The sequence below is a fragment of the Podarcis cretensis genome (assembly GCF_951804945.1).
Source record: "Podarcis cretensis genome assembly, chromosome: 17".
NCBI classification, from domain to species: Eukaryota; Metazoa; Chordata; class Lepidosauria; order Squamata; family Lacertidae; genus Podarcis; species Podarcis cretensis.
The window spans coordinates 6,578,503-7,155,218 of record NC_137187.1 but is presented as its reverse complement, the minus strand read 5'-3'; the positions used below and the strand labels follow the sequence as shown (position 1 = coordinate 7,155,218).

Here is a 576,716-nt window from a genome sequence, read left to right as displayed (position 1 = left end):
AAAGGAACTAAATATGCCAAATGGGCAGGCCAAATGGGATGCCAGGCAGGTTCAATTTGGCTCAAAGTCCAGAGGTTGACCACTGCTGGCTTACCCTAACTATTCTGTTGTGAGGTCTTGCATTCTCTGTCTGCATTCCTGGTAGTTACTACAGGTAGTAATGAATGGTGGTCAAGCACAAGACAACTGGCGGTCTGTTAAACAGAAATTAGCTCCATGGGGCAGATCTGTATCAGGATTGACCCCGCCGGCCAAAGTGTACTGGTGGGAGTCTACACCCACATGTCAATCGCATGACAGTATTATGAGATCACAGTGATTGACAGGTGAGTGGCCCTGCCCCATCCATCACTTGGGAAACTGCAGTGATGCCAAAGTTCTTTCGTTGTTTGCAAAGGGCTTTAAGACAGCTGCTGTGCTCCCGTTTGAGCCTCTGAGGGCCTAAGTGGGAGTATGGGGACTGTCTTAAAGCCCTGTGCAAAAGCGCTCTTTGAAGCAGCCCCTCATTTGCCCCCTCACTTAAAGGAGAACCATGGAGTTGCTTCAAAGAGTGTTTTTGCATAGGGCTTTAATACCCATTAATCAGCTGGTGCACACACACACACACAAATCCATATTCTTCTTCTTCATCATCACAAGGCACATCATTTGAATGGCAATGCCCATCAACTGGAGTTGGGGCTTCCAAATATTTTATTGGGAAGTCCGAAGGGATCTCGGTCCCTAGTAGTTGGCTCCCAACTTTGTTTAGTCATGTCCGACTCTTCGTGATCCCATGGACCACAGCACGCCAGGCACTCCTGTCTTTGGCTCCTAACTAACTAAGGTCTAATTCGGTATAATGCTGCTCCCTATGTTCCATTAGGCCTCAGTTTGGCATTTGACTATAGTGGCTCATTTTCACAAGTGCATGTTAACCCTTTGTGGGGTTGGTAGCTCCCCGCACTCCCCAATCCTTGCTCAGCTGCTGCTTTCATGTCAAGTGATTATTGACTGCACTGCTGGCTGCTTAAGTGCTTGCTGAGTTTCTCCATCCACTCTTAGCAGCAGAGATGGGAGAAGAAGCAAAAGCCCAAGAATGGTTTGGATATCTGAAACTTCAAGGCAAATACGGCCCAGCTGACGGGGGAAGGGAAGGAGCTGCCTTCACAGTCAAGGTTAATCAATCTGAACCACGACTACCTTCATGCAAGAGAGAATTTAGAAAGAGTAATTACATACACAAAGACAGCACGTCAAAATACTTTGACTTAATCCTGAAAATATCACGCTGTTTGGATTTACACACAGCCAGTGGGAGCCTGGTGCAAAAAAATAAAAAATAAAAATCAGATATTTTTTTTTAAACTGCAGGGAAGTTTTGTACTGTGTCTTACCTTGTCAGCTCATTGCAGTACTTTGGATATTGCTAAGGCCAAACAGCTGGCAGAAAGAGGCTCAGAGGAGTGTGTAGACCGCCATATACAACATAAAGAAGCCTACAGATGCAGAGAACATGTAATAATGATTGGCATGGCTTGCAAAATCTGAGAAGATCTGGACTTGGCACTGCACTATGTGAGTGTTGCCTGTTTTATGTGGTTAAAATTTGGCATCAAATATCTCTCCCCCCCCCCCCCCCGAAAAAGGCTGCTTTGGGGCATTTGCTTCATTTATTTAATTTTCAGCAAACGTTCTGCCCACTTCTTGTTGTCTTTTTGGGCAGCATGTAAACACAACTCAAGAAAGTTCAGATTTGTCCTGTGCTCAGCTCTGTGGCTGCTGATTTTCTTGTACATGGGCTTAAAGAAACTACCATTTGAAGGTAGAAGAAATACGTGGAAGCTCTTCTATATTAATGGCACACAGGAAGTGTGCTATATTGAATGTATTGAATCACAGGGCTGCCGGGTCAAGACCCAGGGAGTGTGCCTACACCTTTTCAATTCCCCAGATGCATTTGCAAACTGTTTTGTCGCTGGTCTTGTCACCTTTCGCCTCCCTCTTTTGCCTGCTGTGCAATACTTGTGGAAGAAGAGAGATGGGGCAACAGCAGGACTTGGCAAGGAATGGATGGGAGATGTTCTGGTTGTATTGTTTCCCACCGCATGGGCCTACTTTGTTTATTACCAGAAGCCAGTAATATTTTTATTCTAGTTTATTACTAGAAGCCATCCGGAGCCGAGTGCCAAAGACAGTGCTGTGCCGGATTTATGTATAAGCTAAACAAGCTATCTCCTGCCGACCAAGCAGTTCGAAAGCACGTCAAAGTGCAAGTAGATAAATAGGTACCGCTCTGGCAGGAAGGTAAACGGCGTTTCCGTGCGCTGCTCTGGTTCGCCAGAAGCGGCTTAGTCATGCTGGCCACATGACCCAGAAGCTGTATGCCGGCTCCCTCGGCCAATAAAGCGAGATGAGCGCCGCAACCCCAGAGTCGGTCACGACCTAATGGTCAGGGGTCCCTTTACCTTTAAACAAGCTATAGTTTAGGGCCCCACTCTCTTGGGGGCCCCTAAAAAATGTAAAGGAAAAAAACACCTGGATGTACATTTCCAAAACAGAAGATAAAAAAACAAATAAAATAAAACCTACATACAGCAACAGTGTTTTGTGTCGTGTAGGCTTCTATGATGTAAGTCATGGACCCCGCCTGCTAGCCTGCTCCTTAAAACATCACTGGTTTGCTCATTTCTATATATAGGGTGTCTACATTCTGCATGTGCAAATAACTTTAGATACCTATTAAGTCCATAAATTACCATATAGCATATATTCAACACAAAAAAGTGACAATTTGTTGTCAACAAAGGACAGCTGGACATATAAAGGGCCCCATTACCTTCGGTAGCTTAAATTAGGTCCAGTCGTGACCAACTCTGGGGTTGCGGCGCTCATCTCGCTCTATGGGCCGAGGGAGCCAGCGTTTGTCCACAGACAGCTTCCGGGTCACGTGGCCAGCATGACTAAGCCGCTTCTGGCGAACCAGAGCAGTGCATGGAAACGCCGTTTATCTTCATGCCGGAGCGGTACCTATTTTTATCTACTTGCACTTTTGACGTGCTTTCGAACTGCTAGGTTGGCAGGAGCAGGGGCCAGCAATGGGAGCTCACCCAGTCATGGGGATTCGAACCGCCGACCTTCTGATCAGCAAGTTCTAGGCTCTGTGGTTTAACCCACAGCATGCTTAGGACCTCATCAAACCTAAATCTGGCCCTGGCCAAAGATATACAGTTAGAATTAAAGAACAGGGTAGCTCTGAGCACCTTTGGTTCCTGGGTCTGAACTACGCTCACAGTCTTGCACTGAAAAACCCACTCCTGGATTCAGCTACATTAGAAAAAACAACAACACAGAACAGAATCTAAAAAGCGTTACAAACATGCAACACCAGATGGCACTGTAGAGCACAAAACCTTTCTACACGATTTCCCATAGATATCTTTTTCTTTTGTTATAACATTTTAATTTATTAGTTATTTATAGCGTCCCCCCCCCCCTTTGTGTAGATCCATCCCTGGTTAGCGTTTGACATTTCTTCAGCCTAATTTAGATGGGAAATTATGCCATTTTGCCATTGCTACTACTATTAAACAATTGGGCATCAGACTCCTTTGCCAAACTACTGGGGGGGGGGGAATCACTCAGCGTTCATAGTCCCTTTTCTAGCTTCTGGAGGGTCAATAAAAGTATATGCGCACAGTCTTGCTTCTGAAACATCTTAAAACGGATAACTGCCTGAAAATCATGGGAAGAGAATACATGTGTGGCCTAGGCTTGTTACTTGCTCCCACATTAACAGCGCATAACACAAGGAGATGTTATCTCTCCTTGGTGCGATAAGCCAATGACATTTCTCATAAATGTATAATTACAACATGTTGCCTTTCAGTGACTGTTCGGTGATACACCACACCAATTACAGCACAACCTGCTTATTACTGAGCAGCCAAAAGCTGCCCAATAATTAAGGAAACCCGATGCATCGCTTTGAACTCTGGAAGTTTGTTTCTGTTACAGCATGGAGTCATGCGTATAAGGAATCAAACAGGAAGATGCACAGGAAGGAAGGCTTTAATTTTGCATGTGCACGATTTGAATGATGAAATCAGTGACTCCATATAGCAGAATTTTAAAAAGTGAGCCAGCTCCATCACATTTCCAAATTTGGTTGATAATGCAGTCAGGGAGTGAGGCTTTCTGAATACAGTCCAGAAAGTACTACAGGGGCTTAAGGGGGGACAATGCATGGTATTCATTGCTGGCCCTACTCAGAGTAGACCTGTTGAAGTTAATCAGCATGAATAGCTTAAATTGGTTAATTTCAATAGATTTACTTTGAGTTGAATACAACCCAATATTTCACCACAAAAGACCAATGCAAAATCTGTTTATTTTTTTCTGTTGTTACTTTATGCACCAGCACAAATTGCATTCTTCTTTACAGTACTGCACATATTTGTTGTTTATGTTCTTTTGCAGGCCCACATTCTGGACTCAGCTACATTAGTCAAAAAAGGTGTTTTGAATGCGTTATAAACATGCAACACCAGATGGCACTGGAGAGCAAGCAAAATGTCTTTGCCATTTTCCGTAGCGGTTCCCCCACCCCTTTTGTTACAACAATTTAATTTCTGACTTATTTATAGTGGGTTCCCCCCCTCCCCATGTGTAGACCCACCCCCAGTCACATGGGCAGATGGTGGGGTTTTACACAGGAACTAAAATAGGCTTAGTTTGGTTTGGGAGTTTCTTAGGCTTCGGTCAAGGACAGCACAATTCCCTGCAGCCTATAAAACTGTGAACATTTTTGTAAACCACTTTGAGGGGTTTGTTTGTTTTTAAATCAAGCAATGTATAAATTTAATGAAATAAATAAATGGCCTCCTGGGGCTTCTTGCAATGGGTTCCCTCCCCATGAGAAGTGGTTTGTGTCCAGGACTCAGATGAAACACTGGGAAAAATTCAAGAGGGCTTCTAGAATACCAGACAGCTTTTATTTTAAATAATATATTTGTAATTATATTATGTATACGATGTGGTACAGTGAAAATTTATATATATATATATATATATATATATATATATATATATATATATTCTAAAGATAAATCCCACATCTTACAACAAGCACTTGACAGTTATACAGGCTGATAATGATCCCTTGTAAAATGTCTTGAAAAGGTTGTTTTGATGACATCTGTGTTAAATAATGGTAAATGATTTGAAGTGTTAGTAAGTTAATGGGCACAGGACATAGGGTATAACATTATGTTTGCTGACTGGGAAAAGTTATGGACCACAGGTTTGAGATTTACGGCATGTAATGCCTTGAAAGAAAATATTATGAAAATGATATATAGGTGGTACATGACTCCAGTCAAGCTTGCAAAGATATACCATTTATCTGACAATAAATGTTGGAAGTGTAAAGAAGCTGAAGGAACATTCTTTCACCTCTGGTGGACTTGCCCTAGGGTGAAGGTTTTCTGGGAAATGATATATAATGAGTTGAAAAAGGTATTTAAGTATACCTTCCCTAAGAAACCAGAGGCCTTTCTCTTGGGCATTGTCGGCCAGAGTGTGCAAAAGAAGGATCGAACTTTTTTTATGTATGCTACGACAGCAGCAAGGATACTTATCGCTAAATGCTGGAAAACCCAAGATTTGCCCACACTGGAAGAATGGCAGATGCAACTGATGGACTATATGGAACTGGCGGAGATGACTGGCAGAATCCGAGACCTGGGAGAAGAACTGGTGGAGGAGGACTGGAAGAAATTTAAGGACTATCTACAAAAATATTGTAAATTGTATGAATGTTAAGAAAGATGTAAGATTAGTAATAATATGGCTTCAACAAATTAGTTATAAAGAATACAAATTTAAGTGTAATTGGAAGAAAAGACAAATTTTGGTTAAATAGTATTTTATAATTAAATCTCTAAAAGAGTGATTTTAAATTCCAAAATTGGAGATTTAATCTTGGGAAATTATATTATATGAACGGAATCAACTTAATAATTTGCCAGCAAAATTTATGAGTTTAGAATGCAGGAACAAGAGGTGTGAGGAAGTCCTAGGATGAGAATGAAATGTGGATATTGGAAAATATTATGTTATTATGTATGTTTTTTATTGTTCTAAAAATTTTAATAAATATTATAAAAAAAATGAAGTGTTAGTAAGTTAGGATTAACTATGTGTAATTATTAGAAAATTGGGTAAAAGGATATGGAAATGTAAGAGAATTTTGTTTCTATAAAGAACCAGAAGAAGGGATGGAGGGAAGTCCGGAGATTCCTGGAATCTCGAAGAAAAGGTTTTGAAAAGATATTGCTATACATGGGGATGGGAGGGGGGTTAAAAATGTTCTTTTTTACTGAACGTGGAATAAAATTGTGGAAAAAAATTATTTAACAAAAAAAGGGGGAAAGGTTATTTTGAAAACTTTTATTTTCAGTCTCGTACTGTTCTTGCTTTTCAACATCACGATAAAACAACTTTAGCCATGAAACAAATAGGTTCGGTACAAATTCCCTGTCTCTTAATTCCTCTCCCCCCCCCCCAATAATCTGAACAACAATTACTATATGAAAGCATCTGTCTCTCTATCTTGAAGATCCATATCCTGATATTTTTGTGCTGCAGGGCATCGAAGATGAAATGGATTTGCACTGACCAGATTACATTTCCAGCGGCCATTTACGTCCTGGGGAAAACATTTGGGTCTGTCGGGGGTCAAATGTCAGTGCTGTAAAAGAGATTTTCAGTGGCAACAGGAATGGATAGTCTTGGCTCAGCACTGCTCTGCACAAACAGTTGACAATATCTTCCCTCCCCCCTGGGAAAACCATAATACTTTCTGCTGAGATACAGAACCAATATATTTCCCCTTTTGCCAAAGGTTCCTTTCCTTAGTTTGTCAACTTGCCTGCTTTTGCTCCATCCAGCCTTCTGGGGTTTCCTCAAAATCTCCCCCACTTTAATGTAACCTAGATAACTTCACATCATCAGCAAAAATTTGCCAGCTCACCAGTCATTCTGTCTAACAGGTTATTACTGTTACTGAGAATCAGCATTCCTCAATCTGATCCCACAGGCGGCTTAGCTCATTATGAGTCTCTTTCCAATCTCGGACTATTCCCAGCCTTTCCCTCCAATCTCTTAACCAGCCCCTAATCCCTCAGCGGACTTTTAAACTCCCACTCCAGAGTTACTTCATTTTCTTAATGGCTGTGTGCGAGGAACTTTATCAGAAGCCTAAATAAATTATATCCACAGGTTCTGCTTATTCCACAAGACGTAACGCTTTCGGAGGAACATCGGAGGAAAGAAGAGATTTATGCCATAGGCCGTCTGGGTCACATGAAGGGCAAATGGCCAGACTGTTTCCAGGTACCACAATTCATTCAGTCAGTTGGTCAGGAAAGAAAGAAAAAGCATGTACCTTGCTCTCTCTTTTTGTATTAACTTTGTAGCTTTGTAATAACACGTTACAAGCATCATGTCATAAAGCCCAACTATAAAGGGAACGGTATGAAAATGAAGAATCAGGGGAAAATTCAGCCAAATGTTTCCAAGCAGTTGTGTTTTAACCAAATGCCTAGAAAAGCACAGCATGATCTCACTTGGAAGAGCTTTTCGCAGGGTGCGGGGCCATCACGGAAAAGGCCCTGCCCATAATACCACATAGGGTTTAGAAATCCAAAGCAAGGCTTTGGGGCCACATTAGACATTCACTTCATCCACAGCATCCAGCTATGCTAACTTGTGTTTCCTGAAGTAATCGAAAGATTCCATCAACGGTGTCTCCAAAACTTTTCTACACATCACTTGGGAAGACAGGCGAACGAATGCCGGTGTACTGGAAGAAGCAAAGATCACCAGTGAACATGGTTTTAAAAATGAGTCTGTAAGTGACTGTGGAGGCCAATTCTGGATCCACACGTCCTTCCACGGGACATAGGTTTCTGGGTAGGAGCTCATCACGATGAGGGTTTTCCAAGCATGCCTTCCTCTTAGCACGTTTCTCCCTTTCGTCCTGAGTTTGAGCATCTTCAAAGCCCACGACACCTTTCGCAAAGGCTGTTCTCTAACTGGAGCACTCGCAGCAGGCCAGCGTTTCCCAGTTGTCTGTGTTTATACTACATTTTTTTAGATTTGCCTTGAGAGAGTCTTTAAACCTCTTTTGTTGACCACCAGCATTACGCTTTCCATTTTTAAGTTCGGAATAGAGTACAGTGGTACCTCAAGTTACAAATGCCTCAGGTTACAAACTCCACTAACCTGGAAGAGTTACCTCAAGTTGATAACTTTGCCCCAGGATGAGAATGGAAATCGCGCAGCGGTGGTACAGCGGCAGCAAGAGGCCCCATTAGCAAAAGCCCGCCTCTAGTTAAGAACAGTTTCAGGTTAAGAACGGACCTCCGGAACGAATTAAGTTTGTAACTAGAGGTACCACTGTAGTTGCTTTGGAAGACAATAATCAGGCATCCGAACAACATGACCAGTCCAACAAAGTTAATGTTGAGTATTCCTTTAAGGGCACCTCCTGTGTCTACGAGGTTATGCCCAAGCAGGAGGCGGAGCCAGGAGCAGAGTGAGACTGCAGCTACCGGAGAGGAGACCTGTTGTACATAGTTCTGTAATAAACTACCTGTTAATCAACTCCTCTGACTCGCTCATCATTTAAACAGAGAACACTAGACTTGGGGAGCTTTCTGCTATTCTGCCTAAGGCAGCAAAATGTCTAAGGCTGCCCCCTGCGCTGGTTTTTTGAGCAACAGATTCTGAGCTGGAACAGTCCCGCTGAGCGGCGAGAACTTGTCATCCCTTGCAGGGGTCAGCAAACTTACCACGTCTCGGGCCGGTGTCTCCTGCACCAATTGTGTGGCGGGCCAGAGGGCGGGGGAGCGCGTGCCCATATGGTTGAGTACACGCTATTTCCGGCGCACTTCCAGGTCAGAGGAGCACCGGAAATAGCTTGTGCGCATGTGCACGGGCCTCCTCCGATCTGGATGTGCACCAGAAATAACGCTTGCGCATGCACACAAGCGATTTCCAGTGCTCCTCCAACCCAGAAGTGGGCAGCCACGCAGCGCAGCGCTGGTAAGAGCAGGCGGCGGGGGTGGGCCTTATCTGGCCCACAGGCCTTGGTTTGGGGATCCTTGCTTCAGTGTTACCCTGAACATAGCTGTCAACTGTCCCTTATTTGGCGGGAAACTCCCTTATCCCAGCGCCGTGTCCCACTGCTGTCCCTTATTGATGATGTCCCTTAAATTTCCCGGGTTTCAAAGGAAGCAGCTCTTCTCCCTCCCTCCCTGCCGGCCAGGGAGGAGGGAGGCTCCAACTGTGTTGCTTGGCTATGTTGCTCACCCAATAAGGAGTCTAAGAACGACTGGGGGGTGGAGCTTGCATGCCTTGTGCCGATCAAATCGGCCGCATTGCCTGGGGACTTGCCTTTGCTCAGCGCTTCCCAGCGGAGAGGTGACGGTGGTTTTCCTTGCTGCATCCCCTTTGCCGGGTTGCTGCGCTGTGGGAACCACCGCTTGAGGCTTCGTTTGGCTGCTGGCTGGCTTTCTGCCTTTGGCTCAGAAGCTGAACATACCTGTGCCCGGAAAATCCCTTATTTTGGCTGCTGATCCCTTATTTTCGAGGCTGCTGGTCCCTTATTTTCAAATCGGTAAGTTGGACAGCTATGACCCTGAAACATCCACAACTGTTTGCGCTGGGTCCTGGTGAGGAGTGGTTGAGTGCCCTCGGCTTATTCCAGTGCTGAGACACATGTCTATGTAAGTCCACCCTCCCTTTTCAGGCGCAATGCAGTCCAACCAAGAGACAACAGTCTGGCATTAACTGTGAGATCTTGGAAGAGCTGCTTTCGTAACTCTGTGATGTGAAGAGAAAGTGGCATTCTGTGGCGGGCGCCACAATAACAACGCAATTTATCATCATTCTCCTGGCATAACATTCATGCTGTGACAACTGTTGCTAATAGAAATAGATTGTGTTCTCTCTCTGCAGTTTGTATTCATTACTACACTAACACAAACACTGGGATTCCAAACCCTTCCTGGGGGGAAAAAGTGCACATAATATCATCATAACTCTGGGGTAACTTTTGCATGCTGAGTGTTCACCTCTGTTTCCTCAGCAAAGTGGGACCAAGAGGTCAGGGTTCTAGGTCAAAGAGAGCTGGTGTGGATACCCCAAGTTTATTTTTATTTTTTTAATAATATTTATTAAGTTTTAACAAAAAAAGAAAAAAGGGGTTACAAAACAGTAAAGAAAAACACAAGAAAATCCAAAATCCAAAATTAAACGTAGAAAGAAAAAATAAAAAATAAAAATCCCTCTTTCTAATATCTTACCACTCATTAACTTGTTTTCATGACTTCCTCACACCTCCCTTTTTTGTATTCCATTTAAAAATTTGTTCAGCAAATCCATACCCTCTTAATTTACCCTTAATTGTTTATCCTCACATATTATAATTTCATATTTTCATCTAATATCAATCCATTCTTGCATAATCTTAGTTTGCCTTATTGCTCGAACCACTTCGTTCCATTCCAACGTCATTAATATTCAATAATTTTACAGTGTTTCTGTAAATAGATTTTAAATTTCTTCCAATCTTCTTCCACCGACCAACTTGGATACCCCAAGTTTAGTTTGTATACCGGGAACCTTTGCAGGTAGAAATCTTAGAAAAGCGCACTATAAATATTTTTCCCTGGCAAAACCTACTCTTGTCTCTTCCTCTCTAGGATGACTATGGCAGCAAACACTGCAGACAGCACTCTACAACTACAATGCTCAATATTTTTTTTTTTGGGGGGGGGGGGTAGAATAACACCCCCCCAGCAATCCTCCCACCCAGATAAGGATGCAAGCAGGGTTTAAATAAGCATTATGGGGCCTTGATTATGGAGAGATATGGGAACCTTGGGTCCTCATTTCATTCAATTGTGAACTTACGATCACTAATAAATATATCAAAATCCACTGTAGTGCGGTAAAATGGGGATAAAAAAGGTAAAAAGGTAGAAGACCCCTGGATGGTTAAGTCTGCAACTATGGGGTTGCGGCAACTCATCTCACTTTCAGGCCAAGGAAACCGGTGTTTGTCCACAGACAACTTTCTGGGTCATGTAGCCTGCATGACTAAACAGCGTTTGGCACAACGGGACACCACGACAGAAACCAGAGCGCACAGAAATGTCAATTACCTTCCTGCTGCAACGGTACCTATTTATCTACTTGTACTGGTGTGCTTTCGAACTGCCAGGTTGGCAGGAGCTGGGACAGAGCAATGGGAGCTCACCCCGTCGTGGGGATTCGAACCGCCGACCTTCCAATCAGCAAGCCCAAGAGGCTTGGTGGTTTAGACCACAGCGGCAACTGGGGCAGTGGTGGTGGTGGGGAGATATGGATTCCAATCCCTACTCACTCAGCAAACCCATTAGGCAGCACTTTGGCTATTCTTGGAGTCAATCACATACCGGCAAATTCAGGTTGCACAATATCATCTCAGGAGATCTAGTGCAAGAAACCTGTGTCCCCCCCCCCCCCCCCCAAAGATCAGAGTTATTTGTGACAAGAAAAATAATGGGGAAATGGACTGGCCCTCACAAACAAATCAGAATGTTGGCATCCATCTGTCTCGAGAGACAATGGTGTGTTTGTTAGCCGCACCAAAGTGACCTCCCTAGAGCACAGGTCTGGGCAAGGTGTGTAGATGTCCTGGGCTGCGCAGATAAGAAGACCCCCGTCTCGGCTTTGCTGATATGCTTTAGAGGAAAGCAGAACAATATGTTTGGCACCAGCTTGGCTTCAGGAATTGCCAGAAGGAGGAATACAAGGTGCTATCCAACCATCTTAGGAACTTCACTCTGGATTTGTGTAGGGTCTAGTCCTTAACCTCATTATTGTCTCTCTCAGGAACAGAACAGACACAGACAACTCCCAACTTCTCGAGATACAGCTAAGTCTAGGGGCACCTAGTGACTAAACTGTATAATGACACTATCCACATTCACGCTTCGCCTTATTGGAAAAAAAGGAAACATTTTTATTATGTTGTTTCAGGATTGATGGGCTGAGGTCCTTTTGTAGCATTGACTGCAGTAGCCCAAATTGCAGAGCTATTTTCTCCTGAGACTGGCCTTAGATGGGAAAAGGTACATTTGTAATGAATGGAGCAACTGTGCTTTTGAACTAGTGCCATAGCTCTGCAAATGTTATGTCTGCCTGCCCTCTTTGTTTGGTTTCTGCTCTACCAGCTTTCCACTTAGCTCTGGCAGTTCCACCCTGTCATCTTGCGGCATGGATTCTGCTTTGAACTTCTGAACCCAGCTCTTCTATATTGCAGTACAATTTGGACTTTCGCAGAGCTCGTCATACGCCTGACCTGGATTGCCTCTGGCCAAAAGGCCAAGTCCACATCCTGGGAGCTCAGTTTATATCTGAGCAGAAAGCGGGATATGATCTTGACATCCAATTGCACACAGTGTCACACAGAACCTAATTGGATATAATCCGCCACAGCTAAGGAAAGAAAAGGTGATTTCAAGATTTGCATTAGCATGAAAGATGAGCTTTGAAATGGGCTCCAGAAACAGCCAGCGCCTTTAACGAACAAGATGTGACACATGGGATGAAAGTAATTACCCAAAGGGACAATAATAATAATAATAATAATAATAATAATAATAATAATTTATTATTTATACCCCGCCCATCTGGCTGGGCTTCCCCAGCCACTCTGGGCAGCTTCCAACAAAATATTAAAATACTGTAATACATCAAACATTAAAAGCTTCCCTAAACAGGGCTGCCTTCAGATGTCTTCTATAAGTCTGGTAGTTGTTATTCTCTTTGACATCTGGTGGGAGGGCGTTCCACAGGGCGGGCGCCACTACCGAGAAGGCCCTCTGCCTGGTTCCCTGTAACTTGGCTTCTCGCAATGAGGGAACCGCCAGAAGGCCCTCGGTGCTGGACCTCAGGTAGAACGATGGGGTGGAGACGCTCCTTCAGATATACTGGACTGAAGCCGTTTAGGGCTTTAAAGGTCAGCACCAACACTTTGAATTGTGCTTGGAAACGTACTGGGAGCCAATGTAGATCTTTCAGGACCGGGGTTATATGGTCTCGGCGGCCACTCCCAGTCACCAGTCTAGTTGCCGCATTCTGGATTAGTTGTAGTTTCCAGGTCACCTTCAAAGGTAGCCCCACGTAGAGCGCATTGCAGTAGTCCAAGCGGGAGATAACCAGAGCATGCATCACTCTGGCGAGGCAGTCTGCAGGCAGATAGGGTCTCAGCCTGCGTACCAGATGGAGCTGAAGTTGAAAACACTGATTTGGAATAGGAAAGGCATTAAGAGTGGTGTAGCTAGTTGCTCGGGTGTCCGGGGCAGGGTTAGCTTCCAGGGGCGGGGCTAACTGCCCACTAGGCGGGGCTAGTTGGGACAGGGCACACTACACAGAGCCTGCACGGAGTCCGACAGCCACTTCCCCCTCAGCTGGAGGGGGGCAGGGGGGCAGCGGCTGGGGCACCCTGCAGGCCACATGCCCCACGCGTCCCACTCCCCACGTTGGAGGGATCCCTGTAGCCCCAGTGCCGCCTGTGGCCCCTGCCCCCCTTCTTTCACTACTGGGCATTGGGCTGATTTACAACAGTTTTCTGTTGGTTTAATAGTCATTTCCATGTCTCAGAGAACCCTGAGGACTGCAGTCCTAGGAGGTTGTGGGGGGAGCAAGGGAGAATTCTCAGCATCCTCACCAAACTACAGTTCCCAGGATTCAATGGGAGAAACCATGACAATTCCCAGTAAATCATCATGCATCTACTCTGTACAGAAACTGTGTTTTCCTTCCTGCTGCAGCGGTACCTAGTTATCTGCTTGCACTGGTATGCTTTCGAACTGGTAGGTTGGCAGTAAATACTGTAAATAAGCTGATTATGAAAGAACATACATTCTTGTAAATGTAATATGTCTTAATTTTTTAAAATTATGAATTTTTAAATTGTTGTAACTTGCCCAGATACCTGCTGGTGTAGATATAAAATAAAATATTATTATTTATTGTGCCATAGCTTGGGACAAAACATGGTGATATCAGTCTTGGGTCAGATAAAGAGGAGTTTCAACATGATTAAAGAGAACCGTTGTGTGTGGTCCAGCTCTGAGGGCCTTCTGGAGGTTCCCTCACTGCAAGAAGTGAGGTTACAGAGAACCAGGCAGAGGGCCTTTTCTGTAGTGGCACCCACCCTGTGGAACGCCCTGCCACCAGATGTCAAAGAGAAAAACAACTACCAGACATTTAGAAGACATCTGAAGGCAGCCCTGTTTAGGGAAGTTTTTTAATGTTTGATGTTTTATCTCTTTATTATTATTACTAATAATATTTTGTTGGGAGCCACCCAGAGTGGCTGGGGTATAAATATATTATTATTATTATTATTATTATTATTATTATTATTATTATTATTTACTTCCTCCACTACTGATTTTGACCCACAACGCCTGGCACACAGTGCCCCACTGAACATCATGTTTCTCAACTGGGGCTAGGCATTGAATGGGACTAGATCCCGGCAGCATTAATTTAAAAATGATGTGTGTGCACAGGGGGAACCTAATTAATACCTGAGCTGGAAGCCAGCTCATCCTCTGAAGCAGCTGAGCTTGTGTTGCGGTTCTGTCATCACCTGGAAATCAAAATGTCAAATATGATTAACTGTGTCAATGAAGGAGACTCCTGAACTCACCCTAGAAGAGGTTGGCTTAGCTAGGAGGTCAGAAGAGGGATAGCCCTTCTTCGATTCTTTCAGCAACGAATGCTACAAAGGAGAAGGAGTGGGTGATGTTCCCACCCCCTTCCTTTCCTGCTGCGCCTCTTATCAGACAGGGCAGGATCGGGTCCATGGCACCTTTCCTTTCTTACTCAACAATGGGTGGTTGCCTAGGTGTGTTCAGGGTAGACCTGCTGCTGATGTCAGCACAATGTAAATGAGGACATGGCTGTTTTGAGTTCCCCTTATGTGCATCACACAGCCCTCCAGGCTGAAAATGGGCTTGATCTCATTTCGGGGAAGTCCCCGTTTGAAGACAGCCGGGTATGAGCTTGACTTCCAGAAACTTCACTGACAGCCATACTTAACATAGCCATTCCTTTTTTATATACAGTGGTACCTCGGGTTACAGATGCTTCAGGTTACAGACGCTTTAGGTTACAGACTCCGCTAACCCAGAAATAGTACCTCAGGTTAAGAACTTTGCTTCAGGATGAGAACAGAAATCGCATGGTGGCGGCGCAGTGGCAGCAAGAGGCCCCATTAGCTAAAGTGGTACCTCAGGTTAAGAACAGTTTCAGGTTAAGAACAGACCTCCAGAACAAATTAAGTTCTTAACCCGAGGTACCACTGTATATATAAAAAAATTATTTGATTTTACAAGTGTAGAATTATAACAAAACAAAAATACACAACCATATTTAGAGATTTCTCTGAATCTCCAGACCCCACCTTCCTCTCCATGGGTCCTATTGTCAACCTTTTCAACTGCATATTATTTCATAGTCCATATTTTATATCTTTCCATATTGTCCATGATATTTGCTACATTCCAAGTATTACTAAAATCCTGCTAATGTTTTCATCTGCTTACAGTGGTCTCCTAAATAAATTATACCCCCCCCCCATTCTTTATTAAAGTTTGGGTTTTCTTGGTTCCTGAGCTTTCTGGTCTGCCATTTCAACGTAGTCCATTATCTTGGTTTGCCATTCCTCTCTGCTAGGGACTTTATCTTCTTTCCATTTCTGGGCTAGTAGCATCCTTGCGGCTGTTGTCACATACATAAAAAGTTTTTCTGCTCCTTTGGGATCTCAGTACCTTTAACACAGCCATTCCTGCGTGCCAAAGCCTTTTCAGGGCAGTACTATGAGAATAAGGGACGCAGGTGGCGCTGTGGGTTAAAGCCTCAGTGCCTAGGACTTGCCGATCGAAAGGTCGGCGGTTCGAATCCCTGCGGCGGGGTGCGCTCCCGCTGCTCGGTCCCAGCGCCTGCCCACCTAGCAGTTCGAAAGCACCTCCGGGTGCAAGTAGATAAATAGGGACCGCTTACCAGCGGGAAGGTAAACGGCGTTTCCGTGTGCGGCTCTGGCTCGCCAGAGCAGCGATGTCATGCTGGCCACGTGACCCGGAAGTGTCTCCGGACAGCGCTGGCCCCTGGCCTCTTAAGTGAGATGGGCGCACAACCCCAGAGTCTGTCAAGACTGGCCCGTACGGGCAGGGGTACCTTTACCTTTACCTTACTATGAGAATGGCCGAAGTGGAAAAAAGAAGCTATTGTGTTGGATACACAATACAGTGGTACCTGGGGTTAAGAACTTAATTCGTTCCAGAGGTCTGTTCTTAACCTGAAACTGTTCTTAACCTGAAGCACCACTTTAGCTAATGGGGCCTCCACGATTTCTGTTCTCATCCTGAAGTAAAGTTCTTAACCTGAGGTAATATTTCTGGGTTAGTGGAGTCTATAACCTGAAGCGTCTGTAACCTGAAGCATCTGTAACCCATGGTACCACTGAACGCCCATTGCAGGAGGGAGACCTCGTGCAACATGTGTAGCTCCTCTCCCCTGACCCAATCAATGTGCAGAGGAGCATCATCCTATAGGTAGGAGCAACACAGCGGTGGATGGCAACCATTTGTGCTGGTCAGTGTTATTTTTCTAGAAAAATAAGTGCCAGAATTCACCATGAATGTCTCCCGTATTCTCTCAGCAGCAATGGCACTGACCTGAGAGGTGCCGGAACTGCCTTGAACACACCCACGCAGCCACCCATTTGTAACGGTTCTAGGGGTTGCTCGTGCGTAAGTCGTCGCCACACCTGGCTGGGTTACCTGGGTGAACCCTTTCTGTCCGGACAGCCACGGGCTGTCTCAATTGCTGGCAGAATCCGTCAGTGGGCGTTTCTTGAACTTCTTCCAGCAAAGAAGTTCTTTGACGCCTAGTCTCCTCCTACTCTCCCTGCGCGGAAGTCTTCTGTGCAGGGAGGGCGTGGGCAGCGGAGGACCCGTGCTCTCCCCGCTGGTCTCCGGCGAGGAGTCATGGAGCCCCCTCGCCGATTCCCCCATCTGCCCCCCTTCTCCACTGGTGCTACGCTGATTTCCTTCCCCAGCAGATGGGCTGCCTCTCTCCCTACTGGGACCCTCTCCGGCATCCCTCCGGAGCCCTCCCTCCTCCTCTGGCTCCGATGGCAGTTCCCTGACACATTGTTGGGTAAGGAAGGCTCCATCTAGCTCAATATTGTTCACTCTACGGCAAGAATTTTACTTGCGCCCAAATGGAAAGAAGCAGAATCCCAGCGAAGGAAGAATGGATACATGTAATATGCAGAAATGGCAAAACTTACCGGAAGAATAAGAAATCAAGATAACATTTTTTTTTTAAAATATACAAAAGAATGGAAATGGTTTCTTGAATATTTACAGTTCAGGGAAGTTTTTAATGTGTGACATTTTAATGTACAGGTTTCGCCTCTCGCGCATGCACAGATGCTCAAAATGACGACACGTGCATGCGCAGAAATGACAAATCGCGACCACACATGCGCAGATGCACAGGTGCAGGCTGTGTTCTGCTCATGATGCAAACGGGGCTCTGGAACGGATTCCATTCGCATCCAGAGGTACCACTGTATTTTTAATCTTTGTTGGAAGCCGTCCAGAGTGGTTGGGGACACCCAGCCAGATGGGCGGGGTACAAATACTATATTATTATTATTATTATTATTATTATTATTATTATTATTATTACTACTACTACTACTACTACTACTACTATTACTACTACTACTACTACAGATAAATTATAAACAGATAAAAACATTGGCAGGATTATTGTAACAACCTGCAGTTTTATAAGAGTATATATTTAAAGAAGACGAATAAATGAGCAAATTGAGTTGATTTGGATATGCAGAAGATATTAAAAACAAATTTAAGGAACCACAGAAAGAGGGGGATGGACTTCAAGTTTTGAAATGTCAAAATGAATGTAAAATTAGTGAAATGTATAAAACTAGTGAAATGTATAAACTTGAAAAGTATAAATAAATAAGTGTAAGAAACCCCCAATATTGTTCACTGTGGTTCGCAGTGGCTCTCTAGAGGACAAGGGAGAAAAAGGGCCTTTCCCATCACCTGCTGAATGCTTTGAACTGGAGGTGCCTAGTACAGAATTGGGGACCTTCTGTGTGACAAACACCATGCTCTACCTTAAAAAGTGAAGGTGGTGGGGATCAAACCCAGAAATTCAAAGCATTAACTCCATCCCTTTCAAGGAGTTGCAGTAAGGACACATGAAAACAAAGCCTGGAATCTAGCTCACAATATCGGACCCTTCTTAGTCCTGTTGGCTTAAAACACACACACGCAAGAGTCCCCATGTTTGTGTGTTTTTTAAAAACCAATAGGACTAAGAAGGGTCCAATTTTGTGAGGGTTGAGACAGCCAAATGAAACAGCTAATAATCTTGCTCTGCTCATTCCCCTCCCAAGCTGAATCGGGTGTTTGAGGGTTTGAACGGAGTTGTAGTGTGTTTAGATGACATTTGGATAACAGGAACGTGGAAATAAATCTTCAAAATGTGTGGAGCGAGTGACAGAAAGGTAGCTTTGAGGTAAACGCAGAGAAGTGTTCATTCCGCCCCACTGCCTGAAGGTTTCTTACTTGACACATTATATAGATGCTGAAGGCTAATCTTCTTGAAGTGGGGGGGGGGGGGGATGGAATAGAAGGAATTGCCAATGCCCCGGTATCCCGCAATGTTTTGGAATGGAAATAATTTGTGGCTTATGTAAAACTATTAAGATCCGGCCATTTTAATTAACCCCCTATCAGTATTCTAATGCAAAAAAATAAATAAATGTAAAGCATGGGGACGGGGAGGGAGAAAAGTAAAAAAAAGGTCAGTTTTCATGGAAGCAAAAAAGAAACGGAGCGTTTCAGATCTGCCAATGCCTTTCCATCCAGAATTTGCCTGTGGTGCCTCATTTGTGGAGCTGCAATCTCCCCACATATATATCCAGGTGGGGCAAAAACATCAGCCGCTAAAATTCTTGACTGCATTCTTGGAACAATAAGTGTTCCACAGATATGCAGGTTGCTCTGAAGAACAGGTGCACGAAACCCCCGCACAAAATGGTTGTGTCAGGGAACTGCCATCAGAGCTGGAGGCGGAGGGAAGGCTCCAGAGGGATGCCGGAGAGGGTCCCAGTAGGGAGAGAGGCAGCCCATCTGGTGGGGAAGGAAATCAGCATAACACCAGTGGAGAAGGGGGGCAGAGAGGGGATTTGGAGAGGAGGCTCTAGGACTCTTCACCGGAGACAAGTGGGGAGAGCACGGGTCCTCCGCTGCCCACTCCCTCCCTGCGCAGAAGACTTCCGCGCAGGGAGAGTAGGAGGAGACTTGGCATCAAAGAACTTCTTTGCTGGAAGAGATTCAAAAAACACCCACTGATGGATTCTGCCAGCGACTGAGACAGCCACAAAGTGAAGGGCTGTCCAGACAGAAAGGGTTCAACCAGACAACCAAGCCAAGAGTGGCGGCAACTTACGCACAAGCAACCCCTAGAACCATTACAGGTTGCTACCTGCCTGCATTAAAATAATTAAAAACCATAAACTTCCTGTGCTTTCTTCTCACAAGGACATTGACACTAGCAGGGTGAGGAACCTCTCTACCCTGAGGGCAGATTTGTTTATTATGTTTTAATAGATTTGTTTATTATGGTTTAATATGGTCTTTCTGGACAATGGCCCTATACATTTTAGCAGGTAAAGGTTAAGGCACATTGATCTAAACCACTGAACCTCCTGGGGTTGCCGATCAGAAAGTCGACAGTTCGAATCCATGTGACGGGCTGAGCTCCCATTGCTTTGTCCCAGCTCCAGTGTGGTGTAGTGGTTAAGAGCGGTAAACTCGTAATCTGGGGAACCGGGTTTGCTTCTCCGCTCCTCCACATGCAGCTGCTGGGTGACCTTGATGACCTCTCTCAGCCCCACTCACCTCACAGAGTGTTTGTTGTGGGGGAGGAAGGGAAAGGAGAATGTTAGCCACTTTGAGACTCCTTTGGGCAGTGATAAAGTGGGATATCAAATCCAAACTCTTCTTCTTCTCCTGCCAACCTAGCAGTTCGAAAGCACGCCAGTGCAAGTAGATAAATAAGTACCGCTGTGGCAGGAAGGTAAATGGCGTTTCCGTGCGCTCTGGTTTCTGTCACGGTGTTCTGTTGCACCAGAAGCGGTTTAGTCATGCTGGGCACATGTCCCGGAAAGCTGTCTGTGGACAAACGCCGGCTCCCTTGGCCTGAAAGCGAGATGAGTGCCGCAACCCCATAGTCGCCTTTGACTGGACTTAACGGTCCAGGGGTCCTTTATCTTTACCCTTACTTCTTAGCACCTGAGGGCAGCCACAAAATAGTGCTTCCCTCTACCAGGGAAGAAGAGGTAAGTGAAGATCTATACTGCGAAAAAAGAGGGAGTAAATTTCTACATTGAGATTTGCTGTCCCTGTGGATTCTGCTGCCCGAAGCAGTTGCTTCACCTTGCCTTGTGAGTGGGCTGGCTCTGCTTCCAGGGACCACATGCCAATAGAGGTGCAGATAGATGCAAAAATGAATGTAAATCTTAATGTTGTACAGCAGACTAGTTTTTACCCACCCTCAGAGACACTCTGTCCTATGTCTTGGCATGGAAGAGGTGCCCTCAGAGTTTTTTTTTAAAAAATTAATCTTTATTGGTTTAAAATCAAAACATACACACACAACAAAAGTTTTAAAAAAGAAAAAGAAAAGAAGACGAAACAAAAGAAGCACGACACATCTCTTACAAACAAAAAACAGTAGAACAATACATCACAAATTCACAAAAATATTCTGACCATCAACACCGGGCTTCCTTGATATGGGTTCTTTGTTTTCCTAGTTACTTATTTTTCAACAAACTTTGTCTTTATTAAATCTTGTTTGACTTCTTTATACCTTAACCAATTCCGAGAGTTATTTGAAGCATTCTAAAGTTTTTATATGGGTACACTGTTCTTTTAAATATTGTCTATAGATCTCCCATTCTCTTTTGAACTTTTGGGTTGATTGATCTCTGATCTGTTCCGTCATATAAGCTAGTTCCTTGCCAACAAAGGTCCCTATAGTTAAAGCTATGGTCTTCACAGTAGTGATGTATGGAAGTGAGAGCTGGACCATAAAGAAGGCTGATCGCCGAAGAATGGATGCTTTTGAATTATGGTGCTGGAGGAGACTCTTGAGAGTCCCATGGACTGCAAGAAGACCAAACCTATCCATTCTGAAGGAAATCAGCCCTGAGTGCTCACTGGAAGGACAGATAGTGAAGCTGAGGCTCCAATACTTTGGCCACCTCATGAGAAGAGAAGACCCCCTGAAAAAGACCCTGAAAGACTGAGGGCACAAGGAGAAGGGGATGACAGAGGATGAGATGGTTGTGGACAGTGTTCTCGAAGCTACCAGGATGAGTTTGACCAAACTGCGGGAGGCAGTGGTAGACAGGAGGGCCTGGCATGCTCTGGTCCATGGGGTCACGAAGAGTCGGACACGACTAAACGACTAAACAAATATTCTAGTTCCATGTATTCAAGCATTTTAACTTGCCACGCCTTTTTTCAAGGACACATTTCAACCAGGCAAAAACTCTCAAGAAGGATGCGATGCATGGCCGGTGAGGGCTATAGCTGTGGAAAGATGAGTGGCTGAAGAAAAGCCCTGAGGACCAGATGGAGATGGTTGGGTCGTGACACCATTTGCAGCCCCTCCAGGTGTCCCTATGTTCCAGGGACAGTCCTGGATTCACAAAAGCTGTCCTGGTTTTTTAAATTTGATCCTGGAATGTCCCGCTTTTCCTTAGGCTATTCCTATTTTCATTAGAGAAACGTTAGAGGGTATGCATTTGGGCAGACAAAGAGGCCATTTTGAAATATCGATTTGGGTTTGTCACTTAATTTCCCTGTCTTTTGCAAAGCCCCGAGGGCTTATTTGGGAAGGGAGAGGACAAGGGAAGAGACCTGCCTTGCTTAATTTGGATATAGATCACCTTTTGAAACCGGTAAAGATTCAGTGCTTTCATTTGCCTTCCCTACGAGATTGTTTTAAAGGATTGTTTCTGGGAGGCCTTAATATATTTCACATCTGCAAAGAGGAGAAGGTCCATAAATTATCCGAGAGGACTTGAGCGTTTGAAGAGAGATGCAAACAGCACATGCCATCAATAAAGACTCTGAGCTATTATACATGCACCTTTCTTTGAGACAACAATTTGATTTTCTTTGTGGCTCGCATTCCGATTTAGCCTTCGGAAACATAAAAGCTCATATATGAATGGAAAGATAAAGTGTGGAGTTAGTCAGGCGGAAAGGCTAGCTACTGAATGAGCTATTTTCAAATGAAGCTCTCTTTCTTTTCTCCCAGCAAAGGAACAGCTAGGAGCCCGCTGCTCATAAATAAAAGTGTTTGCGTACAATTTTAAGTTGTTTCTACATCTCAGTCTCTCCAGAGGAAGAACGTGCCTGTGATGTTATTCTCTGTCTTGAAAGATTAATATTTACAGGAATGATCTGCAAAGGAAAAAAAAAATCCCATTATGAACCACTGTGATTAAAACTGAACCCATTTGTATGCGCGGCACAATCAAAGATTTTCCTGGACTCAGCCATAAAGTGGCTGTTTATACATAGCCGAAAGAGAGAGAGAGGGGGGGGGGAGAGCATAATCCCATCCCCAAAATATGACAAAGAAGGACACAGGTATGCATAAATTTTGCATGTGCTGATTTATACACACATAAAATATTTAAATTTATAAATAATGTATGGATACATATATGGAGATGCAAAATTTGAAGTGATTACTGTAACTTAAAACAGAGATATACGAAATATATCACCATGGTGGAGATGGTTGTCACTAGGCGGCTAGTCTGCTGCCCAGGTGCATTTGAGGGGTGGTTTCGAGGTCCTTGCTCTCCCATCTTATGGTTTTCCTTTAAACTGGGTAGCCCTTCAAACATAGGAATATTGTTGGGCTGGCTGGATGCAGAGGAATGGTGGGAGGAACCAGCTGGGGAACCATCAAGTGAAGAAGGCTCAGAGCCCAGGGACTGGTGGTGGGACAATAATGAGTGGGTCAGTGGGAGAAGACCTGGAAGAGGATGTAGCCGTATCTGAGTTCACCGATTGGGTCTGTGTTGCTCCGGGACAGGAGGAAGGAAGTCAAATGACACCGAGGTTGGTTCAAAGAAAGAGTTTATTCTGCTCTCCGGATAGCAGAAGGTACTTGCGTGGTGAGTCCACAGCAAGTCCAAAGAAATGACAAGTTTCATGCAGTATATATATCCTCCAGACACCCTCTTCCCCTTCCCCAGCCACGTCAGCTTGTACACGCAGGTTGACATCACAGATGTTCCTGCTCCGGCACTCTTAACCATAAAAGGGATTTCCTTCCTGCACTCCTGACCAAAAAGGATATTCCTCTTCCTACTCTTATCTTGGAGGAAGGGGTCATCATCTCCGAGAACATGCTTCTGGCGTTGTTTCCCAGTCTTGGGTCTGTGCGTCTTTTGTGGTCAGCACATAAGGTGCTGTGTGTCTTCTCTGTTCTACTGGTGCAGTCAGGGTCATCCCTGCCGTCACAAACTGATAAAAGAGAGGGCTCTGAGCACGGCCGGGTTTTTGTTTATTCATTGACTCAGAGCTCAAGTGAATGGATTTTAGCTAAGGAAAAATAGGGATTTTGGTGCAGTTTCAAACTGCCTGAATAGTCAGTTTTGGGTTTGGGAAACCCATTCCTTCAAGGAGGTGTCAGAAGCTGGAGAGGTAACAGGGCTTAGTGAGCTGGGAGAATTTGTGGCAGAGAAAAGCCCAGCATCAGAGGCAGAAACTGAAGCAGGGGAGGAGGGAGGCGAAGAGGCAGAGATTAGTCCAGCTGGTGAAGAGCCACAGGTGTCTCCCCCTCCTGCTGTGTCAAGCTCCCCTCGCAGCTGATCTCCCAGAACCAGAAGAGTCATGAAGAGGGCGGAGGCAAAGTTATCTTCACGTAGGCAGCGTCTCAGATTGCTTGGGAGTAACAATGGGGAGGAAGGGACAGGCAGCTGTGGAGAGGCAGGGACCTTCAGTCTCAGCAAATGCTTCATGGCAGCAAGACCTGCCAGAGATGAGTTGCTTTGCTCATTAGGGCTGACATCCCTGTGTAGATCCTGTGTTTGCGAATAAAGAGCTGACTCCAACTTGTTCAGTGTGATTTATTGCTGGCTTACTCCTGTCACTGCCTCACTCTGCTTAATGGTAGGTCCAGTCTTGATCACATAGTGCCCCCCCAAACTTGCCAGGAGCAGCCACAGCTGTGAGTGTTAAGGAAACGTATATGATTATGACATCACTAGCATATGACATTGCTGACATGTGACATCACAAAAAGTGATACTGCTGGTGGGACAATAATGAGCAAGCTTCATTCCCCTCTTGTCTCCCAGAACCAGAAGAGGCATTAAAATGATGGAGGAGAGGTTGGCTTCACAGAGGCGCAATCTCAGATTGCTTGGGGGAAAACCCTGGAGGCAAGGAAACTTAGGTGACTGTTAGGCCTGACATTCTGCCAAGTCTGCACAGATCATGTTCTTGCAAATGAAGAGTTAACTTCAACCTGCACAGTGTGATTTACTGCTGACTTGCCCGTGAAAATTACCTTCTGTGAAGCAGAACACACTGCCACTGTTGTACTAAACAGCCTTCTGTTGGTCTGGTTTTAAGGCCCAGTATACCTGAAGGATCCTGCCAACCTAGCAGTTCCAAAGCATATCAAAGTGCAAGTAGATAAATAGGTACCGCTCCGGCGGGAAGGTAAATGGCGTTTCCGTACGCTGCTCTGGTTTGCCAGAAGTGGCTTAGTCATGCTGGCCACATGACCCGGAAGCTGTACGCTGGCTCCCTCGGCCAATAAAGCGAGATGAGCGCCGCAACCCCAGAGTCGGCCATGACTGGACCTAATGGTCATGACTGGACCTAATGGTCAGGGGTCCCTTTACCTTTACCTTTTTATACCTGAAGGAGCGTTTCCACCCCCATTGTTCAGCCTAGACACTGAGGTCCAGCTCCATGGGCCTTCTAGCGGTTCCCTCACTGCGAGAAGTGAGGTTACAGGGAACCAGGCAGAGGACCTCCTTGGTAGTGGTGCCCGCCCTGTGGAACACCCTCCAGATGTCAAGGAAATAAACAACTATCTGACTTTTAGAAGACATCTGAAGTGAAGAAAGGAGAGTGGGAGCCTTGAAGCTAGCTGCCTAATGCATAGATAGCAGACTAGTGACGATAACTATTTTTAATTAGCACCTATAAATAAAACTTAGCATATGCATTTGTTCTGCAAATTTGTCTCCTCTTTTACTCTCTCCCCCTCTCCCTTTAATAGGGGGAAATCTGTCAACTCTGGTTTCTTGTTTTCCCAATCCTAACTTTAGCTACATTTCCACATCAGTTTGTTATTAAAAAAAAAACGCCTTGTGAAAATTCACCGGCATTTTAATGCAAATTTATTTTTGTATGCATTTTTGCATCCAATACACACATTTTTGCAAAGCAGTTCCCTCTAATAGAATGCATTTTTGTATGTAGTTTTAAATAAGATGTGCATTTTATGCATACTCTCTCCCAGTGCAAATTAATCGGCTGGAAACCTGCACTGCAAAATTTGGAGATGTGCAATTTTTGACAGATGTTTGTGTTCCGACTCACGGATAACTTTGGAAAGTGCCAGTTAGGTAGGTTTGCCTTTAAAATGTGACCTGAATCTAATTTCTCCCATTTCCTCCATTCAAGTTGCTACCCTAAGTTGAGGACAGGCTTAAATCTCTCCTTCTGAAACCGGCGGCATTGAAGTTTATATTTCTAGCATATTTTCCTTCATCTCTCCTTAACTTCTTTAACAACACCATAAACATTCTGAGCCTGAGGGATAAGGCAGCGTATAAATTGCTCTAAATCGAAGGGACGTATAACTGTAACTTGATTAATCTGCTCATTAACTAAATTTAGCACCTGGCACAACATAGCCTCACATGCAGTAAACTGGGTGGAATTATTAAGGGCTGCATTATAACCACTCTTCACCCAATACCTCAAACATTTTGAAAGTTGGGTTTATATTCACAAGGTTATTCTAAATGATTTGTGTGCTAAAACATGTTCTTTTGTATTTAAGAAAGATGGAAGATTGTTGAACAGTTGTACCTTGGATCCCAAACGCCTTGCGAGTTGAACGTTTTGGCTCCCGAATGCCGCAAACCCGGAAGTGAGTGTTCCAGTTTGTGAACGTTCCTTGGAATCTGAACATCCAACGCGGCTTCCAATTGGCTGTAGGAGCTTCCTACAGCCAATCAGAAGAGGTGCCTTGGTTTCCAAACATTTTGGAAGTTGAACGGACTTCCGGAACGGATTCTGAGGTTGTATTTCTTATTCTTGCAATTTAAAACAATTTTAGCAGTTTCAAGGTTTGTGCTTTTCATTGTTTACTACATCTGTTTTTGAAAATTGAAATTAGCAATTCTGGATGGGTGTGTAAGTAGTTAGCCTTGCCTAGAGTGATTCTGTCTCCTGAGAAATCTCTATGTGGGACAAGAAGCTACAGTTAGAACTGGATATGGAACAACTGATTGGTTCAAAATTGGGAAAGGAGTACGACAAAGCTGTATATTGTCTCCCTGCTTATTTAACTTATATGCAGAATTCATCATGCGAAAGGCTGGGCTGGATGAATCCCTAGCCGGAATTAAGATTGCAGGAAGAAATATCAACAACTTCAGATATGCAGATGACACAACATTGATGAAAGAAAGTGAGGAGGAATTAAAGAACCTTTTAATGAGGGTGAAAGAGGAGAGCGCAAAATATGGTTTGAAGCTCAACATCAAAAAAACGAAGATCATGGCCACTGGTCCCATCACCTCTTGGCAAATAGAAGGGGAAGAAATGGAGGCAGTGAGAGATTTTACTTTCTTGGGCTCCATGATCACTACAGATGGTGACAGCAGCCACAAAATTAAAAGACGCCTGCTTTTTGGGAGAAAAGCAATGACAAACCTAGACAGCATCTTGAAAAGCAGAGACATCACCTTGCCAACAAAGGTCCATATAGTTAAAGCTATGGTTTTCCCAGTAGTGATGTATGGAAGTGAGAGCTGGACCATAAAGAAGGCTGATCGCCGAAGAATGGATGCTTTTGAATTCTGGTGCTGGAGGAGACTCTTGAGAGTCCCATGGACTGCAAGAAGATCAAACCTCTCCATTCTTAAGGAGATCAGCCCTGAGTGCTCACTGGAAGGACAGATCGTGAAGCTGAGACTCCAATACTTTGGCCACCTCATGAGAAGAGAAGACTCCCTGGAAAAGACCCTGATGTTGGGAAAAATGGAGGGGACAAGGAGAAGGGGACGACAGAGGACAAGTTGGTTGGACAGTGTTCTCGAAGCTACAAACATGAGTCTGACCAAACTGCGGGAGGCAGTGGAAGACAGAAGTGCCTGGCGTGCTCTGGTCCAGGGGGTCACGAAGAGGCGGACACGACTAAATGACTAAACAACAACAAAGAGTGCAAGATTGCCCACATGGGCTATCGCCCCTGGTCTGGGACTTTTGGTGTCTTTTCTTCCTCCAGTAGCTGTGCTTTTCCGCCATAGAATCCCAGGTGAATGCAGTCTTGGGAATGTCGTTGCGTCTCACACAGGATCAGATCACTGGGTTGTCTTCTGCAGCCCAGTTCACAAAGGCAAATGAGCTGGTGGTTTCAAGGAGAAAAACAGGATCCATTAATCATGCAAGTTTCTTTCAAGATGGAACCCAGAGATACGATACTTTGAAGAAAGGCAAGGAAGAGTCCTACTTTGCCAATGCAGCGTTCCAAGATCAATGTGGTCGAATCAAAGGCTGCCTGGTTGATGGAAGAGATCCAGAGCAGGTGTGTGTGTGATATCACTGCAGGTGATCAAACTGGAAACCACACAACTAGCAGCCTCCATACCAGGAAGCAAGTTGGTGAGAAAGCCTCTAAGGCCCAGCAGGGTGGAGTTAGGTAAGTCATGCCATCTCAAAGAAGCCAAACCGTGACATAAGTTAAGGGTGACCAGATGCAATGGAGGACAGGCCATCTCTGCTTTTAGGAATTGTGCAAAAGAGAGGGTCTGGGGGAAGTTCTGTCGCCTATGTGTGAGACAATGCCCCTGAAACAGTTGCCTCTTCTGCACAACTCCAACCAGAAGGTTATTGTGAGAAACTGGGTTGCCAGATCGCTACTCAGGGAAGCCAACTTTTTCCTTTTTTTTTAATTAAAATAATATTTATTACTTTTAAACCTTACAAAAAAAAGAAGAAAAAGAAAAGAAAAAAAAGAAAAAGCAAAAGAAAGAAAAAACAATACATTACAATATACACAACGCAACATTAACACATTAAACTAAACAAAACAGAACAAAAACAGTTAAAAAACATACATCATACCATTTCAATGTCTTATCCTTCATTCCCTTGTTTCCTCGACCTCCTCTCACCTCCCTTTTTGTATTCCAATTCTATTAATTGTTTCAGCAATTCCTTTCCATCTTTCTCTATTTTCTGTCTTATAATTATCTTGACTTATTTTAACCTTATTTTCCATTAATACTAAAATACTTATTTATGCTTAACTCCTTATAACATTTCTACTAAAGCCATATAATTTCATTCCAACATTTTTCTAACACTCATTAATTTTACAATATTTCTATAAATAAACTTTAAACTTTTTCCAATCTTCTTCCACCGTCTCTTCTCCCTGGTCTCGGATTCTGCCAGTCATTTCCGTCAATTCCATATAGTCCATCAACCTGGTGATCTTCTGTCCGAGGCTCTTAACTCTTTTCCAAGTCCCTTCTGCATGTCTTCTTCATATTTATACATGCACTTTACTTTGTCTTCTGGATTGATCTTTATTACGGCCATTGGCCCGTTACACGACAGTTTCCCATACCAACATATTATACTTAAACCTCCAAATTTAAAATCGCTAAAACTTACAAAAGACAGACAGGAACCAAAGCAAAACAAAAACAAAGACCACCATCATACATTACAATAAATTTATAACCTATACATCACCCTCTGCTCATAAATTAATCAAGGATATCAATGGTGATATCACCTAAAACATAGATCATGGTTTAAAACAATGGTGATATCACCTAAAACATAGATCATGGTTTAAAGGGATTATCCGAGCCACACAGGAGACCGTTTCTCTTCTTTAGGGATAGGACGCTGATCAAGAATCTGGCAACCATGAGTGATCTTAGGGGGTCATCATCAATTAGTAGATATCTCAGTTTGGCTTCAATCGTATCATCGGCAATTCCCTTAAGATATTGAGCAAGAAACTTGCTCCTGGCCGGTAAGTGAAAAGCACAGTCAAAAATGGTGTGATGCAACGATTCCGGTGCCCCACAATTACAATCGCATAAGAGCGATATCTGTCCATTGGAGAATCTATTTCTCAGCACGTTCAATGGGAAGGTGTTGAATCTTGCCTTTACAAAGGCATATCTATGAGCTGAGGAAGTTAAGGAATTCAAATAGTTTGGGAGCCTTAAGAGGGGTAATAAACCAAGATTTAGAGGTGAGCAGGTACCATTGCCCAAGACCATTTTCTGCTGCAAGTCCATCTCCTCTAGCTTACAGGTTACTGTTCTTTTAGCTGGGACTATGTCCTGATCTAGTAATTTGGATGGGGAGATTCCCATTGCCGTAATTTTCAGCTGTAAATTTTTTACCCATGGGCTCTGGAAATCATCTCTCCACATACATTGTGTCAAGTACAAGTTTGGGAGATTGTGCCATAGAGATAACCAGTGACAGAGTATGTGCTTTCACAGAGCATGTTCCAGGGATACAATATTAAGTTCCATGCGTAACGCTGTATTACTTACACAGTTGGGCAGTTTCAATATCCCTCTTAAAAACTGATTTTGAATGACCTCCAGTTGAGATAGGTTGACAAAAGTCCCCCAAATTGAGATGGCATAATCAATTGTCGGGATCACCTTGGCCTTGAAGACTTTCAACGCCGATGGGATATGAAGGGCCCCATCGGTGAAGAAGAATCGCAAGATCGCCAAGGAGATAGCTTTGGCTCTATTTGTATTTTGTCTTCTGCTGATCTTGTTCTTAATTTCCTTCCTTTGATGCTGAAGAGTAGATCTTGGGGAAGCTCCGACCTAGCAATGTTTTTATTCCTTCTCGACAGGTCAGCCAAATCTCCATAGTTAAAACTAAAATCCAAAAGATATTTCAGGACGTGTTTCAAAATTCCTCCAAATCTGAAGGTCCCCACAACTCCAATCTCCTCCTGACCCAGGTCCAGGTCCCAAAGGTCAGTAAATCCCTGCATGAGGGGATCTATCCAACTTTCCTTCTCCAGTCCAAGCAGGGCTCCAATCCTCAAAATCTGACTTTCTCTGAATTCACTCATAGAAGGCAACAACTTATAGTCATCAAATTGCCTCTGTAAGACTGGGGCTCTCTCCCTCTCCACTTGTATTACTTTAGGTTCAGAACTACAACTTTCTCCCTCACGTTCTCCACAGTTTGCCATATCAAAATAGATTCCTGTGTCGGTTCCTGAATAGTTTCTGTATAGATATTCACTTTTTGTCCAAAATTAGTCAATTTTTGACCCAAATTGTCAATTTTAATAGTCATCATGTCCATCTTCTTGTGGAGCTGTTCCAATGAATCACTTATCTTACAAAATGCAGTCACTAAGGCTTCTTCTGTCGACATTCTTAAACAATCCAAGGTCAATCCCTGGTTCTCACAATTTTTTATCTTGCAGCTGGAAATCCCCCCAGATCAACTCCTGTAACAGCTTCAAAGGCTCCCTCTAGAGGGAAACAATTTCTATTTGTATCAATACTTTTAGGCACAGTTCAAGCAATAAAATTTGTTTCAATTTTCAGTTACTTTTACTCCTTTTTAAATGCAGAAGGAGACAATGGAAACAATGTATTTCTCTTATTTAACTAGCTGTCAACAACAATGAACTTTCCCAAAACGTCGGTCTTGCTAGCAGCCCGTTTCCAGGTTCAGAGCGGTGGTAATTTGACTTTCTTCCCTCTCTCTTGCAGGCTTACACGATCCAAAATTTCCCCCTCTTCTCCTGCTTCCAAGGGGGGTTTAATGATTTTAGCCGATGGAAGTTTAATCCTTTACAGAGGACTTTCCAAGACTTTAGCTTACAAGCTCTTTGCTTCAATCTATTTACAAAAGGGGAAGGCGGACTTCCTGTTTAGAGCCTCCCCGTTTCGGTGCCAAATTAAGACGTTTAAGAATCCAATTTTCCGTTCTACTCACGGGTAGTTGTTTAGAATCAAATTGTCCACAGGAAAAAGTCAGCACTCTCCGGCAACAGCAATGCGGCTTCACTCTGTGAAAAAAGCAATCAATTCGAAGCACCGCGCCGCTCACCCCACGTCGCTCCGGATCCCCGAAACCGGGTCTCCCCGCGAGTAGGGGAGGCGCAAAAGGTGCCAGCCGAATCCCATGTTCATAGGCTTCTCCCGCCTGTGATTTTAGTGGGTCTCCGCCTTCGCCGTGGCGGCCAGACCCTGATTTCCACGGAGCGAATTCCTCCTGATCAGAGGAATTCCGCCATTGCCGGAGGCGCCAACCCGGAAGTGCCCCAACTTTTTCCTTTAGTATTAGCATATGGAATCTGCAACTAAATGCTGCAGCGTGGAATTCTTTGCTTTAGGGCTGTAGCTTGTTGGTTTTATAGGAATGTTTCCGAGCACATTTCAAAGTGTTGGTGCTGACCTTTAAAGCCCTAAGCGGCCCCGGTCCAGTATACCTGAAGGACTGTCTCCACCTCCATCGTTCTGCCCGGACACTGAGGTCCAGTTCCGAGGGCCTTCTGGCGGTTCCCTCACTGCGAGAAGTGAGGTTACAGGGAACCAGGCAGAGGGCCTTCTCGGTAGTGGCACCCGCCCTGTGGAATGCCCTGCCACCAGATGTCAAAGAGAAAAACAACTACCAGACATTTAGAAGACATCTGAAGGCAGCCCTGTTTTGGGAAGCTTTTAATGTTTAACAGACTATTGTATTTTAATATTTTGTTGGAAGGCGCCCAGAGTGGCTGGGGAAACCCAGCCAGATGGGCAGGGTGTAAGTAAGTAAGTAAGTAAGTAAGTAAGTAAATATTATTATTATTATCCTGTTCAGGTTTTTTTTTATAATTTCATTTTTCATTTTTTCATTTTGAACAAAAAAAAAACTTTACAAATCCAATTTACTTTCCCTTTGACTTGCCTCCCCTCCTTTCTGCAGTTATTTATTTTATATCTTTTTACTGCTGCATATCAAGTTAAAATCTATTTACTAATTCCCCCCTAGGTTCTCCCTAGCTGACTCTTGCTGCACGGGTCTATACATCAATCCTGCTAATGTTTTAATTTGTTTGCCATGTCCATGGAGGGAGTCCAGATCTTACAGCAGGTCATTCATTGCAAGAGGGGCTTGTCCCCCACAGCAGTGCAGCCAGCCTTCAGCCAGCCTGCCCAAGATGGATCCCAGTCTTTCTTCTTCTTCTTCTTCTTCTTCTTCTTCTTCTTCTTCTTCTTCTTCTTCTTCTTCTTCTTCTTCTCCTCCTCCTCCTCCTCCTCCTCCTCCTCCTCCTCCTCCTTCCCCTTCTTCTCCTTCTTCTTCCCAGCACCCCTTGCTCAAAAATCTCTCTTTTCCAGTCACTTCAAAAAAACACCGCATCACCTTGGCAACATCTGTCTCCCCAGGCCAAAGGATTTCTCTCAGATAGCCCATCAGCCCCTTTTGTCATGTTAACAGACAGCTGCTTTGCATAAGCCAACCCAGAGATTCCTTGTTTGGCACAGTTCTACAGCTCTTTCTTTCTTTCTTTCTTTGCTAATTTATTTATTTGGGTTTTTCAAATTAAAAAAGTATCTCCTGGACTTCCCCCCTCCCCTTTGTGGGTCCTGTTGTTAGTCCTTCCCTCCTGCATCTTTTATAATAATCCAGATCTTTTGCATTTCCTTTTTTTTTTAATTAAAGATTTTCTTGTTTTACAGAAGTATGTGTAATGTCTCTCGTACTTTTTCCATGTAACGTTTTTACAAATCAGTTTCATTTGTTGAGACATTAGGAAGAAAAGGGGTGGAGGGGGGGAGATGGGTGGGGTCGGGTGGTGATGTTTCTATTTTGCTTAATGTATGTAGGGTTTGGTGTCAGCGTTACTCGTGCCGGCTCTCTGCTGTTCACTTGTGTTCCTTTGGTGGTGAGAGAGGTTGGGGCTGGCCTAGGGTGTGGTTGGTTGTTTGTTTGTGGTGGTGTGGTGGGCTGTGGTGATCTTTGTTTTCGTGTGTGCGTGGGGTGGGTGGGTGTTTCGGATCAGGTTAGCCATATTGATTTATATGCTGTTGGTGGATTATTGTCATTGTCTTGTTGGGCTGTGTATGTGATAAAGGGGAGCCATACCGGGGTAAAGGCGTCTTCTTCTGTTTGTCCCCGTGTCAGTTTCAGTTTATTGGTTAATTTTTCTAGCAGGGCTGTTTCCCATACTATTTGGTACCATTGGTCCATGCTTACTCCTGACAGGTCTCTCCAGTGTCTGGTTATGGTGTTTCTGGCTGCTAAAAGTAGGTGGGTTATGAGTGCTTTGTGGTGTGAATGGGCATTGTTGTCTTGGAAGATGTTTAGTAGGGCCAGTTCTGGGGTGATGTCTAATACTTGTTTCCATCTCCATTATGTCCAAAATGTACCATTAAACTACAAGTGTTATTCCAATCTCACTATTTTACAATTTTATCTGTTTACAATGGTTTTTTAGATTATAATTTTCCCCCATTCCGCTTGTACTTTCACCCATATCCCAATTCATCAAAATCCTACCACTTATCAGTTTCTAGGGTTTAGGGGGGTCCCTCCCAACTCAATAACACTTCTAACTGTATAATGTGGAGATACCTTTCGTGGCAAATCTTCTCATGTTGCCTTTCCTTTCTTGGGAGTGCCATTGCCACATTCCAGCAACCCAAGACCAAACATGCAGTGACCGTGGAGAGCTATAATTTAAAAAGCATTAAACCTGGAATCTTCCGAGCTTCTGAGAGCAGTAAAGGAAGTTGAAGAAAATGTCCCTTGTTCTCACTCGGTGTGTTTCTCCCTGTGTGTGTTTTTAATGGAGCGACGAGCTTACTTAATGAGGATCCACCTCTGTTTTAATAAGTATCACTGTGCGGTTTGTTGCACAGCATGGGAGAGGCATCGCAGAACCTCCCAGGTTTACTGGAGAACTCGAAACACATTTATAATTAACTGGTGGCAAGATCAGGGCTTGCAAGATGTGATTACTTTTATTGCTCTCAATTGGATTAAGAACAGAAAGCTGTCAAAGGGAACTTCCTGGGGCCGTAGGATTGCCAACTTTACAGCTGACAGTCGTAGCTGGTGCTTTTAACAGGGGCTTCATGCGCAAAAGTAATCGGGTGATCCTCTTTGTCTCTGTGACGTTCAAAGCTCCCCCTGCTGATTTCTGCACTTCAGGCTGCAGTTAGGGGCACAAGAGCAGGCTGGGATGGGAGAGCTCAGTCGGTTAGAGCGTGGTGCTGATAATGTCAAGGTTGCAGGTTTGATCCCTGTTTCAGACAGTGGCATATTCCTGCATTGCAGAGGTTTGGATTAGATATACCTGAAGGAGCGTGTGATGGCCTGGGATTCGGACTCAGAGGCTGAACCTGAGGAATCCCAGCCTGCACAGGAGTCCCCGCCTCCAGAACCAGCTGAGCCGGGGCTGGGGCTTGAGCCTGAAGGGTCCTCACCTGTGCTGGATCCTCAGGTGCAGGCATAAGCTGAGTCTGCTCTGGCTCCTGAGGTGATGGAGGACCCATTGCCTGCAGGTGCTCCACTCTCAGCCCCGTCAGGGGAAGCTGAGGTTGCCTCTGGGTCTGGTAACCCTCCAGCCTCTCCTGAGCTACAGAGGCTCAGGGCAGAGAGGCGGAGGGAACTAAGTTCCCACAGGAGGAGGGCTCGCCTCCAGGCCAGGAGAGGTGAGTCACCTGTGGACTGGGGCCGCCCTATGCCTTGGAGCAGATAAAAGCCGGCCAGCCCCAGTCCCAGGTTGCGGGAGCAACGTTGTTGCTAGCCTGTTTCTGCCTGTACCCTGTCCTGCTCTTCTGCCAGTGTTCCTGACCTCACCCAACTCCCTGCCTTGGACGCAGCTACAGCTTCAACGGACAGCCTCCATACCGCACCATCGGCCTTGGACTGGACTCGGACCTTGCCTCTCGGTTAGCCCATGGGACCAGCACAGAGCATCTACATCCCCATCGTTCAGCCCGGACACTGAGGTCCAGCTCCGAGGGCCTTCTGGCGGTTCCCTCACTGCGAGAAGTGTTACAGGGAACCAGGCAGAAGGCCTTTTCGGTAGTGGCGCCCACCCTGTGGAACGCCCTCCCATCAGATGTCAAATAAACAAACAACTATCTGACTTTCAGAAGACATCTGAAGACAGCCCCGTTTAGGAAAGTTTTTAATGTTTGATGTTTTCTTGTGTTTTTGATTTTCTGTTGGGAGCCACCCAGACTGGCTGGGGAAACCCAGCCAGATGAGTGGGGTATAAATAATATACAGTGGTACCTTGGGTTACATATGCTTCAGGTTACATACACTTCAGGTTGCAGACTCCACTAACCCAGAAATAGTGCTTCAGGTTAAGAACTTTGCTTCAGGATAAGAACAGAAATCGTGCTCTGGGGGTGCAGCGGCAGCAGGAGGCCCCATTAGCTAAAGTGGTGCTTCAGGTTAAGAACAGTTTCAGGTTAAGAACAGACCTCTGGAACGAATTAAGTACGTAACCAGAGGTACCACTGTATTGTTGTTGTTGTTGTTGTTGTTGTTGTTGTTGTTGTTGCTGTTATGTGATCCTCAGGGTCCCTTCCAATCTATTGTCCTTCTTGTTGACCATGTAGCACATTGTTCTGTGTAGCACATTTCTTTAAAAGGATCTGAGGTAATGTGAAATCTATTTCAATTAGGCACTTAAGGCTACAATCCTGTATCGACTTCCCCACTTTAACCCCTCCCCATTTATGGGATTTTCTTTATATGTATGTACAGGGCTTTTGTTTTAGCAGGAACTCACCAGGACTCAGTTCCGGTACCCCTCAGGTGGGTGCCATTGCCATTATAAGAGAACAAGAGAGGTGTTCATGGTGTGTTCCGGCACCTCTTTTTCTAGAAATAACAGCACTGTTGGGTGTATGTGTGAGGATAGGATTACACCTACCCACCCACACCAATGATTTATTTCATTTATTGGCCATAACAATCTATATACCACTTAGCACCATAGTCTCTAAGCAGTTTTTTTTTAAAAAAAGATACAATGAGTATTCACAAACTGAGGCGGAAGACTGGAAAAATGAGAAACTGAAATTGATATATTTGCCGATCCATAACTGAGGAATTTAAATAAAAGAAAACGGTTCTCAACCGATTCCATGTTTAAATCAGTCATATATTTATTGCTAATCCCTTTAACACACACCCACACACCCACACACCCCATAGCCCTCAGGTTCTATGAACCTCTTTCTCTCCCATAGCTTCATTTCTCCTAATAATCTATCAATACATAGGTAGGTAGGTAGGTAGGTAGATAGATAGATAGATAGATAGATAGATAGATAGATAGAGGATAGATAGAGATAGATGATAGATAGATAGATAGATAGATAGATAGATAGATAGATAAATAGATATAGATAGATATAGATAGATAGATAGATAGATAGATAGATAGAGGATAGATAGATAGATGATAGATGATAGATGATGATAGATAGATAGATAGATAGATAGATAGATAGATATAGATATAGATAGATGATAGATAGTCCCAGACTACGCTTGCTTTTAAACTTTTCAAAAACTGCACAAACATCCCTAATAGGGTTTGAATTTATAACTGCGAAATCCTTCCTGCTAATACAGTATATCAAATTTTTTTTTTCAGTAGACAGACCAGTTTGTTCACTTCTTCCTGTAACAGCTGAACTTTCAAACTGCATCTTTAATGTCCAAGCATAGCAGCACAATAATATTTTGCATTAGGAAATGCTAGTGCTCTGACTATTTACCATATTTTTCGCTCTATAAGACGCACCAGACCACAAGACGCACCTAGTTTTTGGAGGAGGAAAACAAGAAAAAAAATATTCTGAATCTCAGAAGCCAGAACAGCAAGAGGGATCGCTACACAGTGAAAGCAGCAATCCCTCTTGCTGTTCTGGCTTCTGGGATAGCTGTGCAGCCTGCATTCGCTCCTTAAGACGCACACACATTTCCCCTTACTTTTTAGAAGGGAAAAAGTGAGTCTTATAGAGCAAAAAATACAGTATTTATGTATGTATGTATGTATGTATGTATGCATGTATGTATGCTGACAGAGCATTTTGGATGTAACTCTAAGGTCCTTGCCTGCCCATAAAAAGATAAACCAAAGATCGTGCCATTTTTAAATTAAACAATCATTTACTTTTAACACTATATTTAATCATAGGAAGAAAATATGAGGCTTTATATTCATTTTTATAACCAGGCCATCCACAAGAGATTTATGCCTTGCGAGCTAGATCAGTCTTTTCTTACTTCCTGCATCAGTTTGGAGTGATTATATTGAATTAAATCTTCCAGATCTTGAGTAATCCAAATCCCCAGGTATCTTTTGGGGGTCTTTCTCCATGGAGTTCAATATCTTTTCACAATATTATCTTTCATATTCCTCTGGCGTATGATAAGCAAACCACTCTGATCTTTGCACATTTACAGTTTGAAATCTGCCCAAATTCATCGAGCAAGCTTGTTTCAAATGATTTCTCTGAATCCCTCAAAATTATTTGCATTTTGAATGATTACCTATTATTTGCATCCTTGATAATTATCAGGTCCATTTTGACGGCCTCCTCCGCCATTAAAAGGTAAAGGGACCCCTGATCATTAGGTCCAGTCGTGACCAACTCTGGGGTTGCGGCACTCATCTCGCTTTATTGGCCGAGGGAGCCAGCGTACAGCTTCCGGGTCATGTGGACAGCATGACTAAGCCGCTTCTGGCGAACCGGAGCAGCGCACGGAAATGCCGTTGACCTTCCCGCCAGAGCTGTACCTATTTATCTACTTGCACTTTGACGTGCTTTTGAACTGCTAGGTTGGGAGGAGCAGGGACCGAGCAATGGGAGCTCACCCCATCGCGGGGATTCGAACCGCTGACCTTCTGATCTGCAAGTCCTAGGCTCTGTGGTTTAACCCACAGCGCCACCCACGTCCCTCCTCCGCCATTACTTATATCCAAATGTTGAATCACAGTGGTGTCAATGAGCCTCCTTGTTGAGTCTGCAGTTTAAAATGTTACCTTATTTACAAATATTGAGGCTGTAGGATTAGTATAAATCAGTTTGATTTATGTGATGAAATTCTTAATGACATTTTCCTTTGAGTAGATATGTACAGGAGTGCACTGCCCTCAGTTGTCAGTGTTTTTGGGAACCTGGATGTTGATCACATTAAATTCCTGGCAAGGTTAAGCAGAACTGAACAATGGGGTCAGGGAAGGCTGATTCAAGCTGTGGGGCCAAGCAGTGTGTGCGGGTGGTGGTGAAGTCTAAACCACTGAGCCTCTTGGTCTTGCCGATCAAAAGGTCAGCGGTTCAAATCCCTGCAATGGAATGAGCTCCTGTTGCTCTGTCCCAGCTCCTGCGAACCTAGCAGTTCGAAAGCACACCAGTGCAAGTAGATAAATAGGTACCGCTTCGGCGGGAAGGTAAACGGTGTTTCCGTGTGCTCTGGTTTCTATCATGGTGTCCTGTTGTGCCAGAAGCGGTTTAGTCATGCTGGCCACATGAACAGGAAAGGTTTCTGTGGACAAGCGCTGGCTCCCTTGGCCTAAAAGCAAGATGAGTGCTGCAACCCCATAGTTGCCCTTGACTGGACTTAACTGTCCAGGGGTCCTTACCTTTTACCTTTTTAACTTTCCTTGTAACACTAATCTGGGGTGAATGGGTGATGGGGAACTTGCAGGTGTGAAGTAGCACATGGGAGGGTTGCTTAACCCTACACCCACCCACCCACACCTCTCCTGCAAATACCATTCCTAGGTTGTTTTCTAAAGTTTTACCCTCTGGGCTTTGACACTGAGAGTGAGCCAGGTGGTGGTTAAAGAGACCTGGGGGTGGTAGGGGGATTGCAGAGGATGACCAGTGAGCACAAGAAAAGTTAAGCACCCCTTCCTCTTCACTGATCCTCCCCCTGAAAGCCCCCCCATTCCCATTATATCTTAGCAGACTGGAATCATGCTTTTTCCAGAATTGCATTTTGTTCCACCCTGAGTCAGATTTGAGAAGAAAACATGAGGCAACCAACCTCATATAATCAATATGCTTGAGTCTAATTAATGCATGAAAGGGTTAATACCATAGAGTAAGTTGTCTTGCCAGGCTTAGCTATGTCACTTCCCTAACCTTGAGAGGAAATAGGTAAACAAGTCTATTGTCCCTTGGCCCCCAGTCTACCTGAGAGGCTCAGCATATGAAGAGGTTTGCACTGGCCGTTTCAGCTCAGCCGCATGGCTCTCACCAAGCCATTATTGAGTTCCTACACCAATAATTTAGGAACTTATGCCACTTTGTAACTAAGCTAAGTTTTACTGCCTATGCAACTTTTCTGACTGATGTATCGAAAAGCCCATGAATCTGACCTTTGGAGAGTTTGTAAGTAAGCCATTTTTTAAGTTACCAAATGTGTGGTCTTTGCTTATGCTGGGGGAAGAGGGAAACTTGAAAGGGCATATTTTAATGGTCCAACAGCCAGTGTTTCCATGTTTTACTTTGCTACATATTTTGTGATTTTAAATCTCTGCTGGGGTTCTCTCACCAAAGAGTACTTGCCCCAAACTTGGATCGTGGCATCTAGAGATTTCTCCCTCCCCACACCGCCCCACAGTTGGCACCAAAAGAAAAGGGCATATATATTAAGTCTCTCAACAGCAAAGCAAAGCAATAAAAACTCAGCACGTAGGTAAGCATTAGACATTATATCTGATTCCACTCTGCCAGGATACAATGCTAAGTTTAAGTTACACCGTAAAAGCTGTTATTGAGCAGAAACTATGCAGAGTCCAAACCACAACCATTTAGAGAGCTGAGTTCAGTGTCCTTTCCTTTATCCTCTCTGCCTGTGGGCTGGTTTGAGCTGGAGGTTATTAAAGTGGGGAGAGGCTAAAGTTTTCATGCTGGAGGCTCTGTGTGCAGTACAGTTTTGATAAGTAGCTAGCGGACCCCTCCAATGTGCTTTCAGACAATTATCTGAAAGGAACACACATAAAAATCACATGACTGCACCAACGGTGGTTGCAAGCGTTTTGTGCAAATTTTGCTCTGACCCTTTGTCTCATTTCGCACAGAAGTCACGGAATGCACCTAGGATTGCTCAAAGCAGCACATAGCTGACACAGCAACAGACCTAAGCAGTAATAAAAACATGGATGCTGAATTCCAAAACACAGTGGCCATATCAGCCATTAGTTAAAAGCCTTGGTAGATCAATGTGGGTGGAATGCAAACTGCAAGAACAGAAATCCCAAAACAGGGGCCAATGCTGAAAAGGTCCTGCTCTGTCCCCTGACAAATGCCACTCAGTTTATCTCAATGAACAGGGCAGTGTGTCCTGTTTCATTGTCTGAGGCCAAATGGGAACGTATCGTCCCAAAGCAGTGCTACCATCGAGTCCTGGCTAGATCTCACGGGCTTTCAACAAGATCTTGCAAGATCTCAAGAGATTTTGGCAAGATCTCGTGAGATCTCACCAGAAGCTGGTGCCACTGCCAGACCACTTATCTGTTGATGGTGGAGGTGACGGCTGTGATGGTCAGGGGGGACCAGCTTGGACTTCAGGTGCCTGAGGCAGATGTCTCATCCTGCCTCAAGGGTAGGCCAGCCCCGTCAATGAAAGGAGAGCAGATCCTTACTGGATAATCTAAACCAGGGTTTCCCAAACTCGGGTCTCTAGCTGTTTTTGGACTACAACTCCCATCATCCCTAGCTAGCAGGAGCAGTGGTCAGGGATGATGGGAATTGTAGCCCAAAAACAGCTGGAGAACCATCTTTGGAAAACCCTGATTGAAACATAAGGAAATGCTTCAGTTGTTTATCTGAATCAATTCATTCCGTAACTGAAAGAAAGAATGAATGAAAGAGGAAAAGTTTTTCCTGTACTGGAAGAATGAGATAGAAGAGCCCTGAGACTGTAGAGCACAGGTGGTTAACCTGTGGCCCTCCAGATGTTGTTGGACTGCAACTCCTGTCTGTGCCAGCTAGCAGGCCCATGGTCAAGGTTGATGGGAGTTGTAGTCCAACAGCATTTGTAAGGCAACCTCATCCTTGTAAGAGGGCATTTCACCATTTCAGAGTGCAGGTGGAGCATATCATTTTTAAATGCTCCTTCACATGAAAAAAATCCCGGCATGTAGAAACTTAGTACACAAGGATGGAGAAAGGTTCTAACTCAGTGCTTCCCTTGCTGTGAGAATTCAGCGTGTTTGTTTTATGTGGAGGGACTCTCAAAATGTCAGGGACTGTGCTGAGGAGGGCTGCACTGAGGAAGAATGGTGATAGCCTCCCCCTCCCCCTGCTCCGGGTCCTGAATCTTCCCAGGAGCAGGAGGATGGTATAGATTTGGAACAGTGGTTTGCAGAGGGGCATAGTTCAGAAGGCAGAAGCTGGGAAATACTGGATGGGGAACAGCTAGAAAAAGAAACACTGGAAGAGAGAGGGTTAACAGATTCACAGTCTCTGGACAGCATTCACCCCACCCTTCCCCAAAATCACGGAGAGCTCAGAAAGTGTCAGAACAGAAAGCGCAGAGGGTACAAGCTCAGATTACAAGACGTAGAAGTGACGTAGATTAATAGGGACGGAGAGGGGGAGTGACCCTTAATTGGGAGCACCACCATTTCTAGGAGACGTGTTCTTTGTTCTCTCACTGTGATTATTAAAGATTGGTAAGACATTCCTTTCTTTGATCTTCTTATCTACTGCCACGAGGGGAGAAAACTAATTCCCTGAAGCCTGACAGCATCCCAGCAGACCCCATTGCCGATAATGGTCCCTGGCCACCATCCCCCCTTTAAAATAACTTGTCTTTGTCGGACATGAGCAGCCTGATTTTAGCAGCCATTTTAATTTCCCACAATGCTCCTGACATCATATGGGGCACTGCTCTGAGTGCTGCTGCCTACCGCCCCCATCACCAGGTGAGCCTTCCAGGGGCCACCAATGGACCACTAAACTCAAGCCTCTTCATACCTGGAGCTGGTCCTGCACTTCACCCAAGCACAACCTTTTTCAGCCAACCAACTGCCCCCTCTTTCTGCCAATTCTGACGCTTACGGTTGCATCCTCACACCCTGCCCATTGAGGTCTGTTGTACAGTTGCTGTCTCCATCACTTTTGCTGCTTCCTCTGTCACAAACACCTGACCCAACTCTCATGGCTTTGTGACATCAACAGTAATATGGCCAATGCTCACCCTCTGCTCAGAAAACTCTGCATACCTAGCAACCAGCGCACTTAAGGCATGGGACAAAAAGAGATTAGGGTTCTTTGTTCTCTCGCTGTGATTATCAAAGTTTCTAAGTGGTAAGAAGACTCCTTTTCCTTTGTTCTGCTTATCTACTGCCATGGGGGGAGGAAGCCAGTTCCCCGAAGCCTGACACAAAGATGTGATTGTTGTACCTGCAGTCTGAAGTGGTACGGTCTGTTCTACCATCCCAGGGCTCTCCCACTTCATTCTGTTGTGGGTTTAGATACAACCTGGTTTCCGCTGCCAGCCCGTTACATAATTGTCAAAATTATTAATTTGTTCAGGGCGCTAGCCAGTCTTCTCTTCTCTCTGGAGGCTCTCTGTTCAAGCAGTGGTAGGTCTGGAGCTCAGCAAGGCATTAATACTCTGTGCCAGGACTTGGATAGAAGAAGGGTGGCAACTTTGCTTGACAAATCTATCAGAACAGAGTTTGACCTTTGATGGTTATTCATTGAGCTGATCGTCTTTGTAAGTGACTAAGGTAGTTAACGCATCATAAAAATCTACACAAGCGACTTGGCAAGTGTCCTCTTGGTTGCCTTGGCCAATTACCGCATCCATCACTTAGGCTGATGTTTATATGTAAATCACTCGCTGTACCATTTTCATTTTTCATGGGAAGTCTGCACGAGCCTTTTAAAATATCCATCTCCGGCACCCAGAGATTTCCTTTTATCTTTCACCATTAATATTTACCACCACCCAGGCATAGGAGATAGTCGCTGGGAAGTTCCAGTTTCCTTGCCAAGACAGACTTTTGTTTAAATTTATAATGGTCGCTCTTTGGGGAATTGCTGAGAAGTTAAGTCTGTGCTTTGTTTTTGATCGGCTTGGATTTGGAGCACCTCAAGTAAGAAAAAAGGCATCACACATCTGAAGAGTGTCATGTACAGTAGTGCTTTGAGTGTTATGCGAAGACTGGGGAAGAGGCCCAGGTGCAAATCTCCAACACCCAGTTATGAAGCTTACGGGGTGATCTTGGATGAGTCACTATCTCTCTCAGCCTAACCCACCCCACAGGGCTGTTGTGAGGGTAAAAGTGGAGGGAGATAATGTTTGAATTTGTAGGCTACCCTGTGTGCTGGTCCTGGGTGTGTGTGTGTGTGTGTTACCATGCGGCGTGGTCTGTGTCCGGTCCAAGGCTGAAGCAGGGTCCAAGGCAAGGAGTCGGGTGTGGTCAGGAACACTGGCAGAAGAGCAGGACAGGGTGCCGACAGGAACAGGTTACCAACAATGTTGCTCCCACAACCTGGGACTGGGCTGGCTGGCTTTTATCTGCCCCGAGGCATAGGGCAGCCCCGGTCCACAGGTGACTCGCCTCTCCTGGCCTGGAGGCGAGCACTCCTCCTGCGAGAACTTAGTTCCCTCCGCCTCTCTGCCCTGAGCCTCTGCAGCTCAGGAGAGGCTGGAGGGTTACCGGACCCAGAGGCAACCTCACTTTCCCCTGACAGGGCTGGGAGAGGAGCATCTGTAGGCAATGGGTCCTCGATCACCTCCAGAGTCAGAGTGGATTCAGCTGGTGTCTGCTTCTGAGGATTTGGCACAGGTGAGGGTCCTTCAGGTTCAAGCCCCTGCTCCAGCTCAGCCGGCCCTGGAGGTGGGGACTCCTGTGCAGCCTGGGATTCCTCAGGTTCAGCCTCTGAATCAGATTCCCAGGCCATCACACCCTGAGAGCATTTGTGCAGAAGGGTGGGATTTAAAACATTGCACAAATAAGTAAAGAAAAAAAGGAGGGACAGAACAGAAGAGAATATGGGTCATGCAATTTAATTGAACAGCAGTCAGGATCAGAGCTGAGTCGTAACTGGTTGTTGAGTGGAACCACAGTCAGGAACTCGAAGCCAATATGACTCAAGTCCCTGGCCCTCAAGGCTTTCCCCAAGCCACGCCATGCTCTTCCCAGTTGGTTACATTCTGTCCTACAGGGAAGTGGGTGGTGCTGTGGTCTAAACCACCGTGCCTCTTGGGCTTGCCAATCATTAGGTCGGCAGTTCAAATCCCTGCAATGGAATGAGCTCCTGTTGCTCTGTCCTAGCTCCTGCCAACCTAGCAGTTCGAAAGCACACCAGTGCAAGTAGATAAATAGGTACCGCTTCGGCGGGAAGGTAAACGGTGTTTCCGTGCGCTCTGGTTTCCGTCACTGTGTTCTGTTGTGGCAGAAGTGGTTCAGACATGCTGGCCATATGACCCGGAAAGCTGTCTGTGGACAAATGCCGGCTCCCTCAGCCTGAAAACGAGATGTGCACTGCAACGCCATAGTCACCTTTCACTGGACCTCACTGTCCAGAGGTCCTTTACCTTTACTTTACCTTACATCCTGTCCTGACTCTGATCTGCTTCCTTTTCATGTGCTGGAATGTGCCCTTGCCCTGTGACAGTTCCACTTGCTTGTCTGAATGAAGGCTGAGGGAGGGTGTAGTAACCTTGAACTTTTAAACACACACACACACACACACACACACACACACACACACACACACACAAATTCATTGGTTTTTAAGTAAATACAGATACAAGAACCATTAAACACTTATCCAGCAGTACACCTAATGGTGTTTGTTCTATCCATTGACTTTAGACACAAGCTTACACATTCCATGTTAAAACCTATTACTTAACATAACCTCTTCGCTGAGAAGATTGAGCAGTTAGTATAACAAGTTCTTGATGTGGGTCATTAACATACTTAAAGCAAGGGGATCACCTTGGACAGTGTCTCTATTTGTCATGCCTTTAATTTCACTTCTGTGTCTGGTGAGATGCTAAGACACTGCTGTATTCCAGATATTATTTTCCCTAACTTCTTCTTCTTCTTTAAATATATTTTTATTTGCTTTTCTGTTATGTCTCATAATCAACACATGCTATGTTACAGTCATACATAAAAAATAGCATAGGTATAAAACATAAACATATGATAGTGATAATAACGTATCTAAATTCTAATGTATCCGGGAAGGGCGGGGTATAAATAATAATAATAATAATAATAATAATAATAATAATAATAATAAATTTTCCAAGATTATTTAAATCCTCTTTATTTATTTTTTAAACATTTTTGAATTTTCTTTTCTTTTTACAAAGTAGTCATCATAAATAAATGAGAATAAAAATGTGCACCCCACTATCCAACCTCCCAAAATTTCAACACCTCTTGCGATGGTTTGACCCCTTTCCGTTTTAACAGTAGAAACACCCTCAAAATCATTTCTCTTGCATTTTCCCCATCTTACCTTAATGGCACATGTTAATTTATCATTAATAGCTATATCCCATTCCCTTATCTTCTGTCCCCAACATCTCACTGCCTCTCCCCAGCATATGTCAGCAGAGGCAATTGCCTCACGTTGCCCAATGACAGGGCTGGCTCTGACTTTTATGTATTGCAGCAGCAGCAGAGATCCAGACTTTAGGTCCACCCAGGCATGCCAGAGTTAAAGTTCCTGGTGTTCCAAAGGGAGCACCTTTCTTCTAACCTAATGAATGGAAGAGGGACAAAAGGCAGGAGGTAAACAGTGAACCCAGGCACCAGGCCCACAAACTTTTGTTTGGTCCTCCGGTGAACAAGTGGCCTTTTGTTTTCTTTTTGTAGCAGCCTATGGAGTGCATCTCCAATTAGTAATTCAGCCCAGCTCTTCCCTGGAACTCTGCTGACTGTCACCACCCGCAGATGTCCTTTTAAAAAGACTTGGACTGTACCGCCTGCCAGTTACATCGCTCTGCCGTTTCATTATATTTTGCAGATTATCACTGATATTCATTTTTAACTAGGCATTCTCATGCAGGAGGCCGCTGCATTTAGCTCAGAAAAGCCTTAGAGTGGCATAATCATTTCTTCCAGTGATTCAAGTTCTCATTTATTCCTCTTGTGTGCACCATGAATCCCCAAGGGACTAGAGCAGTCTTACCTTCTTCTTCTTCTCTGGCGACCACTCATAGCTGATTAAGATTGTCTTCCATGAACACGGTTTTAACAGTGAGTCCGTAAGTGACTGTGGAGGTCAATTCTGGATCCACACGTCCTTTCCACAGTGGGGACATAGGTTTCCGGGCGGGAGTTGATCAAGGTGAAGGTTTGTCAAGCGTGCCTTCCTCTTAGCATGTTTCTCCTTTTCGTCCTGAGTTTGAGCATCTTCAAAGCCCATGGCACCTTTGGTAAAGGCTGTTCTCCAATTGGAGTGCTCGCAAGCCAGTGTTCCCCAGTTGTCGGTGTTTATACTACATTTTTAAAGATTTGCCTTGAGAGAGTTTTTAAATCTCTTTTGTTGACCACCAGCATTACACTTTCCATTTTTAAATTTGGAATATAGTTCCTTTGGAAGATGATAATCAGGCATCTGAACATAACCAGTCCAACGAAGTTGATGTTGAAGACCACGTTAGACGGCAGAGGCCCCTGGGTCTAGTAGCACTTTTGTGATGTCACATGCCAGCAATGTCATGTGCTAGTGATGTCATTCTGTGATCAAGACTGGACCTACCATTAGGCAGAGTGAGGCAGTGACAGAAGCAAGCCAGCAATAAATCACACTGAGCAAGTTGGAGTCAACTCTTTATTCGCAAACACAGGAATGTCAGCCCCAATGAGAACGGCAACTCATCTCTGGCAGGTCTTGCTGCCACGAAGCACTTGCTGAGACTGAAGGTCCCTGCCTCTCCACAGCTGCCTGTCCCTTCCTCCCCAGGGTTTCTCCCAAGCAATCTGAGACGATGCCTGCATGAAGATAACTTTGCCTCCATCCTCTTCATGAGGTTCTGGGAGAGAAGCTGTGAGGGGAGCTTGTCACAGCTTCAGGGGGAGACACCCATGCCTCTTCATCAGCCTGACTCATCTCTGCTTCTTGACCTCCCTCCTCTCCTACTTCAGTTTCTCCCCCTTATTCTAGACTTCTTTCTGCCACAGACTCTCCCTTCTCACGAAGCCCTGTTACCTCTTCAGTTTCCAACACCTCCTCTTCCCAGTCATCCCACCACCAATCCACTCCTCTGAGTCTTCTTTCCTTGGGGGTTCCCCAGCTGGTTCCGCCCAACATTCCTTTGCATCCATCCAGTCCATGACGGACAGCTGTCGCAGGTGGAAAATGCTGGGAGACAGGCAGTAGGGAATAGGATGGTGGTTCAGTAGCAGGGAGGCTGGTGCAGGGCAAATGTACTAGTGGAGCCATTCTGGCACTCCTCCCTGCACCCTGATACCCACAGCTCAAGTGGATATTCCCCATTTCTGCCAAACCATTGTGGCAAGTGAAGTTACAACTCAGTCTAGTTACCGTTGGTATTCAACTCCCAGTAAACTCGCAAAAATGTATAAAACAGGGTCAAATATATGTTGGAAATGTATGGAAAAAGAAGGCACCTTTTATCATATTTGGTGGATGTGTAAGGTAGGAAAAGAATTTGGGAAATGATATATAATGAATTGAAAAAAATGTTTAAAATAACTTTTTCTAAAAAAACAACAACCCTGAAGCCTTTCTTTTAGGACTTACAGGTGCTGAAATCTCAATAGAGCAGAAAATACTATTTATGTATGCGACCACAATTGCATGGATGTTATTGGCCCAGAGGTGGAAAGAAAATAAAGTCCCGACCAGAGAAGAATGGCAGATGAAGTTGATTACGTTGAAATGGCAAAAATAACCGGAAGGCTCAGAAATCAGGAAGACCAAAACTTTAATAAGGAATGGGGAAAATTTATAATTTATCTTAGAAATCATTGTAAACAGTTATAATTGTTAGTAGGATTGGGATAACACTTGTAGTTTGATGGTGTATTTTGGATACACAGTCATACCTCAAGTTGAATGCGCTTCGAGTTGAGCGCGTTTGAGTTGCACTCCGCGGCAACCCGGAAGTAACGGAGCGCATTACTTCTGGGTTTCGCCGCTCGCGCAGGCTCAGAGACTCAAAATTATGTCACGCGCATGCACGGTAGCAGCAAAACGCGACCCGCGCACGCGCCGACGCACCATCACATCTTGCGTTCCATTTGGGATGCGAATGGGGCTCCGGAATGGATCCCGTTCACATCCCTGTAATGGAGATGTAAAAGATCTGGACAGTTATAAAAAAATGCAGAAGAAAATGATTAACATTAGGACCCACAAAGGAGAGGAGGGAAGTCCAGGAGATTCTTTGGAATCTTGTTTCTATGATGTAGGATATTTGATGGTAAAACTTAACTGGGAAAACCAAATAAATAAATTTATAAAAAACAACAACTCAGTCTAGTTTGAATTCTCAGACTGCCTCACTCTTCTCATTCTGGCTACCAGGACTCTGTCGACAATTTTTTTCCCTCTTCCCAGAGGCAACCTGAGGTTATTGTTGACAGGGCATTAGAGCGAAGTTTATTGTACGCGCTGCAAGACAGATTACGGCAAAATCAAACATCAGATTTTCTACCTTGGAAATAAACCACCAAGTGACTAAGAAATAAAATGTACTTTCCCCGGAAATATGTAAACAACTATCATTCATGCTGAAGTTCCAATGGCAGTATATGAGTTTTTCAATTAAATTCAAGTCAGCCATGCAGGGACTATGACATCCGTAATTAAAATGTGTTACTTGGGAACTAATAACTTTGAAGCCGAGAGGACGTTTTTGTAAATCAAGTGTAAATACCATTTGCTGCCTCGAATGCTAGAATTATGCTCTCAAGTTTATTTCTGATTAACCACATTGCATATGTCTGAACTAGCACTATCATCCATTTTTATTGATCAGTCATCTGCTTTTTTAACCAACTGATCCATTAATCACATAGATTTAAATAATGTGCATGTTGATGCAAACCTCAATATAAGTGTCTTTTGAGACACGGATTGAACGATAACTTACAACCAAACAAGGAAAAATCAGCTGCTGCTGATTTGTTAGAGGAAATATTAAAGCTGAACATTTGTTTGTTTTCATTCATTGCCACAGTAACTCACAGTAACATTGCCACAGTAACTAAAATAGCTGGGGGGCGGGGGGGGGAGATATATGAATACTTAAGGTGCAGTCATCACCAAAGAATGTAAATTAAAATACAGCCCCTTGCAATTCTCCATCTTATTTGTGGCCAAGAGCCACAGGGAGTACCATATCACCAGATTTCTCCAGGAGGAGCAGAAATACCCAAGTGTTTTTGGCAGTCGGGCTCCCCATTAGCAATGGCAGTAGCACAAGTGCTTTCTTAAAAAAAAAAAAAAAAATTTCCTGAAGGAGTATCAGCACAGCCTGGCAGCCATTTTGAAATTTCCACGAATCCTTCGCCTCCACATTACCTAGGCTAGGGGCATGGGTGTAGCTGGGGCGGGGGGAGGGGCAGTAAATAAATAAAAATACTTAACTAAAAGCAGAAATAATCAGAATATTTGACACTGAAATGCTCGCTTGAGGCCACTTGTATTGTAGAGCGGTTATTCAGCACCTTGCAGAGAGTAAAGACCTGGTTAAAGTCGATGATGGCAGTCGACGGTGAGCATCTCGATGGGCTTGGGGGAAAAGGAGGAATTTGAGAAGGAAGTGCTGAAAAGTTTGTTTTAGTTTAGATTTTTTTTTAAAATCAGATGAAAAAAGCGTGTTCTCTGTAATTTTGCAAAATATACCGTATTTTTCGCCCTATAGGACGCACTTTTCCCCCTCCAAAAATGAAGGGGAAATGTGGGTGCGTCCTATGGGGCGAATACAGGCTTTCGCTGAAGCCTGGAGAGCGAGAGGGGTTGGTGCGCACCGACCCCTCTCGCTCTCCAGGCTTCAGGAAGCTCTGCGCTACCCTCCCGAGCCTGGCGCGGCTTCGCGCCAGGCTCTGGAGGGTTGCGCAGAGCTGCCTGCATTCCGAAGCCTCGGGTGCGCTGAAGAGTGCGCCCGGGCTTCGCACAGCTGTCCGCAATCCTGGGGAGACCGGCGCGGCTCCCTAGGCTTGCGGATAGCAGGCTGTTCTGGGGGCTGGGGTGAGGGGAAGCTCAGGCTTCCCCCACGCCAACCCCGTGCCTGGGGGGGAAATAATTTTTTTTCTTTATTTCCCCCCCCCAAAAAAAACTAGGTGCGTCCTATAGGGCGGTGCGTCCTATGGGGTGAAAAATACGGTACTCATTAACCGCATGAAAGGTACTCCCTGATGTTATTTTTTTAAAAAATAACTTTTTAGTTTTCAAATGACTGAAGATTTTGACAGATTTTTCTGAACACTTGGGATCAAAAGAAAGTAATTTATAACAAATGGGTGTTGGTTTTTTATAATTATTTATGCTTTTCGGGTTTCTACATTTCACTAATTTTGCAATCATTTTAACATTTCAAAACTCGACTTCCTTTCCCTTCTTTCTGTGGTTCCTTAAATTTATTTTTAATATCTTCTGCATATCCAGATTAGCTTAATTAGTTCATTTATGTGTCTACTTTAAATATGTACTCTTATCAAACTGCAGGTTATTACAATAATCCTGCCAATGTTCTCATGTGTTTGTGATTTATTTGTAAATAGTCAAGAAACAATTTCCATTTTTTAAATAAAAAGTTTGTTATCTTGATTTCTTATACTTCTGGTAAGCTTTGCCATTTCTGCATATTCCATAAGTTTTTGTATCCCTTTGCTGGGACTTCTGCTTCTTTCCATTTGGGGGCGAGTAACATTCTCGTCACTTTAGTCGCAGACGTGAATAAGTTTCTATACAGTTTCGATACTTCTGTCCCTGTAATTTCCAAAATTAAAAATTGTTGAGACATTTCATTCCTTATCTGCTGGACAGAGGATGCTGACAGGTTGCTGCCCTCCAACATAAATCCCAGCTATGCCCCTGCCCCAGGGTTAGCACTAATGCTTCCTCTGCTGCTAGGCACACAATACTTCCCCTATTGAAATGGTCCCTTCTAACTCCCATGGAGGTCAATCTGCATAGCTAGGGTCTTATCCAAAGATCTCAAGAGAATCGGTGAAGAGGAGACTGTGGGATGTGATACACAAGGAGCAGTCAAATACGACATTCCTTGTTTTCCTAGAGTGGACATGCAAGGGGATGTTTGGTCCAGCCATTTGGAACTTCCTGTTTCCTCCTGGGCTGCGTCATACTTCCTTTGCATGTGACTAGAGGTGGGCGTGACCTTACCTGTGCAGGTAACAAAAGCACAAGGCACGCAGCACTCTCTCTCTTTGACTTCTTCCGTCGTGGGAGCAACAGCTTTTTAGCTAGAGATGCTCTATTGGCTTTCAGCCAAAAGAGGACACTGGGATTATTCCTGTATGGGATAGTTCCGCATGTACCATAAATACTTTGCAACTAAGTCTGCCTTCAGGGAGCCAACTGTGGACTGATGATCTTGTGAGTAAACTTCTTTTATTGACTTTAAATAAGATTGTCATGTGTTTATTCTTTTGAGACGGATAAAATGGGGAACTTACCAGGAACATACAATTCAATACTGAATTGTATGATAGTGAAAGGCTTTAACAAGCCTGCAACCAGCCACCCGCTGTGCGTTTGAAAGGGGAATGCACTCTGCTAAGTAAAGGGACTTGCTAACTCAAGTTACTGCACCATCACTGCAGATGGTGACAGCAGTCACGAAATTAAAAGACGCCTGCTTCTTGGGAGAAAAGCAATGACAAACCTAGACAGCATCTTAATAAGCAGAGACATCACCTTGCCAACAAAGGTCCGTATAGTAAAAGCTATGGTTTTCCCAGTAGTGATGTATGGAAGTGAGAACTGGACCATAAAGAAGGCTGATCACTGAAGAATTGATGCTTTTGAATTATGGTGCTGGAGGAGACTCTTGAGAGTCCCATGGACTGCCAGAAGATCAAACCTCTTCATTCTTAAGGAAATCGGCCCTGCGTGCTCACTGGAAGGACAGATCCTGAAGCTGAAGCTCCAATACTTTGGCCACCTCATGAGAAGAGAAGACTCCCTGGAAAAGACCCTGATGTTGGGAAAGATGGAGGGCACAAGGAGAAGGAGACGACAGAAGACAAGATGGTTGGACAGTGTTCTCAAAGCTACCAGCATGGTATCTGAAGAAGTGTGCATGCACACGAAAGCTCATACCAAGAACTAACTTAGTTGGTCTTTAAGGTGCTACTGGAAGGAATTTTTTTATTTTGTTTTGACAAGTTAGGAAGGATATTAATAAACAATATATCCTCTCTTGCCTTCCTGGACATTCCCACAGAGACAAGGCAAATGGATACCTGATGCTATGAAGACCATTGAATTACATTACTGGAGAGCATCAAGGGACTACATATGACCACAAACTTGACATGAGCCAACAGTGTAACGCGGCAGCTAAAAAAGCCAATGCAATTCTGGGCTGCATCAATAGGAGTATAGCATCTAGATCAAGGGAAGTAATAGTGCCACTGTATTCTGCTCTGGTCAGACCTCACCTGGAGTACTGTGTCCAGTTCTGGGCACCACAGTTCAAGAAGGACACTGACAAACTGGAACGTGTCCAGAGGAGGGCAACCAAAATGGTCAAAGGCCTGGAAACGATGCCTTATGAGGAACGGCTAAGGGAGCTGGGCATGTTTAGCCTGGAGAAGAGGAGGTTAAGGGGTGATATGATAGCCATGTTCAAATATATAAAAGGATGTCACATAGAGGAGGGAGAAAGGTTGTTTTCTGCTGCTCCAGAGAAGCAGACATGGAGCAATGGTTCCAAACTACAAGAAAGAAGATTCCACCTAAACATTAGGAAGAACTTCCTGACAGTAAGAGCTGTTTGACAGTGGAATTTGCTGCCAAGGAGTGTGGTGGAGTCTCCTTCTTTGGAGGTCTTTAAGCAGAGGCTTGACAACCATATGTCAGGAGTGCTCTGATGGTGTTTCCTGCTTGGCAGGGGGTTGGACTCCATGGCCCTTGGGGTCTCTTCCAACTCTATGATTCTATGATTCTATGATAAGATTAGTAGAGAGAACCCTTCTGTAGATGAGGACCCTCAAGTTTTCCTGCTAGTCGCCTCTAGCTCAGTCTTCCAAATCTGCCCACAATCCTGTGGGCCAGTTCATCTCATTCATGGCTGGGTGTTTGTTTGATGGATTGAGCTTTATTTAAGTTAAAAAAAGCACCCCATATTATTTAATTAGTGCTAAAACACTAAGCTAAAACACTTGCCCAATTATTGCCTACAAAACATCAAAAGTGTTTAATTATTTATTTATTTTTTGTATAGGAATTGTAGCTCAAAAGTGGTTAATTTAAAAAAGGGTGGGCATTATTGCATTGGTGAATAGTGGAAATGCGCCAAGCTTTTGAAAATAAAATAAAAAATCAATTCTTCAATTAGTGCTATAATGCTCTTTTATTTCAATGATAATTGCGCATATATTTCACTATATTAAAAATACAGCCCTGGAAAGCATTTTTTAAAACGCTGATTAAAAACAAGCATGGCACCCACAGAAATAGTCTTAAATATAGCAAAGGGGTGTGCCAAGAGATGATCCTTTTGCTAACTCAGTACACCACTAGGCACGTTGAAACCATTCCATTTTTTCATTTTTCATTTCACTTTTATTTGTAATATTGCCTTTCTACATTACTACAGTGGTACCTCGCAAGACGAATGCCTCGCAAGACGAAAAACGCGCAAGACGAAAGAGTTTTCCGTTTTTTGAGTCGTTCCGCAAGACGAATTTCCCTATGGGCTTGCTTCGCAAGACGAAACATCTTGCGAGTTCTTGCAAGTTTGTTTCCTTTTTCTTAAAGCCGCTAAGCCGCTAAGCCGCTAATAGCCGTGCTTCGCAAGACGAAAAAAACGCAAGATGAAGAGACTCGCGGAACGGATTAATTTCGTCTTGCGAGGCACCACTGTATACGCAAAATGGTTTATAAGCTGAAGAAACAACGAAGATCATACACCTTATAAATAACCTGGACAAAAATGTCTTCTAGGGCTGGAGGTTGGGGCAAGGCTGGTGGGAAAAGACTTTGCCTGGTGGCCAAGCAGAAAGTCTCTCTCCCTCATCATGACTCTGGGAAGGGCAGAACAAGAGGCAGAACAATGGGTTCCTTTCCCATTCCTTCCAAAAGCGTTTCCTGCAGTTGGGGGGGTGGGACTGTGGGTGTTATGTACTGAAGTTCTCACCCTAGGCCAGCAGGGGGATACTGTAGATAGTTATGCAAATGAAGGATTGAAAGTGACATTCAGTGATTGGATAGTTTTGGAAAGTTGCTACAGTAACGTTGTACTGGAGCTCTATATAAGCAGGCTGACTTGAGCCCTTCAGTTCAGTTCTGTTCTGGCCTCTGAATAAACAAGAGCTGTTTGAAGAATCGCTGTGTCGTCCGATATGTTCCCCCACAACTTAACATTGGGGGTGGAAAAACTGCAGGGAAAACACAAGAGGACAAATATTTGATTATAATGTCTGTCAGATGACCCAGAAAAAGTGAATGTTTGGCCCACTTTCAGAGAGAGTGCATCTGATGAATATTCTGCATTTGTGAATATTAATCCCTCCCCTGCTGAACTTCCCTCTGCTGTATCTCCCTCCCTTCCCTGTTTTGTTGTTTCTTCCGCTGCTAACAGTTAAGATTTGTAGACCTATTAGGGCAGGAGCAGGCATTTCGCTGATATCAACACCGCCAGGGACATCAACATTTGCAGCTGAGAATTCCAAGGAGAATTTGGGGAACAGATTTCTGTTGCAGTACATGACATGAAGGGAATTCTAGGCAAACAGGAGATACTGCAGGGGGTACTTGAGTAATTTCCAGTGCTGCGGCAGAGTTCTGCCTGATAAGATGGCATCTGCAGGAGGGGTGAGATGATATTTCAGGTATCCTGAGTCCAAGGTGCATAGCAGGAGTTTATATACCAAGATCAGCACCTTATAGGTAAAGGTAAAGGACCCCTGGATGGCTAAGACCAGTCAAAGGTGACTATGGGGTTGCTGAGGGAGCCAGTGTTTGTCCATAGCTTTCTGGGTCATGTGGCCAGCAGGACTAAACTGCTTCTGGTGCAAAAGGACACCGTGGTGGAAACCAGTGCACACGGAAACACCATTTACTTTCCCACCAGAGCAGTACCTATTTATCTACTTGCACTGGCTTGCTTTTGAACTGCTAGGTTGGCAGGAGCTGGGACAGAGAAATGGGAGCTCACTCTGTCATGGGGATTCAAACCGCCAACTTTCTGATCGGCAAGCCCAAGAGGCTCAGTGGTTCAGACCACAGTGCCACCCGTGTCCCAACTCCAAGGAGCGAGTGGCAATGGCAGCAGCAGTGGGCAATGCATTTGTTGGAGGCCAGATCTGCTGCCTCTGTGGATTCTGCCGCCTGAGGTGGTTGTTTCACCTTTCCTCATGGGTGGGTCAACCTGGGCTGGAAAGTTCATAGTAGGTGCCACAACCCATCTCTTCTGTCTTTCTTTCTTTCCTCATTCCAGATATATATATATATCTGGACACACACACACACACACACACACACACACAGTGGAACCTCAGGTTGTGTACGTGATCCGTGCAGGAAGCACGTTCGCAACCTGCGGGGTTCACAACCCGCAGCGCCGTGTCTGCTCATGTGCGGGTCACAATTCGGTGCTTCTGCGCATGTGCAAAGCACGATTTAGTGCTTATGCGCGAGCGCCGAAACCCAGAGGTCACCTGTTCCGGTACCTCTGGGTTCGGCATGGTGTGCAACCCAAAAACGCGTAACCTGAAATGTCTGTAACCCAAGGTACCACTATACCGTATTTTTCGCTCTATAGGACACACTTTCCCCCCTCCAAAAATGAAGGGGAAATGTGTGTGCGTCCTATGGAGCGAATGCAGATCCTTGGCTTCAGTGATAGCAACGCGAAGCCTCCGAAGCGCAGAGGGAGTGCACCGACCCCTCTCACTCTCCAGGCTTCAGGGATAGCCGCCTGAAGCCTTCGGAGCGCAGCGCGAGTTCCCGCTGCGCTCCGGAGGCTTCGGGTTCCTTTTGCTGAAGCCGGGAGAGCAAGACTCTCCTGGCTTCAGCAGAGAGGGAGGAGAAATGGAAGGAGCTCCATTTCTCCTGCTGCTTCGCTGAAGGGGCGCTGAGCAGAGAGGGGGAGAATTTTTCCCCCTTGTTCTCCCCCTCTAAAACAAGGTGCGTCCTATGGTCGGGTGCATCCTACACACACACACACACACACCTTTTTTCTTTATGCTCTACAAATTGGAGAAGACAGGAGATTATTTGGATGGCCTCATGGCTTGATTGTGAATGTTATAATTGCACTTGAAACGTTATGCAAGTCTCAGCCATGAGGGCAGGCGCTTTTATTACATTGTCTAGCGCGTGACTGGCGAAGGCTCATTCTGAGCTGGCCAGCCTTGGCCAGATGCTGAGCTTCATAAAGCACCGATATTTATACAATATTTATTGGAAGCAGATTTTGGCTCGGCATCAAGGCAGCCGCATCAGAGCAGATGTGTGAGTCACTGAAAGGCTCCTTCTACACTCCGGCAAGTCGCCGCAGCTGCTTTGGTTAACCGACAGCTCTTTAGATTATAATGAATAATTGGCAGTCAGACAAAACAACGGCTCTTCCTACATGAACTCATTAGCCTAAACTGTTCAGCAAAAGTATACAGAAAAGGGAGAGCCTTAACCAAACAGTGGTGGAACTAGGCCAGAGGCCTCGGAAATGGCAAAATACAAAAGTGATCTGTTCGCTCTGCCTTTGCTTGCTTTCAGCCAATGGCTACTGAACCGTAGCTGTCAATTTACAGATTTGAAAATAAGGGACCAGCAGCCTCGAAAATAAGGGATCAGCAGCCAAAATAAGGGATTTTCCAAGCACAGGTATGTTCAACTTCTGAGCCCCTCCGAGCCAAAGGCAGAAAGCCCAGCCATCAGCCAAACGAAGCCTCAAGCGGTGGTTCCCACAGCGCAGCAACCCAGCAAAGGGGATGCAGCAAGGAAAAACACCATAACCTCTCCGCTGGGAAGCGCTGAGCAAAGGCGAGTCTCCAGGCAACACGGTCGATTAGATTGGCACAAGGCATGCAAGCCCCACGCCCCAGTCATTCTGAGACTCCTTATTGGGTGAGCAACGCAGCCAAGCAACACAGCTGGAGCCTCCCTCCTCCCTGGCTGGCAAGGAGGGAGGGAGAGGAGCTGCTTCCTTTGAAACCCGGGAAATTTAAGGGACATCATCAATAAGGGACAGCAGTGGGACACAGCACTGCGATAAGGGACTTTCCCACCAAATAAGGGATGGTTGACAGCTATGTACTGAACCTATGAAGGTCCTTCTGGCTTTAAGGACTGCAATCTTCAAGACATTGCAGCATACGCTCCAACTTTCCTCAGATGACAAAAAGGGACATTTCTCACTCCTCCCCCAACTGACCCTCCTCAGCCCCCAATTTTTGGTGTCCCCTCCACCCGCAGAGCATTTGCTAACAGAATAACGGTGAGCGCCATCGCCACTTCACCAATGGGATACAGCACACATGCCCTCCACCGTCCTGAGGAATCCCCTTAATCTCTAATTTTATTTAATTCTTTGGTAGATTGACAAAAAGAACAATGCACACCAATAAATGAATTTTAGAAAGGGGCAAGATTAGACGCAGATGCACAAAGCATTTTAAAAATTAATCAAGACTGCTTGCATCCCACTCTGCTCCCTCTTTCTTTCCACCCAGGGCGGCTCTGCCCTCTGCTTGCCCCTCAGAGCCAGTGTATCATTCAGGTCTGGACCTCTGCTCCTCCTCGCCCTCAGCCTCTTTGATCTGCCCAAGGGAGGAAGCTGGTAGCGGCGGCCATGGAGAGTCAACTGGGTGCTCTCTTGCAGCTGCCACCATTTTCATCACTCAGGACAAGCACTGACTCATCCTCCTACTCGAATGTGGCACTGGTGGGAGAAATAGGGACATCCCAAGATCAAATCAGAAGCTGGGACTTTTGCAAAACAAATTATGGTGTAAAAGATTAAAATACAGTGGTACCTCAGGTTAAGAACTTAATTTGTTCCGGAGGTCCATTCTTAACCTGAAACTGTTCTTAACCTGAAGCACCACTTTAGCTAATGGGGCCTCCCGCTGCCGCCGTGCCGCCAGAGCACGATTTCTGTTCTCAACCTGAAGCAAAGTTCTTAACCTGAAGCACTATTTCTGGGTCAGCAGAGTCTGTAACCTGAAGCGTCTGTAACCCGAGGTACCACTGTAGAAAGAAAAGGGGGGGGGGGAGAAGTGAGAAGGAAACAATTTACTAAATATGACAGTAGAACCGTGCTGAGGACAAAGGAAGTCAATTAGAAGAAAAGAAGAACTGAAATACGGTTACATGTTCATTGTCCATTATTTGTTCCATATTGGTTTTTGTCTCTTCTTTTGAAGTTTTCTCTCCCCCCCTTTTTTCTTTTATTAGTGTTATGTGTTTTTGTGTTGCAAAATAAAATAAACATATTAAAAAAACCCAAACAAACCGGAAGCCGGGATGGCTTTTGCAATTCCGGACTGTCCCTGGAAAATCGGGGCGCTTGGACTGTATGTCACAGCGCTCCCACAATTTAGCTAGGTTTGCCCAGTTGTGCTTGTGCCAATACAGTCATACCTCATGTTACGTCCGCTTCATGTTAAGTTCTTTCAGGTTACGTCCCGCAGTGACCCGGAAGTACCAGAAAGGGTTACTTCCAGGTTTCGCCGCTCACGCATGCGCAGACGCGCAAAATGACGTCACGCGTGTGCGCAGACGCGGCTAATTGCAACTCGCGCATGCGCAGACGCGCCGCTGCGGGTTGCGTTCTTTTCATGTTGCAAACGGGCCTCCAAAACAGATCCCGTTCGCAACCAGAGGTACCACTGTACTGATTTTATTATTTTTGTGGAGTAGGATTTCAAAGGCAGGCCAAACGGGCGGCCAAACGGGCAGGGAACTCTGTGCCCTAAAAAAGGGACAATGCCATATTTTAAGGGATGAGTGGCAAACCCTCATTTCTGCACACACTCATATCTTCCATCCAGGAAAACAGAGGCATCATTAGAGTCCAGCAGCCACTCCAGCCAGGAAATTAAGGAGGGTATAAAGCAGGTTTTAAGGGATGCGGGTGGCTCTGTGGGTTAAACCACAGAGCCTAGGACTTGCCGATCAGAAGGTCGGCAGTTCGAATCCCCGTGACGGGGTGAGCTCCCGTTGCTCTGTCCCTGCTCCTCCCAACCTAGCAGTTCTAAAGCACGTCAAAGTGCAAGTAGATCAATAGGTACCACCCCGGTGGGAAGGTAAACGGCGTTTCCATGCGCTGCTCTGGTTTGCCAGAAGCGGCTTAGTCATGCTGGCCACATGACCCGGAAGCTGTACGCTGGCTCACTTGGCCAATAAAGTGAGATGAGCGCCGTAACCCCAGAGTCGGCCACGACTGGACCTAATGGTCAGGGGTCCCTTTACCTAAAGCAGGTTTGGTAGGGGTATGGCTGGGGAGGCGGACTCTGAAGTGCTGCATAAGTACTATAATGCTAAGCATGATAGTTATGCTTATCTGGCTATTGGTGCTGTTCCACAGGATCTGGGCACAGAGGGGAAAAACACCCTAGAATTTGAAGTCTGGTGTTGTTATCTGGGGGATGTGAATGTACAGAACCCATTACAGTAGATGCAACGAGGCCCATTCAAAGCTACATATCCATAGAATGTGGTTATGTCATAATGGCTCAGTCGACCACTTTTCTGTAGGGGATGAAACCAGACAGTTACATCAGAATTAGTCTGCTGGCTTCTCCAAAGGCTATAAAAATTGGTGGCTGTTCCACCTGGCAGGTGTCTAGAAGGGAGAGACGGCTCAGTTTCTCCATCAGTCTGGCTGGTCCAACCGCCACTGGGCCCCTCTAGAACCTAAAAGCTTCCATATGCAGCCATTCCACCCGGTCATTTGTAAAGTGATCTTGCCCGACCTTTGAATGTGCATATTTTCCACTTTCCCCCACCGTCTTTTCTTCCCGGTGTATCCTGTTGATTGGGCTGCAAACCATTCCACCGACGACCTGCCTATTACATTCTCTGCACAGTTACTTGGTGCAGCTTTAAGTCCTTTATTGAGATTGTCTAGGACCAACAAATCCCCACCTGCCCCCCAACTCCATAACAACAGCTTACCTATGTGATACGATACGATACGATATGATATGCGATGGCCTGGGAATCGGATTCAGAGGCTGAACCTGAGGAATCCCAGCCTGCACAGGAGTCCCTGCCTCCAGGACCAGCTGAGCCAGGGCTGGGGCTTGAACCTGAAGGGTCCTCACCTGTGCTGTATCCTCAGGAGCAGACACCAGCTGAATCTGCTCTGGCCCCTGAGGTGATGGAGGACCCACTGCCTGCAGGTGCTCCACTCTCAGCCCCGTCAGGGGAAGCTGAGGTTGCCTCTGGGTCCAGTAACCCTCCAGTCTCTCCTGAGCTGCAGAGGCTCAGGGCAGAGAGGCGGAGGGAACTAAGTTCTCGCAGGAGGAGTGCTCACCTCCAGGCCAGGAGAGGCGAGTCACCTGTGGGCCGGGCCGCCCTATGCCTCGGGGCAGATAAAAGCCAGCCAGCCCAGTCCCAGGTTGTGGGAGCAACATTGTTGGTAGGCTGTTCCTGTCGGCACCCTGTCCTGCTCTTCTGCCAGAGTTTCTGACCACACCCGACTCCTTGCCTTGGACCCTGCTTCAGCCTTGATGGACAGCCTCCATACCACACCCTCGACCTTGGACTGGACTCGGACCTTGCCGCACGGTAACCCCCCAGGACCAGCACATGGTATCTTTATTGTCATTGTCCCATACAGAACAATGAAACTGAAAAATCTACATAAGACATTCAAAACCCCCTAAAAACTCTGAAACCCCATTTTAAAATACAATATACTATAGAGACTCCTTATGCTGCATTTAGAACCAGAATTGCATTTGGGTAGAAACTGTTTCTCAGGCGGCTAGTCCTGATCTTTATAACCCTATACCTTCTTCCAGATGGCAGAAGCTGAAAGCGATCATTTCCGGGGTGCGCACTATTCTGCGCTATCTCTGCAGCTTTCTTATGGCACCTGACAGCATAGATTTGATCTAAGGTGGGAAGAGTGCACCCAATTATTCTCTCTGCAGTCTTTACAACCCGGACAGCATTGTTTTTTCCCTGGCCGTGCAGCTCCCAAACCACACACACAGACCATAAGTTAATACGCTTTCCACAATGCAATGGTAAAATGCCATCAACAGGTCCTTTGAGAGATTGTTTTTACGGAGGATTCTCAGAAAATATAACCTCTGCTGTGCTCTCTTCATCAGGTCTTTGCTGTTTTCTCCCCAGGCTAGGTCATCTCTCAACTCCATTCCCAGAAATCGAAACACGGAGACCGGTTCCATGCACTTCCCCTCAATAATAAGTGGCTGAATATTCAATTTACATTTCCTAAAGTCCACAATAATCTCTTTTGTTTTCTTTAAGTTAAGGAATAAGTTTTTCCTGCACCACTCCCCCAACTGCTCAACTTCCTTCCTATAGGCCGCCTCCCCCTCTCCAGCCGTGATTAAACCAACCACCGTTTTATCATCTGCAAACTTAAATGATCTTATTACTGGGGTATTTGGGGGCACAGTCAGCTGTATAGAGTGTATATAAAAGCGGGCTCAACACGCACCCCTGCGGCATCCCCGTATTCGTGATGAGATCCCCAGAGACGTGGAAACTCAACCTGACCCTTTGGGAACGGTTTGATAGAAAATCTAATATCCACCTACACAAACACTGTGGAAGTCCCAGGTCTAATAATTATGGGGTGAAACTTGAGGAAAACTTAAGACTCGAGTGAAACACCGTGTCTAATAACTAGATTGCCAGCTCTGCCGGCTATGTTCACAACTCCGTCATTTACGCAGACAGCTAGGGAGGAATTGGACAGCCGTATCAGATCAGCCCGAAAGAGCTAATGAGAGCTTGTATGTTTCCGTGTGCCTGGGGCGAGTGTCACTGCCATGCCCAGGGGGCAGAGGATGCCAGCAGCCAGCCAACGTTGTATTCCATCTTGTGCTCACATATGCTTCATTCCGGCATCTGGTCCTCTCCTTTAATTAATGCTCGTTTCTATGTGATAGAATGTGTCCGGCCACAGCTGAGAAGGTTGAATTTGCATCTCAATGTTTGAGGCAGTAAAATTCACTATCTGTTACCAGTATGGGACCAGGAGCTAATTTTTTCAGCAGGTCCAGTTGGCTGTCAATCATACTTTTCGTTTGGCTTTTCCCTGCAAAAGATAATATGTCATGATGGCTCAAGATGTCTGGAGATATTATTTACAGACGCCACTTAGTTTTGCTGGGCATTATAGAAGTATGTTTATATTATTGTAAACTGTTTTTATTGCATTTTTAAAACAATGTTTTAAAAGAGGACCATAAAGAAGGCTGATCGCCGAAGAAGTGATGCTTTTGAATTATGGTGCTGGAGGAGACTCTTGAGAGTCCCATGGACTGCAAGAAGATCAAACCTCTCCATTCTGAAGGAAATCAGCCCTGAGTTCTCACTGGAAGGACAGATCCTGAAGCTGAGGCTCCAGTACTTTGGCCACCTCATGAGAAGAGAAGACTGCCTGGAAAAGACCCTGATGTTGGGAAGGATGGAGGGCACAAGGAGAAGGGGACGACAGAGGATGAGATGGTTGGACAGTGTTCTTGAAACTACAAACATGAGTCTGACCAAACTGCGGGAGGCAGTGGAAGACAGGAGTGCCTGGCGTGTTCTGGTCCATGGAGTCACGAAGAGTCGGACACGACTAAACAACAACAAAAACAATGTGTATTCAACACAGCACAAAGGGGACTTAGCTGCATTTATTGTTTATATTTATATATATTTATATTTATTGAATTTATATACCGGCCTATACCTGAAGGTCTCAGGTTCACAGAACAGATTACAATATATAAAATTAAAATAATAATAACCCAATAACACCCCCTCCCCCCAAAGAGCCACATTTTAAAAGGGTATAGGATGTCAATCAGGTCAACCAAAGTCTGGTTAAAAAGGAACATTTTATCTTCTTTTGAAGGTAGAAGACTATTTATGTATGTCACAACTGTGGCAAGAATTCTTTTAGCCCAGAAATGAAAACAACAAGAAGTACCAGTGAAAGAAGAGTGGCAAATGAAGATGATGGACTTTGCAGAACTGGCGAAGCTGACAGGAAAAATCTGAAACCAGGATGAGCCTGGATAGCTCAGTTGGTTAGACCATGGTGCTGATAACACCAAGGTTGCAGGTTCGATCCCTGTATGGACCAGCTGCATATTCCTGCCTTGCAGGGGGTTGGACTAGATGATCCTCAGGGTCCCTTCCAACTCTACAGTTCTATGATTCTATGATTCTATGATCAAGTATTCCAAAAGGACTGGAGTAAATTTATACGATATCTGAAAGATTATTGTGTACACAATTAACATCACTAGCAGGGTTGTCTGAAGACTGGCAACAAGAAATTTTCTACCTTTCTATAGTTGTATAAATTTCTGTAATGAGTGTAATTAGAATTGGAAAACGTATAAATTGCAATGATATAAAGGTTAATTTTGAAAGCCATGAGGTGGGAGGAATTCAACAGGCTCTAAGAGTCAGAGCGGTATACAGTGGTACCTCGGGTTAAGTACCGTATTTTTTGCTCTACAAGACTCACTTTTTCCCTCCTAAAAAGTAAGGGGAAATATGTGTGTGCATCTTATGGAGCGAATGCAGGCTGCGCAGCTATCCCAGAAGCCAGAACAGCAAGAGGGATCGCTGCTTTCCCTGCACAGCGATCCCTCTTGCTGTTCTGGCTTCTGAGATTCAGAATATTTTTTTTCTTGTTTTCCTCCTCCAAAAACTAGGTGCGTCTTGTGGTCTGGTGCGTCTTATAGAGTGAAAAATACGGTACTTGATTTGTTCTGGAGGTCTGTTCTTTACCTGAAACTGTTCTTAACCTGAAGCACCACTTTAGCTAATGGGGCCTCCTGCTGCTGCCGCGCTGCCGGAGCACGATTTCTGTTCTCATCCTGAAGCAAAGTTCTTAACCTGAAGCACTATTTCTGGGTTAGCGGAGTCTGTAACCTGAAGCGTATGTAACCTGAAGCGTATGTAACCTGAGGTACCACTGGTTCTTGGATTGCCACCTTCTGCACCTCTCGAGGAGGAGGCACACGGAGGGCCTCAGAAGATGATCTCGGGTCCAAGAAGGACCATATGGTTATATCCCACCTTTCTTCCAGTAAGCTCAAAGTGGCATACAGAGTTCTCTTCTCCCCGTCCTTCATTTTAACTCCCAGGTCATAATCCGACACTCTAACCCCTACACCGTGCAGTGTATGGCAATAAAAGCTTTCTGGGAAATGATATATAATGAACTGAAAAAAATGTTTAAAATAACTTTTGTAAAAAAAACAAACCCTAGGAGCATTTTTATTAGGAATGGTAGGTACCGACATCCCAAAGGAGCAGAAAAGACTTTTTATGTATGCGACAACAGCTGCGTGGATGTTACTAGCCCAGAGATGGAAAGAAGACAAAGTCCCTACCAAAGAGGAATGGCAAACTAAGCTGATGGACTATGCTGAAATGGCAAAACTGACCAGAAATCTCAGGAACCAAGAAGGCAAAAACGTCAAAAAAAGAATGGGAAAAAATTATAATTTATTTAGGAGGCCACTGTAAGCAGATGAAAACATTAGCAGGGTTTTAACAACACTTGTAATGTAACAAATACTGTGGACAATATGGAGAGATACAAAATATAGACTATGATAGATAGCTGAAAACGTTGACATTAGGAGCCACGGAGGGGAGGGGGAGGTCTTGAGATTCAGAGAAATCTCTGTACAGTGGTACCTCGGGTTAAGTACTTAATTCGTTCCGGAGGTCCGTTCTTAACCTGAAACTGTTCTTAACCTGAAGCACCACTTTGGCTAATGGGGCCTCCTGCTGCCGCCGCACCACCAGAGCACAATTTCTGTTCTCATCCTGAAGCAAAGTTCTTAACCTGAGGTACTATTTCTGGGTTAGCGGAGTCTGTAACCTGAAGCGTATGTAACACTGTATATGGAAATGTATTTGCTTTTGTTATAAATTTATATTTGAAAAAACAAATAAAAACATCTTTTTAAATAATAAATAATAATAATAATAATCTCAGATAGGAAAATAGCTCCTCCCCACCCCAACCTCAATTCTCTTTCCACCATCACTCCACCTGCTGCCTAAACCTACCTGTCGAATGCGCAAGGCACTCTTGCCTGTCACGTTTCAAAATATGAAATTCAAACAAAGGCATTCCCCTGACAGCGCCAGTTTCAGAATGTTCCACTTTATCCTTTGCTTTGTTATTTGCACCTCAGCTGCAACCATCTGCTTCAGGAATTTGCATAACCCTGGAGCGGCTGCCTCAGTATGCAGATTAAGCATTCAAATAAGGCAAGGGGGCCTGCCTTCAAGGAGAACCGCAAGGCTGGATTTGAGGCTCAAACATCACTCTCAACATTGCTCACCACAGGAAACCTCTGGGTAAAGAACACGACCATCCCTTGCTCAGTCGATGGTCTGATCCGATGAGCTGTTGTGGCAGAAAAAGAAGTGGATTTTTAGGCACGATGGCTGATGATCCAGATCAGTGACCCGGCATGGCCTTGCGCCTATGTCACGAATGACCCAGGGCACTTTGCCAACTCAGAAACTTGGGGCTATTGCCTAAATAATAATTTAAAAAATGGTGCTGTGCTGGACACATTAGTAAACTGGCTTACAGTCTAACATAAGAGGTAAAGGGACCCCTGACCATTAGGTCCAGTCATGACTGACTCTGGGGTTGCGGCGCTCATCTCGCTTTATTGGCCAAGGGAGCCGGCATACAGCTTCCGGGTCATGTGGCCAGCATGACTAAGCCGCTTCTGGCGAACCAGAGCAGTGCACGGAAACGCCGTTTACCTTCCCGCCGGAAGCACTTTGACGTGCTCCTGGGTTGGCAGGAGCAGGGACCGAGCAACAGGAACTCACCCCATCGCGGGGATTCGAACCGCTGACCTTCTGATCAGCAAGCCCTAGGCTCTATGGTTTAACCCACAGCACCACCCGCATCCCACAGTCTAACATAAAGGTAAAGGTACCCCTGCCCGTACGGGCCAGTCTTGACAGACTCTGGGGTTGTGCGCCCATCTCACTTAAGAGGCCAGGGGCCAGCGCTGTCCGGAGACACTTCCGGGTCACGTGGCCAGCGTGACATCGCTGCTCTGGCCAGAGCCAGAGCCGCACACGGAAACGCCGTTTACCTTCCCGCTGGTAAGCGGTCCCTATTTATCTACTTGCACCTGGAGGTGCTTTCGAACTGCTAGGTTGGCAGGCGCTGGGACCGAGCAGCGGGAGCGCACCCCACCGCAGGGATTCGAACCGCCGACCTTTCGATCGGCAAGCCCTAGGCGCTGAGGCTTTAACCCACAGCGCCACCTGCGTCCCAGTCTAACATAGGTAAAGGTAAAAAGGTAAAGGACTTAACCATCCATCCAGTCAAAGGTGACTATGGGCTTGTGGCGCTCATATTGCTTTCAGGCCGAGGGAGCCGGCGTTTGTCCCCAGACAGCTTTCCGTGTCATGGCCAGCATGACTAAACCTCTTCTGGTGCAATGGAACACCGTAATAGAAACCAGAGTGCACAGAAAGGGCATCTACCTTCCCACTGCAGTGGTACCTATTTATCTACTTGCACTGGTGCTTTCAAACTGCTAGGTTGGCAGGAGCTGGACCAAGCAATGGGAGCTCACCCCGGCGCAGGGATTTCAACCACCAACCTTCTGATCAGCAAGCCCAAGAGGCACAGTGGTTTAGACCACAGTGACACCCACATCCCTAGAAACTACTAGAAACTACTAGAAATACAGAATCATGTATGTAACCATAACAAATTCACTTCCTTTGGTGTATTCTTGGAGACTGAAAAATCTCTCTCTGTATGTTTACATCATGCTTGAGGTGGCCGTTAAACTGGTTGCTTCCCTATTGATGAGAGCTTGTGGATTTTCCTTTACGCACCTTTTCCATCATCATGGAAGCCTCTTTTCCTCTCTTGTTCAATCTCAACAACACCTTCTGCAGCCAAATCTCCTTTTCCCCATTGTGATCACCAATGGACTCTTCATGCTCCCTGGTCATCCCATCTTTCAGTTACGCTTATGTTGGCTATGGTTTTAAGACAAAACTGCTCCCTTTCCCTTATGGGGTATCCAAGAGCCCGTATAGAGTCCTTATGTAGGTTCTCTATCGGTAGGAGAAGATAACAGAGGCCAACCAGAGAATATTGAGAAGCAAGGCAGCTAGCAAGCCTGGTCTTTATTAACTGTTGCAACAGGGTGCTCGCTCACCACATGGAGGAGGCAGGAGGGACCCTGAACAATGGTGCGCAAGCCCTTATATAGACTTTTGAAATTGCCCATCCTGTAGCTCAAGACCACCCCCCAAAACACCATACATACATCACTGAAGGAGGCATTCTCCAACACAAATCCTGTTTGTCAGGATACCTGATAATGGTCACTGATTGCTTTACTTGGGCAGCCTGACCATTCCTTTTGAGATGCTAAATACTTATTTCCTGAATCTAGGTCACAGGCTCACTCTATTCCTACACAAATATGTCCTTAAGACAGGATTTGTGAGCAAAGAGACAATAGGGAGGCTTTTCCCATTTCCTTCCTCACTGCAGAGGAATATTTGAGGTCACTGGGAGAGTCAAGATGGTTTCAGGATTGTTCTCCTGTACTATTTCAGACACATGGTTTATATGGTTTATGTATGTGTTTGCCTTGTACATTTATGAACATTTAATTTATATATTTGAGACCTTAAATTCTTATAACACTATGATTATTAATGTCTTGCTTGCTTAACCTGACTACTGCCATTTTCATTTTAAAGCAGAAAATGCCTTTGGGAGATGGGACTGCTTCTGAGTCTGCAAAGTCAGCCATTTGTAATTGATACGCACGCAACCCCTAAAGTCTCGTTGCCTTATCTTCCTCTTCCAGAGTTCTATTATTATTAGTGATGAATGTTTGTCCTTTTTTTTTTTGAAAAAAAGGCAATAGTTGTATCAGACACAAAGGACAAAGCAGCCAAACGTGCCCCCTCACCCCCATTATACTTACATCTTAATGTAAAAAAACAGCTCATCAATACATTAGCACCTCAGGTTACGCAACCCTCAGGTTATGTAAACTTCAGGTTGCGAAAGCGGCAAACCCGGAAGTATTTGACCGGGTTTTGCTATGCACACATGCGCAGAAGTGGTCTACCGCCGTGTGCATGCATATAACAGTGATCCTCAGGTTGAGAAAACCTCGGGATCTGGGCGGACCTCTGGAACGGATCCCGTTCACAACCCAAGGTACCAGGGTACAGCCCTGGCTATTATGGGCCATTGTTGTATGGGGGGGGTGCAGTAAGGTGCATCCTTCTAACAGAAACAGAAGAAGACCAAAGCATAGTTCATACATAAGCAATAAGGTGAAAGCCAAACAACTGAATCATAATTACAATGGACACATTGGAACTTACAGGAGCTGGGTTGTTTCAGCAGACTGAAATAGTTTACTGAAGAACTGGGTTTCCTCCAGAATTAATAGTTTTGCATCATTGAAAGGGACCGGATGCTTCTGCCAAGGGGGGGGGGGGGAAGCAGCCCCAGGTTTTCTTCTTCTTTTTCTCCTGCCTGCTGAGCTTGTAATTGGGATTTTAATAAGTATTGTTACCTGGGGGAAGGAGGGGTGGCAGCCTATGACGTCACTCATGATCTCACAGTGGAGACATGGAGGTTTGTCCTCATTACTTAGAAGCAGCAAAGCTTTCTATTTCAAAAGGACAGCTGTGTTAAGGGGCAGATTTCTCTTCATCCGACGAGACGCTTGCCTAGGAGACAGGTAGGGTTGTTAGAAAGATACCAGAGCACCAATAAATGCAGGCTCAGGAGCCTTGCTGATTTTTCTACCATTGTGCCTGTGCTATATTTCTCTGATCCATATTTCCCAGTTAAATACATTATGGTCTTGCCCAACCCAGTGTCCTTTGCTGATTGGGGCTGATGGAAGCCAATTTAAAAATAAAATATAATCTGGAGGGCCCTGGGATGTGGAAAGGCGGATCTGCCTTTACACAAGGTAAGCTTTGCATCTGTTTACTTTATTATTATTACTTCCACCCTGCAGAAATAGTGGAAGGTAGGTGGAAGTAGGAGGAGGGCAGAGGAGACAGGTAAGTAGTTAGTGTGGTGTAGTGGTTAAGAGCGGTAGACTCATAATCTGGTGATCCAGGTTCACGCATAGCTGTCAACTTTCAGATTTGAAAATAAGGGATCAGCAGCCTCGAAAATAAGGGATCAGCAGCCTCACCTGTTCCAGGGACAGTCTACGGGATATCTAACAATTTGGGATAGCAGCGGGAAACGACGCTGGAATAAGGGAATTTCCCGCCCAAAAACGGAAGGTTGACAGCTATTTGTTCGCGTCTCCACTCCTCCACATGTAGCTGCTGGGTGATCTTGGGCTAGTCATACTTCTCTGAAGTCTCTCAGCCTCACTCACCTCACAGAGTGTTTGTTGTGGGGGAAGAAGGGAAAGGAGAATGTTAGCCGCTTCGAGACTCCTTTGGGTAGTGATAAAGTGGGATATCAAATCCAAACTACTACTACTACTACTATTCTTCTTCTTCTTCTTCTTCTTCTTCTTCTTCTTCTTCTTCTTCTTCTTCTTCTTCTTCTTCTTCTTCTTCTTCTTCTGTCACCATCAACTGCAAGTCCCTCTAGTAGCACCTGATCCAACCTTTGCTGCTGGAGTTTTATTTAAGCAATAGCGAAAGAAACTAACCTCCCCCCACCATAGCCCTGAGGATAGACTGCCTGGTTTCCCAAACTTGGGTCGCCAGCTGTTTTGGGACTACAACTCCCATCATCCCTGACCCCTGGTCTTGCTAGCTAGGGATGACGGGAGCTGTAGTCCAGCTGGAGACCCAGGTTTGGGAAACACCCAGAAAACTGGGGGAACTGATAAAGTGTGCCAATTTCAATGTGATGAGGAGGAACCTGGAAATCCCATGCCGTCCACCTGCAGCTGGCACAGTAGGCAGAACAGGTCTCTTCCCTCTGCAACCCCAAATAATCTGGTGTGAAAGGGGGGCAGATTTGGTGGGGAGGAGGCTGTGTGTGGTGTGTGTGTGTGTATATGCAATCTTGCCCTCAGGATTGTGGGTGCCCACGTTGCAATGGCCGGCGTCAACTCTTTCTCCTCCTATCCGTAACCAGCGAGGCACCCTTTTCCGTGGGAGAGACTCGGACTCATAGGCAGAGAAGCTGTGCCACCGCATCTGAGCCCCACACCTGGAAAAGGTGTGGGATGTAATCCATTGGAGCAGTCAAACACAACATTCCTTGTTTCCCTAGAGTGGTACAGGCAGAGGGAAGTTATGCCAGCCAGTATAACTTCCTGTTCCACTGGAGCCTCCTCCCCCTGCATGTGACCAGGGAGACTAGCTCATATATAAGAGTTGGTGAATAAATAAGGGAATGTTATTATCCTTTTTGTCACTCAAGCCACCTGCCGCAATAAACCACCTTTTTGTCCAGCGTTTTATTTAGAGCTGCAGGAATGAAAAGCAGGGGGAAAGCTTTCCATTTGCTCATTTTTAGCCTTGTTTGGTTGAAGTTGGTATTATTAAAAGCATGCAGAGAAGAGGGGATAATGAACTTAACTCCCCAGTGGTAATTAAGAACCTCAGTCAAGCATGAGGATGAAAGAATGAACAATCATTTCCACTGGGAAACGGGCTTAGAGAAAGAATGCGCTTTCGAGAACTCATACTTGCACAAGGCAGCCACATAAGCAAAATTATTATCTCTTAACCCCCCCCCCAACTTTCTTCTGCGTTTGCCTCAAGCCAAATTCTCAGATAATTTTTTTTGTACCAGTTAAGTCCTTCTTGGCAGGCCTGTTTACATTGGTTCTTTTTCGGTTGTCGATAACTAGTTAGGGTTGCCATATGTCTGGGAATTCCAAGATATGTCCTCTTTGGGGGGGGCCTACATGTTCATCTGGGGGAAATTTTACACTTTAAAACAAATGTCCTGGATTTTGGCCACCCTTGTTGTTGTTGTTTAGTCGTTTAGTCGTGTCCGACTCTTCCTGACCCCCCTGGACCAGAGTACGCCAGGCACTCCTGTCTTCCACTGCCTCCCGCAGTTTGGTCAAACTCATGCGGATAGCTTCGAGAACACCATCCAACCATCTTGTCCTCTGTCGTCCCCTTCTCCTTGTCCCCTCCATCTTTCCCAACATCAGGGTCTTTTCCAGGGAGTCTTCTCTTCTCATGAGGTGGCCAAAGTATTGGAGCCTCAGCTTCAGGATCTGTCCTTCCAGTGAGCACTCAGGGCTGACTTCCTTCAGAATGGATAGGTTTGATCTTCTTGCAGTCCATGGGACTCTCAAGAGTCTCCTCCAGCACCATAATTCAAAAGCATCAATTCTTCGGTGATCAGCCTTCTTTATGGTCCAGCTCTCACCTCCATACATCACTACTGGGAAAACCATGGCTTTAACTATACGGACCTTTGTTGGCAAGGGTATTGTCAGGGAACTGCCATCAGTGCCGGAGGGAGAGAGCAAAAGCCAGAGGGATTCCAGAGAGCATCCAGGGATCGGGAGAAGCAGCCTTTCTTCTGGGGAAGAGAATCAGCGTAGCACCAGTGGAGAAGGGGGGCAGATGGGGGAAGCGGCGAGGCGGTCCCATGACTCCTTGCCTGGGACCAGCGTGGAGAGTAGATGTCCTCCGCTGCCTACGCCCTCCTTGCGCAGAAGAGTTTTGCACAGAGAGAGTAGGAGGAGACTAGGCGTCAAAGAGCTTCTTTGCTGGAAGAAGTTTAAGAAACGCCCACTGACGGATTCTGTCAGCAATTGAGTCAGCCACGGGTGAGTGGCTGTCCGGACAGAAAAGGTTCACTTTGGCAACCCAGCCAGGTGTTTGCACCCAGCCAGGGAGATAAACACCGGCTTACGCACGAGCAACCCCTAGAACCATTACAGGTATGTCTCTGCTTTTTAAGCTGCTGTCTAGGTTTGTCATTGCTTTTCTCCCAAGAAGCAGGCATCTTTTAATTTTGTGGCTGCTGTCACCATCTGCAGTGATTTGGCCACCCTATAACTAGTCATTTCTACACCCAGAGCTCCCAGCCTCTTTCCTTGCCCCTGAGAATAAGCAAGAGCTGAATTAGGAATGGTTGAGGCCTTTAAGAACACAGGAAGAAGATCTCTCCTGGATCAGATCAAAGGACCATCTCAACCCAGCGGTGGAGCTAGCCGCTCTGGCACCTGGGGCGGTGTCCATGCCATGCATCTGGGCACGGGGCAATGGCCACGATCGTGCCAGTGGTGCCATCCAGTGCACAGTGGCGGAGCAAGGTCAGGTTGATTGCTGCACAGCATTTTGTCACCCCCCTCGGAGGTGGCACCTGGGGTGCACTGCACCCACCGCACCCACCTTGTGACACCTCTGTCTCATCCAACCTCCTGTTTTCACATTGGCCAGCCAGATGCCATTGGAAACCCATGAGCATTTCAGTGATGTCAGATAGGAGATAGGAGAACTGAATTAGATGGTTATAGCAAAATATGCAGGAATGGTGGGAAAACTAAATGAACCATGGAAGGCGAAGGAGGGAAGTCACTGAACGTATGGTATAATGCAAGATGTTTATTTTGAGATGTAAAATTGAAAACTTAATTGTTTACATATATATGGAGACCCATGAGCAGGACCTGAGTGCAACAGCACTCTCTCTTCTTCCAGTTCCCAGCAACAGATTTTCAAAGTTTTACAGCTTCCAAGAGCGGAGGTAGAAAGCAGGGGTGAGCAACCTGCAGCCTAAAGGTCTCTTAATTTCATGTTGCTGGCAAGGAGAGGAAAAGTGGGAGGAAAGAGGGTGGCAGAGAGAAAAGATAGCAAAAGGGAGGGCATTAGAATCCAGGACACAAAGTTGACCACAACTTTATTTTTGGGGACACAATGGAAACTGAAAGAATGTCCTGCCTTGGACTTCCTTTTTTGTGTGTGTGTCAATTAATCTTTTGTTAAGTTTCAATTTTGTAAAGAAATGAACATGAAATTTACTATCAAATTTAATACACAATTTAAAAGTTGACTTCCCACCCTTCTTCCAATTTGTTGCTATTCCCCACCCTTCTATGCTGCATTATACAGTGGTACCTCAGGATACATACGCTTCAGGTTGCATACGCTTCAGGTTACAGACTCCGCTAACCCAGAAATAGAGCTTCAGGTTAATAACTTTGCTTCAGGATAAGAACAGAAATTGTGGTCCGGCGGCACGGCAGCATTGGGAGGCCCCATTAGCTAAAGTGGTGCTTCAGGTTAAGAACAGTTTCAGGTTAAGAACGGACCTCTGGAATGAATTAAGTACTTAACCCGAGGTACCACTGTACTGTTATCTATTCCACAATTCTTTCATTACTATTATTCTTTACTTTCTAACTCCTGTCCTGCTCATAATTTAGTCCTGCCTGTGATTCCATTTAACATATAACATTGCCACATTATTCAAATAGGGAGTTTCTTTTTTCAAATCAAATTCATTCCTTGAACTCTTCTTTGCTGTCATCTTCGCCACGTCCACATAGGTGTTTACAAATAATTCTTATATTAGCCTCCTCCTTGGACTTCCTGTGGTACCACAGACTTTGGTGGAGCACCATGAAAATCTGAACTCAAATGAGACCTACCGCCTTTGCCTTCATCCAACCAACAGCAGAGCCAGGGCACGGATGTTTGAAATAAAGGAAGGGGTTTAAGATAAGATGCAATCTCCTACCGGCAAGTTACCATAGGTCTAAGCGTATTGTCACATGCTAGGTAGAACACATATTTTTTGGCAGGAGGTTGGAAGAAGTGGGTCATCTGCCATTTGGATAATTCGTACAAATATCCTGAGGTGCATGTGATTCTCCACTTTCCTAAGGAAAAAGGAAATTTCCGGGGCAATCACTACAGGGTATTTTTGCTTGGAAGGAGACTCACGACATTTTGGTGGCATCTGTTTGTTTACAAATCTGCAAGCTGAGCACGGCTAAGGTAGCACCCAGACAGATGGCATTAGTCGAAGAAGCCGCACCACTTCCCCTAAAGCTAGACAACAACCAGTAAGAGGCCCCCTCCCTGTTCCTTCTTCCAGACATTGTGTGGCAAGTCCCCTCCCCCATGTGGAATGGGGGACACGTTATTTAAGGTTAATGAGCATAAAAAGGCCACAACTTTATTGATTCCAGAATTGAAAGGTATTGGCCTTAGGCATTGGCTCCTATCGACTACCCGGCATGGAGACTGGGAAGGGTTATCCACAAGCCGTGGGAGTCCTGTTGAAGTACGCCAACTAGGATCCCACGGGTGTCACCGCTCAGGGGCGTGCCGGAGGCCCTTACCTCCCTAGGTTTCGGACAAGGCAACGCCCCCCAGAGTCCTCTACCGGACTACCCTTTTCATTGGGGGAAGGTGATGGCGCTTCCTTCCCCCCTTCATTTGCATAACAATTAACCCCCTGCCAATGCCTAACCGCCAATACCGCGGAAGTTGTGACGTTTGCTACGAGGTAGGCGAAAAAACCAAAAGGCTAGAAGTGCGCCAAATTGGAAAAATTCCTACCAGGCCCCTTGCGGCGACCACCTAAAGGGTGGGTGGGATGGGAAAACCGCTCAGCTGGAAAGGGGAAAGGGGAAAGAGGGCGGTCCCCGGGCGTGCCTGGCCTTAAATAGGCTAGGTCCCGCCTCCCTAGCCTGCCGATTGGCGGGCTGGGTCGAAGGCACGTCTGGGGATTCCCTGTTCTCGCGGGGGCAAAAGGCCAGCCCCGCGTGTGTGGGAGGGGGTAGCCCGCAACACCCTCTCCTCCCAAGCTCAGAAATGGCTTTGCAAAACCAGGTTTCTGTCTCTCTTGGCAAAATTCTCAAACTATTTTATCTTTAGAATGGTCCTAACAGTGTTATAGGGACGCAGGTGGCGCTGTGGGTTAAAGCCTCAGCGCCTAGGACTTGCCGATCGAAAGGTCAGCGGTTCGAATCCCTGCGGCGGGGTGCGCTCGCGCTGCTCGGTCCCAGCGCCTGCCAACCTAGCAGTTCGAAAGCACCTCCGGGTGCAAGTAGATAAATAGGGACCGCTTACCAGCGGGAAGGTAAACGGCGTTTCCGTGTGCGGCTCTGGCTCGCCAGAGCAGCGATGTCACGCTGGCCACGTGACCCGGAAGTGTCTCCGGACAGCGCTGGCCCCTGGCCTCTTAAGTGAGATGGGCGCACAACCCCAGAGTCTGTCAAGACTGGCCCGTACGGGCAGGGGTACCTTTACCTTTAACAGTGTTATAGGTCTTGGCCACCAACTATGTTAAAGGAAACATTCTAGCCAGCTAGACTCTTCATCTGCCCATTAGCAAACAATCAAATGTACAAAAGGCAGTTCTCTCTTCATTTGAGACTGTTGAAGCAATGATTCTTCAACATCAACTTCGTTGGACTGGTCATGTTGTTCTGATGCCTGATTATCATCTTCCAAAGCAATTACTCTATCCCAAACTTAAAAATGGAAAGCGTAATGCTGGTGGTCAACAAAAGAGGTTTAAAGACTGTCTCAAGGCAAATCTAAATAAATGTAGTATAAACACCGACAACTGGGAAATACTGGCCTGTGAGTGCTCCAGTTGGAGAACTGCCTTTACTAAAGGTGTCATGGACTTTGAAGACGCTCGAACTCAGGACACAAGGGAGAAACGTGCTAAGAGGAAGGCACACTTGGTAAATCCGCACCGTGATCAACTCCCACTCGGGAACCAATGTCCCCACTGTGGAAGGACGTGTGGGTCCAGAATTGGCCTCCACAGTCACTTATGGATCCACTGTTAAAACCGTTTTTATGGAAGTCAATCTTACTCGGCTACAAGTGATTGCCAAAGAAGAAGCACAGTAGCATTGTTGGCATCTTGTCTGTCTTGAGAGACAATGGAGTGTGCCTCTGGGGGTGAAGTCATACCGCTGGAGAATCACTGCACCTCCTTTGGCTGAGGCATTAGTAGTGATCTCTCCAGGGTGCAAGCCTGGGCAGTGTGTATGGAGGTCCCCGTGATGTGGTTCAAAGGAGAGTGGATCAATACATTTGGCACCAGCTTGGCTGTGGGGGATGCAGGTGGCGCTGTGGGTTAAACCACAGAGCCTAGGACTTGCCAATCAGAAGGTTGGCGGTTCAAATCCCCGTGACGGGGTGAGCTTCTCTTCCTCGGTCCCTGCAAGTAGATAAATAGGTACTGCTCCGGCGGGAAGGTAAACGGCATTTCCGTGTGCTGCTCTGGTTCACCAGAAGCTGCTTAGTCCTGCTGGCCACATGACCCGGAAGCTGTATGCTGGCTCCCTCGGCCAATAAAGTGAGATGAGCGCCACAACCCCAGAGTTGGTCACGACTGGACCTAATGGTCAGGGGTCCCTTTGCCTTTACTGGCTGCAGGAATTTTGCTGGAAGGAGGCATACAAGCCACCATCCAACCACCTTAGGGACTTCATTTTAGGGAATTGAGTTTACAGTGGTACCTCGGGTTACATACGCTTCAGGTTACAGACTCCGCTAACCCAGAAATAGTACTTCAGGTTAAGAACTTTGCTTCAGGATGAGAACAGAAATCGTGTTCTGGCGGTGCGGCGGCAGCGGGAGGCCCCATTAGCTAAAGTGGTGCTTCAGGTTAAGAACAGTTTCAGGTTAAGTACAGACCTCTGGAACAAATTAAGTACTTAACCTGAGGTACCACTGTACTCCTTAGCCTTTTCTTCTCCTGAATCTGTCCCACAAGGCGGTGGGTACAGATTTTTTTTCAGAGTTTACTTCCAAAGCCTTTTTCACTTAGCATTCCCAAAGTTTACATATGTTTGCATGGGTGTGTGTATTTGGGAGCAATGACCCATTGCTCCCTGCGTTCTCCATAGATCCCACACAGTCCCCATCAGAAGTCTCTTTTATCATCAATTGCAAGATGCAATTATCCCAATTACATTGACTTTGCAAAGGGACACGCCTTACAACTTAAAAGCTTTGTCCTTGGAGAAGTGGTTTCTGAAAGCACATAACTAAGAGGAACGGCCTTTTTTTTTTAAAAAAAAAAATCTGAACGAAAGTGCTTTCCCCTTTCCATCTCCTCTGTATTAAGGCACTTCTATCTGGAACACAGATAATGATCAAGGAGCCTCGTTTCTCTGTTCAATAAGATGGACATGAAAAACACTTTGCCTTTTCATCATGGAAATAAAAAGGATCTGAAACTTGAAAACTCATTAGGCACGGATTGATGTTCAACTCGGCTTCCGAATGATCCTCACAGCAATGGTGTAGGAGCAAGATTTTCCCCTCGTGAAGACAATAACCCAGGCGGGTATTTTGCCGCTTGAAATGTGCTCAAAATGCAGCCCTTCTACTTTTAAGGAAATGTGAAACCATAATTGTTTTCTGTCAGACACCCATTTCTCAGAGACAGGCAATAGAGGTGTCCAAAGAAACGGTCTCTGGTCTATCAGCTAAAATCTCCCCCCTCCCTCCCCTTAACCTGTGCATCCTATCAGATGCACAGATGATAAATTTGCATACGCAGGGAGAAAGTATCCCAACTTTTTTTTTTGCTCACACGGCATTGGTTCCCCTCATCTATTCCCTTCCCACCCAGATTTAATGAAATAGTGGTTAAGAGCAGTAGACTCGTAATCTGGTGAACCGGGTTCGCTTCCACACTCCTCCACATGCAGCTGCTGGGTGAGCTTGGGCTAGTCATACTTCTTTGAAATTTCTCAGCCTCACTCGCCTCACAGAGTGTTTGTTGTTGGGGAGGAAGGGAAAGGAGAATGTTAGCCGCTTTGAGACTCCTTCGGGTAGTGATAAAGCGGTATATCAAATCCAAACTTTTAATTTTTAAAACTTTTATTTTAATTTTAAAAGAGCTTAAACATGAGAAATCATAGTTAAAAAGTGATTATAGAATTGTAAAGATGGAAGGGACTGTGAGGGTCATCTGGTCCAACTGCCTGGAATGCAGGTATTTTGCGCCCAATGTGACCAAGCCCCACTCCATTGTCTTCTCTATGAAAAATCACCATCTGGCTCCTCACTCCCAGAACTCTGTCCCTCAATGCCTATAACTTCGTTGGACTGGTCATGTTGTTCAGATGTCCAGGGCCGGATTCAGATGAAGAGAGGCCCTAGGCTACTCCAACTGTGAAGCCCCCACCCTCACTACTAGAAGCAAATGGAAGAGTGTTATAAACAAAATTGAGTGAAGCCAAGGATGATGACGGGTATTTAAAATTCTACAATTCACAATTTCTCCTCTAAAGGATGTAAGATATTATTGTTAAATACTGGAGGCCTGGGCAGGTTGGGTCGTCCTCTTGTATACCTTCTGGGATTGTCAAGGCATCTAACTCTCAACTGAATCTCATAGCTCTCCTGTAGCTGCCTCTGATTAGTTACCATTTAACTCTTGGGGAAAATAATTAGCATCACACGGCATGTGCATGAAAGTTGCCGAACCAATTAACCAACTAGAAGGATTGCACCAGGGCAATCTAGGTGGATTTTATTTACCGTATTTTTCGCTCTATAACACGCACCTGACCATAACACGCACATCGTTTTTAGAGGAGGAAAACAAGGGAAAAAACATTCTGAATGAAACAGTGGATGTATCATTTTTGTGCTTCATGCTGTGGCCACAGACATGTGATCTGATGGTGAATTTGGGGTGACCCAATGCAAAAATCCTGAGAATCCCTGTGGATCCATGCTTTATAACCACGTTTTTGCACCATTGCAGCCCCAGGCAACAGTGGGTGCGTGATTTTTGGGGGGCAGGCTGTAACCATGAACATGCTATGTGATCTGATGGTGAATTTGGGGTGACTGAATGCAAAGATCCTGAGGATCCATGTAGATCCATGCTTTTTAACCACATTTTTGCACCATTGCAGCCCCAGGCAACAGTGGGTGCGTGATTTTTGGGGGGCAGGCTGTAGCCATGGACATGCTATGTGATCTGATGGTGAATTTGGGCTGACCCAATGCAAAGATCCTGAGGATCCATGTGGATCCATGTTTTTTAACCACATTTTAAGTGGGGAGGGAAGGAAAAAGACAGAAGGGACAAGCAGCAGGAGAGGGGTGTGCAGAGAAGCAGCTGGGTAAGAATGCAGGAGAGGGGTAGGGAGGAAAGGAAGGCAAAAGTTTTCCCTCACCTACCCACCCAAGCCAGCCAGCGCTCTCTCTCTCTCTCTCTCTCTCTCTCTCTCTCTCTCTCTCTCTCCCTTCTGCATGTTTTCAGCTTTCCCCTCTGCTTGCCTGGAGGGGAGGGGCTTTCCCTGCTCTTTGTTCCGTTTGAGCAAACACAGCAAGGAAACAGAGGAGGGTGGGCAGTAAGACCCTGAGGCAGAATGCCGGAAAGCAGCCACTTCCTCTTTTCAAGTTTCCCTTCTAGGAGACGCGATTTGATTTTTACCTGCTTTTTTTTGCCTCCCCTTGCACCAATTGGCTCCAGGGACCACACATTCGCTCAATAACACGCACAGACATTTCCCCTTCCTTTTTAGGAGAAAAAATCTGGGTGTTATAGAAGGAAAAATACGGTATATCTATAAGATTTTGCAGACTTTGGCTGTGAACTGGGGCCCTACAAAAAAAAATTTAAAAATCAAGTTGCGCCCCACTGTTTCAAATTGGGCCCCACTGGCTAGCCCTGAGTCTCATAGTTGCTAGGCTTGAGTTGCCTTGCCCTTGCATGAAGTCTTGGGTTTGCAATTTTGGGAGAGGGGAGACTGCGCGTCTGGGGAGTGGGCGGACTGGCGAGGCCCCCTAGATTTAGAGGCCCTAGGCTTCAGCCTACTTAGCCTTTACATAAATCTGGCACTGCAGATGCCTGATTATCGTCTCCCAAAGCAACTACCGTATTTTTCCCCCCATAGGACGCACCGGCCCATAGGACGCACCAAGTTTTTTTGGGGGGAAATAAAGGAAAAATTTTTTATTTCCCCCCAGGCGCTTGTGGGGCCGGCAGCGGGAAGAAGCGCTCTTCTCCCCGCCGCCTGCCTGCAGATCAGGTCCGGGGACAGCGGGAGGACGCGCTGCACCTCCCAGGTGTCCCCGGAGCTTGCGGGGCTGGCAGCAGGGAGAAGCACGCGTCTCCCCACCGTCAGCCTCCAAACCACATCGGGAGACAGCGGGGTGGTGGTGTTCCACCTCCCCGCTGTCCCCCGACCTTGTGGGACTGGCGCTGCGGCTCTCCGGAAGCCTGGAGAGCGAGAGGGGTCGGTGCGCACCGACCCCTCTCGCTCTCCAGGCTTCAGCGAAAGCCTGCATCCGCCCCATAGGACGCATACGCATTTCCCCTTCATTTTTGGAGGGGAAAAAGTGCGTCCTATAGGGCGAAAAATACGGTACTCTATTCCAAACTTAAAAATGGAAAGCATAATGCTGGCGGTAAACAAAAGAGGTTAAAAGACTCACGGCAAATCTAAAAAAAATGTGGTATAAACACTGACAACTGGGAAACACAGGCCTGTGAGCATTCCAGTTGGAGAACAGCCTTTACCAAAGGTGTCATGGACTTTGAAGATGGTCGAACTCAGAATGAAAGGGAGAAATGTGCTAAGAGGAAGGCATGCTTGGCTGATCCACACCATGATCAACTCCCACCCGGAAACCTATGATGTCCCTACTGTGGAAGAACATGTGGATCCATGTGATGTCCCTACTGTGGAAGAACATGTGGATCCAGAATTGGCCTCCACAATCACTTGTGGACTCACTGTTAAGACCGTGTTCATGGAAGACAATCTTACTCAGCTATGAGTGATTGCCAAAGAAGAAGAAGAGCTACTGCAAGCTAGAGAATTACCTCCCATATTAAGGAAAACCCAGGTTCTCCAATTAGCAGCGACCAGCCTATCAGACCATGCCAGAGGCACTACTCTTCTCCCGCCTCAGACATCTCTGGCAGAGCGCCAAACTGCCAGCTCCATTGCTTGAGAGAGGAATTTGACAAAGGGTGAAGCTACATCAGCGGGAGGCTGCTCCCCTGGATTCTGGCACCCAGACTCCAATTCTTTCTGGCTAGGATTATGTTTTATTCATCAAAATATGCATAATAGCATGCTCTAAAAGTTTAGTTAAGACATGCAGTATCTAAAAGCATGCAATTGGAAGAATGTTAGTGCTCAAACGTTGGCTCCCACCCCCATGTAAAAACCCAAATATCCAATGTATTTTAGTCACTCCTGTCTTCCACTGCCTCCTGCAGTTTGGTCAGACTCATGCTGGTAGCTTCGAGAACACTATCCAACCATCTCGTCCTCTGTCATCTCCTTCTCCTTGTGCCCCCATCTTTCCCAACATCAGGGTCTTTTCCAGGGAGTCTTCTCTTCTCATGAGGTGGCCAAAGTATTGGAGCCTCAGCTTCAGGATCTGTCCTTCCAGTGAACACTCAGGGCTAATTTCCTTACTCAGAAGGAATCCCCACTGATTTCTGTAGGCTTATTCACAGATAGGTCTTGAAAGACATTGTGTGTTTTAAAGGGTGCAATTTGCTTACCAAGCCCCACAGTTGTTGTTGTTGTTTAGTCGTTTAGTCGTGTCCGACTCTTCGTGACCCCATGGACCAGAGCACGCCAGGCCCTCCTGTCTTCCACTGCCTCCCGCAGTTTGGTCAAACTCATGCTGGTAGCTTCAAGAACACTGTCCAACCATCTCATCCTCTGTCGTCCCCTTCTCCTTGTACCCTCAATCTTTCCCAACATCAGGGTCTTTCCCAGGGAGTCTTGTCTTCTCATGAGGTGGCCTAAGTCCTGGAACCTCAGCTTCAGAATTTGTCCTTCCAGTGCCCTTCCAGTGAGCACTCAGGGCTGATTTCCTTCAGAATGGATCGGTTTGATCTTCTTGCAGTCCATGGGACTCTCAAGAGTCTCCTCCAGCACCATAATTCAAAAGCATCAAATCTTCAGAGATCAGCCTTCTTTATGGTCCAGCTCTCACTTCCATACACCACTACTGGGTTAGAAACCATTAAAAAAAGACACCAACTAATGAAAAGTGGGGAATTTTCCGGGGAGCAGGTGATTCTGGGAGACTTTGTTTATGTGATAGAGCTCCTGAACAATGTGGTAGAGGATAGGCAGGCATCTGTTGCAATATATTTGACCTTAAGCACAAGTTTGCCTGGTTGACTAGTCTATGGCTCTGTATGTAATAGCAGCTTGAAACACTCTGCCTTCGCATTTCAAGACACATCTTTACATTGCAGTACACACTGGAGAGAGGGGGAGAGAGGGATGTTTTTGCCTCATGCCTATTACCTGATTTTCCTACAACCCTCCCCTGTTTTTAATCTTGTGTAATGTGCTTTAGGAGGGGACGCAGGTGGCGCTGTGGGTTAAAGCCTCAGCGCCTAGGACTTGCCGATTGAAAGGTCGGCGGTTCGAATCCCTGCGGCGGGGTGCGCTCCCGCTGCTCGGTCCCAGCGCCTGCCAACCTAGCAGTTCGAAAGCACCTCCGGGTGCAAGTAGATAAATAGGGACCGCTTACCAGCGGGAAGGTAAACGGCGTTTCCGTGTGCAGCTCTGGCTCGCCAGAGCAGCGATGTCACGCTGGCCACGTGACCCGGAAGTGTCTCCGGACAGCGCTGGCCCCTGGCCTCTTAAGTGAGATGGGCGCACAACCCCAGAGTCTGTCAAGACTGGCCCGTACGGGCAGCGGTACCTTTACCTTTACCTTTAATGTGCTTTAAAATTATTATTGGATTTTAATTGAGGTTGAATCCTGACAAGACAGAAGTCCTGTTTTTGGGGGACAGGAGGCGGGCAGGTGCGGAGGATTCCCTGGTCCTGAATGGGGTAACTGTGCCCCTGAAGGACCAGGTGTGCAGCCTGGGAGTCATTCTGGACTCACAGCTGTCCATGGAGGCACAGGTCAAATCTGTGTCCAGGGCAGCTGTTTACCAGCTCCATCTGGTACGTAGGCTGAGACCCTATCTGCCTGCGGACTGCCTCGCCAGAGTGGTGCATGCTCTGGTTATCTCCCGCTTGGACTACTGCAATGCACTCTACGTGGGGCTACCTTTGAAGGTGACTCGGAAACTACAACTAATCCAGAATGCGGCAGCCAGACTGGTGACTGGGGGCGACCGCCGAGACCATATAACACCGGTCTTGAAAGACCTACGTTGGCTCCCAGTACGTTTCCGAGCACAATTCAAAGTGTTGGTGCTGACCTTTAAAGCCTTAAACGGCCTCGGTCCAGTATACCTGAAGGAGCGTCTCAACCCCCATCATTCTGCCCGGACGCTGAGGTCCAGCGCCGAGGGCCTTCTGGCGGTTCCCTCATTGCGAGAAGCAAAGCTACAGGGAACCAGGCAGAGGGCCTTCTCGGTAGTGGCGCCCGCCCTGTGGAACGCCCTTCCAGCAGATGTCAAAGCGATAAACAACTACCTGACATTCAGAAGACATCTTAAGGCAGCCCTTTTCAGGGAAGTTTTTAACGTGTGATATTTTACTGTATTTTTGGTTTCTATGGAAGCCGCCCAGAGTGGCTGGGGAGGCCCAGCCAGATGGGTGGGGTATAAATAAAAAATTGTTGTTGTTGTTGTTGTTGTTGTAACCCGCCCTGAGGCCTTAGGGTGAAGAGTGGGAAATAACAACAACAACAACAACAACAACCATTGCTTTTTTCTAAAAAAATGTTTTCTTGACTCAAGAAAATCACCATTTTATAATTCAAATTGGAAAAAATAAATACAGTGGTCCCTCTGGATACGAATTTAATTCATTCCGGGGGTCCGTGCACACACCGAAAAATCCATATCCAGAGGCGCCACTTCTGTGTGCACAGTGTGATAGAACGCTTCTGCGCATGCGCGAGCAGTGAAACCTGGAAAAATACTTCCGGGTTTGCCACTTTCACAACTTGAAGTTTACGTTACTTGAGAGTAACATAACCCAAGGGTCTAAAGGTAAAGGTAAAGGGACCCCTGACTGTTAGGTCCAGTCGTGACTGACTCTGGGGTTGCGGCGCTCATCTCGCTTTATTGGCCGAGGGAGCCGGCTTACAGCTTCCGGGTCATGTGGCCAGCATGACTAAGCCTCTTCTGGCGAACCAGAGCAGCGCATGGAAATGCCGTTTACCTTCCCGCCGGAGCGGTACCTATTTATCTACTTGCACTTTGACGTGCTTTTGAACTGCTAGGTTGGGAGGAGCAGGGACCGAGCAACGGGAACTCACCCCATCACGGGGATTCAAACCGCTGACCTTCTGATCGGCAAGTCCTAGGCTCTGTGGTTTAACCCACAGCGCCACCTGTGTCCCAGTAACCCGAGGGCCTACTGTACAGTAAATGGACAGAAGTACAAAGATTCCCAAACTGTTTAGAGGTATGCATACCCCTGCATACCCCCAGAAAAAAGCACTGATGATGATGATAAAATAAAATAAAAAACACAGTTCTTGGTTTACTCACAACGATGTCAATATTAATTGAGAATAAAAGTAAACATTGGTCCCAGCTGCACAGGAGAAGGAGACACTCATTTGGACTTGTTCCAGCTCATTCACATCACACCAAATCATGGTTTAGGGCAGTGGTTTTCAACCAGTGTGCCGTGGCACCCTGGGGTGCCTTGCATGATGGTCAGGGTGCCAGGCAACTCTGTCCCTCTTCCCTCCCTCCTCTGATGCCCTCTCATGTCTCTGCCTCCCAAAGGCTCACACAGCTGTTTGTTGCAGCAGCCCTTGGCTACAAGCTACGCAGGTGAATGGTGCCTCAGGCGCTGGCCAGGGGGTGCTGGTTGCCAGGAGCTGAGACAGCATCAGAATAAGCAAGCAAGTGGGCGAGGGAGCCCAGCCAGCGAGTCCATCAGCCCTTGCTGTTGGGAATGGGCAGACAAGTCGCAGGCGCCTTTGGGGCACTGTGAGGAGGCACGTCTCTTTGGGGCGGGGGTGGGGCAGGACCAGAAGGAGAAAAGAGGAGGCTGAGGGAACACTCCCCAAGGGAGGGTGTTCGAAAAAGGGTGGGAGGCCGCCAGCTCTGCAGGCAAGGAGTGACATAAATGGGCTCCTGAGCCCCACAGGGGTGCCACAGAAAAAAATGTTGGTCAAGGGAGCCGTGGACTCAAAAAGGTTGGGAAAAGGTTTAGGGTGTTATTCAAACATAGCCACAGTTTCTTGGACCTTTGCCTCAATTTCATGTTTTATTATAACTTTTTTAACAATACAAGGACTGAAATGGATCTCATGCTCTTTATTCAGCTCATAGTGGTGAAGAGGAATGAAAGTCCCTTCAAAGTATCTGCTTTATATACATTATTTACACAATGGGCTGCACGTGATTGGCTAATTCCGGAAGTCTCCTGTAGGCCAATCAGGTTGTGGATTCACTTCCATCTGGAGCTGGATTGGGTGGCTCCTGCAGACCAATCATACTGCTGCATTGTTCTAGGACCAATCAGACTGCTGCATTTTGGATCCTATTCAACTCCGTACATAACAAGGACTATTATTTGTTGTCATACACAGATTGGAAATTTCTATCCCAGCTTTCTGTCCACTAAGTTATAGAGCAAATCTTGCAAGGAAATTGGAATGGCGGAGGCTGACTCGGTCTGATTGTCAGATGCCGTCACAGATATGAGATTCCATCATAGATATGTTTGGGCCATAAAAAAAGAGCTGTTGATGGAAGGAAGGGGCAATTCCATCATTGCCTATGGGCAGCAAACTGTGCAGAAAGAGAGAGTCTTCGCTTCAGCCATTGCGTTCTCTTCACCTCTCCTCCTGCTCCTTTAACTCGTTTAATGAAGCTGTCACTCAATACAAGATCTTTCCTTCAGCAGAACAGCAGCCAAGGTCACTTCTTCATTTCACAGACTCCACAAAAAGATCAGGGGCTTGAAGCAAAGGTCAGATAAATCACCCCTTTCCCTGTGTAAGGAGAATTTAGTCTCCTGGACTCTGTTTGCTGCTCTTTGTACTTTTGCGAGGTAAGTTCTACAATGCAATCATATTCAAGGGGTTCGGTTAGTGCCAGTTTACATAATACTTTATCAGTGAGAGAAGTTTTGGTCCAAATGCTTGCAGATATGCACTCATGTGGGGAAACTTAAGTGTGTGAAGCACACAATCTTTAAGGGACTGGACAGGGGAGGAGTGGTGGAAACTGCCTCCCCACCCTGACCCTTCTAGGGAGGAGGAAGAGGAAAACAGTACAGTGGTACCTCGGGTTACAGACGCTTCAGGTTACAGATGCTTCAGGTTACAGACTCCGCTAACCTAGAAATAGTACCTCGGGTTAAGAACTTTACCTCAGGATGAGAACAGAAATCACGTGGCGGCAGCAGGAGGCCCCATTAGCTAAAGTGGTACCTCAGGTTAAGAACAGTTTCAGGTTAAGAACGGACCTCCAGAACAAATTAAGTTCTTAACCCGAGGTACCACTGTATAGATTTACAACAGGGGTTTGAGGGAGGTAGCAGTTCAGAGGCAGATGAGGGGAAAAGCTCATAACATCACCTCCATTGCAATAGAACAACCCTGAAAGAAGCTGATGAGCAGGGGGCCTGTGTTGTGTGTTCAATTGTCCAACTAAATGCAATGTAGAAAAGATGCGGTTTGATGAGTGCATCTGGGGCAGGGTAGCAGACATTCCTCCATACTCACAGTAGCTGTTTCTTTTTTGAAATATTTTTTATTTGGTTTTACAAATCTAAAATTACAGTAATACCGCATCACACATTCACAATTGAAAGATTCCTATGAATCTCTGGACTTCCCACCTTTTCTTCCATGGGTTCTGTTGTTAAACTTTTTTTACTGCATCTTTTCCAGTAATCTATATTTCTTTATAACTCCATAGTTCTGGTTCCATTACAAGTGTTATCGCAATCCTGCTAGTGTTTTCAACTGCTTACAGTAGTCTCCTACCAAATATGGAGTCAAGTTGTACCAAAATGGAGGACTAATGACTCTACGAAAATCCACATCCCTGTTTAGCTTTGCATGGGCATAGGACGTTTTTAGTGAAAATCAGGACTTCCCAAATGGGTTGTTGAGGCTAATTTTCAAACGTACTGATACCCAGAGCAAGGGCATGAGGTCAACCAGGCATACTAGGGGGTGAGCTAGAATGAAACATGGCAGATTACGAGTGGAAGAGCTTGGCAGACTCTGGAGTTTGCTGGTCACCTGCGATAACTGGTTTTACTGGTCAGTTCAAGAAAACATTTGTTAATTTGCAACCCTGCCACCATTCAGCTGACGCCTTTGCCTGAATTCTCATTACTAGCTTTTACTTTTAATGTAGGAGCAGTGGGTAATGGTATATTCTATTCCCCCGCCCACCCTGGAATATAACAAATAAACAGACCCTACATTATCCTGGTTATCCGCGAGGGAATCTGCCTCTGAAAGCTAGGTTTCTGCTCTTGAACTTTCATACCGGCAATTTTTAGCCAGAAGGCATTTAGAGTAGAAAGGGTAGGAAGGTAGCCACCCCCTCCCCACACGTCCATTCCTTCTAAAGCTCTTCTTCATAAATAAATGCATCTTAAATAATCCAATAAGTAAACACCACCACTGAAATGTAAGCAGATTTACTGAAAGTTCCTGCCGGTTTGTTGGCAGAGTTGGAAGATACGATAGCCCAGAAAGAAATCAATAAGCACTCGGGTCTTAAGGAAGAAAAGAAAAGAAACTTGGCAAAGCTTAAAACTGTTTAATTATTTTGATGAGAGTGAGAAAGAAAGAGGGAGCAAGGGAGGGAGGGAGCTTTTGGTGGAACCTGCTGCATCAGCGAAATTTCCTTTTTAAGTGTGCGACAGGCACCGCCGTGCAGCGGACAGGACATTTTGCAATGCACAACGCGGGTGGGAGGGGGTGGGAAAAAGCACAGGAGGGGAGGAAGAACGATGTGGCCTCCCTTGGGTGCAGGCGGATCTGAACAGCGGGGTCTGCATCTCAAAGGTATCTCCGGACTGTCACTATTCTGTAAGAGCGATTTGACTGCAGACCGGAACTCCAAGTCTGAACAATTCAAGTGTTCTTCTTGCCGCAGTGCAACAAATCCACTATAAAAACAAAAAGAAGACATTTTGCAGTCGGGAAAGTGATGGGAAATGCATCAAAAAGTGTGGGATGAATGAATGATTAATGGGGAAATGTGTTTTTTTAAAAACACCTCCTGAATGCAGGATGAATACTCATTGACCTATAAGCATATCAGATCAAATGCTCCATTGTCTGGCTTCGGGGAATTGCCCCCCCCCCATGGCAGTCGATAAGAGATCAAACAAAAGGAACGCCTTACCAGTTAGAATCCTTAATAACCACAGCGAGAGAACAAAGAACACATCTCCTAGAAATGGCAGTGCTCCCAATTAAGGGACACTCCCCCCTCTGTCCCTATTAATCTACGTCACTCTTGTAATCTGAGCTTGTACCCTCTGTGCTTTCTGTTCTGACACTTTCTGAGCTCTCCCTGACTTTGGAGAAGGGGGTTGGATGCTGTCCAGAGACTGTGAATCTGTTTAACCCTCTCTCTTACAGTGCTTCTTCTCCTAGCTGTTCCCCGTCCAGTATTTCCCAGCTTCTGCCTTTGGAACTATGCCCCTCTGCAAACCACTGTTCCAAATCTATAGTGTCCTCCTACTCCTGGGAAGATTCAGGAGCCGGAGCAGGGGGAGGGGGAGGCTATCACCATTCCTTCTCAGTGTAGGCCTCCACAGCATGGTCCTGGACATCCATAGAGACCTGACATAGTCTAACCAGCATGTAAGCTTGGCACAAGCAAATCAGGATGAATGCTGAATATGGGTGTCTGGAGGAGCCTACAAGTTTATAGGTCCTGTTCCTCAACACATGTGTGTGTGCATCTCTCAGTGCTGACACTTCTCCATCCACTCAACCCCTTGAAAATGACGTCTTATAAGAACAGGGCAGCTGTTTACCAGCTCCATCTGGTACGTAGGCTGAGACCCTATCTGCCTGCAGACTGTCTCGCCAGAGTGGTACATGCTCTGGTTATCTCCCGCTTGGACTACTGCAACGCGCTCTACGTGGGGCTACCTTTGAAGGTGACCCAGAAACTACAACTAATCCAGAATGCGGCAGCTAGACTGGTGACTGGGAGCGGCCGCCGAGACCATATAACACCGGTCTTGAAAGACCTACATTGGCTCCCAGTACGTTTCCGAGCACAATTCAAAGTTGGTGCTGACCTTTAAAGCCCTAAATGGCCTCGGTCCAGTATACCTGAAGGAGCGTCTCCTCCCCCATCATTCTGCCCGGACACTGAGGTCCAGCTCCGAGGGCCTTCTGGCGGTTCCCTCACTGCGAGAGGTCAAGTTACAGGGAACCAGGCAGAGGGCCTTCTTGGTAGTGGCGCCCACCCTGTGGAATGCCCTCCCATCAGATGTCAAAGCAATAAACAACTACCTGACATTCAGAAGACATCTGAAGGCAGCCCTGTTCAGGGAAGTTTTTAATATGTGACATTTTAGTGTATTTTTCATCCTTGTTGGAAGCCGCCCAGAGTGGCTGGGGAAACCCAGCCAGATGGGCGGGGTACAAATAATAAATTATTATTATTATTATTATTATTATTATTATTATTATTATTATAACACAAGAATTACTGTGCTGGGTCAGGCAATGGCATCCAATTCCCACCATCTGATGCCTAGGGAAATCCCACACGGAGTAGCTGAGTGCAACAGCAGCCCTCTCCCCTCTTCTGATTCCTCTGATGGTCCAGGTAGAGCATGGCTGTTGTGGCCCTGCTCAGTGCCCACTGTGGGGAAACTGGTCAAACTGCCCTAAAACCACCTTTGCAGTGGCCCTCCTCCTAGTGGGGCAGCATTTTCAGTTTTGCTTAGAGCAGCAAAACGTCCTGGGCAACAGAGCATCTTCCAAATACAGTGGATGCTCGGGTTGCGAACGTGATCCGTGTGGGATGCACGTTCGCAACCCGCAGTGTTCGCAACCTGCAGCGGCGTGTTGTGATTCGGCGCTTCTGCACATGCGCAAAGCATGATTTAGCACTTCTGTGCATGCGTCACCGCCAAAACCCAGAAGTAACCCATTCCGGTACTTCCGGGTTTTGGCGGGTCTGTAACCCGAAAAAACGCAACCTGAAGCGTCCGTAAGCCAAGGTATGACTGTACGGCCACATCCATCATGCCAGACTTTCTACTTCATTCCAGACTGGCATGGCTGGGCATCTATTTCTGCTGCATTCCTGAATGATTTGGGGAGCTTGCTCACGTGAGAAAAGCCATCTGCCTCGGATGCCCATCTGCAGAGGCGAGCCTGGGTTGCATAATGAGATTCAAAATACCAGAAAAGAAGAGAGCATTTTTTAGGCAGAAGTCAAACGGCTACAGAAATTTCCCCGAGTAGCTGCTGTCTCCTGCTTGTTCTTTGCACTGTGTTTTGAACAATGTGCCAAATGATATGATGGGTGATCTTGGGGCATTTGGGCATGCTACAGTGCATTCCCCCAAGACTAATGGCTGCTGTGTTGCTGGCTTTAATTCTATATATATGAGATTGTCTATTCGTGTTAGGCAGGCTTACTCTTAGTGGCTATATTTCTTGGCATCCAAAATCATGGCCCGATTTCCTAGGAAGTAAAGGGATTGGGGGTGCCATTAAAAGGCTGCTACAGATCGCCAGTTACTATTCTTGTTGTTTGTGCTCTCTGCTTCCCCAAGTAGCAGACATTTCCAGGGCAGGTTTTCAAGGTCAAGTGCCTTGTGGGGACAGATTATCGGAGACCTACAGTATTTTAAAAGTCATATTTGATTACCTACAAAAACGCAGGTTGAGCGGCCCAGAAGGTGGAAGGAGGAGGCAGGCACAGAGACAGGTTTTGCTAGTGCTAAACCACCAAAATCTCACCACCACCTCAAAAGCTACTACAGTGGTACCTCGGGTTAAGTACTCAATTCGTTCCGGAGGTCCGTACTTAACCTGAAACTGTTCTTAACCTGAAGCACCACTTTAGCTAATGGGGCCTCCTGCTGCCTCCGCGCCACCAGAGCACACTTTCTGTTCTCATCCTGAAGCAAAGTTCTTAACCTGAAGCACTATTTCTGGGTTAGCAGAGTCTGTAACCTGAGGCATATGTAACCTGAAGTGTATGTAACCTGAGGTATCACTGTACATGATCTTGTGGATCCCCAATGCTTCATCTTTCCAGTTGTCTCCAAAACTCGCTGATTCTTTCTACTCGTTGTTCCCTTCTCAGCTCCTCTTAAAATCAAAGAATCATATAATTGTAGAGTTGGAAGGGACCCTGAGGGTTATCTAGTCCAACCCCCTACAATGCAGGAATCTCAGCTAAAGCATCCCTGACAGATGGCCATCCAACCTCTGCTTAAAAGCCACCCAGGAAATAGAGTCCATCACCTTCCAAGGGAGTCTGTTCCACAGCTCTTAGAGTCAGAAAGTTCTTCCTGATTTTGAGTTGGAATCTCCTTTATTGTAACTTGAAGACGTTGGTTCAAGTCCTATCTTCCAGAGCAGGAGAAAGCAAGCTAGCTCCATCTTCCATGTGACAGCCCTTGAGATATTTGAAGATGGCTATCATATCTCCTCTCAGTCTTCTCTTTCCCAGGCTAAACATATCCAGCTCCTCCAACCATTCCTCATAAAACTTGGTTTCCAGACCCTTGATCATCTTAGTTGCCTCCCTCTGCACACATCACAGCTCCATGTAAAGTTGCCTTGTCCTTGCCAAAGGTGACCACTGGTGCTTCTGGGCCAGCCCACCCATGAGGCAAGGTGAGGCAAGTGCCTCAGGTGGCAGGATCCATGGCAGCAGCAGATCCCAATGTTGATCATCCTTCCCTCCTTGTTCCTGATGTAGATCGCCCCTCATCCCTGCTTCTCTAGAGCCATTTTGGGGTCCGCAACAGGTGCCAAAATTTCTTGGGCTGGCCCTGTCTAGAGACCAAGATTGTTTAGACCCATAGCTGAGAGCTGCCAAGAATATAAAAGGCAGAATCTTGCCTTGAAACCATGAACAGCATTGCTGTTAGACCTCCAGGTAAGATCTTTGCTGTGTGTTCTGACAGCTTACCTGGAAAATTAAGATCCCTTGAGTGGTTGGTGTGGTGGCTGAGGGAAGCATTCTGGTCCCTTCTTTAAAGAGTCTGAACCCTTGCCAGCTTGCAGACATAGAATCCTCTTCCCTGGCTGTCCTGCAGAATGATCTTCCTTGAGGTCTGCATCATCTCTGGACACAGTTCTGACAACCTGAATAAAGGGTGCATCTGTCTTGATGCAACTAATCATTACACTGGTCTGGATTTATTCCCTATCACCTCCTATACCACAGAAATGGGGACCCTGTGGTCTTCCAGAAGTTGGGCTCCAACTCCCATAATCCCTTTGGCTTTGTTGGCATGGGATGATGGGCAGTTGAGAGTCCAGCCATGTTTGGAGAGCCACACTTTCCCCACCCTGGTCTTATTTACCTCCCAACTCTCTTCCCAGCTCGAAAGCAAACCAATTTATCTACAAGGAATCGGAAACTCGCCCTTCCTTGGTTGAGATCCTGATGGAGCCAGCTGTCATGATGCCACTCTAACCATTTTGAGATCCAGAGGATTTTCCTCCCTGGCAGCCTTTCCAGTACAGTGGTACCTCAGGTTAAGTACTTAATTCGTTCCGGAGGTCCGTTCTTAACCTGAAACTGTTCTTAACCTGAAGCACTATTTCTGGGTTAGCGGAGTCTATAACCTGAAGCGTATGTAACCTGAAGCACATGTAACCCGAGGTACCACTGTATACAAATGTGTCCGACAAAATTACTGGAGTGATTCCGCCTCCCCAGAATATGAGGAATTTTTGAAAGTCAGTTGGGAACGAGCTCATCTGAGTTTAAGTCTTTGTCTCAGACTCAGCTGCAGATCTAATTAAACGATGTTGGCTTGTTGTTAGTTGCTCATTTATCTGATCAGATTGCCCAGAGGCTTCATTCCCTTCTTTCTGTAAGATCTCCCAAGCCTTTGATTAAAAGACAGAAGACAAAATGGCGCCCCTCCCCCTTTCCCATTCATTCTTCACTTTGATGGAGCTTTCTCATTTACCTGCCCTGAGCTTTAAGGGAGGGATGGAGCAGACAGTTCAGAGGAGCAAGGAGCTCTGCCTCCCTGGTTATTATCTTCCAAACCAAGCTCATCCTCCCCACCGCCCCACACATTGCTGCATGGATTGTAACCACGTGGTCCAAGCTGCAAGCTCATACCTTGAAATAAGCTCTGTGCGATGGAGCCCTTCATCCAGAACTAAGACTCTGTGATGGGCAGTGGCGAGATGGAGGTAGAGAGGCCTGAGTAGAGCTGGAATGGAGTGAGAAAGAGGGGGTCAGGCCTGAGCGATGCTGTCATACGGAGCCGAAACAAATTTGCTTCCTGAACTCCTGCGACTGTCCTCCCCACCCCCAATCTGGATGTGCACATATTCGCCGTTCATCATCAGCATTCGACACGGAAATATGCTGCAATCCCAGTCATTTGACACTATCTGACAGCTGGCATGCAGCAGCTGTCAGCGCTGAGCATTATCAGATAGGTAGCAGTTAGCATCTGAATGTATATATATATATATGGACACCACACTGTCTAGCCCTGGGTTAGGCGCATGTGCACTGCTTCTCTCCTTTCGAAAATAGCTTTGTAAGATGTGTGTGTGTAAATTAGGTTTGAGTCATGGGGGGGGGGAGTTGCAGCTGACACATGATAGCTGCCAGGATCTGACACCTGACTCTAGCAGCAGTGAACATTTGACAATATCAGGCTGATGATGTAACCCATGCACCAACTCTCTACTGGGCACATGCAGCAATGTTGTTAAAGGAAGATACACCACTAGGTAAAAAGGTAAAGGACCCCTGGATGGTTAAGTCAAGTCAAAGGTGACTATGGGGTTGTGGTGCTCATCTCGCTTTCAGGCCGAGGGAGCCGGTGTTTGTCCACAGACAGCTTTCTGGGTCATGGCCAGCATGACTAAACCGCTTCTGGTGCAACAGAACACTATGACGGAAGCCAGAGCTCATGGAAAATCCGTTTACCTTCCCGCCGCAGTGGTACCTATTTATCTACTTGCACTTGTATGCTTTCATTTTTTTTTTTAAAAAAGATTTTTATTAAAATTTTAAAGGTTACATAAGTAATAAAAAAAATAACAGCAGGAAAACACCCAATTAAACCAAAAAAGAAAGCAAAACATAAAAACAAGTCACATCAAAGAAAAAAGATAAAAAATGGAAAACAGACAAGAAAGAAAAAAAGATGCATAGAATCAAAAAAAAAAAAAAAAGAACAAATCAAACCTTTACATAACTTTCTTTCTTTAGCTTATTTCCTTGACCTCCTCACACCTCCCCTCTTTGTATTTTGGTTCAGTTAGATATTTCAGCAAATCCTTCATCTTTGTTTTTATCCTAATAATTTATCTTAATATATTGTAATTTAACATTCTCTTCTTTCACCAATTAATCATCCATTTTTACTTTATTTAATCTTATTTCTCATTGAAACTAATATATTGAACTTAATCTCTTAAGACATTTCCCCTAGGGTCATAAAAATTTCATTCCTCGATTTTTCCATTTCTCATTATTATTATTTTTTAATCTCCATATATACACTTTAAATTCCCAGTTTCCTTCCACCATCTCCCCTCCCCGGTCCCGGCCCCTGTTCCATCAACCTCCCAGCGTCCATCAACCTGGAGATCTTATATCCGAGGCTCTTAACTCTTCTTCATTTTCCTTCTGCCGATCTTCTTGATAATCTTTGGAGCTAAAAAGCAGATCTCGGGGGAGCTCCAACCCAACGATGCTTATATTCCTTCTTGACAGGTCTGCCAGATTTCCATAATTAAAGCTAGGGCCCATAAAGTATTCCAAACCTTGTTTCACAATTCTTCCAAGTCCAAAGGCCCCCGAAGCTCCAATCTCCTCCTGGCTCAAATTCATATTCCAAAAGTCATTTGAACCCTGCATAAAGGGATCTCTCCACCTTTCCTTTTCCAGATCAGGCCAGGCACCCATCTTCAAAAACTGGCTTCTCCTAATTACAGTCATATAAGGCCTCAGGTTGTAATCCTCCATTTGCCTCTTTAGGGTTAAGGCTCCCCCTTGTTTTGCTTTATGTTCAACAACAGCAACTTTCTCCTTCTCTAATTCATCAATTTGTTCAGTTAAGAAAGATTCTTGTGCCGGGTTCTTGTCGACTTCTATGCTGATGCCCGCTTTTATTCCCAATATATCAATATTAGTAGCCATGACATCTATCTGTTTATGCAGCTTTCCCAGCAGATAGATTGTCCTATTCAGAACAGACGCTACTTCTTCCTTTGTCGACATTCTTAAGATGTTCATGGTCAGAACTAGTTTCTCACAGTCTTTATCTTAAGACCAATTTCCCAGCTGCACACTTGTAACAATGTCCCAAAACTCCCTCTAGAGGGAAGCAGTCTCAATTTGTATCAGTCCTTTCCAGCACAATTCCAAAAGTAAATTAGTAACAGTTTCCAGTTACTTTTTCTTCTTTTTAAGTGCAGAAGCAGACAATAGAAACAATGTCTTTCTTTTAAAGCCAGCTGTCAAATTAAAGCCAGCTGTCAAATTAAAGCTAGCTGTCAAAATAAAGCTAGCTGTCAAATTTGTCCTGTTTACCGTCGATGGACTTTTTGCAAACTGTTCCCAGGTTCAGAGACGTGATGCTTCAATTTTTAATTTTCCACCTTCTCCTGCAAGTTCACTTGGTCAAAATTAATAGTTTCAATCAGTGGAGTTTTAATCCTTTACATAAGACTTTCCAAAACCTTAGTTAATAACTACTTTGCTTCAGTCTATTTACAGAAAGGGAAGGTGGACTTCCAGTTTAAACCTACCCCGTTCGGTGCCAAATTAAATTATTTAAAAGCTCAATTTCCCGTTCTACTCACGGGTTGTTGTTTAAAATCCAGTTGTCCACAGGAAAAAAGTCAGCGCTCTCCAACAGCAGCAATGCGGCTTCGCTCCGTGAAATAAGCGGTCGATTCAAAGCACCGCGCTTCTCACCCCATGTCGCTCCGGCTTCCCGATACCGGGTCTCCCCGTGAGTAGGGGGCGCTGAAGGTGCCAGCCAAATCCCAGGTTCACAGACTTCTTCCGTCTGTGATTTCTAAGGGTCTCCGCCGTTGCCGTGGTGGTCAGACCCTGTTTTTCACGGAGCCGGTTCCTCCCGATCGGAGGAGCTCCGCCATTGCCGGAGGCACTAACCCGGAAGTCTCGCACTTGTATGCTTTCAAACTACTAGGTTAGCAGGAGCTGGGACAGAGCAATGGGAACTCACCCCATTGCAGGGATTTGAACCGCTGACCTTCAGATCAGCAAGCCCAAGAGGCTCAGTGGTTTAGACCATAGCGCCACCCGGATCCTCTAACATGCAGTACTAATATGCCACTAACAAGCAGAAGCAATTTGTATTTGACAATGTCTAAGTTATTGCCGACCTGCAACAGAACTGAATACTCTTTATACAGCCTTCCCAACCTCTGGGTGTTTCTACAGCTCCCATCAGCCTCCGTTGGCATGGCCAATAGTCGGGAATCATGGGAGTTGTAGTCAAAAACACCTGGAGGGTACAAAGCTGGGGAAGGCTGCTTAGTGATGAAGCCATCTCATTTCTTCCATTTCTGCTTCCGGCGGGTGTGTTTCTCAAGCATCCCTTCATTTTTTTGTCTTTTGTCAAAGGCCTGAAAACCTGGAATACACTAAGAGCTGCATACGTGCCAAACATCTGAAGCACACCCACCGCAAGAATCTTGGGAACTGTAATTTGTTAAGGGTGCTGGGAGTTGTAGCTCTGTGAGGGGCAGCGGGTGGCACTGTGGTCTAAACCACAGAGCCTCTTGGGCTTGCCAATCAGAAGGTTGGCAGTTCAAATCCCTATGATGGGGTGAGCTCCCGTTGCTCTGTTCCAGCTCCTGCCAACCTAGCAGTTCGAAAGCACCAGTGCAAGTAGATAAATAGGTACCACTGCGGCGGGAAGGTAAACGGATTTTCCATGAGCTCTGGTGTCAGGGAACTGCCAAAACCACTAGCGAGATTCTGGGAGGAAGAATTTGGAACCACAGACGACGAAGAGGACTTTGTGGGTTTTCCCGCCTCCGAAGAGGAGGGAGGGGAGGAGTCCGAGGGAGAAGTATCAGACTGGGAGGCCCACCCCGCGGGAAGAGATTGGAGTGGGTGGGAAGCGGGTTTTGAATCCTCAGAGGATGGCGACAGCTCCTTCAGGGGATTCCCCGCATCGTCGGCTGAGGAAAGGGACGAAGTTGGATCAGAAGGTCGGGCCGGGGGTGGAGGGGGTCCTGGGGGGGAGGTGGATGTCAGGGAACTGCCATCAGAGCCAGAGGCGGAGGGAAGGCTCCAGAGCGATGCTGGAGAGGGTCCCAGCAGGGAGAGAGGCAGCCCATCTGTTGGGGAAGGAAATCAACGTAACACCAGGAGAGAAGGGGGGCAGATGGGGGAATCGGAGAAAGGCTCCAGGACTCTTCACCGGAGACTAGTGGGGAGAGCACGGGTACTCCGCTGCCCACACCCTCCCTGCGCAGAAGACTTCCGCGCAGGGAGAGTAGGAGGAGACTTGGCGTCAAAGAACTTTTTTGCTGGAAGAAGTTTTAAGAAACGCCCACTGACGGATTCTGCCAGCGACTGAGACAGCCACGAAGTGAAGGGCTGTCCAGACAGAAAAGGTTCAACCAGGCAACCAAGCCAAGAGTGGCGGCAACTTACGCATGAGCAACCCCTAGAACCATTACATCTGGCTTCCGTCATAGTGTTCTGTTGCACCAGAAGCGGTTTAGTCATGCTGGCCATGACCCGCTACGGCGGGAAGGTAAACGGTGTTTCTGTGTGCTCTGGTTTCCGTCACAGTGTCCCGTTGCACCAGAAGCGGTCTAGTCCTGCTGGCCACGTGACCCGGAAAACTGTCTGTGGACAAACACCGCTCCCTCGGCCTGAAAGCAAAATGAATGCCGCAACCTCATAGTCGCCTTTGGTCTGGACTTACTGTAGCTGTCCAGGAGTCCTTTGCTCTTACCTTTTTACAGTTCCCAGTATTCTACACAGCGGTGTGTGTGCTTTAAATGTCCTGTAAATGTATGGTGTGTCCACAGCTGAGATCAGAGTTAAACGACAGCCTGCAAAAGCTGTTTTTTAAGTCTACTCTGGGGGAACTGACCAGGTCAGTATTGACAGATCCAGGGGCCTCAGCAGCCAGTGCCGAATTTAAGGCAGTGTGGATGGTTCCCCTGCATGAGCATGAGCTGAGGGAGTGCATCATCAGAATAATCAGGGCTTTTTTCAGCTGGAACTCACTGGAACTCAGTGCTGGGACATCTCACTTGGGCGCCATTGCCATTATAAGAGAACAAGGGAGGCTTTCATGGTGAGTTCTGGCACTATATTTTCTAGAAATACAGCACAAAAAAGGCTAAGAATTATAAACCTGTATTTATAAAGATTGGTGGGGGGGGGGGAATTTGTTCTCATTCAGGGCGCCATATTACCAAAGTCCATCCCTGTTCAGTGGGACTTTTTTCTTCTTCATCATCATCACTTTTAATTTGTATACCGTCTTTCTATCTTACAATACCCAGGGCGGTTTACAAGTTCAAGAAACAAAGAATGTACACCGTATAACAATCTAATGCAATACAACAATGTGATAATAAAACATAATTTTAAAATAAGCAACCTACATCAAATAAAGCAACATTCAACAATAGTATAGAATAGTATTAAATATCAGCATATAAAAATTAAACAGAAATCCACTCTTAAGAATTACAATAAATAATTTCTAAACTACAATCCATAAACGAACAGCAAGCCACAGTGCATAAAATAATAAAATACAAATTGGGAGGCAGAGACTGGAGGGTGGGGCAAGGCAGGTGGAAAGTTTCCAATGGGTCGAGCCCTTTCTCTGCCCAGTTTGGAGGACGAATCTACCTTTCCAAAGCCAGCCCCGGCCGTCTGCGAAGGACAGATTGTATTAACAGCAAGATCCCCATCCCAGGCCCTGCAAGCAGATTGCTGTTTGCCTCTTCATAAATTAGCTTTTATCAAAGGTGTCAGGATTTAAGTGAATTACCGTGCCTTTCAACAAATTACACGAGCCCCCCCCCCCCGTACTCCTCCTTATCTTGAATTGCTCTTGATAATGGCATCAACTGGACTGTTTCTCTCTGCCCAAATTGATGCGCGCCTCAGACATTCAATTAAATGCTGAGCCATAGATTGCATTATGTAAAGGTTAGATGGGTCTCTGTTTGCAAACGAAAAGACATGAACCCTGCTCACCTTTGAATTGAGGAGGTCAACATGCCATTCATCCCCTACTGAAAGCTGCGCTCAGCCCAACGCCAGTCGCTGCTGTTTAAAGGCTTCTTGGAGACAAAGAGTCAATGACCTTTGCGGGGAAAGTTTTCATGAGACCTGGAAAAGTTACATTTGATTTACACTGAACCAGCAATTGCCAGTGGGCTTAAACAAACAAAGCTGATTTGAAGCAGGAGGTCACTTGGAGGAGGCTTGGAGGGCAAAGGTTGCAAGTAGCCCAGATTCTTTTGCTCCCGCCCTTCTTGTTCCCTTTCAGCTTCTGGCTTTGTGAATTTGGCATCTTGCAGATCTGTGTGCTCCCTCTTCCTGTCCTGCTGGCTGGGATTTTCCAGGCCTCTGCGAAGCTGCATGTTAGATGCTCAAACAGGTAAGGGATTTTGTGGCAGTGATGAAGCCCCAGGCAACAGCTGGATGGGCAGTGATGATGTCACAAAAGCTGGGGGGATGATGTCACAGTGAATCTGAGCAGCAGAGGAGAGCTTAGGAGTTGCTCCCAGAAATGAAACATACCCCCCAACATTTCTCCATGAAAATAGGGACATCCTATTCAACAGCAGCAGCAGCAGCAATAATAATATTTATACCCCACCAATCTGACTGAGTTGTCTCTACCACTCTGGGTGGCTTCCAACATATTTAGAAACATGTTGCTGTTGTTGTTTAGTCGTTTAGTCGTGTCCGACTCTTCGTGACCCCCTGGACCAGAGCACGCCAGGCACTCCTGTCTTCCACCGCCTCCCGCAGTTTGGACAAACTCATGCTGGTAGCTTCAAGAACACTGTCCAGCCATCTCGTTCTCTGTCGTCCCCTTCTCCTTGTGCCCTCCATCTTTCCCAACATCAGGGTCTTTTCCAGGGAGTCTTCTCTTCTCATGAGGTGGCCAAAGTATTGGAGCCTCAGCTTCAGGATCTGTCCTTCCAGTGAGCACTCAGGGCTGATTTCCTTCAGAATGGAGAGGTTTGATCTTCTTGCAGTCCATGGGACTCTCAAGAGTCTCCTCCAGGACCAGAATTCAAAAGCATCAATTCTTCGGCGATCAGCCTTCTTTATGGTCCAGCTCTCACTTCCATACATCACTACTGGGAAAACCATAGCTTTAACATTTAACATAATAAAGCATTAAACATTTTTTTAAAACTTCCCTATATAGGGCTGCCTTCAGATGTCTTCTAAAGGTTTTATACTTATCTCCTTCGCTCAGGGGTTGCCCCAACATTTCTCCGATGAAAATAGGGACGTCCTAAGGAAAAGCGGGACGTTCTGGGATCAAATAAGAAATTGGGACAGCTTCTGTAAATCCAGGACTGTCCCTGGAAAATAGGGATACTTGGAAGGTCTGGATGGAGTAACTGGGACCTAATTAAAGAGAAAGTGAAAATGGATAAGGGGGCGATGAAAAGCATAGCTGACAACTTTTCCCCTTTCTTCCGAGGAAGCCTATTCGGAATAAGGGAATTTCTCTTAAAAAAGGGGAAACGTTGACAGCTATGATGAAACTCTTTCAGAGAAGGCTGGGCCAAGGCAGCAGGAGGCAAAGAAGATGGAGTTGAGGACTCTGTGGCTCTCTAGATTTTGCTGGACCACAGATCCCCTAATCCTTGATCGCTGGCCATGTTGACTGAGGCTGACAGATGCTGCAATCCAGCAACATCTGTCTTGAAGAAAGAGTTCTGCACATGGGCAAGGAAATAAGGAGAGAGATAGAGGAGCTTCGAAGCTGGGGGGAGCTAATATTTCGACCTCTAGATGCTGCTGGATCATCTACTCTGACCATTGGCCGAGATGGACAATCCTGCAGTTTGTTAATGGTGCTGAGCGGGGTAAACTGCAGTTCCAAGGATTCTTTTGGTGTTGTTGTTGTTGTTTATTGAATTTATATACCACCCTATATCCATGGGGTCTCAGTGTTAAATGTATAGTCTTTACCTAGTCCAAGCCTCTTGAGGGCCAGTGTGGTGTTGTGGCGTAGTGGTTAAGAGTGGTAGACTCGTAATCTGGTGAACCGGGTTCGCGTCTCCGCTCCTCCACATGCAGCTGCTGGGTGACCTTGGGCTAGTCACACTTCTCTGAAGTCTCTCAGCCCCACTCACCTCACAGAGTGTTTGTTGTGGGGGAGGAAGGGAAAGGAGAATGTTAGCCGCTTTGAGACTCCTTCGGGTAGTGATAAAGCGGGATATCAAATCCAAACTCTTCTTCTTCTTCTTCTTCTTCTTCTTCTTCTTCTTAAAATATCTCATTCCATAGGGAAAAAAGATGCAGGTGGGGAAAGAGGGGGAAAGTGCATTCTGGTTTCAATTTGCGGACTCTGCGTTCTGGTTTTTATGTGGTCCCAGCTCTGTTGCTTCTCTCCAAAGGTTCTTATGGGTGACCCAAAATTGCCAGATCAGAAGAGTAATTTATTCTGCACACTCTGTCTGTCTCCCTGCTGATGAATTGTTCCCAAATGGAACCTGATTGTCTCAGAGATTTATTCCACCCTGAAAACCCCTTGTGAAAATCTTACAAATAATTCTTGGTGTCTGGTGCCGTGAAAAGTTTGCAGAGAGCATTCAGGTCCGATCGGGTGAGATTTTTGATAGAGCGCTTAAGTCCTACAGGATATTTTTCATCTCTGTTTGGAGGAGACTTAATTACTGTTTTGAAATTTGATGCCAGTGTTTTCGAGGCAATGAGGGATACCGGCCCCTGTTTTGTTTTATTTTGAAAAATGTGAATTATTCATGAACCAGCGGGCTGGCTCCTTTCGCTCACTGTCAGAGCCGCTCCACACTTTACACAGCAGTTCTGTTTGCTGCGGGTACACTGGCATTTCCTGCAAGGAATGAATGACAGACACGTATCCTTAAATTCCCATTAGCCACAATGGAGGTATGGGGTATTAGGGGAGGGGTGGGTGATATATCTGGCAGCCAAAAAGGTAAAGGTAAAGGGACCCCTGACCATTAGGTCCAGTCGTGGCCGACTCTGGGGTTGCAGCGCTCATCTCGCTTTACTGGCCGAGGGAGCCGGCGTACAGCTTCCGGGTTATGTGGCCAGCATGACTAAGCCGCTTCTGGCGAACCAGAGCAGCGCACGGAAACGCCGTTTACCTTCCCGCCAGAGCGGTACCGATTTATCTACTTGCACTTTGATGTGCTTTTGAACTGCTAGGTTGGCAGGAGCTGGGACCGAGCAACGGGAGCTCACCCCGTCATGGGGATTCAAACCGCTGACCTTCTGATCGGCAAGTCCTAGGCTCAGTGGTTTAACCCACAGCACCACCCGTGTCCCTTATCTGGCAGTCAAGCAGATGCCAAGTGTATCGCTCTGCTTTCCTTTGGACGACATCACCGAGGCCAAGAGTGGGGAGTCTTGTTGTCTGGGCAGCCAGGACCTCCACACACACTGCCCAGGCTTGCGTCCCAGAGAGAAGGCACACTCCATTGTCTCTCAAGACAGATGGATGCCAACAAGTGCAGGAGTGCCCCTTCAGATGCCCAAAATGCAGTAATATTGGGGAAGCAATGCAGAACAACTGGAAAAGCAGAATTATATGTGGACACAGTGGCGTAGCGTGGGGGGTGCAGGGGGGGCCGGCCGCATCGGGCGCAACATCTGGGGTTAGGGCAAATCCATGGGTTAGGGGGCGCAAATCCACGGGTTAGGGGGCGCAAATTACTTGCCTTGCCCCGGGTGCTGACAACCCACACTACGCCACTGTGTGGACAGTCCAGTAAAATTCTGGGAGGTTGACTTCACCCTCAGAGGTGCACTCCACTGTCTTTTAATCTCCACGGACTGATAACATTTTAAATTTCTGTTTTCTCCTTTCTGTTTTATTAGTTCATTTTGCTCTCTGATGGATTGCATTGTGCGGATTTTGTGAGCCGCGTGAGTATTGTTTAAAATGGAAAAGTAGGTTAAAAGTACCGTGCTATCAACTGTAGTCAATTAATGGCGCAGTGCTATCTCGTACCTCGGAGAATTGCATAGAACTTAATAGTACACAAAATGGAAATCGTTGGACTGGGCTTCGTATGCTCTTTTTCCGTGAGAAACCCATGCATTTGTCATTAAAAATGAAAACAAAAACCCGCACCCAATTATTGTAAATATCCATCCATTTACTCTTCACCCACTTGCACGGTATTAAAACAAGATTCACATAAATATCCAAGATGCTATGAGTATCGGTGACAATAGGCAAAGGAGAAATAGGGGGCAAAATCCCCCCAATTCCCCTTAAAGGAACTATCACTGGTTATTGGTGAGTTTCTAATAGTAGGGAAATATTGGAGTATAATATGCATTCAGTGAGCCAACAGACCAGTTGTTGTTTAGTCGTGTCTGACTCTTCGTGACTCCATGGACCAGAGCACGCCAGGCCCTCCTGTCTTCCACTGTCCCCCGCAGTTTGGTCAAACTCATGTTTGTAGCTTCGAGAACACTGTCAAACCATCTCGTCCTCTGTCTTCCCTTTCTCCTTGTGCCCTCCATCTTTCCCAACATCAGGGTCTTTTCCAGGGAGTCTTCTCTTCTCATGAGGTGGCCAAAGTATTGGAGCCTCAGCTTCACGATCTGTCCTTCCAGTGAGCACTCAGGACTGATTTCCTTCAGAATGGAGAGGTTGGATCTTCTTGCAGCCCATGGGACTCTCAAGAGTCTCCTCCAGCACCAAAATTCAGACCATAACAGACCAGTAGCAGCTCACTTACTTTGCATCAGAGGTGTTTGTGTGTGTGGGGGGGGGGGTGGCCCCTTGTCAGGATGCTACCAGTGACTCCCAGCTGGGTCCTGAGAGTGCTGAGTTCTCCCAATGTGGTGCCTGCCAGCATGCCCCCCCACCCTCATGCCTTGCCACCGCTACCTGCATGCTGCCAGGCCTGGCCGAGGGGGAGGCGGATGGCGCCACCGGTGCCACCCACCAATAAGGGAGAAAAGCAGGAAAGTGTCCCAGGGTGGAACCCCCCCCCCAGCACATTCCTCCACCCAGCTGCCTAATCTACCAGGAGGTGCAACACTTGCCCCGCACTGGCAAACCATGCTACACTACTGCTTTGTATGCAGAAGGTCCCATGTTCAGTCCCTGGCATCTTCTGGTGGCACTGGCCAGTTCCTAATCTACCAGGGCGCGCAACACTTGCCCCGCACCAGCAAACCATGCTACACCACTGCTTTGTATGCAGAAGGTTCTGTGTTCAATCCCTGGCCTCTTCTGGTGGCACTGGATGAGAGCTCTGCCTGAAACCCTGGAGAGCTGCTGCCACTCACCAGTTCTCTCGCCCCCCCTTCTTTCTTACATTTAGATCTCACCTCTCCTCCAAGGCGCATAGCTGGCATCCTCCCCATTTTATCGTCACAACCACCCTGTGAAGTTGGTTAGGCTGAGAGTGAGTGACTGGTCCAAGGTCACCTAGTGAACTTCATGTCTGAGTGGGGATTTGAACCCTGGTCTCCCAGGTCCCAGTCCAGCACTCTAACCACTGCACCACACTGTCTCTCTGTTGACAATATTGAGAGAGATGGACCAATGGTCTGTCTTGGTGTATGGCAACTTCTTTTGCCCTGAAATTCAGGGCTCCCTGAACAGTTTTATGCAGAAGCAGAAGCTGAGAGACAGTATCTCCCCACCGCTCATTTCCTCACACGTGTCCTAGGCTTTTGCCCTGTCTATTCTGCATTCTTTTAATTTTTTGCCTGATGCTTCCACTAATTATTTTATTATGTTGTGGATCTGTTCCAGGCATTCTGAGCATTCTTGGCAGCAAATTACTGGCGGTGTGAACGTCGTAGCCTCCAGCTCTTAAATTGGCAGGGTGCAAAAATCGGGTTGAGATCTGTGCCTTTAGATGTGTTTTGGCAAAAAAGTAAATAAATGAGAAAGGCTTGCGAGAAGTTCTGTTGGGAGCGTTTAGCCAGAGGTCAGTGGAGCTTCTGACCAAAGTCCACCGAGAGAAAGTAGAGCCAAATGAATGAGAATCTTTTTCTTAAGTGCATTTCCTGCCCCAGCTTCACTCAGTGGCCTAGTATAGGAATGAATTATCAGACTATAAAGTGGCTGTGGCGATTGCTACCCCTCCCAATGCCCTCCCCATGTTGTACTGCAAGTTTAATATTCCTGTGAAATTAGCCATCACAGTTAAAAGGCTTTGGGTTACGCCAGCTATTTGCTGGGAGATTCGCATCGCCTCCCTCTTTGGCCCACGCTGAAGAGTAAATAAACTGACAGAGCTCAGCGCGGTGACTCAGACTTTTATCAAGAATTTAAGGAAATGAAGCAGATTCTAGTGTATGATTAACCTGGTACAGCAAATATCTCATGTCCTTGCCTATAACCTCCAGGCTCCGAGATTGGGTAACTGCACCAGGGCGGATGCAAGGAAGTTAGCAATATTTTGCTGTGACCTCCGTGGCAGCTCTCTGCTTCTCCCTTCCGTCCCAGGCTGCTCCTGTCTCTGCTTGGTGTAGCCTCCACCTGCTCATGTTTCCTGCTACACACACACACACACACACACACACACACACACAAATGGGAGCATTATCTTGCAAACGGCTCCTGAAGATCAGTTTCCCCCCTCTCTGTGTATGATTTGCATGTGCTCACCCACACCCTCCTGTTTCCCTCTGGTCGCAGTATTAATTACCGTATTTTTTGCTCTATAAGACTCACTTTTTCCCTCCTAAAAAGTAAGGGGAAATGTGTGTGTGTCTTATGGAGCGAATGCAGGCTGCGCAGCTATCCCAGGAGCCAGGACAGCAAGAGGGATTGCTGCTTACACTGCGCAGTGATCCCTCTTGCTGTTCTGGCTTCTGAGATTCAGAATATTTTTTTTTCTTGTTTTCCTCCTCTAAAAACTAGGTGCGTCTTGTGGTCTGGTGCGTCTTATAGAGCGAAAAATATGGTATTGTTCTGCCACTGGGCTTCAGCACCAGGAAGCACAGCTTGGTGGAATGTCTTGCCTGAATCACTCGTCCTCCACAACACATTTCTCATTTATGACATGGACACAAATACACAAATATGTATGTACCTGTGTGCACACACACACACCCTTCAAAAATCCTAGGTAGTGTTATTTGAAGAGCAACTGTAATCAACAAATTACGCTAGTAGTACTACAAGACGTTTTGTAAGGAGAAATATACGAAGTGTTACAAAGTAGAAAAAGATAGAGATATTGATTATGAGATTGAAATGTACTAGGGAAAATAAGAAATGCATACTAAGAGATTAGACTGGAAGATTTTCAGACAGGACTGATGGAAGTCAAAAAAATGAATAAGATGTAAAAGTATGTTTAATTACTGTTGGAAGTGATATGTTAAAAAACTAATAAAAATTTATATATATATAAATCCTAGGTAGTGTGCAAGAGCACAAAAGCAAAACTTATTCAACCTCCATCATTATGTCTAACAAATGAGGAAATTGAAGCCTTGTGCTTTGGGCATGGGCGTGGTCCTGCCTATTAATACACGTGTGTGTGTGTGTGTGTGTGTGTGTGTGTGTGTGTGTGTGGTGTTATGTACTGAAGTTCTCCCCCTGGGCCAGCAGGGGGATACTGTAGATAGTTATGCAAATAAAGGATTGAAAGTGATGTTCAGTGATTGGATAGTTTTAGAAAGTTGTTACAGTAACGTTGTACTGGAGCTCTATATAAGCAGGCTGACTGAACCCTTCAGTTCAGTTCTGTCCTGGCCTGTGAATAAACAAGAGCTGTTTGAAGAATCGCTGTGTCGTCTGATATGTTCACCCACAACTTAACATATGGTAAAGGGGTAAAGGATCCCAGATGTTTACGTCCAGTCAAAGGTGACCCTGAATACATAACATTTGACATTGACAGACCACACTCTACCAACTGAGCTACCCAGCTAAAAGAGCTGCTCATAAAGGTAAAGGTAAAGGTACCCCTGCCCGTACGGGCCAGTCTTGACAGATTCTGGGGTTGTGCGCCCATCTCACTTAAGAGGCCAGGGGCCAGCGCTGTCCAGAGACACTTCCGGGTCACGTGGCCAGCGTGACATCGCTGCTCTGGCCAGAGCCAGAGCCAGAGCCAGAGCTGCACACGGAAACGCCGTTTACCTTCCCGCTGGTAAGCGGTCCCTGTTTATCTACTTGCACCCGGAGGTGCTTTCGAACTGCTAGGTTGGCAGGCGCTGGGGCCGAGCAGCGGGAGCGCACCCCGCCGCAGGGATTCGAACCGCCGACCTTTCGATCGGCAAGCCCTAGGCGCTGAGGCTTTAACCCACAGCGCCAAGGGGTAAAGGATCCCAGATGTTTACGTCCAGTCAAAGGTGACCCTGAATACATAACATTTGACATTGACAGACCACACTCTACCAACTGAGCTACCCAGCTAAAAGAGCTGCTCATAGATGGCTACATTTCCGAGGCAGAGCTGAGGCTATGTTGAGATTTGAACCAAAGACTTTCACAGAGATGCTCACTGGGTAGATTTTAGCACTTATTGCTTAGATTCTATGCAAAATACATAGATTCAGTATCTGGTAGAGTTGCAAGAAATGTATTTTCTCTCTCTTTCTTATAGGAATACATCATAACCAACAATTTCTGCCCGAGAACTGATGTCCCTGTGGTGGGACTACTCATGCCTGCAAGTACTGTGCATCAAATTTCTACAGGCTGTTACTCAGTGTCACCTAAAATGGTTTCAACACAGAGCTACCGCTGGGGACATGTGAACCCTGCCACGGAAAGGGCTTGTCACTTGGTGGTTTGCTTGTTAAATCTGTTGTAGAAAGCGGACGTGCCGGGGCCTGTTGGGGAATGTGACAGTGTGGATGTGCCAAGCATTGCAGCTTCACGAGCCTGTAGCTGAGCTGTTGATGTTTCTGCCTTGAAATGAGTAGCTAATAACTCATTTGCTTGGTCTAGCTGACTGCATTCATTGTCTCACCTGTCATTTACAAATGCTGGGGGGAAGATACTGTTTCAGAATCAATAAAAAAGCAGTGAAATGCCCACTAAGTCATGGATATCTATTGAAATTTGGTCCTGGAGATACACTGTGTGCCACCCTCAACTTCCTTTCCAAGTTGAATTTCCTCCTAACTTGCTTTTCCCCATGGCTCCCATTTCCTGTTTCTCTTCACCCCAAGTTTGTGGACCTGTTCTATGCCACTGGGATGCGGGTGAGGCTGTGGTCTAAACCACTGAGTCTCTTGGGCTTCCCGATCAGAAGGTCGGCAGTTTGAATCACTACGATGGAGTGAGCTCCCATTACTCTGTCCCAGCTCCTGCCAACCTAGCAGTTCGAAAGCACACCAGTGCAAGTAGATAAATAGGTACCACTCCGGCAGTAAAGGGTGGTTCCATGCCCTCTGGTTTCTGTCACAGTGTTCCGTTGCACCAGAAGTGGTTTATTCACGCTAGCCACATGACCCGGAAAGCTGTATGTGGACAAATGCCAGCTCCCTCGGCCTGAAAGCGAGGTGAGTGCTGCAACCTCATAGATGCCTTTGACTGGACTTAACCATGCAGGGGTCCTTTACCTTTACTTCTTTTTTTATGCCACTGGGACATCCACCCATTGTTGTTGTTGTTTAGTCGTTGAGTTGTGTCCGACTCTTCGTGACCCCATGGACCAGAGCACGCCAGGCACTCCTGTCTCCCACCGCCTCCCACAGTTTGGTCAAACTCATGCTGGCAGCTTCAAGAACATTGTCCAACCATCTCGTCCTCCATAATCCCCTTCTCCTTGTGCCCTCCATCCTCAGGGTCTTTTCCAGGGAGTCTTCCAGGTGGCCAAAGTATTGGAGCCTCAGCTTCAGGATCTGTCCTTCCAGTGAGCACTCAGGGCTGATTTCCTTCAGAATGGATAGGTTTGATCTTCTTGCAGTCCATGGGACTCGCAAGAGTCTCCTCCAGCAGTATAATTCAAAAGCATCAATTCTTTGGCGATCAGCCTTCTTTATGGTGCAGCTCTCACTTCCATACAGCACTACTGGGGACACCCACCCACCCACCCACTCACCCACCCACCCACCCACCCACAAATGGCTTACTTGATGTCAACCAAAATGGCACTCTTCTGATTGGCGATGCCAGCTCACAACATAGTTTCAAAGCTGAACACTGGAGAGGGAGATTAGAAGGGGCCAAGGTAGGTATTAGCAGTAGGTCCTTTCAAAGCGCTATAGCCCTAACTACTGCCAGAGGATTCTGTGTACTGATTCTGAGCCTGATCCATTAGAGCAGACTTTCTGAACCTCAGCCCTCCAGATGTTTTGAGACTACAGTACCCATCATCCCTGACTACTGGTTCTGCTAGCTAGGGATCATGGGAGTTGTAGGCCAAAAACATCTGGAGGGCCGAGATTGAGGAAGCCTGCATTAGGGGGTGGGGGAGAAATTTGGTTTGCTTTACATCTTAAAGAGAACCAGCTGGATTCACACTTCTCCCCGAAACAGTACCCAAGCCGAAACACAGCTATTCTTCAAAATGTTCACCCTTAATTTTTTTTTGAATGTAGTCTTCCAACTAAACGATGGGTACAAAACTGACCCTTGGGGAAAGTGTGGATTTAAAATGCATCTATCATTAACATACAGAAAACTGGTGCATCAGGGAAAATTAATTGATGAAATGTATGTCAAAGAAAGTGCGCACGGAAATGCTGATGTATTTTTGACTTTTTTTAAAAAAAGTGCAGAAATGTGGCAAACCGGGAAATGATTGAAAAATGAGAAACTGGCACAAATCAAAATTGACATATTCATTCATATTCATTGGTTCATTGACACATTCATTCATCTCTACATCACCTCTGCTTACTGACAGTTACATCCTAGCTTCAGCCCGGTCACTCTTCCCAAGGTCTCCAGGGTCTGGGTTCAATGGGATCTTGACAGGTTCCTAGAGGGGGGGGGACTGACTGCACAATGAGCAGAGTTTGTGTGTTTTGTTCACCTCAGACTATGGAGAAGATGTCCTTGTTCTACTGTTGCATTTTCAGGATAGGAATTATGCTGGCGTTAGAGGGCTGCCTTCAGACATCTTCTGAAGGTTGTATAGTTGGTTATCTTCTTGGCTCGGGTGTCGCATAACGCCAAACCCTCCAACATTTCTCCAATGACAATAAGGAAAACAGGACGCGGGTGGCGCTGTGGGTTAAACCACAGAGCCTAGGACTTGCTGATCAGAAGGTCAGCGGTTCGAATCCCCGCGACGGGGTGAGCTCCCATTGCTCGGTCCCAGCTCCTGCCAACCTAGCAGTTTGAAAGCACATCAAAGTGCAAGTATATAAATAGGTACCACTCCGGCGGGAAGGTAAATGGCGTTTCTGTGCGCTGCTCTGGTTCGCCAGAAGCAGCTTAGTCATGCTGGCCATGTGACCTGGAAGCTGTACGCTGGCTCCCTCGGCCAATAAAGCAAGACAAGCACGCAACCCCAGAGTCAGCCACGACTGGACCTAATGAAGAGGAGGTTAAGGGGTGATAGAATAGCCATGTTCAAATATATAAAAGGATGTCACATAGAGGAGGGAGAAAGGTTGTTTTCTGCTGCTCCAGAGAAGCGGACACGGAGCAATGGTTCCAAACTACAAGAAAAAAGATTCCACCTAAACATTAGGAAGAACTTCCTGACAGTGAGAGCTGTTTGACAGTGGAATTTGCTGCCAAGGAGTGTGGTGGAGTCTCCTTCTTTGGAGGTCTTTAAGCAGAGGCTTGACAACCATATGTCAGGAGTGCTCTGGTGGTGTTTCCTGCTTGGCAGGGGGTTGGACTCGATGGCCCTTGTGGTCTCTTCCAACTCTAGGATTCTATGATTCTATGATCAGGAGTCCCTTTACCTTTACCTTTAGCACAATCTAACCTAGTGACTGTCCTCACTGGGGCTTTTTTCAGCCAGAACTCAGTTGTGGCACCTTGCGGGTGCGTACCATTGCCATTATAAGAGAACAACCAAGGTGTTCATGGTGATTTCTGGCACCTCTTTCTCTAGAATATGCGGAGGCAAACTAAGATCTGACCCAATTGCCTTCTAAATCCGGCCCGTGGACGGTCCGGGAATCAGCGTCTTTTTTCTTGAGTAGAATGTGTCCTTTTATTTAAAATGCATCTCTAGGTTATTTGTGGGGCCTGCCTGATGTTTTTACATGAGTAGAATGTGTCCTTTTATTTAAAATGCATCTCTGGGTTATTGGTGGGGCATAGGAATCCGTTCATTATTTTTTTCAAAATATAGTCCAGCCCCGCCACAAGGTCTGAGGGACAGTGGACTGGCCCCCTGCTGAAAAAGTTTTCTGACCCCTGCTCTAGAAGAATAGAATTGTGTGGTGTTTGCTCTCCTAGGTGGGTCATAAGGAAAGGGTTAAATGAGTGTGATGTGATTGGCCAGTGGGAACCCAAGGGGTGGAGTTACAGTTAGAGTTGGAGTTGTTTGGAAGTCAGTTGAGAGTTGGGAGTTGGAGAAGGAAGAGGGAGGATAAGTCTGTGGGTTGGTCGAGTTGTGTTGTGAGAGAGTGAGAAGAACTGATAGGAGGAGTCAGATAGACAGTTGGGATAATCAGTTAGCAGTTATTAGGAAAGGTATAAGCCGGTATAGAAACTAAGATTAAGAAACTGACAAGAAAAATTATCTGAAACCATAAACTTGTTAAGGTTTATAAAATAAACTTGCTTATTTGATTTAATGTTAACAACTGTCTGGACTCTGTGTGTACCCGAGAGAAATGGGATGGTGGCAGCGGGAAAGCAATCACAGTGGTGGCACAGGGATCAATAGACCGTCAAACATCCGGGGACCCTGTGTGATCGCCACAAACTGTTCCTCACATATTCTGCCCAGTGTATGAAGCTGCTCCTTCCTTCTATCTCAAGCTCCATGCTGTTCATTTTCGCTTGGAGTGAGCCCAGAGTTTTACTATTATGAGTGAGAGAGGGAAGAAAGACCCACTCTCCACTATTATATTCATAATTTGATAAGCCCCTCTCCCCACTTTCCTCCCTCTCCATGCTCCCTCTGTTCTGTTACTGAACTGAAGGTAGCCTTAATCAGCAAACAAGCCATAGATGGAGGCGGGCATCGCAGTGCCTGCTGTGGCAGGGCTTGATCTTAAGGAACCATCAGGATTACAGATCATTGCCTGGCTGAATGATGTCTTTCCTGGAGGAAGCTTATTAACGATGCTGCACTCTGAGGCTTGGCTTCGAGTAATAATTCTTTTAGCTGCACAAGGGAGCTTGTCACTGCAATCATTCTTCTTCACCGCAGGAGCCGAGTAGGACCTTCCATGTGAATCGGAGAGCAAGCCACTTATCTCCTGTAACTAACTCTGTGTTGGCCATTTCCATAAAGAAAGTTTTCATTTCCTTCCTTGCCTCTGGAAACCATATTTTTAAATGTTGAAACCTGTGACCCTCCAGAAATTGTGGGACTGGAGCTGATGGAAGGTGTAGTTTAATTTCTACTTTAAAAGACCAGTACATATTCCAGTGCTTGGGGTTCCCTAGCCCTCCAGATATTTGGACTGAATATGAGGAAATATGAGGAAAGCTGAAGCACTCCTTAACAGCAGGGCCTCTGGTATTATTTACAATACCTCTATATCTGGCTGGGGCGGCGGGGATAGGATAGCATCAATAGGAGTATAGCATCTAGATCAAGGGAAGTAATAGTGCCACTGTATTCTGCTCTGGTCAGACCTCACCTGGAGTACTGTGTCCAGTTCTGGGCACCACAGTTCAAGAAGGACACTGACAAACTGGAACGTGTACAGAGGAGGGCAACCAAAATGGTCAAAGGCCTGGAAACGATGCCTTATGAGGAACAGCTAAGGGAGCTGGGCATGTTTAGCCTGGAGAAGAGGAGGTTAAGGGGTGATAGAATAGCCATGTTCAAATATATAAAAGGATGTCACATAGAGGAGGGAGAAAGGTTGTTTTCTGCTGCTCCAGAGAAGCGGACACGGAGCAATGGATCCAAACTACAAGAAAGAAGATTCCACCTAAACATTAGGAAGAACTTCCTGACAGTAAGAGCTGTTCGACAGTGGAATTTGCTGCCAAGGAGTGTGGTGGAGTCTCCTTCTTTGGAGGTCTTTAAGCAGAGGCTTGACAACCATATGTCAGGAGTGCTCTGATGGTGTTTCCTGCTTGGCAGGGGGTTGGACTCGATGGCCCTTGTGGTCTCTTCCAACTCTATGATTCTATGATTCTATGATTCTAACTTTTCTGAAAATCGACATGGCTTGTTGCAGAATGATGTTTTTATAGTGCCTTAAATTATTTCCATTCTGTTCTGTTGATGAAACAGCTGGCTTGCTATTGCAGCAGATAGTTAAAGCTATGAAAGAAGCATTTCAACTTGTTTAGAAAACTTAATTTTAAGCATTTGTGATTTAAAGAATTGGGGTATTTTACTTCCTCAGAGTTAGGAAAGGATGAATTTGTCAGTTTTGGTTTCTTTCAGTTCTAATTTTTCCAATCATAAATTCAGTCCTCTACATTTCTGCAGCAGTTTACAAATTTGTTTACATTTTAAAAATAATAATAATAAATCATCATGAAAACTCATTAGCATCTTTCTTCTAATTTCTTCTAACCCAGACATTTTTGCATGCAATCCCCCCATTACATTGCATTTTAATGTGCTGTTTTCATTCATTTTAAGAGAGTTTTCTGTTTTTATGATGAATTTTAATTGTTCTTGTTCTCGGTGTGGTTCTTAAAAAACATTCTTTGCACACCACTTAGAAATTCTGAATATTATACAGTACAGTTGTACCTCAGAAGTCAAACGCCTTGCGACTCAAACGTTTTTGCTCCCGAATGCCACAAATCCGGAAGTGAGTGTTCTGCTTTGTGAACGTTTTTTGAAACCTGTACGTCTGACGCGGGTTCTGCCAGTTCTGATTGGCTGCAGGAGCTTCCTGCAGCCAATCAGAAACGACGCCTTAGCTTCCGAACATTTTGGAAGTAAAACAGACTTCCGGAATGGATTCCATTTGACTTCCGAGGTTGTTGTTGTTGTTTAGTCGTTTAGTCGTGTCCGACTCTTCGTGACCCCATGGACCAGAGCACGCCAGGCACTTCTGTCTTCCACTGCCTCCCGCAGTTTGGTCAGACTCATGTGTACGACTGTATAACTGTATGAACATCTGAAATGAAAAGAAATTATTCACACTTTTCTGTAAAATATACGTTTTAGCACACATTGTTTGGTTAGACAACTACAGTGCAAAATCTGGAGAAATGGGAATTTGAAGGACAGCTGTGTGTTAGTTCGTAAAGTGTGAATTTTCTCACTAAAATGCAAACAAGCTAAAAATTTATCTTCCCCGTCCTCACACAGTGTGCAAGATAAGAAGCTGGGTTGCAGAGCAGGGAGAGGCAGTTCTGTGGCCCAGGACCAAACTATTTCATGCTGGGAATGGATCGGTCCAGAGATGGGCGTGGCCAACCCTGCTGGTCAGTTTCCTTTTTCTCATCCATCTTCTTCAGCCTCCTTGACACCCGCTCAACTACCTTCTTCCAAAGATGTTAGCTGTCAGCCACAGTTTGCCTGCTTGACTAAGCATCTGCTCAAACATGCCCTGGACTGACGGATCTTTCTGACTTGCTTCCCTCTGAGGCTTTTGTCGGGGGAGGCTGCCAAGGAGATGGCAGCCTGGGAAATCAAAGCAAAGAAAGCTCACATTGAAAGGGGGGAACCCGTTTTTACATCTCCTTGCTTCTGTTTGCTTTCCAGCGAGCCGGCCTTTGATACCGCCAGCGGGTGGCAAAGGCGAGGGGGACAGAGGCTGCAGTCCTTGCATGCTGTTGGGTCATTGTCCTTATGTCATTGGCTGGAAGAGGGATCACAACGAATGTTCCATGCAGCAATTTTTATCAGAGCCAGAGCTGGCTTGCTGGGGGTCTGGGGTGGGGTGGAGAGCCAGTGTGGTGTAGTGGTTAAGAGCACTGGACTCATAATCTGGTGAACCGGGTTCGATTCCCCACTCCTCCACATGCAGCTGCTGGGTGACCTTGAGCCAGTCACACTTCCCTCTGAAGTCTCTCAGCCTCACTCGCCTCACAGAGTGTTTGTTGTGGGGGAGGAAGGGAAGGAAGAATGTTAGCCGCTTTGAGACTCCTTCCAGTAGTGATAAAGCGGGATATCAAATCCAAACTCTTCTTCTTCTCTGCTGGTTGCCTGGCAGGTGGGTTGTGGTTGCTTACTGGGAGGGTGTCAGGGACTGGGCAGAGGAAGAATGGTGGAGACTGCCTCCCCAGCCTGACTTTTCCAGAGAAGAAGGAGACAGTTCAGAATTACAACTGGGAGGGAGGTCACCAGCTCAGAGGCAAATGAGGGGGGAAACTGGGAAATAATTGGAGAGGAGGAGGAGGAGGAGGAGGAGGAGGAGGAGGAGGAAGCACCAGGGGAGGGAAAGCTGACACAGTGTCTTTAGAAAGCATTCCAGACCCCCCCTCCCAGAACATGGTGGGCCTTGAAAGTAGGAGAGCAAAGAGCTCAAAGGCAGAAGGCACTTTACTAGCGATGATTCATGAGGAAGTGGGAGAGACAGAGCGGGTGGGGTTTCACTCGTAGCAACGCCATTATTCCAAGAGGCCACATTCCCACGCCTCTCTGTGAATATTGAATAAACGCAGATGGTAAGGGCTTTTCCTTGTCCTGTCCGTTCCTGGCAACCTGCCGTCGGGGTTGGTTCCTCTGCCACCTGACAGAGGGGGACAAGCAAGCAGGCAGGAAGGTTGATGAAGTGCAAATGCACTGGCAGAGCCAATGCAGTACTCCTGCCAGAGTGACTGCACCGCGCTGACCTCGCCACCATCTTGCTCCCTCCTGGTAAGTAACAGCAACCCACAAGTCTGCTATGCTGCAGCGCTGTTCCCCATGGCCAATACCTTCTTTTAATGTTTACTCAGAAGTTAGTCCCATTCACACGGATCACGTTCGCAACCCGAGCATCCACTGTACATTGAAGTCATCCTTTTCTTTGATTTTATTTTTGCTGAGATTTTAGCCATTTGTTATTTTTTAAAGCCCTAATAGGATGTACCAGGCAAATCCCGCAGTAGCCATATGAAAAGATTCAGAGGTGCCAGGTTGTCCGCAAGATTGTGGGGACCGTCATGCAGGTGCAATATGTGCAGGGCTACCTGAAATGCGGGCCTTGCCCCCTTAAAACAAATATCGAGGAGGCCGAGGTACCTTTGGCCCCCTAGAAGCACACCTGAAAAGACACCCCCCATGCCAAAAACCACACTCCTCCAGAACCCCTTTTGTAAAAGGTGATGGCTACCTTGCAAGAGAGGATTTTCTGCACGTTACAGATATTTGCAGTATCAGTGGATCGAGGCAATCCAATATCTTATGGTATATCATAGCTGTCAACTTACAGATTTGAAAATAAGGGATCAGCAGCCAAAATAAGGGATTTTCCAAGCACAGGTATGTTCAACTTCTGAGCCCCTCCAAGCCAAGGGCAGAAAGCCCAGCCAGCAGCCAAACGAAGCCTCAAGCGGTGGTTCCCACAGCGCAGCAACCCGACAAAGGGAATGCAGCAAGGAAAACCACCGTCACCTCTCCGCTGGGAAGCGCTGAGCAAAGGCGAGTCCCCAGGCAACGCGGCTGATTTGATCAGCACAAGGCATGCAAGCTCCATCCCCCAGTCGTTCTTAGACTTCTTATTGGGTGAGCAACGCAGCCAAGCAACACAGTTGGAGCCTCCCTCCTCCCTGGCCGGCAGGGAGGGAGGGAGAAGAGCTGCTATCTTTGAAACCCGGGAAATTTAAGGGACATCATCAATAAGGGACAGCAGCAGGACACGGCACTGGGATAAGGGACTTGCCTGCCAAATAAGGGACGGTTGACAGCTATGGGTATATCACCTGTTTTGCATTCAGAAAGTGTCCATAATAAGCTACGGCCCAGCAATCTGGCAGGATTTCTTCATTACAGCACTCCAAACATCCCATCACTTTAAAAGAAAATAACAAGCAGAGCAAGGAACTCAAGGAGCAGAATGAACCAGCAAGTGACCTCATACAAATTACGATCATCCCAGTATGTAAATATGTTTCATATTCCTGAGATCTGTCATACGCCAGAATGTTTTTTTTAAATATTCGCCAAGAAATAAACCATATTGGAGGAAACAAGTCCTTCCTTCCTTTCCCTCCCCTCCCCTTTTGCCACCTTTGCAAAAGTCAAAGCTGATGAGTTTATGTCTCCACCCGGGCCATTTCTTAGATCCCATTGCATAATGGGAATGGACTCAGTAAGTAACTATACAACCTTTGGAAGACATCTGAAGGCAGTCCTATAAAAGGAAGCTTTTAAAATGTTAAATGTTTTATTAAGTTTTTCTATATGTTGGAAGCTGTCCAGAATGGCTGAGGCAACCCAGTCAAATGGGTATTATTATTATTATTATTATATTTTATTTTATTGAATAAGTAAAGGTAAAGGGACCCCTGACCATTAGGTCCAGTCGTGACAGACTCTGGGGTTGAAGCGCTCATCTCGCTTCATTGGCCAATGAAGCCGGTGTACAGCTTCCGGGTCATGTGGCCAGCATGACTAAGCCGCTTCTGCTGAATCAGAGCAGTGCACAGAAACGCCGTTTACCTTCCCGCCGGAGCGGTACCTATTTATCTACTTGCACTTTGACGTGCTTTTGAACTGCTACGTTGGCAGGAGCAGGGACCGAGCAACGGGAGCTCGCCCAGTCGCGGGGATTCGAACTGCCAACCTTCTGATCGGCAAGCGCTAGGCTCTGTGGCTTAACCCACAGCGCCACCTGAGTCCCTATTTTATTGAATAAGATGTCCCAATTTTCATCGGGGAAATGTTGGAGGGTATGTTATGGTACAGGCTTTCCCCCCCAGGATCACTTAAATAAGTATATGGTATTTGTATATCATGAAACGTTCACCCTCAGTCAGAAAAAATCTTGAGCAAGTTTTTGGGGTGCTCTTCCAGATGAGGTTGTTGTCATGTACTCGCCTTGCCTTATTCATTGAATTTTTCACAGAGTCCAGTTCGTAAATTGCTCCTGTTCATAAAACAAGCTGCCTTTAAAAAAGAAAGAAAAAACGGAGGCTGTAATTCATTGTCTGTTGTGTCACAAGTAAAAAAATATATAATTTCCCCAAAAAAATGCCTCATTTGTCCCACCCTGGCCACAGTGCTAAATGGACTGCTTTCGTTCAGCCAAGTAACTTGAGTTCTTATTTAGTATTTTTCTGTTGTGAACCGCCCTGTGACCTTCTGAGAAAGGGCGGCAAACAAATTGAATATACGAATAATAAAACAAATACGTCACTCTTTATGATCTCAAATAACCAGAAAGTGAAGGAATACCTGTCAAGGCTTAAAGTGTGCACACAAATGAATTTTTATTTGCATTTCCTCCAGATTTCCATCTGCTCATTTCCATTCTCTCAAAACGAAGAAACACCTCCTGTTTAAGCATGTAGGTCATTGCTTGTGCCAAGCTGTGGCATAACAGAACGATGTGAATTCTGGAGATAAGACCCTTTATGGCAACAGAATGGTTCTGGACCAAACATGTTAGATGGAATAAAGGGCTTGGAAACTAGATGAGACAAACTGTTGATTCTTCTGCGGAAAGCTGTGGCTCAGAAGTCCTCCAAGTACTGAAAACTATGACCCTTTACATTTTTCCTCAAGTTTGCTAGAACTGCCTTGCTGCTGGTAAATCTGCAAATCCTCTTACCTTTATCTCCTGGCCTCAGTGCTATCGATGGAGGTACAGGTGGCACCGGCGACTTGGAGTGCCTTTGACCAGCTTAGGCTGGTTCTCCAGCTGTAGCTCTTTTTGGAGAAAGTAGACCTAGTCTCCTTTACACAAGGGGCATTCACATCCAGACAAGATTACTGAAATATGTTATACTTTCAAAACCCTTTTTGGAAACTCCAGCTGGTACAGAATGCAGCCAGTTTCCCTTCCCGCCACAGCAGTATCTATTTATCTACTTGCACTGGCGTGTTTTCAAACTGCTAGGTTGGCAGGAGCTGGGACAGAGGAAAAGAAGCTCACCCCATTGCGGGGATTCAAACTGCCAACCTTCTGACTGGCAAGCCCAGGTGGTTCAGTGGTTTAGACCACAGCGACGCCTGCGTCCCGTATTCCCAGTATGAAATATGCACAAGCCAAGAGAGAAAAGGTGAGACCACCTTTACCCAATTTACAGATCAAACTTTTCCTAGTTATGTTGGGAAGTTGTTTGTCCCATATAGAGCTCACCAACTTGCCATATCATTTCGCTAATTGCTTTAGGGGAACTGCAAGCAGCAAACTAAAAAATCATTTATTTATATATGTAGGGAACCCCGCCCTTCAATAAGTACCCAAGACCGAAAGATAAATTTGGGTGGTCGTTCTTAGTGAACAGTTTTACAATACCAATTCAAATGACGATTTGACCAAGCAGCTAAATCTTTCTTTACAATCCTGAAGGATCATAATTCTTCTAGCCTAGTTGGGATTCAGAAGTGATTATGTTAATGCATAGGTAGCTCAATGGCTTTGCCGTCTGTTGAAAAGCAAATTGTAGTTGCAAACATCCCTGTGTCTCAATCCGAGTTGTGACATTCAATATTTTCTGACTTGAAATGATTTATTTTGAGGCCAGAGACTGCACCATATTGATTAAGTCCCAACACAACTGCTGGTAATGATCTTTCAAGATGAGATAAATAGAAAATCATATCATCAGCATAAAGTGCAATTTTGTGGGATGTATTTTCAGTTGGCTGTCAGCTCTCATGGTCAAAACAATGTCTGCTTTTAAGGTGCACAGAACTGCCAAGAAGAGGAAAACCCCAATGGGTACCCCTATTCAGTGCTTTTTTAAAAAAGAAAAATAGTTGCTGATACAGTGGTACCTCAAGTTACAGAGCTTCAGGTTACAGACGCTTCAGGTTACAGACTCCGCTAACCCAGAAATAGTACCTCGGGTTAAGAACTTTGCTTCAGGATGAGAACAGAAATCGCACGGCAGCAGTGGGAGGCCCCATTAGCTAAGGTGGTACCTCAGGTTAAGAACAGTTTCAGCTTAATAACGGACCTCCGGAACGAATTAAGTTCATAACCCGAGGTACCACTGTACTCATTATGAAGTTGTTACAGTAAGTGCCACACTTTTTAACAAAAGGAGGTGCTAGTACTGCGTATCCTTAAGCACTGCCCCATTTGAAAAAAAACCTTTGGGATGTCCACCCATTGATAATTGATTGCTTTAAGATTGGTGATAGAAAAACCATACTAAAATCTAAGCATTGTATTCTACATGGAGTGCTGCAACAGCCTCTGCCAATCTGGTTCCCTCCAGATGTTTTGGACAACAACTCAGCATCTTCTGGCTGAGGCTTTTGGGAATTGTTGTCCAAAACATCTGGGAGGCACCAGGTTGGCCAAGGCTGTATGTCCAACTCTGCCGAATGCCTTGTCAGCATCTGTTGACAGGAAGGAATAAGGGAATTGGGTTTTGTTTCACTGAATAAATTATGGAAAGTGTCCTCCTGACAGAGTCCATCTGCTGCTGCTAAGAAGTAAGTCCACCTTGAGTTGTTATGCATCAACAAATGTATTAATTCAATTTGCAAGGATTGCGATAAATGTTTTTGCATCTTGATTCATTGAAGCAATATGTTTCTAGATGAGTCTCTAGACCTAAGATATTATTATTAAGATGAAGTATGATGGAGAGAGAGAGAGAGAGAGAGAGAGAGAGGGCCTCTCCAGACTGGAGGGTGGTTTTTTTTGCAAATGTATTCTGCAATGTATCATTGACACAACAAGAGTGCATTAGTGGTGAATTTTACTGGACTGTCCACATATAATTCTGCTTTTTTCAGTTCTGCATTGCTTCCCCAATATTACTGCTGTGCTGGGCCCGGGGGTTAACCCGAGCAACGCGGTCCAGGTCCGGTCCCGAATACAAGGGTTCCGCGAGGAGTCAGTCTGACAGGGCCAAGACAGGAAACTAGGCTAGGTCAGGCACAGGGTCTCAGGCAGGTTCTAGCAAACAGCAATGTTGCTCCCACAACCTGGGGCAGGGTCCGACAGCCTTTTATCTTTGTTGGGGTAATGGCCGATCCTGATCCTCCGGTGACTCACCTCTCTGTCTTGCCCAAAGGCGAGCACTCCTCCTGCAAGTACTCAGGTCTCTCCTTCTCTCAGACTTTAGTCTCTGCTGCTCGGGAGATGTTGGTGGGTTACTAGACCCAGAGGCTGCCTCAGCCTCTCCTGATCCAACTGGTGGTAGAGCAGCTGTAAGTGATTGCTTGGCTGAAGGCAACGAGCTAATCCGCGCATCTGGAGCCAGGGCAGGCTCAGGCCCCTGACTCGGCCCAGCTGGTGCTTGTTGTAGGGGAACCTGTGCAGACTGGGGCTATTCAGAATCAGGCCCCAGACTAGGTTCATAATAATAATAATAATAATAATAATTTATTATTTATACCCCGCCCATCTGGCTGAGTTTCCCCAGCCACTCTGGGCGGCTCCCAATCAGTGTTAAAAACAATACAGCATTACATATTAAAAACTTCCCTGAACAGGGCTGCCTTAAGATGTCTTCTGAATGTCAGATAATTCTTTATCTCTTTGACATCTGATGGGAGGGCGTTCCACAGGTCGGGCGCCACTACCGAGAAGGCCCTCTGCCTGGTTCCCTGTAGCCTCACTTCTCGCAATGAGGGAACCGCCAGAAGGCCCTCGGCGCTGGATCTCAGTGTCCGGGCTGAACGATGGGGGTGGAGATGCTCCTTCAGGTATACAGGACCGAGGCCGTTTAGGGCTTTAAAGGTCAGCACCAACACTTTGAATCGTGCTCGGAAACGTACTGGGAGCCAGTGCAGATCTCTCAGAACCGGTGTTATGTGGTCCCGGCGGCCACTCCCAGTCACCAGTCTAGCTGCCGCATTCTGGATTAATTGCAGTTTCCGGGTCACCTTCAAAGGTAGCCCCACGTAGAGCGCGTTGCAGTAGTCCAAGCGTGAGATAACCAGAGCATGCACCACTCTGGCGAGACAGTCCGCGGGAAGGTAGGGTCTTAGCCTGCGTACCAGGTGGAGCTGGTAGACAGCTGCCCTGGACACAGAGTTAACCTGCGCCTCCATGGACAGCTGTGAGTCCAAAATGACTCCCAGGCTGCGCACCTGGTCCTTCAGGGGCACAGTTACCCCATTCAGGACCAGGGAATCCTCCACACCTGCCCGCCTCCTGTCCCCCAAAAACAGTACTTCTGTCTTGTCAGGATTCAACCTCAATCTGTTAGCCGCCATCCAACCTCCAACCGCCTCCAGGCACTCACACAGGACCTTCACCGCCTTCACTGGTTCTGATTTAAAGGAGAGGTAGAGCTGGGTGTCATCTGCATACTGATGAACACCCAGTCCAAACCCCCTGATGATCTCTCCCAGCGGCTTCATATAGATGTTAAAAAGCATGGGGGAGAGGACGGAACCCTGAGGTACCCCACAAGTGAGGGCCCAAGGGTCTGAACACTCATCCCCCACCACCACTTTCTGAACACGGCCCAGGAGGAAGGAGCGGAACCACTGTATAACAGTGCCCCCAGCTCCCAGCCCCTCTAGACGGTCCAGAAGGATGTTATGGTCGATGGTGTCAAAGGCCGCTGAGAGATCCAGCAGAACTAGGAAACAGCTCTCACCTTTGTCCCTAGCCCGCCGGAGATCATCAACCAGCGCGACCAAGGCAGTTTCAGTCCCATGGTGAGGCCTGAATCCCGATTGGAAGGGATCCAAATGGTCCGTTTCCTCCAGGCGTGCTTGGAGTTGTTCAGCAACCACCCGCTCAATCACCTTGCCCAAGAATGGAAGATTTGAGACTGGGCGATAGTTGGCCAAATTGGCCGGGTCTAAAGATGTTTTTTTAAGAAGCGGTTTAATGACCGCCTCTTTCAGCGGGTCTGGGAAGGCTCCCTCACAGAGGGAAGCATTCACCACCCCGCAAAGCCCATCGCCCAGCCCTTCCCGGCTCGCTTTTATCAGCCAGGATGGGCAAGGATCAAGAAGACAGGTGGTCGGTTTCACTCGTCCAAGCAGCCTGTCCACATCCTCGGAGGTAACAGATTGGAATTGATCCCATATAACAGGACCAGACAGAACTCTAGCACTCTCCCGCCCTGGCCCTGCTCCCACTGTGGAGTCTACTTCCTTCTGAATCTGAGCGATTTTATCTGCAAAAAACTTTGCAAAAGCATTGCAGGAGATCTTGGGGTCCCTACCAGGCCCCGGTGGTACAGGTGGTTCCGATAAACTGCGAACCACCTGAAAAAGTCTCCTGCTGCTGTTTTCTGCAGATGCAATGGAGGCGGCGAAGAAGGCCCTCTTCGCCGTCGCCATTGCCACTTGGTAGGCTCGACGTTGAGCTCTAACCCGTGTCTGGTCTGATTCAGAATGAGTTTTCCGCCACCGGCGCTCTAGCCGTCTCAACGATTGTTTCATCACCCTCAGCTCCGGGGAGAACCACGGGGCTGTCCGGGCTCCATGCAATCGGAGAGGGCGCTTCGGAGCCAGACAGTCAATAGCCCTGGTTAACTCCGCATTCCAGTGTGCCACCAGGGAATCAGCTGAAAGGCCATCAACTTGGGATAAAGCATCCCCTACCACTCTCTGGAAGCCAATTGGATCCATTAAGTGGCGGGGGCGGACCATCCGAATCGGTCCCACCTCCCTGCGGAGGGGAAGGGTTGCGGAGAAGTCCAGTTGCACCAGGAAGTGATCTGACCATGGCACTTCTTTTGTTTCGCTTTTAGTTAATGTCAGATCACCAACATCCGTAGAGGTAAACACCAAGTCTAAGGCATGTCCGTGGCTATGAGTTGGGCCAGACTTATTCAGGGACAGCCCCATGGAGGCCATGCTTTCCACGAAGTCCCAAGCTGCCCCTTGTAAGGTCGTGTCGGCATGGATGTTAAAATCCCCCAGGACAACCAAGCTAGGTGTCTCCAGGAGTATATCCGCCACGACCTGAAGCAGCTCGGGCAGGGAATCCTTGGTGCAGCGGGGAGGTCGGTACACCAGTAGGAATCCTGTACTGCCCCTATTGCCCAACTTCCAGAACATGCACTCAGAAAACTGGGTCTTCCCAATAGGACGCCTGGTGCAGACTAATGACTTCCTAAAAATCGCTGCAACCCCCCCTCCCCGCCCACATGACCTGGGTTGCTGTGCGTAAGAGAAACCTGGTGGGCAAGCAGCGGCAAGGACAGGCCCATCTGCCTCATCCAACCAGGTCTCTGTCACACATGCCAGGTCAAATCCTCCATCCACAATCAGGTCGTGGATGGCAGTGGTTTTATTCATCATTGACCTGGCATTGCACAGCAACACTTTCAGGTGCCGCCTGAGGCAAAGGATCTGGTGCGGACTGAGACTCTTCTGGTTCCGAGTCCGAACCCGAGTCCCAGGGCATCACAACTGCATTTTTGTCATCTGAAGGGGCACCGTCCTCTTGGCCTCACTGATGTGGTCCAAAGAAAAGCAGAGAAATATATTTGTCACCAGCCTGGCCACAGGAGTGGTACAAGGTGCCATCCAAATGCCTTTGGACTCCACTCTGGATTTGTGTAGGATTTACTCCTTAGAGAGGGACGCGGGTGGTGCTGTGGGTAAAACCTCAGCACTTAGGACTTGCTGATCGCATGGTCGGCGGTTCGAATCCCCGCGGCGGGGTGCGCTCCCATTGTTCGGTCCCAGCGCCTGCTAACCTAGCAGTTCGAAAGCACCTCCAGGTGCAAGTAGATAAATAGGGACCGCTTACCTGCGGGAAGGTAAACGGCGTTCCGTGTGCTGCGCTGGCTCGCCAAATGCAGCTTGTCATGCTGGCCACGTGACCCGGAAGTGTCTGCGGACAGCGCTGGCTCCCGGCCTATAGAGTGAGATGAGCGCACAACCCTAGAGTCTGGCAAGACTGGCCCGGACGGGCAGGGGTACCTTTACCTTTACTCCTCAGAGAAACCTGAAATATATCCTGGCCCTGGGCATGGGTCCAAACACCGCCATTGGACTTATTCTTAACCTTGTTAAGGATAGCAATTTAATCTGCTGACATTGTAAATGCTTGTATGCGTCACTATGTTTTTAAATTTGATTGGTTGGTAACTGAATTCTAGAGCGTTCTGTGGCAATTCTCATGTGATTGGTTAATGCTGGTCACATGGAAGGTATCTAGCGAAGGAGAGACTCCATTTATGTGAAGCCAGATGACTGCGTCTTAGAATCCACTGTGAACACTGCTAAGTTGAATAGAGTGTTGGAGTGCTTCTCCTCTGCTTGGAAAAAAGAGAGCAAAGCTGCAGGTGACGGTAAAAGTGGAAATCTCTCATAGGAGCTGCAAAGCATGGCTGACCTGAGATACGGAAGGCTGAGGGCTGAGCTCCGGAAAGAAAGGAAAATACAGTTGTTTGGAAGTTAGAAGAAGAGACTAAACCTATGCTTGGTGAAGCATGTGACTGTAAATATTATGTTTTAATTATTCTATAACTACAAGTTTCTGCAAGTAAAGTTCCAAAGAAGGATGTCAATCATATATATGATTTCAGCTTCTTAGCTGCATTTTCACTACCATCATTTCAACAAACCTGTGCATATTAGAATTTTTGCACTAAAATGCTTATGAAATTTCATGAGGACTTAAAAAAAAACATTGCAGACTGATGTCGAAATGTAAACTTGAGATGGGGAAATAATGTTGGATTTGCCCATCCCTCCTCCTTCGTTCACACTCAGTGGCTGCCTAAGGACCCACACTGACAACAACAAATACTAGCATTTCAAAGGAAACCCCTCTATGCCTGACAAGGTGTTATTTTCCAGCTTTTTTATGGTAATTTGACTCTACCTGAGGTGCAATTTTGTTTGATTTTGCATGCGTTGTGTGTGGCTCTGTAACGGGCAATTTGGAGCCTTGCCAGATCGTTCTGTGTCTCTGTAATGGGTCAAGTTCAGGCATAGACAGTTGTGTCGTATTCAGCAAAAGCTTTTGTTAATGTCGTCTGACTCTGTGGCTGCCTGCCTGCCTGTAGTCTAATTTAATAGAAGCCACAAGTCTAGCCTGTTGTTGCTTATGCAGTCTACATGCCAATATTCTCAATTTATTTTAGAGAAACGCCTTCACTCAAGCCAGCTGACGGTCAGGTTTTGTTCTAGACCTGGGCTCAGTGAACTTTTTAAGTATGAGAAAGGAAGGTTGAGGGACGGAAGCTGGATTTTTCTCCAAAAATTTCCTCACCCCCCCCCCCAACTTGTTCATTTGGTTTTTTTTTTTTATAAATGTTTATTAAGATTTTTTAAATACAAATGCAAAAATAATCAACAATATAACATATATCATAACATATTTTCAAAACCACTTTGGACTCCCTCACATCTCCCGCTCCCACTTACATCGTCTTAAATTTTAACCAGCAAATTGTCATCTTGTTTATATTCTTGGGTCCCATTCTTTTAAATATAGTCTAATAGTTCTCCAAATGATTTATATTTTCCTCAATCTACTTATCATCCTAATTCCATCTAGTTTAGTGGTGGTCCATTATTTATGATCTAGCATCCTTCTTAACATTCAACCAAATTACAATATTTTTGTAAATAAATCCTAAATTTCTTCCAGTCTTCTTCAACCCTCTCCTCTCCCAGGTCTCGGATTCTGCCGGTCATCTCAGCCAATTCCATATAGTCTATCAGTTGCATCTGCCATTCTTCCAGTGTGGGTAAATCTTGAGTTTTCCAATGCTTGGCGATGAGTATCCTTGCTGCTGTTGTTGCATACAGGAAAAAAGTTCTATCCTTTTTTGTCACCATCTGGCTGGCCATACCCAAGAGAAAGGCTTCCGGTTTCTTGGGAAAAGTATACTTAAATACCTTTTTCAACTCATTATATATCATTTCCCAGAAGGCCTTCACTCTAGGGCACGTCCACCAGAGGTGAAAGAATGTTCCTTCATTTCCTTTACATTTCCAGCATTTGTTATCAGACAAATGGTATATTTTGGCAAGTTTAACTGGGGTCATGTACCATCTATATATCATTTTCATTACATTTTCCTTCAAAGCATTACATGCAGTGAAGTTCAGCCCGTTGGTCCACAACCTTTCCCAGTCCTCAAACATGATATTATGCCCTATATCCTGTGCCCACTTTATCATAGCCGATTTAACCATTTCATCTTGTGTATTCCATTTTAACAGCAAGTTGTACATTCTTGAAAGTATCTTAGTCTTAGGTTCTAACAGTTCTGTTTCCAATTTCGATTTCTCCACCTGGAACCCTAACTCCAACTTGTTCATTTGGTTCCACTTCCCATCCCACCACAAGAAAGATATATTTTTGCCGAATACATGACCCTGCCCTCATTCTGAATAGTCAAGCCTATTCACAACTAGTTTGCTATGACAGAAATGGACAGGTGGCCCCAAGGAAGCAAAATGCATTGGTGTTGAAAGTCGTTAATGACTTGGGCCCCCAAAATCCAAAAGATCACTACCATCCTTAAAGGCCTTTTTCAGTGTTAAGATCAGCAGAGAGGGTTGTTCCGCCACCCCCAGAAGAAGAAGAGGAGTTTGGATTTGATATCCTGCTTTATCACTACCTGAAGGAGTCTCAAAGTGGCTAACATTCTCCTTTCCCTTCTTCCCCCACAACAAACACTCTGTGAGGTAAGTGGGGCTAAGAGACTTCAGAGAAGTGTGACTAGCCCAAGGTCACTCAGCAGCTGCATGTGGAGGAGCGGGGAATCGAACCCGGTTCACCAGATTACGAGTCCAGTGCTCTTAACCACTACACCACACTGGCTCTCAGAAGTGAAGGGAATACTGAAAAAGACTCAATATGGAGGCCAAATGGCCGAAGTATTGGGAAATATTAGAAAAAGATGGAGACAACTGGAAATTGCAGAGTCAGGAGAAAATGAAAGACAAAGTGCGAGATTGGTTACATTATGCTCAGATTAAAGAAGTTTTTAAACTTGATAAAAAATTAGGATTCCAGGTGGAAAAATCGAAGTTAGAAACGGAACTGTTAGAGCTTAAGACTAAGGTACTTTCGAGAATGTATAACTTGCTGTTAAAATGGAACACACAAGATGAAACGGTTAAATCGGCTATGATAAAGTGGGCACAGGACATTGGGCATAATATTATGTTTGAGGACTGGGAAAAATTGTGGGTTACTGGGCTGAATTTTACTGCATGTAACGCTTTGAAAGAAAATGTAATGAAAATGATATATAGATGGTACATGACCCCAGTTAAACTTGCAAAAATATACCACTTGTCTGATAATAAGTGTTGGAAATGTAAGGAAAATGAAGGAACGTTCTTTCACCTTTGGTGGACTTGCCCCAAAGTGAAGGCTTTCTGGGAAATGATATATAATGAGCTGAAAAAGGTACTTAAGTATACCTTTCTTAAGAAACCCGAGGCCTTCCTTTTGGGTATTGTCGGCCAAGGGGTATTAAAGAAGGATCGAACATTTTTTATGTACGCAACAACAGCAGCAAGGATACTCGTTGCCAAGCATTGGAAAACTCAAGATCTACCCACACTGGAGGAATGGCAGATGCAACTGATGGACTATATGGAATTGGCCGAGATGACGGGCAGAATCCGAGACCTGGGAGAGGAGACGGTGGAAGAAGATTGGAGAAAATTTAAGATATATTTGCAAAAGTATTGTAAATTGTATGAATGCTAAGCAGGATGTTTGATCATAAACAATTGGGCACCATGGAAACAGATGAAGTGAACTATGAAGATAAGTTAAACTTATGAAAAAACCAAATTTTTAGATAACTATTGGATTAATTTTAATGCGCCAAAGAGGAAACAAACATATCTAAAATTTAAGATATAATATTGTAAAAATTGACTTTAAGGTGGGGATAAGGTGATAAATTGCTGGTTTAATTTTTATAAACTTGGAATGCAGGAGCGGGAGATGTGAGGAAGTCCAAAGAGGATTAGAAAATATGCTATGACACATGATATTTTTGTATGTTTTATTCGGTTTGTTGTATTTAAAAAATCCTTAATAAAAATTTAATAATAATAAAAAAAAACAGAAGTGAAGGGAATACTGACTCTGAGACACACATGTCTGTACTATGAGCCAATTTTTCTCTTCCCCTTTGCTAGCCCGAAGACAGCACTCTTCCATACAATGAGACTGCAAAACTGCAGGGCTGAGCTGTATGGAGGTCCTGGGTCATGTCCAATGGGCACAGAAAGCAGCTACCTTGCTAAAAACTCAGTGGGTCTGGATCAGGTCAGTGCCAGGATGAGAGATCAGCTGTGAACTCCATTCACAATCTCTTTTGCTCTATGATGAAAAAAAGGGAGGATATAAATCTACACAACAATAAACAAACAAACAAATAAACAAACAAATACATACATACATAACAACTACTGATCATAATACTTAATGATTAAAACCAAATACATTTCCAGTGAAGCTGTGGCCCCAAAGGCTTATGCTTTGATTTCTAATCACCCCAGTAAGAAATTGGAAAGAAAGTCAGTTCAGCACATTCTGTTATTTACCTAATAAAGGAGAGATTCAATAGCAAAATCATTTCATGCTCATTCTTTGCACAATGGTCTTTTGTTGGCAGCTCTTTGTTAAATGAAAATAGCGATGCAGAATGCCAGTCTTAATTAAATTTAGAGAGCGAGGGTTCTTTGGTGAAATAACGCAGAAAGACCACTGAGCCTCCTATGAAATAACTTGTGAACACAGCTTGTGTTCTGCAAGTGTAATCCTATCCCTGGTTGCTGTTGCAAAACCTCCCTCCAGCAGTCTGAGGCTGGTCCAAGTGTGTGATGGAGAAACTCCCAAGTCCTTTCATTACTATTGCATATGTGATTTGGCCAGATCTCTGTTGGAGCACTGCTGGCTGATGCTATAAAGTGCTATTATGGGTGGTAAAAGGGAAAGGGAAAGGACCCCTGGACAGTTGAGTCCAGTCAAAGGCAACTATGGGGTTGCGGCGCTCATCTCGCTTTCAGGCCAAGGGAGCCGGTGTTTGTCCACAGACAGCTTTCCAGGTCATGTGGCCAGCATGACTAAACCGCTTCTGGCTCAGTGGGACACGATTACAGAAACCAGAGCGCACGGAAACGCCGTTTACCTTCCCACCACATTTATCTACTTGCACTGGTGTGCTTTCAAACTGCTAGGTTGGCAGGAGCTGGGACGGAGCAACGGGAGCTCACTCTGTTGCGGGGATTCGAACCGCCGACCTTCTGATCATCAAGCCCAAGAGGCTCAGTGGTTTAGACCACAGCACCACCCACATCCCTGATTATGATGATGATGATGATGATGATACTTAAGCAGTTTGCCTTTGCGTCTAGCTTGATGTGTTTTCATTTTGTGGCCGAGTAGGTATTCAGAGTTGTGTCTCCCTGGCCCTAATCCAGCACTTCAACCGCTAAACCACACAAATTCTCTGGCTGCAAACAAACAAATACAAGCTGCAGAAGAACTCCGGGCATTCAAAACCAACAACTCAGGGTGACAGAGTAGGAGATGGGTTGTTCTGTCTCCTTGAGAACAAGCCACCAAGCCAAACCTGTTGTGTCAGGATTTGCTGATCAGAAGGTTGGCAGTTTGAATCCCTGTGACTGGGTGAGCTCCCTTTGCTCTGTCTCAGCTCCTGCCAACCTAGCAGTTCAAAAGCACGCCAGTGCAAGTAGATAAATAGGTACCTCTGTGGCAGGAAGGTAAATGGCGTTTCCATGTGCTCAGGCTTCCGTCACGGTGTTTTGTTGTGCCAGAAGCGGTTTAGTCCTTCTGGCCACATGACCCGGAAAGCTGTCTGTGGACAAATGCCAGCTCCCTCGGCCTGGAAGCGAGATGAGCGCTACAACCCCATAGTCGCCTTTGACTGGACTTAACCATCCAGGGGTCCTTTACCTTTTTTTTTTTTTACCAAGTTTGGACAACTTGGAACAGAGTTAGCCCATGGAGAGCTATGAAGACACATGCAGTGGGCAGGGGGAACGGAGCAAGCAAAATTCCAAATCAAGGAGTTGCCAGGAGGAAAAATAACTGAGGGTCTTGAGTTGAAACAAATACCCAACATTATACTGCAGGGTCTGTGTATCACAAGGGCTGTCTTAACTGCTAAGTACTCCTATCAATTGGGTAAGTAGTTTGTCTAGACTAGAGTATGGATGAGAGCAAACCTTCCTTTTGTCTTGGCCACAGATGACTTGCAGGGTTGGCCCAGGTTGAGCAAAAGAGCAGAGTCTTCTCTTTTTATATAAATCTCACTAAATAGCATTGTGTTTCTAAATGTTTCTAAAGTTTTTTCCCCCCTCCTGGGCCAACAGCAGCAATAACTGTCAAAACGCGCCATAAAAATGCTGTTTTCTTCCTGCATTTTGGCATTCCTTGATCTGTAGTGCTTGGTGTTCGCTGAAAGCCCTCAGGGCTAATGTCTCTCTTGTTCTTTGTTTAAAAAGTAACACGAGCTTTCCTTTCCTTTTTCTTTTTTAAAAAAACTTCTATCTGAACAAGAAACAATAAAAGGGTTGAAAACTCTATAATGCTGCCAGCGTCCCAAGGTGTAAAATATGCCAGCTTTCTATATACACACAGCTCAGCCTCCTTTATCCAAACTGGCAGGCAGACTTCAAAAACATTCAGATGGGGATTTTGATGAACAAGAAGGTTATTTATGTGAGACAGTCTTGCAGTTAAGCGCACATCCAAAAGTTAACCGTTTCTATAAAACAGTATAAAATATTAATTAAAAAAAAAATACTGGTAAAACCAACAGACTTTTAATCAGGTGATATATGTTGTTTAGTCGTTTAGTCATGTCCGACTCTTCGTGACCCCCTGGACCAGAGCACACCAGGCACTTCTGTCTTCCACTGCCTCCCGCAGTTTGGTCAAACTCATGCTGGTAGCTTCAAAAACACTATCCAACCATCTCATCCTCTGCTGCCCCCTTCTCCTAGTGCCCTCCATCTTTCCCAACATCAGGGTCTTTTCCAGGGAGTCTTCTCTTCTCATGAGGTGGCCAAAGTATTAGAGCCTCAGCTTCAGAATCTGTCCATCCAGTGAGCACTCAGGGCTGATTTCCTTAAGAATGGATCGGTTTGATCTTCTTGCAGTCCATGGGACTCTCAAGAGTCTCCTCCAGCACCATAATTCAAAAGCATCAATTCTTCGGCGATCAGCCTTCTTTATGGTCCAGCTCTCACTTCCATACATCACTACTGGGAAAACCATGGCTTTAACTATACGGACCTTTGTTGGCAAGGTGATGTCTCTGCTTTTTAAGATGTTGAATATGGAATAATATGCAGTTGTAAATGTTGACAGTAGGACCCGTGGAGGAGATGGGGGGAAGTTTTGAGATTCGGAGTAACCTCTCTATATGTGGATTTGGGTTGTTATAAACTTTTATTTGTAAAATCAAATAAAAATTATTTTTTAAAAAAGGAAGAAGAAGGTAATGAAGACTCCCCCCCCCCCGACACTTTTACAATTCCAGAATTGCATCCAGCCTCTGGCTCTGCTGTCCAGAGCCTCTCTCCATCCCAACCAGCTTGCTTGGCTTTTCTCATCCTCTTTCCGTCTGCAGCTGCAGCTCTGCCCCCCTGCACCATCCCTCTGCACCCACTGTTCCAGCCACCCTGCCTACAAAGGGGTCTGTTCTTGGTCAGTTGAGTGAACTGAGTCAACCCTCTATCAGAGGAGCTCCAGGTCACACAGCAGAAAAGCATTTTCTATTGCCGGTTTCTCCTGTGTGCCAGTTGAATTTTCCCTTTCTTCTGCGACAACAGCAGCAAGAATACTCATCGCAAAATACTGGAAGACACAAGATCTACCCACCCTGGAAGAATGGCAGATGAAGATGATCGACTATATGGGACTGGCAGAAATGACCGGCAGAATCCGAGACCAGGGAAAAGAGGCGGTGGAAGAAGACTGGAAAAAGTTTAAAGACTATCTGCAGAAATACTGTAAAATTAAGGAATGTTAGAATGATGTTGGAGAGAAATTAAGTGGTTTTCAGCGGTAATGTTTAAGAGATATGGAAAATAAGGTTCTGAAATAATTAAAAGAATTAGTGGTGAAGATTTGTTGAACAAATAATTTGAATTGGAATATAAGAAAGGGAGGTATGAGGAGGTCTGGAAAATAAGTCGAAAGAAAATAAGTAAGTGGAAACTCTATGTGTTTTTAAATTGTTTTTATTTTTGCATTTTTGTACTTTTGTATTTTTGTTTTTTTTCTCCTTTTTGTTTTACAATGTATTATTTTTGAAAACTTTAATAAATATCTTATAAAAAAAGAGAGAATTTTTCCTTTCTTCTTTTTTTTTTAAAAAAGCAGGAGGCAGCTGAATTCTGCGCTAGTGCGCGCGCACAGAACACCGGTCCTTTCTCCTGTTGATTTCCTTGCCCAATTAGGCATGCCATTAAATTGCAAGACCTAAAGGACAGTAAATTCAAAGCGAGGTAAATAAATGCAAAGGCTTTGCCACGCTCCTCCGAGTGTATTTAAATTGACACTGCCAAGAATAAACACATCTCACCTGCCAAGTTGCTAATAACTTCTCAGGGTGTCAAAATGAAGTGTTTTTTCCCAGCAGCGTATGATCTGGCCTATTTATGCTGTTTCTTCCTTTTGCATTCCCGGTTCCTTCTAGGACCCATGCAAATCAATGCGTCTGTTCAAATGTTATTTCTTTCTCTCCCTGTCCCCCCCCAAAGAGTGTTTATTTAATTTTTTTAACAGAAGAATCATAAAAATAAATGAACAATCCCCTTCGTAGAGAACATTGATAGTTGTTCTATAATTATATTACAACATGCAAGCACTTTTTAAATGTCATTGCATGGCTCACAGAGCAGAATCTGGCTCCTTCTGTTTGCATCAAATGAAAAGCACCCATGTATCTGTGAAGTAAAGTTACCAGATTTTTTTCAATGAATCCGGGGACACATTAATTAATTAATTAATTAATTAATTACTACACGTTCGGGATGTTGATGCTACAGTGATGGCAGTGGCAGAGGGGTGGCCGCTGCCTTAACCTCAACGGCCACACTTCCACTTCCTCTGAGGCTTCTATCTCTTTTCTCCATGAGCCTGGCCAGCCCCTGAGTTGTTGGTTCTTTGGTGGTGGTGGGGGGGGGGAAGCATTGCCACACTGCCTTTCGGAGCATCCCCATCCCAGCTCCTACTTGCGTGCAAGCAGGAGGGGGCAGGGATCCCTCAGCTAGGAAGGGAAGCTTCCCATTGCCTAACCAAGATATCCCTGTGCCCTCCTGCTTCCACACAAGCTCTGATAGGCAGCATGAAGCCTCCCATCACAGCTTAGTTGCTGGGGTCAGGGAAGGTGGAGACAGCCTGGAAGCTGCATCTGAGAGCCCCTGCACTACCATCACATGGGGACTTCCGAGCAGCTCCTGAAGCCAGCCAGAGCCAACTGCTCCGGGCTGCTGAGACTGCCGGGGACATTAGATGAAATCCGGGGACATTCCGGGCATGGAATTTGCCCGGGGACTTATTCACAAATCCGGGGGCTGTCCCCGGGAAACGGGGACATCTGGTCACCCTACTATAAAGTGATCCTGGGATATTATCCCATGGTTAATTCTACCACACCGAGCAAGCTTCTCATGCAGTTCCCTTTGCCAAATCCTAGTCATCCGGCCTCTCAGCATAAAACCCTCCTGCAATTTCCAGTGTTGGGCCAGCTCCCTATGAGCCACAGCTAGCAAATAGTTGGCCCAGTCTGTATGCAGAACACTTCTGAAGGATATGTGTAGACAAGATGGCCAAAGCAGCCTCTGGAACCAGTGTCTAGGTTGTAATTTCTGAGATCATCCACCCAAATCATCTGTTTGTAGTTTTCTGAATCAGTGGGTCTAACTCCCTGCATCCCCTCCAACCCTTAGGTGAGATGGTCATCTTGATCTGGTGCATCTTTAGCAGACATGATTTGACACTTATATAGAGATGATGTTCAGAGCAGTTTCTCATAGCAGAGCAGATGTAGCACGCAATAGCTATTGTCAAACTGCTTCCCATTCACCACCTGGGATGGATAACTCCAGGTATGCTTTTGTTTTCCTTTCCATTGTGCCCACGGACAATTTTAGTGATAGCTGTCACTATCCTATACAGGAGCAGGTGGTGCTGTGGTCTAAACCACTGAGCCTCTTGGACTTGCCGATCAGAAGGTCGGCAGTTTGAATCCCCATGGAGCTGGAGCAGTACCTATTTATCCACTTGCACTTTGACATGCTTTCGAACTGTTAGGTTGGCAGGAGATGGGACCGAAAAACAGGAGTTCACCCCGTCGTGGGGATTTGAACCGCCGACCTTCTGATCGGCAAGTCCTAGGCTCTGTGGTTTAACCCACAGCGCCAGCCGTGTCCCTTTACCTTTACTTTTACCACCAGGGGTCCTTTACCTTTTTTGCTGGAGCACTTTCAAATTGGGCTGAAATACCAAATATATGATGCTTTCATTGAAGCTTGCTGGACTATTCAGTTTGGCACATACGTGTTTTTGTTTCCCCAATGCTTTAATCCTGTGGTACTTAAATATGCATAAGCATTGGGCGAATGTGGGAATAGCACATACCAGCTTTTTTAAAAATGAAAAGAACAGAATTGACTTATTGCAGAAACCCCCATTGTGTTAAACCACTACATGCTTCTCGCCCCCGTTTCTCATCATCTCCTTTTGATTTATCCCCGTCTTAGATTTGTTGCCTCTCAGGCAACTATTGCCCTGGGATAAAATAAATAAATGAATTATCAACTCTGCCAGGGCTTTCCCAAAGTGGATCTCAGAAAGGGGTAATGACAGATAGCGACGAACACTTCCCACAGATAAAAGCAAACAGAAGTCAATATTTTATCAGCCTAGTTGAAGGGATGGCTTAATTTATTTTAGTGGGGTAGTTGGCACTCTTGCTGGGAAAACCTAAAAGGCACCACCCACAAGCCGTTTTCCTAGATTGGAGAACCTATAATTTGGAAGAAATCTCTGATTAACTGAATGATGCATAAGCAATTGATTAATTAGATGAGTACATACGCTTTAAATTTGCATATGAATAAAGTTATTGTTCTTTAATTGTTCTTAGGTGCTTTTTAGATGCTGCAAACACTGGTACCATTTTAGAAGAGACATTCCAAGTTTTGTGACTGTGGAGGAATGCCACTTCTAAGGTACTGTCTTTCAACCAGGGTTTTTGGAAGTGCTTGTTATCTAAAACTCTGTATGCCTACTTAAGCCAAATTCTTGTGTTTAGCACATGCACTAAAAATCCCTGCTGCCCAACTAATAGAAGATTCGTATTCTCTGTTAGTTGATAAATATGTTTCCGAGCACAATTCAAAGTGTTGGTGCTGACCTTTAAAGCCCTAAATGGCCTCGGTCCAGTGTACCTGAAGGAGTGTCTCCACCTCCATCGTTCTGCCCGGACTCTGAGGTCCAGCTCCAAGGGCCTTCTGGCTGTTCCCTCCCTGCGAGAAGCCAAGTTACAGGGAACCAGGCAGAAGGCATTCTCGGTAGTGGCACCCACCATGTGGAATGCCCTCCCACCAGATGTCAAAGAGAAAAATAACTACCAAACTTTTAGAAGACATCTGAAGCTTTTAATGTTTAATAGGTTACTGTATTTTAGTGTTTTGTTGGAAGCCACCCAGAGTGGCTGGGGAAACCCAGCCAGATGGGTGGGGTATAAATAATATATTATTATTATTATTATTATTATTATTATTATTATTATATACATACCCTCCAACATTTCTCCAATGAAAATAGGCCATCCCATTCCATAAGGATAATTTTACTATTTATACCCTACACATCTTACTGGGTTGCCCCAGCCACTCTGAGCAGCTTCCAACATCTATAAAAACACAGTAGAACATTAAACATTTTTAAAACTTCCCTATACAGGATTGCCTTCTGACAGCTTGGGGGGTTGGATAACTCCATACCCTGCAACATTATTCTGAAGGAAAAGTGGGACATTCCGGGATCAGATCAGAAACGGGGATGGCTTCTCTAAATCAGGTACATCCCTGGAAAATAGGGACAGTTGGATGGTCTGTAAATATTGCAGCCTTGAAAACTTGCATCCTGGAATAAGTTTTGTAGGGAGAAATATATAAAGTACTACAAAGTAGATGAAGAACAGAGATATGGGTTTTGAGTTTTAAATGTAACAGGGAAAATAAGAAATGTATACTAAGAGATTAGATGGGGAAATTTTCAGACTGGACTGATGGAAGTCAAAATATTGAATAAGATGTAAAAATATGTTTAATTACTGTTGAAAATGGTATGTTAAAAAAACTAATAAAAAATTATGTTTGAGAAGCTTTTCCAACCATTTAGGCATGCACAATTTACGGCCCTGGAAACCAAATTCTGCCTACCAGCTATGTAATGAGGCAAGCCAAGACACAACATTGCATTTTTCCTTTCCATCTATATTCTCAGAGTACAAGTTTACAATCTCTTGCTCCTCCTGCTATTGTAGTCCTAATGGCGCAATTTGTTGATTACAATTGCTCTTCAAATAGTTCGTATACTTCTTCCCATCTTCTGTAAATCTCTGTTCCCGACGGTTTCGAATCCTTCCTATCATTTTGTCCAATTCTGCAGGAGTCCATTATTTTCGCCTGCCATTCTTCTTCCGTCGGAATTTCTTCTCGCTTCCATTTCTGGGCTATGGAAAAGCTTCTCCTGTTCCGTTTCTCTTAAAGGCACAGGAACAGATCCAGTTAAAAAGGAGGAGTGGCACCTCTATGCTACTACGAGAGAGCTGGTTTCGCTGCACCCGAAATCCAGCACATACCCGCTGTGGGATCTGAATGTGCTGGACTTGCTCCAAACAGGTCCATGCAATCCGTTGCATTGCTCAGTCCCGGATACTTCTGAGGTATGCAAAACCCTCCTAGCTTCTTTTGCAATACTGTCCAAGGGGAGAAATTCCTTTCGCCCAAACTGTCACCTCATATCCTGCAGCAGGAGGTCTCGGTGCTTCTTATCGCTCCCGTTGCATGCCCAAACTGCATTGACTTGTCTGAAAATGATCCAGCCCTGCTTATTTTAAAGCCACTTGAAAAATAATTTAACTCACGGACTGACATAGCAAATTACATATGGACGGTGGTGATAATATGTTCTTAGGTAGCAGAGGGGGTTGCAGAGGGGAGAAATCGTTTCTGAACGCTCTCCCAAGTTAGAAAAATTCCCTGTAAGTTGAAAATGAATGGAATCCAACAGGGAAAGAAGTTCTCCCTGCTGTGCTAATGGTCTCTGTTTAAGTACGGCTTATCTGGCTTTTAAGCAAGCCATGGTTAATAAAAAGGAAAAGTGGGATTGGAAGCTTCAAATCTTCTCAGCAGAGAATGGAAGCTTGAGGTTGCTGCTACTAGTTCAGGTTGCCCCAAACCATGGTTTACCAAGGCACTCATTATCGTATCTCAGGTTGCTCCCTCATGCAAAAACATTCAAACAACACAACTCACTGCAGGTTTATTTTTTATTTCTTTTTATTAAAAATATATATTCAATTTTACACTATACAGTCATACCTTGTGTTGCATTTGCTTCATGGTACGTTTTTTCAGGTTGCGTCCCGTGGCGACCTGGAAGTACCGGAAAGGGTTACTTCCGGGTTTCGCCACTCGCACATGCAAATTGATGTGACACGCAGGCACAGAAGCAGTGAATCGTGACCCGTGCACACGCAGACGTGGGTTGTTTTCTGCTCATGTTGTGAACGGGTCTCCAGAACGGATACCGTTCGCAACCAGAAGTACCACTGTATATTGAATTCAAACATTAATCATAAACATCAACATTTAGGATTCCCCGAATCCTTAGACTTCCCTCCACACCTCCATGGTTTCCACTATCAAACATTTTCTACTGCATCATATAATTTCTCCTTTTTTAAAAAAAAATAGTCCATTTTTACCTAAGTTTTTAATACATTACAAGTGTTACTCAAATCCTGCCAAAGTTTTTAGTTGTTTACAGTGTTCTCCTAAGTAACTTATAATTCCCCACCCCCATTCCTAATTAAAGTTTTTATCTTCATGATTTCTGATTTTCCTGGTCATTTTCTCCATTTCAGCGTAGTCCATCATCTTCATCAACCATTCATCTCTGATTGGGACTTTGTCTTCTTTCCAAACTCAGTGCATGTTTAAAACTTTGTGGGCTGTGTTTCCTGTGTTTTGGATGGGTTTAAAGCCGTTTATAAATGTATTTATAAAAACATTTCTATACTGCTGCTCGGGTAAAAAAAAAAAGTGTGAGAGAGTATTCAAATCTTCTACTCATCGTCTGAAGCTGTCAACCCTGGAGCTGTTTCACCTTGTTATTCTGGAGTCAGAGCTAAACTCTCCATTGGAGAAGAGTTCTCAATGATGCATCCATCGTCTTCAGAAAGGAGGGTAGAATAATTGCCCGGTGAGTGTGCAGTTGCAGCAGTGTGGGTTTGTGTGTGGATCTTTAAAAACAGCAGCATACTGACTTTGAGAAACTATGAAGCATAATTTGTAAAAGCAAGGCAAGGATTGCAGCTCTGATAAGGACCCTGCCTTAACGTAACCCGGGTTTGGCAACAGCTGATGATTCATTCTTTCAATCCCCTAATATTTATCTCTCAGCAAAAAGGCATGACTCGGAACAGGACACTGCCTTTCCGAGGACAGCTGGGAATGTTTATTTCTGCCTAGTCCAGTACACTGTTTCCAACAGAGGCCAGCCTATGGGAAACCCCCAAGTAGGGACTGAAGGCCACAGCTCACCCTTGTCTGCATCTGAAGCTCAGAGGTTTTTTGTCTCTGAAAATGAAGGCTCAATTTAAATATCACGGCTTACCTCTCCTTTAATTTACCTCATCCCTTTCAATAGTCTAAACTTGTGACCGTCTCCACAATTTGTGGTGATGTGTTCCATAAGTTCATCAAGTGTTTAGTGAATGTGTACATATTTTCTTTGGTCCCTCTGTCCTAACCTACTGCCAACTGATTTTATTGGGTTACTGACAATATTGGAGAGATGGGGAAGAATGTCACTATTTCTACAATCTGTACACTCCCTCTCCCAAAATTGCAAAGTCCGAGATGTTTCACCTACCACTACGCCAGTGTGGTGTAGTGGTTAAGAGCGGTAGTCTCGTAATCTGGGGAACTGGGTTCGCGTCTCCGCTTCTCCACATGCAGCTGCTGGGTGACCTTGGGCTAGTCACACTTCTCTGAAGTCTCTCAGCCCCACTCACCTCACAGAGTGTTTGTTGTGGGAAGGGAAAGGAGAATGTTAGCCGCTTTGAGACTCCTTAAAGGGAGTGAAAGGCGGGATATCAAATCCAAACTCTTCCTCTTCTTCTTCTTTTCCTCATGGGAAAGGCTTTTCATCCCCTTCATAACTTTGTGAAGGCACATAATAAGCAAAGGTAGCTGTGTTGGTCCATAAGCAGGTGGGAAATCCTCCAAAATCCACAGCTGGACAATAATTTTACTGGCGCCAACCAAAATGTCACAAAATAGTTGCAAGCTTTTGAATTTTGCAGAAATATTCATCAAGCAAGATGTTACATGAAGCAGGAGATGGGGATAAAGATGCTTTTTAATTTTTTCCTCCTTTCTGTTCACTCTCCTCTTTTCTGCTTCATGTAATGTTTTGTCTGATGGGGAACTCAAAAGCTTGCCACCGTTTTGCACCATTTTGGGTGGTTGCCCAACTGTGGAGTTTTCTACTGACTGTATCCTCTTTTGAGACGAGTCGAGTAACTAAACATTAGCACCACATTTGCCAATGTGGTCCCATGGGTGTTGGGGCACTCTTGAGATCTTCCGTTGACACCCATGAAGCCTCTGAGCCCCTCCACTCACTGCCCTCTTGGTCACAATGCAGTGAACGTGGTTACCTTTTTCTCCCTTGAAAAGTAAGTAGAGCGGAAGGAAGTCGGAAAAGTGACCCTCTTTCCCACTTCCTCTTTCAGTTCTATGCTTTCCAAGGCTCAGATAAATTCTGCTGGATCTAACTTTTACTTAGATCCCTCGGAAAAGGAAAGTGTGTGCGTGTGTAGGGCCGGATTTAGGTTTGATGAAGCCCTAAGCTACTGAAGGTAATGGGGCCCTTTATATGTCCAGCTGTCCTTTGTCAACAACAAATTGCTGCTGTTTTTTGTGTTGAATATATGCTATATGGTAATTTATGGACCTAATAAGTCCAAACACAACACCAAACACAGTTGCTGTATGTAGGTTTTATTTTATTTGTTTTTTTATCTTATATTTTGGAAATTTACATCCAGGTGTGTTTTTCCCCTTTACATTTTTTGGGGCCTCCCAAGAGAGTGGGGCCATTAGCTATAGCTTGTTCAGCCTATACATAAATCCAGCTCTGTGTGTGTGTGTGTGTGTGTGTGTGTGTGTGTGTGCTTTCTCTCTTTCTATCTCTTTGTGAAAGTGGGAGAGAAATGATCCAAGGGGAAAAACCCAAATGGGAATAAAATGTTGGCAACCCCTGCAATCTTTCAAGATCCCCCCCCCTTTGATATTGCACTGTTTGTTTCCTTTAACTGAAAACTCATAGCATGCTGTTTACATGCATGCAATTCTTTTTTCTGGGGGGATGCAAGGGTACGCATACCCCTAAACATTTTGTGAATCTAAGTTTGGCCTCATTGAGGGACAGTATTTCAATATGAGTAAGAAAATGAGAGTACCCCTAAACATTATTTTTTTTAGAAAAAAAGCACTAGAGGTCAGTATTTGGTGTGCTGCTCTAGCAAAGCTTTGGAAGCTTGTGGATTTGGTAGAAATTCTCAGGAACTGTGAGATTAACAGCCCTGTGTACCCAGGACACTATTCTTACAAGTTTCCCCAAGACACTAAAATGGGAGTCATTGTCTGAAACCCCTCTATAAGAAACAGCATCTGGCTCTCATCCTTTATCCTCCCCCCCCTTTTACATTCTCACTGCTTAATTTCACATCCTATTGCTAGCAATCCCTTGCCTTCCATTTATGGCTGCAATGTACATCTGTTTTATGAGCCAGTTTTGCATAAGAAAAGGGAGCCTGGGCAGTTAAACCTCCAGGACTTGGGGGCATTGCTTTTTAGGGTTTTCAAATGCAAATAGACCCTGTTGGGTAAAATTCCTCGAGAATTTTGCTCATTGTAAAACTATAATCCCCCCCCCCACTGCCTCAGGATGCTTTTCATGCCTTTTTTTATTGAAGGTGGTGGCACAACTCTAGAGCAAGTGGCTGGAGAGAGGCCATAGCTCAGCAGTCCAGCGCAAACTTGGCATTCAGAAAGTTAAATCAATGGCATCTCTGGTCAAAGGACCTCAGATAATAAGGCTGGGAGTGACCCCAAACCAGTGACTCAGTCTGGAAACAGGGCTGAATGGGCCATTGCTTCCATGTACTACGAGGCAGCTGCATTATATATCAGACATGCTGAGTTCCTTAAGCCTAATTTGTTCCTAATTTTGTGCACACTATTTAAGAGAAAAAAATACTTTAGGAAGTATGGCAAAGAGTCTTGTGACACCTAACTAATTTATTGTGATACGGCTTCTCCTTTGACAATCACTCGTAGCTGAGTAAGATTGTCTTCCATGAATACGGTTTTAACAGTGAGTCTGTAAGTGACTGTGGAGGCCAGTTCTGGATCCACATGTTCTTCCACAGTGGGGACATAGGTTTCCAGGTGGGAGTTGATCACGGTGAGGGTTTGCCAAGCATGCCTTCCTCTTAGCACATTTCTCTCTTGCATCCTGAGTTTGAGCGTCTTCAAAGTCCATGACACCTTTGGTAAAGGCTGTTCTCCAACTGGAGCTCTCACAGGCCAGGGTCTCCCAGTTGTCAGTGTTTACATTACATTTTTTTTAAGATTTGCCTTGGGAGAGTCATTGAACCTCTTTTGTTCAGCACCACCATTACTCTTTCCATTTTTAAGTCTGGAGTTGAGTAGCTGCTTTGGAAGACGATAATCAGGCATCCGCACAACATGACCAGTCCAACGATGTTGATGTTGAAGAAGGAGAATTGCTTTGACACTGGTGATATGTATCAAGTATGAGGAACCTTTGACCTTCCAGGTGTTCCAAAACTACAACTTCCATCATCCCCTTTGGCCATGCTTGCTGAGGCTGATGGGAGATGCAGCAACATCTGAAGAGCCAAAGGCCCCCAACCCTGGTATACATGGTATTTCATGGACTAGAGCAGGAATGAGAACCTGTGCCCCCCCAAACCTTGTTTGGCTTCAGCACCCATCATCTCTGATCATAGGCTACTCTGGTTGGAACTGATGGAATCCAATAATATCTGGGAGGGAGTACAGGTCCCCCATGCCTGGACTGATGAAGTGCACCTTAGTCCACAGAGTCTCATGCCACAATACATTTGTTAGTATTTAAGGTGCCACAACACAGACACTGAGAATGGTTACATTAGCAAAGGGACATTTCACTTGTATGTGTCAGGTGTGCATGCAGGAGCCAGGCCCTGTGACCAGTAGGACTTTGCAGGACTGGGGCCTTCCTAAGTTTGTTCTGAAGAGGCAAGGTGCGGCCCCACAGGTGAGGCTGATTGGTAACTCACAGCACCTGGTGGCAAGAGCTGGGACGGGATATAAGGTCAGCATTTCCCTTTGGCTCTTTGCCACAGCAACAAGCTTCCTGCCTTGCTGCGTTTGGCTTCTTGCTTCCTGGTCCTTGAACCTCGGCTTCTTGACTCCTTGCTTCTTGATCCTTGGACCCTTGACTTCATGACTCCTTGCTTCCTGACCCTCAGACCCTTGGCTTCTTGACTCCTGGCTTCTGGACCCCCGTTCCTGCTCCCACCCCGCCATCTTGCCCCCAGTCCTGACATCCCCAGCCAGGACTTCGATCTCCCGTGAACCAGACCATGACAGTATGGAATAAAAAGGTCTTAGAATCTTGTTACTTGGCATGACTCCAGAGGAGTGAATTCAGCCTTGTGGGCCTTAAAACAGCCTTATACTTAAGGGAAGCGGGTGGCTCTGTGGTCTAAACCACTGAGCCTCTTGGGCATGCTGATCGAAAGGTTGGCGGTTCAAATCCATGCGACGGAGTGAGCTCTCATTGCTCTGTCCCAGCTCCTGACAACCTAGCAGTTTGAAAGCACGCCAATGCAAGTAGATAAATAGGTACTGCTGTAGCAGGAAGGTAAACAATGTTTCCGTGCGCTCTGGTTTACATCACGGTGTCCTGTTGAGCCAGAAGCAGTTTAGTCATGCTGGCCACATGACCTGGAATGCTGTCTGTGGACAAACACTGGCTCCCTTGGCCTGAAAGTGAGATGAGCGCTGCAACCCCATAGTTACCTTTGACTGGACTTAACCATCCAGGGTTCCTCTACCTTTACCTTTATGCTTAAGCATTTGCCTGGGAGCCATCAGTGACAAGGAATTCACATGGAAGTCCATGCAGACAAGTGACCAGGCTGCCTGTGCTGGTCCTGAGGGTTAACCGTGCAGCAAGGTCCGAGTCCAGTCCAAGGTTGGGGGTGCGGTATGGAGTCTGTCCGTCAAAGCTGAAGCAGGGTCCAAGGCAGGGAGTCAGGTGAGGTCAGGAACTTTGGCAGAAGAGCAGGACAGGGTGCAGGCAGGAACAGGCTACCAACAACGTTGTTCCCGCAACCTGGGACTGGGGCTGGCTGGCTTTTATCTGCCCCAAGGCATAGGGCGGCCCCGGTCCACAGGTGCCTCGCCTCTCCTGGCCTGGAGGCGAGCACTCCTCCTGCGGGAACTTAGTTCCCTCCACCTCTCTGCCCTGAGCCTCTGCAGCTCAGGAGAGGTTGGTGGGTTACCGGACCCAGAGGCAACCTCAGCTTCCCCTGACAGAGCTGAGAGTGGAGCACCTGCAGGCAATGGATCCTCCATCATCTCAGGAGCCAGAGCAGACTCAGCTGGTGCCTGCACCTGAGGATCCAGCACAGGTGAGGACCCTTCGAGCTCATGCCCCAGCCCTGGCTAAGCTGGTTCTGGAGGCGGGGACTCCTGTGCAGGCTGGGATTCCTCAGGTTCAGCCTCCAAGTCCGAATCCCAGGCCATCACACTGCCTCTCCTCTGCACCCATCATAGAAACCAGGTGGGCTGCCAGAGTAGGGAACCCCCCCCCCCAACCAATAGAGAAATGCAACAGGCCCGTTGTAGGAGAGAACTCATGAGGACTTAGCTGATGGAAACTATTTTCCATAGCTCAGTCCAGGAATGTGCATGGTTTGGATGCCGTGGTTTTAACTGTGGGTCACATGGGCTAATACAGAGGAAACAGTCACATTGAACATGCGAAGAGTGGGGAAGGGCTTTGGTTCAGTTTTACAGCATCTGTTTGGTATGGAAAAGGTCCCAGCTGTAATCCTGGCATCTCTAGGTAGAACTAGGAATGTCTCCTGCCTGAAATCCTGCTGCCAGTTGCATATAGACAATTTCTTGTGTCCTTTCCCTTCTGCTTCCTGCTCCAGCATTTGATAAGGCGCAAAAGGCACCGCTTCCATATACCGGTAGATGAGAATTTCCTTTTTTCAAAATTAAGCACCAAGTAGTTTGCATTTATTTCTCTGCCGATTCAGGAATTATTCCGAGAAATGGTTTACTTTTGAGATCACATTTTGAAGGTTACTTTCTCAGCCCAAAGGAGGAGAAGGATTAATCCTTTTTCTTTCCTCTGAAAGCCTGTCTTGTTAAAGAGCACAATTATAAAGCGGCAAAATCAAAAAGGACAATTATGTGGCTAATCCGGCAGCCATGTAATCGCATTATATACGGTCATGTATGGTGGTGGCAGACAGTTGCACCCACTCACAGAGCTTCGAGCAAATCCCAGCCTTGTCTCATTTGACTTTGTGAATTCAGAGTTTCCCAAGTCTGAAGAGTTCCTTTTTCACTGGTCTATTTAAGTCTTTCATCATGCATTCAGACCTTAGGCGAAAAGGGGATCTGACCAAATTGTGAAAACAGATGTAATTTTTAAGAGAAGGAGACACACTCCAGTACAAACATGCCTTTTTCAGTCTCCTGTTGAGAGCTTTTTTTAAAAAAATAAAAAATAAAAATCCTGCAATTTTACAGTGTGGTTAGCTGGACTGTGCAGGGGGTGTGAATTGGCTAGCACCCGTGTCATCACCAACTTGCCTTACAGGGTCATTGTCAGGGCAGTGGAACTGTTCTTTTAAATGTTCTTGATTTGTGGGAAGGGTAAGGATGGCAGAAAATGAGCAGCCAATAGAATTGGTTGAAGAATTCAGTTTCCTGAGAACCAGTTTTTTGGTGCGTGTGGTTTTTTTAAAGTGTCTAACCCTTATGGATAGAAAGATATGCAGAGCAGTGTTCAGACAATGTCTGGTAAAATCTCAGAAGCCAAAGAAGGTGGTGGATAAAATTGACACTAGTCTAAGTCTTAGCATCAGAATATCTGGCAACACATGTTCTCATTGTGGTGTCTAGCATATATACTTCTCAGTAGGTTACACTGAACACTTGTGGAGTTTTGGAAAAGTGTTTGGTCTTCATAGACAGACTGAGCCAAACTATTCCCCAGGAAAGTATATTATCAGTTGCCCTTTGGGAAGAATTATCAGTTTGTTTCTTTGTTTTTGTTTAATGCGGAAGATTCCTCATTTACCATTCCATGCTTGCATCATGACTGCTGGTTGGTTCTGTTTGTCTGGCCTATGTTTCCACCTCAGTATATTTCTTTGGTAGTTCCCCTCAGCTCCATCATGCATAAGGCTAGAGAGAGAGGAATCTGCTTCCAGGACTTGGAGGTGCACAAAGGTGGCCTTTGATTGATGAGAGGCAGGTAGGGTGTTTCATTATGGAGAGTAGCTGTTGGATAATTTCATTAACCTGATGTGCACTTTTCATATTTCATCTTAATGCAGCCCTTAATCTTAATGGGTATTTGGCATTGCTAGAATCTGCCTTGCAAGCTACCTATCCCTTGCTTTCACAGAACCTTAGTTAGCATTTTAATAGCGTGGGATAAAGCTCTTCTGTGGATGTTTTTTAATGCCTGGTAAGCATCTCTCTCTCTCTCTCTCTCTCTCTCTCTCTCTCTCTCTCTCTCTCTCTCCTTCTCCTTCTCCTTCTCCTTCTCCTTCTCCTTCTCCTTCTCCTTCTCTGTCTGTCTCTCTGTGTCTGTGATTTCCCATGGACATGTTTCACTTGATTTCAGTTGTAGAATTTTCACCTGTTGGAAGTTCAGTTTTCGATCGTTCAGGAGCTGAAATGTTTGATGCCCAAGGCGTTTGGGAGCCAAGGTACGACTGTACTAGAGTAGATATGGGGACAGAGTTGGCATCTAGGTTTACCAGAGGGCCTAATTCCATACCCTCCAACATTCATCTGATGAAAATTTGTTGTTGTTTAGTCGTTTAGTCGTGTCCGACTCTTCGTGACCCCATGGACCAGAGCACGCCAGGCACTTCTGTCTTCCACTGTCTCCCGCAGTTTGGTCAGACTCATGTTTGTAGCTTCGAGAACACTGTCCAACCATCTCGTCCTCTGTCGTCCCCTTCTCCTTGTACCCTCCATCTTTCCCAACATCAGGGTCTTTTCCAGGGAGTCTTCTCTTCTCATGAGGTGGCCAAAGTATTGGAGCCTAAGCTTCAGGATCTGTCCTTCCAGTGAGCACTCAGGGCTGATTTCTTTAAGAATGAAATGAAAAGAAAAGAAAAGAAAAGAAAAGAAAAGAAAAGAAAAGAAAAGAAAAATTATGAAAATAGCCCCCCCCCCCAAAAAAAGTTTATGGGTATTGCCATTCAAATGGGATTCAAATGCAGGGTGGGACCTACCTGCCCCCCAATATTTTATTCAAGTTGACACCCCTGCAGCCAGCCAAATGTATAGGTTGTTGCACAGGAAGAAATTCCAGAACCTTGGAGCTGTGAAACCCCTAAAGAAGCATGCCTGGGGAAGCAGTGCAGATTTTAGAAGCAGAAACTCTATGCTCATCCCAAGGGAAGTTGTCCATGCCCCATGAGAGGGAGGCAATCCTTTCTAGTTGAGGGCTTCTCTGTTCCCTGCCTTCGAGTGTAGTGACAAAAGAACATACCTCCTGGAAACAATCTGGCGGTCCCAATTCTTCCAGTCTACAAATCTCAACATGTTCAGGGTGGCATGACATAACTGTTCTGAAAGCAATTTCTTCTTCTTCTTCTTTTGACAAGACTGACAAAGACATCCAAAATCTGGGCCAGACTTTCCCTCAGGATGTTTCGGGAGAGCCAGAAGCCTTCTCTATCAGCTGCACTCCTGCCTGGGACCATAGATGTCTTCTCTCCTTTCATCTGAGGAAGGATTAAAGGCTGGCAAATGGAGGCGTCCGCTGAGATTAGCCCTGTCAGGTGAAGTTATACTCTTATCTCTTCAGCGCTGCTAGCAATTACTTCCAGAACATTTCACCTCAGCTGATGAAGGCTTGAGGTATGAGCTGAAATGTCCTGGAAGTAATTCTTAACAGTAATATAATTCTACTTGACATATTTATCCAACCATCCTTCTGCTAAAGACTATATACACTTTACTATATACACTTTATATCTATTGGTGAAATTGCACCTATCGTTTCCTTCTCTTACGGCAAGTGAAAGGACCTTGCAGTTCCATGCCTGCCAGTAACTGGTGTTATGAAGTGGAATGGAGGTTCTGGAGAAATTCTACACTGGTGCTTCTTCCCTGAGGGCCAAAGTAGACATGGGTGAGGCAGCCATATTGGTTCTTGACCACTGGTTTTTGGTCCTTTGCCTTACATCCCTATCTCTTCAGACAATTTTCTCTCATCCTGGTTCTCATCTGATATCAGAACTCACCTGGGGGGAAAGGGAGGGTAATTGAATGTGGTATGTAAGGATGGGGAGGGTTAAGTTTACCTCACCCATATATATCATTTCCACCTGTCCAAGAAACCAAAAGCAGGAAATATTTTTTCAGTCTGAGGACCTTATTCCCTCTTGTGTAACCTTCTAGGAGGGCTGTTACATCCCAGTGGTGGATATTGTGATTTTATCTTGTGAACTGGCCTGAGACCTGTGGGTACCAACATCCCAAAGGAGCAAAAAAGACTATGTATGCGACAACAGCAGAACGGATGTTACTAGCCCAGAGATGGAAAGAAGAAACAGTCCCTAGACCACACCGAAATGGCAAAACTGACCGGAAAACTCAGAAACCAAGAAGACAAAAGCTTTAAGAAAGAATTTTTATTTATTTAGGAGACCACTGTAAGCAGATGAAAACATTAGCAGGATTTTAACTTCACTTGTAATGTAACAAATACTATGGACAATATGGAGAGATACAAAATATAGTCTATGAAATAATATGCAGTTGGAAATGTTGACAATAGGACCTATGGAGGGGATGAGGGGAAGTCTCGAGATTCAGAGAAATCTCTTTTTATGGATATGTACTTGGTATTGCCTAGGGCTTGCTGAACAGAAGGTCGGCAGTTCGAATCCCCGCAATAGGGTGAGCTCCTGTTGTTTGGTCCCAGCTCCTGCCAACCTAGCAGTTTGAAAGCACGTCAAAGTGCAAGTAGATAAATAGGTACCACTCTGGTGGGAAGGTAAACAGCATTTCTGTGTGCTGCTCTGGTTCACCAGAAGTGGCTTAGCCATGCTGGCCACATGACCCGGAAGCTGTACGCCGGCTCCCTCGGCCAGTAAAGCAAGATGAGCTCCACAACCCCAGAGTCATCCGCAACTGGACCTGATGGTCAGGGGTCCCTTTACCTTTGGTAATCGCAATAAATTTACATTTGCAAAATCAAATAAAAATGATTTAAAAAAGAAAAAGAAGAAGGGTAACAAATAACCATTTCAGCCGAGAGAGAGACAGAGACCTGTGGGTATAGGGCACTCTATCTATCATCTATCTATCTATCTATCTATCTATCTATCTATCTATCTATCTATCTATCTATCTATTTTAACATGCCCTGTTAGGGAAAACTTACATGTACAGACTGGGTACATGCATGCCAGCTTGGGTAATATGAAAATTTTCCCCAACAAAGCAAGTGTGGTCTCTGACATGGCATCTTGGTCTTTCTGGCTACTCCTGATTGGCCAATCATTTTCCATTCTCAATGAGCCTTTTTCTGTTGCTTTGTTTTCTGTTCCTCTGCTTCCACCTTGATTTGTTTTATTCTTTTATTTCCTTCTAGGTGTACTTTGACAAATCTAATAATTCTGTCCCTCAAAATAAGCCCCCCCCCCCGCATTGCCTTCAAAGTAAGATTTGTAGTTCTGCAAAAGACATCAGCGGCAAACATAAATTTACTGGATGTATTGCTTACAGCCAAATAATACTTTTGTGCAGTTTGATTTTCTTTTGAGTCCTTAAGGTATAGTCATTCAGGGTTTTTCTGAACAATGCTATAAAGGGCTTGTGGTCTGTTTCAACCTGAAAGTCTGGCCTTAGATATATGTTGATGAAAGCATTCACAAGTAAACAAGATTCCCATCTACTCTTTCTCAATATGTGTATCTTGTTTCTGTGTCAGTAATTGATTTAGATGAATACCCCACTGGCAGAAGGCATCATGTTTCTGTAGACATACTGTTCCCGGCCTAGACGGTGACACATCAGTTGAAGTTTTGATGGGCCTATCTGGGGCAGGAAACTAATACCAGCTCTTGTACATTGTCGTTTGACAGTAATTCATGATTTCTCCCCTTGCTCATCCTGGCATTATTCATTTTTATATTCCAAAGGTTTCCTTAGAGATGTTGCGTTTGTGGATAAGTTAATTTCCCCAGGTAATTTAGCATTCCCAGAAAGCTCTGAACATCTTTCTTTGATTAGAGTTGTGGTGACATTTCACTCATCTGAACTCTCCTCTGTCTGCTTAATTCCATCACCAAATGGAAGGGTGTAAGCCCTTCTTCAGCTGGAGGTTGTGCCTCCCCCAAATAATTCGGAAACCTCCTGCATTTTCATTTGAGCTCTGTTTTTCTCTGCTCAGTTTTAGATTTGCAGCTTCCGTTGCTTCTCCTGACAAGTCCTAGTCTGTGATCGTGTGCCAGGGATGGTACTGAGGAGGACTGCACTGAGGAAGAATGGTGGGAGCCACCCCCTGCTCCTGCTCCTGAATCTTCCCAGGAGCAGGAGGACAGTATAGATTTGGAACAGTGGTTTGCAGAGGGGCATAGTTCAGAAGGCAGAAGCTGGGAAATACTGGATGGGGAACAGCTAGGAGAAGAAACACTGGAAGAGAGAGGGTTAACAGATTCACAGTCTCTGGACAGCATTCACCCCACCCTTCCCCAAAGACACGGAGAGATTGGAAAGTGTCAGAGCAGAAAGCACAGAGGGTACAAGCTGAGATTACAAGACGTAGAAGTGACGTAGATTAATAGGGATGGAGTGTTGAAGTGAGCCTTAACTGGGAGCACCGCCATTTATAGGATATGGGTTCTTTGTTCTCTGACTGTGATTATTAAAGATTCTAACTGGTAAGACAGTCCTTTCATTTGATCTTATTTACTGCCACGGGGGAGGAAGCCAATTCCCTGAAGTCTGATATCATGCCCTGCCATTATCCACTGTGTGATAGAGGCAGCGTAGGAAAGATGAGCCGGAGGCAGAGGATCAAAAGGCCTCCAGTCTTTGCCAGAGCACGTTGGTCATTTGGATATCTCAGCCATGCTGCGACAATGAACCTGCCTCACTGCTCCTTATGGATTCTTCCTTGGCAGCAGAACAGGACACAATACCCTACCCTCAACATTTCTCCGATGAAAATAGTGACGTCCTATTCCATAATAATAATAATAATTCTATTATCTGTACACCACCCATTAAACACTTTTTAAAAATCCCTAAACAGGGGTGCCTTCAGATGTCTCTTAAAGCTTATATTGTTGCTTATCCCCTTGGGGTTGCATAACTCCATACCCTCCAACATGTCTCCGATGAAAATAAGGACGTCCTAAGGAAAAACAGGACATTCTGGGATCAAATAAAAAACTGGGACGGCTTTTGTAAATCTGGGACTGTTCCTGGAAATAGGGGCCCTTGGAGGATCTGCTATCCCCCACAGCCTGTAAGAAATTGGTTGGCTTAATGTTACCATGTTGGAGGGTTCTTTGCTCATGCGTTACATATAAGAGGCATCTCCAGCCAAAAAGATATTAGGAAAGACCTTTGCCTGGGCTCTGAATAAGTGCTGCCCGTAAATGATGGTCAGGTACTGAGCTGACTGAGTGTAAGTAAGCCTCATATGTATTTTCCTTTATGAGATATGGTTAACTTCTTACCCTGAATTCTCTGCAATGTTCCCTAACAACTGCTAACTTGGAGGCTTTAAGACACTGGTCCTCAACCGGTGGATCAGGCTGTGGGCCAAAGGCTGATCAATGGTAGGTCACAACGGGGGCACTACCACCATGCAAATATATGGTAAAAGATTAGGAAATGGGTCTCCAAATGAACGTTTGGGTGAAAAGTTTATCCTATGTCTGAAAAGGTTGAAGGTACCTCCTTTAACACATCCACATCTAAGGCTGTGTACATTATAATAGTAGTAGTAGTAGTAGTATATACTACTACTGGCAATAGTAATTTTTTAATTTGTACCCCGTCCATCTGGCTGGGTTTCCCCACTCTGGGTGGCTTAGAGCATATATATATAAAATTGTAAAACATTAGACATTAAAAATTTCCCATTACAGGGTTGCCTTCAGATGTCTTCTAAAAGTCAGATAGAATCATAGAATCATAGAGTTGGAAGAGACCACAAGGGCCATCGAGTCCAACCCCCTGCCAAGCAAAAAACACCATCAGAGCACTCCTGACATATGGTTGTCAAGCCTCTGCTTAAAGACCTCCAAAGAAGGAGACTCCACCACACTCCTTGGCAGCAAATTCCACTGTCGAACAGCTCTTACTGTCAGGAAGTTCTTCCTAATGTTTAGGTGGAATCTTCTTTCTTGTAGTTTGGATCCATTGCTCCGTGTCCGCTTCTCTGGAGCAGCAGAAAACAACCTTTCTCCCTCCTCTATGTGACATCCTTTTATATATTTGAACATGGCTATCATATCACCCCTTAACCTCCTCTTCTAAACATGCCCAGCTCCCTTAGCCGTTCCTCATAAGGCATCGTTTCCAGGCCTTTGACCATTTTGGTTGCCCTCCTCTGGACACATTCCAGTTTGTCAGTGTCCTTCTTGAACTGTGGTGCCCAGAACTGGACACAGTACTCCAGGTGAGGTCTGACCAGAGCAGAATACAGTGGCACTATTACTTCCCTTGATCTAGATGCTATACTCCTATTGATGCAGCCCAGAATTGCATTGGCTTTTTTAGCTGCCGCGTCACACTGTTGGCTCATGTCAAGTTTGTGGTCAACCAAGACTCCTAGATCCTTTTCACATGTACTGCTCTCAAGCCAGGTGTCACCCATCTTGAATTTGTGCCTCTCATTTTTTTTGCCCAAGTGCAATACTTTACATTTCTCCCTGTTAAAATTCATCTTGTTTGTGTTGGCCCAGTTCTCTAATCTGTCAAGGTCGTTTTGAAGCGTGATCCTGTCCTCTGGGGTGTTAGCCACCCCTCCCAGTTTGGTGTCATCTGCAAATTTGATCAGGATACCCTTGAGTCTATCATCCAAGTCGTTGATAAAGATGTTGAATAAGACAGAACCCTATGGCACCCCACTAGTCACTCTTCTCCAGGATGAAGAGGAACCATTGATGAGCACCCTTTGGGTTCGGTCAGTCAGCCAGTTACAAATCCACTGAGTGGTAGCATAGTCAAGACCGCATTTTACCAGCTTCTTTACAAGAATATCATGGGGCACCTTGTCAAATACCTTGCTGAAATCAAGGTAGGCTACATCCACTGCGTTCCCTTCATCTACCAGGCTTGTAATTCTGTCAAAAAACGAGATCAGGTTAGTCTGACATGACTTATTTTTCAGAAATCCATGCTGATAGTTGGGCTTTTCCTTGACAGCTGATTGAGGGAGTTCCACAGGGTGGGCGTCACTACCGGGGCAGTGGACCAGCCCCCTGCTGAAAAAGTTTGCTGACCCCTGGCTTAGGGCCCCTGGCCCTGGGTACTTATGCAGTGATGGTAAGAGGAGGCTAGTACGAATGTCTTTATTATAAAGACACCAGAGAAGCACATGCTCTGTTGTTTCTGTTTGTCCAGAGTCACAGGGGCATTGCCTCTCCACATAAGCAATCTTCCTACATCAGCCTTCAAGGACAGCTAGGACTTCAAGTTTAGGGGAGGCAGACTACCTGGAGGATTCATTGGCAATAAAAGTTGGGGGTCCTGGCTAGATCTAATTGGCGCTCAATGTCTGCAGTTTCCTGCCCAAACTACATATCCTCCCCTTTCTATCTCCCCAGCACAAGGCTCTGCAAGAAAAGTCTATCTCTTCATCCTAACAACGATCGCAACAATATTCTTAGCCTCTATGAACAAGCCATGCCAACAAAGGTCCGTATAGTTAAAGCTATGGTTTTCCCAGTAGTGATGTATGGAAGTGAGAGCTGGACCATGAAGAAGGCTGATCGCCGAAGAATTGATGCTTTTGAATTATGGTGCTGGAGGAGACTCTTGAGAGTCCCATGGACTGCAAGAAGATCAAACACATCCATTCTTAAGGAAATCAGCCCTGAGTGTTCACTGGAAGGACAGATTGTGAAGCTGAGGCTCCAAGACTTTGGCCACCCCATGAGAAGAGAAGACTCCCTGGAAAAGACCCTGATGTTGGGAAAGATGGAGGCCACAAGGAGAAGGGGACGACAGAGGACGAGATGGTTGGACAGTATTCTTGAAGCTACCAGCATGAGTTTGACCAAACTGTGGGAGGCAGTGGAAGACAGGAGTGCCTGGCGTGCTTCTTTAGGGGTTTAACAGCTCCAAGGTTGTGGAATTTCCTCCTGTGCAACAACCTATACATTTGGCTGGCTGCAGGGGTGTCAACTTGAATAAAATATTGGGGGGCAGGTAGGTCCCACCCTGCATTTGAATCCCATTTGAATGGCAATACCCATAAACTTTTTTTTGGGGGGGGGGGCTATTTTCATAATTTCATAATCTTTTCATTTCATTTCATTCTTAAAGAAATCAGCCCTGAGTGCTCACTGGAAGGACAGATTCTGAAGCTGAGGCTCCAATACTTTGCCCACCTCATGAGAAGAGAAGACTCCCTGGAAAAGACCCTGATGTTGGGAAAGATGGAGGGCACAAGGAGAAGGGGGCGACAGAGGATGAGATGGTTGGGCAGTATTCTCGAAGCTACCAGCATGAGTTTGACCAAACTGCGGGAAGCAGTGGAAGACAGGAGTGCCTGGCGTGCTCTGGTCCATGGGGTCACGAAGAGTCGGACACGACTAAACGACTAAACAACAAAATGAACAAGCCAGCTCTTGGATCTTTTCTGACGTGGTAAACAGAGCTCTAAGGGAAAGCGCTTGCGCTACGGAAGGCCAGCAAAGCTATTCTCATTCCCATACAGCTTCATTCCTCTTCTGCGGGAAGTATGATTCATCGTCGAGACTAAGAGGAGCCACACATGCGGACGATGTATAAGGTCACCTACGGTAACAGATGATGCTGGATGTTTGGGGAGCAATAGAAATCCGTCTTCTTGTGTAAACCCTTCCTCTAAGTGGTCATATATCTTTTGTTATATCGCCGAGGATATGTCGGTGCTGCAGCCGAAGGATGCTGCTGGGAATAATGGTGACTTTGGAAGATGGAAAGTTTCGAAGGCCCCTCAGATGCTGCAGCTGAGATTAGGAGAGTGGTGTGCGTTTCTCCCAATGACATCATTCTGGAAATGCAATCAGCATGCAGTCAAGGTAGCCAGACGCAGAAGCCCAGAGATTTCATTCTCATTATTGGATTTTGTAAAATGGCAGAGAAATCCCACACCCAATTAGACTGCTGAGGAATATATGAAGATTCTGTGGTGTTTGCATCTCCTTATTATGCCGTTGTGGACACAACCATGGCAGGAATGTGGAATTTGGCAATCAACACAAAGAATGCACATGATATAAATAGGGTTGTCATATGTCAGGAATACTGCAGTGTGCGGGCAGAAATCGCCAAAACAACTTTTCTTTTATATATAATTTTTATTAAATTTTCTCATTTGACATCAATAAGATATCAGTGACTTCCCTTCTTCTCCGTCCATGGTTCATTTTACATATCACAAATCCCTGCATATTTTACAAAACTATACCATTCAGTATTCCATTATTGCATCCATCAAAACTTATTTACACTGTTGAATTTATTTTAATGCTGCCGGTGTTTTCAGCTGTACACAATTATTTCCCATATACAGTGGTGCCCCGCAAGACGAATGCCTCACAAGACGAAAAACTCGCTAGACGAAAGGGTTTTCCGTTTTTGAGGCGCTTCGCAAGACAAATTTCCCTATGGGCTTGCTTTGCAAGACGAAAACGTCTTGTGAGTTGCGATTTTTTTTCGCTCCCCCCCTTTTTCTAAGCCGCTAAGCCGCTAATAGCCGCTTAGCCGCTTAGCCGCTAAGCTGCTAAGCCGCTAATAGCGCTAATCCGCTAAGCCGCTAATAGGGTTGCTTCGCAAGACGAAAAAACCGCTAGACGAAGAGACTCGCGGAACGGATTCTTTTCGTCTTGCGAGGCACCACTGTATTCAATCAACGTTTCCCAGTTTTCTTTAAATGTATATTCTTCTTGTTCTCTTATTCTATATGTTAAGTCTGCAAGTTCTGCATATTCCGTCAACTTAAGTTGCCATTCTTCTTTGATTGTGTTGCCACCCTCCGGACCTCTCAAGGAGGAGGCAGATGAAGGAGGGCCTCAGAAGATGATCTCAGGGTCCAGGTAGGTTCATATGGAAAGAGGCGGTCAAGAATACTGATAGCCAGAAGTTGGAAATGTGAAACAACATCTACAATAATAGATTAGCAATCACTCATGCTAGAGTACTTCCAATTAGCAAAGCTGACCTGAAAAGTCCGAGGAGCCCCAAACCAAAAAAATTTCAGAGAATGGAGACTATTCAAAGAATATATAAGATCATATTGTAATAATGATGTTATCCCAGCAGAACTGAATGATACTTGTATATAATAAACAAATGGAATAAATATACTAGATGAATATACAGGAAAAGTCATAAAACAAACTGTGCAATAAAATTAAGACAATAGAAAAAGTACAACGAGAACGACTGGAAGTTTCTTTCAGAAGACTTTATTAGAAAAGACAGGATGTTATAACGAATATTCATTTCCTGTTAACTCTTTTTTGCTTTTTATTTTTATTTTCTTTATCTTCTTTTTATTATATTTTTGTGTTTAATTTTGTGTAACTATTTGTTTTATATATATATTTTAAATAAATAAAGACAATTTTTTTTAAAAAAAAAAAAAGGAAAGAGGCAGTCCCTGAGGTATTGCTGTCCTGAGAAGGAAGCTTCTGCTGGCTTAGGAAGGGAGGCGCAATGCCAGGATGTCAGGATGTTGGCGCCCCCACATTTGCCCTTGCAAGCTGGCACCTCTGGCCATAAATGTTCTCCTACAAAACATTTCACCGTATGCCACTGGGGGGAGGTGGTTGCTGGGGGGGGGCAGCAGGTCGAGGAAGGGTTAAGCACCTGAGTTCTGCTGCACATCGCACCTTCCTCTACTTGCAACTGTTTGATAGTTACGCGCGATCCCACCCCAGACAGAGTTCTGCCATTAAAGAAAGAGATTTGAATCAAACTTTGTATGCATATATGCACTAGGAGTCGTATTTCATTGTTCCTCGGCTGTTTGGAAAGGTCTTGTGCATGCTGGATGCTGCGAAAAGGAATACCGTATTTTTTGCTCTATAAGACTCACTTTTTCCCTCCTAAAAAGTAAGGGGAAATGTGTGTGCGTCTTATGGAGCGAATGCAGGCTGCGCAGCTATCCCAGAAGCCAGAACAGCAAGAGGGATTGCTGCTTTCACTGCGCAGCAAACCCTCTTGCTGTTCTGGCTTCTGAGATTCAGAATATTTTTTTTCTTGTTTTCCTCCTCCAAAAACTAGGTGCGTCTTGTGGTCTGGTGCATCTTATAGAGCGAAAAATACGGTAATTTTTTTTTTAAAAAAAAATTAAAAGCAGAAGCTGATGCAGTAAAAAAAGGACGGGAAAATTAATTGGCACTGCAGGCAGGGTTAAAATCTTGTAATGATAGGGACCAAGCTTGTAAATATAAACATTCACCATTAAAATGTCTTTTCAGATTTATAGCTTAAATTGAAAAGGCTGCAGCTGGTGGTAATGAACTGCCAAAATTTCTAGTAGAGTACACAGAAACCAAGAAGACCATGTCTAAAACCAGCCATCCTTCCTCAAGTTCTCACTAAAGGCCTAGTTCTCACTGAAATGGTAATGCTTTGTTTGAGCTATGCCACCTAACCTGCCCATTGCTACAAGCATGCTGGCAGGGATGGGACACGGGTGGCGCTGTGGGTTAAACCACAGAGCCTAGGACTTGCTGATCAGAAGGTTGGCAGTTCGAATCCCTTCGACGGAGTGAGCTCCCGTTGCTCGGTTCCTGCTCCTGCCAACCTAGGAGTTTGAAAGCACGTCAAAGTGCAAGTAGATAAATAGGTACCGCTCCGGCGGGAAGGTAAACAGCATTTCTGTGTGCTGCTCTGGTTCACCAGAAGCGGCTTGGTCATGCTGGCCACAACCCCAGAGTCGCCCGCGACTGGACCTAATGGTGGGGTCCCTTTAGTCAATTTGTTCCTGTTTTCCAGGGGCTGTCCCAGATATACAGAAGTCACCCCAGATTCTTATTTGATCACAGAATGTCCCACCTTTCCTAAGGCGTCCTTATTTTCACCAGAGAAACATTGGAGTGTATGCGACGTCCAGGCCAAGGAGATAAGTAACCATTCAACCTTTAGAGGACATCTGAAGGCAGCCTTGTATAGGGAAGTTTTTTAATGTTTGATGTCTATTATGTTTCTATATATGTTGGAAGCCGCCCAGAGTGGCTGGGGCAACCCAGTGGGTATAAATAATAAAATTATTCTTATTCTTATGTGGGGCTACCTTTGAAGGTGACCCATAAACTACAATTAATCCAGAATGAGGCAGCTAGACTGGTGACTGGGAGTGGCCGCTGAAACCATATAACCCCGGTCCTGAAAGATCTACATTGGCTCCCAGTACATTTCTGAGCACAATTCAAAGTGTTGGTGCTGACCTTTAAAGCCCTAAACGGCCTCGGTCCAGTATACCTGAAGGAGCGTCTCCAGCCCCATCATTCAACCCAGACACTAAGGTCCAGCACCTACGGCCTTCTGGAGGTTCCCTCCCTGCGAGAAGTGCAGCTATAGGGAACCAGGCAGAGGGCCTTTTCGGTAGTGGTGCCCGCCCTGTGGAACACCCTTCCTTCAGATGTCAAGGAAGTAAACAACTATCTGACTTTTAGAAGACATCTGAAGGCAGCCCTGTTTAGGGAAGTTTTTAATGTTTGATTTTGTGTGTGTGTGTTTTTAATATTCTGTTGGGAGCTGCCCAGAGCGGCTGGGGAAACCCAGCCAGATGGGCAGGGTACAATTATCATTATCATCATCTTCATCATCATCATCATCATCATCTGTGGGAGGCAGTAGAAGACAGGAGTGCCAGGTGTGCTCTGGTCCATGGGGTCACGAAGAGTCGGACATGACTAAATGACTAAACAACAACAACAACATTATCATTATCATTATCATCATCATCATCATCCCACTTTTCCTAAGGCGTTTCTATTTTCATCGGAGAAACCTTGGAGGGTATGGAGTTATGTGACCCCTGGGCCAAGGAGATAAGTAACCATACAACCTTTAGAAGAGACCCAAAGGCAGCCCTGTATAGGGAAGTTTTTAAATGTTTATTATGTTTTTATATATGTTGGAAGATGCCCAGAATGACTGAGGCAACCCAGTGGGTATAAATAATATAATTATTCTTATTCTGGAATAGGACGTCCCTATTTTCATAAGAGAGGGACATGGGCGGCACTGTGGTCTAAACCACAGAGCCTAGGGCTTGCTGATCAGAAGGTTAGCGGTTCGCATCCCCACGACGGGGTGAGCTCCCGTTGTTCAGTCCCAACTCCTGCCAACCTAGCAGTTCGAAAGCGTGTCAAACTGCAAGTAGATAAATAGGTACCGCTCTGGTGGGAAGGTAAACGGCGTTTCCGTGTGCTGCTCTGGTTCGCCAGAAGCGGCTTAGTCATGCTGGCCACATGACCCGGAAGCTGTACGCCGGCTCCCTCAGCCAATAAAGCGAGATGAGCGCCGCAACCCCAGAGTTGGCCACGACTGGACCTAAAGGTCAGGGGTCCCTTTACCTTTATTTTCATCAGAGAAATGTTGGAGGCTATGTTTAGCTTAGGCACCCTCCCTCAGCTTCAACCTCTCTCCCCAAATACTTCACACCATGGCTGAGATGCATGTGTATGTGTGTGTGCAGGCAACATTTCACAAGGAGTGGAGCTATTTGTGAAATGCCCCCCTCTTGTTCTGCCCGAGGGGGAGTTATGAATGAGTCACTCAGCAAGAACGCAGTCAAGCAGCCTTCCCCACCTCAGCCTCCCAACGGCACGGAGCTTTCAGTACATCTCGGCGAGGCGAGCAATAAAAGCTTTTATTAGTTTGTAGTACTAATTTATTTCAGATTGATTGTTCCATTAAAACATCACTTTCAATATTCTTGCTGGGAAAGCATCGTAAAAACAAGCGCGTGCAGCTCGCCTACGTCCCGGCCGGGCCGGAGTCTTCACCTTCGCCGGCTTCTGGGAGAAATGCCTGACAGCAAGCCTTGCATACCGATCAGGCCAGGTACTGTTTACACAATGGCATTTGCCTGTGCAATCATCCAAAATGGCGCCATAGTTACAGCTGCAGCTGTCCCAGAGTAGGACACATGAAGCAGGCAGAGGGAAGTGAGGGGTTCAGTGGGGGTGGCAGAAAAGCAAAGGGGGGGGGGTGGAGAGAAAGGAAATACGATGTGGAGGCTGGTTAGTGGAAGCCTGCATGGCCAGAACAGAAGGTTGGGAAAGTTTGGCAGATGCTGGTGTCGTAAACAAAAATTGCCCTTTCCCTTATGGGGTATCCAAGGGCCCATATAGAGTCCTTACGTAGGTTCCCTGTTGGTAGGAGAGAATAACAGAGGCCAACCAGAGAATATTGAGAAGCAAAGCAGCTAGTAAGCTTGATCTTTATTGATCTGTTGCAACAGGGTCTCCTCTCACCCGCAGGAAAGGAGGAGGAACCCAGAACAATGGTACGCAAGGCCTTATATGGACTTTTGAAATTGCCACCCTGTCGATAAAGACCACCTCCAGAAACATCATACATACATCACAGAAGGGATGTAACCTAAGACCACCCCCCAGATACATCATACCTATATCATAGAAAAGGCAGTCTAAAACAGAAATTTGAATGTTGTTTTTCTCCTATCTGGTAGGTTACTTGATTGGATTGCTTGGGGAGCCTGGCCAGTCTTTTGTAATGATAAATACTTAGTTCCTGGGCCAGGTCACAGGCTCACACCCTATTCAAACACAGACATACCCTTAAGACAGGATTTGTGAAGGAAAAGACAATGGGGAGGCTTTTCCATTTTCCTTTGACCTTGCAGAGAAAACATTTGGTCAGTTTGGGACAGTTTGGGAATCAATATGGTTTCAGGTTGGTTTTCCTGTGCTGACCTATGTATGTGCTTGGTTGGTACGCTTATGAACATTGAACATATATCTAAGACCTCAAAATTCCTATTGTTTCGCCACCTGAGAAAAAATAGTGTATAAGAATTTTAAGGTCTCAAATATAGAAAAAATATTCATAAATGCACACATATCTAAATATAGGAACCATGTGTCTGAAATAGTATGGGAAAGCAATCCCGAAGCCATTTCGACGCTCCCTATGATCTCAAATATTCCTCTGCAGTAAGGGAGGCAAATGGGGAAAGCCTTCCCACTGTCTTTTTGCTTGCAAATCCTGTCTTAAGGGCATGTTTGCATAGGAATAGGGTGAGCCTGTGACCTGGACTCAGGAACTAAAGTATTAACCATCACGAAAGAATGGCCAGGTTGCCCAGGTAAGGCAATCAGTGCCCATTATCAAGTATCCTGGCAGGCAGGATTGATGCTGTAGACCGCCTCCTTCTGTGATTTTTTTTGTGGGGGGGGGGGTCTTCAAAAGTCTATATAAGGGCTTTTGCACCATTGTTCAGGGTTCTTCTTCCTCCTGTGTGTGGTGAGTGGGGACCCTGTTGCAACAGTTCCTTTAATAAAGATCAGGCTTATTAGCCGCTTTGCTTCTCAGTATACTCTGGTTCCATTCTTATCCATTCTTAAGGAAATCAGCCCTGAGTGCTCACTGGAAGAACAGACTGTGAAGCCGAGGCTCCAATACTTTGGCCACCTCACGAGAAGAGAAGACTCCCTGGAAAAGACCCTGATGTTGGGAAAGATGGAGGGCACAAGGAGAAGGGTACCACAGAGGACAAGATGGTTGGACAGTGTTGTCGAAGCTACCAGCATGAGTTTGGCCAAACTGTGGGAGGCAGTGGAAGACAGAAGTGCCTGGCGTGCTCTGGTTCAGGGGGTCACGATGAGTCGGACACAACTAAATGACTAAACAACATAATCTGGTTGGCCTCTGTTATTTTCTCCTGCTAACAGGGTAACCCATTTAAGGACTCTATACAGGCTCTGGAATACCCCATAAGGGAAAGGGAGCAGTTTTTCTTATAGCAATAGCAAGGTGCTGCCGCCCTCCGCTCCATGAAAGCCTCATTTACATGGGTACATTAAGCTATTGCAGCAGAGACTGGTTCCCACCCATTGGGATTCTGCCACCCAAGGTGGCTGCTTCTCTCAGTCTCATGGTCAGGCCAGTCCTGTGATTGTGACCACCTTTTCAGGTGCCTCTTGGGCTGGAATCCGGCCATAAAGCATGTTCACTCCTTCCAGCACTGCACAAAGTGAGGGTGTACTGCTATGCGGTCCCAACCTAGGGCATTCTGAGTGTTCTCTCGGGTCATATGATCTGCTCTCTTTCTGCCCCCTTCCCAAAACTAGTTAGCAATGTCTACGGCACTGCCTCAAACTTGGTTCATCTAGCCCGGTCTTGTTGACACTAACCAGCAGTAACACTCCAGGGTCCCAGGCAGGCATTTTCCTGGAGATATCAGGGATTGAACCTGGGTTCCTTTGCATGCAGAGTGTTTGGTCTACCACTGAGCTGTGCAAATTCAACACAGGATCCAGTCTAATTCTCCTGGATCCAACTTTTATCCTGTTCCCTTGGAAAAACAACAGCAACAAGAAGGTGTGCATGTACCTGCATGGTTGCGCATGTGCATTCTGTCTGAGTATAATGGGGGGGGGGGGACTTACCATATTTTTCACTCTATAGGACGCACCGGACCATAGGAGGGGGAGAACAGGGGGGGATTTTTTTCTTGTTCTCCCCCTCTAAAACAAGGTGCATTCTGTACGTTCAAGGTGCGTTCACCCAACGCCTCCTGCTGGGCTCCGGAGGCTTTCGGTTCCTTTCAACCTGCTCTTTGGGGCTGGCGGGGGGGAAGCGCTGCTTTCCCCCACCGCCAGCCCCAAAGACAAGGTCAGGGAGCAGCGGGAAGGCGGCGCTTGTGGGGCTGGCAGTGGGGGGAAGCTTTGCAGCCTTCCCCCCCCCCACCTTTGCAGCCTCCGCAGGGCAGCCCCGCAGCGCTCCGTCTCGCTGTTCTGGCTGCGGGAACAGCCTTTGTAGCCTCCATAGGGCAGCGGGGTGAAGGCACCCCACTGCCCTGGGGAGGCTATGCGCAGCTAACCCCAAGCTAGAAGAGCGAGATGGAGCGCTGCGCAGCACTCCGTCTCCCTGTTCTGGCTTTGGGCTTAGCCGCGCAGCCTGCATTCGCTCTATAGGACACACACACATTTCCCCTTAATTTTTGGAGGGGGAAAAGTGCGTCCTATAGAGTGAAAAATACGGTACCTAGGGAAGGGGAGAAAGATGCACCCGGGGGGGGGGGGTGTCCTATCGTACACTTGCAAAATTCCCAATGTTCCTACCAGACCATTGACGTTGGTGAGCCTTGGTCTAGCTACTCATCAGCAGAGGGCTTTGCCTGTAAAAAAAAACTACATGGAGGTCCAACACTTTAATGTCACAGAGGAGAAGGTGTTGAAAATACCAGCTCCAGGTGCTTCTGCAGTGAAAAGGGGCAAAAAAAAACCCCCCAAACCATCCCCACAATTGCAGTATATTCCAGAAAAGGGTTGAAAATCGAGCCGAAATATTTGCTAAGTTTCAATATTTACTAGATTCCCACCATTTGCCGTTCCCAATTTGAACACTAAATTTCAAATTCGTTCACATCTCAAACCGTCTGTTTCACCTTCAGTTTGGAAAGCTGGGTGCTTTGGATTTATTGGCTTCACTTGATCTGTTTTCCTTTCCAATTCTCGCCAGGCTGTAAATTTCATCCTAAACCGTCGGTGCGGCTGCATATCATTACAAGCTTGCCTTCAAATGGCAGTCAGATTTCAAATATTGAAAGAATCGAATGCACCGGATGTCAAATACAGATGTGAAATACCCAGCACACTTTCAAATATTTGAAGAAGGGCCTGGCCATATTTGAGATCAACATTCAGACGGAAGTATTTTGAGGGGAACAAATTAAATGTCGGCTCTGCAAAGTGGAAAAGGATAGCAATGTCACTGGCGCTGCGGGCCTTACAGGCAATTTCTGCAGGTGGCAGGTGGAGGCATGTACAGCTGTTCTCTACTTGTAGCACCTCAAGATCTCAGTTATGTGGGACTGTTGATCTGTTGTTGGGGCATTGGTGGAATGATTCTGCTTTGCAATACGGCGTTGGGCAGGTTGTATGGCTTTTCCCAGTGAGTGGAGACAAGCAAAACCTAATACAGTCGTACCTTGGTTTCTGAGCACCTTAGTTCTCAAACGTTTTGGCTCCCGAATGACGCAAACCCGGAAGTGAGTGTTCTGGTTTGCGAACTATTTTTGGAAGCCGAACGTCCGATGGGGCTTCCACGGCTTCCGCAGCCAATCAGAAGCTATGCTTTGGTTTCTGAATGTTTTGGAAATTGAACGGACTTCTGGAATGGATTCCGTTCAACTTCCAAGGTATGCACTCTCTGAGTGGTGAGAGATTTCATGGGTACAATCAAGTACTTTGTGTTTGGTCTCCTCCAAACTAGAGGAGGAGATAGATAGATAGATAGATGATAGATAGATAGATAGATATAGATAGATGATAGATAGATAGATAGATAGATGATGATAGATGATAGATAGATAGATAGATAGATAGATAGATAGATAGATAGATAGATAGATATAGATAGATGATAGATAGATAGATAGATAGATAGATGATGATGACAGATAGATAGATAGATAGATAGATAGATAGATAGATAGATAGATAGATATAGATAGATAGGTGATAGATAGATAATAGATAGATAGATAGATAGATAGATAGATAGATAGATAGATAGATAGATAGATAGATGATAGATAGATAGATAGATATAGATAGATAGATAGATAGATAGATAGATAGATAGATAGATAGATAGATGATAGATAGATAGATAGATAGATGATAGATAGATGATAGATATAGATAGATAGATGATAGATAGATAGATAGATAGATGATAGATAGATAGATAGACAGATGATGATAGATAGATGATAGATAGATAGATAGATAGATAGATAGATAGATAGATAGATAGATAGATAAGATAGATAGATAGATGATAGATAGATAGATAGATAGATAGATAGATAGATAGATAGATAGATAGATGATAGAGATGTAAATAGATCTTATAACAAAGAAAATGGAGACTGGTGTCATTTTCTTTGATGTAAGATTTATTTACATCTATATCTCTTCTTCTTCTTCTTCTTCTTCTTCTTCTTCTTCTTCTTCTTCTTCGGTTATCACTCATAGCAGAGTAAGATTGTCTTCCATGAACACGGTTTTAACAATGAGTCCATAAGTGATTGTGGAGGCCAGTTCTGGTTCCACACTTCCTTCCACAGTGGGGACACTGGTTTCTGAGTGGGAGTTGATCACAGTGAGGGTTTGCCAAGTGTGCCTTCCTCTTAGCACATTTTTCCCTTTCATCCTGAGTTTGAGCGTCTTCAAAGCCCATGAATAATAATGATGATGATGATGAACTACCTTGCTGCAGCACCGTGTCTCATTGAACCACACTCCTGGGAAATGTGGTCCCCACACCTCTCTGCTTTTGCCGCTTTGAGACTCTTGCAGAGCTTCCACATGGGGTCTAGCCAAAGACCACTGAAGCAGACCACCCAACATTCTCCCCCGTCTGTTGCATTGCTTGTCATTCCTTATATATCTTGCACGGTTTGCAAATTATTCTTTTTGGGTAGGGCGAAAAGAAATTGAATGCTGACAGCCAAAACACAGATGACACTGCTGTGCCAATTGCTTCTAAACAACATTGAGTCCGGAAGGCAGAAGCACCCCTGTGGTCACTCAGTTTCCTGGCCACTTGTCACACGCCTCTTGAGGCCTGGAGATTGATGGCTGTGATTTCACTTGACGGGGCTCTAAAATGTCTACGATTGATTGGTTATCTCCTGTCCGAGTTTTGTTTATACTTTGGGGCCTTGTTTGGCCTGGAGGAAGCTGACAAGTTTTTATTTTTACAAGGAGCTGGTACAGAAGAGCCATCATTGCACAGAAAGACTATATGAATTGAGGATAAGAGAGAGGAAAGGTTACTTAACTTCAGGCGAGTAGAATGCAACTGGAAATAGGTTTATGCATAAATCTGTGTTCGGAGCAGATCTCTTGATTTGAAGAAGGAAAGCCAAGAACAGTGGCTCATGCATAGTACCAATGGTCAGCCTCCTTTGATGGCAAAATGCTCTGCAACTGAAAGATCTTGTTATGCTCCAGATTCCTAGATATGTCAAAATTACTTACCTCCAGCAGTAGATGATTGGAAGGAGGCAAAGCCATCCCATTATCCGAAGGACAGGATGCCTGTACACATCTCTCACTTTATTTCATGTTTTAAAATTATCACTGTAAGGTTCAGATTCCTATTTTCCTGAGAATGTTAATATGTGAAGTGTCTTAGGCTGCAATCCTAGGGCTGCCATACATCTGGAAATTGGAGAGATGTCTGGGAAAATCCGGATGTATGGCAGCCCATGTCAGCAGTCCTGAGGAAAATATCCAAAATGTCCAATTTCTCTCTCTCTCTCTCTCTCTCTCTCTCTCTCTCCCCACACACACACACACATTCTGTTTTACAATTTAGAATACTCATTTATACATCCTTAAAATATCAATGGCTTCCCATTGGTTCCATGGTTCATTTTGCATATCATAAATCCCTGCATATTTTACATAAACTAAACCATTCAGTATTCCATTATTACATCCATCAAAACTTATTTACACTGCTGAATTTATCTTAATGCTGCCAACGTTTTCAAGTGTACACAATTTCCCCCCATATATTCAATAAATGTTTTCCAATCTTCTCTAAACCTGTGTTCGTCTTCTCTTCTTTTGTACGCAAGCTGTGCATATTCCATCAGCTTAAACTGTCATTCTTCTTTAGTTAGGACTTTGCTCATTTTCCATTTTTGAGCTAGCAAAACATGGGCTGCAGTAGTGGCATATATAAATAACATCCAAATTCTTTGTGAATTTCAGCAACTTTTCTGTTCGGATTCTCACTTTTTGAAATATGGCAACCCTACATGTCCACGTAGAAGCAAATCCTACTGAATTCGGTGGAGTTAAGCAGGGTTAGGATTGCAACTTTAGTCTACTCCAAATTCTTAGCCGCTGACTCATATTATTGCTAATGCTATGATTCTAGTGTTTTATTGGAATCTTATTGGAGGAAGGGCAATATGCAAGTGTCATAAACAAACAAACAAACAAATGTGTATCCTGTAATTAGCTGAATAATAACAAGCAAATTCTTGTTTTTCTCATATTCCCTCCAAACAGTTCTTACTGTTTCAGTTTAATTTACACACACACCAGCATAGACCGAGGAACCCTTCCTTGCTGTCGCCGCTCAGAGATTCTTCCCACTCGCCAACGTTTAAGGCTGCATAATATTTCGCTTTGTATTTTTCCCCCTTCAAAGATCTAAGAGCCCAGCGCAGGAGTGTCATGTTCTCTTTGGTTTTTTTGCTGCTTCACTGGGATAAAAAGCAGATCGCACAACGCAGAAGGTCAATTGCAACAGCTGTTTACCAAACAAAGGGCACGAGATGCCACATGGACCGGAATGCCGAATGAATCGGCAGGGCTCGTATCTGTGCTATAACACCTGGCCCTGGCTCCCACCGGAGGTTCCAGCAATTTCGCAGGGCAGACATCTTTGCAACATCCAATTTTGATGCAAGCCCTCGTCTCTTTAAAAAGAAAGCCATCAAGCCGATGGGTCAATGCCCCATTCATATGTGGATTTTTTATTATTATTCCTTTTTTTATATTTTTTGCAAATATTTTCTAACAAAAGACTCTTAACCCCTCAATGCGGAATTGCAAATGAGCTCTGCATTAATGAAATATTAATTGATTGTGGCAATTACGAAGGTTTAAGAACCGTGAGACATGATCCCCTTGTGACTCCCAACTTACAAAAGCATTAACGGGTCTAATTAATAATGAATGTGCTAAGGAAGGCCTAATTAAACAAAGGTGCAATTATAAATATATAAGAGGATGCAAGGGAACCAATGTGCACATTTAATACCATCATAATTTTTTATTTCGAAACTTTAAATCATAGATGATGGTGTCCCCCCTTTTTTAAAAAAAGCATCAATTAATTAATATTTCATCCTGCGTGCTCTCAAATGGATCCCGTGGAGCCCAGCAAACCACTGGCAAGGGAAATTGTGGATTGTACTTCAGGATATTCCTTCACGAGGAACAAGATTTATCTGTGTTCTGGATGTTTTCTATCTCGTTGGAGACATGAGCGTGTTGTGCTGCATGTGTTTCCAATAACGCTTTCATAAATTGCCGGCATCACCCTGTTGAGTTTGGCAGCTTTGGCTTGCAGAGAGATGAAGTCAGGCAATGCCCTGACAGCTCCACACAGCCAGCCACTTCTGGGTAGTGTCTAGCAGCCCCAAAGTCCCACAAAATGTGTGCAAGGCTTGGTTGGAAGGCCCACGAAGGGATAATTCTGCGTGAGGGCTGAATGTGTTAGTGATTAAGACAGCCAAGAGGATGGCGAGTGGAGGTGTTGCTTAGCAACCAGACAGAGTGGCATTTGTTTGCTGAAGTAAGAGGTGCCCAGATTGGCTGTGTAGATTAGATATGAGGGAGTTTCTCCTCTGTGTGTTTGGTTGAATGTCTCTCTGATATGCAGGGGTGACCCATCCCATTTCCCCCCTTGAGGTGAAATGAGAAGCTGTCTCCCCACCGCTGTTACATACCCCAAAGTCTCATTTTCTGGGGTCATACAGTGGCAACTTCTGGGTTCCAGCAAGATCTTGTGAGAGGTCTGAGAGATCTCACTGGAACCCCACATGAAGATGGAATCCCATCTTCCTCAACCATTAGCCATGTTGGCTAGGGCTGATGAGAGTTTGAATCTAACAGTATCTGGAAGGCCTTTGCTTTTACCTGGGAAAGCCCTCTGAAGAGAAGACTGTCCTCTGTAAAGGAGGACTGTGGCCACCCTACGTGGCTCATCCTCTCCATTGCTCACCTTCTCTTCTTGAATGGAGGAAGCTCCTTCACTCTAACAAGCATGAGGAGCTGGTGGGCTGAAGTGAAGGACATGAGACAGGAGTTGATGAGCTGTGCATAAGCAAGCTGCCAGCTAGCTCTGCAGAGGCTCTTTTTATTAGCACAATATGCAAAACCAGTCAGATACATTTTGGACTGTGCCCTTTACATATCTTCCAATCACGTGACTGTGGGGTGGTACAAAGTTATTTTGGCACCTGATTCCACCGCGTCACTAAACGAAGGAGACAAAGGTCACAGACGGGGCATGGAAGACCACTGAGAAAGCCAAGGGTTAGATAGAGGACATGGTGTTCAGACAGCTGTGGCTTGTCTGTGGGTGGAAGTGTGCTTCACACCCAGCGGTCATTCCTTCAGTGGGCCATTCTGGGTTAGGGCAGGGCGGCATGAAGAGGCAATGGTTAGCTTTCTCTTTGGGCCTTGAGAGTGATCTGAGAAGGCGAGGTCTTTCTTTTCTTTTCTTTTTTTGAAATAATTTTACTTGGTTTTACATATACAGTGGTACCTCAGGTTAAGTACTTAATTCGTTCTGGAGGTCCGTACTTAACCTGAAACTGTTCTTAACCTGAAGCACCACTTTAGTTAATGGGGCCTCCTGCTGCTGCCGCGCCACAGGAGCACAAATACTGTTCTCATCCTGAAGCAAAGTTCTTAACCTGAAGCACTATTTCTGGGTTAGCAGAGTCTGTAACCTGAAGCGTATGTAACCTGAAGCGTATGTAACCTGAGGTACCACTGTATAAAATTATAACAGTACGACCATACACGTTAACAGTTAAAAGATTCCTCTGAATCTCTGGACTTCCCACCTTCCTCTCCATGGGTCCTATAGTTAAACTTTTTCTACTGAATCTTTTTCAATGGTCCATGTTTTATATAACTCCGTTATCTCCATAGTTCTTCCTACATGACAAGTGTTATTTCAATCCTGCTAGTGTTTTCGTCTGCTTACAGTGGTCTCCAAGATAAAGTATAGCTTTCCCCCATTCTTTGTTGAAGTTTTGGTCTTCTTGGTTCCTGAACTTTCCGGTCAATTTTGCCATTTCGGCACAGGCCAACAGTTTAATTTGCCGTTCTTCTCTGGTAGGGACTTCATCTTATTTCCTGAGAAGGCAAGGCCTTAAGCAACATTGTGAAAGCCAGTAGAAAAGTCTTGGCCTGAGCAATGCCTGAGAGACTGCATGGGAGTCCCATGGAAGCTGCTCTGAGCTTTGTGAAAGAACAAGCAGGAGGGACGTATAAACAAGCAAGCAATTCTTGGCCGCCTTTTGACACTCCTCCAATTAATTTCAAGTGTTTGCAAAGCAATGGGCATGTATTCAAACAGCACAGGGCTGATAAAGCAGCTTAGCCTGAAATGGCAGTCTGAGGCGCCTAATTAGGGGGAACGCAAATCCACAGTTTTGATCACAGGAGTTGGACAACCACATCTAAGAGTATTTTGCAAGATCCTCTGAACCAAGCTGGGTCATGGTATTATTATGACAGGGCTACCCATGAAAGTTGGAGGGACGCAGGTGGCGCTGTGGGTTAAAGCCTCAGCGCCTAGGGCTTGCCGATCGAAAGGTCGGCGGTTCGAATCCCTGCGGCGGGGTGCGCTCCCGCTGCTCGGTCCCAGCGCCTGCCAACCTAGCAGTTCGAAAGCACCTCCGGGTGCAAGTAGATAAATAGGGACCGCTTACCAGCGGGAAGGTAAACGGCGTTTCCGTGTGCGGCTCTGGCTCGCCAGAGCAGCGATGTCACGCTGGCCACGTGACCCGGAAGTGTCTCCGGACAGCGCTGGCCCCTGGCCTCTTAAGTGAGATGGGCGCACAACCCCAGAGTCTGTCAAGACTGGCCCGTACGGGCAGGGGTACCTTTACCTTTACCTTTACCCATGAAAGTTAGGGTTGAGTTACTAACTAGTCTCCGCATCCCTCCAGCACCCCACTATACTCAGAGTAGACCTTCCTAATGAGAAATCTACCCCTGCTCTCTGTGCTGCTGTCGCTTCAGAAAAGTGGTCAGATAGAGAGATGGTCCTTCTCTCCTTTTTTCTGATGAAAGTAGTTGGCAGTAGGTTCAGGACAGATGACTTCACAGAGCAAATAAATAACTTACGGAATTCACTACCACAATGTATGGTGAAAATTGTTTAATTCTTCATGGCTTTAAAAGCCAACTGAACAGGAGGCTATTAGCCAGGAAAATCCAATGGAATCTCCATGTTCATATATGGTATATCTCTAGTTCTGTTTTCCTATTTCCACATTGGTTTGAGATTTATTTTTTAAGAAGTCCTTATGAAAATTCGCCAGCATTTTAGTGCAAATCTCTCATAATATTTGTATAAAAAATTTCCTAGAATGCATATTTTTGCAAAGCAGTCTCCCGTAATATAATGCATTCCTGTATGTTATTTTCAGTAATATATGCATTTTAATGGACTGTTTACCCCCAGAATATACCCCAGTATACATTTTTTTTTTTTGGTACTTGGCAAAAGACCTGCACTGCAAAATTTGGAGAAGTGTGAATCTCAAAAAATGGCTGACTTTCAAATCTCATTGTTTTGGAAAGTGAGGGTTAGGGAGGTTCACCCTTAAACGAGAACTAAATCAAATTCCCCATCCCTACTCTCAATGCAATATGCTGGTGACAAATAATGGAGAGGAGCTGCTTGCCTTTGTAGCCTCCATGTGAGCTTCCAGTGGTTGACCACTGTTGGAAACAAGATGCTGTGTTAGATAGCCTAATTAAGGAGGACAGTACTTACAGGCTATTATGGAAAAGGCCTCCAAGTACCAATAGTGACTGGTACCAGCAGTGGTACCAGCAGCAGGAGGCTGTTCCCAGCCCCTTACACCAATCTCCTGACTTCTATCTGTAACAGCAAATGAGTGCCTACTATCAGCCAATTGGCTCTCTCTATTTCCTGGCTGATATACCTAAAACAGGCATCCCCAAACTTGGCCCTGTTTTGAGACTACAACTCCAATCACCCCTAGCTAACAGGACCAGTGGTCAGGAATGATGGGAACTGTAGTCCCAAAACATCTGGAGGGCTGAGTTTGTGGGTGCCTGGTCTAAAATGTACTTCTTTTTTAAACTGCGTGCTGAGGAAGAACCCCAAAGTGGAATTTTAATGGACATCTTGGAGATTGGACATCTCCAATTTATTTATAGCTACAGCCACAAGTTGGTGAATAGCGGAAGGAATTATCTCAAAGCAATGAAATGTGACTTTGTAAACATTGAAGAGAACCGAACCAAGGGGGAGGCAATTAACTCTTTCAACACACCAGGTCTGGGAACAACGTTTATGAAGGACTGCACATGTGAAATGGATTTTACATTTATGAAAAGCAACAGAGGTGATGTATGTAAGGAAATTATAAAGGTCAGCTGAGAGAATGGACTAACTACAAGAGAAGGATGAAGAGGAGATTAAAGAAGAATGAAGTGGTGACATCAGGAAATAATGGGCATATGTTTGCAACTGGAGCAGGAAACCAGTTTTTTTTAAAGAAACTGTATTAAATTTAAATAATTTGGACTGATTTGTAATAATCTGGAAAACCAATAAAAATATTTTTTAAAAAACCTATACATTAATAAACTATAATAATAATAATAATGTACTGAGTCACCTTGTTGGCATCCTGTTTCCCAGAAGGACCTTGCCCGTACTACATCGTTTAGGAATGTTTTGCTTGAAATTCACTGCAGCCAATGTTAAGATCTCTGCTGGAGAGCCTGTGTCCTCTTTTGCTCTGTTGCTTCTCTCAGCCTAACATTTTGTTTTACTAATGCTCCAAATCCCTGCCTCTCCTTTTGTGCGTACACACACACACACAGAGAGAGAGAGAGAGAGAGAGAGAGAGAGAGATCTCCTTTCTGGTATTTTCTGTTTCGTTAATCTCCCAAAGGTTGCCCAGTCATCCATACACCTATGAATTATTGAGAGGAACTAGCAATGCCTGCTGCGATTTGCTGTCACCCCACCCTGTCCAGGGCAAATGTCCCGGGAGCACCAATTTCAATGGCAGAGAGGCATGTTCTCTTGCTTCTGTCCTGTATTTCAGAGCCTCAGAGGTTATTGAGAAAAGACAGATGTGCCAACCGGGCTTTGACAATGGCTGTTAATCAATTATTGACACAAGGGCCACCATTTTCTCAGCAGTGGCCGGTTATTCTTAGTGCTGTACATTCTCAAGCCCATCAGGGGGGCTCTGAACTCCCTCACACAACCTCAGTTTTCCTCTGCTCTTCCTTTGTGCTGGCTGCAGAACTCTTCCTCCCCACTCAGTATGGTTAAAAAAAAATAAAAATTATTTCAGCTTCTATGAAGATGAAACAGCCAGCACAAGGACCCGGAGGCTATTTGATTTGATTTTACAATATAGCCCTTGAAGTAGATTTTTAAATATATATCTTCCTGTAATAGTTGGTGTAGTGGTGGAAAATCCCCAGGAGGTAAAATGAGGGAGGGGAGTGCAGAGCGGGTGGCATAACAGAACTTTGCTGGACTTGCAGAATGCATATGCGGGTGCTATATTTTTATTTTAAAGGAGTTCTCCTGGAACTTTAGCAAAGTTGTTGCAAATGTAGTTAACGGAAAAAGTGGGTCAGACTATTTTACCAACTTAGCCCAGTATCTTAAGGTGGGAATAGCTGACACAATGGAAACACTGTTTTCTCAACTCAATGTTTTGCTTATGCAGAGGCTGATGTAGGGGCATTTGTAAGGAGGAGCTGGTGGGTGAGAGGGACGGGGTCTTGAAACTTTTCCTGCCTACCTATTGCTCCTTCCTGGCTGGGAAAATAGGTAAAGCCTCTCCACCTTCCAGAGGGGAGGGATTGTGAGTGGGAGCTAATTGTTGGTGTATGGAAGGGCAAGGTGTGGCCATCGCCTACCCTTTCACTTTGGGTATTTCGTTAAAGGAATCCAGCTCTCGTGGATCCTGTCCGATGCCCTGTGTGGCTGGGGGCCATGGCGCGACCCCCGGTGACATCGGGGGAGAGTTTATAGTTGTATTTGCATCAACAGGCTCCCCCTACTGGTGGTTAACCCTCGTCAGACTCACCCCTCTTCGAGTGGGTGGAGTCAAAATTTGCTGTTGTCCAATGCCTAAGCCGTGGGACGCAGGTGGCGCTGTGGGTTAAAGCCTCAGCGCCTAGGGCTTGCCGATCGAAAGGTCGGCGGTTCAAATCCCTGCGACGGGGTGCACTCCCGCTGCTCGGTCCCAGCGCCTGCCAACCTAGCAGTTCGAAAGCACCTCCGGGTGCAAGTAGATAAATAGGGACCGCTTACCAGCGGGAAGGTAAACGGCGTTTCCGTGTGCGGCTCTGGCTCTGGCTCTGGCTCTGGCCAGAGCAGCGATGTCACGCTGGCCACGTGACCTGGAAGTGTCTCCGGACAGCGCTGGCCCCTGGCCTCTTAAGTGAGATGGGCGCACAACCCCAGAGTCTGTCAAGACTGGCCCGTACGGGCAGGGGTACCTTTACCTTTACCTTTAATGCCTAAGCCAATACCTCTCACATGCTGTAATCAATAAAGTTGTGGCCTTTTCTAGCCCATTAACCTAATATACTGTGTCCACGTGCCTTTATTATTCCCAAGCGGGGGTGGGTCCTCGAATCACAAGTCTTTGCCTGGTAACATGGTAGGTTCTGGGCAAGCTTTTCTGAGGAGGTCTTTCTATAGCTGAGGTGCCACCACTGAGAAGGTCCTTCCTCCAGTAGCCACCTACTGCACACTTCACCCAGGTGGGCTACCTGGAGAAGGGCCTCTGAAACGGATCTTAAGGTGTGAGCAGCTACATATGGAGATAGGGAATGCTTCATTCATAAGGAGATGCAGCTCAAGGAATTTCTTGCTGGCAACCTGTTTGGGGCAGGAACTTGCTTGATCCCCATGAGTTCCTTCTACCACCTCTTCAGCCACTGCTTCCCCATTCCCCTCCTAAGGCTCTTAGGCTTGCCGATCAGAAAGTCGGCGGTTCAAATCCGTGTGACAGTGGTGAGCTCCCATTGCTAAATCCCAGCTTCTGCCAACCTAGCCGTTTGAAAGCACACCAGTGCAAGTAGATAAATAGGTACCACTGCAGCGGGAAGGTAAACGGCATTTCTGTGCGCTCTGGTTTCCATCACGTTGTCCCATTGTGCCAGAAGCGGTTTAGTCATGCTGGCCACATGACCCAGAAAGCTGTCTGTGGACAAACGCCGGCTCCTTTGGCCAGAAAGCGAGGTGAGCGCCGCAACCCCGTAGTTGCCTTTGACTGGACTTAATCGTCCAGGGGTCCTTTACCTTTACTTTACCTTATTTGTTATTTTGATGAATTTTTTGATGAATCAAAATGAACACTCAGCAATCAACAGAGATATGAAAACAGTGATAACTCAGTGAATGGTAAACAAACTACCAGCTCTTCTATTGACTTGTGGGGAAAGGATGGGAGGAAGAAAAGAAAAGGGAGCAAGTGATTGAAGACCCAAAGGCACGACAGGCATTGCAAGCTATTTGTATGTAAAGACATAGGTAGATGGCATGATAGTTCCATAGATACTTGGCAGGTACAATATTGAAATGGGGATAATAGTTCATATATGTAATGCAAGTCCACCAAACAGCTGCAAAATCCTCAGGTTCTGTGATTCCACTTTATACTGCCCCACACTGGGATTCTATGCCCAAGGGTCACCAGTGGGAAAGTGACACTAATCACATTAATTATCTCTCCTTATTGCTCTTAGACCCTTTTATTAGTCAATGGATGAAAGAGATGGAGAAGATTATACTCAGGTTAGACTTTTCTCCTGAGGTTTTGGGCAATTACAGGCGGAAGAAGGACTAATTTTTTGCTACCCAAAGGTTAGTAGACCTTGGGAGGGATTCGACATTAGCGCTATGGCATTTGTTGCATCAGTGTAAGACAGAATGATTCCCTCTCTCCTCCTCCTGCTCACTGCTTTAGGGATTCTCCTTTTGGGGGACTGTGTGGGGCACATAGGGAAGCAGGAAAGCCCCATTGCTCTAGCAGAAGTCCTTGCAGGGGCTTCCATTAGTAGAATCCCACCCTTAGTATTTGAGAACTGCAGCTAACAAATCCCTTTCTCCATTACTTCTTAATAGCCCCTTAAACAATGGAATCATCACGGCCTCTTGCTTGTATATATTGTTTCCAAGTGTATTTATCCTTGCTTGTTTTCGTGTGCTGCCTTCTGCGTTGTTAAGTGGACAATTCAGCAAGACTTTGGTTAATGAGCAGTTGTGTTTGCATGGAGCCAGAGCTATAGTATCTGTGGACCATGCTGTGGTCTGAACCCCTGAGCCTCTTGGGCTTGCTGATCAGATGGTCGGTGGTTCTAATCCATGCAACAGGGTGAGCTCACATTGCTCTGTCCCAGCTCTCGCCAACCTAGCAGTTTGAAAGCATAGTCACTGTGTCCCATTGTGCCAGAAGCAGTTGAGTCATGCTGGCCACATGACCCGGAAAGTTGTCTGTGGACAAACGCCGGCTCCCTCCGCCTGAGAGCAAGATGAGCGCTGCAACCCCATAGTCGCCTTTGACTGGACTTAACCATCCAGGGTCCTTTACCTTTATCTTTTACCTATCTTCTGTACCCATATAGTGAGCAGAGAAAGAGGTTGATTCATCCTTTACTAAGAACTCTCCTGGGAGATATATATATATTCATTGCAGATCAGGAGAGATTTTGTGTTGGGGAGTGGAGGAGAGAGAGAGATTGTTATGAGTTGTGAGTCCCAGATTCCTCTAAATCCCTGGGTCTGATAAGTGTTATAATTTAATCAATGCTTGGAGGAGCAAAGTATAGCCCAAACCAGCTTACCGTGCTCAGGAAATCACCTGAGAGATCATCCATTAACAAAATACAAAGGGTAGGTAATGGGCCATTTTGTTAATGGCTGATCTCCCAGGTGATTTCCTGAGCACGGGAAGCTGGTTTGGGCTATACTTTGCTAAATTCAGTGTCTGGCAATCTTTTAAATACTTCCAAGTACTGATTAAATTATATCACTTATCAGGTAATGGGCCATTAGAAAAAAACAGGGGTGGGGGGACTCTGTGCCAGGCGGAAAATGGGAGAGGCCCATTCCTCTTAGTTCAAATATTTGTCTCCAATAATTATGTACCAACTAACACTTTTACTACGTATGAGAAAGTTCAGCCCAAAGGGCCTTACATTTCCAGTATTTGAATCTTATTACGGGGGGGGCACCCTGTTGTCAGGCTAGTTTTAAATACTCATGGAATACCAGCTTCTGTTGTATTTCCCTCATGGAAAGACTCAGCAACATTGACTTAACAAAATGACCTATGTAGAAATATGTTTTCTTTGAACTCCTTTCCCACTGAAATTCTTAAATATTTGCCTTTCCATCTGAAGCTATTTTGTAATGTATAAATCTATGTCAAATTTCCTTTAAGTTTCCCTGCTTGTGATTAATAATGAATAATTATTGGTTTGTTGTTCATTTTTTAAGTGGGTATGATGGGCCCAATTATGTTTCCATGTTTGTAGATAATTGGAATGTGTGTGAGAGAGAGAGAGAGAAAGAGAGAGAGAGAAGAGAAGAGAAGAGAAGAGAAGAGAAGAGAAGAGAAGAGAAGAGAAGAGAAGAGTTTGGATTTGATATCCCGCTTTATCACTACCCTAAGGAGTCTCAAAGCGGCTAACATTATCCTTTCCCTTCCTCCCCCACAACAAACACACCATGAGATGAGTGAGGCTGAGAGACTTCAGAGAAGTGTGACTGGCCCAAGGTCACTCAGCAGCTGCATGTGAAAGAGTGGAGAAGCGAACCCGGTTCACCAGATTCCGAGTCTACCACTCTTAACCACTACACCACGCTGGCTCTCCACACTGGCTTAGGACCACCTTTGGTCTATCTAGCTCAGTATGGCTAACACAGATTGGCAGGGTTTGAGGATGGAGTCTATTCCAGAGCTACTTGGAAATTGAGCTATCAGAAATTGAACCTGAGAACTTCTGCATGCAAAACATGTGCTAAAGCACTGAGCTACAGCTCAGCCAATCTATCACAAGCTGCCTGGTGATGTTTTGCCCTGTGGATTGCGGCTAAAAATCCTTTTCTATTCTAATAACAGGGCTGACCCGTGGACTTTTGCTGCCCTAGGCAAATTGAAATATTACCACTTCTCTCCCCTGGTATCCTAGCATGTGCTGAGCAGCTTAACAATAGCATAGAAAATGATCACAAGCTTAAATTTATGGCACATTGTACTTTGAAAGAAAATGATATGAAAATGATGTACTGGTGGTATTTGACTCCTGCTAAGTTGGCAAAAATATATAAGAGAAGTACAGTGGTACCTCGGGTTAAGTACTTAATTCGTTCCGGAGGTCCATTCTTAACCTGAAACTGTTCTTAACCTGAAGCACCACTTTAGCTAATGGGGCCTCCCGCTGCTGCTGCGCCGCCGGAGCACGATTTCTGTTCTCATCCTGAAGCAAAGTTCTTAACCTGAAGCACTATTTCTGGGTTAGCGGAGTCTGTAACCTGAAGCGAATGTAACCTGAAGCGTATGTAACCTGAGGTACCACTGTACAAATATTTGCTGGAAATGCAAAGAAAAAGAAGATACATTTTATCATATGTGGTGGACTTGTAAGGCGAGAAAAGCTTTCTGGGAGATGGTATATAATGAAATGAAAAAAAATGTTTAAAATAACTTTTTAAAAAAAAAAACCCAGAAGCCTTTTTATAAGGAATTACAGGTACCAATATCCCGAAGGACCAAAGACTCTTTATGTATGGAACAGCCACTAACCAGATGTTACTAGCCCAGAGATGGAAAGAAGACAAGAGAGGAATGGCAAACCAAGCTGATGGACTATGCCGAAATGCCAAAGCTGACCGGAAAATTCAGGAACCAAGAGGACAAAAACTTTATAAAAGAATGGGAAAATTTTATAAGTTATCTAAGAGACCACTGTAAGCAAATGGAAACATTGGCGGGATTTTGATTTCACTTGTAGTGTAATAATTACCATGGATAATATGGACTGACTTAAAAGTTAGAGATTGGAACATGATGCAGTTTTACATGTTCAAAATGGGACGGGGGGGGGGGAGTCCTGAGATTCGGAGAAATCTCTGTATATGGATATATATTTGGTCTTTTTAATAGTTTTTTATAGTTTTGTATTGCCAACCTGCCAACCTAGCAGTTCGAAAGCACGTCAAAGTGCAAGTAGATGAATAGGTACTGCTCCGGTGGGAAGGCCAACGGCGTTTCCGTGCACTGCTCTGGTTAACCAGAAGCGGCTTAGTCATGCTGGGCACATGACCTGGAAGCTGTACGCCAGCTCCCTCGGCCAATAAAGCGAGATGAGCGCCGCAACCCCAGAGTCGGCCACGACTGGACCTAATGGTCAGGGGTCCCTTTACCTTTATTGGTAAAATCAAATAAAAATTATTTCCAAAAGAAAAGAAAAGAAAATGATCACAAGCTGAAAGGCTGTTTCCTTTTGCACAGTTCTCAACCCGCTGATAAGCTTTGAAGCTGCCCCTGTGAGCTCCTCCAAAAGTCCTGTCGTTCCAAGACGCACAGTTGGGGGCCAGGTTCCCTTGTCGTATTGGCTTCCCAGGAGATGGGCTCATTCCCTCCTGCACCGGGACCAGCAAGTAAGGAACAAGTCGGATGGCAATCGCCGAGGCCTGCGTGCCTTGCAGTTTATGAAACATATGTCGGGGTTTTTGAGTGGCGACTACTTGTCAACATTGATGGACAGGGCCGAGCCTTGGCCTGTCAGCGTGTGTTCATGTGCCACTTTGCATTCGCATGCTGAGTGATGGATTTTTCTCCCAGGCCCTTTTTCTCCCGTGGACCTCACTTGTCCACAGAAAATGAAAGGTTACCATCTGATCAAGACGCTGTCTTGTCACCTGTCTGAAGCAGTCACCCAAAATCGCTCTTGAAAAATGTCACTCTGTCACTTTGAACATTTGGGTTGATTCTTCAATACGCTAACCAGCCCCGTGCGCACTCCTCACTCAACAACGCTCATTACTTCATGTCATTTTTTTCATTATCAAATACTTTGTTCTCCCGATTAAGCTACCAAAGGCTGCATTAGATTTATAAACCCTCCTGACAAGCGGCCCACAAAGATGGAGTTGAACAAGAACAAGAGAGAATGATATCCATTGACATAGACAGAAATATTTCGAAAGGTCAGGATTCCTGCTGGGTTTTCCTGCTAGGACTTAAAAAAGAAGACGTTAACAGTAGGATACTGTGGAGCTAGAGGGAGAATAAAATTCTGTATCTTTGTTGATGGGCCCTCTGGAGTGCCTTAAGAAGCCTTCATAAGCTGTGAGGGCATCATTCTGATGTTATCCTGCGTGCATTTCTGCTCAGCACAGAATTGCGTCCCACTGACTGCTACCTGGATCCGTTAAATCTAGTTCTCTCTGTTTTCAGTTTGCCAGTCTTAAATTTGGTTCTCCACATTTTGTAGTAATTTGCAATTAAAAAAAAAAACCTCATGAAAATTCATCAACATTCTAGTGCGAATTTCTCCTAAGAGGCACATTTTAATATCCAGTTTTAACCAATGTACCCATTTTTGCAAGCAATTTCCCCTATTAGAATGCAGATTTGTGTGCTACTCTCACAAACACCTCCCTTTTTATCCCTAATATATTAATAGATCTCGCCATTACTTGGCTGGCGAACTGGATTGCAAAATTCAGATAAGTGTGAATTTTGAAAGATAACTGTGCTCCATTTTGTAGATTGTTTTGGAATTTGATTGATTTGGCTTCAAATGCAGACTGAATTGAAGTGCTCCACCATCCTTTGCATTTTATGGCTTTTCAGGTCCGCTTCTTACAATTCCTGTGTCACTGGAGAATAATAATAATAATAACAACAACAACAACAACAACAACAACAACAACAACAACAACAACTTATTATTTATACCCCGCCCATCTGGCTGGGTCCCCCCAGCCACTCTGGGTGGCTTCCAACAAAACACTAAAATACAATAACCTATTAAACATTAAAAGCTTCCCTAAACAGGGCTGCCTTTAGATGTCTTCTAAAAGTTTGGTAGTTATTTTTCTCTTTGACATCTAGTGGGAGGGCGTTCCATAGGGCTGGCGCCACTGCTGAGAAGGCCCTCTGTCTGGTTCCCTGTAACCTCACTTCTTGCAATGAGGGAGCCACCAGAAGGCCCTCGGCGCTGGACCTCAGTGTCCGGGCAGAACGATGGAGGTGGAGACGCTCCTTCAGGTATACTGGACTGAGGAACACTCCCACCCACTTGCCTGGTCCCTCCCTTGGATCCAGATTTCCATTTCCTGGAATACCGGCTTCAGACACTTCTTGGGGTCCTGATTCACCCCTCCCACCACCACCACCACCATCATTCTGCTAGGACCTTCCTCTTTGTTGTCCAGGTCCAACTCCTTGAGCTCCTCCCATTCTTCCTCCAGATCCAGGCATCCCCCTCCAAGACACTTCCATGGAACTCTTGGCAGCAACTACCGCCACCAGGAACTGTATTGGCAGCACTTTCACCATTCTGGTTCCTCTTAAACGCCTTTGTCATTCCGAGGCAATACAAGGAGGAATGGCGGCCACCACAAAAACGGTTGTTGAGAATCTTTAGAGAAAATTCTGTAAAATGGGCTTATTTTCTTGGTAGGTGGGGTGCGTGGGAGAAAAAGGAGGTACCTCAGAAATGTAGGCTCAGCTCTCAATAGGTTCTGAAAGCATTCTCTCCACGGTACAGTCTCTTAGAGCACCTACTCTGCATTTTAGGGTTGTATCCAACTAAATCTTTGCATGCAAGCACAATAGAACTTGCCCTACCTCTCCCTGCTCCCCCCTTGCGCCCCCTGCCTCACTCCAAACTCTGCTCCAGAGGGATAGAAGAATCCCAAGGAAGTTATGATTAAGTGGGCCAGAGATATAGGCCACACAATTCGATTAGACCAATGGGAGAAATTATGGAAATATGATATCAAATTCATAGCCTGCGTCACAGAGAAAATATAATGAAAATGATGTATCAATGGTACTTAACCCCGTATCAATGGTACTTAATCAAAATCTAATATGTCCTGGAGATGCATAAGAGATAGGAACCATGTATCATATGTGGTGGGAGTGTGTGTATATTAAACAATTTTGGAGTGACATCCAAGAGGAACTTTAAAAAATGCTTAAAATATCATGTAAAAAAACCACAGAGGTGTACCTCTTGGGAATTATATTGACTGACATTCCTGCCGCTAGGAAAAAAGTTTTCTTATATGCAACCACTGTGGCCAGAATGATTATAACAAAAAATTGGAAGGGAGAAAAAACTCCCTTAATAAGAGAATGGCAAATAAGATTTTGTGAATATATAGAATCAGCAAGACTTACAGCAGTGGTAAGAGGCCAATCAGACAAAAAACTGATAGAGGAGTGGAAGGAATACATCAAAAAGCATTGTTCTGGTATTAATATATCAATATGCAATGAATGAAAGTTATAGAGAAAAAAATTAAGAAGAAATGGGTATAAGATGAAATAGTCAAAAATAATATTGATAACAGAGTGAAAATAAGAAAAGAAACAAAGGAAGGCACATATAGGTCGAGGGAGGTCAAAATTTATGTCTCTATGTTTAGTTTGTATATTTGTTTTCTTTTTTTGTAATCTAAGTAGAGAGGTGTATGTATATATGTATAATAAGTTTGTTTAGTGTTCTGGTTTGTGTTTGTAAGAATTGCATTTATCAATAAAAGTTTTTTTAAAAAAGAAGAAGAATCCCAAAAGCAGATATGGGGAGGCACAGGGGCTTTTGCTGTTGTGCTCATGGAAGTCGTTTTCTGTGTGCAATGATTTAGTTGGATACAAACATCAGACTCCAGCAGCCCTTACTTGATAGAACACAGCTGTATTGTTTGGCCTGCTAACACACTGGCTGATTTGTAATCACAGATCTGATTACTACTGTAATTCTCCCTCTTATATGTTATGTAAACTGCTTAGAAGTTATGGATGATCAAGCCATATGTAAATTCTTACAAACACACACATACACACTTAATTATCTCAGGAGGTGAGGTAAAGCTGTCAGTGCATGCACACGAGAAGGTTGCTTATCTTGCCATCGTTTCTGAATTCGCTAATTCGCCAACCCTTCTTGGATCAACCATCAGATAAACAACTTCTGTGACGGGGAACTCAGTTCCTAGGGTAAAGGCCTTTCCCTATGCATGTGACTTCTCAGTCTCCCTTTGCTCTCATTCCCCCTGTGAAGGACATGATTATTTCAGTCTGCTCTCTTCCAACACCAGCCATAAATGTACACAGTCCTGTGGTCAAGGCAGCTAAAACAACTTTTCATTGTTAACCATTGCAGCTGGGAAGGTTCAGCTTGAGGCCACAATGAAGACACTCTGTGCTTCTGCAGAATGAATCGGCATCTGGCATCCTGGTTCTGTTGGCAGGGCAAGAGTGTGGTGCTCAAAGACCAAGAGCTCACAGCATCCTGGAGATTAGAGGACTCTCCAGCTGTTCCGGTGCTTCCATTATGCTTTGATAGCCCATCAGAATCCATTCTGAAAATGGCCATTGTCAGGAGCAGATTGAGATCCATTAGCAGAATAATCATAGGAAAACAGAGTTGCCACAGCAGGACGACCTTTTTCAGTGAGTGCTAGTATTTATTCGGGGTTTTTTTTTTTACTCTGTTCTATTCACCAAATCTTGATTGCTTGGAAGAAACCAGAGAGAATTCTCTGAGATTAATTCCATTAGCAATGACAAACGAGAGAAAGAAATTAAAAATGAAACCAGACACATAAAAGCATTTATGCACCTGTAGCACAATGACATTTGTCTTAATGAACCCCACTCGTCACGCCAATATTAATAATTTGAAAAGTGGCAGCTCCTTTTTATTATCCGGGTGACATGATTGAAAAGCAGATAGTTATCGTTTGAAAGAGGGAGCATTTAACACATATTTTTCTCCTGCACCCCCTGAAGGTGGGCAGTCAAATACGTAATGAGGGGGATCCTCCACTCTCCTAGGCCCACAATAGCAAGGGAGATGAGTTAAATGGAGTCGAGGGCTAAAACTGCAGATGGCATCGAATGAAACCTAGCAAGAGTGAATTCCCTCCTCAAATTATGCTTATCGATTTTGCATAAATAGTCTTTCCAAACCTGCCTTGCCCTTAAGTAGGTTATGTCAGGGAGTGAGTTTTACAGCCCTAAGAGAAAAAGAAATCTATGGGCAGGGATATATCATAGGCTCTAAGTTTAAACTGTTTGTTTGTTCCTATGGGGAAGGGCCATAGCTGAGTGGCTGAGGCTCTGCTTTTTGTACAGAAGGTCCCTGGTTAATTTCCCAACCTTTCAAGGTAGGACTAGGAAAGAATTCCTGAAACCCCGGAGAGCTGCTAAAATCGTTTAGAAGGGTGCCAGCACATTTTGTTTTATAACTTTTCATCTAGTAGGGCTAGAGACTTAGTTTCCTTTTTAATGAGTCTGGGTCCTCTTCCAGTTACGGGCCTTGGTGTAAGTGCACCATTTGTACTATTATAAATCCAACCACTGCTGATAATATGATATGACCTTGCACAAAGGGATGACTCCTTTCATAACCAGGCGCAGCCTACAAATTGATCATACCTCAGGACAAATGGGAGAAACATGCTAAGAAGAAGGCATGTTTGGCAAACCCTCACCACGATCAACTCCCATCCGGAAACCTATGACCCCACTGTGGAAGGATGTGTAGATCCAGAAATGGCCTCCACAGTCACCTACGGACTCACTGTTAAGACTGTGTTCATGGAAGACAATCTTCTTGTTGTTGTTTAGTCGTGTCTGACTCTTCATGACCCCATGGACCAGAGCGCGCCAGGCACTCCTGTCTTCCACTGCCTCCTGCAGTTTGGTCAGACTCATGTTTGTAGCTTCGAGAACACTGTCCAACCATCTTTTTCTCTGTCGTCCCCTTCTCCTTGTGCCCTCCATCTTTCCCAACATCAGGGTCTTTTCCACGGAGTCTTCTCTTCTCATGAGGTGGCCAAAGTCTTGGAGCCTCAGCTTCAGGATCTGTCCTTCCAGTGAGCACTCAGGGCTGATTTCCTTCAGAATGGAGAAGTTTGATCTTCTTGCAGTCCATGGGACTCTCAAGAGTCTCCTTCAGCACCATAATTCAAAAGCATCAATTCTTCAGCGATCAGCCTTCTTTATGGTCTAGCTTTCACTTCCATACATCACTACTGGGAAAACCATGGCTTTAACTATACAGACCTTTGTTGGTAAGGTGATGTCTCTGCTTTTTAAGATGCTGTCTAGGTTTTCCATCGCCTTTCTCCCAAGGAGCAGGCATCTTTTAATTTTGTGACTGCTGTTACCCCTTCATGGATCACTGCCTTGCCGTGGCGAAGGGGCTTGAATAACTCAGAGAAACTATGAGCTATGAGCTATGCCGTGCAGGGCCACCCAAGATGGACAGGTCATAGTGCAGAGTTTTGACCAAACGTGATCCACCTGGAGCAGGAACCGGCAAGCCACTCCAGTATCCCTGCCAAGAAAACTCCATGGACAAAGACAACAGGCATATAAAAGACAATCTTACTCGGCTACAAGTGATTGCCAAAGAAGAAGATGACATGGGGCTAAGTTCCATGCAACTTTCTCCCATAAGTTAGTGATAAGAATTATTATTATTATTGTGCCACACTTCAGATGTTGGCTGCTATTCTGAGCAAGGTGCCAATATGAGTGTGGCAGCTGGTTCCCCATTTCCCTTTCCAGTGCTGCGTCTGCTGTGAAAAGCAGCTTGGCTCAACTCAATCGATTCTTTGGATCCAGAACAACCTTCCAGGCATGTTAACCGATGTTTATTCAGAGAATACCCGGCAAGGGTCAGTCTAGGGTAAGTGCTGCCCAGCACAGAAACAGAAACAGCTCTTTAAGTAAATCCCACTGATTCACCACAGCCTCTTTCTATGCAGCCCAAGGCCTTCATTAGGTTTCAGTTGAAATGCCAACTTGGCTTGTGGTTATCCTGTTTGTTTGTTTTGCAGTCCAACATACGAAGCCAGCAAGCCCAGCCATACTGTGAGGCACTTAAAACCTTCCCTTCATTTGGCAGATTGAAAGGGACGGCATTTTGAGGTGAACTAGCTGCACTTTTCCTAGCACCTGCTGACCAGGAAAGAAAGAAATGGGGGAAGTGGCTTCTACATCCCTTGTGAGAACACTGTTTCTGCTCTCCACAATTGAGTGTAATTCTCTTGAGTGGCATAGTGTATGTAGGTCTGATCTTCTCTCTGAAATCTAGTAATAATAATAATAATAATTTTATTATTTCTACCCTGCCCATCTGGCTGGGTTTCCCCAACCACTCTGGGCAGCTCCCAACAAAATATTAAAAACACGATGAAACATCAAACATTAAAAACTTCACTAAACAGGACAGCCTTCAGATGTCTTCTAAAAGTCAGATACAGTGGTACCTTGGTTGTTGAACTTTACCTGTTCCGGAAGACTGTTCGACTTCTGAAACGTTTGACAACCAAGGCGCAATGGGTGGTTGGCAAATTCCATTGAGGAAACGGAGAAACACACCTTGGAAGCCGTTCGACTTCTGAGGCGCGTTTGAAAACAGAAGCATTCACTTCCGGGTTTTCAGCATTCAGGTTCTGAATCGTTCAGATTCTGAGATGCTCAAAAACTGAGGTTCCACTGTAGTTGTTTATTTCCTTGACATCTGATGGGAGGGCGTTTGAGGGGGGGTGCCCCTACCAAGAAGACCCTCTACCTGGTTCCCTCTAACGTCCCTTATTGCAATTTTTTTAAAAAAAAAAAATCTCCAGTAGCACCTTACAGACCAACTAAGTTTGTTCTTGGTACAGTGGAACCTCGGGTTACAGATGCTTCAGGTTACAGATGCTTCAGGTTACAGACTCCGCCAACCTTCTGATCGGCAAGCCCAAGAGGCTCAGTGCTTTAGACCACAGTGCCACCTCTTCTCCCCAGAAGGGGTGTGGCATTTTTTGTGACAGCTTCATCACTTCAGTTCTGCATCTCTTACCTTGACCCTGTGTTTGCTGCTATACTGTTATTAGCATGGCTTTTTTTCAGCTGGAACGCACCAGAACTCAGTTCTGGCACATCTCAGCAGAGCGCTATTGCCATTATAAGAGAACAAAGGAAGTGATTATGGGGAGTTCTGGCCCCCTTTTTCCCCTAGAAAAATAGCACTGGTTTTAGTCTGAATTAGGATATCTTCCTTACTTTCAACTATTTTCATGTTGTGGGACAGTAACCTCCATAGTAGGAAGCAGTATACCTCAGAATACCAGATTTTGGAGACAAACAGCAGACAACGGCTGTTGTCTCCATGCCCCTGCTTCTTTAGCTTTCTAGAAACCTCTGGAGCCCTCCTTATAGCTCCTGTTCTCCCCCACCTCTTGAAGCACCATGTGTGCTGAAAGGGGAGAATCAGACCCTCAGGCCTAATGAAACCAGTAGAGGGTTTAAAAGTGGGCAATGGACTGAACGCAAAAGAGTGGGCCGTAAAAATTAAATCCTGTCCTTCCCCCCGTTCACGGCGTGTGCTTCAAAGAAGGCAAGCAGCTGCGGCTGATCTCACCTTTTTTGCTTTAGGAAACACAGCATTCTGGGATACGGCTGCTGTCAGATGGCGACGGGGAAGCTTGTGTGGTCAGGAACCACAGGGTTGTGCTAACTCTTCAGCAAGGCTGCAACAGCGAGAAATAAATAGGAAGCATTTCCCAGTGAAACTGAAGCAGCAAAAGGTCAAATTTTGCCTGTAGGAGGGACAGGGATGGCAGCCGTCGTGGCCGGCTTTCTCATCCAGCACTAACAAACGGTACATCGTGCAGCAGGTTTCCCTTTTGCTGAGACAACCCGCTTTGCCCTGACCATGGGAGTCCAGTTGCACACAAGCTGGCTTGCTTAGCACGCTGCAGAGAAGCCTCCTACAATTAGGGTTGAGGGGCCCTTCTAAGCCCATTCTTCCTGAAGTGTCATGAGAGGCAAAGGTATTGTCTGGGATCGTGAAGGGCCATGGATGGAACAAAAACTAGGTCTGCTTTTCCACCTGGGAGTAAGCCCCATTGAATTGGATTGAATGGATGTGGCTTTAGCAGGATTGCAATAACACTTGTAGTGTAGCAAGTACTATGGAGATAATGGAGTGATATTAAAATGGACTATTGAATAATATGCAGTTGAAAAGGTTAACAATAGGTCCCATGGAGAGGAAGGTGGGAAATCCAGAGATTCGGAGCAATCTACAAAAGTGGATATGTATGGATGTAGTGTTATAATTTCAGACTTGTAAAATCAAATAAAAATTACAGTGGTACCACAGGTTACATACGCTTCAGGTTACAGACTCCGCTAACCCAGAAATAGTACCTCAGATTAAGAACTTTACCTCAGGATGAGAACAGAAATCGCGCAGCGGCAGTGGGAGGCCCCATTAGCTAAAGTGGTGCTTCAGGTTAAGAACCGTTTCAGGTTAAGAACGGACCTCCAGAACGAATTAAGTACGTAACCAGAGGTACCACTGTATTTCAAAAAAGGAAAAAAATAATGGATATGGCGACATCAAAATGGTAGGCGACATAAAAAAAAAAAAAGTCTAGCAGGGTGAAAGGAAAATACCCTTTGCAAAATAAATTACTCAAAATTACTTTTGAGCACGAGCTTTTCTCCATTCAAGACTACAACTCCCATCATTCCTGACCATTGGCCACGCTGGCTGGGACTGATAGGAATCAGAGTCCAAAGACTCTAGGTGTCGAAAAAGGTTATTTATGTATTTCACTACTGTAGCCCTTGTTTTGTTAGCCCAAAAATGGAAAACGAGCGAGGTCCCAACTAAAGAAGAATGGCAACTTAAACTGATAGGATATGTGTAGCTCGCAGACCTAACATACAGAATAAGAGAACAAGAAGAAGATTGGAAAATGTTTCTTGAATATATGGGGGGAAATTGTGTACACTTGAAAACGTTTATAGCATTAAGATAAATTCAACAGCGTAAATAAGTGTTGATGGATGCAATAATGGAATACTGAATGGTTTAGTTTATGTAAAATATGCAGGGATTTATGATATGCCAAATGAACCATGGAAAGAGAAGAAGGGAAGCCATTGATATTTTAAGGTTGTTTAAATGAATATTCTAAATTGTAAAACAGAATATGTATATATATTATATAATGAATGAGTTAGAGTCCAACAACATCTGGAGTCCACCACATGGGCTTCCCCGCGCTTAGAGTGACTGGGATGGTCACTTTGGTTCAGAGAAAGATTCCTGTGCCCAGGGGCGAGGAAATGAGAACCAGCACCTGGTGCAGGGTGTCGGAGGGCGGGGAAAACCACCCGGCGGCACATGTGCTGTACATATGGTGCCTGCGTGACACCGCTATATAGGCTGCATGCACATGAGCCTCCATACGTAGCACTGCTGTGCATGCATCGCCGCATGGTTTGCCAACAGCGCTGCTCAAGTGCCGTATGGATGGCAGCAGAGGGTGCAGCCGCAAGAAAAGGGGTGAGCCCTCCACAGGGTGCCTTCTTGTCACCCCCCCCCCTCAGAGATGGCACCCGGGGTGAGCCGCCCCCCACACTCTTCTTCCACCACTGCCTGTGCCTGTAACAACTACAGGCCTGGAAGGATTAGGTTTACAGTAGTACCTCGGGTTACAGATGCTTCAGGTTACAGATGCTTCAGGTTACAGTCTCCGCTAACCCAGAAATAGTACCTTGGGTTAAGAATTTGCTTCAGGATGAGAACAGAAATCGCACTGCGGCGGTGCAGTGGCAGCGGGAGGCCCCATTAGCTAAAGTGGTACCTCAGCTTAAGAACAGTTTCAGGTTAAGAACAGGCCTCCAGAACGAATTAAGTTCTTAACCCGAGGTACCACTGTATAGTAGCTTTATCTGCCACTGCACCTCCATGCCAAGAAAAAGTCCAGCTGTTGTGTCTGCACCAACGCCCCCTTGCTGCATTGCTTCTCATTTCGTGTCACTTGTCCCTGGGCTCTCTGCGCACATAGAATCACAGAATTGTTGAGTTTGAAGGGACCGTGAGGGCCATCTAGTCTAACGCCTTGCAATGCAGGAATCTTTTGCCCAATGTGGGACTCGAATCCATGAACCTGAGACTAAGAGCCTCACGCTTTACATGCACCCATAGATGTTTAACTCATCTTATCAAAAAGACGAGAAGAAGGTGCAATAGAAAAAGACCGAGGATAGTGAACGACAAGTTGCATCTGAAAAAGCCACTTCCGAGCTGGAGAGGAAGTGGGGTTGCGGGCCCACGCCCTCCCCACACATGCAGGGGCTGACTTACAGCCCCCACAAGTATGAGGGAATCCTCGAGCGGGTCAGCTCCCTGCCTAGCCAATCGGCTTGGCGGGGGGGGCGTGGCCTGGGCTATTTATGCCCGGCGCGCCCAAGAACCGCCTTCTCTTCGCCTCTCCAGCCGACCAGGTTTCCCACCCTACCCATCCTTTAGTTCCCCCTTGGACCTTGCTATAGACCCATGGTTGGTCACCCTGGTTGCACAGGGGGCCTGGTAGGAATTCTTCCACTTGGCGAATTGGCACCGGTCATTTGGTTTTTTCGCCTACCTCGTAGCAAACGTCACAACTTTCCCGGTATTGGTGGTTAGGCATTGGCAGGGGTAAAGTAAAGGTAAAGGTACCCCTGCCCGTGCGGGCCAGTCTTGACAGACTCTGGGGTTGTGCGCCCATCTCACTTAAGAGGCCAGGGGCCAGCGCTGTCCGGAGACACTTCCGGGTCACGTGGCCAGCGTGACATCGCTGCTCTGGCGAGCCAGAGTCGCACACGGAAACGCCGTTTACCTTCCCGCTGGTAAGCGGTCCCTATTTATCTACTTGCACCCGGAGGTGCTTTCGAACTGCTAGGTTGGCAGGCGCTGGGACCGAGCAGCGGGAGCGCACCCCGCCGCAGGGATTCGAACCGCCGACCTTTCGATCGGCAAGTCCTAGGCGCTGAGGCTTTAACCCACAGCACCACCTGCCTCCCACAAAACCGATTGCTGTTTCTGCCCGGTTTGGCAGGGGTATTGTTATGCAAATGAAGTGGGGGGGGAAGGAAGCAGCATCACCTCCCCCAAGCAAAGGGTACCCCGATAAAGGATTCTGGGGGGCGTTGCCCTGTCCGAAGCCTATGGAGGTGTGGGCCTAAGGCACGCCCCGAGCGGTGACACCCGGGGGATCCTAGTTGACGTACTTCAGCAGGACTTTCCCCTCTGGTGGTTAACCCTCACCGGTCTTCATGCAATTGGGCTGAAGCCAGTTAGTCGATAGGAACCAATGCCTAAGCCAATACCTCTCAATTCCTGTAATCAATAAAGTTGTGGCCTTTTACGCCCATTAACCTTAAATAAAGTGTCCTTTTTCTTTATTTCACAAGGGGGGAGGGGGACTTGCCACGCAATCTCTTTTTCTGTTTTAAACAGTAATGCCCACTTCTCCCATCCATGTGTATAGTGTTATTATACAACAACAACAACACAGTACATATCAAGAGTACAGGTCACAGGTCCCCACCACAAGGAGTTTACAGTCTAAAATTTGACTTGGGAGACAACACAGGAAAGGAAGGGAAGGGGAAGGGGAAGCAGAGGTGACTTGGAAAAGATTACTGCATTACTTCAGTTAGTCTTATTTATTTTTGGTTACAGGGTAAACTGTTGTAATGGCTGGAAATAGCAAAAAATGTGGGGTTTCAGGAAAGACTGGAAGAAAATGAGAGGAGGTGTCACACCATCACAGGGATGGGAAAATCTCCTTATCTCAGTTGTCTCCATTCCTAACTTCCCCCAACTTATGTTCAGTTTATGACATTTCCACATTGGTTTGTGCCGTGTATAGATATATATTTAAAGTCCTTATAAAAATTTACCCGCATTTTACTGTGTCCTTCCGACATACACATTTTGTAAAGCACCTTTTTGCAAGCAGTATCCCCAAATATAGTGCACTTTTTAATGTTAGATAGATAGGTCTATGCGTGAGAGGCACATCTCAAAGGCAAATGACCCTTTGCTTAAGTGTGTGTGTGTGTGTGTGTGTGTGTGTGTGAGAGAGAGAGAGAGAGAGAGAGAGAGAGAGAGAGAGAGAGAGAGGTGGGAATATGTGTATAAGGTTTCTATAGTTCTGCAAGGTATAAAAGGTGTAGGAATCTTTTGTATACGGTCCTTGCAGTCAGCAGTCACAACAAACTCCCAAGCCAGATTTGGCTGCCTCTGACGCAAAGCATCCACAGCTGGCAATGCCTGCAACGTCTTGCTTGTTGTACAGGCACTTTTGCACAGTGCCAATATTTGCCCACTTGAGCGTTAACAGCCTGAACAGTAGCATCCCTGTCCAAATGGATCTCCTGTCTCCAGGTGCAAAGGCAAGGCACAGAGAGGCTTGGGACTTTCCCAGCCTCTTTGGCAACCAGTCGCTGACACAAGTTGCTCTTTGTGCCTTTTGTGTGCCAGGTTGAAAAGCTCCCACGTATTCCCAAGCACAAAGAAGAAAGGCAGCGTGGCTGAATGGCTGCTGCTCTGGGATGCCCGCCAAGTGCGCTTTTTAATGCAAGAGTACAGCAGCTTTATTCCTGCTGAGATCACCCCTTCCACACTCGGGACGCTTACCTGCACAATGTGAAAATGGTTGGTTTTGCCGGATGCCTCAACGGCTTGCAATACAGTTATGGGTTATGAGGGGATCCCCCTAAACCAGGCATAGGCAAATTCGGCCCTCCAGATGACTTGAGACTACAGTTCCCATCATCCCTGACCGCTGGTCCTGTTAGCTAGGGATGATGGGAGTTGTAGTCCCAAAACATCTGGAGGGTCGAGTTTGCCTGCCCTAAACCACACCCTCCAACATTCCTCAGATGAAAATAGGGACATTTCTCACTCCCCCTCCTCAAATGACCCTCCGCGACCCCCCATTTTTGGTCATCCTCCCCTCACACAGAGCATTTCCTATCAGAAAAGGGGTGAGTGCCACTAAAGGTAAAAGGTAAGGACCCCTGGACAGTTAACTCCAGTCAAAGGTGACTATGGGGTTGCGGCGCTCATCTTGCTTTCAGGCTGAGGGAGACGGCGTTTGTCCACAGACAGTTTTCTGGGTCATGTGGCCAGCAGGACTAAACTGCTTCTGGTGCAGTGGAACACCGTAATGGAAGCCAGAGTGCACGGAAACACTGTTTACCTTCCCGCCACAGTGGTACCTATTTATCTACTTGCCCTGGTGTGCCTTTGAACTGCTAGGTTGGCAGGAGCTGGGACAGAGCAACGGGAGCTCACCCCATCACAGGCATTTGAACTGCTGACCTTCCGATCAGCAAGCCCAAGAGGCTCAGTGGTTTAGACCACAGCACCACCCACGTCCCGGTTTGAGTGCCACTACACCAATGGCACTCAGCACATATGCCCTCCCCTGTCCTGAGAAAAACTCCTAATCCCAATTTTATTTTATATTTTGGTAGATTTACAAAAAGAAAAGCACATAACAATAAGGAAGTTTCAGAAAGGGGCAAGATTAGACTTGAAACATAGAACTGCAGAGTTGGAAATAACATTTGTGGAAAAACCAGAGGCTTTTTTGTTAGGCATTTTAGGTACAGAGATTCTGAGAGAGCAGAAAAGATTATTCATGTATGTGATGACAGCAGCGAGAATATTACCGGCTCAGAGATAGAAAGAAGACAAAGTTCCAACCAGAGAGGAATGGCTGATGAAGATGATGGACTATGCCGAAATGGCGAAACTGACTGGGAAAATCAGAAACCAGGAAGAGGAAATTTTTAAGAAGGAATGGGAAAAATTTATAATGTACTTAAGAGAACACTGCAAACAACTAAAAACTTTGGCAGGATTTGTTTAAAGCTTGTAATGTACAAAAAACACTGGACAAAATGGGAAAACGGACTATATACTTTTAGTAACTTAGAGAAAATAAGATAAGCAGATAGAAAATTGGATTGTTAATGATAACCATGGAAGGGCAGAGGGAAGTCAAGGAATTCAGAGAATCCTAAATGAGGAGGTGATGGATGGATGTGAATTTAAATTTGTTATGTAAAAACCAATAAAAATATTATTTAAAAAAAGAGTTGGAAGGGACCCTGAGGGTCATCTAGTCCAACCCTCTGCAGTGGAGGAATATTTTGCTCAAGGTGGGGCTTGAATCCACAACCTTGAGATTAAGAGTGCAGAAAGCATTAAGGGGGAAAAACCAAGACCCCTTCCGCTTAAACTCTGCTCCCTCTTTCTTCTTGCCCACGGAGCCCCTGCCCTCTGCCTGCCCCTCAGAGCTGGCACATCACACAGGGTGGGGTCTTGGTGGTGGCAGACTCTCCTCCTCATCACCCACCCTCCAGCAGCTGCTACAAGCTGCCCAAGTGAATAGGCTGGCAGCGGCAGGCATGGAGAGGCAATGAGATGGTCCCTCACAGCCCCCGTTTTCATCTCAGCTACAGCAGCCTCCTCTGAATCTTCCACTCTCCAAAGGAGCTCAGATCCTGGTTGAGGACCAAGACCCCTGGAATCCTGTGCATGGCTCAGCAGGGATTTGGGGCACATGGTTGGAATGGTATGGAATGGGCTGGGTGTTCATCAGTATGCGGATGATACCCAGCTCTACCTCTCTTTCAAATCGGAACCAGTGAAGGCGGTGAAGGTCCTGTGTGAGTGTCTGGAGGCAGTTGGAGGATGGATGGCGGCTGACAGATTGAGATTGAATCCTGACAAGACAGAAGTACTGTTTTGGGGGGACAGGAGGCGGGCGGGTATGGAGGACTCCCTGGTCCTGAATGGGGTAACTGTGCCCCTGAAGGACCAGATGCGCAGCCTGGGAGTCATTCTGGACTCACAGCTATCCATGGAGGCACAGGTTAATTCTATGTCCAGGGCAGCTGTTTATCAGCTCCATCTGGTACACAGGATGAGACCCTACCTGCCCGCGGACTGCCTCACCAGAGTGGTGCATGCTCTGGTTATCTCTCGCTTGGACTACTGCAATGCGTTCTATGTGGGACTACCTTTGAAGGTGACCCGGAAACTACAACTAATCCAGAATGCGGCAGCTAGACTGGTGACTGGGAGCAGCTGCCGAGACCATATAACACCGGTCTTGATAGACCTACACTGGCTCCCAGTATGCTTCCAAGCACAATTCGAAGTGTTGGTGCTGACCTTTAAAGCCCTAAACAGCCTCAGTCCAGTATACCTGAAGGAGCGTCTCCACCTCCATCGTTCTGCCCGGACACTGAGGTTCAGCGCCGAGGGCCTTCTGGCGGTTCCCTCACTGCGAGAAGCCAAGTTACAGGGAACCAGACAGAGGGCCTTTTCTGTAGTGGCGCCCGCCCTGTGGAACTCCCTCCCACCAGATGTCAAAGAGAAAAATAACTACCAAACTTTTAGAAGACATCTAAAGACAGTCCCGTTTATGGAAGATTTTAATGTTTAATAGGTTATTGTATTTTAGTGTTTTGTTGGAGGCCGCCCAGAGTGGCTGGGGAAACCCAGCCAGATGGGCAGGGTATAAATAATAAATGATGATGATGATGGTGGTAGGGTCGCCATATGTCCTCTTTTTCTAGGACATGTCCTCTTTTCCATGAGAGTTGTCATAGAAATCCATAGTTACCAAAAACTTTAACAAAGAATGGGGGGAAATTATAATTTATCTTGGAGACCACTGTAAGCAGATGAAAACATTAGCAGGATTGCAATAACACTTGTAATGTAGCAAGCATTATGGAGATAATGAGATAATGGAGTCATATAAAACATAGATTACTGGGAAAGATGCAGTAGAAAAGGTTTAATAATAGGACCCATGGAGGGGAGGGGAGAAGTCCAGAGATTTGGAGGAATCTGTCAATATGGATGTGTATGGTTCTTTTGTTATAATTTGATACTTGTGAAATCAAATAAAGATTATTTCATTAAAAAGAAAAGAACAGAAATCCATAGTTAAAAGTAGAAGTTGGCAAATGTGTCCTCTTTTTTTTGCTCTTCAAAATATGGCAGCCCTACCATTGACCATGCTATCCTTGTGGACTGCCTTGCTGGGTTGGGTCTGGAGTTAGCATGGGATAGAAATTCATTTCGGTCGCCTTCATTGCTCTCCTGTCTTCCCAATGCCATGCGTTACTACTGCTTACTGAGAGTGGGAGGGGCAAGGCATTCTGACACACCCACTGATGTGCCCATACTGAGGTCCTACTGCATTTTCCCTCCCTCTCTCGGTGACTGGCAGTGACAGAGCCAGTGTGGTGTAGTGGTTAAGAACAGTAGACTCATAATCTGGTGAACCGGGTTCGCTTCCCCGCTCCTCCACATGCAGCTGCTGGGTGACCTTGGGCTAGTCACACTTCTCTGAAGTCTCTCGGCCTCACTCACCTCACAGAGTGTATGTTGAGGGGGAGGAAGGGAAAAAGGAGAATGTTAGCCGCTTTGAGACTCCTTAAAGGTAAAGGGATCCCTGACCATTAGGTCCAGTTGTGACCGATTCTGGAGTTGCGGCGCTCATCTCACTTTATTGGCTGAGGGAGCCGGCATACAGCTTCCGGGTCATGTGGCCAGCATGACTAAGCCGCTTCTGGCGAACCAGAGCAGCGCACAGAAACGCCGTTTACCTTCCCGCTGGAGTGGTACCTATTTATCTACTTGCACTTTGACGTGCTTTCGAACTGCCAGGTTGGCAGGAGCAGGGACCGAGCAACGGGAGCTCACCCCGTCACGGGGATTTGAACCGCCGACCTTCTGATCAGCAAGTCCTAGGCTCTGTGGTTTAACCCACAGCGCTACCCGTGTCCCTTGAGACTCCTTAGGGTAGTGATAAAGCAGGGTATCAAATCCAAACTCTTCTTCATTGGGAAGATGGGAAAGCAGCATAGCCCCACCAGGGCAACCCCATTGGCCCTACTGCTCATGCCCCAAAGAGCTTCTGATCTGAATTTTGCTGCTATGGGAAGACACTGGAGAGGATATTGGATGAAGGTAACAAAAACTGAGAGAGGTCAATGAACAGGAGAGGCAAGAAAGGACCATTGTAAGATAGTTCAGTTTCTTGCATTCAAGGAAGGATGTGTGGATATTATCCATGCAAAACACTGCATAGAGACCCAGAGGCAAGGCAGTGCCGTCCTTTGGGGTGGGTTGCGGGCAACTGATGCAAAGGAACCCAAAGTGATTCAGGAAATTAGAAAGGACGGGGAGACAGATGGGCAGATAAGGGATGCAGCTTTGCTAATAATAAGGACCATTTCCCAACTCATGGCTGAAAGTCATAAAGTCTGTTAAAAATGGAGCCTTGGTGCCAGTCAAAAAAAGCACACACAAAACAAAACACCAAATTGCTATTCATGGCTTGGAAAGACAAGATTCTCCCATCTGTTAGCCAAAGCAGCCTTAATTAATGCATTTGTACAGAATGTACTCTGCTCGCTCTGCGCAGACAAAGGAAGGCGTGCTAGCCACACAAATCAACCTGTGAATGGGCCGCAGAGAGGGACATGGATTTTATTGTGTCTCGCTAATGAATTTAGATTGCATCTGGTAGCACCAAGTAATAGGTACAAGGCAGCAAGGCCAAAGGACTTTTTTGTGTGCTCAGAAGTGGTTAGCAAACACATGTTCCGAGGCTGGAGTAGGGTGGGGAGGAGAGGGGAGGTAAAATGGGTTGCAGGAAAAGCAGCAGCAACAACAAGCAGTTGAGAAAGGCACTTCAAGAAGAGTGGCTGGGAATACTCTGCCTTGGGCGTGGGTAGGCAAACTAAGGCCCGTAGATGGTCCAGGAATCAGCGTGTTTTTACATGAATAGAATGTCCTTTTATTTAAAATGCATCTCTGGGTTATTTGTGGGGCCTGCCTGGTGTTTTTTCATGAGCAGAATGTGTGCTTTTATTTAAAATGCATCTCTGGGTCATTTGTGGGGCCTGGGAATTTGTTCATTATTTTTTTTCAAAATATAGTCCAGCCCCCCACAAGGTCTGATTGAAAGTGGGCCAGCCCCCTGCTGGAAAAGTTTGCTGACCCCTGGCCTAGGATTTAGAAAAAGCCCACTACTACATGATGGACAGAAGACTGCCCTATATATTTATTAAGGCAGCAGTGGGGAATCTCAGGCCCAGTAGCGAAATGTGGTCATTGGAATTCTCCCCTCTCTGCCTCTGTTTTGCACCCCAACTATTTTTGCCTGGCTGGAATTGAACTCAGACCCTGTTTCCTGTCCGCCTGAGTGGAAGATACAGAGGGGTGTAGGAGTGTGTACAGAAACTAGCCTACTGTACAACGGTAACATTTACATCCATAGCTCCACCCACTTTGCCTCTGGTTCCACCCACCACTGGCATCTGGCCCCCAGAAGGCTGCGCAGAAGGGAAGTGGCCCTTGGGTTGAAAAACGTTCCGCACTCCTGCTGTATTGAGGAGCGCAGTGTCATCAGCGCATTTCCATATGTTCCAAACTGGGCTGTTTAATGGGCCCTGAGATAAAAGGAAGCATTAGGAGAGCCAGTGTGGTGTAGTGGTTAAGAGCGATAGACTCGTAATCTGGTGAACCGGGTTCACTTCCCTGCTCCTCCACATGCAGTTGCTGGGTGACCTTGGGCCAGTCACACTTCTCTGAAGTCTCTCAGCCTCACTCACTTCACAGAGTGTTTGTTGTGGGGGAGGAAGGGAAAGGAGAATGTTAGCCGCTTTGAGACTCCTTAGGGTAGAGATAAAGCAGGATATCAAATCCAAACTCTTCTTCATTAGCCTAAATGGGAGAAAATAAAGGGGATAGGTGTTGAAACTGCTATGGTGAGCCAGAATGAGAGATGCATTTAGCAGCCCTCCCAACTGTCCCAAATTGAATTCCCATTCTTTTAATGGTCAGATGGAGAAAGGCAATTCTCAGTGCATTAAACAGCCATTGTCCATTGACAAAGCAGAGCTCATTGATTGGCTGGAACCTCATTGGCAAGCCTGTCAGTCCTCTATTGTTTCAAATTTAACTAAGGAACGAATCTGCCTAGTCCAGCCGCATCTTCTGTTTCATACATACAAGACCCATTCCTCTAAGATGTGGGTCAATCGCTACCACTCACCCAAACCTACCTCACAGGGTTGTTGCAAGGGGGACCCATACATGCCACCTTGAGTTTATTAGAGGAAGGGGAAAATGAAAATGAAATAGCTAAAAATAAGCATTTGGATGTAAAAGCCATGCTGCAGGTGTGGGCCAAAGAGAGAGTTTCTTCCCTCCCCTCTTGACAAGACAGAAATACAGTTTTTAGAGGACAGGGGACGGGCAGGTGTGGAGGGCTCCCTGGTCCTGAATGGGGTAACTGGGCACTGAAGGACCAGGTCCCCAGCCTAGGAGTCATTTTGGACTCACAGCTGTCCATGGAGGCGCAGGTTAATTCTGTGTCCATGGCAGCTGTCTACTAGCTCCATCTGGTATGCGGGCTGAGACCCTACCTGCCCACACACTGTCTTGACAGAGTGCTGCATGCTCTGGTTATCTCCTGCTTGGACTACTGCAATGCACTCTACGTGGGGCTACCTTTGAAGGTGACCTGGAAACTGCAGTTAATCCAGAATGCGGCAGCTAGACTGGTGACTGGGAGTGGCCGCTAAGACCATATAACACCGGTCCTGAAAGACCTACATTGGCTCCCAGTATGTTTCTGAGCACAATTCAAAGTGTTGGTCCTGACCTTTAAAGCCCTAAGTGGCTTTGGCCCAGTATACCTGAAGGAGCATCTCCACCCCCATCGTTCAGCCCGGACACTGAGGTCCAGCACCTACGGCCTTTTGGAGGTTCCCTCACTGTGAGAAGCCAGGTTACAGGGAACCAGGCAGAGGGCCTTCTTGGTAGCGGCACCAGCCCTGTGGAAGGCCTTCCCATCAGATGTCAAGGAAATAAACAGCTATCTGACTTTTAGAAGATATCTGAAGGCAACCCTGTTTAGGGAAGTTTTTAATGTTTGATGTTATATAGTGTTTTTAATATTTTGTAGGGAACCACCAAGAATCACTGGGAAAACCCAGCCAGATGGGCGGGGTATACATAATAAATTAGTAGTAGTAGTAGTAGAAGAGTAACAATGAACATATGCACTTAGCCCTTAATGATGTTATAGTGCAGCATTTTTCAAACTGAGACCAGGGACTCCTTGGAAGCTTATCAGGGGATCCTCAGTGATTGGTAATGACAAGCAAGTTCCCCCATATTCCTTCAGGCTCTGTTCAGATTGGGACTGGTAGATGAAGGGAACGCAGTGGATGTAGCCTACCTTGATTTCAGCAAGGCATTTGACAAGGTGCCCCATGATATTCTTGTAAAGAAGCTGGTAAAATGTGGTCTTGACTATGCTACCACTCAGTGGATTTGTAACTGGCTGTCTGACCGAACCCAAAGGGTGCTCATCAATGGTTCCTCTTCATCCTGGAGAAGAGTGACTAGTGGGGTGCCACAGGGTTCTGTCTTGGGCCCCGCCTTATTCAACATCTTTATCAACGACTTGGATGATGGACTCAAGGGCATCCTGATCAAATTTGCAGATGACACCAAACTGGGAGGGGTGGCTAACACCCCAGAGGACAGGATCACACTTCAAAACGACCTTGACAGATTAGAGAACTGGGCCAAAACAAACAAGATGAATTTTAATAGGGAGAAATGTAAAGTATTGCACTTGGGCAAAAAAAATGAGAGGCACAAATACAAGATGGGTGACACCTGGCTTGAGAGCAGTACATGTGAAAAGGATCTAGGAGTCTTGGTTGACCACAAACTTGACATGAGCCAACAGTGTGACGCGGCAGCTAAAAAAGCCAATGCAATTCTGGGCTGCATCAATAGGAGTATAGCATCTAGATAAAAGGAAGTAATAGTGCCACTGTATTCTGCTCTGGTCAGACCTCACCTGGAGTACTGTGTCCAGTTCTGGGCACCACAGTTCAAGAAGGACACTGACAAACTGGAACGTGTCCAGAGGAGGGCAACCAAAATGGTCAAAGGCCTGGAAACGATGCCTTATGAGGAACGGCTAAGGGAGCTGGGCATGTTTAGCCTGGAGAAGAGGAGGTTAAGGGGTGATATGATGTTGTTGTTGTTGTTGTTTAGTCGTTTAGTCGTGTCCGACTCTTCGTGACCCCATGGACCAGAGAACGCCAGTCACTCCTGTCCTCCACTGCCCCCCGCAGCTTGGTCAGACTCATGCTGGTAACCTCGAAAACACTATCCAACCATCTCGTCCTCTGTCGCCCCCTTCTCCTTGTGCCCTCCATCTTTCCCAACATCAGGGTCTTCTCTAGGGAGTCTTCTCTTCTCATGAGGTGGCCAAAGTACTGGAGCCTCAGCTTCACAATCTGTCCTTCCAGTGAGCACTCAGGGCTGATTTCCTTCAGAATGGAGAGGTTTGATCTTCTTCCATGGGACTCTCAAGAGTCTCCTCCAGCACCATAATTCAAAAGCATCAATTCTTCGGCGATCAGCCTTCTTTATGGTCCAGCTCTCACTTCCATACATCACTACTGTGAAAACCATAGCTTTAACTATACGGACCTTTGTTGGCAAGGTGATGTCTCTACTTCTCAAGATGCTGTCTAGGCCTGTCTTTGCCCTTCTCCCAAGAAGCAGGCGTCTTTTAATTTCGTGGCTGCTGTCACCATCTGCAGTGATCATGGAGCCCAAGAAAGTAAAATCTCTCACTGCCTCCATTTCTTCCCCTTCTATTTGCCAGGAGGTGATGGGACCAGTAGCCATGATCTTCGTTTTTTTGATGTTGAGCTTCAGACCATATTTTGCACTCTCCTCTTTCACCCTCAATAAAAGGTTCTTTAATTCCTCCTCACTTTCTGCCATCAAGGTTGTGTCATCTGCATATCTGAGGTTGTTGATATTTCTTCCGGCAATCTTAATTCCGGCTAGGGATTCATCCAGCCCAGCCTTTCGCATGATGAATTCTGCATATAAGTTAAATAAGCAGGGAGACAAAATGCAGCCTTGTCGTACTCCTTTCCCAATTTTGAACCAGTCAGTTGTTCCATATCCAGTTCTAACTGTAGCTTCTTGTCCCACATAGAGATTTCTCAGGAGACAGATGAGGTGATCAGGCACTCCCATTTCTTTAAGAACTTGCCATAGTTTGCCATGGTCGACACAGTCAAAGGCTTTTGCATAGTCAATGAAGCAGAAGTAAATGTCTTTCTGGAACTCTCTAGCTTTCTCCATAATCCAGCGCATGTTTGCAATTTGGTCTCTGGTTCCTCTGCCTCTTCTAAATCCAGCTTGCACTTCTGGGAGTTCTCGGTCCACATACTGCTTGAGCCTTCCTTGTAGAATTTTAAGCATAACCTTGCTAGCGTGAGAAATTAGTGCAATTGTGCGATAGTTGGAGCATTCTTTGGCACTGCCCTTCTTTGGGATTGGGATGTAGACTGATCTTCTCCAATCTTCTGGCCACTGCTGAGTTTTCCAAACTTGCTGGCATATTGCGTGTAGCACCTTAACAGCATCATCTTTTAAAATTTTAAATAGTTCAGCTGGAATACCATCACTTCCACTGGCCTTGTTATTTGCAGTGCTTTCTAAGGCCCATTTGACTTCACTCTCCAGGATGTCTGGCTCAAGGTCAGCAACCACACTACCTGGGGTATATGAGACATCCGTTTCTTTCTGGTATAATTCCTCTGTGTATTCTTGCCACCTCTTCTTGATGTCTTCTGCTTCTGTTAGGTCCTTTCCACTTTTGTCCTTTATTATGGAAATCTTTGTACGAAATGTTCCTTTCATATCTCCAATTTTCTTGAACAGATCTCTGGTTCTTCCCATTCTATTGCTTTCCTCTATTTCTTTGCATTGCTTGTTTAAGAAGGTCTTCTTGTCTCTCCTTGCTATTCTTTGGAAATCTGCATTCCATTTCCTGTATGTTTCATGATCTCCCTTGCATTTTGCTTGCCTTCTCTCCCCCGCTATTTGTAAGGCCTCATTGGACAGCCACTTTGCTTTCTTGCATTTCCTTTTCATTGGGATGGTTTTCGTTGCTGCCTCCTGTATAATGTTACGAGCCTCCATCCATAGTTCTTCAGGCACTCTGTCCACCAAATCTAAATCCTTAAACCTGTTCCTCACTTCCACTGTGTATTCATAAGGGATTTGACTTAGATTGTATCTTACCGGCCCAGTGGTTTTTCCTACTTTCTTCAGTTTAAGCTTGAATTTTGCTATAAGAAGCTGATGATCTGAGCCACAGTCAGCTCTAGGTCTTGTTTTTGCTGACTGTATAGAGCTTCTCCATCTTTGGCTGCAGAGAATATAATCAATCGGATTTCGATGCTGCCCATCTGGTGATGTCCATGTGTAGAGTTGTCTCTTGTGTTGTTGGAAAAGCGTGTTTGTGATGACCAGCTTGTTCTCTTGACAGAACTCTATTAGCCTTTGCCCTGCTTCGTTTTGATCTCCAAGGCCAAACTTGCCAGTTGTTCCTTTTATCTCTTGACTCCCTACTTTAGCATTCCAATCCCCTATAATGAGAAGAACATCCTTCTTTCGTGTCACTTCTATAAGGTGTTGTAAGTCTTCATAGAATTGGTCAATTTCAGTTTCTTCAGCACCAGTAGTTGGTGCATAAACTTGGATTACTGTGATGTTAAAAGGTCTGCCTTGGATTCGTATCGAGATCATTCTATCATTTTTGAGATTGCATCCCAGTACAGCTTTTGCCACTCTTTTGTTGACTATGAGGGCCACTCCATTTCTTTTACGGGTTTCTTGCCCACAGTAGTAGATATGATGGTCATCCGAACTGAATTCACCCATTCCCGTCCATTTTAGTTCACTGATGCCCAGGATGTCAATATTTATTCTTGCCATCTCATTTTTGACCACCTCCAACTTACCCATGTTCATGGTTCTTACATTCCAGGTTCCTATGCAATATTTTTCTTTACAGCATTGGACTTTCCTTTCGCTTCCAGGCATATCCGCAACTGAGCGTCCTTTCGGCTTTGGCCCAGCCGCTTCATCAGCTCTGGATCTACTTGTACTTGCCCTCCGCTCTTCCCCAGTAGCAAGTTGGATGCCTTCCGACCTGAGGGGCTCATCTTCCAGCGTCATAACTTTTATATGCCTGTTGTCTTTGTCCATGGAGTTTTCTTGGCAGGGATACTGGAGTGGCTTGCCGGTTCCTCCTCCAGGTGGATCACGTTTGGTCAAAACTCTCCACTATGACCTGTTCATCTTGGGTGCCCTGCTCGGCATAGTTCATAGCTTCTCTGAGTTCTTCAAGCCCCTTCGCCACGGCAAGGCAGTGATCCATGAAGGGGATATGATAGCCATGTTCAAATATATAAAAGGATGTCACATAGAGGAGGGAGAAAGGTTGTTTTCTGCTGCTCCAGAGAAGCGGACACGGAGCAATGGTTCCAAACTACAAGAAAAAAGATTCCACCTAAACATTAGGAAGAACTTCCTGACAGTAAGAGCTGTTTGATAGTGGAATTTGCTGCCAAGGAGTGTGGTGGAGTCTCCTTCTTTGGAGGTCTTTAAGCAGAGGCTTGACAACCATATGTCAGGAGTGCTCTGATGGTGTTTCCTGCTTGGCAGGGGGTTGGACTCGATGGCCCTTGTGGTCTCTTCCAACTCTATGATTCTATGATTCTATGATTCTATGTACCTTACAAATGTCACCGAAGAATTCTTGGGGAGAGGAGTGCTTTTTGAGAGTTCTAAATATGCTGACAATCATTGGCTGTCATGACCCTGGGTCAGTCTCTATTTCTTTGGGGGACATGTCCAGGGACTCAAAGTGGGCGATGGAATTGTCTTCACAACCAGCCCCTGATGTCTATACAGAATGAGAGGCACCGGAGACAGAAGAGTCATGAGAGCAGAGCCTCTCCAGCTCAAAGAAGTTGCACTGATCTCCTCAGAAACTCAAATGTAACAATAACACACACACAGCTATTCTGTTGGAGTCTCTGGACCGGATTCAACTATCTGGTTCCATTAGCAGAAACCAGTACAAAGGCTTCCTCTAGCACAGTGAGACTTCCCCACTATCCTCCCTCCCTTGTTCCACATTCTGGAAGGACCACCTAGATTAGAAGAGCAGGAAGCAGGAGGAGAGGAGAGATCATTCTGTTGAGCAAGCAGAAATACTTCCAATGATGGGGTGATCTCTTTGGCTCTACATTGAATTCCACCCCATGACTGTTAAAACAGACTGGGCCGCTTTAAACATAGCTGTTCCTCTTACAGACTACTGCAATGCACTCTACGTGGGGCTACCTTTGAAGGTGACCCGGAAACTACAATTTATCCAGAATGCAGCAACTAGACTGGTGACTGGAAGTGGCTGCCAAGACCATATAACACCGGTCCTGAAAGATCTTCATTGGCTCCCAGTACGTTTCCGAGCACAATTCAAAGCGTTGGTGCTAACCTTTAAAGCCCTAAACGGCCTCGGTCCAGTATACCTGAAGGAGCGTCTCCACCCCCATCGCTCAGCCCGGACACTGAGGTCCAGCTCCAAGTCCCTTCTGGTGGTTCCCTCACTGTGAGAAGCCAGGTTACAGGGAACCAGGCAGAGGGCCTTCTCAGTAGTGGTGCCCGCCCTGTGGAACGCCCTCCCATCAGATGTCAAGGAAATAAACAACTATCTGGCTTTTAGAAGACATCTGAAGGCAACCCTGTTTAGGGAAGTTTTTAATGTTTGAAGTTTTATTGTGTTTTTAGTGTTCTGTTGGGAGCTGCCCAGAGTGGCTGGGAAAACCCAACCAGATAGAAGGGGTATAAATAATAAAATTATGATTTTATTATTAAGACAGGGCTAGAACTTCAGCTCCTGTTTCAGGCTCTGAGGACACAGAGAGAGAGAGAGCTTTATTGTGGTCCATAGACCCAAAATACACATTGCAGCAATGATATATACTAAGAGTTATTCAGGCGTAAAGGATGGCTGCTGCTGAACCAACATTTGAGCTCTGCTTCTATGGAGTCTCTAACCTAGAGCCTTGCATGGAGCTGTCCAAGGTGCTACTGAAACTTTGCTACATCTCTATTTATTGCTGAAACCATTGTTCAAAGCAGAATGCTAAAGAACTGTTCCCAGTCAGAGGAGATAGGACCATGTATGTCTGAATCAATGTACAGTGGTACCTCGGGGCAAACCACCCAGTGGCACATGTGCATGCACCGTACGCACAGTGCATGCATGGCACCGCCACGTAGGCCGCATGCACATGCACCGCCGTACATAGCACTGCTACGCATGCACCGCCGCGTGGTTTGCCAACGGCGCTGCTCAAGTGCCGTACGGACAGCAGCAGAGGGTGCAGCCACAAGCGGAGGCTCCTCCACACACTGCTGTGGCGGGGCGATGGTGGCGGCTTGCGCCGCCGTGCCCGTGAGCGGTGGTGCCTTCTTGTCACCCCCCCCCCCCTCAGAGATGGCACCCGGGGCCAGCCGCCCCCCCTCTTCCTCCGCCACTGCCTGTACCTGTAACAACTACAGGCCTGGAAGGATTAGGTTTACAGTGTTACCTCGGATTACAGACGCTTCAGGTTACAGACTCTGCTAACCCAGAAATAGTACCTCGGGTTAAGAACTTTGCTTCAGGATGAGAACAGAAATTGCACTGTGGCGGCAGCCGGAGGCCCCATTAGCTAAATTGGTACCTCAGGTTAAGAACAGTTTCAGGTTAAGAATGGACCTCCAGAACAAATTAAGTTCTTAACCAGAGGTATCACTGTAAGGCATAGTCTGCCCTGCTCCAAAATCGTTTGCCACAGGAACAGTGACTCACGGGCTTATTGCATTTAATCCGCTGCTGGTTTCTGAAGGATGTGTGGCTTTTTCCCCCCATGCATGGAGGAATAATTGAGCACAGCCTGCCTAGCCTCTGCTTCCAATCACTTTTTCACACATTATGATTGATAATTGGTTCTCTCTCTTCCAGAGCAGGTGTGGCTTAGCATATTAATTGCTTTCATTCACACTTTTAGAAAGGTGTTAATTACCTCAAATGAAGAGGGGGGTCCTAGTGTTGTTCTTTGCCGGCTGTTGGGCAGCTAAGAATACAGCAGTAAGACGTGAAGCGTGGCCCTTAGGGACATCTGAAAAAGACAGATGGAAAAGCATCTTTATGTGTCAGGCGGGGGGCGGGCAGTGTCAATGGTCACTGCAGAGGGAGCGAACAGTTGCTGCATCCAGTCTTAGCACTCTGGAGCACTGAGCAGACATCAACTTGACATTGAGGCACAGACACATTCAGGCGCATGACAATGTCATGCCCACAGGGTGTTATAGGTGGAAACTCTCGCCTGCACATTTTTGCTGCAGCATTATATATTAAAAAAACAAAAACCCTTCTCCAAGGAATCCATTTGCCCACAAGGAGAAGATGATGGAGATCTGTTCTGAAAACTTTCACTCCTTTCCTGTCACTCGCTAAATGTGTATCTCGCCATATGTTTGGGGTAACCATTTGTCTCACCCGAGGCCTAAGAATAAGATTGTGGCTTAGAAATGGGCCAGTGAGAATATTGGTCCCTGAAGTAATGCTAATTGTGCTAGCACATGGGAGAGGGGAGTGCCAAAATCCCAACTACGGCAATACCTTTAAAGGTAAAAGGTAAAGGGACCCCTGACCATTAGGTCCAGTCGTGACCGACTCTGGGGTTGCGGCACTCATCTCGCTTTACTGGCCGAGGGAGCTGGCATTTGTCCACAGACAGCTTCCAGGTCATGTGGACAGCATGACTAAGCCACTTCTGGCGAACCAGAGCGGCACACGGAAACACCGTTTACCTTCCCGCTGGAGCGGTACCTATTTATCTACTTGCACTTTGAGGTGCTTTCGAACTGCTAGGTTGGCAGGAGCAGGGACTGAGCAACAGGAGCTCACCCCGTCGCGGGGATTCGAACCGCCGACCTTCTGATCGGCAAGTCCTAGACTCTGTGGTTTAACCCACAGCACCACCCGCATCCCCGGGCAATACCTTTATTAGGTCACAAAATAGCATGCAAGCTTGCAAGTTTCCCAGTACTCAGGCAAGATAGTAAACCAAGTGAGTGAGGGGAAACTCTGCAAGTGGTAGAGCTATTGATTAAATGCAGCCCACATGGCTTCACCACTAGCTCCGTCCCCCCTCCCCAGACACACACACTTTGTATACCCTCTACCTGGATGAAGAGTTATGGAGAGCTTGAAAGCTTGTGGATTACCTTGTGGCATTTTGCTTGAACTAACCAAGATATTGCCAACTGTGGATTTCGGTCCCATAGGGATCTTCATGGGCCTGCCTACCAGCCCTGGCTGCCAAGGGCCAACTAGGGTTGCTACCTACAGAGGAGGAATGGTGGAGACTCCCCAACCTGACCCTTCCAGAGAAGAAGAAGACAGTTCAGAATTGCAACAGGGGTTTGAGGGAGATCACAGATCAGAGGCAGATGAGGGGGGAAGCTGGGAAATAATGGGAGAGTGGGAGGAAGAAGAAGAGACAGCTGATGGACACAGTGTGTTTAGAAAGCATTCCAAGACCACCCCTTCTCCCAGAACCCAGTGAGCATTGAATGTAGGAGAGCAGAAAGCTCAAAGACAGAGGGCACTTTGCAGCACCCATTGCTGTGACGTATGAAAGAGGAAGGGGGTGGAGACTCACTTGGGGCAATGCCATTATTCCAAGACGCTGCATTGCTAAGCCTCTCTCTGTGACTATTGAATAAAAAGCAATTGGTAAGAACTTTTCCTTGTCTTCTCTGTTCCTGCCATCCTGCAGTGGGGGTTAGATCCTCTGCAGCCTGACACTATCCATTTTTCTCTTACTCTGCGCTTATGCTTTTAACAGTAATTGGACACTCAGATATAGACGTAGCATATACATGAGCAATAAAAAATATCTACTGAATATCTGTGTCCCAAGGGGTCATTGGGTAGTTTTTGTTTTGATTATGTATTTCTGTTGTGATTTTATCCTGTGAACTGCCCTGAGACCTGCATGTACAGGGCGGTATACAAATTTAATAAATAATAATAATAATATCTTAAAAAGCAGAGACATCACCTTGCCAACAAAGGTCCATATAGTAAAAGCTATGGTCTTCCCAGTAGTGATGTATGGAAGTGAGAGCTGGACCATAAAGAAGGCTGATCGCCGATGAATTGATGTTTTTGAATTCTGGTGCTGGAGGAGACTCTTGAGAGTCTCATGGACTGCAAGAAGATCAAACCTCTCCATTCTGAAGGAAATCAGCCCTGAGTGCTCACTGGAAGGACAGATCCTGAAGCTGAGGCTCCAATACTTTGGCCACATCATGAGAAGAGAAGACTCGCTGGAAAAGACCCTGATGTTGGGAAAGATGGAGGGTACAAGGAGAAGGGGATGACAGAGGACGAGATGGTTGGACAGCGTTCTTGAAGCTACCAGCATGAGTTTGACCAAAGGGCTGGTTTGATCTTCTTGCAGTCCATGGGACTCTCAAGAGTCTCCTTCAGCACCATAATTCAAAAGCATCAATTCTTCGGTGATCAGCCTTCTTTATGGTCCAGCTCTCACTTCCATACATCACTACTGGGGAAACCATAGCTTTAACTATACGGACCTTTGTTGGCAAGGTGATGTCTCTGCTTTTCAAGATGCTATGTAGGTCTGTCATTGCTTTTCTCCCTAGAAGCAGGCGTTTATATGCCTGTTGTCTTTGTCCATGGAGTTTTCTTGGCAGGGATACTGGAGTGGCTTGCCGGTTCCTGCTCCAGGTGGATCACGTTTGGTCAAAACACTGCACTATGACCTGTCCATCTTGGGTGCCCTGCACAGCATAGTTCATAGCTTCTCTGAGTTATTCAAGCCCCTTCGCCACGGCAAGGCAGTGATCCATGAAGGGGGTAATGCTCTTACTAAGTGCGATTTTTTCTAGAGAAAGAGGTGCCGGAACTCACTTCTTCTCTTATAATGGCAATGGTGCCCAGCTGAAAGGTGCTGGAACAGAATTCCAATGAGTTCCAGTTGGGGGGGTAGCCCTGCTCTTACGGCATCTTATTTTGCCCTGAGTGTTTCACTTTTTGCCTTCCCATTCCTTCATAAACCCCTACTTCCTTGCATTTTGCACAACTCAGCAGAAGGCCTAGAGAGCAATCTTAACTCCCACCTGGGAGCAGAGCAGCAGGGTTGCACAGAGCGTCAGAGCCACTGCCAGATTTAAGTCCTGCCGTTCACACTGATCAGAGCAGAAGGTGGTTTGGGGGCTGTTTTGTCCCCATTTTTGTGCAACCAGTGAAATAAAGAGACCCAGATCAGGCTCATTGTCAGGAGTTGGACTGCTTTATAAACCAGCTGATTCTCAACCATCTCAGCTCCACCTCAAAAATGCCACAGGGGAGAGAACATCACCAGCAATAGCTTCTGTCTGCCTGTGCTTTTGGGGAATGCAGCAAGGACCTCCGTGGTGGTAAATGTTCCCTGCTGGCAGAGCCAGACAAAGGGATACCCCCACCACATCCAAACCCTCTTCAGTGCAGCAGATTGGAGGTTTCAGTATCTCTGCCAGTCTCTCGTTGCAAACTCAGACTCAAGCCATATGTATTTATCATTCCAATAGAATTATTAAAGTAACAAGATTTGCACTATTGAAATTGAGCTGCGATGCCTGAACTGATTGCGTCAGGATGACCCTTCCTAATTAAGCTTTCACTGTGTTGTTGCCACTCCAAAGTTGAGGATTAAAACAAACACACACACTTGATAATTTCCTGAGCTTAACTGACCTTTTGTATAGGGTCTGCTTCTTGACCTCCAGTGATTTTAAGACCCCTAAAACTTTAAGATTTAGGCACCTGCTTAGTCTGCTTCCTGGGAAAGCAAGCTTTGACCTTACCATATAATGGAGCAGGGGTCCGCAAACTTTTTCAGCAGGGGGCCAGTCCACTATCCCTCAAACCTTGTGGTGGGCCGGACTATATTCTGAAGGGGAAAAAATGAATGAGGGACGATGAGTGGCGTGTGAAAGGGCTCCGGAGGGGGGGGGCTGCTTTAAATGGCGGCTGCTCAGGAGGGGCATTCAGCCAACTGCGGCTCCTGTGTCTTGTGAGTGGCAGGGGTTGGCACCAACAAAGCCCAGCCCCCTTCCTTCTCTAGGCAGGGCGGGGAGAAGCCAGGAGAAGGGAGGGAGGAGGCACCACCGCTGCCATGTGAAGGAGAGGGAGGGAGTGGGAAAGAACGCACACACTGGAGATCCATGCGCTGGCGATCCATGCGGCGATTCCCGGACCATCCGTGGGCCGGATTTAGAAGGCCATTGGGCCTGATACAGCCCACAAGCCTTAGTTTGCTGACCCATGTAATAGAGGGGCATTCTGCTCAGAGATGACCAGCCAAACAGGTTTCCTCTCCATTGAAAGGAAATGGAATAACAGCTGACTTTAATAGACACCAGATATTGAGCCATCTGTGTTTTGTATTTACAGTGGAGGACTAAGATTGGAAGAGTAAATACATGGCAGGAAAAAAGGTTCTCTTAGAAGACTCTTTGCTGAACACAATATACAGATTTGTGTGTGTGTGCGCACACACACGCACATGCACACACAGCAGAATTAAAGGAAGCAATAAAAACAATATCACTCGAATAGATTTGCAAGGTCAGATGGACTGCTAGCCAACAACCCTTATAAAACAATGAGCAGATATCCCGAACTCATTCACTCAGGCAATTTTCCAAGAGGATATGAAGCCCATTCTGATGAATGACATTTTTTTTAAAAAAAGAAATGATAAAGAACCAAAAGAAAATGAGAAATTGCAGACCCGTGTTTCTGCCTATTGTGCTGCGGGAGAAAGACAGCCATTACCAATGACTTAAAGAAACAACCACCAATATTTTGAACGCTCAGCGCATCCAACATTTATAAACACGAGAAAGGAATCAATATAAAATTGTGGGGGGGGGGATTCCTCCCCACTAATGACCACTTTGGAGAAAGAATGGAGGGCCCAATCCCTTTACCTCCAGGACAATTGGGGGTGGGGTATTTGTGGCTCTGAGACAACATCCCAAAGGGCTCCCAATGTTACCTTCCCCATGCAATTATTCCCCACACAGTCCCCTCTGCCACTTGCCAAGCTAATGTTTGCACACTAATGCCAGGAGGGTTCAATGGTGACAAAGCCATGAGCCATTCTTTGCTGGAGTTGGGTGCTGCTTTCCAAAATCCGTGAATCTGCAAGTGAGGCTACTCATAAGGGGCAGGTGTAAACACAAGCTTAGATCAGGCCTGCTAATAGCCAGGACTTGCCAACAAAGGTCCGTATAGTAAAAGCTATGGTTTTCCCAGTAGTGATGTACGGAAGTGAGAGTTGGACCATAAAGAAGGCTGATCGCTGAAGAATTGATGCTTCTGAATTATGGTGCTGGAGGAGACTCTTGAGAGTCCCATAGACTGCAAGAAGATCAAACCTCTCCATTCTTAAGGAAATCAGCCCTGAGTGCTCACTGGAAGGACAGATCCTGAAGCTGAGGCTCCAATATTTTGGCCACCTCAGGAGAAGAGAAGACTCCTTAGAAAAGACCCTGATGTAGGGAAAGATGGAGGGCACAAGGAGAAGGGGACGACAGAGGATAAGATGGTTGGATAGTGTTCTTGAAGCTACCAGCATGAGTTTGACCAAACTGCAGGAGGCAGTGGAAGACAGAAGTGCCTGGCGCGCTCTGGTCCATGGGGTCACGAAGAGTCGGACACGACTAAACAACAACAACAAATAGCCAGGAAGGGGCGGAGCCTTCAGCTCATATATAAACTCTCAATCTGAGTTGCTTCACTGCTGAAGCAACATCTTCCTCCAAGTCCCAAGCTCCATGACAAAGACTGGACAAATGGACAAGAAGCTACTAGTGGGGATCCAACATAACTCTCTTGCCCAGTGTGTCTGCACTCTAGGGATCCACTTTATTAAACAGAGTAGTTTATAAAGGCCAGACCTTTATAAATGACTTGACAACAGCAAGCAAAATCAGCCTAATTTCCTTGTCACAGGAGATCATCATTCCCATCTTGTCTTCCTCCATCTTGGCACTGCCAGGCATGTTAAGAATCAAAATTGCTGATGAGCTTAGATCTATTAAAAAAAAAGAACAGAGTTGGGTATCCTCTACATACTGACAGTTCCCTCTATCCTTCAGGCAATCCCCATGCAGCTCTGTCTTTCAACAGAGGGAAATAGCTGGGAGCTCAGGAGGAATAGCTGGAGCAGGGCTGCCACCAGCCCTCACTTTCTGTCAAGGTCCAGGGAACCCTTTCCCTCCCCTGGTGGCAGCAAAAAAAAACACGTAACAAGAGGAGTCTTTACCACTGAATTTATTCAGTATTCACAGAGAGAGAAAGGAATGTAGCCCCTATTAAATAATGGTGTCAGGGCCGTGTTTACATGGGGGTGCAAGGGGTGTGGGGCACCTGGGCGCTGAATTCTGGGGGGCACCAAATGTATATCTACTGTATACCGGTCCCTCTCGATCAGTGGAAGTGAAAAGTCCCTGTCCCCCTCTTCTGTCGTTCTGTTAATCCGTGTAATTAAAAGCAGTTATTTCTGCTGTGTCGTTGTTACAGGTGAGTGATTTTCTTCCCCCCAAAAAGCTCAACAACTTTGAGTTTGCCCTCCCTTAAAAAAATGGGGGTGGCTAAATTTGGGGGTGCTGGGCAGATCTTTGCACCCTGGCAGCGCATATGCTAAAGATGGCCCTGAATGGCATTGCTCTTAGTAAAGCCCAACCCCCTCTGTCTCTCTTATCCTACATCATTCCTGTGCTGACTAATCTGGGCTTTCTGCCTTTGAGCTTTCTGTTCTTCTACTCTCAATGCTCGCCTAGTCCTTGGAGAGGGGGGCTCAGGAATGCTCTCCAAAGACACTGAGCCTGTCAGCTCTCTCTCTGCTGGTGCTTCTTCTTCCTGTTGTTCCTCTCCCAATATTTCCCAGCTTCTCCCCTCTGCAGACTCTGAACTATGTCCTTCTGCAAACCACTGTTCTAAAACTATTGTCCTCCTTTTCTTGGGAAGGTTCAGGAGAAGGAGGGGTGACCCCCACCATTCCTCTCCAGTCCAACCCCTGACACTTGTACTCCACGGCAACTGGCCACTGTCCCCCTATGCCTAATGGCGGGGCTGGTGAATGGCCCTGCAACTCCACTGGAGCTACTACTGTCTCATAAAAAGAGAAAAGCCCAGTCAAAAAGGTTCCTCATGGTGATGTATTTACTCTTTCACCTTTACAGATGGAATGAAATCTGGAGGATCGTTTTGCCTACAAAAAACAAAGAGTTGGTTGTGATCCATATTCTAAGGAAATGCAAATGTCATGTGAATTATTACATATCCAATGTGTGGACATCTCTGTTTACTCCACAATGCATCATTTTCTCTGGTTGCTATATTCATGCAATCCTTGGGTGGCCAAGAGGCAGAAGCAACCCTAAAGAAAACTGCTGGGCTGGTGAGGAGAAATTGGTGACTTTCTGACAGCTTTCTGGTGCCTTAGGTGGGCTGGCTCACACTGTTGTTTGAGAGGCGGCATAAGGTGATGTGTGGATTTAGTAGGTCATTGGAGGAAGGAAAGGAACTGTACAGTGGAACAGGGAAATATGAAGAACGCTGAGGTCCTCGTCCATTAGAACTCCTGTTCAATGACTCTTAAGTCACAGGCAGCAAGTCCTGAGATTTTTCAAGGCAAAGTTTTGATGTGTCTGATTCCTTACATGACTATAGCCTGAATGTTACATGAGTCTTCACCCCAGAATCCTCCTTTGTGCTGCTGGTCCCATATGCCTGAGAGATGCTAGATTATAATCATGGATCTCTGGCATCTTGGGGAAGATAAAGGAATGACTCTGAACATTGCAATGTACACACATCAAAACTTTGCCGTGAAAATCTCAGGACTTGCTGCCTGTTATTTTAGAGGACCCCAGTGCACTGGGACATAGGCTAGGCCAAGGATGGGGGAACTTGATGCCCTTCAGGTGTTCTTGGAATCCCATCAGTTCCAGCCAACATGGTCAATGGTCAGGGATGCTGGGAGGAAGGGTCCAGCAACCTATGGAGGGCCACCCAGGTTCCCTGGCATAAAGTGCAACTACAGATTTTCACTTTCAGTCTTGTTACTCATGAATGGTAGTGATGAGCTTCCCTCAGAATTGGACTCTTCATACTCAATCTGCCAGCGAAGCAGAATAGAACCTAGTGGATTTTCAGTGGAGCATGGATAACTGAGAGTTGAATGACTTTCCAAACTGCCTATCAGACAAAGAAAGAGAGAGAAATATAAAGTACTGGCTGGTGGCCAGCCCTATTCAGATGACCTCTTTGGACTGGACCACTCCCACTCCCCATTCCAGGCTGTGTTAGGCTCTGCTTCCAGATTAACCCTCATGTGCTACATTTATGTGATTCCACTGACTAGCAGGGGGGGGGGGCAGCTCCCAAGAGACTGTGATCTACTTACAGAATTAAAAACTGGCAGTGATCTACCGCCATTTTTTTTTTGGGGGGGGGGTTCAGGTCAAAGTTGTTGAGCATTTTTTAGGGAGGAGGAAAACCCCATTTTTAAGGGTATTGGGAGAGGAAGAAAAATAGCCTATCACCAACAAATCACTGAGGAAAAACAGCCTCACTGAGTAAACTCTTGTCTTCCGTTCTGCCCATCATTCGAGGGCAGGGCCAGATTAGATTTTTACCAACGAGCAAGAAAGGGACCCAGCGATCGACCACGATCTACCAAAACCTCGTGGGGATCTACCAGTAGATTGTGATCGACCTGTTGGACATCCCTGGACTAAGGTATGCCTCAAGCCTCCTTTGGGATTCAGTTTCCCAGCATTCAGTTTTAACACTTGTCAGGTCCCAGTAGTGCCAAAAGCTGTTCTTGCAGCCAGTTGTCAACGTGTGAAGAAAGTCAGGTCTACATTTCTAACAATGATTCTGCTGTTTCATACTTCCCCGTGCAACCTGAGAGCTAAATGAGAAAATAAGTAAAACTCTGAACTAACCAGGAAGCCAAATTTTGTACCAGATCCCCAGGAAAAAAAAAAATATCTGCAGCACTCCTCCATCCTTCTTAGGATCCCTTCCAAGTCAGAAATCTGAAACTGGTGCCGACTCCAAAATTAGCTTAGAGTCAATTTACTTTACGGGAAAATATCCAAAAGGACATGGTTACATATTGACATTGCCTCCCATTTGCAGCTTATAATGCAGTAATTTAGATGGGAATTAAATTACAGGCCAATATAAATGAGGCTGCCAAATCTAGTAGAGTGCTCCTTGCAAAATGAACTTTGAAAGACCGCACTGATGAGCAGGGCAGATGTAGGAAAGCATCCCTTCCAGATTTTATAATGACAAAATTGAGTGCTTGGACATTTGGCCTTCTCAGTATTAGTGCCTTCAGTCCCTTGGACTGTTTGGTTGATGCTGCCCATCCTTTGCTGGTTTCTGCCTTAAAAATTACACACTGCTGTTCTTAACTTGCTGCACCATGATTGGCTGCCTGAATTATACAGTAAGCCTACTTGGCTTTCCCAGATACTCTCTGTATCAAGGGTCTCAGGGGTTGAAAAAAACAGGTTAGGAGAGCTGGAATGCAGTTACTCTTAATGATAATAATAATAATAATAATAATAATAATAATAATAATAATAATATAATAATAATAATAATAATAATAATAATAATAATATAATAATAATAATAATAATAATAATAATAATATAATAATAATAATAATAATAATAATAATAATAATAATAATAATAATTTATTTATACCCTTCCCTCCCCGGCCAGAGCCAGGCTCAAGGCAGCTAACACGAGTAAAATTACAATAAAAACATAATGGGGGGGAGAACCAATTTAAAATACAGCCTCATTTTAATATTAGCCCATAGATCAAAACCATAAGGGGAGGGAAACATAAGGGTCAGACTGAGTCCAAACCAAAGGCCAGGCGGAACAGCTCTGTCTTGCAGGCCCTGCAGAAAGATGTCAAGTCCCGCAGGGCCCTAGTCTCTTGTGACAGAGCATTCCACCAAGTTGGGGCCAGTACTGAAAATACCCTGGCCCTAGTTGAGACCAATCTAGCCACCTTGTGACTTGGGACCTCCAAAGTGTTGTCATTTGTAGACCTTAACGTCCTTCGCGGGGCATACCAGGAGAGGCGGTCCCATAGGTACATGGGTCCTAGGTCGCATAGGGCTTTGAAGCACCTTAAACCTGACCCTGTACTCCACCGGGAGCCAGTGCAGTTATTAAGACACAAGCAGAGTCTTGGCGGATCAGGCCAAAAACCTATCAGGCCAAAAACCCGTAGTGGCAACCACCAATAATGCATGAACCAGTCACACTACAGTGGGTGACACTGTGGTCTAAACCAGTGTTCCCCAACCTTGGGCCTCCAGCTGTTTTTGGACTACAATTCCCATCATCCTTGACCACTGGTCTTGCTAGCGAGGGCTGATGGGAGTTGTAGTCCAAAAACAGCTGGAGGCCCAAGGTTGGGGGACACTGGTCTAAACCACTGAGCTTTTTGGGCTTGCTGATCGAAAGGTCAGCGGTTTGAATCCCTGTGACTGGATGAGCTCCCATTGCTTTGTCCCAGCTCCTGCCAACCTAGCAGTTCAAAAGCACACCAGTGCAAGTAGATAAATAGGTGCCACTGTGGCGGGAAGGTAAACGGCGTTTCCGTGCGCTCTGGTTTCCATCACTGTGTCCCATTGCGCCAGATGTGGTTTGTCATGCTGGCAACATGACCCTGAAAGCTGTCCATGGACAATCTCCGGCTCCCTCGGCCTGAAAGCGAGATGAACTCTGCAACCCCATACACACCTTTGACTGGACTTAACCATCCAGGGGTCCTTTTACCTTTTACCACCTCATAGATCTCACTTCTTTTGGTAGCAGAGAGCATTGTTGAATTCTGCTAAGCTTCACTGCACCTGAGTCAAGGGAGACAGCCTTGAGAAGAAGGGCGAAGTGTTAAGGCTAGAGTTGGGAACAGATACAGATTAGGGACTAATTGCATTGTCTAGATCTGTGCATGAGATAAACATGTTTCAGATTGAATCCAACATATTTTAATGATGTTTGCCAGACACTGTTATGCTGCCAAAGCCCTTGAATATGTCATTTAAAATATTTCTTTATTTTGCGTTTGAAGGACTCCTTTGATTATGTTACTGGGGGAAGAGTTTATATGCACAAAAATACAATTAGGAGTAATTTCTGTTTTATCTCAGCATGACTAGTTTATCATAATGTTTGCAATTTGCTGAGCAATGTCTCTCTTTCATAAGCTCTGGGGCTATTTGCAGCTGATCAAAATATTTTAGAGAAGATTTCGTAAACTGGCCTGCTGTGCCGGCAAACACAGACTCACACACCACCGTTTAAATGAGGACGTACTATAAAGGAACTCTAAATGCTCTCATAAACCCGTTGAGAATGCTCTTGCAATAAAGTTCGCATTTTAAAAGATGACTTTGTTAGAAGCGGGAAAAGTCAGCAAGGTTGAACACAACAAAAAGCCTTCCCAACAGTGTGCTATTGTCAGTGGGACAGAGGACACCCCTGTACTCTCACTTTTGCATAAGCCACCCCCCCCCCCCCTTTTGGCTAAATTCTGGTTTGTGCTCTTTTGTCAGGCACCAGAGGATCCAAACCTCCATGGTAGATTGACAGGAATGGATAATACAAGGAAAGTTCTTACCAATGTTGTTTATTCAATATTCACAGAGAGAGGCTTAGACACACAGACACTTGGAGTAATGGCGTTGCTCCAAGTAATTCTCTTCTCTCCTACTTCCTCATTCGTCAACAACACAACCCCCCTTATGGTTGCGGCTTAGGGCCATCTGTCTCCAAGCCCTTTGCTCTCCTACTTTCAATGCTCGCTGGGTTCTGGGAAGAGAAGGTCTGCAATGCTTTCCAGAGATATTGTGTCAGCAAGCTGCTCTGACTCCTCCTCCTCCTCTCTCATTAATTTCCCCCTCACCACTGTTGCAAATCTAGGCTGTTTTCCTCTTCTTTGGAGGGATCAGGCAGGGGAGGCAGTCTCCACCATTGCGCCTCTGTCCAGTCTCTGACATCTTTGCACAATAAGAGTGCATCTTAATAACCCATCACAAATAAAGCATGCGCCCTGCAATAAATAGGGCTCAGTTTACGTGGGTGAGGAACTCCCAGACTGTGGCTAGATTCAGCCCTTGGTGCCTTTGGATCATAGAATTGTAGAGTTGGAAGGGAACCTGAGGAACATCTTGACCAACCCCCCTGCAATGCAAGAATATGCAGCTGTCCCATACAGGAATCAAACCTGCAACCTTGGCATTATCAGCACCACACTCCAACCAACTGAGCTACCTGCCTGGGGCCTCTTCACTCTTACCTTCACTCCATGTGGCAATTAGGCTTAGAAATAAAGGTACCATTGCTTCTGGCTCAACAGAATACAGTGACGGAAACCAGAGCGCACGGAAATGCCGTTTACCTTCCTGCCGCAGTGGTCCCTATTTATCTACTTGCACTGGCATGCTTTCAAACTGCTAGGTTGGCAGGAGCTGGGACAGAGCAATGGGTGCTCACTCCATCGAAGGGATTCAAACCACCAACCTTTTGATTGGTAAGCCCAAGAGGCTTGGTAGTTTAGACCACAGCACCACTCTCCACCCAAAGAGGCCAACCCTCACCCTATCCCTCTCAGAGAAATCAGCCTTAGCAAAAAGAGACTCATTTGTAGGGGACCTTTATTTTAAGAAAGTCTAAATGCCGGGGGGACAGAGCTGATGTGTGCATCCTGCAAGGCTGACCCAAAGGTACCGTATTTTTCGCTCTATAGGATGCACCCAACCATAGGACGCACCTTGTTTTAGAGGGGGAGAACAAGAAAAAAAAAATCTCCCCCTCTCTGCTCAGCGCCCCTTCAGCGAAGCGGCAGGAGAAACGGAGCCCCTTCCATTTCTCCTCCCGCTTCACTGAAGGGGCGCTGCACAGCTCTCCCTCTCTGCTGAAGCCGGGAGAGTCTTGCTCTCCCGGCTTCAGCAAAAGGAACCCGAAGCCTCCGGAGAGCAGCGGCAGCTCCCGCCGCGCTCCGGAGGCTTCAGGCAGCTATCCCTGAAGCCTGGAGAGCGAGAGGGGTTGGTGCGCATTGACCCCTCTCGCTCTCCAGGCTTCAGCGAAAGCAACGCGAAGCCTCTGGAGCACGGAGAGAACACTCCCTCTGCGCTTCGGAGGCTTCGCGTTGCTATCGCTGAAGCCAAGGAGCCTGCATTTGCTCCATAGGACGCACACACATTTCCCCTTAATTTTTGGAGGGGGAAAAGTGTGTCCTATAGAGTGAAAAATACGGTACTTGTCGGCCTTTGGAAAGCATTCCAAAAATTTGGCGAGTACAAAATTCAGCCGGGTCAATTTTGACCAGGATTGACTTTATGGAGCGTTTGACTCCTCTCTTATATCAATTCCACTTACTTCCAGTCCACTTCCCAACTCAGGTCTATTAATTTCAATGGGTCTATTATGAGTAAATTTTAGTTGAGCACAACCCTATGTACCAATATTCCTATGTTTTGAGTTACAACTCCCATCAGCCCCACATAGCACCAGGTTGAAGAAGGCTTGGCTTAGGCAAACATATCATGTTTCCAATAAACACCCCCTTTCCCGAACAATGGTTAAATATAGATTTGAGAAATACCATAACTATGACTTACTGGACAGCGAAGAATGCAATATTTTTTCCTCAGGTCTCCAGTTGCCCCTGATTACTTTCCCAAGCAATGTCCTTTGACTCTGTACCCTCAGGAACTCAGTGACTCCTCTGACCTTAAACCAATTAAATTTTATTTGGCACCCTTGAGCAGATCTGTAGTCACAACAGGAACAATTATTCAGCGGCAGGGGACCTGGACTGTTTTTCTTTGCTTGTTGGCTAAGATCCTACTTAATAACTAAAATACAGCAACGCTATGGAAGAGGACAGCCTTCTTCATCTTCTGATAGCGGGGTGGCAAGACTTCAGAGAGGATCACGAATGTCTGTTGAGGTATTAAGAAAAAGAGGTAAGGCAATTATAGCCTGCCATTCAGTGCTATTCAGGCGAGTTTTCTGTTTCCTTTATTGAGAAAACAAAAGGTGCAGGCTTTTGTTCCTATTGGGTGAGCGAATGGGGAATGCTAAAGCATTTTATTTGAGTTACAAATCAGTGAGGTAACAGTTGAAGATGGTGACATATTTTCGGTTCCCTTACAGTCTGCACACAAAGTGTAACACACCTCTGGGTGCACTTTCATTCTCGCAACCTTGGATACAACCTTCACACAATACACACACACATTCTTTTTCTACCCAGCTGAGCCCTACCATTGTTGTTTTCTGAAATCATTTTTATTGGATTTTACAAATATACATTTATAACAATCCAAATGCATATCCATATATAGAGATTACTCTGACTTTCCCCCATCTCTTCCGTGGTTCCTGTTCTCAACATTTACAACTGCATATTATTCCATATCCATCAGCCCTGAGTGCTCACTGGAAGGACAGATCCTGAAGCTGAGACTCCAATATTTGGCCACCACATGAGAAAAGAAGACTCCCTGGAAAAGACCCTGATGCTGGGAAAGATGGAGGGCACAAGGAGAAGGGGACGACAGAGGACGAGATGGTTGGTCAGTGTTCTCGAAGCTACCAGCATGAGTCTGACTAAACTGCGAGAGGCAGTGGAAGACAGGAGTGCCTGGCGTGCTCTGGTCCACGGGGTCACAAAGAGTCGGACATGACTATACGACTAAACAACAACATTATTCCATAATCTATATTTTGTATCCATCCATATTATCCACAGTATTTGTTACATTACAAATGGGATTAAAACCCTGCTAATGTTTTCATCTTCTTACAGCAGTCTCTTAAATTATAATTTTTCCCGATTCTTTTTTAAAGTTTTTTGTCCTCTTGGTTCCTGAGCTTTCCATTTTGGCATAGTCCATCACCTTGGTGTGCCATTCCTCCCTGGTAGCGACTCTTTCTTCTTTCCATCCCTGGGCTGGTAGCATCCGAATGGCTGTTGTCACACACATAAAAATTCAGTTCTGCTCCTTTGGAATGTCGGTACCTACCTACCTAATAGAAAAGCTTCTGGGGTTTTTTAACAAAAGTTATTTTAAACATTTTTTTTCATTTCACTATATATCATCTCCCAGAAAGCTTTTATTACCTTACACAAGCACCACATATGATAAAAAGTACCTTCTTTTTCTTCACATTTCCTGCAGGTATTTGTATAGTGGTGCCTCGGGTTAAGTACTTAATTCGTTCCGGAGATCCGTACTTAACCTGAAACTGTTCTTAACCTGAAGCACCACTTTAGCTAATGGGGCCTCCCTCTGCCGCCATGCTGCCTGAGCATGATTTCTGTTCTCATCCTGAAGCAAAGTTCTTAACCTGAAGCACTATTTCTGGGTTAGCGGAGTCTGTAACCTGAAGCGTCTGTAACCTGAAGCATATGTAAACCGAGGTACCACTGTACTTGTTTTGAGCCCAGACCATTGTTGAAGCAAAACCTGTCCATCTAGAGCTGTGGGATGGGTTAAGTCATTCTAACTACGGAAAGTGTCTTCCAGTGCCTGAATAACTGCACCTTATCTACCTAGACTCTGCATCCCTGAATACAGAATGATTAATTTGCTTGTAGACTTTCCCTATCAGGGCTCATCACTGCAGTATCAGACTACCTGAACAAAGGTTGATGGATTTATCTCTGCAGCTCCTCCAGGAAGCTATATCATCCTGTTTCAAAGTGTTGTGATTAAGGTCAAAACACTTCACTCAATTGTTTGGATTGTGGGCCTTTCCTTGCTGTCAGCATTTTATTCCTTTGCAAAATACTCCACAGAAAAATGCAACAGGGCATGCTGTTGCTGACAGTGCCATGGGGATCTGGGTTCAAATCGCAACTCTGCCATGAAGCTCACAGAGTACCCCTGAATGAGTCGTTTTCAGCCTAAAAGGGGTCACTGTAAAGACAGGATGGGGGGAAACCAAGGAAGTTGCCGTCAGATGAGATGTGCCTCCTTGTCCTAACACCTATCAGATTCAGTTCTTACCATAGTTCTTGTTACACTACAAGTGTTGTTAAAATCCTGCCAGTGTTTTTAATTGTTTACAGTGCTCTCCAAGGTAACTTATAAATTTCCCCCATTCTTTATTAAATCTATTGTCTTCTTGATTCCTAATGTTCCCAGTCATTTTCACCATTTAGGCATAGTCCATCATCTTTATCAAATATTCATCTCTGGTCGGGACTTTATTTCTGGGCAAAACTATTCATGCAGCTGTCATCATGTATATGAATACAGTGGTAAAAGGTAAAGGTAAAGGTACCCCTGCCCGTACGGGCCAGTCTTGACAGACTCTGGGGTTGTGCGCCCATCTCACTTAAGAGGCCAGGGGCCAGCGCTGTCCGGAGACACTTCCGGGTCACGTGGCCAGCGTGACATCGCTGCTCTGGCGAGCCAGAGCCGCACACGGAAACGCCGTTTACCTTCCCGCTGGTAAGCGGTCCCTATTTATCTACTTGCACCCGGAGGTGCTTTCGAACTGCTAGGTTGGCAGGCGCTGGGACCGAGCAGCGGGAGCGCACCCCGCCGCAGGGATTCGAACCGCCGACCTTTCAATCGGCAAGCCCTAGGCGCTGAGGCTTTAACCCACAGCGCCACCTGCGTCCCTCGAATACAGTGGTACCTCGGGTTAAGTACTTTATTCGTTCCGGAGGTCCGTTCTTAACATGAAACTGTTCTTAACCTGAAGCACCACTTTAGCTAATGGGGCCTCTTGCTGCCACCACGCCGCCAGAGCCCGATTTCTGTTCTTATCCTGAAGCAAAGTTCTTAACCTGAAGCACTATTTCTGGATTAGCAGAGTCTGTAACCTGAAGCGTATGTAACCTGAGGTACCACTGTAGTCTTTTCTGCTCCTTTGGTATTTCTGCACCTAAAATTCCTTAAAAATTAAAAAAAGCTTCTGCTTTTTTCACAAAAGTTATTTTAAACATTTTTTTCAACTCCTGGGAAATGGAGGCCCGTAGTTTCCTCTACATCCTACCTAAACACCCTTATGAGTGGTCAGGTTTTATTGTAATATAAAGCTGACACTAGCTAGCAACAAGGGTGTCGTTGTTATGGACTACCTAACATTCAGGCACTGCATTATATTCGGAAAGGTACATCAACATATTGTACATACAAGACCCACAGGAAATGAAAATGACTTGGGGGCCAAAGCAAGTTGGCTATCCCTGCTCAAGGCATTACAATACAGACTTTAAGGAAGAGTCAAAGAGAGAGTGTCATAGATTCCAGTTCCCAAATCTATTAAAAAGCATTCTTCTGTCCTGTAAGAAAGAAACAGGTGTTTATCTGCATTTATTTAATGCATTTGTTTTAGACTGTCTGAAATATCGTTCGTATGTGTGCATTTGTTTAGATCCTGCACGCTGGAAGACATACAGGTATTACGAATTCTGCAGGCACCTGGCTCCGATATCAACAAGGGAGAATCCATTTGCAAGTTATCATTATTCCCTGAAATTGTCTAGCAGGGCTAACAGTTGCCCATCTGTCACTTTTCTCCCATTCAAAAAAGAAGAAGTTCACTTTAAGATATTATTCCTGCACCCCACACCACCCAGAAAAAAACATTAGATAGTACTAGAGACTAACCATAGCTCACTGAAAAGCTGAAGGTGCTTTGAAAGGGAGATTTCTCTATGAAATTAGGTTAAAGGTGTGTGAAAGAAAGTAATAGAAATAGAAAGAAATTGCAATTGAGTAGATTGGAAGTCTAACACAAAGGGTGAGGGCTGGTGGATGGTGATGGGAATTTTCTGTGGGACTGAGTGTAGGTATGTTGTAGGTATGTTGTATGTATGTAGGTATGTTGTATGAAATGTATGTTTGTATGTGTATTAACGTTGAATTATTTTAACAATAAAAAATTATAATAAAAATAAAATAAAAATGGGCAGGGGTACCTTGGCAAACCAGTGAAGTCCCAACTAAAGAAGAATGGCAACTTAAACTGATGGAGCATTCCACACATGGGGAGCCACTGCAGAGAAGGCCCTGTTCTCATGTGGCCACTCTCCGAACCTCTTGAGGAGGAGGCACATGAAGGAGGGCCTCAGAAGATGATCTCAGGGTCCGGGTAGGTTCATATGGAAAGAGGCAGTCCTTGAGATATTGCGGTCCTGAGCCATTTAAGGCTTTATAGGTCAAAACCATCATCTCCCCAGTATCAACCATTCAGGATTTTATGGTCCGTAAGGGAGACCCTTTTGTTGGTGCCACTCAGTCGACGGGGACCCAACTCAGAGCTTTATTCCTGCCCCACTGAGGTGTACCTGTCCTATTCATTATTAATGTCCAGGTGTAATTTTGGTATGTAAGTAGTAGGTGGGTATATAGATTTGAAACATTGTTCATTAACAAGAGCCTTCCTTGCTTCCCTGATGGTTTGTTGTGTTTCAGTTCACCCAAGAAGCACTTTTCACATTTCACTGATCAAAGAAAGAAGGGAAAAGACAGAGAGCCAAGGATATGCATCAGGCTTCTAATTAAAGAACATGCCGTGTCCTTGCATTTTTCAGTTCCTTCCTTTGCTTGGCTCCAAGAGAGTTGGCTTCTGCTCGCGATTTGGGCCTCTGAGCCAGCTTTCCATTTACCTGGGTTATATCTGCTTAGTTAATCAGCTTTGCACATTTGCCTAGATGGGTGAATGAAGCCGAGCAGGAATTTGAATATCGGAGTTTGTTTTATCTGCTGATTTACTGCATTAGCCTATCTCTCCCGGCAGTTGGAGATGGATAACCCCTCTTGCAAGACAAAGACTTTTGCAGAACAGAAAGTTTCATTGCCACTTTATTATACGCGATAACAGTGGCGTTCTATCACCAGCTGTCACTGTAAGCCTTGCCCTCGTCGGAAACCATGAGATCTTTGAGTTTGAGAGGAGAAGATGAGCTGTGTAATCAAATGGCTTCTCTTGTCAATTGTCACCGAATACTGGAGGGGAAAGCAAATTGTACCCAGCACATTGGCTAGAGAATGGGATAATTCCCACAGGCAGAGGGATAAAGGTCAATAGAATTACAGATTTGCAGAGCCCATCTCCAATATAATCATCATTCCCTTTGATTACTGTTTCTATCTCTCCAGTAATACCATGATTCTGGGCAGACCTAGAGAAGCAGTGGGTTTGTTAACAGATGGCCAGCGGTATAAGATCCTCTCCTAATCATTGGGTCCTTGCAGCTTGCAAACATCCCTGTGGAGCTAAGATCTGTCTGTGTTACACAAAGGAGCCAACCCTTCGCTAGAGGGTCTCAATCAGACTGCAAATAAATGTTATTTCTTCCTCCACAACTGTGGGATTAAAAGGGGGGGGAGGAATCCTTTGGAAGCCATCAGCAACTGAATTTTTTTATTCTTCTGCACATTTTCAACACATAACATTTAGTCTTAGTAATAGCACGTTTCAAGTGTTCAAAGCACTTTGCACGATGTATTTTACCATTAATCCATATAGGAGACTTGGATGGAGATGGAGGCAAGTTGAAGGAAGGAGGCTGAGCTTGAGTAAAGAGGGCAGCAAAATAGCTTGAACCAGCATCATGGTAGGGATGGATCGGTCAGTTGCAGTTCCCTCAGTTTCTCATTTTCTAAATCTTAAATGCAATTTTACACATTTCTACAGCAATCTACCATTTAAAAAGAAAACCCTTGTCGAAATTCATCAGTCCTGTGGCCGTTGGATTGGTTTAATAGAATGGGATCTAATTCTTTGGGCTCTGTAATGGTTGTATGGGGTTGGTAGTGCGTAAGTTGCCGCCACCCCTGGCTAGGTAGCCTGGTTAAACCTTTCCTGGCTGGACAGCCCTTCACTTCGTGGCTGTTCAGTCGCTAGCAGAATCCGTCAGTGGGTGTTTCTTAAACTTCTTCCAGCACAGAAGCTCTTTGACGCCACGTCTACGCCTACTTTCCCTGCGCGGAAGTCTTCTGCGCAGGGTGGGTGTGGGCAGAGGAGGACCTGTGCTCTCCCCGCTGGTCTCCAGCGAAGAGTCCTGGAGAGCCCTCTCCGATTCCCCCATCTGCCCCCCTTTGTCCCTGGTGTTACGCTGATTTCCTTCCCCAGCCAATGAGTTCCCTCTCTCCCTGCTTGGCCCTTCTCCGGCATCACTTGGGAGCCCTGCCTCCACTTCTGGCTCCGATGTCAGTTCCCTGACAGGCTCTTTCTAGAAGTGACACACCACCATCTTTTAGCTGCAGAGTTTCAACTACACAGATGATAAGAGGTGACTCTGGGTTCCAGAACTTCTCTCTGAAACAAGGTCCAGGCATCATTGACTGGGGGGAAAGGCAGGTACAGAACCTGATTTCCTCCTCTGATGTTTATAGGACTTGGGTTTCATTGTGTTGGGTTAGCCCCAGCTCTATAGCACTGTCTGCCTCTTTGCAGCTCTAATCCTAGAACACTTAAGCACAGCAGAACTCAACAGGGTTTGTCTCTGAGTAGACATGTATAGCACTGTTATGTACTAAGCTTGGATCCTAGAAAAACAGGCAAATAGGATCCTAGAATGCAACAACTGATTGGCTTGCAGGAAAAGACAAATCAGGCTCCAGGAGGAAAGCAGAATCAGCCTGTTAGGCTGGTAGGATCGTAGAATGCAACAACTGATTGGCCTGCAGGAAAAGACCAATCAGGTTCCAGGAGGAAAGCAGAATCAGCCAGTCAGATGGGACTTATTGTGTAAATAATGTATATAAAGGCCTGAGGTTTGGGGGGCAATTCAATCACTGTTTTACAAGCTGCAATAAAGAACATGGAATTACTACAGGACTCCGAGTATATTTCAGCACTGTACTTTTAAGGTGGCCTTTATCCCTGCCAACTTGGTGCTCAGTGGCTTAAGGAACTGTATTAAATTAGAAAGCGTGCTGTGATTTTTTTTCAAAGGGGAACAGTTAGGTAAAAGGTAAAGGTAAAGGACACCTGGACGGTGAAGTCCTGTCAAAGGCGACTATGGGGTTGCGGCACTCATCTCTCTTTCAGGTTGAGGGAGCCGGCGTTTGTCCACAGACAACTTTTTGGATCACGTGGCCAGCATGACTAAACCGCTTCTGGTGCAACAGGACACCATGACAGAAACCAGAGCACATAGAAACTCCGTTTACCTTCCCAACGTAGCGGTACCTATTTATATAATCACACTGGTGTGCTTTCAAACTGCTAGGTTGGCAGGAGCTGGGACATAGCCACGGGAGCTCACCCCGTCATGCGGATTCAAACTGTCGGTCTTCTGATCGGCAAGTCCAAGAGGCTCAGTGGTTTAGACCACAGTGCCACCTGCGTCCCAAAATTAAAAAGCTACCCTGGCATTGACTTTCAGCAGCACTGACCATACCTTGCAACCTTATCTTCTACATCCAGTGACAGAAAGAAATCTCTTAGGTTTTTGGCTGGAGCAGAGCAACCCCCAGGTTTACCCCTCCCTGTATGATCATATTCATAGAATCATAGAATTGTAGAGTTGGAAGGGACCATGAGAGTCATCTAGTCCAACCCCCTGCAATGCCGATTTTTTTTTGCCCAATGCGGGGGTCAAACCCATGTCTTTGAGATTAGGAGTCTCAAGCTCTACTGACTGAGCTATCTAAGGTAGGATCTGTAGTCCAACAATGTAAAGCTTTTGTTTTGCAAATTATTAAGTTTTTATTTTAAAAAAAATATGGGTGGGGTAAGATAAATTTGTGAACAAATTTGGGTACAGCAAGTGCTTTTTTCTTTTAAAAAAATGTTTGGGGTTACTCTCATTCCGTCTGAGACTCGGGAAACAGCTTGACAGGAAATGAGGCCGCCATTAGGGAGAGCAATGGAACTGGCGATTCACCATGCTAGAGAAGAAATAATTTTTTTAAATTAGATTCACAAAATTTTTAGGGGTATACATACCCCTGCATCCCCACCACAGAAAAAGCACTGGGTACAGCAAAGACTGGGACATGGGTGGTGCTGTGGGTTAAACCACAGAGCCTAGGTCTTGCCAATCAGAAGGTCGGCGGTTCAAATCCCCGCGATGCGGTGAGCTCCTGTTGCTAGGTCCCTGCTCCTGTCAACCTAGCAGTTCAAAAGCACACCAAAGTGCAAGTAGATAAATAGGTACCGCTCCGGCGGGAAGGTAAACGGCGTTTCCGTGCGCTGCTCTGGTTTGCCAGAAGCGGCTTAGTCATGCTGGCCCCATGACCCGGAAGCTGTACGCCGGCTCCCTCGGCCAATAAAGCGAGATGAGCGCCACAACCCCAGAGTCAGTCACGACTAGACCTAATGGTCAGGGGTCCCCTTACCTTTACCTTTACAGCAAAGACCTATTTGTTTGGAAATGGGCAACAATGTCCAGTTGCTATTTACTTTGATGGTTTGCTTTTGAAGCCGGAGCGAATTACACACATGCCCCCATCTCCATCCCGGAGTCCTTTGCTTATGACCTTCTACATGAAAATTAATAGCTTCCCTGTTGTGATTTCGCCCACACCCACAATTACCCCTTTAGTTACTGGTGACCATGAGCTAAATTGGAAATGCTTACAGGAAGCAATCCTCAAATCATATTCTGCGTGGCTGAGATGTGATCCATGTCCCACAGGAAACATTTATCTCATCTCCACTGCATTAATATGTTAATTTTTATTTCTGATGCTGATAGGAAATAGCAGCCTGGCAAAGGCCTTGGGACGGCCAGCAAGAGCCTGGGTTTCACCCAGAGTGATCTTATAAAAGCTTGTGGTCAGAACCGTCAGCAACACTTTGAAATTAACGAGTTTCAGCGTGGGCTCCCTGGGGGCTCTGGGCTGGATGACTTGTTGCTGACCAACAAGAATAATCTCCCTGCCGCAGCTTTCGTGCTCCTGCTATGCATAAGAAATCTCTCTCTGACCCCCAACCCAAATAGCACGCCCCCATTCCCAGAAAGAAACAGACATTTACATTTGCTTCTTACATATTACGCTCATTTGTCCCCAAGGGGGAATATTTCCTGCATGATACCAGCATAATCTGCTGAATCTGCAAGCAGGGCAGTGAAGGCGCTTGCATGGAAATTGAAATATTTCACAAACGTCGCCGGGTTCTCTTCTCTTTGCATCTAGAGAGGTCATTATTCCTCTTTAATGTGGGGGCATGCGCCCCTTTTCAGTTCCATATTTATGAATGGTAAGAAAAGTAAAAACTCAGCATGGAGTGAGAAGGGAGGGAAAAGGCTTTGTGTGACAAAGCACTTGAATTTAAAGGGAAGGGCTTTATGGGTAATGGATCAAGCACACAGCCATCAGGCGGGGAGCCAAGCTGGGAAACCAAAAGTCCAGGAAATGGGAGACACCATTAGAGAGCAGCTCAGTCGAGAGGCGGCGAGTTGTGATTCGAGGACCCGCCCCCTTCACTTGGGAATAAGAAAGACACATGGACACAGCATATTAGGTTAATGGGCTAGAAAAGGCCACAACTTTATTGATTACAGCATGTGAGAGGTATTGGCTTAGGCATTGGAGAAAACACCAAAGTTTGACTCCACCCACTCAGGGAAGGGTGAGTCTAGCAGGGGTTAACCACCAGTAGGGGGCACCTGTTGATGCAAATACAACTGTAAGCTCTCCCCTGATGTCACCGGGGGTCGTGCCATGGCCCCCAGCCCCAGCAGGGCATTGGACAGGATCCACGAGAGCCGGATTCCTTTAACGGAATACCCATAAGTGAAGGGGTAGGAGATGGCCACACCCTGCCCTTCCATACACCAACAACACATTCCAATGCCTAACCGCCAATACCAGAAAAGTTGTGATGAATTGCTACAAGGTAGGCGAAAAACCAAGTGGCCGGTGCCAAGTTGCCAATTGGGAAAAAACTCCTACCAGGCCCCTTGGGCAACCAAGGCAACCAACCATAGGTCCATAGCAAGGTCAAGCGCAAAGGATGACTAGAGGAAAGGATGCCCAACATTGAGGAGGCCCATGGCCAGGTGCCATAAGAAAGTTGCAGAGATAGCGCAGGATAGTGATCTCTTTCAGCTTCTGCCTTCTGGAAGAAGCTACAGGGTTATAAAAGCTAGGACTAGCCGCCTGAGAAACAGTTTCTACCCGAATGCAATTTTGGTTTTAAATGCATTGTAAGGAGTCTGTATGGGAGTATATTGTATTTAAAAATGGGGTATCAGAGTTTTTAGTAGGCTAACCAGGTTGGGATAGCTCGGATAGCAGGCTTGTTGGGTTTTGAATGTCTTATGTAGATTTTTCAATTTCATTGTTCTGTATGGGACAATGACAATAAAGATTATCATATCACACATGTGATGTCACGCACGATCGTGAGTCGTGTGTGTGTGACATCATGCAAGTCACACATGTGGCTGATTCTATGATAGAACCAAACAGATAGTTTTAGATTCCAAAATGGAAAGCAGATGAGCAAGAGATTGACCATCTCTGCGGTACGCTAGAACAATGGTCCTCAAAAAGAAACATCTAAGAACTGCGAAAATTGAGCGCCTGTGATGATTACATTAAACTTCTTATTGCAATGAGTCTTTCAAGGGGAAAATGTGGCTTCATTCTTTTCCCCCATTTGTTCTTTGCTAACAACGCTCTTTGGGGATAAAGAGATGGGATCTCTAGTAAATGAACACCAGGCTGTCAAAGTATTTGGAAACAAATGTTATCCTAGCCAGTCAGGTGCCATTTGAGAGGTGTGCTGCTTGGTTGACAGGACTGGTAAATCTTATTCGTGTGTTAGCAAGCCTGGAAGGGTGTCAGTATTATCACTGACCCTCGAAGTGACATATGTATGGTTTTTGCAGACATTTGAGAGATGAAAGGCTCCTGAGGCAGCTCAAAATTATACAAATGAGCTATAAATGTGCTGTTTATGATGAGAGTCAATTGGGCTGCCTAACAACAGTATTTAAGAATCATGAAAGAGGTAAAATAGAACCACCATAGTTTACGGGGCACACATGCATTTTTCTTTTTCCTCACTGTTGTCTCTGGTGATATGAGAATACTATCTGTAGTCATGTATTTACCTTTGGTAGTTCAAGTGCAAATCATCACTTGATCCAGCAGTCAATGACTGATGAACATACAGGTGTAAGAACTGGCTGAGTCCACCTTTGCAATGCAAAAACTGTGAGGGCTGCATAAGGGGTTACCATGAGGAAAGACCTTCTCTTGACAAAGCCAAGACTTTCCTCCAACTGCACGTTAATCAAAACTTCCACATAGGTGCCTCTTTTGAGAAACCAAAGGAAATATGAGATAATTTATACCAATAACCTAAAGCTACTACTCATTATTAGAAGGCCATATTCCCCCCCAAATTCCTAATTATTGTAACACACCAAAACAAACACCCCCCCCAAAAAAAAGTAAATCCTTTTTTCTCAATGTACCAATTAAAAAATTCTCTTTGTTATATCAACCAAAATGTTTTTGGTTGATTAATCTACCAAATTAAAGTGATTAAGGCTTGCCACTCTGTTAATTAATCAGTCCTTTCTGACTGTGTTCACAACATTTGTACTTGTCTTCTGAGAGATGATTCATTGTCTATATTGTCAACTTTTCTAATGTCACTGAAGGTCTTGTGATTCATCATTCAGAATGTCCGAGCGACTATTTGATCTCCTTGCTTGCAGAGCAAACCAAAGAAATGTTAATGTAGGCTTGGGAACTGAAAGCATATAAAATAAAACTCCCCAAGCTCTGATATTCATGATTCCTGTTATTTCTGATTGCAAATGGCTGGCACGGATTGTTTGCCCTGGAACCATGACCCTGCTTACTGGGGAGTGAATCTCATTGAACTCAGAGGAACTTACTTCTGAGTAGGCCTAGTTACAATTGCACTGTGAGCCCTTTAAGGCTGGCATACACAAACTCTTTCTCAAATGTATCTGAACACTGGTACAGGTGACTTGTGCTCCAGTAGAGTGTAAGGTGAGAACACCCTCTCCTTGTTGCCCGATATTCTGGTGGAACAAGAAGTGCAGCTTGGAATTGCCACATTTGCTGCATTGGGTAGTTGGTTTTTCAAAAAGGTTGGCTTTCTTTTTCCTAAGAGTAAACGATAATATCAAGTAGCCAATGAGATTTGGCTACTGTGTGGATAATGTCATTATATAATTTAATCACTAGATGGCGGCAGACTTAATTCTATCTGCTGGCTCCCTCACTGGTGTGTTCTCTGTGCCACCCATGGCAGATATATAATAATAATTAATATAATAATTGATTATTTATACCCCACCCATCTGGCTGGGTTTTCCCCAGCCACTCTGGACGGCTTCCAACAGAATATTAAAAACACAATAAAACATCAAACATTAAAAACTTCCCTAAACACAGCTGCCTTCATGGAGGGGAAATAATGCAAATTCAGAGTGGCTGGTTCCTCGGGAAAGAATATCAATGCAGGAGGGATGTCAGCTGAGCAGCACTCAAACCAGGCACAAGATAAAGTAGTCATCGCAGGAGGGGACATTTGGCTGCAAATATTCAACACAACTCTATCTTTAACTATGCTGGTGATTGCTATGTTCATTGTGCTATATGTGTGGAGTAATGGGTGTGCCTGTGAGCATGATCCTATGCATGCCTGCTCAAAAGGATGTCCTACTGAGCTCAACAAAATTTACTCCCAGGTAACTGCGCATAGGATCACAGTTCTACTGTTTACTTCCAATACAGTGGTACCTCAGGTTACATATGCTTCAGGTTACATGCGCTTCAGGTTACATACACTTCAGGTTACAGACTCTGCTAACCCAGAAATAGTACCTCGGGTTAAGAACTTTGCTTCAGGACAAGAACAGAAATCATGCTCCGGCGGCGCGGCAGCAGCAGGAGGCCCCATTAGCTAAAGTGGTGCTTCAGGTTAAGAACAGTTTCAGGTTAAGAACGGACCTCCGGAACGAATTAAGTACTTAACCCAAGGTACCACTGTACAGTGGTACCTCAGGTTACATATGCTTCAGGTTACATACGCTTCAGGTTACAGACTCCACTAACTCAGAAATAGTGCTTCAGGTTAAGAACTTTGCTTCAGGATGAGAACAGAAATCGTGTTCTGGCGGCACGGCAGCAGCAGGAGGCCCCATTAGCTAAAGTGGTGCTTCAGGTTAAGAACAGTTTCAGGTTAAGAACGGACCTCCGGAATGAATTAAGTACTTTACCCGGGGTACCACTGTATATACATTGTAAGAACATTCACACCCAACCAGCATTCCACTGTGCTGTTTCTGAAGGGCAACGTTGTTCTTACTTAACCAGTTCCACAAATCTGCTGGTTTCAGGCCTTCTTGACCTATCACGGCAACAGCAGACGGAGTTTGCTGTGTAGATCTGGGCATTATAAAGAAACCAATCTTCCCCAAGTACATTTTATAGCATCCATTACTGAAATGTGTGACCACTTAAGAGGCAGAGTAGGCAATCTTGTTATTTCTATTGGGAGTACTCAGGGATTGTATTACCACTGGAAATACAAGGCTACTCCACAAAGCTGAAACGCTGCCCTGCGCTGGAGCGAGCCTCTAGCCCTCCAAGAGTCCTTTTAGCTATCAGGCCCCACTGGGGTGAAATCACAAGGGGCCTATTTCCTAGCTGCTGAGCTTCTGGCTGGACAAATGAATGGTAGAGATTTCAGGTCAGGCAACAGCAGAGGTGCCGACTCCTAGGGGCTGAGGCAGTTTTGATTCCCCCAGTGTATTTTTTAAGGGGGCCAGAGCCCTTCAATTTTCAGAATGTGCTCTGTTCCACCCCCTGAAGTCAGTGAGGAGATTTCACCCCTCCCATATCCAAGAATCTGCTGATGTTCTCTGCTGATTCTCCAGAGAGGAGGGGGCGGTTTCTGCTCTCTACTTATTCCGCTCCGGCCTCACATCAAAGAGAGAGAGAGACTGAGTGTTAGAGAGAGATCGTGTGTATAGATAAGGTTGCTGCTAAGAGCAGCTGCAGACACTTAGTGAAGTTCAGCATTTTCACTTAGACCTCAAACAAGATGAATTTTAACAGGGAGAAATGTAAAGTATTGCACTTGGGCAAAAAAAATGAGAGGCACAAATACAAGATGGGTGACACCTGGCTTGAGAGCAGTACATGTGAAAAGGATCTAGGAGTCTTGGTTGACCACAAACTTGACATGAGCCAACAGTGTGACACGGCAGCTAAAAAAGCCAATGCAATTCTGGGCTGCATCAATAGGAGTATAGCATCTAGATCAAGGGAAGTAATAGTGCCACTGTATTCTGCTCTGGTCAGACCTCACCTGGAGTACTGTGTCCAGTTCTGGGCACCACAGTTCAAGAAGGACACTGACAAACTGGAACGTGTCCAGAGGAGGGCAACCAAAATGGTCAAAGGCCTGGAAATGATACCTTGTGAGGAACGGCTAAGGGAGCTGGGCATGTTTAGCCTGGAGAAGAGGAGGTTAAGGGGTGATATGATAGCCATGTTCAAATATATAAAAGGATGTCACATAGAGGAGGGAGAAAGGTTGTTTTCTGCTGCTCCAGAGAAGCGGACACGGAGCAATGGTTCCAAACTACAAGAAAGAAGATTCCACCTAAACATTAGGAAGAACTTCCTGACAGTAAGAGCTGTTTGACAGTGGAATTTGCTGCCAAGGAGTGTGGTGGAGTCTCCTTCTTTGGAGGTCTTTAAGCAGAGGCTTGACAACCATATGTCAGGAGTGCTCTGATGGTGTTTCCTGCTTGGCAGGGGGTTGGACTCAATGGCCCTTGTGGTCTCTTCCAACTCTATGATTCTATGAACTTGTAACACATAATCCAACATAAAGTTAAAAGTCTTACAAAGTTCTTAGAAAGGTTAGTGGCCTTCTGTGATTGAGATCCAGTTGCTTTTAAAGGGGATGTCTGTGGCCCTGATCCAGCCAAGGTTAGTTATGGCAAGCCTCTCTATGTCTACTCAAAAGTAAGACCCACTATGTCTACTCAAAAGTAAGACCCACTGAATCCTCCTGTATTTGGGAGTCAGGTGCTCCAGGACCAACTAATCCAGAGGCAGATTTAGAGGAATGTGACTGGTTTGGTTACACCGGGCATGGAGACTCAGGGTCACCGTAACTATTATTTAGAATGGAGTGTGAGAGGCAGAGGGCAGCAAATTTTGGCATCACACAGGGCAATGCTGAAGTTTGAGATCCCAAGGTCTGCCACGGCCAAATCTGGCCTACCTCAGGTGTGGTGGAGGGTTTTTCTTCCACCACCAGTACTGCAAGCCCTGTAGACTTTTGTACATGGATTGTGGACGGGAGCAACCTTGTCGCTCACCCCCGGCAGCAGATGTCTTGAGCCAGTCCTCTGTACCTCATTTGTTTGAATCCTTTCTCAGCTTCTCGATCTCCCATCTGGGGGTCCTCCTGCTTTGTCCTCAGCTGTATGAAGTGTGAATTTTGCTTTGCTCTCCCATGATTTCATGTCTCCACCACTTCAGCGTGGTGTAGTGGTTAAGAGCGGTGGACTCGTAATCTGGTGAACCGGGTTCGTGTCTCCGCTTCTCCACATGCAGCTGCTGGGTGACCTTGGGCCAGTCACACATCTCTGAAGTCTCTCAGCCTCACTCACCTCACAGAGTGTTTGTTGTGGGGGAGGAAGGGAAAGGAGAATGTTAGCTGCTTTGAGACTCCTTAGGGTAGTGATAAAGCGGGATATCAAATCCAAACTCTTCTTCTTCTTCTTCTTCTTCTTCTTCTTCTTCTTCTTCTTCAGGTGACCAGGTGCCTTTCTGCGCCCTGAGATCTGACCCTTAAAAGACATTCAGGGATGGGCATTAAATCGAATAGGTAAAGGTAAAGGGACCCCTGACCAGCAGCTTCTGGAAAACCAGAGCAGTGCACGGAAACGCTGTTTACCTTCCCGCCGGAGAGGTACCTATTTATCTACTTGCACTTTGACGTGCTTTCGAACTGCTAGGTTGGCTGGAGCTGGGACCGAGGAACGGGTGCTCACCCCATCGCAGGGATTCAAACCGCCAACCTTCTGATTGGCAAGCCCTAGGCTCTGTGGTTTAGCCCACAGCACCACCCGTGTCCCATAAAAAAATGTGGCAATGCAAAATGGGACCAATCCTACACAGGTAAGCACTGGGGAAGTTAAGAGGTAAGTACCCCCCCCTCTCTCTTTCTCCCTCCCTCTCCTCTTTGGAGAACTGGCTGGTGATTCGCTCTGTGCAGTTCCTGGATATCCCTTTTGCTGGCAAGCACACAGAAGCTTTCTGGCTTCTCTCTTCATTACAGTTAAGCACAGTGGCAACATCAGCTTTGATGAGATTGTGAACATTTCCCAGCAAATGCAGCTCTGTTCCTTGGCCCAGAAACCATTAAAGAGATCCTGACAAGGCCCAGTTTGTTGGCAGCAATATTGCTGGCAGGCACTTCCATGATGTCATTGAAGACATCAAGAGTGGCAAGAGTGGTGCAGCTGAATGCCTAGTGAGTTAAGGCTGCTGCAAAAAACAACAACCACACAGCAAGTTCTGTAGAGTAAACCTTAGCAATAAAAATGCAGTTTGTCTGAGCTCCCCCAAAAAGTTTTCTAACATCTTAGGGGAGTGTAATGGATGCATGGGGTTGCTCGTGCGTAAGTTTGCCACCACTCCTGGCTAGGTAGCCTGGTTCAACCTATCCTGACTGGATAGCCCTTCATTTTGTGGCTGTTCAGTTGCTAGCAGAATCCGTCAGTGGGCGTTTCTTAAACTTCTTCCAGCACAGAAGCTCTTTGACGCCAAGTCTACACCTACTTTCCCTGCGCAGAAGTCTTCTGCGCAGGGTGGGTGTGGGCAGAGGAGGACCTGTGCTCTCCCCGCTGGTCTCCAGCGAAGAGTCCTGGAGACCCCTCTCCGATTCCCCCAACCGCCCCCCCCCTTTATCCCTGGTGTTACGCTGATTTCCTTCCCCAGCCGATGAGTTCCCTCTCTCCCTGCTTGGCCCCTCTCCGGCATCGCTTGGGAGCTCTGCTTCCACTTCTGGCTCCGATGTCAGTTCCCTGACAGGGAGCATTGAGCCAGACACTTAATTTTAAAAAATATTTTAAAAAGCTGGGTTGTAAATAACAGCAAGGAGCTGTATGGTGTTTTGTTTTGTTTTTTTAAAAAGAAGAAGTTGATCCAGCTTCAAATCCTCTTCTCAGATAAGGACAGAATGAAATAAATATCAGTCTTTGCTGCAATGAAGCTAAAACATTTGTGCCATTAATTGGGTGGATGCACTTAACACATTTGTTTTCTTTTAAGGATAGCAGCCTCAGGGAAGTGGAAGCAGAACTGAATGAGAACCAAGGCACACAGGGAAGAGTTTTTTGAAAACTCTTTACCCAAAACAGTCTTGCCCAAAAGGGAGCTTCCATCTCTGGCCTAATAGCAGCTTTGGGGGCAAGGAGGATTTGAGCAATTAGCCCTCTCTGTGCCATGTGCCATGGCTCCAACCTCAGTTGCAGGAGAGGCACAGCTACACTTGCCAAAAGAGTAAAAAGACACATTAAATACACCCAGCTGTTAACTCACTTTAACACTGCATCCTTTCTGGCTCTGAGGCTTTGATTCCCTAACAATATAATGAAATAGCACATGCTGTTTAGGGCCAGTCTGGTGGTTCTGCTGTGCTTTGTTAAGAGAAAACTCCATTTAAAAATAAGTTTGAACATTTCTAAATATTATAACAAAAAAAATTCCTTCCAGTAGCACCTTAAAGACCAACTAAGTTAGTTCTTGGTATGAGCTTTCGTGTGCATGCACACTTCTTCAGATACACTGAAACAGAAGTTTCCAGACCCTTCTATATAGTGAGAAGGTGGGGAGGGGTATTACTCAGAAGGGTGGTGGGAATGGGTGATTGGCAGATAGCTGTGATGAGCCTGTTGACGACTCTTAACGACTGCAATAGGTCTTACAGGAAAAAGCAAGGGGTGAGAAGGTGAAAAATGGCTTTGTCATGTATAATGAGATAAGAATCCAAGGTCTTTGTTCAGACCAGGACTCTCCATGGTTTTAAGTTTGGTGATAAGTTGCAATTCAGCAGCTTCTCTTTCCAGTCTATTTCTGAAATTCCTTTGTAGTAAAACAGCTACTTTGAGATCTTGTATAGAATGTCCTGGGAGATTGAAGTGTTCTCCTACTGGTTTCTCTGTCTTGTGATTCCTGATGTCTGATTTATGTCCGTTTATTCTTTGGCGTAAGGTCTGGCCTGTTTGTCCAATATAGAGAGCTGAAGGACACTGTTGGCATTTGATTGCATACACCATGTTAGACGATGAGCAATTAAATAGTCCCGAGATGGTATGTGTGATGTTGTTGGGGCCAGTAATGGTGTTGTCCGGGTGTATGTGGCAGCAAAGTTGGCATCTGGGTTTATTGCAGGCTCTGGTGCCAGTGTCTGTGTTAGGTCTGGTTGTAGTATTATTGTGGGTTAGGAGTTGTTTAAGATTGGGTGGCTGTCTGTAGGCAATGAAAGGTCTTCCTCCCAGAGCTTGAGAAAGAGAACTGTCGTTGTCCAGGAGAGGTTGTAGATCTCTGATGATGCGTTGTACTGTTTTAACTTGGGAGCTGTATGTGATGACTAGAGGTGTTCTGTTATTTTCTTTTTTGGGTGTGTCTTGCAGCAAGTTCTCTCTGGGTATCAGTCTGGCTCTGTTGATCTGTTGTCTAACTTCATCTGCTGGGTATTTTAGTTCTAAAAAGGTTTGCTGTAGATCTCTTAGGTGAGAGTCTCTGTCTGTAGAATTGGAACAGATGCGGCTGTAACGTAGTGCCTGGCTATATACAATGGACTGTTTGGTATGTTTGGGATGGTAGCTAGAGGCATGTAGATATGTTTGTCGGTCAGTTGGTTTACGGTATAAGGTGGTGTCTATGCGCCCATCCTGTATTTTTATAGTAGTGTCCAAAAAATGTATTTCTTGCATAGATTGATTCATTGTTAGGTTGATTGTGGGGTGAAAATCATTGAATTTCTGGTGGAAGGTGTCCAGGGTCTGTTGACCATGTGTCCAGATGATAAAAATATCGTCAATGTATCGCAGGTACAAGAGAGGTTTGAGTGGGTAGGAGTTTAGGAAACGTTGTTCTAAATCTGCCATGAAGATGTTGGCATACTGTGGGGCCATGCGGGTGCCCATAGCTGTGCCGCTGATCTGAAGGAACAGGTCATCACCGAATTTGAAGTTGTTGTGGGTAAGAACAAATTGGCAGAGTTTGGTGGCAAAGTCCGCTGTGGTTTTATCTGAAATGGTGTTCTTTATAGCTTGTAAACCATCGTTGTGTGGGATGTTGGTATACAGAGATTCCACATCCATAGTAGCTAGTATAGTATTGTTGGGAAGATTATTTAAAGATTGTATTTTCCTCAGAAAATCTGTGGTGTCACGTACATAGCTGGGAGCACTGATGGCATATGGTTTCAGAACAGAGTCCATATAACCGGAGACACCCACTGTAATAGTGCCAATACCTGAAATGATGGGGCGTCCTGGATTTCCTGGTTTGTGTATTTTAGGTAGAAGATAGAAAGTTCCTGGTCGAGGTTCTGTTGGTGTGTTAGTGAGGATCTGTTCTTGGATGTGTGGGGGTAGCTCCTTAACAATCTTGTTCAGTTCTTTTTTGTATTCTTGTGTGGGGTCTGAGTCCAATTTTATGTAAAAGGCGGTATTGGAAAGTTGTCTGTGAGCCTCCTGAATGTAGTCAGTTTTGTTCATGATGACGACAGCTCCACCTTTGTCCGCTTCTTTAATTATAATGTCTGGGTTGTTTCTGAGATTATCTATGGCTCTCCTTTCAGCATGGTTTAGATTTTGTTGTAAGCGATGGTGTTTTCTGGTCACATCTGTTTGGATTCTGTGGCGGAAGCAGTCAATGTACAAGTCCAGTGTGGTATTGCGTCCATCAGGAGGGGTCCATGTGGAGTCCCTTTTTGTGTAACACTTTTTCGGTGGTAGTTGGTGGTCAGTGTTCTGTTGGGAGGGTGGTTGTTGTTCTCCAGTGGGTTGAGAGGTGTTGTGTTGTGAAGTTTTTGCTTGTTCTGCTTTGTCTTGTTGTTGTGTGTGTTGAAAATACTCCTTCAGGCGTAAACGGCGGAAAAATGCTTCCAAGTCCCCGCAGAACTGGATCATGTGTGGGGATTTGGCAGGGCAGAATGACAGTCCACGTGAAAGGACTGATTCCTCAGTTGGGCTGAGTGCTTGCTGTGAGAGATTGACAATATTGTTGATCTTGTTTTGATTAGTAGCCTGTAGGTTGTAAAGGTTAGAGAGTTTCTTGTTTTTCTGTTTTTTCAGTAGCTCCAGTTGAGAGTGGTAAATGTTATGTTTTTCCTTTTGGAACTCTTGCCAAGCTTGGTGGTTCCTGATGGAGTTGTCCAATACAAGGAGTTCCTCCTTTATTAGCTTCTGTTTAGAGTAGAGAACGCTGATCAGATGTTTGAGCAGCTTCTTAGAGAAAGTGTTGCATAGTTTTCTTGCATATTCAGTGGGATACGTGGATTGTAGAGGGTTCTTAATTCTAAGACCCTTGGGTATAATGTCCAGGTTCTTGCATTTAGTAAGAAAGAAGATATCAGTCTGTACCTGTGCAAGTTTCTTGGTGAGGTTGATGGACTTCCATTTCATGCGGCTCAATGTGGTGCCTTCCATAGTTCCAGTTACAGATAGGTAGCCGTGTTGGTCTGCCATAGTCAAAACAAAAAAAATTCCTTCCAGTAGCACCTTAAAGACCAACTAAGTTAGTTCTTGGTATGAGCTTTCGTGTGCATGCACACTTCTTCAGATACACTGAAACAGAAGTTTCCAGACCCTTCTATATTGGACAAACAGGCCAGACCTTACGCCAAAGAATAAACGGACATAAATCAGACATCAGGAATCACAAGACAGAGAAACCAGTAGGAGAACACTTCAATCTCCCAGGACATTCTATACAAGATCTCAAAGTAGCTGTTTTACTACAAAGGAATTTCAGAAATAGACTGGAAAGAGAAGCTGCTGAATTGCAACTTATCACCAAACTTAAAACCATGGAGAGTCCTGGTCTGAACAAAGACCTTGGATTCTTATCTCATTATACATGACAAAGCCATTTTTCACCTTCTCACCCCTTGCTTTTTCCTGTAAGACCTATTGCAGTCATTAAGAGTCGTCAACAGGCTCATCACAGCTATCTGCCAATCACCCATTCCCACCACCCTTCTGAGTAATACCCCTCCCCACCTTCTCACTATATAGAAGGGTCTGGAAACTTCTGTTTCAGTGTATCTGAAGAAGTGTGCATGCACACGAAAGCTCATACCAAGAACTAACTTAGTTGGTCTTTAAGGTGCTACTGGAAGGAATTTTTTTTGTTTTGACTATGGCAGACCAACACGGCTACCTATCTGTAACTAAATATTATAGTTAGCATTGATGTTGTGCCCCTTAGGTAAAGTGCTACTATGAGGCATTAGCTTGTTGTTTAGTCGTTTAGTCGTGTTTGACTCTTTGTGACCCCCTGGACCAGAGCACGCCAGGCACTCCTGTCTTCCACCGCCTCCCGCAGTTTGGTCAAACTCATGCTGGTAGCTTCGAGAACACTGTCCAACCATCTCATCCTCTGTGGTCCCCTTCTCCTTGTGCCCTGCATCTTTCAGGGTCTTTTCCAGGGGGTCTTCTCTTCTCATGAGGTGGCCAAAGTATTTGGAGCCTCAGCTTCAGGATCTGTCCTTCCAGTGAGCACTCAGGGCTGATTTCCTTAAGAATGGAGAGGTTGCATCTTCTTGCAGTCCATGGGACTCTCCCTAAGCTAATGCCATGAGCTTAGGGAGACTTAAAACAGACCTTTTAGATAGATTATTACAATAGTGCAGATGAGAGACTGAACCTAAGACAGAGTACCTTTCCAAAGGCTGGAGCTGTTGATAATCCATATTTTTCTCTCCTTAAACGCTCCTTGGTAGTCCAATCATTCACTAAATTCCACAGTGTGTGTGTGTGCGTGTATTATGTATATATGTATATATATCTAAAATGGAGGGATTTTGCTGCAGAAACTGTTGTGGACCAGGCAAGAGTTCCAACTCTGATAACTGGGATTGACTCCTTAGTCAGATGCCAGTGAGTTAGCTGGGCTCCCACTCTGAATCCCTTTCCTAAACAGGGGGTTCGGAAGTAGGAGGTGGGGCTTTTAGGGAAGAGGATCAAGCCAAGCCAATTATAACAAGGCCAAGTCACGTGCACCCTCCCTGTGGAATGCCCTCCCATCAGCTGTAAAGCAGATACCCTGTAAATACAGTATTTTTCCCATGCAAAAGACAATGTTATACAGTGGACACTCAGGTTGCGAACGTGATCCGTGCGGGAGGCACGTTCACAACCTGCAGCGTCCACAACCCGCAGTGCCTCGTCTGCACATGCACAGGTTGTGATTCGGCGCTTCTGTGCATGCGCGAGCGCCGAAACCTGGAAGTAACCCGTTCCAGGTGCCTTGGCATCCTCAATATATAAATGGGTCCACAGTGTGCAAGTTGCTGCATATCCAGTTATCCTAATTGAAACACTATGGGCATGAGCTGTGACCTCCCTCAAACGCCTTGTGATGGCCTGGGATTCAGACTCAGAGGCTGAACCTGAGGAATCCCAGCCTGCACAGGAGTCCCCACCTCCAGAACTAGCTGAGCCGGGGCTGGGGCTGGAGCCTGAAGGGTCCTCACCTGTGCTGGATCCTCGGATGCAGGCACCAGCTGAGTCTGCTCTGGCTCCTGAGGTGATGGAGGACCCATTGCCTGCAGGTGCTCCACTCTCAGCTCCGTCAGGGGAAGCTGAGGTTGCCTCTGGGTCCAGTAACCCTCCAGCCTCTCCTGGGCTGCAGAGGCTCAGGGCAGAGAGGCAGAGGGAACTAAATTCCCGCAGGAGGAGTGCTCGCCTCCAGGCCAGGAGAGGTGAGTCACCTGTGGACCGGGGCTGCCCTATGCCTCGGGGCAGATAAAAGCCAGCCAGCCCAGTCCCAGGTTGCGGGAGCAACATTGTTGGTAGGCTGTTCCTGCCTGCACCCTGTCCTGCTCTTCTGCCAGTGTTCCTGACCTCACCCGACTCCCTGCCTTGGACCCAGCTACAGCTTTGACGGGCAGCCTCCATACCGCACCCTCGACCTCGGACTGGACTCGGACCTCGCTTCTCGGTTAGCCCCCAGGACCAGCACACCCCGGAAGGGTCAGCACACACTCTGGAAGGGTCAGGCTGTGAAGACGGTCTCCACTGTTCCTCCTGCCCAGTCCCTGATAGTAGTTTTACTTACCCCCGATGTGACGTGGTTATGCCAGGTACTTGTATGTTTCTCTCCATCCAAACTCGACATCATTATCTGCCACTGACAGGAGACCAGGAAATGTAGTTTTTGACCGCTATGAAATGTCATTTTGCCCAAAGGCTTTTCTCATTAGCCCACATGGCATCTCACTTAAGGAAGCTGACAACATTCTTCTAAGCCACACTGGGGACCAAACTTCAGCGGATCATTGAAGCTCACCTCAAATAAAATTGGTGCCTGAGTTTGATTTTTTCCTCTCCCCTCCCTATCCCTATTCCCTTGTGTGCCATTTTTGGTTAGATCATAAGCCTGCAGACAGGGACTGTTTTGTATTAATTGACTGTATGTAAGCCACTCTGGGAGCCTTTCTGACTGAAGCGCAAGGCGCAAATTAATTTATGAATTCACACTTTTCAAAACCTAACCACCCTTCAAAATTCTCACTTCTCTGAATATTTTTTTTGCCGTGCGGTTCCCGGTCATGTAATATGTATGAAAATGCATGCTCTAGGTTAAAGACTGGATAAAAATGCACATGTCACTGAACAGGATATTTCAAAATGCATTACATTCAGGAAACTGGCTTTGCAAAAAAATAAAATAAATGTGTGCATTAGGCAAAATTGCAAACATGAGGACATTTTTTAAACAAATAATAATAATACTCAAAATGTTTGGAAACGTAAAGAATTTTTTTTTTTTAAAGAGAAATGCAGAGAAACCACCATTGACAGATTTCCCTAAGAGACAGGGAAATAAATAAACAAATGTAGAAGAAATGAACCTCAGAAATAAAACCTCTTTCTCTGCCTTAGATTATATTACTTGGAGCTTTCAGTGTCACTTCTGGCGCTCTGGCCTCACTCAGTTTTCAGGTGCCAGGCCTTCCACCAGCTTCTGTCAGAAGAATCAGCCCCTTTGCTGGTGACATCTTCTGCTACTTAGGTTCTTGCGGTGTAACTTTACACTGTGCTAAAATATGGCTCTTTTCCAAACCTGAAATGGTGAGCCGATTAGATGCACGACAGGTGTTAAGACCTCGCAGCATCTAATGCTGGCGACTGACAAGGCGTGATCTGAAATTAATGAGGCACACGAGGAAGCCAGGATTTTCACACAAGATGGTCTTTAAAAATAATAATAATGCAGTCAAAACCAGTTAGTGCCTAATCTGCCCGTATATTGCAGAATGCCCTAGGAAGCAACAGAAGCGTGGTGTAGAATTAGAAATTTGCCCTCTTAAGTCTCGTCTCCATCAGTGGGAGAGGGAGGGTTTCTGATGACAATCAGAGTCTGCCTGACTGCTTCTCTCTGTCTGTCTGTCTCTCTCTCTCTCTCTCTCTTTCTCATAATCCACATGTAAGCCACCGCAGATCTTTCAAACTGCAAAGGTATATATACCAGTGTCACCATTCTGAAAGGTAACTGAGGGTAAAACGGAGAGTCTATGTTGAGCACAGGAAATGAAACCCACCCCCATTCTTAAATTCATCAGAGATTTGCATACTTTCCTTATTTATTTACTTCATGCCAGGAGTCACTTTCTGTGAAATATCTCCAAGCAATTTCACAGTATAAGCATCAAAGGTAAATAAAATCTGTGGCAAGTCAGCATGACATACCAATGATAAATTTAAGATTGGAACTGGCTGAGGACTGGCAAGTGAAATGGTCCCAGTTTTATGGGGGATGAGTTGGGGAAGGGAGGTTTTCTTGCATGAGGCTCTGGCAGGAATCAAACATTGCCCGTACAAATTTGATGTTAGTTATTATAAAGAAGGGACACGGGTGGCGCTGTGGGTTAAACCACAGAGCCTAGGACTTGCCGATCAGAAGGTTGGCGGTTCAAATCCCTGCGAAGGGGTGAGCTGCTGTTGCTCGATCCCTGCTCCTGCCAACCTAGCAGATCGAAAGCACGTCAAAGTGCAAGTAGATAAATAGGTACCGCTCCGGTGGGAAGGTAAACGGTGTTTCCGTGCGCTGCTCTGGTTTGCCAGAAGCGGCTTAGTCATGCTGGTCACATGACCCTGTATGCCGGCTCCCTCGGCCAATAAAATGAGATGAGCGCCGCAACCCCAGAGTTGGCCACGACTGAACCTAATGGTCAGGGGTCCCTTTACCTTTATTATAAAGAAAGGGACCGGAAACAAAATCTAAAGTTTGGAATGCTGTTACATTGATCAATATAACCACATTTGCAATATTGGCTTCAGTTGTAACCACTCCCATCTTAAGAAAGAATCTGCAGAATTCTGGGGGGAATGAAAAGGGTGGGGGAAGGGCTATGATTATGATTAGTGTTGCTGTTACATTACATTCGATAATAGATTTAATTTTTATTGTGTGTGTGGGTTTTTGGGGGGGGGCACACTATCTATCTCATTAGGCTTATAAGGCAGAGATGGTGAACCTGGGCCAAGTTTGACAGTTGGGCATCATCTGACATTACAATAACATCAAGTGTGACATTTTTATGGTTTTGTCTTTTTCAAAATCGTTTTGAGATTTTTTTTTTCTACAATCAAGTGGATACACGCACACGCACACACACACATAAACACACATATATACACCCATGCCAGTGCTCAGCTGATTGTCAGTACCTGACAGCAATATCCACAGAGCTATGCAAGAGGGAATCTGTGGAGCTTAATATATACACACACACACACACACACACACACACACACACACATACTTATTTTCTACTTTTCTGTTGTGAACAATGGACTAGGCTAGTCCTCTAAATGTTCCTCTGGCGCCTCCTTTACAAAGCTCAGGAAGCTTCTACCCGGCTTACTGAGGGAGACACAATGCACTGACAGGGTCCAAGAGCTCTCCTGCCACCTTCCCACCCAGCTTTAGGAAGAAGAAGAAGAAGAAGAAGAAGAAGAAGAAGAAGAAGAAGAAGAAGAAGAAGAGGAGGAGTTTGGATTTGATATCCCACTTTATCACTACCCTAAGGAGTCTCAAGGGATGCGTGGGTGGCGCTGTGAGTTAAACCACAGAGCCTAGGACCTGCTGATCAGAAGGTCGGTGATTCGAATCCCCACAATGGGGTGAGTTCCCGTTGTTCAGTCCCTGCTCCTGCCAACCTAGCAGTTCAAAAGCACGTCAAAGTGCAAGTAGATAAATAGGTACCGCTCTGGTGGGAAGGTAAACGGCATTTCTGTGCGCTGCTCTGGTTCTCCAGAAGTGGCTTAGTCATGCTGGCCACATGACCCGGAAGCTGTACGCCAGCTCCCTCGGCCAACAAAGCGAGATGAGCGCCGCAACTCCAGAGTCGGTCACGACTGGACCAGTGGTCAGGGGTCCCTTTACCTTTAAGGAGTCTCAAAGCAGCTAACAATGTCCTTTCCCTTCCTCCCCCACAACAAACACTCTGTAAGGTGAGTGAGGCTGAGAGACTTCAGAGAAGTATGACTAGCCCAAGGTCACCCAGCAGCTGCATGTGGAGGAGCAGAGACGCAGACCCGGATCATCAGATTACGAGACTACTGCTCTTAACCACTACACCACACTGGCAGGAAAGTTCCATTATCCTTTCAGGGACATGGCACCTCCTTTCCAAAGCTCAAGAAGTTTCTGCCCAACTGAGGGAGGGAGACACGATGCTCATGTGCACAACATCCCCCACATTACTCCTTGCAAGCTGGCACCTCTGGTCCTAACTAGGGACACGGGTGGCGCTGTGATCTAAACCACTGAGCCTCTTGGGCTTGCCGATCAGAAGGTCAGTGGTCTGAATCCCCATGACGGAGTAAGCTCTTGTTGCTCGGTCCCAGCTCCTGCCAACCTAGCAGTTCGAAAGCACACCAGTGCAAGTAGATAAATAGGTACCACTGCGGCAGGAAGGTAAATGGTGTTTCCATGTGCTCTGGCTTCTGTCTGGGTTTCCCATTGTATCAGAAGCGATTTAGTCATGCTGGCCACATGACCTGGTAAGCTGTCTGCGGACAAACGCCAGCTACCTCGGCCTGAAAGCAAGATGAGCGCTGTACCCCATAATTGCCTTTGACTGGACTTAACTGTCCAGGGGTCCTTTACCTTTACCTTTTACCTCTGGCCCTAAATGTTCCCCAATGACAAAATTAGCAGTACACCACTGGTTGTGAACTGTTGTGAACTGGTTGTGGGATCTTTGGGTGGAGGGTGGTCTACAAATTTAATTAATAATAATAATAATAATAATAATAATAATAACCCCATCCCGCACATTTCTTGCAAAACTCTACCCATCCGCCACACTTTTTCGGAGTCATCCTGCAAATAGTCAGATGTATTGTAGGTCCAAGGATCAAGGTTTAACATTAAGCCCTTATCCCTGATAAAACTGTCATTGACAGCTGTAAACTATATGAGATGATCAAGCAGCTGTTTGTTTGTATTTTCTCCTTTAGGGTCAATTCTCTCAATTATCTTTCACAATTGTTGTATGTGACCTTTGTCTCCTTTCTAGAATGAAAACCCTCTCGTGTATTCCTGTGTGTTTGGTTTGGGAGTGAGGAAGCAGTTGAACGTGCAAATACCATTCCCCCCCCCCCCAAAAAAAATATTTATTTGATTTTCCATACAGTGGAACCTCGGTTTTTGAGCATCTCGGAAGCCAAATGTTTCGGAACCTGAATGCCAAAAACCAGGAAGTAATTGCTTCCATTTTCAAATGCGCCTTGGAAGTGTAATGGCTCCCAAGGCATGTTTCTCAATTTTCACCATTGAGATTGCTGACAACCCTTTGCGACTCGGTTGTCAAACGTTTCAGAAGTTGAACGGTCTTCCGGAATGGATTATGTTCATCAACCGAGGTTCCACTGCATTAAATTTTACGTTCATCACACATCATTTTATTTACCGTATTTTTTGCACCATAACACTCACTTTTTTCCTCCTAGAAAGTAAGGAGAAATGTCTGTGCATGTTATGGAGGAAATGCCTATGGGTGGCATGCCTACGGATTTTCCTCCTCTAAAAACTACGTGCGTGTTATGGTTGGGTGCGTGTTATAGAGCGAAAAATACGGTACATACAGGATTCCCTTGAATCCCCTTGACTTCCCACCTCCCCTTTGTGGGTCTTACCGTTATGCTTTTCTTACTGCATCTTTTAAGGTAATCTAGAACATGCAAAATAGAGGGACGCAGGGGGCACTGTGGGTTAAACCATAGAGCCTAGGACTTGCCAATCAGAAGGTCGGCGGTTCGAATCTCCGTGACGGGGTGAGCTTCCATTGCTTGGTCCCTGCTCCTGCCAACCTAGCAGTTCGAAAGCACGTCAAAGTGCAAGTAGATAAATAGGTACTGCTCCGGCAGGAAGGTAAACGGCGTTTCCATGCGCTGCTCTGGTTCGCCAGAAGCGGCTTAGTCATGCTGGCCACATGACCCGGAAGCTCCCTCGGCCAATAAAGCAACCCCAGAGTCGGTCACGACTGGACCTAATGGTCAGGGGTCCCTTTACCTTTACCTTTAGAATATGCAAATACCTCTCTGTTACACTGGGCACTACAATTCTGGGGGATGATATAAAGTGCCTAGATGTGATCCTATCAGCACACAAGCACCAATATTATGAACAGAGAGAGAACTCTTGAAACACTCACAGGGCAAAGTTCGTATTTACTGAGTCAATTCAAAATTGAGTCAAGAGGAGTTTGCCCATCAGATTGTAGAAGTGAATGCCTGACATTAGTTCTTGCCTTAAGAGGGTTTTCTCATGTACCTTCTTTACAGGCTGTTGGGTTGGAGGACTTGCTTTCCCATGATGTCATCTCGTTTGGCTATCTAAGTAAATGAGGCAACCATGTGACTTGGCAGGTCACAGAAGTCCCAGAAAATCAGCACCCACGTAAATACAGCTTCACAGAAAACTTGCTCCAATATGTCCTTTCATGTGAAAGGCCAATGCAATCTGTTCCAGGATTGGTGGTTCCAGCAGAAGCACAGCACCTAGATGTATGGGGCCACTTCATGGAAAAGCAGCTCCAAGTGTCCCTCTTTTCCAGGGACAGTCCTGAATTTACAGAAACCATCCCAGTTTCTGGTTTGATCCCACTTTTCCTTAGGACGTCCCTATTTTCATCAGATAAGTGTTAGAGGGTATGGAATTATGTGACCTCTGAGTCAAGGAAATAAATAACTATACAACCTTTAGAAGACATCTGAAGGCAGCCCTGTACAGTGGTACCTCGGGTTGCATACTCTTCAGGTTACAGATGCTTCAGGTTACAGACGCTTCAGGTTACAGACTCCGCTAACCCAGAAATAGTACCTCAGGTTAAGAACTTTGCTTCAGGATGAGTACAGAAATCGTGCTCTGGCGGCGCGGCGGCAGCAGGAGGCCCCATTAGCTAAAGCGGTGCTTCAGGTTAAGAACAGTTTCAGGTTAAGAACGGACCTCTGGAACGAATTAAGTTCTTAACCCGAGGTACCACTGTATAGGGAAGGTTTTTCAAAATGTTTAATGCTTTATTGTGTTTCTATATATGTTGGAAGCCATCCAGAGTGGCTGGGGCAACTCAGAAGAAGAAGAAGAAGAGTTTGGATTTGATATCCCGCCTTTCACTCCCCTTCAGGAGTCTCAAAGCGGCTAACATTCTCCTTTCCCTTCCTCCCCCACAACAAACACTCTGTGAGGTGAGTGGGGCTGAGAGACTTCAGAGAAGTGTGACTAGCCCAAGGTCACCCAGCAGCTGCATGTGGAGGAGCGGAGACGCGAACCCGGTTCCCCCGATTACGAGACTACCGCTTTTAACCACTACACCACACTGGCTCAGTCAGATGGATAGGGTATAAATATTATTGCTGCTGTTGTTGTTGTTGAATAGGACGTCCCTATTTTCATCGAAGAAATGTTGGGGGGTATCCTTCATCCAATGGAGTGGATAGCAACCCTGACTCTGGGAGCAACTCCTAAGCTCTGCTCTGCTGCTCAGATTCACTGTGACATTATCCCCCCAGCTTTTGTGACATCATCACTGCCCATCCAGCTGTTGCCTGGGGCTTCATCACTGCCACAAAATCCCTTACCTGTTTGAGCATCTAACATGCAGCTTCGCAGAGGCCTGGAAAATCCCAGCCAGCAGGACAGGAGGAGGGAGCACACAGATCTGCAAGATGCCAAATTCACAAAGCCGGCAGCTGAAAGGGAACAAGAAGGGCAGGAGCAAAAGAATCTTGGCTACTCCAACTTTTGTCCTCCAAGCGTCATCCAAGTGACCTCATGCAGAGTGGCCTAGTCAGATGGGTGAGGAGTTGTTGTTGTTGCTGTTGAATAGGACGTCCCTATTTTCATCAGAGAAATGTTGGAGGGTATGCAGTTATCATTCTTTGGCAATGACAAACTGCATCCATTTTTGAGATTGTAGCTTCATATAAGGAGCATCCAGGGCTTTGAAGCCCTCTCCCTCCAGTAAAACGGAACAACAAACCGACTCATTTTTTAATGAAAAATGGTAATAACATCCCAACAAAAGAATGCTTAGGTCATTCGGCTCAAGTATAAATAATTATCATCATTATTGTGCGGCCGCATCCCACCCCCACCCCCGCACCCCCGTTGCACCTGGGAGCTCTAGCCAAAGAGGGATTTAATTAAATCCTCATGCCAGATTGACAGATGAATGGAGCGATCGCTGCTTCATGAATGGCTGGCCAGAAGGCCAGGAGCCAAGCCTCATGAATAGAGCTTTTCACTTGGTGACCTGTAGCTTTAACACCGGGTGCCACGCCGAGGAGGCCAGGAAGAGGACTCGACTGCTGGGCTTTGCGGTAAGCAGATGTAGGGCACTGCCCTGATAACGGACGGATTACATAATCTGGCAAATACACAAACGTCCAGATGCCCATATGCTCTCCATTGTCCTGCTGAGGTTTATCCGTGTTTTATGGATGCTGGACAGGAAAGGATTGTCAGATAAGAGACCTGGCTGTTCTATGTCTACTGCAAAATATACTTTGAGTGGAAGGTTAATTTGCTGAAGAAATAGTGCAAAAGAATGGTGGGGGGGGGAGGGGGGAATAAAAATGGGCAAAAAATGGAATTGGTTATTTTGATTGATAATTTGTTCTGTTGAAATTGTTTAATAAAATATTTATTTTTTAAAAAAGCATGGTATATACACAGTGCCTGGGACCTAGAATTCCACTCTGCATCTTGAAAACAAATGGGCATGCCAGGGGGATGCAGACCTCTCTTGAAGGGACCTAGGAATTATGTCGTATTTCATGTCGTGGAGGCCACTTCGAAAAAATAGGTCTCTTCGAATATATCTTTTTCTCCTTTGCTGTTGCTGGCCAATCCAGCTGCTGCCAAATGAATGGGGAGTAAAGGTTCTGGTGAGGTGAGATCTGAAAAAGTAAAAAAGGTAAAAAGTAAAGGACCCCTGGACGCTTAAGTCCAGTCAAAGGCGACTGGGGTTGCAGTGCTCATCTTGCTTTCAGGCTGAGGGAGCCAGCATTTGTCCACAGACAGCTTTCCAGATCATGTGGCCAGCACAACTAAACTGCTTCTGATGCACGGAACGCCGTGGTGGAAGCCAGAGCACACAGAAACGGCATTTACCTTCCCGCCACAGTGGTACCTATTTATCTACTTGCACTGGCGTGCTTTTGAACTGCTAGGTTGGCAGGAGCTGGGACAGAGCAATGGGAGCTCACCCCGACGCAGGGATTCGAACCGCCAGCCTTCTGATCTGCAAGCCCAAGAGGCTCAGTGGATGGACCACAGCGCCACCTTCATCCCCTCTGAAAAAGTAACACTTGTGGGAAATGGAAGGAGCCATACCAGACAGCAGGCATGGCATGGAAGCTGTTTTGAAGAGGTCAGACTTTTGCCACATGAGCTATCTGGCCTATTAATGTTCAGAACGTTCTTTGCTGATTAGGAGCACAGGAATATCATATCATATCATATCATACAAGGTAGCCAAAGCCCAATGGTATGGAGGGTGCCTTATATTACGCCAGACCATTGGTCTGTCTAGTTCAGTACTGTTTGAAGCTGCTTTGAAGTATAAGTAGTTAATTAATTAATTAATTAATTAAATCAAGAAAAAGGGGCAAAGCCATAAGGAGCACCATTTGAACTTCCTGTGATTTCTACCACTCTCAACCAACAGCGAGTAGGGTTCCCCTTATCCCTGGCCTTTCTCCCAGCTGTTTTTCATGCACCTGCCTAGTCTCCTTCTTAAGCTTTCACCAGCAGTTGTCCAGGTCTAATCTCATGGTTTCCATCCCTGGGTGTGTGTACGATGGCCAAGGTGCAATATTCTGCTAGCATCTCCTCGGTCCTAATGCCTGTTGATTTCTCCCAGGCCTCAGAAATAACTTTCACCTGTCTCCCTTCCATATCACAGGTTGACATCCCCTTTCAATGGGAATTGCAGTAGCATTATTCAAGCTAAATTTGCCCCCTCATAGGTGCAATTGCATGATTTCCTGGCTGTAGGCTAAGGTGACTGAATGCCACAGTCCATGCAAGTTGAAAGGACGGTGTGATTTGACTACTGTAGGGACCTTGGATGACACTGTGGCTACCCTTGCCCTGCTGTGAAGCCAGATTTAATCCTGGATGGAGGCTGTGATATAATTTATCAAACTGGTGTCTCCAAGGAAACCTAAGGGCCATTAGGCAGGAGTAGTCCATCAATCGCTTTTCAGGTGGCTCGTGTGATGTTGACAGCTCTGGTTATAGCTTGATGTTGCTATTTCCTCCTTCCTGCCTTGCTAACCAAACCATTCATATGAGAGCCTTCTCCAGTATGACCTCAGTGATGCAAATACTGCTGCATTGTGTCTTCTTTGTGCACTATTCCATCACAAGCTGCAGACAACATGCAATAAGCAGATCAGAATACAGTTATCCACTTCACCAAAAGCGTAACATGTATTTATTTATTTTTAATTTCCCTATTTGTCCTTATATTGTGAAGCAATATTTCTAATGTCAAAACAAACACCAATGGAAATAAGGGACAACCTTGTCTTGTTTCTTTTTTATTTGACACTTGTCTGTAAGAATATTATTTACTAAAAATTTTGTGGATTGGTCAGTATAGATCGCTTTAATTCCAGCCAGAAAAGAATTACTTATTTCCATTTTCTCTAATACCTTAATCAGAAATGACCAAGATATATTATCAAAAGCTTTCTCCGCATCTAAAAAGATTAATGAGGCCCATTACATGTATTAAATTTTAAGATGCATCCATATTTTAGGGTAAAATGCCTACAAAATGCATATTTTATTTTTAAATACATACAGAAATAATGTGAATTTTGTGCATTAAAAAATGCACAGATGGGTGTGGAAACAGAGCAGGGTTGAATTAAAAATAGACACATGCAAAACTGATGTGCAGGGCCATCTTAAGTATATCCGGCGCCATGGTGCAAAGATCCCTCCAGCGCCCCCCACCCCATTTCCCAGAGTTGTCGACCTTTTCCCAAACCTCTGCTGCATGCCTGCCAGCCATATGGTTGACAGGGCACAGCTGGTGGGCATGCAGGAAAAGGGGAGGCCGCCAGCAAAGCCGCACAGCTCCCCCACTCACTGGGGCGCCCCTGACAGGCCAGTGCCCTGGCGCAATGCGCCAGTAAGCCCAATTGAAAAGACGGCTCTGCTGATGCGGACCAGAAATAGACAGGTACTCTCTTTTCAACATGGCTTTCGCTCCAGCTCCCAGGAGCTATGAGGTTGCCAGCTCCTCCCACCTTCCCCTGGCTTCCAAAGTTACTGGTAGTGGCCCAGGAAATAGACACCGCTCCCAAGTCATGGAGGGAGAGGGCCTGGGTGGAAAGAAAGGTCTAGTGTTACTCCTTGCAAAATCTTCCGTGTCTCGTGAAAAGGAAATACCCAATGACAAAGTTTGAGATGCTTGCTTCCTAAGCATTTTGCAGAATAGCTAAGAATTTATTCATGGGAAATTGTTGATGGGAAATGCATCTGAAAACTTAGATCTCATTTCCCCGAGAGCCCCAGATGTGAGAGTAAATGATTACACACCAAGACAGTACTGTGATCTATGCAAAAGGAAAAGGAAGGAGGGAAAATGTAAATTTGTAATGGGTACAGGAAGGTGAATTTAGCCAAGAGGAAGCTGTATTTATGATGGGCTGGAGGGGACAATAGGCCGCCTGATTTGTGGTAATTTATAAATCTGTGATTTATTTCTCTTTTCACTGGCATGTGCTGTATGGCGCTGGAACTTACAGGGTAAGGAAGAAGAGCCAGAAGCGTAAAGAAGCAAAAGCATTCAGAAGTGGAGAATGCATAATGCCTGGCAAGAGCATATATTTCTCTGGTGACAAAGTCAGCAAAAATCCTTTAGGCCAGTGGTGGAGCTGAGGAACAGCTATTAATCAGGGTGGAGTTAGTCTATTATCCGGAAGAAAAGGACATTATTGAGGAGGTCTGGCCCCCTTCCATATCTGAGTGAAATTCATATAGCCTCATAACCTGATTGTTGAAGAGAAAATTGGCCATTGACGCCAATTGGCAACCTTATTAGTTTGGAAGATGGAGCTGTGATCATATTACATCTGGATTGGTCACCTTTGGCTTCAGCTGAACATTTTTTTGTGGCAGTTCTTTCTCTAGTTGTGTCATAACGGGAGGTGTAAATCAGGACACATAACCTCTTCTTACTGTCTTAGAGCAATGTCCCTCCACTAATTGGACCCACTATCTCGGAGATGCATTGCTACATAGTGGAATAATAGGTGGGAAATTGGAGGCGGTTTTTAAAATCTCCAGAACCGTATCCTATTTAGGCCTCCTGAACAAAATGGTAATAATTAAATGAACAGTCTCTTTCTGGCACGAAAATAAATTGAGGCTTTCAAGGTATTTTACACCTTGTTTCACTTTTATGTCTAGCTGAGTTGATGGGTTACTTCCAAGACGGTATGACATTCCTTGGTATTGCTCATTGCAGACATTTCTTTAGGTATTGGAACAGAAAATGAACCTGCTCTGAGGATCATCCTGACCAGCACACAAGCACTTGTGTGTGTGTTTACTTAGAAGTAAATCTCAGTGAGTTCAGTGAGGTTTACTCACATGAGATTTGAGCCTAAGGATGGAAAGAGGGTGTGATGAGAAATGGAACAGCAAAAGAACTGTTTCAAACAACTGTTTGGGCAGGCTCTGTAGTCTCAAGCAAGAAGGTACACCTGGAAACAGGTAGTGCTATCAAGTAGCTGGTAAGTGGCAAGCTGCATAACAAGGATTAGCAAGGTCAGAGACGGAAGCCAGCTCCTCAGTACCAAGGACAGCTACAGAGCAGCACATGTTGTTGTTTAGTCGTTTAGTCATGTCCGACTCTTCTTGACCCCATGGACCAGAGCACGCCAGGCACTCCTGTCTTCTACTGCCTCCCGCAGTTTGGTCAAACTCAAGCTGGTAGCTTCGAGAACACTATCCAACCATCTCGTCCTCTGTCATCCCCTTCTTCTTGTGCCCTCCATCTTTCCCAACATCAGGGTCTTTTCCAGGGAGTCTTCTCTTTTCATGAGGTGGCCAAAGTCTTGGAGCCTCAGCTTCAGGATCTGTCCTTCCAGTGAGCACTCGGGGCTGATTTCCTTCAGAATGGAGAGGTTTGATCTTCTTGCAGTCCATGGGATTCTCAAGAGTCTCCTCCAGCACCAGAATTCAAATGCATCAATTCTTCGGCGATCAGCTTTCTTTATGGTCCAGCTCTCACTTCCATACATCACTACTGGGAAAACCATAGCTTTAACTGTACGGACCTTTGTTGGCAAGATGATGTCTCTGCTTTTTAAGATGCTGTCTAGGTTTGTCATTGCTTTCATCCCAAGAAGCAGGCGTCTTTTAATTTCATGGCTGCCGTCACCATCTGCAGTGATCATGGAGCCCAAGAAAGTAAAATCTCTCACTGCCTCCATTTCTTCCCCTTCTATTTGTGAGCAGCACATAGGTTGCACCAAAGAGTTGCAGAGTTCAAGAAGCCTCTATATCATGATACAGACGTCCCTCTCTATGTGGTCTCTTGTTTCAAATGCTCAGCAGAGCAGAGCAGTTATGGGGAAGCAGCTCCCACAGAACAACTGGTAAGTGTGACTTGGGCTTCAGTTCATAAACCAGAGCTGGGGAACTTCCAGATGCTGCTGGATTCTAGCTTCCATCAGCCCCAGACAGCACAGCCAATGGTTGGGGATGATAAGAATTGTAGTCCAGCAACATGTGAAGGGGGATGCGGGTGGCGCTGTGGGTTAAACCACAGAGCCTAGGGCTTGCCGATCAGAAGGTTGGCGGTTCGAATCCCCGCGACGGGGTGAGCTCAGTCCTTGCTCCTGCCAACCTAGCAGTTCGAAAGCATGTCAAAGTGCAAGTAGATTAATAGGTACCACTCTAGCGGGAAGGTAAACGGCGTTTCCGTGCGCTGCTCTGGTTTGCCAGAAGCGGCTTAGTCATGCTGGCCACATGACCCGGAAGCTGTATGCCGGCTCCCTTGGCCAATAAAGCAAGATGATCGTCGCAGCTCCAGAGTCGGCCACGACTGGACCTAATGGTCAGGGGTCCCACTTCCGGGTTGGTGCCTCCAGTAATGGTGGAATTCCTTTGATCGGAAGGAATTTGCCCCGTGGGAATTTGGGTCTGGCCGTCACGGCAAAGGCAGAGACCTGCAAAAAATCACAGGCAGGAGAAGCCTGTGAGCGTGGGATTCGGCGGGCACCTTTTGCGCCTCCCCTACTCGCGGGGAAACCCAGTTTTGGGGGTCCGGAGCGACGTGGGGTGAGCGGCATGGTGCTTCGAATCGTCTGCTTTTTCCACGGAGCGAAGCCGCATAGCTGTTGCCGGAGAGCACTGACTTTTTCCTGTGGACAATTTGATTTTAAAGTAATTACCCGTGAGTAGAGCTGAAGCGGGAGAATTGGATTTCTAAAAGTTTAATTTGGTATCGTAACGGGGAGGTTCAATACAGGAAGTCTGCCTTCCCCTTTTGAAAATAGACTGAAGCACTGAGGCTGCAAGCTGAAGCCTTGGAAAGCCTATTGTAAAGGACTAAATTTCCATCGGTAAATAACATTAAACCCCCCCCCCCTTGGAGGCAGGAGAAGAGGGGGGGGAGTTGTGAACTAAATATGCCTGCGGGAGAGAGCGAAGAGAGTTAAAATACCGCCGCTCAGACCCTGGAAACGGGCTGCTAGCAGGACTGATGTTCTTTGGAAGGCTCACTGACAGCAATTAGAACATTCGTTGACAGCTAGCTAATAAGAGAAATACATTGTTTCTACTGTCTCCGTCTGCTTTTAAAAAGGAGTAAAAGTAACTGAAAATTGAAACTAACGTCATTGTTTGAGCTGTGTTTAAAAGAGGACATTATTGACTAATATAAACAAAAACTGTTTCCCCCTAGAGGAAGCTTTTGAAACTGTTACAAGAGCTGGGCTGGGGAATTTCCAGCTGCAAGATAAAAAGCTGTAAGACTCTGGGACTGACCTTGAATCGGTTAAGTGTTATGGCAAATGGAAAGGAAAAAACGGACTAGTCAATTCCTGAAAAAACATTAAGGTCTGGGAGGACTTGGCAGCAATCTAGGAGAGCCTCAATATCAGGCCCCCCTGCTTCTTCCGCTATTGCTTTTGTAACAGTATATTCAAAATCAAGAGGAATGTCGACAGAAGAGGCCTTAGCGGTTGCATTAAGTAAGATAAGTGATTCACTGGAACAGCTTAACAAGAAAATAGATGTGACAAATGCAAAAGTGGACGCTGCAACTATTAAAATTGACTTAAATACAGAAAGTATAAATAATCTGGGACAAAAGGTGAATATCAATACAGAAACAATCCAGAAATTGATACAGGAATCTACTTTGATACGGCAGACTGCGGAGGAAGCTAGGGAGAAAGCCATTGCTGCTGAATGTAAAGTAACACAATTGGTGAGAGAGAGAGTCCCAGCCTTACAGAGGCAACTTGATGACCATAAGTCGACGCTTGCTATGATTGAATTTAAAGAAAAACAGACGAATTTGAGGATCAGAGCCCCACCTGAATTGGAGAAGGTGTTCTTCTTCACACAGGAATTTGCTGATTTTTGGGACTTGGACCTGGGTCAAGAAGAGTTTAAAACTGTGAGGGCCTTCAGATTTGGAAGAGGAGGGAAAAAAGAGAAGAACAGAATAAGAGACTGTTGGCACTACCAGAAGAACCTAGAAGTACAACAGCCAAGAGTGGAAATTTTTAAAGACGTCCCGAAATACCTTTTGGATCTTAGGTCTAACTACAGAGATTTGGTTGCCCTGCTGAGAAGGAATAAAATCATCTTTAGGTGGGAGTTTCCCCAAGGTCTATTCTTCAGCTTTAAAGGAAGGAAAATAAAAATAAGATCAGTAGAAGACAAAGTAAAGTTTTTGTATAAATACGAAGAAGATCTGCAGAAGGGACTTGGAAAAGAGCTAAGAGCATCAGACAGAAGATCACCAGGTTGATGGACTATATGGAATTGGCGGAAATGACTGGCAGAATCCGAGACCAGGGAGAAGAGTCGGTGGAAGAAGATTGGAAAAAAGTTTAAAGACTATTTATAGAAATATTGTAAAATTAATGAATGTTAGAAAAATGTTGGAATGAAGTTATATGGCTTTAGTAGAAATGTTATAAGGAATTAGGTATAAATAGATTATTAGAATATTAAAGGAAAAATAAGGTTAGAATATGATAAGATAATTATAGGACAGAAAATAGAGGAAGATGGAAAGGAATTGCTGAAACAATTAATAGAAGTGGAATACAAAAAGGGAGGTGTGAGGAGGTCGTTGAAACAAGTGAATGAAAGTTAAGATATTGAAATTGTATGATGTGTGCTAAACTGTTTTTGTTTTGTTTAGTTTAGTTTATTACGTTAGTGTTGTGTAATCTTTTTATATTGTATTGTAGTCTTTCTTTTCTTTTTTCTTTCCTTTTTTGTAGTGTTTAAAATTAATAAATATTATTTAAAAAAAACTAATGGTCAGGGGTCCCTTTACCTTTACCTAACATATGAAGGGCAGCAAGATTCCCATCCCTAACACAAGCAAAGAGAAGGCACCCAAAAGGCACTAGATGTAAATAAGCCTTTGATAATATATTTACAAATTCTGGAATCGTGCAACATATAGAAATGGAATAATACTATAGCTAGTCTCTCAATCACTAACTTACTTCCTTTTCTGCACACCTCTTTTCCTTAGTAATTAATGCATTGGAGGAAAATATGCTGGTCTTTCAAATATTTGGGAGGGGGAAATCAATATAAATCTAATTATATTTTCTGTATTCTAGCATTCGCTCACTTTTTGCTGCATGGAAGAGAGCCAATTGCTCCGAGTAGATGCAGATTTGAAACTGTGAAGGGGAAGTTCTGCCGCTCCTTCTACTCTTTTGAAATTGTTAGCACTTTTCGAAACTGTATCATTCACCAAAACACTGTTATAAAGAACTCCTCATAGCTTCAATTTAGAAGCTATGTAATGGAAGGAAAGGATGGAGATTGTGGGGAAATTGGGGAAGGGGGAGACCAAAAGACTGATTTCCACCTCTAAAATTGGTTAGATGGATGCAAACTTTAATTGGTTTAATCACTATATTAATCACGTAAAGCTTTCATCCATTTCTTAGTGACAACAATTTTTCATTGGTGAAACAGAAATGGAATATTTATTTTGACTTTGGTGCATTATTGAAGCAGGGAATTCCTCCTTTTAAGGATGATTGACAGCTTCTGTTTATTAAACTGCATTCCCTTTCCTTTTAATATCACACTGCAAAAAACATTTATTCTGAGATGTTGCAAACATGCACATTTATTTAAATTTAATTAACTGATCGGTTCAGTCAGCCCCCGTAATTAGTGATTCTTGTAGCCAATCGGTTTGACCATCTCTGATATGCCTAGGGTAGAGAGGCTTGGGGCTATAGTGACAGCAGACCAGAGGCTGGCAGAGGGCGGGTTGTGCATTTCACACGCATGCACCAATCTATTGCCATTTACAGTGGTGCCCCGCAAGACGAATGCCTCGCAAGACGGAAAACTCGCTAGACGAAAGAGTTTTCCGTTTTGGAGGTGCTTCGCAAAACGAATTTCCTATGGGCTTGCTTCGCAAGACGAAAATGTCTTGCGAGTTCCTGCAGGTTTTTCCCCCCTTTCCCCCCCTTTTTCTAAGCCGCTAAGCCGCTTATCCGCTAAGCCGATAAACCGCTAAAAGCCGCTAAAACCCGCTAAAAGCCGCTAAGCCGCTGATAGCGCTAATCCGCTAAGCCGTCAATGGGCTTGCTTTGCAAGACGAAAAAACCGCTAGACGAAGAGAATCGTGGAACGGATTCTTTTCGTCTTGCGAGGGACCACTGTAGTGGGGATGCCAACTGGCTACCAGGCCAGATTCACGATACCTGAGCTAATTCACAAAACTCTAAACAACTTGGGCCCAAGTACCTTAAGGACTGTTTGATTCCATATGCGCCATCACTGAGATCCTCTGATGGGGCACGTCTAGCGGTTCCCCATGACACTGTGGTTTGGTTGACCTTCACTGGGGACACAAGCCTTTAGAAATCAGGTGACTGATCAGTGGGTGGCCTCATGGTGGGTGAGCCAGCTCTGGACATGGTCCTCTGGTTGCAAAAGGTCCTCTGCTCCAGTACATATGATGGTTTAGGATGGCTTCCTCCATACAATCAACAGCATGGGGGAAGACTAAGGTGAACCAAACTCTACAGGTTGATAGCCACCTGCATTCTCCATAACTGTGAGGGGTGGGGCCTGGAGAGAGGAGGTGTGTCTGATGAGAGGGGTGTGGCCTGGGAATGGGTGTGAAGGCCAAATAGGCCTAGGAAGCAACATTTGACCACTGGGCTTAAAGCCCTCCCTCCACATAACTTTTTTTTTTAATTATTAAAGATTTCTTAGTTTATAAAAATACGTGTGTTGTCTCATTTTTCAAGCTGTGTTTTCTACAGATCAGTTTCATTTGTTGTGAAACATTAGTGTTACATATAGTGTTGGGTTAGGAAGAGAAGAGGGAGAAAGAGGGGGAGGGGGCATAGTGAGTGGGGTGGGGTCGGGTAGCAATGCTTCTATTACAGTGATACCTTGGGTTAAGAACTTAATTCATTCTGGAGGTTCATTCTTAACCTGAAACTGTTCTTAACCTGAGGTACCACTTTAACTAATGGGGCCTCCTGTTGCCGCTGCGTGATTTCTGTTCTCATCCTGAAGCAAAGTTCTTAACCCGAGGTACTATTTCTGGGTTAGCGGAGTCTGTAACCTGAAGCGAATGTAACCTGAAGCGTCTGTAACCCGAGGTACCACTGTATTCTGCTTAGTATATGTGTGGGGGTTTGTGTCAGCGTCACTTGTGTGGGTTCTCTTACTATTCACTCATATTTCCTTGGTGGTGAAAGAGGTTGGGGGTGGCCTAGGGGGTGGTTGGTTGTCTTTGGTTGGCTGTAGTGAGATTTGTTTTTGTGTGTGACTGGGGTGTGAGTGTGTATTTTTGAATGGGGTTAGCCAGATCGATTCGTATGCTGTCAGCGGATTCTTGTCGTTGTCTTCTTGGGCTATGTACAGTGGTACCTCGCAAGACAAATGCCTCGCAAGACGAAAAACGCGCAAGACGAAAGAGTTTTCCGTTTTTTGAGTCGTTCCGCAAGACGAATTTCCCTATGGGCTTGCTTCGCAAGACGAAACGTCTTGCGAGTTCTTGCGAGTTTGTTTCCCTTTTCTTAAAGCCGCTAAGCCGCTAAGTCGTTAATAGCCGCTAAGCCGCTAAGCCGCTAATAGTCGCTAAGCCGCTAATAGCCGTGCTTCGCAAGACGAAAAAACCGCAAGATGAAGAGACTCGCAGAACGGATTAATTTCGTCTTGCGAGGCACCACTGTACGTGATAAAGGGGAACCATACCAGGGTGAAGGCATCTTCGATTTTCCCCCGTGTCAGTTTCATTTATTGGATCTCAATGAAAATTTATAAGATAAGACCTGATTTCTGGTCACTCATTTTTGCAAAACTGTTTTCACACATTAACAGCTCAGGTCGCATACCAGGAGGGTGGGAGCTGTGTATAATTGCCCCAATATATAACAAGGGTGATAAGAAAAACCCTGCCAATTATAGACACATTAGTTTGTTAGATGTAGCCTCTAAACTATATGCTAGGCTCCTTCTTGGGAGACTGGAAGAATGGGCAGATACAAATAAGGTGATATCTGAAGTCCAGGCAGGTTTCCAAAGAGGGAAATCTACATTGGACCAGTGCTTTGTGATGAACTTGCTGCTATGTAAATACATCCATAATTTGAAGCAAAAATTAAATGTTGCTTTTATCAATCTAAAGTCAGCTTTCGATACGGCCCCATACTATATGATACCATTGGTCCATGCTTACTTCTTACAGGTCTCTCCAGTGTCTGGCTATGATGTTTCTAGCTGCTGAGAGTAGGTGGGTTATGAGCTCTTTATGATGTGAGTGGGCATTCTTATACTGGAAGATGTTATGTACTGAAGTTCTCACCCTGGGCCAGCAGGGGGATACTGTAGATAGTTATGCAAATGAAGGATCAAAAGTGACGTTCAGTGATTGGACAGTTTTATAAAGTTGCAACATTTACGTTGTTCTGGAGCTCTATATAAGCAGGCTGACTGAGCTCCTCAGTTGAGTTCTGTTCCAGCTTACAAATAAAGAGCTGCTTTGGAAGAATCGCTGTGTCATCTGATATGTTTGCCCACAACTTCTGTTAAGATGTTTAGTAGGGCCAGTTCTGGGGTGACTTCTAATACTTGCTTAGTTATTTTGCATATTTCTTGTATGATTGCTATCCAGAAGAGTTGGACCCCACCCCATAACTGAATGTTGGGGTACCACACTTTGACAGGCACATTCTGGGTGCAGTTCACGAACCCCTTGTCCTAGGCACACAGCGGCTCATCACTAGACCCCACTAAACTGCAACTCCTTCCTCGCATGCTCCAAATCATCTACACTGGCATTTTGTTGAAGAATTCCCCCTTTCACTGCTGAGATCTGCACTTTTTTGTACCTTGACCAAATCACACAGGCAGATTCTTGAGTTCCAGCATTTCCTCATTTTTACTGGAGACCCCCGGGGGTGGAATATGCTATTTAAAACAAAACAAAACACTGAAACCAGGTCAAGGTAATTTCTGCATCAGCCATTATGCCGCATAACATTGCAAGACCCTCCTCTCAAAAAGCAGCTTTGCAAAACGCTCCCCGGCAAACATTAAAAAGCAGCGCTTCCGGATATGCGCTTTACATACACCACAAAAAGCAAAGCTAGCTAAAACAAAAGGTGTGTTTTCTCTGCTGAATAAAACAATTTGCATAGTGAGAGAGGTTTGGGGCAACAAGTGATACATCTCTCAGGGAAGAGGCAGAAGGAAGTTTGATCGTTTCCAAGTTAAGCAGCTCCTTGTTGTTCCCTGTTGTCAGGGTTTTGTGTATGCACAAAGAATTGTGGGGAAGAATTATGAGGCAGGGAAGAGACACACAGCTTTGACTTCCTGAAAATCCTGCTTTCCTTATGATTGCTCACATATTCTTGGGCTTTTGATTACTTGGGGGGTGGGGTATCCTTTTTGATGGGCGATATCCTTTTATGACAACTGAAGTATGCAGTTAATGCCTGCTGATGCTTCAGAAGCCAGAGGGCTGGTTGATTAACATCTCTGGTGCCTGGTTACATAGCTCTTCCTCACTCCCCATGTCTAGCAGAAATGGAATGAATTATGCAAAAAAGAGGAACGATCCAAAATTGCTCAATTTCCATAATGAATGAAGCTTGCGGTTTTTTTATTTCTATCGGTGGGGGAGGGGAGCAGTGGCTCCATGGTGGTGGCGGGGATAAATTCGTTTCCATTTTCATTTAAATGTGAACCTACCTGGATCACGCTTTGGGAAACAATACAAGAATAAAAAAAAAAATCGTGAGCAGGATTTGAGCTATGAGCAACAGAAGTAATTTGATTGTAAGATCGTGGTTACCATTTACTAGATAGAAGAAAAATGACAAAATTGTGTTTTGATCATATATGTTAAAATGTCGAACCTTTAAAAAATATAATTGCGGGGGGAAGAGAACCAAAATGCAGCCACACTTTCACGCTTCTCTGAATTTTGCAAAGCTCTTTCTCCTGCCAAATGATGTGTTTACAAAGGGATATGCATGGGTAAAATGTGCATATATTGTTGAAAATAAAATACAACCTGTATTACAGCAGGGGAAACTGTTGTGCCGAGTTGTGCTTATCAAGCAATATTACAATGCAAAAATGTGTATATTCACACTAAAATTCTGAGGGGTTTTTTTTTTAAAAAAAATGCAGATGTGGAACTATGAAGAACTGAACTTAAGACTGTCAAAGTTGAGAAGAAACGGGAGTTGACAGCTCTGCCCATCCCAAGTGGTAGAGCATCCATTTTGCATACAAAAGGTCCCAAATTCAATCCCTAGCATTTTTCGGTAGGGCTGGGAATGTCCTGTTTCTGAAAACATGGTGACATGCTGCCCATCAGTGCAGACAGAGCTTAGTTAGATGGACCAGTTGGTCAGACTCAGTATAAGGCAATTTACTATATTCCTAGATTGTTGTTGTTTAGTCATTTAGTCGTGTCCGACTCTTTGTGACCCCCTGGACCAGAGCACGCCAGGCACTCCTGTCTTCCACTGCCTCCCGCAGTTTGGTCAAACTCATGCTGGTAGCTTCGAGAACAGTATCCAACCATCTCATCCTCTGTCGCCCCCTTCTCCTTGTGTCCTCCATCTTTCCCAACATCAGGGTCTTTTCCAGGGAGTCTTCCCTTCTCACGAGGTGGCCAAAGTATTGGAACTTCAGCTTCATGATCTGTCCTTCCAGTGAGCACTCGGGGCTGATTTCCTTAAGAATGGATAGGTTTGATCTTCTTGCAGTCTCTCAAGGGCGCTGCACAGAGAGGGAGAGAATTTTTTTCTTGTTCTCTCCCTCTAAAACAAGGTGCGTCCTAGGGTCGGGTGCGTCCTATAGAGCGAAAAATACAGTAAGTAGAATAGGAAAGATCTCTACACATAAGATCAATACTTTCTGCACTAAGAAATGCAAACTATGTGGTACTGTGCATGGTGGGTTTTCATCCAGGCATTGATTCAAAGGCGTTTCAGAAAGGCTGGTGCATCGCCTTCCGTAAGGCCCAGGAACCATGTCCTCAAATAGTGTAGTTAATGTTCTAGTTGTCTTAGGATCCAGGCCAAAACAGCTTTATACTTTTCACCAGCTCTCATCAGGTGTGATGTTTCCCTTCCTCTGTTTTCTCCTATTGAGCCTGCTTTTCCCACTGGACGGTTTTTAGTTTGAATTCTGACAGTGCCTCTGCCCCACCCCCCTGCCTGCATCAAACCCCCTCCCTGGGTTTGGTCATAAAATCACCACACAGAAAGGAATGCTTCAAATCCCTACAAAATCCAAATTGATGAGGAGGCCTTTTTTCTGGTGATGTGGAGGGTGGGAGTAGGGGGGGGGGTGATATTAAAGATTAAAGTTCTCTGATTTCTCACTGTCTTCTGATCCCATTAGCAGAGAGGCAGCATTTTGGTAATTGCATAACCTTACGAGGTTGTCGCGCCAGCTCTGTGATTCATGCACTCTCTCGACAGCAAGCCAGCCATTAGGTGCTCCCGAGTTAAAGGATGCCTTGGAATCAGTTTACCTTTCTGACAGATGATACAAACCACAACTTTAGCAGTCCTCTGAAGAATTGGGGGGAAGCAAGAAGCAGCTCCACTGATGTCTAAGCCGGGTCAGTTTCAAGCAGGATGATTCATACCAGCCACAGTATGGCTAGTACAGTGGTTTCTTGGGTTAAGTACTTAATTTGTTCTGGAGGTTTAACCTGAAACTGTTCTTAACCTGAAGCACCACTTTAGCTAATGGGGCCTCCTGCTGCTGCTGCCACACCGCCGGAGCACGATTTCTGTTCTTATCCGGAAGCAAAGTTCTTAGCCCGAGGTACTATTTCTGGGTTAGCGGAGTCTGTAACCTGAAGCGTATGTAACCTGAAGCGTATGTAACCCGAGGTACCACTGTAGTGGGATGCATGCAGCCAGCTGGGCTTGTGCTGTTGAACAGCCTGGCTCAGGAAGTATCATCTAAAAAGGGCCACAAGCAAACAGCAGCAAGTGAGGCCAAAGTGCCCAGCTGCAAATTGCTTGAGAGAGCAGGGGTAACCCAGTGGTGCTGTGGTCTAAACCACTGAGCCTCTTGGGCTTGCCAATCCGAAGGTCAGCGGTTCGAATCCCCATGACGGGGTGAGCTCCTGTTGCTCTGTCCCAGCTCCTGCCAACCTAGCAGTTTGAAAGCACACCAGTGCAAGTAGATAAACAGGTACCACTGTGGCAGGAAGGTAAACAGCATTTCTGTGCGCTCTGGTTTCCGTCACGGTGTCCCGTTGTGCCAGAAGCGGTTTAGTCATGCTGGCCACATGACCCGGAAAGCTGTCTGCAGACAAACGCCTGCTCCTTTGGCCTGAAAGCAAGATGAGTGCCGCAACCCCATAGTCACCTTTGACTGGACTTAACCGTCCAGGGGTCCTTTACCTTTTACCTTTACAGTATAGCCAGAAGTGGGATGGATGCAGCCTGCTGGGCTTGTGTTATTGAAAAAGCTGGCTCAGGAAGTATCATCTAAAAAGAACCACAAGCAAACAGTGGCAGCTGAAACCAAAGTGTCCAGCTGCAAATTGTGTGTGAGTGCAGGGGGAACACAGCTGGAGGTTCATGAAGGAGGAGGTTGAGGGCAGGCATCTGGCATTACCTGCAAAGGACCCATGCTGCAGTCGGGGCTTCCTTACACGAACTGTCTGGGCATGCCTCTCTTTTTCCCCATGCTTGCTTGTCTGGTCCAGGCAACAGTGGCAGTAAGAAGGAGTCACAGTCGATGCCCCTGCCTGCTTGCTCATTGTGATGGCCTGGGATTCAGACTCGGAGGCTGAACCTGAGGAATCCCAGCCTGCACAGGAGTCCCTGCCTCCAGAACCAGCTGAGCCGGGGCAGGGGCTTGAACCTGAAGGGCCCTCACCTGTGCCGGATCATCAAGAGCAGACACCAGCTGAATCCGCTCTGGCTCCTGAGGTGATGGAGGACCCATTGCCTGCAGGTGCTCCTCTCCCAGCCCTGTCAGGGGAAGCTGAGGTTGCCTCTGGGTCCGGTAACCCTCCAGCCTCTCCTGGGATGCAGAGGCTCAGGGCAGAGAGGTGGAGGGAACTAAGTTCCCGCAGGAGGAGTGCTCGCCTCCAGGCCAGGAGAGGCGAGTCACCTGTGCACCGGGGCCGCCCTGTGCCTCAGGGCAGATAAAAGCCAGCCAGCCCAGTCCCAGGTTGCGGGAGCAACATTGTTGGTAGGCTGTTCCTGCCTGCCCCCTATCCTACTCCTCCGCCAGTGTTCCTGACCTCACCCGACTCCCTGCCTTGGACCCAACTACAGCTTTAACAGGCAGCCTCCATACCGCACCCTCGACCTCAGACTGGACTCGGACCTCGCCTCTCGGTTAGCCCCCAGGACCAGCACCCCCCTGTTGTAATTTTGAACTGTATTCTTCTTCTCTGGAAGGGTCAGGCTGCGAAGGCGGTCTCCACTGTTCCTCCTGCCCAGTCCCTGATAGTAGTTTTACTTACCCCCGATGTGACGTGGTTATGCCAGGTACTTGTATGTTTCTCTCCATCCAAACTCGATATCATTATCTGCCACTGACAGGAGACCAGGAAATGTAGTTCTTGACCACTATGAAATGCCTCGGGGCAGATAAAAGCCAGCCAGCCCAGTCCCAGGTTGCGGGAGCAACATTGTTGGTAACCTGTTCCTGCCGGCACCCTGTCCTGCTTTCTGCCAGAGTTCCTGACCACGCCCAACTCCCTGCCTTGGACCCTGCTTTAGCCTCGGACCAGACACGGACCACGCCGCACGGTACCCCCCCCCCCCCCCCGGGACCAGCGCACTCATTGGCTCTCCCTTAGCAAGCAAGCAATGGCGAGGAACAGGCACTGGAGGAGCTGGTGATTCTAGCAGTGCAGAAGTAGTTAGGGATGGAAAGATTTATCCATTTCAACCCTTCCCATGTCTCAGTTATCCCATCTGAAATGCGGTTCTCCACATTTCCCAAACAAAACAAAACAAAAAAATGGTGAAAATTCATCAATAGTCCACGCTTCTCCTAACAAACACATTTTTAATAATCTTTCATCTCCAGTTGGAAGGTAAATAACTGGAGACTGGTATAATAGCAAAATTAATTTAAGAATGACCGCCTCTAGATTCCAGCCTAGGATCGTTCACAACTCCTTGGGCACTTGGAATGTATTTGTTAATGATATTAGAAGTAATGTTGTTGAATTATTCTGCTTGGCTATTTTAGGTTTTGGCAAGATCACAGTGACTTACGATGGTCCCTCTTAAATATATCCTTAGACCAGAGATGCCAAAAACATTTGAAATACTTTAAATCCTAGTGTTGTTTCCTAGAAAGATTAGAGGAAGATGGAAGCCTGAGTATGGAGAAGGATCAGTTATTTCTTACAAGCAGCAGCACCTGTGGCAGGTGGACAGACCTGATTCTTGCCCTCTTCAGACATTCAGGTGCCCATGACCAGCAATCCTGAGGTACAAGTAGCTACTGGGCACCTGAGTTGCTGTATCCTTCTTATAGACCCCCTAAACCCACCATAATTTTTCTGGCCCCAGCTTTCTCATCTTTCTTCTTACTTAACCAGCCTTGTACATTTAAAAAATGTTCGTAGGTTGTCATTTTGCTGTTAATTTTTTTTAAAAAAAATTAGCATATGCAACTACAGATGGGCGAAACAGTTGCTCATATCAACACTGGCAAGACCTGTGCAGCAATCCATGAATAATGCAGTGACAAGAGACAGAAGTTTATGCTGCCAGTTACGGTGCTTCCATCTTGGAGTCATTTTGTGCCTTCCGCAAACTTCATTGTCAAACTTTTAAGAAGAGTTTGGATTTGATATCCCGCCTTTCACTCCCCTTCAGGAGTCTCAAAGCGGCTAACATTCTCCTTTCCCTTCCTCCCCCACAACAAACGCTCTGTGAGGTGAATGGGGCTGAGAGACTTCAAAGAAGTGTGACCAGCCCAAGGTCACCCAGCAGCTGCATGTGGAGGAGTGGAGACGCGAACCTGGTTCACCAGATTACGAGACTACCGCTCTTAACCACTACACCACATTGGCTCTCACTTTTAAAGGATGGATTTGCTGGCAAGTGTCAGGGACTGTGCTGAGGAGGGCTGCACAGATGAGGAATGGTGGGAGCCTCCCTCTCTCCCTGCTCCTGATCAGTATCCTGAATCTTCTCAGGAGTAGTGGGACAGTATAGATCTGGAACAGTGGTTCGCAGAGGGACATAGTTCAGAAGGCAAAAGTGTTGGGATGCGTCCAAGGAAACGGGGGCAATTGGCAGGCCCCCAGTTGGCTCCAGCCCACTGGCTAGCAGCCGGGCAATCTCCAGTCCTTGGATCAGCATGTAACTGCGACTCGAGCTTCAGAAGCCTTCAGAAGCTGAGCACACAAGCCAGCAGAGATAAGAACTCTTCGCAACAGAAGGGCAGATAGAGGCTGTGTAAAGTGTATTTACAAGCATTTTGTTCGGCATTAGGACGAAGGGAATAACATGTCTTCTCCCCTTCGTGTCCAAGCAAGCAGCATAAGCAAAAGCTATACACACAACGCAGGTTCCCAGCAAGCTGTGCTAGAGTGTAAACAGGCATGTGACACACAACAGTCATAAAAGTAGGGGCAGAAGGAGCCTGGGCTTCACTTTCTCTTTCTATCTCTCTGCCTTCTGGTATTGTGTTCTATGTATAATGTTAAAGTTTAGTCTTATTATAAGTTATTATAAGTTTAAGTTAAGTCTACTGCAACTGGATTTCTTATGGACAGTGCCAATCCTAAATGTACTGGATTTGTGACCATTATGCTCATTTGCCTTCAGTAGCAGTAAAGTTCTGCTGGATGAAATATTAATTGCCTCTGGTCCATTTTTTTTGGAATCCTGCAACGTGTTTAATTTTTTACTCTACTAAATATATGTTGGAGTTCTACTCTGGATCAATATTGAGAAGAATTCAATGACACAGTGATCATGATGGGATGGTCGGAGTTGTAATATAATGGCATCTGGAGGGCCGCAAGTTTCTCATCCCTAGTTTAAATTCTCTATTTCCCTTATTTCAGAAGCACCACCAATTTCATGATGGCCAGTGAAATATAATTAATCCACCCTTTCATGGTCATTTGGTAAGGAGGAAAACGAGCATTTCTTGGATCATATTTTAGACCATTACAGATCTCCTATATAATGTCTGAGAGCGCAAAATATGGTCTGAAACTCAACATCAAAAAAACGAAGATCATGGCCACTGGTCCCATCACCGCCTGGCAAATAGAAGGGGAAGAAATGGAGGCAGTGAGAGATTTTATTTTCTTGGGCTCCATGATCACTGCAGATGGTGACAGCAGCCACGAAATTAAAAGACGCCTGCTTCTTGGGAGAAAAGCAATGACAAACCTAGACGGCATCTTAAAAAGTAGAGACATCACCTTGCCAACAAAGGTCCCTATAGTAAAAGCTATGGTTTTCCCAGTAGTGATGTATGGAAGTGAGAGCTGGACCATAAAGAAGGCTGATCGCCGAAGAATGGATGCTTTTGAATTATGGTGCTGGAGGAGACTCTTGAGAGTCCCATGGACTGCAAGAAGATCAAACCTATCCATTCTGAAGGAAATCAGCCCTGAGTGCTCACTGGAAGGACAGATCCTGAAGCTAAGGCTCCAAGACTTTGGCCACCTCATGAGAAGAGAAGACTCCCTGGAAAAGACCCTGATGTTGGGAAATATGGAGGGCACAAGGAGAAAGGGAAGACAGAGGATGAGATGGTTTGACAGTGTTCTCGAAGCTACCAGCATGAGTTTGACCAAACTGCGGGAGGCCGTGGAAGACAGGAGTGCCTGGCGTGCTCTGGTCCATGGGGTCACGAAGAGGTGGACACGACTAAACGACTAAACAACAACAACATATAATGTCTGCTCACATTTCAATCTCTATGTTGCAAGATTTTATCAAGAAGGCTTAAGTTTTTAACGTGTGATTTTACTGTATTTTTGGTTTCTATGGAAGCCGCCCAGAGTGGCTGGGGAGGCCCAGCCAGATGGGCGGGATATAAATAATAAATTATTATTATTATTATTATTATTATTATTATTATTATTATTATTAACAAAGAGGATCTGAGAAAGTACCAGTACCCATGAGACTTTAAATCAATCAAGGAAACTTTGCTGACCTTTTTGCATCACATGATAATGAGTTCTTTTTTCATGCTATGCTCGGCCTTCAGCCAAACCTTTTAATTGGATGAAAGCATGATATTGGCTTAAGGGGCGTAGCATCGGCTTAAAGAGCGCAATATTTGCTTAAGGCTCCCTGGTGCTCAGAATATGACAGTGTTGCTTTGCTTTGCTTCTACGACATACAGTGCAATTACTATGGCTTTTTGCATTTCGGCACGTCCCAAGGGAGGCATATTTCACAAAATGCTAGAGACAATATTGATTTCACCGAGCCTCCTGCATTTTCTAAACAGTTGGCCTCCGCCGTGATCAATCCATGAGAAATGACAGAGATGAACATTTGTGTACCCTCTCCATAAACACATCACCCCTCAGTAAAACAGATCCAATAAGCAACACCTCTGAAATAGATCAAATATGAGGGCTGCCTGATAGCCTATGCCACAGGCCTTCAGTTTATCTTAATACAATTTCATTGATTTACCTGGACTAATGCACTTTATAGGAAATATAAAGACTTGAGGGGAAAGGAAGGGGTGGCTGAGCTGCACCTCCCCCTTGGTTTAGTCTGTTTCATTTTATTGGATTCTTCTAGTTGCACTGGTGAGAAAATGGAGGACTGGAAACTGCCTCCAAAACAGTACTGTCCACACTTTGAAAGGACTTCTTCATGCAGTGCTTGGTTAAATTGTGGAACACACTCCCACAGGAGGCAATTAGGCTCATCAGCCTAGATGCATTAAAAGAGGAGTCCTGTCTTGAAAGTAAAACAACGTCCAAACAATTGTCAAACTATTCAAAAGCTTTTACCTGCCGAACATATAGCTAAAGAAGAATGCATGCAAAGTATTTACATTCACATGCTTATCCATGCATGGGCTTTTGCCTCCTTTAATTGAAGATGGCAGCTTCTTCGTTAAACATTCAAACATTATATGTGCATCTTCTTAATTACTGAGGTTTCCATCATCTCATCAGTCTGAAATTTGGCATGTCTGGTGCTTAGGAAAGAAGAAGAGGAAGAGGAAGAGGAAGAGGAAGAGGAAGAGGAAGAGGAAGAGGAAGAAGAAGAAGAAGAAGAGGAGGAGGAGGAGGAGGAGGAGGAGGAGGAGGAGGAGGAGGAGGAGGAGTTTGGATTTGATATCCCGCCTTTCACTCCCTTTAAGGAGTCTCAAAGCGGCTAACATTCTCCTTTCCCTTCCTCCCCCACAATAAACACTCTGTGAGGTGAGTGGGGCTGAGAGACTTCAAAGAAGTGTGACTGGCCCAAGGTCACCCAGCAGCTGCATGTGGAGGAGCAGAGACGCGAACCCGGTTTCCCAGATTACGAGACTACCGCTCTTAACCACTACACCACACTGGCTCTCAACCTCTCAAGAGGTTGCAGAAGATCGGGAAATCACTGCCATTGGGATGGGAAGAATCAAATGACAGGCAGTGGCCTTCCACTGAAATGAAGAAATGAAAGGAATAATGGATTCAAACAAATGTAAGATAGGACATATGAAACATTTTAAAATGAAAATGAATGACAAAGCTGAACAATCCCTCTTCCTTTACATAGCGTGTTCTCCCTAAATGAGAGCACGTGTTGCGGTGGGGTCCACTGAGTCACCCCTCTGTTGCCAGGTAGGGTGGTAAAAAAAATACCCTGGCATTTAATTGGATGGCTGTGTTGCTGGGGGAATTTACTTGTTGCAAATTTGGTGCGAGGTATCGAACGCAGGTGGCGCTGTGGGTTAAAGCCTCAGCGCCTAGGGCTTGCCGATCGAAAGGTCGGTGGTTCGAATCCCTGCGGCGGGGTGCGCTCCCGCTGCTCGGTCCCAGCGCCTGCCAACCTAGCAGTTCGAAAGCACCTCCGGGTGCAAGTAGATAAATAGGGACCGCTTACCAGCGGGAAGGTAAACGGCGTTTCCGTGTGCGGCTCTGGCTCTGGCTCTGGCTCTGGCCAGAGCAGCGATGTCACGCTGGCCACGTGACCCGGAAGTGTCTCCGGACAGCGCTGGCCCCTGGCCTCTTAAGTGAGATGGGCGCACAACCCCAGAGTCTGTCAAGACTGGCCCGTACAGGCAGGGGTACCTTTACCTGTACCTTTACCTTTTACCTATCGAACTGTTTAAATTCCGGGCACTCAGCTTGGTGCTTTCTCTTTCTCCGCATGAGCTGGATCACCCGCCCTGAGTTTGGAGGGTTTGCTTGACCTTGCTGTGCCTGTCATGGGGTCATCTGTCATTGGGGCAGGGACCTGGTAGGAATTTTGTCCATCTAGCTGATTGGCTGAGCCATTTGGTTTTTGCCTACTGCCTAGCAAATCATCACAACTTGTAAGGTTGGCGATTAGGCATTGGTTATCAAATTGGTTGGAGGAGGGGTAAGGATTGGCTGGGCCTGCCCCTCCAATGCTGCTGCAGAAGAGAATTCCATTAAAGGAATCCAGGGGCTTGCCACAATTTCGTCCGAATCTAGGGCGGGCAAGCCCTGGAAAGCATGCGGGTGAGCGCTGAGGGCCTGTGACTCAGCTCCATTGCTCCCCAATATTGTTTTCCCTTACTGGCTTCCAAGGGAGTTTGGATGTCAGTTCTGTCCCCAGGCGGGGGGGCGGGGGGGACAGATAGTCTTAACCAATGCCTAAGCAACCACTCACAGATATGTATTTTAATAAAGTTGTGGCCAAAATTATGCCAAAAAACCTTAAACGAAAATTATATGTGAATTGTGAGTTATTTGAGGGGGTGGCTTGGGGACCTTGACACGCAAACCCCTAGTCCTCCTACTTGCGTGGTGTTAGGCTCAAGAGCCATCAGCCACTGTACTGAGAGATCTCAGATACTTAGAATCTCTACTACATCCATATGAACGCTAGCAAGATTTCATGAAGGAAGCTTCAGAAGGCAAAATAGCAACAGTGTTTTATCAGAGACAAGTTGCCGTAAGTAAGGGCCATTTGTGGTAGACAGGATTTTATGAGCTCGTACATTCCAAGGCTTCCTGTCACTTGCAAAACCCATTTCATGTGGATAAAGCATTTGGATAATATGAGAGTCTTCTAAACTGGGTCACTCAACGAAATCTCTTCTGGATTAGTACACAGCCTTCAAGTCTTTACAGGAGTAGAATGGAAGGGACACTCTTTGTACAACAGCCATCTTTCCAATGAGATTGTTTGTGAGGAGGAGAGGTTCTAGCTATATGCATTCATGAAATCTCCCATGGCCCCTTCTCTAAGACTTGGGGCATTAACTAGAGCAAGCAATAATTTTATTCCACTGTATTTCAATTCCCATGCTAACGTTGGCAGGCTTTGATAGCACAGCTTAATTTTTATTTTTATTTTTATTTTTTGCTTTCAAACATTTTGCCGAGCGGTTATGTAGCTGGGGTATGCTGCATGAAAGGAGGGTAGGACATGAGTCCTTTATAAATCCAAATAAAAGAAAAGGAGCAAGTACCACGTGGACCCTTGTGATTAAATGTACCCTCTAAAATGCAAGCTATTACAATACAATCTCCAATGCTTATGCTGGCAATTTCTCTCTTGGCTGCCTTCTTCAGATTTGCATGCATGGAGTGGTTAGATGCCTTCAGGAAATCTAGGCTGCAAAGCCAGAGACAACAATTTTCTGGCTTATTATAATTTTGATGCATAAATTGCTTTGAAGTACAACAATAATTATAAAAATAATGATAACATTAGTCTCTGGAGCTGTGCCAATAGCAGCTGATCTGTGTAGCGTTTTCAGGTGAGTGGATCTGGAGAACTCAATTAATTTCTCCAGCAAAGGGTTTTCTTTTCTTTTAAACTACTTCTTTTAAAGATTTCTCAAACACCGCAATCAACTTTAAATGTCAACAAAAGCAAAAACAAATCAGGTTTTTAAAGAAAAGTTAATAAAGGAAAAGGATAGTATTTGTTAATCCCATTCACAATTAATAATAATAATAATAATAATAATATTTTTTTATTTATACGCCACCCTCCCCAGCCAAGCCCGGGCTCAGAGCGGCTTACAATTAACAATTAACATACAATTACAATTACAATTAACATACAGAAAATGAAATTTTAAAAACTTGACTTTTCAGGGCATTAGGCTGCCTGGGTACCAAATTTCAGCTTCATGGAGGTTCATTTTAAGCCCCCACCCCCCCATGCTAATCCAAATAAAGGAGCTCCACACAATGAAAAGGTAGCTGTTCTGTGCTGCTGGGTCGACCCGCAATGTTGTGCCTGATAATCTAGATCTGCCTGCAACCTCTATGCATAGAAAAGGCTTGAAGGGGAAGCCAGCTGTGTTAACAGTTCAGAGCCATCTGTGATCAGGGCTCTGTAATTGCCTGGATGAACCTCCACAAGTAGAGGCAGCCCCATCTTCAGGCCTTCTCTCAATCCGAGTGACCCAACCCTGGGGTCAGACTCCCTTACTTCTGACCCGAGGAGGCTGGAGATTTGGAGTGGAAGAGAGAATTGCCCCTGGGGTGTACATACCAAACCAGTTGCCCTGGTGGAAGAGGAGCCAATTGTGCCAGTAGCTCTCTCACCTGATGTGGTTGCATCCCTCTCCTCTGACTCACAGGAGTCCAGGTTGAAAAGCTCTCATACAACCACAGTCTATGCCACTCTGTCAATAACATAAGAGTTGCAGCTTTAAATAGAGGCTCAGTCTCATGACTGCTGCTGAAGCAACATCTGAGCTCTTATTGAATCTCCAGCTTGAGCTCTTCCTGGAGCTGTCCATGGTACCATTTGGAGCCATCACTCCAAACAGGATATTGGGTCAGGTAGGCCCCACTCCCCCTTAATGTTGTGTAGCCCCTTTACATAGAATAGCATGTGAAGGGAGTTCCAATGTCCCCCATATTGAGGGAGATGTGCACACTATCTCTTTTTTCCATATTTATATAGAAACTTAGGTGCATGTACCATATTTTCAGGGGCGTTTGTTGCTTATTAGGAAAGAATTTAACAATTTCATATCCCCCATGAGAACTGCTCTGTGTGTGTGTGTGTGTGTGTGTGTGTGTGTGTGTTTATATGAAGATGATGATAGATTAGATAGATAGATAGATAGATAGATAGATGATAGATAGATAGATGATAGATAGATAGATAGATAGATAGATAGATAGATAGATAGATAGATAGATAGATATAGATGATATAGAGATAGATAGAGATGGATAGATAGATAGATGATAGATAGATGATAGATAGATAGATAGATAGATAGATAGATAGATAGATAGATAGATGATAGAGATAGATGATAGAGATAGATGATAGATAGATGATAGATAGATAGATAGATAGATAGATGATAGATATAGATAGATGATAGCTAGATAATAGCTAGATAGAGATAGCTAGATAGCTAGATAGCTAGATAGCTAGCTAGATAGCTAGATAGCTAGATAGATGATAGATAGATATAGATAGATGATAGATAGATAGATAGATAGATAGATAGATAGATAGATAGATAGATAGATAGATGATAGATAGATGATAGATAGATAGATGATAGATAGATAGATAGATGATAGATAGATAGATAGATAGATAGATAGATAGATAGATAGACAGACAGATAGATACTAGGTTATATTAACCTGAACATCATCCTGTTCAGCCTGAACATCATCACTTCCTGTAAATATGAAGCAAGATAAACCAACTGCCAAGGAAGTCACCCAAATGATTCGGATCCTGCAGGGCTTTCATTTAGTGTGATATTAGATCCAAGACGAGCAAGCCTAGGATTTTCTCAAATTGCATTTCTCAAAATACATTGCTTCCCCATTTAACTGCCAGCTGTCAGCTGTGTCCAGTGATTCTTCTTGGGTAATGCAGTTCTCTTGCTCAGAATCATTGCACTTTTGGTTCAGACTACCAAAAACATATAAATCTTCCTTTACGCTGACAGTTCTTCTGCTGAGATATGCCTTAAGTGACCAAGTGTAAAGTACCATCTTCTTATTATCTTGTACATTATCTAAGTAATATGATGTAATGTTCTTTATGTCTTTACTGTGGAAGATGTAGGGCAGATCCCTGCAGCTGAAAGGGAGTCGGAAGAACTGAGTTAAATAGTGGTGACAAGAGTAACTTGAAAGTAGGCTTGTATAGAGGTCCATACTATGGGAAGCCTGGAAAAATTAATAATTAAAATTTGGATTGCAATTTGGTCTTTTTTATTTTAGGGGTTTTTTTTGTTTTTAATTAGATTATGATGTGGACATGTTGATTGACTGTCTTTATTGGAAAATCAATAAAAATGATTTAATTTTTATTTATTTTTAAAGAAAGTAGGTCTGTATAGTATCCACCTGAGGCGTCTAGTGCTCATATCCCCACTCAGCTGTGAAGCTCACTGGGTGACCTTGGGCCAGCCCCTGTCCCTTAGTCTACTCTACCTGGAATTATGGAATCATCAAATTGGAAGGAAACCCAGGGATCATTCAGTCCAGGCCTCTGCAATGGAGGAATCTCAATTGAAGCATCCATGACTTTTCTTCTCCTGAAGATAAACAACAAAGTAGAGGGTCAGAGTTTTCCTTCTCCTAGATCAGGGGTCCCCAAACTAAGGCCCGCGGGCCGGATAAGGCCTGAGGGACTCGTTTATCTGGGCCACGGTGACCCCCGCCGCCCGCTGCCGCCGCCCACTCTTACTGGCGCTGCACTGCGCGGCTGCCCACTTCCGCATCAGAGGAGCACTGGAAATAGCTTGGGCGCATGCGCAAGCATTATTTGCGCATGCACAAGTATTATTTGCGATGCAAATCCAGGTCAGAGGAGGCCTGTGCACATGTGCACAAGCTATTTCCGGTGCTCCTCCGACCTGGAAGTGCGCCAGAAATAGCATGTGCGCACACGTATGGGCACGCGCTCCCCCGCCCTCCGGCTTGCTGTGCAATCGGTGCTGGAGACACCGGCCCAAGACATGGTAAGTTTGCTGACCTCTGTCCTAGATGGACTACCTTCCCAGGTTGGTTGACCACAAACTTGACATGAGCCAACAGTGTGACGCGGCAGCTAAAAAAGCCAATGCAATTCTGGGCTGCATCAATAGGAGTATAGCATCTAGATCAAGGGAAGTAATAGTGCCACTGTATTCTGCTCTGGTCAGACCTCACCTGGAGTACTGTGTCCAGTTCTGGGCACCACAGTTCAAGAAGGACACTGACAAACTGGAACGTGTCCAGAGGAGGGCAACCAAAATGGTCAAAGGCCTGGAAACGATGCCTTATGAGGAACGGCTAAGGGAGCTGGGCATGTTTAGCCTGGAGAAGAGGAGGTTAAGGGGTGATATGATAGCCATGTTCAAATATATAAAAGGATGTCACATAGAGGAGGGAGAAAGGTTGTTTTCTGCTGCTCCAGAGAAGCGGACACGGAGCAATGGTTCCAAAATACAAGAAAAAAGATTCCACCTAAACATTAGGAAGAACTTCCTGACAGTAAGAGCTGTTTGACAGTGGAATTTTCTGCCAAGGAGTGTGGTGGAGTCTCCTTCTTTGGAGGTATTTAAGCAGAGCAGCGCACGGAAACGCCGTTTACCTTCCTGCTGGAGTGGTACCTATTTATCTACCGTATTTTTTGCTCTATAAGACTCACTTTTTCCCTCCTAAAAAGTAAGGGGAAATGTGTGTGCGTCTTATGGAGCGGATGCAGGCTGCGCAGCTATCCCAGAAGCCAGAACAGCAAGAGGGATTGCTGCTTTCACTGCGCAGCGATCCCTCTTGCTGTTCTGGCTTCTGAGATTCAGAATATTTTTTTTCTTGTTTTCCTCCTGCAAAAACTAGGTGCGTCTTGTGGTCTGGTGCGTCTTATAGAGCGAAAAATACGGTACTTGCATTTTGACGTGCTTTTGAACTGCTAGGTTGGCAGGAGCAGGGACCGAGCAACAGGAGCTCACCCCGTCGCGGGGATTCGAACTGCCGACCTTCGGATCAGCAAGTCCTAGGCTCTGTGGTTTAACCCACAGCTCCACCCGCATCCCTTGTCTTTGAATTAGTACCCAACAAAATGGCAAAAAGAGCCCACCAGGCCCCGGAACATCATCATCACTTACACAAAGCTAATGACATGAGCATCACTTGGAGCACTGCAGCGAAGGTGTTGTTCATCACATTCACGGAGGAGTTGTCACTGCGAGTAATATAGACAGGAGCTCTCAGTAGGCGGCCAAGAGGCTGTCGTGGCCTGAAACTGTAAGGAGGAGTCGTCACTTTAACAAATGTTGGTTTCCCTTGACAGTTGGGGAGGGCATATTTTCTGCTCCTTCAGCATTCAGTCCAGATGAGCTCATAAGTAAGTAGAAGGAAAGGGAGAGGGGGGTTTTTAATAGAAAAAACGAAAAAAAGGAGTCATTTCCTGGTTGGTGTGTAAGTAGGAGGCCCCACAGCTCCCAGGTATGCTGAGCCCACAAGCAAGGTAATATCAGTGTTGCTTTTTGTGTTGCTGTTTATTGAATTTGTATACCACCCTAGTCCTGCGGGTCTCAGGGTGATTCACAGGAATATGTTCAGAAATATGTTCATAGATGAATGACACGAGGAAACTCCCTGCAAAAGACAGTGCAGGGCATTCTTCAGAGGTGATAAGATTTATTAGGAGACAGTCTTGAATATCAAGAGTTGCTCCGCAGTAATTTAAAATAACATAGGATAAAAATGAAGTGCAACCATTTGTACAAATGAAATTAGATGCAGTGAAAAATGCAAGATAATTTTTTGGAAGTCAAGGGAGGGGGGGAGGGAAGTCTGGGGGCTCAGGGAACCACAAAAAGGTACAGATATGGACTATGGTTTAATGTAAGTGTGTGTGTGTGTGTGTGTGTGTGTGTGTGTAAAAATTGTTTTGTTTTTCTTTTTGAAACTTTGGGGGGGAGAAAGAAAAGAAAAGAAAAGAAAAGAAAAGAAAAGAAAAGAAAAGAAAAGAAAAGAAAAGAAAAGAAAAGAAAAGAAAAGAAAAGAAAAGAAGAAAAGATCTTACTGACCCCCTCTGAGGTTAGAGCCAACTTTTAGGCCGAAGGGATTTGATCATAACGTTCATAATAATTAGCAGTGCATGCTATCATATTGCCCTTGTGGCTAAGGGATATAAGACCTTAGAGCTGAGTGTGTGCTAAGCTGCCATCTCTCTCTCACACACACACAAATAAAGGCTTGTGAAGTCCATTTGCCAACACCGGTTGCAGCCGAGATGTAAGCCAAATGGCGTGGCCACTAGAAGTTTAGCTAATGACCTCCTGAGCAATCGATAAAACCGGGTGTCATAGCAGCATAGAAATAATCTTCCAAGAACTGAGAGATTCAAGGCTACTAAGGGGATTTAGACTCCCAGCACCCATTAAAATGAGTGACAGGAGGGTGTAAAAATAAAAACCCTTAGCAGATTTCAGGATGTCAGGTGTCAATTTCAGCAGTTGTGGAAGAGGGGAGAGGAAAGAAGCACATTTTCTTTATTCCAGCATTTCTTCTTCTTTCAGCTGTCATTGGGAAAGAGTAAACAAAAGAAGTGTCCACATGTGTTGGCATTCTTCATACCAGCGAAAAGAAACAGGCTGACCGAATAGCCTTCTGCCCTCGTACTGTTAGGGACGCTCTAGAACTATCAGTTCCACCACTTACTCCAGAGGTGGAGAAACATTTCAGAGGGCCACATTGCCTTCTGTGCAACGTGCCAGGGGCCACAAACCAGTAGTGGGTGGGGCCAAAGACAAAAGCGAACAAACAGCAAATGCAATTTTTATTTTCATACAGAAGGCTGGAATGTGAAATTTCTCAAAAATTTGAGGCTGGGGGGAATGGATTGGGGAAGTTGTTAAAAAAGAAACAATTTTATTTTATTTTTGCTTATCCTCAGTGTACAGGAATTGTAATTATCTGACATTGTACATTGTCTTCTATAAAAGTCTTCCTGATACAGTGGTACCTCGGGTTAAGTACTTAATTCATTTCGGAGGTCTACTTAACCTGAAACTGTTCTTAACCTGAAGCACCACTTTAGCTAATGGAGCATCCCACTGCTGCCGCACTGCCGGAGCACAATTTCTGTTCTTATCCTGAAGCACTATTTATGGGCTAGCGGAGTGTGTAACCTGAAGTGTATGTAACTTGAAGCGTATGTAACCTGAGGTACCACTGTATGCAGTTTTAGAAATCATTTTGGGGCAGTAAATAGATGAACACCTTTTCTTAAACATTTTGTTCATCATTCTCAAATAAAATGTTTAATAACCTCCTCCCCCCCAAAAAATAATAATAATTCCCTATCTTTCTGGGGAAGCGGGGGATAGTCTTTTCACGATTTTTTTGTTTTTTTCCTGGGCTTTCATGCCTCTAATTTCTACACACACACACACACCATTTTATCCTCCATCCATTAGGGGAAATGGGAAGCCCCAAGCATTTATTTTTTAGATGTCCCTTTTATGACGAGATATGCAGAGATACTGTTGACCCTCAGCTGGAGAGGCTTGCTGACCTTTCGGATAAGTCTAAACTCAATTTTCTCCTCTTAGGCAAAGAGGATTCTGTGTGCCGATTTGCAGGCACAGACCACCCCCTGAAACAAATTAGTTCACTAGGAAAACAGTCGAAGTTGACCTCTATGGTGGCAGGGCCAATATGTACAGTATGGTAGCCCAATTTTTTAGGTCTTTACATGTATAAGCATTTTTCTCAGATTTTAATCTTTAAGCTGGTGTTATACAATGTTTAAAATGTATATTTTATTCTTGTAAAAGCTGTCCCAGTTGTGCTTTTAGAGCTGGTCTTTAACCGTAATTAATAATAATAATAATAATAATAATAATAATAATAATAATATCCTCCATCCAGGCAATCAAGGGGCATTTTTAGAGTTCAAAGTGGCATCCCAGGCAAGGGGAGGGAGTACCGTATTTCTCCGTGTATAAGACTAGGTTTCCCCCCCCCCAAAAAAAAATGCTGTCAAAAATTAGGGGGCGTCTTATACACGGATAGTGGTGAGGATGGACTTGCGATTGGTTGTTGCCGAAAGCAGGATTTTGTGAGCGGTGATAGGGATGTTGATTGGTGTACATTTATCTCAGGGTTGCTGCTGATAGGCTGGCGCTGCGGTGAGTGGGCAGTTGAATGGTGGTGCCTGGCAGGAACCGGGCAACTGAATGGTGTTTCATGGCAGCGAGCAGTACTGTGGGTGAGCAATTTGTGCCACTCCCCCCCCAAAAAAATCTCAAAAACAGTGGGCAATCACCTCCAAAAAAAGCTCAACAACTGAGGACAACCCTCCCCCAAAAAACTTAATGGGAGACTCCCAGTGGCCAGACAGAGAAACCTAGAGGACAGCAATTGACCGCCCTCATCCAGGCCTGAAGTTCCTCACCCCTGCTATAGAACAAGACATTCCATCACTTATGGTCAGACTCCGGGGAATTCTCTCCTTCCCCCAGTGGCCGCAAGGAGCAGAGAAAAACAAAGTTCTTACTGAGTTTATTCAATCATCACAGCGAGAGACAAGGAATGCAATCTGCCTCCCTTAACGGCGTTGCTCCAACTGAGCGCCTCCCGCCTCCCTTCCTACCAACAGCATTTCCCCTTACAGTGGCCGCCAGGGGCTAATTGTCTCTGAGTCCTTTGCTCTTGCACCCTCAATGAACACCGAGTTCTGGGAGAAGGGGGGTCAGAAATACTTTCCAGTGATAACGTGTCAGCTGGCTGCTCTGGCTCTGTCTCCCCCCCCCCCTTCTCCCAACATCTCCCAACTCTTCTGTTCGCCTATCTCTGAGCTGTGTCCTTCCTTAAACCACTGCTGTAATTCAATACTGCCTTCTGGAATTGAATTTTATTATTACGGTCACAGACCAGTTCTGGCTCACTTACAATATCAGGAAAATCATAAAACACAACAGGAATACATTGAATTGCAATTGGGTATAACAGAGACAATTCAGATATAGCGGCAATTAAAAATATATATTAAATCTTGATCACTAAAATATAACCTAAAATTGTCATTTAAAACCTTAATCATTGTGCCTTCCAGAAGCTCCAGGAGAAGTGGGGGGTGGGGGTGGGGGTGGCGACCTCCACCATTCCTCCTCAATCTCGCCCCCTTCTTTTTTTAAAAAAAAAAAAAATTCAAAATTAAAACAAGACATATTGTCCAAAAGCATATCATCCTTGTTCCCCCCCCCCCATTTTTCCTCCCTCCCACACAAAACCCACCCGCCCCCGCCCCTTGACTTCCCTCAGTTCCAGTCTTTGGTTTCTCTGAGACTGCTGTTTTCTGCATGTTACACAGTTGTATAGATCCTCAAACTATTTAGCTGATTATTATCAATAAGAAGTTTGTGAATATTTATTCAAAACCTGCCAAGGAGTCCAGTTCACTTTGTTGCATCTTCAAATACTTTGTAAAGGGTTCCCATTCATCCTTAAAGTCACAGTTATCCTTGTCCCATAGCTTATATGTCTGTTTTGTCAGTTCTGCATAGTCCATCAATTTTTGTTGCCATGATTCTTTAGTTGGGATTTCTGTAGTCTGCCATCCTTGTGCTACCAGAACTCTCACGGTCGCATACATGAAGATGTTTTTCAGCTTTTTTGGTAGGTCTTTCCCTACAATCCCCAACAAAAATGCCTCGGGTTTTTTAACAAATGTTAAATGGAACATTTTCTTCAATTCATTGTATATCATTTCCCCAAAAAAATTAATTACATTACAATCCTACCACATATGATAATATGTCCCTTCCTTTTCCTTACACTTCCAACATATATTTGAACTAGTTTTGTACATTTTCCCTAACTGCACTGGTGTTGTGTACCATCTATACCGTATTTTTCGTCCCATAGGACGCTCCGTCCCATAGGACGCACCTAGTTTTTTGGGGGGGAAACCGAACCAGGTCGAGGAACGGCGCTGCGCCTCCCTGAGCTTGTGGGGCTAGCCGATGTCTGCCTCAGGCGGCAGGCTGCTATCCGCAGCGTGGGGAGCCCTGCGGGGAACTCCTGCAGGGCTCCCCACACTGTGGATGTCTGCCCGGTGCGCGGGGCGCTCTGCTTCAGGGCGCCCCGCCCGCCGGGCGGCAGGCTGCTATCCGCAGCGTGGGGAGCCCTGCGGAGAACTCCCACAGGGCTGCCCATGCTGCGAATGTGCTCCCGAAGCGCCGGGCGCTCTGCTTTCAGGGCACCCGACACTCCGGGAAGCAGGCTGGACATCCCTGCCGGACCTCCTGCAGGGCTGCCCAGGCTGCGGATGTCTTCCTGAAGCCTGGACCCCTCTCACTCTCCAAGCTTCAGCGAAAGCCTGCATTCACCCCATAGGACGCACCCAGATTTCCCCTTCATTTTTGGAGGGGAAAAAGTGCGTCCTATGGGGCGAAAAATACGGTACATCATCTTCATGTAATCAATCTCGCCCCCTTCAGCCCAGTACCTGACATTTACTCTTCTCCTGTTTGTCACTATGGCGCTGTGAGGGAACAGCTGAGCCAGCTCAAGACATTTTACTGCCTGAGGTCATGCTGGCACCCTTTCCCAAGGCACAAACAGAAGCCAATTGAACTGGTAGAATTGTACTCCAATACCAGTGGAAGGACAGTGTCCTCCACTGAACTTGAGGGCAGCAGTTTAGTGTAGGGGTTAGAGGGAAGGCCACAAGACACTCACAGCTCTGGCCATGCCCCACCCCTCAGCATCTGCTGCCTGAGGCAGTTGCCTCACACTGCCTCATTGTAGGGTCGGCCCTGGGGAACGTGACACTTTGCCCCTTAAAATAACACAAGTCTGCATCGAGAGGCTGACATTTCTCTGGGCCTCCTCTCACTGTAATGGAATTATGTGAGAGAGGCTCTGTGTGGAAACGGAATCTTCTTCCCCCAGTGTTTGAAATTCCCCACAGCTCCACCACATGGTTGCTGGTTCCTTATCTCAGGGCTGCACAACTTGTGATCAACCAAGCCAAACAGAAATCGCCAGCCATGCGCTGTGGCCTCCCAGGTGTTTTTAAACCCTGCCTGCCTCCTAGTTTGAAATTAACAGATGGCATGTGGTAAGGTCCTTGGTCAAAGTACAGGCAGGCTTCCTCCCTCCCTATAACCTGCTCCAAAAGAAGAGAATTTCAGGATGCTATCTGATGGCATGCAAAATTCATTCATTTTTATGAGTCATAAATCATCCTGCTTTGCTAGAGCAAATATAAACAAAAGGGGGACTATAAATCTTTTAAAAATCCATTAATTTTGGACTGGCAAATTGCATAAAAATCTAGCAGATAACGAGTTTGAATCTATCCAAGAGCACTTCAGTTTTACTGTGTTATTAAGCTAATTTGATGCAGCAAGATAAAGACGTGGAAAGAGTCTCTCACATGTATTAATTGCAGCATGAATTGTTAATTGGAAATCTTGGAGGTCTGAAAAATACCACTAATTCGGGCACAAATGCTTCAACTAAGAACAAGAGATCGACAAAATACTGTAATACATCAGACATTTTAAGGCAGGTGGGCAGACCAAGTTGATTAACTATGCCAAAATGGCAAAAATGATGGGAAAGATCAGAAAACAGGAAGACCAAATTTTTATCAAGGATTGGAATAATTTTATAGCACATCTTAGAGACCATTGTAAACAGTTGAAATCACTAGCAGGAATACAATAACACTTGCAAAGTAGCATGAACTTTGGATACTATGGATTTATAATAGATATTTTACAGTAAAAGATGCAGGAATAAAATTTAAAAAATGGAACCCAGGGAGGGAGGGAGGTCAGAAGGTTCAAGAGAACCTTTTTATTTTTATTTTTTCTTTGGAATTGTTATGTTTGTTGTGTATAATCATTATGTAAAACCAATAATATTTTTAAAGACATTTTAAGGCAGATGTTGGGAACCTTTGGCCCTCCAGATATTTGCTGAACAACAACTCCCATCTGCCCTAGGCAGCACAGTCAATTGCTAAGAATGATGGGAGTTGTAGTTTAACAACCTTTGGAGGGCCAAGGGTCCACACACACACACACACATGCTTTATGGCAGTGGAGAGGAATCAGAATGAAGAGACCCTCTCCCAAACATATGTATGCATCTTTGTTGTGGTGAGACAATCACACAAACTGGATCTCCACACGACTGTGCATTCATACAGAGTGCCTGGTTCACTACTCCCTGAGGAGAAGGCTGCCATTCCCCAACTCTGCCACCATAATTGAGAGCCTAACTGAGAGCCAGTGTGGTGTAGTGGTTAAGAGCGGTAGACTCATAATCTGGTGAACCGGGTTCGATTCCCCGCTCCTCCACATGCAGCTGCTGGGTGACCTTGGGCCAGTCACACTTCTCTGAAGTCTCTCAGCCTCACTCACCACACAGAGGGTTTGTTGTGGGGGAGGAAGGGAAAGGAGAATGTTAGCCACTTTGAGACTCCTTAAGGGGAGTGAAAGGCGGGATATCAAGTCCAAACTCTTCTTCTAATTGGGCAGAATTTGGAAGGGTCGACAAGGTGGGATTGGGTTAACACAAGGTGGAAATGTAGGAGTAATGTGGAGGCATACTGATTTGCTCTTTTTTTTTGTGTACAGTTGCCAATGGCGTTGTCTCAGTAAGTTGACTGGTGAAAGAACAGTTACTATGAATTCCGGTACTTGACACTGCTTGAACTTCATCACTTTGCTGATGTAGCCCTGTGTAGCATCCTTCTGACAGCACGGATGGTGCTGTGGTCTAAACCACTGAGCCTCTTTGGCAGGTGTCAGCAAACCTTTTCAGCAGGGGGCCGGTCCACTGTGCCTCAGACCTTGTGGGGGGCCGGACTATATTTTTTTGGGGGGGGGGTGGATTAACAAATTCCTATGCCCCACAAATAACCCAGAGATGCATTTTAAATAAAAGCACACATTCTACTCATGTAAAAACACCAGGCAGGCTCCACAAATAACCCAGAGATGCATTTTAAATAAAAGGACACATTCTACTCATGTAAAAACACGCTGATTACCAGACCGTCCGTGGGCTGGATTTAGAAGGCGATTGGGATTAGTTTGCCTACCCATGCTCTTGGGTTTGCTGATCGGAAGGTTGGCAGTTTGAATCTCCACAACAGGGTGAGCTCCCAATTCTGTCCCAGCTCCTGCAAACCTAGCAGTTTGAAAACACACAAGTGCAAGTAGATAAATAGGTACCGCTGCGGTGGGAAGGTAAACGGCATTCTGGCTTCTGCCATGGTGTTCCGTTGCACCAGAAGTGGTTTAGTCATACTGGCCACATGACCCAGGAAGGTTTCTGTGGACAAATGCTAACTCCCTTGACCTGAAAGTGAGATGAGTGCTGCAACACCATAGTCGCCTTTGACTGGACTTAACCATCCAGGGGTCCTTTACCTTTTACCTAATGGGAAATATTTGCCATCTTACCTGCTTTACATGGGATGGGGTTTTTGGCCAAGACCAGGTTACAATTGGAGCTTATTACCATGGGATAGGTCTGCTGGTGCTGCAAGGAGAGAATGTGTTTTGTTTTATAAGGTAGCTGAGTTCCAACTGCAGTCCTCATACAATTACATGTAGGGGCTAGGCAATATCAGCATTTCAACATTATGATGTATCACCAGCCAAACATTGCAGGAGCGGTGGTGGTTTCACCCCAGTGGCAGTGGTTTCACCAGTGATATATTGCCAAGTAAAGGTATCATGGCGCTTTGGCCCTCAAACCTGTCCTGGGCGATGTATCAATACATTGCTCAGGCCTAATTACGTGGTTGTGAACTAAATCTCCATCCTGTGTTGGGAATAAACTATTGTCGATGCCTGTGCAAAGTCAGAGCAGTCACTGTCATTCTAGACTAGAACCGTGTGCAGACGATGTGGAACATTTGTTCTCCTCCACAGAGTCATTGAATTCAACTGATGGAGATCAAGACAAGGGCTAGACCCTGAAAAGAGGCAGACAGAAGATACTATGCTATTGACCAGGCAAGTCCAGGTTCACGGTATTTATACTGTGCCTGGCCAATCCAGGGGGTTCATATTGCCAGCCAATCTCAGAAGCCAATGTTGCACTGCCCAAAATAAGGCTCTGAGGAAAGATTATATGCAGTCACAGGTCACTGATTAGCATCCAACTCACTAGATTGTAAGTAGTTCTGTGCTCTTGTGAAGTGCCTGTTGCTATCAAGATGCCTTATCAAGAAGCTGTCCCAGAAACTCCAGCGGGTGCAGAATGCTGCAGCGAGGCTCCTCACGGGGTCTCTGCCATGGGAGCATATTCACCCAGTGCTTTCCAAGCTGCACTGGCTCCCGGTGGAGTATAGGGTCAGATTTAAGGTGCTGGTTTTGACCTTTAAAGCCCTTCACGGCCCAGGACCCTCGTACCTACGGGACCATCTCTCCCGGTATGTCCCACGGAGAGCCTCAAGGTCCATAAATAACAACACCCTAGTGGTCCCGGGCCCTAAGGAAGTTAGATTGGCTTTGACCAGAGCCAGGGCCTTTTCAGCTCTGGCTCCGGCCTGGTGGAACGCTCTGCCTCATGAGACCAGGGCCCTGCAGGATCTGATTTCTTTCCACAGGGCCTGTAAGACAGAGTTGTTCCGCCTGGCCTTTGGCTTGGAGCCAATTTGATTCCCTCCCTCCCTCTCTTTTTTTTTTCTTTTCCTTCTCCTCCTGCGATGAGGCTACATTTTAATATTTTAATGTTCCATTATTTTAATGTTGTATTTTATTTTTGTTTTTAAGTTTGTAATCATTCATCTTGTTTTTATTATTGCTTGTAAGCCGCTCTGAGCCCGGCCTTGGCTGGGGAGGGCGGGGTATAAATAAAAAATTATTATTATTATTATTATTATTATTATTATTATTATTATTATGCAGCAGAATGTCCACTGGTTTGCACCTCTTGAGTAAATGCTCTCTGACTCCTTAATCACTCCCCAGATTTGTTAGCCAAAGCAACCCCCCTGCCTAGTCTCATAACAGAATCTTCTTGCTGATGTACAAAGGAAGTCCGTACAGGGGCCTCTTCTTCCAACATGCCTATTCAATAACATGACAGCTGCACAAAAAAATAACCTAGACCCTTTCTTCCAAATAAATTTCAAAGGCTACAAACCAATTTATAAAACTGAAATATTAGATCCTGTCGTAAGCGATACAGTAGTAAACCAATCAGTGGCATATATTACAAAGTATAATTTAAGAAAAGCAATCCATCATTAGATACAGTCACAGTTCTGTATGCACCACACAGAACCTTTGGCCATAACATTTGATGGAAAGTAAATGCTGCCGGGAGCCCTGTACAAACCCAAGGAACATTACTTGAAGCATTTTTTTCTTCCTGGAACCTTCACTCAGGTCTCTTACTCGCAGTACACACCATTTGCTGATTCTTTGGTCATTCTTTACTTGGACATGTACAATTTTGTGCATCAGTTCCTCCCTTGCTTTCATTCCTCCCATGTCTGGATTTATGTATAGGCTAAGTAGGCTAAAGCCTAGGGCCTAAGTAGGCTAAAGCCTAGGGGGCCTTGCCAGCCCGCCCACTCCCCACGGGCAGGCTCCCCTCTTCCAAAATTGCAAACCTAAGACTTCATGCGAAGGTAGGGCAACTTGCACCTCTAAATCTATTGGGCCTCGCCAGCCTGCCCGCTCCCCAGTGTCGCAGTCTCCCCTCTCCCAAAATTGCAAACCCAAGGCTTCATGCAAGGGCAGGGCAACTCAGGCCCAACAACTATGAGACAGGGCTAGCCAGTGGGGTCCAATTTGAAGCAGCGGGGTGCAACTTGAATATATATATATATATTGTAGGGCCCCAGTTCACAGCCAAAGTCAGCAAAATCTTATAAATAAAATCCATCTAGATTGCCCCTGTGTACGGGGCCCAATTTGGCCAAATTACTCCAATTGCCTTAAGGTCAGCCCTGATGCGACTGTGCAGGGACCTTCTAGGTCCCTGGTGTCACTATTCAGAGTACAGATTCAAGGACTTGAGTGCAACTTCCATGCAAAGGACATGTGGTGCTAATTATTTCCCCAAAGAGTTAAATGATAACTAATCAAAGGCATCTATAGTTACAAATGGCAAGAAAATCTGTGAAAGGAAGGGGAGCAGGTTTCCTCATGTGTGTTGCAGGTTGAAATACTGTTTGTAATGAAGTGAGAGCAGTAGTTTTCTTGCTCGAATTAACAAATAAGAAAGTTTTGAGAATTTAAATTCTAAATTAAAATTAATTACATAATTGAGAAGGGGATTGTAAGAAAAACACTGGGGCCTAATTTGAATAGTAGAGTGCCTGGTATCTGGTGGGAAATCTCATCCAATATTTCCACAGTGTGGCTGCAGACCAAATCACCTGTCAGGAGAGTTATGAGATTCAGGTGAGGGTCATATGCCTCGTCAATCCCAGCAGGTATGTAAGAGCTAGACTGCCCTGGCCAGGCTTTTGCCCTGGCCAGGCCTTCACCTATTTAAAAACTCTCTCAAGGCAAATCTTCTAAAATGTAGTATAAACACCAACAACTGGGAAACACTGGCCTCCTATTGGAGAACATCCTTTACCAAAGGTGTCATGGGCTTTGAAGACGCTCAAACTCAGGAAAAAAGGGAGAAATGTGCTTAGAAGAAGGCACACTTGGCAAACCCTCACCATGATCAACTCCAGCCCAGAAACCTATGTCCCCACTCTGGAAGGACGTGTGGAGCCAGAATTGGCCTCCAAGGTCACTTACAGACTCACTGTTAAAACCATGTTTATGGAAGACAATCTTACTTGGCTACAAGTGATCGCCAAAGAAGAAGATACTTGTGAGGTTTCATGGGCAACAGTATATGAATTCATGCCCGTCCTGTGTTACATTGCCTTATAGTGCAATGACATCAATGAGTCGTGTCAGTAAAGGATGCCTGTTGATCTGTTCCAGGCGTGATCATTTCCCCACCCGCAAGAGTGTTGGCAAAACTTGGCAACAGGGAAAACTGGTTGTCGGAGTTCAGTACCATGGACAGCTCTTTGTAGAGCAGATATGAGAGGATGACTGCAAGGCTCTCAGAGCAGTAGGAATGGATGTTGTGCCAGCAATGTCTGGAAAAAGCAATTGCCTAAAGCAGCAGTAAGGGAGCCAGGGCTCGCTCTCTCCAGCCCTTGGGACTCTTCCCAGTCCTCACCAGTCCTGCTCCTCAAAGTGTTTGCTAAGATGTATCCTTGAGTGGTTATTATTGCTTAGATAGTGTCAGGCGGCAGAGGAACCAACTCCCTGGCATGTTGCCAGGATCGGGAAGGACAAGGAAAAGTTCTTACCATCTACTTTTTATTCAACATTTGGGAATGCAACCTCTTGGAATAATGGCATTGCCCCAAGTGACTCTCCACTCCCTTTTCTCCCACTTCCTCATTTGTCACCTTCTCCCCTACAGGTGGCACTGAGGGCCCTTTGCCTCTGAGCCCTTTGTTTTTCTACTTTCAAGGCTCGCTGGGTTCTGGGAGAGGGGAGTCTGGAATGCCTTCTAAAGACACTATGTCCATCAGCTGTCACCCCCCCCCTTTGCATCCTCTTCCTGCTCCTCCATTCTGATTATTTCCCAATGTTTCCCCTCATCTTTCTCTTGAGTTGTGACCTCCCTCAAACCCCTGTTGTAATTCTGAACTGTCTCCTTCTTCCCTGGAAGGGTCAGGCTGGGAAGGTGGTCTCCACCATTCCTCCTCTGCCCAGTCCGTGACAGACAGAGGATGGTGTATATCATCATCATTATCATCATTTAGTATTACCTGACATTTTCAAAGTGTAAAATAAAAATTACAGTGGTACCTCGGGTTACAAACTTAATTCATTCCGGAGGTCCATTCTTAACCTGAAACCATTCTTAACCTGAGGTACCACTTTAGCTAATGGGGCCTCCCACTGCCGCCACGCTGCCAGCGCACGATTTCTGTTCTCATCCTGGGACAAAGTTCTTAACCCAAGGTAGTACTTCTGGGTTAGCGGAGTCTGTAACCTGAAGCGTTTGTAACCCGAGGTACCACTGTGCTTGTTTTAACAAAAGCAGCTTATGTGCTTCTTCAGCAAACACAGACTTACCAAGCTGAATGTTATCCAATCACAAAAATAAGAGCAGACCCCTCTCTGAAGATATTTGCCAAAATTAAGTCGCACTCATAAAAGGACGGTGTGCCATTCATCCCAGGGCTGATTTTCCTACTGGCAGGGCTGCAAATCCACCCAAATTCCATCAGCTAAAATGGCGCCTTGGCATCCTCAATATTTAAGTGGATCCACATTGTGTAAGTTACTGCATATCAGATTATCCTAACTTGAAACACTATGGGCATGACATTATGCTGACCTCAGGGCTCCAGCCGATGACACTCCTGGTTGAATACAATGCATGAAAGTGCCAATTTCCATAGACTTCACCAACCAAATGCTGTGAGCTAACATTTAAATGTCACTGACTAATACCCATTACTTCAGCCCCTCTGCATACTTCTCTCCGGCCATTCATTCACCTAAGATATCCTTTCAGATTTGCTTTCTGTAGAGCTGAAGGGTTACAATGCAACATAAATCAAACCTCTTACAGCTGATAATTCATTTAATGCTTGCTGAGCATCACGGTTTGGACAGTTCACTTTCAGTGTCCATCTCCCAGGGGATTCCCCATTCAGTTCAATGGAGAGGTCAGCTCCATTGCTTTAATTGCCCGATTGCTCCTCCACCAAAGGAGAACAAGGAAGGTCCTTGCAGGTAGAGGAGCACCATGTGTCACAAGAAATTGGGAGATGGGAACAGCCACAAAAGAATTTGTCGCTTATGCAAAATGTTTCATGTGCTTTAAGGTATGCCTTGACTTTATCTTCAGTGATGTTCCCAAGAATGCACACTTGCTCTGTCTGCCACTTGTTTCAAGGAAAGCCTCACACTAGCATTGACCTAGACAAAGGACTGATAAAAGGGGAAGGCATGAGGAAAGCTGTCCATGGAGGCGCAGGTCAATTCTGTGTCCAGGGCAGCTGTCTACCAGCTCCACCTGGTAAGCTGGCTGAGACCCTACCTGCTTGCAGACTGTCTTGCCAAAGTGGTGCATCCTCTGGTTATCTCCTGCTTGGACTACTGCAATGCGCTCTACGTGGGGCTACCTTTGAAGGTGACCCGGAAACTACAACTAATCCAGAATGAGGCAGCTAGACTGGTGACTGGGAGTGGCCGCCAAGACCATATAACACTGGTCCCGAAAGACCTACATTGGCAGGAAAGCATTGTTTAATGTCTGGATAAGATATAAAGATTTATTGGAAAATAAAACCCCAAGGTGGTGGTCACCAATGGAAGCAAAAGCTTTTAAAAGACTCAGTATGGAGGCCAAATGGCTGAAGTATTGGGAAATACTGGAACAAGAAGGAGACAAACTGAAATTGCAGAGTTTTGAGAAATTAAAAGATAAAGTGCGAGATTGGCTTCATTACTATCAGATAATGGAGGCGTATAAATTGGACAAGAAAATTGGATTCCAGGTGGAAAAATCAAAATTAGAAACAGAATTGTTGGAACCTAAAACTAAGATTTTGTCAAAGATGTATAACTTGCTGTTGAAATGGAACACTCAGGATGAAACGGTGAAGTCTGTTATGATTAAATGGGCACAAGATGTTGGACATAATATTATGTTTGCTGACTGGGGACAGTTGTGGACCACAGGTATGAAATTTACGGCATGTAATGCCCTAAGAGATAATATTATGAAAATGATATACAGGTGGTGCATGACCCCAGTCAAGCTTGCAAAAATTTATCATTTGCCCGATAACAAATGTTGAAAATGTAAAGATACTGAAGGAACATTCTTTCACCTCTGGTGGACGTGCCCAAGGATCAAGGCTTTCTGGGAAATGATCTATAATGAAATGAAAAAGGTACTTAAATATACCTTTCTGAAGAAACCAGAGGCCTTTCTCCTGGGCATGGTCGGCCAATTGGTGCCAAAGAAGGACAGAACTTTTTTTATGTATGCCACAACAGCAGCAAGAATACTTATTGCAAAATACTGGAAGACACAAGATCTACCCACTCTGGAAGAATGGCAGATGAAGGTGATGGAATATATGGGAGTGGCAGAAATGACCGGCAGAATCCGGGACCAGGGAAAAGAGTCGGCGGAAGAAGACTGGAAGAAATTTAAAGACTACTTGCAGAAATATTGTAAAATTAATGAATGCTAGAATGATGTTGGACAGAAATCAAGTGGTTTCCAGCTGTAATGCTTAAGAAATATGAAAAAAAGGGTTTAGAAATAAGTAAAAACTAATGGTGAGGATTTGCTGAACTAACAATTTGAATTGGAATACAAGAAAGGGAGGTATGAGGAGGTCTGGAAAATAAGTTAAAAGAAAATAAGTAATGGAAATTCTATGTGTTTTTAATTATTTTTGTATTTTTGTTATTTTTTCTTTTTATTTTATATTGTATTATTTTTTGAAAACTTTAATAAATATGCTATAAAAAAAAAACCTACATTGGCTCCCAGTATGTTTCCGAGCACAATCCAAAGTGTTGGTGCTGACCTTTAAAGCCCTAAATGGCCTCAGCCCAGTATACCTGAAGGAGTGTCTCCACCCCCATCGTTCACTGAGGTCTTTCTCCAAGGGTCTTCTACTGGTTCCCTCACTGTGAGAAATGAAGTTACAGGAAACCAGGCAGAGGGCCTTCTTAGTAGTGGTGCCTGCCCTGTGGAACACCCTCCCACCAGATGTCAAGGAAATGAACAACTATCTGACTTCTATAAGACATCTGAAGGCAGCCCTGTTTAGGAAAGTTTTTAATGTTTTATGTTTTATCGTGTTTTTAATATTCTGTTGGGAGCCACCCAGAGTGGCTGGGGAAACCCAGCTAGGTGGGAGGGGTATAAAATATTAATATTATTATGATTAAGATTATGATTGTGATTATTATAGCATGCCACAGAACCACTAACATTGCAATCCAATAACCATTTACTTGGGAGAAAGATCCATTGAAGCCAGTGGGATTTATTTCTGAATGAATGCACCTGTGATTGTGCTTCTCCCCGAGGCAATGGTCTTATCTGACAACCCTCTTATGCTCCATGTAAACAAACACACACAAAGCAAAGCAAAACAAAAAGCCTCAGACACCAAGGCAGAGGTTATTCACTAAAGAGGCAACGTGAAGATGTGTTTCTCTTGGCAGTCGCTCCAAAGTACTCAGCAGTGCTGATGTTGTGATAGTAGCTAGTGGGATGCAGAAGGAGCAATGCCATCGCCAGCTCACATTCAGGCTCATAAAAAAAGTGGCTCCCTTTCAGCTTGTTTTGCCAATGTCTGCCTTTGACCAAATGAAGAAAACGAAGATCATGGCCACTGGTCCCATCACCGCCTGGCAAATAGAAGGGGAAGAAATGGAGGCAGTGAGAGATTTTACTTTCTTGGGCTCCATGATCACTGCAGATGGTGACAGCAGTCACGAAATTAGAAGACGCCTGCTCCTTGGGAGAAAGGCGATGGCAAACCTAGACAGCATCTTAAAAAGCAGAGACATCACTTGCCAACAAAGGTCTGTATAGTTAAAGCTATGGTTTTCCCAGTAGTGATGTATGGAAGTGAGAGCTGGACCATAAAGAAGGCTGATCGCCGAAGAATTGATGCTTTTGAATTATGGTGCTGGAGGAGACTCTTGAGAGTCCCATGGACTGCAAGAAGATCAAACCTATCCATTCTTAAGGAAATCAGCCCTGAGTGCTCACTGGAAGGACAGATCATGAAGCTGAGGCTCCAATACTTTGGCCACCTCATGAGAAGAGAAGACTCCCTGGAAAAGACCCTGATGCTGGGAAAGATGGAGGGCACAAGGAGAAGGGGACAAAAGAGGACAAGATGGTTGGACAGTGTTCTCGAAGCTACAAACATGAGTCTGACCAAACTGCGGGAGACAGTGGAAGACAGGAGTGCCTGGCGTGCTCTGGTCCATGGGGTCACGAAGAGTCGGACACGACTAAATGACTGAACAACAACAACAACAACAACAACAACAACAACAATGTAATCAGGATGGCTCCCATTATTTCCCAGCTTTTCTCCTCATCTGCTTCTGAGCTTCGACTTCCCTCAACACCCTGTTGTAATTCTGAACTGTCTTCCTCTCTGGAAGGGACAGGCTGGTGAGGCGATCTCCACCATTCCTCCTCTGCCCAGTCCCTGACAGATAGGGGATGGTGTGTATCATCTTCATCATCATCATCTAGTATTCCCTGACAGTTTCAAAATGCAAAAATAAAATTACTTGTTTTCCCCAAAAGCAGTTTATGTGCTTCTTCAGCAAACATAGACTTACCAAGCTGAATGTTATCCAATCACAAAAATAAGAGCAGACCCCTCTCTGATGAAATTTGCCAAAATTAAGTCGCACTCCTAAAATGACAGTGTGCCATTCATCCCAGGGCTGATTTTCCTACTAGCAGAGCTGCAAATTCACCCAAATCCCATCAGCTTCCGCGGTGCCTTGGCATCCTCAATATATAAATAGGTCCAGAGTGTGTAAGTTACTGCATTCCAGTTATCCTAACTTGAAACACTATGGGCATGAGCTGTGACCTCCCTCAAACCCCTGTTGTAATTCTGAACTTCTTCTTCTCTGGAAGGGTCAGGCTGGGGAGGTTGTATCTATCATTCCTCCTTTGCCCTAGTCCCTGACAGTATGGATAGCTCAGTTGGTTGGAGTGTGGTGCTGATAACACCAAGCTTGCAGGTTCAATCCCCACACGGGACAATTGCATATGGGTAAGATGACCTTCAGCATCTCTTACAATTCTATGATCAACAGGCACTCAAGTTCAAAACAAACTCATTACTTTTTGAAGCTAGTAAGATATTTTAGTAGGGAATCAGAGGGGGAGGGAAATTCTTAACAAGAAACTTCTTTTTAACAATAAGTTGTAACCTTTGCAAACTGATGCCAAATGCAGAGAGCTGAATTTAAGACTGGAAAATTAAAAACAGAGAGAACTCGATAGTTACAGATTCATCCACCCCATTTGCAATATCATTACCTCAGTACACAAGCCTTCCTTACAGGGTCGTTGTTAAGACTACTAAGGCAATATATGTGAACAGCTCAGCTTAAACTCTTAGCTATATAAATGCTAAGTAGCAGCATTATATTCAGGGCTCCTTTATTAAAACCAGTTGCATGCTTCATTCCACCTAGTTAATATTTCCTTCAAGTGCTCCCTTTTCTAAGATCAGCTCTTTACAAAGAAAAACACACAGCCTTTTGCTCCTCTGCTTCATGTAGAAATGTAAAACATGCCAGTCTGAAGAGGTGTATTTAGACAGACCCATCTGATTGCATTTGACCTTGGTCCTTTTTTCATCATGAATGCGCCTGGGCCCAGGATAGATTCGCAAGCAACTGAGCAGAAAATCTGATGTGCGCAGGAGCATTAATTTTCTGCGCATACCAGATCAGCATTGCTCCTAAACAATGAGCCTCTCAATCCAATTTAAAAGAGGCGCTACTCCTGGAAGAAAAGACAGGTACCACATATCAGACAGAAACTCAAAGTGAAAGCCATAAATTAAAACCACGCGGAGACGCCTGCCGCATTCGGAATATTATTCAGACTTTTAATTTTCAATCCCCTCTCATTCACAAGACAACAGATGAAGAACGATTTATCTTTCAGCACTACAGAGTTTAAATCCAGGACAAATTTTTTTTTTTGGGGGGGGGGGAATGCTGGGCTGTTGGAGGCACTCAGCTGAAGACAGGCATTACCTGCAAGAAATGTTGCACAGCAGTGAGAGAGAGAGAGAGAGTCAGGGACAGGCTGGTGCAGATATTCGGATATCTAATGGGTGCTGGGAGAAGTGCACATAGTTTGAGGTTCAGTCTGTTTTATTATTTCTTGTTGAATATGGCTGGGAGATCAGTGATGAACAAACTATTAACAGGCCCTTTTAGTCAGTTTCTGTTCCCATGTTGGGGGGGAGGGCTATTATTATTATTATTATTATTATTATTATTATTATTATTATTATATAAATGTTATTAAATTTTCTGTTTTACATGTCACAATATTCATTTAAACAACCTTAAAATACCAGTGACTTCCCTTCTTCTCTTTCCATGGTTCATTTTGCATAACATAAATCCCTGCATATTTTACAAAAACTATACCATTCAGTATTCCATTATTGCTTCTATCAAAACTTGTCTACACTGTTGAATTTATCTTAATGCTGCCCATGTTTTCAAGTGTAACCAATTTCCCCCCATATAGTCAATAAACATTTTCCAGTCTTCTTTAAACGCATGTTCTTCATGTTCTCTTATTCTACATGTTAGGTCCGCAAGCTGCGCATATTCCAGCAGTTTAAGCTGCCATTCTTCTTCAGTTGGGACTTGGCTTGTAATTATTAATTTCCTCACATTCTTATTTTCTCTTCTATTTTATCCCTTTCACTCTATCAGAATGAAAAGAACACGTAATGAGAGGAAATCAGCAGCTAAACCCCTCTTCCCCCACATGGGAGGCAGAAACTGACAAAAAGGGGGCATCAACCGGCTAGCCATCACTAGTACCTCAGTCATGCTAAACAGCAAGCAATAAAGAGCGATAATCAACAAGCAGGAAAGTTTCTTTCTTTTTCGTATATAATTTTTATTAAGTTTTCTGTTTTACAATTTAAAATACTCATTTTACATCCTTAAGATATCAGTGACTTCCCTTTTTCTCTTTCCATGGTTCCATGATCATAAATCCCTGCATATTTTACAAAAACTATACCATTAAATATTCCATTACTGCTTCCATCAAAACTTATTTACATTGTTGAATTTATCTTAATGCTGCCAACGTTTTCAGCCTCACACTATTATTTCCCATATATTCAATAAACATTTTCCAATCTTCTTTAAATGTATGTTCTTCTTGTTCTCTTATTCTATATGTTAATTCTGCATATTGTGCATATTCTATCAACTTAAGTTGCCATTCGTCTTTAGTTGGGACCTCGCTCATTTTCCATTTTGGGGCTAACTAAACATGGACCACAGTAGCATACATAAATAACCTTTTTTGACACCTGGGAATTTCAGTCTGAATTATCCCCAGCAGAAAGGACTCTGTGTTTTGGGGGAAAGAACTTTTAAACATTTTTTTCAATTCATTATGGATCATTTCCCAATACTCTTTTACCCTTTTACAAGTCCACCACATATGAAAGAACGTTCCCTCTATCAAGTAGGAAAGCTTCAATGAATGTTGGAAGGGACCTTTATTAAATGGAATTTCCTTCTGAGTAAATACGCTAGAAGAATCTCAGCCCTGAAGCAGGACATTTCTGGGCAATATAGCTCTATAATATCATGCAAGCTCTCCATTTTCGTTCATCTTTCCCTGTCTCAGCCACACAAAAGGTCTCTATTGTGGAAGGAAGTCACATTAGAGTACATGAGATCCTCTCCATTGAATTCCCTTGTCTCTTGTCTGCTGATGCTTCTGTGCCTATGGCTCTTTGCTCCTTTCAGAAGCATGATACAACAGCTTCGGGGTTTGGACTATTCCTGTCCACACCGAAACATATTTCCAAGAGGATAGCGCTTGATCTCAGCAGCCTGGGAGTAATTATGGCAGGGATTCGACATAACTTCTGGATGATATCAAAGACAGGAAGGAACCACGGGGAGATGGAAGATCTGATGCCATTTCCGTTGAAATAAAGACTACATGAGCACACAGCTGAAGGTGATCAAGGCATTCTGCCTCCTGCCAAACACCTTCAACAAACCATCAGAAGGAAGAAGTAGTCGCAGGGGCTTTTCAGAAATCTGAATGCAATCGATTCATTTTCCAGCTATGGGACAGATTAGATGTGACAGGCAGGCACCCACAGAAGCAGGCAGCAGAGAGGAACAGAAAAATCACCCCCTTGCTACGTTACTCAACTACAGTCCTGGATATTTAGCAGTTTTCTTCCCAGGCTTCCAAGGTACAGATGCCAGGAATTGAACTTGGCATTGCAAACCCTCAGTATGGCCCTTCCCCAAATTAATGTCCTCACTCAACACCTAAGTGGCCGTGCCATAGGAAGTAGTAACATCACGATGCCCATCCGGGCATACCTATTCATGATATGTAGATGTTGGGATGGGTGGCGCTGTGGGTTAAACTACAGAGCCTAGGACTTGCCGATCAGAAGGTCGGTGGTTCGAATCCCTGCCATGGGGTGAGCTCCCGTTGCTCGGTCCCTGCTCCTGCCAACCTAGCAGTTCGAAAGCACATCAAAGTGCAAGTAGATAAATAGGTACTGCTCCAGTGGGAAGGTAAACGGCATTTCCGTGCGCTGCTCTGGTTCGCCAGAAGCGGCTTAGTCATGCTGGCCACATGGCCCGGAAGCTGTACGCTGGCTCCCACGGCCAATAAAGTGAGATGAGCGCAGCAACCCCAGAGTCAGTCACGACTGGACCTAATGGTCAGGGGTCCCTTTACCTTTACCTTTACTAGATGTTAGGATAAAACTGGAATTCTGATTGAAGCAGCATTTTGTGCATCAGCTTTGGTTAAACTAACACACCTTCCTTCCGACTTTTACCGACCAACATCATTTAAGGAGCAAAGGAAACGTTGGGCTCCAGGGAGAGAGAGAGAGCACATTCATCTATTATGCATTCTGAACTAAGAGCGTAGGTGGAAGAACATTGACAACTCTATTCCACACTGTTATTCCAAGCTGGGCTTTTGAAGTTTAGGCAGGGTGTAAAAGCAGGCAAATGAGTCTGTACAGCACTTCATATCAAAGCAACCTTGCGACATTACATGCGGCTCCTTCTCGCAGAGATGCTGTTGCTCCTATCAGCTCTCCTTTGATTGCATGTGCAGCATTAGCAGAATAACTACCAAGCTGGGTTGGCAAGAAAAGAGACTCGTCCCAGCTGGATAAATACAATTAGCAAATGCAGAAGAGCTTTGCAAACAGGGAACACCAAGAAAAAGTAAATGCGTTTGATAGGGGTTGGAATGATGTAGGGTCAACTTGCACATGTCCAAGGCAGAAAGATCTCATAGCCACCAACATTTCTACAATGAAAATAGGGACGTCCTATTCAATAATAATAATAATAATAATAATAATAATAATAATTATACACCACCCATCTGGCTGGGTTGCCGCAGCCTCTCTGGGCGACTTCCAACATATATAAAAACATAATAAAATATTTTAAAATTTTAAATAACCTTCCCTATACAGAGTCCTTCAGATGGATTAGGGGTTGCATAACTCTATATCCTCCTTCATTTCTCCAGTGAAAATAGGGACATCCTAAGAAAAAGCAGGACATTCCAGGATCAAATCAGAAACTGGGACAGCTTCTCTAAATCCAGGACTGGAAAATAGGGACAGTTGGAGGATCTGCTATATATTCCAAACAATTCCTCAACTGACTGGTGCAATCTGCAACTAGCCAGTTGATTAAAAACATAATTTAAAAACCCATCCTGGACTGGCCCTGATATGTCTGCACAAGAATGAGGTATTCTCCCCACATGTTGACAGTGCCTGGCTGAAGGGAAGGGATTGACTATTGTGATGCTGCCTTCAAGTAAATTTATTCAGACAATGAAGACTTCTCAGTCTGTATCCTTGCATGAGGCCTATACAGTGGTACCTCAGATTAAGAACTTACAGTGGTGCCCCACAAGACGAATGCCTCGCAAGACGAAAAACCCGCTAGACGAAAGGGTTTTTCCATTTTGGAGGCGCTTCGCAAAACGAATTTCCTTATGGGCTTGCTTCGCAAGACGAAATGTCTTGCGAGTTTTTCCGACTTTCCCCCCCTTTTCCCCCTTTTTCTAAGCCGCTAAGCTGCTTATCCGCTTATCCGCTAAGCGGATAAGCCGCTAAAAGCCACTAAGCCGCTAATAGCACTAAGCCGCTAAGCCGTCAATGGGCTTGCTTCGCAAGACGAAAAAACCGCTAGACGAAGAGAATCGCGGAACGGATTCTTTTCGTCTTGCGAGGCACCACTGTAATTCGTTCCAGAGGTCCGTTCTTAACCTGAAACTGTTCTTAACCTGAGGTACCACTTTAGCTAATGGGGCCTCCCGCTGCTGCCGCGCAATTTCTGTTCTCATCCTGAAGCAAAGTTCTTAACCCGAGGTACTATTTCTGGGTTAGCAGAGTCTGTAACCTGAAGCATCTGTAACTCGAGGTACCACTGTACACCAAAAGCAACATCAGGTCACCATTTGGATTTAAAGTGTTAGCATATTCACTAATGTTTAGTAGAATAAGAAGAAGTTGTTGTTGTTATCATGCTCTCACTCTTAACCAACTGGTTCCAAAACAAACCGTACTGGGATTCTAAAACAGTATTGGGGAAAACCTGCACACTCTTTTATGGCGGAAATTCTTTATTTCCCCCATTAGCCAGTGCTTTTTTTCTGGGGTGGACGCAAGGGTACACATACCCCCTAAACATTTTGCGAATATTTTGTACTTTTGTCCCTTTACTGTATTTATTTTTTCCTGATTTGAACTAGAAAATGGTGATTTTCCTGAGTCAAAATGAGAGTACCCCTAAACATTTTTTAAGAAAAAAGAGCACTGCCATTAGCTGTTAAGATTTTAACATTCCAGTCCAAGTTAAAGCAAACCCTGGCTGCTCCTTCATGCCCCCACTTGATGTTCTGTGATTGATTTGTGCCCTGTCTTAGGGTGAGATCTTTACTGATTTGCCAAAGCCATTGTTTGCTCCTCCTAAAAAAAAAATTGTCCAAGAATCTTTAACTTAGTTGATTTTGGTACAAATGAGATGTGAACGGGGATTTGTCTTCTCCCTAATGGCCAGTCCAGCTCACTCTGACACTTTCTCTAATTTAACTAATGCAGCCTGTAATTAGGGGCTAGACAGAAAACAAGATGTATCATTTTCAATCAATACAATGTAACACGGGTAGTAATTGGACTCAAGCTTCTTCCTGGATCTTAGAATTCCCCCTTCAGTCAGACTCTTTTTTTTTTTAATGGCAAACGCCCCTGACATAATGACAAAGATGGAATGAGTGGGTCTTATGATAATCGTACACATTTCCTATTGATAAATTATATGCAGTGCTCTGGGAAAAAAATAAAAATGGGACATGTTTGGGTTCTACGGAGATGGTCATTAAATTTACATTGCATGAGAATTAGCGGAGCAATTTGCACTAATTGCAGATATCTGCATTAATTCATCCCTCTCCATTGAACAGAAACATGGCCCAGAATGGATTTCTGAATCTGCTAAGGGCTGGTTTGTGTGTTGTTGTTTTCTGAACAGAAATCCCTGGCTTTTTCACCAGCTGTCCTAGAAAAAAAATATAAATTAGTCGAAAGCTTATGGTTTTATACTCCTCGTTGAGTGTTTGCAGTGTTCTGCTAGCTGAAATTTTGCAGCCACTTCTGCAAATCCTGCTTGTTCTCAGAGCGGACAAATCAAGGGGCTGCCAGAATAATTGCCATATGTACTTTTCAGCCTGTGGAAGGTGATGAAGAACAGCAAACAACACAAGATTGAAAATAAATTGTGTTGTATGTATAGGGTTTCCTACTTTGTATGATTCTGTTCTTTTTTTAAAAAAAGATTGTATTGATTTTCCATTTTCAAAACAAATATCCAATATCAATACTAAACATTAGTTTTTTCATCCCCATCTCCCCCCCCCCCCCCCCCCCCCACCGTTGACTTCCCTCAGCTTCCATTTCTGGTTTATTACATCAAATGATATGTACTGCTGTTTATATACAATACTATGTTAGTGTGATTCTGTTCAAGCTCATGCAATGTGATACAGGACACTGAAATCAGGAACTGAACAGTCTTAACATTCCTTTGATGGAATATCAAATTGTTGTTGGTGGTGGTGGTGGTGGCAATTGTTACTTTTAATTTAAATGCACTAGACACTGGACTAAAAACAAAAATAAAAAAGTCTCAGCCACAATCTCACACTTTATTTTTGATAGGTATTCTCATATTTGATGATGCATTAGAAAGGAAAGGATCATGGGCAAGGGATTTGGGGCATAATATTCAGCTTCTAAATTGAGAAAGATTATGGGAAACAGACTTGAAATTCTCGGCATGTTGTACGCTAAAAGAAAACTACATGAAAATGATGTACCGGTGGTATTTGACTCCTAGTAAGTTAGCAAAGTTAGGGACGCGGGTGGCGCTGTGGGTTAAACCACAGAACCTTGGACTTGCCGATCAGAAGGTCGGTGGTTCGAATCCCCGTGACGGGGTGAGCTCCCGTTGCTCGGTCCCTGCTCCTGCCAACCTAGCAGTTCGAAAGCACATCAAAGTGCAAGTAGATAAATAGGTACCACTCCAGTGGTAAGGTAAAAAGCGTTTCCGTGCGCTGCTCTGGTTCGCCAGAAGCGGCTTAGTCATGCTGGCCACATGACCCAGAAGCTGTACGCCGGCTCCCTCGGCCAATAAAGCAAGATGAGCACTGCAATCCCAGAGTCGGTCATGACTGGACCTAATGGTTAGGGGTCCCTTTACCTTTACCTTTAAGTTAGCAAAAATGTATAAAACAAGTACAAATACCTGCTGGAAATGTAAAGAAAAAGAAGGTATCTTTTATCATATGTGGTAGTCATGTAAGGTAATAAAAGCTTTCTGGGAAATGATATACAATGAATTGATAAAAAAATGTTTAAAATAACCTTTTGTAAAAAAATTAAAATTAAAAAATCCCAGCAGCCTTTTTGTTAGGAATTGTAGATACCAATATCCCAAAGGAGCAGAAAAGACTTTTTATGTATGCGACAACAGCTGCATGGATGTTACTAGCCCAGAGATGGAAAGAAAACAAAGTCCCTACCAGAGAGGAATGGAAAAGTAAGCTGATGGACTACACCAAAATGGCAAAACTGACCAGAAATCTCAGGAACCAAGAAGGCAAAAACTTCAAGAAAAAAAATGGGGGGAAATTATAAATTATTTAGGAGACCAGTATAAGCAGATGAAAACATTAGCAGGATTCTAATAACACTTGTAGTGTTACAATATGGACGATATGGACAGATACAAAATATAGATTATGAAATAATATACAGTTGGAAATGCTGACAATAGGACCCATGGAGGGGATGGAGGGAAGTCTCAAGATTCAGAGAAATCTCTATATATGGATATAGATTTGGTACCTTCTCAGTATATAGATTTGGGCCTTCTCGGTAGTGGCGCCCGCCCTGTGGAACATCCTCCCATCAGATGTCAAAGCAATAAACAACTACCTGACATTCAGAAGACATCTGAAGGCAGCCCTGTTCAGGGAAGTTTTTAATATGTGACATTTTAGTGTATTTTTCATCTTTGTTGGAAGCCGCCCAGAGTGGCTGGGGAAACCCAGCCAGATGGGCGGGGTACAAATAAATTATTATTATTATTATTATTATTATTATTATTATTATTATTATTATCACTGTCATAACTTTTCATTTGAAAAATCAAATAAAAACGATTTTTTAAAAAAGAAAAGAAAGGAAAGGATCATATACTGGGAAAAGCCAAAAAAAAAAACACCATGCATCTCAGAGAGGCTTTTGGATGCAGTAATAGAGAAGAGTCAGGTGGGAGGTGGGAGGGCATGTCAGCGGTAGGGAATTTCAAGAGAATTTCCTTTCCATGTCAGGAATAGAGAGAGTAATCTGAGAAGCCAGCTATACACTGCATCCATCATTGTCAGAAACAGCCATGTGAAAGTCAGGCTCTAGCCACGGGGAATTCTGAAAGCTCCTTCCGGAGATCAGCAGCAAATACCAGGGAGCAGGAATTTTGGCAAGTCCCAGAGGAGCTAGGGATGCAGGTGGCGCTGTAGGTTAAAACACAGAGCCTAGGGCTTGCCGATCAAAAGGTCAGTGGTTCGAATCCCTGCGACGGGGTGAGCTCCCGTTGCTCGGTCCCTGTTCCTGCCAACCTAGCAGTTTGAAAGCATGTCAAAGTGCAAGTAGATAAATAGGTACCACTCTGGTGGGAAGGTAAACGGCATTTCCGTTCGCTGCTCTGGTGCGCCAGAAGCAGCTTAGTCATGCTGGCCACATGAACCGGAAGCTATACACTGGCTCCCTCAGCCAATAAAGCGAGATGAGCACCACAGAGTCGTCCGCGACTGGACCTAATGGTCAGGGGTCCCTTTACCTTTATTCCATTATTATTTTTTTATTAATAATAATAATAATAATCCCTTCCCATCTGACTGGGTTGCCCCAGGATCAGCAGTCTATATCTCCCAAGACTCTCCATGCCTGGTAGATCCTGCCACTAACCCAGTATTTACTACAGATTGCACCAGTCAGTTGGAATATATAGCAGATTCTCCAAGTATCCCTATTTTCCAGTCCTGGATTTACAGACGGCACCCCAGTTTCTGATTTGATCCCGGAATATCCAGCTCTTCCTTACGATGTCCCTCTTCTCATTGGAGAAAGTTGGAGGGTGTGGGGTTATGCGACCCCCGAGCCAAGGAGAAAAGTAACTATACAACCTTTAGACGACATCTGAAGGTACTCCTATATAGGGAGGTTTTTAAAATGTTTAGTGTTTTATTATGCTTTTCTATATGTTGGTAGCTGCCCAGAGTGGCTGGGGCAACCCAGTTAGATGGGTGGGGTATAAATAATAAAATTGTTGTTGTGGAATAAAGGTAAAGGTAAAGGGACCCCTGACCATTAGGTCCAGTTGTGGCCGACTCTGGGGTTGCGGTGCTCATCTTGCTTTATTGGCCGAGGGAGCCAGTGTACAGCTTCCGGATCATGTGGCCAACATGACTAAGCCACTTCTGGTGAACCAGAGCAGCGCACGGAAATGCCGTTTACCTTCCCACCAGAGCGGTACCTATTTATCTACTTGCACTTTGCTGTGTTTTCGAACTGCTAGGTTGGCAGGAGCAGGGACCGAGCAACGGGAGCTCACTCCATCACGGGGATTTGAACCGCTGGCCTTCTGATCAGCAAGTTCTAGGCTCTGTGGTTTAACCTACAGCGCCACCCGCGTCCCTGTTGTGGAATAGGATGTCCCTATTTTCATCGGAGAAATGTTGGGGGGTATCCTTCATCCAATGGAGTGGATAGCAACCCTGACTCTAGGAGCAACTCCTAAGCTCTCCTCTGCTGCTCAGATTCACTGTGACATCACCCCCCCCCAGCTTTTGTGACATCATCACTGCCCATCCAGCTGTTGCCTGGGGCTTTGTCACTGCCACAAAATCCCTTACCTGTTTGAGCATCTAACATGCAGCTTCGCAGAGGCCTGGAAATAGGACGTCCCTATTTTCATCAGAGAAATGTTGGAGGGTGTGATATAGTACTTGATCCTATTCTGATTTGAGCAGAGGGGGAGGGATTCCTAGCATTCGTGCCATGAACAAAATCCATGTTCCCATTAAAGTTGCTTGTTTTTCCTTTCCCGCAAGTGTGCAAATTCTGCCCAGGAATGGTTAAACTGCTTAGGCAGGAGTTTCTGCTTGTTAAGGTCAAAATAATAAGATTCTTATGTAGTTACTGTCATCTGAGACTTTCAAAGTACTTTATAAATATTCATGTATATATGTTTTTAAAAGGGGGGGGGGAAATGTGGTTGTGCGCAAACAACCATCACTCACAATAACTGCAGGGTTTGGAGTTATTAATCCTTTCCCTCTCCCCTCCCTCCTGCACAGAATCCTACGGTATTGATGTGGAAGCAAAAACGTCTTCTAAGATACATGCAGACTCCCCCTGCCCCCCCCCCTACAAAAAGAATCATCTCAGATCTATGCCCCATAGGTATTTGGGGGTTGGTGTCTTTCATTTCCAGACATGCTGCTGGTTGCATGTGCTGTACAAATTTATTTGATTTTTAGGCTTGCTAAATTCAATTGTAAATATAGCCGAGATTTTCCCACACCCTAGCCTTTGTTTCTTTTTTCCCGCTGATTAGGCATTCATCTAAGAGATTTATATATAGCTGTGGTTTTCATGAGTTCTGGCCGCAATGATGTAATTTGAGCTTAGCTGTGCAGTCACCAAAGATGTCCCTCGACTTATGCTAGCTCCAGATTTATGTCAGAAGATCCTGTGGTCCTGATCTGAAGCTATAACACATATCCAAGACAGAGGAAGAGGAAGGGTCTGGAAACAGTTATAAGATTAGGGTAAGGAGAACTTTGGCTAAACGGAGTTTCTGAAAAGATGCTTTTGATAACCAAAATTTAAATCAGGGCTGGGAAACTTATTGCCCCTCCAGATGTGGCTGGGCTCCCAATTCCCACCATCTCTTGCTATTCACTATGCTGGTTGAAGCTGATGGAAGTTCCACAACATTTAGAGGGCCTCCTCAATGTACCGTATTTTTTGCTCTATAAGACGCACCAGACCACAAGACGCACCTAGTTTTTGCAGGAGGAAAACAAGAAGAAGAAAAATTCTGAATCTCAGAAGCCAGAACAGCAAGAGGGATCGCTGCGCAGTGAAAGCAGCAATCCCTCTTGCTGTTCTGGCTTCTGGGATAGCTGCGCAGCCTGCATTCACTCCATAAGATGCACACACATTTCCCCTTACTTTTTAGGAGGGAAAAAGTGAGTCTTATAAAGCAAAAAATACGGTATATGGCGAAGAGTCTGTAATAAATGCCATGATAACATGAATCTAAAACTAGCCCATAGGCTGAACTACTGTTCATCCAGAGCAGCCTTTCTCAACCTTGGGTCCCCAGATGTTTTGGCCTACAACTCCCATCATCCCTGACCACTGGTCCTGTGAGCTAAGGATCATGGGAGTTGTAGGCCAAAAACATCTGGGGACCCAAGGTGGAGAACCACTGATCCAGATGTTCACCGCTGCCTTATCCCAGGGGTGGAAATTCCAGTTTTCCAACTCAGGCAGCAAAACATTTTGATCTGTCTCTGAAGGCAAAAAAAACAAAGATAAGATAACCTTGTACAGTTTGTAGAAGCAGGCTTGCTTTCCAAATGTCTCCCAATGTTCCCGTTAGCCAAAAGGAAAATAATCACATTAAAGCTAGGCTTGGATTCTGGCTACTGATGAGAAGAGGGTTGCTCCGTAAGCCAAGCAATTGTTTTTCACATAACTGCAGATGTTCACTGAAAGCCCACAACCAAACCGAGAGGATTGCTTGTCTTCAGAACCCACCATAAGCACTGGGGTGTGTGTGATATCTCACTTTGTTTCAGCTTCAGAAGATAGGGTTTGCCCTTACACACATACACATAGCTAATCCCCTCTCGCTTAGAAAATTCCAGGCTTCAAATTATTTCAGATTAGGCTTGTTTCAAATTGCTGAGGCCTCATCTAACCAATCAGGGAATTAAGGCAGCTTTAAGAAGCTTTACCAAGACAGTATAGTTTATATTTGAAAATTACACACCTTTGCCAAATGTGCAGTCTGATCTAAATTCCTGGGGTACATTCCAGCTTTGTTAAAAGAGGTGGGATTTTATTCCACAGAAGTCCATGAAAAATGGGCCACATTTTACCTCAGAAAGAGCATTTTTTACAGGTAAGGGGGGTTTATATTACTTACGCTACTTTTTTAAAAGAAAGTTGCATAGCTTGCAAGTATCCCAGAAAAAAATGGGACATCCCATTTTCTCATGCAAGATCAGGGTGGCCATTTTGGGTGTTGTGATCTTGTGCAATTTCACACTGAGATCTTGTTCCCAAAAAGCTCTTTTTTCTGGGCTGCTTACTTGCTAAAATGGCTCACTTGCTAAAATGGCTTCTGTGTGTGCAGTGGTACCTTGGTAGTCATACAGCTTGGCTCCCGAACAAATCAACTCCCAAACGCCGCAAACCCAGAAATAAGTGTTCCGATTTTTGAACGTTCTTTGGAAGCCGAACGTCCAACGCAGCTTCTGTGGCTTTTGATTGAGTGTAGAAAGCTCCTGCAGCCAATCGGAAGCCGCACCTTTGTTTTCGAACGGTTTCGGGAGTCGAACAGACTCCCGGAACAAATTAAGCTCAAGAATCAAGGTACTGCTGTATAAGAAACCACATTTGAGACAAGAATGTGAGTCAAGGTCCTTTTCCCGCCTCTGTCTGACCGTTGATAGTCCAACAGCTCTCTTGCTTAGCCCCTTCTAACTCAGGACCCACTGCTCAGATCCTGTTGGACATTTCTCCATTTCCTGCTGCTTGTGTCCTCCTGCACTTCTCAGAGTTGTCAACTGGACAACAACACACCTTCTTGATAGCTACAAACCACTCCTTAGATCAGTCTCCTCAAACCTGGTACCCTCCAGATGTTTTGGGACCACAACTCACTGACCAGTGGCCATGCTGACTGATGGGAGTTATTGTCTATAACATCTGGAAAGCACAGATTAGGGAAGACTGTCCTAGGTGCTTCCGGCCTACAGCAGTGTTCCCCAACCTTGGGTCTCCAGCTGTTTTCGGACTGCAATTCCCATCATCCCTGACCACTGGTCTTGTTAGCAAGGGATGATGGGAGTTGTAGTCCAAAAACAGCTGGAGACCCAAGGTTGGGGAACACTGCCCTAAAGCATTCTGCAGAACATACTGATCCCTGATCTGATGTGTTCTTTTTCTGTCATATGAACTAATTCCTCCGGCTATTGCTGTATTCCAGGGAAACTGATTTGCACAAGCATAAATTAATTTCCTTGCAAGCAGTAGAGCTCTTAGAATCCAAATTGTGCTGACCTCTGTGAAGACACAAATGAAGTGGTAAACATATCAGTAGTCCCTGCATTTACAAAAGGGGATTTTTATTTATATCTAGTGACATCTGATATACTGGAAGACCTCATGCCAGGAAAAAGCTACGGCTTGGCAAGGATCTTGATAGACAACCAATGCCTCCAATTAGAAATTATCACGCATATATTTCGTACGATCACATGGGGTTATTAGCATGTTATCTCCATGGCTCTACAATCTGGAGGAATGTCATCATGTCACATTATCCTACCCTAATGATCACCAATTGGTTCATTTTTCAAAATTAAGCTTGCAATTAGCCGATGGGTCGTTGAAGACTTTTGAGTAGCTTTAATTGACTGCCAAAGGCATAGATATTTAAATTATGATTGATGATGAGTCTTTCAGGCTTCGACAGCCAATATCTGATGCACTGCCATTTTCCAGTTACCCTCTCAACAACAACTCACTTTGTCACAGGGCTCTGAGATCAGCCCAATTCTGAGAGATGGTGACAAGGTACCTGGACTCTCCTAAGGAGACATTGTCCCTGAACCAAGGCGGGGGATCATGACTGCACATCACTCCCAGTGGCAGGGAAGATTCTAAATGTGTTCACCTAAACTCAAACCACATGCATTCTTTGAAAGATGAAATGTGCTCATGTACAGTGCTACCTTGGTTCTCAAACTTAATCCGTTCCGGAAGTCCGTTCCAAAACCAAAGCGTTCTTAAACCAAGGCACGCTTTCCCATAGAAGGTAATGCAAAATGGATTCATCCGTTCCAGACTTTTAAAAACAACCCCTAAAACAGCAATTTAACATGGATTTTACTATCCAAAGAGACCATTGATCCATAAAATTAAAGCAATAATCAATGTAAAGGTAAAGGTAAAAGGACTCCTGACCATAAGGTCCAGTCATGGCCGACTCTGGGGTTGCAGTGCTCATCTTGAGAACCAAGGTACCATTGTACTTCGTTTTCACCAAATCCCAGTTTTGTCTTGATGTGCAGTTGCCAGAACAATGGTTGGACTGCACTCATATGTATACTTTACTTAAGTATAGGGACCCCTGACCATAAGGTCCAGTCGTGGCCAACTCTGGGGTTGCTGCGCTCATCTCACTTTATTGGCCGAGGGAGCCGGCATACAGCTTCCAGGTCATGTGGCCAGCATGACTAAGCCGCTTCTGGCGAACCAGAGCAGCACACGGAAACGCTGTTTACCTTCCTGCCGGAGCGGTACCTATTTATCTACTTGCACTTGACGTGCTTTCGAACTGCTAGGTTGGCAGGAGCAGGGACCGAGCAACGGGAGCTCACCTCGTTACGGGGATTCAAACCACCGACCTTCTGATCGGCAAGTCCTAGGCTCTGTGGTTTAACCCACAGCGCCAACCGCGTCCCCAAATATCAATGTACTGTACTATAAAATAAATAAGACAGTATTGTAGATGATAAAAATTACCTGCACTGGTGATAGTCATTGTTTGGATGGAGGGCTTTTATCCATTTCTGCAGTCACACAGTCAATCAATCAGTAGCTGAACAGGGTTCCACACAGTCACAAAAACAAATTAACCAAAAAAGCTTCAAAAACAAAAGTGCCAAACATAATCCGTTCTGGAAGTCCGTTGACTTCCGAAATGTTCAAAAACCAAGGCTCAGCTTCTGATTGGTACAGGCGCCCTGGAAGCAATAGCTGACAGCCGCATCAGACATTTGGCTTCTGAAAAACGTTTGAAAACCGGAACCAAGCTGTTTGAGAACCAAGGTACCATTGTACTTCCTTTTCACCAAATCCCAGTTCTGTCTTGATGTGCGGTTGCCAGAACAATGGTTGGAGTGCACTCATATGTACACTTAAGTAAAGGGACCCCTGACCATTAGGTCCAGTCGTGGCCGACTCTGGGGTTGCGGTGAACAGCTTCCGGGTCATGTGGCCAGCATGACTAAGCCGCTTCTGGCGAACCAGAGCAGCGCATGGAAACGCCGTTTACCTTCCCGCCGAAGCGGTACCTATTTATCTACTTGCACTTTGACATGCTTTTGAACTGCTAGGTTGGCAGGAGCAGGGACCGAGCAACGGGAGCTCACCCCGTCGTGGGGATTCGAACCGCTGACCTTTTGATCAGCAAGCCCTAGGCTCTGTGGTTTAACCCACAGCATCACCCGCGTCCCATAAACACCATATAACTACCTTGGAGTAATTATTATTGAACTCAGTGGAAATTACTTTTGAGTAGACATGAATCATTCTCTTGGGATTATTACACTGTGCCTTCTTTTAAAAACCCACACAGAGTTCTCCCTATGATCTCTGGAGGAGGAAAATCAATAGCCGAATATCACTTAGGTCTTAGGTGGGTGATGGATTGGAAAGTCCTGCCCATAATGAAGCAGTAAAGTCAAGCAGAATGGAAAATATTTCATTAAACGACACATAAATTCAGGCTTTATGATCATGTGTGTAAGAGATTTGGGAGTACAGTGACTCCTTTCTGTCATTGCAAACTTGGGAAGCTCTCAAATTGGGCCTCGGAAACTTCGAGATGAGACCGAGTTTATAAAGTAGCAAATCTAGCAGGTAATGCTGCTCAAAATGAGGAGATTAGAATAAGGCACTTGCTTGCACGAGAGTTGAGGTCAATAAAAAATATGTGGAGCTGAATCCCAAATGGGTTTCTGCAAAGGGAAACTCGAAATAGATCCATGATTATTACAGAGCTGGCTAAACCAGTGAGATAGAATCAAATTAGAGAGGTAGTCACAGCCTCCAGTCTGCTTCAAGAGCTGACCGCCTGTCTATCGTGCAATGTGGCCAGTCAAGTACAGTGGTACCTCGGGTTACTGATGCTTCACGTTACAGACGCTTCAGGTTACAGACTCCGCTAACCCAGAAATAGTACCTCGGGTTAAGAACTTTGCTTCAGGATCAGAACAGAAATCATACGGCGGCAGCAGCAGGAGGCCCCATTAGCTAAAGCAGTGCTTCAGGTTAAGAACAGTTTCAGGTTAAGAACGGACCTCCAGAATGAATTAAGTTCTTAACCCGAGGTACCACTGTAACCAAAAAGTAAATGGCAAATTATGACTCCTCACTGAAATTGATAAAATAACTTTTTACCAGAACCTGACTGAAGACGTGTCCAGAGGAGGGCAACCAAAATGGTCAAAGGCCTGGAAACGATGCCTTATGAGGAATGGCTAAGGGAGCTGGGCATGTTTAGCCTGGAGAAGAGGAGGTTAAGGGGTGATATGATAGCCATGTTCAAATATATAAAAGGATGTCACATAGAGGAGGGAGAAAGGTTGTTTTCTGCTGCTCCAGAGAAGCGGACACGGAGCAATGGATCCTAACTACAAGAAAGAAGATTCCACCTAAACATTAGGAAGAACTTCCTGACAGTAAGAGCTGTTTGACAGTGGAATTTGCTGCCAAGGAGTCTCCTTCTTTGGAGGTCTTTAAGCAGAGGCTTGACAACCATATGTCAGGAGTGCTCTGATGGTGTTTCCTGCCTGGCAGGGGGTTGGACTCGATGGCCCTTGTGGTCTCTTCCAACTCTATGATTCTATGATTCTATGACCCCAGTAATACTTTCACAGACCACGGAATGGTGTGCGCAAATGTACATCCACGTTGTGCATTATATGCTAATGGGGCCGGCTAAAGCAGATGAGGGTAGCCAATGGGTCTCAAACTTTCTGTGAGTTAGGGCAGACTATGTCGACCTGGGACACAGGTGGCGCTGTGGGTTGCAGAGCTTGGAGAAATTAAAGAATAAGGTGCAAGATTGGTTACATTACGCCCAAATTCAAGAGGTTTTTAAATTGGACAAAAAGATAGGATTCCAGGTGGAGAAGTTGAAATTAGAGACAGAACTGTTGGAACCAAAGACTAAGGTATTGTCGAGAATGTATAACTTGCTGCTTAAATGGAATACACAGGATGAGACTGTTAAATCAGCCATGATAAAATGGGCTCAGGATATAGGGTATAACATTATGTTTGAGGACTGGGAAAGGTTATGGACCACCGGAATAAAATTCACGGCATGTAATGCTTTGAAGGAGAATATTATGAAAATGATATATAGGTGGTACATGACCCCAGTCAAGCTTGCAAAAATATATCACCTGTCTGATAATAAATGTTGGAAATGTAGAGAGGCTGAGGGGACATTCTTTCACCTCTGGTGGACATGCCCTAAAGTGAAAGCCTTCTGGGAAATGATCTATAATGAACTAAAAAAGGTATTTAAATATACCTTTGTTAAGAAACCGGAGGCCTTCCTCTTGGGCATTGTCGGCCAGAAAGTGTTAAAGAAGGACAGAAGCTTCTTTATGTATGCGACAACAGCAGCAAGAATACTCATTGCAAAGTACTGGAAGACACAAGACTTGCCCACACTGGAAGAGTGGCAGACACAATTGATAGACTATATGGAACTGGCTGAAATGACTGGCAGAATCCGAGACTTGGGAGAAGAAACAATGGAAGAGGACTGGAAGAAGTTTAAGGATTATTTACAAAAATATTATAAGTTGTATGAATGTTAAGTATTTGCACGATTTAGAAAATACCAGCTCCAGCGAATAGGCTTTGTAAAATAGAAATTTAAGTTATAAGTAAGAAAAGGTCAAAATTTAAGGCAATATTTTGTTTAATTTTAAGGTATGAGCAATTGATAAAAATTATTTTAAATTTAGAAGTATAATATGTGGAAAGTACAAAATAAGGTATGAAATAAGGTAATAATTTGCTGACATTCTGATTATAAATAATGCAGGGTAAGGAGATGCGAGGAAGTCCAGTTAGTTATATAAGAAAAGTTATATTGAATGGTTGGTTATATTTTTTTCTTTTTTCTTCTTTATTTTTTCTTATTTTTTATTTCTTTCTTTCTATATGGTTTCTTGGTGTATTTGTTTTGGTTTTTTGGTGTAGGGATCTTGTATTATGTATTTTGAAAATTTAATAAAATAGTTATTAAAAAAACAACAACCACAGAGCCTAGGACTTGCCGATCAGAAGGTCGGCGGTTCGAATCCCTGTGACGGGGTGAGCTCCTGTTGCTCGGTCCCTGCTCCTGCCAACCTAGCAGTTCGAAAGCACGTCAAAGTGCAAGTAGATAAATAGGTACCGCTCTGGCGGGAAGGTAAACAGCGTTTCCGTGCGCTGCTCTGGTTCGCCAGAAGCGGCTTAGTCATGCTGGCCACATGAACCAGAAGCTGTCTGCGGACAAACGCCGGCTCCCTCGGCCCATAGAGCGAGATGAGCACCGCAACCCCAGAGTCAGTCACGACTGGACCTAATGGTCAGGGGTCCCTTTACCTTTACCTTATGTCGACGAGACCAATCGTGGGTCCAACGGTCAAGAAGGTGGTTTCTGAATGTGCTCTAGAGAGTAGTGTGGGGCATTTGGGGCTCATCCACTTGGGAAGGTAGCCCATCTAGGAGAAGGAAAACTCTGTTCCTAAGCCTCCACCGCCTTACAGGATAACTTCAGGAGGAGAAAAGGCTAAGGTGTAAACCCTACACCAATCCAGAGTAGAGTTTCTGGGGTTGGATAGCACCTTATTTAAAAAAATGTAAAAGACACCTGGATGGTTAAGTCCAGTCATATAGGACCCAGGACTTCAATATACATTCATTTCACCAGTGGTATTAACTCCTGTTGGGAGCATACATATATTATCTAGCATTACCGTTGTCATGGTGTTAAAAGGTAAAAAGGTAAAGGATCTTTGGACTGTTAAGTCTAGTCAAAGGTGACTATGGGGTTGCGATGCTCATCTTGCTTTAAGGCTGAGGGAGCCAGCATTTGTCCACAGACAGATTTCCGGGTCATGTGGCCAGCATGACTAAACCGCTTCTGGCGCAATGGGACACAGTGACAGAAACCAGAGCGCATGGAAATGCCGTTTACCTTCCTGCCACAGCGGTACCTATTTATCTACTTGCACTGGCGTGCTTTTGAACTGCTGGGTTGGCAGGAGCTGGGACAAAGAAACGGGACAAATTCAAAGCCCAAGAGGCTCAGTGTGGAGAGCCAGTGTGGTGTAGTGGTTAAGAGCAGTGGACTCGTAATCTGGTGAACCGGGTTCGATTCCCCGCTCCTCCACATGCAGCTGCTGGGTGACCTTGGGCTAGTCACACTTCTCTGAAGTCTCTCAGCCTCACTCACCTCACAGAGCGTTTGTTGTGGGGGAGGAAGGGAAAAAGGAGAATGTTAGCTGCTTTGAGACTCCTTAGGGTAGTGATAAAGTGGGATATAAAATCCAAACTCTTCCTCTTCCTCCTCTTCTTGGGAGGCAGGAAAGACACATATTCCCCCACTCTGTGTTCCTTCCTTCCAAAACCACAACACACATACATTTTACATTTACATTTTTACCCCGGATTTCCGGTTTCATCTCTCCACTTAACATCTCATTTGACCCTCAATAAAGTACAGTATCCATTCCACGTAATTCATGGAGATAAGGTAGTGTGACTTGTGTAATAAACTTGTCCATTAAACATTTCTGCCAGGAAGTGTTCTGAGGAGATTCCAAATTAGATTGGGGGGGGCAGCCACTGCTGGTGATAACTTGGCATATACTGTCCTCTGGTGGCTACTTGGTTATAGCTTTTCTCGTATGAATTGAGAGGGACACTCATACTCAACGGACAGAGGATCACTATCTGAGTGATCCATCATATGTTGTTGAAGGCCCTTCTCTAACAGATTTACACTGTATTTATTTAATGCACAACAACCTCCTGCTGTTGTTTGAACTGAATAATGTTTAATAGAATGTTCAGTCTTGCAATGAATGGTTGCATTTCTATAAGAGCTCCAACACAAACACTATTATTATTATTATTATTATTATTATTATTATTATTGACTTGTAAACCGCCCTATAGCCACAGGTCTCAGGGCAGTTGCAAAATAAAATCACAGTATGAAAACACAAAATACATAACAAAAGAAAAACAACTCAATAAACCCCCTCCCCAACACATTTTAAAAGGACATTGGATGTCAATCAGCCAAAGGCTTGGTTAAAGAGGAACGTTTTTGCCTGGCACCTGAAGGTGTATAATGAAGGCACCAGGTGTACCTCCCTGGGGAGAGCATTCCACAGACGAGGAGCCACTGCATAGAAGGCCCATTTTCCGCTCGTGGAGGAGGCACACAAAAAAGGGCCTCAGAAGATGATGTCAGCATCCAGGTAGGTTCATACGGAAAGAGGCAGCCCTTGAGGCATTCCGAACCCTGTTTGCCATTATCTTGGGTGAAAACCTAGATGAACAAACTGTTCCACCATCATCTAGATCAGGCAGAAACTGCCTGGCTCCTGCTGGGCTCTAGCCTCCTGGACGTCCAGACATATTCTAGGCTCTACCTTCAAGTACTGGTTTGTTTGGGTTTCTTATTCCAAGGGAAACGGATGGAGTGCACATGCACATTCAACTGCCAAACAGTGTCCGTGTCATCTAGGAGACTGCAGCTGTTCCATTGTCTGGAGAGGTCACTTTCTGGTTTGTACGGAGAAGCCATTTTCAATGGAGCCCATCAACGGAAGTGCACAGGTGTATTGAGGCAGCACCAGGTGTTGAAATTTTGCACCAGGAGCAACTGCCCCTGTGCTACGCCACTGTCTCCTTCCCATCACAGTGAGGAGGAAGAGAAGAGAGTGCCGTGTTGTTGTTGTTTTGACAATATCTATGTACTGGGGGAGGAGGGGCTTATCCACACTTCCCTTTGCCCTACCACTGGACCCCAGGGAAACCCTATCTTTAGCACTGAACCGGAACAAACTGCAACTGGGTTTTCAGCAGATTGCTGCTTGTTCTGATTTAGTAGTGGAAAGCAGTGGGGTAAAGGCAAAACCGCTCAGAACCATGCCTACAAAGCATGGAACAAACAGAAGCGTGGGACAAGGAGAGAGAGAGAGAGAGAGAGAGAGAGAGAGAGAGAGAGATCTGCTTATTTGTTTAGTAAGCATGTGTGTTGTGTGTGTGTGTTACTGTGTTGTCAGGGGCTAGACTGAGGAGGAATGGTGGGAGCACACACACACACACCCTTTTCCTGAACCTTCCCAAGAGCAGGAGGACAGTATTGACTTAGAACAGTGCTTTGCAGAAGGGCATAGTCTAAAGGGGAAAAGCTGGGAAATACTGGGTGAAGAACAGCTAGAAGAGGAAACACCAGGAGAGAGACAGCTGGCAGATTCAGTGTACTTGGACAGCGTTCCTGACCCCCCCACCTTCCCCTAAGACTAGATGGGCTTCGAGAGTAACAGAACGGAAAGCACAGCAGCAACAAACTCAGATTACCCAACGCAGAAGTGACATAGATTAATGGGGACGGAGGGGGTGAGCCTTTAGTGGGAGCAAAACTATTTCTAGAGATATGCATTCCTTTGTCTCTCGCTGTGATTATTAGAGAACTTATCTGGTAAGAATGCTCCTTTCGTTTGATCTGCTTATTTACTGCCACCAGGGGAGGGATCCGATTTGCCGAAGCCTGACATGTGCATAGTGCGAGCGCACAAATGTGAAAGCGAGAAGGGGGCTGTGTACACACACCATACATTTATGGCGCATATATATATATATATTAATAGATTTCTCCCTGAGAAATAAAGTCTGCATTCAAATCTGAAGTCCATTCATGTCTCCATCATATATACAAATTCACGAGGTCCACAAAACATAAGACAAAAAAGTAGTCAAACCAACCAAAACTGCTTTTATGAAGTCCTTCATAATCATTCTTCGCTGTATGCATAATAAAAACCGTACTGCTCTACCATAAAGGAGTCCTTTTGTTTTATACCTTGTGCCATTCTAAGTTTATTGTGCATTTCTCAGCAAGTGCCAATTTCCAGACCTTATTACACCGATTCATCAGGGAGGCTCCTTCCATATATTTCCAATGCCTAGTTACCATAAGCATCGCCACAAATAATACAGCACACATCTGCATTCCCACACACACACACACAAATAGATTGAACAATGCCCTTCCTGGGCATTTAACTGCCCTTCTTCTTCCAGTAAATTCATTAAGCACTTCATCACAAAATTTGGCCAGCTTCATACAAGTCCACCACATGCGTCTGATGTCACACAGCTTCTCCCACACTTTCTGTGCCCAATTCAAAGGGCTAGTTTTGACCTATAAAGTCCTATGTTGCTCAGGACCGCAATACCTCAAGGACCGCCTCTCTCCATATGAACTTACCCAGACCCTGCAATCATCATCTGAGGCCCTTCTTCACGTACCTCCTCCACAAGACTTCCTGAGGGTGGCGACATGAGAGCAGGCCTTTTCTGTGGTGGCTCCCCATTTGTGGAATGCTCTCCTCACAGAGACCTGCCTGGTGCCCTCATTACATACGTGTTTGTGGAATGTTAAAGGCCATTAAAATGTGTTTGTGGAAGGCTAAAGCCATAGAATGTTAACTCACCCAAGGTCTGCCAATGGAGAAACCTCTTCTTCAGGCACCTAAGGACTGGAAAATGTTTATTGAATATATGGGAAATAACTGTGTACAGCTGAAAACGCTGGCAGCATTAAGATAAATTCAACAGTGTGAATAAGTTATGAGGGATGGTACTTCAGTTGGAACCCATGAAGGTCTTTGAAAGCAAAAAGCCCCACTCTGAATGGGCCCAGAAACTAAGCTGAACTCTCTGTGCCTATAACACTGAGTAAACTGGCAAAAATGTATAAAACTAAATCAAATATATGCTGGAAATGTAAAGAGAAAGAAGATTGTTTTTTATCATATGTGGTGGTCTTGTAGTAAGGTTAAGGCTTACTGGGAAATGGTATACAATGAAATGAAAAGGATGTTTAAAATAAGGTTTGGGGGGGAAACCAGAAGCCTTTCTCTTGGGAATTATAGGGATAGAACAACCTAAATTGTATAGAAATTTATTCATGTATGCAACTACAGCAGCAAGAATGTTACTTGCCCCAAAATGGAAAGAAGTCGTCCCAGCAAAGGAAGAATGGATACAAAAACTTATGGAATATGCAGAAATGGCAAAACTTACTGGAAGAATAAGAAATCAAGATAAAAAAATTTTTACAAAAGAATGGAAATGGTTTATTGAATATTTACAGATAAATTGTAAACAGATAAAAAACATTGGCAGGATTGTTGTAATAACATGCAGCTACATAGGAGTATATATTTAAAGAAGATAAATAAATGAGTAAGTTAAGTTAATTTGGATATGCAGAAGATATTAAAAATAAATTTAAGGAACCGCACAAAGAGGGGGAAGGAAGTCAGGTTTTGAAATGTCAAAATGATTGTAAAATCAGTGAAATGTATATATCTAAAAAGTATAAATATTTTAATATATATATATATATAAAGGGAACTCTCTGTGCCTGAGTGCTGTGCTCAAACACTTTCCTGTAAGTTTATTTTGTGCATGCATTGATTTCACTGGTTGTCTCCATACTTTAAGGTAAAGGGAACCCTGACCATTAGGTCCAGTCGTGGCCGACTCTGGGGTTGCGGCGCTCATCTCGCTTTATTGGCCGAGGGACCCGGCGTACAGCTTCCGGGTCATGTGGCCAGCATGACTAAGCCGCTTCTGGCGAACCAGAGCAGCGCACGGAAATGCCATTTACCTTCCCGCCAGAGTGGTACCTATTTATCTACTTGCACTTTGATGTGCTTTCGAACTGCTAGGTTGGCAGGAGCTGGGACCGAGCAACGGGAGCTCACCCTGTCGCGGGGATTCAAACCACCGACCTTCTGATCGGCAAGACTTAGGCTCTGTGGGTTAACCCACAGCGCCACCCGCGTCCCTTGTCTCCATACTTAGCCAGGACTAATTTTGGTGGCTCTATCCTGAGCATGCCACAACTGAATGCAACCCTATAAGTATATTTTGCAACCGTATTTTGTAGGCTTACATTCATATAATTCCTTTCAGCCGACAGGCCCCTTGCCTAAGGAAACCGACAATAAATAAATACAAAGAGATGAAATATAAGCACCAGACAATAAAACAATTTTATCAGACCGTTACAAAACCAATCCATATAAACAGGCATGCATGAAGCTAGGAAGGCAGGATTAATATTGCCCAGTAGATGGTGCTCATTCCACAGGCAAGTGTCTGTAACTTTCCTCATTCTAGTCTGCACAGTGACCTCTTGTGTGTCCTTATTTGCCCTGGGGTCGAGTGAGGGCAAAGCGCTTTTCAGAACAGAACAATGCCCCACATCTTCTCCCAAGGCAATCAACACAGTGTGTGTTTCATAAACTGAGCTCCACACTTTACAAAAACTGCATCAATTCAAATCACAAACTACGGAGTGGAGGAATGCAACAACCAATTAGCTTTTCAGTAATGTGGAAGTGAAGACCATTTCAGCTTTCACAAAGTACAAAATTTTCTACGCAAGGCACCAGTCAAAAGCAATGTTATTTTTCTATCACAGTTTTCTATACCTCTCGAGCCTGTCGACTCTCTCCTGAACTGCTTTGATGGCACAGGCAGAAGTAGTGTCTGAAACAGAAAGATAAGGAAAATTAATAACCTCCTTGGGGGGCTTGCAACCTCTTTCCTGGGAAGCAGCTCCTTCCAGCCCCCTTAGACTAAGTAATTCCCTGGGGAAATAGCTGTTCGTTCCTGTTAGAAGTTTTTCAGTTCTGCTCAGTTACTTGATATCGTGATGTGCATCCCACTTGTCTGAGCAGTGAGTTTAGTGCCCACGTTTCGTTCTCTTTGGAAGCTTAAGGCATTTTGTAATATGTCATGTTTATTTATAAATATACAGGTGCAATATAGGTGGAGGCACAACCTACAAAAACTCCAACAAAGCAAATCTACTGATCTCACAGCAGAGCTCCATATCTATGAGATTTTGCAGACTTTGTCTGTGAACTGGGGCCCTACAAAATAAATAAATAAATAAATAAAGTTGGGCCCCACTTCTTCAAATTGGGCCCCACTGGCTAGCCCTGAGTCTCATAGTTGCTGGGCCTGAGTTGCCCTGCCCTTGCATGAAGTCTTGGGTTTGCAATTTTGGGAGAGGGGAGACTGCGGCACTGGGGAGTGGGCGGGCTGGTGATGCCCCCTAGATTTAGAGGCCCTAGGCTTCAGCCTACTTAGCCTATACATAAATCCAGCACTGGCCCTCATAGTCCCTGTTTTTTAGGAGGCAATGAAGGGCATAATTGGGCTAAAATTAGGTGTCAGGGATAGATATTGTAGGTATCAATATGAGGATCTACTCCCCCCCCCCAATAATTCTGCCAATAAACCATCCCAGACTCTGTGTTCATTACAGTGGTACCTCAGGTTACATACGCTTCAGGTTACATACGCTTCAGGTTACAGACTCCGCTAACACAGAAATAGTGCTTCAGGTTAAGAACTTTGCTTCAGGATGAGAACAGAAATCATGCTCTGGCAGCGCGGCGGCAGCAGGAGGCCCCAGTAGCTAAAGTGGTGCTTCAGGTTAAGAACAGTTTCAGGTTAAGTACGGACCTCCGGAACGAATTAAGTACTTAACCTGAGGTACCACTGTATCTGAGGTGCTTCTTCATGTGCCTCCTCCACAGGAGGTCTGGAGGGTGACAACATGAGAACGGGCCTTCTCTGTAGTGGCTTGTGGAATGCTCCCCCCAGGGAGGTTCACCTGGCTACGTCATTTTATATTTTTAGATGCCAGTCAAAAACGTTCCTCTTCAACCAGGCCTTTGGTTTCAGGGTGGTTCACAAAAAAAATTACAGAATAAAAACAAGTAAATGATTAAAAACAAACAAGCGAAATAATAAACTTCCCCTTTCCACAGCCACATTTAAAAGGCTGGGGGGGTATTGTTTTGCTGGCTTGTTTTTAATCATTTACTTGTTTTTATTCTGTAAAGTGGTACCTCAGTTTTCGGACACCTCTGTAGTCAAACGTTTCAGAACTTGAACACTGAAAACCCAGAAGTACGTTAAGTGTTTCAGTTTTCGAACACGCCTCAGAAGTGGAACAGGAAACGTGGCTTCCGTTTTGAGTTTTCCGTATTGAGGCTTCCACTTTCAGTTTTTGAAAGTGTTTTGGAACTCAAGCATGATTTCCAGAACGGATTACATTCGAAAACTGAGGTACCACTGTATTTTATTTTGTGAACCACCTTGATATCTTATCAGAAAAGACTTCCGGGTTGGCGCCATCGCCGAATGGCGGACTCCCTCCGAGCTCCGGAGGGAGCCTGCTCGGTAGGGGCTGGGTTCTACCGCGCCGGCGACGCGGGGACCCTCAAAAACCATGGGCGCTGAAACCCATGGGCATGGTGACTCGGCGGGCACTGTTTGCGCCCCCCCGACCCGCGAAGGAGCCTTTTTAAAGGCTGCGGAGCGGGTGACGGGGGGGTGGTGCTGTGAGTCCTCCGCTTCCCCTGCCGAGCGAAGCCGCATGCCATTCAACGGAGAGCGCTGACTTCTTCCATTGAAAATTTGGTCTTTAAAAGAATAACCCGTGAGTAATTGGAAGTTGGATTAAAAAGGGGGGGAAATTCTATTTAAATTCGGAGCGAGCGGGGGAGGTGCAAAAAGGAAGTCAGCCTCCCCCCTGTTGTAGAGGAGCTAAAGCAAAGGATTTGACAACTAAGATCGAGTGTAACCTTTTTTTGATAAAGTTATTAACTTCGCGATGGAAAATTATAAGACTGGGCTGGAGGAGAAAAGTGGAATGTAAATTAAAATGCAACCCCCCCCCTCGGAAACCCCGGGAGCGATCTGAAAGAGCGCCGGGAGAGGAGAAATAGAGGTTTTGACAGCTGTCAAAGGAGCTGTCAAAGCGAAAGAACAAAAAGAGAACTTTGTTACGAGGACTTTGCTGGTCACATTTGTTACAAATTGGATATAAATTGTTTAAAACAAGGAATAATAAGTTACTTTGACTGTTGGGTGTGATCGGGAAGGAAACTGAGTTACTATAATCCCTCTAGAGGAGCTGTGGGACACTACAAGTATTGTTGGCATTGAATTTGAATAGGACTTTTTATCGCCTGGGAAACTGCAGAAATGGAACACTATTTTGTCTACAGAGGTCTACACACTAAAGGAGACAATAGATTTATCTATTGAAGAATGGAAGGGACTTGACGTAATGTTTTGTTCCTGAATAACAAAGCCTCTGCAGAGGAATTAGAAGCTTTTTGGAATTAGAACATTTGTGCAGGAGAGCAGGGGGAAAAAAAAAAGAGGAGAGAGAACAACAAGAACAATAAGAATAACAAGAACTGGACAAAGTTGGAAGATAGACTCCTTCCAAGATTGGACATGTGAAACCAAAGATGACCAAAAGATGGCAAAGACTAATAAAAAGACGGCAAAGCGGACTGGTGAAGAACTGTGGTTTAGATGTGGGCGCTCCAGGATGACAGTAGACATTGATGGACATTGGGAACGCAACCGGGAAAGGGGGGAGGGAAATTTGGAATCCAAAGGGTGTTAAATTACATTTTATTCTTTCTTTTTTTATCTTTCTGTTTATCTTAATCTGTATTGCATATTAAAGACGGGAACTCGTGGAAGGGAACAGGTCGATTTTAGGGGATGGGAAAATATTTTTTTTTAAATTGGGCCAATGATAATAATTTTAAAATTTAGGGTAAGAATTTGTTGAATCTATTTGAAAGAATTGGAATACAAGAGGGGGAGGGGAGGGGAAGTCCTGGAAAGATGCCAATGAAAATAAGGTTTTAAATTTGGATGTTTTTCTTTTTCTGTTATATTTGAAAATCTTTAATAAATATTATTAAAAAAAAAAAAAAGATATCTTATCAGAAAGGACTTTATGTAAATCTAATAAAGAAAGAAATAATTCAAGCACTGCTGCCGGTGCTGGCTCCTGACTCATGCCACTTCCAAAGATCTTGGGGGACACTGCCACCCCACAAAAGCCTGTTTCTGCTTAAGATGCCCCCAGAGCCAATGTTGTTGCAGTCAGGAGTCTGGCAACTCCACTTTCCACTGTTCAGTTTCTAGACAGACTACTTACGGAGCCGTTTTCACACTCATCAAAGCTTGTGTGTTGCTTTGACTGGAGCCAAGTGTTGAGACAGAGCACAATATCCCCATCCCATTAAAAGTGCCAGGCTGAAAAATGCTAATCCCAGTTGAGCAGTAATGCTGTGGGAATCAGCTTGCTATTATGCTCTGTACAATGCAGTTCTGAAAGCCGCCTGGATAAACAATCCCTTGCTACTGAGCAAGGATTAAGCAAAGACACTCTGCAAATGAATGCACTGAGGAGTGTAGCTGCATTGGGCAGCCTCACCTTGCAAAATGATGGCCAGGTTTCGCACATGAGCAAAAAAATAGCACATATTGTAAACCTAGCTAGAACAGGACTCCAGTCCAAAATGGCCTGAATGAAGCTGGATCACGTTTATCTTCATCTCATATAATAAAGTGAATGACTTAATTTGAAACTGTAACTTCAGGTGATTTTGCATTTGCTATTTTCTGTGCTCCCCCGCTGCTCCTGATCTAGGCTGCTGGGCAAGGTGTCCATGCTCCTCTGGGCATCTTGGTGGAAGAATCCCATCCCTGGTGTGGGCCGGGCCAATAGTGTCAGGTATGAGAGTATTGGGACGCGGGTGGCACTGTGGGTTAAACCACAGAGCCTAGGACTTGCCAATCAGAAGGTCGGCGGTTCGAATCGGAGTGAGCTCCCGTTGTTCGGTCCTAGCTCCTGCCAACCTAGCAGTTTGAAAGCACACAAAGTGCAAGTAGATAAATAGGTGCTGCTCCAGTGGGAAGGTAAACGACGTTTCTGTGCGCTGCTCTGGTTTGCCAGAAGCGGCTTAGTCATGCTGGCCACATGACCCGGAAGCTGTACACCGGCTCCCTCAGCCAATAAAGCGAGATGAACACCACAACCCCAGAGTCAGTCACGACTGGACCTAATGGTCAGGGGTGCCTTTACCTTTACATATGAGAGTATTAGAAGTATGAGCGAAGCACCCAGCAGGGCTCAAGGGTGCAAGGGGGGGGTGACGATACATTTCCAGACTCTCCAAGTGTCCCTATTTTCCAGAGACAGTCCCAGACTTACAGATGCCCTCCTGATTTCTGATTTAATCCCAGAATGTCCTGCTTTCCTGTAAAGGTAAAGGTCCCCTGACCGTTAGGTCCAGTTGCGGCCGACTCTGGGGTTGTGGCGCTCATCTCGCTTTACTGGCCGAGGGAGCCGGCGTACAGCATGTGGCCAGCATGAACTAAGCCGCTTCTGGCAAACCAGAGCAGCGCACAGAAGCGCCGTTTACCTTCCCACCGGAGTGGTACCTATTTATCTATTTGCACCTTGACGTCCTTTCGAACTGCTAGGTTGGCAGGAGCAGGGACCAAAGAACAGGAGCTCACCCCATCGTGGGGATTCGAACTGCTGACCTTCTGTTCAGCAAGTCCTAGCTCTGTGGTTTAACCCACAGCGCCACCCTTGTCCCTCCTGCTTTCCTTTAGGACATCCCTATTTTCATCAGAGAAATGTTAGAGGGTATGGAGTGATGCACCCCCAAGCCAAGGAGATAAGTAACTATACAACCTTTAGAAGACATCTGACAGCAGCCCTGCATAGGGAAGTGTTTAAAAAAAAAAAAAAAAAAGGTGTGGTGTTTTGTTACGCATTATATATATGCCCAGAGTGGTTGGGACAGCCCAGTCAGACGGATGGGGAATTATTATTACTATTATTACCCCTATTTTCATTGGCGAAATGTTGGAGCGGCGGAGCACTCGCTGCGCCTTGCCCAGCCCTCCTGCCGACGGGCGGGCGCTCATGCAAAGGTAGGAGAGGCGCAGAGGGCACTCTTCACACTCCGCTCGCCCAGGCCGCGTCTCCCAGGCAGGGCGCAGAGGGTGCTGTTCTTCAGCTTCCGCACAAACCCAGCCGCTTGACGGGCATCTCTGTGCGCCCGGGGCAACGAATCTCCGGCACCCCGCACGCTCCGCCAGTTGCTCCTTGCCCAGGGTGCAAGCGGGGCGCTATACCTCTTCGCTAACGGCACAAGGAAGCCTCCGTAGGTCTTTGCATGTGGTCAATCCCTGGTAATGTTTTTAAAACACCCTGCAAAACCCGCAAAGCGAAGCAGATAGGAGCTAAAGCAGCGCACTGTTTCGTGGCTAGAACAAAACACGCGCAAACCCCTTAGCGCAGCTGGCGAGCGGGGGTCTAGCTACTGGCCAGGAGAAAAGGCAGGCGGAGAAAGGATAATTACGCACAAGGACGCACCATCCGCTTCGGCTCTCGACACTCCCCGTCCATTCTCGTACTGCTTAGCTTTTCTTCTCTCTCCAGAACTAGCGCTTGCGCCTGATCCTGAGCCTCGAGGTGCTGGCAGTCGGGCTCCGCTGAGTTCAAAACTGTAGCTAAGGAATCGCACGCAGGACGGTCGCAGTCAGCTCGCGCGCTGAGGCGCCTTAGTGCGGAGGCGTGGTCGTCTAGGGGGCGTCTCTCTCGCCATCCCCACCCACCTCCCCTGACTCTTGCCGTCGACGCTGCGCCCCTTTAGACGGCTCCTTCCTGAGCTGCCGTCGCCCGCCTGGTCTGCCTGCCCAGCTCGCCGTGATGCCCGCCGTCTGGAGCTCGACGCCACCGCCGCGGCGGCTGCTGCTGCTGCTGCTCTTGGCGCTCTGGCTGTGCCTGGCGTCGAGGAGCGCGGCGGAGACGGCGGCGTGCGCTCCCTGCCGGCCCGAGCTGTGCGAGACAGCGCGGTGCGCGGCGCCCGAGCTGACGGCGCGGGACGAGTGCGGCTGCTGCGAGCGGTGCCTGAGCGCCGAGGGCGAGCGGTGCGGAGGGGCGCGGGGCGCTCGCTGCGGCCCGGGGCTGGTGTGTGTCAGCCAGCGCCAAGCCGAGTCACCTGCCGCCGAGGAAGAGGGGCAGGAAGAAGGCACCGGGCGCTGCGTCTGCAAGGAGGACGGCGCCGTCTGCGGCTCCGACGGCCGCTCTTACAGCAGCGTGTGCGCCCTTCACCTGCACAGCTGGCGCGCCCTCCACAGCGGCCGGGAGCGCGTCCGGAAGGCGCACGACGGCGAGTGCAAGCTCGGTAAGCCTCTGTGGGGTGTGGGGGCACTGGGGGGCGGTGGTTGGGGTGTCGCTCACCCTCCGAAGGTCGCAATCTATAGACTGACCCTCGCCAAATTTCTACGCCTTAGTGTTAGTCAGCCAATCGGGAAATGTTTGCATTTCTGAATGTTTGCATGGTTGTTCCTTGGTCCAGATAAGTACCCTTCTTGTCTGTTTGAACAGTTAAAATCGAGACACCCACACCTCTTAGAACCACAGGGGGCAATTTGATTTTTAAGGGGGGCAATTTGGAAGCTTGTTTAGACCAAGTTAATGGGCTTGTAGGCTTCTTCCAGTGAATAGTTCACTTTTTGAATATATGTGGGGGGGGGGTTGTCAGGATTTTAGAGATGCTTAGGAGAGGCATGGCCTCAAAAAAGGTTGGAAACCACTGTCTTAGAATTTTAAGCATCTTTATTCAGAAATAAGTACCACCAAGTTAAATGGAGATTCCTTCCTCCAAAATGCGTTTGCAGCCTTAATGGGAGCTGTCTACTTTCCCGTCACCAGAAACACTGCAAGGTGGGTGTTGATGCTGGGACATTCAGTTGCAAAATGATGCACTGCTTTGGGCAGAAGCGCAGGCAAAGCAGCCCACTCTCTGGGGTGCCCCCATTCCAACAGCGCCAGTACCAAAGAGAGAGCACCTCCACCTGCACTATCTATCTATCTATCTATCTATCTATCAATCATCTATCTATCATCTATCTATATCTATCTATCTATCAATCATCTATCTATCATCTATCTATATCTATCTATCTATATCTATCTATCTATCTATCTATCTATCTATAATTTTCTGTTTTACAATCTGGAATATTCATTTGAACAACCTTAAAATATCAATGACTTCCCTGCTTTTCTTTCCACGGTTCATTTTGCATAGCATAAATCCCTGCCTATTTTATATAAACGAAACCATTCAGTATTCCATTATTACTTCCATCAAAACTTATTTACACTGTTGAATTTATCTTAATGCTGCCCATGTTTTCAAGTGTACACGATTTCCCCCCATATGTTCAATAAACGTTTTCCAATCTTCTTTAAACGTATGTTCTTCTTGCTCTCTTATTCTATAAGTTAGATTCGCAAGCTATGCATATTCCACCAGTTTATGTTGCCATTCTTCTTTAGTTGGGATCTAGCTCGTTTTCCATTTGGGGGCTAACAAAACACAGGCCACAGTAATGGCATACATAAATAACCGCCTGCACTTTCAGAGGAAGAGCACAGAGACAGCTCATTGGCTGTCTGAAAACCCCTGGAATCCAGGTGAGGATAGTCTCTTTATCTCCATTGGCTGCTGAAGACATACAGACCCAGCTGGAAAGGAGGGGAAATAATGGAGTGACAGGTGTTCAAGTGAAAATAGTATTCTGGTCCGGTCTTGTTGTCAGGTTGACTCGTGCAATCCAATCCATGTTTACTGAGAAGTCCATCCCACTGCATTCAGTCAAACTTACTTCAGACTAGTGTGAATAAGCCCAAGGGAGCAGGTGGCGCTGTGGTCTAAACCACAGAGCCTCTTGGCCTTGCCAATCGGAAGGTCGGTGATTCGAATCCCGACAATGGGGTGAGCTCCCATTGTTCTGTCCCAGCTCCTGCCAACCTAGCAGTTCAAAAGCATACTAGTGTGAGTAGATAAATAGGTATCGTTGTGACGGGAAGGTAAATTGCATTTCTGTGTGCTCTGGCTTCCCTCACGGTGTTTTTGTTGTGCCAGAAGCACTTTAGTCATGCTGGCCACATGACCTGGAAATCTGCCTGTGGACAAATGCCAGCTCCCTCGGCCTGAAAGTGAGATGAGTGCCGCAACCCCATAGTCACCTTTGACTGGACTTAACCATCCAGGGGTCCTTTACCGTTACCCTTTTTTACCATTAAGCTGCAGCCCCCTGTCTGTTTTTTTGGAGAGGAAATTAATTAAATACCTACAATTCTATAATTCTACATGCAAGGGGTTGTGGGTACTTCAATGCATGGCACTTTTGATGGATTTAGCATGGCTTACAAAAAGGTGTAAAGGATGCGGGTGGCACTGTGGTCTAAACCACAGAGCCTAGGACTTGCCGATCAGAAGGTCAGTGGTTCGAATCCCCGCGACGGGGTGAGCTCCCGTTGCTCAGTCCCCGCTCCTGCCCACCTAGCAGTTTGAAAGCATGTCAAAGTGCAAGTAGATAAATAGGTACCGCTCCGGCGGGAAGGTAAACGGCGTTTCTGTGCGCTGCTCTGGTTTGCCAGAAGCGGCTTAGTCATGCTGGCCACATGACCCAGAAGCTGTACGCCGGCTCCCTCGGCCAATAAAGCGAGATGAGCGCCGCAACCCCAGAGTCATCCATGACTGGACCTAATGATCAGGGGTCCCTTTACCTTTACCTTGCAGAAAGGTACAGAATAGTGGGTACATTTTTTTCTTAAGAATTGAGAGCTGTGAAGAAGAAGCCCATAGAAAAGTTGAAGACCCCATATTGATTGCGAAATATGGAGCTGTGCACGCACCTCATCACGATATCAATTATATGGGTGGGGCTTATTCCCCCCCCCCCATATTTTATTCAAGTTGGCACCCTGCTGTCTACAGCTGGGAATCTAAACCTTGGGGATTCCCCACCCCCCTTTTCCCTGTGGTTCTAATTTTGAGACCTGGCAATGTTTCAGAATTTCTCTCCCCCCCTGCAAATCCAAGGCACATGTTGTGCTGCAGCCCATATGGGTCCCCTGCTGATCTTAGATAGCTGACAGGCACTAGCGAACGGTCCAGCATGTCCAGGTTTCTGTGGTAAGCACAGGAATGTCCTGGGGAGAAGATTCTGCCTTCTGATGGAGTCACCGCATTGTGAGATGCAGCACCCAGCTGGGATTTCTTAGCCCAGCAGGCCAGATAATTGTGTGTCTCCATTCCTGCAGGCCAACATTGGCAGGTGCGTGTGTGACAACCCACCTGCCAATCACCTGACATCAAGGTTTCCCAAGTACCTAACAGGCAGCTCGTTTTAGGCTGGTGGGAACCACAGCACAAGGGGCTTTGCCTGCAATATGTTCAGGCCTCGGTTGGTTGTCCTGCCAGCTTGTCAAATTCCTTTGTGCAGTGCTTCCCCAACACCCAACAACCAGCTGACTGAGAAAGGATCATCTGCATAATCTTCATAATCGGCCATTCAGCCTATCCAGCCTCCACCTGCTGCATACCTGGTGTTGTATATGATTTCAGGTGTGGGTCACTTGGACAAGGTCGGTGGTTCAAATCCCCATGATGGAGTGAGCTCCCATTGCTGTGCCCCAGCTCCTCCCAACCTATCAGTTCAAAGGCACACCAGTGCAAGTAGATAAGTAGGTAGCACTGCGGCGGGAAGGTAAAGGGCATTTTCGTGTGCTTCTGGTTTCACGGTGTCCCGTTGCACCAGAAGCGGTTTAGTCATTCTGGCCACATGACCCAGAAATCTTTCTGTGGACAAACGCCGTCTCCCTTGGCCTGAAAGCAAGATGAGTGCCGCAACCCCATAGTCACCTTTGACTGGACTTAACCATCCAGGGGTGCTGTACCTTTTTTATCTGCTCAGGCCTCAGGCTGTGGCTTGACCCGCCAGCTTGTCAGAGTCCTTTGTGCAGTGCTTCCCAAACACCCAACAACCAGCTGGCTGAGAAAGCAGCTTTCCGCAGGGTTCGTCTACATAATTGAGTTCCCTATGGCAAACTCAGCCATTCAGCCTATCCAGTCTCCACCTGCTCCACACCTGGTGTTTGTATACGATTTCAGGTTTGGGTCACATGTGCATGGCTTGTGGAACTGCCTCATGGGCCCAATCCCCACCAGATCTCCCCGCCCAGGCTGAATTCTCATTTAACTGGCTCTGGTCAAATTGGACTTGCAGGGTTTTTCAAGCATTAGGAGAACATACCCTTCAACATTTCTCCACTGAAAATAGGGACGTCCTATTCAACAACAATAATAATAATTTTAGTATTTATACCGGTCCTATCTGCCCACTATGGGTAGCTTCCGACTACAAAAGAGGTTTAAAGACTGTCTCATGGCAAATTTTTAAAAATGTAGTATAAACACCAACGATTGGGGAACCCTTGCCTGCGAGCACTCCAGTTGGAGAACAGCCTTTACCAAAGGTGTCATGGGCTTTAAAGACAGTCGAACTCAGGACACAAGGGAGAAATGTGCTACGAGGGAGGCACGCTTAGCAAATTCACACCATGATCAACTCCCGCCTGGAAACCAATGTCCCCACTGTGGAAGGACGTGTGGATCCAGAATTGGCCTCCACAGTCACTTACAGACTCACTGTTAAAACCATGTTTATGGAAGACAATCTTATTCGGCTACGAGTAATCACCAAAGAGGAAGAAAGAAGAGAGAAGGTATAAAAATGCAACAGAACATTGAACATTAAAAACTTCGCTTTACAGGGCTGCTTTCAGATACCTTCTAAATATTGTATAGTTACTTATCTCCTTGGGTTGTGGGTCACATAACTGCATACCCTCCAACATTTCTTCTTCTATTATTATTATTATTATTATTATTATTATTATTATTATTATTGGATTGATCTTTATTACGGCCATTGGCCCGTTACACGACAGTTTTCCATACCAACATATTATACTTAAACCTCCAAATTTAAAATCGCTAAAACTTACAAAAGACAGACAGGAACCGAAGCAAAACAAAAACAAAGACCACCATCATACATTACAATAAATTTGTAACCTATACATCACCCTCTGCTCATAAATTAATCAAGGATATCAATGGTGATATCACCTAAAACATAGATCATGGTTTAAAACAATGGTGATATCACCTAAAACATAGATCATGGTTTAAAGGGATTATCCGAGCTACACAGGAGACCGTTTCTCTTCTTTAGGGATAGGATGCTGATCAAGAATCTGGCAACCATGAGTGATCTTAGGGGGTCATCATCAATTAGTAGATATCTCAGTTTGGCTTCAATCGTATCATCGGCAATTCCCTTAAGATACTGAGCAAGAAACTTGCTCCTGGCCGGTAAGTGAAAAGCACAGTCAAAAATTATGTGATGCAATGATTCCGGTGTATTATTATTATTATTATTATTATTATTATTATTATTATTATTTCTTTATACCCCGGCCACTCTGAGCAGCTCCCAACAGAATACTAAAAACACAATAAAATAGCAGACATTAAAAAGTTCCCTAAACACGGCTGACTTCAGGTGACTTACCCAACATTTCTCCAATGAAAATAGGGGCGTCCTAAGGAAAAGTGGGACATTCTGGGATCAAATCAGAAACCAGGATGGCTTCTGTAAATCCGGGAATGTCCCTGGAAAAAGGGACGCTGGGAGGGTCTGAGATAATGGCTGGCAAATTCTGCATCTTTAACCTCTCATTGATGGCGCCCTGTTTGCAAGCTTGAAAAGCCACCAAGTTTCCCCCCCCCAATATATAAATGTAACCTGATATCTTTCTTTTGTGGCACCTGTCTGTCTCGAGAGACAATGGAGTGCACCTCCAGGGGTGAAGTCAAACCACTGCGTTAGCAGCACTGACGTGATCTCTCGGATGCGCAAGCCTGGGCCGTGTGTATGGAGGTCCTGGGTTCATTCTCAGCTTAACCCACCCCACAGGGTTGTTGTCAGGATAAAACCAGGGGGAGCAGGTGAGAGATGCCTCGGAGTTATTTGGAGCAGGATAAAAATGTAACAAACAAAGAGCTGTCTGAATGGAGCTTTTGGTGGTGCTTGCTATTATATCACCGACTGCCTCTGTAGCTGTCCATTCTGATGATAATGAAAGCTCCGCCAAAGAGGGGGCTTTTATGTGTCAGTAAGTACCTCATTATAATTTAACCCAAGGGCACTAATTTATTCATGTATAATCAGTGGGGTAATATTTAACAGTCCCCTTTGGGACGCAGGGTTGTGTGTAACAGCTGCTTCTCTGCCCATTTGTAATCAAGCCCATTCCTTCTAGTTTGTTATATGCTCTGTGTGTGTGTGTTTTGTTTTTTCCTAATGAGCATTGTGGGAATCTGGGGGATTCCATAATTTTTAATTGTTCTCGTTTTGATACCAGCACAACCCAACTTCAAAAGTACATTTCAAAGTCTGCGCCTTTGCCTACTTCACAGGATGCCCTGATTTATTTAATGGAATGCTGCTCAGATTGAAGAGAGGTGTGTGTGTTTTTGTGCCTGTGTGTCTGTGTGTCTCCAGATCTTTTCATTCATGGCTTTGTCGCACTTTCTCGAAACAACCCCTATTCCCTTTCCCGTGCCTCAGGCAGAACTTGGGATCTCACCAGAGATGGGAATCTTTCAAAGGACCTATGGTTCCTTTGAGCCGCCCCAACCCAACGCTCGCTTTACAATACTCTGAACAGATCAAGTCACAAATGACAGATCTCCTTTTCTCCCCGCCAGTGCTTTTCGCACTCTTTAATCCTCTTGCTGACTCCGCCAGCAGAAGATTAGTTCAGAGCTTAGCTCGTTTCCCTGCCTGTGCAGTTACATTCTCATAAATTAGATTTTTTTCCTCCCTCCCCTACAATATATTTGCATGGGTGTAGCGAAATCGTGCAGCTTGGCTCTGAGCTCTGCAATCTCCTTTCCTTGCCGGTATCTTTTGTTACAGGGGTGGTGACAACCCCACCCATGATCTCTTCCAGGTCTGTTAACAAAGGTGGCAGGACGCCTCCCTCGTGGCATGACCCTGGTTCCTCCCCACCTCTCTTATCCGAATAATTCCCTTTTAAGAAGACTGACATTCCGGCTAGCTCAAGACTGATTTCCCCTGCCCCTCCCACATGTGTGTTTGGACAAGGAAGTGTGTTGTATACCGTTGTGGAGGAAAATGTAGACTGGCGAGTGTCCACGTGTCATGGAATCATGGAATTGTAGTGTTGGAAGGGACCGTGAAGGTCCGCTAGTCCGCCCCCGTGCAATGTGGAAATCTTTTGCCCAACAAGGGCTGGAACCCACAACCCTGAGATTAGGAGTCCTATGCTACAACCAATCCAGAATGCGGCAGCTAGACTGGTGACTGGGAGCGGCCGCCGAGACCATAGAACACCAGTCTTGAAAGACCTACACTGGCTCCCAGTATGTTTCCGAGCACAATTCAAAGTGTTGGTGTTGACATTTAAAGCCTTAAATGGCCTCGGTCCAGTATACCTGAAGGAGCGTCTCCACCGCTATCGTTCTGCCCGGACACTGAGGTCCAGCATCGAGGTCCTTCTGGCGGTTCCCTCCCTGCGAGAAGCCAAGTTACAGGGAACCAGGCAGAGGGCCTTCTCGGTACTGGCACCCACCCTGCGGAACGCCTTCCCACCAGATGTCAAAGAGAACAACAACTACCAGACTTTTAGAAGACATCTGAAGGCAGCCCTGTTTAGGGAAGCTTTTAATGTTTAATAGGTTTTGTATTTTAATATTCTGTTGGAAGCCGCTCAGAGTGGCTAGGGAAAGCCAGCCATATGGCAGGATTTCTGTGTTGTATGATTTTTTTTTTTTGGGGGGGGGGGTCTTGGGCTACAGGGTGGGCAATATCAAAAATCTATATAACGGCTTGCGCACCATTGTTCAGGGTTCTTCTTCCTCCTGTGTGGGGAAACTGTTGCAACAGTTCCTTGAATAAAGATCAGGCTTACTAGCCGCTTTGCTTCTCAGTATACTCTGCTTGGCCTCTATTATTTTCTCCTGCCGATAGGGGAACCCACTTAAGAACTCTGTACAGGCTCCGGAATACCCCATAAGGGAAAGGGAGCAGTTTTTCTTATAACACACTCGTGGAAATTAACTGAAACCTGAGTTAGTCAGGGCCTTTCATTTAAACTTTCAGTAAAAGTTACTTCCGTACAACCGTTGGCTGTGAAACCCTTTTCTGAATTCGTTTGTTCTCAAGATGTGACTGCATCCACATATTCCGCATTTTGCATACTGTACCCCCCCATCGTGAAATTAGCAACCCTCCCCTCTATTTCTGTTTCCTAAAATTTTATATATTTATCTCTCACGACAAATGGGAGAAGCTTCTCTATTGTTCCTGCTACATGCATTAATAGGGTGCGGATTTTCACAGGCCTCACGGCCACAAGACTCTCAGAATACAAAAAACTCTTGCAAGGAAAAATCTCCAGAAATGATCTGACTTAAAAGAGGAAAAGCGCATGCAAATCAGCCGAGAAATGGCAACCCACCCTCCACTCCCACCCCAAAGGGCTTTTATGAACAGTGATGCTGTCTGACAACCATAACATTGCCAGCTACAAGCAGAAAATCCACTTCTAATCTTCAGGAAAATGAAAGGGCGAGACTTCGGGGACCTCACATTCAAGCAAACTGGTATCCCGTTGCACCAAAAGGCTTTGAGGTTTGCTTGGAACTTCTTAGAAAGAAAAAAAAACCCAGCCCTCCAAAACCATATGGGCCCGATCCAGTCCAAAGTCTAGCACTTTTATAGCATGTAATTCAAACAGGAGAGTAAGGGTTAATGAGGAAGAATAGCGGGAAATGGCTTCCTCTCTCTCTTCCTGCCAACGTACAAGAAGCATCCACAGGAGACTGCCAATGTCTGTGTTTGGGTTTTCTAGGGGGTTAACTATTTATTTTTCCCCAGTAGTTTTCCCAGTAGTGATGTATGGAAGTGATTGCTGGACCATAAAGGAGGCTGATCGCTGAAGAATTGATGCTTTTGAATTATGGTGCTGGAGGAGACTCTTGAGAGTCCCATGGACTGCAAGAAGATCAAACCTCTCCATTCTGAAGGAAATCAGCCCTGAGTGCTCACTGGAAGGACAGATCTTGAAGCTGAGGCTCCAAGACTTTGGCCACCTCATGAGAAGAGAAGACTCCCTGGAAAAGACAATGATGTTGGGAAAGATGGAGGGCACAAGGAGAAGGGGACGACAGAGGACGAGATGGTTGGATAGTGTTCTCGAAGCTACCAGCATGAGTTTGACCAAACTGCGGGAGGCAGTGGAAGACAGGAGTGCCTGGCGTGCTCTGGTCCAGGGGGTCACGAAGAGTCGGACACGGCTAAATGACTGAACAACAACATACTATTTATTTCCCTGAGCCTTTATTCATTCAATATCTCTTCTCTCTCTTTTTGATAATAATTTTTATTAGTTTTCAATTACAATAATCCAATAATAACATCATTATAACAATGGCAAATTATAAAACAATTACTAATACTAATCATTCAGGTGCCAAATGATATAATTTAGGTCCCGTCCCCCCCCCCCACCAAGTGCTAGAATTGATGGTTTGGTGACTTTCTTTATTTCTGCGTTCCAAACTCTTATTAATTTCAATTGCACTCCAGTCAAAATCCCTTATACAACAACTACAGTATTAACGACTTCCATTCATATTGACACATATTTATAAAGCTACAGGAGAAACATTCAAACTATATCCTTGTTCTTCCCATGTGTGGCAATGATTCTGTCCGTGATTTTTCTTCCTGTCCTTGTAAAATATTATGTCTATCTTTTCCCAGTTGTTGCTGTTCTCCATCATGCCTTGGGTGGAGCTAATATCCCATTGTTGTTTCAGAAGTTCTCCATTGCTCCATCCCGTGATTCACTCAATATCTCTCTCCTTGATTGCTTTTCTTCTTTCCACAACCGAAAACGTTAGTGGTGGAGTGGAACATGGATAAGCAGGGATGAAATACCATATTTTTCACTCTATTAGACACACCAGACCACAAGATGCACCTAGTTTTTGGAGGAGGAAAACAAGAAAAAAAATATTCTGAATCTCAGAAGCCAGAACAGCAAGAGGGATCGCTGCGCAGTGAAAGCAGCAATCCCTCTTGCTGTTCTGGATTCTGGGATAGCTGTGCAGCCTACATTCGCTCCATAAGACGCACACACATTTCCCCTTACCTTTTAGGAGGGAAAAAATGAGTCTTATAGAGCAAAAAATACGGTACTTCTTCTTTCACAGCAGGAACGGTGATGTCATCTCCTGGGGGTGTTCTCTGCCTGCTAAATAAATACGCTTCCCCCAAGAGTTTAGTTCAGTTGAGATTCCTGCATTGCAAGGGGTTAAACTAGATCCCGTCAAACTCTATGATTCCAAAAGGCAAACTCACCAGATAAACTAAGCCAATGTTGAGGTCCAAATTTGGCTCTCATTCTATGACAGGGTTGTAGAGGGCGGGGCTCGCTGGATGTTGCAGGACTACAAAGCCCATCACCTCTGGCCATTGGCCATGATGGCTGAGGCTGATGGGAGTTCGAGTCTAATAACCTCTGGAGGCCCCACAAATTACCTTTCTCTGTTGCAAGCCATCCTCATAAGTGTCTCTTGACAGTCCAAGCATTTGTCAGTGCTCAGGTCCTCTTGATGTTGACATGAGCCAGAGTGGATTTGATTTAAATCAAATCGATTTAAATCAAGATTTAAATCGTTAGTCAGTAAGACTTGGTTTAAATCTTTTTTTCTTTTTTTTACAGAAAGACTCGTTCTTGCTGGTATAATCTTAATGTTTACAACCAGATGAAGGTTTCATTTTTGGAATAATAAATTTTCAGAGTAGTTTTTACAGTTTTACCAAAAATTGCACAATTATCACACAAAGATCCCAAGACTCGTGGAGTATTCTTTTCACAAGGTTTCACTTTCATTTTTACTGCTTCACACTTAGCTACTTGTGCAGATCTATTACACCCCAAACAATCTATTCCTTGAACCTCTTGGAACTTAGCCTTTAAGAGGTAAGGGGTTGATTCTGTGGATATAAATTTGCAAAGGAACAATGGGATTAAGGTTTTTTCCTCAACTCTTTATGTTTATTTTATAATATTTTTCTTGTGAAGGAAAGGCATATTATCTCTGCAGACACAAATTCACACTTTTGAGAACTGCAAAAACAAACATCTGTGATAATATCTTCTCATTAGAAAAACTGCCCCAAATAATCTTACAGAAACCTCTGGAAGAGCATGACATTGTGAATGGACTAATGGAGTTCATTTACCAAAAAAATTAAACATTGCATATAAAGCCTCATGCTACATATTCAAAAACAAATCCTTATTTCCTGATGAATAGCCTTTGGACTATAATGTAACTTAAATAGAAAACTATCTTTAGAAAGATTTTTCCTCCAAAAGCATTTTATTTTTAAAAATCCAATTTAAATTTTAAAAAAATCCAGTTTAAATATTAGAAAATCCGGTTTAAATATTTAAAAATCTGGTTTAAATAAAAAACATCTGCGTTGTTTTTTTATCACTGATTTTTATCCACCCTGACATGAACTGAAATGAATGTGTGATCTCAGCTGCCACAGGTCCTGACAGGATACTGCAAGGAAGCAGCAGAATCATGCCCAGCTCGTTTTGAGCTTCTAGCATTCCTATGAAATGTGCTGCTTTTCCAGATACGACACTGACATCAAAGCATGCTTCTTCTACCCCTCTCTCTCCATTAGAAATCTGAAATGCAATCTTGGTTCTATATTTATCTCTCATATCGGAGCTCCTGTTATGTTTATATCCGTTGGCAGTAATGCAAGAGACAGTGGCAAATATACTGAAATAGTAAAGTGGAAGGGAAATGCCAAGCGTCTAAGCACAGCTAAATCCGAAAGATGAAATAACCACTCACTTTGGTGTTGCCCATTCAAATAACTGTGCCCTTCTTGACTGAGAGCCAAAGACAGTTTGAGTTCAACCAAATATGTTGTTTGAAGCAGTATCAGGTCACCCCAGGAGGAAGTGTGCTAAAGATAACTTGTCCTTGTCATACGAGTATATGACTGACAATATCCACCAAGCAGGAGTTATGATTTACTACTGAAAACACTCTGCTTAAAAAGCAGAGACATCACCTTGCCAACAAAGGTCCGTATAGCTAAAGCTATGGTTTACCCAGTAGTGATGTATGGAAGTGAGAGCTGGACCATAAAGAAGGCTGATCGCCAAAGAATTGATCCTTTTGAATTATGGTGCTAGAGGAGACTCTTGAGAGTCCCATGGACTGCAAGAAGATCAAACCTCTCCATTTTGAAGGAAATCAGCCCTGAGTGCTCCCTGGAAGGACAGATCGTGAAGCTGAGGCTCCAATACACCTCATGAGAAGAGAAGACTCCCTGGAAAAGACCCTGATATTGGGAAAGATGGAGGGCACAAGGAGAAGGGGACGTCAGAGGACAAGATGGTTGGACAGTGTTGTCGAGGCTACCAGCATGAGTTTGACCAAACTGCGGGAGGCAGTGGAAGACAGGAGTGCCTGGCGTGCTCGGGTCCAGGGGGTCACGAAGAGTCGGAAATGACTAAACAACAACAACAACTGAAAACACTGAACTAAACAAAATAGGTAATATATCTTCTTCCTCCTCTACAAACTGAGTGGAGCAATTAATGTAAGGCAAAACTTGGAATGTGATAACATCACACCATGTGCTCCCAAGAGAAGGAGATATTCTTAATTTGTTCATTCCTTTTGTTTCATTTATGAATTGACTTCCCATGATACACCTCAAAGTGATTAGCAATGAAAGCATAATAAAAACATCAATATGGAGATACTGTCTTTGACAGCGAGTCCCCATCTAGTTCCATGAGCCAATGTAAAGACACTCTCGCTCAATCTTTGGTTACGGCGCCTGCCCTTTCTGAAAATCAATAATAGTTAAAGAAGAACAATCAGAAGGAACATTAGCTAAAACCCAACTATTACCTAGTTGGACCAACAATCTGACTCAGGAAAAAGCAGCCCCCTATCTCCCTGTGATGCTGTCTCAAAGTAAGTGTTGCCCAAACTTAAAAATGGAACTTAAGAATGGAAAGTGTAACGCTGGTGGTCAACAAAAGAGGTTTAAAGACTCTCTCAAGGTAAATCTTTAAAAATGTAGTATAAACACCGACAACTGGGAAACACTGGCCTGTGAGCGCTCCAATTGGAGAACAGCCTTTACCAAAGGTGTCATGGGCTTTGAAGACACTCGAACTCAGGACGAAAAGGAGAAATGTGCTAAGAGGAAGGCATGCTTGGCAAACCCTCACCATGATCAACTCCTGCCTGGAAACCTGTGTGGAAGGACGTGTGGATCCAGAACTGGCCTCTACAGTCACTTACGGACTCCCTGTTAAGACTGTGTTCACGAAAGACAATCACGATGACGTTGCCCCACATTTCCAGGGCATTTGCCATCCCTTTTCCGTATTGCAAAAAATCAGATCTTTGGGAGAAGTTGGTGTGCTGTGCAAGACCACCCATCAACTGTAACAGCACAACCTGAATTTGCTGGCATGAGACTGAATCCAAGCTGAAAAGAGCTACAGTCTTGAAGCGCCCCAAAAGAAAGAAAAATGAGGGAGAGGAGGTGGCAGAGAAGAGGGAGAGAGAAAAGGAGGAGGTCCTTGACAAGTGAGATCACATTCCAGTGTAAGATAATCTTTTCCATTTAATAAAACCCATCTGGTGAGGCCAAAAATATAAGTGATGCTAAATGTGTGAATCACTATATAGAGAGAGATATCTCTATTAATAGCCAGCCCAGTCTCAAAGTGGAAAAAGCGTATGTAGCCATCCGCACTTGAGAGGGAGATACGAACAGACTTAAGGGAACTGCAAGGTTTGCAGCAGTGTATTAAAAGAAAATAAAGAGAGGCTGACCCCTAAAACATCCCAGCGAGGACTGGACATGCTCCCTTGTTGCAGAATGCTGTTGAGAGGCAACAACTGAAAACTGCAGCGGAAGAAAAACAGAATGAGTATTCTGGGAAGGGGAGTGGCTGGCGCTCCAACGCACCAACATTCCACACTGCAGGACTTTGTTGCAAGATCCACTTGGTTTGAGGAACCTCAGGCCCTGGGGGAACAAGTGTGATCCTCCAAGACTCTCTATCTGGCCCTAGAGACTCTTCTCAGGGCCCAGCCTCTTCTGAATCACACTCTCCCCCAGCCTTGCGTTACACCCTCCTTTAGTAGTTTTGCCTGACTAAGGGACTTCACTCTGGATTTGTGAAGGGTTTACTCCTTAGCCTTTCACCAAAGGTGTCATGGGTTTTGAAGAGGCTCGAACTCAGGACGAAAGGGATAAACACACTAAGAGGAAGGCACGCTTGGCAAACCCTCACCATGATCAACTCCTGCCCGGAAACCTATGTTGGAAGGAAGTGTGGATCCAGAAATGGCCTCCACAGTCACTTACGAACTCACTGTGAAGACCGTGTTTATGGAAGACAATCTTATTCGGCTACGAGTGATCGCCAGAGAAGAAGACTCCTTAGCCTTTCCTTCTCCCAAAGAAATCCCAGAAGGCAATGGAAGTTTAGGATCAGAGTTTCCCTTCTCCTAGGTAGGCTACCGTCCCAGGTTGACAAACCCCATCTGCCCCTCATTTCCCTCAACATCAGTGCAGAAATTACCTTCTTGACTGTTGGACCCACTATTGGCTGTCTGCTAAAACCCAATAAACTGTGACTATTGGTCTTACCCACTCAATCTGCTGGAGCCTGTCTTCGCATGCAAGGAAGAAGAGAAGAAGGGTTTGGATTCGATATCCCGCTTTATCACTACCCAAAGGAGTCTCACTTCCAGCTCTCACTTCCATATGTATGGAAGTGAGAGCTGGACCATAAAGAAGGCTGATTGCCGAAGAATTGATGCTTTTGAATTATGGTGCTGGAGGAGACTCTTGAGAGTCCCATGGACTGCAAGAAGATCAAACCTATCCATTCTGAAGGAAATCAGCACTGAGTGCTCACTGGAAGGACAGATCCTGAAGCTGAGGCTCCAAATACTTTGGCCACCTCATGAGAAGAGAAGACTCCCTGGAAAAGACCCTGATGTTGGGAAAGATGGAGGGCACAAGGAGAAGGGGACGACAGAGGGTGAGATGGTTGGACAGTGTTCTCGAAGCTACAAGCATGAGTTTGACCAAACTGCAGGAGGCAGTGGAAGACAGGAGTGCCTGGTGTGCTCTGGTCCATGGGGTCATGAAGAGTTGAACACGACTAAAAGACTAATCAACAACAACAACAAAGGAGTCTCAAAGCGGCTAACATTCTCCTTTCCCTTCCTCCCCCACAACAAACACTCTGCGAGGTGAGTGGGGCTGAGAGACTTCAAAGAATTGTGACTAGCCCAAGGTCACCCAGCAGCTGCATGTGGAAGAGCCGGGAAGCGAACCCGGTTCACCAGATTACGAGTCTACCACTCTTAACCACTACACCACACTGGCTCTCCCAAGTCCCTAACTCCCCAAGGGTTTGACACCCATTGGCATCCTTCACCTGGTTTAGCCAGCCAGCCAAATCCGTTCCCAGGGTGTGACTGCTGACATCTTCCAGGAATTTGAGTACAATGTGGAGACCAAATGTGGACAAGCTACCCCAGAAGGAACATGACTTGTCCCCCGCCAGAAGTACTACCCCTCCCCTAATACTCATTACCGTGTTTGTACATCATAATTGTCATGGCCTCTGGCTAGCACAATAAGCTTAATGAATGAATGAACTGAGAATGAATCTAGCTCAGTCTCCTAGCAATGGCTCTTTGGGTTTTCAGAAAGGTTCTCAGTCTCTCCTAGCCATAACTGGAGATGCTAAAACCTGGGGCGCTCTGCATGCAAAACAGATGCTCATTTAACCTCCCCATGAAGAAAACAGAAAGAATGATCATTAAGATAGACCAGGCATAGGCAAACTCTGGCCCTCCAGATGTTTGAGACTACAATTCCCATCATCCCTGACCACTGGTCTTGTTAGCTAGGGATGATGGGAATTGTAGTCCCAAACATCTGGAGGGCTAGAGTTTGCCTATGCCTGAAATAGACAATGCTTGTCTCCCTAAAAACAAATCAGAACAGATGCTCAATAAACAGGCTTTCTGCAAGCATCTCTTGGTCTCTTCCCCTCACCATCCCTTAAGATTTCCACGCTGGAAATTCTCCTTAATAGTTGCTTTGTTATGAAACTGCCACTTGGGACAGTGACATTTAGTTAGCTTACTCTATATTTTATCCAATTTCTTAGCCCAACTGACTTTCAAGACATCTTACAACAGATCTATAAATGTGCAAATCTTCCATCCAGGTACACTATTGATTCTTGTTTCTAAAAGTGGGGTGGAGAGCAAAGGACATCACCAATAATGCAAATAATTTTTTTGTGAAACTGACCATCAAATATCTTGGTCTCTAAGCTAAAGCAGGTGGCACTGTGGTCTAAACCACTGAGCCTCTTGGGCTTGCCAATCACATGGTTGGTGGTTCCAATCCCCACAATGGGGTGAGCTCCCATTGCTCTGTCCCAGCTCCTGCCAACCTATCAGTTCGAAAGCACACCAGTGCAAGTAGATAAATAGGTATCATTGCAGCGGGAAGGTAAATGGTGTTCCGTGCACTCTGGTTCCATCACTGTGTTCCGTTGCACCAGAAACAGTTTAGTCCTGCTGGCCACATGACCCGGAAAGCTGTCTGTGGACAAACGCCTGCTCCCTCGGCCTGAAAGTGAGATGAGCGCCACAACCCCATAGTCGCCTTTGACTGGACTTAACTATCCAGGGGTCCTTTACCTGTTTACCTTTTTTTACATTCAAATCAATGAACTTTTAGGTTATTTCATCACGAGCCATTAACGTTGCTATTCTTAATCTGCAACTGTGGATGATGAATAAGTAGCATCAAACAGCAAAAGATGGCCCGAAATGTTTTAAAAAGTGGATTTTCTTTGAAAACTTTCAGTAAGTTGAATAAAATAGCAAAGGACAATATATATTGGCCTCTGGCTCCAATTCCGCTCTTCCCCCCACAAAAAAATCCATTGTATCCTTTTTTAAAAAAATTGTTCAGAAGGCTATTGTCGCAATTCCAAAAGTCCCCTGGAAGGTAGACATCAGATACAGAAGAAAATAATTGCAATGTATTGTATCAGATTGAATTTACATTTCATGCTCTTCAGTTTGGCAACCTCAGAGGTTCAGCAGACTAAGTGAAATAAAGCAAACCTTTTTGAATGCAACCCATTAAAAGCTTGATGCTGCAACAGTAACCTCTGTAAATAATGAAGACTTTCCAGCTCATGTTTGTCACAGCAAAAGTGTAGCATGAATTAAAAGATGGGGAGTCATTAAACAAGTGAATCTTGTTTGGTGGCATGTTACCAAGCAACTATGAAGTGGCTGAGACAACCATTCTGCAAGAGACAAAAGGAGGGAGAAGGCTTCATGCCTGAGAACCGCTGAAACATTTCAGTTTCAGAGTCTTGCCACGAGGTACGACCTCGCCACCAATTAGCATAGCCCATTAGCATTCTCTTGCTGAAGTTCAGCTTGCTGAAATCAGGTATAAGGCTTATAAGACAGGGCGTAGACACTTAGCGCAGGGGCTCGAGTCGATTCCCAGAAAACAAAGGGAAGAAAATATCTGAAGGGGCTGTATTTTTTCAAAATGATTAGATGGGTTTTGCAAGCAGTTCTTATTCCCTTAGCAAGGCCAATCACAGCAACTGACTACCTGAAAGATCATTATCTCCCTTTATGAAATTGCCCAGGCGCTAAGATCCTGAGGTGAACTCCTTCTTTGGTTCCATCAACATTCAAGGTGCTGTAAGGCTGGGCGATATCTGGCTTTTGACATCGTGATATATCAAAATATCACAATATATCACGATGTCTGAAATAAGGATGGAGCTATGTAGTGAAATTGGCTGGCTTCATGTTTTTTCTTTCTTTTTTATAATTTTTAATAAATTTTCTGTTTTACAATTTAAAGTACTCATTTTTACATCCTTAGGATATCTATGACTTCCCTTCTTTTCTTTCCATGGTTCATTTTACATATCATAAATCCCTACATATTTTACAAAAACTATACCATTCGGTATTCCATTATTGTATCCATCAAAACTTATTTACACTGTTGAATTTATCTTAATGCTGCCGGCGTTTTCAGCTGCACACAATTATTTCTCATATATTCAATAAACATTTTCCAATCTTCTCTAAACGTATGTTCTTCTTGTTCTCTTATTCTATATGTTAAGTCTGCAAGCTGCACATATTCTGTCAACTTAAGTTGCCATTCTTCTTTAGTTGGGACCTCACTCCTTTTCCATTTTGGGACTAACAAAACACAGGCCGCAGTAGTGGCATACATAAATAACCTTTTTTTGACACCTGGGAATTTCAGTCTGAATTATCCCCAAAAGAAAGGACTCTGGTGTTGTGGGGGAGTACTTGTTAACATTTTTTTTAATTCATTATGCATCATTTCCCAATATGGCTTTACGTTTCCCACCGCATTGTGGTTTTTGCATATCACACACACAAATACCATGGTTCGCAATGTATTGCCAGGTCAAAAATTATGAAAACGATACCACAATATGGACTTCAAACCTGTTTTGGCCAATATATTGATATATTGCCCAGACCTAAGAAATGGTTGGACTCAACACTCAGAGTCCCTTCCAACTCTACAACTCTGTGATTCTATGAAATGTAGAAAAATGCAAATATTTTCCCACTGTAAGCCTAAGGCAAGGGTACTACTATCTCATTTGCACAGCACATGCCAAGGAATAGTGACACAAATAATATTTATCATCATTAAAGGTGTAGGAAGAGAGCCAGGAGGGAAGGCTGCTCAGAAAATCAAGAGGGTGGGGAAACGTCAATTGAGATTGCGGGGGATTCCTGGCCCCTTCTTATTCTTTGAGTGGCAGCTTTGATCCCAGCCTTGCTAATGATCACCTCTCACTTTCCACGTTCACGGAAGGACAATTACCACAGTGACACAAGGCTGAGGCCAGAGCCCCAGAATTTCATCACCGAGACTGGGAAAAGCTTGCGGGGGATGTTACACCCGTTGCCTGAATCTTAGCACCAAGGCTGAAGAAATGAGCATCTCGCCATTCTGCGTAGCAAGACCCTCAAGCCCAACCCCCCATTAGCATAAAGAAATTCACACCGAGAATTTTTGTTTAAGGTTATTGGGCAATTTTTTCGGCCACAACTTTATTGATTACAGGAAATGAGAGTGATATTGGTTTTGTTGTGTTGTTTAGTCATTTAGTCATGTCCGACTCCTCGTGACCCCCTGGACCAGAGCACGCCAGGCACTCCTGTCTTCCACTGCCTCCCGCAGTTTGGTCAAACTCATGCTGGTAGCTTCAAGAACACTGTCCAACCATCTCGTCCACTGTCATCCCCTTCTCCTTCTGCCCTCCATCTTTCCCAACATCAGGGTCTTTTCCAGGGAGTCTTCTCTTCTCCTGAGGTGGCCAAAGTATTGGAGCCTCAGCTTCAGGATCTGTCCTTCCAGTGAGCACTCAGGGCTGATTTCCTTCAGAATGGAGAGGTTTGATCTTCTTGCAGTCCATGGGACTCCCAAGAGTCTCCTCCAGCACCATAATTCAAAAGCATCAATTCTTCGGCAGTCAGCCTTCTTTATGGTCCAGCTCTCACTTCCATACATCACTACTGGGAAAACCATGGCTTTAACTACACGGACCTTTGTTGGCTTAGGCATTGGCAAAAGACTATATCTGACTTCTGCCCCCTTTGCAGGAAGTCTGTAAGGGTAAACCACGCAAAGGGAAACTGCTTCGGGGGAACCCGCCTGCATCTCCCCTGGTGTCCCCAGAGGCCTGGCATGGCCCTAACCCCTCAAACGGACTTCAGACAAGATCCAGGCCCTGGATTCCTTTAACGGAATACCCTTGAAATGGAGGGGCAGGCGATGGCCGACCTCCCCTCCCCCACTCAACAATAAGCCAATGCCTAACCGCCAAACCTTACAAATTTGTGACGATTACTAAGAGGTAGGCAAAAACCAAGTGGCCCATGCCAATTCGCCAAATGGAAAAATTCCTATCTGGTCCCCGACCCAAGACGGGCAACCAACCGAAGTCCAAAGTAAGGCCAAAGGACACTTAAATTAAAGGGAGGGTGTTCGGCAGCGTGAAACAGGTGCTTGGCACACGTCGCACTACCGCTTTAATACATTCCCCCACGATCACCCATTGAAATTGATTGGGCAATAGCCCTGGGTGATCATGGTGCCACCATGGTGCCGCCATGGCGTGAGGGTGATGGCTCCACCCACGCTGGGGTGGGGGGGACCGGGTTGAGGGCCTGCCCGCAACCAGGACCATCTATTAAGATGATTCCTTTTGCACAGCACACAGATGCAGTTCAAGTTGGGGCAAATCCGACTGAGCACGAGAGAGAGGCTGCACTGTGTGGTGGAAAAGAAGGCAAGACTGTCATTGGCTGCTTGAAAACCAGCTGCTAGGAATCACAAATGAGGAGAGTGCTGTTGCAACCAGGTCCTACTTCCTGGATACCCATTGACATGGGCCACCGGAGGCTTGTCTGGATCCAGTAGGCTCTTTTCCCCTTTCCAGAAAACATATGGTTACAAAAGTCGTCTGCCTGCCCCCCTCTTTGCCGAACGGTGGCAAGAGCCCATGGCATTCCAAATGCACACATGGGGTCTTTAGAGCAGTGTTTCCCAACCTTGGGCCTCCAGCTGTTTTTGAACTACAATTCCCATCATCCCTGACCACTGGTCTTGCTAGCTAGGGATGATGGGAGTTGTAGTCCAAAAACAGCTGGAGGCCCAAGGTTGGGAAACACTGCTTTAGAGAATGGAAGACACGGTGGAGACTGCCGTGGCTTTAAGAAATACAGTGGTACCTCGGGTTACATACGCTTCAGGTTATATGCGCTTCAGGTTACAGACTCCGCTATCCCAGAAATAGTGCTTCAGGTCAAGAACTTTGCTTCAGGATGAGAACAGAAATCGTGCTACGGCAGCAGCAGGAGGCCCCATTAGATAAAGTGGTGCTTCAGGTTAAGAACAGTTTCAGGTTAAGAACAGACCTCCGGAACGAATTATGTACTTAACCCGAGGTACCACTGTATGGTTTATTCACCTATTTGCACCTTCAGTCTGCATGGAAGGAGTCCAGATCTGACAGCACAGACCTTTCAAGAGGGGCTTGTACCCCACAGAAGTGCAGTCCTTCTCTACAGCCAGCCCTGCAGCCAGCCTCTCCAAGATGGATCTCAGCTCTTCTTCCTCCTCCTTCATCCCAGGCACCCTTGCTCCCAAAGCATTCACCCTGGCAACCTTCCAAATCCCCAGTCTCTGTTTCACAAATCAGGGCAAGGGGAAAGGAGTTCTCTTGTACTATTAATGTCCCTCAATTGCTCTCTATTGTTGCTTAACAGGGACACGGGTGGCACTGTGGTCTAAACCACTGAGCCTCTTGGGCTTGCCGATCAGAAGGTCGGTGATTCGAATCCCTGCAACCGTGTGAGCTCCCATTGCTCTGTCCCAGCTCCTGTTAACCTAGCAGTTCTAAAGCATGCCAGTGCAAGTAGATAAATAGGTACCTCTGTGGCAGGAAAGCAAACAACATTTCCATGCGCTCTGGTTTCCGTCACAGTGCTCTGCTGCACCAGAAGCGGTTTAGTCATGTTGGCCACATGACCCAGAAAGCTGTCTGTGGACAAACACCGGCTCCCTCGACCTGAAAGCGAGATGAGCGTCGCAAACCCCAGAGTCGCCTTTGACTGGACTTAACCGTCCAGGGGTCCTTTACCTTTACCTTTATTGTTCCTTAGCTTAGCCACAGGAATTCCTCTGCAGCTTGCATTCTCCCTTCATGTCCCAAATAATCAAAATCCTAGCATTTATTATTTTCCAGGGTTTAGGAGGGGGTTCTCCCCCTTAAATCTATAACAATACAGCAATAATTTTATCGTGATAACTGGGGCTGCTGCTTCTCATCTCAGATCAGCGTTGCTTATTCTAATTCCCTGTGCAACATCACCTGCTCAGAGCCCTGGTTTTACGGTTGTACTTCTTTATGGTTATAATCTTAGATATGTCATAGTTTTAACATCAAGCTTTTTGTCACTTAGACGCAAAGAGCCCAATCTGCATGTGATGTATAGGACAGCTAATTAGCGGGTGGAACACCAGCTGAGTATCGTTGAATTTGCATCCATGGTGGCGCTAAACCATCAGATTCCAGGGAAGTGAAGAGTTAAGGTTCAAGAGGCTTGGGGGACCGGAATATTCTAGATGCATGGAGATTGACACTTTAATGATCTCAGAAATGGCTTGAGATGACAGGAACTAGGGTGACACAAATGCGGCATCGCCACCTGAGTGGCTTCAGAGGAAAAACGAGAGCTGATCCTTTGCTTAGATTTGCAGTCTAAAAGCGTCAAATTGCAGATGCTGCTTGAGGAGTTTGGATTATTAGGGAGAGTGTATTATTAATTTAAGGGGGAAACCCGTGCAATTATCATGAAACCTATTTGGGGGTCTTTTAGAAATCTGAAGCTCTGTTGCATACCATCTGCTAACCACCAAATGTTCTTTTCTTTGTTTAAATAAAGAATTTCAGCACCAAATACACACAAGCGTAAGCGACGATGAAATGCATTAGGCTGCAGTACTGCATGTGAACAGGGCAGGTGGAGAAAGTAGTTTCAGACAGGTAGTTTTATTGAGAGAGAAAGCCTTCAGGAAAGGGGTCAATTTTTGTGTGTGAGTGTGTGAGCGCGCGCGCGCGCGTACATATAGCTGAGGTGTGTTTTATGTTGTTGTTGTTTAGTCGTTTAGTCGTTTAGTCATTTAGTCGTGTCTGACTCTTCGTGACCCCATGAACCAGAGCACGCCAGGCACTCATGTCTTCCACTGCCTCCCGCAGTTTGGTCAAACTCATGCTGGTAGCTTCGAGAACACTGTCCAACCATCTCGTCCTCTGTCGTCCCCTTCTCCTTGTGCCCTCCATCTTTCCCAACATCAGGGTCTTTTCCAGGGAGTCTTCTCTTCTCATGAGGTGGCCAAAGTATTGGAGCTTCAGCTTCACGATCTGTCCTTCCAGTGAGCACTCAGGGCTGATTTCCTTAAGAACGAAGAGGTTTGATCTTCTTGCTGTCCATGGGACTCTCAAGAGTCTCCTCTAGCACCATAATTCAAAAGCATCAATTCTTCGGTGATCAGCCTTCTTTATGGTCCAGTTCTCACTTACATACATCACTACTGGGAAAACCATAGCTTTTACTATACGGACCTTGTTGGCAAGGTGAGGTCTCTGCTTATTAAGATGCTGTCTAGGTTTGTCATTGCTTTTCTCCCAAGAAGCAGGAATCTTTTAATTTTGTGGCTGCTGTCACCATCTGCAGATGCCATCAAGTATTAACCACCAACTCTCACTTGACTCTTTTTTTAAAACCTTGTGACCTTGGATGTACTAAAGATTAAAGACAGAGTGAAACCTGCTGGTACCATAACATAGAGGAGCTTTTTTTAAAAAAAAAAAACCAGGTGCATTTTGCCATCTGGGCCGGCTTATCTCTCCTACGCATATCATACCCGATCAGCCAGTCGGAGGATTTGAAGAAGTTCCCATCTGCATCTTGCTTCCCTCTCTTCTCCAGTTGAAGGGAAAAGGTGCAAGTGGGGAGACGGGGGGGGGGGAGCAGAAGAGATTTCTTCTATGTGATAGTTGCACAAGGAGCTTGATTGACAGATTGACAGGGGCCTGGCTTAACCTTGAGCTTTAACTGATGCCGGCTATGGCTTTGCAACAGTGCAAGTAGAAATACGACGTTCAGAAATGTCCTGTCTCTCTTCTTTCTCTCCCCACTCCCAAATGAAAAAGAGATTCTGGTGGTAATGAATAGAAGAGTTGCCCTTTATTTATTTTGGTTGTGTGGGGGAATGTAATTTTGCAGCTGTATTCACCTCCCCAAAAAAACATGTAGGTCATTTTCATAGAACTTAGAGTGCCCACATTTGGGACAGTGATTCCTAAGGTTTTTCAGGGCACCGCTCCCTTGGTTCCATAAACTCAGGCCCAGCACTCTTTCTCTATATATAGCATTACTCAGAATAGACATTTGCATGACCCACTAATGAAGATAATAACAATCAAACTCAAAATACAGTTGTACCTCGGTTTTCGAACGTAATCCATTCCAGAAGACTGTTCGACTTACGAAATGTTCGAAAACTGAAGCATGCATTTCCAGAAGCATTTATGCCCAGAAAACTCAATATGGAAACCACGTGGCACGTTCGGCTTCCGAAAAGCATTCAAAAACCGGAGCAGCTACTTCCGAGTTTTCGGCATTTGAAAGCCAAAATGTTTGACTTCCAAGTCGTTCAAAAACCAAGGTACCACTGTACTAACAAAGAATTCAGAATCCCATTAAAACTATTTAGTTCAATAAAACAAAACTGATGAACTTGGACCAGTGGAACCAACTTTTCAAAGTCTGATAGTCGTTTACACCTTCATTGCTGCCATGCTTTCCCCTTGCCTCTTAGCACCTCCTTAGGTAATCTCATGCTGACAGCTTCCAGGAGTCACAGGTGAGAGCTGAGTGCAGGTTGGGGACCAAAGGTGGACAAGCTACCCCGGAAGGAGCATGACAACGATCCCCATAGACCCCTGGAAATGGCTTTCACTAGATGGCTAAACCAGATGAAGGTAGCCGATGGGTCTCAAACACTCAGTGAGTTAGGGACTTCCCTTGCATGCAAAGACAGGGTCCCATGGATTGAGCAGGTGAGACCAATAATGGGTCCAATGGTCAAGAAGGTGGTTCTTGCACGTGCTACAAAGGGACGTGAGGGGCAGATGGGTCTCGTCAACCTGGGAAGGCAGTGTGGGATGTATATGTTGGGATACTGCCGGGGAGACAGGGGAATCAGGCAGGCATCAAACAGGCCCCCAGCTGGCTCCACCCACCGGCTGGCAGCCGGTCTCCCTTGGAACAGCATCAACTAGCGACACGAGCCTCAGATACGTTTAGAGACCCATGCACGCTCTATCAGCAGAGTGTGTAAATCATCTTGCAGCAGAAGAGGTGGACAGAGAAATGTGTAAGCATATTTACAGCATTTATTCAGCATAGTTCAGGAACAAAGGAAAACGTGTCTGCTTCCCTTCGTCTCCAGCAAAACAGCAGTATAGCAAAAGCAACATACAATGGAAGTTCCCAGCGAGTGCTGGAAGTAAACAGGCATGTGATACACAACAGTCATGCCTGGCCCTTTTAAGGTGGAATGGAACTATATCCTAACAGTATCTTCACTGTAGCAATCAAATACAACATTTCCTGTTTCCTAGAGTGGACACACAGGGGAATGTTCCTCCAGACAGGGAGGACTTCCAGTCATACCTGCCCTGGAGCAGGTAGATGTGACCAGGTAGATGGGCATGACCCTAGCAGACCCTATAAAGGAACTAGTCACGCAGCTATCTTCCTCTTTTGCTACTTTTCTTTTGCCATCTTCCTCTCTGTCGGCTCTCAGCCAACAGCACGTGGGCTCATCCCTCACAAAGGATGAACCCACATTTTCTCTGTAACTGTAACTACAAGCTAAAGCCTGCCTTCAGGACCATACTCTGAACTGAACGTAAGTCAACTTCACCATTACTTTTAAAAGAAAACTGTCGTATCATTATTGTTGTTTTTTTAAAAATAATATTTATTAAGAGTTTAAAGATTACAAAAAGAAAGAAAAAGAATTAAACAAATCAATATAATACAATACAAAAACAAAAACAAAAACACTACATAAAACATTGAATTAACAAAACAAAACAAGAACAATTAAAAACACTTCCAATATTTTCAATCTTATCTTTCATTCACTTGTTTCATTGACTTCCTCACGCCTCCCTTTTTGTATTCCACTTCAATTAACTGTTTCAGCAATTCCTTTCCATCTTCCTCTGTTTTCTGTCCTGTAATTAATCTTAACATATTCTAACCTTGTTTTTTCCCTTTAATACATTAACAATCTATCTGTACCTAATTCCTTATAACATTTATGCCAAAGCCATATAACTTCATTCCACCATTTTTCTAAAGCTCATTCATTTTACAATATTTCTGTACATAATCTTTAAATTTTTTCCAATCTTCTTCCACCTACTCTTCTCCCTGGTCTCGGATTCTGCCAGTCATTTCTGCCAATTCCATATAGTCCATCAACTTCATCTGCCATTCTTCCCGGGTGGGTAAATCTTGTGTCTTCCAATACTTCGCGATGAGTATTCTTGCTGCTGTTGTTGCATACATAAAGAAAGTTCTGTCCTTCTTTGGCACCAATTGGCCGACCATGCCCAGGAGAAAGGCCTCTGGTGTCTTCAGAAAGGTATATTTAAATACCTTTTTCATTTCATTATAAATCATCTCCCAGAATGTCTTAATCCTTGGGCATGTCCACCAAAGGTGAAAGAATGTACCTTCAGTCTCATTACATTTCCAACATTTATTTTCGGGCAAATGGTAAATTTTTGCAAGCTTGACTGGTGTCATGTACCACCTGTAAATCATTTTCATTAAATTCTCTCTTAGGGCATTACATGCCTGTATCATTATTGCTTTTAAGAGGGAACTAAAGGGAAATTTACTAGGAACAATCCAATCTGGACAAGCCGGACTGGATTGCTCAACTTATATGGTTCTAATGAATGCATCAACTAGCTTCCTGCAATGTACAAGGGAATGTGCTCTGCTACTAGCTCACTAGCACGAGTGAGGAAGGATAATATTTAATCAATATATCCTGTCCTTCCATCCTCAACATTCTCACAGAGAGAAGGAAAACTCTGATCCTAAACTTCTGCCTTGCGGGATGTCTTCGGGAGAAGAAAAGGCAAAGGAGTAAACCCTACACAAATCTGGAGTAGCGTCCCAAGACAGCTGGGTGGAGCCTTGTACGTGGTGTGCTAGGAAGACATGGAAACACCCCACAAGCAAATTGGGATGAATGCTCATTATGCTATACCCACTCAGAACAAATGCTTGATAAAGACCAGACATAGTCTGACCACCACATGCACTTTGTGCAAGCAAAGATGGATGGATGCTGAATAAACAGATTGTCTGCAGGAGCCTTAACTAGTTTCAGTAGAAATGACAGCTCCTCATATTCAGCAAATGGTAATTATCAAGGAGTTCCAGGAAAGGATGCGCTGTGCGCTAATTTGCACTCCCTCCCTCCTTGCTTAGGGTCTTGGATAAGCTGCAAGAGACGAGAAACAGCCCGGGTGTCTCCATCTGCCTCCCAGCTTGGCTTAGCTCCCTGCACAAAGCTTGTACAGTCGGTCTTTGTAGTGGGGCCGGGGTGGATTGCGCCTGGAAAGAATTGTGTTGACATGTGGTGGTGAGAAATTGTGCTGATAAGAAATGGCCTTATAGAAGTGCACTCTGTTGTGTGGGGAGGGAGGGAGGGAGGGAGGGAGGGAGGGAGGGAGAGAGAGAGAGAGAGAGAGAGAGAGAGAGAGAGAGGTAGTCATCAGAGCCAGAGCAAAGGGACAAAACAGCCACAAGGGAAAGGCTTTGTAATGGTCAAGTTTGAGAATGGATCAAAGGTTCTGTCCCCAGCTGGTTTTGAAATTCTGCAGAAATACACACACAAGCATCTTATTAAAATATAGAGGACTGAAATTGGCCTTGTTATTGATGATATTTAGATCTGCCTTTTCATTAAAGAGCTTTGAGTGTAGGGCATACCGTATTTTTCGCTCCATAAGGCGCACCTAACCATAAGGCACATCTAGTTTTTAGAGGGGGAATTCAAGAAAAAAAAAAATATTATTTAAAGGGAGCACTGAGCAGAGCCTGTATGCATCCCAGGCTCTGCTCAGCGCTCCCTTTCATGAGCCGTGTGGAGCGTGTGTGCGGCGCTTGCAGACTTTTCCCCGAGGAGGGAGAAGCCCCCAAGTGCCACACACACACTCCGCGCAGCTCTTTAAAGGGAGCACGGCTCTTGGGGACTTCTGCGGGAGGTGGGGGAAAGGACACAGCCACGCTCTGTCCCTTCCCTCACCTCCCGCAAAAGCCAAGGATAGCCGCGCAAAGCCTCCGCAGGGCAGTGGGATGAAGGTTCCCTGCTGCCCCGTGGAGGCTTCGTGCCGCTAAAGCAGAAGCTAAAACAGCTAGAGGGAGCGCTGCACAGTGCTCTCTCTAGCTGTTCTGGCTTCTGGGGTAGCCCGCGAAGTCTCCGCAGGGCAGCGGGGAGCCTTCATCCCACTGCCCTGCGGAGGCTTCGCGGGCTACCCCAGAGCTGCTCAGGAGCATGGAGCATCTGCGCACAGCCTGTCCGCTGCTCCCAGAGCTTGGGGGGGGGCTGATGGGGGAAGCCCAGGTTCCCAGCTCCAGGGACCACACATTCACTCCATAAGATGCACAGACATTTCCCCTTAGTTTTTAAGGGGGGGTGTGTCTTATGGAGCGAAAAATACGGTAAGTTGTCCCATTTTGCTTCTCTGCACCACAACCATGTGAGGCAGTCTGAGCTTCAGAGACAGTGGCTGGCCTAAGGTCCCCTGACCAGTTTCATAGCAATCTGGGTCTCTGCAGTCACGAGTAACACTCCAGAATGCCACACCAGCCCCCCCCCCCCTCGCTTGCTTATTAACAATTTGTTAGAAACACCACGTTGGAATCCTGCTGCCAATTCTATTGTTGCCAATACAGTTTGAGAAAGAAAAGCCGAGCTAAGTTGGTTAGACAAAGGGCTGGATCAGAAGGCTTGAAGAAAGAGAGCGCATCACTTTTATATGGAAAGGCTTCCCAAAATCCAACATTTGTACCTCATCCCCAACCTTTTGTTTAAATAAAGAACCCAAATATATACTGGAGACCTAGTCCTGCTAGGTATATGTCTCCACTAGGAGTAAGGAACCTTTTCAACAACTTTCTGAGGGCCACATACAGTGGTACCTGGGGTTACATACACTTCAGGTTACAGACTCCGTTAACCCAGAAATATTGCTTCTGGTTAAGAACTTTGCTTCAGGATGAGAACAGAAATTGTGCTCCGGCAGCGCGGCAGCAACAGGAGGCCCCATCAGCTAAAGTGGCGCTTCAAGTTAAGAACAGTTTCAGGTTAAGTACAGACCTCCAGAATTAAGTTCTTAACTCAAGGTACCACTGTACTTGTGAATATGACCAGAGACTCATTCCAGCCATGCAGGATTCTGACATTTCTGGGCACATATACATGGGCATAGCTCGGGGGAGGCAGCTGCGCCCCCCCCCCCACACACACACACTTATCAAGTCAATAAATAAAAATACTTAACTAAAAGTATAATTAATGAAAGAATTTGAAATTGAAATGCTCACTGAGGTCACTTGGTTGATGTTGTGGTGCATTCTGGTGAAGATTTCAACAAATTTTTCTGAGCACTTGGAGTCAAAAGAAAGTAATTTAAAACAACTGTTGTTGGTGCCGAAATCCCAAAGGAGCAGAAAAGACTATTTATGTCTGCAACCATGGCTGCACGGATGTTACTGGCCCAGAGATAGGAAGAAGATAAAGTCCCTACCAGAGAAGAATGGCAGATGGAGTTAATGGACTATGCTGAAAGGGCTAAAATGACTGGAAGAGTCAGAAATCAGGAAGAGCAAAATTTTAAAAAGGAATGGGAAAAATTTATAACTTATCTTAAAGACCATTGCAAACCTTTAAAATCATTAGTAGGATTGGAACAACACTTGTAGTTTAAGGTTGATTCTGGAAGAGCTAAAGGATTTGGAGTATCATAAAAGACGCGGGAAGAATTAATGAATAATAGAACCCACAAAGGGGAGGATAGAAGTCCAGGAGATTCCTTGGAATCTTGTTTTTATGATTTATGTTTGATATAGCTCTGTAAATTTTTAATTTGAAAAACCAAATACAGTGGTACCTCGGGTTACATATGCTTCAAGTTACATACGCTTCAGGTTACAGAATCCGCTAACCCAGAAATAGTGCTTCAGGTTAAGAACTTTGCTTCAGGATGAGAACAGAAATTGTGCTCCAGCAGCGCAGCAGCAGCAGGAGGCCCCATTAGCTAAAGTGGTGCTTCAGGTTAAGAACAGTTTCAGGTTAAGTACAGACCTCCGGAACGAATTAAGTACTTAACCCGAGATACCACTGTAAATAAATAAATTTGTAAAACAACAACAACAAAAACCTGTTGTTGAGACCTTTCATTCCGAATCTGCTAGACAGAGCCAAGCAGAGGATGTGTTTTTCCCAACAGACAGGTGGGTGTCCTCCCCCCCCCCCCATGCACACATACAAACTTCCCTCCATCGAAGAAATCAAGGGACATTATCAGGGTTGTTCTTGTAAATTCGATTTTTATATTGCCCTTGATCAAAAGACCCCAGGACAGTCTTCCCTGTTGAATTGGCAGACCACCCTTTGCACCTCAGTTTTCGAATGTTTCGGAAGTCAAACGGTCTTCTGAAACAGATTATGTTTGAAAACCGAGGTTCCACTGTATTATTAGACAGAGCCCAAACATTTGCATTTGTGCAGGTGGTTTGGATTGTGTTCCTTGGTGCATATTTCAGATCTTTTCAGCAAACCAAGAGCAGTGATAGGGGTTGCACGATGAACCGCCGACAATTAAACCCTGGAAGAACCATAAAACAAGATCCCATTGTGCCCTCTGTACGTCAGGTGCAGGTTTTTCACACACGTACACAAAATGTTACATTTACATCTGAGGGACAACCGCATCTCAAAGCAGGTGTGAACAATTATGCCATTAGACACATACACACTGCAAAAAAAAAAAACCCACACACACACAAAAATCTTGGAACAGAAGGGACTCAGCAGGTATTAATCCTGGGATCCAAAGGGAATTACTCTGCATTCTGTATGGGAAGCTTCATCTCCTTACAGACTCAGTTAAGTAGCATTAATACAAATATTCATTTGTCAATTGTAATTTTACAGATGGGAAAGCTTCTAACAGATGGCCTTCCTTTCTCCTCCCACCCACCCAAGAGCAGTGTAGCCAGGAACAGGTGCCAACGGAGGAGGAAGCCCCATGTCCTTCCTATTTCCTGAGCTGAAGGCATCCTCTGCCGTGTCCTCTATTCCCCCAGCATCTGTGGCGGGTGGCAGGTGCGATGGCAGCAGCCCCATGCAAGACGTGCTGCCATGTCGATTCCCGAGAGCTAAGCTCCGTATAGATGGGAACTCTAGCAGGGTTGGCATTGTGCTTCCAGAGACTGATTCGGAGGTCTCCCCCTGAGATAATTGCCGTCTGAAAGGGCTAATGCCGAGGGAATCCAGGGAGCCCGCGTCTTCCTCGGCGTCGTAAAAGCCGGAAGAAAATTGGCTTAATTTCGCCAGGGTGTCCCCGCAAAGGAGGTTTGCCGTTGTTCTGAAATGTTGCCATAGATACCGCCAACAAAGCACTCTGCGTGAAATAAAACGAGGGGAAATGTAGGGAAATGAAGACACCTGAACCGTTGCGTTCCCTTTGTTGTGCCACAGGCTTGGCAGACAAACGCAACCCTGCCACCCCCAGCCCCCCAAGAGATATTCATAGAAGTGAAGCTAGGTTGAAAGAGGACTTGCTTCTGATGGTATGCAATGCAAACTCGGCCCCTTCTTACTTCTGGTTAATAAGGTTTTGCCGTTGTATCACAAAACCTCCTTGATCAAAAGCAACCACGACACAAAATACATTTGTGTGTGCTTCATAGACAGTGATCTCCATAGCTGTCAACTTACAGATTTGAAAATAAGGGACCAGCAGCCTTGAAATAAGGGACCAGCAGCCAAAATAAGGGACCTGCAGCCTCACCTGTTCCAGGCACTCCAGTCTTCTTGTCCTCCTGCAGTCTGGTCAAACTCATGCCAGGCAGGTTCGAGAACACTGTCCAACCAACTTTGTAACCAGAGGTTCAACTGAATAGAATCTGAATCACATGCACCACAAGGCCTATGCAGCCTCAACTTAAGATGGCTCCCCGGCCTGGCTTTGCACTGCAAAGTTTGCAGCAGCACATGCAACAAAATGGCGTCCAGCATTCAAAAACCCCCTCAGCTTGCATTAACTAGCCACACACAAGGCATGCAAGCTCCACCCCCCAGTCGTTCTTAGACTTCTTATTGGGTGAGCAACACAGCCAAGCAACACAGTTGGAGCCTCCCTCCTCTCAGGCCGGCAGGGGGGGAGGGAGAGGAGCTGCTTCCTTTGAAATTTAAGGGACATCATTTAATGGACATTTAAGGGACATCCATCAATAAGGGACAGCAGCGGGACATGGCGCTGGAATAAGGGACTGTCCCTTCAAATAAGGGACACTTGACAGCTATGGTGATCCCCCACTCTCAAACCAGTTTCAACTCAATGAAAAGCTCTTTGTTGGTCCACAGACATCGCGGCATTTTTTCTTCCAGCGATGAAAGCTCTTCTGCTCAGTGAGCAGACCGTAGACACCCAAGAACATCGCAACTGGATGCAGCTGGAGAATACTTGCAGCCCACTAGCCCAATTCAAATGCAGCGCTAAACCATAAGTTTCGCATTGCGTGGCAAGGTCCCAACCGCCCCTCCCCCCCCCCGCCCGAGGTTGAATAAAGACACTTGACACCAGTATTTTAGGTTAATGGGCTAAAAAAGGCCACAACTTTATTGGCTTCAGATTGTGAGTGGTACAGTCATACCTCGGGTTGAAGTAGCTTTGGGATAAGCATTTTCGGGTTGCGCTCCGCGGCGACCCGGAAGTAACGGAGTGTGTTACTTCCGGGTTTCACCGCTCGCGCATGCGCAGGTGCTCAAAATGACATTATGTGCATGCGCAGAAGTGGTGAATCGCGACCCACGCATGCGCAGACGTGGGTTGCGTTCACTTCAGGATGAGAACGGGGCGCCGGAACGGATCACATTTGCATCGAGAGGTACCACTGTATTGGCTTAGGAATTGGACCTAACTGACTATAACTGACTCATGCAGGGAGTCTGGGAAGGGTTAACCGTCACTAGGGGGAGTCCTGCTGATGCACATCAACTAGGAGCTCTCCCGGGGTCACCAATAGGGGTTGTGCCTTAGACCCCAGCTTCCCCAGGCTTCAGCCAGGGCCACACACCCCGGAATCCTTTAACGGAATACCCTTCAATGTGCAGGGGAGGTGATGGCGCCCCCTCCTCTCCTCCAGAAATATTCCAATGCCTAACTGCCAAACCTTACAAAGTTGTGACGATTTGCTACGAGGTAGGTGAAAACCAAATGGCCCGTGCCAATTTGCCAAGTGGAAAAAGTCCTACCAGGCCCCTCAACGGCGACCAACCGAAGTCCATAGCAAGGTCAAGAGATGAAAAACCTAAAGGGGGTGTGGGTGGGAAAACCGGAGCAGCTGGAAGCGTGAAAAGGGGAAAGCTCCCCAATGTGTCCTGCTTAAATCAAGCAGGCCACACCCCAGACCAATCGCATTGGTCACCTGGCAGTGACACAGCTGGGAATCCCCCCCCCCAATTGTGCAGGGCTGACCACACGCTCCGCGCACTTGGAGGGGTCGTGAGAGCCTGCAAACCCACCTCCTCCTTAAGGCGGAAGTGGCTTTATGGGAACGGGAACAGGTTGTTTCAACTGCGGTCTGCTGAAACAAGCCAGGATTAGAAACCGTAGCTTGATCTTGGCTTGCTTTAATAAGCTATACTTGAATCTAACACAAATTGGTCCAGTCGTGACATAAAGACAAACTGTGGTTAGTCTAACTGAGGGAAGAGGTGCTTATGGTCTCCTCAAGGCCTTACAAGAAGAGGAGGAGGAGTTGGGCGAAGGTGTTTTCCTAAATCTCAAGCCAACCTCATTACACTAATGGCGTAAAATTTGCCTTTTTAAATTTGTCCCCTAAAGTGTCGCACTTTAGTGGTTAGCTGCTCAGAAACTGCTAGAAATGACAACTTTTCATACTGTGCCTTTATAGAGAGGCCTTCCAAATATTTCCAATACCTAGAAATTAATATTCTTGCAGCTGTGAAGAAAAATCCAGCTAAAGTTTTACTTTTCCCATCATTGTTCTGGTTGTCCCGAATATTAACTGATTCACCCTCTCTTCGTGCTCTATTTACATTTTTTATTTTTATTTTAAATAGTTTTTTTTCAGGGTCTGAAATCAACTTACAAACAGTTCAGTAGTGGCAGGAAGAAAGCTATGCAGAAGCAGTCTGGGTCCAGTATGAGGAAACACAGTTTGAATCTATGAGAAAGGGACACAGCTCCACGTGCTGGATAATCGGAGCCTTTTCTTTTTCTTTTCTTTTTCCTTTCTGTTGTCAAAGGCAGCTCCATAACCGCGAGGGCTTGGATGATGAACAAAATGAAATGAAAGTAGCAGTTTATGGCGTTCAGATTTTGTAAATGGGGCATGCTATAAATTGGGGGACAGATATTTTTTTTCCAGGGCAGCAGCAAACTAAACACAGTCCTAAAGCCAATGGATGAATTTTATTTGCCCTGCCTTAACACAAAGAATTAGCATACTTTAAGCACAACAAAAAGTGTAGCCAATCAATTTTTTAGCTAGCTTCCCGTTCTATAGAAAAACTCATTATGCCTAATTAGGCCTAGGACTAAATTAGGACTAAGTAAATAAATAAGAAAAAGTACGATAAGAAAAGTTAGGAAATATGATTATGACTGTGATATAGTTTTATGAAATAATGATATTGGAAACTGCTATATATAATTACTAAGAAATTCAGATGGAAGAGATTAGAGGAAGTCAAGTAATATGTTTATGAAGATGGATTTTAATTAATTAATTAAGTTTTAGTTTACGAGGTGATTGGATGTATCTTATGTTTTATATTCTTCTTTTTCTTTTCATTTTACTTTTTTCTTTTATTATTGTTTATTCTCCCTTTTGTTATGTTTTTGTATGAAAAATAATAAATATTATTGGGCGGGGGGGGGGGGGACAAAACTCATTATGCCACAGGACTACATATATGACAAGCCCACGAAACTGCCATTCTGAAATGCATGTATTTCCCCCCTGCTCTTCCAGCTCCCGCTATTGTTGTACCCCCAAAGAGGATTCACAATGTAACTGGAGCCCAAGTTTACCTGTCTTGTGAAGTGAAAGCAGTTCCAACACCCATCATCACCTGGAAGAAGGTATGTGAAATATGCCAAGTGTTTTATGGGGTAGAGATCTAGAGCTGAGCCAGCCTTGTTTCTGATGTTAGATGCTGAAGCTTCTGCCATTTTGGGAAATGATATATAATGAGTTGAAAAAAATGTTCAAATTACGGTAACTTTTATTTTTTTAAAAAAAACAGAGGCTTTTTTATTAGGAGTTGTAGGTGCTGATATTCCAAGGGAGAGGGAAAGACTTTTCATGTATGCAAAAACAGCCACACAGATGTTACCAGCCCAGAGATGGAATGAAGATAAAGTCCCAACAAGAGAAAAATGGCAAATTAAACTGTTGGGACTATGCCGAAATGGCAAAACTGACCAGAAACCAAGGAATGCAGGAACCAAGAAGACCAAAACTTTAACAAAGAATGGGGAAAATTTGTAATTTATATTGGAGACCACTGTAAGCAGATGAAAACATTAGCAGGATTGTAATAACACTTGTAATGTAGCAATTACTGTGGAGATAATGGAGTTGTATAAAATATGGACTATTGAAAAAGATGCAGCAGAAAAGGTTAGGACCCCATGGAAGGGGAGATGGGAAGTCTAGATATTCGGAGGAATCTTTAAATGTGGATGGTTATATTGTTACAATTTTATATTTGTAAAATCAATTTATTATAGAAGATGAAGCTTCACTTTCAGGTAGAGCCAGTGATCTGGAAACTGATATATAGGCTGTTGTCCTCTCCAGATCTTGGTTTTCCTACAACTGACTTCCCCCAACCTGATGCCCTCCAGGTATTTGAACTACATCTCCCATCAGCCTCTACCAAAACATCTGGAGGGCACTAGCTTAAGGAAGGCTGTTCTCATAACCAAGAAGTTCAGATGGCCTAGATGTTTACATCAAATTTAGAATCATAGAATTGTAGAGTTGGAACCAGAAGGATCACCTTTTAGCCAGCATGGGCTCAAACCCATTTCTCTGAGATTAAGTCTCCTGCTCTACCGAACAAGCTTGAAGTGGTATAACAGCACCACTCAAGGTTGCTTACAATACTAACAATAGGAACCAGGGGATTCAAATATCAGGAGTTCAGCCCTATACTCATGTAGGACCCTGGCAGAGATACATGCCTGACTGGCATGTTCTCTCCCTCCTGGTCAATCGTTCGGGAGCTTCAAAAGCTTCTGCCTGAACATCACAGCGACCGATGCCAACCAACACCGGCACACTTAGGGATCCGCAGAGTTTGCACAGTTGCATAACACAGTGTTTCCCAACCTTGTGCCTCCAGCTGTTTTTGGACTACAATTCCCATCATCCCTTGCCACTGGTCTTGCTAGTCAGGGATGATGGGAGTTGCAGTTCAAAAACAGCTGGAGGCACAAGGTTGGGAAACACTGGCATAACAGACCTCAGCAACTCAGCATTTTGGCTAATCTACTTTATTTACATATAAACACACACGGAGCACTCCAGCATGGCTTCCTCTCTCTCTAGCATCAGACAGCAAAGAGAAAAAGAACAAAGGACAATAGTCCCACTTCACGGAACACATTAACACAAACATCCTGTCTCCGTCACTTCCCACACTGTGGAGTCAAAACATACACCGTCATGTGATAGACAAAAATCCCATGACTGCAATCACGGAGCAGGAATTCTAACATCAAATGCAAAAACAGCATCCAATTTTATAGCCCAGGAAATGTCCGGGAAAACTGAGTTTCATGGAGGGTGGGGTTCACAATCGGATCTGAGCTTAAAGCCTGTGTCTACTGTGTTTTCACCTTGCTAAAACTCTGCAGGTCACGGAGTCCCCAAAGGGAGTGAAGCTCTTAGAGGAACTTCCTGGAGACAGAGTCAACATGGCAGTGCAGGTCCGAGGCGGTCCTTCAAAACATGAGAGCACAGGCTGGGTTTTGGTAAGTTCCCATTGCACTATATAGTTCAAGAGTGCCCCTCCGTACAGCAGTAGATTCCCTCATTGCGAGAAGTGAGGTTACAGGGAACCAGACCTTCTCGGTAGTGGCACCCGCCCTGCGGAACGCCCTCCCTTCAGATGTGAAGGAAATAAGCAGCTATCTTCTCTTTAAAAGACATCTGAAGGCAGCCCTGTTTAGGGAAGTTTTTAATATTTAATGCTTTATTGTTTTTAACACTTGATTGGAAGCCGCCCAGAGTGGCTGGGGAAACTCAACCAGATTATTATTATTATTATTATTATTATTATTATTATTATTATTGTAGTGGAGCAGCATTGCTGAACAACAAATAGAGCAGGATGATGTGTGGACTATCCGGTATAAATCCATTATTATTGCATCAGTGTTGCAGAATATCCCTGGAAAAAACCCATCAGTCTTCCCTTGTGGCAGCTGCCGTGAATTCTGAATCTATGAATTGTACAGACATGAACTAACCCTTTTGGTTGCTACGGTTCACCTTTTCTTCTTTGTGTATCTGTCTCCCTTCCAGATTAACCCACTGACAAAAGAAGACGAGGGCATTTACCAGTGCCATGCTACAAACATGGTGGGAGAAACACAGGCAGAGGGGAATATTAAAGTCCTAGAGCAAAGCAAAAATAAGAGGGGTAATTTCCCGGCATCGGATGACATGAAGTAGCAAGGTAATGTTGATGCTACTAGTGCTCTTTGAGTCTAGGAGTGCCATTTTAAGACATTGTGTATGTCCAGCTTGGGTCATAGTCAGCACTGATTTGTACATGGTTTACATGGTGTTCTTAACGAAAAGGTTCCTGCCCGGAGGAGCTTACAGTGTTAATTTCAACTCATGGAGAGAAAGGCAGAGCCATGAATACCAAAGAACTTCTAGAACAGCCTTAAAAATAAGCCTTCATAATTGGGCACTAAGAGGCTGGCAGCCAGTGTTTCGGTCCAAACGTGGGAAATCCCTCCTCACCAACTAGCATGTAAATACTAGTTAGCAAGCCAGTTTGGGAAAAGCCTTTTCTCAAACAAGCTAGTGGAATAAAGCATAGCAGATGGATGAGTTTCCTTTCCTCTGCAGCCAGCACACAAAGTGGACTGGGAGATTCATCCCTCTTCCCTCTCTCATCTGCTTGCAATTCTACACTCACCTCCATGAAATTCCTGGTCTACTATCATGCTTCATTCCAATGTATTTAAGGTTTTTTTTTTCCAGGACTGGGGGGTTAAGTCAAAGGCTTCGTTTTTAAGCAGCTTAGTGTAGTTACGGATGACAGGTAAAAGGAATTGTAGAGGGATTCTTGGCCCGGAGATGGAAAGAAGATAAAGTCCCGACCAGAGAAGAATGGCAGACTAAGTTGATGGATTATGCCCCAAAAAAGCTTAACAACGTTGGCCTACCCCCCTAAAAAAAGCTGGACAACTTTGACCTGAACCACTAAAAAAAGCTTGACAACTCTGAACTCCCCCCCTCCTTTTTCTGGGAGTAGATCACAATCTCTTGGGAGTTGGACGTCCCTGGAATAACACTTGTAGTTTAATGGGAATTTTGGACATAATGGAGATGTAAAATATTTGGATTATTATAAAAGATGCAGGAGGAAATGATTTACAATAGTACCCACAAAAGGGAGGGGGGAAGTCCAGGAGATTCTTTGGAATCTTGTTTTTATGTTGTATGTTGAATATGTGATTGAAAAACTTTAATCTGAAAAACCAAATAAATAATTAAAAAATCGTAGAGGGATTCCATTTTGCTCATCATCCCATTTTCAACGCCCCTTGCAGGATAAAGTGTGTTGTGAGATGGTGTCAACAGGTTTGGCACCATCACACCTGAGGACATATCACACCTGGTTCAGGGGACCTGCTCCCCCACCCCCCTATGTACTTTAAGATCAGCTAAGGAAGCCCAGCTTAAAGTGTCTCTGCCTCTTGGCCGTCAAGTAAATGGGTGGATACAACAGTTGCACTCCATTCTCCTCCCATCTGTGGAACTTCCTTCCTAGAGAGGAGTGTTCATTATTGAGCTGCTTTTTACATGGTGAAATGTGGGCATGTAGACAGTTTTTCCCCAATTTATTGCTGACAGGTTGGGGGTTTTTTTGTGACATGTTCTTTCAGGCGACAGACTTTGTCATTTAAATGTGATTTTATTGCAACTACTGCGTTTTCACAGCGCTGCAAGCTGCTTTGAAAGCCTTTTGAGGCTATCAAATGGGAGGGGTTAATAAGGCTCAGAACAAGTCAGCAAGCGAGCATTGAGATTATTCTTTGAATGTAAATGCTCCAAAATCCAGAAGGATAGGGAAAGCGTTTTCTTATTTGCACTGTTCCCACAATAGAGTGGACCATGTAGTTGGAAGTAGTATTCTCCAAGAGCAAAGATTCTTGTCATGCACTGGGTACTTCCATCTTCTAGGTACGCCTCCAGGCATGTCAGTATTTTGCAGGAGATTCATGCAGATGCTTTCGGTTTGCACAATTAAAGTGTCATGTGGCCCTAGCATAACATATCCACTTGAAAGAAAATCTCAAGAGTTAATCCCTACCACAAAATACTGACAGCCTGGAGACAATCTGAGAGAGAAAGCAATCAGAAAATGGGTTAAGAGAAGTGAATAGTAGAATCATAGAATCATAGAGTTGGAAGAGACCACAAGGGCCATCGAGTCCAACCCCCTGCCAAGCAGGAAACACCATCAGAGCACTCCTGACATATGGTTGTCAAGCCTCTGCTTAAAGACCTCCAAAGAAGGAGACTCCACCACACTCCTTGGCAGCAAATTCCACTGTCAAACAGCTCTTACTGTCAGGAAGTTCTTCCTAATCTTTAGGTGGAATCTTCTTTCTTGTAGTTTGGAACCATTGCTCCGTGTCCGCTTCTCTGGAGCAGCAGAAAACAACCTTTCTCCCTCCTCTATGTGACATCTTTTTATATATTTGAACATGGCTATCATATCACCCCTTAACCTCCTCTTCTCCAGGCTAAACATGCCCAGCTCCCTTAGCCGTTCCTCATAAGGCATCGTTTCCAGGCCTTTGACCATTTTGGTTGCCCTCCTCTGGACACATTCCAGGTTGTCAGTGTCCTTCTTGAACTGTGGTGCCCAGAACTGGACACAGTATTCCAGGTGAGGTCTGACCAGAGCAGAATACAGTGGCACTATTACTTCCCTTGATCTAGATGCTGTACTCCTATTGATGCAGCCCAGAATTGCATTGGCTTTTTTAGCTGCCGCATCACACTGTAGTACTTGCTTTTCTACAATTTCCGTAGCAATGTGGCCCTCTAATTTGGCCAAAGTAACTTTCAAAGTGGATTTTGCTGCACAACCTTTGGGTGGAGGTTAGTAGTCTTAATGCATCTCCAGATGATCTCACCCAATAACTGTCTTTTCCCCTCCATCCCTTCCTTCTAGGATGAAGTGATCTGACTACCTCTGAGGGAATCAGAGCCAAGCAGACTAGAAACCCATGGAATAGTGATTTGCTTTCTTAACTTGCTGAAGACTAGAAGATACCATTTTGATATTCTTATTAATTAATGGTGCAATTTGCACACCTTTTTCTTAGAGTGTCTGATTAATACTGGGCATGTAGTGAATGATGTAATAAATGCTCAATAAAAGCATGGTTGGTTTTTTACACTCTTAATTTTTCTCTCTCTTTGTACTGCCGCTCAGATGTAGTTCTAGAACAGCACCTGAGCACCCTCTCCTCGTCTCACTGGCTTCTCACTGCAATTTACTATAAAAGACAAATCTCAACAGTAGAACTATAATACTTGTATCTTTGAAAGTAAACCCAAAGAAAGACTATTTGTTGTTGTCTTGACTTCTGGCAGTACACTGTCAGTTGTCTTTGTTTAACCTTTAAATAAGAAAAGGATTGCGACCTTTCCCCTCATTTTCCATACTGCTATGCCTTTAACCTATCATGCATAATTTAAGCAAGGCAGAAGAGCAGGGCAGCAAAAAAAAAATAATGTAATCCTACATACACTTAACTAGGAATAAGTCCCATTGAATTCTATGGAGTGTACTTCCATGTAAGCGTAGGATTGTGCTGTGACACTGCCACAAACTTTCAGGCAAATTCAGTCATTCTGGTAGCACTTGTGGGCCAAAACAGCATCTTCAGATGCTCAAACAGAAGACATTTTTCATTATCAGCATTAGTCTGCATGAGAAATGTAGGCATAGCTTTCCTTCCCAAAATATTGATTGCTTACAAGGCACAATTTTCTAGCAGATCTGTGATTTCTCTCCTTCCAACGCCTTGAAAGAGTGGTTTCGTTCCTGATCAAAGAAATCTACACTAATCTGCATGACCGACAGCTGAAATAGCTATTTAAAAACAGCCACGCTAGATTTTTGCAAAGAAAAAGCTACTGGCTGCTGACACCTGGTGGCTACTTTCATACACTGCAATTTCTTTTCTCCGTTAAGGAGAGCAATTGACATGGTACATTACTGATTTTTAACTCGCTTATAGTAAATCTGGCATCACTGACTATTTGATATGGGGAAAGGAAGACTCACTAATAAGACTGCCAGCCTGTTAATAGTTTCAAGGATTGCCTTGTGGAATCGAACCAAGATGAGCACTCCGTCTCCCAAGAGCCAGGTGCCCTTTTAAAGTGTGCCTCTTCTGACTGTGGATGTTCCATTTAGGTATTCTGGCTGCTAATTGACCCATCTCCCAAGAATTTGTCTAATGCTTTTAAAAAGCCATCTCAGGCCCCATCCATATGCTGCAAGCAATAGCATAGAAGCCACTGTGATATGGCTGTTCCCAATGGTGGTATGTGGAGTAATGCTGCCAGCCCTGTCACACCTAACCCTAGCTCTCATTCATTGAGCCTCATATTGATATAAATGGCTTCTTTTTGTCTGCCCAGAAACAACCTGCCAGTCAACTTCACTGCAGGATCCCAATCTCTAATTATGAGAGGGATGAACTTATCTGCTTGTCACCATTTTCTGCTGCCTTCTTTCCAATGTCACCCTGATTCATTAAGCAAAGAGGAAGAGTAGTCAGACCCAATTTTGGCACTACTTAGCATCAATTGGTTTTCAAATCTTTGCATTCTGAAAAGCCTAGAACATTATCCTCACTGTTCTTCATTCCTGCCTAGTCACACTAAGCTTCTACTATCCTCCTCGCATTATATGTGAAAAGACATTTGCAAAGGGAATAAAATTCTCTACAATGACTGTAATTGTAGAATGCCATGTTAGAACATATGCCACATTTTATTTCAGCCATTCAAGATTTAACCACCGAGATTGCACAGGATACAATGAGATACTCTGGTGATAACCATATCGTTAACATCTCAGAGATAAGCTCTGCTCCAAAGAACTCTGTTTACAGGTAGCAATTTTCCCAAATCGGTTGATATAATCTCTGAAGAACAATAAATTTGTACCAAACATAAAGAAACCACATACTGACACATGTAAATAACGGTTATTGGCTTTCTCTCTTCGGCTCTTCTACAATCTTCCCAAATATTTCAGTAGGAAATGTCTGGATGCATTTGTCAGGATACAGAGCCTCTTCTTTGCAGCCCATTCAATGGGAGAGCAACCACTGTCCGCCTGGGTCTTCCATTCAGCCCGTCCTTGATGTTCTTTTGTTTTCATATGCTTTCCAGCTTCTTTAAAATGAATGGAGCTGAAGAAAGAAGCATACACCCATTTTTAAAGCCACCTAGGTTTGTAGTCATAACCACATAGCAGTGAATTCCATAAGTTAACTGTGCATTGGCACAGAATATGGTCAACCACATGCTAGAACAAATGAAGCTTCTGAACTATACATTAGTTCTACACTTGAGCATCTCCCAATATTCACTGGTTGCTTCTGATACAGTTATTCCATAAAGCATTCCTATATACCTATTAGAGCATCTCTCCTCGAATACTCAATCTAGCCAATTACATTTTCATTCCTAGAAAATGTATCTATTATTCTAATATTCTAAATATATTTGCTCTTCCCTTCTCCAACTCAATCTATATATTAATTTCAAGCAACATACAGCTGCCCAACTCTCTTGTCTCACTGCTGTATAGATGGAATCTCCATTTCGCATCCCAGCAAAAACAAGTGAGCTATTTGTACCTACCTACCATGAGTTGATGAAAAATAACTTCGTGTTTTGAATTTTCATATCTTAACACTGCAATTACAACTCCAGTGGGGAATCTCTGGCCTACAAGGCTGCTCTCATCATGTCTTGCCCACTGTCTGGCTTCAGAGACCCAGAAAGAAAAAGGAGTCAAGCTAAGTGTGTGTGGCTCTAATGGGATTTTCATTCCTACTATTTCCAAAAATTCTTTGTAGAATTGAGCTTTGGGAATTTTGAAGTTTGGAGACGCATCTGCCACATGAATTACATTCTGTCGCATCTTGGATCTACAAGGTGGAGTGAAAATCGCGTCTCCAAGAAGTGGTGTGTCATAAAGGGAGCTCTCTTGAAACAGCAGTGGTTTGGTTTTCACACCATGCAACATTCCCTCTTGCATCCAGAAGGTTGCACAGACCTTCCACTTGCACTGCTGTGGAGCTAGTCATTTGTATGCCAGCACTTTATGGGGAACAATTTATGGGGAACACATAATTTATTACACACCTTTAGGCACCAGGCAAAAACATTCCTCTTTAACCAGGCCTTTGGTTGATTTGATTTACATCCGATGCCCTTTTAAAGTGTGTGGTTTTTTAGGGGGGTTACTGGGTTATTTTTATTATGTATTTTGTGGTTTTATATATTGATTTTATTCTGTGAACCGCCTGAGACCCCTGGGTATAGGGTGATATAGAAATTCAAGAAATAATAATAATAATAACACATAATCAAATGTCCTTTCCATTTAGGTACATCTGACCCCCACCTCTCTCCCTCCCAAAAAAACATGCAATGTTTCAAGTACATATTTTTCCAATTCACAGATATCAACAGAAGTACACCGTTGGTAAAGGGACCCCTGACCATTAGGTCCAGTCGTGGCCGACTCTGGGGTTGCAGCGCTCATCTCGCTTTATTGGCCGAGGGAGCCGGCGTACAGCTTCCGGGTCATGTGGCCAGCATGACTAAGCCGCTTCTGGTGAACCAGAGCAGCGTATGGAAATGCCGTTTACCTTCCCGTCGGAGCAGTACCTATTTATCTACTTGCACTTTGATGTGCTTTCGAACTGCCAGGTTGGCAGGAGCAGGGATCCAGCAACGGGAGCTCACCCCATGGCGGGGATTCGAACCGCCGACCTTCTGATCGGCAAGTCCTGGGCTCTGTGGGTAGCTGCACCCAGTTGTGACTCCTTGTGTGTGTGGAAAAGGAGATGGTCAAAAGGCCTTGGCTGGGCTGCTCTTTGGAACTCCCTCCCCGGACAAACTAGGGCCGGCTGCTGCAGGCTTTGGGCCTCCGCCCGCCCTCGCTTGTCCCCACGAGCCGGCCGGACCCCAAGGCCTCTCTCTCCGCTCGCCACTCACTGATGCGCAGCGCGGCCACGTAGATGAGGAAGGTGCGCACGGAGGAGAGGACGTCCTCGCGCATCTTCCGCTTCAGCTCCTCCGGGTCCAGCTTGGGCCCCAGGCCCTCGATGCGGAACATGGCCTCCCGCACCACCGCGTCCCTCAGGCGTCGGCTGGGCGAGCGTCTCCCCTCCCTGCTCGGCTGGAGCGAAAGGCCGCTGGCTAGAACTCGCGCCGGGAAAAGGGCCTTCCTGTTCCCGCCCACCGCGGCTGCGCCGATTTCCTGTACGGGTCCCCGCTAGGGACAAACCTCCTTCCTCACGGTTAGCTTGTGCCGTGTACGGGTCGCCGCTAGGGACAAGCTTCGTTCCCCGTCGCTGCACCGCTCTCCTGTACGGGTCCTCGCTAGGGACAAACCTCCTTCCTCACGGTTAGCTTGTGCCGTGTACGGGTCGCCGCTAGGGACAAGCTTCGTTCCCCGTCGCTGCACCGCTCTCCTGTACGGGTGCCCGCTAGGGACAAACCTCCTTCCTCACGGTTAGCTTGTGCCGTGTACGGGTCGCCGCTAGGGACAAGCTTCGTTCCCCGTCGCTGCACCGCTCTCCTGTACGGGTGCCCGCTAGGGACAAACCTCCTTCCTCACGGTTAGCTTGTGCCGTCTACGGGTCGCCGCTAGGGACAAGCTTCGTTCCCCGTCGCTGCACCGCTCTCCCGTATGGGTGCCCGCTAGGGTCAAGCTTCCTTCCTTCCACAAGAACCGACCAAAGAACGGGAAAAGTAGTAGCAGCGTTACGAGCCATAAGAAGATGGAGCGATGCTACTTGAGCCATAAGAAGATGGAGCGATGCTACTTGAGTGCCCATGGGATTTTTATTACTTTTTAGGTTTGCATGAAGGGCAACCCTTAGCCGTGTCTACTTAGAAGTATTAAAAGCCCTATTAAATCCGAGGAAACAACATTTTGAATTTTTGTGACTCCACTGAATCGCATTAATCGTCTTTTGGGAGACCGAAATTTTAATAAGGAATGGGGAAAACTTGTAATTTACCTTGAAAACCATTGAAACAGTTGAAATCGTTAGTAGGGTTGAAATAACACTTGTTGCTTAATGGTGAATTTTGGGTATAATGGAGATTACATAAAAGATTATTATAAAAGATGCAGGAGGAAATATTATTATTATTATTATTATTATTATTATTATTATTATTATTATTTATACCCCGCCCATCTGGCTGAGTTTCCCCAGCCACTCTGGGTGGCTTCCAATCAAGTGTTAAAAACAATACAGCATTAAATATTAAAAACTTCCCTAAACAGGGCTGCCTTCAGATGTCTTTTAAAGAGAAGATAGCTGCTTATTTCCTTCACAAATATCTAACAATAGGACCCACAAAGGAGAGGAGGAAAATCCAGGGGAGTGTGTATGTGTGTGTGTGTAAGAAAGGGGAAACAAACTCCAAGCATTGGAGATGGGCAGTCAAGTTGTGCATCCATGACAGTGTCCAGAGGGGGAATAACCACAGAGAAGAGACACTGGTTTGTCTGTAGCAGCGCAACCCCAGCTGAGGCATCTAATCATAAGCCTGCATTTTTATCAAAGCTTATATTTTTGATCAGGGCCTGTATATTAAGATGAGCTTAAAGATTTTCAAATGTTTCATGCCAGGCAGAAGACCAGCTGCCTAAGAACCTTGGCAATGTTTATTCTCCTGGACAAGGGGGCCCCCTGATTTATAGCAGAAAACAATTCTCAAAGTCGTAAAAAGGGAATTACAGGCTGAGAGCGAGGACACTGACCTTGCATGTTGCAAAGTACAATTAAGCTGTAAGAGTGGTTAAATTAAGAGTTGGTAAATAGTAAAATAAAACCATGTGCCTCCCATTAAACTTGAGCCATATTTTCCTAAGGTTAAAAGGCCAAGAGCATCTGGCTGGCAGAAAGGAAGAGAGTATTTTGGGAAGTCTTTTTCTAAAGTTGTTTCTTTCTTAAACTGAGATCCTTTTAAGATTTCTTTTCCTTTTAAAAGGTTATTTATGTTATATATTGGCTTAAATGTAATTATGCAAAGGATTTAGAAACTAAGAAATGTTAAATCCTTATGCTAGATTCTTATTTCATATAGTTGAAAGAGATCACAGGGGCCATCAGCCCAGCCCCCCTGCCAAGCAGGAAACATCATTAGAGCACACATATGGTTGTCAGGCCTTTGTTTAGAGACCTCCAAAAGAAGGAGATCTTTCAATGATGATGTGAACTCAAGATCCTTGACATCTGTTTAAGATAAAAATTTAAGATTAACCATTTGTTTTGGAGGGCAATAGGGCAAGGAGGGCAAGAGGTGAGCTGGTAATTAAGGTTCCTTGTTGAGACACATGTAAGATATATTACTACTTATTTGTCATTTATAGATAGAAGAATATATAGCTTTTTGTTTCCCATAAAAGGGCAAAAGGAAATGGGTGTATCTTTTGTGATTGGTTCTAGCAAACAGCCAATAGGAATTTCAACCAGGCTGATTGGACAGAGGCAGCCACAGGAGGAGCAAGGGGGCTGGATTAAGGAAATATAAGTGCTGGCCAGATTGGCAGGAGGCCAGGCCAGAGCTTGGTAACCATATACCACTGTGCCTCTCATTTATTTGTCTGACAAATAAATTATTATTTTAATTTCTCTATTGCTGCGTTGAATATTTCATTCCAGCTAAGCGTTAACCACAAGCAGGGTGCTACACAGCTGCGACAAAACATGTTTCCCCCATATCTGACTCTACAGCCACAGCAGGCGCTGTAGATGTCTGGCAGTTTAACTTCACCAAAAAAGGTGCACTCTTCCACTGTCTCCCGAGACAAATGGATGTCAACCACGGATTATTGTGAGCCGCTTTCAGCTGAACATTTGTAGTTGGAAAAGCAAAATGCAAATATTTAAATCACATCAGATCAAAGAGCGCTTGTTCTATGTTATGTTATGTTAAAATACAGAATAAGTGAACAAGAAAAACATACATTTTAAAGAAGATTGGAAAACGTTTATTGAATATATCAGAAATAATTGTGTACAGCTGAAAACGCTGGCGGCATTAAGATAAATTCAACAGTGTAAATAAGTTTTGATGGATGCAATAATGGAATACTGAATGGTATATAGTTTTTGTCAAATATGCAGGGATTTGTGATATGTAAAATGAACCAGGGAAAGAAGAAGGGAAGTCATTAATATCTTAAGGATGTAAAATGAGTATTTTAAATTGCAAAACAGACGATTTAATAAAAATTGTGTTTGTGTGCTTGCTCTTGTTTTTTGTTTTTTAAAAGACTTTTGCCTTGCTCTTCTGGCTTCCAGAGCACCTTTCAAATATCAGTGGTGGTGAAGAAGAAGAATGAAGAACAGTTGTTTGCAAAGAAGAAGAAGAATGAGGCTTCATTGAGTATTTCCAATGGATGTCACACTAATCTTTTTCCATCTCTCTAGCTGCATGGACTTTTAATTAATGGAGGACACCCATTTCCTAGTTCCTCAAACCTCTTTCCCCCTCCCTGTACAGGAAGTGAAAGCTTCTGACTGGGTGGGGTGGGGCAAAACAAATGAAGAAACCCATGAATTGTGACTGGGTGAAAGTGTGTTCACTCTGCAAACACACAAAAAAGCAACGTCCTTCTAAACACGGCAGAAACTGCAAAGTCTTGCAGCTGGGGCACTCACAGATGTGTGTTTATTACAGCATAAACTTTCAAAGAGGGTTTTGTCAGATGCATCCTGCTCTGTTGTGGGAATTGTTTTATTTTCGGGACACTTCTCTGTGCTGTTGCCTTTCAGAGGGGAGGCAACAGGGGTAATTTGTCCAGGCACTTGCACTTGTCAGGCACATCAACACTCCCACCAGAGGAGAAGATGAAGGGGAAAGGAGGCTCAGATAAATCCAATACCTTCGTTTTCACTTCAGGCCTATTGTGTGTGCCTGCCTCCAAGGAGTAGAGATTGGTGACACAAGAATGGGCCTTTTCAGTGGTGGCCCCCCATTTATGGAGTGCTCTCCCCAGGGTAATAAACTTATTTATTTCACCATCACGAACTGCTCTTAGGGGCCAGGCAAAACATTCAAATTCACACCAGCCTTTGGATCTTGATTTTAGAGGAGTACAGTAGAGCAGTATCTCTTCTTGTGCATATTATTTGTGTATATTGGGCTGTTTTATCCTTGTTTATGTAAAATACATGGGAGGAAGTACCTAATAAAAATTATTATTATTATTATTATTATTATTATTATTATTATCTGAGCCTTCTAGAATTACCAGCAGCTGCAGATGTTCAGATGATGGCAAAAGCCACAGGTATGGTTTTTTTTTACTATTCTGCATGGAAATAATTATTACGCTGCCAGCAGGGGTCGTTCTCTGTTAGATTTAAAATTAAGAGCATCTCATACTATCCTTTTTCTATGGTTCTTCACCCTGAACTGCCCTGGTGGAAATCAGATGTGTAATTCAAGCTGGGATGAAGTGGAGAAATTAGGGCAGGGAAAGTTTTCAGTATTCATTCAGACCCAGATTTCACATCACTATGCTCTAGACATCCATTCCAAATCATCATCATCCTCTCTGCAACCTTAAGCTAGTTGTTGAATCTAATTATAAATCAAGTCCAAAAGACAGATCGGTTCTTATCTCTAGAAGCGTTTATTTACAAGCCATAAATCAGTCTCTCCATCGGAGTTTTCCTGCATTCTCCGTGCTTCCAAAAGCACACAGACACAGCCTGTCTGTTTAGCTGTGTCTCTCAGCGTCTCTCGGTAGAACTGAAAGTAACTCTCACAGACAAAGCCTGTGACGTAAAGCCCTGCTTCCGGCCCCTCCCAGATGCAGGGCACCACGGAGTTTTAACCCTGTCTGTTCCAAACTCCACATTGAAGTCCTTCAGAGCAGCTGGTTTCTGTAAAAAACAGAAATTGATAAAATGCCACAGTCTGAGGCAGTGTGGTATAGTTGTTAGAGGGCTGGACAAGGACCTTGGGAGACTATAGAGTTCAAATTTCCACTTAGCAGGGAAGCCCAATGGGCCAGTCACACTCAGCCAAATGTACATGTGGGTGTGGGTGCATCATTGAGCAAATTATGCAATCCCTGGAGAAATGACATGGGCTGAAGGACCCTTGAATGAAGACATTAGTCATCGATTTTCCATCTCTGTCTTTAATAGATTTGAATAATGAGACCAGATAGCTGTGATTATACACTAGTCAAATTAAGCCCCTAAATAACATATTCATTTCCCCCAATGGCATGATGAATGGCTGCACTGACAATGCAGCTTAAAAGGTGGCAATCCTTTGCATGCTGTGTAAATGGACCTATTGTGTCTGCTTTGCTTTCATTATCATCACCACCAGCATTTTATTATCATTATCGCCATCTGGAAATGCAAAACCCACCTGTTTCCCAGGTCTGCCTCCATCCCTAGGCAAAACACGCAGGTTCCTTGGTAGGTGGAAAACAGGAAGGAAGAGGAACTAGGTGTCAGGTGTGAGTGCAGAAGCCAGGCCCTGTGACCAATAGGACTCTGCAGGACTGGGGCCTTCCTAAGTTTGTTCTGAAGAGGCAAGGTGCAGCCACACAGGTGAGGCCGATTGGTAGCTCACAGCACCTGGTGTCAAGAGCCGGGAAGGGATATAAGGTCAGCATTTTCCCTTTGGCTCTTTGCCACAGCAACATGTTCCCTGCCTTGCTGCGTTTGGCTTCTTGCTTCCTGATCCTTGAACTTCGGCTTCTTGACTCCTTGCTTCTTGATCCTCGGACCCCTGACTTTGTGACTTCTTGCTCCTTGAACCCTTGACTTCGTGATTCCCTGCTTCCTGACCCTTGGATCCTTGGCTTCTTGACTCCCAACTCTCTGACCCCCGGACTCTTGGCTTTCTGACTCCTGGCTTCTGGACTCCCGTTCCTGCTCCCACTCTGCCATCTTGCCCCCGGTCCCAACGTCCCCAGCCAGGATGTCGATTGACCGTGAACCGGACAGTGACACTAGGTATCCCTGATATCAACAGTGGTAGAGATTCATTTCTGGAAAATGGGGCATTAGCTGCTGTTGTTCTGGTTGTTCCAGCAAGTCTTGGTACAATCTGAACTCTCCTCCGTGGACCTTCCTGTGAATATCTGCCACTCCCTCCCATGTTCTTAAGACTCACAGGAACATAGGAAGTGGCCTTATCCTGAGTCAGACCAATGGCCCAGTATTCTGCACTGACTGGCAACAGCTCCCAGACAAGAGACTTTCCCCATCCTACTTAGACATGCCGAGGGTGAACTTGGGCCTTTCCACATGCAGACCAGATCCTCTGCCCTCCCTTATTCTCTGTTAGAAACTCATTTTGCCCTTCACTTGCCTAAGTGAATCTTTCAGTTTGCTCCTGTTCCCAAAAGCTAGAGAGAGATGAAACACATCAAGAGCAAATGGATGGGGTAGACAAAAAGGCAAGGAATAGTATTGTTGCAAAAGTCGGGTGTCTGCCCGTCTCTCTGCCGAGCCGTGGCAAAAGCCCATGGGGTCCCAGGCACCCAAAGAGAGTCTGTGTCCCTTTGGGGGATGGAAGACACTGTGGAGACTGCCGTTGCTTTAAGAAATATGATTTCTTTGCCTATTTGCACCTTCAGTCTGCATGGAGGAAATCCAGGTCGTACGGCATGGGCATTTCAAGAGGCAGCAGCACAGGCAGCCTTCAGCCAACCTGCCCTAAATGGACCTCAGCTCTTCTTCCTGCCTCTTCTTTCCAGCAACCCTTACTCCCAGATCAGACTCCCTTTTCCTGTCACCTCAAATATACACCCCGTCACCTTGTCAACCTTTCAAACCTCTGTCTCTGTTCACACTTCAGGGCAGGAGGGGAAGGAGTTATCTTGCACTGGCAACAAGCCCTCAGTGGCCCTCTATTCTAATGATGATGATGATGATGATGATGATGATAGGTAAAGGACCCCTGAATGGTTAAGTCCAGTCAAAGGCAACAATGAGGTTGCGGCGCTCATCTTGCTTTCAGGCTGTAGGAGCCGGCGTTTGTCCACAGACAGTTTTCCGGGTCATGTGGAGAGCATGACTCAACCGCTTCTGGCACAACAGAACACCGTGACAGAAACCAGAGCACATGGAAATGCCGTTTACCTTCCTGCCACAGTGGTATCTGTTTATCCACTTGCAGTGGTGTGCTTTCAAACTGCTAGGTTGGCAGGAGCTGGGACAGAGCAACGGAGCTCACCCCGTCATGGGGATTCGAACTGCCGACCTTCTGATCGGCAAGCCCAAGAGGCTCTGTGGTTTAGACCACAGTGCCACCCACGTCCCGTCTTCCCTTAATGACCCTAGCTTGGCCAGGTTACCCAGGAATTCAAAACCTATGAGAGGCAGGATCCAGGCACAGGTGGAAAACCGTGGTACCTGGTTGTTCATCTGTCAAACGGGCCTGTTTCGCACGAGAGCAGGTTGAGAGGCAATCCCCTAATGCGTGTGACCTTGATCACAAATCACCGACAGCAGGATAGTTGCATGTCCCACTGCGATCGCAGCTAGGCATCACAACAGGGGTGTAATTCAATTGTGGCGCAATGTGGATTTTGTTTTGGCTGCTTGCAGCCAGTAACCTGATTAAATGGAGCAGCCGTTGGTTCTGGCTTAAGACAACATCTGCCATTGCATGGAATTAAGCCCGTGACCCCTTCTCAAGACGGCGTACTTGGTCATTCCTTCATTCTGGCTCCCTGTGCCAACCACATACAGTAGTGGCACAATTGCAGGTAGCCATGTATGTCCAACAGGAATGTAAATCCCAAAGGCGCAAGGCAGAATAATGGCAAACCCACATTGCAGCACAGGTGGTTGTTTGAGCCGCACTTCTTGTTTTTAGTCAGACAGGATCATCTGAGTGGTGGCAACTGATGCCAAGCATTGTCCAGTGGAGGGTTGCAGGTAGAGGTTTCTGGCTCATAGCCTGGCACCCAAATCACAGCTTTCAAATGGGAGTGGAAAGTACAGCTGATTTGGACAATAGATATAGGACACAATATAGATTTTAACCTCTGGGGGAAACTCTGGAAAAGTGACTTGAAGTTTACAGCATGTTACTCTTTGAAGGAGAACTACTTGGAAATGATTTACAGCTGGAATTTAACTCCAAGTAGGCATGCTAAGAGGGACGCAGGTGGCGCTGTGGGTTAAAGCCTCAGCGCCTAGGACTTGCCGATCGAAAGGTCGGCGGTTCGAATCCCTGCGGCGGGGTGCGCTCCCGCTGCTCGGTCCCAGCGCCTGCCAACCTAGCAGTTCGAAAGCACCTCCGGGTGCAAGTAGATAAATAGGGACCGCTTACCAGCGGGAAGGTAAACGGCGTTTCCGTGTGCGACTCTGGCTCGCCAGAGCAGCGATGTCACGCTGGCCACGTGACCCGGAAGTGTCTCCGGACAGCGCTGGCCCCTGGCCTCTTAAGTGAGATGGGCGCACAACCCCAGAGTCTGTCAAGACTGGCCCGTACGGGCAGGGGTACCTTTACCTTTACCTTAGGCATGCTAAGATGTGTAAGACGGAATCAGACTAGCGCTGGAGATGCAAAGAGGTGGAGGGAATGTTCTTTCATATGTGGCAGACTTGTAAAAGGGAAAAAGAGTATTGGGGGAAAGATCCATAATGAATTGAAAAAAATGTTAAAAAGTACTTTCCCAAAAATAACAGAGTCCTTTCTGTTGGGGATAATTCAGACTGAAATTCCCAAGTGTCAAAAAAGTTTATGTATGCCACTACTGCGAGCTCCCGTTGCTCGGTCCCTGCTCCTGCCCACCTAGCAGTTTGAAAGCACGTCAAAGTGCAAGTAAATAAATAGGTATCGCTCCGGCGGCAAGGTAAACAGCGTTTCCGTGCACTGCTCTGGTTTGCCAGAAGCGGCTTAGTCATGCTGGCCACATGACCCGGAAGCTGTACGCCCGCTCCCACAGCCAATAAAGCGAGATGAGCGCCCCAACCCCAGAGTCGATCACGAATGGACCTAACGGTCAGGGGTCCCTTTACCGTTACCTTTACTGCGGCCCTTGTTTGGTTAGCCCCAAAATGGAAAACAAGCGAAGTTCCAAACAAAGAAGAGTGGCAACTTAAGTTGACGGAATATGCGCAGCTTGCAGAAGAAGAGAACAAGAAGAACATGCATTTAGAGAAGATTGGAAAATGTTTATTGAATATATTGGAAGTAATTGTGTACAGCTGAAAACACCGGCAGCATTAAGGTAAATTCAACAGCGTAAATACATTTTGATGGATGCAATAATGGAATACTGAATGGTATGGTTTTTGTAGAATATGCAGGGATTTATGATATGTGAAATGAACCATGGAAAGAGAAGGGAAGTCATAGATATCTTAAGGATGTAAAAATGAGTATTTTAAATTGTAAAACAGAAAATTTAATAAAAATTATATCCAAAAAAAGAAAGATAGTACAGCTGATTCCAGGTTTCAGGGCACTCCCAAAGCTATGCCTCCCAGTGGGACTGCTTGGTCAGTGTTTCTCAGGCTGCTGGCTGAATTGGTAGCAGCAGCCGAGTCTCAGATACCACAGCCATTTAAATTTCCCACAAAATGCCCTGGCGTTCCAGGGTTGCAGGGCACTGCGGGGAAACCAACTACATCTAGTGAGGAATTCTGCAGCACAGTTGCGGATGGAAGTGATTACTGCATGTACACATGTTTTGCAATTGCATGTTTCATTTCCAATTCAAACATTTATGTTAACTTGTATTGATATTTTCAGTTTTCCTTTGTGAACCAATTTAAAGTCACCTACCCGGTAACTGCATATAAATTTTGTTAGATAAATATCAAAAAACAAAAATTTAATGACCGCTGCTTTCCAGACTCAGCCGCTGCTGCCAGATAAACCCAAATTCAATATAAATTCAATAAATAATAATAATATGTTTTTTTGGGGGAGGGGAGCCATTGGGTTGTTGTTTCTATTTTTATTATGTATTTCGTGGTTTTGTATCTCGATTTTATTCTGCGAAGTGCCCTGAGGACACCCCCCCAAGGTATATAAATTCAATGAGGAGGAGGAGGAAGAGGAGGAAGAGGAAGAGGAGGAGGAGGAGGAGGAGGAGGAGGAGGAGGAAGAGGAGGAGGAGGAGGAGGAGGAGGAGGAGGAGGAGGAGGAGGAGGAGGAGGAACAACTGCGGAAATGTGCAAACAGGTGAGTGGGCCCTGCTGGAGCACACAGGACCCAGCAGCTGCCAAAAGGTGCCACTAGTTGGCACTGTCCCAGCAAGAGGTGAGTGTCATTTGCCACTCTTGTTTCTCTGCTGTGAACTTTCCCAGGAAAGGAGAGGCAAGTGCTTGGTAGGGAAGATGCAAGCTCCTCCCTTGCCTCTCCCAGTGTGAGACTTAAGAAGGACAATACAGAGAGAGTAGACCCAACCCCTTAGATTGATCATCATCTGCAAGTGCAGCTTTCTCCCAATTGAAGTGCAGAGTGTTTGAGAACCGGGACATTTGCAGAGAAACCAAAATGCTTGCTTGCAAAGCTATTGTACTGCCAACCTTACTGCATGCTTGTGAAACGAGGACCTCTTATAAACGCCATCTCCAACTCCTTGAAAGATTCCATCAACGGTTTCTCCAAAAAAACTTTACACATCACTTGGGAGACAGGCGAACTAACACCAGTGTACTGGAAGAAGCAAAGATCACCAGTGTCGAAGCAATGATTCTTCAACATCAACTTCGTTGGACTGGCCATGTTGTGCAGATGCCTGATGATCATCTTCCAAAGCAACTACTCTATTCCGAACTTAAAAATGGAAAGTGTAATGCTGGTAGTCAACAAAAGAGGTTTAAAGAACTCTTTTGAGGCAAATCTAAAAAAAATGTAGTATAAACACCGATGACTGGGAAACACTGGCCTGCGAACACTCCAATTGGAGAATAGCCGTTACCAAAGGTGTCATGGGCTTTGAAGACGCTCAAACTCAGGACGAAAGGGAGAAACGTGCTAAGAGGAAGGCATGCTTGGCAAATCCACACCGTGATCAACTCCCGACCGGAAACCAATGTCCCCACTGTGGAAGGACGTGTGGATCCAGAATTGGCCTCCACAGTCACTTACGGACTCCCTGTTAAGACCATGTTCATGGAAGACAATCTTACTCAGCTACGAGCGATCGCCAAAGAAGATGGATCATCAATGCTCAGGTTCAGAGAAGTTTCTCCTGATCTTCTCGCTGCTTGAAGGTTCCTGAGGGATTAGAGTGAAGTCATGCAAGTGCTTCGTCACTGCTCTGCACTTTATATGAGAAGTTTGAGGAAAGCAGCGGCGTCTAGGGAGTTCACACATTCACACATTGGCAATTAGCAGTTATCTATAATTCATCCTCACTCCTTCCTTTGGCAGAGGCTGGAAGCACTGCAGACGCAGAATCCTGAGCCCCTTGGGAGCAGCAGGTGGAGGAGCATCGATGGACAACACACATGCCAAAGAGAGATGTGACAATCTTTTCTGAGGTTAAGGGCTTCAGCGAGAGGTGCAGGTTTTAGGAGTTAAAGACAGAATTGGGATCCTCAGAAATCTTTTCTTCCCCGAGAACAAAAACACCAAATACCGCCCATCGTTAACGGTGAGATCTCATGCATGTTTACTCAGAAGTCAAATCTACTTTGCTCATTGGACTTACTCCCAGATAAGTACTCTGCCGATGGATAGAAAGGGCAATCCTATACTATACTTACCTGAGAGTAAGTCTCATTGAACTCATTGGTACTCACCCCTGGGCAGACATGTATAAGACTGTGCTCACATTCAAATTGTGAATCTATTTCATTCCATTAATTTTGTTCCACTTGGGGAGCAATCTGTGAAAATTTGTTAATATCTGTTGCTAGAAATTCAATTTCCAACCATGTGTGTGTGAGAGAGAGAGAGAGAGAGAAAGAGAGGTCACCCAGATAAGCTTTTTCTACGAAAACTCTTATGCTGAGTAATTTAATATAAATCAAATTGCAATAGCTGGTTGCTAGAAGGAATGGGAAGTTGATGTCACTGTTCTGTTCCATCTTGTAATCCCTTGAGAGCCATTTCCAGCTGATTTTCAGCCTGGCTTTTAGTTCAAAAAAAGGCAGCCTCTGTCGAGTCCAAATCAGCTGGCAAACCCATAAGCCAAGGCCAGCTCAGCCTGATCCCCCAATGTCATCCTGAGTCATGTTTATAATTTGGTGTTGAATACCATTTAAAAACTCCCTTCTCTGACTTATGAAACAGGCATCTCCTGCAGAACAGAATACAGCATCGAGCATCACACAGATCTGGTGTGCTATTATCAGAGAGAGGAAGGGATCATGTGATCTCAACAGTACTTACAGGGCAGGGAGTAGCTTATTAAAAATATGTGCCAGAGACACAAGAGGCATTGTTAATATCAGAATGGGAAGCTGAGCGAGATGAACTGGAAGTCCCCGCATAAATACAACACGGCCTTTAAACTTCAATCATGTGCTCTTGTTGAGGAGTGCACGCCAATCACTCTCTGAGAATAATACACCAAGAGAACTGTCTCCTTGGGGAAGAGCTTGTGGCTCAGTGATAGAAGAGGGGCCAGTTTGCAAGTGTTTGGCACCACTTCTGAGTGAATTGGACAACGTAAGATTTTTTGCGAAATTCTGACCCCGCCTGCAGGTTAGGGCTCCGAGGGCTGATTTTTTGGCCTACCGTAAAACGTGCTGTTTGCACTGCCAAACGTTGCAGGGGAGAATTTACAAGTGTTTGGCACCAATTTCGAGTGAATTGGACGACGTCAGATTTTTGGCAAATCCTGACCCCCGCGGGTTAGGGCGCCAGGGGCAGATTTTGTGGGGCGCCATGAAACATAGTATTGTCACCGCCAATCGTTGCAGAGGGCTTTTCTGGGTGTTTGGTGCCATATTGAAGAGAATCGGACGACGCTGGGTTTTGGGCAAATCCTTGCCTTATGAATCAGGGCGCCGGGAGCTCACTTTATGCCCTACTGTGAAACGTAGCGTTTATACCATCAAAGGTTGTAGGGGACCATTTGCAGGTGTTTGGCGCCATTTTCTAGTGAATTGGACAATGTTGGATTTTTGGCAAAATCCTGATTCTGCGGGTTAGGGCACCAAGGGCTGATTTTTTTTTGCCTTCCGTAAAACATGCTGTTTCCACCACCAAACATTGCAGAGGGCCATTTGTCAGTCTTTGACACCACTTTAGAGTGAATTGGACAGTGTCGGATTTTTGGCAAAAACCTGACCCTGTGGCGAGGGCGGATTTTGTGGGGCGGCGTGAAATGTCCCTGCTTCCAGTTGCCTCCCTCCTGAAGCTGCTTTTCCCTAGAAGAAGCAGCCATTGAGGTTTTATTGCATGCAGTCATATTTAACTTGCTGGTTTGCTCTCCACAGACCTTGTATCCAAGTAGTAGTAGCAGTAGTAATTTATTTATACCCTGCCCATCTGGCTGGGTTTCTGCTAAAGAAGCTTAGGATAGAGCTACATGGAGATGGAAGGAAGAGACAGCCCTGACCAGAGTAGAATGGCAAATACAGTTGATGGACTATGCCAAAAAGGCAACACTAACTGGGAAGCTCAGGAATCAAGAAAACAAGAAATTTTTAAAAAGAACAGGAAATGTTTATAATTTATATGCAAAATTATGGTAAACAGGTTAAAACATTAGCAGGATTTTAAATACACTTGTAATGTAACAGAATGTATAGATAACTTAAGAAGATGAAAAATTGGAGATATATTTATATGCAGTTGAAAATGGAATGGACCAGTGGAAGGGATGGGGGGGAGTCTGGAGTAATATTTTTTAATGTATGTTTATTTTCTCTTTCTTTTTCTCTTTTTGAAAATCACATTAAAACATTATTTTAAAAAAGATAAAGCTACATGCAGTAGCTCATACTGTATATCAAGGGGCTAGTCATTATTTTTGCTCTTGACAAATGCAATGTTGTAATTAAATGGGACAGGTGACCATTTCTATCCTTGTACAAGGTAATTAAAACATTTGTTTGGATGCAGTCACTATTTATCAGGTGAGATCCAGTCACACCTTAGTAAATTCAGCTTGCACAATTAAAGCTGATTTCAAGGTCTTGCGCAGCAAAACTGCTTCCCGGAAAGATCGGAGTTTGAATCACAGAGTTTTGAATGCCTTGAATCACAGGCTCTCCAAGAAGCAGAGGCTCCAGCCGGCAGGGGCGGGGCTTCCTGGGCGGGGCGGGGCCCCAGAGCACAGCCCCCACCTGCCACTGCTGGCCGGATGGAGGCTCCCACTTCTCGCTTGCTTGCAGTTGCTTCGTGCGGACGGAGCGGCGTAATTCAGGGTACCGTAATTCCCCGTCTCCTTTGCGCGCGCCGGCGGAAAAAGTTCCCCAGACCTCCGGCTCCTGGACGGCGGGACGTGGAGCAGGGAAAGCGCGCTCTGAGCATCATCACTCGGGCAGGTTTGGCGGCAGAGGTAAGCGTCCCGATCCTGCGCTTGAAATAAGCATGGAGGGGGATTTACCGGTAATCCCAGGGAAGCGAGCGCCGGGAGCGCAAGGCAAGTTTGCGCTTCTGGAATTGAGTCGCCCTGATGGAGAGGCGTCCGACGGGGCTCTTTCTCTTGGCCGAGGCTGCCCTTCGCCTCCTGCGATTGCCAGGGAAGGCAGGCAGAGGGCAGGGAGAGGTGACGATCGCGGCTCCGAGCTGCAGGGCGCGTTTACCTCCGGGTGCCAAGGGCTGCCGTGCCACCCCATTCCTTGCTTGGGGTGCTCCGCTGCTTTCTAGGGGGCGTTCAGTATCCCTACCCCTGGCGGAAAGTGGCAGGCGGCTCTCGCACCCTCCGCGTTCCTCTGTCCATCCTCTGCGAGGATGGATTGAAATGGTGCGTTTTAACTTTTGCGATCCGGCCACTCCCTGCCGATCTGAAATCGCTTCCTCCCTCCAGCCTCCTAATGTCGCCGGAGACTGAGTTTAAAGTAGGATAGCCCGATCGTAAGGCGCTTTGGTCAAAAATAACGCAACCCCCCCCCCCCAATATTTCTGTTGTGCTTTACTTTTGCCTTCCAACAAGCAAGCCCCAAATGGAGATACTGCGCTTGGAGTATCTTAGTGGCATCAGCGCAAAGTAGTAGATGCCACTGCTAGGAAGTCGATCCAGTTGCCGCGTTCCTAACCTAGCTTTGCTCCTAGCCTGGAACTTAGGGAGCGCCTTGGCGTTCTGCGTAATGATGCTGAAGTCAATGTAACCTGCAATTTTGCGCGTCTCCTTCACGATCTGCTTTGAAAACGCTAGCCTCCTGCTTCGTTTCTGTCGTTGTAACACAATACCAAACCCCTCTCAAAAAGGAGGCGGGGAAATCCTCAGGGTTCACTAGTATGGGGTATTGTATCCTATCCATATGATCTTACCGACGTCTCTTCTGGGTACGCGCTAGGAAAGCGCTCTGAGGATAAATAGCTGCCTTCATATTGGAGACATTTTGAGACATCTCTTATTATTATTTATTGACTTCATATACAGTGGTACCTCGGGTTAAGTACTTAATTCGTTCTGGAGGCCCGTACTTAACCTGAAACTGTTCTTAACCTGAAGCACCACTTTAGCTAATGGGGCCTCCTGCTGCCACTGCGCTGCCAGAGCACGATTTCTGTTCTTATCCTGAAACAAAGTTCTTAACCTGAAGCACTATTTCTGGGTTAGCGGAGTCTGTAACCTGAAGCGTATGTAACCCAAGGTACCACTGTACCGCCCTAGAGGGGACGCGAGTGGCGCTGTGGGTTAAACCACAGCGCCTAGGACATGCCAATCAGAAGGTTGGCGATTCGGATCCCTCGAGCTCTGCCAGGTGTAGATTTCCTCATTTCTCCATTACAGCAGTCTGAATCTGCAAAAATTCCCTCATCCACAGGATAGTTAAAAGGAGCTAGCTAGCGTGATCTGCTGGAAAGGGGGGGGGGGAGAACCAGATAGGTCCCTTGTGCCTTTAATTAGCTGTGTAAACTATTAGGCACAGCTATTAAAGGTACAAGGGGCGCGGGTGGCGCTGTAGGTTAGACCACAGAGCCTAGGACTTGCCGATCAGAAGGTTGGTGGTTCGAATCCCCGCGACGGGGTGAGCTCCCGTTGCTCGGTCCCTGCTCCTGCCAACCTAGCAGTTCAAAAGCACATCCAAGTGCAAGTAGATAAATAGGTACTACTCTGGCAGGAAGGTAAACGGTGTTTCCGTGCGCTGCTCTGGTTTGCCAGAAGCAGCTTAGTCATGCTGGCCACATGACCCGGAAGCTGTACGCCGGGTCCCTTGGCCAATAAAGCGAGATGAGCTCCGCAACCCCAGAGTCGGCCACAACTGGACCTAATGTTCAGGGATCCTTTTACCTTTACCTACCGCCCTAGACCCGGAGGTCTCAGGGCAGTTCACAGAATAAAATCAAAATATAAAAGCACAAAATACATAATCAAAATAAAAACAACAACCCAATAACTCCGCCCCCTCCAAAAAAAACAACAACCAGCAACAGTGAAAGAGTGTGAGATATTCAAGCCCCAATAGACAGTCTCTGCAGAAATGCCATCACTCCAAAGCAGATTGTTCTCGGCCAAAAAATATTTCCCACCAAGTATTAAATCGGGCTAAACACATAATGAACTGAGTAGCAATAATATAGGCCAGGCTATGTGCATATTACCCTCTCCTCTGGCTCCAGTGTGACACCACTGCCAGTGGTTGAAGCTCAGCACATGTGGCATGAGCCAACATCCATAGGTACTCTGTAGTTTTTTGAGAAATACTTCTGTCTGGTGCATTTTCCCTTAAACCAGCTTCCGTCCAGTTTGAAAATGGAAGCCGGAGTTAGGCTGAAGTGTGTACACTTCCGGCAGCCATTGCACATGCTCAGATGACAGTGCCAGTGAATAACTGGAGTTCGGTGCAGGGAAAACAAGTCAGGTAATGCATATCAGGTGAAGACACCCCCTGCCCTCTCTCTGGTCTGTACAGCAACTTAAAAAAATGGCTTGAAATGTAGCAGGGTGCGGAGGAAGCAACCTTGTTGCATTTCAAGCTGCTAATGTGTTCATAGATGAAGCATGAGCAACTGCTGATGGTTTTCCAGTCTTCAGTTGTTACCAGATGACTGTCAATTGAGCAGTCCTCCCAGCTTGTTTCCAGGGAGATGAGATGATTGTGGCTATTTAATGACCGTTTGTTCCTATTTGTTTGCAGGGAGGTTAGATGATGCTCGGTCAAAACAAGTGTTATCCCACACGTTCCTTTCTGCAAAAAAAGTCTGATATTTTGAGGGAGCGGGTTCATGTTGCAAGCACTGCCAATCAACAATAACTGCCCGGCCTGGATTTTCTGCTTTGTGACTGAATCCCACCCAAAAATTAGACTGGATGTGCCCACAGTTTGTGGGGAGACCATATAGCAGCAGCAGCAGCTGCTTGTTCAGCATTCATTCTGATGTGTCTGCAAGGAGGTTAAATGACAACTGCATCAAGCAACTGTGAACCCGTACCTTCAAGTGCATTTCCCTTTCGCCTGCCACAAGGGGCAACTCGTTTGATTTGGGGTGGGGGGCTGTTGCGGAAAAGCACAAAATCCCCTTTAACTTCGCAACCTTAATTTGCAAATCCCACCTGCAAAATCTCCTGGAGGTGCCGAGGATTGAAGCTGAGACCTTCTGTAGGCAAAGTCCTTCCTTTATAGAACTCCTGCTACTCAGGACTCCTGTTAAGGTGGGCCTGGTGAAAAAGTAAACAGTGCTCCTGTACCTTTCATAAGGTAAAGGGACCCCTGACCGTTAGGTCCAGTCGTGACCGACTCTGGGGTTGCGGCGCTCATCTCGCTTTATTGGCTGAGGGAGCCGGCGTACAGCTTCCAGGTCATGTGGCCAGCATGACTAAGCTGCTTCGGGTGAACCAGAGCAGCGCACAGAAACGCCGTTTACCTTCCTGCCGGAGTGGTACCTATTTATCTACTTGCACTTGACGTGCTTTTGAACTGCTAGGTTGGCAGGAGCAGGGACCGATGAACGGGAGCTCCCCCCGTCGCGGGGATTCAAACCACCAACCTTCTGATCGGCAAGTCCTAGGCTCTGTGGTCTAACCTACAGCGCCACCCACGCCCCTTGTACCTTTAATAGCTGTGCCTAAAAGTTTACACAGCTAATTAAAGGCACAAGGGACCTATCTGGTTCTCTCCCCCCCCCTTTCCAGCAGATCACGCTAGCTAGCTCCTTTTAACTATCCTGTGGATGAGGGAATTTTTGCAGATTCAGACTGCTGTAATGGAGAAATGAGGAAATCTACACCTGGCAGAGCTCGAGGGAGCTATACCTGGCACAACCCCTTCTACACAGGGGTTAAAGGTGCACAGCATCATCCCATTCTTGCATCTAAAGTTCCATGACCTCAGGACTGAACAGCTTGCAGAAATAGCAATCCAGGTGCAAATTTGAAAGTACAACTTGGTTGCGAATGCCTGGCTGTCAGCTGGGAACAAGAGCATGAAATATTCACAGGCTAATGATCGCCCTTTCCACAAAGAAGCACAGATCAGGCACTGCTTGGTTTTGTTTTTTAAAGTTTGGATGTTTAGTAAAAGCAGGATTTGACATCCTGCCTGTTTGTTAGGTAGGTGTGTGCTTGGCAGTTGTTGGGCCATTGTTTGGATGTGCATATATGTGCGCTGGGAGAAAGTTTGGCGTTAGTTTTTTTGTGCCACTAGCAATGTGAATTTAAAGCCCAACAAAAGCATTGCCAGCTTTTCTTTTCTTTTCTTCATTTTATTTGCTCTCCTCCCATTTCTCTCAACCGCCACCTGATATTTTATTTATCTAAAATAAAATTTATTAAGGTTTCTAGAGAAAAACATGAAACTTAATATCTTTTCCCTTTTTTAAACCAAACCAAGACTTTATTTAGATATAAGAAAATCATGAAGGTGGGAGGAGAAATAGAGAAATATATAAGAAAGAAGTTAAAAGAGAAATAGAAAAAAATACTTACTGCAAGAATAATAAATCAGGATAACAAACTTTTTATAAAATAATGGAAATGGTTTATTGAATATTTACAGATAAATTGCAAACAAATAAAAACATTGGCAGGATTATTGTAATAACCTGCAGTTTCACAAGTGTATATATTTGAAGTAGATAATTAAATGAGCAAATTAAATGAATTTGGATATGCAGAAGATATTAAAAAATAAATTTAAGGGACTGCAGAAAGATGGGGAAGGAAGTCAAACTTTGAAATGTTAGCAAACAAAGCATAGTTAAGGAAAAGTACTGTGTTGTTGTTGTTGTTGTTGTTGTTGTTTATACCCTGCCCATCTGGCTGGGTTTCTCCAGCCACTCTGGGCAACTTCCAGCATGCACAATGCCAAGCTATGCTTTAAACACATGCAATGTTCACGCACAATCCCAAGCTATGCTTTAAACACACGCAATGTTCACGCACAATCCCAAGCTATGCTTTAAACACACACACAATGTTCACGCACAATGCCAAGCTATGCTTTAAACACACACAATGTTCACACACAATGCCAAGCTATGCTTTAAACATATCGAGGTTTGCAAGCCAGCAACAAACCATGGCTTCAAATCATAGTTTGTTGACAGCAAACAAACTCTAGTTAAGCCGCTGGGCCAGGGCTCACAGATAATGCCAATCAATGGCTTAATAAACCCTGGTTTATCATGTGCAAACCAGGCCACTGAAGGTTTGTTTATTTAGCAAACTGTATACAGAGGTACCTCGGGTTACATATGCTTCAGGTTACATACGCTTCAGGTTACAGACTCCACTAACCCAAAAATAGTGTTTCAGGTTAAGGACTTTGCTTCAGGATATGAACAGAAATTGTGCTCCGGCGGCGTGGCAGCAGCAGGAGGCCCCATTAGCTAAAGTGGTGCTTCAGGTTAAGAACAGTTTCAGCTTAAGAACGGACCTCCAGAACAAATTAAGTACTTAACCCGTGGTACCACTGTATATATCTGGATTATAAATTGAAACTTTTAAGTGGTTTAGAGGAAGCCGTGTACTTTCAGTGCACACTGATTGAACTTTAAATGCATGGTGTGGATCTGCCTGCACTATTCGCCTTCCTCCATCCTATTTGGCTTCAAAACCATGATCAGCGGAAAACTATGGCTCCTTTAAATGATCAGTTGTGGTGGATGTGTTTCCTTTGAAGACAGTTCATTACTTCCATCCAAGGCAATATGCTTCTATAGGGAGGGGGGTGCCAGGGGATATTAGGGGAGTCTTTAGGGAAGGGATGGGGAGCCAGGAGCCCTCTAGGGGTTGGCGGATATGACTCCTCTTATCCCTTGGTCTCTGGAGAGCTGCCCATTCTCCATCTCTGCCTGAGGGTGTGTGTGTTATCAGTTCCTGTGGACAAGAAGAGTGAGGGTAAGAGCCTTGGCCAGCATCCAATTGGAACTGAATGTACACCCTTGAACAATTTCCCAGAACCCTTTGCACTGTGTGCGGATTGCGTAACAAACATGCAAGAATTCCTTGGCAGGCCAGCCAGTTGGAAGGGGTTCTCTGAAAAGCAGAAAGCTCGACAGCCACTTCTTAATAGGACATGTGCACAAAGACCATTCCATTGTACCTATCCAACCTCCCAAAATTTCAACATCTCTAGCTATGGTTTGACCCCTTTCCGTTTTAACAGTACAAATTCTACAAACACCCTCCATATCTCCTCAAAATAATTTCTCCTGTGTATTCCCCATCTTACCTTAATGGCACATGTTAATTTATCGTTAATAGCTATATCCCACACCTCTTTATACCATTCTTCCATTTTATATTCTACTTGCCTCTTCCACTTCCTGGCTATAATAATTTGTGCAACTGTCAATAAATTTGTGAGCAAGTTCTTCCTAGCCTGCGAACCTTCCACCCCTTCGTCAATTGATAATAATGTTACCTCTGGACTTTCAGTCAGCTTTAACCCGGTGGTTTCTGTTATCTCCTTAAACACCCTTTGCCAAAAAAATTGTACATATTTACACCCCCACCACATGTGAACGTAATTCCCTGTTTCCTGGCATCCCCTCCAATGTAACACCGAATATTCCTTGTTTATTTGATTTCATCTGACTGGTGTTAAAGAAGGCCAGTTTTTAATCACGTGGGTCTCTTGCCCTTTGTCCAAGCAGCTCTGGGTAGTGGATACAGGGAAGGTTCTTAGCTCTGTGGAGACTCCACTAAAAGGGTAAAGGGACCCCTGACCATTAGGTCCAGTCGTGGCCGACTCTGGGGTTGGGGCGCTCACCTCGCTTTACTGGCCGAGGGAGCCGGCGTACAGCTTCCGGGTCATGTGGCCAGCATGACTAAGCCGCTTCTGGCGAACCAGAGCAGCGCCAAAAAAAACGCTGTTTACCTTCCCACCACAGTGGTACCTATTTATCTACTTGCACTTGGATGTGCTTTTGAACTGCTAGGTTGGCAGGAGCAGGGACCGAGCAACAGAAGCTCACCCCATCGCGGGGATTTGAACCACCGACCTTCTGATCGGCAAGCCCTAGGCTCTGTGGTTTAACCCACAGCACCACCCGCGTCCCAACAGCGCTGTGAGACATTAATATTATATTAATGAATGAAATTTGTTTTTGTGTGTGCGTGGGGTGTGTGTGTGTGTTGGATCAGGTTAGCCATATTGATTTGTATGCTGTCGGTGGATTCTTGTTGTCTTGTTTGGCTGTGTATGTGATAAAGGGTAAACATATCGGGGTGAAGGCGTCTTCTATTTGTTCCCGTGTCTGTTTCAGATTATTGTTAGTTTTTCTAATAAGGCTGTTTCCCATACAATTTGATACCATTGGTCCATGCTTACTCCTGACAGGTCTCTCCAGTGTCTGGCTATGATGTTTCTAGCTGCTGAGAGTAGGTGGGTTATGAGCTCTTTGTGATGTGAGTGGGCATTATTACCTTGGAAGATGTTTAGTAGGGCCAGTTGTGAGGTGACTTCTAATACTTGCTTAGTTATTTTGCATATTTCTTGTATGATTGATGTCCAGAAGAGTTGGATTTTAGGACATACCCACCACATGTGCCTGTAGAGGTCCAGCGTTTTGATGAGGTTCCTAGGCGTATTAGTGTTAGTTTCCATGGTGTTAGGTACCAGCTGTAAGTGAGTTTCAGAGTGAGTTATTGTCTTTTCGCTGATATGGATTTAAAGGGAGGTTGAATCTCCTGGATTTTTCAGGTCCCACCATTCTATCCTGCGTACTCTTGCCACATAGAGTGCTTTCGTAGATAAACTATAAATAAATATAAGGTAAAGGGACCCCTGACCGTTAGGTCCAGTCACGGACAACACTGGGGTTGCGGTGCTCCCCTCACTTTATTGGCCGAGGGAGCCGGTGTGCAGCTTCCAGGTCATGTGGCCAGCATGACTAAGCCACTTCTGGTGAACCAGAGCAGCACACGGAAACGCCATTTACCTTCCCACCGGAGCGGTACCTATTTATCTACTTGCATTTTGATGTGCTTTCGAACTGCTAGGTTGGCAGGAGCAGGGACTGAGCAACGGGAGCTCATCCCGTCACGGGGATTCGAACCGCCGACCTTCTGACTGGCAAGTCCTAGGCTCTGTGGTTTAACCCACAGCGCCACCCGCGTCCCTATAAATAAATACAGTTCCCCCCAAAAAAAGTATTGATCCATGTTTGTTGTTGTTTGTAGCAAAGTAATGCAAGTTTCTCAGAGCTCCTGTTGGCTGCTTTAAGCTAGAAAGACCCAAGGTTACTGGCGCTGATGTTATAGGGTGCTAAATTGTTCTTTGTGGCTTACCTCTATATTAGCAAGGATTTTCAGAAGAAATGAAAGTTCCGGTAGATGCCGCAGTGTTTTTGGCAAATCAGCTTTTGGCTAAACCTGTGAGCCTGCTTTCAGTACCATCCCCACCCCATTACTAAGTGTGCAGTCTTTGATTGCTTGATTAATCAACTAGAGATTTATGGAATAACCAGTGGGGGGTCAGTTATAATAGGTGGACTATGTGTTTACATGTATTTCCATTTTCAAAGCTATTTTTGAAATCAAAAGGAATCAAAAAGGGAAATACTGACAATTACTCCGTCTAACAAACAGATGCCAAGAATGATGATTTTGCAAAAAATCATGCTTGGTTGAACAACTGAAAAGGTATCTTTATTCTGGTTTTGATGATGCACACATTTACTTAAGTTTAATTTGGATAAAAGGCAGGTGGTCCTCCACAAACACTTCTGAATACCTAGGCACTAAGATATCTGTGAACTCTCATTGATTCTCTGACCCTGTAGAAGGCTTCTGATCTTTAATGCTTTAATTTATTATTATTTGTTTTGTAGTTTGTGCATTGCTAAGCGTGTGCAAAGAACATTAACCATACTTTTTCTTTTTTTGTATTCCATTATTTCATTAAATAAAGAAAAATAAAAGGTGGCTGGTCAGTTGAGGACCCTAAGTGTTGCTGAATAAGTAACAGCCACTTCATATCTTAAAAACTGATATGTTTATGGTGACCATACACAAAGGAGGACAAGGGCTTTAAGAATTACAGTGGTGGCTCGCAAGACGAAAAGAATCCGTTCTGCGAGTCTCTTCGTCTTGCGGTTTTTTCGTCTTGCGAAGCAACCCTATTAGCGGCTTAGCGGATTAGCGCTATTAGCGGCTAAGCGGCTAAGCGGCTATTAGCGGCTAAGCGGCTAAGCGGCTATTAGCGGATTAGCGGCTTAGAAAAAGGGGGGGAAGCGAAAAAAATCGCAAGACTCGCAAGACGTTTTCGTCTTGCGAAGCAAGCCCATAGGGAAATTCGCCTTGCGAAGCGCCTCGAAAAACGGAAAACCCTTTCATCTAGCGGGTTTTTCGTCTTGCAAGGCATTCGTCTTGCGGGGCACCACTGTACGTAGAAGAGAGAATTTCAAAGGTGCCTTGGTTAAATCTCAAAACCTGTCCTCTCTTGCATTTGGCCACCCCTAGGTACAAAAGTGCACCTGAGCTTAAAAGGTAAAGGGACTCCTGACCATTAGGTCCAGTCATGGCCGACTCTGGGGTTGCGGTGCTCATCTCGCTTTATTGGCCGAGGGAGCCGGCGTACAGCTTCCGGGTCCTGTGGCTAGCATGACTAAGCCGCTTTGGGCGAAGCAGAGCAGTGCACGGAAACGCCGTTTACCTTCCCGCCAGAACGGTACCTATTTATCTACTTGCATTTAAATGCCAAAATATTCAGGCAACTTTGTCCATTCTGAGCATGCCAACTCCTGTTGTTCTTTTAATGGCATTTGATACAGCAGGCCTTTCCTGGCATTGTAGTAATCTTCAACTGTTAAATTTCTGAGTTTCGGTCTGCTGTTAAAGCAAAGCTGGAAAAGAGGTGGCGATGCCAGAATCTGCATCTTCCTCTTCCTTTCTAATTATTAAAAGGAATGCGTACCCTGCCTTGTCTCAGATCTGATAGAGATTTAATGCACTCTAATTATTCCTGAGGCAATTTCCTCTCATTTGTTCTGGTTTCTCTTTTCCTGCATTTCAGACTGGCAACAGCTATTCTCCCATATTCCTTTTGCAGAGCTTATGATAAAAGTATGCTCTGGCCAGCTGCTCCTGCAAAGGAGGGCAATCGCAGCTACTCTAAGCTGCAGAATCATGTGGGTTTGGTTCCCCTGCGACGCAACTGCTGGATCTTCCAGGGGTAGCTAGGAAGTGGGGTTGACATGCTATAATTGTTGTGTGTGCCTGCAAATAAAAACTGCTGTGGATACAAGGTGATGCAGGTTTCAAGGAGAATACCAGATAATTTGCACCACACATGCCATGAAACTAGGAGTGTCCAGTACCGTTGAGCTTGAATTGGGAACTGTTGCAGTGCAGCAGTTAGAGTTTAGACTAGGATCTGATTGGCCAGGATTCAAAGCCCCATTCTGCCTAACCTGCCTCACGGGGATGTTGTGATGATGAAATGGAGGGGGAGAACACTTTGAAGGAAAGGTGTGGCATAAAATACGCTGCAAGATCTAGACTTCCTTCATGCACACCGAAGGTGTAAATAGTTGAATAAACCATTTTTAATCTTATTTTTGAAATCGTTTTTATTTGATTTTACAAATGTGGATTTATAACAATGCCTAATACATATCCGTATATAGAGATTTATCTGAATCTCGAGACTTCCCACCAGCCCCTCCATGGGTCCTATTGTCAACATTTTCAACTGCATATTATTTCAAAATCTATATGTTATCCATAGTGCTTGTTACATTACAGTAGTCTGCTAGATAAATTATTTTTTAAAATCCCATTTTTCTTGAAGTTTTTGTCTTCTGGGTTTCTGAACTTCCTGGTCAGTTTAGCCATTTTGGCGTAGTCCATAAGATTAGTTTGCCATTCCTCTCTGGTAGGGACAAATAAACCATAATTCTTAAAGCTTTGACAGTCTCCAAAGGAACACAGACCCCGTGTGAGTGCCTGGAACCCCCAGGAATCTTGCACAGAATGGGGGTAGCACCTAATTTTTGTAGCAACCTGATGGACTGAGGGCCAAACTGCACATTAAGTTATTGGTGCTTACAAAAAAAGAACCAATTTCCAATACTCCATTTTTAGTACAAAGAAAATGCAGCCACTTTCCTATTCCGGGTGATGCCCTGAAAAACCCTGCAACTAGACTGAGATGTCCTCTAATCGTGATGAAGTTGATGACAGTCCTACAGTGCGATCAACCTCCCCTTTCTGTATTTGCCTGCTGGTTCATTCCACCACCACATCCTTCCCTGCTGCCCTGATATGGCGAAACTGACAAGCTGCAGAAACTCTTATCAGTTTCACTCATGTGTGGTTGCAATCTTGCCTCAAACTGCTATTCAGGCACAGTACGATTTAGCATCTGTTAGCACTGGATTCTGCCATTGGAATCCAGTATGAAGCATTTGGATTGATAAGATTTTTTTTTACTGACCAGCCTTTATTGAGATGCTACTGATGCTTTTACTGACGTTGCTATTATAGTATTGGTTTGTAGTATTGTATTGCTTCCTCAATGGAGCCGTAAAGGTAAAGGTAAAAAGGTAAAGGACACCTGAACGGTTAAGTCCAGTCAAAGGTGACTATGGAGTTGCGGCGCTCATCTCGCTTTCAGGCCGAGGGAGCCGGTGTTTGTCCACAGACAGCTTTCTGGGTCATGTGACCAGCATGACTAAACCACTTCTGGCTCAACACCATGATGGAAACCAGAGCACACGGAAACGCCATTTACCTTCCCGCCACAGCGGTTCATATTTATCTACTTGCACTGGCGTGCTTTCGAACTGCTAGGTTGGCAGGAACTGGGACAGAGCAACAGGAGCTCACCCCGTTGCAGGGATTCAAACTGTCGACCTTCCAATTGGCAAGCCCAAGAGGCTCGGTGGTTTAGACCACAGCGCCATCATCCCTATAATAGAGCAGTACCTTCTGCCTGATCTAGGCCTCCTCTTGACATCCTTTCAATTGTGCATTTGTGATAATTAATGCTCACGGGGGTAGCAGGGTGGTTATATACGTGGTCCTCTTTCAATACTGTTTGATTCTGCAAAAGCTTCGGGGTGGGCATACTGCTTTGTGCGTACCATGTCGCATTCAGCTGAAATCATGTAACTTTTCATACCACAAATGTTCCCTTGTTGAGAAGCTTCTATGTCCTGCTTTCACTGAGGTGCAGCAGAAGAGTGCAGTGGCGTGCCATGGATTGCTAGTACCCGGGGCCACATGGAGGGGTGTTTGGGAGGGAGGGAAATGGACAGAGTATGCATGCTTATTCAACTGCCTAAAGGCATCCACTTCACCCAGGAAATTGCAGCCACAGAGATGAGGAGTGATTTTGCTGTCTGGAGAGGTCACTTTCTGGTTCGCATGGAGAAGCCATTTTCAGTGGAGCCCTGCGACGGAAGCACACAGCTGTCTTGAGGCTGCACAAACAGTTGTCTTGAGGCCCTCACTAACAATTTTGCACATGGGGCAATTTCCCCTCCAGAAGGCAGTAACTGGGGAATGACGCAGGTGGTGCTGTGGTCTAAGCCACTGAGCCTCTTGGGCTTGCTGCCACAACAGAGTGAGCTCCTGTTGCTTTGTCCCAGCTCCTGCCAACCTAGCAGTTCAAAAGCATGCCAGTGTAAGTAGTTAAATGGGTAGGGAAGGTAAATGGCATTTCCGTGCGCTCTGGCTTCCGTCACAGTGTCTCGTTGTGCCAGAAGTGGTTTAGTCACCTGAAACTGTTCTTAACCTGAAGCACCACTTTAGCTAATGGGGCCTCCTGCTGCTGCCGTGCCGCTGGAGCACGATTTCTGTTCTCATCCTGAAGCAAAGTTGTTAACCCGAGGTAATATTTCTGGGTTAGTGGAGTCTGTAACCTGAGGCATATGTAACCTGAAGTGTATGTAACCCGAAGTACCACTGTACAAGTCATATGGTGTTTGAGATGGCAGTGAAGCATCCAGACAGGAATACTGGGGAGACAGTTGGAGATGCAGGACTTGAATGAGGAAGACAGTTTAAAAGTAGAGCAATAGAGGTGACTTGGGTGTTATCTGTGTGGCGCTGATGGTCTAAACCACTGAGCCTCTTGGGCTTGCCAATCGGAAGGTCGGCAGTTCGAATCCCCACAACGGGGTGAGCTCCTGTTGCTCTGTCCCAGCTCCTGCCAACCTAGCAGTTTGAAAGCACACCAGTGCAAGTAGATAAATAGGTACCACTGCGGCGGGAAAGTAAACAGCGTTTCTGTGCACTCTAGTTTCCGTCACGGTGTCCTGTTGCGCCAGAAGTGGTTTAGTCGTGCTGACCACATGACCCAGAAAGTTGTCTGTGGACAAACAGCAGCTCCCTCGGCCTGAAAGCGAGATGAGCACCGCAACCCCATAGTCACCTTTGACTGGACTTAACCGTCCAGGGGTCCTTTACCATCACAGAACCTCTAATAAAGGGGAATGGTGTGCAGGTGCTCCTGTCAGAAACCTACCACCCATCTTCTCTTTTTGCGCCGGTGACATGTTGTAGAATAAACCCACAAAAAAACACCAGAATGAAGTGAGCCCTACTTGAGGCTCAAACGCGACTTCTCCTGTTCCAGTGATGGACAAGGAGGAACACTGTGTTAAAAAACAACCTTCTCCTCAGTCGAGTTTGGGTTCACTTCCCCATGTCTCTGACAATGGGCTGACAAAGCCCTTCCTTAACTCCAGTAGTAAACCTGACGGCTAAGGGAGGACTGGCAGGCTTGGCTATTGATGGTAATCTTGCCAAGACTGGAACGGCTTGCCTGGGACAGTGCTCCCTTTGTGTTCTGCTTCACTGTGTCTGCCCACTGCAGCAATTTTTGCCGTGTTTTCATTCGTTGGGCGTCGTGGGTAGCCGGGAATGTTTGCAAACTCTCTGCAGGGATTTGAACGGAACAACGTTTTAGCAAATAAGTCTTGGATAGCAGTTCAAAAAGATGAAGGTTGTCAGCTGGCAGCATAACAGCTCTTCAAAAATCGAAAGGATTGTAGGTGGCATACATTGCATGCAGTATTTTATTGTGCTTTGCTTATTTTCCTGCCAGCTTCCCAAGCCCCCTGCATGGCTCTCGGAGCAGAATAAAACATCCAATTTCTGAGTCAAACTGCCTAGCTTTGGAGCATTTCCACCTTACATATCTGTACTGGCCTTGATTTGATGCCTTTTTGAAGACGCTTGAATAAATTTTCTCACCACTAATCTCCATGCCAGGAAAACCTTCACCTGCTGGATTTGTGTATGTCAAGCAACTATTAAATGCACACATGCAGAAACGAAAACCTGGCAACATTATTTTATAATAGCTTTATTCTTTATGGCAGGGGTGGGAAATCTGTAGATGTTGTTGGACTCCAGTTCCCATCAACCTCCAGCCGGCATAGCCAGTGGTCAGGGATGATGGAAGTTGTAGTCCATCAATATCTGGAGGACCACAGATTCCTAACTCCTGATATATGATGCTTATCTGCTTCCTTTTATTTATTTTAATCTGTTTTATAGACTGCCTATTTTTGTCAAGAAATAACGTCTCTAAGCAGTTTACAAAATAACAATAATGAAATAGCAATAATAAAATACAAATGAAATTGCATCCTGTCACTATCACAGTAAGATTCCAAATATGGGACCAAAATATTGAGCACTGCAACATCCAGGGATGTTTGTTGTGTTTTTAATATATTCTGATACATGTATTTTCCACTGTTGCAGGCCACCTTGAATGTGGTGAGGAGATTAGGATATACATTGTATTTTATTTTATGTTTATTTTTTAAAAAAGCAACAAGAAATGTAGGAGGCTGCCTTGCACAGAAGTGATCCATTAGTCCACCTAGCTCATTAAACCCCTTTGGGCTCCAGGCAAAAATATTCCTCTTCAACCAGGCCTTTGGCCAATTAACATCCAATACCCTTTCAAATAGGGACTCGGGTGGCGCTGTGGGTTAAACCACAGAGTCTAGGACTTGCTGATCAGAAGGTCGGCGGTTCGAATCCCCACAGTGGTGTGAGCTCCTGTTGTTCGGTCCCTGCTCCTGCCCACCTAGCAGTTCGAAAGCACGTCAAAGTGCAAGTAGATAAGTAGGTACCGCTCCAGCAGGAAGGTAAACGGCATTTCCGTGCGCTGCTCTGGTTCACCAGAAGCGGCTTAGTCATGCTGGCCACATGAACCGGAAGCTGTATGCCAGCTCCCACGGCCAGTAAAGCAAGATGAGCGGCGCAACCCCAGAGTCGGCCACGACTGGACCTAATGGTCAGGGGTCCCTTTACCTTTTTATCCTTTCAAATGTGTTGTGGGAGGGGGTTATTGGTTTGTTTTTGTTCTTCTTTTTATTATGTGCGTTGTGATTCTTCTCTGGCATTTTTATGTTGTGAATCACCTTGAGAACTGCAAATGAAGGGATGTATACAAATTTAAATAATAATAATAATAATAAATAATAATAATAATAGCTTGCAGAATCACAGACTTGTAAGGGACCACAGGGGTCATCTTCTAATCCAAATGAATCTTTCACCCAACATGGGACTCGAACCCACAAGCCTGAGATTAAGAGTCTCATGCTCTGCCAACCAAGCAATCCCTCAGGGCTAATATTGTTTGCAGAGTGGGGGGTGCAGGGGGGTCGGTCGCACCGGGCGCAACATCTGGGGGGCGCACTCGCAGCTCTCTGCCCCTGCTAAAATCCACGGGTTAGGGGGCGCAAATTACTTGCCTTGCCCCGGGTGCTGACAACCCACGCTACGCCACTGATTGTTTGCGACCACTAGCAGTGGTTCTCCGGGATTTGGGGTAGGGGAGATTCCCAGCCCTACATGGAGATCCCAGGGAATAAACCTGGGACCTTCTGCATGCAAATCCACGGGAGTGAGTCCTATTTGCTGCTGCCCAGCTTTTGCAAGACTTTTTTAGCGGCAGCTAAAAAAGCCAGTGCAATTCTGGGCTGCATCAATAGGAGTATAGCATCTAGATTAAGGGAAGTAATAGTGCCACTGTATTCTGCTCTGGTCAGACCTCACCTGGAGTACTGTGTCCAGTTCTGGGCACCACAGTTCAAGAAGGACACTGACAAACTGGAACGTGTCCAGAGGAGGGCAACCAAAATGGTCAAAGGCCTGGAAACGATGCCTTATGAGGAACGGCTAAGGGAGCTGGGCATGTTTAGCCTGGAGAAGAGGAGGTTAAGGGGTGATATGATAGCCATGTTCAAATATATAAAAGGATGTCACATAGAGGAGGGAGAAAGGTTGTTTTCTGCTGCTCCAGAGAAGCGGACACGGAGCAATGGTTCCAAACTACAAGAAAGAAGATTCCACCTAAAGATTAGGAAGAACTTCCTGACAGTAAGAGCTGTTTGACAGTGGAATTTGCTGCCAAGGAGTGTGGTGGAGTCTCCTTCTTTGGAGGTCTTTAAGCAGAGGCTTGACAACCATATGTCAGGAGTGCTCTGATGGTGTTTCCTGCTTGGCAGGGGGATGGACTAGATGGCCCTTGTGGTCTCTTCCAACTCTATGATTCTATGATTCTATGATTCAATAACAACACTGGGCTCATGGGTCACCATGAGCAGCCATGCGCCCTGGCCCTGTGAGCCCAGCACTGCTTTTGCGAGTGGCACTGGGCTTGCAAGGAGGGTGCCGTCAACTGTTGCACCCTTCTTATGGTGCCCTCCAGTTGGAGGGCAGCTGAGATGTATTCAACAAGTCTACTCCCTGGCCCCTCCCTACGCCTGCAATAAAGCAACAGAATAAATCACGGGTCAGCAAACTTTTTCAGCAGGAGGCCGGTCCACTGTGGGGGGCGGGGCGGACTATATTTGTGGGGGACCGGACTAATTTTTTTTTGGGGGGGGGGGAATGAACGAATTCCTATGCCCCACAAATAACCCAGAGATGCATTTTAAATAAAAGCACACATTCTACTCATGTAAAAACACGCTGATTCCCAGACCATCCATGGGCCGGATTGAGAAGGTGATTGGGTCAGATCTGGGCCAGCTCATCCGGCCCCTGGGCCTTAGTTTGCCTATCCATGGAATAAATCCTTTCTCGCACAGAAGGGCCTTCAGACTCCCTCTAACAGAAGAGGCTCCCTCTAACAGAAGTGAAGGAAGGCGTCTCATCGTGTTTTGCCAATTCCTCCTTTCTCTACAGCCTCGCCACACTGCTCTGGAAAGGGAAGATTTCCAGCGGGCCACAGGGGAAATGGGTGGAAATTGCTTTCATTAGTCAGTGCCAGGAGCGCACGGCCTTTCCATGGAGAGAACTCCACTCTCGGGATCTTTATTTATTTTTATTTGAAACGTACTTAGCCTGCTTTTAAGGATCAAAAACCATTTCAAAGCAGCTTAGGATGGAATGCAGTAGAATACAGCTACAGATAATTGATAATCGAGCCAATGCAACCAATCAAATAAACCATTGATAAAAAAACACACCCAGCTATAATAAAACCACAAACGTTTTAGCTCCAAAGCACTACAGTGTGATACAAAACTGCCACCAAAACTTGGAGGAGTGGGAACAATGGGGTCTTTGGGGCTTTCCTAATACCTGAATGGAAGGGACCTGTTGGAATTATTATTATTTATTTATTTATTATTCATACCCCACCCATCTCGCTGGTTTTCCCAGCCACTCTGGGCAGCTCCCGACAGAATATTTAAAACATCAAACATTAAAAACTTCCCTAAACATGGCTGCCTTCAGATGTCTTCTAAAAGTCAGATAGTTGTTTATTTCCTTGACATCTGATGGGAGGGTGTTTCACAGGACAGGTGCCACTACTGAGAAGGCCCTCTACCTGGTTCCCTGTAACCTCATTTCTTACAGTGAGCAAACCGGCAGGAGGCCCTCCGTGCTGGACCTCAGTGTCCAGGCCGAATGATGGGGGTGAAGACGCTCCTTCAGGTATACTGGGCCGAGGCTGTTTCGGACTTTAAAGGTCAGCACCAACACTTCGAATTATGCTCGGAAACATACTGAGAGCCAATGTAGGTCTTTCAGGAGTGGTGCTAAATTGTCTCAGTGGCCATTCCTAGTCTCGCTGCCGCATTCTGGATTAATTGTAGTTTCCGGGTCACCTTCAAAGGTAGCTCCACGTAGAATGCATTGCAGTAGTCCAAGCGGGAGATAACTAGAGCATGCACTACTCTGGTAACTGATTTCCAAGACATAGGGCCACTGCAGGAAACATCCTCATCCTTAAATTCATCATCTTAAATCTCGGATCCAATCTCATATGTATGTAACACCCTGGTTAGCATATGCTTAAAAGGAGGGGAGGGGAGAAACAGGATCTTATGGTGTGGAAAAAAATATGCCCGTTCTTTAGCATGGCTTCCACAGCCCATGTGAGTTCTTCAGATTAGGAAAACTTGTCAGGCTCTCTTCTCACTTTGCATAACACATTTTGCCATCTTGACAACTTATGTAATTCTGGGACTGCTAGTCATGGCAAGGGACAAGGACCTGTATAGGGCACATAGGCACCAACTCTATAGGACTGTGGTGTCTTCAGCCCCAGCCAAAGTCTGTTGGGATGGGGCTGAGCCTCACCAGCAAATCTTGAGGGGCAGGGTCTGGCGATGGCGGACCTCACTGGTCCCTTGCGGTGGCGGCTGTGAGCCTCACTAGGGCTCATGGTAGCAGTGGCAGGCCTTGCAGGAGCCTTGCAGCATAGCACATGATGTGTGATGTCACCCACATGCATGCAGTGCCTCAGCCCCCTGCAACATTGGGCAGAACTCAGCATCTCTGGTAGGGCCTGAAGCCCCGCCTGGTTCAGCAAAACTTCTAGCCTCTGAGATTTCAGCAGGCATTGCTGCCTGCACATTTTCAAGCATACCTGAGCAACCGAAAAGATACAGAAGCTTTCTTCTCACGCAGAGATGCTCAGAAAGCCGAATTTTGCACCTAGGACCATGTTTTGTGCTCTGGGAGAATGTTGGCATGCACATAGCTCTAGTTATCTCCCAAAGTGGGTTTTTGATGACCTTCATTGGGCTGGGGTCTTAGACAAGGAAAGTGAGTCAGGGAATATTATTTGCAGGTTGATCTATATTATATTTGTTTTCCAACCCCAGACTGCAATTGCCTGAGGAACTGACGTCTTCCTTACACTTCAGCTAGGTATATTTTTAGAGCCAAAAACCCTTTAAAAGGCAACGTATCGATTCCTTCCATCCCTCACGCATTCGGCCTTTCTGTTTTAGAATCATATTCCACTGTTCTCTAGTAACGTGACCTCTCGGCATCAATATTCCTATTATCTTCCATGCTTGTGTTCTGAAATAAACCAGATCCCCACAGGGGTGTTTTGCCATAACCCAAATGTGCCCATTTCCATTTTAGCCTTTCAGAATATTGTCAGTGACAACAGCACGGGATCCCTCTTGCATTCTGCAGCCTATATAAGAATAATAAATGTTGGGGTGAGGGCTGTCTCCTCAGAGGCATTCCAAGCCTCTTCCCTAAAGTCTCAGCTGCTATTTTTATTAACTATATTTTTACAACAACAAAAATCTCTCACTCTTTTATAGTTAGATAAGGGGAAATTATACAGACAGCCTTCAAACCAATTGCTCAGTAAGAAGTAAACATGTTCCCATCTTCTGATGCACTGGCTGAATAAGTGCAAACGCACTGGCATCATCAATGAGCACTGGGGCGTGTAGAGTTTTTAAAAAAAACAATTATTATATTAACATTAAATAAATAGCATGCTAGACTTTGCGGGGGGGGGGGTTCTTTCACATTGACAACCCATATATTTTCCAATGGTAATTGTTTAAATTTGTTTTTCCATTGTTAGCTTGTTTCATGTAATTTGTAGCAAAATGTATATTTCATGTTCAGTGCATGCGCCGTTCTGAACAACAGCTTCTGAACATTTCTGACTCCATGCAAACATTTGCTTCTGTGCTCCGACAGCATGACAGTGCAGCCTCATCTGATTATGTGCAGTTGCAGTTGCATGTTTTGCTAAGTAAACACCGTGCAACTGCAACGAAGTTGTTGCATGATACACTGTGTTGGGTTGTGTTGTGTTGTGTTGTGTTATGCATACAAGTTCAACGCTTAAAGTGTATGGTTAATTCAGCAGCAATTGTGTGGGTGCTTATATTGCATGGACAGGCGGAGTCCCCAGATCCCGAGTGGTCCCCCCCGTCATGTGGAATAACGACTCTAGACAACATGCTATGGGATTAAATTGGCCACAACTTTATTAAATTTCAAATGTGGGTAGACCTTGGCTCAGGCATTGGGCGTTCTCCCTCCCTAGTCCCCAGCCGGGGACCTAGGGAGCATCAGGGTTATCCAGTGTGGGGGGGGGATGGGCCGGCTCTGGAGAACATATGTTCAAGCAGAGATAGCCGCCCCCGTTACGCCGCCGCAGGGGAGAGCAATGACGACCTTTCGGCATACGGCCAAAGCCTCCCTTCAAAAACCCCTTTAACGGGGAACCCTGGTATCGCCGCCGCAAAGAGGAAGATGGACTAAAGGATTCCGCCCAAGGCCTGATACCGCCAAAGTTGTGACGTTTTGCTACGGGAAAGGCGAAACCTGCCAATGCAGGGAAATTCCTTTCCGGCCCTTTAACAGCGACCTTATCGTAGCAGCGCCCGCATACCTGTGGAGACAGGTTAACCTGCAAAACCTATGAAGAAAAGTTAACCTGCAAAAGAAGACATTAACTGAGGGTGGGTAGGGTGGGAGAAGCTCTGGAGCCAAGTGAGGATTACCAATTAAGATCCACCCTCTATTGTGTGGGCAGGTAATCCCTCCCCCTACCTGGCCTGGTTTCCCTGGCAACGCTTCCCCCAGGTGGGATTGGACAACTCACTGGGGTAGGCGGGGACCTCCAGGTATCCCACCTGAGGGAAGGCAAAGCCTATGCTGATGGGGCCACTCCAGATCCAGGGCTGCACGCGTCCACGCAAAGGGCGCCCCCCGTTTTAAGTGGGGAGTGGTCATTATTGATCTTAGTCTGTAGGATCTCAATATGATCAACAGGTACAGATAATATATTTATTATTAACATAAAAATGAGGCCACACATTTATTTTATATCCCGTGTAAAGCCAGTCTGCCATTGTTGAGGAGTCCAAAAGTTTTTTTCCACTGGGACCTAAACCCAAAAGTATGTCTGAACTTGTGGTTTATCTCATTTCAGATAAACCATGCACAGTAGCCAAGCTTTGTTCTATCGCTTACCACTTGTGGTTTGTCAAGGGAGATGATAACCTTGAGCCTGGGATCAGAAGTAAGGTAAAGGTAAAGGACCCCTCGACGGTTAAGTCCAGTCAAAGGTGACTATGGGGTTGCAGCGCTCATCTCGCTTTCAGGCCAAGAGAGCCAGAGTTTGTCCGCAGACAGCTTTCTGGGTCATGTGAACAGCATGACTAAACTGCTTCTGGTGCAATGGGACACTGTGACAGAAACCAGAGTGCACAGAAACGGCATTTGCCTCCCCGCTACAGTGATACCTATTTATCTACTTGCACTGGCGTGCTTTCGAACTGTTAGGTTGGCAGGAGCTGGGACAGAGCAATGGGAGCTCACCCCATTGCACGGATTCAAACCCCTGACCTTCTGATTGGCAAGCCCAAGAGGCTCAGTGGTTTAGACCACAGTGCCACCCGCATGTAGATGTAATGCTAAGCCAAGCCATGACCCAGCTCACAGCAGCATGGAATCACCGGAAGAGGAGTGAGTCCCAATGAACTTCTCTCCAGAAACCAATGCTTGCTCATTCGCACAAAACCATGGTTTTGGCTTAAGCATTATGTGCAAACTGGCTCACCGTACCAGCTCTGCTCTTAATTAGAAGCATGCATTCCTGTAAATCCTGTTTGTTCTGCTATGTGGTCCAATTTGGCAACAAGAAAAGAAATGTCCTCAAGAAGTTGTAAGGTGTTGGTTGAATGAACTTTCTTCTCCTCTTGCCATTGTCTTGTTGATTCTAGAGTTGCTCTCAGCCAGTTGGTCTACTCCCCGGATTTTGGTTCAGTTTGCGTGCCAGGGCCCCGTGCCCCACAGTTCCCATAGATGAATAAACACACCAACACGAGTTTTTAGAATTATGGACTAAAACAGGCCACAACTTAATTGGTTACAGGTGTGAGCGGTTTGGTTTAGGCATTGGGTGAAACCAGACCTTATCTTGACTCCCACCCATCTGCAGGAAGAGGGAAGCCCCCAGCCGTGCCACGGTTTTAAATACCCGCAGCCATGCCCCCCGCCAATATAGACTGGCCAGGTGGGGGTGTGACATGGCCAGGGTTGGCACAGAGGGGGCATCAATTCCCCCACCCCTGAGCCAGGTTACTACAAGGGCCCAGATGCCCAGCCCCAGCACCGCCCACCGCAAATGGTGAGTGGTCTTCTGGGCCATATGTTTGGCATTCAAGAGGGTAATTTTGTTATACAAAAGCTGTCAGGGTGCTGTGTAAATTTTCCTAGCGGTGAGATCCTTCCCCATTTTGACTTTAAGTAGGAATTATTGATGTTTGGCACATAGCAGACTCTGCAGAGTGATGTTGTACCTTTTTTTGGTAAGTGTATCAAAATTATTTCAGATCAGAGTACTTTTCGTCTTTTACCTCAGTATTTTGCAGCATGTCATATCGATACAATTGCTATTTCAGATCACACTCCACTTTCTCTTATTATGCTGCTGGCTAACTTTCTTAAATCCTCTGGTGCCTGATGCTTGAATGTTTCACTTTTGATTGGTGATGACTTCAAAATGCAGTGGGAGCCGGAATTTCAGGAATATTTTGAAAATAATGAAGGTTCTGTTTTGTCCTGTGATATTGCATGGGAGTCTTGCAAGAGTTACATGAGGGGGAGGAGAAGCACAGGGCTTAGCACGGGAGGAATTTGGATTTTGAAGTTTTTATTAAGTCAATTTGCATCATGTCTTTCCTTGAGTCTTTATCAAAATTTGTAAATGTGCTACATATAAACTGAATAATTTACTTTCAGTTAAAGCTGAATTTGCAGTGAGATGTTTGTGCCAGAAGTACTGGGAAAGGGGTGAGAGGATGGGTAAAATTTTAGTATTCCATTTAGGACAAAAAAAAGGTTGAAATTATATTCCTTTAATTAAGAATTAATGCAACAATGTATACACAAGCCCAAAGGATATATATTTAGAGTTTCAAAAGTTCAAAAAATTATACAGTAATACAGTATTAAAGAGCAGTATCAACCAAAATATGTTTACATTAAAGTAAAGGTAAAGGTAAAGGTACCCCTGCCCGTACGGGCCAGTCTTGACAGACTCTGGGGTTGTGCGCCCATCTCACTCAAGAGGCCGGGGGCCAGCGCTGTCCGGAGACACTTCTGGGTCACGTGGCCAGCGTGACATCACTGCTCTGGCGAGCCAGAGCTGCACACGGAAACGCCGTTTACCTTCCCGCCGGTAAGCGGTCCCTATTTATCTACTTGCACCCGGAGGTGCTTTCGAACTGCTAGGTTGGCAGGCGCTGGGACCGAGCAGCGGGAGCGCACCCCGCCGCAGGGATTCGAACCGCCGACCTTTCGATCGGCAAGTCCTAGGCGCTGAGGCTTTAACCCACAGCGCCACCTGCAAAATATACCAATAAAAATAAATAAATAAATAAATGGTTAAATGAATTACTACATTAAAATCATCCAATTAAATCATTACATTAAATCTTTAATTAACTCATCCAGTTAAACCTTTGCAATGCATCATATTGACCTCAATAAAATTTATCCTCCGCTTTGGGGCAGCCATAGCAAATCTTGCAACTGTCACAAAGTTGTCAGACTCAGACAACACGTATGTGTCTTCATCATCACCATCAAGGCATATCTTCTAACTCGTACAAATGATTGACAGGCTTGTTTTTCTGCAAATGCATGGGTAATCTTGGAGATGATGTTTTTGGCACTCCTTGATGATGTCTGGCTATGTTCTGTGCGTATATAAAAAAAAGGAAAGTACTATATCTGCCTGCAACTACAACAGCTATGGTATACAATGTCTTTTCAGTTGGCATTTGACCTTTATGCTCATGCTAAATTAACTCTGTGGCACCCCACAGATTTGAGAGTGGAGAGGCAGTCCTTTTTATGGAAGAAGTGGGCTGAAACGTAGATATCATCCGGGGGTGGCGGAGAGTATAGGAATCTCTACTTGATTCTGAATTTGAACAGAATCATGAAGGACTGCCTGCCTGCCACAGAGTTGATATCAGAGCCTCCCTTTCTCCCTCGCACAATGCTCTGTGTGCATACTATAAATGCAAAGCAAGAATTCTGGGCGCTGTAGGGTTGTAACTCTGTGAGAGGTAAACTACAATGCCCATAATTCTTTGAGGGAAATAATGTGCTTTAAAAGTATAGCTTCTACATTGTACACACCCAGCTCACTTCCGCAATGAGCTTGTGTATCCTCTTTCGTTCGCATGCCCAAGCGACGCTTGTGTGCTGTGGCAGGAACAAGCAGAATAACCAGACTGACGGGAACAGCGATTTAATGTCTAAACATATCTGGGCACAGACTGTATCCCTGAGATTCTTAAGAGTACCGTTTCAAAGCAGCCTTCAGCTAAGGCTGGGTTACTGTGCAACTCTGGTGTGGCATAGCTAAGGTAAAAGGTAAAGGACACAGAAAAAAGGGAAATACCATATTTTACGCTCTATAAGATGCACCAGATCACAAGACGCACCTAGTTTTTGGAGGAGAAAAGCAAGAAAAAAAATATTCTGAATCTCAGAAGCCAGAACAGCAAGAGGGATCGCTATACAGTGAAAGCAGCAATCCCTCTTGCTGTTCTGGCTTCTGGGATAGCTACGCAGCCTGCATTCGCTCCATAACACACACACACATTTCCCCTTACTTTTTAGGAGGGAAAAGTGAGTCTTATAGAGCAAAAAATATGGTAGCTTCTGTTTGACATAGCGCAGAATCATGATGTTGGCTTCGTCAGTGTAAAACCCAAACCCAAATTGTAAACCCACTAGCATAGGGATGGGGGAACCTGCAACTCTCAAGATGTTTCTGGATCCCATCCCATCATCCCTGACCATCATCAACCTTCCCTGGAGTTGATAGGAGCTGGAATCTAACAACATGTGGAGGGCTGCTGGTTCCCCATCTAGCAGTTCCAGGCAGTTCTAGAATAGCTCGATCTTTCTGCTGTTTGGCACCACTGAAGGGCTAGGATCCAATGCAGTGGGGAGTTTTTTTAAAAAAGAAATCCAACAAGGTAAAGCTAAAGCTAAAGGATCTCTGGACAGATAGGTCCAGTCAAAGGCGACTCTGGGGTTGCGGCGCTTATCTGGCTATCAGGCCAAGGGAGCCGGTGTTTGTCCGCAGACAGCTTTCCAGGTCATGTGGCATGCATGACTAAACCGCTTCTGGCACAACGGGTCACCATGACGGAAGCCAGAGTGCACAGAAACGCCGTTTACCTTCCCACCACAGTGGTACCTATTTATCTACTTGTACTTGTGCTTTCGAACTGCTAGGTTGGCAGGAGCTGGGACAGAGCAACGGGAGATCACCCCGTTGCAGAGATTTGAACCGCCAACCTTCTGATCGGCAAGCCCAAGAGGCTCAGTGGTTTAGACCACAGCACCATCTTCTCCCCTTATAACTCTGGTGTGGCATAGGTGGTCAGCACACGAAGAAGCCCTGGACTTTATGGGGAAGAGGGTTTGCTGAGGATTTCCACTGTCACCCTACCAGCTCCTAAGCGATTTGGGCTCGTTCCAGTGTGGCTGGAGCAGCTATCAGTTCTGACAGCTGCTGTCATTACCAGTGGATAAGCCTCTTCCAGCCATCTCTCAGCACCTTCGCCCATCTGCTCACGTGCTCATGAACCCTCTGACAATGTCCAGTGCCCTCTTGTGGAAGCCTTAGAGGGCATCTGGGCAGCATGCTGACCATGGTGAGAAGCATGGCAAAGCTGGCGTGGGGAAGACTGACCAAACTGGGGTCTGAGCAGTCCCCAGTCTCAGGAAAGGGGCTTCCGGACAGGTGGGGGATTTGGCAAACAGCATCATCTCATAAGGACAGGGTTGGGTGGAGGGATGTCAAATGTCAAAAGGCAGAGAGGGGGTTGTCATGACCCTTCAGATGATGGTGCTTCCTGCCCCAGAGTGGCAGGAAGGTCACATGGGGTCTATGGGGCAATCATAGCCTGCTCTTATGGTAAATTATTGCTTACATCAGGACAGAGGCGTTTTCCCAGGAAATCAAAATTTCCCAGGTGTCCCTTACTGACTGTCCAGAATTAATTTAAAACTAATTGGCATGGGGAAAGTAGTCTTTTTTTTTCTTTTTTAAGAATATGGCCTTGAATATTCCCAATGCAGAAAGATTAGAAATCTAAATATAAGCAATTGTGTGAACTTCTGTTGCTTTTTATTAGATGTTTTTGTCATTTTTATTAGATTTTTTTGAGGTTTTTTGTAATTGTAAGTTTTTTTAAAAAAATAATGTTTTAATGTTGTGTTATAAACTGTTGTAACTTGCCTTGGCAGCTTAGGGTGATGGGGAGTAATAAATTAAAATAATAATAATAATAACCCCTCCACTTCATTCTGTGTTCAAGATTATTTGTGCTCATTATGGTACCAGGGCTGCTATGCATGATTCTGCTTTCAGCATTGTTCCATCTGTAGAAGTTTTGTGGTGGACATTCTGCTGGTCCTGCTGAAATCAAGTAAACTTTTTTCATACCACAAATGTCCCAAGAGGGCAGTTGTTGTTGTTTTTGTTCTACTTGTGTTGTGGTAGAGTGCAACAGTGCCCCTACGGATGGCAACAGTGCAGGAAAACTGAGCAAGCACTGTTAAGTTGTGGGTGAACATATCAGACGACACAGCGATTCTTCAAACAGCTCTTGTTTATTCACAGGCCAGAACTGAACTGAACTGAAGGGTTCAGCCAGCCTGCTTATATAGAGCTCCAGTACAACGTGACTGTAACAATTTTCTAAAACTATCCAATCACTGAATGTCACTTTCGATCCCTTATTTGCATAACTATCTACAGTATCTTCCTGCTGGCCCAGGGTGAGAACTTCAGTACATAAGAAGCACCACAAAGCAACAAATAAGTTGGAATGATGTGTAGATGGTCCAACATAAATCCACCTCTGATGTACTATTATTTCATCAATAGCATGTCATGGAAAAAATGCAAGTGTATTTACTCGCATTAAGATGTAGCAGAAGTTCTGGGGACCAATTAGCTGCACATTTGCATGATGCATGATGCTTATGCATCGCTGGGGTTAAACTCCCCTTTATGGCAACCACTGCAGGGAAGATATTTCGCAAGAACTTATAAGAGCTTCCCTTGATATTTAGCTTGAACTTCCTCTGCTGTGAAGAACCCAGCTTCTTGGAAACACCAGATTCTCTCAAATGAAAATGTTCTTTCTCCCCACTCTGTTGCAACGAGTCTGCTATTAGATCCTTGGAGGCTTTGAGAGGACAGGAGTAGTATTGTCTGCAACAGATGGCTTTGTTATGCCACATTGTTTCTGGGTTGCAAAGCTGCTGGCTCAGAAGTGAAGTCCCATTAATTGTCCATCATAATTAGGCTAACAGCTTGGAAGCTCCTGTGTCTTGACTATGTATTTTTGGGGTAGTTCTGTATTGTTATTGTTAAACGCTGCTGGAACGAGCCTGCCTTCGTCCTGAGGATTGTTTAGCAAGAGTTGCTTTCCCCCACCCAGAAGGAGCAATGATCACACAGCTGCTGTTTCCATTCTTCATAAAAGTGAATTGTTCCTTGCTACCAAAGTAACCAAAATTAGGGCACTGGGGGAAACGATCAGATAAGTAATTGACGCAATAATTCAGAGTCTAATCCGATTAAGGAGATTTGTAAGGATCGGACCGTGTGCTCCTGAGGAGTTGTTTTTCTTGGGTGATGGGACGGAAAACACCTGAGGAACCGAAGAAGGATCAACAAAGCTGTAGCAAAGAGTGAAGACAAAGAGGACCACTCATAAAATGCATCACAGGAGAATAGTTAGGATTGGTTAAAACTGGGCAAGTTCCTCCAAGGTGCAATTTATACATCATCCCAGGCACTCTTAAGAGAAGAGACGGCAGGTTCTTCACTTGCTGGGTGAACACAGCTTCATAAGTTGTGTTCTGCAATGATACGGCCACAGATTATAGCTATTATTATTCTTATTGTTGTTGTTTGAATTTATATACCACCATATACCCAGGTGTCTCAGGGTGGTTCACAGAATAACATCAAGATATAAAACCACAGAATACATAATAAAAATAAAAACAACACCCCAATCGCCGCCGCCCCCAATTTTTTAATAGATGCCCGTTTTAAAATAGAGAGATAGATGCAAGATCACAGGACATCGGTTTGAAATGAAAACAATTGCCATTAAATCTAATAGATGCAAAGGACCGCCCATGCCACCACAAAAACTAGCCAGCTGTTAGGTAACAGTGTTGACTATGGGAACAATCAAAAAGACTGCAACCTCAATCGCAAAGTAGCACGCAGAATGTGCGGAACCATTTCGGTGAAACAGTTGTCCCATCTGATAAGGGCTAGACCAGGCAGGCAAAAATCGGATAACTTCTTGGAGTTATGCTTTGTGTGGCTCAAAGCCATATTGTTACCGGAGTTGGCTGCCACCCCCCATTCTCTGCCGAGCAGTAGCAAAATTCCAGGGGGTTCCAAGCATTCAGCCAGGGTTTGTGCTACAGTGGTGCCTCGCAAGACGAAATTAATCCGTTCCGTGAGTCTCTTCATATAGCGGTTTTTTCGTCTTGCGAAGCAAGCCCATTGACAGTTTAGCGGATTAGCGCTATTAGCAGTTTAGCGGCTTTTAGCGGCTTATCAGCTTAGCGGATCAGCTGATAAGCGGCTTAGCAGCTTAGAAAAAGGGGGGAAGGGGGAAAAAATGCAGGAACTCGCAAGACATTTTCGTCTTGCGAAGCAAGCCCATAGGGAAATTCGTTTTGCAAAGCGCCTCCAAAACGGAAAACCCTTTCGTCTAGCGGGTTTTCCATCTTGCGAGGCGTTCGTCTTGTGGGGCACCACTGTACTTTGAAGAACTGAAGATGCGGCGGAGACTGCTGTAGCTTTAAGAATTTTTTTTTTAAAAAATTAATGTCAATGCTTTTATTAAATTACTTCTTGTGTTAATGAGATTTGAAGTTTCCGAATCTCTGGACTTCCCACCTTCCCCTCCATGGGTTCTGTTGTTAAACCTTTTCTACTGCATCTTTTTCAGTAATCCATGCTTTTTTATAACTCCATTATCTCCATAGCACTCGTTACATTACAAGTGTTATTGCAATCCTGCTAATGTTTTCATCTGCTTACAGTGGTCTCCAAGATAAATTATTTAAAAATTCCCCGTTCCTTGTGAAAGTTTTGGTCTTCTTGGTTCCTGAGCTTTCTGGTCAATTTTGCCATTTTGGCATAGTCCAACAGTTTAATTTGCCATTCTTCTCTGGTTGGGACTTTATCGTATTTCCATCTCTAAGCTAGCAGCATCCATGCTACTGTCGAAGAAATATTATTTATTCACCTTCAGTCTGCATGGAGGGAGTCCAGATCTTACAGCGTGGTCATTTCAAGTGGGGCTTGTTCCCCATAGCAGTACAGCACTGGAGTCCAATGCATCTCTCCCAGCTAGCCTTCAGCCAGCCTGCCCAAGATGGATCTTAGTCTCTGTTCTTTCCCCTTTTCTTCCCAGCACACCTTGCTAAGGATACTCTTTTCCTGTCACTTCACACATGCATCCCCTCACCTTGGCAACCTCTGTCTGCCCAGGTCCAAGATTCCTCTTAGATGGGCCATCAACACATTATGCCGGGGGTCAGCAACCTTTTTGAGCCGTGAGCTGGTCTACCAACCCTCAGACCATGTGGTGGGCCGGACTATATTTTTTTTTTGGGGGGGGAATGAACAAATTCCTATCACCCACAAATAACCCAGAGATGCATTTTAAATAAAAGCACACATTCTACCATTGCTGTCAACCATCCCTTATTTGGCGAGAAAGTCCTTTATCCCAGCGCTGTGTCCTGCTGCTGTCCCTTATTGATGATGTCCCTTAAATTTCCCGGGTTTCAAAGGAAGCAGCTCCTCTCCCTCCCTCCCTGCCGGCCAGGGAGGAGGGAGGCTCCAACTGTGTTGCTTGGCTGCGTTGCTCACCCAATAAGGAGCCTAAGAACGACTGGGGGGTGGAACTTGTATGCCTTGTGCCGATCAAATCGGCCACATTGCCTGGGGACTCGCCTTTGCTCAGCGCTTCCCAGCGGAGAGGTGACGGTGGTTTTCCTTGCTGCATCCCCTTTGCCAGGTTGCTGTGCTGTGGGAACCACCGCTTGAGGCTTTGTTTGGCTGCTGGCTGGGCTTTCTGCCTTTGGCTCGGAGGGGCTCAGAAGTCGAACATACCTGTGTTCGGAAAATCCCTTATTTTGGCTGCTGATCCCTTATTTTCGAGGCTGCTGGTCCCTTATTTTCAAATCTGTAAGTTGATAGCTATGCATTCTACTCATGTAAAAACACTAGGCAGGCCCCACAAATGACCCAGAGATGCATTTTAAATAAAGGGACACATTCTACTCATGTAAAAACACGCTGATTCCCAGACCATCCGCGAGCCAAATTGAGAAGGTGATTGGGCTGCATCCGGCCCCTGGGCCTTAGGTTGCCTAACCCTGCCTTATGCCATGTAAATGCATCTAACCCAGGAGAGACCCTGGCTCAGAAAGGAAACTCAGCTTGTGTTTTCCCACAGGCTTCCAATCTTCCCTTCAATACTCCAAATTAATCAAAATCCTACCATTTGTAGGGTTTAGGGGGTCCCCCCAAAAAAATCTATAACAATATTTAAAAGCTCCCAGCTGGGGTTAGATCTCAACAGGTGAAGAAATTTGTTAAGGAAACAACTTGCGTACCTTGCTCTGGGCCATAATGAAGGTTGTGTTATTACCACACTTACTAGTTTAATAAAAAATCAGCCTCATTCAACTGTGGCTTCCTATTCTGGTTGTTTAAGAGAAGTTTATATAAAAAGGGGGGAAACCTAAGGACAGTTAATTAATTGCATAGTGCTTACGAAAATGATTGGTGGTAGTGATTATTATTATGACTAGTGGGGCAACAATAAAACTGCTAGCACACCTGCAAAGCTAAGCAGGGTCTGGTAGGGTTTCAATTTGGATGGGGCACTGTGTCTTGAAATTCCTGCACTGCAGGGGGTTCGACTAGATGACCCTCGGGTCCCTTTAAGCTCTATGATTCGAAAGTTAGTTATTTTTAAATTCTTCTAACACGAAGCAGAAAAGTTGCTTCCTATGCTGTGTCAGCCAACAGTCTTTGCTTTATTGCTTGTGCAAGTTGCTTGACCTGAAAAAAAAAAAAGTGTCACTCATTCTCTTATGTAAATATACTTTAAGCCAGTTTGGTGTAGTGGTTAAGAGTGGTGGACTCATAATCTGGTGAACCAGATTCGCTTCTCTGCTCCTCCACATGCAGCTGCTGGGTGACCTTGGGCCAGTCACACTTCTCTGAAGTCTCTCAGCCCCACTCACCTCACAGAGTGTTTGTTGTGGGGGAGGAAGGGAAAGGAGAATGTTAGCCGCTTTGAGACTCCTACGGGTAATGATAAAGCAGGATATCAAATCCAAACTCCTCTTCTTCTTCTTCTATTAGCTACAGAACAGAATATTACAGAGTCTTTCCCCTCACTTACACTGAAGTGAGTCAGTGGGCAGAATCAAAGGGCCTTTCTGTCACTGTCCGTTCAAAATATGGTCCACATGAAAAGTGAATTGCCAGTGTTATCTGCCACAAGCATCTAATGTTACGTTGAGATTGGGGGGGGGGCGCGGGGTCAGGAAGGCAATGGAACGGACATCTTGTTTCCAACTGCGCAGCTCTTGTTCAAAATCATAGGGTTTTCTTTTTGTAATATTTTGAACCAAATCCCAGAGTGGCTGTACAGATACAGCCCATTATGCATTAAATGTGTGTTGCTTTATAATGTTCCTGAAGGAAGCACATTTGTCTAGCCTTTGCAGACAGAAGAAGCCACATTGTTTTGTACTGAACAGATAGATTTTTTACATTAGATACTGTGTCGGTCTTGTTCTGGCTATTATGGACAGCTTAGCCAGAGTCTTTTGTTTACAGAGTGGGAGGGGACTTTTCCATACAAAGACTCCGGTCTGACCAGAGGCGCCCTGTACACCTTTCCCATCCTGTACAGAAAGGGGTTTCCAGCAACTGCAAATATGTTATGCAAGTTTCAGTGGCGTAGCGTGGGGGGTGCAGGGGGGGCCGGCCGCACCGGGCGCAACATCTGGGGGTTAGGGAAATCCACGGGTTAGGGGGCGCAAATCCACGGGTTAGGGGGCGCAAATCCACGGGTTAGGGGGCGCAAATTACTTGCCTTGCCCCGGGTGCTGATAACCCACGCTACGCCACTGGCAAGTTTGGGGTGGGGCAGAGACTGCATCTGCCAAGGTCATCTTCTGCATAGCTGTTAGATAGTCAGAGTGAACCTAAGCAGATGTTGGTCTGTTGAGTTTCTGGATGCAGACCTTCCAAGTGTCCCGGTTTTGCAGTGACAGTCCTGGATTTACAGAAGCCATCCCGGTTTCTGATTAGGTCCTGGAATGTCCCGCTTTTCCTTAAAGGTGAAGGTAAAGGGACCCCTGACCATTTGGTCCAGTCGTGACCGACTCTGGGGTTGGGGCGCTCATCTCGCTTTATTGGCCGAGGGAGCTGGTGTACAGCTTCTGGGTCATGTGGCCAGCATGACTAAGCCGCTTCTGGCGAACCAGAGCAGCACACGGAAACGCCATTTACCTTCCCGTCGGAGCAGTACCTATTTATCTACTTCCACTGGTGTGCTTTCAAACTGCTAGGTGGGCAAGAGAAAGGACTGAGCAACGGGAGCTCACCCTGTTGTGGGGATTCGAACCACCGATCTTCTGATCGGCAAGTCCTAGGCTCTGTGGTTTAACCCACAGCGCCACCCGCGTCCCGCTTTTCCTTAGGACATCCTTCTTTTCCTCAGAAAAATGTTGGTGGGTATGGTAAGATGTCCCTACTTCTATCGGAGAAACGCTGGAGGGTATGGAGTTACACAACCCCCAAGCCATTTAAAAACTTCCCTAAACAGTGGTACCTTGGTTCTCAAACTTAATCCGTTCTGGAAGTCCATTCCAAAACCAAAGCGTTCCAAAACCAATGCACGCTTTCCCATAGAAAGCAGTGCAAAACAGATAAATCTGTTCCAGACTTTTAAAAGCAACCCCTAAAACAGCAATTTAACATGAATTTTACTATCCAATGAATCCATCGATCCATAAAATGAAAGCAATAAAAAGTTCACAAACGGGAACACTTGCTTCCGGGTTTGCAGTGTTTGGGTTCCAAGTTGTTTGAGTACCAAGGCATTTGAGAACCAAGATACCACTGTACAGGGATGCATTCAGATGTCTTCTAAAGGTTGTATAGTTTCTTATTTCCTTGGCTCAGGGGACGCTTGGACGGTTTGTTCTCAATTTTTTAATGAGGGACTCTGCTTCCTGCCACAAAGCCTAATGGTGCACATTGTGCCTTGTGTTCCCGGGATAGGATGTACTGCAGGAAAACAGGTTTTGCAAACACACACACACTCCTCCAGCAGCAGAAACCGATGTGATTTACCAGCCCGTAGAAAGGAGCAAAATGTCGGGTGGCCTGTGACTACCTGCCCTTCTTGTGTTCTTTAGATGCAATTGACGTGCTTGCTGCAGTTCCCACGCTGACAAGGCCGGGTTGCGTGATGTCTGCGTCCAAATGGCAACTGACATGTTTCTAACAATCGGCGTGGCTAATGCAAGGGATCGGCTCCGATGGGATTTCACAGTTCTCGACGCTCCTGTCCTTGAAATGATGGAAAAGCATCATGTGCCTTCAGTTGGCAATTATCACAGGCAGTGCATCTCTCGGCCCATCACAAAAGCTTTTAAGCTTGTCAGCTATAGCTTTAGGATTTCCCACCCCCTTCCTAAGGTCTGTTTTGCAAGCCTGGTTTTTTTAATGATCATGATGTGGCAAGAAAGTGGTTCTTTCCTGCTTAAAGTATATGTATTACATTTAACCACTTCTGCTAGAAGGAGATCGTTTAAGGAACCCAGGGTCATTGGGAAGGAGTTCTGTGTTGGTTTTTGCAAGGGCAGTGAGCAGGGATGGAGGGGGAATTTGATTTGGTATTCATTCAAACCCAACTCTGTCAAACTTGGACTTTCCAAAACAATATGAGAACCGAAACACAGCTATCCTCACTCCTCCGAATTTTACAGTGCAGTTCTCCAACCAAACAATAATTACAAAAATGAATATATTAAGAAGCAGATATATTAGTGAAAATGTCATACAAAAGTACACTATACAGTGGTACCTCGGGTTAAGTACTTAATTCATTCCGGAGGTCCATTCTTAACCTGAAACTGTTCTTAACCTGAAGCACCACTTTAGCTAATGGGGCCTCCTGCTGCTGCCACGCCGCTGGAGCACAATTTCTGTTCTCATCCTGAAGCAAAGTTCTTAACCTGAGGTACTATTTCTCAGTTAGCGGAGTCTGTAACCTGAAGCGTATGTAACCTGAAGCATATGTAACCCGAGGTACCACTGTATTAGGAGAAACTGCTTGCAAAAAATGTGTACATTAGTCAAAAACACATATGAGAAAATGTGTTTCTTAGGAGAAATTCACTTTAAAATGCTGAGGAATTCCCACAAATATTTTTTTTTTAAAAAAATGCAAATTGCTGCAGAAAGGTAGAGAGCTGGATCTAAGACTGGAAAAATGAGAAACCGAAAGAACCAAAATTGACAGGGACAACTGAGATGATCTTTGGCCTATGTTTGGATTCACTGGTGCTCTTGGAAAGGAGGGGTGAGAAGCATTGCAACCACCTCCTAAAAATTAAAATAAAAAGATGGTTCTTCCAACTGGGGATGCCAGAGAATCCTGACAAAAACAGGAGCAGAAATTACCAGGGCTCACTTATTCACCCCATGTCTGGAACAGAGAACAATCCAGCAAATATAATTCAGCGTTTGTTGCTGTTGCATTTGGTCAACAAATGATACATCATTTATAGTCCCCCCTCATTTGCCTTGAGTTTCCTTTGCACTGAAATGAATAGGATGCAGTAACACAATGACAATGTAAACTATGTAATTTACCTAATTAATTACATCAATTATGTAATTTTGCCAGAACAGACTGTGGGACAGATAACATAGTCTGTGGCAGAAGATGAACTGCAGAGGAACAGAAACAGGGCTGCCTGTGATGAAGTGGAGTGCAGAATGATTCCTTTCTCCATCTTTAGTCGCAACCTAGCAAAGGAACTCTCTTGCCAACCTAGCAGTTCGAAAGCACGTCAAAGTACAAGTAGATAAATAGGTACCGCTCCAGCGGGAAGGTAAACGGCATTTCCGTGCGCTGCTCTGGTTCGCCAGAAGCAGCTTAGTCATGCTGGCCACATGACCCGGAAGCTGTACGCCGGCTCCCTCGGCCAATAAAGCGAGATGAGAGCCGAAACCCCAGAGTCGGTCACGACTGGACCTAATGGTCAGGGGTTCCTTTACCTTTACCTTAGCAAAGGAACTGCGCAAACATAACCTGTGCAGCCCTCGTTTGCTCTCTCATTGCAATGCTCACTGAGACCTAAATGTTCTTTTCATCTGGAGCCATAGAAACTGAAGGCGACTAGTTGCGTGTGCCAGTAGAACAGGAGTGGCTAAGCTCTGATCCTCCATCATACCTGACCAATGGCCATGCTGGTTGGGGCTGATGGAAGCTGAGCAGAATAGCATCTGCAGGTTCCTCATCCCTGCACTAGAACATCAGTGGAGGCTGTTATGTACTGAAGTTCTCATCCTGGGCCAGCAGGGGGATACTGTAGATAGTTATGCAAATAAGGGATCGAAAGTGACATTCAGTGATTGGATAGTTTTAGAAAATTGTTACAGTTACATTGTACTGGAGCTCTATATAAGCAGGCAGACTGAGCCCTTCAGTTCAGTTCTGTCCTGGCCTGTGAATAAACAAGAGCTGTTTGAAGAATCGCTGTGTTGTGTGATATGTTCACCCACAACTTAGCACAGACATTCTGTTGTTACTTTTTTTTAGTTGTGGCACAGGCAATAATTGCGAGTATATTCAGCTTATGCTTGATTCCAGGGCATCCAACGTTCTTGAGTTGCAGTAGGGGTAAGAAAATTAAGGAGGCACATGTGTCTTACCCCCAAGGTAAAGGACCCCCGAACAGTTAAGTCCGGTCAAAGGCGACTATGGAGTTGTGGTGCTCGTCTTGCTTTCAGGCTGAGGGAGCCGGCGTTTGTCCACAGACAGCTTTCCGGGTCATGTGGCCTGCATGACTAAACCGCTTTTGGCGCAATGGGATGCCGTGATGGAAACTAGAGAGCGCGGAAACACCCTTTACCTTTCCGCCACAACAGTACCTATTTATCTACTTGAACTGGTGTGCTTTTGAACTGCTAGGTTGGCAGGAGCTAGGACTGAGCAACGGGAGCTCACCCCATCCTGGGGATTTGAACCGCTGACCTTCTGATCGGCAAGCCCAAGAGGCTCAGTGGTTTAGGCCACAGTGCCACCCGCATCCCTCCACCATACTAGAATACTAATATTTGTATAGCACAAAAAGGGGAGAATATCCTAGACCCACATGCTACTGAAAGTCTTGTCTGAATTATCTCATACTTCTCATCTTCTTGCACAGGCAGAAAGGCAGATGAACCAATGTCCCAAACACTAAGCAAGAGGTAGCATCCAGAGGCACGAGCCAATCTCACAAAATGCGAAGCACGTGAACAACTCCGCTGGGTTAAAGCCAACATTAAGTACACACACGTAAGTCTCGCGGCGCGGTTGGATTCAGTTTATTCATTTGGGTCCTGAGTCAGATCATTCATCCTGAGGGAGGGCAGGAAAGCCCAAAGCAAACAGAAGTCATGCTTCCTTTTAACCACAGCAAGTTTGGAACGATCATGACAGGTTGATCAATAGCTGCTGAAGTGCTGAGCTCTCTTCCTTTGCAGGCGTGTGCACTTAATTCAGCAGCTTGTTTCGTCCAGGACTGCACTTTTTTTGCATAACTTTGGCCTAAACCTTAGGCCCTAAAGAAAGCTCTAGAAAGGGAGGAGCCATTTTGGCCCAGCTGCGGATTTCAGAAAAGTTAACAGTTTGCTATGAATGTGCCTTTCTGGACTATTTATTTCCTTGCAGCTAGCACAGAGGAAGCAAACCATGGTCCCTGGCTTAGCATTGTGTCTGAACTCAGGATTGTGGTTTGTTTCACTCCAACAAACCATGGTTGGCAAGCCAAGAACAAACTCAAGCAACAGATTGTGGTTTGTTGAGAGTGAAACAAACCAAAAAGCCCTGATTCGGATACAGCCGTCCTTTGTTTCCTCTGTGTATTAGCAGGGGAAAGTGACAGCCTAGAAAGGCACAAACATGGTGCACCATTAACCATGGCTGGTCACAACGTACAAATGAGGCCTGTATGAGGGTTGCATGGGTCAGTGGGCTACACTATATGGTTACACACCATCCCAATCTATCAGTGGTGCGAGATTCCAGGAGTCTAGGTGTTTATCCAGGGTTTGTATTTCCTTTGGAAATGAGGCAGTGGAAACTGTGGTGTCTTTATGATATATGGTTTATTTACGCGTATATATACAACCTGAGCCAATGATGGAGGGGGCCACAGCATTACACTCTAATAGGTTCTTGCTTCTCCCACAGCCATAGTCTTGGATGCCAGCAGAAATCGGAAAGGCCCTCTGTCCCCCTGCTCAGCTTTCTGCGTTTAACCAACACTTTTTCTGTCTATCCTATATCTCAGCCAATTCTGCTTTTTTCCTGCGAACTACCCCCCAGGGAAAGGGGAGGATTGGATTGGATTGATCTTTATTATGGCCATTGGCCCGTCACACGACAGTTTCATACCAACATAATATACTTAAACCTCCAAATTTAAAATCGCTAAAACTTACAAAAGACACACAGGAGCCAAAGCAAAACCAAAAACAAAGACCACCATCATACATTACAGTAAATTTGTAACCTAAACATCGCCCTCTGCTCATAAATTAATCAAGGATATCAATAGTGATATCACCTAATTACATCCTAAAACATAGGTCATGGTTTAAAGGGATTATCCGAGCCACACAGGAGTCCGTTTCTCTTCTTTAGGGATAGGACACTGATCAAAAATCTGGCAACCATGAGTGATCTTAGGGGGTCATCATCAATTAGTAGATATCTCAGTTTGGCTTCAGTCGTAGGGAAAGGGGAGGCTCACTGCCACCCAGCAGAGTATCTCTTTGTTAATCACCTATTACCTCTTGTTTTATTCTCCCTAATGGCTCTTCTCCAGACTGATTTCCAGAGCACAGAAAATCTGGTTTGGTCTGTATTTTGACACTGCTAAATTCAGCATCTAGCAGCCCATTTCAGTACTCCAAGCAATGATTAAACCCCAACACTCACTCGACCTAGGAATTTAGTGGAGAATCTGGCACCCTGGAATTTAGGGGAGTCAAGGCACCCACAATCTCATACCATTATATTACGCAACTTTCTACGTGTGATTTGCTCACTATATTTAACAACAATGCGGTTTCTACATGGAAATATTAGAAGATGGGATGAACTTTTCTGTGCTTTCCACACACAAAAAAACTTAAGTAACTGAAGCTCACCTCTACGTTAGAAAAATGAGGCAGATTAAAGGCCCATCTAGCTCTGCAAAGGGAATAGGGCTCTCTTAACAAGTGTTAGGGACGCGGGTGGCGCTGTGGGTAAAACCTCAGCGCCTAGGGCTTGCCGATCGCATGGTCGGCAGTTCGAATCCCCGCGGCGGGGTGAGCTCCCGTCTTTCAGTCCCAGCTCCTGCCCACCTAGCAGTTCGAAAGCACATCAAAGTGCAAGTAGATAAATAGGTACTGCTTTATATCAGGAAGGTAAACGGCGTTTCCGTGTGCTGCGCTGGTGCCGGCTCGCCAGAGCAGCTTCGTCGCACTGGCCACGTGACCCGGAAGTGTCTCCGGACAGTGCTGGCCTCCGGCCTCTTAAGTGAGATGGGCGCACAACCCTAGAGTCGGACACGACTGGCCCGTACGGGCAGGGGTAACAAGTGTTACCAGTAGCTCTCTTAAACCACAGTTCCCAGGATTCTTTGAGAGAAGTAATGACTGTTTAAAGTGGTACAGTACTGCTTTAACTGTATGGTGCAGATGGAGCCTCAATGTAGCATGGGAATGAATGAAAAGGACCAGAGAACATTTTGCCTTCAGATAGACTTACGGCTCCCAGAAGTTCAGTATGCTTGCTTGTTTGTTTATCTGACTCAGGCAAGTTTACCACCTATGAGAAACTTGATTTGCTGAGAAAATTAGAAATGAGGATATTAATTTAATGCCCTGTGTCATTCGGTATAAACTGCTGTGGAAATGCCTTATCAGCTTCCTCTTCCAGATAGCGTTTCCCTTGGTTTTTGTAACCATAGCAATCTCAGTGCTTGTATTCATTTGACTTGCATCTTTGTGCAGCACGACTCTTATGTTCTAAATGGAGCCTTGTTTTCTAATGAACTGGGGTGGTAGGCAAATAAATTTGACTCACTCAATGAGAAAATAACATTCTAAAGAGAAAATGTTCATCAACTATAGCTCTGAAGGCTCCACCGTAAAGCCACAAATATGGGTAAATGGAATTGTCCAAAAGGCGCTTGGTGAAAAAAAGATCTTGCCTGCCTCTGAAATACCTTTGCTAGGAGAGGATATATTTAAAACCATAATCACCCAAACAGCCTTGTAAAAGGTAAAAAAAATAACATCTACTCACTCATAGTTTCTGTTGCAGAATATCAGATACAGCAGCTTTGTTCAGGCAGGCTTAAAATGGTAATTCAGTTTCAAAGACATGCTTAAGTCTGCTTTAAGATGGTGTCTGAGCAATTAAGCTCAGATATGCAGATTGTTCTGACATTTCTGGCTTGGCGTTGAGATGAAGAGGTAAGAGTGAAGAGAGGCAAAAAAGGATGTGCCCACACAGGCAAGGCCAGATTTAGGTTTGATGAGGCCCTAAGCTAATGAAGGTAATGACCGCTCCCCGAATAAAAACGGGGGGGGGGGCCCTTTGCGTGGACGCGCGCAGCCCCTGGATCTGGAGCGGCTCCATCAGCATAGGCTTGGCTTTGCCTTCCCTCAGGTGGGATACCTGGAGGTCTCCGCCTACCTCAGTCAGCTGTCCAATCCCACCTGGGGGGAAGTGTTGCCAAGGAGACCAGGCCAGGTAGGGGAGAGACTACCTGCCCACACAATAGAGGGAAGATCTTACCTGGGAATCCTCACTTGACTCCAGAGCTTCTCCCACCCTACCCACCCTCAGTTAATGTCTTGTTTTGCAGATTAACTTTTCTTCACAGGTTTGCAGGTTAACTTTTCTTCACAGGTATGCGGGCGCTGCTACGTTAAGGTCTCTGTTAAAGGGCCAGAAAGGAATTTCCCTGCATGGGCAGGTTTCACCTTTCCCGTAGCAAAACGTCACAACTTTGGCGGTATCAGGCCTTGGACGGAATCCTTTAGTCTATCTTCCTCTTTGCAGCGATGATACCAGGGTTCCCCGTTAAAGGGCTTTCTGAAGGTAGGCTTTGACCGTACGCCGAAAGGTCGTCATTGCTCTCCCCTGCAGCGGCGGCGTAACGGGGGCAGCTACCTCTGCTTGAACATATGTTCTCCAGAGCCAGCCCATCCCCCCCCACACACACACACTGGATAACCCTGATGCTCCCTAGGTCCTGGCTGGGGACTGGGGAGGGAGAACACCCAATGTCTGAGCCAATGTCTACCCACATTTGAAATTTAATAATGTTGTGGCCCATTTAATCCCATAGCACGTTGTCTTGAGTCGTTATTCCACATGGTGGGGGGGCCGCTCGGGATCTGGGGGACTCCGCCTGTCCACGCAATGGAGCCCTTTATATGTCCAGCTGTCCTTTGTCAACAACAAATTGTCACTGTTTTTTGTGTTGAATATATGGTGTATGGTAATTTATGGACCTAATAGGTATCTAAAGCCATTTGCACATGTAGCCATGCAACCAGTCCATGCAGAATGTAGGCACCCTATATACAGAAATGAGCAAACCAGTGATATTTTAGGGAGCAGGCTAGCAGGCGGAGCCCATTACTTACATAACAGGAGCCTACACAACACAAAACACTGTTGCTGTATGTAGGTTTTATTTTATTTTTATCTTATATTTTGGAAATGTACATCCAGGTGTTTTTTTCCTTTAATTTTTTTAGGGGCCCCCAAGAGAGTGGGGCCCTAAGCTATAGTTTGTTTAGCTTATACGTAAATCCAGCACTGCACACAAGGAGAATATTTATATGGCTACACCCTTCCCCTGTTAGGGCACAATGGGAGTTCTCTCTAGCAAACTTACGGGAAAGTTCTGAGCTTCAGCTCCTATCGTGTGCCTATCTAGAAAACATGCATTGTTGGTTTGATGTCACAGTAAATATCCCACATGTATTGCTTTGAGACGATATGTAAATAGAGCTATTGCTTAGGCCAGGAGGGGCTAGCATGGCACCTTTCAGAAGCTGCGGAACTACAGTTCCCATCATCCCTGACCATTGGCCATGCTGGCTGGGGCTGATGAGAGCTGGAGTCCCACAACATCCAATGGACACCATGTTGCCTACCCTGGCTTAGGCAGAGTGTGCTGGTCTTGGGGTAACCCATGAAACGCGGTCAAGAATCCAAAGGTTCCGCTGGGAATCAGTCCGACAGGGCCAAGGCAGGACACAAGGCAGGAAACCAGGCAAGGACAGATACAGGATCTGGCATACAGCAACATTGCTCCCGCAACCTGGGGCAGGGTCCAACAGCCTTTTATCTTTGTCAGGGTAACGGCCGGTCCTGATCCCCCAGCGACTCACCTCCCTGTCTCACCCAAAGGTGAGCACTCCTCCTGCAAGTACTCAGGTCTTTCCTTCTCTCAGACCTTAGTCTCTGCAGCTCAGGAGACGTCAGTGGTTTACTAGACCCAGGGGTCACCTCAGTCTCCCCTGACCCAACTGGTAGTGGAGCAGCTATAAGTGATGGCCCAGCTGAAGGCAACGAGGTAATCCCCACATCTGGAGCCAGGGCAGGCTCCGGCCCCTGACTTGGCCCAGCTGGTGTTCGTTGCAGGGGAACCTGTGCAGACTGGGACTCTTCAGGATCAGGCCCCAGACTAGGTTCAGATGATGCCTGAGGCAAAGGATCTGGTGCGGACTGAGTCTCCTCTGGTTCCGAGCCCGAGCCCAAGTCCCAGGCCAATCCCAGAGCCAATCAAGGGCAGGAGGTAATGCTTGCTTAATGATAACTAGCCAAGTGTGAGTCTTGCAAGCTGCCCATTCAATTCAGTATGGGTTTTGCAAGTAGTTTCCTGGCAGACTCTTTGAGTCCGATCTGTCTGTCTTCCCATCTGCAGCCTTAATGACCCACCTGAGACAGCCACCCCATAGCGGAGCCGTCAGTTCTCTCCTTGGGTCAGCCAATTTTTCTAATTAGCTAGAGTTTTCAAAGCAGCAATGGGCTTTGTTTCCATTACGGTCTCTTCATGCTCCCAGGACACAGTGTATGTTTCCATACTGAACACTCATCAAAGACACTCATCAAAGAACTTGTTCTCTCTCATAAGACATCCCAGCAAAGAACATTTTCAACCTTCCTGGAAGAAACTGGATGTATGCATACTTACGGAGAACAAGTACTTTGTCTGTGATCGCCACTGTTGCCTTTGTAAAACTTTCCCCTCTGGGTTTTGGTCTTCCGAAGTACCATCCTGCAATGCATCTAAGACATTCATAATAAAGACCTGAGGCAATTAACATCCAGCAGTTATTCTCCGGATTATACTCCTCTCCCCTTGGGTCTCATGCTTGCCTTGTTCTAGCCAGCTTTTGGGACCACCAGGATCTAAGCTAGAACCTCCGAGGGCTGAACTTGAGCAGATGTTAACCAGCAATAGAAAGAAGGTTGCAGGTTCCCTCTGGGTGTTATTGTACTTCAACTCCCACCAGACCAAGTCAATATGACCAATGGTCAGGGATGATGGGAGTTTAGGTCCAACAATATCTGAAGTATACCTGAAGGAGTGTCTCCACCCCCATCATTCAGCCTAGACACTGAGGTCCAGCTCTGAGAGCCTTCTGGTGGTTCCCTCACTGTGAGAAGTGAAGCTACAGGGAACCAGGCAGAGGGCCTTCTTGGTAGTGGCACCTGCCCTGTGGAACGCCCTCCCATCAGATGTCAAGGAAATAAACAACTATCTGACTTTTAGAAGACATCCAAAGGCAGCCCTGTTTAGGGAAGTTTTTAATGTTTGATGTTTTATACGGTATAAATAATAAACTGTTGTTGTTGTTATGATCCATGGGTTCCCTATCCTTGCTGTAGAACTGGACCCTGAACCCTCCTTCAAGCAAATCTGTAGGGACTGTGGCCTCAGATTACCTCTTCCCATGGAACTCTGGGAAGTGTAGTTCCGTGATGGGAAGAGGGGTCTCCTAACAACTCTCAGCACCCTTAGCAAACTACAGTTCCCAGGATTCTTTGCAGGAGGCCATGGCTGTTTAATGTGATGTGATACTGCTTTAGATGTATAGCGCAGATGGGGCCTAAGCGTTTTGGCTGAAATAATTATTTAAATCCACTCTCCCCCAGCTCAAACTCAACACACTGACTCCCTAGTTAGAGATCATTCTTAGGAAAAGATTTCTTTCTCCCTCCCATGCCTCCAAATTACTTTATGCATGCCTACCTTTAAAAAGAGTTTGGAACTCATTATCTACACACCGATAACTTCTGCTTTTAGGTTTACAGAGATAGGTCTTAGTAATAACTCTTAACAAAACCTTGCACATGAAGAATATTTCTGTAACAGGAAGGAATGTGGGGTCTCTTTGTCTGAAGACTCCAAAAGTGAACCTTTTTGGAGAAAATCCAGTCAAGTCTTGTCAGCTGATAAAGACATCCTATGTCCTTCTAAAATGTGTTTTTTTGGGGGGCGGGGGGCTATTGAGTTGTTGTTTTTATTTTTATTAGGTATTTTGTGGTTTTATAGCTTGATTTTATTCTGTGAACTGCCCTGAGACCCCCGGGTATAGGGCGGTATATTAATAATAATAATAATAATAATAATAATAATAATAATAATAATAATAGAGATGGTATGTTTCTTGCACAGGTAAATGGAAGATCTGGAGACACGCAAGGCACGTCGGATAGAGCAGATGGTAGCCAAATGGCTGCGGCGGTCACGGGATCATGCAGCCAGGTAGGTATTTTAAGGAAATGTCATTAAAAGGGGGAAGGTAAACGGCGTTTCCGTGCGCTGCTCTGGTTTGCCAGAAGAGGCTTAGTCATGCTGGCCACATGACCAGGAAGCTGTACGCCGGCTCCCTTGGCCAATAAAGCGAGATGAGCGCCGCAACCCCAGAGTTGGTCACGACTGGACCTAATGGTCAGGGGTCCCTTTACCTTTTAGGTCAAAACCAGCAGTTTGAATTGGGCCCAGAGACTAATTGGTAGCCAGTGCAGTGGGATCAGGATCAGTGTAATATGCTCAGATCGTCTTGCTCCGGTGAGCAACCTGGCCGCTGAATTCTGCACCAGCTGAAGTTTCCAAACCATCTTCAGAGGCAGTCCTATCTATAAGGTATTCTAATAGATTGTTGGAAACAAGCGTCTCACCACGAGAGGGTTATGTACTCTGCACATATATGTGAAACCGCGTAAAGTTGGGAGGGCACTGTTGAGAGAGGCTGTGAAACAGCTCTCTCTCTCTCAACGGATCCTGATCATCCCACCCACCTTCTCCGGGTGGTGATGAACCTCAGCATGTATGGTCCCTGCTGGCTGCCTCCGGTTACGGAAAGCTGAGCTGGGGAGTTGATGGGTTGGTTCCTGGGGGCTCCCAGTACCATAGCTGTCAACCGTCCCTTATTTGGTGGGAAACTCCCTTATCCCAGCGCCGTTTCCTCCTGCTGTCCCGGATTGATGATGTTCCTTAAGTTTCCCAGTGTTATGTACTGAGTCGAATAGGATCCAAACTGCAGCAGTCTGATTGGTCCTAGAACAATAGGATTCAGAATGCAGCAGTCTGATTGGTCCGAGAACAATGCAGCAGTATGATTGGTTGGCAGGAACCACCCAATCATGCTCCAGATTGAAGTGAATCCACAACCTGATTGGCTTACAGTAGAATTCCAGAATTAGCCAATCATGTGCAGCCCATTGTGTAAATAATGTATATAAAGCAGATACCTTGAGGGGGCTTTCATTCATTCCTCCTCACCACCATGAGCTGAATAAAGAGCATGAAATCACCTTGCGACTCCGAGTATATTTCACCCAGGTTCATGCTCACCCAGCTCAGGAGGGAAGCAGCGGCTCGGGGTCCTCCGTCTCGAGAGAGCAAGAGAGAGCGCGCGCACAAGCTGCCGCATCCCCGTCTCTCCCTTTCCCCCCTCAGGGGCACGTCGTGAGGAGACGGGTGGTGGCGGGTGGGCAGCCAGCCCCTCTCTTGCGAGACTTCCGCCGCGCTGCCAGGGGAAGCCAGAGGCGGCAGCGGCGGCGGCTGAGGAGGCGGCCTGAGGGAGGAGGAAGAGGAGGGGATGGGGAGGGACGCAGAAGGGCGGCACTTCAGCGGCTGCCACGGCGCCACAACCACCTCATGCCGGGCTCGCGGGCGGCGTGGGCGAGAGTCTCCCTCCCTCCCTCTCTCTCGGGTGGGGAAGTGCCGATGGAACTCCTTGCGCCAGGACGACGGCAGCCCCAACGTGTTGCTTAGCATCCCCTCCAACCAGTGCAGCATCTTAATGTAGTGATTTCCCCCTCTGCATCCCTTTCATAACTCTATTTTTATAAATCATTTGTCCACCCATAGTTCAAATTTTTACTACAAGTTTTCTGTCAAGCCTACCAATGTATGTAACTCTTTACAATAGCTTTTCAAATAAATTATAAACTTTCCCCATTCTTTATTAAAGAGGTCCTCTTCCTGGTTTCTAATTCTGCCTGTAAGCTTTGCCATCTCGACGGCGTTCATCCGTTTTGTCTGCCTCTCTTCTTTGGTAGGAGTTGTAGACCCTTAGGAACATCTAGTCTAACTCCCTGCAAAACACAGTCAGTGGCAGCCAAGGCAGCCTGGCTCCATCAGTGCTGGATTTCTGTATAAACTAAGCCAAAATCCCTTATTTTGGCTGCTGATCCCTTATTTCCGAGGCTGCTGGTCCCTTATTTTCAAATCTGTAAGTTGACAGCTATGCGGTACCCAGTGCTGCTGTGGCCTCTCTCCCCTTTCGTCTTGGAAGTTGCTGTAGATGGTTGCTTTCTATCCAGTTTCTCCCCCACCCCCAAGAAATAACGTTGCTGCCTGTTTGTGGGGCAGCGAGGGCGATCGAAGGGCGACTCTTGGATCCTGCCCAAGGAACAAAATTGATGAGTGAGCAAAGCTAAAACATTCGAGGCAAGTGCATAGCAGGCCTGGTGAGGGATGCAGCCCAGGGAGAAGGGGTGTGGCTTCAAAGGGGGTGTGGCCTGGAGAGAGTCCTCAGGGCCAGGTAGAGAGGTCTGAAGAGCTGCATTTTCCTCCCAGGCCTAAGGGTCTCCACCCCTGCAATAGGGGACTGCTTTGAACTTCTGGCAGCTGCTAATTTTGTGTGGGGCGAATCCGGCTGATGCTTCCCTTCCTTCCCATCCCGTTATGTAGTTCATCGCTCCATAATGTCCCTGCATTCTCTCCTTCCGCTTTTATTGCAGTTTTGGGTTTTCCTTTTGATCTTCCTGTCCCTGTCTCCCTCTGCCTCCTGCCTTCATCCCCAAGCCCTTTCTCTTTTCCATTGGCTGATGGAACTTCCCAAGCTGCCCTGCAAGTTCAGGGTGAGCATTGCTATCCCTCCCCACAAAGGCCGGCCCACCCATGAGATGAGGTGAGACAACCATGTTGGGTGGCAAGATCCACAGGGGCAGCAGATTCTGATGTTGATCATAATATTTATTTATTTATTCATTCATTCATTCATTCATTCATTCATTCCATTCATTCATTCATACCCCACCCAACTGGCTGAGTTCCCCCAGCCACTCTGGGCGGCTACCAATTGAGTGTTAAAAACAATACACCATTAAATGTACTGAGCTGGCCTTGTTTCCTACCTCTTCTCTCTCTCTCTCTCTCTCTCTCTCTCACACACACACACACACACACACACACTTCCGGTCCAAATCCTGGTTGCCCCTGCCAGTCTTCTCTTTATTCTCCTCTTCTCACATATCCTTCTGTTCCTGGTCTGCCCGCCTGCCTTTCTCTCACACACACACCAAGCTGTGTGGTCTCAGAAAATGCCCGCCTCTGCTTCCTGCAATTGCTCCACTCGACACTGCTGCTCTCTGATTTCTCCCTCACCTCCTTTGCCCTCTCTGGGGCATATGCTGAAAGCTGGAGCCTTTATCTATCCAGGCTGCCATGCCAGCACTTGCTATTCTTTCTGCCCGTCTGCCACTTAAACTATGCTATGTCCTGGCAAGCTCTGGAAGTTGTCACCCTGCGATACCCGGAGTGCTGCCAACATTCCTGTGCCTACTTCCATTATCTCCGCTTCTTTTCATGCCAGCCTCTCCTCCCTCCCTCCCTGGCTGCCCAGGGCACTTGCTGTAAGCAGAAGTCCTAGAATGGCTGAAACAACTTGCCTGCCAACTCTCCCCCTTCCTTCCTTGCCGCTGCGCAGTTCAATAAGAGCCTCTCTCCTTGGGCTCCCAGGCTGCCTGCCTGGAGAACAAAGGCTGTGACCTCATCCTGACATTTTCTGATGCAGACAGTGGCTGTTGTAACATCATCCTGGTGTTGCCCACCTGAACAGGTGGTCCCCTCCCACAGTGCTGTCCTTCTGGCACAAAAAAAAGAAAATGTTATGCCCCAATACCTGCACATTGTTGCCATTACTTATTATTTACTCCCTGTACAACTATTCCAGAATGCGGCAGCCAGACTGGTGACTGGGAGTGGCCGCTGAGACCATATAACACTGGCCCTGAAAGACCTACATTGGCTCCCAGTACATTTCCAAGCACAATTCAAAGTGTTGGAGCTGACCTTTAAAGCCCTAAATGGCCTCAGCCCAGTATACCTGAAGGAGCATCTCCACCCCCATCATCCAGCCTGGACATTGAGGTCCAGCTCCGAGGTCCTTCTGTGGGTTCCCTTGCTGCAAAAAGGGAGGTTACAGGGAACCAGGCAGAGGGCCTTCTCGGTGGTGGTGCTCACCCTGTGGAACACCCTGCCTTCAGATGTCAAGGAAATAAACAACTATCTGACTTTTAGAAGACATCTGAAGGCAAACCTCTTTAGGGAAGTTTTTAATGTTCGATGTTTTATTGTGTTTTTAATACTCTGTTGGGAACTGCCCAGAGTGACTGGGGAAGCCCAGCCAGATGGGCAGGGTATAAATAACAAAATTACTTTTGTTGTTGTATTTGATTTCTTGCCCATCAAGATGTTCAGTGGTGGAGAATCTGCCTTGCATGCAGAAGATTTCAGGTTCCATCCCCAGTGTCTCTGGGTACAGCTGAGAGAGAGCCCTGTTTGAAACCCTGGAGAGCTGAGCCTTCTTCTCTTGGGGGTTCCCCAGTTTGTGCCTCTCACCATTCCTCTGTATCCAAGCCAGTCCATGACAGACACTTCCAAATGTTTGCTATTTTCAGGAAGGAATCAATAACGTCCTAGCAAATTCAGGTTGTGAATTTCTAGGTGATTGGGAGGCCCTGTGCAATAGATTCAGTTCTCCAAAAAGATCAGACATCCTGCAAAATGGAAAGTGACAGAAAAATGCACTGGAAAGTATAATAATAATAATAATAATAATAATAATAATAATAATAGTAGTAGTAGTAGTAGTAGTAGTAGTAGTAGTAGTTTATTATTTATACGCCGCCCATCTGCCTGGGTTTCCCCAGCCACTCTGGGCGGCTCCCAACAGAATTAGAAGCACTACAGAGTGGGATGGAAAAGGATCCCTTCCTGCCTCCCTATGGGCAACCTTCTTTTCCATATATAAATTTATTTATTTAATTTTACATAATAGTTATACATAACAAACATATCAGTTCAAACAAACAACAACAAAGAACACAAAAGGTTATCTCAAACCTTCAGACCTCCATCTACCCCTCCATGGGTTCCATTTTTATAATTTTGTTCCTGCATCTTTTCCTGTAATCTATCTACTGCAATAATAAATGTCCATAATATCCAATTTACTGTAATCTACTTAATAATAAATGTCCATAATATCCAAAGTCCACCTTTCTTTTCAAGTGTTTTTTATATTCCTGCTACCAATGTTAACCATTTACAGTGATCTCTCAAATATGTTTTAAAGTCATCCCAGTCCTTAATAAAGATTTGGTCTTCCTGATTTCTGATCTTTCCCGTCAATTTTTGCCATTTCGGCTTATTCCATCAATTTAGTCTGCCATTCATCTCTGGGTGGTACTTTGTCTTCTTTCCGTCTCTGGGCTGAGAGCATCTGTGCTGCTGTCGTCACATACATTGTAAAAAAAAATCTTCTCTTTGGGTAATTCTGCACCTATAATTCCTAATAAAAAAGCTTCTGGTTTTTTTAACAAAAGTTATGTCAAACATTTTTTCCCCAATTCATTATATATCAATTCCTGTGGCGCTGTGGTTTAAACCACAGAGCCTAGGACTTGGCGATCAGAAGGTCAGCGGTTCGAATCCCCGCGACGGGGTGAGCTCCCGTTGCTCGGTCCCTGCTCCTGCACACCTCGCAGTTTGAAAGCACGTCAAGTGCAAGTAGATAAATAGGTACCACTCCGGCGGGAAGGTAAACGGTGTTTCCATGCGCTGCTCTGGTTCACCAGAAGCGGTTTAGTCATGCTGGCCACATGACCCGGAAGCTGTACGCCGGCTCCCTCGGCCAATAAAGCGAGATGAGCGCCGCAATCCCAGAGTCGGCCACGACTGGACCTAATGGTCAGGGGTCCCTTTACCTTTACCTATGGGCAACCTTCTTAAGCATTTTTTTTTATAAAAAATTTTTTGCAGGGGGAGATCGTCAGTGGGTGACAGAGCATCGGACAGCATCAATCAGCCTCCAACCCGCGTGAAGCTCACAGTGGAGGTCCAAAAAGATGTGCTGCTTGGACATTATGGCTTTGAAGTTTCCCAGCATCTTCCCCTGCTTATCACCTCAGTTGCTGCAGGTAGGGATGATATCTCTCTAAGGTAACACCAAATAACATGCAATGATGACAGAGGGGTGAGGTGGGTGGCAGGAATGAATCACACAGAGTAGGCAAAGTTGACTCTATATTCGACGAAACAAGGTCTGCTCAGGAGCGCCAGATCTAATGAGTATAGCAACTCTTCTCTTTTTTAAAAAAAATATATACTTTTCAGGTACATACATTTCACTGATGTTACATTCATTTTGACATTTTAAAACTTGACTTCCTTCCCCCCTCTTTCTGCAGTTCCTTAAATTTATTTTCAATTTCTTCTGCATATCCAAATTAACTTTACTTACTCGTTTATTTATCATTCATATATTCTTCTTTCTTCTTTGGCGATCACTCGTAGCCGAGTAAGATCGTCTTCCATAAACACGGTTTTAACAATGAGTCTGTAAGTGACTGTGGAGGCCAATTCTGGACCCACACGTCCTTCCACAGTGGGGACATTGGTTCCTGGGTGGGAGTTGATCACAATGTGGATTTGCCAAGCGTGCCTTCCTCGTAGCACGTTTCTCCCTTGCATTCTGAGTCTTCAAAGCCCATGACACCTTTGGTAAAGGCTGTTCATGTGTGTGTGTGTGTGTATATATATATATATATATATATATGTATGTATGTATATACACACACACACACACACACACACATATATATACACACACACACACACACATATATATATATATACACATATACATACATATATATATATATATATATATATATATATATATATATATATATACATATACATATACATATATACATATATACATATACACACACACACACACTTATATAGCTGCAGGTTATTACAATAATCTTGCCAATGTTTTTATCTGTTTACAGTTTATAGTGGTGCCCTGCAAGACGAATGCCTCGCAAGACGGAAAACTCGCTAGACGAAAGAGTTTTCCATTTTGCAGGTGCTTCGCAAAACGAATTTCCTATGGGCTTGCTTCGCAAGATGAAAATGTCTTGCGAGTTCCTGCGGTTTTTTTTCCTCCCCCCCCCCCTTTTTCTAAGCCGCTAAGCCGCTTATCTGCTTATCCGATAAGCCGCTAATAGCCGCTAATAGCGCTAATCCGCTAAGCCGTCAATGGGCTTGCTTCGCAAGACGAAAAAACCGCTAGACGAAGAGACTCGCGGAACGGATTCTTTTCATCTTGCGAGGCACCACTGTATCTGTAAATATTCAATAAACCATTTCCATTTGTTTATAAAAAGTTTGTTATCTTTATTTCTTATTCTTCTGGCCATTTTTGTATATTCCATAAGTTTCCATTTTTGGGAACAGCAACTCTTCATCATAGGTCTTGCTCCTATGTCACAGTTGTGGAGACTTAAGGTCCCCAGCCTCACGCAACTGCCTGAATCTCCTTCTTCCTGGGTCCTTCCTAAGCAATCTGAGACTACACCGATGTGCCTGTCTCTGCTCCTCTCTCTTCATACCTCTTCTGGTTCTGGGAGACCGAGGAGAGGGGAGCTTGTTGCAGCAAGAGGGGGACATGCCCAGCATGACTCATCTCCTGCTTCTGAGGAGGAGCACGACCATTCCTTCCTGAGCTGACTAGGGTGGGATGGAGTCGCTCAATGGTGCAGTTATGTCTCTTTGGGTAACTTTGGTTTGCATTTTCATGTCGTAAGATGTCTGAAGTGAGGCTCCAGCTTTCTGCAGTTTGAGTTGATTTTGTAAACGCAGAGAGATCATTTGTCCCTAACAAGGCCCTGACATTTTGCAGGCAGCACCGCTGACGGGAAGCTTTTGCCGGGGGATCACATCATTGCAATAAACAACAAAGCAGCTGAAGAGGACGTTACCGGGGAACAAGCAGCCGCTCTTTTAAGGTGCTATACATGAGCATGCCCAAAGTATTAGATAATGCAGCTGAACTCCAGGAAAAGCTTAGGTTCTCTCTTTTTATATATATAAATTCATTTATTTGACTTTTCAGATTAAAGTTTTACAATCGCATATACAACATAAAAACAAGATTCCAAAGAATCTCCTGGACTTCCCTCCTCCCTTTTGTTGGTCCTATTGTTAATCATTTCCTCCTGCATCTTTTATAATAATCCAAATCTTTTACATCTCATGTCCAAAATTTACCATTAAACTGCAAGTGTTATTCCAATCCTACTAGCGATTTTAACTGTTTGCAATGGTTTTTAAGGTAAATTATAAATTCCCCCCATTCCTGATTAAAATTTTGGTCTTCCTGATTTCTGATTCTTCCGGTCAGTTTTGCCATTTTGGCATAATCCATCAACTTAATCTGCCCATTCTTCTCTGGTAGGGACAGGGACAGGGACAGCTTAGGTTCTCACCAGAGATTTGTGCTAGCAAAGACAGAGTTTGAGTATCCCAAGGAGGATCCAGATTTTTCTGTGGCATCTCCTAACTATGTTCAATCAAGAGTTACTTATTTCTGAAGTCCCATGGTGTCACGGTCCGGTTCACGGGCGATCGAAGTCCCGGCAGGGGACGTCAGGACTGGGGGCAAGATGGTGGGGTGGGAACAGGAACAGAGGTCCAGAAGCCAGGAGTCAGGAAACCAGGAAAGCTGGGAGTCATGAAGTCAAGGGTCCAAGGATCAAGAAGCAAGGAGTCAAGGAACCAAACGCAGCAAGGCAGGGAACGTGTTTTGTAGTAATAATAATTGTTTATTTATTTATTTATTTATACCCCAACCATCTGGGTGGCTTCCAAAAAAATATTAAAATACTGTAATACATCAAACATTAAAAGCTTCCCTAAACAGGGCTGCCTTCAGATGTCTTCTAAAAGTCTGGTAGTTGTTGTTCTCTTTGACATCTCGTGGGAGGGCGTTCGACAGGGAGGGCGCCACTACCAAGAAGGCCCTCTGCCTGGTTCCCTGTAACTTGGCTTCTCGCAGTGAGGGAACCGCCAGAAGGCCTTCGGCGCTGGACCTCAGTGTCCGGGCAGAACGATGGGGGTGGAGACGCTCCTTCAGCTGTGGCAAAGAGCTGAAGGGAAATGCTGACCTTATATCCCTTCCCAGCTCTTGCCACCAGGTGCTGTGAGTTACCAATTGGCCTCACCTGTGAGGCCACGCCTTGCCTCTTCAGAACAAACTTAGGAAGGCCCCAGTCCTGGTCACAGGGCCTGGCTTCTGCACACATACCTGACACATAGCACTTTACAGAATACAGTAGAACCTTGGGTTAAGTACTTAATTCGTTCCGGAGGTTTGTTCTTAACCTGAAACTGTTCTTAACCTGAAGCACCACTTTAGCTATTGGGGCCTCCTGCTGCTGCCACAGCTCAATTTCTGTTCTCATCCTGAAGCAAAGTTCTTAACCCAAGGTAATATTTCTGGGTTAGCAGAGTCTGTAACCTGAAGCGTATGTAACCCGAAGGACCACTTTACAAGTCATATGGTGTTTGAGATGGCAGTGAAGCATCCAGACAGGGATATTGGGGAGACGGTCGGAGATGGAGGACTTGAATGAGGAAGACAGTTTAAAAGTAGAGCGATAGAGGTAACTTGGGTGTTATCTGTGTGGCGCTGATGGTCTAAACCACTGAGCCTCTTGGGCTTGCCGTTCAGAAGGTCAGCAGTTCGAATCCCCACAACAGGGTGAGCTCCCGTTGCTCGGTCCCAGCTCCTGCCAACCTAGCAGTTTGAAAGCACACCAGTGCAAGTAGATAAATAGGTACCACTGTGGCGGGAAAGTAAACAGCGTTTCTGTGTGCTCTGGTTTCCGTCACGGTGTCCTGTTGCGCCCAGAAGCGGTTTAGTCGTGCTGGCCACATGACCCAGAAAGTTGTCTGTGGACAAACGCCTGCTCCCTCGGCCTGAAAGCGAGATGAGCACCACAACCCCATAGTCGCCTTTGATTGCACTTAACCGTCCAGGGGTCCTTTACGTTTTTACCTTTTACCATCTGTGTATAAGTGGTACTGAAAGCAACGGGGCCTGGATGAAGTCAATAACTCATAGTACGTCCTTAGATAAAAGGTGGTTTTGCTACTATCGAGGGTATGTATTATCTCCCTTGTGGAAACAGCTGTTGTATATTTTCATTTTCTTTTCTTTTTTTGCCTTACAGGGAATCAAAAGACACTCTCCAGTTTACAGTTCTCCGATGCACCTCGGTAAATTGCCTTCATGTACCCCTGGGGTTTGAAATGCTCCTTGGGGGGTCAGGGTTTGGCCTCCTGATGGGTGTGCGCAAACGAGATGTTCCCAGAGGTAATCTTAAGAGTTACAAAGGATGAGTAGGGGGAGATGTCCCTGAGACCAGGGAACATGCGCTTTTTGCAACTCTGGAGAGGCCACGCACATCAGTGGCGGACATTTTGCCCTCACCGTAATGTTGCTGCCAGGCTGGCATTAGTGCAACATTATGGACAGAGAGTTGACCACTCATTGCATGCCAACGTGTGTGACCGTATCCTGTTGACAGCCTGTCGAGATAAAGATAAGCTGCTTCCAGGGGGCAGCTAGGGGGTAAAGAAAAGCAGGCACAAGGTGGTGCTTAACCCTTGCCCTCCTGCTGTTTCCCCGTTCCAAATCACTCTCCAAATATGTTTTCCTGCATTTAGAACCCTCCCGTAAGAACAGCCATATGGGTGCGGTCCACTTTGGTGCCCAGTGAAGACTTTCTAATTCACTCTGACGTTTTCATTGTGTTTTAAATCTGAGCTATTTTGGGGGGTTTTCCCAGCTTTTCAATTTTTATTTATACTTTTCAAGTTTACACATTTCACTAGTTGTATACATTTCGCTAATTTTACAATCATTTTAACATTTCAAAACTGGACTTCCTTCCCCCTCTTTCTGCCGTTCCTTAAATTTATTTTTAATCTCCTCTGCATATCCAAATTCACTCAATTTGCTCATTTATTCACTTGCTTTAAATACAGACTCTTGTAGAAACTGCAGGTTATTGCAATAATCCATTCAATCTGAGCTGTTTTACTCTGTCTCCATTGTAACTTGGATATTGCCCCAGCTTTTTGGTGGGCTTTAATGATGACATTTCACATTTTGAGCGTGGTTTTGCTTTGTTTTGTTGTGTAAGCCACTTATTTATTTATTTCTGGGTGACGATGCACATTGAGTCACTAAATTTGGAGCAATTCAAACAGCGAAAGCGTTGTCTCCCACTCCACACATTTCTCCATTTCTGATCCGCCCCCTCCCTGCAAGCAACAACAACAACAACAATAGATCATTAGGCTACCATTTCTCTGCATTGGGTTGCCGTAGGCAAATGAAAAGGACGCCCTTCTCCTTAAAGTGCTCTTTGTGAAGTTCCCAGAGGCGTCAGGAGAGCTGTTGCAGGAAAGAACGCTGGTCAAAATGGACGCTTGATCGGATCCAGCAGGACTATTTTTAATGGCTTGATGGCAGAGGCGCAGCTAGCTGCTCCGGCACCCGGAGCAGCACACATGCTGTGCTCCCAGGGGCGGGGCGAGCCCCCCACAGGGAGGGCGGGGTGAGAGTCCCAGGGGGGTGCAGAGGCGTGCGTCCCAAAGGTTGAGCCGCCCATGGCGGGCTGCTTCCTGGGGGTGAGTGAAGGGAGCCGCACCCCTTTGCCAGCAGCCTTTCTCCCTTCCCTCTTCTTTTTGACAGCTTGGGGGAGGCTAACCCTGTTGGCATGCAACCAAGGAAATGGGGGCAATTGGCCCCCAGCTGGCTCCGGCCCACCGGCCGGTGTGCCAAGCGAACTCCAGTCCTTGGTGCAGCATAAATCTGCGACCCGAGCGTCAAAAGCTAGGGCACGTTACTCAGCAGAGTAAACACTGCCCAAACAGAAGTGGCAGGGGAGGTTGTGTAAGTATATTTACAGGCATACATTCAGCGTACATCAGGGCAAAAGGAAGCATGTCTGATCTCCTTCGTGTCCCAAGCAAAACGGCTAAAGCAAAAGCTATACACAAACGGAAGTTCTCAGCATACTGTGCTGGAGTGTAAACAGACATGTGACACACAACAATCATGCCTGTTCCTAAGGTGGAACGGAATATCCCAACACTCCTTCACACACACCCCAGGAAGTAGCCCGGGAGCAGGGGGCAACAGCGCGCTGCCCACCTGTGACTCCCAAGCCTCCCCCGAGTTGTCAAAATGAAGCAGAGAAGGCTGTTGGCAAAGCCATCCCTTCCCCCAATGGATTGGGGTAGGCTTGGGAGTCATGGGCGGGCAGCACGCTGAATGTCACCCCCCTCAGTGATGACACCTGGGGTGGACCACCCTCACCAGTGGGGGGAGAGCCATTGTGGTGTAGTGTTTAAGAGCGGTAGTCCCGTAATCTGGTGAACCGGGTTCGATTCCCCACTCCTCCACATGCAGCTGCTGGGTGACCTTGGGCCAGTCACACTTCTCTCTGAAGTCTCTCAGCCTCACTCACCTCACAGTGTGTTTGTTGTGGGGCAGGAAGGGAAAGGAGAATGTTAGCCGCTTTGAGACTCCTTCGGGTGGTGATAAAGCGGGATATCAAATCCAAACTCTCCTTCTTCTGCTGCTCCTTAGGTGAGATTGCGAAAATCGTGATGATGTCAAACCGACAGGGTTTGTTGTCATGTTACCATGTTGCTGTCAGGGTGTTGTACTTTGCAAACCCAATGCCATTGTCTTTGCAGGGTGGCCCTAAATCCTCCTTTCTTACAGCTGAGAAAAGAGCCAGGCTAAAGACAAATCCCGTCAAAGTCCGCTTTGCAGAAGAAGTAGTCGTGAATGGACATACTCAGGTATGTGCCAACACGGCCATTATGCCGGAAGAAACAGCCTTGGAGCAATGGTCAGATTGTCAAAATACATATGCATGGGAGTTGTCGGTCATTAACATCATGAAGGCACCTTGTTGGCTGCCCCTGCACTGGGCTAGTGGAATTGAAAGTTGTGCTTAGGGCTGATAACCAGTTTAAGGATAGCTCAGTTGGTTAGAGCATGGTGCTCATAAGACCAAGGTTGAGGGTTCAATCCCTGTATGGGACAGCTGAATATTCCTGCATTGCAGGGGGTTGAACTAGATGATTTTCAGGGTCCCTTCTAACTCCACAATTCTATGATTCTATGAAAACTTAGCTGACTAGTTATTGGCCTTGTGAATGGTTTATTAGTTCCTTAAATTTATATACCGTATTTTTCGCTCTATAAGACGCACCAGACCACAGGACGCACCTAGTTTTTGGAGGAGGAAAACAAGAAAAATAATATTCTGAATCTCGAAAGCCAGAACAGCAAGAGGGATCGCTGCGCAGTGAAAGCAGCAATCCCTCTTGCTGTTCTGGCTTCTGGGATAGCTGCACAGCCTGCATTCACTCCATAAGACGCACACACATTTCCCCTCACTTTTTAGAAGTGAAAAAGTGAGTCTTATAGAGCAAAAAATATGGTATATCTGTGTATTGCCAAAACCTCCTTGTTTGTGCCTCTCTTTGGCTGTGTACCCGTTACGGTTTACTCCGAATCCTGTGCGTTTCCACGGCTCGTTTTTTTTTTAATCCACAGAGCTATCCTGTGGTTTATTGCAAAATGCTGCAGTTTGACTCATTCCAGCCTGCCACAAGCCAGCTTTGATCCAACTTGGGTTAGATCTAAACACAGGAAAAACAGAATAGAAGCATAACGACCTCACCCCACCCCACTTACCATCCCCCCTCCCCGTCTTTCCCCCTCTTTCCATCCTAGTTTTTTAAACCAATTCATGAACCAGTGACTTATACATTGATGACTAATAATGAACCATATGTTGTAGATATTACTCCACATTTATTATGCTGTTTTGTGATATACAAATGACATGAGAAAACTTGGTATACTTATTTGTATAACATTATTCTTTAAAACCCAACAAAATAAAATAAAAATAAACACAGGGAAAACCTGCTATAAATAAGTCAGAAATTAGATTATAACCAAAAAAAAAAATCTACGGGAAATCGTGTTTTAAAATTTCCTGCTCTCTGACGGCACCTGGTGTTGCATGTTTATAGCACATTCAAATCTCTGTTTCTTTACTAACGTAGCTGAGTTCTTGAAAACTGTAGCATCTGACTTGAAAACCTTTGAGGTGAGCACACCAATAAACCAAAGAAACAAACCTGTGCAGATGCACAGCTTTTCAAGTGGAAATCCTGGAGACTGCTCACTCTTAGAAGGGCTGGGCTGTTTTAATAGTTTATTTCCCTACTATGGTAAAAGAGTACTGAAGTCAGGCAATTAACCTTTTACTGTTCTTTTAAAAAAGATTTCCTCTGGTAGAAAATGGAAACTAAAATTGTTTTACATTATTTAGTCCATTTGTGTGTGTGTGCTGATTGCAAGCTGCCCTGTGTTCAACTGCAGAAAAGCAGGTTATACTTTCTGGAATAAAGAGAAAACTTTCTTCCATGGGTGTTCAGAGCCCACACTTGAAATATCCTTGTTTTTCATCACAAAACCTCTTGGTGCATGAATGTACACAGAGCAAGCACTGCAACAGGTTATTGGAACAAGGAATGGGAGGTCTGGGAATGCAGTCCACAGCCCCATCCAGCCCAAGGAGTATAAGCTAGAGCAGGGGTAAAGGTAAAGGGACCCCTGACCATTAGGTCCAGTCGTGACCGACTCTGGAGTTGTGGCACTCATCTCGCTTTATTGGCCGAGGGAGCCGGCGTACAGCTTCCGGGTCATGTGGCCAGCATGACTAAGCCTCTTCTGGAGAACTAGAGCAGCGCACGGAAATGCCGTTTACCTTTCCGCCGGAGCGGTACCTATTTATCTACTTGCACTTTGACGTGCTTTCGAACTGCTAGGTTGGCAGGAGCAGGGACCGAGGAACGGGAGCTCACCCCGTAGTGGAGATTCAAACTGCTGACCTTCTGATCGGCAAGTCCTAGGCTCTGCGGTTTAACCCACAGCGCCACCCGCATCCCTTAGAGCAGGGGTAGTCAACCTTTTTATACCTACCGCCCACTAATGCATCTTTCATGGTGTTAAAATTTTCAGTGCTCGATGGAAAGAGGATTCAGCTTGTGCCATAGAGCCCCTTACTGCCCACCTAGAATCCTGAAATGCCCACTAGTGAGTGGTAGGGACCAGGTTGACAACCCCTGACCTAGAGTAAAGGTAAAGGATCCCTGGATGGTAAAGTCCAGTCATAGGTGACTATGGGGTTGCGGCGCTCATCTCGCTTCAGGCTGAGGGAGCCGGCGTTTGTCCACAGACAGCTTTCCAGGTCATGTGGCCAGCATAACTAAACCACTTCTGGCACAACGGGACACCGTAACGGGAAATGTCATTTACCTTCCCGCCTCAGCAGTACCTATTTATCTATTTGCACTGGTATGTTTTCGAACTGATAGGTTGGCAGGAGCTGGGACAGAGCAACGGGAGCTCACCCTGTCACAGGGATTCGAACCGCCAACCTTCTGATCAGCAAGCCCAAGAGGCTCAGTGGTTTAGACCACAGTTCCACCCGCGTCCCCTATAAGCTATAGTAGTGCAGGTTGGCCCTTTAAGGGGAAAGGGTCACTGCCCCACCATCAGTCAACTCCATTTGGCTCTGCTTTATGTTGACCCTGGCACCACCTACTGTTGGCCTCCCAGAATGCATGCCCCAAAGGTTAAGGGTGTGGGGAGAATGACACAAAGTTGTACCCTATGGCGATCCCTCTGAGCACAGCCACTGTGGCTGTGCAGGAAAAGAGCACTTCCAAATAATTTTAGCAGGTTTTCAAAAACGGCATAGTAACTTGCTTTTTTTAAAAAAAAAAAATGCATATCAGAATGATCAGTTTAAATGAGAACATTGTTCCGAAACAAAAGTTTTGCTTGGAAAAAGCCCAGAAGGGCTTTCACACAGCTGAAATATGAACCTTCGGTCTGAGGGCATGAATTGTTGATGAGACCAAATGCTTTTAAAACCTTAATTTTCCAGGGTAAGTCTTGTTTATTGCTTTAAGACAAAGCTATATGGGAGCACGAGGTCATCTAAGGATTTTTTGCAAGGTAAAAATGATGAGCTCCGGATCGGCGTACACTTTGTCATGTCCAGTGAAAGTGCATTGCGCAACATGGGCTTTTGATTCAGCCCAAGACTTCGGTTTCTGCTTACAAATGATTTGCCAGTTGCTGTTCTGATAAAAGGGCTCAAAGGAGACTTTAAACCAAAATCGCAGAATAATAAAATCCAAATGCTATTCGGTTGGGAATTTTAATATTGAAGTTTATTAATATTAAAGAATGGCTGCTAAGAAATAATCCACCACGGATAGCCACAAAATGCCTTCTGGAAGCCGAATGGTCATTGACTGACTGTACAAACTGCTTAAGTAAGTAAACTAGTACAAGAATGGACAGCAGTTGCACATCTGTTCTGCATGTACACTAGCGGCCAAAATTGTGGAAACCTTTTGGGGAAAGTATGTTTCTGAGGTTTGATGGCTCATCACACCACTTTCTTTTTGGAGTAATATCATAAGATTATTTATCAATGGAAAGATTTTTTAATAATATTTATTGATTTTTTTCAAAATAATACACACAATTTGCACATTTAAGTTTTAGAATAAAGATTCTACTGAATCTTAGGACTCCCTCCTCCCCTCTGTGGGTCTTTTAAATATCTTATTCAACTGCCTATTATAGTTCCTCCAAATTTTTATAATCCTCCAAAGTTTTTGTAACGTTGCAAGAGTTATTCAATGTTTGCCAAAGAAATGGAAAGATAATTTAATGAAGGATGTAATGCAACAAAGTTTGTTCAATTGGGTCAAACGTTACAGTCAAATAACCAGAAAAAGGAAGCACCACTTGCTTAGGTTGATATGCAGTAGCTTGGCTTCATTTGAATGTAGCCAATGAGCATGAGTGTTTAGAGAGCCAAACAGTTGTTAAAGGTAAAGGGACCCCTGACCATTAGGTCCAATCGTGACCGACTCTGGGGTTGCGGCGCTCATCTCGCTTTATTGGCCAAGGGAGCCGGCGTACAGCTTCCTGGTCATGTGGCCAGCAGGACTAAGCTGCTTCTGGTGAACCAGAGCAGTGCACGGAAACTCCGTTTACCTTCCTGCCGGAGTGGTACCTATTTATCTACTTGCACTTGATGTGCTTTCGAACTGCTAGGTGGGCAGGAGCAGGGACCGAGCAACGGGAGCTCACCCCCATTGCGGGGATTCGAACCGCTGACATTCTGATCAGCAAGTCCTAGGCTCTATGGTTTAACCCACAGCACCATGAGCCATCAAACCTCGGAAATACACTTTCCCCAAAAGGTTTCCACAGTTTTGGCCACTAGTGTAGAAGGTTCCGGGGTGGGGTAAAAATGTTCCCTGTCTGAAACACTGGAGATCTGTTAGCAGTCAATACTGAGGTAGCCAGACGAATGGTCTGACTTTAATTCTTTTATTTTTTTGTATTGCTGTGCACTGCCCTAACCTTTTTTCTGGGAGGATGGTACAGAAATATAAGTAAACCACATTGCACCAAGGGCCTGGAAACTGATGGCGCTTGACCAAATCCCATCTTCTAGGATCCTGGCCCCATGGGGCAAGTAGAATAGAGCGTGCCTGCATTGGGCAACTCAGCAAATGAGTGTCTGTTTGGGGGCTGCAGTGCCACAATTTGACTAATACTTTAATTTGATTCTGTTGCTAGAAAACAGTGTGTTCTGGAGAAGGCAATATGCTGCCAGATGTCTGGGAGACGGCAAAGAGGATATTTTCCGTCCGTGGAAATGGCAGAGAATCTTTGACATCTCCCAAACACTGGTGTTTTGCTTTGTTTGCTATTGTTACCTTGTGTGTTTTGTGTTTTTATTTTGTGTTTTTACGCTGGAAGCGCCCCCTGTGATCCTTTGGAGGAAGGGCAGTTTACAAACGTAATACTTAAAAATTTAAAAATGACATGAGGTGGTGTGCTGCCTCATGATATGTTACTTTGTAAACCCTTTAGAAGACAATTTGGCATATAAGTAGTATATAAATTAATACATAATACAGTGGTACCTCGGGTTAAGTACTTAATTCGTTCTGGAGGTCCGTTCTTAACCTGAAACTGTTCTTAACCTGAAGCACCACTTTAGCTAATGGGGCCTCCTGCTGCCACCGCGCTGCCGGAGCATGATTTCTGTTCTCATCCTGAAGCAAAGTTCTTAACCTGAAGCACTATTTCTGGGTTAGCGGAGTCTGTAACCTGAAGCGTATGTAACCTGAGATACCACTGTAGTCATTTGAGAGTTCTCTGAGGCCTAAGTGTACAGACTTTGTACGTGGTCTGAAAGTGGTGGAAAACCTCCTTCCCCATTACAGTGGTACCTCGGGTTAAGTACTTAATTCGTTCTGGAGGTCCGTTCTTAACCTGAAACTGTTCTTAACCTGAGGTACCACTTTAGCTAATGGGGCCTCCTGCTGCCGCCGGAGCGCAATTTCTGTTCTCATCCTTAAGCAAAGTTCTTAACCTGAGGTAATATTTCTGGGTTAGCGGAGTCTGCAACCTGAAGCGTATCTAACCTGAAGCGTATGTAACCCGAGGTACCACTGTATTATTATTATTATTATTATTATTATTATTATTAATAGCTGCTCAATTTAAAATAGGGATGAGTTAATATTGTCAAGGTCACTTCCACTCTGTTTCTCATTTGATCTGTTTCAGATGCAGTTCTCCACATTTCCATGTCAATTAGCATTTTTTAAAAAAAGGTCCTAACAAAAATCCATTAGCATTTCCCCCCCCCCAATAATTTTTATTAAATTTTCCACAATTGTAACAAATATTGCATCAAACATTGCACAACCGAAGGTCAAAACAAAACAAAAACGAAAGAATACATCAAAGAAAAAAGACGACAAACAAACAATAAAAACGAACTTAATTGTTTAAAAAAACCAACCTTATGAACATATTAACTGACTTCTTCTAGCCCCTCCCTTCTGAGTTTCCTTGTATCTGAATGTAAGAGCTTTCCAATATCATTATTAAACAACAATATTCCAATTACAATCAAATTTATTCACTTTTCTTAAAATCCATTAGTATTTTTGGGCGAAATTTTCATAATATGCACATTTGTATGCAATATTGTCACACATTTTACAGAGCATTTTTGCCTAATACAGTACTGAATGCTTTTGTACATTATTTTCATTGTCAAAGGCATTTTTATGCACACGTTACGTGGCTCGGGAGGTGCATTGCAAAATTTGCAGCAGTGTGCCTTTTACAGGATGGCTGCATTTCAGTTTTCGTATCGTTTTGGAAAGGGCAAATCTGGCAAGTTCGCTTTTAAATGGGAACTGAATCGAATTTCTAGCCCATCCCTAATTTAAATTAATCCTTGAGCCCTATTGACTTTGGTGGGCATTGGGGATGTTGCAGATGGGGGATGTAGCAATGACATTCAGTTTGGTTAAGCCAAGGATGGGGAGCCTGAGGGCCAGAGGCAAAAAAGGGGGGCATCTGTTACCTTTGTACATCCTCATTCTCCCCTCTCTATCCTCCGTCCAGATAAGGAAGAGTTGTTATCAGAGTTCAAGAGCAGATTCTAGCCAGGCAAAACCACTCCAGGTGCAAAGGAAGACCAGGGCAAAGTGTGACCTGGGGAGAGGGAAGAGCCCCGAAAGCCAAATTGAGAGGTCTGGGGGCCATATTCAGGCCCCCAAGTCTGAGGTCCTTGACCCTGGGCTAAGTGAAGCTTATTTTGTAGGTGCAATAATAATTGTATTAAGAGATCCCGTTGTTTGCCTTTGGGTCGTATGTCATCACCGAAGATGACATGTTCCTGATAGATCTGCCAAGCAGAACACTTGAACCAAAGAAAAAAACTGTATGGCGGCTAGATGGTGTCTTTTGCTCTTCCAGGGAAGTTCTCTGCTGTGTATGCCCAACGTTCTCAAGGTGTATCTGGAAAACGGACAGACGAAAGCTTTCAAGTTTGACTCCAGCACTACTGTCAAGGTACTCTGAGCTGGACCCTCGATTTTACCTGTTATATTTTGAGTTCTATTATATTGCAGAAAGTGCTGGGGCCTGATGCACAAATGAACATTTGGGTATTGAGAAGTGCCTTGGAAATAGAATATGGAGGTTGCGCACACACACACACGTCTTGAATGGGTGACTTGTGCCACCCCAGTAAAGCGCTGAGGGCCTTCTGGAAGTTCCCTCATTGTGAGAGGTGAGGTTACAGGGAACCAGACAGAGGGCCTTCTCGGTAGTGGCGCCCACCCTGTGGAACACCCTCCCTTCAGATGTCAAGGAAATAAGCAGCTATCCTATCTTTAAAAGACATCTGAAGACAGCCCTGTTTAGGGAAGTTTTTAATATTTAATGCTGTATTGTTTTTAACACTTGATTGGGAGCTGCCCAGAGTGGCTGGGGAAACTCAGTCAGATGGGTGGGGTATAAATAAATAAATTATTATTATTATTATTATTATTATTATTATTATTAAGAACTTCCTACCTGTATCAATGCGGGTGGCGCTGTGGGTTAAACCACAGAGCCTAGGACTTGCCAATCAGAAGGTCGGCGGTTCAAATCCCCGCAACGGGGTGAGCTCCCGTTGCTCGGTCCCTGCTCCTGCCAACCTAGCAGTTTGAAAGCACGTCAAAGTGCAAGTAGATAAATAGGTACCGCTCCTGCAGGGAGGTAAACGGCGTTTCCGTACACTGCTCTGGTTCACCAGAAGCGGCTTAGTCATGCTGGCCACATGACCCGGAAGCTGTATGCCGGCTCCCTCAGCCAATGAGCGCCGCAACCCCAGAGTCGGTCACGACTGGACCTAATGGTCAGGGGTCCCTTTACCCTTTTACCTGTATCAGTAGCCCCATTCAGGCAATTTTGCTCCCTCTCCATGTAACATTGTGCAAAAGGGTAGCAGGGCTGTGCGTGCTAGTGCCACCCCACTGTCCTGTCTCCTCCCAGCCCTGTCTTCATGCTATCCATGCTCTGGGGGAAGAATTGACAGGGGGAGTCTGCTGAGCACAGGGTCATGTGGGCATCCTACACACATTCAGCGGGCTTCTCTATTCAGACGTTCCCCAGTGCATAGACAGAGTGCAGGGGGGGCTGGCAGGAGGCCAGGTGATGGGTCTACAGTTGACATGTAGAGAGAGAAATACCGAACTAGGGCTTATTTGATAAGCTTATCTAGTTTTGATTTCATACCGTTTCCGTAGGATGCTCTGCATGGTAGATTTTGCTGTGGCCTGATGTGTCTTATCACAAAAATCTAGGTCCGCCATCCGGTTATGCATGCTTAAGTACCACTGGTTCTTTTTACTTTAATATTTTTTTATTGAATTTTGTATGTCACCTTTCATCTGAACATCACAGGGCGGTTCACAATATACAAATACAAAATGGGAACGCAAAATGCAAAAACAAGGCAAGCATCCATAACTCTGTGATGGGTTGTACCCCATGCTAATATCTGTTTTAACCCATATGGGCGTGACTTCCCCCCTCCCCAAATCATTATAAAAACTCACTGAGACCCATGAGATTTGGGGTGCTTAGTAACCCCTGGAATTAGACAGTCCATCGCAATGGGTAAGCTTTTGTACCAAGAAACCTGCTGTGCTCTGAAACATCTCGGACACACTTGAAAGGGTAGTTTGTCAAGGAATTCTCCCCATGGGTCAGCTCTGCCTCTCGCCCATTCTGCTGCCATTAACGGTGCTCCAGATCTGCCACCCAAGATGGACACTTCACATTGCCTGACGTGTACTCCCAGCTGCGGGAATATCCATGCGTAGTCCTAGATAATTTATCTGGGGCATAGATTTGCTGTTTAATTTGTTGCTTTGCCATCAATAATTGGCAGGACATTATTCTCACTTTGAAAGAGAAGCTCTCCATCCGGAGCATTGGTTATTTTGCCTTGGTCTTGGAAGAGCAGTACAACGTGTTGAAGATGTATCTTCTGCACGAGGATGAACTCATCGGACAGGTCAGTTGCAGTACTTTTGGTGCTCCCATCAGCAAAAGGGTGGTGGACAAATGGGAAGAGCAACAATAAGTACATTACAGAATAGATTAACTTCCTGTTGCAGGGAGTTTGAGCTACCGCCAATGCTTTGGCACAATGGTCCCTCTGATCTCCTTTATTACTCCTACCCAGCTCCTTTACTAATCCAAGCCTTGGGCTCCATTCTGAGGGGAAAGGCAGCACCCATCTTTAAATGTTTGTGCAATTATTTTAGCTGGATTTTTAAAATACAGTGGTACCTCAGTTTTTGAATGTCTCGGAAGTCGAACATTTTGGTTTTCAAATGCCAAAAACCCAGAAGTAACTGCTTCGGTTTTCAAATGCTTTTCGGAAGTCAAACGTGCCACGCGGCTTCCGTATTGAATCTTCCAGAAGTAAATGCTTCGGTTTTCAAATGTTTTGGAAGTTGAACGGTCTTCTGGAATGGATTACGTTCGAAAACCGAAGTACCACTATATGCAATTGCCTGTGTTGTATTGTGAAATCGCTTTGAGATACTTCATCGGAAGACATAAATGAATGAATGATCTTGCTAGTTCATCTAGACTAGCAGCTACTAAAGGGGGGGGGATGGCTCCTCAGAATGTGTGGGTTGTGGGTGACTGGGAGCAGCTTCATTGGAGCCCTCCAAAAATGCCAATTCTTACATGGATCTGTTCCTGTCATATGAACTGCTAGCATTTAAGAATAGTGTTCCAACAGCCATGCATTCTGTTGTTCAAAGCAAATCTCTGGCCCTCTTTCTAGGTGTTGCTGGTGGTGGTAGCTCATAAGTGATGACTTTATCATCTGTTTGTTTGTTCTTTGTCTAAAACACCATTGGAATGTCCTTTGAGTCATATCAGACTTCAGGTGGACTTCAGGCAAATGGTTCCCCCCCCCAATACACTCCAGATAATCCTGATAAATATACTGTTCTGCAAAATCTATTCCACTTCCACTATAGACAAGGGAGGTGCGAGGAGCTAAACTGGATAGTGAAACTCCACCCACTTAGCCATAAGATATCATATTCAACAGTTCCCCCAGTCCCGGGTTACCAAATAGGCAGAATAGGCACCTGCCTGTGGGCCCCGTGCCTTTTAGGGGCCCCATGAAAATGGATCAAAATAGTATTGATTTGATCGTGAAAGAAAATGGCAATCAAGCTTTGTTAGAAGAAGAGAAGAAGAGGAGTTTGGCTTTGATATCCCGCTTTATCACTACCTGAAGGAGTCTCAAAGCGGCTCACCTTCTCCTTTCCCTTCCTCCCCCACAACAAACACTCTGTGAGGTGAGTGGGGCTGAGAGACTTCAGAGAAGTGTGACTAGCCCAAGGCCACCCAGCAGCTGCATGTGGAGGAGCGGGGAAGCGAACCCGGTTCACCAGATTACGAGTCCATGGCTCCTAACCACTACACCATGCTGGGTCTCTCAATGTTATTCCATTAGAGCACACACACAAATTAAGAATTGCTCACACTTTTTCAAGCAGCCATCCTTGCAAACTGTAAGAACTTGCTTATTATAAAAATGAAAGTGGACATTTTCAGGAAGCTGGATACTGAGCCAAATCACTGCATTGTGGCGGTAATTCTCTTATTTCTTCATTTCAGGTAGTTCAGAGGAAAGAGTCTCATGATTACCGCTGCCTCTTCAGAGTCTGCTTTGTACCCAAGGATCCACTGGATCTGTTGCAGCAAGATCCAGTTGCCTTTGAGTATCTCTATTTGCAGGTGATGTGGTAATGCATCATGGGTCAGTCTATAGCCCTATGTGCCTTGGTTGGGGTTTTTAGCAACACCTAACAGGAACCCGAAAGGTATTTCTCAAGTTTTATACTTTTGCCACAGCTCTGCTGTTGTCACATCCCACTGAAGTGCCTGCATAGATTAGCAACTGTTCATCACATACATAGCTCATAGATCCCACACAAATGGTGCTTTTCATTTTTTTAAAATGCATTTTTAAAACAAAATCCAAAACACAATGCACTTGATAGGATTTTCAAAATTGCAGCTCTTGAGAACTTCAGCCACATTCAGATGTGAATCTGACTCAGATAATTTGATCTATGATTTTTTCTTTACTTGGATTTTATCAAGGAGAAAAACCCAAAGCATGTATGTTGTAAATCTTCACAAATACAGTAATAGGAATATAAAAGCAAGTACATAGTATTTTGTATTTGTATATTCATTGTGCATGTTTATTCACATTTGTGTTTCATTACATTTTGAGAGTCATTGTTTTGGATTCCAGTGTGCTTGCATATGTATGTATGTATTCATGTATGCATATGTAGGGGATGCTCTGACTCTGCAGCTTTGGGAAGCCACTGGGAAAAACAAACAATTACTGTTAGAATTGTTGCTAGGTGTCCTCTACCATCATCAGTGGTGCATTGGGGTCATCTTATAGTCTGGATGTAATGGTCTTATGGTAAAAGGGCTCTTTGGATGGTATTATGTATTACTACACAGCATCTTAAAAAGCAGAGACATCACCTGGCCAACAAAGGTCCGTATAGTTAAAGCCATGGTTTTCCCAGTAGTGATGTATGGAGGTGAGAGCTGGACCATAAAGAAGGCTGATCGCCAAAGAATTGATGCTGTTGAATTATGGTGCTGGAGGAGACTCTTGAGAGTCCCATGGACAGCAAGAAGATCAAACCGACCCATTCTGAAGGAAATCAGCCCTGAGTGCTCACTGGAAGGACAGATCGTGAAGGCTCCAATACTTTGGCCCCCTCATGAGAAGAGAAGACTCCCTGGAAAAGACCCTGATGTTGGGAAAGATGGAGGGCACAAGGAGAAGGGGACGACAGAGGACGAGATGGTTGGACAGTGTTCTTGAAGCTACAAACATGAGTTTGACCAAACTGCGGGAGGCAGTGGAAGACAGGAGGGCCTGGCGTGCTCTGGTCCAGGGGGTCACAAAGAGTCGGACACGACTAAACGACTAAACAACAACAATACTTTAAAATGTTATAAGCCAGATCAGCTGCATTTGGGAGCCCTCCTACTCGTTTTGCTGCGTGGGACCCTAGACTTCTGCCCTAAAATTCTGCCTTGACAGGACCATTGACCAGGGACACCAACTTCTGGGTTAGCGGGGTGGGTGGAGTGGTTGCTTGTGGTTAGGAATAGCTTGCATAAATGAAACGGTGTCTTTCTCATCTTGCTAACCTGGCTCTGTCATTTTCAGAGCTGCAGTGATGTGCTTCAGGAGAGATTTGCTGTCGAGATGAAGTGCAGCGTTGCTTTACGGCTGGCTGCGCTGCACATCCAAGAGCGGATTATCGCCTGTGCTCAGCCACAGAAAGTCTCTCTGAAATATATAGAGTAAGTCACACTTCTCCGAATATGGCAATGTGCTTCTCTAGTCAAGTAGGTATGTGCAAAACTAGTGTCAAATAGGTGTTGAAATGCATAAAAGCTAACAGAAATAACATAGAAGCATGCATTGTATTAGGGGAAAATGCTGAGCGGTTTTTTATGAGGGCTTAGAAAACTATCCCAAATTGAATTTAGGATTGGGGAAACTGAGACAGATTTTCCCATCTCTATGTCTTAGTGCCACAATGGCAACTCCTGGTGTGCTAATTTCTTCCCCATTGCATATGATCTCCTGCAATAATGATGGCACTGGTGGGGGAGAAGGAAAAAGCAAATGCTTCCTTTAACACTGCCATTAGCACCAGGGACGCGGGTGGCGCTGTGGGTTAAACCACAGAGCCTAGGGCTTGCCGATCAGAAGGTAGGTGGTTCGAATCCCTGCGACGGGGTGAGCTCCCGTTGCTCGGTCCCTGCTCCTGCCAACCTAGCAGTTCAAAAGCACATCAAAGTGCAAGTAGATAAATAGGTACCACTCCGGCGGGAAGGTAAACGGCGTTTCCGTGCGCTGCTCTGGTTCGCCAGAAGCGGCTTAGTCATGCTGGCCACATGACCCGGAAGCTGTACGCCGGCTCCCCCGGCCAATAAAGCGAGATGAGCGCCGCAACCCCAGAGTTGGCCACGACTGGACCTAATGGTCACGGGTCCCTTTACCTTTACCTAGCACCAGAAAGGCAGAGTCAAGCAGTTTCTGATCACCTCTATCATATGCAACCAATGACCCCCCCCTCCCCCTCTGGGATGACTTTCTTTAAACGCAAAGAGTTCTGTAGGGTTATCCTCTCTGACATTTGCTCTCTGGGTTTTTTGTTTTGTTTTTGAACAGAAAGGACTGGGGAATCGAAAACTTTATTTCCCCAACTCTGCTCCGAAACATGAAAGGCAAAGACATCAAAAAGGCCATTAGCTTTCACATGAAGAGGAACCAACTCTTGCTGGATCCGAGACAAAAGGTAATACTGCTTTAGCACATCTCAGAAAGATCCCTGACTGCTTTGTTTCGCTGAGTTTGCTTGCTGCTGTTAAACAAATCTGTTCAGTGATCTTTGATCAGTATTCTAGAGTAGTCTAGGTTCTCCATTCCGGATTTAGTGGACTAACGTAAAGAACACAATGTGGGGAAAAGTTAGATTGGTTTGGCTGCATGCATGTGATGCAAGCTGAATATTAAACTCTCTCCTTTTTGTGTGTGTTTTGTGTGTGTATTAATATATATATTAATTTTCTGTTTTACAATTTAAAGTACTCATTTTTACATCCTTAACATATCCATGACTTCCCTTCTCTTTCCATGGTTCATTTTACATACCATTATTGCAGCCATCAAAACTTATTTACACTGTTGAGTTTATCTTAATGCTGCCAGCATTTTCAGCTGTACACAGTTATTTCCCATATATTCAATAAACATTCTTCTCTAAACATATGTTCTTCTTGTTCTCTTCTTCTATGTGTTAAGTCTGCAAACTGTGCATATGCTGTCAACTTAAGTTGCCATTCTTCTTTGGTTGGGACCTCACTCATTTTTTATTTTTGGGCTAACAAAATATGGGCCGCAGTAGAGACATACATAAATAACCTTTTTTGAGACCTGGAAATTTTCATCTGAATTATCCCCAACAGAAAGGAGACTGGTTTGTGGGGGAAGAAGTACTTTAAAACATTTATTTCAATTCATTATGGATCATTTCCCAGTACCCTTTTACAAGTCCACCGCATATGAAAGAATGTTCCCTGAATATTAAACTCTTAAGCCTACTAAGTGACTCATACACTAGAGGTTGATTCAAACACCTGGCTAGCAGTGATGGGGCTTGGTAGAGCAATACAGTAGCACCTTGGTTTTTGAACGGCTTAGTTGCCAAACAAATCAGCTCCCGAACACCGCAAACCGGGAAGTAAGTGCTCTGCTTTGCGAACGTTTTTCGGGAGCCGAACATCTAACACAACTTCCGCTTGAGTGCAGGAAGCTCCTGCAGCCAATCAGAAGCTACACCTTGGTTTTTGAATGGTTTTGGGAATGGAATGGACTCCCGGAACGGATTAAGTTCAAGAACCAAGGTACCACTGTATAGTCACCGCCACTTGTCCCAGGGTAGAAGGTAGGTCCAAGGACAAATTCCAGCCAGGCAAAAGTACTCAAGGAGCGTAGGTAGAGGGGCTGGCAAGGGGTGTGGTTTGGGGAAAGAGGGTATGTCTTGGAAGAGGGTGTAGTTTGGTGAGACTCCCAAAGGTCATATGGAGAGACCTGGAGGTATGCATTATTTCCCAGGGCTTCCCACCCAGTCTTAGACTATCCTTTCAGCATTGAGATCCCATTGTTTACCTTGATTTGTACAATGGCTGGTTTTCTGAACTATTGCTAAGCATTCTTCTCCACCATTGCAGCACCTCCTCTCAGCAGCACATGTGCGTCTGTGTTATCTGCAGATCCTGGGGGATCTGAAACTCTACGGAGGAAAGATCTTCAATGCCACTCTAATGGTAAGGTCGTTATCTGTTTAACACAGTGTATCAGCAATCTTTGAAATACACTTCTGGTGTATTTTTTCGGCTCCTTTACTGTGAGAACTCAAGAGTGTGGAAGCAGTCTGGGTCCAGGGTAGGGATGGGCAAATTTGTCAGTTTTGGGTACTCGTCGTTTCTCACTTTTCCAACCTTGATTTCACTTCTCCACATATCCATCTCAGCCTGTGATTTATTTATTTTTTAAAGTCCTTAAGAAAATGCATCAGCATTTTGGTGCGAATTTCACCTAATAAGCAATTTTTGTATGCAATGTTACCTAATATATGATTCTTTGCAAGCTACTTTCCCTAATATAATGCATTTTAATGCTATTTACACACACACACACACACACACACACACACACACACACACACAAACACAATACTTCACAGGAGAACTGCATTGGAGGAGTTTGTCAAAATTACTTCTTTATTAAATTTCTATACAGTCGTACCTTGGTTCTCGAACATAATCCGTTCCAGAAGTCTGTTTGACTTCCAAAAACATTCAAAAACCAATGTGCAGCTTCCGATTGGCTACAGGAGCTTCCTGCAGTCAAGCGGAAGCCGCATCAGACGTTCGGCTTCCAAAAAACGTTCAAAAACCAGAATACTTACTTCCGGGTTTTCAGTGTTCGGGAGCCAAAACGTACAAGTACCAAGGCGTTCGAGAACCAAGGTACGACTGTACCGCCCTCCAGTCAAAGATCACAGGGCAGTTTACGATATAGAAACACAAAAATAAATGCTCTTGCTAGGAGAGTAGTAGAACCAGGTTCCAGAATAGGAAAACAGGTGGAATTCAACATAGCGCTAAATGGAGCATTTGTGCATGGAATAAGGTCTGCTTGTGCAACAAGATTCCCCCCACCCCCGGCCGCCAACTCTCCTTCTAAATCTTTTTTTTGGGGGGGGGGGTTCCCCCAGTCCTCCAGAGCAGATTTAGGTGGTGCAAGGGGAGAGGGCAAAATGTCTCATTGCATGAGCTAAATTTATTCTGCACATGCAGCAATTTAGTTGAATCCTGCCCATTATTTATATTATTTTTAGATGATATAGCTCGAAAATTATGCTTAAAAGAGTATTTGAACTTTTCAGAAATGTCTGTTTGAGGTCAAAGGGCATTGAAACTAACTTGATCAATAGCCCACTGTTACTCTTTCCTTTATTGTCTTTTATTTTGCATTTAACATTTGCATTCATATATAGATCATAATCATATACAAATAGAATCCTCTGAATCCTTGGATTTCCCTCCAACCCAGCTGCATCATATAATGTTCTCCATATTTCCTTAAAGCTCAATTCTTACCATAATTATTGTTACAAGTGTTGTCAAAATCCTGCCAATGTTTTTAATTGTTTACAGAGTTCTTCTAAGTAACTTTTTTAAAATTCCCCATTCTTTATTCAATTTTTTATCTTACTGATTTCTGATCTTCCCGGTCATTTTTGCCATTTCGGCTTAGTCCATCATCTTTATTAACTATTCTTCTCTGGGAATGAGCCCACTGTTTCTCAATCAGTGTAGAAACTGAGTCACCCGTTTCCATTCCTTGATTTGCAGTTGAGTGTGTTGACATTTTTCTTTGTAAAATATTGAGGGCGGTGGTAGAAAGTTCTGTCTGTGGTCTTTGATGCATGGGGGCTCATTCCCACATGCAACTCCTCATTGACCATGAACATGCATGCATGGGATCTCACCATGGGTAAGAAGTTGCCCGCAGGAGTGTAAGCAAACTTTCCCTCCATGTAGTTGCAGGACAGAGAATCATGTGTGGCCCTCCTGGTGGGAGCCAAATATGGAATCAGCCAAGTGGTTAATAACAAACTGAACATTGTCACCATGCTGGCAGAATTTGCGAACATCAGCAGACTGGAGCTGACTGAAGAATCCGACAAAGTGAGCATGGTGAAAATCTACCTCCAAGATATCAAGGTAAATATGGCTTTTACTTACTTACTTATTTCTATTTATTAAATTTGTATACCGCCCTATACCCACAGATTCACAACACAGAATCACAATATAAAAAAACAGAAAATACATAATAAAAACAGACACATTTCCGCAACACATTTTAAAAGGGCATCGGATGTCCGACAAAAGTCTGGTTGAAGAGGAACGTTTTTGCCTGGTGTCTAAAAGTGTATAATGAAGGTGCCAGGCCAACTTCCCTGGGGAGAGCATTCCACAGGCAGGGGGCCACTGCAGAGAAGGCCCCTTCTCGTGTTGCCACCCTCCGGACCTCTAAAGGAGGAGGCAGAGGAAGGAGGGCCTCAGAAGATGATATCAGGGTCTGGGTAGGTTCATATGGAAAGAGGCGGTCCTTGAGGTATTGCGGTCCTGAGCCATAACTTTAAGAATTCTTTTGACTACGGGTGGAAGGGAGATCTATTTTATGTCATGTTTCAAAATCCACCATTCTGTGCTTTAATAAGAAAGAAGAAATGGACCCCCGCCCCCATGCAGACTGAAGGTGTAAATAGGTGAATAGACCATATTTCTTAAAGCTACAATGGTCTCTGTCGTGTCTCAATCTTCCAATGGAACACAGTCCGGGACAGAGGGGAAGGAACCCAACTTTTGTAACACCATGTTTGAAGCACATTCTTTCCCTCAAAGAATTCTGGGCTCTGTAGTTTCGCCTTCGCAGAGTTAACAATTCCCAGCAACCCTCAACAAACTCCAGTGGGGGCGGAAATGTGCTTCAAATGTGCTTTCAGGGTACGGTATATTTTGTTCACAGTATGAACAAACCAGAAGCTGGAACCAGTTTGAGGGCACCTTCTCCTTTTGTTTTGCAAACCGTAATAAATGCCCGCTGCATTTCTTCCTCCTTGGACCACACGTGTGAGTGTACATAGACAATGTGTGTGGACACACTCACCAAGCATGGAGTCGTAACATGTATGCGGGCATTTTATGCGTGGGAAAGGTGGCACAGGCAAAGAAGGTTTCTTGGTGTGGGTGAGGGTTTGTGCAGATGTCTTCAACCTGCTTTTTCTTCCCCTCCTTCAAGCTGCTGACTCTGCTTCTGGAAACGAACAACGCCAAAGACCTGGCTTGTCTCATCCATGGCTACTGCAGGCTGTTTGTCGATTCGAGCAGTTCCATATTCGTCTGGGGGGAGAAAAGGCCTCCTGTGCATCGTATCTCTGCCGAGGAAGGTAAAAACAACCCGAGAGGAGTGACCAAACAGTTAGGAAGACTCTTACAGTCCCATGAACATATTGTGAAGTACCATATTGGCCTGAATATAAGCCTCACTTTCCCCCCAAATTCCGACCATGAAAAGTTGAAGTGCGGCTTATATTCATGACCTTACGGTATGCAGCCAGGAGCAGGGCAAAGCAGCACCCACCCCATCATAGGTGTCAACCGTCCCTTATTTGGTGGGAAGGTCCCTTATCCCAGCGCTGTGTCCCACTGCTGTCCCTTACTGATGATGTCCCTTAAATTTCCCGGGTTTCAAAGGAAGCAGCTCCTCTCCCTCCCTCCCTGCCAGCCAGGGAGGAGGGAGGCTCCAACTGTGTTGCTTGGCTGCGTTGCTCACCCAATAAGGAGTCTGAGAACGACTGGGGGGGGTGGAGCTTGCATGCCTTGTGCTGATCAAATCGGCCGCGTTGCCTGGGGACTCGCCTTTGCTCAGTGCTTCCCAGCGGAGAGGTGATGGTGGTTTTCCTTGCTGCATCCCCTTTGCTGGGTTGCTGCGCTGTGGGAACCACCGCTTGAGGCTTTGTTTGGCTGCTGGCTGGGCTTTCTGCCTTTGGCTCGGAGGGGCTCAGAAGTTGAACATACCTGTGTCCGAAAAATCCCTTATTTTTGCTGCTGATCCCTTATTTTTGAGGTTGCTGGTCCCTTATTTTCAATCTGAAAGTTGACAGCTATGCACCCCATGCGTAGTCCTGTCCTCTCCCCCAAGGCTGGGAAGGGAGAGCGTGAGGAAGGGGGAAGGCCACCAGCAACGCAGTGTTGTCCCCCCCCCCCCAAGTATGCATCCAGGAGCAGCGAGGAATGGAGTGGCTTATATTCGGGTATTTTTCCTTTTTTCTCTCCCCCCCCCTCCAATTTTAAAGATGCTGCTTGCTTATATTCAGGCCGATACAGTATTTGTGTTCTGTGTTATAAATCAAGCACTGCTAGGAGTTTATTCTTTTCATTTTCCAACGTATTTCTTATCAATTAAAAAATCAGTGTGGCACAAGTAGGTTTTTATTCTGAATATGCAGCCCAGAGGAAAAAAGTCTTGAGAACCACTGCTCTAATCAGTAATGCAGACCTGAACAACTCCACACAAGCCGTATTTCCTTTTTTTAAAAAATCAAAAATACATTTTATAGATTCTTTTTTTATTTTGACAAAGGAATACAGTGGTATAAATCTGTTCCGGAAGTCCATTCCAAAACCAAAGTGTTCCAGAACCACGGCTATAGAAAGCAATTCAAAATGGATTAATCCGTTCCAGACTTTTAAAAACAACCCCTAAAACAGCAATTTAACATGGATTTTACTATCTAACGAGACCATTGATCCATAATATGAAAGCAATAATCAATGTACTGTGCAATAAAATAAATAAGACAGTATTGTAGATGATCAAAATTAAAATTAATTTTTTTTCTTACCTGCACTGATGATAGTCATTGTTTGGATGGGGGGCTTTTATCCATTTCCGCAGTCACACAATCAATCAGTCAGTAGCTGAACTGGGTTCCACACAGTCACAAAAACAAATTAACCAAAAAAGCCTCAAAAACAAAAAGACAAAATAAATAGCAAAAACAAAAGCGCCAAACTTAATCCGTTCCGGAGTCCATTTGACTTCCGAAATGTTCAAAAACCAAGGTGCAGCTTCTGATTGGTGCAGGCGCCCCGGAAACAATAGCCGACAGCTACATCGGATGTTTGGCTTCCGCAAAACGTTTGAAAACCAGAACACTTACTTCTGGGTTTTTGGCGTTTGGGAACCAAGGCATTTGAGAACCAAGATGTTTGAGAACCAAATACCACTGTAATCATAAATAACTAAGAATAAAAATGTGCACCTCACCACTGAGACCTTTCCATGGTAACTATCCAACCTCCCAAAATTTCAACACCTCTTGCGGTGCTTTGACCCCTTTCCCACAAGCTCTCTTTCCATGTCTTGCTTGGCAGGGTATGAGTCAAGGACCTGCAGTGATTCCGAAGAGTCTTCTGAGCCAGACTCTTCCTTGGACCGTTTTTCAGACACGCAGTCGCCCCGGCACAACTACGTCAGCCCCCTGCCTGAGGACAAAGGAGAGCAGGAGTCATTGCAGCAAGAAAACAAGGATCTGGAGGTCGAAGGGACGAGCTTTTGCAATGGGTACGACAACACAAATGACAGCTTGTCGGAAGCCTCTGACTCGGCCAACACAGAGAGTCAGGGACTCAAGACCAGCGGTTCAAGCGACTCTCTGGACGCTCTTGAGGAGGACGATTTGGAAACGTGCTCCACGAGCAAGCCAGAGTTTTTCCACCTGTATGCCCCCACCCTTCAGGAACTGATGGGCAATGGCAAGGCCTTCTTGGGTACAGACAGAGAAGAGGGAAACCGAGTGACGCAGGAGTCTGTGTTCTCCTTCCTCCTGCCACCCCAGCCGCTTGCGCAGCCGGACGGAGAATCCCGAAGGGAAAGTGAGCTGGCTGCTTCTGCTCTGGAGTCCAAGCTGTCGGAGAGCAACATCATGGAATACTACAGCCTTTGTGCCAACATTTCCCCAGCCAGCAGCGGAGAGAAGACTGCCCAGAGTGACAGCCCAGAGGGTGGCTCTTTGAACGGCCCCGAGGGAGACGAGGGGCTCTGCGGAGGTGGCATGCGGGGCTTCATCTTATCTCCTCCCCCCGGCTTTGGAGATGCCAGCTCAGACGAGGAATTCTACGACGCAGCCGAAAGGGTGACACAGGCAGAGGCACAAGCAGGTGAGGCCAAAGGGATTCCCCGGGGGTGGGGGTCATGATCAGTTGATGGACTGATTGACAGATTGCACTGAACTGTCGCTTTACTTTTACAAAAAAGTGCCGTATTTTTTGCTCTATAAGACTCACTTTGCGTCTTATGGAGTGAATGCAGGCTGCGCAGCTATCCCAGAAGCCAGAACAGCAAGAGGGATTGCTGCTTTCACTGCACAGTGATCCCTCTTGCTGTTCTGGCTTCTGAGATTCAGAATATTTTTTTTCTTGTTTTCCTCCTCCAAAAACTAGGTGCGTCTTGTGGTCTGGTGTGTCTTATAGAGCAGAAAATACGGTAACCTTGCAAAATGGTACGAAGATTAAAAGCAGGATAAAAGCAAAAGAGAATACAGTGGACGCTCGGGTTGCGAACGGGATCCGTGCAGGAAGCATGTTCGCAACCCGCAGCACCGCGTCTGCGCACGCGCGGGTCGCAATTCAACGCTTCTGAGCACGCGCAAAGTGCAATTTAGCACTTCTGCACATGCGCAAGCACCGAAACCCGGAAGTAACCTATTCCGGTACTTCCGGGTTCGGTGCAGTGGGCAACCCGAAATCGGTGCAGTGGGCAGACCCGAAGCGTCTGTAACCCAAGGTATGACTGTAAAGTCTTTAATACACAGTGCCTTGCACTAAATGTGAAGAGGACACAGGGAAACGGAAGAAAGGGAGGAAGGCACAGTGGTATTTCGTTCCTGTTATTTATTTTATTTTATTTTTAACACCTTTATTGAAAGTTCAAAAAGTGCATAATTATATATGCACTCAACATTGTGAAACGTAAATGAAAGAAAGAGGAAGAGAAACAGAACCCGTGTAGAAGAGAAAATAAAGGGGGAAGAGGGGAAATCTTGATTCTGATGAATTGGAAAAATAAAAATGCGGCTCCTTTCTATGATTGGATTGAAGACTTATACAAGCTCGCAACATAGGAACAACTTGCATATAAATGCAGACTTGCCATGGAGAAAGTCAATGATATTTGGAATCCATTCTTACAAATACTGTAATAGGTTAAGATCTGGTAAAGTACAGTAACAACCTTGTAAAGTATACAGTTTTGGGTTTCTGTTATCATGTTGAGGGGAAAACCTCAATAAGAGTTTGATGATGATGATGATGATGATGAAGAAGAAACAGAATAAAAACCCCAAAACACATCCATATATTAAAAATGCAGGTCTAATGCATCTCACCTACGGAAAGAGGCCACAAATTAACAACCGAAAACCTGGGTAACGAAAAATGCTGTGGCAAGCTGCTGAAAACAGGTAGCGATGGCGCCTGGCCTAGCTCCCTGGAGAGAATATTCTGTGAATGTACTGATTGTGAAGATAACACAAGAACGGCTTTAAGTGAGCTGCCACAGAGACAGGGAAATGGGAGAGGGGTGGACTTTCACCCCAATTCAAATGTTCTTTTGTTCTGACTTTCAGTCTGAGGACTAGAGCCCAGCAAGGATAGTAAAGGTAAAAGGTAAAGGGACCCCTGACCATTAGGTCCAGTCATGGCCAACTCTGGGGTTGCGGCGCTCATCTCGCTTTACTGGCCGAGGGAGCCGGCGTACAGCTTCTGGGTCATTTGGCCAGCATGACTAAGCCGCTTCTAGCAAACCAGAGCAGCGCACGGAAACACCGTTTACCTTCCCACCAGAGCAGTACCTATTTATCTACTTGCACTTTGACGTGCTTTTGACCTGCTAGGTTGGCAGGAGCAGGGGCCGAGCAATGGGAGCTCACCCCATTGCAGGGATTTGAACCACCAACCTTCTGAGCGGCAAGTCCTAGGCTCGGTGGTTTAACCCACAGCGCCACCCGTGTCCCTTCAAGGATAGTAGTGGGTTGCAAATAATAATTCTTAACATAAACGTTGTGCTTTCACATTTGTAAAGTGTTTCAGGCAAGTATTTATGCATGCATGCATGTGCAGTGGTACCTCAGGTTAAGAACTTAATTCGTTCTGTAGGTCCGTTCTTAACCTTAAACTGTTCTTAACCTGAAGCACCACTTTAGCTAATGGGGCCTCCCGCTGCCGCCGCGCCGCCGCTGCGCAATTTCTGTTCTCACCCTGAAGCGAAGTTCTTAACCCAAGGTACTATTTCTGGGTAGCAGCGTCTGTAACCTGAAGCATCTGTAACCCGAGGTACCACTGTATATTGCTTAATGCCAAAGTAGATATCTAAGCAGTTTACAAAGCCTTAAAAACTGGTAGTGCAAACATTGAGGTATCAATAGCCAATGGTTTTAAACGAGCAGATCATTTATCCTCATAATATTTTTTTAAAAAATAACATTTCTTTCTTCACACTGATAGTCTCTTCCTTATTTTTAGGTTCTGCAGGCCCGGTCCTGCCAAATGTACAAGACTGCAGCACCCTGAAAGTGTCTTCCAGCTGCAGCTCGGGTGAAAATGTTCTGTCAAGGCAAAGCAGGAGGACAAAACACAGGCCAGAAAAGGAACCAAGGTGTGGCAACAGCCTAAGAAAGAGGAGGTCTTTCCTGGAGACGAATTACACCTCCCAAGTTACTTTCCCTCAAGCTCCAACTCAGTCCCTGGAAAACATTGATCAGTTGTCCTGTGAAGGAGAACCTGGGTCTTCAGGTCTTTCCTCCTCGCCCGTTGTGTGCTCCTTGAAGGACCCTGAGAGAGATTCTGCTCTTCTTGAGGTCGAACACATAGCTCAGATAGCCAAAAATACACCTGTCTTAATGGAGATGGAGCCCGATTCACTAGAAACCAAGTCATTAACCGATTCAGTTGTGTGCCCTGTCTTGGCCATTCGTCTTCAGGGTGCTCAGGAAGGGAGAGAGAGTTCAGACTTCGCCCATAGCTCTTTCTCCACAGTGAAGCAAGACGGTAGTTTAGCCGTGTCAGAAATATCCTTTCACGATCTTGACACCACTTACAAAGAAAAACCAGAAGGTCTTACAGAAACAGCTAGCAGAGTTCAGGACCATTGTGTGTCTGGAGGAAAGAAAATATCTGGCAATGCAGCAGGGACAGCAAAAGTCTCACGTGAAGCAGGAGGAGTCAGCTATGTATTGATTGAAGAAATAATACACACCACTACCAAACCCTCTGGGTCTCTGAACAGCTACCAAGGGAAAGTGTTGCCTCGCGTGCCAACCTCGGAACAGGATCTCCTTCCTGCTGAGAAGGTGGAGAAATACGAGCAGCTTGTGCTGGGTCCCTGCAAAAGAATCAAAGGTGAGCTGGCCTCACGTAGCTCAAGCCAGGCACCTCCCGGAAACCTACTGCTCCAAGAAGACACCAGCAAAACGCTGAGTGAAGGCTCTGTAGCAACATCTGAAGATGCCAAACGGCTGGGTTTCTCCAAAGCAAATGAGCTCCTTTCCAAGTGTGATGGTGCTTCAGGGATCAAGACACACCACTCTCAGCTTGGTTTTAGTTCAGTGGGAGGTCAAAGAGAAACACAGCACCAGGTAGATGACAAGTACCAGAGAATTGTTGGCCAACGTGACCTGGTTGCAGATCAGGTCTCTTTAAACGATGATGTCCCAAGTCAATGGTCGTCGTCAACCATGACTCCTCTGGATAGGTCTTCAGAGCTTGCTGGTGACCAGAAGCCAGAGGAGAGAGCGCTCACAAATGATGCCTCCCATGTGGATTGTAAAAATAAACTGCCCAGTCCTCAAGTTGTCCCTACAGAGAAGAGTGTGGAGCATGGAAAAGCTGGCATTTCAGATGGAGTGGATGGCTTTTCGCATGACAATCCGTGTAAGTCTACGAGGCTCAGTGAGGAAAGCGGTATTTCAGAGTTGTCTTTTTTGTGTTCTGGTAACTCAACAGTTGATGCTAAAGGACCAGTGAGCTCTAAGACCAGTGTGTCTCCACCTGCAGTGAACACCGCAGAGTCATTCTCGCCAAAACATAAAACAGACAGGTGCAGTTGCCGGTTGACGTATGCAAGTTGTTTCCATGGGCTAGACGAGGCAGAATTAGAATTTGCCAGTCCAGTTGCACATGGTCCTTCTGAGGAGCCATTAACAACCCCACCAACAACAAGAAGTTCTCCGTCTTTAGATATTAACTCCACAAGATTTATTCTAGAGCATAACTACGTGAATGGTAACCCCAAAGACTGTAGAAATCACGTCTTGCTTCCAGACTCTCATATTCAAGTGCTGAGCTGTTTAAAGGATAGAACGTGTGCCTCACCTTTTGACTTCCACCAGTTGCTAGATAATATTATAGACCTACAGGGAATTTTGCGGCAGTTTGGGGGAAGCAGAATAAAGCACGCTCGGGATAAATGTTTGGCCCATTTTTCAGAAAACAAGAACACCTTGCACACAGAATCACAAAGGCTGATGTCCAGTTGCCAGAAAGTTATCAAAGCACATGGGCCTTCCTCTGAGACGCAAAACGCCATTCGGGAGACCTTCCAGAACCTTCTCCAGCTGACCGAAGTGTGCTTTCAGTTCACAAACTGTGGCCTTTGCAGCAAGAGGCACAAAGACCTCGCGGTCAACCTGAGAGATGTCGCATACAGCTATCGCCAGTTTGTCCAAGCGGCACAGCAAGCCTGGGAGAGGGGCTATTCCCAGTTGAGCCTAAGACTCCTTGTGTGCCAGTACACTGCCCTCAGTGCAGCCCTCTTCTGCCTCATGCAACGATTCAGGGCCTCGTCTTGTGTATGAGATGGGAGGATTTTTCACAGGTGCCTGTCCGACTTTCAACGGGGAACGACCTAGCCGAGTGTCTGCCCTTAAAAGCCCTCCTCCCAGTCAAGACAAGCTGATATGTAACAGCTGGGCTGAAGCAAGCAATTGAACAGTCCCCCTCTCTAATGGATATCAGTGCTCATGGCTTAAATGAGTTGAGCTTGACAGGATTGCTCAGCCTTCATGCAGAATAGTATTTTGGTGCATGTCCAACTTGCTTTCCCCCCCCCCCATGCTCCACAGGTAAAGAACACAAGAGATTCATCTCTTTTGTGTGACTCAGGGTGTAAACAGCTGCAGTTATATGCATGCAGTCTCCAGTGTCAATTTGCCGCTAACCCATAATAGCTGAGAGAGAGTGCTGTCTGTCGCCCGGACTGAAGTACTGAGAACATTCTAAAGTTATAGTTTGGGTGTGCCAACCTGCACAGATAACAGCCAAGGTTGGGGGAAGCGCATCAGACGATTCAGTGCACTTGGGTGAAAATCAGGGCTCCTCGTGCTTAAGCAATGCACAGTGGGATGGGTTTACAAACAAAACAACACGCAGAGCAGATAATTATCTAATCCAAGTGGCTCCAGTGTCGGGGACAGAGTGCCTCATTGTACCTATTGGATTCTAACTCCCAGGGGTGCCATCTTGGGCAGCTGCCCCCCCCCAAAGTTCAATATTCCACAGCCTGTTGCAGGCCCCATTGGGCCTTCCCACAGGTGTGGCGGTGTTGGGAGATGCTGTGCAGTTTGGTGCGACCTCACACCAAGCGCACTGGTACCCGGGGCACCTCCCGGTGCTGCGTGGCCCAGCAGGAGGCTGCAGCAGTGTGCGCAGTGTTCGGAAATGCTGTGGGGACCACAGTGCAGGCGTGAGGTCGTACTGAACTGCTCAGGAGCTCCCGACATTGCGAAGGTCAGTTCAGCCTTCCGCTAGACCAGGGGTGGCCAAATCACAAGAGACTGTGATCTACTCACAGAATTAAAAACTCTACCCCCTTTTGGGGGGTTCGGGTCAAAGTTGTTGAGCTTTTTTTTAGGCAGAAGGAAAGCCCTGATTTTTGAGGATTCACGCCTAAGCTCAAGGGAGAAAGGGGATCAGCCACTCATCAACAGATCGCTGGGGAAACAAACAGCCTCACTGAGTAAACTCCGTCTTCCGTTCTGCAGATCGTGCAACAATGGAGGGGGGGCGGGGGCGGATTCTCTTTTACCAATGCTAAGGAAAGGGACCCAGCGATCGACCGCGATCTACCAAAACCTCCCAGGGATCTACCAGTAGATTGCGACCAACCTGTTGGACATCCCTGCGCTAGACCAACATGTCCTAGCAGAAGGCTGCACCAGCCTCACGAGACACACACGACATCACACACGCACACCAGGCCCTCTCAGTCTTTGAAGCAACCCAGCACCTGTGCCAATGCCCATCAACTCCAGGCAGCATGGTCAGTGGGTAGGGATGATGGGAGTTGTAGTCCAGGTTAGCCACCCCTGACTCCCCAGCAGTGGCCTGTCAGTGGACATGGCTGACGGGAAGTGATCCAGAAAGTTGACAGTGCACGTTGTGAGATGCTTTCCTTTGCTTATAGCCACTTGCTTCAGTGCCACCTGGAGGAGCTGTCATGCTGGACATGCCTCCTCACTGGATTTCAGTACAGTCATAGCTCTGGTTACAGCCACTTCAGGTTGGGTTTTTTTGGGTTGCGCACTGCCAAAACCCAGAAGTACCGGAATGGGTTACTTCTGGATTTCGGCAGTCGTGCATGTGCAGAAGCGCTAAATCATGCTTTGCGCATGCACAGAAGCACCGAATCACAACCTGTGCATGCACAGACACGGGTTGCGAACGCAGCGGGTTGTGAACGTGCATCCCACATGGATCATGTTTGCAACCCGAGCGTCCTTGGAACTTCCTTGGAAAATGGATTCCATTAGCAGCCAGTATTCTAAAAGCGACATACAGGTAGTTTACCTGAGAAGCAAAATCTGTCCACTGCTTGTTACCTTTCCACAAACTCGTAGCTGCACTTATAGAGGGACGCCCCCCCCCCCCGCTGGCTTTTCATCTGTCAGGCCTCCTGTGTATGTACTCTTGTCTACTTCATGCATCTCGTATGGACTGAGCTGTTGTCTTCTCAAAGTTCCTGCCACAATAAACCAGTTAGTTTTGTCATAGAGCTTTCTTCATCTGAGTTCCAATCGGTCAGCCCTCACCAGAAACAGTTTATTTTAAAAGCAAATAAACACACACTCCCCCAATCCAAAAACTACATTTAGGGTCTCAAAATTGTAGGGTACTTTGACGATAGCCACAAGAGCTTGAATTTGGTACCCACGTGATGGATTGCGGGTGATAGGAGGGTACAGGGATTCCCCCAAGCAGGATAATCAGTGAATGAGATTGCTTCTGGATGCTTTGGAATAAGACATCCTGGCATGGCCGATGGTCAGGGATAATGGGCGTTGTACTACAAAACATCTAAAGGACAGCACGTTGGCTACCCCTAACTTTTAAACAATCATTGTTCACTAGAAACCAACCAGGTCTCTGGTGGAAACCTCATTAAACATCTTGCAAGTAGGCAGAACCAACAGATTTGGAGAGTCCAAACTCATGGTAGACAGGCAAGGAAGGATGCAAGTGAGCCCCAGGCACAAAATTAATATAGTAAAAAAACAAAGTGGTACTCAAGGAATCAAAACGAAGGGACCCAAGGGATCATCTACCCCTGCAATGCAGAAATGTGCAGCTGTCCCTTTTTGGAACCTGCAACCTTGGCGTTATCAGCATGACACCCTAACCAGCTGAGCTGATGGCATGGATTTTAAGGGAAAGAGCTCTTTACTCGATATTAAAATGTTATTTGAACACCTGACTCATGGTGCTGTCTGAGCAGGATGACTTTCTTTTATTTTCTTCTTTTTTGACAAAATAATAAATCATAAATAAAAATGTGCACCCCATCACCGAAACTATTCCACTGTAACTATCCAATCTCCCGAAATTTCAACACCTCTTGCAATGGTTTGACCCCTTTCCATTTTAACAGTACAAATTCTACAAACACCCTCCATATCTCCTCAAAATAACTTCACCTGCATATTCCCCATCTTACCTTAATGGCGTGTGTTAATTTGTCATTCATAGCTATATCCCACACCTCTTTATACCATTCTTCCATTTTATATTCTGCTTGCCCCTTCCACTTCCTAGCTGTAATTATTTGTGCAGCTGTCAATAAATTTGTGAGCAAGTCCTTCATAGCCTGTGAACCTTCCACCCCATCATAAACTGATAATAAATTGACTGGGTCAAGGAGCTGGAGATGGCATTTATAAGTGGTCCATGTTTCACAAGCATACAGTAAGGTTGCTAGTACAATAGCTTTGTAAACAAGCATTTTGGTTTCCCTGCAAATGTCCCCGTCCTCAAACACTCTGCACTTCAATTGGGAAGAGGACGACAAGGAGAAACTTTAGTGGTCTTCAACTTTCAGGTAAGCCCACACCAGGTGTCAGCCCCATTCTCACTGGACGCCCCATGGGAGATGGAGGATCCCATTCTCACCCTGCTAGGCATAACCTGGATGAGATGGCCCGGCAAATTTGGATGCCTGACAAAGAAAATTTGTATGATTAAGACAAATGTAATAAATGAATCTTAAAAAGCAGAGACACCACCTTGCCAACAAAGGTCCATATAGTTAAAGCTATGGTTTTCCCAGTAGTGATGTATGGAAGTGAGAGCTGGACCATAAAGAAGACTGATCGCCGAAGAATTGATGCTTTTGAATTATGGTGCTGGAGGAGACTCTTGAGAGTCCCCAGAAGATCAAACCTATCCATTCTGAAGCAAATCAGCCCTGAGTGCTCACTGGAAGGACAGATCCTGAAGCTGAGGCTCCAATACTTTGGCCACCTCATGAGAGGAGAAGACTCCCTGGAAAAGACCCTGATGTTGGGAAAGATTGAGGGCCCAAGGAGAAGGGGATGACAGAGGATGAGATGGTTGGACAGTGTTCTCAAAGCTACCAGCATGAGTTTGACCAAACTGCGGGAGGCAGTGGAAGACAGGAGTGCCTGGCGTGCTCTGGTCCATGGGGTCACGAAGAGTCAGACACAACTAAACAACTGAACAACAACAACAATAAATGAAATGACTGATACGTTACTGTCCTGTCCTAAAGTCCCATAATCCATCACTGTAGGTTCTCCTCTACGTGAGCAACACATTCATAGAAGGGTCACAGTTTCTGTGTCATGGACTGTTGTTGAGTGATCAGAAGAAGACGGGGAAAGAGGAAGTGTCAGAAGCTGAGGAGGTAACAGGGCTTAGTGACCTGGGAGAGTCTCTAACAGAAGTCCAGAATCGGAGGCAGGAGAGGATGGGAGCCAGGAGACATGAGATTACTCTGGTGGAGAGAGAGAGATGTCTCCCCCTCCTGTTGCAACTAGTTCCCCAACTCCCAGAACCAGAAGAGGCATGAAACAGGAGGAGCAAAGACAGGCATGCAGGCGCAGTCTCCGATTGCTTGGGGAAAGCCCTGGAGAGGACAAGACATTGATGGCTGTGAGGAAGTGAGGACTTTTAGCCTCAGCACCTGATTTCATGGAGGAAGACCTACCAGGATTGAACTGCTGTGTTCATTAGGCCCAGCACTCAGCCATCGTGTTTTTGCTAATAAAGAATTGCATAACTCCAACTTTTAACTGTGTAATTCACTGTCCAGCTCACTCTGTGACGACAACAACAACAACAACAACAATTAATAATAATAATAATAATAATAATAATAATAATAATAATAATAATAAATTATTTATACCCCGCCCATCTGGCTGGGCTTCCAGAAATATATTAAATTACTGTAATATATCAAACATAAAGCTGGACCATAAAGAAGGCTGATCGCCGAAGAATTGATGCTTTTGAATTATGGTGCTGGAGGAGACTCTTGAGAGTCCCATGGACTGCAAGAAGATCAAACCTCTCCATTCTGAAGGAAATCAGCCCTGAGTGCTCACTGGAAGGACAGATTGTGAAGCTGAGGCTCCAGTACTTTGGCCACCTCATGAGAAGAGAAGACTCCCTGGAGAAGACCCTGATGTTGGGAAAGATGGAGGGCACAAGGAGAAGGGGGCGACAGAGGACGAGATGGTTGGATAGTGTTTTCGAGGTTACCAGCATGAGTCTGACCAAGCTGCGGGGGGCAGTGGAGGACAGGAGTGCCTGGCGTTCTCTGGTCCATGGGGTCACGAAGAGTCGGACACGACTAAACGACTAAACAACAACAAATCAAACATTAAAAGCTTCCCTAAACAGGGCTGCCTTGGCACACGGAAAGTCTCAATCCCAGGCATCTCAAGGTGGGGCTGGGAATGCCCGATCTGCAGTCCTGGAGAACTGGCACTTGGGATAAGGCATCGCTCTCTTGACACACAGAACTAGAATGTCATATAATCAGCTTCCTTGCCGCTAAGGGGTTGGAAGAGTCATCCACCCATTAGCCAATGGTGGGACACTTGCTTGTTTTTTGTTTTTGTTTTTGTTTTTTTTGGGGGGGGGGTTGACAGGGGTTGTTTGTTTTTTAATTACATGATCAGGAAACACTACAGTCACCCTGACTGTACTCATTCAAGCCTGACTGCACAATTCTATAAATTAGAATACAAGAACAAGTACATGTGTTAAGAACCATCCATGATCAAAAGTTCTCTGACTGTACGAGAAGGCTTTTTGAAGTTGTTACAATACAATGCATGTAAAAATAGAAAGTTTAAAATCCAATCTCATCATTTCCATTTGTGTGCTGAAATAAATAAGGCAGCAGAAGCCATTAGTTAGAAGTGGCCTCCTTAAGGTATGCTATTAAATCTGCCCTCTCCCCCCTTCTTCTTAATGCCAGCAAATATCATCTTGGTTCCTGGAATATACTTCTTGGGGTTTTCCAAGTACACCATCAGTGTATCTTCTCCCCAGGTTATACCTTTGCTTTCGTTGGCTTTTGTGTAAGAGAAGCCTTTGGCCTGACCAGTCTTTCGGCCAAAAAGACCATGAAGGTTAGGGCCAGTCTTGTGCTTGCCTCCCTTCTCAACTGTGTGGCACTGCGAACACTTCTGGACAAAGATCTTCTTGCCCGTAAGTAAGTAAGTAATTTTATTTACGGCCATAGGCCCATACAGGTAAAAACGACACATAAATAACAACTTGTGCACGTGGGGAAAACAGCCACTAAAGCACCACTATAACAATAAAATACTATAAAATAGAATGGCATACTACGCCTTAGTTAGCTTGTAGTGCCCCTTGGCATCGCTTTTGGGTAAGGACAGCGACCAGGAACCTTGCCACTTTGAGGGTCGTATGAGTATCCTTATCCTGCAAGATTTGGGCAAGGTGGAATTTTGGTGGGGTGCCCTCTAGTTTCTGTATGATTGATCCCAACAAATTTGCCCGTGGCACATTAAACAGGGGGCAAGTGAACATAATGTGCTGGAGCGACTCCGGTGTCTCCTTATCACATTCGCACATGGCGGGGGCTTGGCCCTTTGAGAATCTATGTCTCAGGACGTTGGAGGGAAAAACGTTGAACTTCGCTTTGGTGAAGGCCAGTCTATGGGCAACAGTCGAAAGGGAGGAGAGGTATGATGGAACGCAGTAAGTTAATGTGATACCAATGTTTTGAGGCGAACAAACACCTCCCCCCAGCATATAATTTCGCTGTAGATCGATGTCATCCAGTCTTTGGCGGATCAGTCTTTGAGCAGTAATTTGGTCTAGTTTTAGGGAATCTGAAGGAGAGATTCCATAACTCAGGAGTTTGGCATGAATTCTGCTAGTCCAAGGGCTAGAGAATTCATCTCGCCATAAGCATTGGACAAGGTAGTGGTTTGGTAGTCTATGCCACAATGATAACCAATAATTGAAGACTTGCTTCCACAGGCAAGTTTCTAAGGATGCGATCTTCAATTCTAGTCTTGCCCATCTCAACGTCTCCCATGGTCAAAGCACGCAAAGTAGAGGAAGGGATGCAAAGCCGCCGCCACACGTTCTCCTGTCAAGAGTTCCGCAAACTGAGCCCAAGGGCACCCCGTACGCAGCGCTATGTAACCGGTGTCTGCACAACCAAGCTTCGGGGACACTTGCTTGTTTATTAAATAAATTTATTAAACACTTTACCGCTAAAAAAAGAAGCAGCAGCTCTCAGAACAAATGCCCTGTTTACCCAAGGAAAAAATGTTCTCGCCATTGGTTGCTAACAACAATATTAAAGAAGGTCAAGGATATTTTAACCCCCTCTCCTAACACAGATTCAACAAGAACAAGCAACTGTTTAGCCCCACGACGGACTGGCTCCAGAGATGTGGGGATCAGTTCAGCAGGTGAGGGTCACTGAAGACAGGTCCTAACCCAGCCGCCTCCTTATCAACTTCTCTCCCGCTTTTGCATGCCGATTCCTCACTTCCCTGTGCTGGGTCTCGAAGAACGTATCCTTTTCCAGGAGAAACTGCGGCTTTGAGGGCTTCTACCCAGCTCTTGGTCTCGTAGAAAGTTGACAAGGCATCAAGCACTGAGAGAAACACATGGGATTATTATAGGGATTATTTGGAACTGGATGAAAGGTGGGAGACAATCGTGACATTGCAGAATTTTATTATTATTGTCAGGCGGCAGAGCAGCTGGAACGTCTTGTTTATGGAAACCTCCCCATTGCTTACAGCAATGCACATTTTAAGCTTGTGACAATTTTGGTGTCTGGGATTGAAGAATATCCATTTTGCTGTCTCTCACTTGTTCCTCAGGTTGCACTGTTATAAAAGGTACTGTGTAACTCGATAGTATGAGGACTACTGAGCTAGCTATGTGTTCATGGAGCATTGTTGTTGTTGTTGTTTAGTCGTTTAGTCGTGTCCGACTCTTCGTGACCCCCTGGACCAGAGCACACCAGGCACTTCTGTCTTCCACTGCCTCCCGCAGTTTGGTCAAACTCATGCTGGTAGCTTCAATAACACTATCCAACCATCTCATCCTCTGTCGTCCCCTTCTCCTTGTGCCCTCCATCTTTCCCAACATCAGGGTCTTTTCCAGGGAGTCAGCTAATTCTCCACGAGTCTCCTAAAATCTCTGAAATAGAGAATTAGCTGAAATCTAATGCTCCATGATCACATAGCTAGCTCAGGAGTCCTCATACTATCGAGTTACACAGTACCTTTTATAACAGTGCAACCTGAGGAACAAGTGAGAGACAGCAAAATGGATATTCTTCAATCCCAGACACCAAAATTGTCACAAGCTTAAAAGGTGCAAGGGGTGTAAGCATTGCTGTGTAAGCAAGACTTGTTGATTTCAACAGTAGTGTCAGGCACAGGCTCAACTGTAACCTAGTAAAATCAATAGTGCCTGAAGTTATTTACCCATATTTTTCACTCTATAAGACGCACCAGACCACAAGACGGACCTAGTTTTTGGAGGAGGAAAACAAGAAAAAAAATATTCTGAATCTCAGAAGCCAGAACAGCAAGAGGGATCGCTGTGCAGTGAAAGCAGCAATCCCTCTTGCTGTTCTGGCTTCTGGGATAGCTGCGCAGCCTGCATTCGCTCCATAAGACGCACACACATTTCCCCTTACTTTTTAGGAGGGAAAAAGTGAGTCTTATAGAGCAAAAAATACGGTAACTTTGGCTGAATTATGCCCCTCATTTTAGTATAGGTGCAGGCGGCCATTTGGTTGCAAGAATGGGCCAAAATAACAAACCACATAAGAGCTCTAGAATGCTCTTGTTTCACCCAGCCTAACCACAATGGGAGGCTTTCTGCTTCATCTAAAGTTTTCCTCCCTTCCCTGCTTCTCAAACTCCCCATTCTTCACAAGACCGAGCTACCAGGAGCGGCCGGTACCCACTGGGAAGGGTAGGGCATAAGGCTGGAAGACCAACACCAGGGGGAGCCATAGCTGGTTGGAAGTAATAAAGCAGACAACTAGGTTTGATGGCAGCCTAAGGTTGGTAGGGCACTAACCCATTCATCATCATCATCGTCATTTTAATATTTATACCCCACCAATCTGGCTGAGTTTCCCCAGCCACTCTGAGTGGCTTACAGCATATATAAAAAATTGTAGAAACTGTAGAAATTTCCCGATATTTGGGGTTGAAATCAAACCCTAAACCTCCCTTCCAATTACATTTCTAGCAACAGGGATTATGATTATTGTTTCCTTTGTTCAAAATAAATGGAGCAATATCATATAGATAGAAGGTTTAGAAGATCTCCAACATCATATTGAAAAATGCCCCCAGAAATCCTCCCCAAACTGATAAAGGCCTATTTCTCCTACATCCTAAGTGTACTTTATCATATATTCCTTTACACAAAATTCCAATATAATCTTATAGATCTTCAACAGTTATCAGGGACAAGGCAAAATTATATCAGGATAAATAATGGTTTAAGATATGGGATTATATCAATGGACCAGCTTCCACTGAGCACTACATAAAGCAACATTAATAAGACCATTGCATTGGGACCCGAGCAGACAGCGTCATTATGGTGTCCCAGCTCAAAAAGAGGGGGAAATACTTTATGATACCCTCCTATTTAATGGAACAAACAGCAGCTGCAGGTTGCATTTGAAAACTGGTGGCAGAACATCACCTATGGGATGCAAATATCAGGAGTTCAGCCTACACTCGAGTAGGACCCTGATAGAGACACATGCCTGACTGGCATGTTCTCTCCCTCCTGGTCGTTCGTTCGGGAGCTTCAAGAGCTTTCTTCTACCCGAACATCACAGCGACCGATGCCAACTGACACCGGCACACTTAGGGATCCGTAGAGTTTGTGCAGTTGCATAACAGACCTCAGCAACTCAGCATTTTGGCTAATCTACTTTATTTACATATCAACACACACGGAGCACTGCAACATGGCTCCCTCTCTCTCAGCAACGGGAAAAAGAACAAAGGACAATAGTCCCACTTCACGGGAACACACTAAAACAAACATCCTGTCTTCGTCACTTCCCACTCTGTGGAGTCAAAACATACACCGTCATGGGAAAGACAACCATCCTATGACTGCAATCGTGGATCAGGAATTCTAACAAACTTCCAGCAAACACTGCAAGAACCCAGTGGCGTAGCGTGGGTTGTCAGCACCCGGGGCAAGGCAAGTAATTTGCGCCCCCTAACCCATGGATGTGCGCCCCCTAACCCTAACCCCCAGATGTTGCGCCCGGTGCGGCCGGCCCCCCCTGCACCCCCCACGCTATGCCACTGCAAGAACCTCACCTTGATTGATGGCCAATGTTGTGGAGTGATAATTCTTTGCATTGACGTTCTTTACCATGTACTCTTGGATTGGCAGCCGTGCTGTTTGCAGATGTTCTTCCTGGGCTCTTTGGAAGGTGAGTCTCTGTAAATATATATATATATAAAAGAAAAGTAACACAAATGGTCCCTTGGGGACTATCTCACCAGGAGCCCGTGAGCAAGCTGCAATTCAACCCCAAGACTCAACATCTGAGTTGAGAACAATAAGAACATACGTTTAAAGAAGACGGGAAAACGTTTATTGAATATTTGGGAAATAATTGTGTACAGTGGTAATTATAATTATAATTATAATTTATTATTTATTATTTATACCCCGCCCATCTGGCTGGGCTTCCCCAGCCACTCTGGGCGGCTTCCAAAAGAATATTAAAATACTGTGATACATCAAACATTAAAAGCTTCCCTAAACAGGGCTGCCTTCAGATGTCTTCTAAAAGTCTGGTAGTTGTTGTTCTCTTTGACATCTGGTGGGAGGGCGTTCCACAGGGTGGGCCCTACTACCGAGAAGGCCCTCTGCCTGGTTCCCTATAACTTGGCTTCTCGCAGTGAGGGAACTGCCAGAATGCCCTCGGTGCTGGACCTCAGAGTCCGGGTAGAACGATGTGGGTGGAGACGCTCCTTCAGGTATACTGGACTGAGGCCATTTAGGGCTTTAAAGGTCAGCACCAACACTTTGAATTGTGCTCGGAAACGTACTGGGAGCCAATGTAGGTCTTTCAAGACCGGTGTTATGCGGTCTCGGCGGCCGCCCCCAGTCACCAGTCTGGCTGCTGCATTCTGGATTAGTTGTAGTTTCCGGGTCATCTTCAAAGGTAGCCCCACGTAGAGCGCATTGCAGTAGTCCAAGCGGGAGATAACCAGAGCATGCACCACTCTGGCGAGGCAGTCTGCAGGCAGATAGGGTCTCAGCCTGCGTACCAGATGGAGCTGGTACACAGCTGCCCTGGACACGGATTTAACCTGTGCCTCCATGGACAGCGGTGAGTCCAAAATGACTCCCAGGCTGCGCACCTGGTCCTTCAGGGGCACAGTTACCCCATTCAGGACCAGGGAATCCTCCATACCTGCCCGCCTCCTGTCCCCCAGAAACAGTACTTCTGTCTTGTCAGGATTCAAACTGGTACCTTAGTTGTTGAACGTAATCCGTTCCGGCAGACCGTTCAACTTCCGAAACATTCGACAACCGAAGCGGTTGCAAAGTCAGTGGAGAAAATTGGGGGGAAATGCAGCGGAAGTCGTTTGACTTCTGAGGCGCGTTCGAAAACGGAAGCATTTACTTCCGGGTTTTCAGCATTTGAAAACCGAAACGTTCGGCTTCCGAGACGCTCAAAAACCGAGGTACCACTTTACAGCTGAAAACGCTGGCAGCATTAAGATAAATTAAGCGGTGCAAGTAAGTTTTGGTGGATGTAAAAATGGAATACTGAATGGCATAGTTTTTTGTAAAATAGGCAGGGATTTACGATATGAAAAATGAACCATGGAAAGGGAAGAAGGGATGTCATTGACATCTTAAGGATGTAAAATAAGTCTTTTAAATTGTAAAACAGAAAACTTAATAAAATTATAGACAAAAAGACTCAACAGCTGCTACAGCCACACCACAGAGCGTTCACTAGTTTTAAAAGGAACAGAGTTGCATCAGGACACCCTAATATTTTTCTTCTAGCAGCAAGAACTGGAATACAGTGTTGTGGAAAGGTGAAGAAAGCAGAACTCACTGAAATTTCCTCTTACCAACAACTGCCTGAAAAGGTATGGAACTTTTTTATTACGAGAGGATACCGAAGCACAGCATAAGCCGCAACGTGACTAATGTTCAAAGTTGAAAACGTGCAGAAGTTTCCATCAAAACCATGGGTAAATCGTGTGCAACGCACTTGCCTTTTTGATGCTTTCGTCCACCAAACCTCCAAGGATGTACACTTTTCGCGGGTCGACTTCCTCGAGAGCTGGAGTGCAAAAAAGAAACACGAGCACGTGTGTAAACAAAACAACAGTGACATATTAAATGACAGCATTAGAATGGCAACAGAAACATTATAGAATTGTATAGCTGGAATAGTTTTTGAATTATGCTTTTGAATTATGGTGCTGGAGGAGACTCTTGAGAGTCCCATGGACTGCAAGAAGATCAAACCTCTCCATTCTGAAGGAAATCAGCCCTGAGTGCTCACTGGGAGGACAGATCCTGAAGCTGAGGCTCCAAGACTTTGGCCACCTCATGAGAAGAGAAGACTCCCTGGAAAAAACCCTGATGTTGGGAAAGATGGAGGGCAAACATTGTAAAATATATGAATGTTGAGGACATTGAAAATGAAACAAAGGGGTTCTAGTGATCAAGATAAATAAGAGTACAAAGGGAGGGATAAAGGATGAAAATGAATAACGAATGATCTTGCTGAATTAATTCTTTAAATGGAATACAAGAAAGGGAGGCGGGTGGAAGTAAGGGAAATAAGGTTTTGAAGGTTACAAATTTGAAAGAGAGTTTTTCTTTTATGCTAAATTTGCTTTTTTATGTGTTTTTTCCTTTTGGTTTTTTGTGATATTTGTTGTTTTTTGTTGGTTTGTTAACTCTTTTCTTTTGTAAAACTTAATAAAATATTTAAAAAAAAAAAAGGAAAGATGGAGGGCACAAGGAGAAGGGGACAACAGAGGACGAGATGGTTGGATGGTGTTCGCGAAGCTACCAGCATGAGTTTGACCAAACTGCGGGAGGCAGTGGAAGACAGAAGTGCCTGGCGTGCTCTGGTCCAGGGGGTCACGAAGAGTCGGACACGACTAAACGACTAAACAACAACAATAGCTGGAAGGGACCCTGATGGTCATTTAGTCCAACCCCCTGTAATGCAGGAATCTCAAGTAACTCATCTGTGACAGATGGCCATCCAAACTCTCCTTTAAACTCTCTGCAACTACAACTGCCGCCACGACTGCGGCTCGTATTTTGTTAGCTAAAAAGTGGAAAACCCAAGAATTACCAACGATAGAAGAATGGCAGATGAAGATGATGGATTTTTCGGAGCTAGCCGACCTAACCGGAAGAGTCCGCGACCAGATGGAGGAGGAGTATCAGGAAGATTGGATCAAATTTAATGATTACTTAGTTAAATATGTTAAGTTAAGTTAACTGAAAACAGCTTGCAGATACTTAATTGGCTGAGGGTTTTATTTATGTTAAGTGTCGAATTAATAGGTTTAATTTCATAATGTGAAGATCTAAGGATGTTAATGTTTAAGTTATTTTTTTTTTAAGAACTGTGATTTGGAAAACCTTTAAAAGGACATGCAATGAAATTCAACCAAGGGGAAGCGAGGAAGTCACTTAACAATGTTAATAAGTGTAATTTTTAATAAGGCTATGATTTGTGTTTGTTTGTTTTATGTGTTTGTTTGTTTGTTTGTTTGTTTATAATGTTGTGAAAACCAAAAAAAAAATTGAAAATGAAATAAAATAAAATAAAACTCTCTGCAACCAGAGATTCAGCAGGCACCATCACTGCCAGCTTCTAAACGCTGCTGAAAAAATTTCTATTCTGCAAGGCAACTGTGGATACATCACTACTTTTCAAACAGAGTTGGAAGGGACCACAAAGACCATCTAGTCTAACCCCCTACAATGCAGGGATCTTTTGGGGCTTGAACCCACAACCCTGCAATTGTCTCATGCTCTACTGACGGACATAGAGAGACAAAAACGTGTCATTCCAGACATGTGAAGCTGATCCGCAAGTAAGCTAACAAGCACTCTGGAAATCTGAGATGTCCATGCGAAGTTTGCTGCAGAAGATAATCACTTTCCCTCTCTCTCTCTTTTACATATAATTTTTATTAAATTTTCCGATATACTATTTAAAAATACTCATTTTACATCCTTAAGATATCAGTGAATTCCCTTCTTCTCTTTCCATGGTTCATTTTACATATCATGAATCCCTGCATATTTTACAAAAACTATACCATTCAGTATTCCATTATTCAAGATCATGGGTGGGCAACCTAAGGCCCGGGGGCCTGGATCCGGCCCAATTGCCTTCTAAATCCAGGCTGCAGATAGTCTGGGAATCAGCATGTTTTTACATGAGTAGAATGTGTCCTTTTATTTAAAATGCATCTCTGGGTTATTTGTGGGGCATAGGAATTCGTTCATTCCCCCCCCCAAAAAAAAAAAATAGTCCAGCCCCCCACAAGGACTGAGGAACAGTGGACAAGCCCGCTGCTGAAAAAGTTTACAGACCCCTGTTCAAGATAATCACTTTCTCCAAGCTTCGCATCAAAGGTTTGCTTATATTTCTGTTAGCAATGAGCACATAGGCAGAACTGCATTCTATCACCAGAGTGGGGTGGAAGTTCCAGATGTGGTTAGGGCTCCAACTCCCCTCAGCCACCAGCCAGCATGGCCAAAAACATCTGTAGAGAGCCTGGGATCTGTTTCACCCACCCCAAAGTGAAGTTGATCCCTGACTTCAAATTTAGAAAAAGACCTGAATCTGAAAATCATAGAATCATAGAGTTGGAAGAGACCACAAGGGCCATCGAGTCCAACCCCCTGCCAAGCAGGAAACACCATCAGAGCACTCCTGACATATGGTTGTCAAGCCTCTGCTTAAAGACCTCCAAAGAAGGAGACTCCACCACACTCCTTGGCAGCAAATTCCACTGTCAAACAGCTCTTACTGTCAGGAAGTTCTTCCTGATGTTTAGGTGGAATCTTCTTTCTTGTAGTTTGGAACCATTGCTCCGTGTCCGCTTCTCTGGAGCAGCAGAAAACAACCTTTCTCCCTCCTCTATGTGACATCCTTTTATATATTTGAACATGGCTATCATATCACCCCTTAACCTCCTCTTCTCCAGGCTAAACATGCCCAGCTCCCTTAGCCGTTCCTCATAAGGCATCGTTTCCAGGCCTTTGACCATTTTGGTTGCCCTCCTCTGGACACGTTCCAGTTTCTCAGTGTCCTTCTTGAACTGTGGTGCCCAGAACTGGACACAGTACTCCAGGTGAGGTCTGACCAGAGCAGAATACAGTGGCACTATTACTTCCCTTGATCTAGATGCTATACTCCTATTGATGCAGCCCAGAATTGCATTGGCTTTTTTAGCTGCCGCGTCACACTGTTGGCTCATGTCAAGTTTGTGGTCAACCAAGACTCCTAGATCCTTTTCACATGTACTGCTCTCAAGCCAGGTGTCACCCATCTTGTATTTGTGCCTCTCATTTTTTTTGCCCAAGTGCAATACTTTACATTTCTCCCTGTTAAAATTCATCTTGAATATTACCGCCTAAGACAAACAAAAGGCTGGAGACAAGTTTGGCCAGGATGACTTGAAACCTAAATCCCCAAGGCAAGAACTTATTCATTTAAAAGAATCAAAAGCTTTAACAGAAAGCTGCAACGCTGTACCGTTCTCGGAGTCTGGAGTGAGGTACACAATTCTTTCTAAAGGAAACAGGTCAAGGTAACTTTCTGGAGTAACATCCATCTGAAAAATAGTAAAACAATATAACACATGTGTATGGGATTGATTTTTTTAAAAGGCAATCGGCAGACATCTTTTGGAAACAAAAGGCCATCTCTGGTATTTGTTTTTCCAAGGTCTGCTAAATAATAAGCAAATGGCAATTACAAATCCAGAGAATGAAATGAAATTAGCATTTAATCAAGCTGGCAAATAGAAATCCAGAGAATGAAATTAGCATTTATCCACAGCTTCAACGTTGAGCAACTCTAGAAAGTAAGGACATTTCCAGGATTAATCACCTCAACATTCTTGGTTCTTCCAGCAAGAAATGGCTTTGTTTGCTCTTCAAAATGTCACTGACTTTACAGTGGTACCTCGGGTTAAGTACTTAATTCGCTCCGGAGGTCTGTACTTAACCTGAAACTGTTCTTAACCTGAAGCACCACTTTAGCTAATGGGGCCTCCTGCTGCCGCCTGAGCACAATTTCTGTTCTCATCCTGAAGCAAAGCTATTAACCTGAAGCACTATTTCTGGGTTAGCGGAGTCTGTAACCTGAAGCATATGTAACCTGAAGCGTACGTAACCCGAGGTACCACTGTATTTCTTGAAGGCAGGAGGGGGATATGCTTACAAGATAACTGGCAAATCCATCATTCATCCTCTGGCATGCTTCGTAAATTGGGCTGTTTTTCACAAACTCTGTGAGGTAGATCCAGAAGGGGGCTTGAGCTTTCTTGTTTGACCCATAGAGCCGCCTTATCTGAGCAGCAAGCCGGCTTGTTTCCTTGAGAGGAAGAAAAGAAAAATGATCAGGAAAATTGGCAACAGGCCTTTTTGCCCTAGCACTTTGTGTACTTTCCAAAATGGCTGACTCAATCACCATACACTCGGTACAAAATACAGTGGTACCTTGGGTTAAGAACTTAATTCGTTCTGGAGGTCCGTTTTTAACCTGAAACTGTTCTTAACCTGAGGTAACACTTTGGCTAATGGGGCCTCCCGCTGCCGTCAAGCAATTTCTGTTCTCATCCTGAAGCAAAGTTCTTAACCCAAGGTACTATTTCTGGGTTAGCAGAGTCTGTCACCTGAAGCGTCTGTAACCTGAAGTGTCTGTAACCCGAGGTACCACTGTAAGGGATGCTGCTAAACTCAACATAGCTCTTGATCTCAATTAGCTACTCCTCCTCACCAGCGTGGTAAAACAGACCCATTCACCACTTAACCCAAAGTTAAGTAGGCTATGGAAGCAAAACTGGAAAATCTGTGTCAGTAGCCAAGTAAAAGCCAGTGTCTTCTGAGTAGGACTCCACTGGTCTCCAGTCTGCGTAACTCAGAACCAAACAACAGGAATATCTTGCACTTTCTGTGCATGGATCAGGCATGCCAGCAGCAGCTCAAGAAGGACTGAACTTGCCACAGATCAGATGGTGTGCAAGGAGTTCAATCCTGCTTTCTGCAGCCTGCTCTCTGCCCTACACTAGACGTCATAAAGGTAAAGGAAAAGGGACCCCTGACCATCATGGCCGACTCTGGGGTTGCAGCGCTCATCTCGCTTTATTGGCCGAGGGAGCCGGCGTACAGCTTCCGGGTCATGTGGCCAGCATGACTAAGCCGCTTCTGGCGAACCAGAGCAGCACACTGAAACGCCGTTTACCTTCCCGCCGGAGTGGTACCTATTTATCTACTTGCACTTTGATGTGCTTTCGAACTGCTAGGTTGGCAGGAGCAGGGACCGAGCAACAGGAGCTCACCCTGTCGCAGGGATTAGAACCGCCGACCTTCTGATCAGCAAGTCCTAGACTCTGTGGTTTAACCCGCAGCGCCACCCGCGTCCCACTAGACATCTTGGTGTGGGGGAAATGAGCGTGGTTTCAGAAAAATGGCCTAGCAGGCTAAATAGGGAGATCTGGAAGATGTGATCTGACCTATGGGGTCAGAGGTTCTTCACCCCCATCTTACAGGCCTGTACTATTTCAGACTGCAGATGTGGGAGGAATGTTTGCAGGACCCTGTGCGTTGAAAAAAAATCTCCCTCGATAGTAATCAACTCTCCCCAGGTCTGAGACGACAAGGTTTATGAAGCACTACACACGAGAAATGGATTCTATATTTGTAAGACATAACAGAGGCGCTGTGTGTGGGGAGGAAACAATGGCTTGCTGTAAGAACGGACAACAACAAGTGAAGGATGAAATGGATATTAAAGAAGAGATGAGGTGGCTACAGGAGGAAACGATGGACATATGTTTGCAACAGGAGCGGGAAACCTGATTTTTTTTTAAAAAAGAAACTGTATTAAATTAAAGCAATTTGGTTTGATTTGTAACAATTTGAAAAACTAATAAATAATTTGGGGGGGGGGGAAAGAAAAGAAATAAATCTTCCTCTTGCACACAGACAACTTGTGTGTTAGGGAGGAGACCCTTACCCGAGCTTTGAAAGTGTTGTATTTTAAAATGAGGAAGAATTCAAAGGTCCAGTCCTCTGCCCCACCAGCATTTCTCGGTGGTAAATCGAGACATCGCCAAGTGATGTCGCTGAACACACCCTTGTTCTCTTACAAGTGGCCTGTAATGTGTTCAATACAGTGGTACCTCCGGTTAAAAACTTAATTCGTTCCAGAGGTCCATTCTTAAGCTGAAACCGTTCTTATCCTGAGGCGCTTTTTTGCTAATGGGGCCTCCCACTGCGCGCGATTTTCGTTCGCATCCTGAGGCAAAGTTCACAACCAGGAGCAGCTACTTCCGGGTTAGCAGAGCTTGTAACCTGAAGCGTTTGTAACCAGAGGTACCACTGCAATGGCTACTCAGCCAAAGAGCAGAGGCCCACAATACCCTCTGAAAAAAAAAATGGTGGAGATGATTCACTGCCACTACCTTCTTCGTCATGTGAGCGGTCATGCTCAAATCGATACACAGCCGAGGGCCCGATTCCTTGGCTTCCAGAAGGCGCTCTTTGGCAATCAATTTCAAATCCCGCTTGCTGAGCTGGGGAACAGCATCTGAAACCCAGGCAAATATGAGAATTGTATGAGAGAGAGGGGGAAAAAGAGAACATCCAGTCACTCACATCTAAGCCAAATTAAAACGTGCAGACGTAGCATTAGTGCATAGTAAGGGTGGCGCTGTGGGTTAAAGCCTCAGCGCCTAGGACTTGCCGATCGAAAGGTCGGCGGTTCGAATCCCTGCGGCGGGGTGCGCTCCCGCTGCTCGGTCCCAGCGCCTGCCAACCTAGCAGTTCGAAAGCACCTCCGGGTGCAAGTAGATAAATAGGGACCGCTTACCAGCGGGAAGGTAAACAGCGTTTCCGTGTGCGGCTCTGGCTCGCCAGAGCAGCGATGTCACGCTGGCCACGTGACCCGGAAGTGTCTCCGGACAGTGCTGGCCCCTGGCCTCTTAAGTGAGATGGGCGCACAACCCCAGAGTCTGTCAAGACTGGCCCGTACGGGCAGGGGTACCTTTACCTTTTTTTTAAGGTCCTTGATGAGATTTGCCCTATTTGAAAGTCCTCATGGGTCAAAATCTCCCTGTAGAGAGAGGCTGTCTGATGAAGTCAGTGAGATTACTCGCCTGCCTTCTAGGTACTCAGGTCTTTTTTACAGCTTGATGGTGGAGTTTGGAAGGAATTATCACGGTCCATATTCATAGGTGGAAGAACAGTAGCTATGCATCTTACCAGAATGAATGTGAGAGCAAGATCCACAAGCACACTCCATTTATTTGAATAATAATAATAATAATTTATTATTTATACCCCGCCCATCTGGCTGAGTTTCCCCAGCCACTCTGGGCGGCTCCAAATCAAGTGTTAAAAACAGTACAGCATTAAATATTAAAAACTTCCCTGAACAGGGCTGCCTTCAGATGTCTTTTAAAGATAGGATAGCTGCTTATTTCCTTCACATCTGAAGGGAGGGCGTTCCACAGGGTGGGCGCCACTACCGAGAAGGCCCTCTGTCTGGTTCCCTGTAACCTCACTTCTCGCAGCAAGGAAACCGCCAGAAGGCCCTCGGCGCTGGACCTCAGTGTCCGGGCTGAACGATGGGGGTGGAGACACTCCTTCAGGTATACTGGACCGATGCCGTTTAGGGCTTTAAAGGTCAGCACCGACACTTTGAATTGTGCTCGGAAATGTACCGGGAGCCAATGCAGATCTCTCAGAATGTTTTGGGTGCCAACAAGGCCCCTTAAGAGATCCCAAGTTGATTGCTTCAACCTCAGATCCCACATCTAAAAAGCTTGGCTCCCACATCTAAAACTACAGTGGTGCCTCGCAAGACGAAATTAATCCATTCCGTGAGGCTCTTCGTATAGTGGTTTTTTCGTCTTGCGAAGCAAGCCCATTGACAGCTTAGCGGATTAGTGCTATTAGCGGTTTAGCGGCTTTTAGCGATCAGCTGTTAAGCGGCTTAGGAAAAGGGGGGGAGGGGAAAAAACCCACAGGAACTCGCAAGACATTTTCGTCTTGCGAAGCAAGCCCATAGGGAAATTCGTTTTGCGAAGCGCCTCCAAAACGGAAAACCCTTTCGTCTAGCGGGTTTTCCGTCTTGCGAGGCGTTCGTCTTGCGGGGCACCACTGTATCTATGTACACAGAGAGTCTTAAAATAGACAGATTTCTGAGTAAAAGTCCTATGGAAGATGTTTTTAAGAGAATAAATCAGCAATGCCTCTAAATCAAGCACCACCATTTGAAGACATGCCTGTTAGCTTCAGAGAAGCCTTTCCACGTTTGATGCTTTCTGCCAACAAGCCCAGCACCCCAGAACATTGGAAAAGATGGTGGAGCATCTTCTGGCATGTAAACTCAGCTCATGCAGAATAGCAGCCAGGCCTGTAAAGCGTCAACATTACCCTGCAGGAACTGAAAGTGTGCCCTAAAACAGACACAGACCTCTCTTGCAGCTGCACATTGCAGGAGAAGGCTAATGTTATCAGGAACAGAGGAAGCTGCCTTACACTGACTCAGGTTGCCCACACTGACTGGCAGTAGCTCGCAAGGGTTTTCGGCAGCCTTTAACAGTCCTACCTCGAGATGCCAGGATTAGAACTCGGAACCTTCTGAATGCAAAGCAGATGTTCTGCTCCTGTCCTTTGGGGAGGCTTCTCCCACTTCATGAAGGGCCTGTGATCAGCTGTGACCAAACATTCTTAAGAGATGTGGAGAGAAAAAAATGCAATTTTGCTTGTACCTTTTCCTTCCGCGTGCTTAGCTTTGCGCCGTTCTCGCTCATATTTCCTTTTGCTCTTTTTTGCTGAAATTATCTTCTCCCAGTGCCTCTGTTTCCTTAAAACGTTTCTCTTAATGGAAAGAAAACAGGAAAAAGTCTAAAATTACTCAGGGGAGCATTCATCAACACAGCTGTCCTGTCGGAATTCAAAATGCTGTGCGTGCTTTTAAAATAATAATAATAATAATAATAATAATAATAATAATAATAATAAAATACTAATTTTATTTATATCCCACCCTCCCCAGCTGAAGCCGGGCTCAGGGCGGCTAACAATAAAATAATACAACATTCTAAAATCATTTCATTATAAAATTAATTCAAATCAAATTGATGGCAACCATTGGGCTAGAGTTCTGTGAAGATTGCCAAAGGAGGGAGTCAGGCTGTGCCCTGGCCAAAGGCCTGTCTTGCAGGCCCTGCGGAAAGATGTCAAGTCCCACAGGGCCCTAGTCTCTTATGACAGAGAGTTCCACCAGGTCGGAGCCACAGCCGAAAAAGCCCTGGCTCTAGTTGAGGCCAGCCTAACCTCTCTGTGGCCTGGGACCTTCCAAGATGTTTTTGTTTGAAGACCGCAAATTCCTCTGTGGGACATACCAGGAGAGGCGGTCCCGTAGGTACGAGGGTCCTAGGCCCTCCTAAGCTCCCAAACTTTGCCCTCCTAAACATACACAGCTCCATTGGTGCACATTACCTGGTGAGATACTTGACTGACCTTGCTTGTTCTCCTTGCGTCAAGGCTTGCAGCCCTAGTCTTAACTTAGATGTAATCATGTTTACATTTGGACACATAGAATCATGGAACTATAGAGTTGGAATGGGCGACAAGAGTCATCGAGTCCAACCCCTTGCAATGTAGGTATCCTGTGTGTTACACCGCTTTTAAAAGATCTGTACTTACGCAGGTAGAGAGAAGTGAAATGCATATATAAGCCAATGGGCTCTTTAATATCCACCTCCACACTGCAGGCAACAACAGGAATTCTGACAGAGCCAGCCTTCCTTATTCACCAGTTACCCTCTTTTTTTTTTATCGTCTTTATTGATTTAAAATACCGTCTTGTATTACAGATAAAGCCGTACATTACAAATGATTACAACAGAGTTATACACGAAAATTAGAAAAATATATAAAGAAAATAAAAATAAAAAAGGAATTAACAATAACAAAAGAATATCAGTTAAAAAGCCATTTATTTATATGGCATCATTTGTTGTTGTTGTTTAGTCGTTTAGTCGTGTCTGACTCTTCGTGACCCCATGGACCAGAGAACGCCAGGCACTCCTGTCCTCCACTGCCCCCCGCAGCTTGGTCAGACTCATGCTGGTAACCTCGAAAACACTATCCAACCATCTCGTCCTCTGTCGCCCCCTTCTCCTTGTGCCCTCCATCTTTCCCAACATCAGGGTCTTCTCCAGGGAGTCTTCTCTTCTCATGAGGTGGCCAAAGTACTGGAGCCTCAGCTTCACAATCTGTCCTTCCAGTGAGCACTCAGGGCTGATTTCCTTCAGAATGGAGAGGTTTGATCTTCTTGCAGTCCATGGGACTCTCAAGAGTCTCCTCCAGCACCATAATTCAAAAGCATCAATTCTTCGGCGATCAGCCTTCTTTATGGTCCAGCTCTCACTTCCATACATCATATGGCATCATAGCTTATCCAATAAAGTCTTCCGTAATAAACTTCCAATTGTTCTCGTTGTACTTTTTATCTTGTCTTGGTTTTATCGCACAGTTTGTTTTATAACTTTTTCCTCTGAGATATTTATTCCTTTTGTTTATTATATGCAAGTATCATTCAATTCTGCTAGGATAATATCGTTTTTACAATATATTCACCAGTTACCCTCATTTCACGCCAGCTTGGCTCACACACAAAGGAGTCAACAGCTGAGAAGCATAAAGGGGAAACTATGCAAGGCCCCTGACTGTAGTTCACACCGGGAAGAAAGGGACAAACTACTACAGTTGTCACCCCCACCATGTTTATATCCAATATTTCCTTCTCCTGTCCTTCATTTCATTCTCACAACAACCCTGTAAAGTAGGCTTGGCTGAGAGGCAGGGAGCGCCTCAAGGTCATGCAAGGACCTTGATGGCTGAATGGAGCTTTGCACCTTGGTCTCCTCAGTGCTAGTGCTTCACTGTAACCACTACACTACACTACCCTTGCCCTCTGCCTTAACGAGTGCTGCTAACAAATGGATTAAAGAGTGTCATGTGTCTTGCCTCGCAAGAGACAACGTTGCTGACCTTTCGGACTTTCTGAACGCAAAATATCACCCTTGTTTGAAAAAGAAATTGCCAGTCATCAATGCTTAGACTCTCAAACCATGTGGCTGGATTTATATTGGCTGGATATATATTTCCCTACCAGGACAGACTTTGCTCATGTGCTCAAGACATCAATTCCATAAAACATATTTTGCTGCATTGTGCAAAATATGAGCAAGCCAGGGCTGAACTGATACTACCCTCGCTGGTACCTTTCCCGGGAAAATCAGAGGCTCACTATGTCAGGTTCCTATTGGAAGATCAGACAAATGCTAGAACGTTAGCAGTGGCAAAGTTTTTATCGTGGTTGCAAGAACAAAAGATCCCTATATTCTGAACAAAATGCTTGTTTACCCTGGAGGTAGGCTATATGAATTGTGTATTGCTTTGTAATGATTTGTTGGGTCTCTGGACCGTAATAAAGATTGATGATGATGATATTGGTAGCAGCTGCTGTTTGTGTGGATTATTGTGGCCCCACAGCGTTACAGACTCATTTCAAAATACAGGTCTGCCGTTTTCACTGTACATACCGAACACCAATTCTTGTTTTCTGCCAACCGGTCCCTGGGGCTTTCACATCCCACGTCAATCTGCAGAAGCCCAAAGGTGTCCCAGAGGTTTTCCCCATCGCCACTTTCCCGGAAAACAACCTCATGCTTCTCACACTGATCCTGCTGGTCTCCACAAGCGCTCGTCTCGCTTGCATACTCAGGGTAGGTCGTCATTTTTGCTATCCCCTTGCAGGTCAATTTGGGGAGCTGTGCAGAGACAAATGCAGAAGATGTTAATACACTGAAACACAGATTTTAACTTGATCTGGCAGAAATCGGCCCTCTAGACTGCTGCCAATGCAGCACTAGATTTGCATTTTTGTCCGTGCTTAATGTGTCTGCTACAGTGATCATAAGAGGCGTGGGTGGCACTGTGGGTTAAACCACAGAGCCTAGGGCTTGCCAATCAGAAGGTTGGCGGTTCGAATCCCCATGACGGGATGAGCTCCCATGGCTCGGTCCCTGCTCCTGCCAACCTAGCAGTTCGAATGCACGTCAAAGTGCAAGTAGATAAATAGGTACCGCTCTGGCGGGAAGGTAAACGGCGTTTCCGTGCGCTGCTCTGGTTCGCCAGAAGCAGCTTAGTCATGCTGGCCAAATGACCCGGAAGCTGTACGCCGGCTCCCTCGGCCAATAAAGCGAGATGAGCGCCACAACCCCAGAGTCGGCCACGACTGGACCTAATGGTCAGGGGTCCCTTTACCTTTACAGTGATCATAATGAGCATAAAAATATGGACGGGGAGAAGCACATGCGGCTGGTCTCTGTGCACATTCACACAACAGAGGTTGTGTGTCGTGTTTTGACACACAACAAACCCCTCGCAAATATGCGAATGGCACAAAGTCACCCTCCTCCGCCAGCCCACAAGCCTCCCCACCGGCCACATGCTTTCCCAAACGAAGCATGTCCACTTGTACCCGCAGGGGCTCTTTCAGACGTTATAATAAGCACAAGGAGATCAGGAGTACACGACTCCTCCTTCCCCTCCCACTATATAATGTCTTAAAAGGGGCTGTTTCTACATAATGGGATCCAATCAGCTAGGATGCCTTAATTAGCATTGCAACAAAATTGATCAAGCGAAAGACTTAAATGTAAAATAAAACCGACTTCACTCCAAGACTCATTTAGCTCTCATGCGGGCGCAACCAACGCCCAAATCAGCTGAAGAAGTTACTGCCATTTAATGGTCGGCAATTGCTGGACGTTTGCAACTCACCTCCCTCGGAGACTAAATAACAAGACGCTGAACAAGCTCCTCTTCTCTGCTTCGGAGTCAATCCGATTGCAGAAATAGGGCAGTTAAAGGCGCCCAGGTGGGAACTGTTTCCTTGAGAACATGAGGATCGCTTTGAACATGTGATGCGGTATCACTGTGCGAGACTTCCCTCTAACGTCACGAACCAGTCAAGGTGCATTCTGGGGGTTGTAGTTTACTTAATTGGACGGCTCTGATTCATAGCATGAAAAGAGCTGGAAGGGCTCCTAGGGTCATCTAGTCCAACCCCGTGCAATGTATGGAACTTGAACCCACGACTCTGTGATTAAGAGTCCCATGAGCTATCCCAGTTGCGGTGATATTTGGGACGAGGCAGCGTTTGAGTGTTTCAAAAAGCGTTATCACTTGATTTGGAAGAAAAGCCATTTTATATTTTGATTTCTGGTGCTTAACGCTAAACGCCTGAGCCGCTGGTTTCCCTCACTGCTTGCCCAGGAGCCGGAGACATGATACTAATAGCATCTTTAGAACAGTGTCCAGGAAGATTTCTACCTCGCCTTTCCAAAGCAGATTGTAATTTTGAAAAACCACACGCATAAACTCAAAAGCCCACAGAAACCCGACAATCCTCAATCCTCCGGCTGCCGGCCAGAAAAAGTTCCCCTTCGGCAATGCAGAGGCAGAGCAAGCAGTAGTTATTTGCGGCAGGGTGGAAGTTGATGTTAAAACTGCAATTCAATGGTAGCTGCCATCCTTTTGCATGGAAAACTCGACATCTCCAGGTCGGGCTGTAAATAAAAGCCTACTGTGGGAAACCTGGCTATTTTATTTATTTCATAAAATTTGTACAACGCTTGATTGCAAAAAGAACAATGTCAAGTGTCTGTTTGGTGCAATTAAAGAAGCCGGGGGCGTGTGACTCTCATGGCACATAAAGGCTTTTTTGACTGCAGGGAGCCTGCGAATCCATCTACAAAAGGTGAGTTTTTCTGCAATAGCACCTGGCCGCATTTGCCATTCGCTCTGGGAAGGTGCAATGTGACACACAGACACAATCATAAAATTGGAAGGGTCCCCCAAGGGACATCTAGTCCACCCCACTGCGATGCACACACGCATGGGAGCGCGCGAGGAAACCCAACGAAGTTCTCCATCATTGGGAAGTAGGGTCCCGTGTCGACATGGGGGGCGGTGGCTTGGGGGGTGGGGCGGGCTAAGGGAGGAGGCCTTTCCGGCCATGCGCGCATGCTCTCGCCTCCGGAGGAGCGCTTGGGTATAAAGGAGGAGGCGCCGCGCCGCGCCTGCTCGTCCTTCGGCCCTTCCCAAATCGCGCAGCGGCCGGATCGCGGCACCATGATGGCGAGGCGGCTCCTCCTGGGTACCCGGCTCCTGCAGCTCCGCAGTCGGGGCTCCCTGGGCGTGAGTATCCCCGAGGCCAGCGCAAAAGGCAGCCCGGCTCGGCTGGGATGTCCTCGCGAGGCATGTGCGTCCGGGAAGCGGGCAGCGCTCCAGAAGGGGGCGCTTCCCCTTGGCGCAGCTTCCTGCGTCTTTACGCGCGGCTCAGGTTGCGCGTTTGCGCTCTGGGTAGGCAGGGCCGGCGCACCCAGGAGGCAAGGGGAGGCGACCGGTCAGAGAATGGTAGAGTTGGAAGGAATCCCGAGGGTCATGTAGCCCCAACACACACACACACACACACACACCCTTACAAATTGCTAAAACACTAAAAAAAAACCAGGGGTCTCTATAACGTTTAACCCGGGAGACACCAGCCACACATTGCAGTCCTGGTGCCGGGGCACATTGCCCAGACTAAATAGCATTCTGCTCGGGTAAGGTCTGATCCCCTTGGCTGAATCAACGAACATAGGTAACATTAAAATCATTAAAAAGCTCCAGTAGAAGTTACCCTTAAAACAGGAGAAGAAACACAAACCACCCCATCGTGGTCCTTCAGTCCCATCCTAACCACAAATAAATTAGAGCAGGAATAGGCAAACTTGGCCATTTGGGACTACAACTCCCATCATCCCTAGCTAACAGGACCAGCGGGCAGGAATGATGGGAGTTGTAGTCCCAAAACATCTGGAGGGCTGAGTTTGCGTATGCCTGAATTAGAGTATCCCAAAACTCTCCAAAACTACTTTAAAGAAAATGATGCTACAGTTCCCAGCATCCTTGACAAACCTCAGCTCCCAGGATTCCGCTTTGGGGGGGAACCGTGTGCTTTGAATGTGCTTTTAAGTGCCGAAAGCCTCTGTTCTTTCCTTGAATCCCTTGCCCCACCCTCTCACTCTTAATTAATTTCATTCTTGCTACAACCAGGTGCACAGAAGCCCCTCCCCCCTCCAGAAAAAAAATTCATTTTTTTTAAAGCAAGGATAGCACTTCAAAGTTTGCACACGCTGCTTGCAATTCCACCCAGCAAAATGGGTATAGCATTTGAACTATGGAGCCTGCATAGCTCAGTTGGTTAGAGCTTGGTGCTGGTAAGGCCAGGGTTGCAGGTTCAAGCCCTGTATGGGATGGCTTGCATTGCAGGGGGTTGGGCTAGATGATGCTTAAGGTCCCTTCCAGCTCTGCAATTCTATGATTCTATACTTTGCAGGACTGGTGTAGCCACAGCCCCACACCTCCAAAGTGAGTGTATTAATGATAAGACTTTGTTTGCACTGACACTGGCAGGGTAGCTTTTTAAATGAACTCATGGGGTCACTTTTTGGAATGCAGTCCAGCAAAGAGAAGCTGCACCAGTGACTCCTCTGTTACTTAACCAATTTCTTTCTTCACGCTTGGAAATGTTTATGTGTAAGGCAGGAGTGTGTGTGAGAGAGAGGGTGGTGCTGCTGTTGTTAGAAGTTCCAAGAGCTTCTAGCAGTTTTTGGTTAGAAATACATAAATGCAATCCCCGCAAAGTAAAAAAAAAATCCTGCTTTTTGAAATATATAATGTTTTGCTTTGCCTTATGTTGGGGTTAGGGACGCGGGTGGCGCTGTGGGTTAAACCACAGAGCCTAGGACTTGCCGATCAGAAGGTCGGTGGTTCGAATCCACGCAACGGTGTGAGCTCCCGTTGCTCAGTCCCTGCTCCTGCCAACCTAGCAGTTCGAAAGCACACCGGTGCAAGTAGACAAATAGGTACCGCTCTGGCAGGAAGGTAAACGGCGTTTCTGTGCGCTGCTCTGGTTCGCCAGAAGCGGCTTAGTCATGCTGGCCACATGACCTGGAAGCTGTATGCCAGCTCCCTTGGCCAATAAAGCGAGATGAGCGCCGCAACCCCAGAGTCGGCCACGACTGGACCTAATGGTCAGGGGTCCCTTTACCTTTATGTTGGGGGTGCATTTTATATGCACTTTCCAACAAACTGCCTCAGATACTCCCCAAACAACCTGCATGTTAAAGGCATATTTATGCAGACCCACTGGTGAAACTCTAACCCAGGGGCATCCTGATAACGCTGACATTCAGAAACGGACTTTCTATTATGGTCAGGAAGAAAGAGATGACTGAAGAAATTTCACTAACTGGGTGTTGTTTGACTAACAAACAATGCAAGGAGATTTCAACAGAAAGACGAGTTCTGCCTTTGCTAGTCTAAGTGAAATGGCTTATTGCTCTGTGTGCCTCTTAATTGCACAAGTATTTGTTTCATTGCAAAAGAATGGCTGGTATTTTTTCACACTGTGAACAGCTCATTTCATTGCTTTATGCCAAAGATCAGGAACCTGGGGCCATGCAAATATTGTTGGACCAGTTCCTTTAATCTCTGACCTGTGCCCATGCTGACTGAGGCAGATAGGAGATGGAGTTGAACAATATTTGGAGGGCCAGATTTGCCCATCCCCATCTACGGCCCAACAAGTAAATCCTTCCCCCAATTCTGCACGTTCACACTTGAGGTCTTATTTCCAGTGGCGTAGCGTGGGGGGTGCAGGGGGGGCCGGCCGCACCGGGCGCAACACCCGGAGGTTAGGGTTAGGGGGCGCAAATCCACAGGTTAGGGGGCGCAAATTACTTGCCTTGCCCCGGGTGCTGACAACCCACGCTACGCCACTGCTTATTTCAAATTTGGTGATACCATTCTTCTTTTTAAAAGCTATTATCATAACAGTCAATCCATTGTTCTATAGCAACACTGTATGCTGCCTCCCAAGCGCTTGGTGCATTTAAGAAAGGCAGCAACCATGTTTAGTTAGAACAATAGGTCTGTTTGCTTTTAAAAATAAGAACACAGTGTCTCGAACACATCATTTGCCCATAGGAAAGCAAAAAGCCCACGGGAATAGAAATGTGATTTGGAAAAGCACAAGCAAATTTTACTGCCTATGCAAATTGACTTTAAAGCTTAGCTGATTTCCCTCTCTTGTGAATGCACACTAGACCTTTTAATTTTAAGAGCTCTAAAGTAGGAAAATGTTTGGCAGCCTTCTTTCTTCTGCGGTTAAGAGACGGCGTTGGTCAGCATGGGGGGTTTCCAACGCTCATCAGCCTCAGCCAGCCTGGCCAATATTCAAGGATGGTGAGAATTGTAGTCCATAAAATATGGAAGGCACCACACTGAATCATAGAATTGTAGTGTTGGAAGGGACTCTGTGGATCATCTAGTACTGTACAACCCCCTGCAATGCAGGAATATGTAGCTGTCCTACAGGGTTCGAACCTGCAACCTTGGCATTATCAGCGCCATGCGCTAGCCAGCTGAGCTATCCATATCATATTTCTTGCCATCTTGAGATAGCTTGCTTGAACCAATAAGTCAGCCTCACATTCCATTCACAGAAGCCTGGAACTGGAATGTGTTAGAATGTAGGAATTTTAAGAGCAGCCTTCAGAATCAGACTAAAGCTCCCATCTAATCCAGTATTCTGAGAGGTCATTCCCTAAGCCTTCCCCAGCAGGAAGACTAAGCTCAGTTTCTTGCCTCTAATTGATGCTGCAGACCCTCCAAGTGTCCCTATTTTCCAGGGATGTCCCTGATTAAGAGAAGCCGTCCTGGTTTCTGATTTAATCCCGGAATGTTCCACTTTTCCTTAGGATGTCCCTATTTTCATTGGAGAAAGGTTGGCAGGTATGGAGTTATCCGGCCTGCAAGGCAATCCTGCATAGGGGAGTTTTTTAAATGTTTAATTATATTTTTGTATATGCTGGAAGCAGCCCAGAGTGGCTGGGGCAACCCAGTCAGATGTGTGGGGTATAAATAGTAAAATTATCATTATGGAATGGGGTGTCCTTATTTTCATCAGAGAAACGTTGGAGGGTATGCTACTCCATCACCTTGCAATGCAGAAATATGCAGCTGTCCCATACAGGGATCGAACCTGCAACCTTGGTGTTATCAGCACTATGCTCTGACAAACTGAGCTATTGGCTATCCCTGCCCTCCAGAATAATGAGAAGAGAAGAGCATGAGTCCAGATGGCTGGAAGAAGCGTAATGGGAGAGAGTGCTTAGGAGATGATGGGAAGTTAACACAAAAACCCAGGATATTTGAGCCCCAAACACTGAGGCATGTGAGCCCTGGGAAATTGAAGACACTCAGATTTATATATCTGTGCCAGGAGCGATAGAACCATGCAAGTGGTTCTGCATGCGGCCAGTGGCTTTGTCCTCTGCCATCTGGCAAACAGTTACAGTATTTGCTTTTAAAAAGTCACTCAGTTTCAGCACTGCTTGAAGCTCTCCTCTTCAAGCGTTGTAGGGACACGGGTGGCGCTGTGGTCTAAACCACCGAGCCTCTTGGGCTTGCCCATCGGGAGGTCTGCAGTTCGAATCCCCGCGACGGAGTGAGCTCCCGTTGCTCTGTTCCAGCTCCTGCCAACCTAGCAGTTTGAAAGCACACCAGTGCAAGTAGATAAATAGGTACCGCTGTGGCGGGAAGGTAAACGGCATTTCCATGCGCTCTGGCTTCCGTCACAGTGTCTTTGTTGCACCAGAAGCGGTTTAGTCATGCTGGCCACATGACCCGGAAAGCTGTCTGTGGACAAATGCCGGCTCCCTCGGCCTGAAAGCGAGATGAGCGCCATAGTCAGCTTTGACTGGACTTAACCCCCCAGGGGTCCTTTACCTTTACCTTGTTGATTTCCTTTAAAAAAACCCACTGCATTGGATCCTAGCCTTTTTTGCGTCCTAGCTCTGCAGTGGTGCCAAAAAGCAGAGAAATCCAGCTGTTCTAGAACTGCATGGAACTGCTAGATGGGGAACCAGCAGCCCTCCAGATGTTGTTAGATTCCAGCTCCTATCAACACCAGGGATGGTTGTTGATGGTCAAGGATGATGGGATGGGATCCAGAAACATCTGGAGGGTTGCAGGTTCCCCCACCCCCATGCTAGTGGGTTTACAACTTGGGTTTGTTTTCTACACCGACGAAGCCAACATCATGATGCTGCGCTTTGTCAAACAGAATATATTTCCCTTTATTTCTGTGTTTCCAGCTTCTGCCTCGCAGTTTGACGTCTTCCCCGAAAACTCCTCAACACTCTGCACCTCAGAACCATGTGTACAGCACAGAGGGAGGGAGTGCCAGGAAACCGTCCAGTCGCTATCCAGTACCCAACAAGAAGGATTTGCCATATGATATAGTAGAGCTCATGGAGGAAGTGGAAGTAAAGGTAAGGGGAAAATCTGCTGGGGAAGGTGGAATCTTGTCCTTTCAAAGAAACTTGGAACTATCTTAAAGCCAGATGTTAATGAATGGTTGGATTTTGGAGGGAGGGAGAACCAAAACCCAGGTTGTCTTGATTTGGCACACTAGGTGATATGACCTTCATATCAAGAAGTTATCGAGCTGTATGATTTATCTTTGACTAGAAACAGTGTTAGAAACTCAAATATATAAGCTAATCACCAAATGGCACCTTAAACCTAGGCTATGGTCACCTTTCCCCCCCTTTTTTTTGCAATGCACTTTATTATTAGAGTGGCTGAGGAAACCCAGCCAGATGGAGGGGGTATAAATAATAAAATAATAATAATATTATTATTATTATTATTATTATTATTATTATTATTATTACTACTACTACTACTATTACCATTTTTCATTTCTATACCGCTTTACCTTTTAAAGAAAAAATCTCAAAGCAGTTTACAACTCATTAAAAGATCAAATAAAACAATCCAGAATAAAACAAATTCAAGCTTCGAGGAAAATATTTCAGATGGCATTTTGCTTTCCTCATATTTATTTACCTACTGAATTTAAGTAGCTTGCCCATAGCAGAAGTACTCTAGAAAGGCAGTGTGGTGTAGTGGTTAGTGTGTCGGACTAGGACCTGGGAGATCAGGGTTCAAAACCCCGCTCAGTCATGCAGCTCACTGGGTGACCTTGGGCCAGTCCCAGCCTCTTAACCTACCTCACAGGGTCGTTGTAGGGATTAACTGGGGAGGAGGGTGAACCATGTACTCCTTGGAGAAAAAGTTGGGAGAGAAATGCAATAAATAGGTTTTAAAAAAATACTTTGGTTCTCCCGTTTGAGGTTATATTATTTCCTTTCACGCCATCTTCCTCCTTTTGGTTCGATTCCACCTTGTCATTATTAGGAGGAGGGGCCAACATGGCGCCGAGGTAAGACGCGCTTACCGGTGCTCTTCGGACTTCTTTTAATCTTCTTTTAATCTTTTATATTTTATCTTAACTGACCCAGTCAGTTTTTGAAGTATTTTATAATTGCTGCAGCCGCATGCTATGGAAACTCTCTGAGAGATTTGGCCCTGCTCCAGACTGCTGCTGCCTGCTTTTTGTTTCTCTCTTATCAGCGAGCCGGCCTCAGCTGCTAAAAGAGTTGAGACATTATTTTAATTGTGTGTCAAGTGTTATGTTATTTTAAGAATCGTATAATCCCTGGCCTGAGGAAAGTATGGGGCAGAAAAAACGCTTGAGAGACTTTGACGAGCCCCTATCATCCCCTAAACCAAAACTATCAAGGCTGGTGCCTCACCGGAATAGAGGAGGGAGTGACCATGCCGAGCAGTGCTTTGCAGTGGAAACCCAAAATCGCTTCCTACCTCTAATTGATTTAGAAGCTACTCCAATTTCGATGACTCAAAATGTTTCAAAAGTAAAGCCTGTAAAGGAGAATACGAAAGAAAAACTCTCAGCACAGGAAGATGGTTTGACATCTGACATGGGGGAGTTCCCCGGTTGTGAGCAGTTACACTTAGTAATTAAGACCCTTCACTGTATTTTTAAAAGGCTGGACGAGGTATCTTCACAATTATCCAATATCCTGCTGAAAATTGAAAAACTTGAATCAACAACACAATCCTCAGTTTGTGAGGTCAAAAACTTACTGCCTCACCCCAATTCAGATAAAATAAAGGAGACTAAAATTAAATATATCTTAAATTCCCAATTGAACAATCAGATATTAACTCTGCAACCCAAGAAAAGTTGCCTTTCTGTTAGGTCGGAAATAGGAAGATGGTCAACGCTAGAAGGGGCTAAAGACTGTTTAAGCAAACTTTTAAAAATTAAGAAACATCAGATTGACCTACATGCTGTGATGCCCCTTCCCCGGCAGACCAACTTCTTGAAGGTGATACTTGCGTTCCACTCTGAAAAGATACCATCTATTATTGTCAGGAGGAAAACGCTTTTGTCCATGGCCGACATTGTAGCAACGAGGGTTTTTACAGACACCAAGATCAAACCCCTTCTTAATAGGTGCCCTGGCGGTGAGGACGTTAGGACAAGAGACTCTGCCTTACTTCAAAATACTGTCAGGCCCCACCGCGATGACTCTGCAGCGTGCCATCCTCGACCAAACTCGATACCCTCTCAAACAGCCATATATGAGGACGAGAATCTGCAGACTGCCCTTGACGAAAGGGAACTTATTGATTCATTCAGAGCCCTCCCTCCAAAAGAACAGTCGGCGATGATGCAAAGATTTGACACGCTTAAATCTCAGCTTTTGCAAGTCCAACATAGAGGGGAAGATACTAACGATGTCTCAAATAATCCCACTTGGGCTCACAGGACAGAAGTGGTTGACCTTCTTCAGCTCAGCCCCACTCTGAAAACAAAAACCATCCGACAAGACTCAAATCTTCAAGTTGTTTCTGCCCCGTGCGCTACATCACGAGACGACCAGGCTCTGCCATCCTCACTGAACCTTCATCTATATTCATCGACCAACATACCTAAGGACGAAAGTCTGATTTCCCTGCTCTTCTGCTTAGTTTCTTAAGAAAGTTGGAGGGGCCAGCCAGATGGAGATGTCATTTGTCAACCTGGCATTCAGAGATCTCCATGTGGTCACGGTGGACCCACACTAGAAATAGTAGCAGTGAGCAAAAAAATTTCTGTGTGCTTGGTGGCTACAAGAGAGCGGCAGGATTAGGCCGGCATCTTTTTTTTTTTTTTAATGATATTTATTAAAATTTAACAATAAAAACATACACAAACAAAAAACAAAAATAAACAAGTATAATTTCCATCCTTATTTTCTTAAACCTAATTTCCCCGACCTCCTCACACCTCCCCCTTCTGTATTCCAATTTCATTATCTAATCAGCAAAACCCTTCCCTTACTTCCCATATTTTTTAATAATTTTATTCTTTTTCCATAATCAACACCCCTGAAAACCACATAGTTTTTAAACCCATGTCAATTCTAACCTTCATTAATTTTATAATGTTTATTAAGATAGTCTTTAAATTTCTTCCAATCTTCTTCCACTGTCTCTTTCTCCTGGTCTCGGATTCTGCCAGTCATCTCTGCCAGTCCCATGTAGTCTGTCATCTTCATCTGCCATTCTTCCAAAGTGGGTAGATCTGGTGTCTTCCAATACTTTGCAATAAGTATCCTTGCTGCTGTTGTAGCATACATAAAAAACGTTCTGTCCTTCTTTAGCACCACATGGCTAACCATACCCAGGAGAAAGGCCTCTGGTTTCTTCAAGAAGGTATATTTAAATACCTTTTTCATTTCATTATATATCATTTCCCAGAAAGCCTTAATCCTTGGGCATGTCCACCAGAGGTGAAAGAATGTACCTTCATTTTCTTTACATTTCCAACATTTGTTATCTGATAAGTGGTAAATTTTTGCAAGCTTGACTGGGGTCATGTACCACCTATAGATCATTTTCATAATATTCTCTCTCAAGGCGTTACACGCCGTAAATTTCATACCGGTGGTCCACAACCTTTCCCAGTCAGCAAACATAATGTTATGACCAATATCTTGTGCCCACTTAATCATAACTGACTTAACCGTTTCATCCTGTGTATTCAATTTCAACAGCAAGTTATACATTTTTGACAAATTCTTAGTATTGGGTTCTAACAGTTCTGTTTCTAATTTTGATTTTTCCACCTGAAAACCAATTTTCCTGTCCAACTTATAAACCTCCATTATTTGATAATAGTGAAGCCAATCTCGCACTTTATCTTTTAGATTCTCAAAACTCTGCAATTTCCACTTGTTATCCTCCTGTTCCAAGATTTCACAATATTTTGGCCATTTAGACTCCGTATTGAGCTTTTTCAATGCCTTTGCCTCCATTGGTGACAGCCACCTTGGAGTTTTGTTCTCCAACAAATCTTTATATTTAATCCAAACATTGTACAATGCTTTCCTAACAATATGGTTTTTAAAACCTTTATGAACCTTAACTTTGTCGTACCACAGATATGCATGCCACCCAAAAAAATTATTAAAACCTTCCAAATCTAAAATGTTTGTGTTCTCAAGAAGCAGCCAGTCTTTTAACCAGCAGAAGGCTGCTGATTCATAATAAAGTTTCAAATCTGGCAGGGCAAATCCCCCCCTTTCTTTCGCATCAGTTAAAATCTTAAATTTTATTCTGGGCTTTTTGCCCTGCCAGGTAAACTTAGAAATGTCTTGCTGCCAACCCTTGAAACATTCCATTTTATCCACAATTTGCAATGTTTGGAACAAAAACAACATTCTAGGCAAAAGAAAAAAGGATTAGGCCGGCATCTGTGTCTTGCTTCATTGCCCATCGGTCTAAACCACTGAGCTTCTTAGGTTTGCCGATCAGGTGGTAGGCGGTTCAAATCCCCTCGACTGGGTGAGCTCCCATTGCTCTGCCCCAGCTACTGCCAGCCTACCAACTCGAAAGCACGCCAGTGCAAATAGATAAATAGGCACCACTGCGGCAGGAAGGTCAACAGTGTTTCCGTGCGCTCTGGTTTCCATCACGGTGTTCTGTTGAGCCAGAAGTGGTTCAGTCATGCTGGACACATGACCGAAAGCTGTCTGTGGACAAACGCTGGCTCCCTCGGCCTGAGAGCAAGATGACTGCTGCAACCCCATAGTCGCTTTTGACCAGGGGTCCTTTACCTTTATCCCAGCTCTGCCAATTTGTATATTGGTCTACTGTAATAGGTAGCAGTTACCCATGGTTTTACGGGGACGCGGGTGGCGCTGTGGGTTAAAATATAGAGCCTAGGACTTGCCAATCAGAAGGTCGGCAGTTCGAATACCTGCGACGGGGTGAGCTCCCATTGCTCAGACCCTGCTCCTGCTATCCTAGCAGTTCGAAAGCACATCAAAAGTGCAAGTAGATAAATAGGTACCGTTCCGGCGGGAAGTAAACGGCGTTTCCGTGCGCTGCTCTGGTTCGCCAGAAGCGGCTTAGTCCTGCTGGCCACATGACCCGGAAGCTGTACGCCGGCTCCCTTGGCCAATAAAGCGAGATGAGCGCCGCAACCCCAGAGTCAGTCACGACTGGACCTAATGGTCAGGGGTCCCGGTTTTACCCTGGGTTTTAGGCAGAGGAGAGGGTCTTTCCTAGTCCCTGCTTCCCTAAACCTTTTAAGTGGAGAAGCCAAGGATTGATAAGCTGAGACCTGAGTGCAAAACATGTTCTCTGCCACTTCCTCCCGCACTGTTAGGAGGATTGAGAAGGGGAGACTTGCAGTTTTTTAGTAATTGACCCGTGAAAGTGTGGGGGAGTGGAATGTTATTAGGTTGATTATTTTACTGTTAGGCTCTCTGTCATGTTTTTATTACGCTTTTATTATTGATGTTCTGTAAAGTGTTTTTTAACGTTGTACACCGCCCTGGGATTTTCTGATAAAGGGTAGTATCTAAATTGAAATAATAATAATAATAATAATAATAATAATAATAATAATAATAATAATAATTAATAATAGAAGAAGAAGAAAACTGTATCAGCATCTTCTCTTAACTGTTTTAAGGTGATTGACTGGTGTGTTTTTCTTAATTCTTCCAACAGACTGGGTTTTTGCCCAACGTGTTTAAGGTTATGTCTCACCGACCGGCAGAATTTAGAGCGTTCTTTGCTTATTACAATGCCATCATGAACAAGGAGACAGGTAAGAACAGAAACCATACTTGGTCTATCTTAACGTGACTGTTGTTGAATTCCACTAGGGTTACCTATGGGTAAGATGAGCACTCATGCTAAAGGCCTTCCTTGGTTCTGTCAACAGAAATAAGTACCAGGCAATAATAATTTCCACCGGCTCCAAGATTCTTTAAGGCCTCTAATCAACCAACAAACAAATAATGGTATTCCGGAACCCCTAGCTCAGCACTGCTCAAGGACCGCCTCTCTCCTAATGAATCTACCCAGACCCTGAGATCATCTTCTGAGGCTCTTCTTCATGAGAGATATGGAGGGTTGCAAAATGAGATGAGGCCTTTTCTGCAGTGGCTCCCTGTCTGTAGAATGCTCTTCCCTTCTCGGTAGTGGCACCCGCCCTGTGGAACACCCTCCCATCCAATGTCAAAGGAATAAACAACTATATGACATTTAGAAGACATCTGAAGGCAGCCCTGTTTAGGAAAGTTTTTAATGATTGATGTTTTAATGTATTTTTAAACTTCTGTTGGAAGAGTGGCTGGGGAAACCCAGCCAGATGGGCAGGGTAGAAATAAACTATTATTATTATTATTATTATTATTATTATTATTATTATTATTATTAATTTCCAGGGGGTTCGGCTGGCAACTCCATTATACACCTTTAGGCACCAGGCGAAAACGTTCTTCTTTAACCAGGCCTTTGACTGATTGACAGTCAATGCCCTTTTAAATGCGTTGGGGGCAGGAGGGATTATTGGGTGGTTCTTGTTTTTATTTTTATGATGTGTTTTGTAACCCATGACCTTGCTATTAACAGTCTCATGCTGTTCCAACTGAGCCATCCAGAGCTTTTTTTCAATATACCTGCTGCTGCTTCTAACTGATAGCATTTGGAAATCTTCCAACCCTTATTATTTGGGAGTCCAATCTGGTGTAGTGGTTAAGAGCGGTAGACTCGTAATCTGGGGAACTGGGTTCGTGTCTCCGCTCCTCCACATGCAGCTGCTGGGTGACCTTGGGCTAGTCACACTTCTCTGAAGTCTCTCAGCCCCACTCACCTCACAGAGTGTTTGTTGTGGGGGAGGAAGGGAAAGGAGAATGTTAGCTGCTTTGAGACTCCTTCGGGTAGTGATAAAGCGGGATATCAAATCCAAACTCCTCTTATCTCTATATGGTGGCATTTGTGCATGTTGGTTAAGTGACTCAATCCCACTGCCGCTCTAGAAATATGACCCACCTTCTGCATGTCTCTTCTTCTATAGGAAGCCTAAGCAAGGCTGACAAAGAGCTCATTATTGTGGCCACGAGTATTGTTAACAAGTGCCCATACTGCGTGATTGCACACGGTGCTCTACATCGGATATACTCCAAAAAAGGAGCGCTAGCAGATCAGGTTGGTACACGTGTCTGTCTTGCTCGTCTGTCTCATCTTATTCTGTTTCACTTCCTTGCTTAGGATTTCTCTCCTGTACAGTGGTACCTCTAGTTAATTCCTTCCGGAGGTCCATTCTTAACCTGAAACTGTTCTTAACTAGAGGCGTGCTTTTGCTTGGGGCCTCTTGCTGCTGCTGCACCGCCGGCGCACAGTTTCCGTTCTCATTCTGGGGCAAAGTTCTCGACTCAAGGTCACTCTTCCAGGTTAGCAGAGTTTGTAACCTGGGGGTTTGTAACTCGAGGTACCACTGTATTTGTTTCCTTGCCACTCGTTGGCTAGTTTCACATAGATACTTGGCGAAAGAATTGCCAAACAGAGAAAGGAATTGTATGAAGGGGATTTTTTTTTTCCGGATTCAAATGCTAGTTTTCTCAATACAGTCATACCTCAGGTTACAAACGCTCCAGGTTGCGTTTTTTCAGGTTACGGACGTGCCGAAACCCGGAAGTACCGGAACAGGTTACTTCTGGGTTTCGGCGGCCGCGCATGCGCAGAAGCGCTACATCGCACTTTGCGCATGTGCAGAAGCGCCAAATCGCAACCCACTCATGTGCAGACAAGCCGCTGCGGGTTGTAAACGTGCATCCCGCACGGATCGCGTTCACAACCTGAGCGTCCACTGTATGTGAATTGCCCTTGTGAAATCTGCAAAGCAGTTTTATACTTTCCTGTGCATCAAACCGGGAATATGATAGCAAAGCAGTCTAAAAGTGCTTTCTGATGGATATTTATGATAGGTGACCGTGAGAGGTTACTGAAGAAGGCATAACAAAAATTATGCAGTTACGATTCCTTGCATTCTGCATGATATAAAACCGTGGGCTTGATAAGTTTGTGTTATAGTACAAGATGCTGGGTGCTTTGCCACTGGATCGGGTCATTTAAAGGTCCTATGAAGCAGCTGGAAAAAACAGTTTTCCAAAGGCTTAGAATTCTATAGAATAGGGTTTTTCAGCAGATGCTAATCTTCCTGCCATTCATGCACTTTTAAACATTTTTGAATGTTTTTAAATACCTGGTTCTTACTGATAATTCTATTTTTATTTTTATTTTTTAAATAAATTTTTATTAAGATTTTAAAGGTTACAGGGGAAAAAAAGAAAAAAAAAGAAAAAAAGAGCAATCAAAAATGGAGGAAAAAGAAAAGAAAAACAGTACACATCCAAAAACCAAAAAAATTAAAAAAGAGAAAAAGAAATAAAAAACAAGTCAAACCTTTATCTCACTTACTTACATTCACTTATTTTCTTGACTTCCTCACACCTCCCCTTTTTGTATTCTAATTCAATTAGATATTCCAGCAAATCCTTCCAGTTTTAATTTAATCCCAATAATTTATTTTAACATACTATAATTCCCCTCTTTGTATTCTAATTCATATAAATATTCCAACCAATCCTTCATCTTATTTTTATCCTTATATCTTATCTTATTATACTATAATTTCCCATTCTTTCTTTCACCAAATAACCATCCACTTTTAATTTATCCAAACTTAACTCTCATCCAAACCTATATATCTATACTTATTCTTAAGACGTTTCCCTAAGGTCAAGAAATATTCCATTCCACAAATTTCCCATCTCTCATTAAGAAAACAAAAAAACAAATTATATTATATACACTTTAAATTCCCAATTTCCTTCCACCAGATCCCCTCCCCAGTTTCGGTCCCCATCAAAAGTCCATCAATCTCGTAAAGCCATCAACCCGGAGATCTTAAATCCGAGGCTCTTAAATCTCTTTCATGTCCCCTCTGCCGGTCTTTTTGACATTCTTTGGTATTGAAAACCAGATCTCGGGGAGCTCCAACCCAACGGTAATCATATTCCTTCCTGCCGAACTTCCATGGTTAAAAATAGGGCCTATAGGATATTCCAAATCTTGTTTCACGCTCTTTCAAACCCAAAGGACCCCAAAACTCCAACCTCCACCTGGCTCAGATTTGTAATCCAAAGGTCATCTGATCTCCACATAAGGTGATCTCTCCATCTTTCATTTTCCAAACCAGGCCAGGCTTCCATCTCCAAAAATTTGCTCCTCCTTGTTGCCGTCATGTCAGGCCTCAAATTATAAATCACCATTTGCATCTGTAGGGTTACGGCTCCCCCTTTCTTCACTTCAATCACAACATGATTCTCCTCAAATTTTCCAGTTTGTTCAGTTGAAGGAGGTTCCTGTGCCGAATTCTTATCGGGTTCTTTACTAATACCCACTTTTGTTCCCAAAGTTAGTAGTCAAAACATTTATCTGGTCTTGCAGCTTTCCCAAGAGAAAAAATGTCCTGTTCAGTTCAGACTCAATTTCCTTCCCGACCGCCATCCTTAAACAGCCCAAGGTCAAAAAACAATTTCCCAGCTGCTCCTTAAGACAATGTCCCAAAGCTCCCTCTAGAGGGAATCAAGTTCCATTTCACTCCTTTCAGCACAGACCCAAAAGTCCCATACATTAAATTGTAACAGTCCTTCCTTCGTTTAAAACATAAGCTTGTAACAAAAATAGACAGTAGAAACAAAGTCCTTCTTTTGTATCTTGACAGCTAACTTGACAGCTGTCAAATTGATCTATTCATCGTCAACGGGCTCTCACAGACCACTCCCGGGTTCAGGGAGATGGCACTTCAAATCCCAAATTTTGTCCTTCTCCTGCAGGCTCCCCTGCTTCCAAGAAAAATTGGTGGTCATTTCAATCAGTAGAATTAAAATCCTTTACATAATACTCTCCACGACCTTAGTTGACAGGTTCTTTGCTTCAGTTTAAGGGACACAGGTGGCGCTGTGGGTTAAAGCCTCAGCGCCTAGGGCTTGCCGATCAAAAGGTTGGCGGTTCGAATCCCTGCGGCGGGGTGCGCTCCCGCTGCTCGGTCCCAGCGCCTGCCAACCTAGCAGTTCGAAAGCACCTCCGGGTGCAAGTAGATAAATAGGGACCGCTTACCAGCGGGAAGGTAAACGGCGTTTCCGTGTGTGGCTCTGGCTCGCCAGATGCAGCTTTGTCACGCTGGCCACGTGACCCGGAAGTGTCTCCGGACAGCGCTGGCCCCTGGCCTCTTAAGTGAGATGGGCGCACAACCCCAGAGTCTGTCAAGACTGGCCCGTACGGGCAGGGGGGGTACCTTTTGCTTCAGTTTATTTACAGAAAGGGGAGGCGGACTTCCTGTTTAGACCTTCCCCGATCGGTGCCAATTTAAAAATACTTTAAAAATCCAATTTCCATTCTACTCACGGGTTGTTGTTTGAAATCCAATTGTCCACAAGCTTACTGATAATTCTAATGTTTTGCTTTCTATTTTTGTAAACCACTTAGAGGTTCTCTTACAATCAGACAGTATATAAAATTTTGGCAAGTAAAATACCGTATTTTTCACCCCATAGGACGCACCGGCCCATAGGACGCACCAAGTTTTTTTGGGGGGGAAATAAAGAAAAATATTTTTATTCCCCCCCCCCAGGCGCTTGTGGGGCCGGCAGCGGGGAGAAGCGCTCTTCTCCCCGCCACCCGCCTGCAGATCAGGTCCGGGGACAGCTGGGAGGCGCAGCTGTCCCCGGAGCTTGCGGGGCTGGCGGCGGGGAGAAGCACGCGTCTCCCCGCCGTCAGCCTCCAAACCACATCAGGAGACAGTGGAATGGCGGCATTCTGCCTCCCCGCTGTCCCCCGACCTTGTGGGGCTGGCGCTGCGGCTCTCCTGAAGCCTGGAGAGCGAGAGGGGTCGGTGCGCACCGACCCCTCTGGCTCTCCAGACTTCAGCGAAAGCCTGCATTCGCCCCATAGGACGCACACACATTTCCCCTTCATTTTTGGTGGGGAAAAGTGCGTCCTATAGGGCGAAAAATACGGTAAATTAAATAAAATGGTGTTATGCTACAAACCCAAATTCTGCGTTCATCCTCTGAGGCCCTTCTTTGTGTGCCTCTTCTGTGAGAGGCTCAGAGAGTGGCAACACAAGATCAGGGCCTTTTCTGTGGTGGCTCCCCATCTGTGGGATGTTCTCCCCAGGGAGGCTCTCCTGGTGCCTTCATTACATATCGTTGGGTTCCAGGCTAAAATGTTCCTCTTCAACCAGGCCTTAATATTCCACAGCCTTTTAAATGTGTTTTTGCGATGGGGGTATTGTTTTGTTGTCTTTGTTCTATTTGTTTGTGCTTTTACCTTGCATTTTTACATTGCAAACTGCCTGAGATTTTACGATGAAGAGCAGTACAGTGGTACCTTGGGTTACATACGCTTCAGGTTACAGACTCCGCTAACCCAGAAATATTACCTCAGGTTAAGAACTTTGCTTCAGGATGAGAACAGAAATTGTGCGGCAGCAGCAGGAGGCCCCATTAGCTAAAGTGGTGCTTCAGGTTAAGAACAGTTTCAGGTTAAGAACGGACCTCCAGAACAAATTAAGTACGTAACCAAAGGTACCACTGTACTGTATATAAGTCCAATAAATAAAAATAATTATTAATAAATAAATAAATAAGAAGTTGCGGTCAGCATAATTCCCTCTCTTGTACAAGGAGGAAAGATAGAGGAACCCTTTACTCCTTTGCATCACACTGTTCAGAATCTGGCAGCAATGCACTGTGGTTCATGTTCACGTTTGCTCCCTAATCCTTTTCAACACTCCTTCTCTTTGACCTAATGCTGCCTGTAAATTTGGCCCCCTTAACTGGTCTAGCGGTTGGCCATAACTGCCAATAACCTCCCTTGGCTCTGATTTTGTGCAGGTCACTGTGAACTGGCAAATGGCCGAGCTGAGTGATCGGGAGAGGGCCATGGTTGAATTTGCACTCGCCGTCTGCCGAGCAGATAATATCACTGAAGAGCACTTTCAGAAGCTGGAGGCGAACGGGTTTGACCGAGAAGATGCCTGGGACATAGGCACGATTGCAGCCTTTTTTGCCATGTCGAACCGCATAGCTCACTTCACAGATATGCATCCAAACCCAGAATTCTACATCATGGGAAGGATACCGAGAGAGAAAGAGAAGAACGACACCCCCTAACAAGGCTTGCTGGCACCCAAATCATTGCCAAGGACATTGGGCTCAGTGACAGGCAGAAGGTCAAGATGGGCAAATGTTGCATCCACTGAAAAATGAAATGTGCTTCACTTGCTTGTTGTGCTATACTTTTGAAAAACGTTTTCCGGTAGGGTCTCGATTGTAATGAGGTGCTCTGAAGACACGGCAAGATTGGAGATTTGCTGCTCAGTTTCTTTTGATTGTAATAAGCTGTATACTGTGATTTCTTCATAACTGCAGAGTTAACACTTTTGTCATATCTGTTGTTTCTAATAAACGTATTTGAGCAAATACACATCTGCTGTGGCAAATCTTTTAACGGCCAGAAATTGGAAAGAGCTTTTTATGTATACACTGGAGAAGATCTGGAGGAAGATCTCCTTTCCTCTACAAGTGTAAAATCTCCTTGGTCTCCTTGGAAGGTCTTCTCAGGAACAATTCCACCTGCATTTTCCCAACCTGAACAAATGAGGAAAGTTTTCTAGTCGGCATCCCACAGATCTGTTAAGCAAACTTGATGTCTTACTGTTTCCTTAATTCTTCCAAAGGGAATAAGCAACTATTTTCCATGAAGGAACATGCTCCTTGTCTCACACATTGGTTGCAGTTTTGACCTTAGTTGTAAAATATGTATAAACGTCTTTCCTGGAAAGAATGTATTTTACAGTTTGGATTCCATATCTGCTTTAACACTAACTTGTCTGAGGCCTTTGCCCATTGTACAGGAGCTCTCAGAACTACTTGCAGGCAGGTTGTTGTTGTTTAGTCGTTTAGTTGTGTCCGACTCTTCGTGACCCCGTGGACCAGAGCACGCCAGGCACTCCTGTCTTCCACTGCCTCCCACAGTTTGGTCAGACTCATGCTGGTAGCTTCGAGAACACTATCCAGCCATCTCGTCCTCTGTCGTCCCCTTCTCCTTGTGCCCTCCATCTTTCCCAGCATCAGGGTCTTTTCCAGGGAGTCTTCTCTTCTCACGAGGTGGCCAAAGTATTGGAGCCTCAGCTTCAGGATCTGTCCTTCCAGTGAGCATCAGGGCTGATTTCCTTCAGAATGGAGAGGTTTGATCTTCTTGCAGTCCATGGGACTCTCAGGAGTCTCCTCCAGCACCATAATTCAAAAGCATCCATTCTTCGGCGATCAGCCATCTTTATGGTCCAGCTCTCACTTCCATACATCACTACTGGGAAAACCATAGCTTTAACTATACGGACCTTTGTTGGCAAGGTGATGTCTCTGCTTTTTAATATGCTGTCTAGGTTTGCAGGCAGGTACTGGGTCCAAAATGCATTCTACTTGATTCACAGCCTCACATCTTGTTGCATTTTTCATCAAACGTCAAAATTAAAATGGAGTTGAACCTCATCTAATTCTGTCCCCTGCATAGATGAGAGGGTCCTGTAAGAAACAATTAGATGCCCTCGTATGGGATCTGTTGCAGTTCACATCCCAGGTCAAAGTGGGCTTTTTCTCTGTGAAAAGGATGCCCTGGAGGTAGAAAGTCTAATAAATACTGACCTTGAGAGATGGGCATAAGAAGAGATTCATTGTCTAAGAATGAGGTGTACCGCACTATGAAATTACTCCAATGACATCTAATGCCATCGGCCTTTCCTGATAAACACCCTAAGGATTAGACCTTCCCTTATAATTTGACAACACTTGTACAACCAGTCATGCTATGAATAAAATATATCTGCATTCAGCTGATAACACATGGGTAGTGTCTTTTCTGATCGATGCAAGGGTTTTGTGGTAGTTTTGTGGTAGTGTATTTGTTTCAGATACAAAAGGGCCCAGGTCCAATCCCTGATGTTCCCAGGAAGAGCAGGGAAAGCTTATCTTAAAACTGCAGAGAACAGCTGTCAGTCACTAGATTAGGGGCAGGCAGGAAATCTCTGGATCTTCTGATCTCTGGGTGATTTGCAGTAGATTGGAAAACGTTTGTGACCCCCTTTTCTTTAACAATAGCAGCAATAGCGCAACTGCTTTCCCACCCCAAATTTTTAAATTTTTAAAATAAAAAAAAGCTTGGGTAACCAATAATTGCTTTTTGTGTGTGGAAGGACTGTGAGCTCCTGTCACTTCGGTCAACTCAACTTCCTGGATTCAGAATTCTTTAATTCTAGGACTGCAATCCTAATCCAATGAGAATGAATTCCATTGAATTCAATTGCCTCTACATAGATATGGTTAGGAAGTAAGTACATGGATTTTGCAACAGGCCCAGTTTAGGGGAATCTCAGGATTCCAGAAGAAAACAGAAGCAGAGCCTACAACTTGAAGTCTGCCCACTTCTGCTGTGGAGCAATTGTTGTTGACTGAATAGGGATTTCAACAAGGCGCGACTTGTTACTCTTTACTCTTCCACGGGCTGCTGTTCCTTGTGGTCTAAACAGATGTGTCCCGTCCCCCCGTCCCCCTTGCACTGGGGAAGTGTCGAAATGTGGGCGGGCTAGGGGAGACGCCGTCCTGCAAGCGCGCTTGGCTGCGTTACCAGAAAACGGCTCTCCGCCTCGCCTGCGCCTCCGTCGGTGCCGCCCAGGAGCGCAAGGAAAACAGCCGCGGTTTGGCAATGTGGCGGCTTCTCCGCAGCAGCCTCCTGCAGCTCGGCCGTCGGGGCTCTCCCTCCGTGAGTATCTCCATCGCCACAGGCGTTCAACCCTGGCTGTGGATGCGCGCTTCGGAGGATGGCAGTGGTCCAAGAAAGGGGGGCGCGTCTCCTTGGCGCAGCGGTGCCAATGGCTCCCTGCGTCTTTGCGCGACCGAGAGCACCTGGATCAGGTGAATCTAGTTCAGCCCCTGGCCAGACAGGTGACATGAAGTCAGACCATTCACCCCCCTAGCTTAGGGCAGTATGTTGTCTGCTCGGCACTGACTGGCGGCTTGCCGGGCTGGGAGATCAAATGGCTGCAGCGCTGGTTCCCAAAAGGTGGTGCGCTCCTCCGAGGGCGAGAGGTGCAAAACTTCTTTTTAAGGAGAGTGAGTGCCAAATGCCAGAGCCGAGGGACTTCCGGCTGGCGCAGGCACTTAACTTCTTCAGTTTTGTCTTGCAGTGTTTTACCCCCTCACCTCTCTCTGGTCACCTATATGCCATGCGCAACCATTAAAGTAAATCCAAGAGGGAGAAAAGGGGGAGCCGAGCATCTCTTTTTTCTCCCCTTCATAATAATATTTATTATTTTCCATACATAGACATAGCAAAAGAAAAAGCTGACAATAATAAAGGGAAAAGAATGGAACAGAAAAAAGAATATAGAACGTAAAGGTAAAGGTAAAGGTACCCCTGCCCGTACGGGCCAGTCTTGACAGACTCTGGGGTTGTGCGCCCATCTCACTTAAGAGGCCAGGGGCCAGCGCTGTCCGGAGACACTTCCGGGTCACGTGGCCAGCGTGACATTGCTGCTCTGGCGAGCCAGAGCCGCACACGGAAACGCCGTTTACCTTCCCGCTGGTAAGCGGTCCCTATTTATCTACTTGCACCCGGAGGTGCTTTCGAACTGCTAGGTTGGCAGGCGCTGGGACCGAGCAGCGGGAGCGCACCCCGCCGCAGGGATTCGAACCGCCGACCTTTCGATCGGCAAGCCCTAGGCGCTGAGGCTTTAACCCACAGCGCCACCTGCGTCCCCAATATAGAACATAAAATACAACAAATCATCACTACACTAACACTTAATTAACTGGTTAAGATCCATCTTCATAAACATATTATTTGACTTCCTCAAATCTCTTCCATCTGAATTTCTTAGTAATTATATATAGCAGTTTCCAATATCATTATTTCAGAAAACCATATCACAGTCATAATCATATTTCCTAACTTTTCTTATCGTACATTTTCTTATTTATGTATTTAATCCTAATTTAATCCTAGGCCTAATTGATTCTTTCAAGTGATTACATATCTTTAATATTACAATATTTATTCAGATAGTCTTTAAATTTCTTCCAGTCTTCTTGGTGTTCCTCTTCTTTCTGGTCGCGGATTCTCCCGGTGAGGTCAGCCAGCTCCATAAACTCCACCATCTTCATCTGCCATTCTTCTACCGTTGGTAGTTCTTGTGTTTTCCATTTTTTGGCTAGTAAAATCCTTACAGCAGTTGTGGCGTACAAAAATACTTTTACATGATTTTTGGGTTCTGCTAAGCATCTCTACGTGCCCTTCTCATTATTTATTGCCTTAGCACAACTGGTCTTTTTAGGTTAGTAGTTCTAAAAAAAATTCTCTGGGTCGCACTTTCAGAACAAAAAAATTGCTTGCACCACACTGGTTTATTATTATAATTATTGATAAGAAATGCATTGGAAAACAAAAGATACCTACCAGGGTGGATTGGCAGATGACAGCAGTGCTTTTTTTTCTTTAAAAATGTTTAGGGGTGCTCTCATTTTGACTCTAGAAAATCACCATTTTATAGTTCAAATCGGGGAAGATAAATACAGTAAATGGACAAAAGTACAAAGATTCACAAAATGTTTAGGGGTATGTGTACCCCCAGAAAAAAGCACTGGATGAAACTATTGGACTATGCAAAGATGGCTAGATTAACCGGGAAAATCAGAAACCAGGAGGATCAAAACTTCAACAAAGAATGGGACAAATGTATATTATATTTGAAAGACCACTGTAAACACTTGAACTCTTTGGCTGGTTTTAAATAACTCTTGCAATGATACATAGTTTTTGGAGGACTGTAAATTGGATGGACTTAAGTTACTTAAAGAACCCACGGAGGGGAAGAGGGAAGTCTTGGGATTCGGAAGAATCTTGTGTTTATCCAAAGAGTGTCAGGCTGATTTAAATGGGCCTTTACTACTCCATAAATATGCCTTGGAACAAGATGTCAATGGGATCAACTTTTAATCTTAACAGATGAAAGAGTGTTTCCCTATGTTGCTATCCAGCCATTACACAAATACCTGACTCCTGTAAGCGTTAAGAGCACAATTTCCCCATATCTCTGTTTGCACAAACGTCTGTTTCATTGCAAAAGAATATAGGATATTTCTACCTAAATAAGAAGAGTTTGGATTTGATACCCCGCTTTATCACTACCGGAAGGAGTATTAAAGCGGCTAACAATGTCCTTTCCCTTCCTCCCCCACAACAAACACTCTGTGAGGTGAGTGAGGCTGAGAGACTTCAGAGAAGTATGACTAGCCCAAGGTCGCCCAGCAGCTGCATGTGGAGGAGCAGAGACAAGAACCCGGTTCCCCAGATTACAAGTCCACCGCTGTTAATCACTACACCACACTGGTTCTCACCATAAGGGTATGGTGCTGATAACGCCAAGGTTGCAGGGTCCCTTCCAGCTCAACAATTCTATGATTCCAAGCTCTTTTAATCAGATTGCTTTATTGCAGAGATGAGGAACCTAGAATCATAGAATCATAGAGTTGGAAGAGACCACAAGGGCCATCGAGTCCAACCCCCTGCCAAGCAGGAAACGCCATCAGAGCACTCCTGACATATGGTTGTCAAGCCTCTGCTTAAAGACCTCCAAAGAAGGAGACTCCACCACACTCCTTGGCAGCAAATTCCACTGTCAAACAGCTCTTACTGTCAGGAAGTTCTTCCTAATGTTTAGGTGGAATCTTCTTTCTTGTAGTTTGGATCCATTGCTCCGTGTCCGCTTCTCTGGAGCAGCAGAAAACAACCTTTCTCCCTCCTCTATGTGACATCCTTTTATATATTTGAACATGGCTATCATATCACCCCTTAACCTCCTCTTCTCCAGGCTAAACATGCCCAGCTCCCTTAGCCGTTCCTCATAAGGCATCGTTTCCAGGCCTTTGACCATTTTGGTGGCCCTCCAGATGTTGCTTCCATCAGTCCCAGCAAACATGGCCAAACTCCAGTTTCCATAAGTCCCAGTGAGCATGGCCAATGGTCAGGGATCATGGGAGTGGAAGTCCAGCAACATCTGTACAGCTATAGGTTCCCCATCCCTGTGCCGAACATTATTTTCAGATCCTAAACTATGCAGTTAATCATTTTACAAATAACACTTGAAGCTGATGGAGCTAACTTTGCACGATACTATGGCAAATGGGTCATTTCTTCCTTTCCGTGTTTTAGCTCCTGCCTCCTGGTGCAATGGGGAACTTTGGGGTAAGACCCAGAACTGTAGCTTCGAACCATGCATATAGCACAGGCGAGAGGAACACCACTAGGTCCACTGAGCGCTTTCCGCTACCTAAGGAGGAGGATTTGCCAAACGATATAGCAGAGCTTATGAAGAGAGAAGAAGCAAAGGTAAGACTGTAGCACCCTGCTTGTGGTTAACGCTTAGCTGGAATGAAATATTCAACGCAGCAATAGAGAAATTAAAATAGTAATTTATTTGTCAGACAAATAAATATGAGGCACAGTGGTATATGGTTACCAAGCTCTGGCCTGGCCTCTTGCCATTCTGGCCAGCACTTATATTTCCTTAACCTAGCCCCCTTGCTCCTCCTTTGGCTGCCTCTGTCCAATCAGCCTGGTTGAAATTCCTATTGGCTGTTTGCTAGAACCAATCACAAAAGATACACCCATTTCCTCTTGTCCTTTTATGGGAATCAAAAAGCTATCTATAAATGACAAATAAGTAGTAATATATCTTACATGTGTCTCAACAAGGAACCTTAATTACCAGCTCACCTCTTGCCCTCCTTGCCCTATTGCCTTCCAAAACAGATAATTAATCTTGAATTTTTATCTTATGCATATGTCAAGGATTGAGTTCACATCAACATTGAGAGATCTCCTTCATTTGAAGGTTTCTAAACAAAAGGCCTGACAACCATATATCAGGAGTGCTCGATTGGCGTCTTCTGTCTGGCAAGGGGGGCTGGTGGCTGACTTAATTTCAGGATAGTTACAACTCTTACAACTATATGAAATAAGAATCTAGCATTTCTTAAATCCTTTGCATAATTATATTTAAGCTAATATATTTAATACATAAATAACCTTTTAAAAGGAAAAGAAATCTTAAAAGGATCTTAGTTTAAGAAAGAAACAGCTTTAGAAAAGGCTTCCCAAAAATGCTCCCTTTCTGCCAGCTCTTCTTCTCTTGTTTCTCAGCCTCAAAAATAGAAAGAAAGAAAACCTATTTTCTCCAGCCAAGTCAGTTGTCTTTTTCACTGCTCTTGACCTTCTTAACCTTAGGAAGAAGATATGGCTCATTTTACTATTTATCCACCCTTAATTTGTAGGGTCAGTGTAACCTTGGCTGTCAGCCTGTAATTCCCTTTTTACGACTTTGAGAATTGTTTTCTGCTATAAATCAGGGGGGCCCCTTGTCTAGGAGAAAAACATTGCCAAGGTTCTTCTAGGCAGCTGCTCTTCTAAGACTGGTCTTTTAAGATACAGGCCCTGATTAAACATATAAGCTTTAATAAAAATGCAGGCTTATGATTAGATGCCTCAAGACTGATATACTGGAATCCCCTTATAAGACAGCTGAGCACCTAGCAGGCCAACCGGTTCACTCCATTAGGTTTAGCATGTCAGAGGCTTGCAAAATTGCGGCAAAGAATACGCGCTAGACTTTATTAAAAAGCTGCCTTAATCCCAGGTCAGCCAATTTACTCGCCTTGCCCTGCATGGTTTGCTGAACTGAACTACAACTCACAGCATCCCTGGCCATGCTTCCTAGGGCTATGGAAGTTGTAGTTCAGCAACGTCTGGAGGGACAAAGGTTAACCTAATTTTCCACTCCGTAGAATCATAGAGTTGGAAGAGACCACAAGGGCCATCGAGTCCAACCCCCTGCCAAGCAGGAAACACCATCAGAGCACTCCTGACATATGGTTGTCAAGCCTCTGCTTAAAGACCTCCAAAGAAGGAGACTCCACCACACTCCTTGGCAGCAAATTCCACTGTCAAACAGCTCTTACTGTCAGGAAGTTCTTCCTAATGTTTAGGTGGAACCTTCTTTCTTGTAGTTTGGATCCATTGCTCCGTGTCCGCTTCTCTGGAGCAGCAGAAAACAACCTTTCTCCCTCCTCTATGTGACATCCTTTTATATATTTGAACATGGCTATCATATCACCCCTTAACCTCCTTTTCTCCAGGCTAAACATGCCCAGCTCCCTTAGCCGTTCCTCATAAGGCATCGTTTCCAGGCCTTTGACCATTTTGGTTGCCCTCCGCTGGACACGTTCCAGTTTGTCAGTGTCCTTCTTGAACTGTGGTGCCCAGAACTGGACACAGTTGAGGTCTGACCAGAGCAGAATACAGTGGCACTATTACTTCCCTTGATCTAGATGCTATACTCCTATTGATGCAGCCCAGAATTGCATTGGCTTTTTTAGCTACCGCGTCACACTGTTGGCTCATGTCAAGACACACTTTTTTCTTCCTAAAAAGTAAGGGGAAATGTCTGTGCGTCTTATGGAGCAAATGCATGGTCCCTGGAGCTGAATTGCCCAGGGGCAAAAAGCAGATCTTGCTTTTTGGGGGAGGGGAGAGGAAAGTGGGTGTTGAAACAAAGCCGCCGATCGGCAAGCGATCGGGGAGGGAGATAAGGGACGCTAGCAATAAAGGAGGCTGCCTGGGAGCGGGGAGGTAAAGAAAGCAAACTTGCAAGGAGAGGAGACAGGAATACTAAAGCAATGAGGAGAGAAATTAGAAGAAAAGGAGGAGCAAAAAACTGCTCCAGCTAAGGAAAAGACACTAAGGCAGACAAGAAGGAAAGGAGTGTTGAAAGGAAGCAGCTGATCAGTAAGCGATTGGGAGGGAGATAAGGGACACTAGCGATAAAGGAGGGGGGAGGTAAAAGCCCATGTATCCTCAGGATTTTTGCATTGGGTCACCCCAAATTCACCATCAGATCACATAGCATGTCCATGGCTACAGCCTGCACCAAAAAACACATGCACCCACTGTTTTGTGGGGCCGCAATGGCGCAAAAACGTGGTTACAAAGCACAGATCCACATGGATCCTCAGGATTTCTGCATTGGGCTACCCCAAACTCACCATCAAATCACATGTCTGTGGCCACAGCATGAACCACAAAAATCATACATCCACCGTTTCGTTCAGAATTTTTTTTCCTCTTGTTTTCCTCCTCTAAAAACTAGGTGTTTCTTATGGTCATGTGCGTCTTATGGAGCGAAAAATACGGTAATTAAACACATTAAGCACAGTAAAGCATCAAGCATGTTCCCCATGTATGGTCTATTCTGGCTGGTAGCAGCTCTGCAGAGCCTCAGACAGCGGATCTCTGCCACTGCCTGATTCTTCTGAGTGGAGAGATTAGGCTGAGAAATTAGGATCTTCTCTGCAAAGCACGTCAGCTGTGGCTCTTCTCCACTGCTTGGATGATTCGGAACGGGAGACTTGGCATCAGCCTGCAGTTTTCTAGCGAATGGCCCTTAGCTAATTGTGCTATATCTGAGAATGGATGGCATTGTATAGACTCTTCCCTTAATGGCAATTTGACTAGCTTTCCCCCCCCCCCTCGATTCCCGAACAGCGTGGGTTTTTGCCCAATGTGCTCAAGGTGATGTCTCACCGCCCAACAGAACTCAGAGCATTCCTTGCTTATTTCAGTGCCGTCGTGAACAAGGAGACAGGTAAGCATGGCGATCAGACTATGATCTTCTTTCCTGTTCCAACAGTCATAAACCCCCAGTGGCAATTTTATTATCATCTACTCTTCTATTTTTATACCAGTTCTCATAAAAAAAGAGAAATCCCAGAGTAGTTCACACCAAAATATGCTGGGGTGAGCAACGGCTCTGTGTGCACTCCAAATTATAGGGCAAATTGGGCCAATCTGGGAAAGGTCCTCCGGTTTCTGAGTTGCATCGTACCATGAAGAAGATGCCTCAAGGTGGACCTGGGACTCCCTAAGCTTTTAAGGCGCTCTGAGGCTTCAGTTTTCTCCCACCCCCTCATCAGAAATGAAACCAAGCTGACTTAGACAACACCCAGAACTTGAGAGGAGGGAAGGAATGAGGGCAGGATGGAGCCAGTGCTGTTCACAGCACCCCTAAGCATCATTCAAATCACTCCAGGGTGCTACGGCACTAAAGCAATTACAGTGGTGCCCCGCAAGACGAACGCCTCGCAAGACGGAAAACAAAAGGGTTTTCTGTTTTGGAGGCGCTTTGCAAAACGAATTTCCCTATGGGCTTGCTTCGCAAGATGAAAATGTCTTGCGAGTTCCTGCGGGTTTTTTCCCCTTCCCCCCCCCCTTTTTCTAAGCAGCTAAGCCGCTTATCAGCTGATCCGCTAAGCTGATAAGCCGCTAAAAACCGCTAATAGCGCTAATCTGCTAAGCTGTCAATGGGCTTGCTTCGCAAGACGAAAAAACCGCTAGACAAAGAGACTCACGGAACGGATTAATTTCGTCTTGCGAGGCACCACTGTATAGAACAGATGCATAGTACCCTCAAACTCAGATACAGGATATAAGCGCATAAGCCCAGGATGAAGTGACTCATTCCCATGACTAGATATATGATCCACCCTTTGCTTGTCTTTCCTCCCACAGGAAACCTTAGCATGGCTGACAAAGAGCTCATTATCGTGGCTACGAGTGTTGCAAACAAGGTTCCCTACTGTGTAATTGCACACGGTGCCTTACATCGGATGTACTCTACGACAGTGTTTCCCAACCTTGTGCCTCCAGCTGTTTTTGAACTACAACTCCCATCATCCCTGACTAGCAAGACCAGTGGCAAGGGATGATGGGAATTGTAGTCCAAAAACAGCTGGAGGCACAAGGTTGGGAAACACTGCTCTAAGAAACCAGTGCTGGCAGATCAGGCGAGAACCCATATTTGCTAGTCTTAGTGTGTATGTGCACGCTTCACTTCTGTGCTGTCTTAACCAGCAAGCTTCCACTTGCGACCTTGCTTCTGCGCTTGTTCCAGGTTCAGGCAAAAATCCGGGCTCTACCTACAGCTTGCAAAAAAGAGAGAGAGATGAATGAATTGTATGAAGGGGACTTGAGTCTGAATTTGAATGCTAGTTTATGCAAATTATTCTGGTGAAATCTTTATAGTAGGTTTTTTACTTTTTGTGCAGTGCACTGGAAATATGATTGTAAATTAGTATATACAGTGGTACCTCGGTTTACGAACTTAGTCCGTTCTTAAACCAAGGTGCGCTTTCCCTAATGAGGCCTCCCGCTGCCGGTGCCCTTCCACTGTTCGGCTTCTGTTCATAGACCGAGGTAAAGTTCACAATCCGGGACACTACTTCCGATTTTGCGGAGTTCGTAAACCGAATAGTTCGTAAACAGGACTGTTCGTAAACCAAGGTACCACTGTATAGCAATTTAAAAGAAACTTTGAAAGATTACTGAACAAAAATTATGGGATTATAATTTATTATATTCATATTTATACAAACCTTTTTGGGACGCGGGTGGCACTGTGGGTTGAACCACAGAGCCTAAGACTTGCCGATTAGAAGGCCGGCAGTTCGAATCCCCGCAACAGGGTGAGCTCCCGTTGCTCAGTGCCTGTTCCTGCCAACCTAGCAGTTCGAAAGCACGGCAAAGTGCAAGTAGATAAATAGGTACCGCTCTGGAGGGAAGGTAAACGGCGTTTCCGTGCACTGCTCTGGTTTGCCAACAGCGGCTTAGTCATGCTGGCCACATGACCCGGAAGCTGTACGCCGGCTCCCTCGGCCAATAAAGCGAGATGAACGCTGCAACCCCAGAGTCGGCCATGCCTGGACCTAATGGTCAGGGGTCCCTTTACCTTCATCTTTATGATTAGTTTATATTAGCTTTCTCTAACCTGGTGGCCTCTAAATGTTTTGTAGTGAAACTTCTATCATTCCTGATCATTGACCGAGCTGGCTGCAGCAGATGGAAACTGGATTCTATCTAAAAGCAGCAGGTTGGGGAAGACTATAACATTACAAGATGCTGGGCACTTTATAACTAGATAAATGCATTTAAAAGCCTTATGCAGCAGTGTTTAAAAAGGCCCTTGCCCAAGGCTAAGAATTGTATGGAAAAGGGCAGTTTGCTAGGTGCTTATTCTCATGCCACAAAGCTGAGGGGTTGCACTTGGCAATATTCCCTTTTCTGTACAGCCAAGCTGGTTGCAAGCATGTTGCTCTGCTTTCTTTTGGAGCACATCAGCGAGGCTGAGATGGTGGGTCTGGTTGTCTGGGCATCCCTGGACCTCCATACACACTGTCCAAGCTTGCGTCTTAGGGAGGTCAAATCACTGCTGCTAACTTAGTGGTTTGACTTCACCCCCGGAGGCACACTCTATTGTTTATTGAGACAGCCGAATGCCAACAACCCAAAACAAGAGCAAAGATTGGGGAAGCACTTTACTTCTTTGCAGCGATGCATTGCAGTTCATATTCAAGGTCACTCCCTAATCCTTCTTTTCAGCCCTCAGTCTGTTTGTCACTGGTCTGATACTGCCTGTATATATGGTCCTTTATGTCCCACACTTGGCCATTACGTACCCCAGCAGCTGTGTTTATGATTTCCTGCTGCTTTGTTTCTGTGCAGATCATGGTGAACTGGAAAATGGCTGACCTAAGTGATCGCGAGGTAGCCATGCTCGAGTTTGCACTCGCTGTCTGTCGAGCAGATACCATCACCAAAGAACACTTTCAGAAGCTGGAGGCACACGGGTTTGACAGAGAAGATGCCTGGGACATAGGCGCCATTTCAGCCTTTTTTGCCATGGCAAATCGCATAGCTCAGCTCACAGATATGCAGCCAAACCCAGAATACTACTCCATGGGAAGGACACTGAGAGAGAAAGAGAAGACCAAATCTTTGGAAGGAAATTGGACTCCAGATGCTAGGACCAAAGTTCACTAATTAGTAATGTAGCACCCTGCTTGTGGTTAACGCTTAGCTGGAATGAAATATTCAACGCAGCAATAGAGAAATTAAAATAATAATTTATTTGTCAGACAAATAAATGAGAGGCACAGTGGTATATGGTTACCAAGCTCTGGCCTGGCCTCCTGCCATTATGGCCAGCACTTATATTTCCTTAACCTAGCCCCCTTGCTCCTCCTTTGGCTGCCTCTGTCCAATCAGCCTGGTTGAAATTCCTATTGGCTGTTTGCTAAAACCAATCACAAAAGATACACCCATTTCCTATTGCCTTTTATGGGAAATAAAAGCTATATATTCTTCTATCTATAAATGACAAATAAGTAGTCATTTATCTTACATTTGTCTCAACAAGGAACCTTAATTACCAGCTCACCTCTTGCCCTCCTTGCCCTATTGCCCTCCAAAACAGATGGTTAATAGTTTTAAATTTTTATCTTAAACAGATGTAAGGGATCTTGAGTTCACATCATCATTGAAAGATCTCCTTCTTTTGGAGGTCTTTAAACAAAAACCTGACAACCATCTGTCTAGAGTGCTCTGATGGTGTTTTCCTGCCTGACAGGGGGCTGGGCTGATGGCTGACTTAATTTCAGGATAGTTACAACTCTTACAACTATATGAAATAAGAATCCAACATTTCTTAAATCCTTTGCATAATTACATTTAAGCCAATATATTTCATACATTAACATAGATAGCTTTTTAGAAGAATAAACCTTCTCAAAGTAAAAAGGAAGGAACAGTTTACAGCCTCAAAATAAAATAGGAAGAAACCTCTTCTTCTGTTTACACCCCCCTTCTCCAGCCAAGCCAGCTGCTTTTTCCATTTGCTTTTGCCTTTTTAACCTTAGGAAAATATGGCTCAAGTTTAATGGGAGGCACATGGTTTTATTTTACTATTTACCAACTCTTAATTATGTTTTTTCTCAGCTTTTTTATATTCTGTAATATCTAGGGTCAGTGTAACCTTTGCTCTCAGCCTGTAATTCCCTTTTTACGACTTTGAGAATTGTTTTCTGCTATAAATCAAGGGGCCCCCTTGTCCAGGAGGATAAACATCTTGCCAAAGTACTTAGGCAGCTGGTCTTCTGCCTGGCATAAAACATTTGAAAATCTTTAAGCTCATTTTAAAATACAGGCCCTGATCAAAATATAAGCCTTGATAAAAATGCAGGCTATGATTAGATGCCTCAGTAAGTGGCTACAAGTTGTACAATAACTTGTACAAGTGGGTACAAGTTAAAAATGGCAGGCAAAGAATCCAGTGAGAAGGGAAATGTACTTTCTATTGCACAATAGTCCTGAAGAGGAGTGCTATTTTTCTAGAAAAAGAGGAGCTGGAACTCACCATGAGTGCCTCCCTTGTTTTCTTATAATGGCACCCACTTGAGAGGGGCCAGAACTGAGTTCAGGTGAGTCCCCCCTGAAAAAAAGCCCTGCTGAAGGGGATAGCCCTTTACAAGTACTATATATAAACTATATCCCTATATATCTTCTTAGGAACATTTCCATCTGCACCATCTCAAACTCAAATCATAAAGATGTGAAAGGTTTCCCAAGTTATCTGTTAAAATTAAGAGGGCGAGCCTACGAAGAGTAATTACGGAGCCTCTCATTTCATCATCCTGTGTCTTCCAGGAAGTCAGTATTTAACCCTGGTATGCAAGGAAGCCAGTGAAAATATACAGCTAAATAAATAACCAACCCCATTGTGCAAGAAAGTAAATCTTTGCAGGTTTAATGATGTACTTTGGTCATTGCATTCCATTTCAGACTGGTAAATAAGCAAGATAAAAATGGTCAAGTATAATGGTACTAGTGTGCTTTCTAAATCCCTGAAAACAGTTTACTCCTTTATTTACTCTGGCAGCAATGGCTGTGTGTACTATCTTAGCAGCCAGCTGGCAATTTGAAATCATTCTAATAAGTGCTGAAATTACACCTCAGATGGATCTGCTACTCAGTGAGAATACACACAAAAACACATGGTTTATTTTTAAAAATTCAGATAAATCTGATGGCATGAAGGAACACGGCAATCTCAACAGTGCAAGATCACTCCTCCTCAAGTTACCAACATATTTTTTTTGAAATAATTTTTATTTGATTTTACAATTCTAACAATGCAAAATACATACCCATATTTAGAGATTTCTCTGAATCCCTGGACTTCCCACCTTCCCCTCCATGGGACCTATTGTCAACCTTTTCAACTGCATATCCGTATTATTTAGTAATCTGTATTTTATGCCTCTCCATTTTGTCCATAATAATAATTACCGTATTTTTCGCCCTATAGGATGCACCGGCCCATAGGACGCACCTAGTTTTGCTGGGGGGGGGAATATAAGAAAAAAAATTATCCCCCCCCCCCAGCCGCGGCTTCAGCGCGTCCTGCGCTCTGTGCAGGTGTCTGCCTGAAGCGCGGGGCGCTCTGCTTCAGCGCGCCCCGCGCTCCGGGCAGCAGGCTGCTATCCGCAGCCTAGGGAACCCTGGGGAACTCCCGCGGGCACCCCAGGCTTGCTGATAGCTTCCTGAAGCCTGGAGAGCGAGAAGGGTCGGTGTGCACCGACCCCTCTCGCTCTCCAAGCTTCAGCGAAAGCCTGCATTCGCCCCATAGGACACACACACATTTCCCCTTCAATTTTGGAGGGGAAAAAGTGCGTCCTATAGGGCGAAAAATACGGTACTACATTACAAGTGGTATTGCCATCCTGCTAATGTTTCCACCTGCTTACAGGGGTCTCCTAGGTAAATTACAAATGTTCCCCCACAAACATTTTGTTACGGAAAAAAGTAGGTGTGAGGCTGCTCAGTCACCCAGCTCGTCGGGCAGAGCCCGCGGGTCCATGCGGAATAAAGGAAGGATTCCAACCAACCGGAGCAAATAGCTGTAGACCAAAGTTTATTGCGCAGTAGGTTCAAAGAGCAAATTTGAACCCCAAGGATGGGGTGACAAAGACTTTTAAAACTTTCCCACCATATCCCAGAATACAGTTCGTACAGCATCATTGCTACATCACTGACATGTCACAAAAGGGGAGGGGTTAACTTTGGCAAACATGTTCAGACAAGTCCTTGGTACAAGATTAGCATAGGCAGACATGGCAGGGCAAGACTCAGGGCAACGCAGTTAGCATAGACAAATACAGTGGTACCTCGCAAGACGAATGCCTTGTAAGACGAAAAACTCGCAAGACGAAAGAGTTTTTCGTTTTTTGAGTTGCTTCGCAAGACGGATTTCCCTATGGGCTTGCTTCGCAAGACGGAAACGTCTTGCAAGTTTGTTTCCTTTGTCTTTCAAGTTTGTTTCCTTTTTCTTAAAACTGTGCATTCACTTCGAGGAGCAACTCATAGCACGCGGTGTGGTAGCCTTTTTTGAGGTTTTTGAAGACTTTGGTGATTTTTGAAGCTTTTCCAAAATCCGTGCTTCGCAAGACGAAAAAAATCGCAAGACAAAAAAACTCGCAGAACGAATTAATTTCGTCTTGCGAGGCACCACTGTATGTCTTAAGTGTCCACCATCCAAAAGTACAATAGAACTTCCTTTGCATGTCTGGAGCCTGAGGCGAGTCCGGTGATGAGATTTGGCTTCCCTTGGCTACCAATGAGCCCAGCAATTGTCACCTCTGGGAATTTCCTGGAGTCCTTTTCCAAGGGGAAAATAGCTTTGGAATGGCAAGGAGTTGATTTTATATTATTTTAAAGCTAGGTAACTTCCCTGATGGGACGCAGGTGGCGCTGTGGGTTAAAGCCTCAGTGCCTAGGGCTTGCCGATCGAAAGGTCGGCGGTTCGAATCCCTGCGGCGGGGTGCGCTCCCGCTGCTCGGTCCCAGCGCCTGCCAACCTAGCAGTTCGAAAGCACTTCCGGGTGCAAGTAGATAAATAGGGACCGCTTACCAGCGGGAAGGTAAACGGCATTTCTGTGTGCGGCTCTGGCTCTGGCCAGAGCAGCGATGTCATGCTGGCCACGTGACCCGGAAGTGTCTCCGGACAGCGCTGGCCCCTGGCCTCTTGAGTGAGATGGGCGCACAACCCCAGAGTCTGTCAAGACTGGCCCGTACGGGCAGGGGTACCTTTACCTTTACCTTTAACTTCCCTGAGCTGTCAAGTTGAAAGGATACATTCAGGCATAATATTTGTATCATTTAACAACTTTAAAGACGGTAATTTCCGTAACAATTTATTTTTTATTCCCCCACCCGCCCCCCCCCAGCTTGCTTCTGGGAGGGGGGGGCAGAAATCGCAGGGGGCGGGGCGACCCACGAAGGAGGCGTGGCCTTGATAAGGGGCGCGGCTTTAAAAGCAGGACGCCAGGGAACCTCCCCTCTGGGGGGGAAAGGAATCCCGGCGGCCCTCAAGAGCCGGGTCCGCGTTTCCGGCCGGCGCCTTTTCGAAGGGTGCTCCCCGCACCGGAAGTCGGGGGGAAGGAGGCGGAGGAGGCCGAAGGGTGTGTGTGAGGGGGGGAGAGCGAGGAATGCCGCTGCCGGTGGCGGCGGGGCCGGGCTCGGGATGAGCTGGAAGGCGCGCTGGGGCCCGACGCCGGAGCGGCCTCCTCGCGGCGAGGGGGACCAGACGCCGCCGCCGCCTCCGTCGCCCCCCCGGGAACCGCCGCCCCCGGACGCCGCCGCCGCCTCAGCGGCAGCAGCCTCCTCAGCAACAGCAGCAGCGGTGGCGGCGGGCGCCGTTTCGGTGCCGGGCGGGGGCCTGTTCGCGTGGGTGCGCGGGCGGCGCCTGGGCCATGGCGGCCGCTGCGTGGAGCCGGCGAGGGACACGTTCCGCGCCATGACGGGGCTCTACGGCGCCATCCAGCCCGCCGACTCGGTCTCGCCCATCACCCGCACGCACGGCGCCGTCTTCAACCTGGAGTACTCCCCTGGAGGGTAAGGGAGGCGGAGGGACCGTCGCTGGGAAACTCCCCTTCCGAGACTCGTAAAATCTCGGCAAGGGGCCCCGAGGGTCATCCAGACCCACCCCCTCTGCGAGGCAGAAAGCTCGGCTGGGTCATTCAGGGCAGGGGGCCACTCAACCTCTGCTTAAAAGAAGCCCCAAGGAAGGAGAGTCCTTCAGCTTCCGAGGGAGACCCGTCCGCTGTCCAACAGCTCTTCCTCTCAGAAAGTTTGCTTTTTTCTTCCTGAAATGGATTTTGTTTTCTTTTACAAGTATAAAATGATAACAATACAACCATTCATATCCACATTTACAGAGGAATCTGTAAATTTTACAGAGGAACCTGTAAATTTACATTTACAGAGGACCCTGTAAATGTAAATTTACATTTACAGGGACGCAGGTGGCGCTGTGGGTTAAAGCCTCAGCGCCTAGGGCTTGCCGATCGAAAGGTCGGCGGTTCGAATCCCTGCGGCGGGGTGCGCTCCCGCTGCTCGGTCCCAGCGCCTGCCAACCTAGCAGTTCGAAAGCACCTCCGGGTGCAAGTAGATAAATAGGGACCGCTTACCAGCGGGAAGGTAAACGGCGTTTCCGTGTGCGGCTCTGGCTCGCCAGAGCAGCGATGTCACGCTGGCCACGTGACCCGGAAGTGTCTCCGGACAGCGCTGGCCCCTGGCCTCTTAAGTGAGATGGGCGCACAACCCCAGAGTCTGTCAAGACTGGCCCGTACGGGCAGGGGTACCTTTACCTTTACCTTTACTGTAAATGTCAGAAAGTTTTCCCATGTGTTTAGTTGGAATCTCCTTTATTGTAACTTGAAGTTATTCGGTTCAGGTCCTATCCTCCGGAGCAGGAGAAAACAAGCTTGCTACATCCTCCGTGTGGCAGTCCTTGATATATTTGAAGATGGCTATCATCTCTCCTCTTTTCCAGGCTAAAAATACCCAACTCCCTCAACTGCTCCTCTTAAGGCTTTGTTTCCAGACCCTTGATCATCTTGGTCGCCCTCCTCTGCATACACCGGCTTGTCAATATCCTTAAATTGCAGTGTCCAGAACTGGACAGAGTATTGCAGTGTTCAAAAGGGATCTATTTAGATAGTGAGCTACATTATGTTTCGCTTCTTTATATTGTCTTACCCACCCACCCAAAAACCCGAAGTATGGGTCTAGCAGCCGGTATTGAAATTTGAAGCATAGAATTGTGCCCCGCACATGCTTACTGACTTTTGTCCCCATATCTTAATCTTCTGTAATACTGTATTGCATTGCAATGTGATTTCGGATCTTTCTGCCCCCCTGTGACTGTTTGTGAAAGTGTTGAGGAATTCTATAGTCAAGTAATTGACCCCACAAGACTTTTTAATAATAATAATAATAATAATAATAATAATAATAATAATAATTTATTATTTTTACCCCGCCCATCTGGCTGGGTTTCCCCAGCCACTCTGGGCGGCTTCCATAGAAACCAAAAATACACTAAAATATCATACATTAAAAACTTCCCTGAACAGGGCTGCTTTAAGATGTCTTCTGAATGTCAGGTAGTTATTTATCGCTTTGACATCTGATGGGAGGGCGTTCCACAGGGCAGGTGCCACTACCGAGAAGGCCCTCTGCCTAGTTCCCTGTAACTTGGCTTCTCGCAGTGAGGGAACTGCCAGAAGGCCCTCGGCGCTGGACCTCAGCGTTCGGGCAGAATGATGGGGGTGGAGACACTCCTTCAGGTATACTGGGCCGAGGCCGTTTAGGGCTTTAAAGGTCAGCACCAACACTTTGAATTGTGCTCGGAAATGTACTGAGAGCCAATGTAGGTCTTTCAAGACCGGTGTTATGTGGTCTCTGCGGCCGCCCCCAGTCACCAGTCTAGTTGCCGCATTCTGGATTAGTTGTAGTTTCCGAGTCACTTTCAAAGGTAGCCCCACGTAGAGCGCATTGCAGTAGTCCAAGCGGGAGATAACTAGAGCATACACCACTCTGGCGAGACAGTCCGCGGGCAGGTAGGGTCTCAGCCTGCGTACCAGGTGGAGTTGGTAGACAGCTGCCCTGGATACAGAATTGACCTGCGCCTCCATGGACAGCTGTGAGTCCAAAATGACTCCCAGGCTGCGCACCTGGTCCTTCAGGGGCACAGTTACCCTATTCAGGACCAGGGAGTCCTCCACACCAGCCCGCCCCCTGTCCCCCAAAAACAGTACTTCTGTCTTGTCAGGATTCAACTTCAATCCATTAGCCGCCATCCATTTGAAGTGTATTCCAACATGAATGTAAGAACACAGTATTCATAAACTACATGAGGGTTGATGCCACATTTAAAACTGTTGGTGTGCATTCGTATGGCACATACAGATGTTTTTAAAATAACCTAAACCTGATTTGTAAATCCACCTTCATTTCAGTCTTACGTCAACTAGAGATAGTGGCGCAGCAATAAAACTGCAGCACATTTGCAAATAAGCAGGGTCTGGTATGGTTTCAAATTAGATGTGGGGGGCACTGCATGTTGAGATTCCTGCATTGCAGCGGGTTGTTCTAGATGACCCTTAGGGTCCCAACTCCACAATTCTGTTATTCTATGAACTTGTCCCTGACTTTCAGCAAGGTTTTCTGCTCTTTCACCCCATCTGTTGGGCATCCCTGGAAACACATGGCATATCTCTGATGCCTACAGTTTATCAATAACTGATGTCCATAAGTGCATTTCTTCCCAGTCTAAGCTTCAGTACTTATTGTGCATTTTCTAGTAGCAGGAATATAGGAAGCTGCCGGATAACAATTCAGACCATTGTCTGTCTAGCCTGGCATTGTCTACACCAGGAGTGGAGAAGTCTTTCCCCTTCCATCCCAGTCATTTACTCACAGGAAAAGTAAATTGGGTGCTTGAGATAATGGTGACGAGAGTCTTCTCTCTCTGTCCCCTCTTTTCTTTCATTCTGCACTCCTCACCCCCAGTGATGCTTGGTAAACGGTGGTCCTAATGCTTAGTCCATTGACATAGCAACTAGTGAGTCAATTGGCATTGGAAGTGTGCTTTCTGAGTTTTATGGATGAAGCAACTGAGTGGTATTCATCTTTGTTTTACTTAATGAACATGATGACATCACGCCTAAGAGTTTTGTTGCACATACCTAATTGGGGGAGGAGAATTGGGCACTGAAGTTTGATCCAATAGGACAGTGCTTCCCAACCTTGGGCCTCCAGCTGTTTTTGAACTACAACTCCCATCATCCCTGACTAGCAAGACCAGTGGCAAGGGATGATGGGAATTGTAGTCCAAAAACAGCTGGAGGCCCAAGGTTGGGAAACACTGCAATAGGAGTGGCCTTTTGGGGTAGGCAAGAGCAAAGTAACATGCACGCCATACTGTTAAACGACTTTAACAGTCATACTTTCCCCAAAGAATCCTGGGAACTGTAGTTGGTCACAGGGCTACAATTCCCAGCACCCTTAGCAAGCCAAAGTTCCCAGAATTCTTGCTGTGACAGTTAAAGTGGTATAATACACTCTCATTAAACATATGGTTGGGATGGGTGGTGAGAGGAGCATGTCCCTTTGCCTTCTGGTTTCAGGGATCATTTGATTGTGGTCATATAACATGTGATCAATTGGTGACATTTAATTAATTGATTCACGATCCACTACATTGCAGCAAATAAGAGAAAATAAATGTAGTTCTAATTAAAAAATCCAGTGCGTAGAAATTCAAGTTACTCCATCTAACGCCTCTCCCTTTGGAACTATTATTCACGTTTCAGCTCTGTGTTTGTGTGCCCTTTAAATAAGGAAACCTTTCTGTTCTTTACCAGATGTCACCGAGAGGGTGTTGAGTTTCTTTGGGCATAATAGCCTGTTTCTTGTTTCTTTCCTATCCAGGTCAGTGCTAACTGTTGCTTGTGAACAGACAGAAGTCCTTCTTTTTGATCCCATATCTTCAAAGCACATCAAAACTCTCTCCGAAGCTCACGAGGACTGTGTAAATAATATCAGGTTGGTTGGCTGGGAAATGAAAACCAGTTACAGATATCTAAAATTCCAGTACTTGTTTTATTTAAGCTCTGGAAGCATTGATGCTGTAGTGACAAACATATCTTCTATTTTCTCTTTTATGTTTTTCCCTCCCATCAATTAGTAATGAGAGTCATAGTACTAATTTTTAACTTTTTGCTGCAAGCCAAGCCAGAACTTGAATGCTGTTGCCCATAAACAGCCACAGAAAACTGAGGCAGGCCCTGTCTGCATTGCCCATCCCTGAATCTGTTTCTTGGTTTGAAGCTAGTCTGCGATGGAACCAAGGAAACTGCCTTCTTGGTGTACAAGTTGGACCTTTCCCTCTGTACACTGCTTCACCGCCGATCCCCAAATAGTTGTAATTGTCACTTGCCATTCCCTTCCTCCACCCCAAAAAAATTGCTAAGTGTTTTTGTTTTTCGGCTGGTGCCTTCCCTAAAGCACAGGTGTGTGTGCATCTTGGACAGCTCATTGCATCAGATAACAGTGTAATGCTCTGTTGAAATTTTGCATGTTTTGAGGTTATTGAAATCTCGGGAACAAATGTGCATTGAAAGGATGATGAAACCAATCCAAACCTGGGAATGCGTTTTGGCAGCTTGCTAAATCTGTTTCTGAAACTCTAGCTAGCCGCCCGCATATACACCTCCAATCTGACAATGTCTGTCTTTGTTTCCACATCAAGATGTTATGAAAATCAATATCCTGGCATTTCTCTTCATATGGCTGTCATCTCAAAGTTTCTTTGGGGGGGGGGCGATTTAGAGGGGTTTTGCATGAATTTCAAGATACGAAATGGCCTCCCTCCTTGTCCATTTTATTTGTAGGTTTCTTGATAACAGACTGTTTGCAACTTGCTCTGATGACACTACCATAGCACTTTGGGATCTGAGGAAGCTGGACACGAAAGTGTGTACTCTGCATGGTCACACTAGCTGGGTAAAGAACATTGAATATGACACTAACACAAGACTGTTGGTAACATCGGGATTTGATGGAAATGTTATCATTTGGGATACCAACAGGTAAGCAGATTTTAAACTGGCATCCCTCTTGATATGGAAATATTGAGGGAGATAGATGTCTGTTGCTCTGAAATGCCTTTATTCTGTACCTCATTTGCAAACTTGCCTGTTGCAAACATGGTGTTATGGCAGCTGGGGTTGCATAGACTCAGTGTGTGGGTTAAATCGAACAAGTGCCAAGTAGATGTGTATAGAAAAAGGGGCTGGGTAAAAGTCTGTCTGCTGTCATCCCCATCCCCCCACAATCTGCAGTAAGCCAAGGCATCCCTCTCAAAATTCAAATAACGAATACAGTGGTGCCCCGCAAGATGAACGCCTCGCAAGACGGAAAACCCGCTGGACGAAAGGGTTTTCCGTTTTGGAGGCGCTTCGCAAAACGAATTTCCCTATGGGCTTGCTTCGCAAGATGAAAATGTCTTGCGAGTTCCTGCGGGGTTTTTTCCCTTTTTCCCCCCTTTTCCTAAGCCGCTAAGCTGCTTATCAGCTGATCCGCTAAAAGCCGCTAAACCGCTAATAGCGCTAATCTGCTAAGCTGTCAATGGGCTTGCTTCGCAAGACGAAAAAACCGCTATACGAAGAGCCTCACAGAACAGATTAATTTCATCTTGCGAGGCACCACTATATAACTCTGGTTTCAGTTGATAAGAATGAACTTCTGGGCATGCTCACTTGAAGCAAACCTTGATAGTTCATAATAATAATAATAATAATAATAATAATAATAATAATAAGTTTATTTATACCCTGCCACTCTGGGCAGCTCCCAACAGAATATTAAAGGCACGATAAAACATCAAACATTAAAAACTTTCCTAAACAGGGCTGCCTTCAGATGTCTTCTAAAAGTCAAAATTCAGATAGTCATTTATTTCCTTGACATCTGATGGGAGGGTGTTCCACAGGGCAGGCACAACTACTGAGAAGGCCCTCTGCCTGGTTCCCTGTAACCTCACTTCTCGCAATGAGGGAACCGCCAGAAGGCCCTCAGTGCTGGACCTCAGTGTCTGGGTAGAACGATGAGGGTGGAGACACTCCTTCAGTTATACTGGGCCGAAGCTTTTTAGGGCTTTAAAGGTCAGCACTGACTTGTGCCCAGAAACATACTGGGAGCCAAAGCATGAGAGGGAGTTTAAATACTAATTGCTGAATTACAATTACAATGCTTTATAGTTAACCAATCCTATGGCTTGAGGTAGTAATCCTTTGTCACTACTAAACAATATTGTGATTGTATTAAGCCTGAAAACATGGAACAGTTGAGAAAGAGAGAAGGAATGAAAGAACATTGGAACTTGTGTGGTTTGGTCTCAACAGTCTTTCAGTATTCACAGCAAAACACCCAGTGTAGCTGGATATGTTGATGCAAAATTTCCTCCCTGAGATCTGGCTCAGGTAGCCTTGTCTTGTAAGCAGAGCTTGCGTATAGACAAACCCCAGACCAGAAAAGTAACCCAGTGAGACCAGCCTTATCTCCTCCTTGCATTGTACAGTGGAACCTCGGGTTGTGGACATAATCCGTGATGGAGGCACGTCCGCAACCCACAGTGTTCGCAAGCTGAAGCACCACTTTGCACAGGTGCCGGCGCGATTTGGCGCTTATGCGCAAGCGGCAAAACCCAGAAGTAACCTGTTCCAGTACTTCCGGGTTTCCCGCAGTCCGCAACTCAAAAACACATAACCTGAAGCAAACATAACATGAGGTATGACTGTATGAAGTAGAAAGCGAGGAGTTACAATGGGCACTGTATTACTGTTAAGATACATACCATCTTAAATATAAGGCTGAGGTTCTTCCACATGTGCCTACTCCATGAAAAGCAACAGAATGGGCCTTTTCTGTGGTGACTCCTCGTTTGTGGAATGCTCTCCCCAGGGAGGCTCGCCTGGCGCCTTTGTTACATATCTTTAGGCACCAGGCAAAAGCATTCCTCTCCTCCCAGGCCTTTGGGTAATTAAATAATCTATGACCTTTTAAACTGAGGGAGTATTGTGTATGTTTGTCACTATGTTACAGTGGTATCTCGGGTTACATACGCTTCAGGTTACATACGCTTCAGGTTACAGACTCCGCTAACCCAGAAATAGTGCTTCAGGTTAAGAACTTTGCTTCAGGATGAGCACAGAAATCGTGCTCCGGCAGCGCGGCGGCAGCAGGAGGCCCCATTAGCTAAAGTGGTGCTTCAGGTTAAGAACAGTTTCAGGTTAAGAACGGACCTCCAGAACGAATTAAGTACTTAACCTGAGGTACCACTGTATGTATTTTTGTGCTTTTATATTGTAAACCTCCCTGTGATCTTCGGATGAAGGGTGATAATAGAAATTTAATAAATAATAATAAATGGAATTCTTGAAACTAGAAGCCAACAGTGGATGTGGTTTGACGCTTCTCTTTCCCCAGGTGCACAGAAGATGGTTGCCCTCACAAGAAGTTCTTTCACACCCGCTTTCTCATGCGCATGAGGTTAACACCAGACTGTTCCAAAATGTTGATCTCAACCTCATCTGGGTATCTCCTGATCTTACACGATCTTGACTTAACCAAATCCTTAGAGGTTGTCAGCTATCCGATTTTAAGAGCTAGGAGAACGACATCCAATTCGGGTCAGTCCTTATGTTTTGATTAGTATATACCCGTGTCATGTCTGTTATTCATTTGCCTAACAAGAGATAGCTAGCGCTGGGGGAGCTGTGCTGTGAGCAGTGAATTAGCCAACCCCTCCGTTGTTTATTGCATTTCATCAAGTTTATGCATCGTTTCATTGCTTTAAAAAAACCTCAAAGCGGTTTACAACAGGAGATTGACTTGTCCACTGAAAAGTTTTTACATGATGCATTGGATTCTGGGTAGTTTTTAGGACGTGAGCTCAAAGTTCATATATAGTCCCTGCTGTGATTCCACCATCAGCTCATGTGAACTGAATGTGTTACACTTCCCCCACCCCAAGGCTTCCCTGTGGCTGCAGCATCTGTGGAAGGAACATTGGTAATGGTGTGTGCAAGATGCCTTTCAGATTCACCATTACAGTGGTACCTCGGGTTACCGTATTTTTCGCCCTATAGGACGCACTTTTCCCCCTCCAAAATTGAAGGGGAAATGTGTGTGCGTCCTATGGCGCGAATGCAGGCTTTCGCTGAAGCCTGGAGAGCGAGAGGGGTCGGTGCGCACCGACCCCTCTCGCTCTCCAGGCTTCCGGAGAGCCGCAGCGCCAGCCCCACAAGGTTGGGGGACAGCGGGGAGGCGGAACGCCGCCATCCCGCTGTCTCCCGATGTGGTCTGCAGGCGGGCGGCGGGGAGACACGTGCTTCTCCTCACTGCCTGCCCCACAAGAAGCTCCTGGGACAGCTGGGAGGCGCAGCACGTCTTCCCGCTGTCCCCGGACCTGGTCTGCAGGCAGGCGGCGGGGAGAAGAGCGCTTCTCCCCGCTGCCTGCCCCGCAAGCTCCAGGGACAGCTGGGAGGCGCAGGGCGTCTTCCCGCTGTCCCCGGACCTGGTCTGCAGGATGGCGGCGGGGAGAAGAGCGCTTCTCCCCGCTGCCGGCCCCACAAGCGCCTGGGGGGGGGATTTTTTCTTTATTTCCCCCCAAAAAAACTTGGTGCGTCCTATGGGCCGGTGCGTCCTATGGGGCGAAAAATATGATAATATGCTTCAGGTTACATACACTTCAGGTTACAGACTCCGCCAACCCAGAAATAGTACCTCGGGTTAAGAATTTTGCTTCAGGATGAGAACAGAAATCGTGCTCCGGCGGCGCGGCAACAGCAGGAGGCCCCATTATCTAAGGTGGTGCTTCAGGTTAAGAACAAATTAAGTACTTAACCCGAGTTACCACTGTACTGATCTACTCACTGAAGAACTCTGATCAGCTTCCAGAAACCCAGCGTTTCACAACAGACAGTTTGTAAATCTTTGCTTTGTAGTGGTTTTGAGTTGTGTTTTTTTTTAATAAAAAAAACCTGCTGCCTTTTTCTGCGACTACGACGGGTAACCATTTAATACAAACTGTTGTCCACAACCTTAGGAGGCAAATAAGAGAAACCTAAATAATGCCTCCCCAAATTAGAAGCTTATCAAGAAGTTCCATGGGCTCTGACATTAGCAGACATCCACAGGGAAGAGTTTAAACCCGTGGGTTCCAAAATGGGGCACACGCCCCACAGGGGGGCAATTTGATTTTTAAGGGGGGCAATTCGAGAATGAGTTATTAACAGTGAATGGCCTTTTAGGCTTCCTCCACGTGAATAGGAGTTCACTTTTTGAATAATAAGAATTATATATCGGGGGGCATGGCCAAAGAAAGGTTGGGAACCACTGGTTTAAAGTGATGGAACACATGAGATTTAATGGTTGGTTGAATGAATGAATGAATTTATTAATACAGTCACAGACCAGCGTCAACACACACAATATCACAGATCATAAAAAAAAAAATCAAAAATACAAGGGACAATATGAATATAACAAGGATTTAAATATAAAAATTAAAAATTAATTGTTAGCGTGCCCCCTGTAATTAACATTTGGGGGTTTGGTCATTATGGGGTACCACTTGCTTCCTGCGATTAATTGCAGACGCACAGAATTTAGCTACATTTAATGTAGTCATGGGATTCTTATCCTCTAGCAGTAGTCTTAAACTCTGATGTTCCAATTCTTTCCTAGACTTTTGCAAAACAGGTATAATAAAAGTCAAACGTATATCCTCATAAAAACGACAACGTAATAATACATGAGATTTAATGGTTGAACAGGATCCCTTCTGTACATTTCGTTTTATACGTTACTGCTTTCTTCTCAGATTTGACATCTGCCACATCGTCCATTCCTCGGAGCGCTGGGTCGCCGTGTCATCAGAGTGACACAAACCCAGTGTCTGAGAAGCATATGGTACGAGCTACCCAGCGAGAAGGTGTGTTGAAACAGGGTTAAACCATGGGGGGGGGGTTTCCACCAACAAGGGTGTCCCAGAAACTAAAAACGGTCTCCTACATTCAGGTTCAATAAAGTTAATGCAGCCTTGCAACTCCATGTAGGCCGCTTGAGGACTGGTTCAGAACTTCGTGCTTGTCCTTTGATAACTACAGGCCCACACACTTGCTTGTGTCTATGAGCTCTGGGCTCAGTGCAGTACAGTAGACTTCCATTCATACCATAGTTCTTATGGTCCATTGTTTCCTTTGGCTGACAAGCCATTTGGGAAATGAAAGGGGGATAGCGACAGTGATGCTTTCTCTCCCTGCAGGTGGATCTCCACGCAATAGTCTTGAGGTTTTAACCCCAGAAGTTCCCGGAGAGAGAGATCGCGGGAACTGCATCACATCGCTGCAGCTCCATCCCAAAGGATGGGCTACACTTCTTCGATGCTCAAGTAACACTGATGACCAAGAGGTATTGTGTGTGTGTGGGGGGGGGGGGGTTATCACATAAGGTCGGTGGTTTGAATCCCTGTGATGGGGTGAGCTCCCGTTGCTCTGTCCCATCTGCCAACCTAGCAGTTCGAAAGCATGCCAGTGCAAGTAAATAAAATATGTACTGCTGTGGCAGGAAGGTAAACGGCGTTTCTGTGCACTCTGGTTTCCGTCATGGTGTTCCGTTGTGCCAGAATCAGTTTAGTCCTGCTGGCCACATGACCCGGAAAGCTGTCTGTGGACAAACGCCGGCTCCCTCGGCCTGAAAGCGAGATGAGCGCTACAACCCCATAATCACCTTTGACTGGACTTAACCGTCCAGGGGTCCTTTACCTTTTACTTTACCTTATATGCAAATAATTTTCTTTTCTTGAAGAGAAATGCCTTCAGATGTCTTCTAAAAGTCAGATAGTTGTTTATTTCTTTGACATCTGATGGGAGGGTGTTCCACAGTGCGGGTACCACTACCGAGAAGGCCCTCTGCCTGGTTCCCTGTAACCTCACTTCTTGCAGGGAGAGAACCTCCAGAAGGCCCTCAGAGCTGGATCTCAGTGTCCGGGCTGAACAATGTGGGTGGATACGCCGTTTAGTGTGGATACGCCCAGGTCATTTAGGGCTTTGAAGGTCAGCGCCAACACTCTGAATTGTGCTCAGAAATGTACCAGGAACCAATATGGTCTCGGCAGCCACTCCCAGTCACTAGTCTAGCTGCCGCATTCTGGATTAGTTGTAGTTTCTGGATCACCTTCAAAGGTAGCCCCACGTAGAGCGCATTGCAGTAGTCTAAGTTATGTTCTTGGGCCCACATGAGTTGGATGAACTGGCAGTTAGCAAAGTGGATTAATTGTGCTTTTCTCCGCCTTGCTGTAGTGGACTTGTGTCTACGAATTCCAAGAAGGAACTCCGGTCCGGCCCGTTTCTCCTCGCTGTTCCCTCCGATTGACTCATTGCATTGAGGAAGCCAATGTTGGCCGGGGCTATATCAAAGAACTCTGTTTCAGCCCTGACGGCCGGATGATCTCCTCCCCGCATGGCTACGGGATTCGCTTGTTGGGATTTGACACCCAGTGCAGCGAACTGGTGGACTGTTTGCCCAAAGAAGCCGCCCCCTTGCAAGAGATCCGCTCGCTCTACTCACACAACGACGTGGTCCTGACCACCAAGTTCTCGCCGACGCACTGTCAGATAGCCTCCGGGTGCCTTAGCGGTCGTGTTTCTTTATATCAGCCAAAGTTCTAGGCACCTCTTGCCTTGAAAAGAACATTTTTTTTTTTTTTAATTACTTCAGTTTAGTTGGAGTGTTCTTTTTTGTAAAAAAAGAAAAACTTGTAAATTTGGACGAGTACAGAGTTACTCTGACCCTTGGACTGGGGGGAAAAAAAAGACAGCTTCAGTCCAGCCCTTTATGTGTGTGTGCGTGTGTGTGTGTGCGTATGTGTGAGTGCTGTGATTCTGAATTCACACACCAGACATCCTGCTCATTCTCCCTCTTTCCTCCTGATTCCACCTGTGTCGTTTGGATGTAGCATGGCAGCACTTCTAAGTCTTGTCTTTCCACGTGACTCTTAGTGCAAGATGCTAGCTGGGCATGAGAAGGGGGGGGGGACACCCAGACACAGGCCACATGCTTCCTTTGCCTGGAGTTCGCTCTATTTTTCTTCTTCTAGGAATGAAGCAGTTTTCTCGCACACTAGGTTAGATACAGCCAGCAAATGCATTGTTTTTTGTTTGTTTGTTTTTTTGTGAACTACGGGAAATGCCGTTGCTACATTTTGGTATTGTTCTGCTATAGTTCAATCTGTTGGCTGGAGTTCCTAAAATTGTACGCTGTTTATTGCCAGTTCTCCCCCCCCCCCCCACCCAACCCACCCCAAAAATGACTGGAAGCACAGTTATTCTTCCTTGTTTAACTAGATATAAAATTTATTGAGAACTGGATAGCTTAACATCTTGCCCTCACGAGTCTTGTACAGGAGCACCTTCTATAATAATGTATGGGCATGGGAAGGAGTGTTAGTTGTTCACCTGAATATGTGCCCAAAAACTTAGATATACAATCCAGCAGGAAGTCCTGCACAAATCTCATTGAGATGAGACTTAAACAGCAGAATTTTCTGTTGAACTGTGTCCGAACCCTATGATGGCTTCCATCACTGTGGAAGGCTTTTGGAATTAATAAAACCATTTTTTCCCCCCAATATCAAACTAAAATGTTGCCCCGTACTGTTTCCATTTTGCAACATTATAAAGGCCTGCTGGCCTGTTATTTATGTGCCTTGCGAGCCACAAAAGGATGCTACTCCGTCTGAGAAAAGGCCCACCGTATATGGTCAAAAAGATTTGTCCGAATGATACTTTCTCTCCCGTGGCAGTAACAACACACAATTCTTAGCACATAATTGTTACATCCTTTAGAAGCATTCTGCAGATCTTCATTAAAATAGCTTTAAATTGTTTCACCGTTACAGACGCTTGTGTGAAATAAATTGAACCATCATATTTGTGTAGTTTCATTTTGACAAAAGGAAGGGCAAATACTGCAGGCAGTCAATAGCACCTGCTGCGTATGATTACGGCGACTGCCTCATCACTCAACAGGATCGGACAGTGGAATTTAAACGTGGCAGCAAAAGCTTTGAAGATGATCCAGGAAACAGAAGGCTTGCAACTCCCCATAACAACAAAGAGATGGCCAAAGTAGAATCTGTGATCGTGAAGGATCCCTGAGTCTCGATTGAACATGTTGTACACAGACTGAATGTTTGGATCACTCCAGTTATACACAACCAGCAATATTCATGAGAATACAGCAATGTCTCTTAAGTAATTTGTCCTGAACTGCTAGAGCAGATTGCAAAAAGATATAGAGAAATGTCAGCAAAATCAGTGCTCTGAATGAATGCTAGGTCCATCACTAGGGTGCAAGCAAAAGAGAGCTGGCATGCTGTGTGTGTTGCCTCACTCCCACAAAAGTGGTTGGCATCCTGAAATCTGCTAGAAAGCTGATCTTGAGGGATGATACGGTGCATTTCTTACCGATTTGGGGGTTGGCAGGAGAGCTTCAATGAGACCATTGCAACAGATTTTAAATTACATGAGATTATAAAGAAACGGGTATGTTCCACATTAGTGTACAGAAGTGCTCTGGCAGCTCAGACGACCATCACAACCATTAAAACAATCTGATTACTATCTGTTTGTAAAATTAGAGTCTCTGTGGCATGTGCTCTTATCTAATGATGAAACCCTGAAAAGGGATACCATGGTTGGAAGACCAAAAAGTAGTTTCTACGAAGAAAGGAGTTTTTGAAATTGAGACAATGGTTTCGGCTGCGATAAGTCACTGTCAGTTGTTTTGACAAGAATGGCAGGGTATAAATTTGTAAAATAAAATAAATCATGGGGGGGGGGGATATGTAACTTCGTAAGGAGGCCATATTGAAGTGTTAAACTTGTATAAAATTTGGCTAATAAAAATACGTTTGCAAATACAGTTTTGACCAAACCTTTTGACTGAACCCTCAGAGCAGCGGCTAGTGTGTTGCCTGCATGGGGAATTTCAGGTTCTCTGGATCTGTTTCTCATGAGAGTGTGGAGCTTGACTCTTGCTCTAAATACCAGCAATCCCAGGTTTCTTATTTCCTGAAATGTCGTTTGAATCCAATATACCTACCGTACATGTGTGTTGCAAAAGCTAGTTATTCTGTTGTCTACGAACTTTGTTTTAGACATCATTTTGAATGGTGAGACTCGATTTGTAAGACTGAGCATTGATGGGATTTGAATAAAAATAGACACCCACACTCCACACAAAAAAAGCTCAGCAACATTGGCTCATCCTCCCTTTAAAAAAGCTCAACAATGGGTAGATCACTGCCAGTTTTTTTTTAATAGTGGGAGTAGATCGCAGTCTCTTGGAAGTTGGACCTGCCTGGTCTAGGAGGATACATTTGCACCAAAGGCATTTAAAATAAAATGGGGGGGGTCATAATCCAGAAAATACCCATTTGCCATATTTGAGGTTATCTGCTATGCTAACAGTATCAAAGGCTGCTGCGCATGGAGATAGGGAGCAGCTCTCTGCCCCCCTCCCCCCCCAAAAAAACCTTTGGACCTGATGTGCTCCCAGGTGAAAGGAGGAGGAAAAGGGGTGGAGGGGGGAAATATTTTGCAAAACGCTCCACATCTTGTTCTTTTCTCTCTTGAGTTCTGAGCTGTTGGCTCTTCCGCAGAGGCCACTGCAAGATAGATAGATAGATAGATAGATTAGATAATATCCCACATCCTCGGCCAAAGCCGGGCTCAGAGTGCCTAACAACAGGTAAAAATAGCACAGTACATAAAATTGCACTGTCAATTAATTAAAATACATTCTAGAATCAGTAGTGTGTAATCTTCACTACAAACTTTTTCAGTGGCATGTAACTGATTTATACGCCTTTAGTTATACTCCGTTAGGAAACTAGTGCTCCCAAAATGGAACATGCAATATCACCCCAACTTGGTTTTTTCTTTTTTAATTGAGGTGCAAAAATTCATAGTGAGAACATTTTCAGGTTAATTTTACTCTGGCTTAGTAGAAACTAACATTGTCCTCAGGAAAGGAAAAACTTTCCATCCCTCAATTAAGAGAAAATTCATACCGAAATAGCTAACTTGTTCTCCGGTTATAAAACACAGCATTGAGAGCAATCCCTATTTTATGCTTATTTATTCAAAGTTCCTTAGAAATCAGTGGCTCTTTCTAAGAAAACATGCATGAAATCTGGATGTAAACTAAGTTATGGGTTAACGCCAAGTGTTTTATTCTTGTGTTGACCTTGCATTATTCCTATACATTTATATATTAGGACACACAACTAAAGCTTTAGCAATTCTGTTTGTGATTTTGAAGTGTGAAATGTACACACACATATGCTTTGAAAGCATTGTTTTGTCACCTTTTAATTCCTGCAGAATACCATAAGCCTAAAGAAGCATGAAACAACCTTGATGGCAGAAAGTGAGGAGGAATTAAAGAACCTTTTAATGAGGGTGAAAGAGGAGAGCGCAAAATATGGTCTGAAGCTCAACATAAAAAAAAAACAAAGATCATGGCCACTGGTCCCATCACCTCCTGGCAAATAGAAGGGGAAGAAATGGAGGCAGTGAGAGATTTTACTTTCTTGGGCTGCATGACCACTGCAGAGGGTGACAGCAGCCACGAAATTAAGAGACGCCTGCTTCTTGGGAGGAAAGCAATGACAAGCCTAGACAGCATCTTAAAAAGTAGAGACATCACCTTGCCAACAAAGGTCCGTATAGTAAAAGCAATGGTTTTCCCAGTAGTGATGTATGGAAGTGAAAGATGGACCATAAAGAAAGCTGATCGCCGAAGAATTGATGCTTTTAATTATGGTGCTGGAGGAGACTCTTGAGAGTCCCATGGACTGCAAGAAGATCAAACCTATCCATTCTTAAGGAGATCAGCCCTGGGTGCTCACTGGAAGGACAGATCCTGAAGCTGAGGCTCCAATACTTTGGCCACCTCATGAGAAGAGAAGACTCCCTTGAAAAGACCCTGATGTTGGGAAAGATGGAGGGCACAAGGAGAAGGAGACGACAGAGGACAAGATGGTTGGATAGTGTTCTCGAAACTACCAGCATGAGTTTGACCAAACTGCGGGAGGCAGTGGAAGACAGGAGTTCCTGGCGTGCTCTGGTCCATGGGGTCACGAAGAGTCGGACACGACTAAACAACAAAAAGAAGCATGCCTGCCCGGCCAGAAGCAAATTAATTAGCTATATTTTGGAAGAACAACAAAACCTATAGAACCTGAAGCTGGTAGCTGTTGTGCTGGTCCAGGGAGAACAGTATTGAGCAGATGGTGCACTATTCAAAAAACCCCACTAGGGGTCATACTTAATTCTCAACCTGCTTAGAATTGTGGAGCCAGGATTCCAAAGGGAATCTAGTCCAACATTACTGAAAAAGCACATTGCAACTCCAATTTGCAAGCAAGTTAGTCATGCTCAGTGAGATGGCCCCTAACTAACTTGTTGCACTGATATTGAATGGGCTCAAAATGACCAGAAATGAAAAATGCAAATATTCAAAGTTTGCTGATTGCTCCAACTTCACCATTCACATTTTAAAAGCAAGGGGTCCCCCCCACACACCCCTTTAACCATGGTGAAACTATCAGTAAGCATGGACAAGCTTTCCTGAAAGACCATTTGATGACCACAATTGTACATTACAGAAAAAGATAAGCAGCGTGCGAATGTTGGATTTCCCAGAGAGCACTCTCAAATGAAAATTGTGACACCCAATAAAACTCTGTGAAATGGGTATGTGCCATAGAACATACCACAGAATCCTGCATACTATTGCAAACCCACCAAAGTTCCTTTGCAAAGGAAGCAACGTAGAAAATGTTACTCAGAAATATTTGCCGAAGACCAAAATTCATTTGCATCTCTGCCCAGCGTCGCTCACCACCGTCACCCAACAGAGTCATACTCTCCCTGGCGTTACATGACATCATAGTTTGTGAGATGTTACCTTCATTAAATACCTGTGCATAAAATTTACATACAAGCACCAGAACATCAAATATATACCTCATGAATTTAACATTGATTTTCCCGTAACATGGGTTTGTTGATGTGAAGAGTTAACACTCAGGAAAACTATTTCTATGCTCCATACATTTAAATGGTTTATCTCCTGTGAGAGTCCATTTCTGTTTCCTGGAGGCCGCCAAGAACGGGTGGGGAAACCCAGCCAGATGGGTGGGGTATAAAATAATAATAATAATAATAGCATGAAAGCCACTGTACCATTATCACAGCAGACTAGGGGCCATTAACCTCAGCTATTATTTCTTGCATGTCAACTATCAAATACCACTATTATTGGATGTTATAGGCAGACAGTCTCTGCGAACACTTGAACAATCAATGCTGAAATACTTTTGCACATTTTGAGGAAGGATTTTGTGAATACATTTGTAAAAGAAAAAGCAAATACTTAAGTTGTGTGCACACTTACTGTGGTATAAGCACTGCTGAATGTAGTGGGGCTTCCATGCATTGGACTGGGTTGAAAGATTAACGCTGGTATAGAAAGGGCTTTTCCCCCTCCGTAAGCAATTATTTCAGCAAAGTGTTGGGTGAAAATTTCAAGGCACTATAATAAAATCCCACGAGGCCGAAGAAGGTCCTGGAAAGTAGGATAAGCAATGGAAGCCACCCACTGTACCTTGTTCGATCTTATAACAGATCTGTGGCAACAACTTATTGGTATATAATAATTTTCTCATTTGGCATTAAAAATACATAATGCAGAAGTACACATTTGTGCATGTATTTTTAAAATTCTTAAAATTTTGTAATAATAGTTGTGAGCTTTAAATACAGCGCACTTCCAAGAGCTGTCTGGAAAAACTTGTATTTATTCCTATAAGAGTGATGTTAATGTTTCATTGGTTTATCTTGCTTTCATAATAAACGTGTTACAACTGTGCTCTGAATTAAGTTGCAATGGCTTGTGTTATTCAGTGGAACCCTGAGCTGAAGACTGTACTGTGTGAGTTGGCAAAAAAATAGCTCTTGGACATCCGCCACCTGGGGGCGAACTCCAGGTGTCTCCAAGTTTTAGTGGGGATTTCTGAGTAACAAGAAAGCAGATGCAATGATGGTGAATTACGCCAAGTAAACTCTAGTAAAGGTAAAGGGAACCCTGACCATTAGGTCCAGTCGCGGATGACTCGGGTTGCGGCGCCTCATCTCGCTTTACTGGCTGAGGGAGCCAGTGTACAGCTTCCGGGTCATGTGGTCAGCATGACTAAGCCGCTTCTGGCGAACCAAAGCAGCGCATGGAAACGCCGTTTACCTTCCCCGCTGGAGCAGTACCTATTTATCTACTTGTACCCATTTATCTACTTGCACTTTGACGTGCTTTCGAGCTGCTAGGTTGGCAGGAGCAGGGACCGAGCAACAGGAGCTCACCCCGTCGCGGGGATTCGAACCGCCAACCTTCTGATCGGCAAGTCCTGGGCTCTGTGGTTTAACCCACAGCGCCACCTGCGTCCCTAAGTAAACTCTAAGCTTCACCTAAATACCCATTCCATGGGTTTGATGGCAGCAAATAGATCTCTGCATTCTCCAGAGTGGAGCTTTTCCAAGTACTGAAACAACCAGTTTCCACAGTTAGAAGGCTTAGAACCTCAGTGACCTGCTGTGATAGGTTTGTGGCCTTCTTTTTGGATAAAATCACTAATGCCTAGCCAGGCCATGATGCCATCAGACTCAACAGCGGAAGATCCAGAGTCTCATCATATAGTTTTGGAACTTGCAGAAGCCACAGCATCGGACTGATATCAATGACCATAATCACAGCTAGTTTTGGGAAACCAGAAGAAAATGGATGCATGTTTTGCTGAATGTCTTCTTTTTCTTCTCCGGCAAACGTCCGTAGCCGAGTAAGATTGTCTTACATATATGGTTTTTCAAAGTGAGTCCGTGACTGTGGAGCCCAGTTCTGGATCCACACATCCTTCCACAGTGGGGACATTTCCAGCGGGAGTTGATCACGGCATGGATTTGCCAAGCATGCCTTCCTCTTAGCACCTTTCTCCCTTTCATCCTGAGTTCGAGCATCTTCAAAGCCCACAACACCTTTCGTAAAGGCTGTTCTCGAACTGGAGCACTCGCAGGCCAGCGGTTCTCAGTTGTTGGTGTTTATACTACATTTTTTTATATTTGCCTTGAGAGTTATTGAACCTCTTTTGTTGACCACCAGCATTACGCTTACCATTTTAAAGTTCAGAATAGAGTAGTTGCTTTGGAAGATGAAATTCAGCATCGCCCGAGCTCTGCGAGTTCAGCTTTCTCCTGATTGAAGTGCAGTGTGTTTGAGGACCAGGACATTTGCAGGGAAACCAAAATGCTTGTTTACAAAGCTATTGTACTACCAACCTTCCTGCTGAATGTCGCCAAGGTCTTGTTGAGCAAGGGCTTTGTTCTAACTTCAGTGAGGCTGTAGTGAGATTTGAACCCCATGAACTGGGCAAGAGGCAGACAATTACCATGGTGGTACCTAACTCTTGTTAGGTGGTACCTAACTCTTGTGTGGGGCAAGGAAAGGTGGCGCTGTGGGTTAAAGCCTCAGCGCCTAGGACTTGCCGATCGAAAGGTCGGCGGTTCGAATCCCTGCGGCGGGGTGCGCTCCCGCTGCTCGGTCCCAGCGCCTGCCAACCTAGCAGTTCAAAAGCACCTCCGGGTGCAAGTAGATAAATAGGGACCGCTTACCAGCAGGAAGGTAAACGGCGTTTCCGTGTGCGGCTCTGGCTCGCCAGAGCAGCGATGTCACGCTGGCCACGTGACCCGGAAGTGTCTCCGGACAGCGCTGGCCCCTGGCCTCTTAAGTGAGATGGGCGCACAACCCCAGAGTCTGTCAAGACTGGCCCGTATGGGCAGGGGTACCTTTACCTTTACCTAACTCTTGTGTTATTGCCCAGCTGATGGCTATGCCTATTATTACTGAGACAGTTTCTAAATATGGTAGTATAGTCTCTACTCCGCCATGTTGTTATACAGAATTCTGCACCACTCGTGGACATTATGCTATTTATGCAATTATTTTCTAACAATGCAATATAAATTGAGAAGAAGAAAGGGAAGTCTGACAACAAGAACAATATTCTTCATTGCCTTCCTTTTTCAAGTGTTCAAGATACTTCTAATCTCACATGGACTAAACTTGTAAGATAATGTTTGAAAAATGCTAGTCTACTTCACTGAAGCAAATAAATTTATGTTTGTTTATTCCATCAAGGGAAAGATATCAAAAAATAAAAAACACACTGGTAAAATCAGATTTTACCAGCTAAACATTCCAACAGACATTTTATTTAAATGCAGATAATCACAACATTCAAAATATCAAACATTCTTTCATTTTGTGCTTGGCAATCTGTGAGGCTAAACAGCATACACTGGTACAGTACAAGAATCAAGAAATAGGATAAATAGGTTCACAAACGGCTGTTGAAGGGCAATTTTCAGGTTGACAACAGGCAACATAAAGTAAAAAACGAAACAAAAAACACACCATCTCAATAGTGAGATATTAGTTCCACTTTAAAAAAAACCCTCACTCTGAGGATAAACGCTTGCGAGGATTATCACTTCAGCTAGGGAAAGCTTTCCTGTGTACCACAAATAAGGAAAATATTAACTCCTATTTGCATTAAAACAAAAAACTATACAAAATAATTTCACCCTCCCCCACCCCGTTAAGAGCATTATTTTAGTATTCAGACATGCTTTCCTCTCTGACTTGAAACCTCTTAGGTTGCTTCTGTTCATCTTTTGCTTTTTACCTGAATTCCAATGCGCAGAGAAATGTTTATTAGCATGATTGAATAAACAGAGAAAATCAGCTTGCAGAAGCTTATGTCCTTTTTACATACATGCATGGTCCTTCGTACCAAACTATGGGCCAGTTCGCACGCTTGATGCGAGTAATATATATATATATATATATTTATGAAGCAAGGCCTGAGTCAACAACTTCTCTGTTGTAAAGTGAGTGGACGGATCTAATGAACTGGACCTACCTGTATTGATTCTATACTGAATGAGATACAGGTGAGGGGGCCGTGCTTAAGGCACATTCCCAACATAAAACAAGCCTGAGCAGCGTGTGAAAGGAGCTATTTAAATTCCTTTTTCAACCACTGTGAAAGAGCCTGAAAATTGCAATACCTGGGTAAGTCATTTTCATTCAAGCACACAAAGCCTTGCTTAACTAGAGCATTCAAAGTTTAGGTGACAGCACATAACATTTCAGATCCGAATACCAATTAGCTATGCCAGAATTGTAGAAAGTATTAACAAATAGACCACAACCCACCGAAAAAGCTAAAGCAGTTTAAATATCACCGGGGGGGGGGGAGGGGGAGAGAATTCAATGGGGAAAATGCATAATTTTGGTTGGATTGCACCAATTGTCATTCGCACCATCCTTCCTAAAGCAACCCTTTGGAGAAGTATATTCACTTGCAACAAAACTTAGTAGTATAAAGAGCCACACAAAAGACCACATTGACAAGTCAGGTGGCAGTGTAACACGAAGGGCACTTAAAAGCTTTCCTCACCTTTCCAGCAACACACACACCTATTTATTTTTAAACAGATACTCCCACCGCTGAGCTTACAGTGAATTCAGTTTCTGAAATTTAATACGAAATCTCAACAAGGTGTCATTTGCATCAACAGTCTAGCAAAAGCTATTTGACAACTTTTACAGAACCTTAAGGTTTGGGGGAAAGGATTTCTCTTCAAAATTTGGCAGTCTCTGCTCAAGGAATAATAATTTTTTTAAAAAGTGGGGAAGGGGAGACTTGAGACATCTTGGGAGTTTATTACAGCATGCCACTGTCTGTTCCGAAAGGGCCAAGCGACAAATTAAATATCAGTCTTCCGCCCATTTAAACATTTCTTCAAAGTGCATTCTTTTGATCACCAGGAGTGTGAGAATAGTTGACGGTGATCTGGAGCAAAAGCCGTGGGTGAATCCATTTTCAGGCATATCCAAGGAAACTTTTCAAACAATTGTTCTAGCCGTACAATTCACTCGCACCCACAGATTGAAAGGCCATTAATATGACTGAATACATTTTGAGCTAAGTAGGCACTGATTAAAAAGGGCATCTTTACCTACGGATTAACTATTATGCTGGACTTCAGTGTTATTAGTGTGTTTGATTTCTCCCTGGAAATTGACAGTTCTGTGTGTGTCTGGCGCCCAAATGAGAAAATGAACTTCACAAGCACTTTTCACAATAATTTGAGCAAGAATTCATATGTCGCATTGATTATTCCCCAAGAAATCAGAGACCGGTGATAATTCAGATGGGCGCCTCGGAAGAGATGCGTCAGTTTCCTGTCACGCTCCAGCCAAATCTTCATGAAAACCTTGGAAAAAGACTGGAATTCCCCGCCGATTTGTGACTGCATGCGAGCTTTTACTACGTTCAGTGGGAAAAAGAGGAACCCCAGCATAGCACCCAACAGACCTCCACAAATAAAATCATTGATCAAGTGAGTACTGTAAGTTGTGGCTTCAGGCAAGCACTGCTTGATAGGTCCTCGGAGACCGAAGAAGAGGGCATTGCTAGGGCCGTTCCGGAGGAGGATTGGCACCAACCCCCGGTAATATTCCCTGGCCCCATGGTCTCGGAGAACTCTGAACGCCTGGTAAGTGTTTGTAAATTTGTCGTGATGTTTGTAGTCCTGCAGAAGTGTCTGGACGCGCTCAAAGGGGGTCAGGACCGCTTCCGTGGTCCCGGCAAGCACGGCTGCCAAGCTGCGGGTCAAAATTTCAGGCGCGCTCATGTGCCTCAGGAGTACAGAAGACAGGTCCTCATACAGGCCGAACATGATTGCCAGGGTTGTGCTCTTCTGCATGAGCGGTGGAAGGATCCCACGGTACAGATTCCTGAGCCCGTCTTTCTGCAGCTGACGTACCGCATCTCTGGTTCGTACGCCGTACAACTGCTGCCGAAAGAGGACTTTCTGGACGGGGAAGGTGACGGCGACATTTGTGATGGCTGCACAATAACCACAGAAGTAATGTTTGCCTGAGCTAACTTTTACAATGCGGTGACCGACTTGGTCTGCCGTTGATTTGTTCAGGACAAGGTCTTTTGAATCCATCATGCTGCTTGTTCTGTCTTCACGGTTGAGTTCTCTTCTCCTACAGAAAGAGTGAACAAAGCTGTACATAACTCAGCTTAGTTTTATGTACTTTGCTACGCATTTTTTCCCCCTGAAAGACCCCAACTACCCTAAACACTGAGTAAAAGGGGAACACCTGGCTTTAAAAGCATTGAGGACGTGTCTGAGCCAAAATTGGCTGGCTATGAAAATGGATTAAAACTAATAGAAGGTTGAGAAGGTGATCAAAGAAGAAGAATGAAGCGGTAACATCAGGAATTTAATGGACATATGCTTGCAACGGGAGTGGGAAACCTACAGTAATCACTTTTTGGGAAAATGTATTGAATTTAAATAATTTGGATGGATTTGTTTAAATTTGAAAACTCACCCCCCCACACACACATAAATGGACATGTCTGGGCCAACTATTTTCCCCGTAATAGTATGAACCGCCCTGAAAATATTTATATTGAAGTCAGCAAAGAAAAGTTTAAAGTAATTTTTAGTAGTCTGATCAGCTTAGGCAATCTTCACCTCATCCCATCTCAACTGACACCCCATGTCTGGATTTTTTAGGATGGAATTTAATTCCTGCATTTCACACAGCACTATCTTAGCTCCACACAAAGTTAATTTCAGGTTTCTCTGGCAGGGAGCATTATCATAAAATTCATAGTGCATTTAATTACAGAAGGTAACTGGGAAGAAAAGTTAAGTCTTCCATGGACAGAAAACATGTATAATGCAAACCATTCTCTTCAAAAAGAAAAACAGAACCCTGCAAGCCTAGTTCCCTTTCTTACTGCTTGCTATCTTCTTTTATCTACTCGCACTTCACTCAGCTCAGCAAACAGATAAATTGCTTCCAAGTTTCACCATAGTTCCCAAACAGTTTCATTTTCTTACTTTCTTCTTGCAGAGCTCTGGGTAAACAACTTTCTCCAAATAATCACTTTCACAAAGAAGGCAGAGTCTTAAAGGGCATGTTAAAAAGAGAAGCACTGGGAATGTTTGTGTACTTTTTGGGCAGTATCTGGAGTGGCAGCTGGGAAAGGGAGAAATGGCTGGTCCAAGATGCTCTACTCTATTGCACAGGCTAGTAACAAGATTATCCAATACATAACTTGAGGCTTGGGTACCTGGAAGAATCTCTGCTTCCACATCAATCTGTCCTTGCATTATAATCATCTGAAGAGGCCCTTCTGTCGAATGAGATGAAGTGGTTAGAAACCAGAGAGAGGGCCTTCCCCCCCAACACCCCACATACAGAACTGTACCCCCAAGGTGGTTCAGCTGGTGGCTACAATCATATATTTGCAGCAACCAGCGCAAAGTTCGTTTACTATCTGAGGAATTTTTCTCATCTACAAGAGTATACCCACATAGCAACCAAGTATTTACATCTGGTTAGAAGAGTTGGGGCCTAGCCAGGAAAAGCTCCAATGTTTCGCCGTTTTTATTTAAACCGACATAATTTTACTTTTAAGCAGCTCCGCCAAATCCATTACTCATTCTTTTTCAATGTTTAAAATGTAACAGTCAATAACAAATCTGCATTGCAGAATCACAGACTTGAAGGGACCATGACGGTCATGGAGTCGAACCCCCCTGCAACGCAGGAATCTTTCACCCAATGTGGGGTTCAAATCCATGGCCCTGAGATGAAGAGGCTCATGCTCTGCCAACTGAGTCATTCCTCATATATTCTCAGACTAAGCAGATCACTATTGCCACCAATCATGTGATAAATATATTTCATTTTCTGTACATCAGGACACAAGTTGCAGGAAACTGCTGCTGGTGCGTCTTAAATCTTGCCACCCAAGCACGTTCCTGGTTGTCTGAACAGAAGCAGCAGTCAGCATTTTAAAACTGTCACTTTATTTTCCTCAGTCTGTTAAGTTCTATTTCCTTGCAGCAGCCTTCATCTGCCACAGATTCCTTCTCCATTCCCCAGCCCAGGGGTCGCCAACCTAAGGCCCAGGGGCCACAAGCGGCCAATGGGGCCGTTTAACCGGTTCACGAGCCACCCCCAAACCAAGCAGCCTGCTCAGTGGGTCCCCGTGCACTGTGCTAAACCGGCGCAGCACGGCACGGGGACTTGCTTCCGTGGCGCCGGAAATCATGTCTGCGCCGATTCAGACGCCGGAAATCTGGCTCATAGAGGTATCTCCGCTGGAGTGAACCAGCCCAGGCGGGGTAAACCTTGCCAACTCCTGCCCCAGCCTCTGCTCTCCTCCTGACAAGTCGTACTACAGCTGTTCTTTCTCTTTCCCCTCCTGAAAAGGGGAGGGAACCCAGCCGTTTTGCTCCAAACGCCTCTTTTCATCCTTTGATGATGAGGCTGCATATACACTAGACCTTTAAAGCACATCCTTTCCCTCAAAGAATTCTGGGACCTGTACAGTGGTACTTCGGGTTACAGATGCTTCAGGTTACAGACACTTCAGGTTACAGACTCCGCTAACCCAGAAATAGTACCTTGGGTTAAGAACTTTGCTTCAGGATGAGAACAGAAATCGTGCTCCGGCGGCGCAGCAGCAGCAGGAGGCCCCATTAGCTAAAGTGGTTCTTCAGATTAAGAACAGTTTCAGGTTAAGAACGGACCTCCGGAACGAATTAAGTACTTAACCCGAGGTACCACTGTAGTTTACTCTTCACAGAGTTACAATTCTCAGCAACCCTCTACAAACTACAGTGCCCAGAATTATTTTGGAGGGAGGGGGAATGTGCTTTAAACCGTGCACACAGTCTGGCTGGTTTGTGAAGAACTGAGCTGCTGTGAGGAAAGCAGAAAAATCCGACCAACTACTTTTGTGGAAAGATTTGAGTTTGCAATTCTTTTTAGCCCTGGTGTGGAAAGCCAATGTCCTCTGTGCTGGTGTTGAATTGAATTGAATTTTTTATTATTACGGTCACAGACCAGTTCCGGCTCACTTACAATAACAGGGAAATCATAAAACACAACAGGAATACATTGAATTGCAATTGGGTATAACAGAGGCGTGTAGATTTTGCATGTCTGGTCCTTATGACTCACCTGCTGAAAAGCGAATGCGAGTATTGGTTAAGTCATTGTATTGAAAATCCTCCATTCACGTGCATGTATATATTCTGTTTCCCCTCCCCTCCCTGCACCCCACACCCTCAACCAAAGTTCTTTTGCCAGCTTCTTTATGGCTACCAAGCAGCCTGAGCGCTGTAAGTTGGCAGGAAGGAAATCCTCTTCAAATTCATTTGGGAATCAAAATATTTCTCTTTGAGGTTCCCTCCCCACAAATGTATTATATGTATTGCTAATACACGCCTACCGTAACAAACACAGGAAATGTCCCTTATGGAACTAGCCTCCTTTGTGCACGAAAATATGTGGGGGGTTTTGGGTGGGGGTGTTCCCACACTTTTGAGGCAGCGCTGCCTCCTATTAGTAGTAGTAGTATTTCGCCAGCCCTGCCCCTTTCAAAGCAAAACATTATTGTTGTTGTTGTTGTTGTTGTTGTTGTTGTTGTTATTATTATTATTATTATTACAGAGGTACCTCTGGTTACGTACTTAATTCGTTCTGGAGGTCCGTTCTTAACCTGAAACTGTTCTTAACCTGTGGCACCACTTTAGCTAATGGGGCCTCCCGCTGCTGCTGCACGATTTCTGTTCTCATCCTGAAGCAAAGTTCTTAAGCTAAAGCACTATTTCTGGGTTAGCATAGTCTGTAACCTGAAACGTATGTAACCAGAAGCGTATGTAACCCGAGGTACCACTGTATTATTTTGCCAGCCCTGCCCCTGTGCCTTTCAAAATGAAACATTATTATTAATTATTATTACTATTATTATTTCGCCAGCCCTGCCCCTGTGCCTTTCAAAGCAAAACATTATTATTATTACTATTATTACTATTACTATTACTATTACTACTATTATTATTACTATTATTATGCCAGCTCTGCCCCTGCACCTTTCAAAGCTAAACATTATTAATTATTATTATTATTATTATTATTATTATTATTATTATTATTATTACCAGCTCTGCCCCTGCACCTTTCAAACTAAACATTATTATAATATTATTATTATTATTATTATTATTATTATTATTATTATTATGCCAGCTCTGCCCCTGCACCTTTCAAAGCTAAACATTATTATTAATTATTATTATTATTATTATTATTACCAGCTCTGCCCCTGCACCTTTCAAACTAAACATTATATTATTATTATTATTATTATTATTATTATTATGCCAGCTCTGCCCCTGCACCTTTCAAAGCAAAACATTATTAATTATTATTACTACTACTTATTGTAATTTTGCCAGCTCTGGCCCTGTGCCTTTCAAAACGAGACATTATTATTATTACTATTATTTCATATTTTGCCTTCCCAAGCAAAACAGGATCCCGACCTCTCCTCCCCAACCCCTCCCGCAAGCAGGAGGAGGAAAGCGAGAGGAAGGCGGCAGGAAAAAGCAAGGGAGCCCCGCCTCGCAGCGAGAGGTCCGGAAGGGCCTTGGCCTTACCCTTGCCCGAGGTCAGCAGGAGGAGGAGGAGGAGGAGGAGGAAGGCCCGGCCCGGGTCCCCATCTCGCCCTCCTCCTCCTCCTCCTCTAACCACTAGGCACTCCTACCCCCGAGCCCAGCTGACTCCACACTCACCCGTCGGGGCTTCATGGCGGCGAAAGGATGCCCCGAATCGCGCGCGCTCACGCGCACACGTGCACGCGCGCGCACACGCGCGCGCGCGTCCTGCAGCCCCCGGCCCGGCCCCGCGCGCGAAGGAACGCTCCCGCTCTCGGCAACTCCTGCTCTGACAGCGGCAGCCCCGCGGGAACCGGCCGGGGAGCGGGACCTTCGCCACGCCCTGACGCAAAGACGCGTGACGTCAGGAGGAGGAGGAGGAGGAGGGCGTTCACGTGACAGGCGCCGCCTCTGTCACTCCTCTTCCCCCCCCTCGGAAAGCGCATGCGCGGAGAGGGATTCGAAGGAGCGCCCCCTTCCGGCTGTAACGAGCAGGGCAACTTTATCCGTTTTTCTGTATTCGTAGGATCTATAAGCCGTATTCGTAGGATCTATAAGTAGAGATATCACCTTGCCAACAAAGGTCCGTATAGTTAAAGCTATGGTTTTCCCAGTAGTGATGTATGGAAGTGAGAGCTGGACCATAAAGAAGGCTGATCGCTGAAGTATTGATTCTTTTGAATTATGGTGCTGGAGGAGACTCTGGAGAGTCCCATGGACTGCAAGAAGATCAAACGTATTCATTCTAAGGAAATCAGCCCTGAGTGCTCACTGGAAGGACAGATCCTATAGTTGCGGCTCCAGTACTTTGGCCACCTCGTGAGAAGAGAAGACTCCCTGGAGAAGACCCTGATGTTGGGAAAGATGGAGGGCACAAGGAGAAGGGGGCGACAGAGGATGAGATGGTTGGATAGTGTTTTCGAGGTTACCAGCATGAGTCTGACCAAACTGCGGGGGGCAGTGGAGGACAGGAGTGCCTGGCGTTCTCTGGTCCATGGGGTCACGAAGAGTCGGACACGACTAAACGACTAAACAACAACAACAAATAAGCCGCTCGGTTTGCGGTTTTCTGAAGGCAAGCAGCCCCAAAGCGGTTTACACACAAAAAAAAGGAAAAGGAAGATTCATATTTTTTAAATATACGTTTCTGTTAAAAGTTCCTCTTCCAAGCTTTCAAGCTTCCTCTTTCAAGCTTTCAAGTCGCAGAATCACTCAAACAAATCGGTCATATTCAGAAGGAGGCATCACTGCTGCAGGCAATATGGAAAATAAAGTACCTGCTAATGTGACTGTTATGTACTGAAGTTCTCACCCTGGGCCAGAAGAGGGATACTGTAGATAGTTTTCACTCAGGTCCACATATGCAAATAAGGGATTGAAAGTGACGTTCAGTGATTGGATAGTTACAGAAAGTGGTTACTGTTGTGCTGTAGTGGAGCTCTATATAAGCAGGCTGGCTGAACCCTTCAGTTCTGTTCTGTCCTGGCCTATGAATAAACAAGAGCTGTTTGAAGAATCGCTGTGGCGTCTGATATGTTCACCCACAACTTAACAGTGACACCTACGCAAAAGTTTTGTTCATATGCTATGCAAAAGAATGAAATTCTACTGTCTGTCCTAAACCTCCTTTCTCTCTTCCCACTTCTCTTTCCCCAGAACCCTTCTTACAAAATATGTTGGGATCAGTCCTTTTCGAGAGACAATGGAATAGGTCTCTAGGGGTGAAGTCAAACTGCTGTGATAGCAGCACCAAAATGTCCTTCCCAAGGCGCAAGCCTGGGCAGTGTGTAAAGGTAAAGGACCCCTGGCCAGTTAACTCTAGTCAAAGGCGACTATGGAGTTGTGGTGCGCATCTTGCTTTCAGGCTGAGGGAGCCAGTGTTTGTCCACAGACAGCGTTCTGGGTCATGTGGCCAGCATGACTAAACCACTTCTGGCGCAACAGGACACCATTACGGAAACCAGAGCGCATGGAAATGCCATTTGCCTTCCCACTGCAGTGGTACCTATTTATCTACTTCCACTGGTGTGCTTTTGAACTGCTGGGTTGGCAGGAGCAGGGACCGAACAATGGGAGCTCACCCCATCGCAGGGATTTGAACCGCCAACCTTCTGATCGGCAAGCCCAAGAGGCTCAGTTGTCTAGACCACAGTGCCACCCGTGTCCCTGGGTAGTGTGTATGGAGGTCCTGGGCTGTTCAGACCATGCTCTTGGCCTTGCTGATGTGGTTCAAAGGATAGCAGAGCAATATGTTTGGCAGCAGGAATTGCTGCAAGGAGTTGCACAAGGCGCCATCCAACCATATTAGGGACTCCACTCTGGATTTTTGTAGGGTTTACTCCTGAGCCTTTTCTTCTCCCCAAAATATCCCACAAGGTAGCAGAGGTTTAGGATCAGGGTTCTCCATCTTTTAGGTAAGCTACCTTCCCAGGTTGACAAGCCCCACCTTCCCCTCACTTCCCTCCCTCTACAGCAGGTGCAGAAACCTTTTTGTCCATTGGACCCACTATTGGTCTCATCTGTGCAATCTGCCGAAGCATAGCTGTCAACCGTCCCTTATTTGGTGGGAAAGTCCCTTATCCCAGCGCCGTGTCCCGCTGCTGTCCCTTATTGATGATGTCCCTTAAATTTCCCGGGTTTCAAAGGAAGCAGCTCCTCTCCCTCCCTCCCTGCCGGCCAGGGAGGAGGGAGGCTCCAACTGTGTTGCTTGGCGAAGTCTAAGAATGACTGGGGGGTGGAGCTTGCATGCCTTGTGCCGATCAAATCGGCCGCCTTGCCTGGGGACCTGCCTTTGCTCAGCGCTTCCCAGCGGAGAGGTGACAGTGGTTTTCCTTGCTGCACCCCTTTTGCCGGTTTGCTGCGCTGTGGGAACCACCACTTGAGGCTTTGTTTGGCTGGTGGGCTGGCTGGGCTTTCTGCCTTTGGCTAGGGAGCTGGTTGACTAAAATCCCTTATTTTGGCTGCTGGTCCCTTATTTTCAAATCTGTAAGTTGACAGCTATGTGCCGGAGCCTGTCTTTGCATGTAGTGGAAGTCCCTAACTCCTGAGGGTTTGAGACCCATCGGCTTCCCTCACCTGGTTTAGCCAGCCAGTCCATGCCTTCTCCTGAGGTGTACCAGGAAAAAACAAACGCCTAGAACTCAGGCCAATGTAAGCTTCAATAGTGGGAGTGATCCCTACCCGCAAATCAATAGTCAGTAGTAACAAAAACTAATCCATTCAAAAGCATGTATTCTGACAAGGATCACAAATTCAAACAGAGACTACAATCTAAAACTCATAAAGTCACCTCTGCCGAGGTGTGGCTGCTGTGGCATTCTGGCAGCTTCTAGGAGCCACAGATGAGAGGTGAATGTAGCATGGGGACCAAAGGTGGACCAACTACCTCAGGAGGAGCATGACGTTTTCCCCACTACCCCTTCTGTAACACCCCGTAAAGGTAAAGGTAAAGGGACCCCTGACCATTAGGTCCAGTTGTGAACGATTCTGGGGTTGCACGCTCATCTCGCTCTATAGGCTGAGGGAGCCGGCGTTTGTCCACAGACAGCTTCCGGGTCATGTGGCCAGCATGACTAAGCCACTTTTGGAGAACCAGAGCAGCGCACGGAAACGCCGTTTACCTTCCCGCCAGAGCGGTACCTATTTACCTACTTGCACTTTGACATGCTTTTGAACTGCTAGGTTGGCAGGAGCAGGGACCGAGCAACGGGAGCTCACCCCATTGCGGGGATTCAAACTGCCGACCTTCTGATCGGCAAGTGCTAGGCTCTGTGGTTTAACCCACAGCGCCACCCGTTTCCCATAACACCCCTTAAAAAAAAGGTAAAGGTACCCCTGCCCGTACGGGCCAGTCTTGACAGACTCTGGGGTTGTGCGCCCATCTCACTTAAGAGGCCAGGGGCCAGCGCTGTCCGGAGACACTTCCGGGTCACGTGGCCAGCGTGACATCGCTGCTCTGGCGAGCCAGAGCCGCACACGGAAACGCCGTTTACCTTCCCGCTGGTAAGCGGTCCCTATTTATCTACTTGCACCCGGAGGTGCTTTCGAACTGCTAGGTTGGCAGGCGCTGGGACCGAGCAGCGGGAGCGCACCCCGCCGCAGGGATTCGAACCGCCGACCTTTCGATCGGCAAGCCCTAGGCGCTGAGGCTTTAACCCACAGCGCCACCTGCGTCCCTTCATAACACCCCTTACACCCCTTTAAAAACAAACAGAAGTTAAAATACTGTAACAGATTAAAAGTTACTTTGACTTTACTAAGCATCTGGCTGCATAGTCTTGTGCCGAAAAGATTGTAGCAAGAGTGCTTGCTTGATCTCAGCGGGCAGAGTGCAGGTGTTGCAACAGTGAACGATCAAATTCTTACAGATGTGGAATGGGTATTTATGTCACCTGTAGTGGTGCCAATTCTGAGCTGGCACATGTGAGGTAAGGAGGTTGTTATGTACTGGGTTGAATAGGATCCAAACTGCAGCAGTCTGATTGGCCCTAGAACAATAGGATCCAAAAGGCAGCAGCCTGATTGGTCCTAGAACAATAGGATTCAGAATGCAGCAGTCTGATTGGTCCTAGAACAATGCAGCAGTATGATTGGTTGGCAGGAACTACCCAATCATGCTCCAGATAGAAGTGAATCCACAACCTGATTGGCTTACAGTAGAATTCCGGAATTAGCCAATCATTGTGTAAATAATGTATATAAAACAGATACCTTGAGGGGACTTTCATTCATTCCTCCTCACCACTATGAGCTGAATAAAGAGCATGAAATCACTTTGCGACTCTGAGTATATTTCAGAGGTCTTGTAGGTAAACTGGTCCCAAGTTGTTAAGGGCTTCATATGCTAATAGTAAGACCTTGAGCTTGCCCCAGTAGCAAACTAACAACCGGTGCAGAGTGAGTGCAGCTGTTATATGCTGACAAGGTCTCACTGCTGTCAGCAATCGTGCTGCAGCATTATGCAGCAACTTTGTGAGGTTTCTCTCTGTGTCTGTCTGTCTGTCTGTCTGTCTGTGTCTCTCTCACACACAAAAATAAGATATTATTGTCTACAGGGAGTCCCCCCATAGCAGTGGGCAGCCCCTGTTTACACAGATAGTGATGATAATGTGAAATGCATCAAACAAAATTATAGTGGGGCACAAATATTTATCCATCTGTCACCTTTTCTGACAAAAAAGGCCCAATTTTTTAAAAAAAGCACAACCAACCAGTTGAATTACTGCATTGGTAAAGTATTTCACTTCCGTAAAGTCTTTGTTGGCAACTCAGTTTACTCCCTACTGAGGAGAGTGAAGAGTTAAGTAGTGAAATATTTTATTACTTGATGTTCTAGGATAAGCATGAACTTTAGCTTCTACTGAGCCTTGTGTGTTATCTAAAATTAATCTTCAGCATTGCTAATGCAAGCATTATTATGTTTTTCTTTAATTCTCTTCTTTAGATCAAGGGGCACAGGGTCCAATCCTGCAAGTTCTGACTAATACTAAGAAGGAGGAGGATAGTGTTTCCAAGAGCAGTCTCCATTGTTGTTTCTCTTTCCTGCTTGACTTTACAACCAGAGACTGTTTAAACAAGGCACAGTTCCAAATCTAAATTAGTCCGCTGTCTTCAGGAAGACTGAAACTACCAGCAAATAAGTTTAAGCACCAGATATTCTCCCAGAAACAGTCTTTCCTTGCTTATAAAGCATTTCTGGAGCAGTCAAATTGAAGTCGAAAAAGTATAATGCAAAGAATAATTCCAAAAGCCTCACAGACTGCTCAAATGACCTTGTTCTGCCTGTTTCTTTGTTTTTTGTCTGTGACTTCTAAAATATTTTCCCCAAGGTCTTCATATGCATTTATTTATTATATTCAGTGCTTTTTTTCTGGGGGTATGCATACCCCTAAACATTTTGTGAATCTTTGTCCTTTTGACCATTTACTGTATTTATTTTCCCCAATTTTAACTATAAAATGGTGATTTTCTTGAATCAAAATGAGGGTACCCCTAAACATTTTTAAAAGAAAAAAAGCACTGATTATATTTATATTATTTATACAGTGGTACCCCAGGTTAAGTACTCAATTTGTTCCGGAGGTCCATTCTTAACCTGAAACTGTTCTTAACCTGAAGCACCACTTTAGCTGATGGGGCTCCTGCTGCTGCCGTGCCGCTGGAGCACGATTTCTGTTCTTATCCTGAAGCAAAGTTCTTAACCTGAAGCACTATTTCTGGGTTAGTGGAGTCTGTAACCTGAAGCGTATGTAACCCGAGGTACTACTGTACTCTGCCTCGCCATAAATTATATGTGGATCAGCTAACAAATTGAAACTTGTTCAAAGCAACGGCAACGAACACACTGGAAATGATTGTAACAAACATAAAAAGGAAGGTTAACCAGTTTGGTTTTTTTTTTACTCTGCTGCTATTTGTTGATGGTGACCGCAAGTGTTATTCCCCACCCCCATGCTTTAACTTGTTAAACTGGAAAAACTAGAATGTACTTGCACGTGCAAAAGGCAGTAAGTACAAACTGCAAGTACAAAGTCCTGCCCAAAAGACAGTTAATATCAGGCAAAAGTGGGATCTACAAAAAATACTGACACTGTAGAATGCTACTGTTGCAGGTTCAAGCCCCTCGGTTCCATTTTCCCTTCTTCCTCTGTACAGCAGCAGTCAGCTGAGCAAACTCAGTCCTCACTGGGCTGTTTCCCCCCTTAGGGATTTTCTTCTAATGAGTACCCCTAAACATTTTTTAAATAGAAAAAGCACTGTGTATCTCTCAGCATTTCCACCTCAACTTTCTGCTGAAAAACACACTTAGTAGGGCCAAATGCCTCTTGAAACAAAACCACCTAAAGGAAAGTAAGATATGAAGCCAGGTGGACATAGGTACCATGAGATGGAGGGCACTTAAACATATTGGTGCCAAAACTGAAAAGGCTGTGCTCTTTGTAAAGGTAAAGGTAAAGGGACCCCTGACCATTAGGTCCAGTCGTGGCCGACTCTGGGGTTGCGGAGCTCATCTCGCTTTATTGGCTGAGGGAGCCGGCATACAGCTTCCGGGTCATGTGGCCAGCATGACTAAGCTGCTTTTGGCGAACCAGAGCAGCACACAGAAATGCCGTTTACCTTCCCTCCGGAGCGATACTTATTTATCTACTTGCACGCCTGCTTCTTGGGAGAAAAGCAATGACAAACCTAGACAGCATCTTAAAAAGCAGAGACATCACCTTGCCAACAAAGGTCCGTATAGTTAAAGCTATGGTTTTCCCAGTAGTGATGTACGGAAGTGAGAGCTGGACCACAAAGAAGGCTGATCGCCGAAGAATTAATGCTTTTGAATTATGGTGCTGGAGGAGACTCTTGAGAGTCCCGTGGACTGCAAGAAGATCAAACCTATTCATTCTAAGGAAATCAGCCCTGAGTGCTCACTGGAAGGACAGATCATGAAGCTGAGGCTCCAATTCTTTGGCCACCTCTTGAGAAGAGAAGACTCCCTGGAAAAGACCCTGATGTTGGGAAAGATGGAGGGGACAAGGAGAAGGGGACGACAGAGGCCAAGATGGTGGGACAGTGTTCTTGAAGCTACCAGCATGAGTTTGACTAAACTGCGGGCGGCAGTGGAAGACAGAAGTGCCAGGCGTGCTCTGGTCCATGGGGACACGAAGAGTCGGACACGACTAAACAGCTAAACAACAACAACAACAACTTGAAGTGCTTTTGAACTGCTAGGTTGGCAGGAGCTGGGACCGAGCAACGAGAGCTCACTCCATCACGGGGATTCGAACCGCCGACCTTCTGATCGGCAAGTCCTAGGCTCTGTGGTTTAACCCACAGCGCCACCCACGTCCCTTGTGCTGTTTGTACTTGTTGCCATTTCTATTGGCAGAGGATTATCCTTGCAATGAATGCATGCCCACATTTTCTTGCAGCTCTGCATTGCATGAGAAGATCGGTCGTTTTGAAAAGCTGTATTTCCGCTCAGTTATACACCATATTTAAGTAACCCCCCGTAAACTTTTGTGGACTCCTATAATCATGCAGAACCCAGTTTGAAAACTACTGCTTTAGAATTGCATCATCATGGAAAACTTTATTTTTATTTCTTATTGTAATATTTTTAATCTGATTTTACAAGTACAGAGCTACAACAATACAAAATACATATCCATATTTGGAGATTTCTCTGAATCTCCAGACTTCCCACACTCCCCTTCATTGTGTCCTATTATAAACCTTTTCAACTGCATATTATTTCAGCATCCAAATCTCATGTTTTTCCTTTTTATCCATAATATCTTCTGCATTACAAGTGTTATTGCAATCCTGCTAATGTTTTCATCTGCTTACAGTGGCCTCTCAAGTAAATTATAAATCTTTCCCATTCTTTAAGTTTTGGTCTTCTTGGTTCCTGAGCTTTCCGGTCAGTTTTGCCATAGCTTATTTTGCCATTCTTCTCTTGGCAAACTTTACTACCACAATTCTATCAGCACTTACATAGGGATTATAACATGTTGGACAGAGCTACCTTGATTTCCAGTTTCGCAGGTATTAATCCCTTCCTACATCTCACGTAATCAATGCTGATCACTCAAGGCAATGAGGTTCTGCTGCCATCTGATGGCTAAGCCTCTACATTTCACAATTTGCGCTGGTGCCCACACTTATAGGAGCATCGGAAGCTGCCCTGAACTGACCCTCATCAGTGCAGGTAAGAAAAAACTTACCGTAATTTTACTTTTTATCATCTACAATACTGTCTTATTTATTTAATAGTACAGTACATTATTGCTTTCATTTTATGGATTAATGGTCTTGTTAGATAGTAAAATTTGTGTTAAATTGCTGTTTCAGGAGTTGTTTTTAAAAGTCTGGAAGGATTAATCCATTTTGCATTACTTTCTATGGGAAAACGCGCCTTGGTTCTGTAACGCTTTGGTTTTGGAATGGATTTCCGGAATGGAAGAACCAAGGTACCACTGTATTACAAATAAGTACATTGATATTAGTCTGAGAGACATAAATTACACTACCAGCTTCACAGTATGTTCTCTTATCTGCTAGATATTAAGCGAGATGAACACCACACTCCATAGTAGCCTTTGACTGGACTAAACTGTCCAGGGGTCCTTTACCTATCTTTTTTTAACCTATAGTACACAACACTTCTCAAAACCCAGATTAACTAGGTCTTTACAGCACAGACTTCTCCACCCAAGTCTGTCCAATTCAACAAGCTCCCAAATTGGTCATCAGAATGTATTTGTATCTAGATAGATAAAGGTAAAGGGACCCCTGGCCATTAGGTCCAGTCGTGACCGACCCTGGGGTTGCGCCGCTCATCTTGCTTTACTGGCGGAGGGAGCCGGCATGACTAAGCCGCTTCTGGCGAAGCAGAGCAGAGCACAGAAATGCTGTTTCCCTTCCCGCCGGAGTGGTACCTATTTATCTACTTGCACTTTGACGTGCTTTCGAACTGCTAGGTTGGCAGAAGCAGGGACCGAGCAACAGGAGCTCACCCCGTCACGAGGATTCGAACCGCCGACCTTCTGATCGGCAAGTCCTAGGCTCTGTGGTTTAACCCACAGCGCCACCTGCGTCCCTTATAGATAGATTTGTTGTTGTTTAGTCGTTTAGTCGTGTCCGACTCTTCGTGACCCCATGGACCAGAGAACGCCAGGCACTCCTGTCCTCCACTGCCCCCCGCAGCTTGGTCAGACTCATGATGGTAACCTCGAAAACACTATCCAACCATCTCGTCCTCTGTCGCCCCCTTCTCCTTGTGCCCTCCATCTTTCCCAACATCAGGGTCTTCTCCAGGGAGTCTTCTCTTCTCATGAGGTGGCCAAAGTACTGGAGCCTCAGCTTCACAATCTGTCCTTCCAGTGAGCACTCAGGGCTGATTTCCTTCAGAATGGAGAGGTTTGATCTTCTTGCAGTCCATGGGACTCTCAAGAGTCTCCTCCAGCACCATAATTCAAAAGCATCAATTCTTCGGCGATCAGCCTTCTTTATGGTCCAGCTCTCACTTCCGTACATCACTACTGGGAAAACCATAGCTTTAACTATACGGACCTTTGTTGGCAAGGTGATGTCTCTACTTCTCAAGATGCTGTCTAGGCCTGTCATTGCCCTTCTCCCAAGAAGCAGGCGTCTTTTAATTTCGTGACTGCTGTCACCATCTGCAGTGATCATGGAGCCCAAGAAAGTAAAATCTCTCACTGCCTCCATTTCTTCCCCTTCTATTTGCCAGGAGGTGATGGAACCAGTAGCCATGATCTTCGTTTTTTTGATGTTGAGCTTCAGACCATATTTTGCACTCTCCTCTTTCACCCTCAATAAAAGGTTCTTTAATTCCTCCTCACTTTCTGCCATCAAGGTTGTGTCATCTGCATATCTGAGGTTGTTGATATTTCTTCCGGCAATCTTAATTCCGGCTAGGGATTCATCCAGCCCAGCCTTTCGCATGATGAATTCTGCATATAAGTTAAATAAGCAGGGAGACAAAATGCAGCCTTGTCGTACTCCTTTCCCAATTTTGAACCAGTCAGTTGTTCCATATCCAGTTCTAACTGTAGCTTCTTGTCCCACATAGAGATTTCTCAGGAGACAGATGAGGTGATCAGGCACTCCCATTTCTTTAAGAACTTGCCATAGTTTGCCATGGTCGACACAGTCAAAGGCTTTTGCATAGTCAATGAAGCAGAAGTAAATGTCTTTCTGGAACTCTCTAGCTTTCTCCATAATCCAGCGCATGTTTGCAATTTGGTCTCTGGTTCCTCTGCCTTTTCTAAATCCAGCTTGCACTTTCTGATGACAATAAAGCAGAGCCGCATTTTGAGTACAGAGAAGGCTTTCATAAAAGCATGTTCAACCCCATGAAACGGAAATAAACTTGCACAACAACTTCACAAGCCCATCAAAAAAAAAATGAGAGAGAGAGGAGATCCCAGCAGACTTTAGGGATGCCAAAATTCCAATCTTTTTTTTTTTAAAAAAAAGGTGACAGAACGGGTTGCAGAAACTATCGAGGCATCTCTTTATTAGCTGCCTTCGACAAAATTCTTGCAAAGATCTTAGCAAACCATCTCTTAACAATATCCAAGCAACCCTTCCTGAATCCCAAAATGGTTTTAGACTTGCTAGGGCAGGTATGTCCAAAGTATTTTTTTAAAAATAAAAGTTATTTTGAACATCCTTTTCAATTCATTGTATATCATTTCCCAGTAACCTTACTACAGGACTGCCACATATGATGAAAAGAACCTTCTTTCTAGTTACATTTCCAACACTTGTTCGATTTAGATTTACAGTTGTACCTCTACTTACATTCACCTCCGGTTACGTATCCTTCGGGATATATGCACGGCAAACCCAGAAGTATTTTTCCGGGTTTCGCCCTGTGTGCATGTGCAGAAGCACTAAAATGCACTGTGCGCACGTGCAGAAGCAGCACCTCCAGATACACACACCTTGGGATCCGACCGGAGCTCCGGAATGGATCCCGTGCGCAACCAGAAGTACCACTGTATACATTTTTGACCGTTTATGCGGTGTTAGATACCAACGATGTATCATTTTCATATTATTTTCTCTTAGACCATAACATGCTGTAAATTTTATATCCCACAATCGTTCCCGTGCTTCCATACCTATATTATGACCAATATAGAGAACAACAACTACCAGACTTTTAGAAGACGTCTGAAGGCAGCTCTGTTTAGGGAAGCTTTTAATGTTTGATGCATTACTGTATTTTAATATTTTGTTGGAAGCCACCCAGAGTGGCTGGTGAGGCCCGGCCAGATGGGCGGGGTATAAATTATCATTATCATCATCATCATCATCATCATCATCATCATCATCATCATCTATTGCCCAGGGCATCATTGAGTGTATCATTATCCTCTGTCTGGCTCTGTCTAGCAGTGTGTTTCCCAAACTTGGGTCTCCAGCTGTTTTTGGACTACAATTATGTTTTTGGACTACCATCATCCCTGACCACTGGTCCTGCTAACTAGGGATGATGGGGGTTGTAGTCTGAAAACAGCTGGCGACCCAAGTTTGGGAAACACTGGCCTAGCAGATTCGGAATGAAATGTCTCAACATCAGTTGCTTGAAATTACTTTCTTTTGACCCCCCAAGTGCTCAGGGGGGGAAAACCCTCTCAAAACCTACACTGAGTTAGGTATTTTTATTTATTTACTTGATTGTGGGGGCAGCTGCCCCCTCCCCGGCTACGCCCGTGCATAGCTGTCAACCGTCCCTTATTTGGCGGGAAACTCCCTTATCCCAGCGCCGTGTCCCACTGCTGTCCCTTATTGATGATGTCCCTTAAATTTCCCGAGTTTCATGCTCGCCCGGCTTGGGACGGAAGCAGCAGCTCGGGGTCCTCCGCCTCGAGAGAAAGAGAGAGCGCACGGGCTGCCGCGTCTCTGTCTCTCCCTTTCCCCCCTCAGGGGTGCATCGTGAGGAGATGGGTGGCAGCGGGCGGGCAGGCGGCCCCTCTCTTGTGGGACTTCCGCCGCGCTGCCAGTTGAAGCCGGAGGCAGTGGCTGAGGAGGTGGCCTGAGGGAGGAGGAAGAGGAGGGGATGGGGAGGGACGCAGAAGGGCGGTGCTTCAGCGGCTGCGGCGCAACCGCCTCATGCCGGGCTCACGGGCGGCGTGGGCGAGAGTCTCCCTCCCTCTTTCTCGGGTGGGGAAGTGCCGATGGAACTCCTTGCGACCAGGACGACGGCAGCCCTAACGTGCTGCTTAGCATCCCCTCCAACCAGTGCAGCATCTTAATGTAGTGATTTCCCCCTCTGCATCCCTTTCATAACTCTATTTTTATAAATCATTTGTCCACCCATAGTTCAAATTTTTACTACCAGTTTTCTGTCAATCCTACCAATGTATGTAACTCTTTACAATAGCTTTTCAAATAAATTATAAACTTTCCCCATTCTTTATTAAAGAGGTCCTCTTCCTGGTTTCTAATTCTGCCTGGAAGCTTTGCCATCTCGACGTCGTTCATCAGTTTTGTCTGCCCCTCTTCTTGGGTGGGAGTTATAGACCCTTAGGATCATC

The 576,716-nt window shown here is 45.3% G+C and overlaps 9 protein-coding genes and 7 long non-coding RNA genes across 21 annotated transcripts; 6 read left to right on the top strand and 10 right to left on the bottom strand.

Annotated features, from left to right (window-relative positions):
- Positions 1 to 40,166: 40,166 nt before the first annotated feature.
- LOC307206569 lies at positions 40,167 to 43,279 on the bottom strand. The gene is made up of 2 exons (XR_013834359.1): positions 42,455 to 43,279; positions 40,167 to 40,456 (listed from the first exon to the last, which is right to left on the bottom strand). It is a non-coding gene; the product is annotated as an uncharacterized lncRNA (long non-coding RNA).
- A 19,445-nt stretch (positions 43,280 to 62,724) lies between these two features.
- Positions 62,725 to 69,397, bottom strand: LOC307206563. Its single transcript, XR_013834345.1, has 3 exons — positions 69,239 to 69,397; positions 65,906 to 66,248; positions 62,725 to 62,915 (listed from the first exon to the last, which is right to left on the bottom strand). It is a non-coding gene; the product is annotated as an uncharacterized lncRNA (long non-coding RNA).
- Positions 69,398 to 69,539: 142 nt separating this feature from the next.
- On the top strand, positions 69,540 to 109,283 carry LOC307206629. 2 transcript variants are annotated; one of them, XR_013834434.1, is made up of 4 exons: positions 69,540 to 69,600; positions 86,653 to 86,766; positions 104,004 to 104,051; positions 108,713 to 109,283. It is a non-coding gene; the product is annotated as an uncharacterized lncRNA (long non-coding RNA). The 2 variants fall into 2 exon arrangements; XR_013834435.1 differs by lacking the exons at positions 69,540 to 69,600; positions 86,653 to 86,766 and adding an exon at positions 100,451 to 100,548 and having other exon boundaries at positions 108,713 to 109,254.
- Positions 88,482 to 100,275, bottom strand: LOC307206591. The gene is made up of 2 exons (XR_013834394.1): positions 100,143 to 100,275; positions 88,482 to 88,848 (listed from the first exon to the last, which is right to left on the bottom strand). It is a non-coding gene; the product is annotated as an uncharacterized lncRNA (long non-coding RNA).
- A 21,061-nt stretch (positions 109,284 to 130,344) lies between the features above and the next one.
- Positions 130,345 to 150,166, bottom strand: LOC307206625. The gene is made up of 2 exons (XR_013834431.1): positions 149,830 to 150,166; positions 130,345 to 130,502 (listed from the first exon to the last, which is right to left on the bottom strand). It is a non-coding gene; the product is annotated as an uncharacterized lncRNA (long non-coding RNA).
- Positions 150,167 to 150,415: 249 nt separating this feature from the next.
- On the bottom strand, positions 150,416 to 457,026 carry LOC307206659. Its single transcript, XR_013834466.1, has 2 exons — positions 456,613 to 457,026; positions 150,416 to 150,820 (listed from the first exon to the last, which is right to left on the bottom strand). It is a non-coding gene; the product is annotated as an uncharacterized lncRNA (long non-coding RNA).
- Positions 276,244 to 331,985, bottom strand: LOC307206111 (uncharacterized protein; the record flags this gene model as incomplete). Its single annotated transcript, XM_079958905.1, has 4 exons — positions 331,829 to 331,985; positions 326,053 to 326,110; positions 282,948 to 283,084; positions 276,244 to 276,326 (listed from the first exon to the last, which is right to left on the bottom strand). The coding sequence occupies exons 1-4, from the start codon at positions 331,869 to 331,871 to the stop codon at positions 276,244 to 276,246; spliced, it is 321 nt and encodes a 106-aa protein (XP_079815031.1). The 5' UTR covers positions 331,872 to 331,985.
- IGFBPL1 (insulin like growth factor binding protein like 1) lies at positions 332,160 to 373,183 on the top strand. Its single transcript, XM_079959762.1, has 5 exons — positions 332,160 to 332,652; positions 367,501 to 367,610; positions 369,393 to 369,509; positions 370,063 to 370,216; positions 372,959 to 373,183. Exons 1-4 carry the CDS (start codon positions 332,175 to 332,177, stop codon positions 370,210 to 370,212), a joined length of 855 nt encoding a protein of 284 aa, XP_079815888.1. The 5' UTR covers positions 332,160 to 332,174; the 3' UTR covers positions 370,213 to 370,216; positions 372,959 to 373,183.
- TOMM5 (translocase of outer mitochondrial membrane 5) lies at positions 374,776 to 377,294 on the bottom strand. Its single transcript, XM_079959911.1, has 2 exons — positions 377,038 to 377,294; positions 374,776 to 375,218 (listed from the first exon to the last, which is right to left on the bottom strand). The coding sequence occupies exons 1-2, from the start codon at positions 377,156 to 377,158 to the stop codon at positions 375,184 to 375,186; spliced, it is 156 nt and encodes a 51-aa protein (XP_079816037.1). The 5' UTR covers positions 377,159 to 377,294; the 3' UTR covers positions 374,776 to 375,183.
- On the top strand, positions 391,086 to 475,129 carry FRMPD1 (FERM and PDZ domain containing 1). Of its 3 annotated transcripts, XM_079959130.1 has the most exons (17): positions 391,086 to 391,519; positions 428,372 to 428,502; positions 435,905 to 435,994; positions 441,785 to 441,942; positions 443,715 to 443,820; positions 446,047 to 446,092; positions 448,586 to 448,693; positions 455,790 to 455,885; positions 457,756 to 457,881; positions 459,516 to 459,635; positions 461,107 to 461,243; positions 462,121 to 462,247; positions 463,683 to 463,778; positions 465,561 to 465,743; positions 466,828 to 466,975; positions 468,966 to 469,751; positions 472,113 to 475,129. In XM_079959130.1, the coding sequence occupies exons 3-17, from the start codon at positions 435,909 to 435,911 to the stop codon at positions 474,440 to 474,442; spliced, it is 4,653 nt and encodes a 1,550-aa protein (XP_079815256.1). In that variant the 5' UTR covers positions 391,086 to 391,519; positions 428,372 to 428,502; positions 435,905 to 435,908; the 3' UTR covers positions 474,443 to 475,129. The 3 variants fall into 3 exon arrangements, with proteins under 3 accessions (XP_079815256.1, XP_079815257.1, XP_079815258.1); XM_079959131.1 differs by lacking the exon at positions 428,372 to 428,502; XM_079959132.1 differs by lacking the exons at positions 391,086 to 391,519; positions 428,372 to 428,502; positions 435,905 to 435,994; positions 441,785 to 441,942 and having other exon boundaries at positions 443,717 to 443,820; positions 448,614 to 448,693.
- A 6,478-nt stretch (positions 475,130 to 481,607) lies between these two features.
- On the bottom strand, positions 481,608 to 499,703 carry TRMT10B (tRNA methyltransferase 10B). Of its 2 annotated transcripts, none has more exons than XM_079959702.1 (9): positions 499,542 to 499,703; positions 498,299 to 498,526; positions 495,455 to 495,563; positions 493,142 to 493,266; positions 490,897 to 491,049; positions 490,207 to 490,285; positions 486,683 to 486,750; positions 484,754 to 484,877; positions 481,608 to 482,031 (listed from the first exon to the last, which is right to left on the bottom strand). In XM_079959702.1, the coding sequence occupies exons 2-9, from the start codon at positions 498,491 to 498,493 to the stop codon at positions 481,832 to 481,834; spliced, it is 1,053 nt and encodes a 350-aa protein (XP_079815828.1). In that variant the 5' UTR covers positions 498,494 to 498,526; positions 499,542 to 499,703; the 3' UTR covers positions 481,608 to 481,831. The 2 variants fall into 2 exon arrangements, with proteins under 2 accessions (XP_079815828.1, XP_079815829.1); XM_079959703.1 differs by having other exon boundaries at positions 498,299 to 498,505; positions 499,542 to 499,700.
- Positions 499,704 to 500,783: 1,080 nt separating this feature from the next.
- LOC307206460 (uncharacterized protein) lies at positions 500,784 to 518,577 on the top strand. Its single transcript, XM_079959760.1, has 5 exons — positions 500,784 to 500,960; positions 505,970 to 506,146; positions 511,749 to 511,848; positions 513,103 to 513,233; positions 517,988 to 518,577. Exons 1-5 carry the CDS (start codon positions 500,787 to 500,789, stop codon positions 518,264 to 518,266), a joined length of 861 nt encoding a protein of 286 aa, XP_079815886.1. The 5' UTR covers positions 500,784 to 500,786; the 3' UTR covers positions 518,267 to 518,577.
- A 1,420-nt stretch (positions 518,578 to 519,997) lies between these two features.
- On the top strand, positions 519,998 to 532,805 carry LOC307206110 (uncharacterized protein; the record flags this gene model as incomplete). Its single annotated transcript, XM_079958904.1, has 7 exons — positions 519,998 to 520,001; positions 520,681 to 520,913; positions 524,361 to 524,537; positions 527,748 to 527,847; positions 528,771 to 528,878; positions 529,023 to 529,045; positions 530,760 to 532,805. The coding sequence occupies 7 exons, from the start codon at positions 519,998 to 520,000 to the stop codon at positions 531,075 to 531,077; spliced, it is 963 nt and encodes a 320-aa protein (XP_079815030.1). The 3' UTR covers positions 531,078 to 532,805.
- Positions 532,806 to 535,498: 2,693 nt separating this feature from the next.
- On the top strand, positions 535,499 to 549,925 carry DCAF10 (DDB1 and CUL4 associated factor 10). Of its 2 annotated transcripts, none has more exons than XM_079959557.1 (7): positions 535,499 to 535,984; positions 539,867 to 539,980; positions 540,829 to 541,026; positions 543,425 to 543,627; positions 545,823 to 545,933; positions 546,267 to 546,412; positions 547,303 to 549,925. In XM_079959557.1, exons 1-7 carry the CDS (start codon positions 535,614 to 535,616, stop codon positions 547,669 to 547,671), a joined length of 1,512 nt encoding a protein of 503 aa, XP_079815683.1. In that variant the 5' UTR covers positions 535,499 to 535,613; the 3' UTR covers positions 547,672 to 549,925. The 2 variants fall into 2 exon arrangements, with proteins under 2 accessions (XP_079815683.1, XP_079815682.1); XM_079959556.1 differs by having other exon boundaries at positions 546,264 to 546,412.
- A 1,291-nt stretch (positions 549,926 to 551,216) lies between these two features.
- Positions 551,217 to 552,800, bottom strand: LOC307206654. The gene is made up of 2 exons (XR_013834461.1): positions 552,173 to 552,800; positions 551,217 to 551,400 (listed from the first exon to the last, which is right to left on the bottom strand). It is a non-coding gene; the product is annotated as an uncharacterized lncRNA (long non-coding RNA).
- Positions 552,801 to 556,310: 3,510 nt separating this feature from the next.
- On the bottom strand, positions 556,311 to 563,739 carry SLC25A51 (solute carrier family 25 member 51). The gene is given in 3 exon segments (XM_079959717.1): positions 556,311 to 559,177; positions 563,662 to 563,682; positions 563,684 to 563,739. Coding segments are annotated over 3 exon segments (981 nt in total). The 5' UTR covers positions 563,725 to 563,739; the 3' UTR covers positions 556,311 to 558,258.
- Between the last annotated feature and the right edge of the window lie 12,977 nt (positions 563,740 to 576,716).

Bases quoted from the DNA above. Each gene is read 5' to 3' on its own strand.
- TRMT10B (XM_079959702.1), bottom strand. From the start codon at position 498,493: ATGACGACCTACCCTGAGTATGCAAGCGAGACGAGCGCTTGTGGAGAC. The intron at 495,564-498,298 runs GTATGTACAGTG...CTTTCCATTAAG, and splicing joins AAAACAAGAATTGGTGTTCG to AGAAACGTTTTAAGGAAACA. The intron at 482,032-484,753 runs GTGAGGTTCTTG...TGTTTCTCTCAG, and splicing joins AACATTGGCCATCAATCAAG to TGCTTGATGCCTTGTCAACT.
- IGFBPL1 (XM_079959762.1), top strand. From the start codon at position 332,175: ATGCCCGCCGTCTGGAGCTCGACGCCACCGCCGCGGCGGCTGCTGCTG. The intron at 367,611-369,392 runs GTATGTGAAATA...AAAACTCTGCAG, and splicing joins CCATCATCACCTGGAAGAAG to GTCACGGAGTCCCCAAAGGG. The intron at 369,510-370,062 runs GTAAGTTCCCAT...TCTCCCTTCCAG, and splicing joins AGAGCACAGGCTGGGTTTTG to ATTAACCCACTGACAAAAGA.
- FRMPD1 (XM_079959131.1), top strand. From the start codon at position 435,909: ATGGAAGATCTGGAGACACGCAAGGCACGTCGGATAGAGCAGATGGTA. The intron at 455,886-457,755 runs GTACTCTGAGCT...AATAATTGGCAG, and splicing joins ACTCCAGCACTACTGTCAAG to GACATTATTCTCACTTTGAA. The intron at 461,244-462,120 runs GTAAGTCACACT...GTTTTTGAACAG, and splicing joins GTCTCTCTGAAATATATAGA to AAAGGACTGGGGAATCGAAA.
- LOC307206460 (XM_079959760.1), top strand. From the start codon at position 500,787: ATGCTCTCGCCTCCGGAGGAGCGCTTGGGTATAAAGGAGGAGGCGCCG. The intron at 500,961-505,969 runs GTGAGTATCCCC...CTGTGTTTCCAG, and splicing joins GCAGTCGGGGCTCCCTGGGC to CTTCTGCCTCGCAGTTTGAC. The intron at 513,234-517,987 runs GTTGGTACACGT...GATTTTGTGCAG, and splicing joins AAGGAGCGCTAGCAGATCAG to GTCACTGTGAACTGGCAAAT.
- TOMM5 (XM_079959911.1), bottom strand. From the start codon at position 377,158: ATGTTCCGCATCGAGGGCCTGGGGCCCAAGCTGGACCCGGAGGAGCTG. The intron at 375,219-377,037 runs GTGAGTGGCGAG...TTCTTTCTTCAG, and splicing joins CGTGGCCGCGCTGCGCATCA to CTCCATTCATTTTAAAGAAG.
- DCAF10 (XM_079959556.1), top strand. From the start codon at position 535,614: ATGAGCTGGAAGGCGCGCTGGGGCCCGACGCCGGAGCGGCCTCCTCGC. The intron at 541,027-543,424 runs GTAAGCAGATTT...CTCTTTCCCCAG, and splicing joins ATCATTTGGGATACCAACAG to GTGCACAGAAGATGGTTGCC. The intron at 545,934-546,263 runs GTGTGTTGAAAC...TTTCTCTCCCTG, and splicing joins ACGAGCTACCCAGCGAGAAG to CAGGTGGATCTCCACGCAAT.